We start from the raw sequence: 487587 nt of genomic DNA, 5'->3' as shown, positions 1-487587 counted from the left end.
CTCGATAGACAGGGAAAAAAAATTTGAATGCATTAACGGTGAAGGCATGGCAAGACATGAATTTTAAACTAAATAGAACACACGCTAAAACTGCTGTTGGGGACAGCAAGTTCTAGTTTTAAAATTAGTATAAAACTGAAACATGCGTAAACTTGCTCTGAAGAGTCCAACGTTCGCACCTTTACTTCTTTTGATCTTGGTATACAATTTCATTAAATATTTCAACAGTGAAATATTACAACGCAGCGAAATATTTCGAACTTCTCTTTGACATGTCTGCCATGTCGTGTCGTCGCGGATCTAAATAAATAGAGAGAAGTGAAACTTCACTTCACAGGGAGTTTAGTGTTATCAAATTTATCTCGGTTTTTGTGATCGTTGCCACTAATCACGTCCACCGTGCTAGTGAAATTCCTGTTGTACGGCTGGAGGAGTTCTATCCGGAGCCGGTTGTGCTTGGAATGTCTCTCGGTCGTTGCTGCTCCAGCGTGAAGTAGCAAACCAGACGAGCGACAATGATTCGTGTTTAGAAAGTGTAGCATTCGACCTTTAGACCTCCCTTCAAAAAGGAGCAGAACCAATCTGCATCTGACGACGACGGTGGCTATAACCGCGGCCAGTGCGCAACCTGTGTCAAGCTATAAATCATGTCATTCAAGGATCTAGTGGAACCGGAATGTGGTGGGGCGAATCCGCTGATGAACCTGGGTCGCCAGGTGACTCGGGATGTTGCCTATCAGGATGAAGGGTTTGCCGGAGGGCGTTCGGCCTACATCGGATCGGACAACGATCTGGTCAAGGAGTTTATGGGCCAGATCGCCCCGGCCCCCCAATCGTTTCGCATGGATGTATTGCTGAAGGAGATGAGGGATATCGACCGGCAGAATTTTCATCAGCGCCAGATTGTACCTGGACCTCCGGTAATCGAAGAGGTAAACCGGTCGGATTTGGATTGGGAGAGAGAATTTGCGATCGATTCGTCGATTGCAGCAGGATCAAACCATCCCGGTCATCGTGCGGAAAGTAAACTTACCAGTGTGAGTGATAAAAGAAGAACCGCGCTTTGCAATTGCACATGATTAGGCAAAAATATTATCTCGTAATTTGGTGTGTACGTTTATTTTTTCCTCAGATTTGGTCAAATTCGCAGTTAGATCCGATCGAGGGAACCATCAATGCCGGACCGAGTCACATTTTATATACGAAGGATTTTTTTGACCTGAACGAACCGAAGAGTGAGGAAGAGCAGCAGTCGATTCGTCAGGCGGCAGGAGAATTAGCTGATGTCACATACCGCCGTGATTCAGAGAAACTGAATTATAGTGAGGTGAGTGACGGTTTGAAATATTTGCTTTATTTGTTCGATTGTTATTATTTTTTAATACTGTGGAGCAGCAGCTGGTTGCTTTATGACGTGCATTTTGCAAGAGTAGCAGCGAAAGTCAGGCAAAAAATGACAGACTAAGCGTGTGGCCTTGAAACGCATTTTGTCGTATTGCTTACGCTGTGTCTTTGGGTATCAGATTGTGATAAGTTTATTGACAATGTAAACTGACCAGACAATAACATTTCATAAGTTTATGTATGGTTAATGAAAATATTCAATTTGATTTAAATTAAATATTTAATTTGATTTAAATTAAATTAATTCAAATCTTTTGGTTATCCTATGTTCTTGTTAAAAAAAGAATAAAGTACAGTGATAAGTTTATCGCTATTAATACCATCACATCACGTGATATGTATCAAATAAAAATTGCTTTTTGTAGTAATCAGACTTTAGTCATCATTTTTATAAACATTTGAGGATCTAGAAAATCAGGTCTTTCTGCTAACATGTGTCTTATTTGGGACATGTATGCTCAGCACAAGTTTAGGTTGGGAAAGTATAACTCCTATATTTTAATAAGTTTACTGGTTGGATACTTTAAAACAATATTAACGGCGATACTTGCTTGCTTTTTTGTCGTTGCTAATAAAGGAAAATACTCGCTAGTTAAGATTATGCGAAAGAATGATTTTCTAGACATGATAATTAGTTGTAATCGCTCGACATTATTTCTAGTTCATCTGGAATTTTTCCTTTTTGTCTTCGCGTATTTCTTTGTTTTACCGAGCGTCTGCACATTTTCAATTGATTCGCACTTCGAGTTTGCCGAGCATATTCCATTATATTGGACATGCTAATTCTGTCCAAATTCGGTTATCATTTTCGGTGATCGACGAAACTGAATTGATTTATTTTTTCAATTGTGCCCTGCACTGCCGTGATACGCAGAACAGTCCCACCTGCTTAGGAAACCCATAGCAAATGGGACAGTTATGCGGATCACGGCAGTGCACATCTGGTACAGTTTATATTTTATTTTCAAGCCAAACTGAAACCACATCTTTTACACAGCTACTTTTGCTGTGCCAATTTTAAAGCATATTGGAAATACGGAATAGGACGTAATCAATACTGAGAGATTCTCTTTGGGGTCTATCTCTTCTGTTCATTACTCAATCGTTTCGACATTTAGTACACAACTCTTTGCATAATATTTTAGTAGTGTATTGGAACATTAGTGCAAAGCGTTGGAGACGTCGTAATAATCGAAAGAGAAGGTAAACAAAGAGATGCTCTCAATGTTACTTAAGTCCTATTCTAAATTTTCTCCACATTTATATTTAAAGTGGCTGTAGTAACCGGCTGGTTGATTCTACAGGACGGGTCAAGCTCTATAAGTCCACAAGGTTCTCTACAATTTTATGTTCAAAAAACTTTTCCGTTAGTCGAATTCCTTGTTGACGAGAAACAAAGTGGGTTTCGACACGGAAGCTCGTTGACGGACCAGATGTGCTTCCTGCGATAAACCATCCAATTTTGAGGAATACAACTTGCGTACGGTTCATTGAACATGTCTTTCCGATAAGACTGATTCGTATGTCGTTGGACGGGTTAAAATCAAGCGTCAGAATAAACAAAAAAACATTCGACTCGTTTGTGACATTAGTTGGAATAAAGCAGGGCGATGTACTCTCTAATCTATCGTTCAACGTAGTGCTTGAAAGAGCGATACAAAGATTTGAAGGATGCAGGGAACGGAACGATCATTATGAGATCTGACATGCTTCTTGAACACATCAACATCATAGAAAGCGATCACAGAGTAGTGAAAACGGGGTGTATGCCTTTTAAAATCGGAATTAAAAGTCGTGTTGCTGTTGCGACTACGGTTTACGCAGTCAGTTGAAATCCCGCAGCCTACGGACTCCAACAAAAATTTCTACATACAAATCGCTGATACTCTCTGTTGCTCTATGCGGCCATGGTCATGGCTTGGGACAGTCTATCGAGTGTTCGGTTCGTTCGAAAGAATAATTCTGCATTCAATACTCGGCGGTACATTGGTGAATGAAGTAAGCCATAGACGCTCGATCCACGAGTTATACTTCCGTTATACGCATAACTGTCCCATGTTCTACGGGATTCTCTAGTTACATGAAGCAATTATTCGTAAAGCGGCAGTATAGCATGTTTCTAAACACGCTGATATTTGAAGGCTGATAAAGCACGATTGACCGCAGTCAGCGTTGCTACAAGGTATGAAAGTAATGCGTTCCCTGGTTGTACGACTTTCCCCCGAAAACCATTCCCCAGAAACTAAAACACCGAAGTTTTTTCCCCAGTAAGAACCATTCTCCAGAAAACCGTTCCGTCGAAAGTATCAATTACCAGAAAACCTTTTCCTAGAAAGTATTTTTGCCCAGAAAACCGTTACCCAGAATGATCAAATACCCAGAAGTTCATACACCAGAAAAAAACCATTTCCCAAAAATTGAGATATTTTAACTGAAGATGACTTATTTATTAGTATTAATATTCAGGTTTGGTTTTGTAATATAAGAGCTATTGATAAAATGGTATCTTTTAATGTTGTACCACCTTCCTGGCCGGCAAATAAAACTTCTTTTAATTTTTTGTCTCTCCTGCCTGTTTTTTTACAGCGACGCCGGTTTATCATTTCTCCTTGCAGATATCGCAATACCCAAGCCTTCAGGCACATCTTGAGGCTTCAAAAAGTCCAAGGCCTGGGTTTGTCTGAAAGAGATCTGCATTTGCACGCTTTTCAAATAAATTCCAGATAATCCCAATTTTTGGATCCGTTTCCACCAATTTTTCGTTTGGTGGAAAAAGCAACCATATCGCACAGAATTGGGAACAATCCTTGCTATAGCGTTTATCTCAGCGGTTTCAAAATCTGTCAATACAATCGACGGATTAATTATAATATTGTTGTTGGCTGCTATGGTTTTTATCAGTTCTAGAGCTTTTTTGAGTTGGATTCTGATTTATCTAGAAGGAGCATGTGTACTAAGGGCAGAAACGTTTGTTCAATGCTCAATGTTCCGATTGACCCGTGGATGGCAATTTATGTAGCAGATGAATCAATAAGGGCATGACCTGTGAGCAACTCGTATGCTCGGTTTATTCGAACATAGGAGTTGACTCCTTCTTTTAAACATGAGCAACTCTTTGAATATGTATGCCAAATAGCCCTCGGAATGAAACTTGTTATCCACTCGTCTGACCGGTTTTCTCAAACATAGGGGTTGATTCATTCTATGGAATAGCTGGAGCAAAAAGTTGGCTAAAATAGCTAAAACATATTCGAACTATCATATTAAAGATTTTTTATAGCATTCTTCGATGTTTGTTGCATCATGTACCATCGAAATTTCAAGAAGGTCCTCTACTCTCGAGGCCTAAAATTAAGGTGTTTTTTGGGAATAATTTGCGAAAGATCTACTGAATGGATCTCGATTTTTTTTTATTTTGATGATACATGTTTCGGCTTTTCAATTTAACTTTAAACGACGAAAACAAACATCTCTGCGACCTTGAAACGTCATTTGTGACATTAATGTTTAAATTAGATGGGTCCCGCTTAAGTAAAGTTTCGGCTAATGGGGTTTTCGTCTTCAAAAGTGAAATTCGAAAGCCATTACCAAAAAAATGTTTCATTTCTTCTAAAAACTGTCCGTATGCAAAAGTTTTTATTAAATTGAAACTATGCAATCAATGAAGTATTATTAAGCCCAAAACGTTGTTATTGATCTATGCTAAGTACTCTGTTGTTGAAAATATCGAGTTATTAAGAGGTTACATTACTACAATTTTCAAAAAATCGAAAAGAATTTCGATGGCTGAAAATGTGCTTAAATAGTTTTGAAAATGATATGTCGCCGAAGCGCCTCTTATGTATACTCCGAGCGTCTGAAAACTTTAAACGCGATTTTTTCGAAACCACTTTTTGCGTCGATTTTAATGACTTTTACAGCGCTTTTTGATTAAAATGTGAACCATTTCACAAATTCCTACGTCGCTTGCCATTGTACCAAGAAATAGAAAAAAAATAGTTTTTAGCTCTAGGCAGCCAAAGCTTTGTGCTCAATCATTAACCGTCAATGGCACGCAAAGCGATAGAGATTTGAGATGTCCTATTAGGTATTTAACCTAATGGAGCTCTTTTTATGTTTCCAGATCTTCAGGTAATATTACATGTCTTTGCATCTCAAGTGTATTATAGAGTTGCGATGCCGCAAATATCGAAAATCGACGATTGTTGAATGAACAAACAATAGGGTGGGTGCTCCAATAGCCGCGGTGTACTACTAGTTGCAGTAGTAGGCTAAACGCTTGATTAAAATGCCAACCGCCGTTAATTTTTTTTTGCTTTGTAGTTCGCACTAAACTCGCAAGGCAACACAAGTTTTATCATAGAAATTTACTCAAAAAACAACTGAAATAGTGAGTTTTCCTTGATTTTTGAGCTCCTTTGCAGCTATAGTGGGCCAAATGTACCTAGAGTTGCATGCTCCAAAAGTAATCAATGGGTTTTGAATATATAGGAACCAGAATTAGCAATTGCGCCACTATTGCTACATGCGGAGCAAGCGGTTTTAAATGCAAAAAATTGGTTCAAAACCAATTATAATAATTTTTCTATCAAATAGGAATCGAAAGCTTTCATTTTACATATAATTATCACCCGTAGATCTTTCCATCTTTTTTAATGCGTATAAATTTAAGCACAATGCGCAAATATTAAAAAAAAATAGCAAACTTATAACAAGTATTTAAGTACACATGATCTAAATATAACGAATTGTTTATTGAGAAAACAGAAGAAAAAAAAAATTCGGTAAAATAATTTTCTGGGTTTTGGTACTTTCTGCGGAACAGTTTTCTGGGTTATGTTTTTTTCTGGGTGAAAGTTTTCTGGACTTTGGTACTTTCTGAAAATTAGTTTTCTGGGAATTAGTACTTTCTGGAATATGTGTTTGTGGGGAAAAAGCCTCGGTATTTTTTCTTCTGTGGAATGGTTTTCGGGGGAATGTCATAGAATCGCGTTCCCTATTTACTTTTCTTCAGGGTGCTGAAGTTTCGTCACGTGCAGTAAATGTGGATGATAGTGTACATTTATAGTACTAGCCACTTTCATCCGTGTTAAAGATCAGCATTTAGTGCCCCTGAGTAACTATGATTGTTCTTGTTTGACTAACTTTCGCAAGTTTCAAGGACTTACCAATTACAATTTGACATGGTGTTTGATACTTTAATTATTCTTTATTGTTATTCATTGAATCCGGAATGTGATATTTTCACTGGTGGATAATCCGTTCTCAAAATCTTAAATGATTTTCGCCTTCATCAAACTTGTGTTTACTCAGTTAGGTGCTGTTTACTAAATATATCGTAACCAACATCCAATCCAATATGGCGTATTATACAAATGTCATTATTGATCAGCTGTTGTAACCAAAACAAATAATCCGGTCAAGCAAAAATATTTTGATTTAATTAAACCGTAATTAGAAATGAAGTGCTTGTTAGAAAACTAAAGCTATGCAATCCTAATTCCCAAAAGGGAAAATTGGATTAAACCAATTTCTCATTAAGCGCACAAAACCTAAACTAAAATTAAGTGTTGATTTTTTTGTTTTTCGAATTCATCTCGTCAGTAACTAGCACCATCTGGGTGTCTAGTTAAACGATGTATCTAAACTAGTCTCCAAATTAGCACTAGTTAGACACAAAAAATGCCAGGCGTTTGGCTCCTTAGCCATAAGACAAGAATTAGTTTTCGCTTTCTCGTCAGCAAACCAGAGCTTCTGTTTTGCTTCCCGGGACATCACCCAGGATAAGTCAGTTACTTAGACGTTCACATATGTCGTGTGAACTGTTTGAAATTTTTTGTGTCTAACTAGTGCTAATTTGGGTACAGGCCATATTCGATTATCCGTAGTCTCGATTATCCGTAGACTCGATTATCCGTAACTCGATTATCCGTAGAAAATTATTCGATTATCCGTAGTCCGAAGAATTTTTTTCAATTTTCCGCATATTATGTTTTTTAAAGCTACATTACACGTCTATTATTGTAATTGATACCAACTACAGTTTTTGAAAGAAAAAATATTTTCTAAAAAAATATGAAATCTTCATAGAAATACAGAAGTTTCACTTAATTAGCATATAATTTTGAATGCGATGAGATGACCTACATATTTTCGTACACCAATCGACTACAATTGATACTAGCTACAGTTTTTGGAAAACCAGAATTTTATGTTCGCACAACTTTCACAAAAATACGTGGAAAAACAGAAATTTCGCACTTTTAACAAAAAACTTCTATAAAAATATCAGCTACATTTCCTGGAAGCACAAAATTTTAAAATCTTGAAAATTACAGTAATTTTGGAAAATAATGAATTTTCATGCTATAAAATTTGATACACCCAATCGGTTGGCTACAAACTACATTTTCCTGTAGATGCCTGTGATTTTCTCTGTAATTTTTAGAATGAATACAATGACTGATTTTGTGAGCCCCGTTGTGTATTTAGGACTGACGAAATCTGAACATATTGATTTCAGATTGTTTGTCACTATCTAAGCTATGAAATAAAATCGTAAAGTACTCTTCGGGATCAGTATATTATCACATCAGTTTGAAAAAAGATTGAAACTTTTTTGATACTTTAAGAACATCGGCATTTTGAATTCTTGACACACTTACGCAAAAGCTTTCGCTTTAATTCCATCGTGTAACATAGGGGAATTTATTCAGAAGACGTTGTCTTAAATGTGGTTGACAAAATCTGGTCAAAAAGTTGACAAACTCTGTTGTAGAAAAAATCGGAAGCTGACAAACACGGGGACGAATAAAATAGGATCTTCACTGTAGTCAGTACAGTGCACCGATTTGAAAAGAACAGCGCTAATAATTCTTTACGAAGTAGATGCACTGAACAGTCTTTAAGCGACTCGGTAGATTGCCGAACAATGGCCAAATGAAGATCCTGGATGATGTTTCCACCAAGCAAACAAGAGAAAAAAAAATTACTGTGCGACGATGTATAACAAACCGAATCATTTAATGCGTTTGAACAAGCATATTTATAGCTAAAATATCAATGAACCAAGATTCAGCTAGTTTCTGATTGGCTCGCTAAACAATATCTCTAGAGCGCATGATGACTGCTGCTGATTGAACAACGCACGCTTCTTGGTGTCGTGCGCATAAAAAGTTGGGCATTTTTGATATTCGCAACGTGTGCAAAATTCATTCCCCTAAGAAATTCATGCTTCAAAATTGTCCAATGCTGGTTCTTTGTTGGACCAACGTTGGGTGACGCCCAGCAGACCGTTCAGCAGGCGTTAATTACTGGATTTGTGTTGAATGGTTTTGAAACAAATTCTTGGGCTTCTCAGTGGAATCTAGCATGTTGCTCCTCTTGGAGGATTCCCAAAGTTTTGTTGTTGTGTACTAACCAGTGGTGCGTAATTTCAAATTCAGTTGTAATTTCTGTCTGAATTTACCGAAACATAAGTATATTAATACAAATTAATCGAACACAATACTGTAAGGTTGCACAGAGAATGGGCATAAATCAAAAATGAAAAAGGCAGTTTTTTCCACACCGTTTGTTAGATCTTTATTAAAATCAATCAGCTTATGTAGAATGTTGTTACAGTACTGCTGATAAATTTTTATGAAGATTTAGCACACGGTGTGAAAAAAACTGCTTTTTTCGTTTTCGTTTTTTTCCTCTTTTCTGTTCAACCTTAACATAACATAAGTTGGCTAAATAACTTAATACATATCTTACTTTCACTTTATAGAATATAAAGTGATCGATATTCGTCCATAAGTCAAACATTAATGCATGTACCATAGGTCAAACATTGACGCTTGTACCTTAGATCCTGTTTTTCAACATATAACAAATATATTTCATGAAGAAAAAAAACACTTTTTTTTTGATTCGATTATCCCAGGCGAAATTTTTCTGCACCCTGCGGATAATCGAATCTGGCCTGTACTAGTTTAGAGTGGTTTAGATATATCGTCTAAATAGATACCCAGATGGTGCTAGTTACTGACGAGATGAATTCGAAATACAAAAAAATCAACACTTAATTGTAAAAGCTATGTTTATATATCACCAAGCAACTGAGTTTGACAAAAGGCAACATCGTTTTTCCACCGATCGAAAGGGGTCAGTTTGACAACGTCAAAATCGCTTGAAATGTTATCAACAAACCGCAGTGCCAATAAACAAAAGAAAACAATGCACACTTTTTCTGATTTTATGCAAACTACTACTGGAGTACTACTCCTCGTTCGTTTCCATGTCTTGCCGTAATAGTCCTTGGTAACTCCACGTGAAATGACCCGTACATGCAAATTCACACATAGTGATATATATCCTAGCTCATAACTAGCGATGTTTGTGTCACAGTCAAAATCACTGCTGTTAAATATGTAATACGTCTTTTGTTCAGTACGTTTCCTGTATATCATCACTTCCTGATGATTTGAAAGGTTTTTTGTTATTTCGATTATAGATGTTTTAACCTTAAGGTCATTCGCCTCTTCAGGTTAGAAAAATCCCTTATGAAAAATTTCTCACTCTATGTGCGGGGTCGGGACTCGAACCCAGGTGCGCTGCGTACAAGGCAATCGATTTACCAACTACGCTACGCCCACGCCCCAAAAGGGTTTTTTCACATGGTGGCAAAATAATTGACTCATAATTGGCAACGATGCGAATGCCTTTTTGAACGGAAGGAATTAAGTGTTAGATCCAAATCTCTACCCGGACAAGATTATTTTCTAATCTTATGACATATCCCTTGTGCGTTATTACATCCTGGACATTTCACAAACGTTGTGATGCACACCCTCTGACTGCCGAAGACTCCACTGATCACTAAAATGGGAAAGGGAATGATTATTGTATTGACTCCTGTTCTAAAGCGCTTTAAAATTTTCTCGTTACAGTTTCTGCACTTTATCAACAATGTAGGCGAAGGAAATATCAAGATCAACGATGGACACGTCACCGGAGGAAACGTTTGGGCGAATGAGTTTGATCAGTTAGCAGCCGGGCCGTCGAAACCGACGACCAAGGAGGAACCCGGTATCGCCGAAGATTGGGCCAAGGCTTTCGAGGATGATAAGAAAAGGGAGCAGGAAGCGGCTGAGAATTATAACAAGCAATTCTGGGAGCGCTTGCAGGACGAGTGGCGTTCGATTTCGGAGAATGAAAGCCAGCATCCGTGGTTGTCAGAATTTTCTGAGTTCTATGATCCCTACAAGGAGTACAAATTCGACGAGGAAAATCCGATGACCAATGTCGAGAATGCTTTTGAAAAAGGTAAAGCTTTCCTTGCGCAAGGCGACATCCCTAGTGCGGTTTTGTGTTTTGAAGCAGCCGTTAAGCAGGAACCGGAGAATCCGGAAATTTGGGAATTGCTGGGATTCAGTCAGGCAGAGAACGAGAAAGATCCAAATGCAATCGCTGCATTGAACAAGGCACTATCGTTTAATCCGAACAATATGCCAGTGCTGATGGCACTGGCTGTATCTTACACAAATGAAAGTATGCAGAACCAAGCATTGAAGATGCTTGTCAAGTGGATGAAATGCAACCAGAAATATGAAGCTTTGGTCCCGCCCGAAATGATACAACCACAGGAATCATTTTTGGCCACCTCGTTGATGGGCGGACCAAGCCTGCAAGACGTTCAAGATCTGTTTATCAAAGCAGTTCAAACGTCTCCGAATGAAATTGACGCTGATATACAGGAAGCTTTAGGAGTGCTCTTCAATCTAAGCTCAGAATACGACAAGGCAGTTGACTGTTTTCGTGCAGCCGCACAGGTTCGCCCGGACAGTTCGAAAATCTGGAACCGTTTGGGCGCAAGTTTGGCTAATGGAAATCGCTCCGTTGAAGCAGTAGAAGCATACCAACGGGCGCTGGAAATTCAACCTGGTTTTATCAGAGCACGCTACAATGTTGGAATCATCTGCATCAATTTGAAGGCTTATAAGGAAGCAGCTGAACATCTGCTGACCGCGTTGAACCATCAAGCGTCATCAATCGCCCGGGCAGGAATAAATGTTTCCTCTCCTGCCAATCAAATGTCCAGCACGATCTGGATCACACTGCGGATGGTTATGTCGCTGATGGGGCGTCAGGATTTACAGCAGGCAATTGATAACCGCGATCTGGCGGTGCTGAATCGCGAGTTCTCTATGAGTAATGATTAGGATGGGTTGTCTTTTATATAGTGAAAGGACGGGAATGGTGTTTCTTTTATTATTTTTTTAACATATGGAGTAATAAAGGTTGGGACCTTGTAAAAAAGAATGGAGGGAGTACAATTGAGTAAAAAGTTTATATTCGATTCAGTTGGTTCTTGATGAGCAATATCAAAAACAAAAATTAACAGAGCTGAATAATTTGGAAGAAAGGTACATTTTTCTTTTTTTTCGTTCTATAACATGCCGGTTTTGATAAATGGTTAATAAAACATGAGTACAAGAACAAATTGATGCGTTTTATTTTTTTGAAGATTCACGCGAACCTAGTTTATTATATCTCAATTGAGCGATCGTAAATAAAAGTCGCAAGGATAGCACATGCAGCGTAAAACGCACTTTAAGTATATTAGAATATAAAAACCGGATATAAACTTCAAGCATAAAAATCAAACTGGGACTTTGCTTTGTAAAAGTCGGACAAAAACCTTCAGTATAAAAACTGAACAAAATATATCCGATTCTTACAAAGTAGTTTATTTTAACCGACTTTTAATCTTGAACATCTTGATATACGGATGCTCCTGCGAACGATTTATTTATTTTTAACCCGTTTTTATACTGAAGGTGCAACTTTGCCGAGTTTTACCGGTGAACATTTTTTAAGCGATCCTTATGCTGAAGGATCTCTAGTAGAGGTGTGCGCCGCGCCGCCGATTTTAGGTTAAAATCGACGGCGCGCCGGCGTCACGCCGATGTGCTTGCTATTTTTACATGCAATAGTCGGCGCGGCGTGGCGGCGGCGACGTGGCGCACACCTCTATTCTCTAGCCGTTTTTTAAGCTTGAAGTTTATTTCAGTGTTTTAGCGACTTTGGCGAAAAACTGAATTCGGCGCTCCGTGCAAAGAATCCTGGAAGACACCGTATACCGTAGCTATAGCTCTACATAAAACTATGACCTCCACTACATACGGGGATCGTGCCATTTTATCCAATAAATTCTGATTCTACATAAAACTATGGGATTTGAAGTGACGACGAATATCAAGCCACGCTATCTATGAGCAAACAGCGGATTTAAGCTTTTACACCTGGTAAGTTAGTGTAGATATTTGTGGAGCCCGGTAGCGTAGAGAACTCTTCAGTTTTTCCTCGTTCCTTGTACGCGAAACAAGTCTTGAGATCATGTAGATTTCCTCCATAGTAATGACACTTTTCAACATCCATTCCACAGAAATCCTACACATGACTGCTACCGCATTTCCCACAACGAACCTTATTGCTACAATGGGAGGCTTGATTGCGTCCCAGTTTTTTTTGTAAATTATGCAATTCATGACCCACGGAACAAAAAGGCGGACAGGTAGGCGAACCTCTTCAAAAAGGAGGTACTTGGGTAGAACAGAATCCGCGCAATTCAAACTCGAATCAATGACGACCCCACAGATTTCAACCCGATTAGCTGAAAAATATACACTCAGTACTGTCGTGAATCGATGAGTACACTGTATTGTACACTCTCTTGTACTAATCAGTACGAATTTTTGACACGGCTGAATATCGTTCCGTCGGAACTCGAGAAATGTGCAATAAATTTGAACTCCTTTTGTTTTTGGCCCGGTGGACAAGCATGGAGGCTCGATTTTGTTACGAAACTCGTCTCACGTTGAGGCGAACCATTGTCAGGGGAAGTAATTTTTGGACCGGCCGTTTTGCCCAACGCACGTTAGTCGGAGAACCAAGAAAGGGGAGCGTAATATAATAGCGGTACTTAACTTTTATTTATAACAGTATCCAAGCAGCTCACAAGATGAAACACACTGCCACTGCTGTACGGGTCGAATAACGGTTAACGTGCACACACAAAAGAAGAAAATTCCAAAACCTCGAAGAGTAGGAGAACGCCCAAAATAACCTTGAAAGCGGATTATTAGCTTTGTTTTATTGTGCTACGCTGCACCGACTGAAAAACGTCTACACGCTCTAAGGGTGCTTACAGAGTGACCGTGAGAAACTGAGCTGGGACTGGCACTGACATTGGAATGCGAGAAACCTGCTCGCAGCATATCAAATGGAGCCTGTCAGAGTAAAAGAGGGCAGTCGGCGCCGATCCGTTCAGCTTTCACTCTGACATCCTTCCTTTGATTTGCAGCAAGCAGGTTTCTCGCATTCTAATGTCAGCGCCAGCCCCAGCTCAGCTTCTCGCCGCCACTCTGTAAGCGGCCTAAGAGTCACTGTGCAAATGACGTTGGTCTGGTAGTTAGACTCCTCCGCTTCCAATGGAATTTGAAGCAGAGACTTCTGGTAGAATTAGTAATTGATTAAGGGGTGGCTCGATAGCCATCATTTATTTTTCTTGTCACTTTATCATCATGTCTACTGTTTGATTTTGAGTTGTGAAAAAGGCATCGAAGCAAAAGGAGCAATGGAGCGAAATTTAGCTCGCGCATCGCGAAAATCCGAACGACTTACCCGTCAAGTTGGCGAAATTGTTGAATGTGGCCAAATCAACTGTCACCAACGTAATGGAAGTTTTCGGAAAATGTTTGTCGATAGCCAAGAAGATTGAATTGGGAGGAATCGAAAGTCGGAGGCCGCGGAAACGACGAAAAAAGTGGCCAGTTGTTTCAAACGGAACCCCAATCTTTCTGTACGAAATGTCGCAAGCAAGCCTAAAAATCGAGCCGGACTGTCGGATTACAAGAACGTGGTAACTCCAAATCGTGATGATTATTAAAAGAAGACAGCGGAACATATACATGAAGATCCTGATGAAGTTTTATTGTGTGATACAGGATGACGAAATCTACTTTAAGGCATACTTTAAATAGCTGTCTGGACAGGATTATACGTCGATTCGAAGAGGAAATAAGTGAAAATCAAACTCTAAGCTGCCAAAGTTTGCAAAGAGATATCTCGCGTGACAGGCCATCTGTTGCTGTGCCTCGAATGGCGACATTTACATCGCAACTAGGACCATCAACCAGAAAACTCATATGTAGGAGTGCCTGAAAAAACATCTGTTATCTTTGCTCAAGCAACAAAATTGTTTTGTTCTGTTTTGGTAGGATTTGGCATCTTGCCATTACGGAAAAAGTCCATGGAGTGGCATGCCGCGAACAACGTCTAAGTGGTGCCCAAGGACATGAACCCCTCCCCCCAACACGCCAGAGCTTCAGCAAATATTAATATATTAGGCAATCGTCACGCAGAACCTCAAGAAAACGCAAAAGGCAGCTGTCAGCGAGATGCAATGCAAGGTAAATTGGCGTTCTGCGGCGAGAAAGGTGACCAAGGGGGCTGTGCAAAACTGGATGGAAGGAGTCAAACGAAGGTCCGGTAATTGGTATTCGCTAAAAATGAAGCTTGAGTGAATATTTTTTCTTTATTCTGTATGAATTGAACTTGCAAAAAAAATATGATTTGATTTTTTAATGCGAAATTTGACCGATTTACACACATTCTAGTTTAACCACGGATAACAGACATTTAGGCTAGAACAAAATTTGCTTTAAAACCTGTGTAAATTTTACAAACATTGCTTCACAGTTTAATTGGCTCTCAAACGTGAAACTTTTTCGCTCGATGCGCCAACTAGATTTCATTTTCGGTACTAGTCAAATGATGATGAAAACATTTTCTTGCATTGATGGTATAGGATGGTTGTTCTATTTTAATTGTTTTAAAATAAATATCACATAGTTTCACAAAAAGCTTCATTACAGGTGATAAGAAAACACTCGTTCTTTTGTTTGACACCAAAACATTCAGTTGAACTCAATATTTTATTACGAATTATTGAGATCCGGAATTATTTTTGTATTGTTGAGGTTAGGTTGGTTATTTTAGATATGGAAAATGTTTATCTAAAAATTGGACTTATCAGTGGATAACCTCGACTACCAACAACTACACTCTTTAATCCAGTGATTTTTGCCCACCTTCGTGTTTTCTATCGAAATTTCAATCTCTGAATTTCATTTTAGTATAAATCGAAACCGGAAGAACAAATGTGAGTGAAGTAACAAGAAATTTACCATCTGGATATTTTTCAGAGGTAGGAAACATATTTTCTTCACCAATATTACTTTTCATTAGAAGAAATAACGTTTAATCACAGACTAACAGACATAACACTATGAGGGAATTCCCTCAAAAAACATCGATCCGACAATTTTCCCAGAACACTAGCTCCACCTTTTATTCACAGTCCCAAACACTTATTTACTGGTGGGTTACCCCTCAGGTTTGGGAACAATTTTTCACTAGTGGCGCCATAATTTCAAATGTGGCCACAGTCCCAACTACAAATATATTTAAAATGATCGTTAAAGCTGGCGAAGCTTTGTTTTTGAGTGTTATGTCTGTTAGTCTGTGGTTTAATTATAATATTGATTGATTTTAAAAAAATCAGAATTTACTTTCCAATACGTTTTGACAGATGAAAATAAAAACATCATCATTCAACTTCCGTGCCCTCTGGCGGTCGACATCTAGCGTTAGATCACGAATAGCAGTGTTGGTAAAAATCATTATTTATGTCGACTTCGTCTGCGTGAACAGCCTAAGGGATCATCCATAAATGACGTAGCATTATATGGGGGAGGTGCGAGTTTTGTATTTTGTGATGATGTGTGACGAGAGGGGGGTAGGGGGTCATGTCATACTACGTAGCTTTACCCGTTTCATCTAACTAACATCGTTTTTTCATTTTTTTACGGTGACAAGGGGGGGGGGGAGGTTTATCGTCAAGCTACGTAATTACAAGGGGGTATTTAGGGGTTTGTGACGAAATGCTACGATGGGGGAGGGGGTTGTTAAAATCACACAAAAATGCTACGTCATTTATGGATGATCCCTAGTTAGGCTGTGCACGCTGACAAAGTCGACATAACTTTGAGTTTTACTGTGAGCCGTGTTTACCAACACTGCCATTTAGCTGTGAAGCAATGTTGGTAAACAGGGCTCACAGTAAAAGTCAAATTTATGTCGACTTTGTCAGCGTGCACAGCCTAATAGCGAAGACTCCATATCAAGAAGACTGATATCTCTTTCCTTCCCCCATACAAACGAGAAGCGACAGAGGTTACAGCGCCTCTATTGGAAGAAGGGAGGAAGCTTTATGTATAAATGTATATGTGTGTGTGCATCACTATGGAAAGTACCACCTTTACCCGCAAGTGGCGTTGCTGTTACTGTCTCCGGATTTTGGACAGAGTTGCCAGTCTTCTTGATATGGAGTCTTCGCTAATAGTCAGCTTTACGCCACTGTTCAACCAGGATAAGTTGAATACATGTATCGTGTGCGCATTTGCACGCTTCGTGTGTCAAAACATTCCGTGCCGTTTAGGGGAGCATGTCCCTAGGAAGATAGGAACAAACTTACATTTCACCGTTCTGTTGATGTGTCGCACCGTTGACGGAAGCCTGCTGGTTCGTGTAAATAGTGCTTAACTCGGGCTTATTTCATTTTTATATGTAAATAACCGGCTTTCAAATCTATCTGTATATGTATGTAGACAGTACATACAAGTGTGTATTTGTGGTAACGTTATGAGGTTCATCCCATATGCATTCATTTTAATCATCATTCGCGTTCGTTTCGTATATATTATTGCTGTTTGACTGCCTACGCGTACACATATTTCGCTGCACTGTTCGCTGTAGTACATATCGTTTTAAAAAATTTTTTTTTTGAGTTATAGTTTCAAGTGATAGTTTATGCTCATATTTCTGATTTAGTTTTATTAAAATACAATACGCGAATTTCGTTACCAACAATGTCAGCTGTAACAAAAGGTATGTTTAAAAAAAGATTTGGTAAAAGTTTCACCAATTTCTGATTTTCTTATCAGTTTATGTAAGAATGAAAGGTTAAAGCGTTTTATCTATAGATATTGCTCTCAGTTGCTTATAATCTACGATCTGGGAACTTTCAGGTCAAAAATGGACGTTGTACAATCATACTACTTTGTAAAGTGCACCGTCATTGTTATTGGGCAAAGTTCGATTCGCGTACACATGGGAGTCACAATTGGCTTCAGTGTTCAATATGCTACTTAGATACATATAAATGTTATTAACATAAAAATTTGGTTGAACCAGACAGTTAACGTTAAAAATCAAAGAATAACTTAGTCATGTAATAGGTCGTACAAAGTCCAAAAAGTTCATCTTTATCTGCTATCTCAAAGCTTATTGTTTTCTAATCAGGTAGAGCGAGAATGGATGCTTGTTACTTGGACTTTGCCATCAGGCAGTATGCATACCTAAATCAATACAATGAATGCATGAAATTTTTTTCTGGTTGCTACAAAATAAAACATCTTTTTCGTTTCCCAAGGTGTCTTCATCGTCGGAGCCAAGCGCACCGCCTTTGGTACGTTCGGCGGAGCGTTCAAGAACACAAATGCCACTCAATTGCAGACTGTCGCAGCAAAGGCTGCCCTGACCGCTGCCGGTGTGAAACCAGATCAGGTCGATTCGGTCAACATTGGTCAGGTGTTGGTGCTGTCGTCCTCGGATGGTGCCTTTCTACCGCGCCACGTGTCTCTGCACTGTGGTATTCCGATTGAGAAACCTGCTCTGGGAGTGAATCGTCTGTGTGGATCGGGCTTCCAGTCGATCGTAAACGGTGCCCAAGATATTGTATTGGGTGCTGCCAAAATATCACTCACCGGTGGGGTAGATAATATGAGCCAAACTCCGTACACTGTGAGAGGGACTCGGTTTGGAATTCCACTAGGTACAAATCCTGCGTTGGAGGATGCTTTGTGGGTAAATTTCATGTTTGCTATTAGTTTTTCAAGATATTTTCACAAAGATAGTGAATTTTAATTGCAGGTCGGATTGAGCGATTCTTTCTGCAAATTGCCAATGGCACTGACGGCAGAAAACCTAGCTGAAAAATTCAAAATTCCCCGTGAAAAGGTTGACGAGTTTGCTTTACGCTCACAACAGTTGTGGAAGAAAGCCAACGACGAAGGAGTATTCAAGACCGAAATAACTCCTACCAAACTGAAAGTGAAGGGCAAGGAAGTGGACTTCGCTGTTGATGAACATCCTCGACCTCAGACAACTCTGGAAGGACTGAACAAGCTTCAAGCACTATTCAAAAAGGGAGGCGCCGTTACTGCTGGAACGGCTTCGGTAAGTTTAGAGTTCTGACCTTAAATTTGGCGATTATGTAAGTAATCATATACTTTCTAGGGAATCTGTGACGGCGCGGCTGCTGTCGTTCTCGCATCAGAGGAAGCAATCAAACAGCACAATCTCACTCCGTTAGCACGATTGGTAGCATACAGTACGGTTGGAGTACCTCCAGAAATTATGGGAATCGGACCCGTGCCAGCTATCCAAAACGTATTGAAAGTAGCTGGACTAAAAATTGATGATATCGACCTGTTCGAAATTAACGAGGCTTTCGGTGCCCAAGCGATGGCATGCGTACAGGAGCTCGGAATCGATATGAACAAGTTTAACCTAAACGGTGGCGCTATAGCTCTTGGTCATCCGCTGGGGGCGTCTGGTTCACGTATTACAGGGCACCTAGTCCATGAGCTGAAGCGTAAAGGCCTGAAGCGAGCAGTTGGATCGGCCTGCATTGGTGGTGGACAGGGAATTGCTTTGTTGGTTGAGTCCGTTTAGTTTGATATATGTTTTTTAAAATGTTTTATATGCTAAGATGAAATGTGCATTTCGTAACCTGTTGACCGTCGGTAACTCAATCATTTTATAGAGTAAATAAAAAGATTATTTAAATATAGTGACTGCTGATAAGGAATAACTGGCATATATGAGTATACTCACAATGAAATCTCTAGATTCTCGTTGTTGATAAACAGGGGGCATCTTCATTATTATTTCCGTACACAGTTACATAATTTACATACGAAATTTAAATTTTAAACTTTACCAACTGGTACTAAAAGTAATCTCAAAAGTAAAGATTAGAGATGCACCGAATAGTACTATTCGGCTTTCAGCCGAATACCGTATATTTAATGTTTTATTATTCGGCGTACCGTGTATTCGGTTTAAGTTAAAATCGGCTGGTATTCGGCCCGAATATTCGGTCGACCGAATATTCGGTGCATCTCTAGTATTTTGTATATACCTATGTATTATCTTTTATTTTGTCTCGTTTAAATATTTCATGAATATTAGACCATTACTTATCATATTCGGCCGAAAGTCGGTTTTTATTATTCGGCGTACCGTATATTCGGCTTAAATCAAAATCGGCTGGTATTCGGCCCGAATATTCGGTCGACCGAATATTCGGTGCATCTCTAGTAAAGATCAATCGATGTTAGACATGTTTGAGTTGACTGGCTGTTCGGCCTTCTATGGAAGCTGTCCTTTAATGTCAGCTTTTTCCTCCGAACAGCCTAGATAAGCCGTGTAGTGTCGGTAGTGGTTGTTTCAATCGGCTAATAATAACGGCTAATAACTTTCGGCTGATAGTAGTTTGGTTACGTTTTGCTGGGTTTCGATTAGACAAGTATATTGTGATCAGCATATCTATCGCATAACGAGTCATCTCCTGATGATTTCAAAAGCGTTTTATCATATTGCAGCAGAAATTGGCTTCTGGTCATTATGGGCAGTAATGCAAATGCTCATCACATCATTAGAGGCAGTTCAGCCATCAATCTGACAGGCTCCACAGGTTACCACTGAATCGGTCAAGTGGGCAGTTGACAGCTTTGCTCATTCTGCTTCGCGATGTTGTTTAAAACATTGAGAAAGCCTTCTCGCTGAAGTAATCTAGCTTGGGTGTATTTCTAGATATTGAGGGTGCTTTTGACAATGTGTCCTTCCAGTCTATTGTGGAAGCGACGCGCGATCATAAAGTATCTGCATATAATTCGGGTTGGGTAAATGCAATACTTAGTAATTCCATCCTTTGCTCGTCATTGAGAGATACGAAAGTTGAGTATTTGCGGCCGTCCTCAGGGTGGCGTTCTATCACCTTTGTTATGGAGCCTGATTGCCGATGGCTTGCTGAATAAACTCAATGTGCTTGGATTTTCAAACCAAGGATTTGCTGACGATTACGATTACTGGACTTTGTATCGGAACAATCTTTGACTTTTTTTCTATTCTGAGACTCCACAAAATGGTTCAGGCCCTAGGAATAATTTTGAAGGTCCATTTCTTGCTAGCAAGTCTGCTTTTTCATTGCCTTCAATTGCACAGTGCCCAGGTACCCAGAAAAGATCCACTGTACTTTTTCTAGCCACCTGCTGTAGCCATTGAATGTATTCCCAAACCAATTTAGAGGAACTGACTTCAATGCTTTAAGGGCCGCTTGACTATCACAGAATATGCATATATTTGTCTGTCTGTAGTCACGTTGTAAACAAATCGTAGCACATTCAATAATTGCCTGTACTTTCGCTTGAAATACAGTTGGCTATTTACCCATAAATACGTTAACTGTAGGACCAGTTACCCGAGCCCCAACTTTGTTTAGAACCATCAGTGAAAAATCTATTGATCCTGTTTCAACAGTAGGTCTTCCTGTTTCCCATTCAGTGCGGCTTGATTCAGACACGTTGGATAGGCGTTCAATGTTATATTTCCTATTTATCCAGTCAGTTTGATTCAATAACGGATTGGTTTTGAACTCTTTTAGAATACTGACATGGCCCTTGAGGTCTCTGTAGGCGTACTACGAATTGATCCTGTGATAGAGATCGTAGCAAGTCTTTGACTTAGTGCAACAAGCATTAAGAGCTGTCGAACAGTGGTGTAGACAAGTTAAATTATCAGTTAACTCAAACAAAACTTCAATGGTTCTTTTCACGAAGAAGCGAGTAACAACCGGGGTTCGTCCCTTGCAGTTCTTTAATTTTGAGCTACTGTGTGCAGATCAAGTCAAATTCGTATGAGTTGTAATAAATTTCCAAATTGGTCTGCTGAGTTCCGAGTCAAGAAAGCGTGCACATGCCTTCGGGCAGTGCAGACGAATTTTTGGAAAGACTCAAGCCTAAATATTGGATTTATACGACAACTGTACGTCCAATATTGTCATACCTGTCTTCTGTGGTGACAGAAGGGAGAGGTGATGGCGGTCCAGTCAAAGCTAAACCATCTGCAAATAATGGCGCTCATGGCGTGGACTGGTGCTTTCACCACAACTCCGACTGCTGTTCTTGAGGCACTTCTAAATATCAATCCATTACACATACACCTCAAACAAGAAGTACTATCATGTGCATACAGACTGCAGGTTACTGGGCTTTGGAATAGTAACCATGTTGATCTTGCTATCAGTCATACACGATTGTGGTCACAAATGGTTACATGGGGTGAAGATAGTCTTGCTACTAGCGATATTACACTCACATGTAGTTTTCCTTACAGGACATTCCATGTGAAGATTCCCTCTCGAGAGGAGTGGTTGTCTGGTTATATGGAAAGACAACCACAAACGTGGTGGTACTGGTGACTACTGTCGTGAAATGAGATTGGAACAATCTCACTCACTAGGTAGATACTGTACTGTATTCCAAGCCAAGAAATCTTCGCGATTATGTGCGGGGAACAACCGGCCCTTCAACAGAGGTTGTCCGGCATAGTTATAAACTTCTGCTCTGATAGTCAGTCTGCAATCAAGGCCCTTAGCTCAGACAAATCACGGTTCAAGCTAGTGATTGCGTGCCGAGCCCAAATCGAAGAACTGATCATTGTCAACACTATCTACATTGTCGGGGTGCCCGGACATTCTGGTATTACTGGAAATGAATGGGCTGACTAATTGGCCGGGGCAGGTTCAGCGATTGACTTCGTTGGTCCTGAAAAATATGGTCCTGGCCTTCGTCCGAGCAGCTCTATTATTGGAGAAATCTACAAACGTGTCGCTAAACAAAAGCGTTTCTAGAACAACCGTGCCCAGTGATTTCGAAAAATCTTTTACATTTTTCGAATTTCCACTGCGGCATGTGGACCAGGGTCACTGCAAACTCAATTATCACATGGTAACTATTTAGCGCATTGAGTCTTTTTCATGTGATCTTTGTGAATCCGACTACGGATCCTAATATCATCTGATATGTAACTGCCCAGCAGTAGTGCAACTGCGATTTCGAGTTTTCGGCCGTCCTTACACAGACGACACCATGTTTGGACGATCTCAGAGACATACTAAAGTTTCTTATCCAATGTGGTAAAGAGATTTAGGCTTACTCGCAGGCTAGTTGAACTACTGGTGGGTTTAATATACCTGCTGTTTGTTTTTGTTTTTGCGCTGTTATTTTTCCCACCCTTCCAATTTTACTTCCTCTCACCTCCTTCTCCTTTCCTTCCGCTCAGGAAATGATGAAAACACACGGCTAGGCACAAATCTCCGACTATATACGAGGAACGTGCCATTTAAGCCAATATATTATGATACCAGTGGTTCTCAACCTTCTTCGTATCACGGACCCCTTCGACATCACCCTGGGTTGTTGCGGTCCCTTACACCAATACAAAGTTATTGCGACCAGGAGGTTCTTGTGGCTGTAATTTACTGCTGTGTGTGGAGTTATCTTCGCAGTATTGCATTAGCTGTGTTATCCACAGCTTGGGAGTCAACCCATTTGTCTTCTCTTGCGTTATTGTTCACGTTCATGTCATGATCGGTACAGCTTTCAAGATGTTTGAAGTTCTTATTTATTTCTTCGTCTTACGGGCCGCTTTCGTAAATCCGTGTTTATGGGCATTTATTGTGCTGGTTGTTGGTTTGGAGAAGCTAGTCCAGTTGATATTATTTCGTTGTTGGTACAGGAAATTAGTTTCGATATACAAAGCGCACCAGTTATTTATTGGTCAATTGATCGTGATTTATCAATGCTGAAAACTGTTTTTTGGTGTTGGTTGTAGTAGGTTGATTTTCTTAGCGATTTTGAAGCATTGTTTTACGCAATGTGCCGTCTGGTTACAAAACTGGCACTTAGTAATCTGATCAGGGTAGGTGCACAGCGTTATAAGTCAACGCATTTTAACAACACGAGCGCTTCTGGGAATGAAACTGATTTTTTTTCCTCGAGTTACTGATTCCACTTCTCAGTATTTTGTAACGGATTCCACTTCTCATTATTTTGACATACATCTTTTAATGTGTCCATGTCCATTTGAAGGTCTTTTAGCGCAATTTTATCGTCATCCATTTATTCAGCATCTTTTTTTTTAACGTTGTCATATTCGATGCTGTGTTTCATGTTGTTCTTTGCAATGAAATTTTCAGACTGGGCTAAACTTTAAACGTTATCTATACACAGTTTCTCACGTGGTGTAACTGTCACTCCCTTGAGGTTAAGATCCGTTTTCTCTTTTAGTAATAATTCAACAGTACATGATTGTAGGTCAAAGAGATTTTTTAACCTTCCTTAAGTGTTAACTTTTTGTAATGAATAAGGTGTTACTGGGTCGTATTGACCCCGATTTTGAACTCAGTGACAAATTTTCAGTCAAATCTACATGAACCTGTACCCAAATTGTGTGTTAGAGTTTCAGTTTCTAGTAAAAATATCGTTTTTGACAATCACAGGTTTATTGACAAAATACTAATAATAAACACAAACAAAACAAAAATGTATATACCAATTTTGTACATGATACGACCGACCTTGGACGTTCCGGATTTCGATTCCGGCGTAATAATTGTATTGTATCTCATAATGTTGAACAAGTGACAATATGATCAATCAATGAAACTAATCTCAAAAATTTGTAATAAACTTGAAAGTTTATATAAAATCTCGTCTAAAATGATATTAACACTGTGACTCAACTATTGACTCTAATAATTTAATTCTACGTGAAAATCATCCGAAAGATCCGGAACACGGGGTGAGCGTAGTGTAGTTGGTAAATCGATTGCCTTGTACGCAGCGCACCTGGGTTCGAGTCCCGACCCCGGGTTAGAAATTTTTCAGAAGAGATTTTTCTAACCCGAAGAGAGGAATGACCTTAAGGTTAAAACCTCTATAATCGAAATAGAAAACAAAAAGATCCGGAACATCCGTATAATTTGTCAATTAATGAATCTAGTTGTAGAGCTCTGAAGTTTTTTCGAAAATTTTTGTTGCATTGGCATAAATTCGTAGTTATAACTGGAATATTGGCCACAAAATGACTTTCCGGAAGATCTGAAACATCCGAGCAGCTGGTCAATTAATGAACCTTGTCCTAGAGCTCTGAGATATTTTCGAAAACATATACAAGTATCCGAATGGCTGGCGTTCAAAAGGGGCTAACCACATTTTTCCGAAACTCCATTTTGGCATTTTTTGATAGTTTTTGTGTAATCCACGTGTACAGCCATTTAAGAATTTTGAAAATAATTTTTAGATTGACCATGGAGGTAACCCCAGTACTAGCTGGCGTCCAAGAGGGGTTAACCCCACATTAAGTCTTTTGGAAATTCAAGTTTTCTCGTTCATTTTCCGAGGTTTTAAGAAAAAGTAGTCAATCGATTCGCAATCAGTAAATTTTGTGTTGTAGCTCACATATCGGTGAACTCGATATAATACTGTTTTTAGTTGGATTGCATTGTACGTTGACGTTTCGGCCCAAACAGTCGTTCCTGAAGGTAAGGGCAGCTCATACACTTGCTGTGTACGGGTATTTTCTATTTAATATATGTTTGTTCCACAAATGTATATTATTAAAAATATTTTTACGAAAATTCCAGTGAAGGTACATTGAAAGTTCGCCGAGCAATAAGGGCTTAAGAGAAAAACGGTACATTGTGGTCGGGAAGTTAAAAAACGTGGACTCAATTATTATCTTTCGTTATAGAGTTATGATGTCTTCAGAAGAGTTGCTGTATAGCACTTAGCGCTTTATTTGGTTGAATCATGCTAGTTCGATATTCTGCCGCTAGGGCGGCGCTGTTATCAACTTTTTAATACAGCTAGATAGAAATATGGTTTCTTCGAGAAAGTTGTAGGTCCTATCATTTTAAACATATCTTCTGAAAATACTAACTTTGCATGTCCTATATGCTTCGAGGTAGAGAAGGTTTTAGTTAATAGACTGAACTCTGAACTAATATGAAATGATCAACTAAAGCGCTAGATGTCATATAACAACTTTTCCAAAGACACCATAACTTTAAAACGAAAGATAGGGAAAGGGCGTGTGAATTGCGGGTTAGCCCCTTTTGCCCCCGGGGCTAGCACCCCGAATTACGAAAATGCTCGTGAGTTGAAAAGTAGTACATGTAATGATTTTATTTTTTTTAGACAACATGGGCCAATTAACTACTAATAAAATAATATATTATTACAATAAAAACAACGTTATTTGGAAATGCGGAAGATTTTCATTTCCTGTAAAAAAGGCAAAATGTGGGTTAGCCCCTTTTGGACGCCAGCCATTCATATGATTCGCATAAATTCGTACTTGTGGCTGGGACACAGACCTTTCGCATGAGCCGGCGTGGAATTGGTCAGTTCACAAATAGGATCTTTGTTCCGGTCACAAATACGATTTCTTTGCAATAATAATTCTAAAAAAATCTTTTGAGAAAACTATAGACTTCCAGAGCCAATTCCGGATCGTTCGGAACTATACGAATAGGGTCTATATCCGTCACAAGTCCGAATGTATGCGAATGATATTCCAAAAAATCTTAGAACTCTAGGACAAGGTTCACGAATTGGCCAGTTCCACTGATGTTCCAGATCTTCCGGAAGGTCATTATGTAGCCAAAAAAAAGGGAGGGTCACGTACGGATGAGTACGAACTCGTTCAAATGAGAATTCAAGAAACACTAAAAACGTATGGTTCTTAGCTTCATTAATTGATCAGTTCAGCGAACGTTCCAGATTTTCCGGATGATCACTATGTGAAAAATACGGTCATTTTTTTTACTCAGAACTAGAAATTAATGCCAATGCAACGTGAATAAATGTTTTCGAAAAAACTGCAGAATTCTAGAAGTAGATTCATGAATTAGACAGTTCTACGGATGTTCCGGATTTTCCTGTAGATTTTCACGTAGAATCCAGTATTTGAATCAGAGTATTAATATCATTTTAGATGGGATTTTATATGAGCTTTTAAGCTTATTACGAAACTTTGGGATCAGTTTCATTGATTGACCACATTGTCACTTGTTCAGTATTATGATATCGCTAGAATCTGCATCGGAAGCGTAATGCGGAACATCCAAGATCGAACCAATCATGTGCAAAACTGATATGTACATTCTTATTTTTGTTTTTGTTTTGGTTGTGCTTAGTATTAGTATTTTGTTAATAAACTTGTGATTTATGATGACGGTTCTGCATACATCTATGTATGCCAAACGTTACCCCATTTGGCACCGTTTCTAGCTGGCCAACCTGGTCAAAAACGGCAATATTTACCAGAAACTGATAATTGAAATTTGGGTACAAGTTCATATAGATTTGACTGAAAATGTATCTTAAAATTAAGTTCGAAATCGGGGTCAATATGACCCGCTTACACCTTATTCGTAACTTTTTTTGTACTGCCCTTCAGGAATGTATGAAAATTTTAAACTCTATTGAAAAACGTTGCTCTCCATGAAAGAGGAAAAATCAAGAAATTCCAAACTTCTAGCTGCAAAAGTTATCGCATTTTGAAAGTTCATTTTGGGTCACATTGACTCCAACACCTAAAGAAGGCTAAGTCAATCGAAATTATATTTTCCCGCTTTACAAGAACTTTTACTTTTTGTGGATGGTTTATTTATTCACTGTAATACTGTTTGTTTAGATCAATTTTATTTGATATCCCTATATTCTTTTTTGTTTGTTGCACAAAACTTTTAAATTTCAATATCCAACCGGAAAAGATATCCATCTTCACGGACCCCCATAAATCTTTTCACGGCCCCTAGGGGTCCGCGGACCTCAGGTTAAGAGTTATAACTGGGTTATGCGAACCAGTGTATCCCAAAATTGGGAACAAGAATCGTAACAAAAATTATGCATGTTCATATGTGTATATATTGTTGTGACTTGATTTTTTAGAAACACAAATAGTTTCATGAATTCGAGGCTTATTATTCATAGTTTCAGGAACCTGGTCACGCTTTTCGTAAATCTTTCAGTTCACGAGGTCGTGATATTTTCATGAATTTGTGAAGGGGGGCTTTTTCGTGCATTTATGTTTATATGAAACTGGGAAATCGAGCGATAAAGTTTTCGCATGTAAATGGCATCCTTAATCTGCATTTTTTATAAAGCATAAACATATCAATTCTCATCAGCTTAACTGGTCGGTGTTAAATCAGACCGGACTAAGTCGCAAAACATAAAAAAATGAGATAATGATAGAATTTGATAAAGAATTTTTTCAGCTATATTCGACTTTTTCCAGATTTGAAATATGTAACAATACGCAAGAATTATGGCGAAAATTAATTTCCAATTATAATGTAAAGGGTACTGCGATTCAAACTTTAAACTCGTTTTTCTCGAAATTAATACATTGTCACTTAATCCGGTCTGACCGACCGATTAGAACTCTTTTTCTTGCGGGACATCCCCCAGGATTAGAGGTTTGATCAGCTCAGATCGTTCTTGGGGCTAGTGTCAATCCGGTGCTAGCTTAGTCCTGTCAGTTATACTATGTTCACACTACAGACTTAAAACATGTTATAATAATTAGCAACAAGAAAAATGTCATCAAGATAGCGTTTGACTCGTAGTGTGAACGTAGTATTAGTGTCGGATTCTGATGAGAGGAATTTGAAACTCTTCTTAAAACTATCTTAAAACAAAATGTTAAAACTTAAATGAACAAAGAGTCCCAAAGATTGTCATAAACAAAAACAAAAAAGCAGCATACTTATGTCAGACAACTATATTAAATTTTACCTTACGGTGGATCTTGGTGTTGTTCTCATCGTTGACCGGAGCATTTCCAACAATCCTACTCTTTGAGAGAGATATGAATAAAACCTAGAGACTGTAGAGAAAAAGCAGTGACCGGTGCATGGCGGTGAGAGGAACTTGTATAGAGCTTTAGATGTTATGTGCAGAAGTTATTGGTTTGCGAACATTTCCTGTCATGACCCAGATTAATTCTAGGCACACAACAGCCATTGCCTCCTGGAGAAGGGATCGTTCAACTTTGCGCTAAGCGAACCACTAAACCATCCACTAATCTTATCCTGTATAAAATCTACCGATACCAGCTGATCAATAGTAGGGACTGACTGGCAAGGTTCACCGTCTGCACCGCGCTGAGATAACGAATAACACTTTTGATTTCATTGGACCGTGAGAAACCTGATCTGCGGCTGGCTTTGAGGAGCCGTAAAACTCTCAGACTCTCTCTTGGAGTGAGTTTCTTTGTGGTTGTTGTGGTTTCAAATCGCATATATTGCTGAAACCGGCTTCTCCCCCAAAACGACCTATAGGATTCGCTCTTTCTCCCCACAACCGAAACTCCGACTACAGCAGTGGGTGCTTGGCTGAGGGGTGCCTACTTCGGTGATCGTTGTTTTCAATTTTGGAAGCCCCGCTCGCTGCATTGTGCTTCTAAAGGTTGATAGCGTATCGATCGGCGTCTGCGGATTTTTTTTAATTTTACTTCTTTTTGGTTCTGCTTCGGATTACCGCGCAGCGGATCGCGGTTTGCAGGTATGTCGGGTCAGCATACGGACCCGCAGAGTTAGTTCTCCGGCTCAGCTTGGTGTCGAACGTTGTTCAGCGCTGTCTTTGGATGGAGTTTAGACGAAACTTCACCGCAGAAGTCACTCGTCTTTACCTCCGCACCGTGAACCCACGTCGCGTCCATTGTTTATGTGTGTTTCGTAATTTGCAGTTTTTGTTTTTGTCTCTTGGGTACAGTTTTGCTTTATCGCTGGGTTACCATCGGGCGTGAGGAGGTCGCATCTTTATCCAGTAATAAATTGTTGAAGTGCAAGATGTTGGTCGGTCGGGCGATGTTAATTAAGTGAATAGTTGAAGTGCACAGATATAATTGGCTAGTTTCGTGTGTTGTTACTGCGTAAGTGTTGCATTTTTAACAAAAGTTTAAAGAGTTGACCAATTAAGAAAGCGTGTGAGGCAATAGTGGCGCGAATGTGTTGCTAATACTATCTTGAATAATTCAGCAGTGAGAACCCGTGCAGCTAGTGTATCCATTTGAAGACATAAAGTGGATAGATTATCCGCTTCAGTGTGCTCGATTGGATGAACGAAAGAGTAAACCATCGTTACAAAATGGGGTGTAGTAAATTCGTAGTAGTCGGCAATAAGCACGAGGAAAATCGATCTGCTTGCTCGCTGGAAGACGATAGCATTTCGTTGCATGTAAGCTGCATGTGAATCATGTCGATGGGAATCGACATGATTGTGGTGTTATCTTCCGTTTCCCTTATTTCCAGTGTGAGAAAAGTTATTTTGCTGATATCGTGGGCGCTACAAAAACTATCACTATTGATTACAAATTCTGTATATCTCACGATGCTATGATTTCTAACAGGTTTGATATTATGATTCTTATGAAATTTAGATTGACAAAAGATTTTTGTATACAAAGCCAATACATTGTTTCCATGTTCACTTTTTGTATATAGAAAAGATGGTTCTGTAGAATCGTAGCGCTGATCTGGTGAAGGTAATTGTACTGTACTCATCGTATCGGCTCCAAATAAATGTTTACGAGTATGTCATCATTAGAGCTGGAAAGCCCAAACGTAAAAAAATTAGGGTACAATTCCGAGCGAACCGAAATTTAGTGACAACATTCTGGGGCTATAAGCGTAGGAGATTCATATTTTATTAATTTTTTATGGAATCGACCAATTTGTTCTGGTATAATGGTACAATAATCAAAATAAACTAACACACAGGTATTTTTGGTTTTATTGCACTGAAGAAAATCGGTTATTCGTAGTATAGTGAGAGTGCAGAAGCAACTTGAAAGTTCAGGAAGATTAAATAATTTATTTGTTTACTCATTACAAAATTGAAATCAATTTTATTTTCAATAAGATCGATCTTAAAAGAGTCCCGATAGCCATTTGAAAACACTGTTAACAGGCTGTTTCGATGCATTTGTATTGTCAAAGATAATTATGGTTCTTCGTACCTTGCTGCAGTTACTTTTTCGATGAACATACATAACTGTACCGTAATGAGTACCTAAAAACCCAACCTTCGTCGGTATCTTGCGTTGTTTGAGGTCGAAAAGAGTTCTGGCTAGAATAGGGAATGATGGAATAGGATGAATTTACTGCAAAGTCGCAACGCAAACTTCGTTGACCGTATCAGAGAGGGTGTTGTTTCATGTTTCATGACGTATTTTCGTAAAGAAATAACTGCAGCATATGAAAATATTTGTATTATTGGTTCAATCTTTTCTAATGTTCAAATTTCATACATAAACCGTTCTTAACATCATTTTCTTAGTTCACCAGTGTCAGGGGGGAAAGGTTATTTTTGTGGCTCAAGAAATACACAAGATGTATGCCACATCGTTACTTCCTGATTAGCAAAAAATATACTGCCAGCTGTTTTGACACATAAATAGACGTTTGAGTAGTCATTCTAGGAAAAAGTCGTTTAAGAAACTCGGTGAGGGTGGCGAATCGCTTCTCGACAAGTTCCGATATTAGTGGGTAGACCAGTTACACAGTACACGGTGTATTTATTAGAACAATTTTATGCAAAAAAATTCAGCATCTCTGAATCTTAGGAATATGAAAGAATGGACTTTCCCCTTTCATTTGAAACTAAGATCAAAATAATCCGTCGGGGGGTCCAGAGCAACTTTTTTTTTTGAAGTTTTTTTCATAACAATATAGGTTTTACTACTGGAGATAGTTCATATTTCTGTCCCTAGATGGTGCTTTATAATTCGAACAACACTAAAAGTGAGAAATTGATAGAAAATTCAATTGTCAACAAGTTTGTCGACCACTAAAAATTGATCTGAAATCATCCGGAAAAGTTGTTTAAGATTTTAACAAAGTTATATCTAAGATAGCTTCACACGAGGCCTAGTGGTTTGGAAATATGTTTTCTCGCACTTATTACATTACAAAAAAAAAAAAACAATTGGGTTTAAAATGTGAAATGAAAATATTAGACGGGATTCATTACGTTGACAATTCTAATTGAACTTCTGAAAATAAGGATGTTTGACAGAGTCAGAAAACTATTTGTGCTTTTGGTTTGTAATCCTTCCCGATAGATTCGAAGGGACTACCATTCATCGGAAGGTATTGCTTGGTTACAAGGGTTTGCTTGCATTTATGTTTCAGAAAGGACCATGCGTCGTATAACTTATGTTATGACCGCTTAAGTCAGCTATTATAATTCCGTTCAAGATGAAATGTTGGGACACACCGTTTCTAATTTAACGCAAACCACAGCAATAACTGTCCAAATTTTAGCAATGAAACGATTTATTCAAGTTTTCTCCGCAAAGCATATTCTGGCAGTTGTATTTTACGGCCATTTCCTATCAATTATGCAAGATATCGTTACTAAATTGAACCCAAATTAAGGGATATGTATTACTTTTGAAAACAAAATATGATTTGAGTACAACAATAACCTTATATACATAGAAGTCCTCGAATATATTCCAAAAAAAATTATCTTGATCCAAAAACTCAAAGTTTTTTGTTCACTCTTTGTCACATTGAGTTAATTTTGAAAACGGATAATCAGCGTTTTTAACCAAACGTTGCAATGAAATCCGCAAAATATTGCAATGGTGCGTTAAAAGTTTCATTGAGTTTGTTCAAATATAAATGTTGAAGTTCAGCACAAGTCAATTTTATACGAAGATGCTAACAGAGTAGGAGATTCATGTAAGAATAGTTATCAGTCATCCCTGAGAACAATCGCAAAAATGAAAAAGAAGGCATACATAATTGAAAAAGCTGTTTCTGCGGGAGGAATCACTTACCATCATGAAAAAGAATATTAATATCATACTAGTTTGGCCAACACTTATCTAAAACTTCTCATCCCAAAAATATGAATGGTGCCCTGTATCAGTGAATTATAATTTTCAGCTAAAAGATGAGACTTTCCAAGCTCTCAAATTCCGCTGAATTCACTATTGAACTAAACACAACTATTTGGCAAATAAAAAATGTGCATGTGAATTGACAAACCACTAGGTCTTCTGTGAAACTAACTTAGACTTAGAATTCGTAAAAATATTAAACTACTTTTCGGGATAATTTCAAATCGGTTTTTAGTTGGTAACAAAGTTGTAGACAATTAAATAATCTATCAGATTCTTACTTTTAGTGTTGTTCGAAGGTCTAAAGCACCATCTGGGGACAGAAATATGAACTAGTTCCATTATAAAATCTATGTTTTCACGAAAAAAACTTAAAAAAAAAAGTTGCTCTAGACCCCCCGACGGATTATTTTGATTTTGGTTTCAAATGAAAGGGGAAAGCCCATTCTTTCATATCCTGAAGTTTCAGAGATGCTGAATTTTTTTGCATAAAGTTGTTAAAAAAAGACACCGTGAGTAAAGCTGGGTCAACAAGATAGCAACAACAGCTAAGGAAGAAAATCAACGAACGAACAACAATAAATCAGAGACAATTGGTATAATGTTGTCCGTCGAAGTGGCTGAGAGCAAAGTGGCTCACGAAAACGAAACAGGACAGCGGGCAATGGAAAAAAAACACAAACGATTAACATAAAACAACAAGTGCTAAAGAAGAATCCTGCTTGAAGTAATATCCCGGACAGATGAGGATGGGGAGGAACTAGAGGTTAAGATTTAGGCTTATAACTAACTACTGCAGTTAAAATCCGATACTATCACGAATCAACAAGCACACGGAAAAAAATCCGTTCATAAATTTATGAAAACAAGATCACGATTTCGTGAACTGAAGAATTTACGAAAACCGTGACCAAGTTCCTGAAATTATGAATAATAACCTTGTATTCATGAAAATATTTATGTTTCCAAAAAACTAGTTCGCGTCGAATATATAGGGGAGACCGGGGCTGGTTGGCCGAGTTTTGCTTTCTTATTCTGGTTAAATTTTTTGAAAACCGGTTTGCGCTGTAATGAAGATACAACCCTTAAACACATATGTAATTTTTTTCATTCATGAAAAAAAAATCAGGGAAAAATTAGCAAACAAATGCGGAAAGAAAAATCGGCCAACCAACCTCAGGGTTAGTAGGTTGGCCGAGTTTGGTAAAATAAGTTAAACACCTCAAATTTATCAGTGGAAAACTTTTAATTAAAAAAACATCGTTTTTTCGTATATATGTAAGAAAAAAATCCACTCTTCACTTTTAGTCTTTTTGGCCTTTTTGGACTTTTTACCAGCTCTCGCTGATTTTTTTCCTCCGCCAGCGTACGCTTACGTTTGATTTCTTTTTTCTGCTCCTCCAATACTGCTTTTATTGGGGAATAGGTCAAAATTTGAGACGATCGGTGTTTACGAACTTGCCACTTCTTCGAATCAGATCGTGCACTCGCCTTGGAAATAGGTCTGACGTCTTCAGAGAGGCTTACATGTGCAGCAGATTCTATGCTAATGGACGGGTTTTGTTCGGGGTTGAGTCGATCTGTGACAAATCCTGCCAGAAACTCCTCTTATTTCTATTTGGTAATAATTTTAAATTATTTTTATTACTTATTTCTCGTTTATATTTTTCCTTATAATCATCAATATTAGCATAATATCAAATTTTGCTTTGAAAAAGGTTGGCATTTCACAAATATCAAAGTGCACATTACTCTACACTAAATTTACAACTCGGCCAACCAGCCCCGCTCAGAACTCGGCCAACCTACCCCAATGTATATTTTCGAGAACAATCACGATTTACACAAACAAATATAAGGTTACACTGGTAACCGTTATACCATTTTGTTGGGTTTTGAATACCCTTTCCAGCAGCACAAAGTTATTGGAAATCAGATTTAAATTGATTCGCGTTACACATATTATTTTTCAGAAGCAGAAATTTACTCCCCAGTGCCGAAAAAAGAACAAACGTGCTCCTGTACAAACGACACCACCAAAACACCTGAAATTACGTCGGTACATTGGTGACCTAATACCCCACCAAAATCACTATAGATGTCGCTACTGCGAATAATAGCCTTTTCGTAAAAGACACTCAACCAACCTGCCCCTTCGGCCAACCAGCCCCGGTCACCCCTACATGGCGTTACATTCAAATGTTTGGTAGGGTTACTGTGGTTATTCCCTGGACATGTTTAATTTTTGTTGTGATCCTTGTTCACAATTTGGGAATATACAGACGACAGTTAAACGATGTTCATGATTTCAGGAGCTTAATCGCGATTTTTGTGATTTCTCATCAAGTTACCGTGATATTTTATTCATGCGTTTGCTGTCGAATTTCTGTCAGAGTAGCGTGATTTATTTCCATGAGTCACGATTTTCGTAATTTCTATTTTGTGGCATTTTAGTCATAAGTAGAGTGTTTCGTGCTCACGATTTCAGGATACTAGTCACGTTTTTTTTTGTGTGAGTAATGTGATTTATATTCATGATTTCAGGAACTTTGTAACGATTTTCATAATTTCTATTCACGTTGTCGTGATATTTTAGTCACGAGTAGAGTAATTTATGTTCATGAATTCAATAATGTGTTTTATATTCATGATTTCAGGATCTTAGTCACGATTTTCATTATTTTAATTCACGTTATCTTGATATTTTAGTCACGAGTAGAGTGATTTATGTTCATGATTTCAGGATCTTAGTCACAATTTTTGATATTTTTGTCACGAATAGTATGATTTGTGTTCTTGATTTTAGGATCTTAGTCACGATTTTCGGAATTTATTTGCATGTTATCATAACATTTTATTCTAGAATTTACTTTAGAATTTAACACGTGGGGAGTAATGTGACTGATATCTATGTCAGTAGTTTTATTGGGATATTCGTGATTTCTCTTCGCCTTACCACGATCTGTTATTTTCTGGCTTATATCGGTTTTTGTACTCGGAGTATCGCGACAATATAGACAGAAACAAAAAAGGTGTGACTAATAAGCGGAATCTTGTTCCATGAATTATATCACGAATGCGATTTGTAGCTCTATAATGTGGGCTCAGTGCAGTTTTCTTTTCCTGTCAAGACATTATGCTGAACATTATAATTTGAATAACGATGTTCTAGGCAGCGTTGCCAATGTTCCAGATTTATCTGGAATCTTCCAGATTTTTCCCAACTGAATAGACATTCGTTCAACCCAGACATTTTGCCAGATTTTTTGAATTTGGCCAGATTTTTCCAGATTTTCTGAATTTAACGTTACACCCCAGCGGGAATGCCATTATGCCAGATAGAGTTTTTTTAAGCTTCTAGCAAAAAGACAAACCTCTCATTCTACCAGATTTTTAAATTATAGAGGTTGTTACACACAAATTTTGGAAATCTGGGTCATATTTTTCGAAACAAAAATCGATTAATGGTCTATGAAGACCATGTATGCTAAATTTCGATTACTTTGAGGTCGCTGTCAAGTGACAGATTTTACCAGACATTTTTATTTGATTTGCCAGATTTTCATTGAAAAATAGTGGCAACCCTGGTTCTAGGTCCTAATAGTTTTCTTATATCTACTGCTCGTGTCTCTAGCAGGTCGCTAGCAGCTAGACATATATGACATTTCATGGATTAGTGCATGGAACAAAAATGATTCTACCAATAATACTCTAGATTTTGTGAAAAAGTTCCAGTGGAAATTTCATGACAATGTTGCATGAAATTGAAAACGATTAGGGATATCTTCTAAATATCACAAGCACGCAAGATCCTAGGTTTAGTACTAGGAATCATGAACAAGTTCACGAACCCATGAATAATATTTCATCATTTTGTGAAATGACAAAGCTTAGTGAAATGATCAGTCGTGACTATTGTTCTAGGAATCATGAACCAGTTCACAAATACGTTAATAATATTTCATGATTTCGTGAACTATTTCACGAGCACGAATGGTAAGTCGGGACTATTATACAGGGAATCATGCACCAGTGCACGAATCCATGAATAATGTTTTATGATTTTGCGAACCAGTCGTGACTTTCAGTTCATAAATACATAAATAATATTCTATGATTTCTATCTCACGACCACGAATGGTAAATCGTGGCTATTATACTAGGAATCATGCAGCAGCTCACGAATACATGAAAAATAGTGCCTGATTTCACGAACGCGAATGGTTAATCGTGACAAGTATACTAGTATCAACCAGTTCACGAATACATGAATAATATTTCATGATTTTTTGAACTATTTCACGACCACGAATGGTAGATCGGGACTATTATGCTAGGAATCATGAACCAGCTCACGGATACATGAATAGTATTTGATGATTTTGTGAACGATCTCTCGAGTGCGACTATTGGATCGTGACTAATATATTAAGAATCATGAATTAGTTCTCGAGGATTGCATGGATTCATGAATAAAATTCCGAGTTTCGTGAAATAGTTCATGAGAAAGTATCCAGACTGTTTTGATTTTGTGAACTAATGTGCCCAAATCTATGAATAACATCATAGGACCTTTGGTTTTATGAATAATGCTCTTAAAGTTGTGTGCGCAAAACGAAAACAAATATTTCCACCAATAAAAGCGTTACGCGGGCGTTACTGAAGGGAAATATAACATAATTCCAAAAGCCATGATTTTTGTTCATGGTCCTGTTTCCGTGACGTAAAAACGTGGTTGTTTCAAAATTCATGGCACTTTATTCACGATTTTAGGAACATTTTTTTTCCTGTTGATGATTTCTTCTCGATATCAGACATAGGCCCAATTTGTTGAGCTGAGTCGATTGATGCACAAGACTCGGTCCTCCAGGCCTCGGAAAAAATCTCTAATAGTTAAGGGTATCTATACCTTTTATAGGAGAATCGTATAAAAAGCAAAACCCTTCCCTTGAGGATTTTCGGCGTACGGGCCTGCTAACGTAACCGTTGGACAACTTAAACATTAGCTTAGTGCGCATAAACTATTTTCGTTTTAAACTTATGGGAACTTTATCATAAAAATATAACTTTTTCAAATATCATTATTTTTGGTTAGGGCACTTAACATTAAAAACTGTTCCTACCAAATGAAATATCATAATTCTTCTCACATTAAAAATTTAAAAAGGGCAAACTACTTGTAACCCACGTAACCATTTGGGGCCACAATCTTGTGTGGCTAGTTATACGATCTATGGGGTTAGTGTTCCAGAGCCCAGTAAATTTAGGACGGAATGCACAAAAAAGTGATTCTTGTTTCATAAACATATACAGTGGATTTATGTTTAAGAATGCCTCAAGAGTAGCGGTAAATATTGACGTGAAGTCATCGTCGACTTCTCTGCAACCACACAAGGCACCCGTATGCTAGTATTACTTTAGCAGTTGTTTTGTAGATCCACTGAACGTACTTGAGCCCCCAAGATTTGCCGAAAGCCCGTCTACATTTGTCGCAGGTCATGCAAGCTCTCTTGATTGCTGAAATTGATGTGGGCAGATAATTTAGTTTGGGGTTAAGAATTCTACCAACATACTAAACTTGATCTGGGTCAATAATTTCAGAATCAAAGAACTGTAACGGACAAGCTCCGGTCGTAATCTTTCGTTACATGAAAATCATCATGGATTGTTTTATTTGGATTACCTGATAGTCCAACACGAAGACACCATTGCTAAACAACACATAAAGCTTATTGCATTACATCAAAAAGTGTGTTAATGTAAATACCGATGATCATTATATGACAATCGGCGAAACCATATGTCATAAAGTTTCCTCAACCAGCCATCGGCGACAAGGTGACATAGAAGCGGTGACAGCACACGAGCTTGAGGACATCCGCAAACACTCAGTTTTCTTATCTCTACTTGCCTTAACGATTAGCACAGACGTCGGTTGCTAAGCATTGCGTGTATCCAGTTCGTGATATATTGAGCTACTCCATGCTGCTTTCAAGATGGATTCGAAGGACACGTTGTCAAAAATACTTTCAATATCAAAAGCTCCTAAACTTGATTGCTTTGTGGTCTAGGTCTGAACGAATCCACTACGTTAAGGACATGCTGAATAGAGTCACAAGGTGGCAGCTGAAATGGCTGCCGTGGTTTCTGCTTCTTCTTTTCATTTCATCGTCAAAATCAAAACATTGCATTGGCGCGCAAGCAAAATCGTTTGTAACTTAAATGTCTTATCTCAGATTGCCTAGAAATTGTATCACTGTATGTAAGCATGTTAGCACATGCAGATGAATAGGTTCTCTTCGCTGAATTTTGATTCGTTTGGAAAATTTGTACCTTTTTATGTTTCAAAACAAATGAAACACGTGATACAAAAATCAGTCAGCTGATTGCTGAACGATACGGTTGTATGCGTGCCATCTCCTATCGGTATAGTACGTTCTAGCCGCACACAGATGCTGAACGTAACCCGAAATCACCTTTGTTGTGATTTTTGCATCGCTTCACCTTAACCATATCGTTTTCCAATTTTCGAAAGGCACAACATTTACTTTGTATGTGTCCCTTCTTTTCACAAAAAGTACAAAAGGCATTTGACAAATGTGGTTGTTGTCTAGTATTATACCTATAGTTGCTATAATTTGAATTCACTCTTCCAGAACTCTCAAATAACGCATTTCTTCGACCTCTATAACCTAAACAACTTTTCACTGGCCCTAGATTTTCTTGATTTCCAATTTTAACAGCATTTAAAATTCTGTGTAAATGATTTGTATCCAGACTATTGGTGGTATTGTTTAAAATGGTAGAATCTAGGACTTTGACGTTTGTTGCTGCAATCACCCATGTTACTATAATCTTCTCAGCATATTCTAGAGTGAGGTTATCCTCATTTAAGAGTCTTTGCTGTAAGGCTTTATCTCTTAATCCAGCAACTAGTCTGTCCCAAATTTCCACTTGCTTATGCTTATCCCCGAAAGTACAAAATTCTGCTTGAAGTTTAACCGCTAGTATAAAGTCCTCAATTGTTTCATCTAATTGTTGTGTTCTCTGATGAAATTTGAATCGTTGAATTAATTCTGATTCCACTTTATCTAATCTCAGCTTCAATTTAACTACCATAGCGCTATAAGGGGCGTCGATTAATTTTCCATTTGGAAATAAAAGCTTTAATTGAGCGAAAATAATAGGACCACCTCACGCATCGAAATGTGCCTTTTTGGATTCCTCGGTAACGTTATTCATAATAAAATAATACCCAAGCCTCTCTTCCCAATCTGAGAAGGATGTACCCTTACGATATGACTATTGTCGTAACCATATTAATCATCTTAAAAGTTCAGCAAAAATATTTTTTAAATATATCAGAATATGGCGCTAATAGTGTTAAGCGATGTTATGCGAATAAAAAGGAAGAAAACGACTCACCGAGTTTTTGCAGATCTCACCAGATTCGACCCTTGCCGATTTAAAATTGTCTGCTACCTTCGACCTTCGCCGGAATACTTGACTGTTGCTGATTCACTCCAAGACCTTTGCCGGAATACTTTTCCTTTGTCCTTCGCCGGAATACTCGACTGTTACAGTTGCACTTCACGACCTTTGCCGGTATACTTGACCTTCGTTGTAAATCGTCGGAGCACTTGACCTTTGCCTGATTGCTTATCGAAGAAACTAAAATATTCTGCCGATGCACTGGTGAAGTCACGGTGCAGTTTGCTCTTTTTCCGAAATTTAAAAGAAAAGAAAATTCATTAGAATAATTATAAAATACGTTTTTAATTGTCTCAATAGAAACAATAGGTCAATTGTTTTAATCAAAGGTAATTGTTGTATAGAATAGACACCACGCATTTAAAACAAAATGCCGGTCATCGAATGTATGGGCGCCTAAAAATCACGTTAGTTCGAAGAAGATAAATCACAAGGAAAAAAAATTAATATTTATCACATTCACCTTTTTCCTATAACCGAAAACCACCTATACGTACTTTACCTTAGTACAACTTATCACTCAGCTAGTGAAGCAAAAAAAAAAATCTTTCCAGTCTTTGTTAGCTTCGCTTTTTCAAGTTCACTCTACCTCAGTCACCAAATTTTCTGGCAGAGGCTGCTCTGCTAGATTTCTGTAAGTCTTGGTTTGGCAGATTTCTTGGCACAGCCCTGTCAGATTTCTTGGCACATCCTGTCGGGTTAGTTGAACTAGGGCGAACTCGGTTTCGCTCGCGTTTTCTGGAAAATTTCGACAGGAACCGAGCAAAACCCTGGCATAACTCGGAAATAAATCGTGCAATTCCTACCTGGTAGAATTTAGCACGAATAGAGCAAAACATCTGACAAAGATGTGGCAGGTAGCGTACAAAAATCTTGACCATACATTCCTGGCTGGATTCTGGCTAAAATTGAGTAGCATCGGTTAGTTTAACCGCTTCTCTCAGAAACGGTTGTTGCATTTGAGCGAATTCTTTGCCAGAATTCTCGCACAAATCGCGCAAAATACTGGCAGAAACGCTGCCAGAATCAATTTCGCTTTGCTAAACTTTTGCTAACTTTCTGCTTGCTACGGTGACTGGGACCTAGTTACCGCTAAAATATGGAAACAAAAGGCCACATGCGCCGTGAAAAACCCTTTTTACTGGGTTCTAACTTCTGTTTTACCCGAGGGTCTGCCCCAAAGAGAAAAAGAGCGTGTCCGGATAAGAATAAGAAGAGTAGCAGATTTGACAAACGCAAAACAGATTCAAGATAATCTGCATAAAGTGTATGCATGTGTGTACAATAATATTTTTGGTGGCGAACGCTTTGAGAGGCTGAAAGCACTAGTTTCTATATTCAAAACATTGTTTTAATGAATTTCGTTTTTTCTAACCTCTTTTTTTGGGAAGTGAATCAGTATTTACGCAATGTCGATCTTGCCAATCGTAAAACCAAAACTCTCGCTTTATGTATGCCTATGCCTTATCTGGTACCATCTTGGGTTTTCACGTCATTTGCAGTTTGACAAGACCAAAATTTGACAAGACCATAGTTTGATGTTGGAACGGTCTATCCCTGAGAATGATCATAGGAAGGGCAATCCCTCGGTTTTACCTCGTCGCCAAATTGTTATTTATTGACTTACCAGCTTTTAATCCACTAGCCAATGCAGAAACCGAAATTTAAAAGCAGTGTGAACTAAGAGGAAACTACCGGCTAGACACTATTTGTACTGAGGGAAAACGGTGATAGAGTAAGTGAAGGTAGAATGGTTGCAAGTCTAAATCGAACTGAGGTGAGATCGACTAAACCGATATTTATTCTTTGGTATTCTTGCTCGCAACAGTGTTACCAAAAACTACTTTAATTTTATCAATAGCTTATATCAGATGTATAACACTTTATAGCAGTACATAACACTTTCAAAATTTCATTAAGTTTTCAGTGATTATCTGAAGTCATCAGATCAGAATTAATTAATTTTACAGTAAACTTTAGAGTAGTAGTTTTCAACCGGGGGTGAATTAAGCCGGGTAAACTTCGACTTGTTATTCTAATATTTCAATCGAATTATTGTCACTATAATATAGAGCCAACAATTCGATGGAAATATTAGGATAACAAGTTGAAATTTAATAGTACATGGCGTGTCAGAAATGTTATAAATTCAAACCATTTTGCACACACGAATCTCGTTTTAACCTTTCAGCAATAAATGTGATGCTGCAGCTAAAATTTCCATTATGTTGACACCATATTTATATTTTCACAAGACTGACGAGCTGTTTACAGTATCATGGATTCAATCTAAACCTGCGCCTGCTTCGTGCCATCTCTTCTCGCGCCATTGCGCTTGGCACAGGCGGCCTGCATCAAGTCTCTTTCGGTGCTAATTTGAAAAGCATGCGAGCAAAGTGGCAGGTAATCCCCAAAATTGGTGGGAAACAACTGACTTTCCGTTGGGGTTTTGTATTTAGAACACACCGCAACGCGAAAAAAGCACGGAATATCGATGCACGAAATGAGCACCAACCAACCTATGCTGAGCAAACATGTACCCACCAAGGTCAACATTGTCGGTAAACCTACGAGACAACGTGCATAGCACACGTGCTTTATTGACCATAAGATGAGGTTAGAAAGTTGAATAACTGGCAGCTCATGGGGCACATGTCTTCTTTTTGAATTGATCCATTCGTGTTTGCTCGCATGGAAGCTAGTAAACTCTTGGTTAAATATCAGATGAAGGAAAAACACACGAAAAGGCTTGTTTGTATGGTTTATGGTGGAATCTTTTGTGTTATGTAAGTCTGTTAATTGACTTATGCAGCTCTGATTGACATGTCAAGGGATCCCAGTCCTTCGAATGTAATTAGTATACAAATTTTATCGTAGGTAAATAAAACCAAACACGTAATGTGCTTAAGTGAGATTGCAAAGAAGTGATATTGGGAAACTATTCATTATCCGAAGAATGAAATCAACGCCTCTCTATAAGAACTATGAAACATTCGTACACGCCAACAAGTAACGAAAGTGAATACGTTTCCGAATGGTTGGGCACGAGTTGTAACCGTTTGCACTACATTCAATGATGTGATTTCCCGTGCGTTTCTATATCCGTTAATGGCAAAACGAGAGCGGCAGTCAAAAACCGTTCTTGGGTGTTGATTGCAAAGAAGACGATCGAGTTGTTGAAGCAGTCGAATGTTTTATTCAGGCCATTCTAGCTAGCAGTACATAATTGAAATAAATGCATGCGTGATATTATACAAAACGGGCAATTTATAAATAACGCGCGCATTTTGCATTGACCCGATTCAGCACACAACTTGAAACAGTATAGCTCTTAGCGGGCATTTCCCCAATTAGCAAATATTTTCTAAGCTCAGCTTCACAAAACCCTGCACCAAAAATTTGCATCAATGTAAATCATTATCCAATTAAATGATTTTAAAAGATGAATTATAACATAAAATGTCATACGGAATTTTTCTGATTCTATTTCAACATTTGGTGGTAGGGTGTTAGAAGAGTTGCAAATAGTGTGTAACGCATTGTAGTCTGTAACGCATAAGCCATGAGCAGGGCAATTAGGTTATTTACTGAAACAGTTTACCTCACTTTTCTTGACGGTTCGATTCTACTGTTTACATGGACTTAGAAAAATTTGTGGATGGCTAGATTCGCTCGAAGCGAATCGTAATGAATTTTTCTAAGTCCATGTAAACAGTACAAGCGAACTGTCAAAAATGAACACTTAGTTCATTTGTGACGTCACCGTAACGTATTCAATAGTACAAGCAAACAGTCAAAAATGAACACTTGTGTTCATTTGTGACGTCAGTGTAAAGTATTTAATTAGTGGTAAAATAAACGCGTAAGCAAAATCATTATTTTCAAAGTAATTAGTTATTGAGATACTATAAATACCTTATTTATGCTTCTTATTAGACATGTTTTATACATAATTGGTGAAAATACTTCGACATGAACATATTTTTTCAGCAATTATTATTGACTTGTGACTTCATATCCAAAAATGAGCGCGTGGATAAAATGAACACGTGGTGGTGGTGGTGGTAAAATGAACACCTGGAGAGTGAAGACAATGTTTTTGCCTTTCTCATATTTACTTTATATAGAAATAGAAATATTGTGGTATGACTCAATTTGATGTTATGCACCTCAGCTTTCCCTTCATAATTCATATACGAAGGGCCTTGTCTGATTTTGCATATTATCCCAGTTAAAATCAACTCGTTTAATGAATCTGATTACCTTACTAGGATTTGATTGCCAAATCTCAGTGGGCTGTAGGAACCCTTTTCCAAAAATTGAATATCTGTGACTAACAAGAGCGCTACAATCACAATTGCCGATTATTTATCTCACAAGCAAGATGAGTTAAACTACCTAGGCAACATGATAATCATTAGTATGCAATGTACGAATACCACCATGCTTCGCAACGTAACGCAACGCAACGCAACATTATTTTCAAATTTCTTAAATTATAGTCTACATGTATTACTTAGCACTGTTAAAAAATGCAAAAATGTCGATTTTGGAAAAAATGTGGGTTAGCCCCTTTTGGACGCCAGCCATTCACAGTAAGACACAAACTAGAACATCCGGTCGTGAACATTACGAACGCGAAAGAAGATAAACCAAACGATCCTCAAGTTGCAGTGGACAACATTTAAAATATTTCGCCGTCTAGAAAAAGGATCTCAGCACGTAGCATCAAGCTGCGCCTGAAAGAGTTAAATAATAAAAATATTGCTGTTTTTAATTTATTGCAAAAAAAAGAACAATCGGCCTCGTCGAGTTACCGTAATTGTGGCAAACAGTATCTAATGTTTAATATTTTTTGAAACAGTAATATAACTTAGACATATGCGCTACTCTGCTATATGTTTGTTAGGGTTTCATCTATAAAATAAAAATTTTCGAGTGTAAGGTGTCAAAAATAACGTCTTTCTCGGAATAAGATTTTTCGAATCTTCGGGCATTCTCGTTTTTGAAGCATTCAACCAATCAACTTCGGGTTTTGCCCGCTTAAAAGAAGACAACATTCTCGGGCGCTGTAACCTACAAAATCGCAATATTTTGATAATTAACGATTTTTTACAGCCGACCGAAGTGGAAAAATCATGCGAAAAAACGATATAAAGTTTCAAGTGGCCTCTATTTTGTTTTACAACCGAGTATTCTAAGCAATGAAATATACCTTGTTCATCCAATGACGAAGAAGATAATTGGCAGGACGCTGATGATTTATGAGCATGTTAATAACAAAAAAAACTTTGAATGTTGGAATATATGAAATGGAATATAATATGGGTCATTCCACGCGAAGTGATCAAAAAAAGATGTAAACTTGAAATCGACCTTCACGGATCTGAACAAAATTTGGAGGAATTGTTCATCTAGGGCCAATATATAATAACCTAAATTTTTGTGACAATTTAACCACCCCTCGGGTCATGGGAGCACCCCCCGTTTTGGCAAATTGCCAAAACCCTTGATTTTCTTTTGATCATATCTCCGGTTCTATTTACTCTAGAATCAAACAACAAGATGGCTTTTGAAGAAAATTGTTCAAGGAGTCTATAAAAAATATTATTTTTACCGACAGTGTTGCCAACTATGCAATTTTTTCAGTTAAATATTAAAAGTTAATTTTTCTCTCTATACGTATATTTTAATTTTGAAAATTTTAATGCCATCGCGTTCCTCAGACATTTTTACATAAAAAACATTTATCGTCCCAATATAATATGAGCGCATCCTGAGATATACCGTTTTGAAGAGAAAAACTCCGATTTTCTCATATAAAAATCCATTTTTATTGGCCAAAATTGAGAAAATCTTCAAACTGTCATAAACATCGACCCTGATCTGCTAGAAGCAAACCAAATACGTAGTTTTTCATCATTTCTCGTCTACTTCACGAAAAATTATGTTTTTCAGTGTTCTGCGCTTGCGATTTTATATGGGAAATTGCGGTTTTTCTCTTCAAAACGGTGTATCTCAGGATGCGCTCATATTATATTGGGATGATAAGCGTTTTTTATGTAAAAATGTCTGAGGAACGTGATGGCATTAAAATTTTCAAAATTAAAATATATGTATTTAAAGAAAAATTTAATTTTAATATTTAGCTGAAAAAATTGCATAGTTGGCAACACTGTAGGCAAAAAATAATATTTTTTATAGACTCCTTGAACAATTTTCTTCAAAAGCCATCTTATGGTTTGATTCTAGAGTAAATAGAACCGGAGATATGATCAAAAGAAAATCAAGGGTTTTGGCATTTTGCCAAAAAGGGGGTTACTCCCATGACCCGAGGGGTGGTTCAATTGTCACAAAAAATTGGGTTTTTATGTATTGGCCCTAGATGAACAATTCCTCCAAATTTTGTTCAAATCCGTGGAGGTCGATTACACGTGCCTTGATCACTTCGCATGGAATGACCCATATTTCAAATGTTTATTAATTTCGCATAATGGTTTATTTTTCATGCTTCATAATAGAAATAATTTATTGAAACACTAGTCTATTTTACATCACATTATTTCAAGGATCCCTTTAGGTCGCCCTATAATTTATATATGTATCAATAGGGCATTTCTTGCTGAACAACAAATAAATAAATTTAGCGCTACTACCTGGTACTCTACAAACCGTAGTCCCTTAAAGTTAGCCCAAAACAATCAAAAAACAGGCATACATCCCAAAAACGAAGAGATAGCGAGTTGGTCTATTCTGCAAAAAGGTGTGTTTTGAAAGTATCTACAACTTTCTAGAACATCGGAGAACTGTAAAAAAAATCAAATAAAAACCTGATTTAATCCACCTAGCGGTGCAATTGTGCCTTTCTCATTTCTCCAAACTATGACTTCATGGCTGGTAATGTTCAATATAATTGTGGAAATGTCTATTACATTCTTAGTACACTTTGCACTTATACACAATGGCTCGCCAGCCACGAACTTGATGTGCTACGCGTCGATAGTGAAACACTTGAAACAAAAAATATAATCTTTAATTTGCACCCATTTCAATAAATTTCGCATTTTTTTGACAATATTGATAGAGGTTTGACAGTGGTACCAGTTTAAATGAAAACTTGCAGTGTGGCCGCACTCCAGAGCCGGAACCCGATCGAAACGAAATCGATAGCAGCCGATTTTTTTTATTCACCGCGAGTCGCATCAGGTTCATTTTCAACCGTCAAAATAGAGCTTCGATTATTTGTAACTCTGCCTGGGGAGAACAATGGCGGAGCTCAATGGAGTTTAGTCGGTATTACCTTGTTCATGGTGGAGCCCGACACTCCGTGTGGTAGCTTGGCATCTACTAGGCACGTGTACTGGGTCAGTGCGTAAATTGCATTCTCCATTGTAAAAAAATCTCTCAGGACCATGCACACACAAACAGTTTCCGATCTTGTCGAACTGAGTCGAATGGTATATACTTCGACTCTCCGGGCCTTGGTTAAAAAGTCGATGTTTAGAGCGATTTTATAACCTTTCTATATGAGAAAGGCCAATTAGTCAATTTTAAATCATAAAAATTGCCCCGTGTTACCGAGAGTGGAACGAGTAAAGTGATTTGGACGCATAACCAAATACATCACGTGGTTTCCACACGCACCCTAAAACGATGGTATCATTTAAATCGTACGTAAACAGAAACAAACAAAATAGGCCAAAACTCGAAATGTATTCCTATCGATGTTCTCAAGACAGAAATTGTTCAAAATTGTTTCATATTTTCTTACACATACCTATTTGGGTGTTATTAAAATAAATGTCTCGATACATCAAGTCTGATCAGATGTATTCAATAGGTGCAAATTTGTCGGTCATTGCCATTGGATCTGGTGAAGAAGTTTAAAGTATGCTGGGACAGAAACTATGGAATCTGAAGATAATCTGAGATCATTTTCGATCTGACAGCTAGTTGTGCAATTATGTATGAATGATAATAATAACTACATATTTAGTATTTAGGATTCAGCTCAGTATTATAGCAGCACAACAAACATACTTTGTAATCGAGATACTTTCGCGTATCCACTAATAACCAAAGTAAGAAATATTCAAATTCATTGAATGAAAATTGATTAAATTCAGCCGCATTCATTTTCAATATTGAGTGACGCAGCTGAAAACGTCAAGCGAATAAACTGCCCAGTCATCCATGCAGATTTTCATTCGTCTCCGATTATTACACGAAGCGGGCGTGCAGCAACGAATCAAACGCATCAAAGTATGCCCTGGAACAATGTAAGCGATGATGATTGTTGTTTCATATACTTTTCCGGCATTTGAAAACATTTTCCTATATAATTAGTGAAATGAATATATTGTACGATATTTAACTGAATGAATAACATGGGTTTTTTCTATTCACCGCGAGTCGCATCAGGTTCATTTTCAGCCGTCAAAAAAGAGCTTCGATTATTTTTAACTCTGCTAATAACTCGAAACCAAAACTACACAAAGGTCATTTGACAATCGGTGTGGGCAATGTTGCGAGCACTTCGGTCAAAATCAATTTATTTGCCGTGCTTGCTATAAATACATTTTGTGGTTTTTAACTGTTTAAGTATTATGATGTAAGAGGTGTATGGGAAATTCGTATGGGACCACGCTAACCATCTAAAGTCAGATCGGGATGAAATTCAACAGCAACCAATTGAAGCATTGCATCAATCATTTCCAATTGGGAAGATGGTGGATATGGGTCAAGAATTTTATGAGGAATAGGTGTGAAATTAACTGTGAACATTGGGGAGTTCTCTTGGGGTCAAGATTGGTCTAGGTGGCCAATGTGATCAAAGCGTCAAATTTATGTAATTGAACAACAGTTCTAATAAGTTTTGCATCATCTAGGTGTCATGGTGGTTCCAGTTTATATGGGGGTTTATTGTATTACCGCGCATCTCATCCACTAACTCCGGAACCGGATGTCATATCAGAAATAAATTCAATAGCACCCTATGCAGGGCCGCAGAGAGAAAATGCGGGCCCGGGGGGTCCAACGTACGGGGCCCCACCACTATGTATTACCTGAGTACAAAAAAGTTAATGTTTGAAATCCATTGGAGTTCACTAATATTATGTACACTCAGGTTTTTTTACGCAGTATATTGCGCGGTATTTTTTACGCGGTTTTCATTTACGCGGATTTTGAAATTTACGTGGTTCTCATTTACGCGGTTTTTGAAATTTACGCGGTTTTCATTTACGCGGATTTTTTAATTTACGCGGTATCCATTAACGAGGTTCCCATTAACGCCGATTCTTACATTTACACGGTCTTCATTTACGCGGATTTTGAAATTTATGCGGTTTTCATTTACGCGGCCTGTATTCCCCGCGTAAAAAAACCTGAGTGTATAGTACACTGAAATTTTTTATTCATGTACCAGTTTTTTGCTCTAGTTGTTTGTAGTGCCAATGAAAAAAAACCTAGTTTTTTACACTTTGGGAGTTTTTTAATATCTCTTCGACAGTTTTGGTGACTTTGAAAAGCGCCATTTTTGTCAATAGGAAAACTAAATATTAAAAGAATGTACAAAAGATCTAAAAACAACAAAATCAACCAAATAAACAAATTAATGTCAATTGTCAAAAAATGTTTATTCAAAAAAAAACAAAACGAAACCTATAAAAATTGACAAAAGAAAACAGGAAACTAGAAAAACATATTGCGAAGATTAAAGAAAGTAGGAAAATTTTAAGAAGCAATGAAAATGAAAAAGATGGGTGGGTAATGTCTGCGACATAACCGGAGAGATGTAGAATACATAAAGAACACGTTCTTCAAATATGTTGATACTCATTGGAATTTTCGGACAAAAGGTGATTTGGGCGAGGAATATTTCAAATTATTCTTTACAAAAATGATGGTGGTCCTGAAAAGGACCGGTTTTGTTGGCGTTGTTGGCCTTGGTGAGGGAGATGGCTAACGATGAAATTAATTGTTAGCATGAGGAAGTCGCGTAGTACTGGCCAATGGAAGAACAGATAATAATTGATTCCTGAAAATCAATTTTTCTTTATTCATGTAAATTATACATACTTACAAATCTAATAGAAGATTCCTGGTCATATTTCTGAATCATTAGTGCGAACATTGTGTAATTTGGTTAAGTACAATGAAAGTTACAAACTTTCCAAACTCGACCTTCTGTTCCTTCAGAAATATTGAAATGGGGTGTCTATATTAAACCGTTAGTCGTGGTCACAATAAAAAAGATGGGTGGGTAATGTCTGCGACATAACCGGAGTGTCGTAACTACACTTGTGACGTTAATCCAAATCTAATGATATGCAACGAAATTACGTTTGCATGTGAAATTTTCAAATGATTCGTTATAATTATGGTTAAAAATTCTAATTGGAAATTCTTTTCCATCACCAACTATTTTTCTTTTTTCGAATCTACAGCATTCTTTGAAAATATTGTTGAAATGTTATTGATGAAAAACTGAAAATACGTTTGGCAACACTGCTCACTAAATGGATAGTGGGAAGACGCACATTCGTTTTGATTATGCTAGTATTAGTAGCAGAAAAGAAAGAAAAGGCGCATGGCCCGAAAACGAGCAAGCGAGAGAGCGATAGTAGTTCGTATTCGCTCTACTAAACTAAAAAAAAAAGATGGGTGGGTAATGTCTGTAACATAACCGGAGCATCGTGACTTCACTTCGAGACGTTAATTTAAATCTAATGATTTATGCAGTTAATCAAAGGAGGCTGCCAAAAAGTTCGAATAAAAGCAAGCGACTAGTGTACTTTGCACGTTCTATATTTTATCAATACTAGAGAGGATCAATAAAATAATTCAAATTGTAATAGTGACATGCAATTGTGGCAACACTGGCCATGAGATGGTGGGGGAACACGCACATTCGTTTTAGTTATGATGGTATTAGCAGCAGAAAGGAATGGAAAAGCAGTGCACGAAAACGAGCGAGAGAGGATAATTTAAATTCTCTTTCTTTCTTTCCACACATCGTATTTCTTATATAGCTTTCTGAAAATTATTTGTTATACACCATAAAATGTAAATTTCAGTTTAACTCTTATTAGAACATAATTAATTGGTCCTGAAAAGAACCGTTTACTGTTTTATTGCGGGAGCATAATTCAGACGCACTCCTCGCGGACACGGTGAGCCAGAAAGCACTATTTTGCATCCTCCAACAAACCGACCAAGTAGGCATCGTTGGCTTCTCGGGGCATCATTACGATTGAGCTTTGTAAGCGTAGCTCGACTTTGCAGTCCTGTACAATCTCACGAACCAGACGCTGGAACGATAGCCTACGGATTAGTTGCCCTTTAGTTGGGGCGAAATTCTTGCAGGGCGACAGTTCCGATGAGTCACCAGTAGCTGGGGCACTTTTTCCGTCCGTCGCTATTGCCAACTGCTTTCCTTCGGTGGACTGGCTGCTTGCTAGTGCTTGAACGAATACGAATGATGAGTAAAACCGACCGACCAATATTCATATATGAACACACGAGAAAGCACTACTATCGCTCGTTTTCGTGCCATTCCTTTCCGTTTGGCTACCAATACTAGCATAACCAAAACGAATATTCTGTCTTTCCATCGCCTTCAATCTAGTGGCCAGTGCTAGCAAACTTGCATGTTCAGTTTTTCAATAACAACATTCAAACAATATTTTCAAAGAATGTTGCAGATTTGAAAAGAAGGAAGGAAAAGATTTTCACAAATTTAAATTCTTTCGTGTTATTTGTTAGCGCTGATAAAGGCTATTTAGTTTGCTACTAGCAAGGAGCTGCACAAACAAATCGATTTATGCAGTTAATCAACGGAGGCTGCCAAAAAGTTCGAATAAAAGCATGCGACTAGTGTACTTTGCACGTTCTATATTTTATCAATACTAGAGAGGATCAATAAAATAATTCAAATTGTAATAGCGACATGCAATTGTGGCAACACTGGTCATGAGATGGTGGGGGAACACGCACATTCGTTTTAGTTATGATGGTAGTAGCAGCAGAAAGGAATGGAAAAGCAGTGCACGAAAACGAGCGAGAGAGGATAATTTAAATTCTCTTTCTTTCTTTCCACACATCGTAGAAAGCACTATTTTGCATTCTTGAACAAACCGACCAAGAAGGCATCGTTGGCTTCTCGGGGCATCATTACGACTGAGCTTTGTAAGCGTAGCTCGACTTTGCAGTCCTGCACAATCTCACGACCCAGACGCTGGAACGATAGCCTACTCTGTTGCCCTTTAGATGGGGCGAAATTCTTGCAGGGCGACAGTTCCTGATCGGGTTGCGATGAGTCACCAGTAGCTGGGGCACTTTTTCCGCCGTCGTCATCGCCCACTGCTTTTCATCGATAGATTGGCTGCTTGCTAGTGCTTGAACGAATACGAATGATGAGAAAAACCGACCGACAGATATTTATATAATCGCGCTAATATGCACTACTATCGCTTTCTCGCTCGTTCTCGTGCCGTGCATGAGCCTTTCCTTTCCGTCCGGCTTCTAATGGCCTAACCAAAGGAATATGCAGTCTTTCCCCCACCAAGTGCTCTCGTCAAGCAACCCAATGCGAATAACCATACGAACAAACATGTAGTGGACCTATATATAAACTTTTCATTATTTTATTGTTCGGTTGGTCTACCATAACGACGGCTCTGTGCGGGATGGGCTGAAAATTTTCACTTTTCCGAGTCGTTTTCGAAAGATTTTTCAAAACACATTTTTTTGTTATTAGTACATGTTATACATACTTCAAATTTTAATACAGCATAGAGGAACATATTTGCAACAAATTGGCCTAAAAATCAAATCATTCTGTTAAGTATGATAAAAGTTATTAACGTTCAAAATCTGACGCGGCACCGCAGCCGATATTTTGAAACGGGACCCCTATATTGAAACCTTAAATGTATTCTACATTAAAAAACTACCGAAAACTTTATTATAAAAATGCATAAAACTGAAAAACTCGATAAATCAAGAATAATAAAATTTATTTAACATTAAAAACAAGACACATTAAAAGCTATAGAAAAAGTAAATAAAACGCTAAGAATGCATAAAATTAGAGGAGTGTATACAAAAGACAAGAATAAAATAACCATGGAGAAATTAAAAAAATGGACGAACTGGAAAATTTTGAAAACTGGAAAAATGGAATGATGAAAAGACGAAAAAGTAAAGAAAATTGGAGGTATTGAACAAAAACGGAGCAAACAGGCAAAATGGAAAACAAAAAATAGTAGAAAAAAGTCAACTATAGAACTATAGAAACACAAAAAATGAAGAAATTAACACGAAGAAATTTAATAAAATAGATTAAATTATTTAAAGAATAGAAAAAACACTAGAAATGAAATTTGAAATAAATTCAAACAACGAACTAAATGTAAAATGAAGGGAAAGTGCGCATAGTGTCAAAAAAGACAAATTAAATGTTTTTTTTTAGGAAAATAAAAAAAAAATCAATGTAAGCGTATAGAAAAATGGTCAACAGAAAAAGTACTTTCAAAATAAGTTAAATGGAAACAATGAAGAAATAACAATAACGAATTGAATCTTAAGAAAAAGGTATAAAAATAAATAAAATTATATTAAATAAACAATGGGAAAAATAAAATTGCGAAAAACGGAAAGCTAAAAACTAGAACATAAGGAACAAAATAGGAGAAAGATAAAACATTACACGATAAGACAAATTGGAATGAATTTGAATAAGTGAAATTGCTTTTGGAAATGCAAAAAAATAGAATGCGGGAAATAGAAAAAGCTATGATAAGAATAAATGTAGTAAATAGAAAAATTCGAAAAATTAGATGGAATGACAAAAGAAACAAATAAAAAAGAAGGGTATTAAAATATGAAACAATTAGAAAAATAAAATAACGAAAGCAGAATTTTCTCGAAAAATTGGGAATAAAATGAAATAACAGAGAAAAAACTATAAATTAAAGTAAGTGATAGTGATAGCAATAGAAAAAAAAAGCAAAAGTAAGGAACATAAAAAGATGAATAAAATAAAAGTATGGAAATAGATAAAAAAGGCAGAATCTCAAAATTGTAGAAATAAAAATACAATCCACAACTTGAAAAAATAGATCAATGAAATTTTAACAAAATAAAAAAAATCCAAGTAGGAAGAAAAAAATGGGAAAAAATGAGACACATGGATCAAATTTAAATAAGAGTTAAGGTTGGATTTTACGCTATGCTTGTTTCGAAAACATTCATTATCCTATAAAAACATGAATACTTTTTTATTGGTGTTGGTGTGTTAGCACAACCTAAAATATTTTACAAGAATGTTGTAAACGATTTCTAGTAAATAGCTCTAAAACGAAAAGATTTTGTATGCGGATTTAACTTGCCACATTAGTTAGCTAATCTTGCTAACTAGTTGATTTAGTTTGGTAGCAGAGTTGGCATATAAAATTCAAAACAAAACTATTAGCACTATACTCGTCATGAAAGGGGCTTGTTGTGTACGCAATTTGCTGTTATAATGAAAATGTTGATAAAAAGCCGTATTTGAAAGAATTGTTAAACGTATTTATTTTTTTTCCATCCCTGGCCTCTTTGCAAGGGAGAATTGGTAGTCGAAAATCGCCAAAAAAGCTACGTCATTTTAGTACGACACCTTGACAAAAATGTTTCAGTATCATCTCGTATTTCAATATGATTTTTTATGGATTTTGTAACAATGAACGGTAAACCAAATATATTAAATTTTGGATTAATTTCAAATTCTTTTGGTATATCAAGAGTTTTTGATGACTCATTTGACCAATTGAGCTCTCAAATAGAGGTAGGGTTACAGCCTCTAGTGGTACTTTGACCAGCAGAGTTTTACTGAGCAGGAAATAGACTTCAAGAAACACATGGGTTTACGTTGAAATCAATTAGAATTTCGAATTAAAGTGATCACTCGACAGAATTTTGGAGCACTTCCATTGCTTTTTATTGTATAAAACGCTTAAAACAAATAAATATGCACTGTTTTATTTCATATGTAGCTCGTAACACTAGAGGAAAAATATCTTATTTTCTTCACATTCAACGTAGAGTGTAATGTTTTGGTAAAACACTCCACCTTTCTGTGCTATTCACATTTTGTTGTATGTTTTTGCATTTGTTAACAGTTTTGTTGATATAGTTGGGTGTAGTACTTCGCTTTCACGGATATTCACAAAGAATCTAAAGCATCAGCTACTCTCGATGTGAAGGATAACCCGAGCGAGCTTTGCTCTGCTCCTCAGTAAACAAACACGGGGTGTGAAATCACACTTCAGTTTTTTTCTAGAATCTTTGTGAGGAACATTGATCCATTGAAGCGAAGGTTCAATGGGGTAAAGTAAACCCAAATGGCACTTTTAAAATAATATTTGTCAACGCCAAAAGGGGCCCTCCTTAACAACTAGGGCCTGCAACCCGAGGATGATGTTTATGAGGACTGGGTGCGGGACGGTTCCTGGTAAAGAAAAGGGCAACGCAAAATTGCAAAATAATCCAATGGATTCTTCCGGGCGAATTCGGATTTACCTGAACGAAGAGACGGAGTTCGCCCAAAAAACGGTGTGGCAACCCTAAGCAGAGTTTTTTTTTCTTTCAATAATTACTTTCGATACTAATCCAGCGCTTTCGAAGATTGGAAATTCAATAAATCAAAAAAATCAAATTCATATTGGGGAAATTTGAAGACAACCTCTTGACTTCTAATCAAACCATTTAATAGTTGAACCTTAACAAGTCTGATCAGAATTTTGTTTCGAGTGTATTTTAACCTTAAGGTCATTCGCTTCTTCATTCAGGTTAGGAGTTTTCCTACAAAAATCTCTATTCCTGTGTGAAGGGTTGGGATTCTAACCCAGGTGAGCTGCGTACATGACATTCAATGTACAAATTCCGCTCGAGTATGACCTTATTTCGATGCGATAATTAGGTTGGTATAAACATATTTGATATCAAATATGCAGTAGTTTAGAACTTTCGCTATTCTAGTTACCTCATACAAGATATTGAATTTTTAATTGCATTCTCAAAAAATTTTTTGTCGAGAAAGTATTTGTCAAAATTTTAGTTTCTTTTAAAAATCCGGGCCCCCTTCAGATCTCCGGGCCCGGGGGGAAACACACCGCCCCCCCCCCTCCTCTCGGCGGCCCTGACCCTATGCCTTTCATTTGAGACTAAGTTTGAGAAAATCGGTTCGGTTTTCTTGGAGTAACTGATATGCGATTGTTGGTAATGAATAGAAATGTAAAATTAAGTTCCACCACAAATACACACAAGGGGCCATACACTAATTACGTAAGGGCATATGGGGGGAGGGGGAGTCTCAAAATATCTTTCAAATTCTTATCTGAGGGGGAGGGAGGGTTTGTTCTTTCTTACGTAATATCGTAAAAAAATATGAAAATGAAATCAATAAGAAAAATATTGTTTACACAAGAATTATTTATTATTTGTGCCATGAACATTTTCTGTATCAAACAAAATGAGCACATATTGTACATCATGGCCAAGGAAGGGTGGAACTGGAATTGAAGTGTTTTGCAACAGCAGGATATGATTGTTAAATTAATTATGTAATTTTGTTTATTGTTGCCATCGTGACCCTCTAAGAACGGTTGGTTTCAAAATCGTCCAACGAAGGACGTTCGTTGGACCAATTTGGACAACGTCCAAATAACCGTTCAACGAACGTCCATCGTTAGACCCGTGTTGAACGATTTTGAACTTTTGTCAAACTTCCATTTGACGCAGTTTTTGTCCGGACACGGATGCTTCCGGAAGTACTTGCATCGGTTTGGACATGCTTCGTCACCCCTTTGCCCGGAGTGTGCGACTGTGCAGGAGACACCGGAACACGTTGTCTTCGAATGCCCTAGATTCGAAGAAGTTCGTAGGGGTATACCTGGTATGACAGTGGACAATATCGTCGAAGAGATGTGCCGTGACGAACATACCTGGGACGCTGTCAACAGAGTGGTCTCGAGCATACTCTCCGAGCTGCAGAGGAAGTGGCGAATAGACCAGCAAGAAGCCGCAAATCGGGTCTCGAGAGAAATTCCGCCGCCGGGGAACTCTCCAACTGTGTAGACTAGGTCCACCGCCGGGGACCTAGTCTACACAGTTGAGTAGTACGTGAAGTAGCACCGAGTTGGGTCTTCGGGGCGCCTGGGAACCGGACGTCAAGCTTCACCGGAATCGCTGAACCGACCTCGACATCCTACCGGGTTAGCTCGTGAGCAGGCTAGATCCACTGCCGGGATTAGACTGAGTAGACCGCATCGCAGAGCTAGCAGTGGGTCGTTGGGGCGCTGGTGAACCGGAAGCTACGCCCCAACCGGAATCGCCGGATAGACCTCAGCACCTACTGTATGGCCCGTTGAGTAGGCTAGATCCACCGCCGGGGACTAGATCGAGTAGATCGGGACGACGCCGAGAGCTAAATGGCTCACAAAAACGAACATCGGAATCAGGGGAAATCTACCGCTCGGTTGCAGGAGAATAGGCTAGATCCATTGTTGGGGACTAGACTGAGTAGTTCGCGAACAAGTGAGGGCGGGAGCTGAATGGCTCATCGGGAAAGTAGAGCGAAACGTAACGAGAGGAAGCCAAAGGGCTCAAGAAATTGTGGTGCTAAAAAAAAGAAGAATCGGTATCGGGAGAGCCTCCTTCGTCGGGGAACTCTCCGTCGGCGTAAGCTAGATCCACCGCCGGGGACTAGACTGAGTAGACTGCGACGAAATACCACCAGTCGCAGGTCGTCGGAGCATCAGCGAACCGGACGCCCTGCTCCACCGGAATCGCCGAACTGACCTCGACATCTGGTCGGTTGGCTCGGTTTCGGGAGAACTTCTCTCGCCGGGGAATTCTCCATCGGGGTAGGCTAGTTCCATCGTCGGGGACTAGACCGAGTAGTTCGCGAACAAGTCTGGTGCTCAATGAGTAAACTGCGCTGAATGGTGCGAGAAGGGAGTTGCGGTGCTAACTGGCACAAGGGAGCCGAAGGGCTCGGTGAATTAGACAGTCTGAAGTTTGCCACCCAGACTGTACTCGTAGGGGAGGAGCACTAAGCCTCGACTCACAGCCAGCTTTCCGACTGCCATGCAGAACTTGCCAGTCTGTGTGGATGGTAGAGAATTGGTGGTGTGTAGAGGAGTGGGGCTGTAACCCTGCGGAAGAAACGAACTAGTAAGCTTCGATTACATTAGACAGTTTTTCTGCAACAGTTTATCCGTCGCAGACTTGTCAACTTTCTACAGTCACAAATTTGACTGCCAGCGTGATTACATTAGGCGCAGACAAAAGACTGTCACGGTCAAGTTTGACAGCCAACGCACTCTTTTTTGACAGTTTTTTTTGATTAACTGTGACGGAGTTTTTTCGCATGACTGGATGGTGATTACATTATACTGACGGACAAAATCTGGTGCGGATAAAAAACTACACTGTTGACAGTTTATCCGCCGTTTGTGATTACATTGCAACGGACAGATTATCGCGGACTGTTTATAATGTCATCGAAAATACGAAAAAGTAAATTAACTGTCATAGATTTTATTCGCCAACAGGATAATGACGGCTTATACCAAAAACACAAAAAAGACAACCCGAATATTATATTATCCCCTGTAGTATATGTATAATTTGGCAGTAAAATTTCTTTAGTTTCATTATATAAAAACAAAATATTTAAATGTGTAACCTCCTAGTTTTAAGAAATTCAAAATGCAAAACGAAGAAAAAGTGGCACCTTTAAGCAAACTTAAAAGTGCCCTATCACATAAACGAATTGAATAAAAAAGGATAATGACGACTTCCATGTAAAGCTCATGACGGTATTAACACATAATCATTCCCCTAATCAAAGGTTGAGGTTTCAAACGTAAAATAAGTCGTGTTCAATGTCCTACATAGTTTCAAACACGTACTGTTAGATGTTGTAGGGAGGAAAAGCATAGTGGAGCAGCAGGCATCTTAAAATACGAATTTTATGACGTGTGAGTGTTTAGTTTACAACGAATTTTGTATCATAAGAGCGTTATTTTATGTGATATACTTGTAAATATTACACGTAGTATTGCATACCAATTATTCGATAACTTATAACTTCATTGAGCTTGAGATTATTGTTATCAGTAGTCGAGAATCATTTAGCTAAACGAGATCTAATATTACCCCAGAATAAATTCTCTTAAAATTCTTCATTTTATTTGTTTAACAGAGTGCTAACGTAGAATCCCTCATATATTGTGAAGCAAGCCCAAGAAAAAAATGTTATTGAGACGCTACAATAAGTTGACCCAGAGAAACTCAAAAATTCCCATTCAACAAAAAATTGAATAACTTTTACAATTTTCATCCGATTTAAATTAATAATAGCTTATTATTATTAGCAGGCTTTAATTTTCTATTAAAATATAATTTTTAGGATCGCTTTATCTTGCCCAAAATCTCAACCAAACGCTCATTTTTCTTTAAAAAATTAAAAAAGTTTAATAAACTCGTAAATAAAGCCAGAACCAGTAGTCGCACTAAAACGAAATGTTCAAACGACCGAAAGTGCTTTCAATTACTTTTAATTCAACATAATAACACGGTGCTACAAACTTAAAAATATAAATGTACGTTTGAAGTGATCTGATAAAGGTTGTAGGTCTGGTCAAATACAACACTAAACCATATGATATGCCCTCAAAATATTGATTTATATCAAAAAAACTATTTTTCAGGACGTCACTATAAAATTTTGGTGGCGGTCATTTTTCAACTGATTTTTAGACTGACGTTTTGAGTAAATTAATAATTGTTCAAATGTTATAGATTCTCCACTGCAGACCCTGTTTATTAACCGATTAGAAAAATAAATGGGAATATTTGGATAAAAAGTGCGAAACTCTCCGGATTATAATGAGAATGATCTTAGAAACTACTATTTAGAAGAATAAAATTAAAGTTGAATACACACAAAAACTAGTGGTCAGCATTCCAATACGATTGAAAACTGTAATTAAAAACAAAAGCTATCCCATTGAATATTTATTATAGAAATTTCAATTGATTTAAAAAAAATGTGTGCTGTATGAATATGAGATTGAGTGTATATTTGACTATCTTTAGAATTATGATTATTTTTGAAAAAAAAATAGCATTTGTAGTATAAAGATAATTATTGTATCTTCCCTATGCTTTCTAGTAAACTATTTGTACATAAATAAAATATCTCGTAATCTCTTATTTTTTACTAGTAAAATGCATATAAGTGTTTCGCATAGCGGTGTACGAGATTGTGTCACTGTATATCAATGGAGACACGATTAAATTCTTTTTCAATCAACACGGTACAACGCGCGACAAGATTTAATCGTTCGATCGGTTTGATGTTTTCCTGTGAACGGTCAGCTGTTCTCATGCGTGCGAATTGACAAGTCCAAAAAACAACAAAATATCCGTGGCAGACAAGTTCTGCACTACTCATAAACAGTCAAATTTAACTGCACAGTTTCGACAGTTTATCTGCGAGATGTGATTACACTATGATTACATTGCAACAGTTTATCTGCCAACTTTATCCGCATACAGTCGAACGGTCATAAATATTTTGACTGCCTAAGGACAACTGTATACCGATTACATTAGCAGCCAGTCAAAAAAGGCAAAACTGTGCAGAGAAACTGTCTAATGTAATCGTAGCTTAAGTAGTTGAATTAGAGTGTGTGCTATGCACATAAAAACCCCTCCCCGAAGTAATGCCGTAAGGTAGTGCCGGGGAGGAATCAGGTTCTGGGCAAGAGCAGTGGTTTTTACGGGTCGGGTGATGGCAGCCCAAACCCGTTCCCTGAGACATTGGGGTTTTTGAACATTTTTCCTCACTCAGGGTTTTCCTGAAATTTTTTTACTGCTCTCTAAAAAAACATACATACATACATACACACATACATACGCACACTCACAAAAATTTGCCGAATTAGACGAACTGAGTCGAATGGTATACGACAGACGGCCCTCCGGGTCGGGATTAAGTTCACGATGTTCAGAGTGATTGCATATAGGAGGAGAAAGGCAAAAGCACTTTTTAAGGGGGTATTCCTACATGTACTTCAATTTCACCCAATAACTTTTTTCGCTTAACAGATAGTTTTCGTTGCATCAACAAAGTTTCGTAAAATCATTTTGTCTACAAACTTTCCATACATGACTATCAATTTTGGCACAACTTGTAAAGTTAATTTTTATCTGCGTATATACCTACCCTCTTGAATCAAAATTTTTCAACATAATATTAAACTACTTTTTTTGATTCCGTCCCACTGTGTGATGGTGTCCAAAAGAATTTTTGGCATATTATGGCTACCTCTTTGTACGGAACATTCTCACATGATGTGAATGATACCACTACAAAAAGGCACGACTATCATCCCATCTAAATCATTTTTTTCAAGGTGCAGAAACCCTCTTAAAACATTTTTGAATCGAAAAATGCATCATTTGCATAAATTACGATCTCTTATTTTTACCGAGCTATTGCTAAATGCCGACATCACTCAGAGTCATTTTCGGAACCAGACAAATCGCATCCCGGTGTCGACGAGAACCAGTAACTAGTTGCTAATATGCCGAACAAGATTCGAATCTAGCAATGTAGTGCAAATCGTCTGCCAGGAACACCCTCGCCATGAACAGACAGACGCTTGACTACCATTGAATACTAATTCATCAATTTGCCGGTTTCGTGGCGTTGCGCGCACCGCTGCCCATCGGAGAGCGCACCCCGTCGGCGCGGCAGCTGCGTGGACAAGAAAGGTCTAGCCGGTTTCCCCGCACATTCCAGCCACAGTTTTCGTGAGTTACCTGTATCTGATGCCGTTTTTACCTTCAAGTGCAGCCGTCAAGTCGTGCACACTGCCAACCCATTGCAATGCATTGTGTACTTAGTACCCCTGTTTTTGTATGGGAGATTTAACGGCTCGCAGGTCTTGAAAAATATTGCATAATCTTTCTCGCTGCAAGGTACACCGCGAGCAGTACATCGCTACGATGTGCTGCTGTTGACGTGTGTTGAAAAAATAACATCATGCACCAAACAAGCAACGGATTGCTGTGTGAGTCGCAATGTCTCATCCTCCTGTTGCTGTGTGTAGTCTTCATTCTGGTATGGAAGTACATACTTGCGGGGGGGGGGGGGGTTTTGATGGTCATAGTTTTTTTTCGCTGAACGTGCGCTGCTGGCGGCTGCAATAAGTTATCCATCAATATTAACTCCAATGACCTACTGTGGGATGGAGCGAGGCGTGCGATTACTCCCCCAATAACAACGGATGATAACAGTTCAAATTATAATTTCAATACACCCACACTGCACGGTAGCTTACCGTTTGGGGGTCGCACAGTTTTACACACCGGAGATGCGCTGGCTATACCCGCTTAAATAGAAGCTTGTTTGCAGACTGCGGTGAAGTGGGTAAAGAGTTGCAAAATTGTGAACGCATTGTTTCGCTGATTGTGTTTCCTTTTCCCTTCGGCAAGATACTTAGACCTGTTGCAGGTTCTACACAAAGAGATTGGCTCACGGTTGTCCGCTCCGCGGTTGATGCATGATTCCGTCGTGATTGAATCTTGCAAACCGATTGCAGTGAAATGACCATATTTAGCGCTAAATGTTTCCTACTGTAATACCCATTAATTCGAACTGTTACTATGGGAGAACATCTGGTTTCAACACAATCACGTTTGAACTGATCTGGTCTGGATTAAGTAAAGGCGAAAGAGAAAGTGTCAGGATTCGTTGAACGGGTACTTTAGTTTAATGTTGTTGTTTGACTCCAAATATGGAACACCTACAACTTGAAATTGTTTTTTTTTCTCTATGAGTGACAGGGTTTCCCACCGGCTTACGCAATTCGTTGTTCCATTGTGATTCATCGCTATTTTTGCTTATTTTTCCAATTCATACAATTATCGGGTTAGTAGTATGAAGGTTATTAAATTAGAGTTATTTCACGCCTTGCAGAACTGATTTTGGAAAAATTGATGTACTTAATGTAAAAACCATTACGGAGTTGATTGGCTATGAAATTTAGGTACACAACTGCATGAACCTTGTAAAGGTTAACGCTTGAACTTCTAGTCTTGGCATATTGCTGTTGCCAATAGATAACCATAAAAATGATCGCATATATTTTTACTGTTTACAGCAGCATACTGCATGTAGCTGCCAAGGCTGTAAACACTTTAAACTGTCCAGGAATACATCATGTTATGATTGCTTTTAATCCTCGAATAATCGGATTTTAATTTTAAGGATATACTGAAATATAATATAGAAAAAGCAAGTTTTTGCAAACTACACATACTCTATGTTATAGATTATATGTTGGTTTTAGAGTGTTCTGTTGAATTATGCGACAAAAATCATTAACCATCTTGACAAAAAATCGCTTTTTTCTACATGTATATCAACAAAATTTTATTATGAATGAAAATGAAAAATCAAGTTAAAAATAATGATATAATTAATGAATAATCAAATATTTTTTGTCTAAGAAACGCAGCTCTTCATTGTTAATTGAACCTGTTCCCGGCACGATGTTTGGTTTAAAGTTTCCGCACATTTATGAGGAGTTGCAGTGAGCCTTGTTTCCACACTGATAAAATAAATTCGTGAATAGAACGAAAACTATTATACAACCAGTATTTTTCGCAATGAAGTATTTTCGTGCATTGTGAATAGTTGGTTTCGTTAATTTCATGATTTAAAACCCGATTTAATCCACCTAGCAGTGTGATGAGACATTTCTTACGCACATCACTGTTGAATCATACACTAGCTTGCAGACCTCATGCGAAGTAGGTAGCCAATTTCAGGTGGGATGAACACAGTTTCGAGTACCGTAAAACGGGGTATCTTTGATCACCGGGGTATGATTGATCAAATGAGACTTTTTTCAGTAACGTGCGATAAGATGATTCCCTCTAACAAAATCATCGAAACAAAATGCAAACCATATTCTAAACATGTTCAGCATCTACCGGCAATGATTATTTTGTCATTTAATGTACCTTTTATGAACATAAATTCAAATTGAAAATGATACTTCAATCACGAATCGTTTCAATCTGTTCAAACAATTCCTTGTATATTAATGAAATCAATCAACTTTGGCTGAACTAATCACTTTTTTGGAAATCGTAAATATTTTTGTCCAATAATTTATCTAAAAAATCCGAGATTTTTACTGCTAACTATTTAATTTCGACTATTTTCCCGAAAAAGTTCGATAAAAGTCGTCCGTATCTTTCCACACAATATTGTTTTCTGACGAGACGACACAATATCGGGCCATAAAATCGCCTGCAGCTATACAATTTACACAACATTTGGAGCGTTATTTCTTATTTCGATACACATATTTTGCTGATCAAAAATACCCCGAAAACAACGAATGAAAATTCACAAGAAATTTATTTTTATAGTAAAACGAAATAAATTACCAAACAATTTGGACGTTTTCAATCTATGGGTACCAGCACTTGTTTTAAAAAATGCAAACGGTTACATCTACCTGATTTGAAAAAAGTTAATCGAAAAACTGTGAAAAAATTGATCAATGTTCCCCCGTTTTACGGTATTGCACTAAGAAAACCTGAAACTGAATAAATTATAGAAAACCAATAAAACAAATTAAAATTAACAATTAAGACTAAAAGCGGAAAAAATATCAAGTTCATGATATGTTTAGAACGATTAATATAAATCAAATTTAAAAACAAATAAATCAAATTTGTTCAACTCATCAAATGCAAATGTTTTTTGTCCACCTGGTATATGAGCAGTTCCTAAACAGAATTAAATGATTAAAATTTTATTATTTATATTGGTAACGAGTTAACGATATGTATCAGTTGTTTATAGCTATTTATCCTTGTTTTTTGGTTTATTTTTAGTAGTCGCACTAATTCCGAAATTTAATACGAAATACGTGCACGAATTTCCGATCAGATAGTGCAAAAATATTGCGATTTCGATCAGTAGAACGGAAGATATTCGCATTTCAAACCTGGGAAAATTTCTCAACTGAAATTTTTGAAACGGGACCCCATATTGAAACGTTAGAAGTATTCTACTTCAAAACAAATAATTCAAACTCATCAACTGCAAAATGCGTGGGTTAAAACCGAAGGTTTTTTTTGTCCACCTGGTATGTGAAAAGCCCTTAAACAGAATTAAATGATTAAAATGAAAAATTACGATATTAAAGAGTTATACACAGTATTAAATAAATATAATTGTGTCAAATTTTTTTTTTTTTTTTTTTTTTTATTTCAATTATAGAGGTTTTAACCTTAAGGTCATTCGCCTCTTCGGGTTAGAAAAATCTCTTAGGAAAAATTTCTAACCCTATGTGCGGGGTCGGGACTCAAACCCAGGTGCGCTGCGTACAAGGCAATCGATTTACCAATACGCTACGCCCACTCCCCATTGTGTCAAATTAATTATTAGGATGAAATGAATAAACCGCGATAGTGAAAAAATTAGTCAGGTTATTGAAATGAAAAAGTGATTAAAATGTATGAACTGGAAAAAAATGCATAAAATTCGTAAAATAAAAATATTACGTGAAATAGCTTTATGATATAATATAAAATGCCTGTAAATCAAATGCATGAAATCAACAAACTGATCAGAATGAATCAAATGATTGAAACGAATAAAACAGATAACATGTAATCAAACAAACCAATTGAACAAACCGAATATGAATGAAAAAAAAAATGATTGAAATGATAATAATTTTAAAATTAGTCAAATATTACAAGTAAACAAAATAAACAAAATGAATAAAGTCCATGGATTGAATAAACTGAAAAAATGAGTATATAGAATTGAATAATTAAAAATAATTTAAATGAAGTAAATAAAGAAAACGAATTGTACAAATTCGCGAAACATTGTTTCAGAAAGTTTTGTAATGGCTAATTAAGATACAAATGCAAGAGCCTTTCTAGTGTTTACATTCTTTTTCGTTTTTACCATTTCGTTTTTGTTCTTCTTTTTTGACGGCGTTGTTTAAGATTATCTGACGTATCAATGAACCTTAAGTAGTTATCAGTAAATTGGAACGTTCAATTTGTTTTGGAATTCAATGATGTCTATTTAGTCACAGGTAGATAATTCACAGTATTTATTTGCATTGAGGGAAGTTTGAAGTGTGATTACAATGCAGTCAGTCCCAGTTTCCAGTTATTCTTATAGTCTACAAATTGTTTCGTTCAGAATTTTTGTTGTGGAAATTTGATATAATGAGCCCTATACAAACCAAAACCACGAAAAAGAAATGGTTCAAACTATCAGAATAGATATTTATATATTGTGGGAAACGCAATGGGCTATTGAAGGTCTCTAGACACTTTCACTGCTTTTGAGGCATGAACATTCTTGAATTTTCAAGTCTTATTTTTTACAAGTAAATATTTTTAGTCACATTAATCATGAAAAAAGCACCTTGGCAAAAATGTTGTCAGATAAACTGATAGTCATATTCGGTAATGATACGTGTACTGAATTATCGAGCGTCTCCATTATTTGTGATTGCCATTAAAATTTCAATAGAAGCGTTTTCAGCGTAGGGCAAATATGAGCAACTGAAACCTTCGCTATGCGTTCGAAGAAACATTCTACGTGCAACCCCCTCGAGAGTTTAGCGAGTCTTTGGGGGACTTTTTCCCGGATCCAATTTGTGGATAGTTTTGGACTTTCATCCATTATTTTTCATAAAAATTCATATCGATACAATGAATAGGAATTTTCACTATTATCATAATTATATTGTATATAAACGTTCATTAGAAAATTGAATTAAATTGGAGTTGGTGTAGTTTTCGATTTTTGGTCATATGTCTCCTCATAGGGCAACGTTTCACAGGGATATCCCTTCGTTGAAAGCAGGGTTTGTACATAAATAAGATATAGTTTTCTCGCTATACAAATATCTTGCAAATTTTGTCAGGACCACAAATATTTTCTTTCTTAAGTAGAATTTAATATTTAAGATGGATCAAAGATTGATGAAAAATAGAGATTTGGAATTTATAATTCACATAACAATTTTTTTTTTCTTTTGCGCTCTCCATGTTCAATTTTTATTGCAGAATTAACAGCTTTATATTATACATGTTCGGTTATTAAAAAAAAAGTTTCATTTGTTCTGATAGTTTTCTATATTCTATAAATTTCAACAACAAAGCACATCACTTTATATGGTTGATTCGAGATCTTATTATCTAAATTCAGCTAAAATGTGCTAAATTAGTTTAAGAATTTATTGTATTTATATGTTTTGAAAAGATGAGTAGGTTTTTAATGCCTTTTTGAGAAGAGATTACAAAAGCGATTTTCCCTCAAAGTGGCTTTTTCCTACTTAAAAAAATATCAAGTAATAAATAGATAAATAGGATGTAACATATGATTTGTTTCCGAGAAAAGATTTGCTCTGCATTAAAATCTATTTATAGGGACTTATAATTTTGCCTTTGACATTAGCAAATATATCAGATTAGTAGAAAATCTTATGATACAACTTAGAAATGTATAGAGAAATATCAAGATCAATGTGAGTCGTGACAGTTGCCACGGCCACGAAGAGGAAAAGAAAGAGAGGTAAATTTTAGGTGATATTGCTTGTATCCTTATTATAAATTATGAAACTGGTAATTTTTGCGCCACGACCAGTATGACCTAGATCTTTCACAAATGTCAAATTTTCACTAGAATTTTGAGGTTCCGAATCACAACTGCTCTCGGTGATGCTACGAGTATAATATGAATTTAAATTGCATGAGAAATCTATTATCTCACTACTGCGTGGATTACTTGGTGATTTGTGTATTCATATACCATCCAACATCAACCTCACGTCTGAGCGCAACGCTGAATCCAAGTGGTAAATACATCAACTCTGTAAAATCATTCACTTTGAAGTGAACTAACACATTATTTTGTATTTGATGAGAACTTTCATATTAATTATTACGAAATAGTTAATTTATTATTGAGTAAATTCACAAACTGTGTTCGTGATTGTGAATAACGTAGATATGTTTTCATACCCCGATATTCAAAATCGGCTTAGTTTTGCCCCTAATACACCAATAAAGTAATAATCTGTATGTAACAGTTTAATTTTTAGTTATTGGAAATTGTTAAGTGAGTAACAGAAATATAAAATGTTTAATGTCTCCGCCGTTCGTGAAAGGATTTTGACAATCTATAGCTTGCTAGAAAGGTATTTTTAACGGCTTCCTAAATTTTTGCGTGACCGGATTTCTTTGTTTGAAAGTTATTTGCTTAAAACATGCTATGTTTTGACAAAATCGTCAATATCTCAGAATATAAACAATATATCCAAAATCAAAAATAATAGTGTCAAACTGTCACGCTAGGCCTTTCATTTGAAACTAGTTTCGTTAAGATCGGTTCAGCCGTTGCTGAGATAATTACATGACATTAGTGTACATACATACATACATACACGCACACATACATACAGACATTGTTCCCCCTCCCGAAGTAATACTTAACGGTGGGAAGAGGATACGGAGATACAGGAGGTTGAGGTTTAGTCGGTAGGCTTGCTGGAGAAAGAGCTGCAGTAAGAATCCGACAGTACCACGAACAAATTGGTAGTGGTCTGTTTTAAAGATTCCCCCTCGATAAAAAACAGACATTGTTCCAATTTGTCGAGCTGAGTCGATTGATATATGGTCGGTGTTAAGTTAGATCGGACTAAGTGACAAAATATTGATTTCGAGAAAAACGAGTTTAAAGTTTGAATCGCAGCATCCTTTACATTATGATAGAAAATAAATTTTTGCCATAATTCTTGTTTATTGTTACATAGTTTACGATATTCTTTATCCAGTGCTATCATTATCTCATTTTTTGATGTTTTGCGACTTAGTCCGGTCTGACTTAACACCGACCATATGTGACTCGGCACTCCGGGCCTCGAAACAAGTTTTCAAAGTTTGAGCGAACTCTATACATTTCTTTTGTGAGAAATGAAAAACATGGCGACTTGATGGATGTAAATGTTGGGTGTAAATGTTCTAGAAAATGAAACAATTTCCCGTGACCTAAACGAAAATTTTCGTGATTTTGAATCCGATACTTTATTAATTCTGTAACAGGAACTAAAGTGGTTGGATTTGGACTGTTTTAACAGCACATTGTTTGAAAAATACACGTGATTCGGTGGTAAAAGTTTCGCGTTGATTGGATTAGTAAAAAGTTGTGCTAGATGGAAAAAGAGAAAAGTAAAATGATCCAGCTCACCCCTACGTTGAAAATCTATTTCTGGAATTAAACCTTTTTTCTCCGTTGAATTTGTCCTGAAACTGATGATCTGGCAAGGAGTTTGCAGTTGCGGTCTCAAAACCAAGCTTTTCATTCCAATAAAAAATGGACTCGAAGCTTTATAAGCAAGACTGCTTAGATAAATTTATACTATTTTTCATTCAAACTCACAAAAGCTCAATGAAGTTCTGGCTAGATTTGGTAAGTTTCCACTACAATTGGATAGTGCTACAGTGCAAGTGGTACAGTGACAATAAGGTGCATTTATTGATATTGGGCAATAGTTAAGTAGAACAACTTTTTTAGGGCTGCGCGTATCGAGGCGAAACTTTCATCACAGAAACACGTGGATCGATGTCACAACATTATAAATCCGACCACTAGATGCGCTGCAATAGAATAAATATTGTGTCCGAATCCTAATGCTTCACGCAATTCGTTTTTGAGTAAGAGGGTTTTTGGTTATGAGTATGCATTAGGGTGTCCCAAAATGACATCATGTCAAAAAAGTCATCGGGCTCACTTCTTGAATGAAAGGTTAGAGTGTTCGCATCACTTTCTTCTTCGGAGTGAATTTGCTAAAACGCTTCCTACTGGTGGTGAATTTTGATTTTTTGAAAAATTGGCCGATTTTGGATAAAATTTCAAATTTATGCCTGTTGAAGTGGTCCTGAACTGTCGTAGATTTTTTTTTTCAGCATTTTTTATTTTTCTGTAGATTCCAATTGGAGAAGTTTGGTTAGTTTGTTTGTACAAATTTTGAATTATAAGAGCGGCAGAGCCATTGAAACTTAGTAAAAAGTGAAATTTTTGTTGTTTTTCAGTATTTTTTCTTCAAAACTGGGTACCTACAAAATTTTAAAAGTATAGAAAATACTTTATATAGTTGAGCAAAATACAGGAGCGTAATTTTGCAGAAGAAAGTGTATAGTTACGGCTAATGGGGTATGAGTTATTTAAGTATTTGTTAGATAACCTTTGACATTTCTAGCAATTCATCAAAAATAATGCTGTTCCAAAAAGTAAATCAGTTCAAATGTGCTTTGACCACACATTGTTTTTCGGAAAATAGAAGGAAAATGATGAAAAATGACGTTTTCTGTACGTCTTTAGTATGTCAGAACGAGGTTTAATGAACATCTGATGATTTTTTTGTAAATTAAATTATAAAAATAATGATAACTTTGCTAATGACGCCAAGTCTCTAATTATTTTTTGAAGAGTTAATTCTCCATAATTACTTCTTGGAGGCATCTTCAACAAAACAATTGTGTCAGAAGATGCGCTGTATTCTGTTGTAAAACTTTTTCGAGGATATTTGCCCCAAATTTGACTATTTCAGAATTATGTGATCTAAACAGTAAATATCAGTTTTTCAACACTCACTCACATGGAAATCAGACCTTATTTACAAAATGTGAATACGTCAATCAATTCAGCCTTCAATTATACGCCATAACTTGCCATTAATTCGACATATTTGTTTAATTTTAGTGATTTTCAAACCCGCTAGGTTGCTATTAGTACGCAAAATAATTAAAAAAAATCGTCAGAGGCTCATAAAAACCGATTCTGATGTAATAGAGATAAGCGAAAAACGCCATTTTTCATCGTTTTCCTTCTATTTTCCGAAAAATAATATGCGGACTAAGCACACTTAAGTTGTTTTATTTTGTAGAACAGTGTTTTAAAATTTTGTAGATACCCAGTTTTGAAGAAAAACTACTGAAAAACATAAAAAATTTCACTTTTTACTAAGTTTTAATGACTCTACAGCTCTTATAATTCAAAATTTGTACAAGCTAACTATCCAAATTTCTCCATTAGGACCTTCAGCAAATAAAAAAATGCTGAAAAAAGTCTAAGGTCGTTCAGGAGCACTTCAAGAGGCATGCATTTGAAATTTTACCCTAAATCGACCCATTTTTCAAAAAAATCAATATTCGCCACCAGTAGGGAGCATTTTAGCAAATTCACTCCGAAGAAGAAAGTGCTCCAAATACCCTAACCTTTCATTTAAGAAGTGAGCCCGATGACTTTTTTAACATGATGTCATTTTGGGACACCCTAGTATGCATGTAAGTAACTTTATTGTCAAAAGGCACTGGAACCCATTAAATTGACTTTATCTCTTGGAATTAACCTTATACGAATTTTTTTATATATGTCTATGTTTGAGACTAAAATTAGGGAAATCTGAGCTAAAATTAAGGACGCTTTCCAAAATCGTCGAAATTACGGACATGTTCTTAACGGCTGGTAACCCTAGTAAACACCCATCTTTCTCCCAAAGGCGAGAATTTTTGGTGAAACCATAGTTTGGGCGTGAAGGGCACAAATCCTAACTTAATAAAGTCATGGTTTCGTTTCGATTCCGTCTCATCAGAAACCGACACTAACTTATTGTCGGAATACACTCTTAGATAAAATGAAAATTATGTTTGACGTAAACAACGCAGCGACGTATTTTTCTGTCCGATAATAAGATTTTACATGCTATGATATGTAAAGTTGAATATTGTGACTCTTTTGATGTAAAACTCAGACTGAATGTCCTAGAAAAAGTCGAACATCGCGCATTTTTACATGCAATAAAATGTAAATTTATGTAAATTGGGACGCTTCTTTTATGTGCATCTGGTAAGATGTAAAGTTACATGATTGTTTTTTGCTGTGTAGATCAGAAAACAATCTTTGAAAAATATTGAAGATTTCAAATATAATGGCTCGGTAAAACACTGGAAGTTCATTAGACATAATAGTTAGATAGCTCCAAATAAAGAAAGCTTCACATGTCTATGATTTGATACTAATTAAATGTGGAATGCTAGAGAGCTACACCATATGGTATCTATTTATTTCTATCCGTACAAAATCGGAGTACGTTTCTGCGTTTTGCTACAAACAGCAAAAGGTTGTTTCCTTCCTTCTTAAATATATTGATCAACAATTAGGGGTGCTTTGCATTTGTAAATTATCTCATAAACTATCGAAGAAGAGTTTCGGATTTTCTCAGAAAAAAAACACTCCTAACTCTATATCGCGGTTTTGTTTTGATCTATTTAGGATAATTTCAATCCCATTTTCATGCTTGTTTGGATGCATCATCATTCTTTTAAAACCACATAAAATTTCCGGTCCCATCTGGCTGATTACCCGCACAAATAATATCTACTTTTTCGAAATGGTCGGAACAACACTGTTTTGCTCTACGTCAATGTATTCTCAGCTAGATCATGGAACAAAACAGCACCATATATAGAGGAAATAATGAGAGCTGCATTTCACAAACCGTTACTATAATTCATGTTTCCAGTTGGTTCACTCAATTACATTATTAACCGATCTTTGAGTAGACTACCGATCGTGTGTGTGTGTCTGGAATGGGAATGAATAAGCTTTTCATTCTTTGTGCGGGAAATCCGAGCTAGGTTTAATGAATGTGAGTACGATGAATCAATCAACGATAGATCGATTTGAGATTAGTTTGCAAGGGTTTTCGCGTTTCGTTGGGTCTGGTCAGAGAGTGAAGCTTTTCAGGCAGGAATGATAGATTATTATTAATTATTATTGAATGCATGTGTTAGCCAGTCTGTCCATGAACTATTCCTAAAGAAGTTTGTATTTTCGGGTTTCAGATTCAGGTCAATATCGACTGCTGGAGGGTGCAGTTCACTTTCACAAAAATCAATGCTCAACACACAACCAGATTGCACCTAGGTAGGTATCTTGAGCATGTTAGCCTCATCCGATAGAGCATTTGTGGGTCGTAGCAGCATTCACATTGATGGTGGGCACGAATTTGGATCGAGATTTCGCAAGCACCTGGATCTGGTTTTAATCAGCATGTCGGTGACAGAAGGTATAGCGGGTTTCTCGTTTGAATAAATATTTACGAGCGTCAGTTCGATCTTATTTGAGCCCAATTTGGCAAGATGTTATAAATTCGATGTAAGCCATCAGATAAGCGAATGCCACATTTATTATTGCCTATTGGTCGATTGCACCATGTTCGCACACGGGTTGCCTCCGGAAATCGGCATTCGGTGATATTAACCCAATGGACTTAAGAATGCGGTGAAGGGGAGGGGGGGGGGGATGACGGCTGCACGTGTGTGAAAATATCAACCCCTTGCTGGGTACGTGCGCAGTAGGTTCATTAGTCATTCTGCAGGTTGAACCTACATTTCACAGCTGGTTTGTCGCCAGAGTGAGCCGAAACACAATACCTAAGGCATAATTATTACAATCGTTTAGAGCTGGGGCATGTTTCGCAATTGCAGTAACTTTTATGGCTGTCATGTCGGTTGGTACTAGTACCGTGTGTTCTCATTCGGATTGGATGCTCAGCTACGGTGAACAGCTACTAGAAAAGATTCCATTGTTCATCCACTGAGTAGGTACTTTAAATAATTAATGCATGTATCGTTGGGCGAATGATTATGATTTGGGCAATATAGATAATAAGCGCACGACGAAAACACGAGTTGCATGATTCTCGTGCATATATGCATAATTTAATTGCGTTTTTATCAATTACAACTGATTAATACAAATTATATGTGTTATCATCTTTGCCCAGAAGTATACATGTCACAAGGCAGATAGTAGCAAGTTTTGTTTCAGCTTCTATTTCACACCAAAATGTAAAAAAAATATTTGCTGTTGAGACTGACATCTATCTTCCTACATGACTCAAAAACAACATTTTCAACATTGTTCTAATTGAGCATAATATTAAGAAGTTGGTCCTCTTGCGTTGCTACAATGATGCGGGAATGATTAAAATATCTCATATAGTTGTCAAATGTTGAATGGAGGTTGTAATAAGATTATTTCATTGTCGTTCATATAGACTGTCAATAGCAACTGAAAAGTAACATATTTTCATTCAAATATGCTAAAATCATGTGGACAAGAGAAAGTAAAATCAGGACTGCAATTTTTACCAACATTTAATTAAAATTTTGCCGCGAACCAGAATGATAACTAGGACTATTGTCTCTCATTCAGTACTAATATTTTTATATTTCTTACAAATGAGATGTGTATGATTTACCCCAACTCTTAAAAGTTTTTTCGAGGCCCGAAGGGCCTACCTCATATATTAATCGACTCAGTTCGACAAGTTGAGAAAATGTCTGTATGTGTGTGTATGTACACTAATGTCAAGTAATTATCTCAGCAATAACTGAACCGATCTTAACGAACCTAGTTTCGATCTAGATCATCTCTTCGGCAGCATATCCCTCCATCCACCCCTCGTCTGCCGCGCTGCAAACCGCACGCATTGGACATACTTGGTCTATACACTCGCCGAATACAGGTCGGACTCGATTATCCGGGGATTTCAAAAAAATCTCATCCCGGATAATCGAATCAAACTTTTTTGCGTTACTTTATGAATTTAAGCTTCCTTCGTGGAGAAATGGGAAATAAAATGGTCAGGGTAAATTTTCCTATTATGGTAAGTGTAATTGTACCTATTTTGGCCCTAGTGGATTTTTCAGACTTTCAGGGTGAGATTTGTATTTTCAGTTGGTTTTCATTTATTATTCATATTGGTAACGAGTTTACGATATGACTCAGTTATTTAAAGCTATTTGTGTAAGAATTCTAAGATAAACTTTTCAATAGGGTGTGTCTTTCACAATACAGGTCAAACTCGATTACCCGGGGCTTCGATTTTAATAAAGTTAGAAAGTAAACTGGGTGTCGTCTGTTTCTTGGCTCTAGTTTAATTTACTTGGTGGTGTTGCATATCATAACTCATAACATGTCTTTTAACCCTCATTCTAGTTAGGGGAGTGGGTGTTGCGCCCCCACAAAGAGATTCTTGTCCTTGTCCTTTTAGTATCATTTAGTTGACCAATGTCGTAAAGGATTGTCAGGTAATAACTACGCGTGTAGTCTTCGCAAACTCTCCCACTCATACTTGTCACTTGCGAAGGACTACAAGGTTACGTAGAGTTCCCGGCCGCCTCAGCGGGAAGTACTGCTGTCGCCCTCTTTATATAGCCTATAATCCATCCTTGTTTGAGCTACCTTTGAATTGAAATCAGTAACGGACGGGTCTATTTTCAGAATCTCTTTTTTCTACCGCGTATAGGGTCTCAAAACTATTTTTCCTTAGAACTGTTGGCATCAAGAAACACGAAAAACCTGGTTTAATAAAGATAGGTACTTCTTTTGTAGTGCTAGAAGCTGCTCAATATTTACCTTCCGATCTAGTCCAATTGCATGGAAAAGGTAATTGAGGGAAATCTAAATTAGAAAGTTTTAGCAGTTTTTAATAATATTGCCAGGCTAAGAAAATATTCCAAAATTTCATTTTCGCCATTAACAGAAACTATCCCTGGCAGCACTGCTTCAGCGGAACCCAATCAGATTAATTGTAATAACTTCTGTGCAAACTATACCTATTAGTGCTCAAATGAAAGATCTTAGTCGTTTTTATTAGCCTTACTTGTCATTGTGTAAACCAAAAGTTATAGTCATATAGAAACGTGGTTGTTTATCAACAAGAAGGACATGAGGAATCAATTGTTGAAGGGGATACTGGGCGAAGATCAGTATTGTGTCAAAGTCCACTCAGACCAGGATATTTACACCGGATTTCAATGAAAATAGGACCATGATTCTATCAGTAGGGGAACATGAGGAGACTTGACCAAGCGAAAAATTCTATTATTAGCTATGATGTGTTCTATTAGGTTCTTAAATATTTTTCAAAAATATTTTGATACTTGTTCCGACCACTTAAGATAATTTTAAAAGTTTGGAATGAAAAATACTTTCCTTATAGAAAATATTCCGTATTTAATAAATTTGTGTTAAATGATGTAATTTTTTATCAAACTTTGTATGGACATATCTACTCGACTAATAATTACTTTTTAATTACTCATACATCATATTATTCCTTATAAAATGGTGAAATGGTTTTACATAAATCCGAACATTGGAATAGATATTACTAACATTTGCACGACATTTTACACACCAACTAATGTTGGGGAGACTTGACCAAGATTTTATGGGGAGACTTGACCATAAAATAAAGATTCCAAATTTCTGATATTTACTATGCTGTGGTACCTACTATTAATGTTAAACACGTCACAAAAATTCCACCTCAAACTTTTGTCTATATCTTTTAGAACAAGTAAACAAGATTAGCAGTAATATGGCTGATTTCGTGACATGTGAACATGCAATGTAAGCAGTACAGTTAATCCTAAAAGGAAATGCATCAATAAAATCGAAATTCATTAAATTCAAACCTTTTATATTTTTTACTGGTACTTAAGAATCTCGAAAATATGTAAAAATATGAAGACAGCATGTTTTATGTCTTAATTTATTGTTTTGATTTTACAAAATTCTCTTGGTCAAGTCTCCCCAGGCCTTGGTCAAATCTCCCCATGGTGGGGAGACTTGACCAAAAAAACTCATCTCTGAAAAACTTTTATAACTTTGGAAAAAGTAAACCAAAAATTCTGCAAAAAATCATGAATATGCGCAATACTGCTGCGCATTATGTTTAAATGAGTTTTGAAGGATTGAAAAGGTTTTTAGACATTTACGTAGGTTGAACTGAAAACTTGGTCAAGTCTCCCCATGTTCCCCTATCTGGAATAAATCATAATTTTCAGCGGAATTCTATCTTGAGAAGGATTCCATCAGACATTTAAGAAGCTTTTCTCTGGAATCCTGCTCCAAAATTCAGAGAAAAAACCGTAGAAATACGGATAAATATTGAATCGAAATTCTGAAATAGATTCCATTGGGATGCTAAGAAAACTCGATCAAAATCCTGGAAAGTATCCAAACAGAATCCTGAGAAGCATGTCATAATTATCCCAAGAGATAGCCAGAAACCAACCGAACAATGCAGGTATAATGACATGTTATGTGGCCTGCAGTAACCGTTATTTGTATTACTAGAAAAATGTACTTTTAGTGAAAAATTAAAAAGTTGCATATTTGGCAATACTGACGTTAAAAACTTTTTTTTGATTCCTTAAACAAATCTTTGAAAAAATTATCTCGCTGATTGATTCTAATGCAAACAGTACCAGAGGTATAATCCGAAGAAAACCAATTTTTTTAAACAATTTGTTAAAATTGAGAGTGTTTCCATGGACTGCGGGGCTGTTCAAACTACACAACAATTTGGGTTTTTATATATTGGCTCTAAATGAACAATTTCTTCACTTTGCGAGGAATAACCCGTATATAAGCTATGTTTTAAGGTAGGTCAAAATTTGAGAGGAGGTTAATCCTAGACCCAATTGCCCGAAAAAATGTTTTATTGACTGCAATAATCGAATTAGTACTATAATAAGACATTATAGTTGAAATTTGATTTTTTTTTCAAAGCACCCGGATAATCGAATGATTTTCCCCGGATAATCGAATCACGGATAATCGAATCCCCGGATAATCGAGTCCGACCTGTACTCACCAGAAGTACACTCCCGAGAATGGATAAAAATCACAGCAGAATAAAAGAGAATAGAAAACATGCAAACTCTGAATGTTTCGGTTTAGCAGTGTGCACTGAGAAACAAAAACATACAGAGCCTGCTCATCACTCGCTCCCGTCGCTCACACTCCGCCACGATTCCCATGCACACCCAACAATACACTCCCAGCAAGCACTCAACGAGTGAACAGACCGAAAACATTCCAGCTCTTCATGTAGTGTACACACTCGCTTTACCGTGGGTTTGTCCATCTCACTTTCGCAATAGCTTGGTTCTCCTCACACTCTCGTTCGCAGCAACAGCGTTCGTAGAGCAGTGCTGATCGGCGGGCGCGTAGATGTATTCGTTCGCCCCGCTTGTTTTCGCTCCTGACGATACTTCTGCTGGGAAAGAAAAACTCCGAGAAGCGATTTTTTCTCCTAGTATCTTCTTTGTGAACACAAAAGTGGATTGCTACTTGAGCGATAAAAATACACTACACAGACAAAAATATTTTGTAATTTTAAGTTAATTTTCATGCACATATTTGGAGCATGAATATAAATGTAAAATTAAGTTCCACCACAAATACACACGTCTTGTCGTGCTATCTTCAACGAATTTTATTATAATTTTACACGTGGATTGAAAATTACAGTTTTGTTAAACGGAAAACCAATGCACTTCAATGTATTTTTACTCGAATACTGCTGTAAAATGAATGACATGTAATATTACACGAATGGAAGTGTAAATTGTATGCTGTTTGATGCTCCAATTGATTTTAACGTAATTTTCAATCAAATTTTTGATTCAATCTTTGAAGTTTACGTTCGTATTGATATACATGTCGTTTAAATTTCATTATTTTTTTGGTGTGTATGCACATTTAATTGAATCGCTCTTCATGTGGGCAATTTCGAACTTTTTCTTCTCAATCCCAATATCACTACTCTCCTTCATAAAACCAATCAAAATAATCAACAACACTCGATACTGCCAAATTATTATTCTTATCCGATCTACCAACAGACACCCAATTTTATCGACCTTTTTTCTGCTTTCCAAAATTGATTTTTGTCGCACTCACGCAAATTCAAACCCCAGGGCACTCCGCTAGGGGGGAACAGTCCAGGCAATTGTGAAAAACGATGGTTCTTCAGGAAAACACTTGGCACTGACGAATAACTGTAGCGTATTACTGTACCGTATTCACTAATTTCCAGGGTAAATTTTCTGCTGATAGATGTATTACATCATTGACTGACAGGACTATCGCATCTTCGGTTGCGGGATTCACAGTTTCACCAGAAGTTTGCGAAAAACTGGACTGCACTTAACATCTCCGCTTCACTGACACTCGCAACTTGTTCCATAAAAAATGCAAGGTTTTGTGTCTTTATGCACGATAATTTGGCCTTGTACAAATTATTCCCATTTTGGAAATTTTGCTAATGTTATTTACTTTCTGCGATGCGGGTGGTTTTGTCAAAACACGTCATGTTTTAAGCATATAACTTTCAAACAAAGCTAGGTTGTCACGCTGCATATAATTCGAAAGCTTATAAAAATATCTTTCTTACAAGCTATCCGTTAACGAATGGCGGAGATATTAAACATATTATATTTTCATTTCTCAATTACCACTTTTCAATAACTCAAAATGAAACCGTTACAAAAAGAGACTACTACTTTACTAGTGTTTTAGGGGCAAAACAAAAATTTTGAATATTGGGGTATGAAAACACATCTACGCGGTTCAAAGAATTCAATTCCGAAAACAGTTTGCGAATTTTATCAACAATAAGCGTACTATTTTTCAACAATTTATATGTAAGTTAACTTTAAGGACAAAATAATATATTAGTTCACTTCAAAATGAAAAACTGTCCAGGGTTTATGTATTTACCCTGTTTGTATTAAGCATTGCGTTCAGCCGTGAGTTAGATTTTGGATAGTATATCAATTGTAAGGGAACACGTAACCGCTGGGTGATGTCAATCGAGCTGATTTCTATATTTGTTTAGTGTTTATTTGACCAACTAGGCATCCACAGGTCAAATCCACAGAGCATTCAATGTGCGTAGGGAAAACGCATGGTCTTGTCTGAGTGGAATGCGAATTCAATCATGTATAAGGTTTGAGAATTGACAATTCGCGAGAAGAATCAAAAACCAGCTTTCCTTCCGTCATATCAGCACGAAGAATAAATGTTTTATTGTCATATTCATTGGTTTGCTTTCAGTTAAATCAAGATCTAAACTAGAAAGTCTAAAAGATGCAGGAGATGAAGTATATAGTCATCTCCTGCATCTTTAGAATTTCTAGTTTATCGTACTAAATTAGTAAATTGTCCAGAGGATATTTTGCATTCTTAATTGGTTTTGGTTGGTAATGGGCTGTACACTAATCACGTAGAACTTTTTAGAACTTTTCAACCTCCCCTTCCCACAGATAAGAGTTCGTAAGATTTCGGTGAACTCCCCCTACTATCTACATAGGACCTTATCATGATATTCGTAATTAAAACATCATATTGCTAATTCATTAAATAATAAGCTAACAAAAACGATACTTCAAGAACTATTACAAGAAAATTCAGGACTAAATTTAACTGTATTCATCTGTAGTAATTATATTTGCATCCTCTTCTCGCCCAGTAGAAATTTCAGAGACATATTGGGAGATATTCAAAAACTCCGGTTTGGTCTACATAATCTGCTCCGCTATATTCCACTTCCTTTGAATCTATTTCCTTGTGATGTAGAACGCAAAAGAATTTAAAACCTCTTCTGGCGTGAATTTATTCTATGTTCCAACTATAACGCTTATTGTACGCATAGCTCCGACGTGGCCATCTTCGAATTCGGCTCCATTTGGCCGAATGGACATTAGGCCGAATGTCCATTCGGCCTAATGTTCATTCGGCCTAATGTCCATTTGGCCTAATGTCCATTCGGCCTATTGTCTATTCGGCCTAATGTCCATTCGGCCTAATGTCCATTCGGCCTAATGTCCATTCGGCCTAATGTCCATTCGGCCTAATGTCCATTCGGCCTAATGTCCATTCGGCCTAATGTCCATTCGGCCTAATGTCCATTCGGCCTAATGTCCATTCGGCCTAATGTCCATTCGGCCTAATGTCCATTCGGCCTAATGTCCATTCGGCCTAATGTCCATTCGGCCTAATGTCCATTCGGCCTAATGTCCATTCGGCCTAATGTCCATTCGGCCTAATGTCCATTCGGCCTAATGTCCATTCGGCCTAATGTCCATTCGGCCTAATGTCCATTCGGCTTAATGTCTATTCGGCCTAATTACATTAGGCCGAATGGACATTAGGCAGAATAGACATTCGTCCTAATGTCCATTCGGCCTAATGTTCATTCGGTCTAATGTCCAATCGGTCTAATGTCCATTCGGCCGAAAAGACACCATTTTTAACTTTGTCTCACTTTTCGACATTACGATAGTCCTGGTCTCCTGGACATTACGATATTCCTGGTCGGGTGTCCAGAGATTCTTAAAATCTTGAATCGCGCATGAGCTTCACCGCAATTTCAATGATTATCTTTACTAACAATCTCCCTCCTCCCGTGACACTTGTGGATTTTGTAGTATATACGGGCTCTAGTGAAAGCAATTGTCGGACTAACATTCCTTCACATTCTTTCTGCGATCTGCGTTTGGGCCTGGGCGGCGCTGGTATTGATCGATAAGCAACTCGGGATTACCAGAAGTTGTATATTGAGGGATGGCTTGTTGCTCCCAGGCATTATCATGTATTGATTCTCTGTGCAATTTCAGCTAGTCGCGATCAATAACGGAGTAGCAGCCAGGGGTGGTCGCACAAGCTCAAGCTCATATTCCGAAAATGAGCTCACTAAATTGTCAGATGACGTTCCTCTTTCTTATTTAACTAAATTAATGTTTTTAACACTGATACAATATTCATGTAATTATATTAATTCATGATTTTGGAACATGCACACAGAGAAACTTAGATTTGAACATCGTAAAACTCCTGTGAACCATTTGTGGTGATCGTGTAAAATGAGCTACTTACAACACGCACAGAAATAATAACCTTCCTAAATACAGAATGATACTAAACAAATACAATTGTTCCTCAATTTGTTTCACGTACTGATTTGATTCGAAACCCGGAATTATACTATTAACAGTGTAGAACAATTTTTTCTTAAGACGCTTTGGATGTAGTCGGAATACGTAGTTAATGAAAATTGTCAAGAAAGGTCCAGTTCGTTATGACATTTACTTTTTCCGCATCGCACGTTCTGTCACAGATTTCACCTGGTTTAAACTTCTTGAATCAAAAACTCTGACATAAGCACTGCACTTCTAAATAGTCGTAATCTTGAAATTCAGAAATCATAAATGTGCATGTTTAGTAGCGCTACCTAGTGGCAGAATCTTACACTTTTCCGTGTGTCACTTCGTAGGTTTTTATCTCTTGTGCAACTGCACCGAAGACACCATCCTGGTAATAAATCAGGAACTCGAGATACGGTAAGCCAAACATTGAATGCTTGCTAGCACCACCTTGTGGCAGAATCTGAAACTACTATGTTTTGTACCACTTAGTAGGTTTTGAGCTCCAGAAGAACATTTCCGTAGACATAGATCTACTGAAAAATCAGAAACTTTAGATGTAGCAGATCGAAAATAATAATGCTTACTAGCGCCGAATTCCACCATATTCATTCGCCCATCCAAAAGGTCATAATCTACTGCAGACTTCCCATGAACATGTACAATTTTGTACCTGTGTACAAAATTTCGTGCACGTGTACAACTTCCAACATGCTTCGTCTCGATGTACAAGTTCGCCTCGAACATCGAACTCAAGCGAACGATGTGCAAACTCTAGTTCAAACATACGTGTACGTACACCGGGTGCGTACACGAGAACGATTCGCTCATGGCAAAAAGAGTCAGTGCAAGTGACGATGAGAGTGAGAAAGAGAAAACTGGTGCCACGAACCGATGTGTACGCACACCATGTACGTACATGGGGTTCAGTTGTGCAGGCGAACATGTGCACGTGTTTAGGTACGAAATAGCGCGTTTGAGTTCGTACACGAAGTGTGGGTTTAGTATGAGCACACAACCAGAGCGAACATTGTTTACGATGTGCATATGGAAAGACTGATCTACTGCCTATGTTTGCGGATGAAAATAGTGCTGCAAACGATACAGATCACGAGGTATTCTAAAGACTATCTGTGTTGTACAAAGTACAACACGCGAGTGCTCGTGTTACAAAATTTGGCGCCAGTTTCGGAGGGGTAATGACTCATCGAAGTCGCTTTGACCACATTGGCCACCTATGACAGCTCTTGATGCCTTCGGGGAACTTGCCAAGTCCCTAAGTTAATGTCATACCTATTTCTTAGCGAATTCTTTACCGATTTTTACAAACTTGGTCTCAAATGAAAGGTACAGCGTTCCCATTGGCTGCTATTGAATTTCTAATTGGGCTGACCTCCGGTTCCGGAATTACAGAGCAAACACCCAGCAAATCCCGATATGCGACGATGAATGTATTTTTTCCAAAAGATGAAAAGTTTTCTAAAATGTGACCGTCATTCATAGTCTCTTGGGGGACATTGGCCATCATCGATGGTTCCGAAAATGCAAATGCAAAGTATGCAAATTCAGAATAACAGTTAACATTTTCTCACTGATGACTAGACCGATTTGACCAAACTTAGTATCAAAAGAACAGTGTTGCGTCCCCAAAAACTTATTTAATCTTATTAATATAATATCTGACTTCTGGTTGCGGAGTTACGGGTTGTGGAGTGTGGTCACAGAGAAAACTCCTATTCGAACCGATACCGCGATGAATGTTAAAGTATTTTTTTAGCCGAAATTGGAGCCAAACATCTACCGTTCTAGGAGTCGTGCACTCATATATACTTATCAAGTGTAATAAGCATGTAATACACATTTCCACAATGTTATACTGGACGTTTCCAGCTATTAAACCATAGCTTTGATAAATAAGAAAGACAGAATTGAACCACTAGGTGGATTAAACATTTTTTCCATCTTTTTATTTTTTTACTAATTCTATTAATTTGTTTATTTAATTCATTTTATTGATTTGTTCCGTATTGTCTATTTTATGTTTTATTTATTTAATTCGTTTTATTTATCTTACTTATTTTTTTATTTTTCTTTGATTTATTGAATTTATTTATCTTTTGATTTCATTAATTTTACTCGTGCTGTTATATTTATTCTATTATTTTTTTCATTTAGTGATTTTATTTATTTATTTTTTTTTTATATAAAATGAATAATTTTATTTTTTGTTCATTTTATTCATACTATTCATTTTATCATTTTATTAACTTTATCATTTTTCCAGTTCATACATTTTGTTCGGTTTCTTCATTTTATTGATTCGTATCAGTTATTCCTTTTTTTCATTTCATCCAATTTGTTTGTTTTAATCAATTTAATTTATCTCTTTAGTTTTACAACTTCTCTTGTTGTTACATTAGTTATACACACCAGATTTGAAACTTAGGACTTAGGCGATTCAAATTTCAAAATTATAATAATATTTGCCAATTTTAATTGTTCCGCATATCCTCTGTAACGGCCAATTATCGTTTAGTGATAAATTATTTCTGTTTGGGCGCTGTGATTGACGTAAGTTTTAAATCTGGTGTGTATAACTAAATGAGATGTTTGTTGCGTGTGCTCGAAAAGATTCGCAAGAAATATTTTTAAGCGGTTTGAATTATTTGTTCCTTGGGTGAATAGGGACTTGCTTCGTCTTCTAGACTGGAGACCGGATTGTAAAACTTTGATGATTGCTCAACCAGTATTTCCAAACTTCGGATACAATAACAAAACAAGTGGATTCCAAGCATACATAGCGATCCGAGTTCGGTGTTTTTGCAGCAATTCATCCATTTCTAATTGAAGCGCCTGCTGCGATAGACACGCTGGACCTTTGCACTCGGTAGCTGCTACCGCTGGGGCGCTAAGTGGTGGTAATTGTCCTACGTTTAGTCGATTTTTACCAGTGATTAGGTCCGTTCAAATTAAGGCCGGAGGCCAATCGTTGCTCACTGAATGACACAATAATGGCTCGCTAATCGAATAGCTTGGCTGGGAGAAACAAACAAAAAACACGACGGCGCCTGGACTGCTTTTTCTCTCCCATCGACCATCGTCATCTTGCAAGGCCTTGGAAATTCTTGCGCCATCTACGCTGGCTGCACGCAGATCTTTGGCGGAGTGCTTGCTTAGCCTACATTTTGTTTTATTGTATCATTTCGGTTTATTGCCCACTTGCATTTGCGGGTGCAAGTTCAAACCAGTTCTACGCGAGTAGTAGTTATTGTGGCCACCATAGGCAGCGCGAGGTGACTGAACTTGGTTGGTTGTTGAGTCGAATTATCGATATGGGTTAGCCCGTTTCGTTGAGCTAGTTTAAGAATGCATATTTAGATTGGTCAACTTTTCGGGTCGTACGACAATCATTAATAATCGTGTTTTGTTTTTCTTCTAGTGATACTAATCGAATGACCAAAGTTGCTGCTGACATTGAGCCTCATTAGGGCCGGATTTCAACCTACAACGAGATGACCCTGCATTCGATGAGCAATCATCGAATCAATTCCATCGATCCTATAATCCCATTCCACGCAACTGTGGCTAACATTGCTCGAATCCAACAACCCAACTAATAATGTCAGGATGGACAGACAAACGGATCTCCACACAAAATGCGGAAAATATCGGATCAAATACTGCGACCGCTGAAAATGAATCCAAACCAGCGGAAACCTCCGCCGGCGAGAGTCTGACGCTATCAAGTAGATTTCCTTTGCGTAAGATCGGAGATCTTTTCCGCGGCAAACTACGCAGTTCTGGCAGTTATACGATCAAAAGTTTCAATCACAGTGTTGCTCAAGAGTGTAAGATTTCGGAATGTTTAACACTGGATGTAGAAAACATTTCCAGCCCGGTGAAGAAGCCTGAGCGACCAGTTCCTACCGTCGAAATAGAGACTGAGGTCGTGAACGAAAAACCTGTCCGGAATGGAGACGGAACAGTTACCACTGCGCCACCCGTACGACCGCGGAAAATTACCACGCTTAATCGAACCTTTCAGCGGAAGAGGAGGTGAGTTTTGTTGCAGAAAAATAACTATTGTTTGTTCTTGAAATTTCACCCAATAAGTCCTAGTTTATATTATTTGTATTTATTTCGTTTTCTGTACAATGTACATATTGAAATTCTAATAGCAGAAGAATTTCGAAAAATTGAAGGATGATCTCAGTAAAGGCACTCAAAAAATTGTTTATGGACAAACCTTTCATAATCCAGATATGAACTTACAACATTTCCCGTTGTTTCAAGCGAATCAAAACACCGAGTCTCGACAGATCAGGGCCACGGTCAAGTTCACTACCTGCAACACCATCACCGATCGGCTCGACAGATTTAGGAAAATTTTGATCATCAAGTCCGCCAACGTATCTTCAAATCGCTTTACCGGTTCTCGCCACGACGGGTCCGACCGTGCTGTATGCTAATTGACCAGCAGCAGCTTGCTTACGGGGATTGAGTGGAACATCGCATTTCTTGATGGCGAGGGATCTTGATTTTATTCTGAATATTAATTCACATCTACGAAGTGTTTTGTTCGCATTCTGGTTTTCCTTCTCGTTGGTTGATGGTACGAGAAAAAATGTGACTGATTGAAATTCTACCGTTGTGTGGATTTGATTAGGAATAATGGGTCGAGGTAACCAGATTGATAACAGTGTGACAGCGTGATCCAGGACACAAACAAGACAACATGTGATATACCTATAAACTTCTTGAGTTGTTAAAATTTCGACAAACATTGTTCTGAAACAACGATGGATCATTTAGTTTTCCTTAGCCAATTTTGTTTGCTTGTTGATTATATTCTGTAACTTCCTATATGCTTGTATGAATCATCGGAAATACGCAATTCTTGTTTTGGAGAGTTTTACAAACATTTTGCTAATAATTAATGCATAAGAAGGACAATAATTCATGCATAGGAATTGAACGAACTGCGATAAGAGAATTTTTATTTTATTTTATTTATTTTTAATTTCTCACATGTGATTACAATGTTTTAACATTACAATAAAGTATAAATGCATAGTACACAGAAGTAAAAGAATATTATCATAATATTGAATTTGATTTGTATTAACTAAGTAAATCTTTTAATTCTAATAACATCACTTTCCAATTTGAATTCGACATGTGATTCTGACTTCCGCAGGCTGTATCATTGGCTGTGCCAGTTCAGGTACAAAGTTTCCAGCCAAGGAATCACGACTTTAAAGGGTTTTGATCCGGCGGGTTATTGAGACATATATTTTCTACAAACCAACAACTGGGAATTGTTCTTTAATTGATTTAAATTTTGTAAGATAGATCTGGCAGATCAACAACTATCAATCTAGTCCAAGATGGATTTGAGGTAGATTTTGTATACACTGTTCTCAAAGCTGTATTAGATCGTGTAGATCACTCTCTTTTACTGACTGTTACTGACTTTTACTGTCTTTGTCGTAAGGCATGTCGGTAGACTTGAGCGATTCGTAGTAATGCTGCCTAAGCTCAACTCCTGCCTGCAGAAGACAAAAGATAAGTCCGTAAGAGCTTATGCCTGTTTCTTATGACCCTGCCACTTCTAGTTTTCTGATCTGTATATTTTACCGCTTTGCTCTTAGTTGAGTACTATGGCTCCAAATTTTCATAACTTTCCCTACTCAGTAATTTCTAGTGTGTTGAATGTCTTTAAAAAGTAAAATAATTAGGCACAAAAAGTGTGTGTCACTGTGTTGAATGTCTTTAAAAAGTAAAATAATTAGGCACAAAAAATGATTCTATTCCCGAAGCGGAAGAATTATGGAAAGAAAATATTTCAGTTAGTTCCGTGGTCACCGTGGTCTATTCAATTTGACACTCGGCGTGTCAGTGTAGAGTAATCTGCTGGTCTATTTATGTTAATATTTTATGTAGTTTTTATGGATCACGTACACATATAGATAGCACTAGGAAAAAACACGTTAACGTAAAATAAACTAATAAAAATCAAACATAAAATTGTTTAAAATACATGTTACATGATGCTTTTTAAGATTTTATACCACTTACTATAGTGGATTCAGCTACAATTTTACCGCATTATAAATACCGTCAAGTCACCAGTCACCGTGCGTTTAAGGGGTCTTCTACTTGCAAAGCCTAAAATTGAGTACTTTTTTGGGAATAAATTGTAAAGCATCTACTCAATGGATTAAGAAACTTTTTTTATATTGAAGATATATGGTTTGACTTTTCAATTTTACTTTGGAAGATTTAAAAAAACATCTCTCGTGACCTTGAAACTTCATTGATGACATTGAAACTGCATGGGCTTAAGTAAAGTTGTGACAAATTGGGAAATCTGTGATCAGAAAACTCATATTTTTTATAATCATAGTCACGTTGGCTATGTTTAGAGACGAGAGACATTTCTTTGCCACTTGCAAAAGTTGTGATTTGTGAAAATTTCCCATATTTACGTTATTTTTTGGCCTATTAGGGGCCACAAAAATGGAACAAATTGACATTTTGTAAATCTCGAAATATAGCGGTATGTTTTCTGAACAATTGGGGAAAAAATTATTGAAATCGGACCAGTATTTCTATGAAAAGTCTTACTTGACCGCTTAAAAAACACTACTTTCGGGAAAATGCGTTTAAAGATAAAGTACGGTGTATAACTCGATAGTAGTAACTTACTAGATAATCTACAATACCGAGTCCGCAGAGTTCACCTTACTCATCGCGAAAATGGTCTTGGCTTTGCACATTTTGCTCTCTCTGTTAAATTCGGGCCTGTTTTGCCGCCACATCCGCTTTGCGTTCAGAACGAGTTATACGCTCACTGTCGAGTCGAGTAGCACATCTTTCAGCTTCAGTCCCCAAAGTAATTCTCATCACCTCCATAGCTTGTAAGATTGATTAAAATCCTTGGTTGAAGATGCTGACTGCCAAATAAGACACCATATTGACCACCTGCCTGCCAGAACTTGTGCATGTGTTTTGGCGCTAAGGAACAGCTTCCACTATTCAGAGACTCATTGATGTTTAGGGTGTGAGCTCCTAAGCATCTTGTTAATAAATCATTAGATGATAGACTTTCGTAGATCCTGATGAAAGTCTATCATCTTTTACTTCATTCCTTTTATTTCAGCCTGACGCCACTTGCACCAACTGTCCTCGCCGGGTGAACACTTTGAGTGTGGATTTTCGTTCGATGACGTGCAGTGTTCGAGAGAAGCCCAGATTGCATTTCGCATATGTTCTAAAGAATTTGAGTTTCTCCGAATTGCCAGCCCATAAAATTTTGTTAGCTGGCCGATTGATTTGTACCTCAACTTTCCCACAGATACCTTTGTATTCTTTCTTCAGTTTTCGTAATCTCGGTCCCATACACTTCTCAACATATCCGTCGCATTATTTTTTCCGTACGATAATCTCGTCCCAAAAAAAGCAAGAAACCATTCACAGACGCTCACATATACATAAACCGTAAAGAATAGACCGGTGAATTCTTTAAACAATGATTTTTCCATAGACAAGCGCCATCGTGGTGCGCCGCGCTTAGTATCTCAGAAACGGCCGGAGATAGGTACCTTTCGGTTCCCAGAAACATGCCAAGGAATATGATTTTCACCAAATCCTTTCTCTGGCGTATTCTAATGTACATATAGATTGAAATTAAACAAAGAAAAAAATCGATTTTTTGAAACCATGAGAGTAGAAGACCCCCTTAATCACGGCAGTGAAATATTCAACGGCACAGTCAATATCTTCCGCATGCTCAAGTGAATGCCAATCTGTATGAAGGAGTGCTGATGCAAGTCCCAAGAAATCAGCTCGGTGAAAGTCAAGATCAAGATCATTCGGGATATCCTCAAAAATGACAGGTTTAGGCAAACTGATAATCACTTCGACGGGAGAATGATTTTCATCAATCACAGAAATAGATTCAGCAGGTTCGAGGATCTGACAGTCGGCTAGTGCTGTCTCATTCAATAAGACAAAGTAGGGGAATTATGGTTAAAACCGACACCTTAAGCTTAACAATTTTTCTAAGTTGCCACAAAACCAATAAAATTATAGTTTTTATGCAGAATTTTTCTTCAGAAAATTCTTAACAAGACGTAATTTTTTCAGCGCTTCAAAAAATTAATTTCATTAAAAATTATTGGTTGTAAAATTTGGAAAACAAAGTGACTTTTTGTATGCACTGCGGGTAAATCCGACACCCTATAGGGGTAAGATCGACACCCCCTTTAATTTATTTTCTCTCCACTTTATTAAAATCTTTATCTTTATTGAAAATGAGATATATGCGTGAATAATAAAGTGTGAGTCTGTATGATGCAAATATGTGCTTTTTATTGCTTCATCATGTAGTGAGGGGAAGAAAGATCGAAAGCGTAGTACTATAAATAAGAGTATTTTATGCTATAGGATTATTTATTGATATGAGTATTTCCAAATAATCCTTGCGCACATCATTGCAACCTTCAGTGTCATTTTATTTCATAAGAGAAGATTTGCAAGCGTTCTACGTTCTGCTAATTGGATTTATTCACTTATAAGTGACACACACACTTCTTAGTCAAACTATCTTTTTCAGATTTGATTTTTCGGACTCTGATCATCAACGATCTATTGGGGTATACATAATACCATTGTCTCATTGTGATAAAGTTCGTCTATGACAAACCAAGAGAACACTAGAAATTTGGTTTGATGAGCTTTTTGCAGAAATATCTTCGAAACAACTTCGATAGAATCAGATAAGCAAAAATTCCAATTTTTGATTTTTAAAGAGACTTACAAGAAATAAACACAATAAAAGTATTTCTGTGTAATTCTGCTATTACTATAGTGTGCTATTAGTGTAATGGAAGTATCACAAAGATCCCCAGCATTTTGTAATGAATCGCAAGTAAACACAACCGTCTTAACAGTGTGTCGGTTTTACCGCAATAGGGCACATTTTTTAAAAAAGCAATTAAAAATATTGAATTTCTCACACTCGTCTTCAATGCACCCAGTTGATCATAGGACAGGCCGATAATAATAGGTACTGAAAAATGTGGTGATTTGAAAAGCTTTTGTTCGGTTAAAACCTTAAAATTTACCAACGAAATTTAACATCCAGACGAGTATGAACGCTGCTGTCGTATGTTTTGTTTATTTTTATGACATTCGGCGTACTACCGTAAATCCAATTTTTCTTCAAATGCTCTAAATAAACGTACTAATAATAATGTATCATTATGAAATGAATAAAAATTTGATTTCTAGGAAATGTTGTGGGGTGTCGGTTTTACCCACAGTGTCGGTTTTTCCCACAATTCCCCTACAGGATACGACCGTAACGATTTTCAATGCTATTGATTTGTGTGAGACAGTTGAAGCTGAATCCATCCAATAGAGCAGCGCAAGCGATAGAAATATAAGAGCGATTCCTGAAATTCCTCCACATCATTCCTAAGATGGTCGTCTGATAACCCGTACGTCTGGACGTTGTCATTTTTCGAGAGACGAGCAGTACCATTCGAAGGTTCAGCAAGGCATATACTGTTCCTTATGTTACCTGAGCGGACAGAAACGACGTGATCAAAATTTTCATTTTGACATTGAACTAACTAACTATTTTTGGTTGCAGAGCCTTTCCCAGACAATCTTTCACAAGTGTAGAAAGTTCATCATCCGTCGTGCTGGGATCAAATGCAGACAAGTAGACTAATAGCAGCTCCTCAGGTGGTGAAAATATTTTTATCGTTTCTAACGATAAACGATTATTAGTGATTCTTGTTTTGAGCGGATCATCTTCACGCTTACGCTTAGGAGTGTGGAACGGAATAATATGAATCAATCCTTTTCCAAGGTCTATTTACAGTAGGAGATAGCGGTTTTATGTCGACTTTAACCGAGAGAGCTTTTACGACATCTTTTAAATCAGCTATGTCATCCTTTAATTATTTCAGAGAATTGTCGTCGGGCATTGTATTGTCGCAACAACGCAAAGCCATTCTACGGAAATTATCATTACAAAACAAATCAGCACACCCGTTACACATCTAGAATAAATGCCGTGAGTGCGTTCCCACGATATCACGAACATCGTAATCCATCTTGACGAATTTCTGCAGTATCCACGACAGGTGATTTGCTCAGAATCATTAACGACTTTCGAGCAATTGGTACAAGCCATACTTTTGAGCGAAATAATAACGCCAACGGAGTATGCAATATGTGCAGCAAAATAAATAACTCCAACGGGTATCGTGTATCGATTGAAGCGAACTTGCATGCAACGTTCGATAAATCAGCTATCCACCAGAAGATGTCGCAAATTGAGCGATACGTTGTGCAAAGTGATAACGTCAAGTAGAAAACAAACAAAACTATCATTTTCGCAAAAAAACAATACTTGGAGCTATCAGATATGATGCGAATTAAATTCACGAAACTTCAAAGTACTCGCACAATCGATTAACGCGAAAAACAAATAGTACAAAAATAACAGCGATCACGATTGTACATCAAGTATAAAATGAACTTTTACGTCCATTTCATTGAAAATGTAATATTTCAAAATAATGATTCTCAGCCGCGTTTCAACCAAATTTGATGCGTTTTTTGGAAACGATCATAAAATTTGTCCAATTTTAGAAACCAAGGCCAACTTTCCAGAACTGACTGTAGTTCCGGATATATTGTTGGGAGTACTGGGGTTAACACCCTTTCCGAAAAGCAAAAATCTTTCATAGCGGTCTTCAAACCAGTATTGCGACGCACAAAACATTATGATTTTGTAAAACAAATGCATTGACCAACATTCTGAGGGTTTTTGGTTGAATTGGCCACAACCCGGGGTATTCCGGGAACCGGGTTCTTCCGGCAAAGAGGCCAATTTTCGACTGACTATAAAACCAGTCTTGCGGGGTGTCAAACTTTATAACTTTGCAAAACAAGTGCAATGGAGACCATTTTGAGGGTCTTTGGTCGAATTGGACACATCCCTGGATCTTCCGGGAATTTGGTTCCTCCGGTAAAAAGGGACGATTTTCGACTGATTTCAAAACCCGTTTTGCAGTATTTTACAAAACAAACACAGTGATTTTACAAAACAAGCACACCGAAAGATATTTTGAGAGCATTTGGATGAAATGGCCATACTCCGGGGTATTTCGAGAACCGGATTCCTCCGACAAAGTGGACACTTTTGGACCCTCCCCCCCAAGTAGGCTGAAAGACATTTTTAGGGTTTTTGGTCTAATTGGCCACACTCCGGGGTATTCCGGAAGCCTCCGGCAAAGAGGACAATTTTCGACTGGTTGCAAAACTCGTCTTGCGGCACGTTAAATTTCATGATTTTGCTAAGCAAGTTCACTGAAGGACATTTTGGAGATTTTAGGTCCAATTGACCACACCCTGGAGTATTCCGGGAACCTGGCTCCTCCGGCAAAGAGGCCAATTTTCGACCAGTTATATAACCCGTTTTGCGACATGTCAAAGTTTATGATTTTACAAAACAAGTACACTGCAAAAAATTTAGAAAGTTTTAATTGCCCACAACTATTCCGACAACCTAGTTCCTCAAGTAAAGAGGATACTTTTCAACCCGTTATGAAACCCGTCTTGCAGCATGTCCACGCTGCACAAAACTGGTTTCACAACGGACCCAAAATACTTTACTTTTCAGGAAGAACCAAATTCAGGTGAAAATTCTGGTTGGGTGCAATTCGAACAAAATACCTTAAAATTTAGTAATATGCTTGATTTGCAAAATGATGGCGTTTGACATGTCACAAGGTGGGTTTTAAAACCGATTGAAAAGTGTTTTTTTTCTCTAAGGAACCAGGATCCCAGAATACTCCAAGGTGTGGACTATTCAACCGAAACCCTCAAAATATCCCCCAGTGCACATTATTTTCACAAAATCATGAACTTTGACATGTCACAAGACAAGCTTTCAAAAGGGTCGAAAATTGTCTTCTTTGCCGGAGAATTCAGGTTCCCGGAATGCCCTGGGAATGCGGCAAAATAGACCAGAAGCCATCAGAATATCCTTTCGTGTATTTGTTTAGCGAAAACATGAAATATGACATATCGCATAATAGGTTTTAAAACTGATCGAAAATTGTCCTCTTTGCCGGAGGGACCAGATTTCCGGAATATCCTGGGGTGTATCCAATTTGACTAAAAACCCTCAAATGTTCTCCAGTTAACTGGTTGCGCAAAATTTTCAAGTTTGACACCTCGCAAGACAGGTTTTAATATCGGTTGAAAAGTGTTCTCTGCGCCGCATAATCAGGTTTCCGGAATACCCCGGATTATGGCCAATTCTCCCAAAAACTCAAAATAACATCCAGTACAGTTGTTTTGAAAAATCATAAAGTTTGACATATCGCAAGACAGGTTTTATAACTGGTCGGAGGAGCCAGGTTCTCGAAATACTCCAGCGTGTGGTGCTTTAGACCAACAACCCCCAACATATTGGAACCAGTCGAAAATCGACCCTTTTCACCAGGAGGAGTCAGGTTCCCGGAAGATCTCGGGGTGTGTCTAATTTGACCAAAAACCCTCAAAATGGTCTCCAGGGCACTTGTTTTGCAAAATTATAAAGTTTGACACCCCGCAAGACGGGTTTTTTAGTCAATTGAAAAGTGTATTCTTTGCCGGAGGAAACCGGTTCCCGGAATACCCCGGGTTGTGGCCATTTCGACCAAAAACCCTCATAATGTTAGTGAATGCATTTGTTTTACAAAATCATAAAGTTTAGTGCGTCGCAAGACTGGTTTGAAGACCGCTATGAAAGTATTTTGCTTTTTGGAAAGGGGGCTAACCCCAGTACTCCCAACAATCAGGCTTGTTATTTGCTCACACAATGTGTCACAAAGAGCGAAATACACCGATGAAAAATAGAGCAACACAAAAACACTGCGATGTGCTGAACGACCGCACAAAGAGAAACTTGAAAACGAAAACGAGAAAGATCTGTACACCAAGAGCTGCACAATTTCGTTCAAAGAGTCACCTTGAAGAGCCACTTTTTTGTGCCTCCCCTCACTGGAAAACAGGTAGGAAGGCGAATCAAACTACAATTCAGATAAAGTTTGATCGGAAGAACGTGTTTAAAAAGTTTTTTTGGTTGCCTTCTCTGCTTCTGTGGGCGTGGGGCCAAGATTCACACTAAAGAGCTTCTTTATTTCTACTCTTTGAGGAGTGCACCCATGGAGTAGAATGCACGTATGGGAGCAACACACATCGGAGTGAAGAGGTTTATTGTGAAAGAGAAGAGCGGTGGTTCGCATGAAAAGTGCAAAGAGCGTTTTTTATTCTTCTCTTCATTTGCTCTGAGGTGCATTACATCCCTGCCAACAATATATCCGGAACTACGTTCTGTTCCGCAAAAGGTGGCCTCTGTTTCTAAAACTTTTATGATCGTTTCCAAAAAACGCATCAAATTTGGTTGGGACGCGGCTGAGAACCATTATTTTGAAATAAACCATTTTCAATGAAATGGTGGTTGGGGACGTAAGAGTTAAAAAAAACTATAAGCTTGGTTGACGATCAGGGTATAGCAAACAGCGATGTTAATTTATGATAGGGGACATAACCGAACCTCTGGAATCGCGATTTATCTGGCTCTTCCTGGATCTTAGCATAGTAAACAATTTAAGTTGGCATTTTCAATGTTTCAGCGATAGATATCGGTCAATTTTCTGACTAGTAAACGCTCAAATTTCGCAAACCGCTTTGTGCATAATTTCATTGTTGTACTTTGTTTTAACTTTATGCATTTATTTATGATGCACCAAGTTTTAAATTGGCATAGGTCTGCTTATTTTAGCATCTGTCAAAATTGAGGATCACATGAAGAAAAAATTACGGATCATTTTTTCCCAACTTATATGCATGTACGAGGCATTTCTCGTGGATACATCATGCTGATCTTGTTGTAGGCAATGAAGACGGAGTTCAGTAGATATCGAGTTCTTCAACCAAGGCTATGGATGGCTTCTGTTCCTGCAGAAAACGAGATGAAATCATAGTTTCTGTACGCTTATGCGTAAGGTTGACTTATGCTTCTCCAACCATTGCAGTAATAGATATGCATACTTTTCCATACTATACAAATCAGAGAACTTGCTATTTAATGTATCATATCTTTAATTTATTAGTGCTAAAGAAAACCTGGCAGTTAAAGTCATTTCTCTGGTCAATGAAGAATTACGCAAACGAAATAAAAAGCGACTATCTTCAGTAAAATGATTTTTGTTTACACTCCTGATAAAATCATGTATGTTCGATTAAATAGCACAAACTGATTGATATTTACGCCTCACGTATTACGCCAGTATATCTGAAGAAAAATAACCGACCAGGAGAGTGGTTCATAATAAACTGCTACAGTTCGCTCGAAAAAGCGAGAACATGAAAATTTAATATGGTACCGGTTAAAAAAAAACTGATCGTAGCACTATCTGATCATCGGAGGCGCCAACAGCTGCTATAGTAATACGTATCACGCACGCAGGCGCGCTTAAAGCATGGTGTTGATCGTGAGGAATCCGGCCATTGAATCTGCAACAAAGTTAATTAAGCCTATATAAATATTACGCAAAGTTCAATAACTAAAGCGATAGGTTTTGTTCTGCTATTTTTTTTCAGCAAAGCGTGTAGATTTAAATCCGATTCGGTACCACCGATGATTTGTTACATGTTTCGTTGATTGAAACATGTAACGTTTAATCATCACTATTATACGAGAAAAAAGCCTTTTTTGAAACCGATCCGTTTCAAAAGTCTTGATGACCTTGTTAAAATATAGCTAATGATTGCGACGAAGCCCTGTATATTGAAAATTATGTCGCAACCTTCACAAGGGATTCTTCGCACTTCAGGGCGGTGTCTGACGGGTTGGAATTGGTGGTTCATCAATGCAAATGATCGCGAACAACAGACATAAAGGTCGGGTCTTATGCATAAGGAATTAATTTGTTACAGAAATGTTGTTATTGAAATGGTATATTGTGTAAATAGGCAAATATTAGTGCACGCCTACTTCGGGCCCATCGAGCGGAAATGATTCGTCATGTCTGCTAGAAGGTTGCAGCATACGCAAAGGTTAGGTACGAATGGTTGTATGTTCTGACGAAATTAGAATATTATACAGATCAATCTGAACAGCGCAAGATGCCCTTTTCCCACTTCCAGCGAGAATCAAATAATGAATCTAAACCAAATACGGTCAACTACCTTGAATTAGCAGAAACATAAATTGGTACAAGTTACATAACATCTTTCAATCGGTTTGAATAGTTGTTGATTTAGCTAATTGTTTCGATTGTCTGCAATACATACATAATCAATCATCGACAATGTACCAAAACTGATAAGTTGCCGCAAAATCACAATCGTTAAAGTCAAAGAATGTTTGTTCGGAAAATTCTCAATTGACTTCACTGCTTTTAGCTACGAAGCCGGACTCCTCACGTGAGCGGGTCGCAAAATGAAGTAATAAAACTCCCGCAAATTAAGCAAACATTAGCTGAGTGTTCTATCAGCTTTGAAGGCATTGAAAGCATCTGCGCATAATAGCATCAGTTAATTTGAATGAAGCACGAGTCCAGCAGCAACTGGCTGGCTGGCTGGCTGGATGGAAGAACCTTTCAAGTAAGGAACGCGCAATCGTGATGGCTTTTTGTTTGGTTACGAAAACCAAAGATCGTCGCGATATGACCGCACACAATGGTCATTCTGTAGGTTGGCCTGCCCAGAGAGGTGCTTCCGACACTTGTTCGATATTGCTTCACACTTTGCCGCATACATGTGCACTGCATTTCGGAATGGTTCATTATTGGGATATTCGCTAAGTTAATTGAAGCGATTTAATCGCGCTTCAATTAGCCCCAGTAAAGTTTGATACTTTTGACCTTTGCCAACCTAACAATCTTTTTTAAGTTGTGTGTGATCAATGGCATTTGCATGTTATTAAGACCTCAAGACGCTAATGCGGCACGAATCTTTCGATAAGGAAAAAATCAATTTTCTGGGAGCTTTGAGTTAAGTTTTTGTCATTGTTGAAAACATAAAATAAAAATATTTGACAATTTTTTTTCCAGAAGCTGTATGAATTTTTTATTTCCAAAACTAAACAAATTGAGAAATAGTACTCCCATGTGGTGCAGTAAATTATTTTTTTATTCAATTCGTTTATTTGATAAAGCACGTTTGCGTTAGCTTAAAGGTGCCAATTTTGTTTTGTTTTACATTTTAAATTACTTGAAACTAGGGGATTACATGTCGATGTTTTTAAATGAAACTAAGGAGAGCTATCTTATACATAATTTAATTTTCGTAAGATTAGGGGGGTTATTTAGTTTTATGGCAGTATGATTTGACATTTTAAGCAGGGAGTTTATTGGAGCAAATAATTTTTAACTAAGGGGGGCAATTTTACAACTATCTTAAAAGTAAGAATAAATTTAAATTAAAAGATTAAGGGAGATTAATTAGAGCTAGTTTTATGTAGTAGTAGAGTTGGGCATTTTCAACGAGATTATGTAATATAATAGTTAAAACTAGAAGAGACAGGAGGAGCTAAATGCTTCGGGAAGATATTTGGGGTTGAGAGGGGGAGGGGGGGGGGGTTAGAGGTTATACTTCTCGATATAAGAATCAGGTGGAGGGAGAGCGGGCAAAGATGACAGGGGGAAAAATTATGAACTTTCAGTTTCATGCATCGGGAGATCAACGGCGTAGATTACAGACTCGGGTGGCCTTTATCATAATCATGTACCGGGACGCTGGGTGGTCCTTCTCAAGACGGCAGAGGTTTCTCCAGATGATTTCGTAGAACGGCTCAGATGTGGATTGGCAACACTTCGAGTTGCGCGTGTGCTATAGGTCCTGTATTTGTTGGCTCATTTGACAGAGATGTTTTGTGACGACTCGTAGTCGCATCCAACCATCGTGGGTGTATTGTACAGGTGGAAGAGGGCGCTTCTGAGAATGATAAGAAATAAAAAGGGGCAGTTAAATTTTTATATTGATGGTTTTTACGAAGGTGTATACGAGGGATATATAGAGGACATCGCGGCTTGCCAACACATCTCGAACCGGGACGTTGGTTGGTCTTCCTCGGGCCCGTAGGACATCCATTAGCAGAGACCTGGCGGAACTGTACTCGGTGCACGCCCAGACAATGTGCTCGATGTCGTGATAGCCGTTGCCACAAGCGCAGATACCACTATCCACGAGCCCAATACGCCGGAGATGTTCAACGAGCGTGTATTGGTTTGCCATGAGTCGGGACATCACACGAATGAAGTCACGACACACATCCATCCCCTTGAACCAAGGTTTTGTCGATACATTGGGGCCTATCGAATGTAGCCATCTTCCTAGCTCCCCATTGCTCCACGAGTTTTGCCAACTTTCGAGGGTTCTCTGATGAGTAATACTGAAAAATTCGCTGAAGCGAATTGGTCTTTCATAAACGTCACCTTCTAGGGCCGCCACCTTAGCTAAGGAGCCTTCTCATTGCCCGGAATGGAGCAATAAGAAGGGACCCACACCAAGGTAATCTAGAAAGATTTGTCAGATAAAGAACTCAGTAGCTCCCGTATTTTCCCCAAAAAAAACGAGAAGTGATTTCCATGTTTCATCGAGCGAATAGCGTCAATGGAACTGAGGCTATCCGAAACGACGAAGTAATGGTCTGTGGGAAATGTGTCAATGACCCCAAGGGTATACTGAATAGCAGCTAGTTCTGCGGCGTAAATTGAAGCAGGGTCACTGAGTTTGTAGGAGGCTTTTGATTGAAAATACCGAAGCCAGTGGACCCTTCGAGGTTTGATCCGTCAGTATAAAACATCTTAGAGCAGTCGACTTCTCGGAATTTATTATAAAAATGTTTGGGACCACTTGTGGGCCTATGTGGTCCGGTATTCAACAAATCTCGTCTTTCATGGATGTGTCGAAGAAAACAGTAGATTTAGAAGTATTTATGAAATGCACACAGTTGGGATTGTAAGAAGAAGGAATAAGAATAGAAGCTGTAATTGTGCTGGCTCACTGCAGCTTCTTTCAAAGAATGTTGATAGAAACTGAATCAAAAGCCTTCTTTATACCTAGGAATACTGATGCCATCTGCTCTTTGCTAGCATAGGCCATTTAAATTTCGGTTGATAGCAACGCAAGACAATCGTTCGTCCCGTTGCCTTTACCTTGATCTGACAGCTCGCCATCTGCTTCAACCCAATTGTGGAGGCGAAACAAGATCATTTTCTCGAACAACTTTCGGATAAAGGACAGCATTGCAATCGGTCGATACGAGTTGTGGTCGGAGGTTGATTTTCTTGGTTTTTAGATGGCGATGACCTTTACTTGCCTCCACTCATCAGGGACAATATTACACTCAAGGAACTTATTAAATAAATTCAACAAGCGTATCTTGGCAGAGTCTGGCAGATTTTTTAACAGGTTAAATTTGATTCTGTCCGGCCCTGGGGCTTTATTGTTACATGATAAGAGATGATAAGAACTCCACCATCGAAAACAGTGTTTCCTTCGGGTTATCGTGAGGGGACGCGGCGCGGTTGATCTTCTGTGCCGGGGCGGAACCCTGACAAATCTACTTGGCAAAATCGAATATCCAACGGTTTGAATGCTCCACACTCTCGTTAGTACTGCTTCGGTTTCGTTTGCGCCGGGCCGTGCCCCAAAGAGTGCCCATCGATGTTTCTCTCGTTAGCCCGCTGACAAAACCGGCGCCAGTAGTTATGGCTTTCGGCTTTCATCAAACTCTTCATGCGCGTTTCTGCCATCACGTACTGTCGGTAGCTGTTTGGCGGCCTGTCGTCCTGGGAGGTATTATACGCGGCGGCCTTCTCCACGTACACGTCTGAGCATTCTTTGTTCCACCATGGGTTAGGAGGACGCCCGTGAGAGTTCGCGTCTGGTACGCGTTTAGTCTGAGCTTAAATCGCGAGAATCAAGCCAGCCAGGAACCCGTACTCTTCCCCCGGAGGAAGCTCTTGAGTGGATTTGATTTTGTCGGATATCGTGGACGAGTAGCTCTTCCAATCAATATTTCGTGTGAGGTCATACGAAACATTCATTATATTCGGTGGCCATGAACCGTCAGCAATATTAATTACGATTGGCAGATGGTCGCTGCCGAAGGGATCAGAGACTACCTTCTACATGCAATCTAACCGCAGCGATGTCGAGCAGAGGGATAGGTCAAAGTCGCTTGAACGCGCTGGCGGGGCAGGAATCCGTGTCATTTGACCCGTGTGCAAAATGGTCATGTTGAAGTTGTCGCAAAACTGATGAATTGAGGTAGATCGATTATCGTCATGAAGGCAACCCCAAGCCGTACCGTTGGAATTGAAGTCACCTAAAACTAGCCTCGGTGCGGGGAGGAGTTCCGCAATATCGCAAAGCCGTCGTTGGCTAACTGAGGCTCTAGGGGGGATGTAGGTGTAAGCAATGCCAATGCCTTTTATTCTGGTTTGGCAAGCGACAACTTCAATACCTGGTGTCGAGGGGAGGTCGATTCGATTGAAAGAATAGCACTTTTTGATCCCCAAAAGTATTCCTCCGTATGGGTCATCTCGATCCAAGTGAATAATGTTAAAATCGTGGAAGTGTAGGTCTATTTCTGAAGTAAGCCATGTCTCGCATAGTGCAAATGCATCACATTTCAAGTTATTTAGAAAGATTTTAAAGGAATCGATTTTCGGAATAATGCTTCTGCAATTCCACTGCAGAACAGTGATTAAATCCTTGACCTCGTTCGATGAATTAGCCATCGAAGGATACAATCGCTGAAAGGAGGGGCCATTTCGCAGTGAACTGCATCAAGAATATTTTTACTCCGGGGAAAAAAGCTTATCGAGATACTCTTAAGGGGGTCCGAAATATTTAATGTTGTAAGAATACGGTCCACAATGCCAGGGAAATTTATTAGGCCAGCGCTGGTTTCTTTCTCTGGCTGCGATATGGGAACATTTGGGATTTTTGATGTTCCTGGAAGTGCTGGGAACTCCTTTTCTGAGCTCAGGTTTCGGAGACCGGGAGCGACTTCGGTTTTGCACCAGTACTTCCTTGAGTAGTAATTTTAGGAGGCCCATGAATAGACACCTTCTGGCCTTTACGACAAAGCTTGGGAGAGGAAATGTTCCTCCTTTTTCTATTGGTTTTAGACACAGCAGAAGATGTTCCCTCCTGAGGTTCATCACAGTCGCCTTCGTCAGTAGACAAGTTGTTATGGATGTTCGTAGAGGCCGGTGGCGTAGCTATCTTAAGCATTTATACAAAAGATCGCTTAGAGCGTCCATGAAGGGAACGCTTAAGATTCTCCTTGCGCTTTTTGTACGCGGGACATGAAGGGATATCATGTGGGTTTCCCTTGTTTCTACTGTGGCACTTTTCGACATCCCTTCCACAGAAGTCATCCGCATGATTCGCATCGCATTTCCCACAACCGGCCATATTACTATAGTGGGAGGCTGAGTGTCCCAATTGTTTGCAATTAGCACAGTTTCTGAGCCGCGGTACAAAGAAGAGAACAAGTAGACGAATCTTGTCAAAGAAGAGGTAGTTGGGTAGAGCAGAACCGGCGAAGCTCACCCGATAAGAGTGTTAGTTGACGTATGTTTTCTTACCGTCGTTTGCACTCCAGGATCTTTACTGGCAGTCCCATATTTTAGTCTGTCTTAGCAATTCAAACTCGAATCGGATACGACCCCACTGACTTCAACCCTGTTAGCTGGAATATACACTCTGTACTCGACGAGGCGGAGAGTGCGCAAGATAATCTTGAACGTGGATTAGCACTACACTTTGTCGCTACACACTGCACGGACTGGCAAGAAAACACTTGGTTGACCGCTCTACAGTGGGGCCGGGCCGGTCAAAACCTCCAAAATTTATTGTCGATTTTCACACCTTTTATATTTTTTTTCTAAATGTACATTACCCAAAGCTGTTTTCGCCAAATTTTTGAGTCAATCGATTGAAAAATATAAGTGCTACATTTTTTTGAACCGTACAAGGTCTTCAAAACCTGCAAGAATTTGAGTGACAAAAAGTTTTGGTTCATACTAATTCATCTCGCTTTAATAAGTACTACAATGATAATTTAACAACACATATAGGCGTTTCTAATAGAAAATCGTCTCAGGAATTCAATGGTGTATTTCGATTTGAGAAATAATGAGTATTTCAAATGTTACCGATAAAATCAAAATAACTATGTTGTTTAACGCGGACATTATTTACATTCAGAGTGTCATCTCTTTATCGGTAAAAGCGTGTTAAAGGATCTAATCTAGTACAACTGACGTAAAATTTTATCTAGTTTTCAAAAATTATAGTGCCATCTTGCGCCGTTTTGCGCTGAAGGTTGATATTTGGACATTTGTAAAATTAGTTTTTTCATAGAGACGCATGGTATTTTTTGATTTCATTAAATTTTTGCATTATTATTCACCGGTGGATTTCTTTTTCTGAACGCTGCTTGTAAATTCAGGGTTTGGGGCGATTTCCTTGATACAAATATAAGTTTCCTTAACCGTCTTGCAACTATGACTCGTGTTTCTACATTTTTTACAGTTATCTGCAGTATAGAAAAAAATCAACTAAGTACAAGCCAACGAGGCAAACTAACTGCAACTGTTATCATATCTTTCCATGAATACTATTTCTTTAGTAGGTATTGGTCGTTGGCTTTACTGGTGACCGATGTAAGGTAAACACGTGAGAATGGGAAGTGTTCTTTTTTAACCGATTTTTAGTTATTGGCCAGTAATGCAACATTTATCTTCAAGTGCAAACTCCCTATTGAATCTATCACAATCAACAATCCAATTCAAAATCTCCCTCAATAATTCACTTCCAAATTGATGAGTTTCATGCAAAAATGCTCACGCCTCTATTTCAAAGCATACACATACAGTGCAAAGTATGCTCAGGATGTTTTCGTACAAAAAACCAAGTCAGTACCCACAAGGAGAGATATTCATATCATCATTGGAATTGAAAATCAATGGAAAAGTATTGAGCGGCTTAGCTGCAGTATGCATCGTATGAAATACTGTGAATAGAGCATAGTAGGGCATGATTTGAGATCTTCATTAAAATCGAATAAACCTATCATCTTTTAGTAGCTTTGGCTATAACTATAAATAAATAAACCATTAAAACAAAAATTTAAGGCATTCTTTCAAACACCTTAAGATATGCTATCTTTTATAACTATTCTGAACGCATACGTTCATAAATTAGTACATGAGGATTATCTCTTAAAGAGCTATGAAGGGATGATTTTTTATACGATGGTATTCAGATTGGACTGAAGATCTACAATCAAATGTAAAAAATTACATCATATTTTATTTACCAGATTTCGATAAATTGGAACCACCCTAGCAAACTCGTTACTAAGAACTACCCTAGGAAATCAAAATGTTTCTGTTCACTTACAAAGTATCTGTTTTGAGAAGTTAATAAAATCCACTTTTGCGAAAATAAAAAAAAAACTTTTAGAGCCACCCTAGGCTGTCTAATTTTTATTTTAGCGTCCTAATTTAATCAAAATCGAGTTCAGCGCAACAAAATTACCCTTAGATGATATTTTCAGACATTTTAAACTACTTTTGAGGTTTTGTCCAGCTTTTGTATGGAGTGGATCCACTGCACTGTGCGCTCGAAAACGATTGAAAAAATATTATTCTGATCTACATTATTTTGTGTTTAAATTTGTAACTTTCAGCAGCTAATTTTAGATACGTTTTACAGTATAGTATAATGTTGCATCTGAAAGTAAAACTGGTGTCCAATCTAGAAAGATTTGTTTTTGAGCTCAATCAACACACGCACGAAAGATACATTTTCTTCTAGCTCGCCATCTTGGATTAATCAGCCATCACATACATAAGATCAGGCAACACTATAAGTTTTCAGTATTGTTCCATATACTGGAAAACCTAGCTGAACTAAAACTATTATAAGGGCTACCATATTTACAAAACGAAAGTTTTGATTTTAAGAAACGTGGAGCACTTGTTCCGGAATTGCCCTATTTGGAATTTTCATTAAAAGAAAAAATTGACAATAAATAAATGTTCCAATGATTATTAATTAAATTTTTCTCCATATCGAAAGGTTATGTTGCATTACCTGATGCCCGTTCACATTTTGACGACCAAGTAGCAAGCATTTTTAGGTGACCAAAAAACTTTTGCCTGTTTTTCGTATTACAGTGGAAATCAATTTTTATCAGCCCTTTGGCGAATTTTAGGCTGGTAAAACGGGGACATTGACAAAATCGGAACATATATTTTTCTTTCTTTTTTATAAACAGAAGCTCTTATAATATCCTTCCTTAGTCCCTAGATATAGCCTCATAATCCTTTCCGATTTTTTAGTTTAAATTTCTCTTAAGGGGTCTGACAGTGCTAAGTTTAAAAAAAATAAAAAAATTATTTTTGCATATTTCGAATCTCTAAGGTAAGAAAAATATCCTCAAGAAAGGATTTACTCGAATTCAACTTGGGTTGTCTGCTACAGCCCATCAAACTATTAATTATCAATTTTCACATGATGCTTATAAAATCGGGTCAAAAAACTGACAAAATCGGGGGTAGACAAAATTGGGAGTAGATAAAATCGGGGACATATAAAATCGAGTCTTCACTGTATTGCTTAGAGATTCGGTAAATTAAAATATGGGAAATATGATAATGAAACAAACGTTTTTTAATGGCGCTGTAATCTGATCAGTGTGTGCTATTAATCGACGATGTGGGGCCCCTGTCCAGCCGGGGCACTTGTCCCGGAATTACCCTAAATAAAAAAAACCCAAATTATAATGCCCGCTTGCTGCTGCCTTTTAATATCTCTGTAGTCGTACACAATTTCTTTGTGATCCCCTCAAATTTTGAAAGCGTGGAAAAGAAAATGCGCTAATTTGCCGATTGTCATAATTAAGCGTGACGTTTATAATTACTTTAGCCATATTCATGAATGCTTCGAAAATATTATCATAAACCATCTCTGCCATTCGCTACCTTATTCGTTTTTGGTCCAGATAAACTTTAATAAATGGCATTAATTTAAATCGTCGCTACCGGATAATAATCATCCCACCTGCAGTCGATCTGGCGCGCGCCGGGAATTAATGCAGTAATCAGTATTATTGAACAAAGCATTGTGCATGAATCGATTCGCACTCTGATCCAAATCGCAGAATTTATGCAATTTTGATTGCATTTACAAGCAACATCAATTTGAAGGGCGACGACCATCGAGCGGTGAATATTTATGATTACGTGCCGGGAGTGACCACGAAACAACTTTAATCAGTGGAACGTGATGTGATTCGTTTAAATAAAAGTCGCGTGCTTCCTCACAGTCGGCACGGAACTGTTGGCCGTCACGGGGGAGTATAGGTATACGTTCGAGCTCGCTTTAGTCTGCCAATGGGTCACGAAGAAGCCGACGACATTGCTGTTACTATTAATATTGTTAAATTGTGTCATGTGACCTAGAAAACGCCCTCATCGTTGTGGTACATCGTTAAGAAAATATGATCACGGTTGCCGTCGCGCTTCGACTCCGGGCCGATCGGAAGAGTGATTTAGCAAAAACAAAATGCGATTTGGACATTAAATTTGGACAGTTAATTTGCCATATTGTACTGTCACTTGTTCGGTGTGGCTCTTACTTGTAGCATAGTCCCAGTAAACTAGACACAAGCATCAACTTAATTGGGCATTGTTGGTTGATTGAAAACTGAAAGTTGATATCAGTGTGACGGACGGAATCAAATGGATCACTTGAAGGGGATAAAATTGTACGAAAAAGCTGCGTATCGTGATACAGATATGAAACATTGCATACCGTACTATACGCCACGGGGGCTACATTACGCCAAAATTAGAGATCTGTTTTTTGTTAGGGGAAACTTTGCAACCGCGACCACTATTGATGTTATATTTTGTGGCTTGCTTGAAATTAGAGAATAATATTTCAGCTTGTGGTTCAAATTTTTGTGTTATTTTTTATTTTCGATCTATAAAAATGTTTAATGACAAACTCAAATTTCGTTCTCTAAATTTGGCGTAAAGTAGCCCCCGTGGTGTCAAGTAGGCAGTATCCTCCGATGACGGAACTTATTATTTGAACCGAACGAATCGATTTAGCCCGAGTTCATGAGCATCTAGAATAGAGCATTAAAACAACATTGTGGATAATAAGTCTTCACTTAAAATATTTTTTTTATTGAATATTATGTTACTAATTGAATTGTATCTATGATAATTAATAGAGATTAATAGAATGCGGGTATTTTTTATGAAATAGTGTCACATTGAACATCACACACATGAATAGAAAAATACATATTGAGTAAAACATGAAGAGTGTAGTTGGTCGGTGTTAAGTCAAACTGGACTAAGTGATATTGTATTGATTTCGAGAAAAACGAGTTTAAAGTTTGAATCACAGCATACTTTACGTTGAAATTTGAAATTAGTTTTGCCATAACTCTTTCTTATTGTAACATATTTCAATTTTGGGCCTTTCGAAGGTACCAGAAAACGTTATTAAAAGTGACTAATTCAAATTAGCACATGCCTTTAGCGTGGGCGGCTCCAGTCTCGTCACGACCGAATATCGCTCCGTCAGAACTTAAGAAATTTGCGATAGATGCAAACATTTTTGTCTTTGGCTCGGAAAAGACAACGAAGGGCTTGAATATAGGGATATTGATATTGTCTGGCCAAGATTCATAAAATCTAAATATTAGGGAGTTCATTTAGAAGGTTAGTGCGATGGAATTTGTCGAAGTATATCACGGTGAATCTGTTTATTTAATTGCTATATGACATCAATCTATCTCTTATAGTTAGACCGCCTGTTACAAATTGCTTTAAGGGGGGTAAGGGTTTCAGCAAGAAAAAAATGCCTTTTTGCGAATTTTTTTAGAATTTTGGGTGAAGCGAATTGACCAAAACTTTTGTGTATTATAATGTATCATTTCAATAACATTCTGTAATTTTTTCATGCAAAAATATCGACAACCGACTCGGTGACGGAGTTTTTTTGTAAAACGTCTGTGGAAAAAAGACAAATTGCGGTGTTAACTACCATTCAAAAACTACTTAACCGATTTATTTAAAATTTTGCATTATTATTCTAAGTAAAAAAATACCTAACCCCTACGTGAGTTTTTGCGAACATTTTTCAATTTAGGGTGCTTTTAGTTTATTTGAAATAAAAATTGTTATCTTTCACGAAAAATTCCGACATTTTAAGAGTAAAAAAGCCCTTAATCGTAAAAAAATCTCAAAAACTCAACATAGGGGTTAGGTATTTTTTACTTAAAATATGTATGCAAAATTTGAAATAAATCGGGTGAGTAGTTTTTGAATGGTAGTGAACACCGCAAATCGTGCTATTTTCAGAGATATTCTACAAAAAGCTTCGTCACCGAGTTGCTCGTTGATATTTTTGCATGAAAAAAATTGAAATGATGCATTATAATACACAAAAGTTTTAATTAATTCGCTTTTCCCGAATCTGTAAAAAAGAATTCGCCAAAAAAGTTTTTTTTTCTTGCTGAAACTCTTACACCTCCTCAGGGATGCAGTGCACCTCAGTGCAAATAAAGAGAAGAATAAAAAACGCTCTTTGCACTTTTCATGCGAACCACCGCTCTTCTCTTTCACAATAAACCTCTTCACTCCGATGTGTGTTGCTCCCATACGTGCATTCTACTCCATGGGTGCACTCCTCAAAGAGTAGAAATAAAGAGGCTCTTTAGTGTGAATCTTGGTCCCACGCGCAGGGAAGCAGAGAAGGCAACCAAAAAACATTTTAAAAACGTTCTTCCAATCTAACTTTATCTGACTTGCCAGTGAGGGGAGGCACAAAAATGTGGCTCTTCAAGGTGACTCTTTGAACAAAATTGTGCAGCTCTTTGTGCACAGATCTTTCTCTTTTTAGTTCTCAAGATTTTCTTTGTGCGGTCGTTCTCCACATCGCAGTGTTTTTGTGATGCTCTATTTTTCATCTGTGTATTTCGCTCTTTGTGGCACATTGTGTGAGCAAATAACAAGCCTACATCCCCTTAAAGGCGCCAAAATTTATTGTCCTAAAAAGCTCGCAAGAAACTTGTTGTAGGTACAAATTGTGTATTTAACATTAACGTTGCCCGAACAAATTGAATTCTGGTTCAATTCATACAAAAACGGACTGTGAATACTTGCAACAAACAGTATTCATTAAATTTCGCTGTATTATGTGCAATTTCTCGTTCCTTTAAATGCAGCTTGACGTGAAATTAAGCACATTAGAGCTCATAAATCGAGGTGACAAATGTTCAAATTTTTTCGAAGAACAAAAAAAAAATGAACTATTGTTATTGGATAGGAGTTAAAGGTCGCAAAAAAAGAATCTTTGCATAAATATTTATATTCCATGTTCTACACTGATAATATAAATTAGTAAATATAACAAAATTGTTCAGTCGTCGTTTTCTGCAACGAAGTATTTTCGTGCATTGTAAATAGTAGGTTTCGTTCATTTCATGAACAAGAATGACCGCTTGGTGAACGAAAGCTTTCGTAAATTTTATATGTTTAGTATACACTGCACGAATGTTATCGTCGATAACGACATTATTTTTCGTGAATAAAACGAAATGTTTCGTTTATTTTAATAAACATTTGTGTATGTTACGAACCATTCTGTTGTTTTCGTTTCGTTTTTATTAGCATATTATTTTGACATTAAAAATGTCTTACTCCACTATCTGGGGCTAGGTGTCATTCTAAAATCTAAACTATCTCCCATGTAACGAAACTATGTAAGGTTTGCACGCTTATAACTCCGATATTACTAGATGGATTTTAATCATTCATACACCAACCGATTCAGAAACACCTAACTTAAATATTGGTAATAATTTAATATCTGCCCAATAAAAGTAGACTTTTGGAAATTGGTAAAATTAAAAAGTTCACAAAAAACGGGAAAAATACCATTCGTGAGGCAGATTTCTCAGACACAGCCGTCAAAAGAGGGCAGCTTAGTTGCTCAATGAAACACGAAAAGTCATAAATAGAAGCAACGCATGTCCGTTTAAATCAGTTGTTGCTCTTATCCCACACGAGCAACGTCGTCTCCGGGCGATGCAATAAGCGCTATCGATTTTCGGTAACGTTGGCATTTGCACACACTCGCACCTAAGTGACTAAACCATATACGGTTAGTTTATAAATAGAGGTGACGCGTACCCGTTTGAATCAGTTTTTGTTCTTATGTCGAACGGGTAAGATCATGGCTGCAGTGTCTGGGCACTACAATAAGCGGTAGACGCTATGCATTTTCGGCAGCGGTGGCCGTGTGTGGATTTGTCGGGTACCAGCATGGTGTCACAGAATGATTTGCAAAGCGGGTGGGCGGGGTGGTTTGGATTTAATTCAATACGGTGTGTGCTGCTTAAGAGTGTTGCGTTTGAAAAAAATATATTTATTTTTATGCATGCGTGTGCGTTGTAACTTGTTAATCCATGTTTACGGCGCATTGTAGCTGCGTAGGGTAAAGAGCCAATTGGTTTTCATGTTTCATATTTCGGTTATATGTTTTTTATCAGTAAGGCATCTGACAACATGCTTCTGTAGTTATTGCACTGTTCAGCAGCGTAGTATTTTATATAGGAGAGTACACTCAGGTTTTTTACGCGGATTTTGAAATTTACGCGGTTTTCATTAACGCGTTTTTTTTTAAATTTACGCGGTTTTCATTTACACGGCCTGTATCCCCTGCGTGAAAAATCTGAGTGTAATTGCATCGGAAACAATCACATTCCCAGCAGAACTTTTTGTTTTCTAATTTCAAACACTTTTGTTTCGTACTGCACACAACGGAAAATTTTAAAACAGAACTTACCGTCCCAGCAGCAGTTGAAGCGGGTGTTCTTTTTCGATTCAAATTCAAGCCATGTCTTAAGCGTTACTGGACTTAAAATTGTTTTCCCAGTTTAACCAGTCAGAATATCTGTCCTACCCTATGTATTTAAAACACAGTTCTAATTGCGTTTTAAGGTATACAACAAATACGGTTGGGTATACTAATTAAATTTTAAAATAAATCTGTTTTAAATTATGAAACAAACCGCTGTACTGAAGATATAATTATGTCAATCCTATTACCACATAAAACACCTATATAACATAAAACGCTGCAGAATTGGTTTAATAATACAATGTTTACACTACAGAGTTATAACACGTTTTAATAATCAGCAACAAGAAAAATGTCACCAAGATAGCATAAAAACCCGTTTTAACTGGTAGTGCGAACGTTGCATAACAATGTAATTTATCAAATAATTTCATTTTTCCACCACTAATCGATCAAGAAATACTTACACTTAAGATTGTTTACTTAAGTTCATTAGTACATTATTGAAAATTTAAATGGAAACGAAATTTCATATTTTATGGAGAATCTGTATATTTCCGTTGGCGGGCGTGGGTTTCCTCATCACAGCTCTCAATATGGAACTTTTCTTTTGAATATATTTTCTGGACAGACCAGTCTATTTTTACTAGATGGATCAGCCAAATAATGCCAATCACCTAGTGAGATACTTGATTAATTAATAGATTACCCTTAAAAGACCTTCAATAAATTATGTTTTAATGGGGAGGGTATATAGCAAATTGTAACATATGAAAACAGGCGAGTGAACAAGAACGTGTGTCGATATGTGTGATAGATAAAAAGCTATATTTTTAATGTCACCGTGGTCGTGTCCTGTACACAACCCTTTAATTTTTTTCATTCGATCTTTTGGGATCGATGTTTGACAACACTGATTTTTTTAATGTAAAAAAATCGATCCGTCTAAATCGATTTTATTGTGGTATGAAGAAATGGCCGTTTGATGAACGAAAGTTTTCGTAAATGTTACCTATTTAGTGGACATTGAACGAATTTTATCGTTGTTAACGACATTATTTTCGTGAATGAAGCGAAATGTTACGTTTATTTTTATAAACGTTAATGTATATTTCGTTAATCTTAGAAAAGTTTTCGTATTTATTAGCATATTATTTTTTTCAATCGATCGTTTAGGATCGATGTTTGACAACAACGATTTTTTTAACTAAAAAGATCGATCTGGCAAAATCGATTTTATTTTAACCTGCTCACCTCTATAGAGGACTAGAAAGATTGTGGTGTGAATTAATGACCGCTTGATGAACAAAAGTTTTCGTAAATTTTACATATTTAATGTACATTTTTCGGGAATGAAACAAAATGTTTCGTTTAAACGGTTGTGTACATTACGAACGATTTCGTTGCTTACACGAATTCATTTCGTTCATCTTAGAAAAGTTTTCGTTTCTATTACCCTCTTATTTTTTTATTAAATCTTTTGGGATCGATGTTTGACAACACCGACTTTTTTAATTTAAAAAACCGATCTGTCAAAATCGATTTTATTGTTGTATGAAGAAATTGCCGCTTGATGAACGAAAGTTTTCGTAACATTTACTTACTTAGTGTACATTGCACGAATGTTATCGTGGCAGGTTTGTAATAAAATTAATTTGGAGTAATCTTAAAAGCCATTTTATTGTTTACATATTTCATCTTTGGATGCAGATTTATTGAGTGAATGGATCGCCGGATAAAAGGGGGGCAAAAATTGAAAAATTTCAGTAACAATTATTTTTCTCTGGAGAAGATGGTGGATGTGGAGAGCATTCGCTCATTTGCATTTATTCGTTGTCCGTAATGCAATCCCACTTTTTATAGAAATGATCGATACCTTTTCATCATAGCATTTGGTTGGGAAGTAACAATCCCTGTGTTGCTCACTTGTTTACCAGCAACAGCAAAGATAGGACCTATTTGAGTGTCAGAGCATTTTGGGTGATCTTCCAGATTCGGGATATTCATAGTTGAGTAGGATAGGTCCACTGCCGGGGCTAATTGGCTCACTAAGTGGACATGGCCTGCCCACCACCGCTCAGGGGAATAAGTATCGGTATCGGGAGAAAATCTTCCGCCGGAGATCGCAGTAAGGTGAGTTGGATGGGGATTATCCGAGTAGATCGCGACAAATCGTTAAATTGGAGTTAAATGACTCATGGATTTAGGAGCTGAATGGCTTGCGGTAATTTACCGCTGAGGAATATCGGAGTGAAGTGGCTAAATGGCTCAAGTACGGGGAGATGATTACGGCAATCGGTCAAGCCGTTTGGGAGTCCATAAATCATATACATACAAACATTGACTTTTATATATACAGTAGGATTCCGTTTTTGGCAACAATTTTATTTTTTTTTCAGTTGCCAAAACCGGAACCGTGCCAAAAATGGAACTTTATTTTTAAAGTTTGGATTTTCAATTTACGACTTCAAAAATGTTTCAAGGATTTTTAATCATAAGTGAAATGAAATGAGATGAAAGAAAAAATAAGCAGATTCAATTTTATTCATGATTTTATCAAATTCAGACGTCGTACAGTGGGTCAAGCTTTCGACGCTCAAAACCTCTACCGCCCTGGGTATTGATCCTGGAGGATTAGTGTCTTTAGCAAAGCATCTTAGATGGAAATGATCATTATTTTGACAACTTGGGTTTTAATCTAGATAAGTAGAAACTGATCTAGATCAGTTCTATCTTTTGATAGAGGTGTTCTATCAAAAAACTTTCTTCGGCAAAGTTGTTTGTTTTGATATTTCTAACACATGTACTGAAGACATTTATACTTTATAACCTATGTAGATGGCGCTACATGACATTTAAAAAAATACTCGAGAAAATGAATTTTAACATTTGTTTATGAAAAATATATCTAGAAATAAATGTTTTATTCCTAAATCTTCGAAAATATACAATAATAAAAATGCTTAAAAGAGTGATAAATGTTATAATGACATTTTAAGGTTGTTTTCATCAAAAATATTAAAAACATATGTTCCACAAAATTTGTAATAACCCACGAAGCGGGAGATGGCGGTAGCTGGAATTTTGTTTGTGACTAGTAAAAACCTTTAAATTTATAACCACGAAGAGAAAAAAGTGGGGCAAGATGGGCCTTTTGCAGACAAATGAAATGAGGAAAAAAATATAATTCAAGTTAAATTGTTCCTACTTAGCTAGAGAATTTTTGAGTAAACTAAAATATATGCAAATATATTCTTGTTTTCGAATTCAAATATAATATTTCGAACTGAGAATAAATTTATCTAGTAATTTATAAAGTAATCTTATTTAAATCACTACTGTGTCTAGTCCTTTCTGCAGTTTTCCGAATTGTAGTTCAGTCATAAGGCTGTGCTTTCTTAGGCTGTGCAAGAAACGTTTATCAGTCAGTTGTCAAAATAATGCTCATTTTCATCCAAGATACTTTTCCGAAGACACAAATCCTTCAGGATACATGCCCAGAGCGCTAGAGGATTTGAGCGTCGAAAGTAGCGTTCTGCCCACTGTGCCGTCCTGTAGAATTCTCACAATCTTCGCGCACTTCTCGAGTGCAATTCCCCTCATTACGAATATGTAAAATAGCATTTAATTCGAATCGCTTTTCTTCGGCCCACTGAACGTCAAAACTTGAACAATTCACTGAATGGTAGTGTTGATTTCGCTCTTGGGGCTGTTATTACGAATATGTAATAACAATATTTTTCTGAAAATTATTGAACAATTTTGTTTAAAAAACACAGCTATTTTAAAAAAAATTATAAATTTATTGCTTCTCCATAACTAACCCATCGTTGATCTTTCAAATGGAATTGATAGATTGAAAATCGAACTGCAATGCTTGAAGATATTTAGGTTTGAAGAAAACCATTTTTGTAGTAAAAATCACTTGCAACTTGTCCATATTATAGGGGAGAGTCGTCGGTTGCCGGCACTGGTTGGTTGTTGGCACCACAGAAACCAGATATGGACGTTCTGATGAATATTATTTGTGTTATATATTAGCGCGATCTTTTTGTGCCGATTGCTGAAGCAGACTCGAATGTTCTGTTCTACAACCAATATATTTTTTGAGCAAATGAAACTCTACTCAAAAGTTTTTTTTGATGATTTGCTTAGTGTTACAGAAAGAAATAAATCGATCGAAAAAGTATGCGCGTTGAATATTTACGATGTGAATTTATTCTATTTTGCGATTCAACGTTGAATGGCGCCGAAATGTTCGCCACAAGTTTTCTTTTGACCAGTTTTCAAAAAGGTTCCTAAAATTGGTTGTCGGCACCCAAACATGGGCGGTTGTCGGCACCCAATTTTTTGTGGCAAATGCTCTCAATAACCTAATCAATATGGGCATTTTGGAACGGGCTTTACGAATAGATACCAGAGATCGATCTTTGGTACCATTCTGAAAACCAGGGAGGAAACTTCCGGTTTAGCGTTTTACATTTACGTGAAGAAAACCCACCTGATCGTGTTTTCACCGCTAGGTAGCACCGTATATACCAGATTGTCACGACCAGATAATTTGGTGGGGAACTTGGGGTTACCCTGTAGTCCCCCTCCCGTTTTGATTGACTTCTATCTGATCTGTCTGAAGCTTTGGTAAAAAAAAAACTGGAGTGCCTGAAACTAACTCAATGGCAGTGAATGCGATCCGTCAGTGCATTAGCAGTGCGTAATATTCGCACTAGTTTTTCACATACACATATTGTGGTTCTGATGAAGAATGATGTTCATAATGCCTTAGATGGGTATTGAACTGAATAAATTTCTTTTTCCCTTTGAATCGTGATGATCATCATTCATATTTTTCCATTTTTAGTAAATTTTTTTAGGGGGCCGACAACCGACCATATTTTTCAAAATGGTAAACAGTTATCATTTTACTAAATTGTTAAAACCTTTTTTTTAATTTGACAAATGAAATTAAATTCTTCGATAAGTTATCTAAGGCCTCTAGCTTTCTATTGGTACGCTTATTCCCATTTATTGTTTAATTGGAGTAATGTTGTGAGCCAAAAACAAAAGTGTTCCGACATCCGAACACATTCCCCTACATAAATAATGCATCTCTACACTTATTGTAATGATTAAATAAAACACATATAGTATAAATTATAGGTGATCCTTAAATATATAACACTGTTTTAAAACAACATTGCGAAAAACATCTCAAAATCATCACAGTAATGTATTGAAGCTATGAGACAATTTTCACAATATTAAAAAAAATGATTTGCGCCTTTGAGGGTTAATATGACTACCATGTTTGGAAATTAAGTCAAATGTGATGTAAATTGATACAAAAAAATATCTTTTGCACATTTCTAAAAGACTTGTTATGACCAACAAAAATGTTGCCAAAAACGGAACCCATTTGTTGCCAAAATCGGAGTATGCCAAAAAGGGAGCATGTCAAAAACGGAACGCGCCAAAAACGGAATCTTACTGTATGTAGATATATAATTAATGTTCAAACCCTTCTTTCCCTTGAAGATGAAGGGAAATCGCTTCGAAACATTGCACTATGGGCAGCCATGTCACCAAAGAATCGAAAACTACGTTAATTCCAATTTAATTTAATTCTATACTGAATGTTTATATACACTATATATAAGGAAATCTTTGGATATCTCAGGAATAATTCGACTTAACTGGAAAACCTGCATGTTTCAAAATGGAAATTTGGAACTGGAAAAAGACTGCTTTGTAATGGACTGAATACATGGCTTTTGCGCTATCTACAATAAATATAATCGCCAATATAGCCTAGACACTGCACACTTCCTTTTATTTACTTCAATGCAAATGAATAGGGGAAATTGGGGCTTGTTGGCAGTGTTTTCAGTTTTCATTTTTTACCGCTTTGATGTAAGTAGATCTTGTGAAAAGGGACACGTTGCATAAAAGGGTAGACTGTTGGCACATACCTGAATTTTATCAATGTGTTTGTTACATTGTCTTTGACAAAAATATGAAGCTGGGAAAACTTACCAACTTACCCCGGCTGCGGGATACTAGCTTAGATACATCGTCTAACTAGACACCCAGTTGGTGCTAGTTAATGACGAGATTAATTCGAAACACAAAAATCATACTTAATTTAAGAATAAGATTCAAGGATCATACTAAATTTAGGACTATATTTCCAAACTCTACCAAAATAATAAAGAAACTGTCTGAAAATCAGCAGCAACAAAATTGGGCAATCAAACAGGTGGCCCCCCTTAATCAATCGCACGAGGTATCGACGTTCTACTATTCCGCAGACCGGCTCCACTGATTAATATAACGAAGAACACGCTGCTATTGCATTCGATCCGCTTCCGACCGGCACAGAAAGGCGTGCTTCACACACAATTTTTTTCCTAACTGACCATTGCAAAAATACCATATAACTGCCTATTTACTGCTGCCTACATGCATGAGTTGTACCCATGGAAACCGGCTAGGTTAGATCGGCAGAGGCGGTAAGGTAAGTTTCGTTTTCCGCTGGAGAAAGTAGCAATTGAGTCTCATTTGTGTATGCGCGGTAAGCAAAAACCTGGGTGAAGAAATATGAAGATCGGGGTATTCAATAGACACCGCCAGCACTTAGGACCAAGTTTGGATCAATGTTTTGCTCAATGCCTGAGATGCAAAGTTTACTAATATTTTTTTGGCTATTGTACGATGTTCACGGTAGGACGTCTCTGATGTTCAAGTTGTATTGAGTTTTGCAACCCGCGTCGATAACAACTGCTGAGCTGAACTACACCACCGCGGTTCGCTTGGTATTGATCATTTGAACTAGAAAAAAACAAAGAGGTGAGAGAAAACCCGCCTGTGGCCCGATGGTTGCAGTGAGTCCAACGGAAGAAAAGTGGAAAGAGAGCATAGACACGAAACTGTCTTGAATGTCCAAGTCTATGGCACGGGGCCTTGATGGGGGTTTGTTTATGTGTTTTTTTTTATCGGAAAATTCTCTTAAAAAGTAACTTCACCACCACAGTCTATCTGTCTGTCTGTCGGTTGCTGACTGGCCACCGTGAACTTGCGGTTGGATGGCTGCCACTGTCCTCCGCGTCCAATGCATTCGTCGGGGCTTCAGTATCGGTTTGGCTTTCGTGCGTGGCTGGAATGCCGAGTTTTCGCGCGAGGATTCACGCCGCGTTGAGTGTTGAATTGGTTGGTCGTGTCGGACGGGCAGTTTTGGTGTGCTGCAATGAAAGGTTTAAAAATAATTAGTGTTTTATTCAACTTTAAGTCGGCAGTGATGGATTACCCATTTTTAATTAATGTATGAGTTGATAGAAAATACAAATTGAGACTGCTCACTTCAACGCAGTCCAGCATAGAATCCAATTGTTGTTCAAGGTGAATATTCGGTACCGCTCGATCATATCATGTACCTATATATGCTAATGTAAGAGAAATATCAAGAAATGACAATGTGGTTTCATATAACATAGTTTGAGGAATAGTGTTGGTTGGTCGTATGTTCTCAAATATGGCGAACATCAATAATAAGTGGAATCCATTGGCGTCCAGCGCAACGAAACATGCTGCTAATTCCGTAAATTACACGAGGATCAATGATTAACTGAACCACATCAGTTCTCAACCTTCATGAAAGCTGTCAAACCTGAGAAAAGATTATTCAAAGTTGTACGGTTTACAAAAAGGTATATGTTAAGTCCAGCTTGAGATGTTTTGTTGTCTTAAAATCAATTTTAGAAATGATGAAGGTTTGTAAACGGTATATGAAATCATACTCCGTTTCTCGTTTTCTACTCGTCATAAGTTCGACGTCTGTGGGGAAGCTAAAAAGCAGAAGATGTCTAAGTTTGCCAAAAACACCAGATTTGGCAGGCAATTTGCTCGTGTGAACAGTGGAGCACCCGGTTTATGAATAAGGATGTCTAATTTTTTTTAGAATGCAACGAATATTCCCAAATCAAATACTTTTTTCGATTAGTTACATTAATCGGCCACTAGTAATCCCTTATGCGATTATCCTTTCAAACTGTAAGTAGACTACGTCGATCGAATGTTTACACGAGATATCGATAAATAACTACAAAGAGTATCCAAACTATGTTTTTCAAAAGGATCTCGTAAACGCTTCTTTAGAAAAGAAAATGGACATTGTTTTCGTGTTCAGCTACGCAAAATTGATTTAGCAAACATCTTTTTTCTTAGCCTAAAATTTGCGAACTTGGTCTGAGTAACAGATACGAAAAGAATTCTTTAAAGTTAAAGAGTTCAAATTAGTTCTGCTATTTGTATGACGCGGTAGGGTTAACACATACTTTCACCATAGAAATTCAAGCAAAAAAATTAGCACAGGTTTAGTCCCGACAAATAATTTTTCGGTTGGGTAACTACTTGACTAGTTTTTGATGCGATATTTCTCCCAAAAGAAAAGGCTGGATCGGACCATTTTGTAAGTGAAAGGCACAACACCTAACATTATCTGGCGCCAATTCAGTGCCAAATATTTATGAGAACAAGTTGAAAAGCAAATTTTCTCGACTTACTGCTGTTAGATATTGTGCTCTTCGTGCACAAAATGGTTTACTTTTACTGGTTACTGGTGAACTATCGAGATGAGTGAGTCGCCGAAGCAAGAAGTCGAGCTCCGGCCAAATACGATCTTTTCGTATTAGACCGTGCATTCGCGATGTGAAACAGTTAAGGAATGTAAGAATGTAGGTTAGGCTTACGGGAGTCCATTAATTTAATTCCATCATGCAGGAGCGGATCCAGAAAAAAAATTCGGGATGGGTCCGAAAATTTGATTTTGGAATGAAAATACTTTATGCGCCAAAACCTAATTTAATGAAAATCAGTTTTGGTGGTCAAATTCGGTTTGAAATGATTTTAAGTTTGGATCTAATATAAAATTAAAACTAATTCAATATTTCTCAACAAGTTGAAAATTTTCGGAGGGAGTCCGGACCTCCAGGATCCTCCCCTGGATCCGTCACTGCCATCATCTCAGGCATCCAGGGGTGGCATTACGCATCTCGATTCGATCAAAATTCTATCGACTCTGTTTCGACCTTGTTTCGCATTATGTATTTCGAACCGAGCTCGAAAGTAAATTTTCGTTCGAGTTCGCTCGAAGAAGTACTAGATTATCGAGAAGTGTTGGCATTATGGAACCATAACAATCGAAGTCGAAAGCGACTCGAGTCGAACGTATTTGCTCGATAGTTTGATTGCTGTCGACTGTCGTTCGAGATTATGATTTGAGTTTTTATTTCATGTCATTTCTTAAAATGGTTAACAATCGGAATACTTAGAGGATATAAAATTACCAAAAGGTGTAAAAAACTCCCACGTACTTTGAGCTACTTTATGTTATATCTATTTTCACTATCAGGAACATACTTTTTTTGGATAAAGTAATACTCAATATTGATGATAAATTATCCTACACCAAGTAATAATAAAAAAGTGTTAAAACAAATCGATGGAGCAAAGCGAAGGCACCTTGACTTGTCTAATCGCTATTTGATAGATGTATAAAATCACAATCATTTCTGATTTAACAGTGGTTATTTAAACAATTTTATATTCTAATTGATTCTAGGGTGACCATATCAAGCGAGTAAAAAACCAGGACAGCTCAAAGGGAACTACCTCCATCCATCACCTCTTAATCGATTGTGCCTTCGCCCCAGATTTTCGACAGCTAAAAAGTTCTAGGTTCTGGCAGGCAGAGCTACGGCAGTAAAACATTGATAGGGTCAGGCAGGCATAGCTCAGCCAAAAAGTCTCATGTGAATTAGATCACCGAGTTATTTTCTTCAGTTTTGCACACACACAGTTTTTGATTCATAGCCATCAGCGAAGGCTACATGATGTTGTTGGGAAAATCGCCAATCATGAATTTAGCGCATGGAACGAACTGTGCAGGACAGGCGAGGAGTTATCAGCACTAAACACACGTCATTGAAGTAAGCCAGAAACGTAAACGGTCCCAAGTAGCTCCCTACGCAATTCCTAATTTAAAAATAAGTACCTGGCAATCTCCAATGACAATCATTATATCTCGATCTGAAATTTAGGATCGAAACAGTTGCAAAAACTACCGTTGATAACAAATTTCTCTATTTGATCATTTGTTGTATGAAAACAGCGGATCGGTTGGTGTAAATAATACCAGTTTGAGCGCGACCTTCCATACTCCTTGTTATGTAGGATGCTAAACTCGGCAGGTAAGTCGCCGTTCAGCATCCAGGCGTGAAGCCATGTTAATCTTAGTACTGTTTCCATTGACGCTGAATTGGTTTCTCAATCACCAGCTAGAGTGAGAGAACACTTTAGGCCGATTTCTTTACCCTCGCTTTAAACTTTAAACTTTTAAACCAGGTTTACCAGTGCGTTTAAAAAATGCCTGGAAAGAGAACTCCAGCAGAAGCAAATTCAAACTTCGATTTGTCTTCTCAGAGACATCAAAACGAATTCTTCGGGTGCCGGATTGCAAGACGATTTAAGCTAGGAAGAAGCTCTTGTAATCATTGTTTCATCGCCATTGATAGCGGCCAGAGTTTGGTCAACAACTGGAATCATTTCGATTTGTTCGGCTGTCAAGTTTCCTTGTAAACGGTCTGCAGGTCATTAATATGCTATGTACATACGAACGGCTTGCTCTTTTCCTTTTCAATTTCCACGTAAGAGAAGAAGGTCGAGAGATTAAAAAAGATTTCGATCTGAACCAGAAAAATATGCGAAGATTCACTAAAGAAAAATATTTTAGGCTTACAGGGGAAAACCAGGACAAATCAAGCGTTTTCTTCGACTTCCCAGGACACCAGGACAGTCATTGAAAAACCAGGACATGTCCTGGGAAACCAGGACGTATGGTCACCCTAATTGATTCATTTGTTCCCTACTATACCTCAATTGTTTTGAATATCACAATATAGCCTTGAATTCAATGCCATAATGTATATTTTATACACCAACAGAATTATGTGTTATATCGTCATTTGTATTTAATGCATGAAATTAGAGAATATTATCTTATATAGCAAAGAACTTTGAATCAAATTTAATTACTAACAAATTTGAATGCATCAACCGATTAAAAATTATGCCATCTACAATTTCTGGAAACACTTCATTTTGATTGTGTTCTCCCTATCTCTAGTTGTGTGCAATAACAAAATAATAAACTAACAAGTAAACGGAAAACCCCGCATACACGAAAACGAATTTTTGTCTTGGCTATTTCAACTAAAAATGGCTATTTTAACGAACTAGTTTTTAAATTGTTGCGTCATCAATTGCTGAAAACATTGTTGCTTTTGGAAGCTATCAGTTTCCTGAAAAAACCCTGAAAACAAAAATTTTAATGCAAAATCAGCCATTTTTATTGAAAAGGGCAGTTTGCTCGCTACGATTATTTTCCAAAAGATTTGATAAAAGCGGTGTCGAAGTTGTGTTGTTTTAAACAATTATTTAGATATTAAGTATGTTATTTAATCTAAGAATAATTGTGAATAACTCATTCTGCCGATAATACATTCCATCATGCCTGAGGTCCGAATAAGAGACACTACCAGCTAGGCATTTCAATGTTTCGGTGCTTCAATTTAAACAGCGAGATATATTAAAATTTTGTGGTAAGAAGTTCAAGAATACAGTTAGGGTGAAGTGCTTATTTTCACCATACTAAGCAAGGTGCCTCACTAATTCGTTAATTTCTCTCCCTACAATCAATGGAATACGTAACAATTGACATCAACAGCCAATTGACATCAATTCTCGTGTTTGAGCGCAACGAAAACTCGAATCGAGTGCCACTATTGTTGCGCTACCATTTCACTCAATGCGTTGAACAAAGATGGCAGACACTGCTCTAACCAACGGCTTCAAATGGTTAGGGTGATAATAGAAACATGGCGCAAATGGGCTTATCACCCTATATAAAACTAAAATAATGCCCAAAAATTGAAAAAAGGTGGTGAGTGTGAGTGACGTGAACAAATTATGAACATGTTTGGGTCAATTTCATTACGACTATCACTATTTTTGTTCTGTGAATTTGAAGCTCATCGGGAAAAAAACAAAACAAACTGCAATTTTGCTTACACTGAAAAAAATTCTAAGGTGGAATTAAAATTATCATACGATGAACAAAATCATTACTCGTTTTCTGCAACGTAGCATTTTCGTGCATTGTAAAACAAAACGTCTAATTCACGAACTGCAAAAATGGCATCTTGATGAACGAAAAGTTGAGTAGTTTTACATATTTTATGTACGGGTTATTCCACGTCAAATTTACAACCACAATTTTAATTCCTACCAAAAATTCTTCTTGCATTTTTAGCACAAAATAATTGACATCTATTTTTTGTTTTGGTTGAATACGATAGATTTTTTCAAGTCATGAGCCTTTGAGTTTTATGAATTGGACCATTTTTCAACCACTGATAACTCGGAAACTCTTCGTTGTACGGAAAAATTTATTAATAATAAAAAGTGCATTTTCGAATGAGCTCACCAATAAAAATCTGATGTAGCTTTTTTGTTATTTATGTTATAAATTCTGAAAATGTTAGAAACATATTGAAAAAACAAGCTTGAACCTATAAGTTTTTTGTTCTATGAAAACATTTATAATCATATTGAGAACCTTATTACTTTACGAGATATTTCAATTAAAGCTCGCCCATATTGTGGCGTTTAATATAAAATTGTCCTTTTTAATGTTATAATTGTAATTTCTCGCAAAACATTTTGAGATCCACTGCAAAATTTTTACGCAATATTTTTAACATGATTTTTATTATTTGAAGAAAAAATAAGCAAAAAAAAAATATTGAACTCATACCTTGAAGTAAATATTATATTCAACCATAACAAAAATACCTGTCAAATATTTTTAGCTAAAGAATGCAAAATTGGAATGAACTAAAATTTTATTTGTAAATCTGACGTTGATTGGCCCGTACGATGCATAAAAGTTATCATCGATGTCTAAAATATTTTTCGTGAATGAAACGAAATGATTCGTTCTTTTATCTATTGTTTTATATAGTACTTTTGGTAAGGGTAAATTTATTTTTAGTACATAAAAGGAAAAAATCTTATTTCCATATTACATCGTGTCTTTTTGGATCGATGTTTGACAACATTGATTTTATTTCAAAGTCCTCATCCCTATTGTGCGCTAGAAAAAAATGTTATATTTGCGAAACTTTTCCATATATATTTCGATAGCAAGCAACTATAAACTAAATAAATTGAAACAATTCCTATATTTTATCAAAGTTGCTTTTATGAAACTTATTCGTAGTAGAATTAAAAAATATTTTTTCTCAGTGTATACTCTTATTTGACAGTTTGCGCTCGAACATGCAGTCGAAATCTAGTACCGCAATCTAACAAGCTCGAACGCTTGGTCGAATGCGATACGTAATGCCGCAATTTAGTCGAAACGACTTCAAAACGTTTCGAATCGAGTCACTCGAATCAAGATGCGGAATGCCACTCCAGTATTCATAGCGTTTATCAAATTGATCTAGGGAAAATGATTCATTTAGCTTAACAACGCGATCAGAATGCAATAGAGTGAAGCCATGTCAAGTGATCCTCGATTTTTTTTCACAAAATCGCCGATTTTCGTGAGGTATATTTTATTGTATAGCGATTATAGTGAACAGCTTGTGGTATAAATATTTCGTTAAAACTTCGTTTTCTACATTTCTTACAAGAAAAAAGTATAGGATTCGCTCAAACTGTGAAAACTTGTTGAGGGCTCGACAAATTGGGACTATGTCTGTATGCACGTGTGTGTGTTAGACTGGTTCAATTTTTGACTTTTTGCTCCACCAGGCTCTACTGATTCCTTTTATGGCCCTTAGTAATTGTGCAAATTTTGGTACCGATCGGTTGTGTCTACGGACCCTCCAAAAATTTCAAAGTTTATATGGTAGTTTGCATGGAAAATCGGTTAACATTGAAACTAAATTCTTAAAAAATCACCTAATCAATCAATTAATGAGAACACTATTTATTTCTAAAGGTATTCTTCTACTGAACACATTCGGGAAACATTGTAAGTTTATGAAAATTCACTGAGAAAACTTATTAACTAAAGAAGCAGCATGACAAGTGGATTTTATTATTAATAATAGCAAGCCTGTTTGAATAGCTCCATCGTTATACAAGTGTAAACTATACTTGCCACCCACCGCTCGCGTATGGCGGATGCAGCTATTCAATCGCCAATCGCGGAAAGAAATCTAATATTACATCCTACTTGACAAAGAAAATATTTGTAGTTCTGAGAAAATTTGAAAAAAAAATGTATTTTGAGAAAACTATAACTAATTTGTGCTCAAACCCTTTCTCAGAAAAAAATGACTTATTCGGTCACTAGTATGTATCAACAAATGACACTGATTTTTACTAAAAACTCATGATCAATGTGAATAAAAGCATATTTATTTGTAAAAATCAAGACTTGTAATTTCAAAAAAGTTCATATTTCCAAAAGAGTTTTAAAACTACTAGACACTTTCAATGGCCACTTGTTTTTATCATGAATTCAAATACTTGAAACATTTCATTTTCATGGTATTGGTTTATATCGGACTAATTAATTCATATCTCCGGATCAAGAGTTTCGAATGAAACAATTCGCAGGCTATAGAGATCACTGGAAGAACATGGCTTTCGTGCTATCGACAACAATATAATCGCCAACATAGCCGAGACACTTCACACTCCCTTCTATTTAATTCAATGCAAAGGAATACTACTTTGAACTATCTGCATGTTTCGTTCAGGAATAGCTTTCTTTCTCTGTTTATGTGGAATGAAAGCACATGTGATCTTAACTAAATACGCTTTAAAATACTGGACCTGCAAATTCAATTCTGTACAAAAAATCTCTGACCAAAAGGACGTCTTTGAATTCCAAAACAAATTAAACATTTCAGTATCTATTCAGTAATAACTAATCCGTCACTAAAGTATAAACACTAGATAATCTTGAACGACGCCGGCAAGAAAAGAAGAGCGAAAACGAAAAGGATGCATTGTATATTGGTAACCATTTTTCAAATGATGAGATTTTTACAAACATTTCAGAACTATCTGAAACAATAGTTTTCAAATTCGTGCAATCCGTTTTATTCACTTTATTTAAATCATTTTTTTTTAAATTTTATTCTATATATTCCTTTTTAAAGTTTCATTCATTTAGATTAGTTTTGAATATATGATCAATTCATTTTAATCATTTATTTCTTTCGGCGTTCTTGTTATTAATTTTCTTAATTTGGGTTAATTTTATTTATTTGTTTTTGTTTAATTCCTTGGATTTTTCCTGAGCATGCATTTTAATCATATTTTGACATTAAAAATGTCTTACTCCACTATCTGGGGCTAGGTGTCATTCTAAAATCTAAACTATCTCCCATGTAACGAAACTATGTAAGGTTTGCACGCTTATAACTCCGATATTACTAGATGGATTTTAATCATTCATACACCAACCGATTCAGAAACACCTAACTTAAATATTGGTAATAATTTAATATCTGCCCAATAAAAGTAGACTTTTGGAAATTGGTAAAATTAAAAAGTTCACAAAAAACGGGAAAAATACCATTCGTGAGGCAGATTTCTCAGACACAGCCGTCAAAAGAGGGCAGCTTAGTTGCTCAATGAAACACGAAAAGTCATAAATAGAAGCAACGCATGTCCGTTTAAATCAGTTGTTGCTCTTATCCCACACGAGCAACGTCGTCTCCGGGTGATGCAATAAGCGCTATCGATTTTCGGTAACGTTGGCATTTGCACACACTCGCACCTAAGTGACTAAACCATATACGGTTAGTTTATAAATAGAGGTGACGCGTACCCGTTTGAATCAGTTTTTGTTCTTATGTCGAACGGGTAAGATCATGGCTGCAGTGTCTGGGCACTACAATAAGCGGTAGACGCTATGCATTTTCGGCAGCGGTGGCCGTGTGTGGATTTGTCGGGTACCAGCATGGTGTCACAGAATGATTTGCAAAGTGGGTGGGCGGGGTGGTTTGGATTTAATTCAATACGGTGTGCTGCTTAAGAGTGTTGCGTTTGAAAAAAATATAGGGTGATGAGCCTATTTTCACCATACTAAGCAAGGTGCCTCACTAATTCGGTAATTTCTTGACTTACAATCAATGGAATGCGTAAAAAATGACATCAACCGCTGTGCTTCGTGGTTAAGAACCAATATAATAACACAAATGCGTTGAAAACAGTAAAATTCTCGTGTTTGAGCACAATGAAAACTCGAATCGAGTGCCCCTATTGTTGCGCTACCATTTGACTCAATGCGTTGAACAAAGATGGCAGACTCTGCTCTAACCAACGGCTTCAAATGGGTACGGTGATAATAGAAACATGGCGCAAATAGGCTCATCACCCTATTTATTTTTATGCATGCGTGTGCGTTGTAACTTGTTAATCCATGTTTACGGCGCATTGTAGCTGCGTAGGGTAAAGAGCCAATTGGTTTTCATGTTTCATATTTCGGTTATATGTTTCTTATCAGTAAGGCATCTGACAACATGCTTCTGTAGTTATTGCACTGTTCAGCAGCGTAGTATTTTATATAGGAGAGTACACTCAGGTTTTTTACGCGGATTTTGAAATTTACGCGGTTTTCATTAACGCGTTTTTTTTTAAATTTACGCGGTTTTCATTTACACGGCCTGTATCCCCTGCGTGAAAAATCTGAGTGTAATTGCATCGGAAACAATCACATTCCCAGCAGAACTTTTTGTTTTCTAATTTCAAACACTTTTGTTTCGTACTGCACACAACGGAAAATTTTAAAACAGAACTTACCGTCCCAGCAGCAGTTGAAGCGGGTGTTCTTTTTCGATTCAAATTCAAGCCATGTCTTAAGCGTTACTGGACTTAAAATTGTTTTCCCAGTTTAACCAGTCAGAATATCTGTCCTACCCTATGTATTTAAAACACAGTTCTAATTGCGTTTTAAGGTATACAACAAATACGGTTGGGTATACTAATTTAAATTTTAAAATAAATCTGTTTTAAATTATGAAACAAACCGCTGTACTGAAGATATAATTATGTCAATCCTATTACCACATAAAACACCTATATAACATAAAACGCTGCAGAATTGGTTTAATAATACAATGTTTACACTACAGAGTTATAACACGTTTTAATAATCAGCAACAAGAAAAATGTCACCAAGATAGCATAAAAACCCGTTTTAACTGGTAGTGCGAACGTTGCATAACAATGTAATTTATCAAATAATTTCATTTTTCCACCACTAATCGATCAAGAAATACTTACACTTAAGATTGTTTACTTAAGTTCATTAGTACATTATTGAAAATTTAAATGGAAACGAAATTTCATATTTTATGGAGAATCTGTATATTTCCGTTGGCGGGCGTGGGTTTCCTCATCACAGCTCTCAATATGGAACTTTTCTTTTGAATATATTTTCTGGACAGACCAGCCTATTTTTACTAGATGGATCAGCCAAATAATGCCAATCACCTAGTGAGATACTTGATTAATTAATAGATTACCCTTAAAAGACCTTCAATAAATTATGTTTTAATGGGGAGGGTATATAGCAAATTGTAACATATGAAAACAGGCGAGTGAACAAGAACGTGTGTCGATATGTGTGATAGATAAAAAGCTATATTTTTAATGTCACCGTGGTCGTGTCCTGTACACAACCCTTTAATTTTTTTTAATTTTATTTAATGCATTTTTTCATTTGTTTAAGTTTATATATTTTTTCAGTTTCTTCGATATATAAATCTGACTCAGTGAATGATTTTATTCATTCATCCAAATTATACAATTTATTTTATTAATATTTAAACCTTTTTATTTAGTATAGTTTTGTGTTTCATTTTAATTATATAAAATCTCTAGAAAGTTTATAAAAAACCTTTCTAACAAGCTGTAGATTGTCGAAATCCGTTCACGAGCGGCGGAGATGTTAAACATTTAGTATTTTTATTCCTCGCCTACCAATTTCCGCTAATTAAGAGAGAGATCGTTGCATGCAGACTATTGCTTTACTGGTTTTTTAGGGCTAAACTAAACCGATTTTGTCTAGTGGGGTAGGAAAACACATCTCCGTGATTCAAGAAAATCGATTCAGAAAACATTTTGTGAATTATCTCAATAATAAAGAAACTATTTCTCAAAAATTAATATGTAGGTTCACTTCAAAGACAAAATAATATGTAAGGTCACTTCAAAGTAAATATTTTTTCTGGAGTTCATGTATTTATCCCTTGGATTAGGTGTTGCGTTTAACCATGAGGTATATGTTGGAAGGTATATTAAATCACAGATAATCAAGTAATCCACCTAGCAATGAGATACTAGATTTCTCATATAATTACACTCGTAGCATCACCAAGAGCAACTTTATTTTTGATTCCTAAAATTCTAGCGAAATTTGTTTCTTTTACAAGATTTAGGTTATACTAATAATACTAGTCATGGCGTAAAAATGACTAGTTGCATTATTTATAATAAGGGTGTAAAGAAATAAATATATCGCGTAATATACCTATAAATATAAGGTCACTAAACATCATTTGCCAATGCTGACACGCCCCCACTCCTCTCTCTCACACTCTCTCTCTCATTCTCTCTCTCACTCTCTCTCTCACTCTCTCTGTCTCTTTCTTCCTTCGTGTTCGTGGAAACTGTCACGACTCAAATCTTTCTTGCTGTTCCTCTATCAATTTCTAAGTTGTGTGATAAGATCTTCTGCTAATCTGAAATATTTATTGATGTCCAATTATGTGTGCGATGTAACTCTGGAGGTTTGAGAAGACGAAATTATTTATTTTCTGCCGTTACCCTGTAAATAGTTTCTTTGCATTTTAGTGTAGAAGAGGGCCATTCGTGAAAACAAGTTTAATATTACGTCCTACTTGGTAAATAAAATATTTGTAGTCCTGCGAAAATTTGCAAAATGTTTGTATTATGAGAAAGCTATAACTATTTTCACACTCTTAAGATGAAAGGCGTATTCCTTCGAAACGTTGCACTATGGGTAGGCAAGTGACCAAAAATCATCTCCAATTTAATTCAGTTCTATTCAGAGTTTTTATGTACACTATAATTAAGGAAATTCATTGCTATTTCCGAAAAGTATTTAACTTAAACGGGTAATATGGAGGTTTGAAGATGAAAATTTTGAAACAAAAAGACATTTCACGTGCGTTATCTAAGCTTTTTGTATCTCTATTGAATTTTGAATGAAACATGCTCAAATATTTAATGTGAAAAGTTAGTATACCTTTTTTGTGATGATATTTTTGAAAATACATATTCATTGTATTGGTATGAACTATTATGAAGAATAACGGATCAAAGCCCAAAAATATCCACGAATTAGATCCGGGAAAAGAAGTCTCACAACGACCCCACTCTCGATGGGGGATTCAAGCTCAATGTTTCTTCTAACTTATCGTTGTCCATTTTTGGCAGTTACAATTAGTAGAAAGGCTTTGAATAATTCAGTACACGTTTCGTTTGAGTTCTCCTTATTGTACAAGTAACTTAGCGAGGAATACAATCAGTTTATGCATTGGACAGATAGGTGATCTGAGTAAATTTTTGCCATACAGCAATAAATGAACCCGAAGGTACCGTTTTCATGACCAATGTGACTAGAAACATATTTATTCGCAGAAAATTAATACTTTCACGCATGTCCATCCATCAAAAGCAGTTTTTATGTCCAGTGACACTTTCAATGACCACTTGCGTTTTCAACAATTTAAATATTTATCCTGACAGTTTGAACCATTTCTTTTTCATAGTACTGCAAAGTTTTGTTCGAATTGGTGATAGACATTTTTTGTGGTCGGTTGGTTTCTCAAGGAAGCCCTCCATTACAATAATTCATTGCCACAATAAAAGTAATGTTTCCTCAATGAAATTAATCAATCAATAAACCAAAATCGCGACGCCTCGATGACACCTCAAAGATTTTTAATTTTTTTTTAATTTTTGATTATAGAGGTTTTAATTTTAGGGTCATTGACCTCTTTTCGGGCTAGAGAAATCTTATTTTAGGAAAATTTCTAATCCTATGTGTGGGATTGGGAATTGAACCCCGGTGAGCTGCGTACAAGGCAATCGATTTACAAACTATGCTATGCCCGTCCGCGCACCCCAAAGATGTCAAATTTCGAACGCGAAACAAACAATCACGTAAACAGTAGGTGTCGCCCACCGAAAAAAAACTTTGTAGAAATTAATAGAAAACAACAAAAAGATCTTTATGCATTAAAATATTTCAGTGCATATTTGGTCGATATTCACTAGTTACCCAACCTTGACTGCTATGGCTCAACCTTGACTACTTTTTCGTTTTTTGCAATAACTTTTTTGTGAAACGCAGCAATTTGTCCTTATTGCAAGTTTCTTATGACTGTCCAAACTTTCAGATAATACGTCAACATTGAATTACAATCGGTACAGGGCAATGTTGAAAATCGTTCAAACCTGATGGTATTCCCCTATCTCCCATTTTCAACTACCAAACCGTTAACAACTTCCCGATACTAGTAGTAATCAATCTATTTTATTGGGAATATATAGCGAACAATCTACATTTTCTAGATGCTTTCCCCATCAACAAACATGTATTGTGCGGAACCCGGTCTGATATTTCTCTAAAATCGACTTTCACTCTCCAGAGGAAGCCAGCTGGATGCTTGTTCTGGTTGGAACTGGCTGCGTGTGCTGCAATTCCGATCCGGTTTCTTGGAGTGCACTTTTATTCCGAACAGTTGAACATTCATTGCAACTAACGCCGCGGTATAACCGAATAATAAAGAAAGAGATAAAACCCAACTATAGACGATGTGTGCGATGTCAAAATGTAGGCCACGGCAGAAATCCGCAACGGTTCCGAACGCCACCACGTTCACTTCTCTCTATTGCTAGGTTAGCATCATGTACCCACAGAGACCGACTATGACTAGCGTTGCGTGCCTATAGTGCTAGGTCGAAGCAGCCAGCATATAGGATGCAAGAGAAATAGTTGCATTTGACCAATCCTTCAAGCATTGCTCGGTTCGGGACTGGTTTGTTGGATTGTGACATAGGTGTAGTTGGCCAGGGAGTTCCCAGGTGAAACGGCTTGTTCAAAGACCACCGCTTGGAAAGGGAAACGGTGCCATGGTATGCATTTTGATGGTGGAATTTTGCTGGACTATGAAATCTGAAAAAGTAAAAGGTAGTTGTACTCTGTCAAAATAATCGCAAGGAATAAGAATTTTACGTTAATCCGACGTTTCATTTCGCCAGTGCGAACATACTGATTCGCTTTGCATATGTTCGAGAGTGAACTTTGTTATCAGAGGGCAACAATGCAATGATTCGGTTTTGTGGTCGACTATTGCGTTTAGTGATTCCATTTTGCATAGGCGTATAGTGGTTATCACCGAAAATTAGCAAAAAATAGCGAGAAAATTAGATAGGTTGATGAAGAAGCTCTGGGATATGTCAGGAATGCGTAGGTTTAATAAGGAAAAACACAGAAACGCGATAAATAAATAAATAGTTTAATAATTAAAAGTTTCATCAAATCTTCTTTTTTCGCTCATCAGGTAGTAAAGGGTGTCGGAATTAAAAGTTATATTAAAGTTGGCGGAAGTATTTCGATTTACATGCAAAATTATTATCTGATCTTTATAAATTCGGATTGTAATATTTGTAAACGATTTCTCTCGTTTTTACGCCTTTTTACTGACATACCGATAATACAGTCGTTCTATCTTCACATTAAACTAACCTCGGTAATTTCTGGACAACCTTGAAGGTAGCAAATTTAGACTTCACACTGTTTTGAGTCGAAAAGACGCTCGTGATGATCTTCGTGCAGAATTTTGTCTGGGGCGCCTCCTCTTCTGGTAAAAGCAACGTATATACACCGGATAAATATTGAAGATATTTTCTGAAGGCCGAATCTTGTATTTTTTGCAGGAGACGAACCACTGGGAAAAGTATTTAGATATGTTGTTGTGTTGTATCTCCTTCTTTAGGTCTTGGGGTTAATATGACCTTTCAAAATGCGATAACTTTTTAAATTTTGCACGTAGAAGTTCAGAATTTCTTGACTTTTCCTCTTTCATGGAGAGCAACGATTTTCAATAGAGCTCAAATCTCATTTGCTTCTCATTTGCTGAAACCTCATTTGCTTCTGAAATATTCCAGAGCAATCAATTCTGAACAACTTTGTAGAAGATGTTAACTTTGTATCTCAAACCGTTTTCATTTATAGTGAGTTCCATATCATAGCTTAGGGTGTCTCTCAAAATAGCAGTTTTCTCCGTATAGTTTTTAGTGTTATTTTTTTACAAAAGTGCTGTTCTGTGTACTTTTAGAGCATCATTTGCGGCAACTTTTGCTGTTGGAAGAACATTTTTATCTTGTCTGGTTCAAAAGTTGTACATAATTTTCCTTGAAAAATACGCCCGTCGATATTTCAAAAGGGGGCAAACGAAAATAGATAATTTTGATTGCATTTGAAAGGTAGTACTTTTGTCTATAATATATTGAAAAATTCTCAAAAAAATCAAATTTAAGTAAAAGCATTTTTGCATATAATCCTAGAGCGTTCAAATAAAAAAAATTAAAGGGTTGTGTACAGGACACGACCACGGTGACATTAAAAATATAGCTTTTTATCTATCACACATATCGACACACGTTCTTGTTCACTCGCCTGTTTTCATATGTTACAATTTGCTATATACCCTCCCCATTAAAACATAATTTATTGAAGGTCTTTTAAGGGTAATCTATTAATTAATCAAGTATCTCACTAGGTGATTGGCATTATTTGGCTGATCCATCTAGTAAAAATAGGCTGGTCTGTCCAGAAAATATATTCAAAAGAAAAGTTCCATATTGAGAGCTGTGATGAGGAAACCCACGCCCGCCAACGGAAATATACAGATTCTCCATAAAATATGAAATTTCGTTTCCATTTAAATTTTCAATAATGTACTAATGAACTTAAGTAAACAATCTTAAGTGTAAGTATTTCTTGATCGATTAGTGGTGGAAAAATGAAATTATTTGATAAATTACATTGTTATGCAACGTTCGCACTACCAGTTAAAACGGGTTTTTATGCTATCTTGGTGACATTTTTCTTGTTGCTAATTATTAAAACGTGTTATAACTCTGTAGTGTAAACATTGTATTATTAAACCAATTCTGCAGCGTTTTATGTTATATAGGTGTTTTATGTGGTAATAGGATTGACATAATTATATCTTCAGTACAGCGGTTTGTTTCATAATTTAAAACAGATTTATTTTAAAATTTAAATTAGTATACCCAACCGTATTTGTTGTATACCTTAAAACGCAATTAGAACTGTGTTTTAAATACATAGGGTAGGACAGATATTCTGACTGGTTAAACTGGGAAAACAATTTTAAGTCCAGTAACGCTTAAGACATGGCTTGAATTTGAATCGAAAAAGAACACCCGCTTCAACTGCTGCTGGGACGGTAAGTTCTGTTTTAAAATTTTCCGTTGTGTGCAGTACGAAACAAAAGTGTTTGAAATTAGAAAACAAAAAGTTCTGCTGGGAATGTGATTGTTTCCGATGCAATTACACTCAGATTTTTCACGCAGGGGATACAGGCCGTGTAAATGAAAACCGCGTAAATTTCAAAATCCGCGTAAAAAACCTGAGTGTACTCTCCTATATAAAATACTACGCTGCTGAACAGTGCAATAACTACAGAAGCATGTTGTCAGATGCCTTACTGATAAAAAACATATAACCGAAATATGAAACATGAAAACCAATTGGCTCTTTACCCTACGCAGCTACAATGCGCCGTAAACATGGATTAACAAGTTACAACGCACACGCATGCATAAAAATAAATATATTTTTTTCAAACGCAACACTCTTAAGCAGCACACACCGTATTGAATTAAATCCAAACCACCCCGCCCACCCACTTTGCAAATCATTCTGTGACACCATGCTGGTACCCGACAAATCCACACACGGCCACCGCTGCCGAAAATGCATAGCGTCTACCGCTTATTGTAGTGCCCAGACACTGCAGCCATGATCTTACCCGTTCGACATAAGAACAAAAACTGATTCAAACGGGTACGCGTCACCTCTATTTATAAACTAACCGTATATGGTTTAGTCACTTAGGTGCGAGTGTGTGCAAATGCCAACGTTACCGAAAATCGATAGCGCTTATTGCATCGCCCGGAGACGACGTTGCTGGTGTGGGATAAGAGCAACAACTGATTTAAACGGACATGCGTTGCTTCTATTTATGACTTTTCGTGTTTCATTGAGCAACTAAGCTGCCCTCTTTTGACGGCTGTGTCTGAGAAATCTGCCTCACGAATGGTATTTTTCCCGTTTTTTGTGAACTTTTTAATTTTACCAATTTCCAAAAGTCTACTTTTATTGGGCAGATATTAAATTATTACCAATATTTAAGTTAGGTGTTTCTGAATCGGTTGGTGTATGAATGATTAAAATCCATCTAGTAATATCGGAGTTATAAGCGTGCAAACCTTACATAGTTTCGTTACATGGGAGATAGTTTAGATTTTAGAATGACACCTAGCCCCAGATAGTGGAGTAAGACATTTTTAATGTCAAAAATATTTTGCGCACATTCTGTGAAGTCTTGCCAAGACTTTTCAAGGATCACATACATTTGCAGGCTTTTCATATTTCTGATAGGGTAGTGACCCTATTTTGGGCCCATTCGTTAGGCTGCCGCTCTGTATCATCAAATACTCGACCATTATATCTCAACTAGAATTTGAAGCAATGTCTACAACTTTGACATTTTAAGGATCATCTTAAAACCGTTTCATCCAAAAGATGCAGTATGTCACGCACATTTATTTCAAAGATATCAAATATCTAAATCCAAAGATGAATGCGCGAACAATTGTTTCCTGTTAAATTCGCTTCCTGAACCACTGTTTAGTCTAAGCAACTCCAGACTTTTTTCTCATTGGGTGAGATAAATTTCTTGGAGTTCAGCTCCATTTTGAGGGCACTCGATGAGACTCCCCAGAATGATTCTGGTCCGATAAAATTAATGGAAGACGCTCTTCTTGTTGCCTTGTCAGCATTTTCATTCCCTGCAGTTCCACAATGTTCTGGAACCCAGTATAAATTAGCATGAATTTTCTCCGTCAATTAACGGAGTGCAAGAATAAAGTCCCATATACAGTCTTCCAGTCTTCCAGGCTTCCAGGCTTCCAGTCTTCCAGTCTTCCAGTCTTCCAGTCTTCCAGTCTTCCAGTCTTTCAGTCTTCCAGTCTTCCAGTCTTCCAGTCTTCCAGTCTTCCAGTCTTCCAGTCTTCCAGTCTTCCAGTCTTCCAGTCTTCCAGTCTTCCAGTCTTCCAGTCTTCCAGTCTTCCAGTCTTCCAGTCTTCCAGTCTTCCAGTCTTCCAGTCTTCCAGTCTTCCAGTCTTCCAGTCTTCCAGTCTTCCAGTCTTCATTCAAGTTTGTCATGAATATATACCAAATTCGTTTCTGATACTTTTTGCATGTATCATGCAAGTAGCAGTTGGGAAGTTGGATTTTGAGATGATTATGCCTTTTTTGTTTTTGATAAAATTACACTCAAAAAATTCAGTTTGGATAAGGAAAAGTTTTTTTTTCAAATATCTTTCTTTCCATTAAAGTGCCCAACTTGAATTTTTGACGGTAGGTAGGGAACATATTTACCTATCTTGGAACAAAATTTTAGCCAAATCAAAGATGTGGATTTTTTTTTTGAGAATCGACTTTAAGTTTTTAAAAACGGTTTCTTCAGTGTAGGAGTCGATGAATAATTTTTCCAATATTATTATTCAAAATATGGACTAATTTTGTGAAAATCACTCCTACAACTTTTTTTGTAGGATTTGTCATTTTTAGACTATAGCCATTTGAAAAAAAAATGGTAAAAAAGTTTGACCCCTTTCAAAAGACAGTCTAAACCATTTTTGGAAAAACAAAGTATGCAAAGTGGCTTTTTGTGACAAAGTTCTCATGTACAGAAAGTTTCATTAAAATCTGGTAGGGTGCTGCCAACATTTGTTCTCGTTGGCGCGAAATTCGTCCAAACCCTAGTAGCAATTGAAGTTCTATGGTAGTTTTATAACCACTCAAAAAAACTTAGATTGCACTTGTAGCGTGCTATAAAACTTCAATTGTTACATGGGAAGCGTAGTTGGTAAGTCGATTGCCTTATACACATCTAACCTAGATTCGATTCCGAACCCCCGCACATAAGGTTAGAAATTTTTATAACCTGAAATAGAGCCGAAATACCCTAAGGTTAACCTAGACCTCTATAATCAAAATGTAAAAAAAGCTTTGTTGAAGACTTTCCATATCTAATTTTGAAGCAAACATAATACACCGTGTGTTCAGAATATCGAAATATATTAGACAATATGTGAAACAAAACTTTTAAAACAAGTTATTCTGATCCAACTGTACTTTGTAAATTTCTTCTGCTGTGCATAAAAAAATATATTCACATTCTATTGAAGGTAGTCTCTAAAGTCTAGTTTTTAAATATCGTTTGTGTATCGCATTTAAATTTTCTACAAAGTTTTGTAAAATGACATTATCAATAACTTTGCTGAAGACACCAAATCTCTTACTATCTTATTGCACTTTAAAAATGCTCTTTGTATTTGTATTATTTAAAGTAAATTATAAATGGCATCTATTAGACTAATTTTGTTTATGATTTTTCATTAATTTATCCAACTTATATTAAATTTTAGCGTTCTCGGGAAAACAACGATTTTCAACAACCCCCTCGAGTTTGTGTACTTGATAACCCCAGCATAACCAGCATACGTAGCTGAGCTACGGTAGCTCACGGAACAAATAAACAATATCACACTGAATGAGGTACAGCCGCCAAGCCAGAAATATGGGTGGGGTGGGGGGTGTTTTGATGCAAATTGTTGATTTTCCTACATCCTACAATTTAATAAGATTAAATTTAAGTTTCATCGATTATTGAAAATTCAGAAACATAAATACACAACAAAAAATTCTGAATTTTATCCTTGACGTAATTGCAAACATGACACAATTTAACAAGCCGTAATTCACTAAATGACGATAAATAACCGAGTTCCGTTTAATTTTACATGAAATATACACTTTACATGCTCAATGACATAAAATTACACTTACTATCAGAACAAACGCCATACGAAATTCAACATCATGTAAAATTGGAATCAAACGTGAAACTAAGTCATTTTTGATGCTCGTATATGTCAGGGTCAGGAAACGTAAATTTACACGATTTTTGACATTAAAAATGTCTTACTCCACTATCTGGGGCTAGGTGTCATTCTAAAATCTAAACTATCTCCCATGTAACGAAACTATGTAAGGTTTGCACGCTTATAACTCCGATATTACTAGATGGATTTTAATCATTCATACACCAACCGATTCAGAAACACCTAACTTAAATATTGGTAATAATTTAATATCTGCCCAATAAAAGTAGACTTTTGGAAATTGGTAAAATTAAAAAGTTCACAAAAAACGGGAAAAATACCATTCGTGAGGCAGATTTCTCAGACACAGCCGTCAAAAGAGGGCAGCTTAGTTGCTCAATGAAACACGAAAAGTCATAAATAGAAGCAACGCATGTCCGTTTAAATCAGTTGTTGCTCTTATCCCACACGAGCAACGTCGTCTCCGGGCGATGCAATAAGCGCTATCGATTTTCGGTAACGTTGGCATTAGCACACACTCGCACCTAAGTGACTAAACCATATACGGTTAGTTTATAAATAGAGGTGACGCGTACCCGTTTGAATCAGTTTTTGTTCTTATGTCGAACGGGTAAGATCATGGCTGCAGCGTCTGGGCACTACAATAAGCGGTAGACGCTATGCATTTTCGGCAGCGGTGGCCGTGTGTGGATTTGTCGGGTACCAGCATGGTGTCACAGAATGATTTGCAAAGTGGGTGGGCGGGGTGGTTTGGATTTAATTCAATACGGTGTGTGCTGCTTAAGAGTGTTGCGTTTGAAAAAAATATATTTATTTTTATGCATGCGTGTGCGTTGTAACTTGTTAATCCATGTTTACGGCGCATTGTAGCTGCGTAGGGTAAAGAGCCAATTGGTTTTCATGTTTCATATTTCGGTTATATGTTTTTTATCAGTAAGGCATCTGACAACATGCTTCTGTAGTTATTGCACTGTTCAGCAGCGTAGTATTTTATATAGGAGAGTACACTCAGGTTTTTTACGCGGATTTTGAAATTTACGCGGTTTTCATTAACGCGTTTTTTTTTAAATTTACGCGGTTTTCATTTACACGGCCTGTATCCCCTGCGTGAAAAATCTGAGTGTAATTGCATCGGAAACAATCACATTCCCAGCAGAACTTTTTGTTTTCTAATTTTAAACACTTTTGTTTCGTACTGCACACAACGGAAAATTTTAAAACAGAACTTACCGTCCCAGCAGCAGTTGAAGCGGGTGTTCTTTTTCGATTCAAATTCAAGCCATGTCTTAAGCGTTACTGGACTTAAAATTGTTTTCCCAGTTTAACCAGTCAGAATATCTGTCCTACCCTATGTATTTAAAACACAGTTCTAATTGCGTTTTAAGGTATACAACAAATACGGTTGGGTATACTAATTTAAATTTTAAAATAAATCTGTTTTAAATTATGAAACAAACCGCTGTACTGAAGATATAATTATGTCAATCCTATTACCACATAAAACACCTATATAACATAAAACGCTGCAGAATTGGTTTAATAATACAATGTTTACACTACAGAGTTATAACACGTTTTAATAATTAGCAACAAGAAAAATGTCACCAAGATAGCATAAAAACCCGTTTTAACTGGTAGTGCGAACGTTGCATAACAATGTAATTTATCAAATAATTTCATTTTTCCACCACTAATCGATCAAGAAATACTTACACTTAAGATTGTTTACTTAAGTTCATTAGTACATTATTGAAAATTTAAATGGAAACGAAATTTCATATTTTATGGAGAATCTGTATATTTCCGTTGGCGGGCGTGGGTTTCCTCATCACAGCTCTCAATATGGAACTTTTCTTTTGAATATATTTTCTGGACAGACCAGCCTATTTTTACTAGATGGATCAGCCAAATAATGCCAATCACCTAGTGAGATACTTGATTAATTAATAGATTACCCTTAAAAGACCTTCAATAAATTATGTTTTAATGGGGAGGGTATATAGCAAATTGTAACATATGAAAACAGGCGAGTGAACAAGAACGTGTGTCGATATGTGTGATAGATAAAAAGCTATATTTTTAATGTCACCGTGGTCGTGTCCTGTACACAACCCTTTAATTTTTTCTAGGTGTGTAGTCTAACAGATGCCATTCCAGTGAAAAAAACAAGGAGCACCCATATGGAATAGTGTTCAAAACTCTATAGATTATTTTCTTATACAATATGTCAATGAACTCAAACGATGTAAACTTCTAAAGTGGGACAAATTTTCGAAAACTTTCTCAACAGTCAAGATCACATAAATTTGAAATCATCAACATTGAAGGTTTGGCAACTTCGAAGAAGTTTCCCAAAATAAAACAGCGCATCTTTTGATATACAAATTCTAGTGATTAATTCTTCTATAACTAACTGAGGAAAATTATCTCTTCATAAATGGTCAGTGACTTTGTGCCTTCAGCAAAGTTGTTGATAACATCATTTTAAACAATTTTGTTGAAAATATGAAGGCTACATGAATGCAGTATTTCGAGATATAAAACAATATTTAGGAAGAAAGTTAAAGCTTCTTCAATATAACTTTTTTGTGAGCTTCAGAGACTCTAATGCAATGTGAATTTTATTGTTTGTAAACCGCAGCAGAGATTTATCAAAAACAGAAATATCAGAATAACTTGTTTAAAAGGTTTTCTTTTACATATGGTCTACTATATTTCGATACACTGAATATTTAAATTATTCATGTCTTCAATAAAGTTGTTTGAAATAGTATTTTCGAAAACTTTCCTGAATACATTAATTCTCGAGCTAAATTTTTTTGAAGATTATATTCTCTATAATTACTTCTAAAGGATTAACCGCCAAAATTATTTTATTGAAATTTGACAGTTCCGCTTAAAGTGGTCGTGACCGTAAAAAAGTCATCGAGTATTTATTTTGCATTTTTTCATTATTCAAGAAACATTTTTCATTATATTACGCTGGTAGCAAACGGCTTGCACTTCTTCCTGTTAAGGGAGTGTTTACACAATACACGTTCAAAACCTTAACGACGACGTAGTTTTCCATACAATTAACAAATAAATCTATAAATTCATTGAAACATCAAGAACGGTGTGATAGAATTGTAATCTGATTTGGAGATCATAAAAACTGATAGTTTTTCAAATCAATGCATAAGTTCTTAAAAAATTCTACAAAATATAGAGTGGGCAATTGCGAATACTGAATATATTTCGATATAAAAGAATGATCTTATCATTTTGATTGGTGGATTTAATAAACCTTCATTTGATAGGTATATTACATCTTTGCACCCCCCTTTAGATTGTGTGCTATGCTAATCAAGTCAAAATCTCTCTTTCGTTCTAGTACAAATACCAGCACCATCGGTTACAGCAGTTCCCAGAAACCGGCAGACGTGGTAGCTGAACCGGCCGGAAATGGCCAGAAGCGTCCCTCGATTAGCAGTCAGGACACGGGCGTCGGATCGGATGTTGTGGTGGGCAAAGGTACCGGGCGGGAACGTGTAAATTCAACATCACACTATTCGACGGAAAAAAGTGGCTCCTCGGGTTACTACAGTACAAATATCTTCTTTGCCGGTGGTTCGGTAGTGGATGAACACATCTACTACGAACCGGTAGACCGCGGGCGCAAACAGTCGGAAGAGGGCGCAGGAAACAAACCTACGGAAACGGTTCCCAAAAGGGAGGGTATTTTGAAGAACAGTCGAGCTATTCAGGAGCCTCCGCCGTCTCCAAAAAATGAACGTCCTTTAGAACAGTACTACTATCCGGCGACGTTGGAGAACGTCCCGAACGATCAGACAATCATGCGTGCAAAGACGGTTGTCAATGAGAAACAGCCGGATATTGTAGAAGGTCCGGATGGACCCATCCCTAGACCAATTTGGCCGTCGGATGCCGACGATTCATTGGCCGACATAAACTTGGAAGCGTTTCGATTGCGACACAGTAGTCAACAAAATTTAATCGGGTTTGATAGCTCAGCGTCATCAAATTCAGATAACGAAATTTACTCGGTCAGTCAGAAAAATGCGGAAGATCAAGCGAAGAAGAAATCTCAGTACGAGGAGTATTTGGAATTTCATAACACGCGGAACATTTTGGAGCAGATCCGGGGGAAACTGGATACACTGCTGGATCAACGGAATGAGAACCTGCGAGCAAATTCTGGAAATGATCATACGATGCCGACACCGGCAGAAATTGAGCTGGAGGAGAAAATAGCCAATTTGAAAGCGGATCTTGAAGAGTATCTGCGTTCTATGAACCAACAAAACGAGAACGAGATTAATCGGTTCGTTAAGGGAATGTCCAAAGATGCCAAGGTAATGGCCGTTCAAAATGCTGTCGAACATCGGAACCGCTCACGAAGCTCTTCAATTCAGCTGGAGAATGAATATGAGGTTATGGACAATCCAAGACCTCGTCAATCGTTTTACACTGTACATCCTCAACGGATTATGAAGAGTTATTCCAGACAGGAAAGAGGACCAGCTGATCAACAGTCGCATTTTGAGACGGTATACGTGCAGGATGGATTTGATATACGTCAGTTAAACCGACCGGTTCCAAATCCGTTTGCTCAGGAAGCTCGCACGACGCAGATTTTACACAGCCAGCAGCAGAACCTGCGGGCTATGTGCAGTCAGAAGCGTTACCTAACTAGTGATGAAATAAAGGTGTGCAATAGTTTTGAGGGTCGCGGACGAAGACCGAGCCGAGTGTCGATTGAGGTGCCCGGTAGGGGGAGGGATGGTGTTCATGTTGTGGGTGGTGGTGGTGGTGGAGGAATGGACGGTCGTCATAGGCGGCAGTCGGAAATTAGCAATAGTAATAATCTAGGAAAAAGTTCTGATGTGAGTGGTTTTACGCTGCAACGAGTGATTTTGATGGAAAGCTTAGGTAAAAGTGGGAAGCTATTCGGTGATAAGGAAAAGATGCTGCTAGAGTATCATCTCAACAAGCCGAGCTACTGGGAGCTGTACTATGGTGCTAACCGTGAGGAGCATAATCCACACCACACGCTGATAAGGAAGGTGAAGATTGGAGGAAAGAACGCGATATCTGTTTCTTATGTAAGTATCTTAATCTACAATAATCGTTCAAGGGTACCTACCTAAAATCTTCAATAACTCCTGCTCGTTGAGTATGATTAATAGTAGATCGTTAACCTTTCCCATTCGTGCGGATATTTGTGTTGTTTTGTTTGTAAATCCTTTTCGATCCGCCGACGCATGGTATAACTGGCAGTCACTAACGTTGGTCTTTACTCATCTGTTCTGGATTGCATTCGGTATTTGCGTCGGAGCGTGTGCCCTTGTCTGCGTACGGTAGATGGGAAATTTATAGCTGGCAATGGAAATGTGTCCATGATATTTGGACTGGGCGCCAGTGTCCAGTTGCAGACTGACATTTCGAGGTTGAAATGCGGGAAATGTCGCCTGTTTGCTGTTTGGGACTTCTTGATTTATGGTATATTTTTTATTCTGTTCGAGGTGAATGTTAAGCACATAATTTACTGGTGGTCAACTAATAGCCATCTGAAAAATTGGTTAGTAACTGCACTCGATATAATTAGTGTGGGACAAATGAAACTGTCTGCCAGATCTTTGACAACTGATCAAATGTAGTAGTGTGTTGAGGTCATGTTTTAAATTTAGTATGTCACTACCATCCTAGGCCGAATTTGAACGCTTTCATTCGTGTTCAGAAATAGGCGACATTTCACCTACTTCGACCAGCAATAGAAAAGAAAGCACGTTTTTGCTGTCCAATTTTTCACAATCTTGTTCTTCAAATGATTTTTAGTTGTCTTTTGTTATTTTTATTAACATGTCATTTTACATTTAAGTGATACAGAAATCTTCTTTTCATCTTATGGGTAACTCTTGTTTTGGTTATTTAGGTCTTTTCAAATTGGAATGGTGATTTGCCGATTTTACAGAATTGGTTGGCCAATTTTTCACAACAAAATATCTCCGATATAATGAGATGAAACACGAAAAAAATCCGCAGTTCAATATTTCAACATTGTAACCTCCTAGTTTTAAAATATCCAAAATGTAAAAACAAAAGAATTTGGCACCGCCAAGCAAACGCATTTTTGCCTATCAAATAAACGAAATGAATAAAAAAAACTAGTTCGACCGAATATATACATGGCGTTACATTCGACTGTTTGGTTGGGTTACTGTGATTGCTTCCTGGACATGTTTTGGTTTTGTTTTGATACTTGTTCATAATTTGGGAATACACAGCCGACAGTTAAACGAAGTTCATAATCACAGGAGCTTATTCGTGATTTTTGTGACTTTTTTTTTTTAATTCGTTTATTTGGCTCATAGCGGTAGCTTAACGGAGCCATGGATCTTTTATACGTTTACAATACATGTAAAAATAAAAACACAAATAAGAATTAATTAATTGGATCTCGTGCGCGCAACTTTTTATTGCGAGCGGAGACCTTTTTTCGCGAGGTCTGTTGGCAAACAGTGTCAGGGGGGTCATTTAATTCTCCCTTCTTTTTCACGTCCCGGTCGAAGCTGGCTTGGTGTCCGGGATCAGATGTTCTCCCTTGCTTCTTGCACTTATTGTTGATCAGTGTAAATCCGTCGTCATTGTTACTGTATTCGTTGCCGATGTTGCTTACAGTTGCTTTTGGGGTGCTGCATGATTCTTTTGCGGTTGTCATAATGGTCTGAACAGCTGCCACAAATTTGGCCACCGTTTGTGGTTCAGGCATTGGTATTGAAAACTCTGTTTTAGGTTGGTTTGCCGTAGTTGAGTTGGCAATCGGTTGAGATGCATTTTCCTCTGCATCTTCCGCGCAAGGTTGTCCATGATGAGCTGTCTGATTACAATACTTGCACGTAGGAGTTTGCCCCTCGTGGGTGCATAGTGTAGTTTGCATAATTGTAGTTCCGTGAGTATTGAGTTTTATTTCCAAGTAGGAGGGTATAGGCCTTTCAACCCGCATCCTCACTACAAAAACGCCGTTAGGAGTACCCGGGAAGAAGTTTCTCCAAGTATCAGGTGTAACAGATTCTACTTCTCCGTATTGCGACATGCATTTTGCAATTGGCTCAGGAGGGGTACGAGGTGATAGGTCATATAACCTTACATCTATATAATCATTCTCAATGTATACGGGAATCTTAATTCCAACGTTGTTACTTTCAACCACGTGTTTTAAATTGTTCTTCAAAACGAAACGCTCGGCTTGTGCTAACGTGCTGAATGATATTAACACTACATTGCGAAGATGATGATACTGAAGGTACAAGACTTCCGCAAGCCTAAGTTGCATTTTTACCTTCAGAAGGTATTCCACTTCACTAAAACTCGGTCGTTTTAAACAAAATTTAAAGTCAACGACCGCTGCGTTGGGTCGGAGTAGAGCTTTTTCGTCAACTTTACTCATGATGACAAGAATAATCCGATATTTCCTTTGTTCTCGAGACAATGCACACTAGATCGAGAGGCCTGTTGTTCACTTGGCTCGATTGTACGTCTGACTGCGGCAGAAGTAGAAAGTAGACTCGATTTTTGTGACTTCTTATCACGTTACCGTGACATTTTTTTCATGAGTATACCATCGGAATTTTCTGTCAGAGTAGCGCGACCTATATTCAGGATTGCGGGATCTTAGTCGCGATTTTCGTAATTTCTATTCACGATATCGTGATATTTGAGGCATGATTAAAGTGATTCTTGCTCATGATTTCAGGATCTTAGTCACGATATTGATATTTTAACTACGAGTAATATTATTTATATTCATGATTTCAGGATCTTAGTCAAGATTTTTGCTATTTGCAATTTTAGTCACGAGTAGACTGATGTTCATGATAACAGGACCTTAGTCACAATTTTTGATATTCTTGTCACGAGCAGTAGGGCATTGCAAAAAAAATTTTTTTTTTGAATTCTCAAAGGCCCCCCCTCTCATATTGTGACAAATGTCAAAGTAAGCTCAGATGCCATGTTTCACATCATTTGGACAATTTTAGACCCCCGCCCACTTCGCTTGAAATTTTTTGAAATTGCTACTATGGGAAAATATGGAGGAAAAATACATTAAATGCTATAACTTTTGAAATAGCAATCAGAAAATTAAAATTTATACCTGCTTTGGAAGGAAATAATCTAAGTATTTGAATGAAGATATAATTGTTTCTTGAAAAATACGGGAAAGTGGGGTACTGGGTCATTTTGGCCCCAAAATCCCCTATTTTTAATGATTTTTCTGCTCCGTGATGCAAATCATACATATTTTGTAGTTTTTCTAATAAAAAAAATTCTCAGAAATCGAACGGAACCCTTTTGACCTTAGTCCGAATACGAGAAGTTGGGGTTAAATGGCCTTTTGACATTCATATTAAACTACATCATTTTCTCGTGAATATATCTCTATTATTCTTCACTCAATTTTCATAAACTATACCTTGTTGAATGTGGAAAATCCTTAGGATTATAACAAAAATAGATTCGTTACCGGTAAAATTCAGGAACATCAAATTATCTTACATATAGTGTCGATTTCACATTTTTATCATAAAATCGCACATATTAACTCCATTTAACAACAAAATTCTTATTTAATTTACTACTTTTATTGTAAAATATGCTTGGGGATCACATGAGAAAAGTTTCATTCCTGGAAAAATAGGGGAAGTTGAGGTATTAGGACAAATAATGAAAAAAATGAGATTTGTAGAGTAAATATCAAAAAGTTTGATGTTTCTGAATTTTACCTTTAACGTTTTTATTTTCGTTTTATTTTTAGAATTTTACACGTTCAATAAGTTACATTTTATGAAAATTGATTGAAGAATAATAGAGATATATGCACGAGAAAATGATAAAGTTTAATATGACTGACAAAAAGCCCTATAACCCCAACTTCTCGTATTCGAACTAAGGTCAAAAGGGTTCCGTTCGATTTCTGAGATTTTTTCACATTAGAAAAACTACAAAATATGTATGATTTGCCTCACGGAGCAGAAAAATCATTAAAAATAGGGGATTTTGGGGCCAAAATGACCCAGTACCCCACTTTCCAGTATTTTTCAAGAAACAAATATATCTTCATTCAAATACTTAGATTATTTCCTTTCAAATGAGGTGTAAATTGTAATTTTCTGATTGATACTTCAAAAGTTATAGCATTTAATGTATTATTCCTCCATATTTTCCCATAGTACCAATTTCCAAAAATTTCAAGCGAAGTGGGCGGGGGTCTAAAATTGTCCAAATGATGTGAAATTTGGCATCTGAGCTTACTTTGACATTTGTCACAATATGAGAGGGGGGCTTTTGAGAACTCAAAAAAATTTTTTTTGCAATGCCCTAACGAGCAGTGGCAAGAATATCAAAGACTTAAGGATCTTAGTCACGATTTTCGTAATTTTTTTGCATGTTATCATGATATTTTAGTCTAAAGCTTACTTTCGAATTTGACACAGTTTTATTATGATATTCGTAGTTTCTCTTTGCCGTATCGCGATCTGTTATTTTTTGGTTATTATCGGTTTCTTTACTCGGAATACCGTGACAACATGAGCAGGAATATGTAAGTGTGACTGATTCGCGATATCCTATTCTAGTTCACAGAATCACGAACACGATTTATGGCTCTATAATGTTTTTCGGTGTTTAGCGCAGTTTTCTTTTGGTGTCAGAACATCACACTGAACGTTATCAAATGAATATTCTAGGTCTCATAAATTTTCTTATATCTACTGTTCGTACGTCTTACCGGTCGCTAGCAGCTGGACAAATATGACATTTCATGGAATAATGAATTGAAGGAAATTGGTTCGTCAAATATTACTCTAAATTTTGTGAAATAGTTGACGTGAAAGTTTCATGATCATGTTGCATGATATTGAAAATGATTGGGGATATCTGCTGGATATCACAAGCATGCAAGATAGATCGTTAGTCATATACTAGGAACCATGCACTAGTTCACGAATCCATGAACAATATTTCGTGAACTATTTCACATGTCCGACGTCGGTACTATTGTACTCAGGAATCAGGAACCAGTGCACTACTACATGAAGAATAATATTTTATGATTTTCACGAACTCGAATAGCAAGTCGAGAGTATTATATTAGGAATCATTAACCAGTTCACGAATACCTGAATAATATTTTATGATTTTATGAATTATTTCACAAACACAGATATTGGATCGTGACTAATATATTAGAAATCATTATTTAGTTCACGAGGATTGAATGGATGCATGAATAAAATTCCGACTTCCATGAAATGGTTCACAAGAAAGTATCCAGACTGTTTTGATTTTATGAATTAATGCTCCCAAAGTTATGAATAACTCTTATGCTTATGCTAATGCTCCCAAAGCTATGAATCACATCATGAGTCAACCTTTGGTTTTATGAATGATGTTTATAAAGTTGTGTACAGAAAATCAGCGTGACTAAAGTTCATATACCAAAAACAAATATTTCCACTAATAAAAGCGTTACGCGGGCGTTACTGAAGGTAAATTGAACATAATTATAAAACACACGATTTTTGTTCATGGTCGTGTTTTCGTAACGTAAAAACGTGATGGTTCCAGAATCCATGGCACTTTTTTTTACAATTTTGGGAACATTTTTTCCGTGTACAGACAATGGCCCTAATATAATGCTTAAACTAAGAAAAAGAATCTCCCCTTTATATTCGTGGATTTATTCTGTTATTTCTCAACAGAAATCCTATTTTACTATTTATTAATATATTTTCTGTAGTTTTTGAAGATAAACCATGTGCTAATTACAGCAGTATAAAACACGAAAACGGCTTTTTATTAAAGCTTAGCTAAAGATAGTTCTTGATAAAATTGTACATTTTATTGGATTTGTGACAAAAATACAGTTCATAGAATGGGTAAATGACTTGACATGACGCCATCCTAATATTAAGGCAAACTGTTTGTTTTGCTTGGTTCAACGTAAATTTGTTTGAATTATGCCATATTTCTCCTTAGTGGAGAACAATTTTAACTATAAAAAACTATTTTTCCATTAAGGAGAAACACATCTTTGCGTATGAAGAGTACAAAGCCTACAATTACATTAGTTATGGAATTTGCATTTCGACTTCGTCTCATCAGAATCCGACACTAACTTACTGACAGGACTAAGCTGGTGCCAGATTGACGTTAGATCCATAAAACGGTGACACAATTTGTGTTCTTGAGCAAACCCCTAGTGAAGCGTTATCTCCCGCAAGAAAAGAAGCTCATTTGTGCTCCTCACGCGCAAAGATGGTTTTAAACAATTTTCTCCTTAATTGAGAAATTGTTCTCCACTATTGTAATGACTCGTTTTTATCAAACAACCGGAAAATTTTGGTTGATAAAACGGAGAAATTGAAAATCGGGAATTTTTTTCAACTTCCTTTGCCCATCCTACATAATTAGGGGGGTAGGCGTAGCGTAGCTGGTTAATCGATTGCCTTGTACGCAGCACACCTGGCTTCGAGTCCCGACCCTCCGCACATAGGGTTAGAAATTTTTCACAAGAGATTTTTATATCCCGAAGAGGCTAAAACCTCTATAATTGAAATCAAAAAAATGCACAATTAGAAGCAACTTGAGAATAACCACAAGTTGTTAGTTTGTAAAATAAAATTAGCCCAATGCCCGACCAGTCCAAAAAATCGTATTTAACCGAACCGTCCGATAGTCCGACTTCCAAGCATAGGATCGATCTCATATTTCCAGATAGACTTATTATGAATGACAATGTATTCTGTCAACGAAATTTAACAGTTAATCTCCTTAAAAGCGCGATGACGAAATTATTCTTTGATTAATTAGATATAGAGTGTTGGTAATTAATTGCCATTCTACGCCTTTGTTCCAAATTTAACAACTAAGAAATACGCAATCGAAGATGAAGATCTGGAGAGAAACTGTGGATCAAATAAAGCTATCAAAGAGTTTGGAATCGGCACACGTATTTTTCATAGAGATGGGCGATTTGAGTCTGGTCTGTGGCAATTGAATTCAAGCAAAAGGACCAACATTGGGTAAACTACCCTACATTTTGACTGATATCTAACAATAAAGGACCCATTACCTTGATTAAATACAATTGTAAGATTGTTGGCCTGGATTGCTGGTATAAAAGTACGAATTTACAGGAGGTTGGCAAAATCGGGTACAAAATGTTAATAAAATCTGAGCTTGAGCTTGTGCGACCACCCCTGGCTGCACCGTTATCGATCTGGACTAGCTGAAGTTGCACAGAGAATAAGTAGATAATTATGCTTGTGAGTAGCGAAACATCTTTCATTGTGCAACTCCTGGTAATTCTAAAGTATTGATCAATACTGGCGCCAGCTAGACCCGAACGTAGATCGCGGAAGGAAAGGGAAGGAATGGTTAGTCCGATACTTGCTTTTGCTAGAGGCCGTATACAACTGCGCACGCCACAAGTATCACGGGAGGAGCATATTTTTGTTAGTCAGAGTATAGAAGTTGGATCACTTCTTCTTTACCCACGGGTGAATGAACTATAAGGTTAAAACACGTCTTCAATAAAATCAATCAATCAATCAATCAATTCTTCTTTACCCACGCCAGAGAGGTGACTTCACTATTTGGACTAGATATCGATCCACCAAACTCATAACCGGGGACCATCGGCTTTACTTCCCTTCCGAAGGAAGACGTGACTACAGATTTTTCCCCTCAGAAAAATCTCAACGACCTCGGCTGGAATTGAACCCAGGCAAATTGGAATGAGTGGCGGTCACGCTTACCACTCAACCACCGGCGTCGTCTAAAAATTTTAATAAAATGGCACTGGGGTGCATAAAAACGGGAGTCTATAAAAACGGGTCGAAACTGTAATAGGGAACATAGCATAGCGCATCTTGCATCGGCTTGTTAAACCAAACCAAATGTTTCGATTTCATTAGTTCTCATCAGCTTAAAATGAGCTTTTTTCACGCTTGACTAGGAGTTTGCTCAGGAACACAAATTGTTTCTCCGGTTTTTGGAGCCAACGCCAATCCGGCGCTAGCTTAGTCCTGTCACTAAGTTAGTGTCGGATGCTGATGAGATGAAATCGAAACGCAAATTCCATAACTATTTTATATTTGTTTGTTTTAACTAAATCTGATAAGCAAGACCGTTGCAATTAAACAAAGTGATAACTACATTTACTCCTTATTTTATTATTCAGATAACCCGTTTTCCACCTGTCCTCAAAAATCATCCGGGATCTGATTCATACTATGTAATTCCGTGAGACATTTCTGATTTCATTTTTGTTTTGACGTTTCTCGTCTGAGTTCGACGTACGACAAAATCGCGGACTTGGCCTAACATCAAACGAATATGCAAAAGACGTTCGTCGGACGGGTTCGGGTTTTGAAGGCGAACTGCCTCTGGAAAGTTTCCGATGTTTTTTTCAAAACTCGCGCATTGATAGTTTTTTGGCCTTTCTCAACTCAGCGTTGTATTTGGTGAGAGCGGTTTTGCGGTCTGACCAGTTATCAGTAATCTTCGATTTATTGAACAGGCGCCTAGCTTCCTTCCTAAGTGTTGCAGATTTTCAATCCACCTAGAACGTGTAGACCTCATTACAAGGGGGCAACTGTTATTATAGGCGATTTTGATCTGCTGGAGATTGGATCTTACTTGCCGTTCTTAGCGACTGTTCAAGGTGTGAGCGGAATACACACCAAATTATTTTCCTTATTTCTGTGCACTGTGAGTTTATTGATTTCTATGGCGAACATTATGTGTCTGTGATCCGACAGACTAGGTTCATCAGAAATGTGCCAACTTTTTATCTTTTCCGTTATTTGAGCGCTGCATAACGTGAGCTCCGTTCATAAATGTAGATACAACTCCTTTGTTACATACATTGCCATCATTTGACGAAAGGTATTCTGGTATATATATCCGTACTACCCCATAATATGTGCTGTACATTGGCATCGCATCCAACGATGAAGGACTTGGTTATGCTTCTGTCGTACTTTATGAGGGTATCGATTTCAGAAGTTGGTGCTGTATCCGCATCGCCAGGGAAGTAGGCAGGCGCGATCACAATCTCCTGTTTTCCCGTAGCCGTCGGTGCTTCTACTGTCATTGCAACGATGTCTCGTTGAATGAATTCTGTAATTGGAGAGAATTTTATTGCTCTGTTTATCAAAATTGCAGCTCTTAGAGTTGGCTGGTCGATACAATATACTAATCTGTGAGCTGAGGAGTTTAAGCTAAACATTTTGTGCTTATTTCCCCACGGTTCTTGTAGAAGAGCGATGTCTAGGCGCTCTTTGGTGAACCTCCGGGCAAGGACGCTTGTGGCACCTTCATCCCCTTTATTGTACCGACGGCTAGTCACAGACTGTGTGCTGTTCAACGTTCTAGTGGCCTGTGGCAGCCTTCAGCCACTTAGCTGTATCTTTGTCTACACAGGTGATTTCGAGGTACCCTTGTTTGTAGCTCTGCTCCATGACGCTATCCATCAGCAGCGCATCGAGTAGCATTCAGTTGTTCATGGCTGAGGGTATTTGCAGGGTACCCAACCGGAATGATGGCCATCGAGTGCGACTTAGCCATTTCGTTGAAAGATGGGCGCTGTTCAGTTTTTAGTGTCTGTCTACGATCCTGACCCTTTATTTTTTACGTTACGGTTCCTTCCTGCACCCACTGTTGTTCGGCGACTCCGTGTCCGTCAAACGCTGTCGCTTGGATGGTGCCTTCCCTATTGGGAATTTTTCCAACTCTAGCGCTTCAGTGGGTTTGTTGCCGTTTCTCAGCGGTCATACAGTGATGAGTTCTTTCTGTTCCTCTTGTTTTGTTTCTTGGAGCCCTCCAACCCACCGTTTGCTCTGCCGGACTGGTCTGTGTCTTCCTTGGCCACTGTCCGATCATCGTCTCTATCTGGAGAGTTGAGAATGGACGAAGTGCAGGACACAACATGCTCCAACGAACCAGTATTCAGCAGCGCTCCAAGTTAGCTTTCCGCGCAATCCTTCTCCTCTTCCACCTCCATCGCCACAATCTCCTCCAAACTCATGTTCACAGTGTTCTTAGTGTTTTCCGTTTTGTTCCTACGAAAAGCTAGGGACAGGGTAAGGGCACAAATACTGTAGGGTGCGCCCTGGTGCCCCACAGGCTCCGTACGCGGCTTGGTATTTGTCATCACTTCGGATCCCAGTCCTAGTTTAACGTAGGGTTCGAAGTGTTGATGCCTCCCCCCCGCCTCCTCGCCATTCATCCCTCGGCACGGGTCGCGTCACACCTTGGATTGGGGCATAAATTTACGGTACCGGTTTTGACTGATATACATATACATCATTCGTCTCAAAGTTCTTCCAAAGGTTCCACGGATGACGAAAACCTGGAACAACGCTAAAAAACCGACAGAGTTCTGATTGCTCATTTCAAATGGAATCCGAACATTTCGATGCAGGATTTGGACAAAAAAAAACTTGATGTTTTGCAAAGTTTCGTCCAGAGGGCCAAGAAACGATCCGGATTGAACTCGTATCCAAATCGGAAAGAACTCCGTCAGAGTCTTGCCAAAACGCGCCTGAAAATTCTATACGACGCTACTAACGAAATACTGGTGCTGCGTCATTGATGATGCGACCTACATCAAAGCAGATTTCATGCAGTTACAGTGACAGAAATTTTTCGCGGGACAAGTTTGCTGTAGATGACAGTTTAAAATGGAAGAAGCTGTCGAAACTCGCTTCGAAGTACTTGATTTGGTAGGCCATACGCACTTGTAGCCAGCGCAGTGAACCATTCGTGGCTATATTTACATTTACATTATATATACAGATCGTTTTTTTTATTGATTAATTTATTTGATATGGTTAAATGCGTTAAATGGCTCCTTGGTTCTTGTGTATATACTTAGAAGATCTAAACAATCCAAATTGAAACAGAAACGTTATTGGCTGTCGCCAATTGATTTTTGTAAATCATTCATTTCTCTTTCGCTGTCGAACACATTTATGTCGTCTCCTCAATACTGCCATGGTGCTCATAATTAAAGGTTCTCTCTTGGATATTACGAATGTGAGTGTGAATCCGTCATCGTTAGCATTACTGTCCTTGCTGATGGTGCTGGCTATTGATTTTGTGGTACTAGACGCAGTTGGTTATCACAGTTAACACTATTGGCAACCCAGTAGCCACAAATTTGGCAACTGTTTGAGATCCATGGATGTGATTTCTACAGAGGTACTATGTTGACTGTTATCAGAAAGGTCAACCTTCAAATACAATTAACAAAAGCTATGTAGTTTATATCAAAAAAATGAAAAATATGTAATCTGATAATGATATAGCGTCGATCGAATTCAACCACAGCTATTTGGACAGTTAGTTTTCCAATAAAGTGATATTTTATTGGCACACCATTAACGAACTATTGCCAGCTAAAAGTGTAAACCGTTTTATGGCCTATTCAATCTTAAAAATCATTCCTAACAAACGAACGTATCGAAGCACTCAATCTTTTCTAGATTTAAAAATTATTTCCAAAGAGAATTCTTCCTGACATCTAAACAAGTTGGGTACTACCTTTGGATGATGTTACCGTGATGACCTTTTCACGATGCGACTTTTATGACCACTTACTCGCCGAATGCGATTGACCACACTGCTGGTACGGGCGAGTCAATAAGCAACCTGTTTGGTTCGGTGATGCTACCATATCTCCATATATGACTCTGTGGCTGTGGGTCGAAGGTAAATAGTCGCCCATAAACAAGTGATTTTTTTCTAGCTGTGTGTTTGCATTAGAAATCTCCTTGTCTGGCGTAGAACAATGATGCACGGATGCATCTGAATTAGTTTGAATTGTGTTTGTTGTTTAAACAAATCGATTCTAATCGTATAACAGGATGAAACACATTTAGCATTAATAATATTCAAGTAACTCGGTACTGCGATTGATTAAAAACATCTCAATATCGAACAGCTTTACAAAACATCTCAATTAAATTGAGATTTCATCATCATTCCTGCTATTTGAGTCCACCACATACAGCTGGGCAAGGGAAAAGAGCATTTACTAGAATCAATCGTTCTCTGTCACCCGGCGTGGTCTGTCTATCTGGCAATTACCTACAGCAAAGACTCTTTCTACACGTACCCGGTTGGAAGCAGGCTGTTGTAATGATGAATGTTTTCACAGTTGGACCTGCGCAAATTACTCTTGCGCCTTAAAACCTGTAGCTCGTGGTGCTATATAGGATGTCAACATTATTGTTCGTCGATGTGGTTAGATAACTCTAATGAACTTAATTGCCTCCGATATGTAGTGAGGCTGGTGTTTGCAGCTGTTGGGAGTAGACTGTTTTGCTTGCCAGACTCGTCGGCCAACGGCAGATGATGTTTCAATGCAATAGTTCGCTTAACCATTTTATGGCATTTTAATGATGTGCTGCCTATTTTTAATTCCCCAGCATGGATCGTCTCCAATTTTTTAGACGTTATTAAGAAATTTTCTAAGGCTTACGCATGTAGAAGTGGCACAAAATGATTATTTGTAAGTTCAATTTTAAATTGGTCTGTTTATACAAACTAGGAAATAAATAAAAATAATATTTAGCGAATAATATTACGCGCACAGCTACCACTTAAGTGAGGTCTGGTTTTCGTAATTCAGGACAACCATGCTCCTGACCGTTAAATTCTTCTTCTGGTTCTGTCTTGCAGAGCGGAATTATACTGTTTCGATCTTTTCCATATTATCCATTGTGTCGATTTTCAGGAAATCGGAAATGAGTTCTGGTGGTAGATCTGCAGTTGTTCCAGGATTCTCGGTTTCATTCGAAAGCATGCGACCCACTTATGGATTACACTTCTTTGTAAAACTTGGGCGAATGTCGCACAGTGTAGGATCTTCGAACAAGTGTCGGGAAAAGCCAAACATGTTGCTTAATTTGGCTAAAAATTGCACATGTAGCTAATTTTGGATCGCTGAGCTTATTTTTAATGTAAAAAAATATAAAAAAATGATATATATTTTTCCATGCAGTATTTTTGAACATTTCTTTTTTTTATAATTTTTTTAATTTGATTACATTATTTTGCTTGCATTACATTTCAAATTTAGTTCAGCCACAAGTGGTGACTTTTCATCCCTATTGTTTGCATGATTCGGTTGATTATTATTAAGATATAATATGCTTTCACAGTTAAGTGATTTTTGCAGTAGGACGTTTTAAACATACCTGTCATGTGAATAAGGAGCTAAACAAATCTAATAAACAAACTTAAAAACTATAAAGAGAGCTAATCGTTGCAATTGGTGATTGCAACGATTTTTGTCGGAAGTTGCTTATAATACTGTTCGTCATAATTTATAATGTTTCTATGTTTGCGAGTTTGTGCAACTCGTTTGTGCCAAACCAGGAAGGACGCTTAAAAATCATTTTCAGAATTTTATTCTGAATCCTTTGAAGCGTTTTCTTCCTAGTAGCACAACAACTTGCCCAGATTGGCACTGCATATAGCATTGCCGGTCTGAATATTTGTTTATAAATTAACAGTTTGTTCTTTAGGCAGAGCCTAGAATTCCTATTTATAAGAGGGTATAAACATTTTATATATTTGTTGCATTTTCTTTGGGTTCCTTCAATGTGATCCTTAAAAGTGAGTTTTTTTTATCGTAAATCAAACCCAGGTATTTAACTTGTTCTGACCACGTTAAATTCAAACCATTAAATTTAATAACATGGTTATTATTTGGTTTAAGAGAAGAAGCTCTTGGCTTAGGCGGAAACACAATCAATTGTGTTTTTGCCGCATTAGTGGAAATTTTCCATTTTTTCAAGGAATTATTGAAAATATTCAAGCTTCGTAGCAGTCGACTGCAGATAATACGAAGACTCCTACCAGTGGCTGAGATGCTAGTATCATCACAGAAAAGTGACTTTTTACAGCCTGTAGTTAGATTTGGAAGATCAGAGGTAAAAATATTGTATAGGATTGATGCGACGCTTGATCCTTGAGGGACGCCTGCTTTAACGGGTAGCTTATTAGATTTACAATTCTGATAAGAAACCTGTAGGGTACGGTTAGTAAGATAATTTTTAATTATCTTTATTATGTAGATTGGAAAATTGAAACCCCAGATTTTGGCAATTAATCCTTTGTGACAAACACTGTCGAAAGTTTTTTCGATGTCTAGAAGAGCAACTCCAGTGGAATAGCCCTCTGAGATATTTGCATTTATCATGTTAGTTACTCTGACAAGTTGATGAGTAGTTGAATGTCCAATACGAAATCCAAACTGCTCGGGTAGAAAAATAGAATTCTCATTGATATGTGACATCATTCTAGTTAGGATGATGTTTTACTAATATAAGAGAGTAAACTAATTCGTCGATAGCTAGATGCTTCTGGCTTTAAAATAGGAATAACCTTGGCATTTTTCCATCTTTCAGAGAAGTATGCTAATTCAAAACATTTGTTGAATATTTTGACCAAGTATCTCATGGTGATTTCGGGAAGGTTTTTTTATTTGGTGTCTTTTAGTGCTCACATTCGAAATCGTGATAATTTATGAATAACTCGTAAGTTTAAGATAACAGAAATTCAGAGTTCTCAGATTTTTTTATAACATTTGACACATAGAAAAAATTCCCAAAAAAAGTAAAAAGTGTTGAAAAAATCCTACTTATTTCGTCACAAAATACAAAACATGTATTTTTTATATTCAGGCCGGAGGATGTCCGTTGTGAGTGATATTTTTTCTTGTAGTATTTTTCAGTATCTTTCACATCGAATCGAATTGTTTTCCACATATCAGGTGTTTAAGCGTAAATCTGCTGTTTTGTCAAAAACACATTTTTTACATTTCTTACAAAAGAAATGTATAGGATTCGCTCAAACTTTGAAAACTTTTTCCGATGGCCGGAGGGCCGAGTCTCATATACCAATCGACTTAGCTCGACAAATTTGGACAATGTTTGTATTTGTGTGTGTATGTATGTATGTGCACTAATGTCATGTAATTATCTCAGCAACCGCTGAACCGATCTTAACAAAATTAGTTTCAAATGAAAGGCCGTCGCCATTTGACACTATTATTTTTGTTTTTCGAAATGTTGTTTACTTTCTGAGATATGGATGATTCTGTCAAAACACAAATGGTTTAAAGCAAATAGCTTTCGAACAAAGCAATGCAGTCGTATTGTGTGCACATTAGACTGCCCAGAAAAATGATGAATTTTTGAAAACTCAACCGGTCAACCCCAGATTTGATTCCTAGTTCCACCAGAAGTACTTGCTCCAAATTTGAAGGAAATCGGACAAGTCTACCTACCGGACCAACGTGCCTGAAGTTTGTATGTGATTTTTCGACACTTTACATGGAGAAGACCCACTAACTCGCATTTTTGCCGCTAAGTGACACTGTATGCATCGTATAATCACTGTAAGTGAAAATAAGAAAGATAATTTGATTGTCTACAACTTTACCGAAGACTGCTAGTGAATTCAATTAAAATCGATTTCACAAAAAAGTTCAGTTCGCGGGAATCGAGTACTGATACACAACAATGCACTGCTAGGCCCCATGCAAAACTGACTCAGACATCACTTCACTAAAAGTTTAATAACTTCTTTTAACAAAGCTGAATTCACTAGCAGTCTTCGGTAAAGTTGTATTTTCACTTACAGTGATAATACGATACATACAGTGCCACATAGCGGCAAAAATGCGAGTTAGTGGGACTAGGAATCAAATCAGGGGTGAGCCGATAGCGGTCATATTTATTTATTTATTTATTTATTTATTTATTTATAATCTCAAGCAGCTTAAGACTACTGTCTTTTTATTGCTACAAAGCTTTTCTGGTAATTTTAGTCTAATCAAACCACAACGAGCAGATACAAATGTCATAATTTAATTAATTTAAAAAAACTACACTAACTGAAATACTCTTTACATTGCTTCTTAAACCTAAATATTGATTGGTTGTCTTTCATTGATGATGGCAAAGAATTCCAATGGTAAACACCTCGCACAAAAAAAGAACTTCCATATTGGGCAGTTGAGTGAGCTGGAATAATGTAGTTTCTAACGCGAACACTACGGAACGGCCTAAGTTTTTCGTACAAATATTGTGGGCTTTTTGACATTACTATTCTGTGCAGAAGTATGCAGGATCGAGCTTTAATATAGTTATGAAAAGAATAGCCAATTGACGTGTGTTGCAAGTGAGTGACATGATCAGTCTCACTAAGATTGTAAACAAATCTCACACAAGCATTTAATGCTACTCTAAGCCTATCTTGGTTGCGAGCAGATATATTAGAATGCAGGAAGTCACAAGAGATAAAATGTAACTTTTAAATAATTTGAGTTTAGTATTTTGATTTAGCAATTTCGCTTTTAAACCAATTGTACGTAGACATGCATATATTTTGCCGCACTGATTCATAATATGTTTGTCCCACTGAAAATTGCTTTGTATCGCATAACCGAGACTGGACGCAAGCTCAACAAATCGAATCGGAGCATCGCCTAATTTTAAACAAGGTTGTGACATGTCGGGATTGCGCGCAATCAAAATTGCATTTGTTTTACTTGCATTTAATTTCAATGAGTTTCTAGAGGCCCAGTTGCTTATTGAGTTAAGATCATCATTTAAAATGTTGCTGATTACATTAATTGAAAGTTTACTACAATCGAAATAAAGCTGGACGTCATCCGCGAACAAATGTACAGAACAGTACTTTATTACCCCAGGCAAATCATTTATATATAAACTAAATAAAATTGCGCCTAATACTGATCCTTGAGGCACACCCGAATATACTGGCAAAAACTCCGAAATACTATTGTTGGAAAAAAACTGCTTGAAGGCGTTTGCTGATATATGAATAAATTAACTTGGTTGCGTTTCCTCCAAAATTAAATAACGATTGCAATTTTGAGCATAGAGTACCGTGAGAAATGCTATCGAATGCTTTTGAAAAGTCCAATAAAATCAGAATAACCTTATTATTTTTATCGAGCACAACTCCAATATCGTCGCAAATCTTTAGCATGGCTGTCTTCGTACTATGACTAGAACGGTATCCGGACTGAAAAGTTGAAATTAAATTTCTATCATGTAGGTAATCACATATCTGCTTCTTCAAAATGCGTTCGAATACTTTAGATAGTGTACATAAAATGCTTATAGGCCTCAAATTGTCAAATTGGAATTTAGATTGGCTCGTTTCTTTAGAGGAATAATTTTGGATTTTTTCCAAGCATCAGGGAACGTACATGTGGATATTATGGTGTTGAAAATGTGCTCTAGTGGTTTCAAAATTAGTGGCAATAAAAGTTTTATAAACATAATTGGAATCTCGTCAAGGCCTACAGCATTTGATGTAACATCGTGAATCGCGTTTATGATTTCAAATTCCTGGATATTGCGGAATTGAAAACCATTTTCATTGGGCTCACATCTGAAAAAATTACCGGGAACATCAGTAGAAAAATTTCTTGTAAAAGATTTGTTTATCTCATCTGCGTTAAACGCGTTTTCAGTATTCCTGGAGCGCGTAGAAAATCCCATTTCTTTAATCTTTTTCCAAAAACATTTGGGTGTAAGGTCAGTATTAATATAAGAATTATAATATTCTTGTTTTGCTTTGACAACTAACTTATTTGCTGTGTTTCTCAATTGTTTATAAATAAGAAAATCTTCAGAACGTTTATATCGTTTCCACCTTCTATAGGAAATATCACGGTCAATCATGGCTTTTTGGATAGATGGGTTGAACCAAGGATTGTAATTGCGAACACCCTTCCTAATTTCTCGTAAAGGAACAGAGCTGTCATGGATTGAATTCGTATAGTTATTAAACAAATTGACTAGTATATTCGAATCGTTAATAGAATAAAAGTTTTCCCACTCATATTTTTCGAACTCATGACGAATTAAATTAGGATCCGTGTTTCTATAATCGCGATAATAAAAGATATCTGTTGTCGTCACTGTTTGAAAATCGATTGAAGCAAAAATCAAGTCATGATGTGAAATGTTGGGGACACTGACTTGTCCAAAACGTAACACCTTTTCAAGCTTGTTCGTGATTAACAGATCAAGCTGTGATGATCCAGACACATGGAAAAATGTAGGTTCATAGCCAACATTGCTCAAGGAAAGCGAAGACAAGGTTTTAATAAAACGGTCAGATTTTGAACTCTTACACAACAGATTAGTGTTGAAATCTCCAATAAGCAGTAGGTTGTCGTAAGTGATGCCATAGTTTGCTATTTTTTCATGAATTAATTCAGCACAGTCTAAATCGGGATGGTTGTAAAATAGTCCTATTAAGAGTTTCTCATGGTTTACTAAAATCTCAACGAAAACAAATTCAATCGTGTGCGAACGAATTTCAACAAATGAAGCATCTACCAATTTGTATTTGTAGCTTTCTTTGAGATACAACACCAACCCACCTTCAATTTTGTTCATTCTGTCACTCCGCACAATATTATATCCGCTCACATTGATTAGGCTAGAATCTTTCGTTTCATTCATCCATGTTTCACACACACATGCAATATCCACATTAGAAATTGCCACAATTTGACGAAGTTCGTCCATTTTAGTCATGCTTTTGGCACACATGCTTTGCATATTCAAGCAGCAAATAGATAATTTGTTAGCAATGAAAGCCGATTTTAAAACAATTCCCGGCAAACAGATGCTTGTGGAGGTGTTCAAATTAGTTGTACTAGCCATTGTCACGGAACATTAAGTCTAAGAAGCAATGCATTACGAGCTTAAAACTAACGCTAATAAAATCCTTTAAATAATACATTCTAACATTCACAACAATGGAGCAAACATAACCTAGAAAAGCTTGTAAAATGTAGTCCATATAAAATAGTTTATGATTACAATCTTCTATATGTGTACTATATTACAATGAATTACAAATCGAACATTTACTATCACGTTGACGGGAACAGCAACACCAACAGCAGCAGAAACAGCAACCTCATCCTCTTCACGCAGCATAGCATAGCATCACGGTGTATTTATTAGAACAATTTTATGCAAAAAAATTCAGCATCTCTGAAACTTCGGAATATGAAAGAATGGGCTTTCCCCTTTCATTTGAAACTAAGATCAAAATAATCCGTCGGGGGGTCCAGAGCAACTTTTTTTTTGAAGTTTTTTTCGTAACAATATAGGTTTTACCACTGGAGATAGTTCATATTTCTGTCCCTAGATGGTGCTTTATACATTCGAACAACACTAAAAGTGAGAATTTGATAGAAAATTTAATTGTCTACAAGTTTGTTGACCACTAAAAACTGATCTGAAATCATCCGGAAAAGTTGTTTAAGATTTTAACAAAGTTATATCTAAGATAGTTTCACACGAGGCCTAGTGGTTTGGAAATATGTTTTCTCGCACTTATTATATTACCAAAAAAAAGAATTGGGTTTAGTGACATAAAAATATTAGACGGGATTCATTACGTTGACAATTCTAATTGAACTTCTGAAAATTAGGATGTTTGACAGAGCCAGAAAACTATTTGTGCTTTTGGTTTGTAATCTTTCCCGATAGGTTCGAAGGGACTACCATTCATCGGAAGGTATTGCTTGGTTACAAGGGTTTGCTTACATTTATGTTTTGTTACACGGGTGTTTTAGAAAGGACCATACATCGTATAATTTAGGTTATGATCGCTTAAGTCAGCTATTATAATTCCGTTCAAGATGAAATGTTGGGACACACCGTTTCTAGTTTAACGCAAACCACAGCATTAACTGTCCAAATTAGTGGCTAGTGTGAAATGATTTATTCAAATTTTCTCCGCAAAGCATATTGTGGCAGTTGGATTTTACGGCCATTTCCTATCAATTATGTGAGATATCGTTACTAAATTGATCCTAGATTATGCGATATGTATTACTTTTGAAAACAAAATATGATTTAAGTACAACAATAACCTTATATACATAGAAGTCCTAGAACATATCCCAAAAAAAATTATCTTGATCCAAAAACTCAAAGTTTTTTGTTCACTATTTGTCACATTGAGTTAATTTTGAAAACGGATAATCAGCGTTGCAATGAAATCCGCGAAATATTGCAATGGTGCGTTAAAAGTTTCATTGAGTTTGTTCGAATATAAAAGTTGAAGTTCAGGACAAGTCAATTTTATACGAAGATGCTAACAGAGTAGGAGATTCATGTAAGAATAGTTATCAGTCATCCCTGAGGCCAATGGAAAAAAATGAAAAAGATGGCATACATAATTGAAAAGGCTGTTTCTGCGGGAGGAATCACTTACCATCATGAAAAAGAATATTAATATCATACTAGTTTGGTCAACACTTATCTAAAACTTCTCATCCCAAAAATATGAATGGTGCCCTGTATCAGGGAATTATAATTTTCAGCTAAAAGATGACTTTACAAGCTCTCAAATTCCGCTGAATTCACTATTGAACTAAACACAACTATTTGGCAAATAAAAAAGTGCTTGTGAATTAACAAACCACTAGGTCTTCTGTGAAACTAACTTAGACTTAGAATTCGTTAAAATATTAAACTACTTTTCGGGATAATTTCAAATCGGTTTTTAGTTGGTAACAAAGTTGTAGACAATTAAATAATCTATCAGATTCTCATTTTTAGTGTTGTTCGAATGTCTAAAACACCATCTAGGGGCAGAAATATGAACTAGTTCCATTGTAAAATCTATGTTTTCACGAAAAAAACTTCAAAAAAAAGTTGCTCTAGACCCCCCGACGGATTATTTTGATTTTGGTTTCAAATGAAAGGGGAAAGCCTATTCTTTCATATCCTGAAGTTTCAGAGATGCTGAATTTTTTTGCATAAAGTTGTTAAAAAAAGACACCGTGAGCATCCAGAAAAACATCAATCAGCATCCACTCAAGCAGCATCAGCAAACTTTTAGGAGGGGATTGAAGGAACATCAAAAGGATGGGAATGGAGGATGAGAGAACACTAGTAAGGAAAGGGTACCGTTGCGTATAGCTTTCAGGAGTGGAGTCAAAGGATAGTTCAAGGATGGAGTGGAAGGACGGAGAGCGCTTTTTGGAAGGGTCTATTGTAGAAATGGTCGCAAGTGTTCCTCTGTTGGAATCGGTTGTTCTTCACTTTCCATAGTTTTTTTCACGTAGACTAATCCATTCCTTGAGTAGACAGCGTACAATTTTCCTCCTTTCCTCGCAGTAAGAGCCGTCGATTTTATTTTTCTGGCGGCGACAGTTAGATTTTCATTGATGAATATTCTGTCCTTCGATTTAAATCCGATTTGTTCGAGAGTAAGGCATCTAGAGCGGAGATATTTTGAATAAAAGTCACATCGTTGGTTGGTGATTGCGAACTGCAGCAGGATTAGATAGTTCATTCCGGGCACCATAGGCTGCTTCGTCAAACGACGGCAGTCGGCTAATGGTAGCGGTGAGGTCGTATAACCTAAGACTTGACACCATGTTGAGAAATACTGCATTAAAATTTCATTTTGCATGTATGGTACTCCACTAACAATGAGATCGTTGCAGTTTAGTGAACGATGAAGAAGATCAGCTGTCGATTGTATCTCTTCGCGATTATGTGTAACAGATGCACTTAAATCGCAGATAGAGCGCTCCAGTTTTGCCTGCATTGCACAGTGGTCCAGATCGCTAATTTAGGAGGAATTTTTACTTTCTGACAAACCTGTATAATTTAGCCGTATCATGTCTTAGGATGAATTTGTGTACTTTAGAAGATGCTTCTTTTTATTGGAATAGTTATTAGGGTGGTTCTAATTTATCTAAAATACGAAAATAAACTTTTTACTGATGAAAGATAGAGCTCCACAGTCTTCCACAAAGTTGTAAAGTAACTTATTTTGAATAAATTTGTTGAACATATTAAAGCTCTATCTCTTTTAGTTTTTGTTATACAAGAAATTTAAAAAAAAAGATTAGGGTGTTCCTGAAAAAAACGTTTTTTTAGTATAACTTTCGTATCTTTTACTTTTTGTTAACACAACCTTTGAACAGCTTATTGAAAACTTCAAGCCGAGTATTTTTCTCCAAGACACCGAAGGTCTAACTTTTTTCTTTAAAAAGTTATGGACACTTTTCGTTAAAAAAATAGCCTATTTCAAGGCTCAATATCGCTGATGCGGGCACCTAAAATTGAATTCTGTTTCCACCACATGAAAGACCATACTTATTAGTATATTTGAGCAAAAATTGGCGAATACGATATTTTTTTAAAATTTGCAATTTAGATTTAAAGTTTGTAGTTTTGCAGGTTCAACGCATTAAAGCATTTACACACATATCGTTGTATTATGAAAAAAGCCACTTTCAAATATCATTCTCTCATCGCAGCAAGCTTTGCATAAGTGAAACGACTGTCAAAAAAGGTTTCTGATTTTATTCGTTTTAAATAAAACTAGTAAATATGGATATTAGTCGAAGAGAGTTGGCGAATTTGCTTATTGCTGGTAAAAAGACAGATGAACTGCTTAAGTTCATTACAAGTAGTAATCCAAATGTAAAATTGAGACTTGTTAGTGCTCGGAAGAAAATAAAAATCTTCATGTTGGAATTTAGAAGGTTGTGGATTCGGAGTAAGCGCACGCAAATTCGGTTTGAGCTGGAAAATTTTGTGTGGCTTGAAGGAAAGCTAAGATTCGAAGTCGAAGGTAAAGGTAAAGGCCGAAAGAGGAAACCATTTTCCGAAATATGTCGCAGAGCCAAAATAAAAAGATTAGGAAAGTTGCGCGATAAGTATTCCACGGAAGAACTTGGTTTAGCGTCAGCCGTCAACGCTAATTCTACTGGTTTCCGTTTAGTTGGCAGACAAATCGAACGATTGTCGAAAAGTCCCGGCAGATCTACCGTAGAGAATTTAGGATCTATGGCTGTCCCGATTGCAGAAGCGTTTACTGCGGAGGAGGCACTTAGATTTATTTGTGAAAATGATTTTTCTAAGGCGCAGTACCAAAACATACGCAGCTCAGTTATGCAGAAGGGTTTGGACATTTATCCCGCGTATAATAAAATAGTAGAAGAAAAGAAACTATGCTATCCGATCGGTATGTACTATTCTCAAAGATTCGTCCCTCAATCAACAACTTTTTTCAGGAATTTCTGTTCAGCCTTCTTGTGCGTATGTTCCCCTTCAAGCTCTTGTTAACCATACCGTGGAACGACTCATCTCGTTTCTGAATATTGGAGTTCTACCACTGCATCCTGTGGATAATACGTTTGTTATCTTTAAGTGGGGCTGCGATGGAAGCAGCAACCATTCCCGGTAGGCAACATTATTTTTCTTCTAAACTTTGACTGACAGTCTCTTTTCCACTTGAACATAGATACAAGCGTTGACGAAGATGAAAATGGAGAACTATTCGAGTATAACGATTCGCATATATTTGCTCTATCTATAGTACCTTTACGTGTAGTTAGTCGCCGGAAAGATGAGTCAAGAGATTGCATTCTTTGGAATAATGATTTTCCATCTTAAGTATCCCTGTGCCGACCAGTAAAATTAATTTTCAAGAAGGAAAATCCTGAACTAACAAAGGATGAAGTTGCCGCGATGAACAAGCAAATCGATGAATTAGTCCCGACTATAGTAAATGTTAATATGCGCAAGATTCCGATTAGTTCAAGCTTCATATTTTCCATGGTTGATACGAAGGTAGTGAATGACGTAACAGGCACACCGTCTCAAGCGTGTTATATATGCAAACGCTCCGGAAAGCGATTGAATGATCCTTTACTGGAAGCCAGCGATCCACCGGATAGTTTATATGTTTTTTCACCTTTACATGCATTAATACGAGCAATGGAGTTACTATTGAATATTGCTTACCGTTTAGCTCTAGCAAAACCGCGTTGGCGCGTAGGCAAAAATACCAGCGAGCTTAAGGAACGACAAATAAAAATTCGACAAGCGTTACGTGACCGTTTAGGTCTTCGTATTAGCGAACCTTTGCCAGGTGGCGGAAATTCTAACGATGGTAACACAGCTCGAAAATTTTTCAGAAACCGAGATGTCGTTGCAGAAGAAACCGGGTTGGACGAAATGTTGCTAGAACGTATGTATGTGCTATTAACAATCATCAACAGCAAATTGGGAATTAACGCGGATGCTTACCGGAGTTACGCCGAAGATACACGATTGCTTTATGTACGCCTGTATGGTTGGTACGCTCTCTCACCAACCGTGCATAAACTCCTGGTCCATGGAGGAAGCATTATTCAACATAACATGCTGCCAGTAGGTATGTGCAGTGAAGAAGTTCAAGAAACCAGGAATAAAAGTATTCGCAGATTCCGAGAATTCCACGCACGCAAATTCGATCGACTCGTCAATCTTGATGACGTTTTCAAGAGACTTCTTGTTTCATCAGATCCTATAATTTCTCTTAAATGTAAACGTCGAATTCAACGAGCACCGCTGGATATACCTGAAAATGCAATGCATCTACTTTTGAATTAATTGGCATTGAATAAATTCTCCTTATATAAATCATAAATTGTTGTCATAGCCAAATTATTTTTAATGAACACATTCTGTATTGTTGATATGTAAGCAAAACAGAAAAGGAAATACAAAGGCTTTAGGCAATTTCTTTTATGTCGCTATGCGATAAAATTTAAAACTTTGGTTAGTAAATTTTAAATTACATGCTTAAAAAAATTAAAGGGTTGTGTACAGGACACGACCACGGTGACATTAAAAATATAGCTTTTTATCTATCACACATATCGACACACGTTCTTGTTCACTCGCCTGTTTTCATATGTTACAATTTGCTATATACCCTCCCCATTAAAACATAATTTATTGAAGGTCTTTTAAGGGTAATCTATTAATTAATCAAGTATCTCACTAGGTGATTGGCATTATTTGGCTGATCCATCTAGTAAAAATAGGCTGGTCTGTCCAGAAAATATATTCAAAAGAAAAGTTCCATATTGAGAGCTGTGATGAGGAAACCCACGCCCGCCAACGGAAATATACAGATTCTCCATAAAATATGAAATTTCGTTTCCATTTAAATTTTCAATAATGTACTAATGAACTTAAGTAAACAATCTTAAGTGTAAGTATTTCTTGATCGATTAGTGGTGGAAAAATGAAATTATTTGATAAATTACATTGTTATGCAACGTTCGCACTACCAGTTAAAACGGGTTTTTATGCTATCTTGGTGACATTTTTCTTGTTGCTAATTATTAAAACGTGTTATAACTCTGTAGTGTAAACATTGTATTATTAAACCAATTCTGCAGCGTTTTATGTTATATAGGTGTTTTATGTGGTAATAGGATTGACATAATTATATCTTCAGTACAGCGGTTTGTTTCATAATTTAAAACAGATTTATTTTAAAATTTAAATTAGTATACCCAACCGTATTTGTTGTATACCTTAAAACGCAATTAGAACTGTGTTTTAAATACATAGGGTAGGACAGATATTCTGACTGGTTAAACTGGGAAAACAATTTTAAGTCCAGTAACGCTTAAGACATGGCTTGAATTTGAATCGAAAAAGAACACCCGCTTCAACTGCTGCTGGGACGGTAAGTTCTGTTTTAAAATTTTCCGTTGTGTGCAGTACGAAACAAAAGTGTTTGAAATTAGAAAACAAAAAGTTCTGCTGGGAATGTGATTGTTTCCGATGCAATTACACTCAGATTTTTCACGCAGGGGATACAGGCCGTGTAAATGAAAACCGCGTAAATTTAAAAAAAAAACGCGTTAATGAAAACCGCGTAAATTTCAAAATCCGCGTAAAAAACCTGAGTGTACTCTCCTATATAAAATACTACGCTGCTGAACAGTGCAATAACTACAGAAGCATGTTGTCAGATGCCTTACTGATAAAAAACATATAACCGAAATATGAAACATGAAAACCAATTGGCTCTTTACCCTACGCAGCTACAATGCGCCGTAAACATGGATTAACAAGTTACAACGCACACGCATGCATAAAAATAAATATATTTTTTTCAAACGCAACACTCTTAAGCAGCACACACCGTATTGAATTAAATCCAAACCACCCCGCCCACCCACTTTGCAAATCATTCTGTGACACCATGCTGGTACCCGACAAATCCACACACGGCCACCGCTGCCGAAAATGCATAGCGTCTACCGCTTATTGTAGTGCCCAGACACTGCAGCCATGATCTTACCCGTTCGACATAAGAACAAAAACTGATTCAAACGGGTACGCGTCACCTCTATTTATAAACTAACCGTATATGGTTTAGTCACTTAGGTGCGAGTGTGTGCAAATGCCAACGTTACCGAAAATCGATAGCGCTTATTGCATCGCCCGGAGACGACGTTGCTCGTGTGGGATAAGAGCAACAACTGATTTAAACGGACATGCGTTGCTTCTATTTATGACTTTTCGTGTTTCATTGAGCAACTAAGCTGCCCTCTTTTGACGGCTGTGTCTGAGAAATCTGCCTCACGAATGGTATTTTTCCCGTTTTTTGTGAACTTTTTAATTTTACCAATTTCCAAAAGTCTACTTTTATTGGGCAGATATTAAATTATTACCAATATTTAAGTTAGGTGTTTCTGAATCGGTTGGTGTATGAATGATTAAAATCCATCTAGTAATATCGGAGTTATAAGCGTGCAAACCTTACATAGTTTCGTTACATGGGAGATAGTTTAGATTTTAGAATGACACCTAGCCCCAGATAGTGGAGTAAGACATTTTTAATGTCGAAAAATAATATTTTCCAATTTTTGCTCAAATATACTTAAAAGTATGTTCTTTTCTATGGTTCAATCCGAACTTACTTTTATTTGCCCCAATCAGAGATAATGACATTTGAAAAAGGGCTTTTTATGAGCGAAAAGTTTCCATAACTTTTGAAAGTATAAAGTTAGACTTTCAGAGTTATGAAAAAACGTGGATTGAAGTTTTCTAAAAGCTGTTCAAAGGTTGTTTTAACAAAATATAAAATTTCTTTCGAACATTAACAAGTCTCAATTTTACATTTGGATTACTACTTGTAATGAACTTAAGCAGTTCATCTGTCTTTTTACCAGCAATAAGCATATTTGCCAACTCTCTTCGACTAATATCCATATTTACTAGTTTTATTTAAAACGAATAAAATCAGAAACCTTTTTTGACAGTCGTTTCACTTATGCAAAGCTTGCTGCGATGAGAGAATGATATTTGAAAGTGGCTTTTTTCATAATACAACGATATGTGTGTAAATGCTTTAATGCGTTGAACCTGCAAAACTACAAACTTTAAATCTAAATTGCAAATTTTAAAAAAATATCGTATTCGCCAATTTTTGCTCAAATATACTAATAAGTATGGTCTTTCATGTGGTGGAAACAGAATTCAATTTTAGGTGCCCGCATCAGCGATATTGAGCCTTGAAATAGGCTATTTTTTTAACGAAAAGTGTCCATAACTTTTTAAAGAAAAAAGTTAGACCTTCGGTGTCTTGGAGAAAAATACTCGGCTTGAAGTTTTCAATAAGCTGTTCAAAGGTTGTGTTAACAAAAAGTAAAAGATACGAAAGTTATACTAAAAAAACGTTTTTTTCAGGAACACCCTAATCTTTTTTTTTAAATTTCTTGTATAACAAAAACTAAAAGAGATAGAGCTTTAATATGTTCAACAAATTTATTCAAAATAAGTTACTTTACAACTTTGTGGAAGACTGTGGAGCTCTATCTTTCATCAGTAAAAAGTTTATTTTCGTATTTTAGATAAATTAGAACCACCCTAATAACTATTCCAATAAAAAGAAGCATCTTCTAAAGTACACAAATTCATCCTAAGACATGATACGGCTAAATTATACAGGTTTGTCAGAAAGTAAAAATTCCTCCTAAATTAGCGATCTGGACCACTGTGCATTGCATCCAGTTCTGTTTTGATCTCCTCTTTGACAGCAAGTACACCATCGCTGATCTGTTTTGTGATCTCTTTCTTAGTGCCATTGAGTTCATTAGAGATCCATTGGGCAAGCTGAGAGATAGTCATTTCGTCGTTGCTGATCTCATCTGGTTTCGCTCGTTTTGCAGACACACCAGCTCTTTTGGATGCCATGTCGATCACTGTATACAGAGAAGGAACTCACAAACACGACGCTCACTGCCTTGTACAATTGAAAGGAATCGGAATAGCGAAAGTTCAACTATATTTTTGATGTTTTCACTTTTTGTCCGTAGAATTCCTGTTGCATAACACTATTAGTACAACAAACGTATCACTGGGACACTGGGGGACTACACTTTATGGGAATTCCTGAGGGATTTCACGTAACTTTTCTAGTAGTTTGCGCCAGCGCAGTTGCTACGGTCACTCCATTACCGTGTTGGGACTGTTTTTGTTTTTTTTCCTGTCACGCTAGTGCACATAATTAGAAAGCTTGTAAAAAATACCTTGCGAACAAGCTATAGATTGTCAAAATTCGTTCACGAACGGCGGAAATATTAATCATTTTGTATTTTTATTGCTTGCTTACCAATTTCCACTAACTAAAAATGAGATCGTTACATACAGAGTTTTGCTTTAAGGGTGTTTTTGGGACAAAACTAAACCGATTTTGAATATCAGGGTATGAAAACACATCTGCTTGATTTAAGGTATTCGAATAGATTTCTAACATAATTCATATTCGTATTACACTCGTAGCATCACCGAGAGCAATTGTGTTTTTGAATAACAAGTTTCTATTGAAAGTTTATCTTCTTGTGCAGATTCATGTTATAATAATTATGGCCTAAAAATTATCAGTTGCATTATGTATAATAAAGATGTAAGCAATCGAAATTTCGCCCTACATACAAATATAATGTCACAGCACTAACCATCATTTACCATTTCCCTTCCTGTCGCACCTCCCCACCCCCGATCTCTCACCAATCGTGTTCGTGGCAACTGTCATGACTCAGATCTATCCTGATATTTCCAAATCCAATTCTATGATGTGTCATAAGATCTTCAAATAATCTGAAATATTTGAATACTATTTACAGATGGGCTTATTTCAGTTTACTATTTCTAACTACGTGTTAAAGTACTGGACCTGAAAATTCTATTCTATACAAAAATCATTTTTCAGATATCTGTGACCAAAAAGACATCTTTTAATTCCAAGACAAATTTTTGATTTCTAGATTTCCTGATGACTAATTAAGGCCCATCAATAAAGTAGAAACACTAGATAATCTTAAAACGCCGTCAAGTTCAGAAGAACGAAAACGTGCTCTTTGCAATGGGATTTTCACACTGCAGAATATTCTGAAACAATGATTTTGACATTCGTGAAATTCGCTTTATTCATTTACTTCATTTAACCAACTTTTTTAAATTTTCTTCTATATGCTCATTTTTTCCAGATCATTCATTTCATGGATTATATTCGTTTTGTTTATTTTTTCATTTTAAATATTTGTACTTACCTTACCGTTCAGGCTAGAGCCTTGTTGTCTCTTGTTGTATGCAGAAACCGTCTCCACTCCATTCGGTCCATTGCTGCTTGTCAACAGCCTCGCAGTCTTCGAAGGGTCCGCAGGTCGTCCTCTATCTGGTCGATCCACCGTGCTTGCTGTGCGCCCCGTCTTCTTGTTACTGTAGGATCCAGGATCAAGAACAATCTTCGCCAGGTCTTCGTCCGACATTCTTATGACGTGTCCAGCCCACCGCAAACGTCCTATTTTTGCGGTATGCGCGATGGATGGTTCTTCCAGCAGCTGATGCAACTCATGGTTAATTCGCCTGCGCCACGTTCCGTCTTCCATTTGCACGCCACCATAGATGGTACGCAACACCTTTCGTTCGAAAACTCCAAGTGAATGGTCAAGGTCTCGTGGCCGTAGAGGACCACCGGTCTAATCAGCGTCTTGTAGATAATCAACTTCGTGCGGCGGTGAATTTTGTTTGACCGGAGTGTCCTCTAGAGTCCAAATTAGCCATGATTTCCCGCCAAGATCCGTCTCTGAATTTCTCTGCTGGTATCATTGTCGGCGGTTACCAGTGAGCCCAAACACACGAATTCGTCGAAGCGTTGATGGCAAGTCCAATCCTGCTGGCTTCAGCTTTCAGTCTGATGTACGTTTCCGACATCGCCTCAAAGTTGCGTGCCATTATGTCAATGTCGTCGGCGAAGCCAAGAAGCTGGACGGACTTCCTGAAGATCGCGCCATTCGTGTCTACTCCTTAATTCGCCTTCTAACGCAAAGTTGAACAGCAGGCCCAATAGACCATCACCTTGCCGTAACCCTCTTCAAGATTCAAAGGGACTCGAGAGTGTCCCTGATACTCGAACAACGCACATGATCCGATCCATCGTCGATTTGACTAATCGTGTTAGCTCATCCAGAAAACGATATTCGTGCATTATCTGCCATACCTGATCTTGATCGGTTGTGTCATACGCCGATTTGAAATCGATGAACAAATGATGTGTGGGCAGGTTGTATTTGCGGCACTTCTGTAGAACCTACCGAAAGGCGAATATTTGGTCCGTGGTGGCACGGGAACCCGTGAATCCCGCTTGGTAGTGCCCCACGAACTCCCTTGCAAATGGTGACAATCGGCGGCAAAGAATTTGCGAGAGGACCTTGTAGGCGGCGCTAAGTAGTGTGATCGCGCGGTAGTTGCAGCAATCCAACTTGTCACCCTTTTTGTAGATTCGGTAAACGACACCCTTACTCCACTCCTCCGGAAGAATCTCTTCCTCCCAAATTTTGGCGATTACCCACCACCGTAATTTGGTAGCTCGCTGGGTAGTTGATCTACACCGGCAGCTTTGTTGTTTTCAGCCGACCGATCTCCTCTTTGACTTCTTGGAGATCAGGTGCCGGCAGCCTATCGTCTTTTGCGCGTGCTCCAAGATCCGCCTTTGTCCTCTGCTGCTTCGCCGTTGAGGTGCTCGTCATAGTACTGCTTCCACCTCTCAATAACCTCACACACGTTCGTAAGAAGGTTGCCGTCTAAGTCCCTGCACATATCGGCTTGCGGAACGTAGCCTTTGCGCGAACTGTTCAGCTTCTCGTAGAACTTCCATGTGTCGTTTACGCGGTACAGTTGTTCCATCGCTTCGCGATCTCGTTCCTCCTGTTGGCGCTTCTTTCTCCGGAGCACCGAGGTTTGAACAGTTGACCTATTTTACATACATGATCAGGCATTGTAATTCTCTCTCACTCACGCGAGAAGAAGCTTATCCGATGTCTAACTTTTCCGAGATAAGATGAGTCGCAAAATTCTCCGTCTCCACAAATAGCGAGAGAATAATTTTCCGGATAAAATTTATTTGATTATTTCCTTCTCACCGGAGAAGGTGATAATATTTTAATTTCGTGGAAATCTATAAAATCGTCAAAATATACACTTAATTTCAAAGAATAGCGGCAAAGATGTACGACAGACTTGTTTTTTAACACGAAAAAACAAGTCTGTCGTACATCTTTGCCGCTATTCTGTTGAAGTAGCGACAGCAAGGCAGCGAGCGCAAAAGGATACCGTGATAAACTCATTCGCTCATTCTCCGGCGTTTTTATTTATCCGGAGAAATAAGTTGTATTTATCCGGAGAAGTTGTATGAGTGCCAATAACTTTTCGTGTGAAAATGTGAGTTTTTATTATCGCAGTAGCAAATTATCCGGACGCATTTACTCATATGAGCGATAAATGCAATGCCTGTATATGATCATTTCATTCTAATGATTTTTTTCATTTAGCATTCTTTTGATTCATTTTGTATATTTGACCTCATTTTATCTATTGTGTTCGTTTCATTCTTTGTGTGCATTCCGATCTGTTTATTATCTCATGCATCCTATTCATTCATTTAATTTAAGAAAGAAAACAATTTTATTCATTTTATCACTATAATTATATAACTATAATTAGTCCAGGTGTTTGCGTTTCGACTTCGTCTCTTCAGAACCTCGGCACTTGGCAAATGCACCGGGCTGACGCTAAGTTGGGTATTGTGCCCTTCATGCATAAAGACGGTTTTAAACCAATTTTCTCCTTAGGGAGTAATATAGCATTACTCCCTAAGGAGCTGCATAGCTGAAAACAAGGTTCGATTTCAGTATGTTTCATCAGTAAACAGAACCTCTTCGCTTACGAGACATCGTAAGTTAGAAGTCGGTTTAGTGTGTTCACAAGTAGGGTTACTGCTCCCTAATTCATCTTAGCTCCTCTTTTTATCTCACCCATTTGAACACATTAGTTAGAGCAGTATCTGCTATCTCTATTTAACGCATTAGCTCAAATGGTAGGATGAATAAGGGTACGTTGTACTCGACTTTTCGCTTCGCTCAAACGCGAGCATTTCACATTTTCCAGGCAAAAATTTTAACTGTACTGCTTCTTATGAACGAAGCAAAAATGATGATACCTATTTAAGCGCAATCCAGTCACCCTAAGTCTAGTTATCAACAAAATTGCGCGACATCATGACTAATGAGATGAATAAGGGCTCATCTACCCTAGTGTTTCCAATTTGGGACTTAGCAACATCTATGAGCAAACGGCGGTTTTAAGCTTATACACCTGCTACAACAATGAAAAGGCCTTCTCGCTCGAACAATCCAATTTGGGTGTATTCCTAGATAGTGAGGGTGCTTTTGACATGTTTCCTTCAAGTCTGTTCTGGAAGAGACGAGCGGTCATGGAGAGTCTGTGGGTTGGATAATCGCATTGCTTAGTAACCGAATTCTTTACTCGTCACTGCGACAGGTAGAGAAAGGGAGGTTGAGTATTTGCGGTTGTCCTCAGGGTTGCGTTCTGTCACCTTTGCTATGGAGTATGGTTGCCGACGAACTTTTGGAAAGAGCTGGGGCCTCAAACCCAAATATATCTATTGGATTTACACGACAATTTTACTTTCATAATGCCATACGGATGCCTTGTGTGATGGCAGAGGGAATAGGTGATGACTGTCTAGTCAAAGTTTAACCATCTGCAAAAAATGGGCGTTGACTGGTGCTTTCACCACAACTCCGACTGCTGGCCTTGAAGCACTTCTAAATATCGAACCATTACAAATACACCTCAAACAAAAAACACCATCATGTGCGTACAGACTGAAGGTTACTGGACTTTGGAACAGTAATCATGTTGATCTTGCTACCAGTCATACACGATTGTGGTCACAAATTTTTACATGGGGGTAAGATATTCTTGCTCCCAGCGATATTACACTCACATGTAGTTTTCCTTACAGGGCATTCCATGTGAAGATTGATTTTCGAGAGGAGTGGTTTCTGGCTATATGAAATGACAACAACAAACGCAAGTGACGTGGTACACTGACGGATTTCTGATGGAGGGACGTGCTGGAGTTGGTGTCTACTGTCGTGAAATGAGATTGGAACAGTCTCACTCGCTAGGTAGATAGCTTGTCCGGCAAAGCTCCGTCAGTCAGGCTGCGATCAAGACCCTTAGCTTGGATAAATCACGGTCCATGTTAGTGATCGCGTGCCGAACCCAATTCGAAGAACTATGCATTTTCAACACTACCTATCTTGTCTGGGTGCCCGTACATTCAGGTATAATTTGAAATGAATGGGCTGTATAATTTGCCAGGGCAAGTGCAACGATTGGCTTTTTAGGTCTCGAGCCCTACCAATTCTGACAAGTTGGATACGAGAAAAAAATCCGTATCTGGAGTTCGTCCGGACACCGCAATTATCTGAGAAATCTACAAACGTATCGCTAAATAAAGGCGTTTCTAGGACAACCATGCCGTGTGATTGCGAAAAATCTACTTCATTTTTCGAAACACTACTGTGGCATGCTGTCCTGGGCTTTAACCGGCCACAAACTAAATTATCACACGGAAACTATTCAGCGTGCTGAGTCATTTTCATGTGATTTTTGTGAATCCGACTACGGAACCTCATGTCACCTGATAGGCAAATGCCCAGCAGTAGCGCAATTGCGATTTCAGCTTTTGGCCGTCCTTACATAAACGACACCGTGTTTGGACGATTGAAACTCAAAAACATATTAAAGTTCCTTATCCAATGCGGTAAAGAACTTTAGGCTTCTCGCAGGCATTTGAACTGCTTACCTGCTGTTTGTTTTTGGGCTGTTATTTTTTTGCCCTTCCAATTCTAGTTACTCCCTCCTCTTCCTTTACTTCCTCCCAGGAAATGATGAGAAAACAATAGGCTACCCGAATAGAAATGTACAGTAAAAAAACCATGATTTTCACTGTGACAGTACAGTAATTTTACAATAATTTACAGTAAGTTTTAGTGTTATGCAACAATACAAAAACAATAAACTTTAACGTTTTTACAGTAAATTTCCATGTAAAATAGACTTTTGCAGTGAAAAAGGGGTTATGTATCTTAACATTAAAAAAAATCAATTTATCTCCATACATTTTTTTCTCAAAAACAATAAAATTTAATGTGAATGCACTGTATCAGTTTTTTGCGGAACAGTGAAATTTATTGTTACATGAAATTTTGATGTAAATCTACTGTGAGAACTTGGCATCGAACAATGTTGAAACAGTAATAACTATAATATTTATTGTTTTATGATTGTTTGTAGGGTAAATGCTATTGTAAAATTCTATCCGGGTAGGCATAAATCTCCGGCTGTATACAGGGAACGTGTCATTTGAGCCAATATGTTCTGAGCAGACTCCTGACTGCCACTGAAGCTTATAGAGAGCGATGCAGTTCGAACGATATTGGTTCCGCAATGGAAATCGATAAGGTACATGAAAACAACCAAAATATGATTCAACTATATAGTCCAATCGTCAGACCCTATGGTGAATAGGCGAGCCCGGGGCTAATTGGCGGTTGGGGTAAGTTGGCGGAATCCCTTTTTCTCTGTTTCTATTAGACATATAGCGCTGTCTCTTCTTATGTACCTCAAGTTATGTGAAACCAGTTATCCAATGTGGTTTTTTTGCAAAACGATTTGTTTGGTGGAAGTTGTGGGTGATTCGATAGCGCGTGAAAAGAGCTTTCAGTATCCGTATAGATACTACTTCTATTCACAAACAAAATTTATTTTTGCCTTTCTCATATAGAAAGGTTATGCAATCACTCTGAAAAACGTCAACCTAATCCCGGCCCGGAGGGCCGAGTGTCATATCCCATTCGACTCAGTTCGTCGAGATCGGAAAAAGTCTGTATGTGTGTGTATGTGTGTATGTATGTGTGTGTGTATGTGTGTGTATGTGTGTGTGTATATGTATGTGCGTATGTGTCAAATAATGTCACTCATTTTTCTCAGAGATGGCTGGACCGATTTGCCCAAACTTAGTCTCAAATGAAAGGTGCAACCTTCCCATCGGCTGCTATTGAATTTTGGATCGATCGGAATTCTGGTTCCGGAATTACGGGTTTCAGAGTGCGGCCACACAGAAATTTCTCATAAAAACTATAGGAATAATTAAACATAGAATTTTTATTTTTGATGCTAAATGTATTCAAGGTGCATAAAACGTCGAGATTTGATGCAAACACGAAAAAAATTTGACGAAGATTCACTTTTTTGGATTTTGCACATTTTTGCCTTTCTCATATAGAAAGGTTATGCAATCACTCTGAAAAACGTCAACCTAATCCCGGCCAAATTTTTTTTTCGACTCGCATAAGGTTTCTGGATTTTAACAGGGGCGTAGTTGATGGTTTACGGAGAGGGGTTACACCCCTCCTCTACTGTTCACTCCCCTCCTTTAAAAATCTCCTTAAATCACCCCTCAGACCACCACCTCATACCCCTCACTTTCAACCCCATCATCCTTAAACCACCATTATATTACAAAGCATACCAATTTAAGCTGGGGAGTCGTTCGTTCATGGGACTTTCGCCCTCCTCACATACCCATCCCCGCATGACAAGTTAGCAAGCTGATAACATTGATCTAATGCTGATTAGGCTAATGGAGTATGATATTTTTTTGTTTCAAGTGTTTCACCGTCGACACGTAGCTCATCAAGTTCGTGGCTGGCATGCCATTGTGTATAAGTGCAAAGTGTACTAAGAATGTAATGGACATTTCCACAATTATGTTGAACATAAAAAGCCTCCGTGCCATAGTTTAGAGAAATGAGAAAGGTACAATTGCACCGCTAGGTGGATTAAAACAAGTTTTTTAAATAGTTTTTAATAAAATATGCGGTTGGGGCAAGTTGGCGGTGCTGCACGCGGGCCAAATTAGCGGTACTATTTACAGTGCAAAAAAGTCATCAACAAGTTTTATTTCTGGTATTCACTCCAAAGTACGAAAATCTTTTTCTTGTGTATCTCGCCAATGTAGGAGACATTTATTCCGGCCAATTGCATGAAGAATTTCGAAAATTTGCTTTTGAATAGGGAAAACGCGTCAAAGTCAAAATGTCGGGGTATTGAAACTGAAATATAATAGCAAATGTCGGTTAATATACAGTTTTCTTGAAAAGACATTCAGCACGTTCCAAAAGGACCCTTGAAGTAATTGAATCTTCATTTGATTGCTTAGTTTTTGGCGCATACTCACATACCGCCAACTTACCCCGGGACCGGGTTAAGTTGGCGGGTTTTTCGCGTCACATATTTTGGTCTCTAAAAATGGAGACAATGCATCAAACACTTTAAAAAAAAATTGGAGATGTTGCCAACAGTCTGCTCATTCATGCCGCGTGTTCTATTTTGCACGATCTACCTATATCAAAGCGATAAAAATTGAAAACTAAAAACACCCCCAACTAGCGCCAGAATCCCCTAATATTTTGATTGTTTTAATCTAGCCTCCAATAATTTACAATACCGCCTTGATGTCAAAGGGAAAGTTTCAGGAAACTTTACAGGCATTTTGAAAAATCTATTGCTGTTGATGGAGGAATGCGAATAACTTATGAAAAGGTCGTAATAAAACAGAATAATTGTGCTGTTATAACATCATTTAAAATATCTCGAGAGCTACTACATTTCAGAAAATTTTTGTTATAAGCAATTTGATTTGAAATGGCATTTAGAATCATATTCTGTAAGAAAATTGAATTTTTGACTGCAAATAGTATACATTGAAAAAAAAAAAAAAATAGAAAAAACTTGTTTAGTGAAAGCTTCTCCATGATCCAAATACACAAATTCCAAATATCTCGATAACTATTGCATTTTGGAAGATTTTTATTAAATGTATTTCGATTTGAAATGATATTTAAAATCATATTCTGTAATAAAATTGCAATTTTGTATGACAATTAGCATGAAATTTAAAAACATGTATAAAATTGTCGTTAGAAATTTTTTTTCCCGATAACTTCTCTGTCGTGCAATCATATTCAAAATGTTTCTTTTTTCTTTACGTTTTTGTTGAGAAAATATAAACGTTTAAAAAATGGGTTTTTAGCAATTTAAATTTTGTCGTGACTAACGACTTACCTTTCAATATAGGGGCCCCTTTTCAAAATTTCGGAAGAAAAATGATGTAAGATTTTGAACGCTTATATCTTTTGTTGTACTGAATGGATTTAATCAATTTCTTCGGCATTTTGTCGAAAATATTTGTACCAATGTTGTATTAAATTTTGGAATATGTAGGACATTCATTATCAACGGAAACATAGTGTTTTGAATAATCTTTCGAAAACGACTCGGAAAAGTGAAAATTTTCAGCCCATCCCGCACACAGCCGTCAATATTGTGCAGCAACCGAACAATAAAATAATGAAAAGTTTATATATAGGTCCACTACATGTTTGTTCCTATGATTATTCGTATTGGGTTGCTTGACGAGAGCAGTTGGTGGGGGAAAGCCGGCATATTAGTTTTGGTTATGCCATTAGAAGCCGGACGGAAAGGAAAGGCCCATATGCACGCCACGAGAACGAGCGAGAAAGCGATAGTAGTGAATATTAGCGAAAGCGTTACGTACAATTTGAACCTTAATAACTTTTCTTCTACTAAACGGATTGCCAATCTTGTTTCATAAATCGGAAGGAAAACGTTCAACGCTTGCTACCGATACGTTGTTTGCTATATAAAATTTGTTTAAATAGTTCAAAAACTACTTTAAATGAGAATCAACATTAATGATAAAACCTATAAATAGGGGTGTCGCAGCTTTTCTCAAAGCCAGACGTGTGTAAGACGCAGTGCATAACAGACGTGCGTGGTCGTGAGAAGCTGCATCGGACGACCAATCAAATTGGCTACCACCGGAGAGAGGAAAAACGGTGGTGGCGGTGAGAAGGCCAAAAAGCCAAAGGCTAAGAAACGCAGTCACTGAAAAGGCGGTAGTAACTGCCACTAAAAATGCTACCAAAACATCGAAGGCTGCAAAGCGTACTCATTTGGTGTGAGCTACGAAAGGGGAAAGATCGTATGGATGTACGCAGTAAAAACAATCGTCGGCAAGGTTTGAATTGTTTCAAAAGATTCCCGTCTTGTATCAACATAGTTATCTACAAACCGTCCTTATTAGGACGAATGCAAAATGGAAAAAGAATTTAATTAGAAAGTTTCTTTTATTAACCAGTATTAAGTTTGCGCTTGGTAATTCTGTATTTTTACCAGTGAATCATGAGAAAATGTTTTTCTAATCTACAAATCCGAAGGTTTTTGCAAATCCTTCCAAGAAAATCAGTGAATGTGGCAACTCTGCCACTAAGCGAAAGCTACACCAAAACGAATGATGAAAATATTTTCATTTATCGAACAAAAGGACGGCCTTCCATCTGCATTGTAAAGTCTATAAATAGGAACACCATGATGAAAACTGTGCTCATTCGGTGTGAGCTGCGAAAGGGGAAAGATGTATGTACGCAGTAAAAACAATCGTCAGCAAGGTTTGAATTGTTTTAAAAGATTCCCGTCTTGTATCAACATAGACAAACATAGAATTTAATTAGAAAGTTTCTTTTATTAACTAGTATTAAGTTTGCGCTTGGTAATTCTGTACTTTTACCAGTGAATCATGAGAAAATGTTTTTCTAATCTACAAACTCGAAGGTTTTTGCAAATCCTTCCAAGAAAATCAGTGAATGTGGCAACTCTGCTACTAAGCGAAAGCTACACCAAAACGAATGATGAAAATATTTTCATTTATCGAACAAAAGGACGGCCTTCCATCTGCATTGTAAAGTCTATAAATAGGAACACCATGATGAAAACTGTGCTCATTCGGTGTGAGCTGCGAAAGGGGAAAGATGTATGTACGCAGTAAAAACAATCGTCGGCAAGGTTTGAATTGTTTTAAAAGATTCCCGTCTTGTATCAACATAGACAAACATAGAATTTAATTAGAAAGTTTCTTTTATTAACTAGTATTAAGTTTGCGCTTGGTAATTCTGTACTTTTACCAGTGAATCATGAGAAAATGTTTTTCTAATCTACAAACTCGAAGGTTTTTGCAAATCCTTCCAAGAAAATCAGTGAATGTGGCAACTCTGCTACTAAGCGAAAGCTACACCAAAACGAATGATGAAAATATTTCCATTTATCGAACAAAAGGACGGCCTTCCATCTGCATTGTAAAGTCAATAAATAGGAACACCATGATGAAAACTGTGCTCATTCGGTGTGAGCTGCGAAAGGGGAAAGATGTATGTACGCAGTAAAAACAATCGTCGGCAAGGTTTGAATTGTTTTAAAAGATTCCCGTCTTGTATCAACATAGACAAACCGGCCTTATCAGGACGAAGGCAAAATGGAAAAAGAATTAAATTAGAAAGTTTCTTTTATTAACTAGTATTAAGTTTGCGCTTGATAATTCTGTACTTTTACCTGTGAATCGTAAGAAAATGTTTTTCTAATCTACAAACCCGAAGGTTTTTGCAAATCCTTCCAAGAAAATCAGTGAATGTGGCAACTCTGCCACTAAGCGAAAGCTACACCAAAACGAATGATGAAAATATTTTCATTTATCGAACAAAAGGACGGCCTTCCATCTGCATTGTAAAGTCTATAAATAGGAACACCATGATGAAAACTGTGCTCATTCGGTGTGAGCTGCGAAAGGGGAAAGATGTATGTACGCAGTAAAAACAATCGTCAGCAAGGTTTGAATTGTTTTAAAAGATTCCCGTCTTGTATCAACATAGACAAACATAGAATTTAATTAGAAAGTTTCTTTTATTAACTAGTATTAAGTTTGCGCTTGGTAATTCTGTACTTTTACCAGTGAATCATGAGAAAATGTTTTTCTAATCTACAAACTCGAAGGTTTTTGCAAATCCTTCCAAGAAAATCAGTGAATGTGGCAACTCTGCTACTAAGCGAAAGCTACACCAAAACGAATGATGAAAATATTTTCATTTATCGAACAAAAGGACGGCCTTCCATCTGCATTGTAAAGTCAATAAATAGGAACACCATGATGAAAACTGTGCTCATTCGGTGTGAGCTGCGAAAGGGGAAAGATGTATGTACGCAGTAAAAACAATCGTCGGCAAGGTTTGAATTGTTTTAAAAGATTCCCGTCTTGTATCAACATAGACAAACCGGCCTTATCAGGACGAAGGCAAAATGGAAAAAGAATTTAATTAGAAGGTTTCTTTTTTAACTAGTATTAAGTTTGCGCTTGGTAATTCTGTACTTTTACCTGTGAATCGTAAGAAAATGTTTTTCTAATCTACAAACCCGAAGGTTTTTGCAAATCCTTCCAAGAAAATCAGTGAATGTGGCAACTCTGCCACTAAGCGAAAGCTACACCAAAACGAATGATGAAAATATTTTCATTTATCGAACAAAAGGACGGCCTTCCATCTGCATTGTAAAGTCTATAAATAGGAACACCTTGATGCGAAGCGTACTCATTCGGTGTGAGCTGCGAAAGGGGAAAGATGTATGTACGCAGTAAAAACAATCGTCGGTAAGGTTTTAATTGTTTTAAAAGATTCCCGTCTTGTATCAACATAGTTATCTACAAACCGTCCTTATTAGGACGAATGTAAAATGGAAAAAGAATTTAATTAGAAAGTTTCTTTTATTAACTAGTATTAAGTTTGCGCTTGGTAATTCTGTACTTTTACCAGTGAATCATAAGAAAATGTTTTTCTAATCTACAAACTCGAAGGTTTTTGCAAATCCTTCCAAGAAAATCAGTGAATGTCGCAACTCTGCCACTAAGCGAAAGCTACACCAAAACGAATGATGAAAAGATGGGTTGGTGATGTATATGACATAACAGGGGTGTCGTAACCACACTTCGAAGTTATTTCAAATCTTGCAAAGCATAAATTGACGTAATTTCAATGATTGTTCCTTTATGAATGAAATGACAAATTTTCAGGTCAACGCGGCAATAACTTTGCAATTTATAGAACAATTTTATATTTTTAGTTATCATATATTAACTGTCATCTCTTCCAAACAACTTAACCCTCTGCTGCCAACCCCGTGGTTTTGCAGGGTTAAGGAGAATCATTGTAAAATGTCCAATACATGATTTTATGTTGTTACCTCCACTAAAACCACTTCAGAACACTCCCACCTGTCATACATGCACATTGTCTGCTTGTTGAAATCATTATATGAAATTATTGACCTGTATTCAATACGGAGAACTCGGTAATAAAATTGTTTTGCTGAATATACTAACGAACGGGATCCCCAGGAAAATTTCACTGAGCCCGGTGAATCGAACTTAATGCGTAAAATTTAGCCATTTGAAAGAGATACAAGCAGAATTTTAAGAATATGATCATCGCGGTTATGTCCCGGACATTACCCGCTCCTAGTTTTTTGCTAAGTGTGTTCATTTCTGTACGAAAAAGATTCCGATGGTTGTTTCGAGAGATTTTAACATTGATATTTCAAAGCAAGAAAATTGTTCATTTCATGAATGAATGTCTCAACCAGCTTAGAATCCAGCGCATCCCCTATCAACGCAGACGCCAACAATAAAGGTTCTTTTCAAAACCACCATAATTATTATAAAGAATAACTTGAAACATTCCCACATATTTCATTGAGTATCATTCGATTTGAATTACAAGTCAAACGAGTAGTCACGACACTCCGGTTATGTCCTAGACATTACCCACCCATCTTTTATTTTTTAACATAAAGTTTAGTTTTTGTGAAAAATGACACAATTTTTTTTCAGTCTTCATTTTTTCATGCAGAAATATTCACTCCTGTAACTTGCTCTCAAATAGTATTGATCCTTAAAATACGGTAACCGAATCTAAAAAAATGTAAGTATTGGACGTAGAAACGCCTAAGCCCTTTTGAGAAATTGCTCCTGTTTCCAAATATTGCAATTACCAGAGAAAATCATGGAGATTCATAAACTAAAAACAACTACAAAGTTTTGTTTGAATCGGCTATGACCATATTTTGTGGTCGGCCGGTTTCTCATGGTAACCTTAAAAAATGTGTCGGAATCATTATTGATGAGACAAAGAAACAAATGCCATTGTGCCGTCAAGTTTCTCGACTGTTGAACTTCCGAGTTTTTGGCAATTCCGATTTGCTTGAATTTGCTATATTTCGCCCGTAACTTATCGGATACCGGAGCGTTTTATTTGAGAGATTGATTAGTGAATTGGTTCATACAAGATGTCAAAAAACGATGACAACCTTACAGTACAGTCAATTGAATAGAATATTAATTTTGAGAAACTTGTGCACCCCACAGCGTAAGCCATGATCCATCACGACAATTGAATTAATAGTGGAACATCATCAGTAATTTTACCGTATGAATCGAGCTCGTCACGCTAGTCTCCCGTTCTCCGTCTGTACGTTTTCCTTCCATGTGACAGGTGAACCACACTTCATTCATGACGTTGCTAACCTACATTGTAGATACCGGTTAGTCCGGCGTTTTTTCCTTTAGTTTTGTTTTCATTTCCACATTTTCACTTTTCCTCTTCGTACCGGCACGTTCACAGTGGTATGTGCCTTTCTTCATTCTGTGATGACAGATAGATTACCCGGGTGCATTTTCCGCTCAACCGTAAATCGAAGGCGTTCGGATTTGCTCCTGAAAAGTGGGTTATTGGGTAGTTAAATATTTTTTCAGTTAAAGAGCCTGAACGAATCCTTCAATAAATCACTTGAGTTTATTACATCATAATACAAAGTAATGCATGTTCGAGGGAACATACACAATAATTTGGCTTTATTCATACTGCATAGGATGTTGTAAATTGCCAAGGTCGCCAGAAACACTCAACAGCGTATAAACTATTACTACCTCGATTATTGTTTTATTGCATATGTTTGGCAAAAGTATTAAAGTGGCGAAACACGCACACTAAACTCAGAGTGGCAGGCTGTAATAAAACAAAAGTTGTACAATTGCATTGGAATGGCGGGAGCACAATTCGTCCAAATAATAATGCTATAATAAAAAGGTCGTGTTAACAACAAACAATTGTAATCAATTCGGCTTACCGCACACCCATCGAGCGAGCTGTCCCGAGTGATGTGAGGTACACACACCAGCTACTTTGTTGGGTTAACTGTGTGTTGCATTACCTATGGCATGCCGGGTGGAGTGTGGCTTGTATCAAACTTGCCCGGCCCATGTCGATGTGTACGCGAGGGAATATTTCACGGGGTAATCACTAATTAGGTGAGAAGTGCTTATAGTGGATTAGTGCCATGCCCATACTTTCCAATTGAGGTGCAGCCTGAGTCTGATTTATTCATATTGTCGAGATTTGAGCGATTTTTAGCCAGATATGGTTGTTGGTAAACATAAATATTCATCGAATCGCTACGGTTGAGTTCGATGAAGGGAGATGGCGGCATTTCGGATCACCTGGCGCAGAGTGAAAGGCTATGTGGCGATAAAATAGACTAGGTCAGAAATTAAAGCATGTACCGTGAAGATAAAGCGGCTTTTGATTAGCGTTTTACCTAATTTGATAATTTGAATCAAGTTATTATATACATGATAAACTTGGATTACTTCCCTTTTGACGATCGAAAATTCGACGAGATATGCGGATACAAAATTTAGGTACCGGGAAACGCTTTTGTACTCGCATGCAATGAAAAAGAAAATACTTAGTTGAATAAGTTTTATTTTGTTTATTTATTTAACCCCTTCATGCCCATGTTGTTTATAAACATCAACGTTTTTGAACAGCTACAACTTTCGATTTAGACAAGATTTGCTCACAAAAACAAGTGATGCTAACAAATAGGACTATTACCTTTCATTTGAGAACAACAACAGTTAATGTTACAAATATCAGTTCTAGATCTGAACTTACTGCAGTTAGTATGACTGGATTCTGACGGAGTGGTGCTACTAGGGACAGTTTACGTTGACGACGAAAAATGAATTTTCATGGATTGCTCGGAAGTGATTTTGTGTTCGTCTAGCAGTTTTCAAAATTTTACAGTGATTTTTTGCCCAGATCAATTTTTTTTTCTCGGTTTAGTAGTCAAAAATATTCGACACGTATTTTTTTATTTCAACATAGTAGGCGAGACTTTCGAGATTTTTTGTGTCGAATTTCACTATTTGAAAAAAACCTACTTTTTTCAATCGCTCGTACTGTCAAAAATAAAGAAGGTACCAAAAAGTGCCCAAAACATGAAATGTGCGCCTTTTTCAGTTTTCGGATGAAGTATAATAATACTTACTCAACGTATTGGTTTCATGGAAAATATTGAAAAGTTTAAAACAAATAATTTTTTTCAAACTTGGACATGGAAAATCATTTTTCTTGTTGCCATAAAAATTTGGGAGTGCGCAATTAAATATTTACGGAGATATGAATCTTTCAATCGCGCCTTGCGCGCGAAAAACATACCGCCACGCACTTCGCTCGTACTCAGGTTTGACTGTATGAGATTTTACACACTACCGCGTTGTGTAAAACACATTTACAATTAACTTAATTATTTATTAATAATTTATAATAATTAAAAAAAATAAATAATAATTATGCAAATTCCCAAATGGGAAAATTTTGGACGATGCCAAATTTTTTGTGCATAAGGGCACATACCTTACATAAAGTACGGTTTTTTTGTTTTAGTGTTTCGGATTCTCCTCGTCAGTAATTAGCACCAACTGGGTGTCTAGTTAGACGATGTATCTAAGCTAGTACCCAAATTAGCACTAGTTAGACACTAAATTCCAAAAAGTCACACGTCTTGTGTGAACACTAAACAACTGGCTTATACCGAGTGATGTCTCGATAGTAAGCACAGAAGTTCTGTTTGCCGACGAAGAATATGAACCGAAACTGTCTTGTGGTTTGAAGACCCAAACGCCTGAAATTATGCAAATTCCCAAATGGGAAAATTTTGGACGATGCCAAATTTTTTGTGCATAAGGGCACATACCTTACATAAAGTACGGTTTTTTTGTTTTAGTGTTTCGGATTCTCCTCGTCAGTAACTAGCACCAACTGGGTGTCTAGTTAGACGATGTATCTAAGCTAGTACCCAAATTAGCACTAGTTAGACACTAAATTCCAAAAAGTCACACGTCTTGTGTGAACACTAAACAACTGGCTTATACCGAGTGATGTCTCGATAGTAAGCACAGAAGTTCTGTTTGCCGACGAAGAATATGAACCGAAACTGTCTTGTGGTTTGAAGACCCAAACGCCTGAAATTATGCAAATTCCCAAATGGGAAAATTTTGGACGATGCCAAATTTTTTGTGCATAAGGGCACATACCTTACATAAAGTACGGTTTTTTTGCTTTAGTGTTTCGGATTCTCCTCGTCAGTAACTAGCACCAACTGGGTGTCTAGTTAGACGATGTATCTAAGCTAGTACCCAAATTAGCACTAGTTAGACACTAAATTCCAAAAAGTCACACGTCTTGTGTGAACACTAAACAACTGGCTTATACCGAGTGATGTCTCGATAGTAAGCACAGAAGTTCTGTTTGCCGACGAAGAATATGAACCGAAACTGTCTTGTGGTTTGAAGACCCAAACGCCTGAAATTATGCAAATTCCCAAATGGGAAAACAAAAAAACCGTACTTTATGTAAGGTATGTGCCCTTATGCACAAAAAATTTGGCATCGTCCAAAATTTTCCCATTTGGGAATTTGCATAATTTCAGGCGTTTGGGTCTTCAAACCACAAGACAGTTTCGGTTCATATTCTTCGTCGGCAAACAGAACTTCTGTGCTTACTATCGAGACATCACTCGGTATAAGCCAGTTGTTTAGTGTTCACACAAGACGTGTGACTTTTTGGAATTTAGTGTCTAACTAGTGCTAATTTGGGTACTAGCTTAGATACATCGTCTAACTAGACACCCAGTTGGTGCTAGTTACTGACGAGGAGAATCCGAAACACTAAAACAAAAAAATAATAATTATTATTCAACGGATTGACTTAATTTTTTTATGAGGATGCATAATATGTGTAGCCAGTCGATTAACAACGGAAAAATGAATAAACAAATTTTCTCTCATTATTTTTAAGAAAAGTGAGTGAATTTTACATAAAAAATATCAGATTTTTCGGATTTTGTAAGGCTATTACATATTCCAAAATTCAAACAATATTATTTTTTTTCTTCATCGAGTAACTAATAGTCCAAATTTTAAAAATCTTATTGAATTTCCTGTTTCAGTCAATTTTATCAAGAGTTATCATATTCGCCGTGGAGCTCCTCGACATGGAAATGGTTGGACGTCTACTCTGGGAACGCTTGAGTGGTTCTGTGTGACTGCAATTTTTTTTCGTACATAATGAATGCATAAATAAACCTTAACATTACACAAGAGGTCCATTGTTGCCTTACCGTCAAAATCGTAAACCAAAATCACTTTCGGTTTAAGCACTTTATACCAGACGCCCCCTAAAGAAAACATACACAGCTAATGCGTTATGTTTGTTTCAGATTATTATTGCTTTATACTCAATTTTGTAGTTGAATTTATAATATAAAACGATTGGGAATATCGTTGCATGAGATAATTTTTAAAATGATTAAAATGTGATAGTTGTATTCTGGCGATAATTGATTGCTGAAGAGAGATTCTTGCAGTTCTGCAAAAATGTTGAACGAATGATTTTTAAGTTGCTGGCGCTTTTTAAATATTGTTTTTTCAGTTTAGTTACCTATCGTTTCTACGTCGTCGTACTCTTAACTCCATTCTTTTTGAAAACCTTGAAAGTTTGCATTTATTTTTCTGATGGTGTTCGTCAACATTTTAAAAATGTCAAACGTTGTACTAATTTTTTTTCACCACAAATCTGACTGCATTCACCTCACAAAAAATTTTCGCGCAACAGCCCATGGAAAAGGTGCTTGCGTCGAAGCCATTATTTGTCGAAGCCAGTTTACAAATGATCAATGATGATCAAATGTCGACCGCAACTGAGTCATACGATGTGGCAAGGAAAGCTTCTTTGTTACGCAATATTTCAAGTTCAAATCTCAGAATAACAGGAAACGTGCCAATCGAACAAATTTATTCTGATGCAAGAGAAGAGAAAAATCCACAGAATTGTTTCGAAAAATGCCAAACCATACCTGGAACACAATCATTTCACTACGTTGAGACGAACGTGGACTTCAAATTAACTGAAGATCTTTTCTTCCAGCGACACTTTTGAATGATTAAGACAATATAAATCTGAAATTAAACATACATCTAAATGCAATAAATAGTAAAGTTAACCGCAAGTGTGTTTTACACAACGCGTTGGTGTGTAAAACTTCATACACCCAAGTCTGAGTACGAGCGAAGCGCGTGGCGGTACGTTTTTCGCGCGCAAGGCGCTATTGAAAAATTGAAATTATCTCCGTAAGTATTTAATTGTCCACTCCCAAATTTTTATGGCATCCAGAAAAATGATTTTCCTATTTTATACAATAAAAAAAAAGAAAAAAATCATGTCCAAGTTTGATAAAAACCGATTTGTTTTAAAGTTTCCAATATTTTCTATGAAACCAATACGTTGAGTAAGCATTAATATACTTCATCCGAAAGCTATGAAAAAGGCGCACATTTCATGTATTTTTGGTATCTTCTTTAGTTTTGACAGTACGAGCGATTGAAAAAAGTAGGTTTTTTTTCAAATGGTGAAATTCAACACAAAAAATCTCGAAAGTCTCGCCTACTATGTGAAATAATAAAATACGTGGCGAATATTTTGGCTACTAAACCGAGGAAAAAATTGTTCGGGGCAAAAAAAATATTTGTGGCAAATTTTGCGTGGAATGCCCTGAATATATATTTTCATTCAATTCATTTTTACATTAGCCAATCTGTGCAATAAATATCGGTAAAATTGAAAATTTCACGAAAATGGGAAAATTACCATACATGAAGCAGGCTTTTTAGGCAGTGCTGTTAGTAGCAAACACTTAGGGGGCTCAATCAAACGCGAGAGATGAAATAGAGAAACCGTTTAAATCATTTATTGCTCGATGCCAAACGATTTTTTCCATAATTGCTATTTGTAGTCGATTGATGTTAAGATTAATAATTGTTTAATTGAAAAAGATGGGTGGGTAATGTCTAGGACATAACCGGAGTGTCGTGACTACTCGTTTGACTTGTAATTCAAATCGAATGATACTCAATGAAATATGTGGGAATGTTTCAAGTTATTCTTTATAATAATTATGGTGGTTTTGAAAAGAACCTTTATTGTTGGCGTCTGCGTTGATAGGGGATGCGCTGGATTCTAAGCTGGTTGAGACATTCATTCATGAAATGAACAATTTTCTTGCTTTGAAATATCAATGTTAAAATCTCTCGAAACAACCATCGGAATCTTTTTCGTACAGAAATGAACACACTTAGCAAAAAACTAGGAGCGGGTAATGTCCGGGACATAACCGCGATGATCATATTCTTAAAATTCTGCTTGTATCTCTTTCAAATGGCTAAATTTTACGCATTAAGTTCGATTCACCGGGCTCAGTGAAATTTTCCTGGGGATCCCGTTCGTTAGTATATTCAGCAAAACAATTTTATTACCGAGTTCTCCGTATTGAATACAGGTCAATAATTTCATATAATGATTTCAACAAGCAGACAATGTGCATGTATGACAGGTGGGAGTGTTCTGAAGTGGTTTTAGTGGAGGTAACAACATAAAATCATGTATTGGACATTTTACAATGATTCTCCTTAACCCTGCAAAACCACGGGGTTGGCAGCAGAGGGTTAAGTTGTTTGGAAGAGATGACAGTTAATATATGATAACTAAAAATATAAAATTGTTCTATAAATTGCAAAGTTATTGCCGCGTTGACCTGAAAATTTGTCATTTCATTCATAAAGGAACAATCATTGAAATTACGTCAATTTATGCTTTGCAAGATTTGAAATAACTTCGAAGTGTGGTTACGACACCCCTGTTATGTCATATACATCACCAACCCATCTTTTCATCATTCGTTTTGGTGTAGCTTTCGCTTAGTGGCAGAGTTGCGACATTCACTGATTTTCTTGGAAGGATTTGCAAAAACCTTCGAGTTTGTAGATTAGAAAAACATTTTCTTATGATTCACTGGTAAAAGTACAGAATTACCAAGCGCAAACTTAATACTAGTTAATAAAAGAAACTTTCTAATTAAATTCTTTTTCCATTTTACATTCGTCCTAATAAGGACGGTTTGTAGATAACTATGTTGATACAAGACGGGAATCTTTTAAAACAATTAAAACCTTACCGACGATTGTTTTTACTGCGTACATACATCTTTCCCCTTTCGCAGCTCACACCGAATGAGTACGCTTCGCATCAAGGTGTTCCTATTTATAGACTTTACAATGCAGATGGAAGGCCGTCCTTTTGTTCGATAAATGAAAATATTTTCATCATTCGTTTTGGTGTAGCTTTCGCTTAGTGGCAGAGTTGCCACATTCACTGATTTTCTTGGAAGGATTTGCAAAAACCTTCGGGTTTGTAGATTAGAAAAACATTTTCTTACGATTCACAGGTAAAAGTACAGAATTACCAAGCGCAAACTTAATACTAGTTAAAAAAGAAACCTTCTAATTAAATTCTTTTTCCATTTTGCCTTCGTCCTGATAAGGCCGGTTTGTCTATGTTGATACAAGACGGGAATCTTTTAAAACAATTCAAACCTTGCCGACGATTGTTTTTACTGCGTACATACATCTTTCCCCTTTCGCAGCTCACACCGAATGAGCACAGTTTTCATCATGGTGTTCCTATTTATTGACTTTACAATGCAGATGGAAGGCCGTCCTTTTGTTCGATAAATGAAAATATTTTCATCATTCGTTTTGGTGTAGCTTTCGCTTAGTAGCAGAGTTGCCACATTCACTGATTTTCTTGGAAGGATTTGCAAAAACCTTCGAGTTTGTAGATTAGAAAAACATTTTCTCATGATTCACTGGTAAAAGTACAGAATTACCAAGCGCAAACTTAATACTAGTTAATAAAAGAAACTTTCTAATTAAATTCTATGTTTGTCTATGTTGATACAAGACGGGAATCTTTTAAAACAATTCAAACCTTGCTGACGATTGTTTTTACTGCGTACATACATCTTTCCCCTTTCGCAGCTCACACCGAATGAGCACAGTTTTCATCATGGTGTTCCTATTTATAGACTTTACAATGCAGATGGAAGGCCGTCCTTTTGTTCGATAAATGAAAATATTTTCATCATTCGTTTTGGTGTAGCTTTCGCTTAGTGGCAGAGTTGCCACATTCACTGATTTTCTTGGAAGGATTTGCAAAAACCTTCGGGTTTGTAGATTAGAAAAACATTTTCTTACGATTCACAGGTAAAAGTACAGAATTATCAAGCGCAAACTTAATACTAGTTAATAAAAGAAACTTTCTAATTTAATTCTTTTTCCATTTTGCCTTCGTCCTGATAAGGCCGGTTTGTCTATGTTGATACAAGACGGGAATCTTTTAAAACAATTCAAACCTTGCCGACGATTGTTTTTACTGCGTACATACATCTTTCCCCTTTCGCAGCTCACACCGAATGAGCACAGTTTTCATCATGGTGTTCCTATTTATTGACTTTACAATGCAGATGGAAGGCCGTCCTTTTGTTCGATAAATGGAAATATTTTCATCATTCGTTTTGGTGTAGCTTTCGCTTAGTAGCAGAGTTGCCACATTCACTGATTTTCTTGGAAGGATTTGCAAAAACCTTCGAGTTTGTAGATTAGAAAAACATTTTCTCATGATTCACTGGTAAAAGTACAGAATTACCAAGCGCAAACTTAATACTAGTTAATAAAAGAAACTTTCTAATTAAATTCTATGTTTGTCTATGTTGATACAAGACGGGAATCTTTTAAAACAATTCAAACCTTGCCGACGATTGTTTTTACTGCGTACATACATCTTTCCCCTTTCGCAGCTCACACCGAATGAGCACAGTTTTCATCATGGTGTTCCTATTTATAGACTTTACAATGCAGATGGAAGGCCGTCCTTTTGTTCGATAAATGAAAATATTTTCATCATTCGTTTTGGTGTAGCTTTCGCTTAGTAGCAGAGTTGCCACATTCACTGATTTTCTTGGAAGGATTTGCAAAAACCTTCGAGTTTGTAGATTAGAAAAACATTTTCTCATGATTCACTGGTAAAAGTACAGAATTACCAAGCGCAAACTTAATACTAGTTAATAAAAGAAACTTTCTAATTAAATTCTATGTTTGTCTATGTTGATACAAGACGGGAATCTTTTAAAACAATTCAAACCTTGCCGACGATTGTTTTTACTGCGTACATACATCTTTCCCCTTTCGCAGCTCACACCGAATGAGCACAGTTTTCATCATGGTGTTCCTATTTATAGACTTTACAATGCAGATGGAAGGCCGTCCTTTTGTTCGATAAATGAAAATATTTTCATCATTCGTTTTGGTGTAGCTTTCGCTTAGTGGCAGAGTTGCCACATTCACTGATTTTCTTGGAAGGATTTGCAAAAACCTTCGGATTTGTAGATTAGAAAAACATTTTCTCATGATTCACTGGTAAAAATACAGAATTACCAAGCGCAAACTTAATACTGGTTAATAAAAGAAACTTTCTAATTAAATTCTTTTTCCATTTTGCATTCGTCCTAATAAGGACGGTTTGTAGATAACTATGTTGATACAAGACGGGAATCTTTTGAAACAATTCAAACCTTGCCGACGATTGTTTTTACTGCGTACATCCATACGATCTTTCCCCTTTCGTAGCTCACACCAAATGAGTACGCTTTGCAGCCTTCGATGTTTTGGTAGCATTTTTAGTGGCAGTTACTACCGCCTTTTCAGTGACTGCGTTTCTTAGCCTTTGGCTTTTTGGCCTTCTCACCGCCACCACCGTTTTTCCTCTCTCCGGTGGTAGCCAATTTGATTGGTCGTCCGATGCAGCTTCTCACGACCACGCACGTCTGTTATGCACTGCGTCTTACACACGTCTGGCTTTGAGAAAAGCTGCGACACCCCTATTTATAGGTTTTATCATTAATGTTGATTCTCATTTAAAGTAGTTTTTGAACTATTTAAACAAATTTTATATAGCAAACAACGTATCGGTAGCAAGCGTTGAACGTTTTCCTTCCGATTTATGAAACAAGATTGGCAATCCGTTTAGTAGAAGAAAAGTTATTAAGGTTCAAATTGTACGTAACGCTTTCGCTAATATTCACTACTATCGCTTTCTCGCTCGTTCTCGTGGCGTGCATATGGGCCTTTCCTTTCCGTCCGGCTTCTAATGGCATAACCAAAACTAATATGCCGGCTTTCCCCCACCAACTGCTCTCGTCAAGCAACCCAATACGAATAATCATAGGAACAAACATGTAGTGGACCTATATATAAACTTTTCATTATTTTATTGTTCGGTTGCTGCACAATATTGACGGCTGTGTGCGGGATGGGCTGAAAATTTTCACTTTTCCGAGTCGTTTTCGAAAGATTATTCAAAACACTATGTTTCCGTTGATAATGAATGTCCTACATATTCCAAAATTTAATACAACATTGGTACAAATATTTTCGACAAAATGCCGAAGAAATTGATTAAATCCATTCAGTACAACAAAAGATATAAGCGTTCAAAATCTTACATCATTTTTCTTCCGAAATTTTGAAAAGGGGCCCCTATATTGAAAGGTAAGTCGTTAGTCACGACAAAAATAAATAAGTAAGCTAGGACGTGATTTTTTCAGAAGGCTACATGGGCTTTACAAGTTATGGCAGAAGTAATGGAAAAAAATACGTTGATCAAACAATACCATTATTTACTACCAAATTTGTTGTAGCAGACTGAAACCGCATTATAATATGTTCTGTTTATTTTAGATATATCAATAGTAAAAATTGCATCTCTTTCAATTTGCTATAGGTTTTTATCCATTAAGTATTTTCTATTGAAATTTTGGGTGAAATTAGTACTATGTTTTTTGTTTACATTGTGTAAATTTCACTAGCAAATGCGCGACCTTTGAGAAAGTGGAGTCGGAAGAACATTAGCGGCATAACAAATTTTGCGCACGTACCTAGAAAATTTCCTCTCCATGTGGCATTAGTAACAAAGTGGGAATTACTTCAGTGTGAGGCGTAGCGAAAAAACTGTATTTAAGCAAAACTATTGTGCAAGATACAAAAAACGTTCAAAGAACTCCACACGTACAAATTCCAAAAGGCGCCGAATCGCAATGAACGGCACAATACAGTGGGAAAGTCACGTGTACGGAAACACTACACTCAGCTGTTGACTAAACTGCGTTGTCTCGTCATGGATGACGAGTCTTATAATAAAAAATACATGATTTGGCAGGCAATTTGCTCCTGTGGAAAGCGCAGCGTAAAGCAGGTAGAATTTTCGAATGCTAGTAACTTTCATTGAACTGAACGGAATTACACCACTAATCAGTCGAAAATGTGCCTCAATTTTGGTTTAAATAAGCATGGTTTCTATGAGTAAAGTAAAAACTGATTTTCAGAAAATCTTTCAAAAGCGACGTGGAAAAACTAAACTTTCGCCAATATATATATATATATATATATATATATATATATATATATATATATATATATATATATATATATATATATATATATATATATATATATATATATATATATATATATATATATATATATATATATATATATATATATATATATATATATATATATATATATATATATATATATATATATATATATATATGTATATATAAGCCTAGCGTGTCCGTTTTGTACCCTTTGTTGCTTTGGCAGTGTTGGCATTATTCCGTACACATTTAAATCAAGTAAATAGTTTTCGGTTGTCAGTACCACATGTACCCGTTTCTTAGTTATGTGCAAAGTTTTTCGGGCGCTCTTTACTCTTCTGTGCGAGGTTAAACTTTGCTTACACAAACGAGTATGTGCAAATTCGATGAATTCGAGTGGTGCTTGTTGAATGGGATGCACACACGATGATTTGCGATGTTCATAACCGGTTGATTTGAGTTTGGATTGAACTCCACTTTCAATATTTATGAATTGTGTGTGTGTGCGTCCGTTGCTTGTGATTTTACGTTGGAGTTGGTTGAATAGTTCAACAAGTCTGAAGGGAAATTTGTACGTGATGAAAGGCAATTTGCATTTATTAAGTAGGTTTATGCAGGGTTGCCAATATTTTTGTCTGACGAAATCTGTCACTTCACAGCGACCTTATAGACATCGAAATTTGGCATATATTGAAGTCTTTATACGGGTTGATAGGTAATATTTTTTGAAATCTGTGTGCAGCATATGTTCTGTGAAAATCTGTGTCAAGAAAAACGTGAAAGTTTGTCTCAAAACGAAAAGTGGTGTCCTATTTACTGTGCATTATGATAGAAAACTGTGGAAATCTGTGTAGTTTTAAAAATCTGTACAGCACGTTAAAATCAATGAAACACAGATAATTCATTGTACCTGGCATACCTGGTCTTCAAAGAACGTGCATCTGTCGATTTTTCTTAAACTTGGGAAAAGATAGCCCAAATTTACAAAATGTGCACTATCTTTTTTTTAATCTTAAGTTTTATTTGAAACGGCTCAATGCGTTAGTCGTGGGTTTTTTTTACAATAAGTAAAAATAAAAACCTGTTTTAATCCACCTAGAGGTGCAATTGTGCCTTTCTCATTTCTCCAAACTATGATTTAATAGCTGGTTCGTACAATATAACATTATGGAAACGTCTTTCATTCTTATTACACTTGGTAAGAATATATAAGAGCACCTTTTGGCATTCATCGCGATATCGGTTTGAATCGGAGTTTTCTATGTGATCGCACTCCACAACCCGTAACTCCGGAGCTGGACGTCGGATGGAGATGGAATTTAATATCAGTTTCCGGGGACGCCACAAATTTCATTTGAGACTAAGTTGATCAAATCGGTCTAGCCATTTTCGAGAAACCAATATAACCGTTATTCTGAATTTGGATGCTTCCGGATCCGTCGATGGTGGTCAGTGTGGCCAAAGAGACTTTGAATGACTGTTGGGGACCTAGATCTACAAATTCAACAGTTGTGTTTACATTTTGGAACAAAAATCACCTTTTTACATTCATCGCAGAATTCGTTAGAATCGGGATTTGCTGCGTGATCGTACGTATCACCCTGTAATTCAGGAACCAGAACTCGGATCCACACAAAATTCAACAGCAGCTGATGGACCTTTCATTTAAAATTAAGTTTGTCAAAATCGGTTCAGAAAATTCCGAGAAACCGATTTGGAAAAATCAACAAATTTTGTTTTGTAACCATACTCTTCAACTCGTAATTCGGAACAAGATGTCGGTTGAAAATGAAATTCAATAGCAACCTATGGGAATATTATACCTTTCATTTGAATCTTAGTTTGTAAAAATCGGTTCAGCCATCTCCGAGTAACCGATGTGGACATTTTGTTAACAAATCCGCACATACACACACATACATACACACATACACATACATACACACAGATATTTTGCGATCTCGGCGAACTGAGTCGAATGTTATATGAGACTCGGCCCTCCGGGCCTCGGTTAGAAAGTCGGTTTTTGGAGCAATTGCATAACCTTTCTATATGAGAAAGGCAAAAGAATAATATTTAATTAGCTTAATAAGCATGAGTTCAATGTTATCTTCATGTGATTATAATTTGCAAAGGTTGGTGGAATGCGTTTGAACGTGTAGGGAATGGGGATTTAGTAGAGTGGGTGTGGAGGATGCGTCAGAAATCCTTCATCTTATTTCGGTATACGGGGTGGATGAAGGAAATCTGGGCGTGAGGGTGATCGAAGAAGAGGGGAGTGATGAAGGAGGGAGGTGTAAGGGCAAGGTGGGGAGGGGGGGAAGGGGCGGCTACGCAATACTCAACTGCATATTTTGTCTTCCATTTGAGACTTGGTTTGAGAAAATCGGTTCAGTCATCACCGATGAACCGATGTGACTTTAATTGTGGAATATGCCCGGAATTCCGGACTTCCGGAATCGTCGATAGTGGACAATATATTCAAAGAATGTTTGATTGGCAATCAGTGATCTAGATCTACGATTAGAAGTAATTTGGTGACCATTTCAATAGTTTTTAGCCTCTGAGGTATTACTATTGTACCGATTTATATGGGAAATTCCAGTGTATCCTTACTAACACCCCTGTAACTCCGGAAGCAAGAGTCAGAACCGAATGAAATTCAGCAGCAGTCAATAGCATTACTGTATCTTTCATTTGAAATCAAGTTTGTAAAAATCGGTAGAGAATTCGTTGTGGAATGGGTGTGATATTAGCTTAGGAACTTGGCGGGTTCCCCGAGGGCGTCATGAACCGTCATAGGTGGCCAATGTGGTCAAAGCTGCTTTGATTGATCATTAGTGATCCAGACCCGCAAACTAGAGTAATGTTACATCAATTTTAATATGTTTTACATCATTTGAACATTATGGTGGTACCAGTTTATATGGGAATTTGCTGTGTGACCGCACTCTTCAACCCGTAACTCCGGAACCGGAAGTCGGATCAACTAAAAATTCAATAGCAGCTTATGGGAGCGTTATACCTTTCAGATGAAACTAAGTTTGCGAAAATCGGTTCAGCCATCTCTGAGAAAATTGTGTGAGTTTAAATGACACACACACACATACACACACACATACACACACATACATACACACACACAGACATTTGCCGATCTCGACGAACTGAATCGAATGGTGTATGATACTCGGCCCTCCGGGCCTCGGTTAAAAAGTCGATTTTTACAGTGATTGCATAGCCTTTCTTTATATGAGAAAGGCAAAAAATCTACGAATGTCGGTCTGCCAAATCTTGTTGACGCAGTTTGCTGCTGCGTGTTGAGATCCTTTTCCTTGGCGGTGAAGCCGCTTGGGGGTCATTCAATCTGTTTTTGGTTTATCTGAAGGTGTCGGTGGCTGCTTGTTAGAGTTGGCTGTAGTAGATGAGTTTTGACTAGTTGCTTCGGCGCATGTTTTTCCGTAGTGGGCTGTATGGTTACAGAATTGGTATGTTGGGGTCTGCCCGGGATATGTGATTAGCGTTGTTTGCTTATAGGTCACGACATCCTTCGGTGATTTGCATTCGATAGTCATGTAAGAAGGTATTGATTTAGTCACTCGCATCCTCACAATACGAACGCCGTTGGGAATGCCGATGAAAAAATTTCTCCAGATGTCTTTCGTAATAGATTCTACTTCTCCATATTGTGTCATGATTTGTTTGATGTAATCGTTCTTAGTGCGCGGGGCCAAATCATGGATACGCATGTCCTGTCGAATTCCATATGCACGGGGATCTTGATTCTGGTGTTATTAAATTCGACCTCGTGTTGCATGTTGTTCTTTGTAATGGTGTTTTCGGCCTGTGCTAAGCTTCTAAACGTGATCAGAACACAGTTTTTACGTGATGTAGCTAAATGTACGTAACTTCAGCGAGATTAAGCTCCATTTTCACTTTAACTAATTGTTCCACTTCCTGAACTGTGGGTCTAACACGAGTTCTATTAAAATTTATCGAAAACGTGTTATCCCGTAGCACGGACACTTTTGTTTCATTTGGCAAACTCATTTCACTCCGCAGCCGGGGGCAACTTTGTGCGAAGTCAGAAGTTAGACTGGCAGAATGATTGGTTTGTCTTTTTACCTGTAAGCTGCTAAAAGCCCTGTTCCAGATAAATCTGACATGGTTTGAGGAGTCGGAATATTAACTAAAGCCAGCCAGAATACTACTTCATTGTCATATTGGTTGCACTTAATATGATATATCGGAAGCTTGATGTATTTATTAGTATTTTTGTATGTGCGCTGTGTTGAGAAGAATAAAAAGTTGCGTATGGAAGCCTCATGTAAAATATTTCCGGCGGTTTCTAGGTAACTATCTATGCAGCTACTTATGTTTTATTTGCACACACATGTGATATTTCGGGTTTTGTGAACAGTAAGTATTTCGAAAGAACGGGCAGACTGTGTCCGCGCCTACTGTGATACACGACTTATCAGAGGGTTCATTCGAGATTTTGATGGGTTAGCTAGTAGCGACGTAAAATGGATAAAATGGATATTTTAACATAGGGTGAGAAGACGATCATGGGGTGCGGCCGCCTCAATCGACTGACTGCAGTATTTGGTCTGTTGAGCTGTGAACAAATGGAAAAAATAGCCTACTTGGAGATTTTTTTTTAGCTAATAAAAATAGCTTTTATCAAGCCTAACAAACCAGTCAGAAACATTGCCTCAAGAAAGCTGGCTAATTCGTATCCGCCGGTTGATGCCAATTGAGCTGACATTTGTTTAGACTGAGCAAACTAATTTCTCTGTTTAATGTTTATCTAACCAACCAGAAAACTAATCCACTGAGAATTGAATGCGCGTGGGGAATACGCATGGTCTTGTCTGAGTGAATGATGGCTGTTGAATTATGTATGAGGGTTGAGAATTGACCATTCCCAAGAAAAATTCAAAACCAGGTACCAATTTTGGGCAGTCAAATCAGTACGAAAAAACAAATGTTTTATTGTTATATTCATTTGTTTACTTTTAGTCCATTAAATTATCAATAAATTATATTAAGTGTACTTATTCTATTGAGCACTTGCATCTGCTTTGGAGTAGTATATGCACTATATTATTGTTATGTGAACCATATTTCTTCAAGAGTATAAAAATATTATAGCTTGATTATTGACGCAAAAGGTGACAAGTTATTTTCTTTTCCTTTTTATTGTCTCCAATCTTGTTCTAGTAATTAGCGTAAAAAATCGCGCACAGGTCATCGGTTGTATATGCAACATTTAAAGTTAGTCGTTTCAGATATTTCGGTTGGGCTAATTTTATACCGTTTAAAATGTCCCTTAGAGCGCATAACAACGCGCGCGAATAACTGGAACATAAAATTCCGCGGAGAAAGAAGCCAATGCATAATTGTTATTAATAACAGTACCAAAGTTTATACACGATAAATAATGGTTGAGTTATGAAACCCTCAATTACATAGATATATCGACAAATGTTTCGAAGTTGTCTTTTTTTAAACCGAGTACTTCAAAATTAATGCAACAAACGACAACTGTACCATAAATTCTCGGCAGCCGGCTGTTCAGAGCAATAAACACATGATAACACTACTGAAAGTTGCATAAATCGTATCACTTATCAAGGTGAATACAGATTTGTGTAACTCTTTACCCCATCCTGCTAACAAAAACTCTTTTCCGTGGCAAATGTGGAGATACAGAGATATACAAAGTCTCTATAGCAACATTTGTTACACTAACAATCCTTCCCTTCCCCGATGACTATAAGAACGTGACTGGTGCCGTTATTGGCATTTCAAAGAATTTGACTCTCGAAACGTGCACATTGAGGATGGATAGCTACTCCTAGCAAGTAAAATTAATATTGTGGATGAACTTAGTTCCAGCGAGAAACTACCACAGCAATGATATAAAACTTAATTTGAGGCAGCGATATCTTATATAGGATGGCATCAACATTGTCAGTTTTATCGATATTCTCTAGGCATATAGGGTCATTTATTTGTTCAAAGGTACCTTCACTCATTTTCAGACAAAACGGACAAAACATTTTGTTAGATGTTCATTAGTAAAGAGCTCATCTTGCCTGCTACAGCTGGTGCACTAACAAAACGCGTTGTTTTATTTCGCATAATGCGAAGTAGGCCATTTTTATACAGCTCAAATTGTGGCCATAAAACAAGTCACATTTTATGACTCTGTAAATACATACCCAGAGCCTAGGCACAACTTCTTCGAGTTATGTGTGATTCTGCGCAATTAGCGTTTAGTTTAATAAACTGGTGTTATGGAACGCTTCCAAGCGAAATACTGGTAGTGAAAAATGTTCAGGAAAAATAATTAAGCAGTGCATTTGGAGCATACATCTGTAGTACAAAACCTGCAAAATTACAAGACCTTTCATGTCTATGATCAGATAGCGAATGAGTGGTAAGTCGCAGAACAAAAATATCACAGGGCCTCGGTCAGTATGTACTTACTAAAAATACAGTTCTTACGGTCAAGGTAAAAGCATTGTTCGCATCAAGTCTTTGATAATCGGCTTCCTAAAACAATATACCGGATATAGTGACGTTACGACGTGACGTCCCAGTGAGTGAACAAGATATCCGTAATGATGAATGATTGATTACTGACAATGACATTAAGGAGAACCCGACGAGGATCTATAATGGCGATGAAACTGTCTTCTACATTCATCCAATTACGAGGGACATTATTGCTTGTACAGGATCTCGTCCTACAAAAGAAACGAATGCATTTTAGGATTTATGTCTTTCAAAAAATCGTTATTTGAAGGTCGTGGTTTTCATTGAAATCATATACGAGAAGTTGCTATAGAGAAATGAAAAATCTTTTAAAAAATGCACACGGAATGCAACAATGAATTATTCATAAAGAACGAAAAATTCTTCATTCAATTCATCCTCGAACAAAGGGTGTTACGATCAAAAATTGGTCAAACAAAACTGTGTTTAAATCAGCGAAACTATTTAATAAAAACAAAGTTTAAAATTCGGTTCCTACAGAATAAAGGAAAAACATTCACTCATGCTTCCTTTTCAGAGTATGTGAATTGCCAGGCCTTTCATTTGACTCCTTTCATAAAGTTTTGTAGAACCCTTTTGGCCACTTTCCTAGCCGCAGAACGCCAGTTCACCTTGAACTGCATATCGCTGACAACTGTCTTTCGCGTCTTCTTGAAGTTCCGCTTGACGATTGCTCAATATTTTTTCTATTGGACGGAGCTTTGGCGTGTTGTGAGGGTCAATCTGGACGTCGTTCGCGGTATACCACTCCATGATCTTTTTCCGTAATGGTAAGGTGGCGAACCCTGCCAAAACAGAACGGAACAATTGAGTTGCTAGATGAAGGGCAACAAACGATTTTCCAGGCACTCCTGTACATAAATTTTCAGCTTGATGATCCCGGTTGCGATGTAAATATCGCTCTTTGAGCCAACAAGTAGCAATTCTGGTTTTATAGCACACTAAAAGTGCATTATAAGTTTTAAGTAGAGCTTCAAGAGTACCATAAATCCTCAATTGTTATTTGGGCTGACCACTCTCTTCGTCATTTTTACGGCATCCGGCTTTCATTTCCCCCACGATCTAGTCTTTTTGGCTGTTGATAAACGTTTTCCGTTGGTGAGTTGGTTTGGTTATATTCGACAATTTCGCCAACTTGGCAAACGAGCAGTTCGAATTTTCGCGATGCGCGAGCAAAATTTTGTTCTGTTACTGCTCTTGATTTTATGCCATTTTGACAACTGAAGAGCAAATGTCAAAATCTAACAATAGGCATGATACTACAGACATAAATAATTAAAATGAGAAGTGCGCAGGATTTGGTAATGCACGATAAAAAAAATCCTATCACCCTTTAGTTTTTCTATACAAATTACGATTCTTGATTATCAGAGGGGAAAACCTGAAAATGCATAAACCGATCACAACTGCAAAACTGCGTTCCAGTCGGGCATGATCGTGTTTTATAGCCTGCTGCTTTGTCGTGGATTCCTTCAAAACAAAATTATTTGCGATTTACTCATATCCGAGATTTTATTCCAAATCACATTAAATACACAACAAGAGACAGTGCCATTAAGCAATACTGAGAAAAGGACTGACGAAAAGCACCAAATGCATTTTATTGTAGCAAGACACCCCGTCGATACTGATTCTGTTAAGTTTCGTGCCACTTTAAGAACAGTTTTCAGTTTATGGTCCAGGCCACTATCCTGCTTAGTGAGCGTTTTTTTTCAATTTGCTTCGGCCAAAGATTGAGACGTCAACGGCCACGGTATATACAGTGAGTGATTTATATCCTAATTGAAGTAACTAATGATCGCAAAAAATGTTGGAACAAATCCACTTGGTGCTTGGGGATCAGATACTTAATTTTTAATGTCGTCTACGTTGCCATTCACTCAGGCTCCGTGTACTATGTGGAAACCCAGCGAGGTGAGATGATTTAGACACTCGAGCGAATAATTGGTGTTAAATATCATCATACACGGAAACAAATCCTTAATCGTTTTCATGAATAAAAAATCATGAAACTAAAAATTTTGCCATCCTTAGAAATCATGATAATGGTTCATCATATTATGATGAAAAAGACGAAGATCATGAACTATAATAAGCACTCCCATGATTGCTGATCATGGTCGCTACTTGTGTAACACATACCGGCAATGTTTGCCGTGTGAGAGCCTGGTTGCTGCTATTTAGGGGTGTACATTCAATTGTTTTCCTTCAGGACATCATATCGAATGAGTCAAATTGAACAAATGCAATCTTAGTCTTTTGCGATGAACGACGAACTTTAAAATCAAACTTACTTTAATTTAAGTAAGTTTGAGTCCAATAACTATAATTGGTTTTTAGGTCCAAACCTAAGTGTATAATCGGAACTAGCAATTGGCGTTTATTCGAGGCTAAGTGGATTTGGACACAGTTGTTATACTATGACGATCAATATTACAATCCTGTTTTAAAGCAGCTCACAAGCTAATATGTTTGAACATAGGCAAATTATCATGAATTTTTAGAACTAATTTCCGGAAAAATTACAGCATACTTTATTAAAAAATTTCGAGCTCAGTTTTGTGGTATGTAGAAGTGAGAATTTTCTCGCATACCAATTAGAAAATAGATAAGCCATAAGTTACCGAACCAGTCAAAGGAGTAAAAATAGCAACAGTATTTAGGTTATCTCTATCCTATACTGGTGGTGCAGAAGCTAAAGCATTGATCTCAAAAGGACCCTTCATTGGGGGAATATTACCAGTGCGATCAGCACTACACCGCAGTTGTCCAATTGCGCGTTAGAAATCGGTTGCGAAAGCTGACAATGACGATTGTTAATAATGGCCAATTTCTCAAATAACTTGAAAATAAAATTGTCGAGTTATCCTTTTTTGCGCAGACTATTAAATAAGCACATTAGGATCTCCTCAATCACTATTTTCACAGGTTTGTTAAAACACGAACAATTCTAATATGCTCGAACTGCAGTTATTCGTTGCATCATTTATCATACGATGCGTCACTACTGCAGCTCAATCATTTTCAACATAATTGGCGATTTTAAAATTTATTCACTGGGATTCTAACACGGTTTTTGAGCGAAAACCCTGGTGAATGAATAAGTGTCGTTTTCAAATTAAGACTTTTGCATGAAAATTCTGCCAATTTAATAATAGTTATTGTGAGAGGTTAATTAATTTTAGTAAATAAATAATAATTGGATTGATAAATCCATAATTCATTTTCAATTTCATAAAATAAATTGACAATTTTCAGAAAATTAGTTCATGTTACCAAGAATCAGAATCGCCATTAAAACGCCTGAAATTATACTCATCGACGAAAAAAGAGTAACGCATATACTGCGTTACGGACAAATAGTTCATGATATGATGCACAGAAATCATGGTGTATTTTCATAACATGAAAAAACACTATATTCCGAAAACCATGTGTCAGTTTTCTCATTTCGAGGAACGGATTTGTTCCCGTGTAGCAGCTGATTTACTCACACTATTAACACTATATTGAGTATGAGTTTTTTATGCGAGTTTAGATCATTTTACGACTTAAAAGTGACTATGAACTATCCCAAATCAAGCAAACTTTATTTTGGAACAAATATATCTGTCGTACCCTGGTATTATTCCCTGGCATAATCTGAAAAATCTGCATGATTTGTTTTTCGACATGATGCGCTTATCTCTTCTTGTTTTCATGTGTTTGGGCAATCTTTTTTTTTCTTTTCATTAGAAAGACAAGAAACTTTTACATAAATCGATTGCCTTATACGCAGTTCACCTGGGCTCGATTGTCAACCCTGCACATAGGGCTAGAAATATTTCTAAACAGATTTTTCTAACCCGAAAAGAGGCGATTGACCATATGGTTAAAGCTTCTATAAGACCAGGTGATGTTTGCTTCGTATTTGGCGGCCTTTCAACAGAGAGAAAAAAACATTATTGGTACAAAGACCCATCTGCTTGCAATTAGTGCAATATTGTATGCACGCTCGGCACAAACAACCGATCATGCAGACGATCCTTGTCGAAGAAGACGCAAATCAGTCTCGTCCGGTGCGATTGTCACTCAAAATCTTCGCAAGGGGTTATTGAAACTGCCAATCCCGTCCTTCCGTAGATCCACGCATGGCAAGTTCAAATCGATAACTGCACCATCGATCTCAACTTTGTGAGCGGGCATGTGAACGCGTTAGTTCTTCATGAATGTTTTGTCGCCAGCAACGTCATTTGTTCGCTTTAGACAAAATATTACAATTCTGAGTTTATCTAGAATATTAGAATACTTCGCGGACTATCTTTGATCCGAAAGAAGATCGGATTTGGTCGAACCCAGTTCAAAGTGTTTGATTTTAAATGGAAGCTCGGAGTCTTTGGCGACGAATCTTGTTCGACATCCATTTTAGGATCATTTGATTCAATTCAGGAGAGTTTATTTAGGCACGGACCTAGAGACAGACACAGAGTGAAAACTGAAGAATAGGAAGGAAGAGATAGAAATCATGGGGGATATAATTTGAAGAACAATCTGAATTTGATAGTACAGTCGTGATTCGCTGGTTGGGCCACACCATCTATCCAACTAACGTATTTGATTCGCTAGTTATACCGAAAATGTATCTGTTAACATCTCTAATTATTCAGTCTGTCAGTCAGTTTGACTGTCAAAGTGAATTTGACACGAGACTTTGATATTCAGATACTTTTTAATTGGACAACGGTCCAACTAGTGGAGGTCCAACTAAAAAGCGGTCCAATTACAAAGTGACCAAACAGCGAATCATAGGACTGTAATGGAATAATGTGATCATCTATCTTCACACGAAATATGGCTGGATGCAACCTATTTCATTAGAAACTGGAATGAAGAATATGTGAAAAGCTTAATCAGCGATAGATCATTAAAGCATCTTTGTTTCATTTACTTGTGCAAAAAGATGAGTGGGTGCAGTCTCGAATATAACCGAAATGCTGTGACGGCCCTTGGACTGGTACTTCAAATCTAATAAAATGCACCTTAATCAACAATCCACCAATCAATTGTAAATTCCTAAAATTGTTTCCTCAGTATACTTGATGTACGGTAGAGTGCCAATATTTATGGTTTTCTTAACATTTCAAACCGGACACACCTCAAAAGTTTGGTACCTCGAAAAAAAGTCCCCTTGCAACATTTGAGCCCAATCGAAAAACAATGTCATGAAGCATCAAGATCTGCTGTAATGTTGAAAAAATGCCTTTGTGGTACAATGAAAGTTCTTGAATTTAGATGTGACTTGAGTTTGGAAATGCAGCTTTTATTTTTTGTTTGTATGTCAAATGTTTTAGAAATCATTTCATGTCAAAATCTACTGTCAATGCGAAAAAACTTTTCCTTATTTTTTTTTAGAAAATCTCAGTTTAAAAATTAAAAATACCAGGCAGGCAACTTTTGTCAAAACAATGTTTTTACGAGAAGATTCAAATCCATTGTTTCATGCATTTCTAAGATATGTGGCATAGAAAATAAATAAAAAGCAGCTTTTTCAAACCTTAGTACCAACTCAAATCCAGAATTTTTGAAGTTCTATAAAAGCTTTTAAAAAATAGAGTGGCAGTAGGTTTCGATGTTTCATTACACCTTAAGCCATTTAGCATCAAAAATGCGAATTTAATCTTTGAATCTTCTAAGGGTCCTTTAGTGTTTTTTCGTGGTGAAAATTTTTGCACTTTGCTCGTTTTGTGAAACCTCTTAATCGTGTCCGATTGAGCGAGGTGCGTCCGGTTATTAAATTTAATGATCATCATACATGCCAGTGGACTTTTAATGAACGGTCTTCTAAATAGATGCTCCCTCCGTCGCCGTCAACTGATTTCATAATCATACCGTAAAAGATTTGTTGCTGGAATTTACATGAAATGAACGACAGCCACACATGAATTAAGTAGCGAGTAGGTGTGCCATTTCCATGTACCCAATTTATTGTTTGGAACTCGAACTGAAAAAGAAAGCCAAAGTAAGTAATAAAAAAATAACAACGGTCACAAAATAAATGAAATTAATAAAATGATTAAATTGAGCAAACTTTGCAAAATAAATCTAATCACTGAAATGAATGAATGAATGAAATGAATAAAAAATATCTAAAATGGAAACAATAAAAGAAGCCTTTTTTCTCGAATCTCGGAAATAACAAAACATGTATTTCCCGGAATTGGGAAATCCCAGGAAATGCAAAAGTCGTGACATTCACGTGAAATAAATTCCCGGGTTAGATGCTATAGTTTAATTTTTAAAATATCTGTGTAAATCTTGTGTTGGTATGTAATCTCCGAGTACATTCACCTATTAGGTTATTGATAATTTAGCTGCTGCTCCATCAAACTAAAACCACCACCCATCATAGCACGTTTTTCACCTATGTGAACCTTACGTAACAGTTGACCCCTAACCTGCGGATTATTTACGTACAGCAGTTGAAAAATCAATGCGCATCAAATTGTCCAAACTACATCATCATCATTGGGATTTTTTAACACACGCCCTTTCTTTGCCAGCCATGCAGAGGTGCTCGAAGGCAGTTAAAGATCACGTATCACCCTTGTAGAAGGTATTGAATGAAAGCGCTTGATCGAGGTATTATAAAAAGCAAATTGTATTGTCATTTATCTTCACATGTGCCCTCTAAGTGGATGAAAATGATGTGCTACACGATTTTTTGCCTTTCTCATATAAAGAAAGGCTATGCAATCACTGTAAAAATCGACTTTTCAACCGAAGCCCGGAGTGCCGAGTGTCATACACCATTCGATTCAGTTCGTCGAGATCGGCAAATGTCTGTGTGTGTATGTATGTGTGTGTGTATGTGTGTGTATATGTGTGTGTCATTTAAACTCACACAATTTTCTCAGAGATGGCTGAACCGATTTTCGCAAACTTAGTTTCATCTGAAAGGTATAACGCTCCCATAAGCTGCTATTGAATTTTTAGTTGATCCGACTTCCGGTTCCGGAGTTACGGGTTGAAGAGTGCGGTCACACAGCAAATTCCCATATAAACTGGTACCACCATGATGTTCAAATGATGTAAAACATATTAAAATTGATCATAGGCGTCCGCAGCCTTTTCCATTAGGGGGGGCTAACGGCTTAAAAACATTCAGTCATGTTAAACCTCCATTATCAGGTAGATTTCTGGTAAAGGTGCGATTGTAAAACAGTTATTTTATTTTGTTATTGAAATTGAAGTTGTTTCATTTATTTCTTAAATGTAGAAACGGGTTTCTCAAAAAAGGTAATCAAAGTATTTCTCTATCTAATTACCATCCCATTTTAAGTAGGCTTAAAAATTAGCATTAAACATTTTCAACTTCCTCGAAAAAATTTCTCGTGGTCTTTGACGCAAAACAATTCTCACGTTTTTTATATGATTTTTTTGAAGTTTGTAAAATTGACCATTTTTCAGTCCCACATAACTCATAAACTATTGATGCATGGAATTTTTAAGAATATTTAAAGTTGTGATTTCGTATGAATTGACTGGAATTTTTTTTACATTTGCTTTATGTATCCTGCAATATTTTTTTTATTAACAGATTAAGGCCGAAGTGGCCTGTGCCGTATACAAAAGATTCCTCCATTCCACTCGGTCCATGGCCGCGCGTCGCCAGCCACGCAGTCTGCGTAGGGTCCGCAAATCGTCTTCCACCTGGTCGATCCATCGTGTTAGCTGCGCGCCACGTCTTCTTGTACCGGTCGGATTGCAATTGAGAACCGTTTTCACCGGGTTATTGTCCGACATTCTGGCTACGTGCCCGGCCCACCGTAGTCGTCCGATTTTCGCGGTATGACAGATGGGCGACTCCCCCAACAGCTGATGCAACTCATGGTTCATTCGCCGTCTTCCATCTGCACTCCACCGTAGATGGTACGCAGCACTTTCCGTTCGAAGACACCAAGTGCGCGTTGGTCCTCCACGAGCATGGTCCAGGTCTCGTGCCCGTAGAGAACTACCGGTCTAATCAGCGTCTTGTAGATGGTCAACTTCGTGCGACGGCGAACTCTGTTCGACCGAAGTGTCTTGCGGAGGCCAAAGTAAGCACGATTTCCTGCCACGATGCGTCTACGAATCTTTCTGCTGGTATCATTGTCGGCGGTCACCAGTGAGCCCAAGTACACGAACTCTTCAACCACCTCGATTTCGTCGCCACCGATGCAAACTCGAAGCGGGCGGTTCTCATTCTCTTCTCGTGAACCTCTTCCTATCATGTACTTTGTCTTCGACGTGTTGATGGCAAGTCCGACGCGCTTGGCTTCTCTTTTCAGTCTGATGTAGGCTTCCTCCATCTTCTCAAAGTTTCGTGCAATAATATCAACGTCATCGGCGAAGCCAAGTAGCTGAACGGACTTTGTGAAAATCGTACCACTCGTGTCGATCCCTGCTCTTCTTATTACACCTTCCAGCGCGATGTTGAATAACAGACACGAGAGACCATCACCTTGCCGTAACCCTCTGCGTGATTCGAAGGGACTCGAGAGCGTCCCTGAGACACGTACTACGCACATCACCCGATCCATCGTCGCCTTCACTAATCGCGTCAGTTTGTCCGGGAATCCGTACTCGTGCATAATCTGCCATAGCTGATCTCGATCGATAGTGTCGTATGCGGCTTTGAAGTCGATGAACAAATGATGTGTGGGCACATTGTACTCGCGGCATTTCTGCAGTACTTGACGAAGAGCGAACACCTGGTCCGTGGTAGATCGTTCGCTCATGAAACCCGCCTGGTACTGCCCCACGAACTCTCTTGCAATTGGTGATAGTCGACGGCATAGTATTTGGGAGAGTACCTTGTAGGCGGCGTTCAGCAGGGTGATTGCTCGGTAATTACAGCAATCCAGCTTGTCGCCCTTTTTGTAGATAGGACACACGACACCTTCCATCCACTCCTCCGGTAAAATCTCCTCCTCCCAAATCTTGGTAATCCCAGTGCAGCGCTTTAGCCAGTGGCTCGCCACCGTATTTTAGTAGCTCGCTTGGTATTTGGTCAGCCCCAGCGGCTTTATTATTTTTGAGCCGGCTGATCTCCTCCTGGATTTCTTGGAGATCCGGAGCCGGTAGTGTAATGTCTTCCGCGCGTGCTCCCAGGTGCGTTACCGTGCCATCCTCGTCGTCTGCTGCATCGCCGTTCAGGTGTTCTTCGCAGTGCTACCGCCACCTCTGGATCACCTCACACTGGTCCGTGAGAAGATTCCCGTTTGTATCTGTGCATATGTCGTACGTGGCCCCTGCGCGAGCGGTTCAACTTCTCGTAGAATTTCCGTGTGTCTTTAGCGCGGTACAGCTGCTCCATCGCTTCGCGATCTCGGTCTTCCTACTGGCGCTTTTTGGTCCGGAAAACCGAGTTCTGCCTGTTCCGTGCCTGTTTATATCGCGCCTCGTTCGCCCTCGTGCGGTGTTGCAGCATTCTCGCCCATGCTGCATTCTTCTCTTCGACTAACTGCTCGCATTCGCCGTCGTACCAGTCGCTTCTTCGGTCCGGGCCCACCGTACCTAGTGCAGTGGCTGCGGTGCTACCTATGGCGGATTGGATATCTCTCCAGCCATCTTCAAGGGCAACTGCGCCTAGCTGCTCTTCCGTTGGTAGTGCCACTTCCAGCTGCTGCGCGTATTCTTGAGCCACTCTGCCATCTTGTAGCCGCTCGATGTTTAGCCGCGGCGTTCGGCTTCGACGAGAGCTATGCACTGTCGAAAGTTTTGAGCGTAAGCATACTGCAACCAGGTGGTGGTCCGAATCTATATTCGTACTGCGATAAGTGCGGACGTTTGTGATGTCCGAGAAGAATCTACCGTCGATTAGAACGTGGTCGATTTGATTTTTTGTTACTTGGTCCGGTGATCTCCAGGTGACTTTGTGGATATCTTTGCGAGGGAAGAAGGTGCTTCGGACTACCATTCCACGGGAGGCTGCGAAGTTCACACATCGTTGGCCGTTGTCATTTGATACGGGATGTACATTGCCTCCCTTCCTACCTGTGCGTTCATGTCACCGATGACAATCCTACAATAAGCAAAGCCAATTTGATGCTTTTAATTGGAAGTATGCTTTAGCATAAAACGTTATTAGAAGAAAATGATGCGTATTTATTGTAGTTTAAAGATACATTGCACAGTGGTCCCCCCTATAGTCCATTAAATTAAAAAAAATTATTGGCAAGAGCGTGTTTTTATCTCGTGATTATATGGTTATGGATATAAGTTCTATTGTTTTAAACTTGATTTTGACAATAATTAACTGATTCTTTAGTATAGAGATGAATTCTTATGGTGGTTTTGGCTTTAACTAACTTTTTCCGTCGATATCCCTCGCAAATTTTTCTTTAAAATGATCTTCAGACTATTCAGTTCCTTTTAAACTAGGTTTCAGCTGCGCATGTCTGCACCCAGAATGCCTGGAGAATCTAAGATGTTGTATATGTTTGACGAGTTAGCACAAGACGAAAAAATTCATTTCACATTTTAAAACTATATTATTTATTAATACTTCATATCTTGAAATTAAATAGCTTAATTATTATTTTCAAACAATTCAAATTTAATTATTATTTTCAAAAGATTGGTCTGTGATATGGTTCACGAGATATCATGTTTACTGGAAACGATATTAAAATATTGGCGTTCAAGCACAAAAGCTGCAGTTTCAAGAATTTTCAATAAAAAATCGTGTTTTTATTGCAAGCACATAAAAAAATGTACTATTTGATACTCTAAAAAATGTTAGAACAAAAAATAATGTTTATTAAATATGAACGATTAGTCTAATAAGAAAAGCCATATCACACTGTTATGTGGATACAATATTTTTTTTAATGTGAAATTCGGATTCAGCGACCTAAAATTTACTAAAGAAATATAGTTTAGTAGCGATATTTGCATTGCACACATTTATGACCCCTCTCTTAAGGAATGGAACCACTGTGCATTGTGGATTTTTGCGGTTTTTATTCGACTCGAATGAAAATTTGAACTTTGGACGTTATACCTGCATTTAATTTCTGCACAAGCTGCTGGTCACCATCGCTTGCTGCTTTTTTCCAGTATCTGGTCATTGAATTATCATCCTTAGCCATGTTTCAATTTTATATATTTATATAATGTAGTAGGGGAGACTGAGGACACTTGATCCCCGGGGAGACTTGATCCCATCATTGTAACTCAAAGGCGGATCAGAATACATTAATCGAATATACTAGAAAGTTGCGTAGTTTTATCTAAACATAAGTTTTTTTAACACAAAAAAATAAATTGGACATGTGTTACCGATTTTTTACCGACTTAAAGAAAAAAATCTCAGAAGAACTGAAGAAGATTTATTTTCTAAATTTTCAAACTTTTATACAATTGATAAAGTCACCCACTACATACTATACTTTTGCATACAGAATTACAGGAGAATGTCAATTATATGAATACGTTATTATTGAGCTGATTTTTTTGTTCAACTATATTTGTACTAAAGTTTGCTGAAATAGATGCTATGGGTTCACTTGATCCCTTCAAATTCGTGGAGATTTGATCCCCTTTGCATTGTTTCATACACACCACTGAAAATAACCAAATTTACACCAGAACAATTGAAGTCATTGTTGCCATAAAATAACAAAAAACTGTCAAAAATGAACGCTTCATCATACAAAAACTTAACTGTAATTGTTTACTACAGTACATACGTAGCAACCATGCATCCCACATTTGACGTTCCTCAACCATAATAACGACAGCTTTCAAATAATTGTTCAGAGAATTGGGGAATTCGTAAAAAAAATCAGGCGAGAGATGCGTAATATGTAGCAACAAAAATAGCAATATCTAATCACAACAATTTAATAAATACCACAATACATATTGAATGGGTACCTATTTTTGCCCTATTAGGGAAGGTACCACATTATTTCATTATTAATTTTATTATTTCAGCTTCTTTGCTTTGTTATTAGGAGCCATTTTTTATTTCGATTTTATAGGTTTTAGCCTTAACGTCATTCGACTCTTATTAAAAGCCAATATAATAACAAAATTGTCTTGAGAATGGTGAAAATCTTCTGTTTGAGTGCAGCAAAAACTCTAATCAAGTAACCCACTTATCGCAACAACATTTGAGCCAATGCGTTGAGCAAAGATGGCAGACGCTACTCATTCAGTCTCTACGCATCGCTCGATCGAGATAGAAGTGTTTTGTTTTCGGTCTGTTGGAAAAAGAACAGTGCAGTAATCCGCGTTCAAGGTTATTTTGCCATTCTCTGCCTCTTCGAGGTTTGGACTTTTATTCTTTTGTGCGTGTGTTAACCGTTAGGCCACATTCCTCAACCTTTTGTTCGTAAAGCGAGGATTGAACAATAACCAGCTATTTAAGCTGGACTGGTGCGTCGTGGGAAACGAGTATACAGATAAGTGAAATCTACCTTTTTGATACATTTACGGCTTTTTCCCGTCTGCGCGGGTGCTGACCCCGTGCATTGACGGTGTCGATGGCTTCCTCCCCGGATGGCCAAATGGAGATCGAGTCGACTCCTAAGGCTCTCCCCCGACCCAAACAATATCCAGAGCTCTCGACCGGTCCCTTTGTGGTCTTCTTTCGGCCCAAAACAAAATCGCTGAATCTATTACAGATTTCAAAAGACCTGACGGAACGTTTCTCGGCTGTGATCGAAATAAAAAAGATCCGCTCAGACAGGCTGAGGGTCGTGCTGACTAACTCAAAGCAGGCAAACGATATTGCTTGCTGCGAGCACTTTACGAAGGACTATCACGTGTATATTCCAGCTGTGAAAGTACAGTCTGAAGGCGTTGTCACCGATGACAGTTTGACATGCGAGGATCTGCTGCAGTACGGGGTTGGCCGTTTCAGAGACCGCTTACTTCAGCCAGTGAAAATACTCGAGTGCAAGCGTTTGCACTCAGTAGTAGTTGCGGGGGATGGTTCAAAAACGTACCCCCAATCAAACTCTTATCGGTTGACCTTCGCTGGTACCGCTTTGCCAAATTACGTCCTCTTGCACAAGGTTCGTCTGCCTGTGCGTCTGTTTGTGCCGCGGGTCATGAATTGCACAAAGTGTAAACAATTGGGTCACACAGCCACCCATTGTAGCAATAAGGCCCGCTGTGGAAAATGCGGGGAGAATCATCTAGATGATTCGTGCAGTAAGAATGCTGAGAAGTGTCCTTACTGTGCAGAGAATCTGCATGATATCTCGGCATGTCCCGCGTACAAACTACGCGGGGATAAACTAAAACGTTCCCTTGCTGGACGATCCGAACGTTCTTTTGCAGAAATGCTAAAGAAAGCTACACCACCAACCTCAACAAACATCTATGCTCACTTGCCTCCTAACGAGGGCGAGGCTGATGACCCACAAGAGGGAACATCTACTAGGGCGCCTAGAAGTTATAGGAAGAGGAGGAACATTTCCTCTCCTAAAGTTCGTTGTAAAGGCCAGAAGGTATCCCTTGACGGGACTCAGAAAGTCACATCTATTGGAAGTGTTGCAACCAAACCGAAGCAATTAGCTCCTGGTCTCGGAGGATTAAACTCAGAGAAGGAGTTCCCAGCACTTCCCGGAACATCAAAAATCCCAAGTGTTCCTCTGTTTCAGTTCGAGAATAATTGCGGCACTGGAATTATCAAACTCTCGGACATTGTGGACTGGATAATAAAAACATTCAATATAACTGATCCTATTAAAAGTCTTATGTTAGCTTTTCTCCCTACAGTAAGAACATTTTTGAAGCAGTTGACTGCTAAATGGCCCCTCCTTTCAGCGATTGTATCCTTCGATGGCTAACTCATCGAACGAGGTCACGGATTTGATCACTGTTCTACAGTGGAATTGCAGAAGTATCATCCCGAAAATCGATTCCTTCAAAATTTTAATAAATAATTTGAGTTGCGATGCATTTGCATTATGTGAAACTTGGTTAACTTCCGACATAGATCTCAACTTCCACGACTTTAATATTATTCGCCTGGATCGAGACACCCCCTATGGAGGAGTGCTTTTGGGGATCAAAAAGCGCTATTCCTTCTACAGAATTAACCTTCCCTCGATAACAGGTATTGAAGTTGTCGCTTGTCAAGTAACAACCAAAGGCAAAGATCTTTGCATAGCTTCCATATATATTCCCCCCAACACCGCGATTGGGCATCGCCGGCTACATGACATCATAGAATCCCTGCCTGCACCGCGACTAGTTTTAGGCGACTTTAACTCTCACGGTACGGAATGGGGTTGCCTTTATGATGATAACCGTTCCTCTTTAATTCACAATATTTGCGACAACTTCAACATGACAATTCTAAACACGGGTGAAATGACACGGATTCCTCCCCCACCAGCGCGCCCAAGCGCATTAGATTTATCCCTTTGCTCGACCTCGCTAAAGTTAGAATGCGCGTGGAAGGTAATCCCTGATCCCCACGGTAGCGACCATCTGCCGATCATAGTCTCAATCAATAACGGCTCAAGGCCATTGGAAACAATCAATATTTCGTATGACCTCACACGAAATATCGATTGGAAGAGCTATGCTGCCGCGATATCCGACAACATCGAATCTACTCAAGAACTTCCTCCGGAGGAAGAGTACAGCTTTTTGGCTGGCTTGATTCTCGACAGCGCGAATCAAGCTCAGACTAAGCCAGTACCCGGCGCGAACATACAAAAACGTTCTCCCAATCCCTGGTGGGATAAAGAGTGCTCAGACGTGTACGCAGAGAAGGCCGCCGCGTTTAAGACCTTCCGGAACGACGGGTTACCCGCTAGTTTTCGACAGTACGCGACGTTAGACAAGCGAATGAAGAGTTTGATGAAAGCCAAAAAACGCGGTTATTGGCGCCGGTTCGTCGACGGATTAACGAGAGAAACATCGATGAGCACTCTTTGGGGAACAGCCCGACGTATGCGAAATCGAAACAATACTAATGAGAGCGTGGAATATTCAAACCGTTGGATATTCGATTTCGCCAAGAAGGTTTGTCCGGATTCCGCCCCGGCACAGAAGATCTACCGCGCCGCGTCCCGTCACGATAACGCGAACGAAACACCTTTTTCGATGGTGGAGTTCTCACTTGCTCTCTTGTCGTGTAACAATAAAGCTCCAGGGCCAGACAGAATCAAATTCAACTTGTTGAAGAATCTGCCAGACTCTGCCAAGAGACGCTTGTTGAACTTATTTAATAAGTTTCTTGAGGCTAACATTGTCCCACACGATTGGAGGCAAGTGAAGGTCATCGCCATCCAAAAACCAGGAAAACCAGCCTCCGACCACAATTCGTATCGACCGATCGCAATGCTATCTTGTATCCGGAAGTTGTTCGAGAAAATGATCCTATTCCGCCTCGACAATTGGGTCGAAGCAAATGGCTTACTGTCAGATACACAATTTGGCTTTCGCAAAGGCAAAGGGACGAATGATTGTCTTGCGTTGCTCTCAACCGAAATTCAAATGGCCTATGCTAGTAAAGAGCAGATGGCATCAGTGTTCCTAGATATAAAGGGGGGTTTTAATTCAGTTTCTATCAACATTCTTTCAGAGAAGCTGCACCAGCATGGTCTTTCAGCGACTTTAAACAACTTTTTACTAAACTTGTTGTCGGAAAAGCACATGCATTTTTCGCATGGTGACTTATCGACATCACGATTTAGCTACATGGGCCTTCCCCAGGGCTCATGTCTAAGCCCCCTGTTATACAATTTCTACGTCAACGACATTGATGAATGTCTTGACAATTCCTGCACGTTAAGACAACTTGCAGACGATGGCGTGGTGTCTGTTACGGGACCCAAAGCTGTCGATCTACAAGGACCATTACAGAATACCTTGGACAATTTGTCTGCATGGGCTATTAAGCTGGGTATCGAATTCTCCACGGAGAAAACTGAGCTAGTTGTATTTTCTAGGAAGCGTGAACCAGCACAACTACAGCTTCTATTAATGGGTCAAACTATAGCTCAGGTCTTCACAGTAAAATATCTAGGGGTCTGGTTCGACTCGAAAGGTACTTGGGGATGCCATATTCGGTATCTGAAACAGAAATGCCAGCAAAGGATCAACTTTCTTCGTACAATAACCGGAACGTGGTGGGGTGCCCACCCAGGAGACCTAATTAGGTTGTATCAAACAACGATACTGTCGGTACTGGAATACGGATGCTTCTGCTTTCGATCCGCCGCGAACATACATTTCATCAAACTCGAAAGAATTCAGTATCGTTGTTTGCGTATCGCCTTAGGGTGCATGCAGTCGACCCATACGATGAGTCTCGAAGTGCTGTCGGGCGTTCTCCCGTTGAAAAATCGATTTTGGGAACTCTCATATCGATTGCTCATTCGATGCGATATCTTGAACCCGGTCGTGATTGAAAATTTCGAAAGGCTTGTTGAGCTCAATTCTCAGACCCGTTTCATGTCCCTGTACTTTGACTACATGGCGCAGAATATTAACCCTTCTTCTTACAATCCCAACCGTGTGCATTTCATAAATACTTCTGAATCTACTGTTTTCTTCGACACATCCATGAAAGACGAGATTAGTGGAATTCCGGACCACATACGCCCACAAGTGGTTCCAAACATTTTTTATAATAAATTCCGAGAAGTCGACTGTTCTAAGATGTTTTATACTGACGGATCAAACCTGGAAGGGTCCACTGGCTTCGGTATTTTCAATCAAAAGTTCACCGCCTCCTACAAACTCAGTGACCCTGCTTCAGTTTACGCCGCAGAACTAGCTGCTATTCAGTATACCCTTGGAGTCATTGACACATTACCCGCAGACCATTACTTCATCGTCTCGGATAGTCTGAGTTCTATTGACGCTATTCGCTCGATGAAACATAGAAAGCATTCCTCGTATTTTTTGGGGAAAATACGGGAGCTACTGAGTGCTTTATCTGACAAATCTTTCCAGATTACCTTGGTGTGGGTCCCTTCTCATTGCTCCATTCCGGGCAATGAGAAGGCGGACTCCTTAGCTAAGGTGGGTGCCATTGAAGGTGACGTTTTTGAAAGACCAATTTGCTTCCACGAATTTTTCAGTATTACTCATCAGAGAACCCTCGAAAGTTGGCAAACCTCGTGGAGCAATGGGGAGCTAGGAAGGTGGCTACATTCGATAGTCCCTAAGGTATCGACGAAACCTTGGTTCAAGGGGATGGATGTAGGTCGTGACTTCATTCGTGTGATGTCCCGACTCATGGCGAACCATTACACGCTGGATGCACATCTCCGACGTATTGGGCTCGTGGAGAGTGGTATCTGCGCTTGTGGCGACGGTTATCACGATATAGAGCACATAGTCTGGGCGTGCACCGAGTACAGTTCCGCCAGGTCTCGGCTAATGGATACCCTCCGGGCCCGAGGAAGACCACCCAACGTCCCGGTTCGAGATGTGTTGGCAAGCCGCGATGTCCTCTATATGTCCCTTATATACACCTTCATAAAAACCATCAATATCCAACTTTAACTGCCCCTTTTCCTTATCATTCTCAGAAACGCTCTCTTCCACCTATACCATACACCCACGATGGTTTGATGCGACTCCAAGGCGACACAAAACATCCCTGTCGAATGAGCCAACAAACACGGGACCTAAAGCACGAACATCACACGCACAACTCGAAATGTAGCCGATCAACATCTGAGCCGCACTACGAAATCGTCTGGAGAAACCCCTGCCATCTCGAGAACGACCACCCGGCGACCCAGTACATGATTCTTCCTGATGAAGACCACCCTGATTCTGTAATCCATCCGTTGATCTCCCGAAGTCTGAAACTGAAATAATGTTCTCCCCCTGCCATGTTTGTCCACCCTACTTCCCCTGACTCTTATACACAGAAGTAACACCCCTCCCCCCCCCCCCCCAAATATCTTCATGAAGCATTTAGCTCTTCTTGCCTTTTCTAGTTTTAACTATTATATTATATGATCTCGTTGAAAATGCCCAACTCTACTACCACATAAAATAACTCTAATTAATGTCTCCGAATCTTTACAAAATTTAATCACGCCCTCTAATTATTTCTACTTTTAAGATAGTCGTAAAAATTTTCCCCCTTAGTTAAACATTATTTGCTCCAATAATCTCATTGCTAAAAATGTCAAACCGTATTGCCATAAAAACTAAATGACCCCTCTAATCCTACGAAAATTATACTACCCCCTTGTGTATATGTATAGCTATAAATTAGCCTTAGTTTAATTTCAAAAATCAATATGTAAGCCCCTAGTTTTAAGTAATTTAAAATGTAAAACAAAACAAAATTGGCACCTTTAAGCTAACGCAAACCTGCCTTATCAAATAAACGAATTGAAAAAAAAAAAATGGCAGACGCTGCTCTAACCAAAGACTTCAGATGAGCAGGATGATAATAGAAACAGGGTAAAAATAGGCTTATTACCCTACATGCTCTTTTAAACATATTTTCAAAAAATAATCAAGTGTCCCCAAATTAGGGATCGAGTCTCCACTAATCAATTTTTTTTCCATTTTTTTGTTGTTTTCCAAAAATGCTCATAGCTCATGTCCAGTATAATATTTCCATGTAATTTTTTTATGATTATCAGTCAACCCTAGAAACAATATAAAACTACAAAAAATACATGGTTTTTTTTTATCATTCCACGGAGTAGGATTGAAAAATAAAAAAAGGGATCAAGTCTCCTCAGTCTCCCCTATAGATTTAGATTTGTTGGAATTCCGGGCAGTTTGGGAAGTTCATCCTATTCTCAAGGACATTGACGTCATTATCCCGGAACTGCTATTGCGTATTCTTACTGTAGTAGCTACTCGCCAAATCTGGCAAAACTTGGAAGGGACCTAATTAATCACACTTTTTCGGCAAACTTGCCTACAACAACAATTTTATACTTCTTGGAAATTTGTGATCTTTGGCAACATAAAGCTTCTGTCCCGGAAGCTGTTTAAATTCAAATTTTCATAACCCTTTCAGGTGCATTTATTGAATTTGTTCAGATCCTGACCATACATCTTTCAGACCCGCGATTTTTGCCATAATGTTTTGCTTTACGGTCCAACTCGATTGATTGATAGCCCTGTACGAAAACGATGACATCGCTTCGACAACACAATGGCACCTTCAGGACAGCAGACCAACATTACATAAAATCTGTTTGTACAGCACATATAAAGGTTTGGCCATTGTGATCATCATACTCGGGTTGTCATTTCTTTTGTGCAGAAATAATTCCCTATTTTCCATCGTATGACAATTTTGCATTTCATTGCAAGCAAATTGCAGTCAAAAATTTACAGAACCTGTCACAAAGAGCACTATACCGGAAAAGAAAACTCATAACGATTCTACATTCACATGAGTTCCAAATATTTCTAATTTGGAATTTTATTTCTAAATTTTTAGAATCATTTTGGAAAAATTTCGTTAAAAATCAGAGTGGATCTCAACATACGAGCTATTTCAATTTTAATAGGCCGCCTGCTATAAAGCTACCTTGTTTTAATACCAATTAAATTTTTCTTGAGCATCCAAAACTCAAGAATGTTTCAATGAAAAGTTTTACAACTGAGCAAAATGCAAAGCATAAATAAAATCAATAAAAAAGTACTATGAACTAAGCTCGAAAGGTGGAAAAATCCATAAAAAATTCGTAATGAGATATACAAAACAAAAATACCAAAAAAAAAACAAAAATTGAATTTGAATAATCAGATCAAAATATTTACGAAATGTATTATTCCTCTTTCTATTTGGTAATGGATTATGGCCCACTGATTTTTTTTCACTATAGGTTTTTAAGTTTGAAAAATAATTTTTATTTTACTTTAAAACTTTGTTAACTTCAATTTAAGTTATCAATTTTTTCAGTATGTGAATTCTGACCTAGATTTTCACCTAAAATTACTTTTTCAATTTAAAAAAATTCTATTTAAGGTATTGGGTAAATCTTTAATGGATTTATAAGAAAAATTATGACAAACAAAAACTTCTGAACAACTCCGAGAATCAAGTAGAAAATAGAAAACTTCCTTTCTGTAGGAAAATATTTAATAACACTTTTCGAGGTTTTTTGAGTGGTCCAAAACGCATTTAGAAAACATAGTTAAGAAAGAAATCAATGTTTTTCGTAAACCTGTGCTATTTATAGCGACTGGGTATTTGATGCGAACCATGGTTAAATGCATTAGACATTTCCTGGGAGCCACTTTCCAGTCACGCTCCACACACATATTTTCCTCGATTGCATATTTCCAGTGACAGCAACGCTTTCCCCAAAAGTCGACGACGCCTTATAGGTTGTCTACTGATCACTTTAACGAGTCTCCTACGCTCTACATGCCCAAAACTGAATATCATTTTAACCCTACGGAAGTCGCGCTTATGGCCCACTGAACGAGCAGCCGCTGCACAGTGGTCGGAAACGTCAAAAACGTGAACTTAATTCACTAGAGGCCAAACCATCGAATATATTCACAGGGTGCCTTTGGAAGAATTGTTTGTTTGAATATTCCCCAGAATCTGGTAACAATTGAAATTAGGCATGGCTTACTATGATCGAACTAAAAAAAATAACTTTTTATACTGACGAGATAGAAAGTTGGTGTCTTCGACAAAGTTTTAGAAATACTCATAGTGAACAATTTTGTTGAAGAACTTGAGCTTGTAGGACTAAAGGTTATCGATTTATAGGGCGTTTTCTATGGCAACCCCCTTAAATCTAGTTTTTTTAACATAACTTTTTTCATTGTGACTTTTCGTGCCAGCTATGTTCACAACAAATATGTAGGTATCAAAACTACATCATATTGTCGAAGACTGTATGTAAAAATACCCATTCGTTTTAAAGTTATTGAAGATTTTTACATTTTTTTACACCAACTTCAACTACGTATAAGAAAGAAAGGTGCAAACCAAAATGCACGAACAGGCACTTTTTTCATTGTCTAAGCTATGTACAATAAAGCTAAGAAGGTTTGGTGCGTGGCACTCTAGAACCCTATGAATAGGGTAAGCTTACTTTATCATGTTTTTTGACTTTTCCATACAAAAATCAGCAAAAAAATATTTTTTTTATTTTTTCCATAAAATTTAGTAATTAATGGCATGACATCCTTTTGTAAGCATTAAATTTATTATGACATGTCTATTTGAGTATATATTAGTTTGGGATCTCCAATGATATTAAAAGCTTCTCATTTTTGCTCTCACGTTTATAAAATCTGAAATATTCAGGTATAAGTGAAAATAATACTTGTAATTAAATATCAAACCAAGAATTCCAAAAATTGGGGCAAAAAAATTAAAAAAATTTTTTTTGCTGATTTTTGTATGGAAAAAGTAAAAAAAACATGATAAAGTAAGCTTACCCTATTCATAGGGTTCTAGAGTGCCACGCACCAAACCTTCTTAGCTTTATTGTGCATAGCTTAGACAGTGAAAAAAGTGCCTGTTCATGCATTTTGGTTTGCACCTTTCTTTCTTATACGTAGTTGAAGTTGGTGTAAAAAAATGTAAAAATCTTCAATAACTTTGAAACGAATGGGTATTTTTACATACAATCTTCGACAATATGATGTAGTTTTGATACCTACACATTTGTTTTGAACATAGCTGGCACGAAAAGTCACAATGCAAAAAGTTATATTAAAAAAACTAGATTTAAGGGGGTTGCCATAGAAAACGCCCTATAAATCGATAACCTTTAGTCCTACAAGCTCAAGTTCTTCAACAAAATTGTTCACTATGAGTATTTCTAAACCTTTGTCGAAGGTACCAACTTTCTAACTCGTCAGTATAAAAAGTTAATTTTTTTAGTTCGATCATAGTAAGCCATGTCTAATTTTAATTGTTATCAGATTGTGGGGAATATTCATATAAACAATTCTTCCAAAGGCACCCTGTGAATATATTCGATGGTTTGGCCTCTAGTGAATTAAGTTCACGTTTTTGGCGTTTCCGACCACTGTGCGCTGGTGCCTTAAGACGATTTCGCTAGATTTCCAAAGCAGCGTGCACTCAGTGCACTAGCGCGACTGCCGGAAGGTTACACTGTCTCTAACATGCTAGTCCATAATTATCAAGCCTTATGCGCATCTGTCGTGATCGTCCTTTTCAGCGGCTTTCAGCTCACTACACTGTTCTAATATATAACCAGTGTGAGCAATAAGGTCCTAGTCTGATTTTTCTCATCTGTTGCTCGTTGGCACTCCACATCGAACAAGTTTCCTCGTGTGTTATCCGATAGTCATGTGACTGCTGAACTGATCACCTTATGAACTTGCTGCTACTCTTGTTGATCGTTCCCCAAAACCTCTTGTCCTAAAAGAGGAATTATACATCTCATGCTTTCCATGAAATAAGATATTTAAGCATATATTTTTTGGTATTCTCTATTAAACTATTGCTCTTGTAGCGTGCTATAAAACTTCAATTGTTACAGGAACAGGCTTAGAAGCTTCCGGACTATTTTTTATCTTTTGCTGGTAGGAGTCGTGCTTAGACAAAGTTACTACGAATTGCTTAAATCTACCATGTTTCACGGCAACAGCAGAGTCGTCCCTCTTTACCATGCTTTAGCTTTCCTATCTGTATATTCCAAATCCTTTCATAACTCATTTTTTAAAACTTTTCCTACTTAGTAATTTCTAGGTAATTTAATGTCGTTAAAATGAAAAGAAGATAAAAGTAGAATAAGTTGTTATCCAAATAAATAGCATCTATATAGTTCTTCTAAGATTATATTACTGTTAAGTTTTAGAAAAAAGTTGAAAGTTTCTCTTGTTCTCGCTTTCCATGTAATACCTCCTGAAATCACCATATATGCCTTTACCGACTGCATTAATCATTTGCAATGAAAAGTTTATAATTTTTAGTCAAAGCAAAAAATTAAATTGATCACCAACACTCTTGTATTTTTAAGCCGGTAACCGAATCTTTGCTGCAGTGACCGCTTCCTCTCAGCAACCTTATCTTGTTTTTTTTATTCATTTCGTTTATTTGATAGGCACAAATGCGTTAGCTTGGCGGTGCCAAATTCTTTTGTTTTTACATTTTGGATATTTTAAAACTAGGAGGTTACAATGTTGAAATATTTTTTTTTATAAAAGAGAAAAATTTTACAGCTATCTTAAGACTAGAAATAAGATTCTATATACAAGAGAGGGGGCAAAAGATTTTTTTATGAAAAATTTTAAAACAAAGAATTCAATAGTAATAGTTTTTTAGGAAATATTTACAGTTATCTTAAAACTGACAATATAGTTTGGTACACAAAAGGGGGAACAAAAATTTATGAAAAATTTCACAGGTGTTTTAAAACTAGGGATACAATTCTATTTACAAGATGGGTGACAATAATTTTAACAAAGAGGTAAAATTACAACTATCTTAAAACTAGGAATACGGAATACAAATTTAAACTTTTTACCGGAGACTTATGCTTGGTCAAGATATTCAGAGGGGGGCTTATTTCCAAAATCGGTGTAGAAGCAGTTGTATCAAGGACAGGGGAGAGAAGGCGTAGATGGTGACCGGGAGAGAAGAGCAAAACTTGCAACTTTCGGACAAACGGGCGATCAGCGACCAATCAGCGCCTCAGTCTAGTAGGTCGGATTGGCGGATGGTATTCTTCGGACCCGCGGGGAATCCTTCAAAAGTCATCGGACCTCGAGTCGCTCTCGGTTCAGTTTCCGTAGTGGTAAGGGCGACAGCGGTCACATAGTGGCAGTCTGGAGCTGATCGGTTCCACACGGCAGGAGGAAGCTTCTAAAAACGAGACACCTTATCTTGTTATCGATAGAGATTCCTGATTTAAACGAACTTGCGCCAACTAAGATAACATGGCTTGCTTAAACAAAATGAGATATGCAATAAGTTTGACGTGTCTTTCCAACATTATAATAATACTTAATATTTTTTTAAATTCCAGAGCATTAGGGAGGGCTATAGCCCCTCCTAGCCCCCCCTTGCGCACGCCAATGAAATTGATGTAACATTACTCTAGTTTGCGGGTCTAGATCACTGATGATCAATCAAAGCAGTTTTGACCACATTGGCCACCTATGACGGTTCATGACACCCCCGGGTAGCCCGCCAAGTTCCTAAGCTAATATCACACCCATTCCCCAACGAATTCTCTACCGATTTTTACAAACTTGATTTCAAATGAAAGATACAGTATTACCGTTGACTGCTGCTGAATTTCATTCGGTTCTGACTCTTGCTTCCGGAGTTACAAAGGTTTTAGTAAGGATACACTGGAATTTCCCATATAAATCGGTACAATCGTAATACCTCAGAGGCTAAAAACTATTGAAATGGTCACCAAATTACTTCTAATCGCAGATCTAGATCATTGATTGCCAATCAAACATTCTTTGAATATATTGTCCACTATCAACGATTCCGGAAGTCCGGAATTCCGGGCATATTCCACAATTAAAATCACATCGGTTCTTCGGTGATGACTGAACCGATTTTCTCAAACCAAGTCTCAAATGGAAGGCAAAATATGCAGTTGAGTATTGCGTCGCCGCCCCTCCCACTGCTTTTCCCTTACACCTCCCTCCTCCATCACTCCCCTCCGCTTGGACCACCATCACGCCCGCATTTCCTTCATCCACCGCGTATACCGAAATAAGATGAAGGATTTCTGACGTATCCTCCACTTCCACTTTACTAACCCCCCATTCCCTTCACTTTCAAACCTATTCCACCAACATTTCAAAATATAACCACATGAAGATAACATTGAACTCATGCTGATTAAGCTAATTAAATATTATTCTTCTGCCTTTCTCATATAGAATTGCACAACCTGCAATCGGCGAACTGAGTCGAATACCTGGAGGGCCGAGTCTCATATAATATTCGACTCAGTTCGCCGAGATCGCAAAATATTTGTTAACAAAATGTCCACATCGGTTTCTCGGAGATGGCTGAACCGATTTTTACAAACTAAGATTCAAATGAAAGGTATAATATTCCCATAGGTTGCTATTGAATTTCATCTTCAATCGACATCTTGTTCCGGATTACGAGTTGAAGAGTATGGTTACAAAACAAAATTTCTTGATTTGTCCACATCGGTTTCTCGGAATTTTCTGAACCGATTTTGACAAACTTGATTTTAAATGAAAGGTCCATCAGCTGCAGTTGAATTTTGAGTGGATCCGAGTTCTGGTTTCTGAATTACAGGGTGATACGTACGATCGCGCAGCAAATCCCGATTCTAACGATTTCTGCGATGAATGTAAAAAGGTGATTTTTTTCCAAAATGTAAACACAACTGTTGAATTTGTAGATCTAGGTCCCCAACAGTCATTCAAAGTCTGTTTGGCCACACTGGCCACCATCGACGGATCCTGAAGTATCCAAATTCAGAATAACGGTTATATTGGTTTCTCGAAAATGGCTAGACTGATTTGATCAACTTAGTCTCAAATGAAAGGTGTTGTGTCCCCGGAAACTGATATTAAATTCCATCTCCATCCGACTTCCGGCTCCGGAGTTACGGGTTGTGGAGTGCGATCACATAGAAAACTCCGATTCAAACCGATACCGCGATGAATGCAAAAAGGTGCTCTTATATATACTTACCAAGTATAATAAGAATGAAAGACATTTTCATAATGGTATATTGTACGAACCAGCTATTAAATCATAGTTTGGAGAAATGAGAAAGGCACAATTGCACCTATAGGTGGATTAAAACAGGTTTGTTATCTCAAATTGATGAGTTTACTGATAGTAAGAGTGATTGGGGAGTATTTTTGTATTTACAATAATGTGTAAGTATTGTACTTCTATACAACAAGCCACAATTGCTATTTGGTCAAAGCTCTGACCTTGCATCGTAAAGTCTCACTTCAATTCGATTGCATAACATCGGATCGCGTATTGAACTTGACCGCCTCGCCAATTAGTTGTGCTACGGTAACTTCATCTAAGTTGTATAGTCGTCTATTTCGTCTCACGAAATGCTTGTTCGTTGTTGAGACCACCCATCTGTCGGGATTTTCGTTAGCCGGTTGCTGTACGCTACTCACAGGTACCCCCCGTCGTTTTGATGTAGGTGCATTGTTAGAGCTACCGAAACTAATGGCTTGGTGTTTTGTAATGTTTGTCAAAAATTGTCTAACTTTTCAGCAGCGGTTAAAAAAATTGTGATGATGTTTTCGTTTTCGAGTGTAAATGTGATGTATATTATTTTGATCGCTTCGTAGACTCTTTATATACAATCAATCATCTTTGCAATTTATTTTTTAATTTTGATTATAGAGGTTTCAAACAATAGGTCATTCGCCTCTTTCTGGGGTCAGAAAAATCTCTCTGGAACAATTTATAACCCTATGCGCGGGGTTGGGATTCGAACCCAGATGAGCTACGTACAAGGCATTCGATTTATAAACTATGCTATGCCCTCCCCCTCTCTTTTAGAATTTCATTCTAACTTTTTTTTATGATTTTTTGTTCTAAATTACATTTACAATGTAAATCTTTGTTTCTTAATGCAACATTTATTCACATATCACTTTAGTTTCTAATGGATTAGCAGCTATATAGTTGTATCGTTAAATTTTTGCAACGTCCACGAGCAGAATCGCCTCTCTGGACGAGCTGTGAAATGTCACGTTTCACGTGTTTACTCGTCTTCAAATCGTGCCCTATAAATCATAACTCTGTTTGCTGATTGTCTTAAACCTAAAGCCAACCACGATTGTTAGTTCGGTACGCTACCACCACGTATATTATTATGATGTTGCTACATTAATTCGGTCAAAGTCATATCGCATCCCGTCAGTTTCACTGATTTGGCACGGATAGTGCTAAGTACCACCAAAGTAAGTAGCAGCGAGTATGCATAAATCTGAACGGTTTTCTGTATGAGCTATAATGACCGGACATCTAGCGCTTGAAAGCTACTGAGCATCGTTCACGGGAGCGCATAATACCATTAAATTTTCTTTTTCTACTTTGATATTGGGTTCGTGAAACTTTTTTTGAATTCGAGACCTGTGTCTATAGTTGCTGGTTACTAAACTAAATAAGTGCGTAAATTTGGACCCAACATATCTTAAAATTGATGGTACAGTATATAACTAGGGATGATCTAATTTGGTAGCGCCAGTGTTTTCTCTAACAATGGGAAGCTTATACCGTGGTGGTGTATAAAAATGCTATATTTTACAGGTTATAAAGTACTAACATTTTTCTGTAGAAGCGGGTTGTTGGTAAACAAGGTATACGCGAACACCGAGTACCCCTAACGACTTCCCTTTTTGCTTGGCACGAATATTCGAAATGAGCATTGTCGTTGAATGGCTCCTGCTGAGGGCATCTCAGCCTTTCTTACAACTGATCATTAGGCCAAAACCTTACGGTACGATAGCACAAGAGGTAAGATATGGGCGGGCTCTTTGCGCGGTACCCTGGGCAGGCTACCCGAAAACATGATTGCGCAGGTCGTGGCTGTCATTTACGTTGACATTGACTCATGGTTGAGCTTTAGGCACCGCCGAAAAGAGGGCTGTTTCCAACCTGTTGGATCAATGTCGCGACACGATGCCAGTGTTGTGAAAAGGTCCCATGCTCCCCGCGCTCAAGATGTGTGAATTGCTTTACTATGTTTAGCTATTATTTTGAAACGATTAAGAAATTTTATTATTTGCTACTAATTCCATTCCGTGTAGTTTAGTGTTCAGAGATGAAGCCCTTTGTTTTTGCTGTGACATTTTGAATCAATTGTCCCCGTTTGGAAGCTTCTCACGCTGTCCATGTACTGTTTTCGTACGCTTTCATGCGTTTTTTCTTTCTTTCTGACCGAACATAGTTTACCATGACGGCGCTGATTAAAGAGGGTTAGTTAATCCACGCGGTAATTGTTCCGTTTTGTGTAGAGGAATGTTGTCAAGGTAAGGCCACTTTTTAACTTTGCCCTATATCATATGTTTGCATGCTAAAAACTTGCAATAAGGGCGAATTGCTACGTTTAAAAATATATAAATAACACTTCAATTGAAGCTCAATGCCAGAATTAGTACAGGCATTGGACAATTCAATAGACGTTTCGTTTGAATGTTCCGTATTCTACACGTAAATTAGCGAGGATTACAATCACAGTTTATGCATTGGACAGCTAGTTGATCTCACTGAATTTAAGTCATACATATTACTGTGTAACTACAACTGATACTGAGTTGTACTGAAAACCCCACATTTTTCATGATCATTGTGACTAAAAGCATATTTATTTGCGAAAAAATACGACTTGTAATTTCAAGAATGTCCGTGTTTCAAAAGCAGTCCAGGGATACTTTCAATGGCCACTGGCTTTTCGATGAAATCAAATACTTATTCTGGTAGTTTGAACAATTCCTTTGTCATGGCATTGTTCTTTGTAGAACGCATAAACCCATATCTCCAGAACGAGAATTCCGAACAAAACAATTCTCAAGTGAAGTGGGTGGGAAGAGACTGTATTGTAATCGACTGAATGACGGCTTTTGTGCCATCGACAATATTATAATTGCTACCATAACATAGACACTTGACACTCTTTTCTATATACTTCAATGCAAATGAATACTATTTACAGGTAGCCTTATCTCAGTTTACTATTTCCAATTACGCGTTAAAATGTTGGACCTGAAAATTCTATTCTGTGCAAAAGTCATTTTTCAGATATCTGTGATCAAAAGACATCTTTTAATTCCAAGACAAATTTCTGATTTCTAGATTTCCTGATGACTAATTACGGTCCATCAATAATGTAGAAACACCAGATAATCTTGAAACGCCGTCAAGAAAAGAAGAAGGAAAACGTGCTTTTTGCAATGGGATTTTCACAAGCACTTCAGAATATTCTGAAACAATGGTTTTTGAATTCGTGAAATTTGTTTTATTCATTTACTTCATTTAACGAACTTTTTTCAATTTTATTCTATATACTCATTTTTTCATATCATTCATTTCATGGAATTTCGTTTTGCTTATTTTTTCATTTTAAATATTTGGCTTATTTTAAATATTTAAATGATCATTTCATTTTAATGATTTTTTTCATTTAGCATTCTTTTGACTCATTTTGTTTATTTGACCTCATTTTATCTATTGCATTCAATAGAAAGATGAACGACCACTTTGTTTTCAGTATTAAGAGATGGCACTTGGTCACGGATTTCTTACAACAATATTTTATTGCGTCTATCACCTGACGATAGACACAATAAAATATTGTTGTAAGAAATCCGTGACCAAACGCCATCTCTTATTACTATTGTATTCATTTTATTCTTTGTATGCATTCCGATCATTTTATTATCTCATGCATCTTATTCGCATCATTCATTTATTTTTTTTCACGTTTTTCGTGTTATGTAATTTTATATTATTTCTCGGGTTCACACTTTTTATTCGTTTTAATTCAATTGTGTTCAGTCATTCATTTTATTCATTGCTTCTAGAATATTAATTAGACACAATTTCATTTATTCTATTAATCCTATTACTTTTTAATGTCGCTTTTTTCATTTCAATCATTTTATTGTTTAAAAGCAAACAAAATGGAATTTTTTTAAATATATAGAAAGAAAACAGCTTCATTCATTTTATCACTTTCTTCATTTTGTTTATTTCATTCATAGTATTCATTTTATTGACTTAACCCATTATTGCCCAACTTATTTTTCACGCTCAACACAAATTGTGTTTTCCGATCGAAGAAAAATGATGTGGTCATTCCAGTAAAATTATTTTTGTACTCAAAGTAGCTGATATAATAAGGAACAACCAGTGAAAATTTAAGATTGATCGGTTAAACGGTTCCTGAGATATCGTGATCGCCGCGGATGAACTTTTCAACAAAATACAACTCCGAGATAATCGAGTTTTACTGTCGGTGCAGCGAGTCAACAGTCTAGCGTATCAAACACTACGCACCGCCTACGAGTGGTCAATGGGTAGCGGTCTATGAATAGCTGTAACTCAAGTTGTAGTATTCCGATGTTAATGAAACTTTGAGAAAATTTTCCTTAGCGTATGTAGTTTCAGAATATCTAATTTACAAAAATTCGATTTTTTTCATCCTAACAAAAATGTGTAACCCCTTAAGAGAAAATTGATTAAAAACAAAACATAACCACCGGTTTAACCACTCTAACTTCTCTAAACATATTCTGCAAGGGTATATGAACCATATTAACTCGTTGATAATGCCTGTTCTGCGTTATTAATCGAGTAATAGGAGTTATTCTTAGCACCTACTATATATAGTAGGTTGGGCAATAATGGGTTAATTAACACTCTGCATACCCTAATATTTATGAACAACCACGTTTTCAAGCAGCTGTAACTTAGGGGTTAGACAAGATTTACTCACAAAAAAGTAAAACTAATAATTGTGACTATCACCGTTTATTTGAGCGCTAATAGTTACAAGAAATCTCGAGTACTTTTTCAAATGAACGTAAGTTGCAAAATGTAAACAAAGCTGGTTTTCATTGTATATGATTTCAAATGCCGTCAAAAACACTACTAATTTCAGATAATTATGACACTCCCTCATTTAAAATGTTTTAAGTTATTTTTACATCTATTTGTTGTTCGACTGTGATGATTTCTGCTTAATGATTGGCTTTCTAAGTCCCTAACAAAAGCGACAGACAGATATTTTCCTTCCATTTTGGCGGCCTTTTTCAAGGAAAAATGCGTCCCTAACAAAAGCGGCAAACAGATATTTTCCTTGATAAAAGCCGCCAAAAACGACCGATACGTCGGATAATTCAAAACCAAGTCGTTTGATTTATATATATATATATATATATATATATATATATATATATATATATATATATATATATATATATATATATATATATATATATATATATATATATATATATATATATATATATATATATATATATATATATATATATATATATATATATATATATATATATATATATATATATATATATATATATATATATATATATATATATATATATATATATATATATATATATATATATATATATACAAGACTTAGAAAGCCAATCATTAAGCAGTTATTTTTACAAAACGACGAAACTACCATGTTCACACGATTCTGATTTTTCGCGGATACACCATGTTGAAAACAAACTGACGAAACTGTCAAATTGACCAGCCAGTGGCGTAGCCAGGGGGGGGGGTTTGGGGGTTAAACTCCCCCCCCCCCAAACCAAAATTAATTGGATTGAAAAAAAAATTGATGCTGACGAATTTAATTTAATATTCCACAAAATATTTTTGGAAAAATATTCTCTGATCACTGCATCGAGAACTGTGTTTAAAGCGTCATGAGAACTTTTGGAAAATTGTGGGAAGGGGATCTTGTAACTTATCTCTTAGCCAAAATCCCACAGTTGTCAAATTACTTCAATGTAAAATAAAATAACTGTCTGAATTATTATGAGCTCATTTTTGGAAAGATGCTTCAAAATATGGATTAGAGACATTTTTTCGAATGGGAATCCAAATTTGAATAGTTTGATTGCATATAAAACATAAGCTTGTTTACCGAAAACTTACATACAATTCAACATTTGCTGAAAGTGTATTTTTTTAAATTGTGTAGAGTTTAGACAACAATTCAATATGGTTAACAACAAGAAACTATGAATAGCCTCTTAGAAGGATGCAATGAATGGCGTACTAAAATTTTGTGTGCTACGTACTAGTACTGCAAGTTGTGAGGTTGACTAATGAAGAAAAGTAAAATTAATGCTCGATAAATTTTTAACGGTCACGATCACATTCATTCGAAACTGCCAAATTTCGATGTTAAGTAACAATGAAGAATTTCAAAACGTAAAACTGTTCATCTGCTGATAGAATAATTTTGACGGTTATTATAGACAAGAATTACTCTTCAACCAAATTTGGGTCGAGACTTAATGTCTCCAGCAAAGTTTTCGACAGTGCTATTTCAAACAACTTTGTCAAAGACATAAATATCCCACATATTCAGAGTATCGAAATATAGTAGTAGAAAACCTTTACAACAAGCTATTCTGAAATAACTGTATTTGATAAATCTCTTCTGCGGTAATTAAATAATAAATTCACATTGCGTTCAAGGTGCCTTTGAAGCTTACAAAAAAAATAAGGGAACTGGATTTAAAACAAATAATTCCCAGATATTAAAGGACTCAAAAACACAAAGAGTGATTCCATTTTCAGGAGCTAGCATCAATTCGGCGCTAGCTTAGTCCGCCTACCAAGTTAGTGTCGGATTCTGATGAGATGAAGTCGAAACGCAAGTTTCAGTTCCATCCATCCATAATTTAGTTATAGGTTTTGTGTTCTCAACTCGCAATGATTGTTTCAAACAATTTTATCCGTAGCGCAGAAAAAAATAGTTTTCGCCTAAATTTTTCCTCACTAAGAAGAAATTGTAGCCTTCATATTTTCAACAAAATTGTTTGAAATGACATTATCAAAAACTTTGCTGAAGGCACCATGTCGCTTAATATTTTTGAAAAATTAATTCACCATAATTACCTCTATGAGAGTTAATCACTAAAATTTCTATATCAAAGCAGGCGCTGTTTTATGTTGATAACTTGCCGAAGTTGTCAAACCTTCAAAGTCAAGGATTATTATATTAGGTGATCTTGAACGTTGAAAATTTTTTAGATCATTTATCCCACTTTAAAAGATCGCAATTTTTGACTTCATTGACATATCGTCGCTGTTGTGCTATCTTATGACAAGCGCCATTTAGCACATTTCGAGAAAAACGATTTTTAAAGTTTGAGATTGAATATCTTGAAACTTATAAATGGTAAAAAAAAATTCAAAGAAGACAATTGATGCTTCAATCTATTTTGTATTAAACCCTCAAATATCACGAAGTTCGGTTGACTACGTTGCGAGTTTTCACTATAAATGTAAACAAAAGTCGCACTCACACGTGTCGTAGGCGTGTATTGATGGCAAAATTTGTATGGCTTGTCATAATTGTGCATGGAAAATTTTCCATAGAAAAAAAGCATCAATTATTAACTTTTATTAATATCTTCGGCTATATTCGGCCTAGAAACAATCGATGAGATGCATTTTGAAGGAAATTGAGCAAGCAATCTAGAAAAAATAGTAATTTTTAATTACAGTGTTGCCAAACATGAAATATTGCCAATTTAAAAGTAAAACTGCATATTTCTCGCAATACATGTATTTTTATTTTAAAAATTATTATGCCATTGTGTTCCTAAGACATTTTTACATATAAAAAAATCTAAAACTACTATATTACTTAAGCGAATCCCAAGATACAGTGATTTAAAGCAAAAAACTGACAATTTCTCATCACTTTTTTCGCTACACCTCAGTAACCAAGCAAAATTTCAAAATTCTAAAAACGCCATTTTGTAGAGAATTTTCAGATTAGTAATGTTGCATATCTAACTCAGTTTACCCCAAAATGGCGTTTGTCATAAAATAGCACAACAGCGACGATATTATACAAGAAAATAATCTATAGAGGTTTGAAAACTGTTCCATGTTGATCCTTCTTGTTTGTAGACTGGAATGACATCTGTTAGACTACTTATGTTTTTGAGTTTTCAATAATTTATCAAACTCATATCAAATTTTAGCATTTTTTCAAAAAAATTGCGATTTTCATCAAAACCCCCTCCAAACCAAATTTCTGGCTACGCCACAGACCAGCTGTACGAAAAGCACACATACGCACTCACACATTCGACATAAGTAACGAAGAAAAAATTAAAGGGTTGTGTACAGGACACGACCACGGTGACATTAAAAATATAGCTTTTTTATCTATCACACATATCGACACACGTTCTTGTTCACTCGCCTGTTTTCATATGTTACAATTTGCTATATACCCTCCCCATTAAAACATAATTTATTGAAGGTCTTTTAACGGTAATCTATTAATTAATCAAGTATCTCACTAGGTGATTGGCATTATTTGGCTGATCCATCTAGTAAAAATAGGCTGGTCTGTCCAGAAAATATATTCAAAAGAAAAGTTCCATATTGAGAGCTGTGATGAGGAAACCCACGCCCGCCAACGGAAATATACAGATTCTCCATAAAATATGAAATTTCATTTTCCATTTAAATTTTCAATAATGTACTAATGAACTTAAGTAAACAATCTTAAGTGTAAGTATTTCTTGATCGATTAGTGGTGGAAAAATGAAATTATTTGATAAATTACATTGTTATGCAACGTTCGCACTACCAGTTAAAACGGGTTTTTATGCTATCTTGGTGACATTTTTCTTGTTGCTAATTATTAAAACGTGTTATAACTCTGTAGTGTAAACATTGTATTATTAAACCAATTCTGCAGCGTTTTATGTTATATAGGTGTTTTATGTGGTAATAGGACTGACATAATTATATCTTCAGTACAGCGGTTTGTTTCATAATTTAAAACGGATTTATTTTAAAATTTAAATTAGTATACCCAACCGTATTTGTTGTATACCTTAAAACGCAATTAGAACTGTGTTTTAAATACATAGGGTAGGACAGATATTCTGACTGGTTAAACTGGGAAAACAGTTTTAAGTCCAGTAACGCTTAAGACATGGCTTGAATTTGAATCTAAAAAGAACACCCGCTTCAACTGCTGCTGGGACGGTAAGTTCTGTTTTAAAATTTTCCGTTGTGTGCAGTACGAAACAAAAGTGTTTGAAATTAGAAAACAAAAAGTTCTGCTGGGAATGTGATTGTTTCCGATGCAATTACACTCAGATTTTTCACGCAGGGGATACAGGCCGTGTAAATGAAAACCGCGTAAATTTAAAAAAAACGCGTTAATGAAAACCGCGTAAATTTCAAAATCCGCGTAAAAAACCTGAATGTACTCTCCTATATAAAATACTACGCTGCTGAACAGTGCAATAACTACAGAAGCACGTTGTCAGATGCCTTACTGATAAAAAACATATAACCGAAATATGAAACATGAAAACCAATTGGCTCTTTACCCTACGCAGCTACAAAGCGCCGTAAACATGGATTAACAAGTTACAACGCACACGCATGCATAAAAATAAATATATTTTTTTCAAACGCAACACTCTTAAGCAGCACACACCGTATTGAATTAAATCCAAACCACCCCGCCCACCCACTTTGCAAATCATTCTGTGACACCATGCTGGTACCCGAAAAATCCGCACACGGCCACCGCTGCCGAAAATGCATAGCGTCTACCGCTTATTGTAGTGCCCAGACGCTGCAGCCATGATCTTACCCGTTCGACATAAGAACAAAAACTGATTCAAACGGGTACGCGTCACCTCTATTTATAAACTAACCGTATATGGTTTAGTCACTTAGGTGCGAGTGTGTGCAAATGCCAACGTTACCGAAAATCGATAGCGCTTATTGCATCGCCCGGAGACGACGTTGCTCGTGTGGGATAAGAGCAACAACTGAGGTTCAAGTTACCGTTTTAAGCATGTGTTAGAATTGAACGCTTGGTAGTGTGCGTAGGAAAATTTGTGTTCAGCTTTGCCACCGGATTATCCATATAAACCTTTTTAAAAACTCTAAAAGAAGAATATCAGTCGATTTATTAGATCATCACGATTCAATTCATGCAAAATACCTGTTGGAAAAACCATCGGCTTAGCTGGATGGTGCTTTTGAAAAAGTGGCTGTGGTTTTTTCATTGCGCAGTTGTGTTGCTCGGTGTGGTAGTGTGACAAAAAATCACAGCCACTTTTTCAAAAGCACCATCCAGCTAAGCCGATGGTTTTTCCAGCAAGTATTTTGCATGAATTGAATCCTGATGATCTAATAAATCGACTGATATTCTTCTTTTAGAGTTTTGAAAAGGTTTAAATGGATAATCTAGTGGCAAAGCTGAACACAATTTTTCTTACGCATACTACCAAGCCTTGAGGTAACTTGAGCCTTAAACGGACATGCGTTGCTTCTATTTATGACTTTTCGTGTTTCATTGAGCAACTAAGCTGCCCTCTTTTGACGGCTGTGTCTGAGAAATCTGCCTCACGAATGGTATTTTTCCCGTTTTTTGTGAACTTTTTAATTTTACCAATTTCCATAAGTCTACTTTTATTGGGGAGATATTAAATTATTACCAATATTTAAGTTAGGTGTTTCTGAATCGGTTGGTGTATGAATGATTAAAATCCATCTAGTAATATCGGAGTTATAAGCGTGCAAACCTTACATAGTTTCGTTACATGGGAGATAGTTTAGATTTTAGAATGACACCTTGCCCCAGATAGTGGAGTAAGACATTTTTAATGTCAAAACAGTTTTTCACAATGTCGACATACGTCAGAAAGTTTCTTCAAACGCGAGTGAAAGTATTTTGTGTTCAGTTACGTTAGTACTTTCCGTACGAGTACCCGAAGTAGTACGCATACATGCTGGAGTTGAAGCGAATGTTCGGTGCTAAGACCGATGAGCGCGAGGACGGATTATACGATTTTGTTCTCCACTGATAATTTCTACATAGTGAAACCAATGCACTTTGTTCGTAAGCTGACTTACTGTTCTCATACCGTGCCGAAGATCGAAATGGTTATTGCCAAACTGAAGCACCGCATTATTTACTACGAGAAGGATACAGGTATGATGCTCAACGCCACCTAACTGATTTTAAGTTCTCGGAAGAATATGTGCATCCAGAGTGCAACGGAGATATTGTTGATGTTGCTACGGTATGACGTCCAGCTATGCCCGGGATATATAAAAGGTAGTTTTCATGTTCTTATGAACTCACTTATGTTGTCGAGAATGTGAGGACGTCACTTATTCAAGTCGGATATTATTCCTGTGCACTTTGAGCAAGCAAATCAACTAGTGTAACTGTGGCAGATATTTGCTCGTATTTATACCTACTATGTTCAAATTTAATAATTTTAACACGCAAAGAATAGCAAAAACCAAACGACGTAACTGTTTTCAGAATTTAGTGACAGTCTAATCTGACTGACGTATCATACAATATAATTATCAAAACGACGAATCTAACGGTGTATGATACAGTCAAGAAATCAAAATGGCGTATCATGGTTTTTTCTCAATTTCAACATAATACACGCAATAACAAATTAAAACGATTACTTTACGTAAAATGGTGTGAAAATGAAATGTAAATGTGAAATCGATGTTGAAGTTTTGCCAGTAATTTTGAAATAATAGTTAAAAGTTTATGCAAGAAACTGATGTTTTCCATTTCTCTTGGTTTCTACCCAAAATCTCATGCATCCATTTGAAACAGTACTCGGTATTTGCTTATATTTAACACTATGTTCAAATTTGTTAAAAATAACCCTCGAAGAATCGTAAAAACTAAACGACGTAACTGCTTTCAGAAATTATAAACAGTCTAATCTGACTTGACGTATCTAGCAACATAAATTTCAAGACGACGATTGTGACGGTCTATGAAACAGTCAAGAAATCGAAAAGACGTATCAATTTCTTTTCTCAGTTTTTACATAATACACGCATCAAACGTGTAGAAATGTTACGTTGCATAAGAAAGGTGTAGCAAACAACGTTATATGTAAATTTGATGCTGGAATTTCTCCAGTATTTTTGAAATAGGATTTAAAAATATCCGCTAAAAACGTCAAACCCGTTTTTCTCGCTTTCTACCAAATATTACATACGTCCATTTGAAAAAGTACTCGAGATATATCCACAGAACCAGGGATGCCAGATTTGCAGACAAGTCTGCAAATTCGCAGACTTTTAATTTAAGCTGCAGATATTTTCGATGACGCAGATATTTGCAGATTTTCTAGTTTGGTTGCAGATATTTGCAGATTTTTTAGTTTTGTTGCAGATATTTGCAGATTTTTGAATATAAAGGCTTTTGGTTACACTAGCTTTCCTGACATTTTTTGTTCTTCCCAGACTTTTAAAATTATTATTGCAGACATTTGAAAAAAGTACCTGGCATCTCTGCACAGAACTGAAGTTATTGCAATTGTTCTGATTGGATTTCACTAGAGCTGTGCTGCCAGAGACATTTTCTGTTATCAGTGAAAAATTATATTTTGTTATATCTTCATTGTCTTCAAATATTGTTGAAAACTTTGCAGGAGATGTGTATTAAGAATCGGTATGTAAAAATTGAGCAGCTTCTCACACTGCTAGATAAGCATCTATCTTGATCAAAACAGGTTTTTTGTGATTCTTTACTCTAACACTTTTAAGAAAAACGGTTCACTTTTAAGAAAGGGTTAATTTGAACCATACTATTTATCTTTTTAATTCAATAATTCAATTTTTTTGGTTTTATTAATATTATTTATTTCATTTGTTTTAATCATTTTATTAAATTGTTCTTTTTTCCCAGTACATATACTTTATTCAATTTCTTCATTTTATTAATTCGGTTTAGTCAGCTGTTTTTATTATTGGATGACAATTCGTTAGCTTGAAACAATTTGATTTGGTCTCTTAATTTCATTTTTTAATATTGTCTAATTTGCATTTGAGCTGATTTGATTTATTTTATTAATTTGATTTATATTAATCATTCTATCCATTTTATGAATAACTTCTTCGATTTTTTTTTGCTTCATGATTGTTTTAAATTTTTATTTGTTTTATTATTTTTCTTTAATTTATTTAGTTTATTCGAAGTGTTATTCGAGCAGGACTCGAAACTGTGCTTATCCCACATCTAGGTACTTGCCAACTCAGTATTTATGAGTATTTGAAGATTTTTGAGTGATAAAAAATGGCGTTTTCCGCTAGTCAGTCTCTAGTACGATAGGATCGGTTTACATGAGCATTTGAAGATTTTTGTGTCTTCAAAAAAGTTGTTTTTAATATCATTATCCAACAATTTTACCGAGGATTCCAAGCCTCTAAATAATGTTTTGAGTTTATTCTCCATAATTATTTCCAGGAGGATTAATCACCAAAATTACTTTTTCAAGAGATACACTGTATTACATTGTATAATATCTTCGAAATCATTGATCCTCCAAAGTGGTTGGTTGCGAAATAATGTGATATTGGCCATGAAAAAAACTAGTTTCAAGCCTTTATTTTAGAATTCTTGACTTAAAAAGAGAACTTAAAAACCAATTCCGGCATACTAGAGATAAACGGAAAACGCGATTTTCAACAATTTCCCTTTTTTCGAAAAACAATTTGCAGTCTCAACCAACTCAACTTTTTTTTGACAAGCAACGTTATAAATGTTCAATCAAATTGAATCCCACATTTTAGAAAATGCGATAAATGGATGTTGTTTTATTGTTGAAACAACCTTTGATACCAGTATAAATTAATGATATTTCCCTAAAAGCAAATAAAATTGGTTAATTTGTATTTTATATCGAGTTCCAGAACAAATTTTAAATTTTTTAACCAATTCTGCTCATAATTGGCATAAATAATGCATACACGATGACGATAGTTTGCTGAAGTCACTATAGCTCGAAAGTCGATCTTTCGAGGTCAAAACAGTTTCGATCACGTTTGTGTCTACATCTGGTGCCCACAACTAGTAAAATTTAGGTGCCCATAACCGGGAAACTCAGATCTGTCAAAAATGAGTTGAAATGCCAGTATTAATATAAACTGCCCGCACTTTTTTTGCAAAAAGAAACTTCAGTTTATCGCACTTTGAAAACAATTAAAAATAGGATCACTGTTGATTCTGTTGTTGTGTTGATTGTTGATTCGCAGATGAAAATATGTATTAACTGTAGCTACTATGCTTATACCCTATTTGCTTCGGCAATGGCAACAAAACATAGTGTTAACATTGCACACAAACTACAATTGTCAGATCAGCTGAATCTACTCTCGCTTACCAGATATGCAGAGGACGCACAACCGGTTAAATTCCCCATCAAATTAATCATACGTGGTTTTGTGTTGCATATGTTCAGATCTACAATCTGTACTAGATCACTTTAAAAGTTAATTCAATTTTGCTTTATTTTGCAGCACCGTGCCATCGTTAAAACAGCATATGTAAACATAACTATTTATTTCGTGACGGTCAATTTCTATTTTATGGATCATTGGCACCACTCAGAAGCATTGATGCAGTGCCCAGTGGTCAGCATCTGTCTCAATAAAAACGAGAAAGCTTAACCCTCAAAAAGGCAACCGGGTCTAAGAGGCCCGGCACGTTACAATTTTTTAGTTACAAAAAAATGTGTATGCAGTATAAGCTTGGGCATGGAAATTTTGATAAGTAGCTTTGAAATCTATAACAAAAATAAAGAATTGTGAAATTTTCATCTATGGAGTTTTGCGCAGCTATGTTTGAATTTTTTACATGCACAAAAAGGCAAGCCGGGTCTGGCAGGCCCGGTGTGCATGCAATACTAGGCTACTACTACTACTAGGAATACCACGGGTTTTATACATTAATATTTATCTGAAAAAAACATTTGGATGAGTTCATCGTCATATTAGCAGGAATTTTTTCATGTTTTGATTGATTTTATCTTTTTACCTTTTCTTTTAAGAAAAAAATCTTGAAAGTTTGAGCGAATTCTATACATTTCTTTTATAAGAAATGTAGAAATAGCATACGATAATGACGTGTGTCATATTTTTTTGGGTAAATACTTTTATTTCACTCACTGTGGTCTACTTGACAATTATTTGGATACAACATAACCTAACTCTGTCGTTATTGTCTATCTGTTGTCTATTCTTTCTGTTATAGTTTTCGTAATAATTCAAATTGTAGGATCTAAAAACAACAAAAAATTGAAATGGCTATAAGACGATATGCCCATGTTTTCAATCATCTCAAAGAATCTGAAGTAATGGAAGAAATTTGAGCAAATTCAACAGCAGACGATTCCGAAACTGATTTGCAAAGCGAGGAAGAAGATGTGAATGATATTGCTTCCGATGATGAATTTGATGTAGAAAAATATGAATATGTGCTCCGGTTATGCATCAGAAGAAATTGATAGCAACCCAGAAACATTTATTGGTCGTGTTCAAACGAAATGGAGCTTAGAACCAATCGACAGTCGACGTGATCTTCCGAGTACTACCCTTTTGGAAAAAAAATTGAGCTTTTTACATTCATCGCCTTATACGCTGAAATCGGGATTTACTGCGTGTTCGTACTCATCATCCTGTAATTCCGGAACCGGAAGTCGGATCAATTAGAAATTCAACAGCAGCCAATGGGAATGCTGTACCTTTCATTTGAAACCAAGTTTGTAAAAATCGGAAAAGAATTCGCTGAGAGATAGGTATGACATTATCTTAGGAACTTGGTAAGTTCCCCCGGGGCATCAAGAACCGCCATAGCTGGCCAATGTGGTCGAAGTACCCTCGGTGGGTCATTAATGATCTAGACATGCAAAGCCAAGTAATGTTGCACATATTTTAATATATATTGCATCATTTGGACATCATGGTGGTATCAGTTTCTATGGAAATTTGCTGTGTGATTGTACTCTTCAACACCTAACTCCAGAACCAAAAGTCGGATCAATAAAAAAAAATCAATAGCGACCGATGGGAAGGCTGCACCTTTCATTTGAGACTAAATTTGTACAAATCGGTCCAGCTACCTCAGAGAAAAATCGGTGAGATTGTTTGCCACATGCATACATCCATACATACATACATACATACATACACACACATACAGACATTTTACGATTTCGATGAACTGAGTCGAATGGTATAAGAGATTTGGCCCTGCGGGTCTCGGTTAAAAAGTCGAAATTTCGACCGATTGCATAACCTTTCTATATGAGAACGGCAAAAAAGGAGCTTGAATTTAGACGGGCCTTAGAGGCCCGGCTTGCCCTTTAATGTTAGGATTTTAGCTTGCCTTCACAAGGGTTAAAATAAAACAAAGGAGAAATGATACTGCAGTGTGATAATTTAGTCATTAAAAACAACGTTGTTAGATGATTTTTTGCTGTGACACAACATAGCTGGAAATTCGTTCAATTGTTCCAGATGGCAGGTCCGGCACAACACAATGAGTCGTCTGCATAGTAGTTTTTGTTTTCCTATCGTGTGTTTGATGATGTGGACTCGCAAAAATAATTAGATTCATTGTACTTTGGGACGAGAGTTTCGCTAATTAAATTAAAAGGTTTCTTTTCTTTTTATTTCTTTCCAGGTAAGTTCCACATCATTGTGATTCAACAGAGCTAAGTAAGTGGGGAATATTTTCGCATCAGTCATTGCTGGTGCCTAAGCTACTATTTATATGCATTTAAAGTAACCTTCGCATCAAAGGTCTCACATAAGCAGCGGCCCACTAACCCTTTACCTGCGTACTGTGACAGTATCCGTTATGTAATTTGATCTGATGGTTCCATTGCACAATCGCTTTTCCCAGTCCGATATGTACCTTCATTGGATTGCAGATTCGATTCCCTTGAGCATGCTTCAGCTACAATCGTACAACGAAGTGGAAAATCATCTTGGCAGTAACGGACGTAATAATCGCTCGTTTGTCGGTAGATGGCTTACCAAAACCACCGTGTCATCGACTATCATTAAGTTTGACTATCTCTCCCAATGTTACTGCCAAGCACCGTTGTTGCTTCTTGCTTAGGTGAAGGAGTTTGCCATTTTAACCCAGAAGCGACATTATTTCTGAGAGCACGGAAAGAGCAGAATTTCATTCGATCATTATTGCTGCTTCCAATTTCCACAGCACGGATGGCAGCACTGAGAAAAAGCAACTTGTACGTATAAAAGAGGCAGCATTTTTCAGTCTGAAAAGGAAGGGACCTTGATTTTTCCAGTGTATCAAATTAGCCATTAGCGAGCTTCTGCCTTTTTGCCGACCGCAATTGCTCTCAATTTCCGTGATCAATTGTCGTGGAATGTTACTTCCATCGCCCCGCTGCGCAGCCGATAATTTGCCAACCGCATTGGTAGTCTCGGTGTCGGTAACTCTATCTCGAAATGATTCAAATTTTGTATTGTTGATGCTGCATTTCCCATTAATATGCAAATGATTCCACACTTGCTTGATTGTGCTGATGGTTTTCTGCATGATGCGCTTTGTTTTGGTGGATTTGCCTAAAGTTTAGTGCTCTTGAATATGCCATGTGCCTTGATTCCTTGGTAGCTGACATTCTACAATCAAAGGCTAAAAGCAAAGTCTCAGTATTACATTTTGTTGCGGAACTTGACCTTTTTGCACGAATTTTGTATCCGATTTTTTAGCGTATGTGTAGGACGATTGCAGGGCTGGGATTCGGACATGTGATGACTTGTTTATCAGACCAGTAACTTACCGTCAATTCTGCTGGACCGGGCGGATTATCGGTTTATCATGATATAATTATTAACATTATAATTGGTTTTGCCTTAGCGTTGCACGTGTGACCTAATTATTCAATTATGAATGAGATTATTAGGCTTGAAAGATCGTAGTCGAACTAATGATAGTATGTATTGTTCGAATATGCGGCTCTGTCCTTTGTATAATGGGACAACCTATCATAACAAACGTAGCGTTTTGTAAATATTTTTTGATGTAGAATATCTCTAACCTTACAAGAGCCACTTCAAAATGCCGAGAGGAATGTTGAAATGAGTCAGTTCTCACGGTAAAGAGGGACAAGTCTGTCTTTGCCAAGAGACACGCTGGTGATCTCGAATGATTCGTAGTTATGCTGCCTAAGCTTGGCCTTCATCAGCAGAAGACAAAAGTTAAGCCCGTAAGATATTAAGCCTGTTCTAATGGCCTTGCCACTTCTAGTTTTCCGGCCTGTATTCTTCACACCCTTGCTCTCTTTTGAGTGCTGTGGCTCTAAATTTTCATAACTTTCCCTACCCGGTAATCTCTGCTGAGAAATTTGCCCAGTTTTTAAATGCGAATAACTTTCGTTCTACTAAACGAAATCGCAATATTTTTGCACTATATAATTAGAAATATGTGATCGTATTTGTATTCAATTTCGCAATCGTATGATTACTATAAATAAAGCAAAAATTGTTTTTTAAAGCGACGCGACGAAGAAAATGCGAAATTTGCAAGCCTATTTCAGGCAGAGCCGTCAAAAGGGAGCATCTAAGCGTTTCATCACATACCGGAAAGCAATCTAAACAGGTCACGCATGTTCGTTTTGTATAGGTCGATGCTCACTTAGCAAATGAGCAACATGTTGACAGTAATGTCCAGACGTCACGATAAGTGGTAGACGCTATGGATTTTCGCCAATATTGGAATATGCACACACAGGGCCGGCAGATACCGTGGGTAGTGTGAGTAGTACTACCCACTCGAAAATAATCGAGAGGGGAAATACCCACTCGAAAGTTTGGAATAAACTAAAATCTGAAATTAACCGCACAAAATGCATGCGTTTGAAATTCTAGATGCACAATAATTTCATTTTTTTATTGAGATGCAAATTTCTTTTGGCTTACAATTTAAATTCCTTGAAAATATGGTACAATAATTAGAATTTGTTGAAAATTTAAACTTATTTTTTAGTAATACTAAGGGGAATATATTTTAACCCATCTACATCTTAAAACAAGGAATCCAGATCGATATGCAGAAAGAATATTAGTGCATCTTTGCAGATTAAAGGATGCAGTTAGAAATATTTTCTAGATAGACTAGATATATAATGTTTTTTTTTTGGCACGAACGATTATTTGATTAACAATTGAAACAAGGAGGCTTATTATCAGGAAGGCAAAAGATATACATAAGTGGAATTGATTTCAACATTAGAGTAGCAGAGACTCAGTATCTGGGAAAGTGAAGACAACAATGTTAGGGAAAAGAAGAAATTAAACTTGCAGCTTTTTGGCAAACGGAAGACTACTGCAGGGCATCATGAATCGGATCGCCAACTGCCCTCCTTGGATCCGCTGGGTACTCTTTTGTGACCAGATTTCCAGGTAGCTGATAGCATATCAACCAAATCAGAAGAGATAACTAAATTTGGCTATCTATCGTGTTTGAAAATCTATATATGAGAGACATATAGGGAGATCGAGGATAACTAGTACATCTCGGACTGGAACGAGGCCGAAGGGATTCGTTTAACGGAGATCTGGCGCTAGGGCACTAGGCACACGACCAAACAACATGTTTAATGTTGCGATAATCGCCCTCTACGACTTCATTATATTGGAGATGCTCATCCAACGTATAATGACTGGACATGACCCGAGATATCATCCGAATGAAGTCACGAGCCTTATCCATATGGATATCCCCTTTAACCAAGGCTTGTTTGTGCCTTTGGGATTCCTAAACATCCTTTGTTCCACGAAATTTGTCAATTTTAGAGCGTTCTATGACAAAAACTACTGAAAAACTCGCTGAAGCTACGCGATCTTTCATGTCCACCTTTTCTCATTACCATTCTAATCTAAGTGTCCGCCTTCTCATTGTCCGGAATGGAGCAATGCAAAAGAATTCAAACTAAGGTAATCTGATATGATTTTTCAGATAAAGAATTGAGGAACTCCCATGTTTCCCCCTAGAAAATGCATGCAGTGCTTTCCACGCTCCATCGAATGGAGAGCATTCTTGGAACTGTAACGATGTGGACATGGTCGTTGATGGGTAAACATCAGTTTTGTGGGTAGAATGTATCCAGCACAGCCTTTTTTATGATCATCCTCACCAGTGGCGTAGCCAGAAATTTGGTTTGGAGGGGGTTTTGATGAAAGTCGCAAATTTTTTGAAAAAATCTTAAAATTTAATATGAGTTTGATAAATTATTGAAAACTCAAAAACATAAGTAGTCTAACAAACGTCATTCCAGTCTACAAACAAGAAGGATCAACATGGAACAGTTTTCAAACTGCTATAGATTATTTTCTTGTATAATATGTCAATGTAGTCAAAAATTGCGATCTTTTAAAGTGGGATAAATGATCTAAAAAATTTTCAACGTTCAAGATCACCTAATATAATAATCCTTGACTTTGAAGGTTTGACAACTTCGGGAAGTTATCAAAATAAAACAGCGCCTGCTTTGATATAGAAATTTTAGTGATTAATTCTCATAGAGGTAATTATGGTGAATTAATTTTTCAAAAATATTAAGAGACATGGTGCCTTCAGCAAAGTTTTTGATAATGTCATTTCAAACAATTTTGTTGAAAATATGAAGGCTACATGAATTCAACATATAAGGATTTAAATGGACTGGGCATGCTATATTTCCTTTAGTGAAGAGAAATTTAGGTGAAAACTATTTTTTTCCGCGCTACGGATAAAATTGTTTGAAACAATCATTGCGAGTTGAGAACACAAAACCTATAACTAAATTATGGATGGATGGAACTGAAACTTGCGTTTCGACTTCATATCATCAGAATCCGACACTAACTTGGTGGACGAACTAAGCTAGCGCCGAATTGAAGCTAGCTCCTGAAAATGGAATCACTCTTTGTGTTTTTGAGTCCTTTTAATATCTGGGAATTATTTGTTTTAAATCCAGTTCCCTTATTTTTTTTGTAAGCTTCAAAGGCACCTTGAACGCAATGTGAATTTATTATTTAATTACCACAGAAGAGATTTATCAAATACAGTAATTTCAGAATAGCTTGTTGTAAAGGTTTTCTACTACTATATTTCGATACTCTGAATATGTGGGATATTTATGTCTTTGACAAAGTTGTTTGAAATAGCACTTTCGAAAACTTTGCTGGAGACATTAAGTCTCGACCCAAATTTGGTTGAAGAGTAATTCTTCTCTATAATTACTTCTAGGAGAATTAACCGTCAAAATTATTCTATCAGCAGATGAACAGTTTTACGTTTTGAAATTCTTCAATGTTAACATCGAAATTTGGCAGTTTCGAATGAATGTGATCGTGACTGTTAAAAATTTATCGAGCATTAATTTTACTTTTCTTCATTAGTCAACCTCACAACTTGCAGTACGTAGTACACCAAATTTTAGTACGCCATTCATTGCATCCTGCTAAGAGGCTATTCATATAGTTGATAATACAACAAAAATCCAATGCTCATAAAACCGATCCTGACCTACTAGAGACAAAATTACATCAGCTTTCAACTAGTTTCAGAAACGTTATTTTTGTTGTCAACCATATTGAATTGTTGTCTAAACTCTACACAATCTAAAAAAATACATTTTCAGCAAATGTTGAAATGTATGCAAATTTTCGGTAAACAAGCTTATGTTTTATATGCAATCAACCTATTCAAATTTAGATTCCCATTCGAAAAATTGTCTCTAATCCATATAATGAAGCATCTTTCCAAAAATGAGCTCATAATAATTCAGACAGTTATTTTATTTTACATTGAAGTAATTTGACAACTATGGGATTTTGGCTAAGAGATAAGTTACAAGATCCCCTTCCCACAATTTTCCAAAAGTTCTCATTTAAACACAGTTCAATGTAGTGATCAGAGAATATTTTTCCAAAAATATTTTGTGGAATATTAAATTAAATTCGTCAGTATCAATTTTTTTTTCAATCCAATTAATTTTGGTTTGGGGGGGTTTTAACCCCCAAAACCCCCCCCCCCCTGGCTACGCCACTGATCCTCACCACTAATGTCATAATAGTTAGCATAGAAGTGATGCATAGCTGTCATCATCTAACGAACGCTACAGTGATATGCGCACTACAATGCTTAGCGCGAGCATCTTTGCTGTCAGATAAGTTTGTGTGTTCAAGGAGCTTAAATAAAGTATTATCATTTCATCGCGAAACATCAATTGTTTGAGTGAAAATCTATATGAAATGCTGTTATCGCTGAAAAAGGATTCTTGGTACCGTGTATTCCGATCAACAGTTGAATAGAATACACAACGTAGGTCCTATTCACCAGATCAACATTCTCTCGTTAATCGTTCGACAAACCGGTGCCAATAACCGCATTTTCAGCATTCAATAAGTTTTTCATTTGCGTTTCTAGCGTTGCATATATTCGGAAAAAATCGGGCGATTCGACATTCAAAAAGTTCTTATAGGACCTTTTCGCGTACAATTCTGAGTACTCTCTACATATCACGAAGTGGGAGACCGTCCACTATTGTTTGCGCCGGGTCTCGTTTCGTCTGACCATTAATCGTTTTGTAGACAATCAAGCCAGTTAAAATCTTGTATGCTATAGGGGAACATTTCCTGTCTTTGATTCGTATTTGACAACCGACAACTTCAATATCTGGTACCGAGGATTAACTCGGTCCTGGAGAATAATATTAAAACTGATATATAGGGACACTTGGGGTTTTTGATGTCCCACGAGGAAATTCCTGTTAGTTTCTAAGATTTTCAAGACGAGGAGCGACTTACTTCGGTTTTGGAAGAGTACCCATCAAAGGACACTCTCATGCCTTTACGAGGCTGCTTATGAGAGGAAATGATTTTCTTTTTTCGGAAATTTATAGGCACATTAGAACATATTCTCGCAATGGGATTGCCATTCTCACGCTCTTTAGTGGACTAGGGAGTGTAGAAATTAGTCGTGGTTTCTACGTTTCTGCATTGGGTAGCTGTATGGCCCAATTTTTCGCAATGATGGCGAGCCCCGTTCAAAAGAACAAAGTTTGGAAGAGTGGATCCGGCGAAAGGCTCGTCATCAGACTGATTGAAAATAAGTTCCTATACTCCTCAATTTATGTCGAACGCATTTACTTGCAAACCAAAATTTTCACAGACTGAAGCAAAGGGTTCTGTAAGAAGCTAACCCCTTAATTTGCAATTAAGGCCCCCTATCGAAGACTACACCTTCAATCTCTACTTCACAGGCGGGTACGTAGGCAAGATACTTCTTTGTAGACGGCCGAGTGTGGTTTAGTTAGTTTACGCGATATATCGATAATGTTAAATGGGTTATATTCGGTGCGAAAGTCGACCTTCTAGGGGCCTGTTGTATTAGATGAATATAATTTATATTGAAAAGGAGATTTATAGGCATTATTTTGCCATCGGATAAATGTTCAAATCGACCTTCATTAAGCCAGAGGGGCTGTCTGTTTGTTCCCATTAGTCAACACTATCATGCAGGCTATAGTACCCGCGTTAAGAAGGTTTTATCGGAGGAAACAGAAAATTAATGCAGCCAAATTTAAAACACTAGAGTAATTGATACTTAGCTGTGGAACATTTGTAGTATCAGTAATCAACAAACACATTTTGGCTGAACCGCCGGTCACGCAGCCCATTAACAAAGGGTAATTCTAAATAGTCACCAGGTATTATCCGGAAATTTTTACTTTCACTTACATATACCATGTCTGAACTTTCGTCACTACGAGTAGAAATCAATACGAACCTTACAACCCACTCAGAAAAAAAAACTATTTCGCCAGCCCTGTGCACACACTCGGGCCTAAGTGAATCAATCAAATACGGGTACTTCACAAACAGAGCTTTGCTAAAAAACCTCTAATAGACTATTGCTGTAAGATGGTTATTGCATTACACCACTATAGTGGTGCATCGAAGAGGCCGAGAGGGCTTATGTGCCTTTTTTATATTTGATGTTTTTCTATACTCTTCATCAGCCCTAACTAACGATCAACCACACGCCTGTGCACGCTGGCGTGGCCGACTTGCGGGTCGATATGAGTTGACTTTCAAACATTGTTTCACAGTTTATTGGTAGTGTTGATGAACACGGCTCGCAGTGGGAGTCATTGTGTGTCGATTTATCGGTCGACGTCATCATCGTGCACAGGGTAATTAAATAGAGGTAAAAGTAGTGGTCGTTTTGTAATTATTGTAGTTTTAAGTACTAGTTCACTATTGTTATGTGCTAGTTGCATGTCTATCTATGTATGTGTTCGTCTGAGTATTTGTGACAGCTCCATCAGGGAATGGATGCAGAACTTGCATATACGATAGGATAATGGGTAAACCTTCCTAGCGTTCGTTGGTTACTTTTTTCCGGTGTTCAATTTGTGTATTTGATTCGATTCATTCGGGAAGATCGGATTGGACAAATTAAGGTACGATTAATTTATTGACGCATGTGAATCATCCATTCCCGATTAACATAGCATGATAAAATTCTAGCAGAATGCAATTGTTGTTAATGATAAATAAATATCATTTGCTGGTATAACTACGAGCTCAAGTAGTTTGATTGCATGTTACACGTGTTTATTTTGTCTACTTGATTAGACTGATTTTGTTGTATTTATATTAGTTTGCTTTTCCACTACTCATGTATACCAAAAACAATATCGGTCAATTGATACACTTCTAATTAATCTCTTTGCGTCTTTCTTTTTTTTATTCGGCATGGTATGTATCCTTTTACTACTGTATCTTAAATATGATTTATAGTAAGACTCACTACACAATTAATTGCATATTCTCCCATACACACTCACAATTTCCCATTCTATACCCTAGTAGCATACTGCATAAGTCCAAACCTTCAGTTGGAACAATCGAAAACATGACACTCATATCTACAGCACGACATGACGGAATTTGTGTGATATAGGGAATCTACTCTCTTCTAGCGTTCAGCACGTTAACATACAAATGCTTAAGACCTTCGCGTAAATACACGCACACCAAAAACCCGCGGTCGTAAGCATGAAGACACTCCAGTGATTACGTGAGTGTTTTAGCACTAATAGTCTTATGCACGCGGTCTCAAGCGGGAACCTACAAACGCGCGCGATAATGCATGCATGCGTTTTTCGGCCTTATCATTCTAGGCACATACCTTCAGTTAGACAAATAAAAAATGACGCTCATATTCACTAGACAACACGTTCCATGGTGACATGATTGGGAACTCTAGTGATACGGGGAATTTGACTCTCTTCCAGTATCTGTACCAAACACTAAAAATGAAGCATCAAATTCACGGTCCGCGCGCGATCATTCAAGACACGCGAATATGCGAATGGCCACATGATTATAAAATCGAATTTATGCACGTGAAGTTACATAGATGTTAGCGCAAGCGATATACATGTTAACATACAAACGCTTGAGCCCTTCGCGATCATCCACGCACACGATCTCGCAATCATGAAAACATCCCGGCGACTAAATGAATGTTTTAGCACTTATAAATTTTCAAACGTGGTCTCAAGAGTGACCCTTCAAACGCCAGTGTTCGCGCGATCGTGAATCGGTTGCATCCGGAGATCCCTACTCGGCCCTAGTAGCCTAGGTCCATGATTTCAGCTGGACTAATAAAAATGGCGCTTTTACCCACTAGACAACACGTGTTATGGCAACCGATACATCAAAAATTAAGTATCAGATTCATGGTCCGCACGCGATCATTCAAGAACACACGCAAATATGCGAATGGACACATGGTTATAAAATAAAATTTATACATGCGGAGTTACATACACGCTAGTACACGCAATATACAAACGCCCAACACGTTAATGCACAAACGCTCGAGCACTACACGATGATACACGTGATCGTGAAGTCCCTATGCCAGCACGTATCCGTACCGTACAATGAATATCACGTTCAGAATCACGGCCAACTGAAATTGGCATCAAACAGTGATTTTGTGCATGACATTTCCCATCTCGTCTGACGGGAAGCCCTTCTGAGGACAACTCTCGAAAAAAAATCATGGCTATATCGTCCGGACGGTACAAATGTTCGGGTACTTTATACTCAATCTTGAATTCAATATTTTAAAATATAAGTTGAATTTACCTAATTTTGAGTATATCCCAAACAACTCAAAAGTACCTTACTCCACGGAAGACGTGGTCAAAACAAAGTCAAAATCAAGTAAAAAAACGAGAGAATCTCTCGTTTTGTTTTTGACATAAAGAGTATTCAGCAGATATACTCAAGTTTGATAGATTGGGAAAGATATTTTCAAGTCAGGTAACGATCTAAAGACACGTTCTGGAGTGGTTCAGTTTTAGATTTATAATTTTGATTGTTCTATAACATAAAACTGAAAATTTTGAAACTAGAACTTGCTCTCCCCAGCTTGAGCAGATGTTCTTTTTAGTTAAAAATTCACGCCGCGTCATGTCTTAAGCGTTCCTGAACTCAAAATTATTTCTTCCCAGTTCATCTAGTATGTATATATGTGCTGATAGATTGTATTTCACAAAGTTGCTGATTGTAATGCATTAATGCCAAAAGATGGTTGATAAATTGAAATAAGGAACCATTCATAAATAAGGTAACGCAAAAATTGCCAAAAAATGACTCCCCCCTCTCCCCATGTAACAAATTGTCACAAATTTCTCTATCCCCCCTCTCCCCTATTACGTAACAAATTCGATGAAAAAGTAAAAACATGTTACGTAGCGTTCTAGCTTACTCCCCCTCCCCCATATGTAACAATATGTCACAATTTCTCGGACCCCCTCCCCCCTAAAAGCGCTACGTAATTTATGAATGGTCCCCAATATATTAGTTTAAAAGTAAAGGCAGAGAGCATGGTTTTGTACTTGATATTAGAATTTTGTTATATAGCAAATTGTGGGAGCAGGATAGTTGCTATATGCACTGAAGATTATATAGTCTCCAGCCCATCTCCAGTCGATAGTTTTGACAAATTGAGATTTATTTACGAATTGTGTTGCACGCTCTTGAAAGGGGCTATATTTTTTATGTTTTCAATTTTATCATAAAAATTACAAATAAATTAGAGAATTTTATCACAAAAGTATTGATCTTTGCGAAAAAATTAAAAAAAGATAATTTAGGATCAAGTTGCATTTTGCGCCCATATTTTTTCGTTAGCCCTAGAACGTTGCACTGGGGTAAAAATGTACCCCACGCCTTCTTTGGAGCCGGCATTTACCGACCTGGGACCCTAACCATAATTCAATTTAGAATTCCTAGTAAGAGTAGGAAAAGATGGTATAGCCAGTTTGCTTATAGCCTTTGTGGAAGCAGGTGTCCAAGTTGGCGTGGGGTACATTTGTACCCCAGTGTACGGTTGCCGTTAGTGTTTCGTCAGGTTTCGTGCTGTCAGTGGAAATGTGATTCGTGACAATACCAGTTTAAATACTTGTTGTTTTACTACGTAAGTAACAATTAGTATTATATAATCGTTTTTAATCATTTATTTAATTTAATATTGAAGCGGAACAAAAAATCTTTCTCCTTAAAATAATTGCACTTTTTTAAAAATATCAAAATTCCATTTTAACCGTTTCAAGACCATTCTTTCAACTTTTAGAATCATTTAATTTTTTTTCAAATCGGTTACAAATTCGCAGAGTTATAGTAATTTTTGTAAAAAAAGTCCAAACCGCGAGTTTTTCCCTTTTTTTGGTTCAAACCATTTTATGTATCATTGATTCAATAAATTACTTACTTACACTTACACAGCTATTTTCGCAATTAAAAAACAAAGAAAATGATGTATTATACATTTCTTTTGTTTGCACTTTTACCTGCGAAAATTGCGATTAAATGCGTGGGGTACATTTATACCCCACTGCAACGTTCTAGGGTGGAAAACGCAAGTGCAACGTTCTAGGGTTAATAATAGTACTTCTAAAGTAGGTTCACTCCATGCAAATATCGTTCTGGAGGAAATGTTCATTGTTCAAATACTTGCAAGGGGACGGGCATAGTGTAGTTGGTAAATTGATTGCCTTGTATGCAGCTCACCTGGGTTCGATTCCCAACCCCGCGCATAGGGCTATTTATCTTTAAGAGATTTTTCTAACCCGAAGAATGGGTAAAACCTCTATAATCGAAATAAAAAAGATTAAAAAGAAATACTTTCATATCCCAGAACACTAAACACGATGATATTTTTTTCGAATTTGAAAAAGAATCATATCAAACGACTTACTTGGAGTTACCAAGTAAATAATTTTTTTTATTGCTGCATCAATATCGGTCTCATTTTTGTGATTTAATCTTTGGGCTAAGATTAAGTTGGGTAAACCTATCGCATTTCTCAAAAAAAAAATGAAAAATATATACAGAATTACTATTCAAGTGTTCACATATGGACAAGCTTGTGGTGGCTGTCTTACTTATGTACGTGACACAATTTTTTCGCTTCCCGAAAAAATAGACCATACCCTCATGCTCTCATTTTTCGTGGGCACCACCGCTCATGACAGCCTGATCGTTGCATAATTCGTTAAAGTGATGCTGTTAACGATTACTTTTACTCATTACTGATCGTCGATCGAACGGTGTTACTTAAGTCATGAATGAATGATCTTTCGGAACGGTCGGCACCGTTGTTGAATACGATGCGTTGTTCTGGTTTCTGTTCAAAAAGGAAAGACACAAATTAAGATTGCCATCGCACCCACAGTGACATCATATCCCTTTCGTTTTTTCTCTGTTGTCGTATGATCTGAAAGTAAAACATGTCGGCTTTGTTTGCTTTTATATTTTGTGGTTTTCTTGCTGGTTGCTGAACTGTTGGCATCTTTCTAAAAAAATATGGCGTGATTGATCAGTAATGTTTGCTACCATTTTTTTGAAATAATTTTTTAGTAGTCACATTCTACGAATTAATGTGTCATATCCGATCAATTCTTTTAGTGTTTTTTTTTGAAATTTCGCTTATCGCTTTCTGAAACAGTCAACTGGGATAAACCATAAGTGTAAAAATCAAATGAATCTTGTTCACAGAACAATCTGTATATGTATTGTAATTTTTCACAGCAAAAGCCGCTTACAACACTTCAGAATAGAAAACAGCTAATTCTTCAAACAGTTTATATAATCGAGATCCTACTTAAAAAAGTTTTCATGGCTCTGGTTCAAAATAAATGTTTACACAATAAATGCTTAAACTTTTTTTTATTTTGAAGGCTTTATTAACGTACAACATATTTGTAATGTTACATTTTTCTTTCTTGTTGCAATATATTTGTTCATTTGGGAAATATATTAACGTGTTAATATATATTAACGTAAACATATTTTTTTCAGTTGGCGTACCACAATGCAAGAGGGCGGTTTGATAGATTTTCACTATATTTCCATTAAATTAATGGTGATTTTAAGCTTTTTTTGCATATTTCTAATAAAGCCTGCACAGTAAAAAAGGTTTAAGCCTTTAACTATGAAACTTTTTGTTGAACCACGCACAAGGATTCCATATGATTTTGACAGTTTATTGAAAATTCCCCCTTAATCGAGGGCACGACGCTGTGATTCAGTTCACTCACACTACTCGAAATAACGAAAAAGATACGATTCTCGGTTGAAATGTATGGCCTTAAGGTTCAACTGAGAATAACTTAAAAATCGGACATCTTTTATAACGAATAAAGCAGTTTTTTCGCTACCCAATCTTTATGAAAATCAATGAATGTATTCGGAGCATTTCTAGAATAGTGCTTTTGATTTTCGTAAACATTTGGCTAGCGGTATGCAAACAAAATGCTTTTTCCGTTTTCAATAATAGTCTCTTTTTTAGACTTTTGACAAATTTGGCAACACTGCACGTTTTGAAAAGCCTCAACAATATTTAAACTATTTTGGAATATGTATACATTAACTAGATTTCTTGAAGGTGTCCCACTTTAGTTACGAAAACATCTGATCTTTGTGTCTTTAATGAAGTTACTAGCAAAAGCATTCTCTACAACTTTACCGTAGACATAATCTGAATATATACTTGCCAGATAGTTGGTAAATATATCTCACTTTTGGGGAGAATAATCATTTAAATTACAACACCATACGAAAGGGCCTGATGTGCCTATAAATTCGTCTGAAGACGTCATTGACCTTAGTTTAAAGAATTAGGCGTAATAAAGTGATCGCATTTTGGGAAAAAAAGAGCCACTGTGCATTGAAGACACCAACTCTCTAGAATAAATCCTTAAAATCATTCTTTGCTCCACACGGGTCGCATGACACCTTGACTTAGTGCTCGGAATGGAGTTCGAACGGATTCGACAAGAAGTGAGATACAGCAAGGAAGAGTTGGTAGAATCCGCTAGCTTAGCATGTTTACAAGCTGAGCCCTAAATGCTTGCAAATAAGGTCCCAGGTTTGTCACTTGAATACCTGCTAGATGGTGATTGGCGGCACAGTCAGCAACATGATATACTTGAAACTAAACTTATAATGGCTACAATAGCAAGTCAATCCCTTATAAATAGGGAATATGGGACACTCATGCGTTATGGGTAGCATAGTGGCCTTCATGATACAAATGAAGTATGCTGCCCATTAAAGCATAAGAGTTCATAAGCATAAGAGTTAAAAGCGGCAATCGTTGCAAAGTTAATATACACGTTAATAATAATAGCCAATCAAATATGATAGTAGTAAGGTTTCCAAAACTAGTAAAAATCAAATGGCACTGTGCAACATCCTGTGTCATGACGAAGCTCTTGTAAATACTGTAACCAATTATAGATCAAAGCATGCACCGCCTGTCAACAGAAGCAGTTGCATCCATCCTTCATTTGGCGCAGCATTGAATTTATCTTACCAGTATGCAATCAGCAGGTAGTTACACGCAACTTGTTTGACTGTACCTACACCCAACAGAGCGAAATCGATGACATCTCCTCTTCTGTGTAGTGCTGCTGTTTAAATTTAGCATGTTTAGTACCCACCAAGCCAGATAGATGTAATCATAATAATGTAAATATGCAGCATGTGCGTTCGTTATAGACGTTAAGTACATTGGGTCATTAAATCACATGCTGTGTTTGGTCTTTTCTGATGAACCTGACATTAGAGATACGTAGTCTAACTTGTTTTTCACTTTTCGATCTTTATCCTTTTGCAGAATTAAGTATCAAATATATTAACCAAACAACGACGTGTTCGTAGAAAATGAAATCAAAATCGCTCTAAGGTTTTAAGAGTTGCTCATTAGGGTGGGACAAAAAATAGATTCCAGCTCCGAGCAATTTTTTGGGTACCATTTGGGCCTAGAACATCTGTGCAAATTCTTAGCTTGATCCCTGAAACTATATTTTTGCGCCCACTGTTTAAGGTTTACATGGGATTTTATATGGGAAAATTAACTTTCACAAAATAATTCCTCCAGGGCTCGCCCATTGCTTCCTAAAAATAAACCGTTATATGGCTTTTGTAGGAAATTTAACACAGAAACAAAGTCTCGCAAACTACGAAACGATCTGACGCTTGAGAAAAAAGTTATTAAGCTGAAACCAATTGATGCTCTAACGAATGATAAAATATTCATTTTTTCTAGCACCACTGTTGTTGGTTGTTCAATTATATGCAATTTTGTTTTGATCTTCTCTTAATGTGTCTAAATCATTTTTCTATACTCTTTGGCCACTTCGCAAAAGTTTTGAGGGATAAATTGAGTCTTCTTTTGTAAATAATAAGAGAAAATTAAAGATTTTGTATATAATTCGACCGTCAGCAGCAGTGATGCTATGAAAAGTAAAATTTTCATTTATCTTCAGAGCATCAATCGGTTTTTGCTTAATAACTTTTTCCACTAGCATCAGATCGTTTTGTGGTCTTCTAGACTTTGTTTTGTTGACAAATTTCCTATAAAAATCAGACATCTATTGTTTTTAGGAGGTAACGGGTGACTCTTGGAAGAATTAATTTGCAAAAGCCGTTTTCCCCATACGAAATCCCATGTAAACTTTAAACCGTGGGCGCAAAAATATAGTTTCACCGATCGAACTAAAAATTTGCAGAGTTGTTCTGGGAGCTAAATGGGACCCAAAAAGTTACTCGGAGCGAAATTTTATTTTTTTCATATAACCATGTCCCACTCTATTGCTCATATGTAGAACAATCCCGAATCTAAGTCAGATTCTAAGTCAGATCAGCAGAATCTAAAGGTGTACGATTAGTTTCAGCTGTAGCTAGAAGTGGACCACAGACCAAAGTGAACCACCAGAAATTTGTTGAGTATAAGTGACATCTATGCCAAACCATGCATATAATTACCACGTTTTGACGCGAGACCACTTTTAATGAGTATTTGGAGATTGTATTCTCGCATTGACCGGGATTTCGAGGTGTAAATTTGTCCGAAAAAGTTTATAAGCGTGTTTGCATTATAACTTTTCGATGACGTTATTCTTCATATTTACTTCTAGGAGCCGTAAACACGAAAATGATTGTATCAGAAGATGCGCTGAATGCAGTTGTAAAACTTCTAAAATAAAAAAAAACTCGAAGCTGACTATTTTTATGCGATGTGATCCTAGCCGTATAGAACTGTTTTCAACATTCACTTCTCTCTTCTTCATTTATCTTCACTTTAAAGTGTATAACATGAAAATGAGACCTTATGTACAAAAACTCAATACGTCATTCTATTCAGCATTCAAATGAATGCCAAAAATTGCCTCTAACTTAACATATTTTTTTAATTTTCCATTTTATCCCCAATTTTTGAAATAAATAACTTAAAAAAGTTATCAAATGCATATTAAAACCGATCCTGGACCCAAGTAACAAATTTAGTTTTATGGTACACTTGAAGATATCTTCAAGATTAGTTTCATAAAACCGAATATAAAACCAATTACTCTACAGCACTGCTTCAAGACAACCATAAACCCTTCTTAAAACGAAAAAGGCCCATACTTAAGAAGGATTTCAAGAGTATTTTCCAAGGTTTTCTTAAAACTTTTAGGTCTTATCCATACATTCTTGTAGTGGTGTTCAAGGGCTGCTTAAAACTATTATAAGACTACCATTAGTCTTGATAGTTTTATGATTTTCTTCTTCAAGAACACTAGTAGTGCGCTATGTTAGACAGAAGGCTCGGTGTATAGTCGAAAAAATCTGCTTGGGAAAAATCTATCGATCATATGATATTCCTTTACCAAAATGGATGCGAATGAAAATCGAAAAAAACGGAAAATGGATAAAAAGCATGCATAAACCTTTTTCTAGTTCAGAAATGTATTTCAATCAGTGATAATCAGTTCAGTATATAGAAAAAGGTTATTATTTTGATTCTCATGCTAATGGCTACCATTTCGAAGTGGTCAAAAATAGCAACGACGACATTGGATTTAACTGAAACCACCATGAGATCATATTAAAACTAACTATTCTTACTCAAGAGTAATTGGAGTTTTTCAAGATCGCAATAAATTGATTTTTATTTATGATATACTTGAAGAAGAACTGTTGCACTTGAATAAAACTAATTAGTATTTTTCAAGACAGAAAGGTTTGATAGAAGATCGCCATAAATCCAGTCTATTTTACATTGAAAATGTCAATGTTGAAGTGAAAATGCCTATGACTAATTATTATGGTAATCACAATTCCATCTAAAAGTTGATGATTTATTTCAACAACGCATGTTAAATAGAGCTTTACGAACAACTAACGACATTACGCTATATATACAGCACCTACAGATTTGCAAAGGTAAATAATTTAATTATAATCGTCGAGTTTGGTGTTTATTCATGACTGAGCTCTATTTCACGTCTTCTCATTTGGAATACGTCAACTATCCCGTCAATCGTAACAGTTTGTTTGTTTATTATAGAACGCTCTTATGCAAGAGTGTTTTCACTTCGTTAAAGCTTTAAGAAGGTTTTATGGTAGCATTCTTAAGATACATTTATCTTCAGCAAGAATGTCATAAAACTATCTTTTGGTTTTAAGGAGGTCGGAAAACAATGTCTTAAGAAGGGGCTCAAGGGTTTCTTAAAACTGCTCATAAGATTAATTACTCTTATGAAAAATGTAGTTTTATGGATATTTCTTCTAGAGCTCTTGAAGCACTCTTAAATCCCGTCAAACATATAAAACTAAATGCCCTTTTCATAGGCAATGTTAAAACCAGATTCACTCAGTAATGCCTTAATAAAACTACCATAAAACCAATTAGCATTTGGATTGTTACTTGGGGATGTACTAGATACAAACATAAAACACCATTTTTCATAATTTTCCTTCTATTGTTCGAAAATCAATATTCGTTATCAGCACTATCAATATATTTTTATTCGGTGGAACAGTGTGGGGCCGTATACAAATGAAGTAGTTTTTTTCGGCAATTTTCGACCCCTCCCTCCTCTCTCGTAGGATTTTGTAACAAAATTCCAACCTCCCCCTTGTAAATAACGTAGCATTTCCCTTACGCCCTCCTACCTGCGCAACGCGGCCGTGGGATGAAAAAAATACCAATGTTTTTCAGTTATTTTAAATACATTTCCCTACAAAGTGTTTGACGACTTTTAGCAACATTTTCGTGATAACAGCAAATTGCACACAAAATAAACCCATTTCATAACAAATATAGTGTTGATAGTTTTGTTGAAGAGAAGTTCTCTCAGTTTACTATTCTGCCAATGATTATAAGAAGCATACGTTCATCTAAATTACTAAATTTTGTTTGGTTGAATTCGATTAGGAAATTTAATTCAGCTACCAAACTAAGTCTACTAGTTGGTAACATTAGCTAACTAATATAGCAAGTTAAATCCGCATACAAATTATTTTCGTTTTTTTGTGAGGTTACAAATCCGCGAATTGAAAAACACACCACGTGAAAAACCACGTGAACAATAACTTGTGTGTATTTATTTCTCTTGGGAATGGAGGCACGTTACATTGTTTTCAATTGGTCTTGATGCCCGTTAAAATTTTTTAAACCTAATGCTACGTCGCACAACTTATTACTCTACCCTCCCCTTCGTCAGACTTCGTCTCAAATTTATTATAACATCCTACCTACCAAAATGCTACGACATTTATGCATGGCCCTGGTTTTGTTTGAAGGTAGCTAAAATGTGACAAAGTTGTTCAACAAAAACTTGAATAATTTATACTCCATTCGCCGTAGCTTTACACTTTCTTCAGAAAATGGTCATCGGTATAGAGAGAAATTCCGCCGCCATGAAATTCTCAGCAACAGCTAGCAAATAAATAGGAACGAGTAGCGCCAAGAAGGATAAGAAACCTTGCGAAGGTGGTTGTAAAGAGATATAAATAATTATGGTCGACACCTCCGGATGGGTTCGTATCTCAACAGGTGACAATATTTGCAGGAGACCTGAGTAGGTCAGATATACCGCGAAGTATGTACAGCAAGCAAGAAAATAAACAATAGGAAAAAAACACGAACAATTAACATAAAATATAAAGAGCAAGAGCACAATCCCTACTGAAGTAGCACCTAACGGTTGCTCGGGATGGATGAGGATTGCGAGATACAAGAAGTTGCGTTGCGTTGCGTAAGCACGGTATACTTCGTAGATTGCAGACTGATGACTCTCATTTCCAGCCAGACTACTTGAAGAGCATTGTTTGGGAATAACAATTGATTCAGTCCAAGCGAGAATTTTGCCTGAGAGCCACCATTGCGGGCCACGACCATCTTTACCGTAACTTGGGATGAGAAAGGAGGTGTTGATGTGGTACTTACTTAACGGAAGGCCCCGACTCAGTGACACTCCCATAAGTACCACGGATTGGGTAGTGGGTGGGTTGTTAGTCAGGATTCGCTTCAAGCAACCGATGCGACTGAGAATATATTTTCGTGCATGTTTGAATAGTTTAATGACTGTAGGATACGTAAATCTTCTAGGCGTTTAAACTCTATGGCTAATCGTTTATCGAGATTGTTTCATCGAAAACAACTTGAACTCCGGACAGCCGGCTGTCGGGAGTGTTGTCGACAATGTAAAATGGACCGTAAACAATGAGTGGTATGGTGGAACATTCATAAATTATGTCACGCAAAGATTACCCAATTCTAATTAACTCTCTGTCATTACCACGTTATTTTTCCCTTTGGTCTAATACGAATCAATTTCTTTTAGTTTTTCCTTCATTTTGTAGTAGCACTTTTATCGCTACCCGCAAAAGTGTTCATTTTCTATGGAATTTCCTATATACATGGCGCAATCATGCGTAAAACGGCGTATTGCGTCAAAACACATGACGTGCTCCCCTCCTATTTATGTCACAATTAGTCATATCTCTTCCTCCAAATAGCGTGGCAGAATTTATAAATGGTCCTTATTGGTATAATCACAAGCATATTGAGATCCCGTAACTTGAAATTTTCCACCTCGTTCGAGTAAACGTTCCAATATTACAATGAAGACGCGAAACAGAAAAAATATAAATGCTGCTTTCCTAAACGATATTAATATCATGCACGAATCAAACACTCCCCGTTTCCAAATAGTACGTACTTTTTCTTAGATCAGTATAATTGTATAACTGATGAATTAATAGACTAAAAGTAAAGCATTAAACATAACCATAAAACATTTGTTCCTCGCGCTGAAATGATTGCCGCAAATTGGTAATTGGATTTGAATTGATCTTGCGAATTGTCAATTCTCCACCTTCATACATAATTTAAAAGTCATTCACTCAGACAAGACCATGCGTATTTCCCATACGCATTAAAGACCCAGTGAATTCGTTTCCTAGTTGGTCAAATAAACACTAAACAAACAAATAAATTAGTTTGCCTAGTCTAAAGAAATGTCAGCTCGATTGGCATCGGCGGATACGTGTTCCCTTACAATGCCATCAAATGAAAGTACATTTAAAATTACATACGACAAAATGTGTGCGATTCAGAATATAACAAAATGGATATTGCTTAATTATTTGCAATAAAATAAGATCAGCGAAATTAGTTGCAGAACCAAGGTGGTTCATTTTCAAAGATAGCACAGATGACTCACTGTATAAAAATTGGTGATAAGGGACGCGGACGAAAATAGCTGACCACCGCCTTGAGGATTGCGAGACACAAGAAGTATAAATTTACTTGGTAGGCTTAACTACTACAAAGCAATCCGGCACTACCACGAGCCAGCAGGTAGCGGTGTTTGTTGAAGATTCCTTCTCGATAATAAACATTTACCCAATCTGTGGAGTTGAGTCAATTGGTACACAAGACTCGACCTTCCAGGCATCGAAAAAAATCTTCAAAATTTGTGGGCTTATATACTCTTCTTTTATAAGCAATGTGAAACAATCAAAAACCACCCCTTGCGAATTTTCTGCGCACGGGCCTGGATGAAGTTGAAATTAATTCTTTCAGTGTAAAACGACAAAAGATGAGACGTGAGAAAGTTAAACACAGTCTTCAATATGTAGTAAAATTAAAAACTAATGTAACCCCACATTTTCATGATTTTGACCTCGAATGGTTGGTATCAAAATTCATTTTCCGTTTTATAGGTCAAGTATTAAAGCTGATACACAGTTTTCACGGGTTGGTTAGAAACTCGTCTCCTCTAGATTGTGCTTGATGTCATCATGCTGCGCTATTCTCATATTTTACCCGCCCGGTCCAGTATCTTCTTCCGAATTGCAAATGTAGACGCTGAGGAAACACTCTGCTGTCGCTTGTTATTGATTGCAGCTACAATAACAACAACCGAACTACGTAGGGAAACCCCCATACCATAAATTTGACGTGAACCGGTTTGAAGTGGTTGAAAAATTTTGCCACCACATGTTCACCTTTCTCCATCGGACCAAAACCGTCGCCGGAGGGACGATGTCCGAATCTGCGTCGAAGTCGCGCATATAGGTAAGACCTGTTGCGTGTTGTGCATTTTATCAGCCACGGATAATCGCACATCGCGATATGCAACCTGCTGAACCGGACTGACAGCCGCCGTCGCGTCGTCGTCGTCGTCGTCGTAGAAGCAGGCAGCCAAGTGTGGCATTCCTATGAACCCCATCAGTAACGGCTACCGTCCGTACTTTCCGGCCCCTTCGCTGTTGCTGAACAGTTCGCAGAGTGAGTAAAATTAAGAAGGTCAAGGTGAACGCACTGCTCGACGAGCGGTTCAAACTGCAGAACGCTTTCGGAGCGAGAAGATGCGCGATTTTTATTTATTCGCTATCGACCGGCACTATTATTTTGCCTACCTACGCACAAAATCAACGTCCTTTGCGTTGCAGTTGACGACCTTGTCATTGACTGTTTTGAGTGTCTCCGCATGCGACGGAACGCAACCACTCCATGATCGACTGCCTTCGTTGCCATGCCAAGTTGGCATAGACAACAGCAATGGATTCGATTTTTCGATAAGCTTGGAACCTGCTCGCTGACAACTGCAGTTGATAACTCTAAGTTCACGGGACTCATCAATAATCGTGTTAAATGGAGCTCGTGATATGATTAGTGCCAGAATGGTAGCATCTGCTAATAGAAGCTAATATTGGATTGTTTCCGTAAACTTAGAGGGAGTGAAAAAATTCAATATCATTCGATCTGGACACTTAAAAGGCAGAGCATGTAGAATTTTTCAATATGGTTCATTTTTTCTGGACTGAAATTGTTGTCTCGGAGATTTACAATGAGAAACTGCATCATTAGATCTCTAAAATGTAATTACTGCTAAAAGTCAGCTAAAAATGCATCCTTGCATTGAAAATACTGCAGATCTTGTAGCAGGTATAGAGTCAGCATTTTTGCCTTTCTCATATAGAAAGGTTATGCAATCACTTGAATTTCCGGGCCAAATTTTTTTTTCGACTCGTTTAGGGTTTCTGGATTTTAACAGGGGTGTAGTTGATGGTTTACGAAGAGGGGTTACACCCCCTCTACTGTTCGCGCCCCTCCTTTAAAAATCTCCTTAAATCACCCCTCAGACCACCACCCCATCCAGCCCTCATACCCCTCCCTTTCAACCCCATCATCCTTAAACCACCACTATATCACAAAGCATACCAATTTAAGCTGGGGAGTCGTTCGTTCATGGGACTTTCGCCCTCCTCACATACCCACCCCCGCATGACAAAATGAGTTAGCAAGCAGATAACATTGATCTAATGCTGATTAGGCTAATGAAGTATGATATTTTTTTGTTTCAAGTGTTTCACCGTCGACACGTAGCTCATCAAGTTCGTGGCTGGCATGCCATTGTGTATAAGTGCAAAGTGTACTAAGAATGTAAAGGACATTTCCACGATTATGTTGAACATAAAAAGCCTCCGTGCCATAGTTTAGAGAAATGAGAAAGGCACAATTGCACCGCTAGGTGGATTAAAACAGGTTTTAGGTGAGGACTTGAGGAACATGGCATCGAATTTCGGAATCTCTTGGCGGGAATAGAGGATGTATTTGGGGAAAATTGATGGTGAAGTAGTCAAAAGTTAGTGTTTTATTAAGGTTTTTGTCGATTTTCTCAAAATTACCAATTACCAACATAACAATTACCATTACCCAAAAGTTAAGTTTTAAGACGATCCATAACACGATGCTACAAAGGTTTTGAACATTTCAGGTGAACTAGTATAGTATATAAGTCTCATAAAATGCAACACAAAACAATGTTTGAAAAATGCTAAATCCTCTCAAAATTTTGATTTATAGCAATAAAAGATGGGTGAGTAATGTAAAAGACATAACCGCAATGAAGTTGAATACGCTTAAGTTTTCTACATCTAACTTGTACCGTAAAGTATCATCGGAATTTCGAAGTAAATCGTTTAGGATATTTTTTTTTCAAATTTAATAAATAATAATCTTAATCGTTATTTATCAAATTAAAAAAAAATCATCGCATCCAGTGTTCTGGAATATACAATAACATTTTCTCCAAGACGATATTTGCAAGGACTGTGCCTACTTTAATAGTTCCATTATTTACAACAAAAATGGAAGCAAAGCGCAAGTTCATCTAATTTTTTTTTCATTTTTCGCTAATACATTTGTATCTCTCAAATCAAAGACAAGTGGCTCTGTAAGGTTTAGGCACACTTTCTTGATTCATTTGTTTTCTGCGATTTAAAGATGGTGGATTCGTAATCGCGTTGTGAATTCATAGAAATTTGAATTGACAAGAATATGTAAGTTTGAATCTAAAACAATCAACTCAGGATTTGATCAATATTAAATATGCCCGCACTCATGTAGTAAAAATAAATCCCAGTCATTGCTCTCTCTTGCTCAGAAGGGTGTACATTTTGGTTGACTACTGAATTTGTCCCAACATGACTCTTTTTTCTTACCCACCACATTCTCTAACTAGCCACTCCATTTTGAGGCGCAAACCTAGCCAAGTCTTCCCGTGCTTTAGAAATATCTACAGAATATCACCAAAATCCGAAAGAACATACGAGTTCAAAAGGGTTTTCAACAGCATTGATTACTTGTCACTCTCGAACAACATTATCTAGATTAGTAAAGATTATCTTAGAAAATCCTATTAACAATCATTGATTACTCCATTACTGTAAAATTCATCTATTGCACTGGATGGCTTGGATTCAACACCACTTCTTATTGGATTTACTTCAGATTATACGAGTTTTTCAGCCGGAAACTGCAAAAAAAAATATCGTGTAAAAAATCCGTGTTATTTTGAGAAACCGCGCAAAAAAATTTGAAAAGGATTTTTTAATTAACAGGTATTTCGTTAAAAGAAGTTATTGTCCGTTGAAAATTAATAGTCAAAATGATAAAATGTTGCAACTATTTAGAGTTAATTTGTTAACTTTTTGAAGATTACACGGTGCTACAGTGATTTTAAACTTTTAAAATGAGCTAGTATAGCAAATGCGATACAAAATAATGTACACACAAAATTTTGAAACTAAAAAACTTTTTTAGGATTGTGACCTTTGGCACAACAAAATTAGCTACGTTTACATTTTCAGCCGATTTTTGGTTTTGTAACATTTTTCGAAAGAAGAAAACTAGACCTTTCGAGCGGTATGCTGTCATATACAGTTTTGAAAGTAATATTGCGCGGTTCTGGGACAACAATATCAAAATATTATTTTTTGCGATTTTTTCATGTAAATGGTTATCTTCTCATTAAAAGTTCTTTCATGAAAAGTAAAAAAAAATATTTTGATACAAAGACTCTCTTTTATTTGAATTTCGAAGAAAAATGATGTAAGATTTTGAACGCTTATATCTTTTGTTGTACTGAATGGATTTAATCAATTTCTACGGCATTTCGTCGAAAATAGTTGTACCAATGTTATACTAAATTTTGGAATATGTAGGACATTCATTATCAACGGAAAAATAGTGTTTTGAAAAATCTTTCGAAAACGACTCGGAAAAGTGAAAATTTTCAGCCCATACCGCACAGAGCCGTCAATATGGTGCACCAACCGAACAATAAACTAATGAAAAGTTATATATATATATATATATATATATATATATATATATATATATATATATATATATATATATATATATATATATATATATATATATATATATATATATATATATATATATATATATATATATATATATATATATATATATATATTATTCGTATTGGGTTGCTTGACGAGAGCAGTTGGTGGAAGAAAGCCGGCATATTAGTTTTGGTTATGCCATTAGAAGCCGGACGGAAAGGAAAGGCTCATGGACGCCACGAGAACGAGCGAGAAAGCGATAGTAGTGCATATTAGCGAAAGCGTTACGTACATTTTGAACCTTAATAACTTTTCTTCTACCAAACGGATTGCCAATCTTGTTTCATAAATCGGAAGGAAAACGTTCAACGCTTGCTACCGATACGTTGTTTGCTATATAAAATTTGTTTAAATAGTTCAACAACTACTCAACATTAATGATAAAACCTATAAATATGGGTGTCGCAGCTTTTCTCAAAGCCAGACGTGTGTACGACGCAGTGCATAACAGACGAACGTGGTCGTGAGAAGCTGCATCGGACGACCAATCAAATCGGCTACCACCGGAGAGAAGAAGAAAAACGTTGGTGGAGGTGGAGGCGGTGAGAGGGCCAAAAAACCAAAGGCTAAGAAACACAGTCACTGAAAAAGCGGTAGCAACTGCCACTAAAAATGCCACCAAAACATCGAAGGCTGCAGCGAACAAGCCGAAGACTCCAAAGTCAAAGAAGGCCGCCAAACCTGCCAAGAATGCTGCCCGAAGAAGATAAGTAAATTCACGCGTCTCTAATGTTGCCAACAGACCTTTTTAGGACTAACAAAATACTTGTAAAGAATTAGTGGTGCTTATTTTCCGTTAGCGCTGTTAATTGTGGATGAATTTGTGTCATAGTTATATGCAAACCGTCCTTAGGATGAATATATAATGGAAAAAGAATTTTATTAGTAAGTTCCTTTTATTAATTTGTATAATTAAAATAATTATATAAGAAAATATTCTTCAAATTAATCTACAAACCCGAAAATTTTTGCCATTTCTTCCAAGAAAATCAGTGAATGTGGCAACTCTACCAGTAAGCGAAAGCTAAACCAATACGAAAGATGAAAATATTTTCATTTATTGCACAATTTTGCGGTATGCGGTGAATCGAACTTAATGCGTAAAATTTAGCCATTTGAAAGAGATACAAGCAGAATTTTAAGAATATGATCATCGCGGTTATGTCCCGGACATTCAGGAATCAGAATATATTGGCTTAAATGGCACGTTCCTCGTATGTAGTCGGGGATTTGTGCCTTATGTCCCGGACATTACCCGCCCTTAGTTTTTCGCTAAGCGTGATTCATTTCTGTACGCAAGGAAAAGGATTCCGACGGTTGTTTCGAGAGATTTTAACATTGATATTTCAAAGCAAGAAAATATGAAATTTGTTCATTTCATGAATGAATGTCTCCACGAGCATAGAATCCAGCGCATCCCCTATCAACGCAGACGCCAACAACAAAGGTTCTTTTCAGAACCACCATAATTATTATAAAGAATAACTTGAAACATTCCCACATATTTCATTGAGTATCATTCGATTTGAATTACAAGTCAAACGAGTAGTCACGACACTCCGGTTATGTCCTAGACATTACCTACTCATCTTATTTAATTAGTTGAAGAATTTTCTATTTTACAGTTAGCGAACCCAGTTTTTTAGCGACTGCAGCCTATGACTTAATGGATATCGGTCCGTCCCGTCAGACAAACTTTGCAAAATTGGACCACTGGCTGCCAATTAAACACCAATCTTCAGCAGGAGGACAAAATTTTGCGCATGTGTTTCTCAAAAAGTGTGAGGTCTTCTATTTCTTCTTCTATAAACTGTTCTGCTGCCAGCGCATTTTAGTCGTCGGTTTCTATACTTAACAAAAATTTTGAATTGGAACCGCCTTTTGTCTTGATCCTTCTTCTTCTCTTTCGTCTCCTAGGTCTGAAGCGGATCAATCGACTATTAATAGATATGATAAATGATGCCAGCAGTATTTGCCCTTACTCGCGAATACTGTATTCACTACAACTGTGCTATATTTCTTCTCGATCCTGTAACAGAATTTGAAAACCTCTTTTCCAGTCGATATTGGTAATTCTTATGATGTACACTACGGAAATATGCTAGAGTAGTGACAATATTTTTAAGTTCCACAGAAACAATCTCCCTTTATTAGATACTTGAGAGTTATTTGCATCTGCTCTCGGAGACCGCCAATCCTCCAAACGGCTCAATCTGCTCGAACTGAATGCGCATTTTAACCACTGAGCATTCAATTCGAACATAGCACACCGATCTGACGAAGTGATTTGTTATTTCCAAGAACAAAAGCAATTGGTCGAGTAAAACAATCAACAGTCTCGCAGGTGCCAGTTCTACACTCCATCCTGGATCCTGTCAACATACCCAAGCTCGACAGCTAGCTAAAATTTGATTTTTCTTCATCGGTCCGGGTTTTTTTACCACACACAATCAAAATGTTTTTACAATTTTTTAAAGCTGATCTTGTGCTATAAAGATTTAGTTCCAGATATTAGTTCGGTCACGGTTTTTTGTCTTCTTTTTCAGATCTTCTCAAATAAGTTTAATCGGATTCGATCACCTACTACAAATGAAAATACCTGATAACCAAGAAGGTTTGGTTCAATATGTAACATTCGATGTTGATAGGCTGTGCTTAAACTATACGTAAGAAATATATTTGATTTATTATTAATCTAAATGTACTAAGAAAATAAATATTTTACATTAAGTAGTATAGTCCTACGTCTACAGTTCGTGCAACCCCATAGGGCTGCCCCTTGTAGTTTTTAGGGTAAAATATGAATGATTTTCAATTTATCGTATACAAATCGAAACAGTATATCGTATTTTAAACTTCTCCCAAAGCCATTTGAGAAAAACTAAAAAGAATTAGATTCCATTAAGTTAAGCCAGAGTTAGAAAGACTTTAACATTCCAGCGTATTTCTTCGGCTCAATTTTCAAAGCCTGTTGTACCTCACTTTTCTCGAAGCAGGATTGCATTTAACCGAAGTTCGTCCCACGTCCCACATAACGCTGAAATTTTAATGAAAATCGACTAGTGACAAAATTTAAAAAAGGCTCTTAAACCGCGAGTACAATGTTTTGTGAATTTCATATGTCGAATAACCGAAAAATCGTAATTGAGCGTAATTGGGCATCCTCAATGTGCACATTTCGAGAGTTCTGTACTTTGAAATGCCAATATAACAGCGCCTGCCACGCCCTTATAGTCATCGGGGAAAGGAAGGAATGTTAGTGTAAAAAAACCTGTTTTAATCCACCTGGTGCAGTGTGCCTTTCTCATTTGTCCAAACTGCGATTCCATGGCTGGTTATGTTCAATACAATGATGGAAATGTATATTATATATTCAGTACGATTTGCATATACATACAATGGATCGACATCATAACTCTCCGAGCTCTCGATCGAAGCAGTTCGTTTTCTGGTGCTGTGCATAAAGTGAACAAGAATATATATTGTCAGTGAAGGTCAACCATTGTTTGAGGCAGTCTTTGTTCGCCGGTGCCCAGGCTGGTGAAGTGAATACCAGAATAGCCGGACACGCCGCTATATAAGCTAAGTATTATTTTTCTTTCTTTCATTTCCCTTTCCCCGATCGGTCTCTACTTTTCCCTTTCCCCTGAATACAAGTTTCATCTCTCGTTTACACCACGTGCTATCCTGCCTTAATGGCCGAGGGCGAAGGAACATTGGATGGGAATGATATTCCCATGGATTTACCGGATAAACCCGAAATTACTCCCTCCCCTGATTCCCCCAGTCCTCCCCGTATTAAAACATACCCAGCCAGTTCAAATGGACCCTGGGTGGTGTATTTCCGGCCCAACACGAAATCGCCCAATATTCTAGAAATATCACGGGAGCTGACTGCTAACTACCCGTCCGTAGGTCAGATAACACGTGTTCGAGCTAATAAGATACGCGTTATAGTAAATGACCTCGATCAGGCAAACCAGATTGCTCGCAGCGAGCGTTTTACGATACAATTCAGAGTGTATGTGCCTTGTAGGGCAGTGGAGATCGATGGAATAGTCGCCGAACCGGGTCTAAAGTGCGAAGACCTGCTGAAGTACGGGGTTGGCTGCTTTAAGGACCCTTCACTTCAAAAGGTGAAGATTCTGGAATGCAAGCAATTGTATTCCGCAAAAACAGAAAATGATAAGACAACTTATTCTCCGTCAGACTCGATTCGGGTGACTTTCTCCGGGTCTGCTCTTCCCAACTATGTCCTCCTGGATAAGGTTCGCTTACCCGTTCGCCTGTTTGTACCGCGGGTAATGAACTGCAGCAATTGCAAGCAACTGGGCCACACAGCCACTTATTGTGGCAATAAAAAACGGTGCGGCAAATGCGAGGGAGAGCATGAGGATGACGCTTGCGGTGGAGAAACTGAGAAGTGTATTTACTGCGGGGGCCCTCCGCATGCTCTTAAGTCATGCCCGGCGTACAAGCAGCGCGGGGATAAAATTAAGCGCTCCCTTAAGGATCGCTCGAGGCACTCTTATGCAGAAATGCTATAGAATGCTTCGCCATCTGTCCCTTCCGAAAATTCCTTTGCTCTTTTGGCAGGCGTTGAGCAAGAATCTGACGACCCACAAGAGAGAACATCATTGGTTAACCCAGGGGAATCCAGGAAGAGGAGAAATCTAGCCTCCCCTAAATTGCCTCGTAAGGGTGCCAAGGTGTCGTCCCCTCAGAGTGCGCCAACTACAATCAATAAATCCAACGGAAGTGATGCACTACAGCCGAAGCAATTTGCTCCAGGACTTGAAAATATTAATTATAACAAGGAGTACCCACCACTTCCAAGGACACCAAAAACCCCAAGTGTCCCCTTTTTTCAAACAGATACTCAGTCCAGTAGCGGACTAATGAAATTTTCTGACATAGTGGACTTAATTTTCACAGCTTTCAATGTTACTGATCCTCTTAAAAGCCTTCTGATACGTTTTCTCCCTATAGTGCTAACATTTTTGAAGCAGTTGACTACTAAATGGCCCCTCCTTGCAGCGATCGTATCCTTCGATGGCTAAGTCATCGAACGAGGTCACCGATTCGATCACTGTTCTACAGTGGAACAGCAGAAGTATCCTCCCGAAAATCGATTCGTTTAAATTTTTACTAAATAGTTTAAAATGTGATGCTTTCGCATTATGTGTAACTTGGTTAACTTCCGATATAAATCTCAACTTCCACGACTTTAATATAATTCGTCTGGATCGAGAAAACCCCTATGGAGGAGTACTTTTGGGGATCAAAAAGTGCTATTCTTTCTACCGAATTAACCTCCCTTCAACACCAGGCATTGAAATTGTCGCTTGTCAAGTTTTAATCAAAGGTACCTTTGCATTGCTTCCATCTACATTCCTCCTAGAGCCTCGGTAGGGCACCGAACGCTTTGTAATATCACGGAATCCTTACCGGCACCGCGGTTAGTTCTGGGATACTTTAACTCGCACGGTACGGTATGGGGTTGTCTTCATGATGATAATAGATCAACATTAATCCAAGATCTTTGCGACAATTTTAACATGACCATCTTAAACACGGGAGAAATGACGCGGATTCCTACACCACAAGCACGCGCAAGCGCGTTGGATTTATCGCTTTGCTCGACATCGCTACAGTTAGATTGCATGTGGAAGGTGATCCCTGATCCCCACGGTAGCGATCATTTGCCTATCGTGATTTCAATTGCTAACGGTTCAAGACCATCGAAAACAATCAATGCCTCGTATGACCTCACACGGAACATTGATTGGAAGTGTTACGCGACCGCGATATCCGTTAAAATCGAATCCACTCAAGAACTTCCTCCGGAGGAAGAGTACAGGTTTTTGGCTGGCTTGATTCTCGACAGTGCGTATCAAGCTCAGACTAAACCAGTACCCAGCGCGAATACCCATGGACGGTCTCCCACACTGTGGTGGGATAAAGAGTGCTCAGAGCTGTACGCGGAGAAGTCCACTGCATATAAGGCCTTCCGGGAAGACGGGTTACCCGCTAGCTATCAACAGTACGCGTCGTTAGAAAAGCGAATGAAGAGTCTAATGAAAGCCAAAAAACGCAGTTATTGGCGCCGGTTCGTCGACGGGTTAACGAGAGAAACAGCGATGAGCACTATTTGGGGTACGGCTCGACGTATGCGTAACCGTAATAGTACCAACGAGAACGTGGAATATTCAAACCGTTGGATATTCGCTTTCGCCTAGAAGATCTGTCCGGACTCTGTCCCGGTACAGAAAACGTGCCGCGCCGCGTCTCCTCCCGATACCGCGAACGAAACACCGTTTTCGATGGTGGAGTTTTCACTTGCTCTCTTATCATGCAACAATAACGCCCCAGGGTTAGACAGAATCAAATTCAACTTGCTGAAGAATCTGCCTGACACTGCAAAAAGGCGCTTGCTGAACCTATTTAACAAGTTTCTTGAGGGTAACATTGTCCCTCATGACTGGAGGCAAGTGAAGGTCACCGCCATTCAAAAACCAGGAAAACCAGCCTCCGACCACAACTCGTATCGGCCGATTGCAATGCTGTCCTGTATTCGGAAGTTGTTCGAGAAAATGATCTTGTTTCGCCTCGACAATTGGGTTAAAGCAAATGGCTTACTGTCAGATACACAATTTGGCTTCCGCAAAGGCAAAGGGACGAACGATTGCCTTGCGTTGCTTTCTACAGAAATCCAAATGGCCTATGCTAACAAAGAGCAGATGGCATCAGTCTTCTTGGATATTAAGGGGGCTTTGACTCAGTTTCTATCAACATTCTGTCAGAGAAGCTGCACCAGCATGGTCTTTCACCAATTTTAAATAACTTTTTGCTAAACCTGTTGTCTGAAAAGCACATGCACTTTTCGCATGGCGATTTAACAACATCGCGATTTAGCTACATGGGTCTTCCCCAGGGCTCATGTCATGTCTCATGCTCTACAATTTTTACGTGAATGACATTGACGATTGTCTTGCCAATTCATGCACGCTAAGGCAACTTGCAGACGACGGGGTGGTCTCTGTTACAGGGCCCAAAGCTGCCGACTTGCAAGGACCATTACAAAATACCTTGGACAATTTGTCTGCTTGGGCTCTTCAGCTGGGTATTGAGTTCTCCACGGAGAAAACTGAGTTGGTTGTTTTTTCTAGGAAGCATGAGCCGGCGCAACTCCAGCTTCTATTAATGGGTGCAACGATCAACCAGGTTTTCACATTTAAATATCTCGGGGTCTGGTTCGACTCTAAAGGTACCTGGGGATGCCACATTAGGTATCTGAAACAGAAATGCCAACAAAGGATCAATTTTCTCCGAACAATAACTGGAACATGGTGGGGTGCTCACCCAGGAGACCTGATCAGGTTGTACCAAACAACGATATTGTCGGTGATGGAGTACGGGTGTTTCTGTTTCCGCTCCGCTGCGAACATACACTTCATCAAACTGGAGAGAATCCATTATCGTTGCTTGCGCATTGCCTTGGGTTGCATGCACTCGACCCATACGATGAGTCTCGAAGTGCTGGCGGGCGTTCTTCCGCTAAAAAATCGATTTTGGGAACTCTCATATCGATTGCTCATCCGATGCGACATTCTGAACCCGTTGGTAATTCAACATTTCGAGAGGCTCGTCGAGCTTAATTCTCAAACCCGTTTTATGTCCTTGTACTTCGACTACATGGCACAGAGCATCAATTCTTCTTCGTACAATCCCAACCGTGTCCGTTTTCTAGATACTTCTGATTCTACTGTATTCTTCGACACATCCATGAAGGAAGAGATTCATGGAATCCCGGACCATATACGCCCGCAGGTGATCCCCAATATATTTTATAATAAATTCCGAGAAGTCGACTGCGACAAAATGTTTTACACTGACGGATCAAATCTCGATGGGTCCACTGGCTTCGGTATCTTCAACAATACTATCACCGCTTCATTCAAGCTCAATGATCTCGCTTCAGTTTACGTCGCAGAGTTAGCTGCAATTCAGTACACCCTTGGGATCATCGACACTCTGCCCACAGATCACTACTTCATCGTTTCGGACAGCCTCAGCTCTATCGAGGCTCTTCGTGCGGTGAAGCCAAAAAAGCAACTCCCGTATTTTCTGGGGATGATACAGGAGTCCTTGTGTACGTTATCTGAAAAATCTTATCAGATTACCTTTGTTTGGGTCCCCTCTCATTGTTCTATCCCGGGCAATGAAAAGGCCGACTCATTAGCAAAGGCGGGCGCATTAAATGGTGACATATACGAAAGACCAATCTGCTTCAACGAATTTTTTAGTATTTGTCGTCAGAGGACGCTCAACAGTTGGCAAACCTCGTGGAGCAACGGGGAACTTGGACGATGGCTACATTCGATTATCCCAAAGGTATCAACGAAGCCTTGGTTCGGGGGGATGGATGTGGGTCGGGATTTTATTCGCGTAATGTCCCGACTTATGTCCAATCACTACACCATGGATGCGCATTTGCGGCGTATTGGGCTTGCGGAGAGTAGTCTGTGCGCTTGTGACGAGGGCTATCATGACATCGAGCACGTTGTCTGGGTATGCGCCGGGTATTTGAACGCCATGCTGGCAAATCGTGATCTCCCCTATATGTCCCTTATTTATACTTTCATAAAAACGATAAATATCTCAATTTAGCCCCTCTCTTTTTATTTCTCGTTTTTAGAAGTTTCCTCTTGCCGTGTGGAACCGATAAGCTTCAGACTGCCACTATGTAACCGCCGTCGCCCTTATTACTACGGAATCTGAAGCGAGAGCGACTCGAGGTCCGAAGGATTCCCTATGAAGGATTCCCCGCGGGTCCGAAGAATACCATCCGCCAATCCGACCTACTAGACTGAGGCGCAAATTTTTTTCGCTGATCTCCCGTTTGCCCGAAAGTTGCAAGTTTTGCTCTTCTCTACCGGTCACCATCTACGCCTTCTCTCCCCTGTCCTTGATACAACTACTTCTACACCGATTTTGGAAATGACCAAGCATAAGTATCCGATAAAAAATCAAATTTGTATTCCGTATTCCTAGTTTTAAGATAGTTGTAATTTCTACTCTTTGTTAAAACTATTGTCCCCCATCTTGTAAATAGAATTGTATCCCTAGTTTTAAAACATCTGTGAAATTTTTCATAAATATTTGTTCCCCCTTTTGTGTACCAAACTATATTGTTAGTTTTAAGATAACTGTAAATATTTCCTAAAAAACTATTACTATTGAATTCCTTGTTTTAAAATTTTTCATAAAAAAAATCTTTTGCCCCCTCTCTTATATATAGAATTTTTTTTCTAGTCTTAAGATAGCTGTAAATTTTTTCTCTTTTATAAAAAAAATATTTCAACATTGTAACCTCCTAGTTTTAAGATATTCAAAATGTAAAAACAAAAGAATTCGGCACCGCCAAGCTAACGCATTTGTGCCTATCAAATAAACGAAATGAATAAAAAAAAAATGGATCGACAGCCAAGATCTTGAGATATTATGCGTCGACACTGAAATATCGCTTGAAACCAGTGACGTATCAAGGAGGAACATCCGGGGGTCCGGACCCTGCCGAAAATTTTCAACTTGTTGAGAAATTTTAAACTAGTTTAAATTAGTAGCAACCCCTTATTGCATACTCCTACCTAAGCCTTTATAGGTCAGAAAAAAAATTAAGGTTGACGATTTTTAGAGCGATTGCATAACCTTTCTATATGAGAAAGGCAAAACATTGTTATCGCCACGTTTGTCACAGGAAGGAGTTTTGTTAGTAGGATGGGGTAGAGTTACACAAATCTGAATTCACCTTGATGAGTGATACGATCTATGCAACTCTCAGTAGTGTCATTGATTATTCTGTATAAATTTTGGTATTATGATTAATGACAATTATGTATTGGCTTCTTTCTCCGCGGACGATTGATTCTTATGTTATAATTATTCGCACGCGCTGTTGTGCTATCTAAGGCACACGTTAAAAGGTATAGAAAATACTCTACCGAAATACCTGAAGCGACTAGCTTTGTATGTCGGATATACAACCGATGACATGTGCGCGGGTTTTACGCTAATTACTAGACTGCCCATGATCACATATCAGTCCCATAAAGATAGTAAATCTAATAGAAAACGTGACAAAAGCAATATTGACAACAATAAGAACGAAAAGAAACTAACTTGTCACCTTTGGTGTCAACAATCAATATTTCATACTCATGAAGAAATATGGTCAACGTAACAAAGTACATGCAAATAATCAATACAATAAGAACAGTTAATTGAAAACTATTGAATACTCCAATAAAACATTTGTTTTTCTTGCTGATATGAATGCCGAAAATTAGTAAGCGCTTTTGAATTCTTCTCGCGAATAATCAAATCTTAACCCTTATACATAATTCAAAAGTGAACATTTACTTCGACACGACCATGCGTATTTCCTACGTGCATTAAATACCCAGTGGATTTGTTTCCTAGTTGGTCAAATAAACACTAAACAAATACAGAAATGTCAGCTCGATTGCTATTAACTGGTGGATACGTGTTCCCTTACAATGCCATCAAATCAAAGAACATTTAAAATTACATGCGACAAAAAATGTGCAATTCGGAATACAATAAAATAAAACCTACTTAAATATTTGCAATAAAATAAGATCAGCGAAATTAGTTGCATAACCAAGATAGTTCATTTTCAAAGATAGCACTGTTGATGAATCACTTTATAAAAATAAGTGATAAGGGACGCGGACGAAAACAGCTGACCACCGCACCGCCTGCAACAATTCGTCTCGCACGCTATATATGAGAAAGCCAAACAGGAAACATTTTAATTGACGATGAAATCTGCTTCAAAGAAAATATAAAAAACTCAATATTAGAGCTAACTGCATGTAGAGATGTCACAGTAAAATATAGAAAATTATATTAATATAGATTTACAAATGATTCGGCAAGCAATCCACAGTGGTGGTTTATTAACTCGTTTGCTCCAATTTTTCAATAAAATCGTTATTTTTATATAGGTTTGCTATATGTTTTATAGTTGGAACGAAACTAAGAAAATTTCACTTGCTTGCTTTTTCCTAGTCCGACGTCCATTATATCCAAATCACACCTCCACAGTGTTTCGACCTGAACAAATTGAGGCAAAAAATAAACAATCTTCACCGCCTTTATGTTTATGAAAATAACCAGCGAAAGCCTCCGACGCTCGCAAGAAGGTATGAAATCGCACATGTGTACTCAACACTTCAATGGGAGGCTGTAATTTTTCAAACCATTTATTAATTTGCATCCAAGACATCTATCCAACAAGCCATTCATTCATCTACACAATGATTTGCATCAGCAGGCAGTGTGCGAAGTGGCCTATAATCGCCATAGAGACAGCCCATCACCGCATGCAACTTGTGCCGTTGTTGGGGTTGGTTACGACGAGGCATCGGCAATTTCCTTCGTGCTATGGATAGTTCTGTTCACATACCACATAGTGCCATACCTAGTGGTACTTACCTATTCCGTCACTTCGACCTGTAACGCCAATTTGTCCCACATAGGCGTCAGCTGGCGGGAAAGTGACAATGTTCGGCGTACCGGCAATGATATAACCGATCGCGAAGCTAATGAACTGCCCTATTCATTGAGTCATTTACCGTTATTATGGTTATAAATGGTGCCCTGGGTAAGTTGCGTTGCACTTTTGCTGGGTGATCATTTGGGAGGACACGTTGAAGTGTATTTATTCGCAAGGATCAATTTGAAGAAGGCGGTGGAAATGCTTAGAAAATTTAATTTATTTTTTTTATATTTGAACTAAATAAATTTTGGATGATTGATATTGTCACGTCAGAAAGGTTCTAATAAAGATATAATAATAGGAACAATACAATTTAACGAAAAGCCTTTACTGTTTCGAGGCATTTGTCGAAATAGACATGCTTATGTTTCTATAATTGCAGATTTCGCTATATAAGTAATAGGGTAAAGTACATGGTTCACACAGGATTCAACAGGCATCACTCAGACAAAACCATGCGTATTTTCCAAGAACAACAAATCCCCCGGATACAAGACCTTACATAAAGTATGGTTTTTTTGTTTTAGTGTTCCGGATTCTCCTCGTCAGTAACTAGCACCAAAATGTCTAGTTAGACGATGTATCTAAACTAGTACCCTAGTAAACAAAGTAATTAGTTTTCTCAGTCCGAAGAAATGTCAGTTTCTTTGGTGTCACTCGAGTGATACGTGTACCCTTATAATGCCGTCAAATCGACGAACATTTAAAATATATTATGCTACAAAATATGTGCAATTTTTAAAATAATGCAGCGAACACTTATTAGCACTAAAATAAGTCTGGAAAAGGTTAGTTGCACAACTGAGGTGGTTCTGTTCACTGTTGGCGAATCACATGCGCTGTAGAAACTAAATCCAAAACAGTTCATCATTTTCCCATGGCATGATGTATGAAAGACGCATAATAGAAAGTATTATTGATCACTTTTCGTATAACAATTGAATTCGCTTATTCAGCTATATTGTTTAACTCAGCCCATTACATACCTACACTCTCTAGAAACGATTTAGGCAGGGTGGGTGAAAGGCTCCATCCACGTTACTCATTCGCCTACTACTCACTCGTCTCATTGGTGATGGCTCATTAATAAATATTCAACAACGTGTAGCACGATGTCGACAATCTTCGCCGAACAGGATCCCTAGTCGTCAGTCGGTTTCAAGTGTCAAGCGATTACCGAGACCAGTTTCGAATGGTTACAGCATCGGCAGTTTGCGAAGTGTGCCAAAAAATAAACAAGAACAGCAGAGGTCGAACTGGTTGCGAAAAGTTTGCCAGGTTCGAATGAGGTGGACAGCTTCCGACAGATTGACGATTCGCTGTGCAACTACGAACCGTGGGCGGTGAAATGGTGCTGTGCTTTTTTGTGTCGCGGGCCTTCAATGGTGCTCAAAATAATTTTTATGTAATGAAAGGTGCTTGGGATGTGGAATCTGTTTCCTTTTGTTTACGGTTTCTATTTGTATTGACTTGTTATTACGTTACCATGGTGTACCCCATTTGAAGATCATGTTAATAATGGCGGGGCTCTCTGATAACATAATCCATTTTATTATTCCTGCTAGGAGTGAACGAAAGAGTTGTTTTGCAACACAATTTGTCTTAAATAGTATTCTGGTAATATTTTTACAACTTTTCTTTAAATTGGGTAATTGTGTGATCGACGTTGATGACGGGTGAACAGTTTTGTTGTTTTGATAATATTCTAATATAGAACATTGCATGAAACTATCTAACCATTTTGGCGGCTTAGAAATGTTCTAAGAGTTCTAACAGTTATCGGGATATGAAAGTTTAACTTAGACCGAGTAGTTTCGGGAGCTCCGCAAGATGAGCTCAACTTCTTCTTTCCTCTCTCTGTTAAACACTCTGCTACTCAACCTTCAGCTTAATGCCCATTCGACCTTATGTCCATTGGGCTTAATGTCAATTTGGCCTAATATCCATCCGCTCCAATGGCCTATCGGCCTAATGTCTTGTCTGCCTAATATCCATTCGGCTTAATGCCCATTCGACATAATGTCCATTCCACCCAATGTCCATTCGACCTAATGTCCATTTGGTCTGACGTCCACTCTAGTCTTCATTTGGTATAATGTCCATTCGGCCCAATTTTCTTACGGTCGAATGACCCTCGGTCTAATGGCCGGACAGCGATAAACAATTTCCAAACTTATGCCTAACCTTACCACTTCCCCAATCTATGCCATCAGTAAAATGATGAAAAAACAAATCACGGCAAGGTACAAAACTCCGATCAACATGGGGAACGTGCCGCTTTCGCTTGTGTTAATTTTCTTTATAGGTGGTGAGCGATGGTCAGGTTTACTCTCTGCCGCTTGCTGATCATTCCGTCTGCCTTCTCCCTCGCTTGTGTTTGTGTCCATGTCGTCGTCGCTAGAGCTTTGATTTTCGCTGTTACATGTTTGGTGTTTTTTTGTGTTTTCGAGTGACTTTGCTATAGCCGTCTTCTGTCTTGTTTATGTGTATGGTATATTTACTATTGGTTTGGGGATACCGTGGAATATTCTGTCTGTCTGTCTGTAGTATACCAACAGATGTCGAAGGCTGTTGCAAGGTGTTGGTGATAGCAGATCAATTTTCTTTAGCTGTTTTGGCGCCAAGCTTACCGTAGTGACCGCCTGGGTACATGACTGGCACGTGGGCTTCTGGCCAGGGTATGTGCGTAGGGTTCTTTGGATGTAGTTAACACCTCTACCCTCGAGAGAAAAGACGGTATAGGTTGGTGCAGCCGCATTCGCACCACCCGAAAACTGTTTGAGTATGCCAGAGAAAAAGTTTCTCATAGTGTCGTTTGAAACGGATTCCACTTCTCCATAGTTCGACATGAATATTTTGATATAATCCGTGCTAGTGCGCGGTTCGAAATCGTGTAGACGAATTTCCATCAGATCAAGGTCTATATACACAGGGATTTTGGTATTGTCCTTTTCGTATTCGACGTCGTGTTTCATGGTGTTCTTAGCTACGGAGCTTTCTGCCTCGGCTAAGCAGTTGAACGTACTACATGCCTCGTATGATGGTAGCGGCATGTGTAACACTTCTGTAAGCACAAATTCCATGTTAACCTTCATCAATTGTTCTACATCGTGCACTGTACAACGGGTTTGCGTAAAGCCAATCGCGATTGTGCTCTCCCGTAATGGGTGAAATTTATTTTGAGAGCCACTCATTTCACTCGCAGTTGGGGCAACGGAACTTCGCTGTCTGTATGTAACACGTACACGTTAGTACGACGCGGTGCGGGTTATATTTTTATCATGTCCTTGGGTACGAAAATTACTACTGGCTTCATGCCACTCCAGGACAACATTTGAATAGTGGCACGAAGCTAGATCCGGCCAGAAGATCGTAGAGCCTTCGTGTTGCTTCAACAGAGGAAGCAGACGCTTCTGTTGATACTCCTTGCGGTAGATCTCCCCGTTTATAGTCCGGGTAGTCACGAACCGCACACTCCGTTTGCCGCATGAGCCGATCGCTTGCCAAATCATGTATTTATTGGGAACCTTTCTGCTTCCTTACTTCTTCCCGAACATCAAACTTGTGTTGGGTAGTGAAAAACAGTAGCCCCGTAAGTTGACGGAATCATCCATGATGAGACAATGAGGCTTCATCAGAATCTGGGTGTACAGTTGACTTTCCCACCGTAGTTTACCGTTCGTCACGATTTGGAGCCTTCTGCACTATGTACATATGCAGTCCCTTTCGGTCCTTGGCTTTTTGAACAAAAAACTTGGACAGAATTAACTTTTTGGCCACATCCCTGACCGCATTGGGATTCCGCTTGAACACTTTCACTACAGGCTTGTGATCCTGATCACTAATAGAACATTCATTCCGACCACATGTTTCTTTCCGTTTGATGCTCAGAGTTTTGTAGTAACGTTTACTCACGACTCACATACATAAATTCTATTACCTACCAGTAGGTAATTTTAATCTGATGTCCCGGAAAAGAAGGGAGAAGAAATTAAATGTTTACCCAAAATTAATGGCATGAAGTTTAGTCGGCTTTAGGGTATATTTCAATATTTTTGGGTAAAATTGGCTTCTCTCTCATTCGTTCGAGGAAGTAGTATGCACAGATTTCAGATTACCTACTGCTAGATATTGCAAGTTCTCTGTGTTCCGTTGACTGCACGATTCCGAGTTGTTTTCCGATGTCCCGATGAGAGAGTTGAGAATTTTCCAGCTGCTTGCGCAAAATCACGATGTTGCTTTTCGGGTGACTCTATTTTTTCAAAGTTTCGAAAAACTGACAGCAATAACAATATAGTGTAAACAATACATTCTGAACTACTTGTACCAAAATTTTGAAGAGAAAATTCACTGGGGGTTATATTCTACAGCGTTTTTTTTTTTCATGATGCAATTTGATGTGGAACACTCTTTAAGCCATGCAAAACTTGAATATTTGAAGGTGCAAATAAATTTAAATTTGGCTTGTTCATCACACCTGTAATTCGTCTTTTCTATTTATTGTAAGCTCGCATTGACAAATTCCCAACCGCACACAACATTTGCACGGCACAATTATTCACACTAACTTTCGCGTATAGGTGTATGCATCGAACATGTGATTAATGTTTTCATTCAATTGAAACATACCTCCCCTCGCTGCTCGTATGTCACTGTTGGCAAGTCATTATCCCGCCCCAATAATAATTCATAATCATACAGCTTTTCGAAGTTGTAGGTCATTAGGTCCACTTTTCTGACCGCATACGCATTCGCGACTGAATGTGTGAATCTTTTGTAACAGGTTATTAGTGGCTTGTTTTGCACACTACTCGAGTAAAAAATGACAGCTGTATTCGGTTTAAAGCCAGTACATTCCGTTTATACGATACTAATCTCTATGCTGCTTTAGAGTATGTTCAGCAGGAGTTTCATAGTAGAACTTTAACTGAAACAATCACATCCCCATCAGAGCGTTTTTTTTATAATTTCGAACTGTTTTCTTTTATTACTTAAAACTGGTATACGCTGCCGTTCCATTTGTTGCTTAATTAAAACACGTTTAAAACACTGTATTTTAAATACATAGAGAGTATTCAGCACAGACACACAGCCTCGATAAACTGGGGAAAAATAATTTTGTGTCCAGTAACGCTGAAGACATAACGTGACAAGAATTTTAAACTAAATAGGACACCCCCAAAAACTGCTGCTGGGGAGATCAAGTTCTAGTTTTATAATTTTTTAGTTTTAAATTTTAGAACTCAAAAGTTATGAATCATGAACTGAATCACTCCTGAACATATCCTGAACTACTAACGAGATCATATTTCTAACACATCTATTATGATTTCGTTATTAGTTTTTAATCGGATAGATACTGATGCGGAGGTGGTTTTTAAAGCGTTAGGCTAGATTTATATTATTGTGAGATATTTTGGTCCGAAATCTGCATATTTTTTTATATCTTTGTGTTTTGAAACGCGACCAGAAAGAATATATTAATGTAGTGAACATAAACAATCAAGATGCCGCGTCGCAAAATGTGATGCGAAAAAGCGAGAAATGTGTTCGAGCCTGAGTTGTCAAACAGCTTCGGCTGCTGATAGATCGCTTAATGGGTAGTCATTAGTCGCAAGAATTTTTTAACAATTACCGCGACCACAATTTATTCCTATAATTTAAGATTCTTTATCTTAATTCTTTGTCATGATATCAAAGGATTATTGTTATGGACATATATCATGCGGACCATGTTTCCTTATACGCAACATGGCATTAATTACTTTCTTCGTTAAGTTATGATTATCTTGTTGCAGTATTCATACATATAATCTACTAAAACTATCATTATCCCATTATTCATACTGGCGGTTTTGGCCGACTCGAAGTGGAAGCCGAGCTTTACACTTGTGGCATTTTCTCACCTGTCAAAAGGCTGTTTTGCTATTTCAATATCTTTTCATCTCTCTGGCAAAAATCAATCATATGTTCCAAGCTAGCTTACGGCATCTGTAAGTATATGGACATGTGTACAATTTTAGCAAACTGCTTTATTTTGGAATCAGATTTTTCTCTCGATACCATTTCCAGTTGCCGATGAAACGGTGTCAGTGGGTTTATTCACACTTTTTGCTCGAATGGTTTCCAAAGTAGGCGAAGGTGACACTGAAAACTCTCCGCTCGTGTTGCCGGTCCGGTTAGATGAGGACCGGCTCGTCGTTGTTGGAGTGATCGCGGCAGAGAAAGCAAGAAAGTGAAATAAAAACAAACAGCGGAGAGCTAGGGGGCAAAATTTTGGTTATTATATCATAAGCCGATGCCAATGAAATCATACCGTAGTGCCGTGGACGACGCGACGGCTGGTAGTCGGTAGGTGCTAAGCGTGCGTTGAACTCTCTGGTTGCAGTCTCTTGACGGTTGTGTGCGAAGGTAATGACATTACGAAGACGTTATCTATGGAGACAAAAAGTAAGATACAACATGCAAGTTGGCAGTTGCATTTATGACCTAATTCTTTATTATATCTGATGATTCGCCAGAAAACAAATAAATAAAGATGTTTTCGGTGAAGAAATGATTTAAAAAATTGTTCCCGGTTAAACAAATTATTGGGTTATGATATGAAGTTTAATGAATATTCTAACATCTTTGTATTGCCAAAAAACAAATTAAAAAAAAAAATCTGTCCTTTTTACCGAATTAAATTTACTTTTAAAGTAGATTAAAATTTTTGTTAAAACTCCTGAACATTTTTTTGTATTTTGTGTTTCCAAGGTGTTTGTTTCATAATATGCTATTATCGAATGTCACATAGGTAAACTCTATCATGTCCAGCATTTCTTTAGCACATATAGTGTTTGTGCATACAACCTACCGCCCACTGGCCGGCAATACTTTTATGGAATAAAATTGCTTGCAGCTTTTCATTGATATATGCTTTTGTTTTATCTAAAAATGCAAACATTTTTAGCCCTAAACATGAAAGCACTATTATACATCCAACGACTCATTTCAAGAATGACCGATCTTACACGCAAATTCTGAGATCACCTTCATGTATAAGCTCCGTACGAATATATTAACGTAACAACTGGATACGTGCAATATGTTCACACTTCCAGAATGAAAAATTACATTTTAGATTCCAGCATGCATTTAATTCGAGCAAAATATTTAAGTAAATAACATATATGTAGCCATCGAAAAATAACATAAAATTATCTCACCAACCTCCTGCTCTTAATCAATTAATTAATGACAATTTGTTTATGTATCTTCTGTGTTATCGATTACCCAAGCGATGAATCAGTCAGTCGAATTTAGATGGCGCTGCCGACGTTAAACGATACGAACTTTTCTGCGACTCGAATTACGCTTATACTTGTCACAATTATTAGTTACTATACCCTCTCTAGGCAAATTCCACAATCATCACGATAATTTCACCAACCAACACACAATTAAATAAAGAAAAGACCTGATGAATAATTAGTCCTTATTTCGTATTAATTACAATCTAAACTCACCGAGAAACCTTAAAAAAATTATAGTGCTCAAAACTACTCTTGTGAATATCTATCAGATAACAGCTGTTAACAAATCTTGTCGAAACCAAAAGTTTTAGGTATTTAGAAACGTTGTTGTTTACAAATAACATGGGCATCAGTCTGCTTCCTCATCTCGTACAGATCAGAAGTCAAAAAGCGAATCGCTTGCGAACTACATACAAACAGAAAATACAAGACGCGCCGCGTTAAAATCAAGATCCCCGTGTATATGGACAATGATCTTACGGAAATTCGGCTCCACGATTCGGCATCGCGAGCTAGTACGGATTATGTTAAAAGATGTATGTCGAAGTATGGAGAAATGAAATCCGTCGCTAATGACACCAGGAGAAACCTTATTTTCCCTATCATTCTCAACGGTGTTCGAATGCGGCAGAACCAACCTATACCTTCTTACCTAGAAAAAAAACCGTGAAAATTTACGTCTCCTAACCCTGATATATACGAGCATCAAAAATGACTTACATTTACGTTTCATTTTAATTTTACATGACGTTGAGTTTCGCGAATCATGTAATTTTACGCCACATATGGCGTTTGTTCTAAATGGCAGTTGGTATAATTTCATGTCATTGCGCATGTAAAGTATATGTTTCATGTAAAATTAAATGGAGCGCGGTTATATTTCGTCATTTCGTGAATTACGGTTCACTAAATTATGTCATGTTTGCAATTACGTCAACGATAAAATTCATGTTTTTTTAGTGTGTAGACTTTCGAGGACAGATCATCTTAAGGAGTTAACGACATCTAAAGAACGTTATTCATATACCCTGGACAGACGCTCACGAGCCGGTTCTGTAACCAGACGGCACACTACGGTAAACAATATGCCGAAACAACTAAAGAAAATGCATCTACTGCAACCAACACCAACAAACAATCTTTGACAGCTGCTGATACGCTACAGACAACCAGCCAAAAAATTAATGTCAGAACAAACAATCTCACCGAAACAATCACTAACATACCTAGGGAAATAAGAAACTGGAAAACACAAATAGCATCAATCATCTAACAGCGAAAATCAAGGTTGCTATAACGACAACAATACGAGTGAAGAAGAAGGAAGACGACACGATCAGCAAGTAGCAGAAGGGTAATCCTGTCAGTTTTTCGTTTATTATAAACTTTATCTCACGAAATTTAAATCAAATCAGTCTATTTCCAACCATCAGAGATATCGATCACGATACTCTGTGTGCTTCTGCTTCTGTCCGAACCAGTGCAAAGTTCGTGCGTTGTCTAAAGAACAAAGGATACCGTTACTTTTATTCTTGCGTTGTTATCTAGCATGATGACTGAGTATCATCAACAAAACGTTTTATTCGGCCTCACACGGTGGCCATTGACTCAGGTCTCAAGTTCTTCGTGATGTGGAACATCTGATGAAGGTGAAAATGCAGCTTCGGTTTTCGGAAGTCACTTTCATCCAAGATGCTTACAACCCTCAACAAATTCGCCCAGGCGAAAAGATTCATTTCACAAAACAACTCAAAACATCCGCATACTTGCAAAGTAGCAATTAAAAGAATCATGTCGTATTTCGGAGAAGTGGAATCTATTACGGAGAACACATGGAGAAACTACTTTCCAGGTATTTCAAAGGGTGCTTTTGTCATGAGATTGAGGGTAGACCAACTCATTCCATCCTACCTTACTCTGCAGTACAAAACAGAAGGTGATGATACTATTACACAGCTAACTCTTTGTACATATCAGGACAAACTAATATGGGCCAGTTATGTGGGCAAACGGTACATTACGAACAACCCTGCCCAGAAACCGCTGAGGAAAGCTCACCTGCGGAAAGGAATGTCAACACCCAGGCTCCAATATCTTTGTCTGAGCCGCAAACGGTTGCCAAATTTGAGGCTGCTGGCAATAATTACAACTGCGAAAGCTGTGTCAAGCGCTTCAAACTCACTAACTAATACCACCAGCGAAGAAGCTATCACCAAATATGGAGAGTCGACACTAGGGACCCGCAGAGACCTGAATGACCCCGAAGTTGGCGAGAAAACGAATATTTCTCTGCTCGTAATGACAAGTTGCGCGCACGAGATTTTATAGGCTCTAAATAAAAGTAATTGTTATTTTTATTTTTTATATCTTGTAAATATATGAAACACCCACGGCTCCTCTAAGCTAATGCATTGAGGCATGCCAAGTAAACGAGTTAAACATAAAAATTGTAAATTAAATTGTATCTTTGAAATGCATATTATTTTCAAAAAAAAGGCGGATGACTTGTTAACAATATCAGTTTTGTTCAATTAATACATTTCATTAATGTTTCATTTTAAGAGGTGTTCGCGTTATTTTCGGGTTTGAAAAATCCCGTTGGAAAAATCTCTAGCCCTATGGTGCGTGGTTGGGAATCGAACTCAGGCGAGCTATGTGCAAGGTAATCTGTTTACCATGTACGTTATTCCTCTCCCCTAGATTAATTCATTTTATTCATATTATTTATTAATTATTTTATTAATTTTATCCACTTTATTCGTTTATTATTTTATTCGTTTCATTCATGATATAAATTATGTTCGTTTCATTCATTTTAGAATGTTTTTTGCCTTTTTCATATAGAAAGGTCATACGATCACTCTGAAAGTCGTCAACCATTTTTTTTTACTTTTATTGGTTTTCTGTATTTTAACAGGTCTTAGCAACCTCCCCCACATTGCACACCCTTCTCTGAGTCCCTTCCCCCTCAATCATGAATCGAACCCATGTGAACTGCGTACAAGGCAATCAGTTTACCAATTTTTTCTGTGTTTATTTTCTGGCAAAGAAGAAACAGTTTCCTGTTACTCGTTTTCGGACCGTTGACCGGTGTACAAATAATGGCTCTCGAACAATATTTTTACGAAAGTAATGCATGCAAAAACTCGTACGCCCTTCGAAAAAATTGCTCTTGGCTCAAAACACTCTGATTACCCTGTGGAAAATACTTAATCTCCTATACAGGTGCAACACTAGAATAGGATCCGTAAGCTTTGTCCCTGCTTTTGAACCAATCTCGAACCAGCTAGTGATTGATTAAAATTGACATCAACAGGCGTTTGATTTGAAAACTAGAGATAATAAAGGGTTATTTGAAAGTGTTGTCAGATATCGCGATTTGTTTTATAACAACGATTATTTACTATACTGAATTTTACTTTCTTTGCATAACGTTTATCTCTAAGAATAAGAGACCATTCATCAATTACGTAACGCAAAAATTGCTCAAAATTGACTCCCCCCTCCTCCCAAGTAACAAATTGTCACAAATTTCTTCATCCCCCCTCCCCTATTACGTAACAAATTCTTTGAAATTTTTTTTTCTTCGGTGAAAACATGTTACGTGACGATCTAGCTTACTCCCTCTTTCCCCTATGTCACAATATGTAACAACTTGTCAAACCCCCTCTCCCCCTAAAAGCGTTACGTTATTTACGAATGGCCCCTAATATGTAGCACGGCTCGTTTATCCTTTCCAGTCAGGGGCGATATCAGGTAATGAATAAGTTTTCGTTTTTAAAACACTTCAAAACCAATTTTGACTCTTCTATAAAGTCTAAACTAATCTAATTTGAGTAATCAAGCAAATTCTCGTGAAATTGGATCATGTCGAACAGTGATTTTAACCTGGGGTCCGAGCATGGATATTAAAATTTAAAGCTTCCTTGCAACATACTTAAAATAATATATTGATAGCGAACAAAATCGTTCTTCACAAACAGTCTTCTATCGTCGCCTCCGGCCGGGCAGTGAAAATAACCAACCAAAGAAAATAAAAGTTCATGTAAAGCGGGAAAATACAATTTCGATTGACTTTAAACAAATCTATCTTTGACTTACAGTACATGACGTTGAATTTTTACTAAAAGCTAAAACGGATCTCTATCTCAAGGAAGTGACGTACATACAGTTACACCACGTGAGAAACAGTGAATAGATAACGTTCAAAAGTTTAGTCGAGGCAGAACACTTCATTGCAAAGAATAACATGCAACACGGCGTCGAATATGACAACGCCCAAGCAACACGGTATGTTGATAAGCTGTTTTTACAACACCAATGTCACACATTAATTTGTGAAAATATTACTGCAGCAAGCGTTATTCAACTGTTATGCAATGAAAAAAGCGCAAGAGGCGGAGCTTATAGGCAACATGTTCATTTGTTCCGAATGATGTACCAAGAATCATAATAACAACAAAGATTGTTGCAATAATGATAGCGATTGCTTTGAAAACAACTTTGTCGAAATGAAATGAAACTTAATGTGCTTCATGAAATTGTTATGCAAACAAAGTATAAATATTATGTTCACATTCAAATATGACAATATCATTAATGTGGGTGAAAACGTTTAACCAACAAAATTGAATCGAGTAATTTTTGAAAATACTTTGATATTTTTAAAGGGCCTTAAAACAACGTTGATATAAACTCAATAAATTTTGTACTTATTTTGTGAATTATTTATCGTACGCAAAGAACTGTGCTCAAATATGCTTTTTCCGAGAGTAATCAAAAATTTGAAGCATATTAATGATGAAAAATTTGGGTTCCGATCAAAAAATCTATGTATATTAACTGTTCGTCAGCAACTTTTATCGAGAAAGAATTCATTCTGTCAATAAATATGGCGGTTGTTTTTATTTCTACTATGTTACAAACTGAAGTTGAGTGAATGTTTTATAAGTGTATCCGGAATCAAATTTGCTGACAACTTGAATAATAATGTCATCTCCAGTTTACGCGATGATGCTTGCAACAAAATTGTTTTAGCTGTGCAGTAAAGTCACAAACACGTTGCAAAAAACTTCAATAATATGTGTCAAAGTTTATTGTTTCAAAAAACATAAGCACCACAAATAAATAACTAAGATGTAACGTGCAGCAGCTGTGTTTCACACATGCAACAGTCATGTTTTTTGCAATTCTGTTGTCATTGTAATGCAACATATAACTTTTGTTGTTTCTCCAGAACATGTTGCAAGTGCTGCTTGGGCGTTCAAACCTAGATCCTGTGTATATGGATGACGATACAATTGAAGTGCGTCTACACGCCCTATCGTGCGTCTACACTATAAAATTTAAGTGCGTCTACACGCAGAGTGGGACGAGCCCGAATGAATGTTATGCGATATTCTCGCTAGTATTTTTTCTCCTATCAGATAGCCATCAGAGACATTTTTGCGAAATTTTAAAAGATTTGAACGTAAAATGAATTTTTTAAGGGCATAATTCAAGTGTTTTTTGCATAATTTTACCATAGGAACTTCATCCGGTTATTTTTGTTTTTCAAAGATATGGTTGATTTTATGCATTTCATTACTTCACCAAATTATCCGTGTGATAAAATTACATCGTAAAATCGCCAAAAATAAGTCACTAGTTGGATTAGTTAGTGTTCAGATAACTGTTTGTCATGAATTTTTGTTGAATTCGAACTTCTAATGCGATAACAACAACGACGCCCGTGAATGCCCGCGATTGCACTATACTCATTCGAAAGCTTTTAATTTTCTCTTTAAAATAAGTCCATGCTGGTTTTTCGAAAACTTGCGATAAGCAGTCAAAATTTAAAAAAACTGTGAATGGAGACTCATGGTTATTGCTGATATTGAATTTGAATAATCACTGTATAGCTAGAATAATGACACGAATACATGCACAACTTTCAAATAGCATTGAGAGTATGATCTACAAGGGTTTTACTAGTGATTAAGAGTAAGGAGCCGAGTGGGAAGTACATATGTTTTTTTTAGATGGTAGAGGTATTAAGAATGATTGAAAATCAGTAAATATTTTCAACCATCTGAAATAGGTTATAAAATGTTTCTGGAACTATTTCTTGCTAACTTGAACAATAACTGTCAAATAGAGTGAACACAGTTGAGTTCTAGTCATTTGGTGAGACTATTTGGATCCGAATTTGCATAGCACTGATATAGCTTAAGGGTATGCGATATTATCCAAATAAAATAAGACCATTTCTAAATGAACCATATACACGAAAAAAGGGTTTTGGATTTATTTTCATTTAAAATGTGAAATAAGCAATCTAAGTAACTTAAAACACACCTGCGAAAAAAATCGGTAAACCATCTTGTTGATTAGAGAATGTAATTAAACATTCCACTAAGACGCTCAAAATATTTGTTTTGAAAATGATAGAAAATGTAGCTTTCATATCAAGTAATCCACTAATGAATTAAATATTCAAAAATTAGTCGAACACATCTTATTTGATCCGTAAAAACAAAATAGTCATTTCTGAAGCCCCGTAATGAGATGTCAATTAATTCGTTTCAAAAATAAATTCTAAAATTACTATTGAAAAAAATCATTATAAAAGACAAAATACTTTTGAGCTACTCTAATAAGTAGTAAAGTTAATTTCTATTTTTATAATTAAAATAGAAATAAGGCGCACAAAAACTTCTTTAAAAAAATTTTAAACCTTCACAACAAAATATTTTTTGAGCCACCCTAACATATAATGAATTTTTTTCACAAGTTGTTATATCTAAAACACGAAAATTAATATACACAAATTTTAAGAACGATTACGAAAAAAAATATTTTTGAAACACCCTAATGAATGGTAAACGCTTATTTTTGAAATATTTTATTATCAAAAACGAATTCAGCGTACTAAAATTACATAAAATCGTCTTATTTGAACCGATACGGCAAAGTTTGGACTTTAGTCCACCTTTTGTTCTAAGTCGTGCCACTGTGTAGTGCCGCGAATTGGACCAGAACACATTAAAGGATTTATGTCCGAATACGGACAAGTAGCATCCGTTACAAACGATACTTGAGAAAAAGTGTCCAGTCGTATTTCTAACGGCGTCGTTAAAATGTTGACGAATAACGCGGTGCACCTTTCCTGATCAGATTCCTACTTGTCAGTTTTGTAACCAGATGCACATTACGGAAAGCAATGGTCTGAAGTTGCTAAGAAAAGTCAACCTACTACATACTATACCAAAAACAGCCTTCAACAGTTGATTTTTAACAATTGATAAAACATCCCTGTACTCACAACGAAATAACAACGATTGGTCTAGTATCTCCTAACCAACAACCAGTACAATAAGTGCTGGATTAACAATAGTGACTCGTAAGATCAAAAAATAAATAAGAACTTTCGACTTCGAACATTAACCCATTCATGCCCATGTTGTTTGTGGGCAACAACGTTTTTATACAGCTATAACTTTTGATTGTGGCGAGATTTGCTCACAAAAACAAGTAAGGCTCATTAATGTGATTATTGCCTTTAATTTGAGTATTAACAGCTACAAGGATCAGCTCTAGAACTGAAGTTATTGCAATTAGTCTGACTGGATTCCGATGGAGCTGTTCTGCCAGGGACAGCTTACGTTGACGACGGAAAATGATTTTTTTATATATCTTCGTTATGGTGTAATATTATTGAAAACTGATAAAATTATCAATTTAGACTGTCGTTGGCTATGTTTTCCACGTAATTGGACTATTGTAATTATTCTAGGAGAATTGTATTGAACATTAGAAAGTAAAAATTGACCAGCTTCTAGCACTGACATGGAAGCACCTATCTTTATGAGGCTTATCGTGTTTCTTGACCCCACCGTTTTCAAGGAAAAATAGTTTGGAAACCCTACATGCATTAGAAAAAAATTGGGCATGAAAGGGTCAATAAAACTAATTAATTCCGATGAAGACATGGACGTGAACGTTAAAGCGAGAGAAGGTAAATGGGCTGACTCCCAAGTTGTGGTGGACGCACGGATATGTATCAAGGCATTCCTGTTCGCAGTAGCTTTGTGTTATTCTTGTATCGTTACATAATGTACAACAAGCAAGCTACACGGCTCAGTTATGCAGTGTGCTAATGCATTGAGTCCTGTCAAACATAGCAAAACCAAATATAAAAACCGATGTTAAACCATGGGGGTCCCCAACAACCCAGGGTGATGTCGGAGGGATTCGAGTTACGAAAAACGTTGAGAACCGCTGATGCAAACAAAATGAGTGCAGGACAAAACTAACATAATGGCAACAGGGGTTAAAAGAATAAGAAGAGTTTTTTTTGTTTGGAAAAAGAAATCAGCTGGCGAATCCGGTCCTAGGTGGAACATAAAAGGTTTCGTCTGAATAGAAGTTGGTCGTCCACGATTTTTAACCTTAAGGTGAAGATATGTGGAAGCCAGGAACGTAAGCTTGTTGCTAGGCACCGACGCGCTTGTTTACATTGAGAAAAAATGGAATTCGAAGTGAAAATGAGTTTTCGGACATTTCCTTCGGTCATAAGCACATTGGCAGAAAATTTGATGTTTTGTTAGTATACGATTAAAGTTTCAGGGGTGTTTTTTGCAGTGGTGTGTAATGAAAGTGCATTTGAAAAAGTGCACTGAAAATGAGAAGAGGAAAAAAATAAGAGTGTTTCGAAAAGAAACCCCAAGTGAAGAGGGGTGATATTTTTGCACAAAATAAGAGCTACAGATGGAAGTAAGTAGCAGTTTCGTGGAGCACCGGCAAGGTTAGTGTATTAAAAATCATATTTTTATATTTGCTCATATCAGATACATGGTTAGGCAGGGGAGAGGGGTGTGTGTGGTGTACGACCTATGTTGTGGCTCGCTTGTATAATGTCCTTAATGGATCAAACGTAACGTGCTAAATTAGTTAAATTGCTCAGCAGATTTTTTCTATATATCTGAATTCATAGAAAACTGAGAACAAACATAATAAAACCACCGTTCAGTGTTTAGAAAAGGGAGTATCCCTTTTGAGAAGAAAACCAAAATCGAATCGTGTCAACAAATCAAGGAAACGGACCGGCTTAAATAATCTCCAACTAAATCTATGCATCCCGAAACCAGAGCATTGATTTGTATAAATATTATGAATTACTGTCTCACGAATACTACCCGTCAATTTGACGATCACTTTCTCATACCTTCGATGAACTTTACTTTTCTCATGAAATCACGAGGAAACGAGAGAAAAAAATAATAAAATGATGATCAACAAGTTCAACCTGGTTTATCAGCCATCATATCGCAACGCTGCCGGGTCCACCGTCCGCTATTAGTACTGTGCCGCTAGTCGCCCAAGCCTGTATAAGCAAATTGGCCTTTTTGGAGTCTTACGATCGTGTCGTGACATTGCGGATCACCAACAGATCGTTGGCGTTGGCGGGAAAGAAAGTTTCCTCTTTTCTGTTGTGTCTGCAAAAAGTGCCAACATCCCAGGCACTGGACCCACACTCAAGTCGTCGTCAAGTTGATGGCTACAGATTATGACCCGCTACAACCACTTCATTAGAGGGAATCGATATTTTTGATACCGTTGTTGTGCCGTTGGTGCAGGTTAACTGAGGTGAACTCCTCAAATTGCATCACAGATTTGTGTGAGAAGCGGGACGATCGGATTGTTGGCAGGTTATTATTAACCCATTATAACCCGGGTTAACGAGATGTGTGAGACAAGTGACTCTAACTCTAAGTAAAATTCAGGCGCGCATTTCCTTACACGCGTTCCGTATACTAGCGCATTGAAGTCTTGAAACTATGATGCACCATGCTCATTCTTAGAATAAAGTTGTGAAGTTTGTTTAGTCGAACATTTTTCAAATTTTCAGGGACGAAATGTCGTCCGATTGCCCTAACTCTAAGTGAATGTACGGACAGAGTATTCTAGCACTTCGAGACTTCTTTTTATTTGACAAACAAAAATAGTCTTCACTAGGGGAAGCACCGAGTCATTGAACTGTGAGAACTCCCGAAGCATTGCTAGCATCTTTTGATAGGGGAACCTGAAACTTGATCTGAACTAACTGGTTTTTACGACAAATGTGAACGACTTTGTTTTTATTATATTCTGAAACCAGACTTTTCATCTATTTGCGTTATTGATCGTTTCAGACACTGTCCCGTCGTGCAAAGCTCAATCATTTTGTTAAGGTGTTCAACATGACATTAATTACCATACGAATAGCTTTGAACAATTTTATTTTTCCCATCAGCAATTGGTGGAAAACGGATCGATTCACACTAATTTACCACAAGCGAGGGAATTGTGTTTACAGGACTCGTTTCTCGGAACTGGCCACGAGCCAAACATTTGAACGAAAATAAAGGTCAACCGGTTTGTCTGCTTCATTTGCATTCTTCCTAGCCACAGAGATGAGCCACAGCTTTCTGGCAAGGTCGACTACGGTGGGAGTGGACGAAAATTTGCTACCGCTGCTGTGCTTGGTCCATTCGAATTCGCGAGTTTTCTTGTGCTCTTTTGCTAAATTAGCATTTTTGTTTTTTTTTTCTGTCGCTGTTTTTCTGTTTCTGGTCCATTTTGTGTAGACTTGGTATTGTTTTGGCGGGTTATATTATTAATTGGTTTAAAAGATTGCTAATCAACATGAGCACCCCTGAGACACACATATCACTTAATTATTTTTGTTTTCTTTTAAAGCATATCAAACAAAAAATCTGACCGCATTGTCATCATCGAATATTTATGAAAACCGTGCTCAAAGTCTCTATGTTACAAAAGAACACCCTACACCGATTCAAAATTCGTGTCGTTACTAATCAAGCATTTGGGTGTTTTCTTAGATAAAAGAATAGAAGTTGTTTCCGTCTCTGTGACCTTGGTGTACGTTATTCGAGCTTGAGCTTGAGCTTGTGCGACCACCCCTGGCTGCAACTCCGTTATCGATCTGGACTAGCTGAAGTTGCACAGAGAATAAGTAGATAATTATGCTTGGGAATAGCGAAACATCTTACAATGTGCAACTCCTGGTAATCCTAAAGTATTGATCAATACCGTCGCCGGCCAGGCCCGAACGTAGATCGCGGAAGGAAGTTTGTTCTGTTTGAAACATTCTGTTCTAAACAAATACACTGATCACCAGCATTTATACACATTTGTTTACAACGATGCAAATTCTAGGCCGCACGTTTCTCGGTTCATTTTCGTGATTCACTGGCGACAAGAGCGCATCGCACGACGGGTAGCCCGGCAGCGGTATCCTTGTAATGAATTACATTGATATCACTTGTGCTGCTCTTCACCCCGTCTGATCGGTCGGGTAACCAGACGGATCCACTGTGTTTAAGTGGTTTGCTGATTTGCTTGTTGATTACGTGTGGGTGTATGAATACATGGTCGGATGGAACAATCCCAGGGAAATGAAATAAACGCTGCCAACCTTGGCCTACATTATATTACTGAATGGTTCACGATCCGATCTTCATCCTCATCAACTTATGTATCCACGTGGACTAGGCTGGCGTGACGGCGATATGCTGACGCGATACTTGGACGTATTTAAATCGATGTAAATCTGATGTCAGCTCATCACTTCACGCTTGCTGGCAGGAATCCCCATCTTCAGATCTTGATAGGTTACTCGATGGGGTGGTTCTGTCTTTGTCGTTATTTTCAAATTTTTAGAATATTTTTTGTTAAAGGTATACTGCCCATGATCGCAAACCAGTCCCATAAAGTTGGGAAATCCCATAGAAAACGGGACAAATATGCGATCATGGGTAGTATAAGCATTACAATACGGTTCGATTTTAGTATGATCTGATTTTGGTAGCAATTTTAATACAAAATATCGAAAAAAAATTCGCAATTGAGTTCGAATTGAAACTTACCACAGTGGTTCTTTTATATACACAAAACAAATCTTTTGGAGCGCAAATGCGCCTGTTTATTCGGCTCTCCACATGTGAGCGAAAAGCTCCCAAATGATAAGATGTTCGCCAAATAATGAACGTTTAATTAATTAATTAATTAAATTAATTAAAAACCTTGCGACATTTTTTTCCAGTGAGAATCATTACCTGCAAACACATGCAAGCAAATGATTTATTTATAACAGTGGGAAATCGGTAGAAAACAAAATGCGTCAATGATGACGATGAAAGGCAGGCGGCGGTAAGCCAAACTAAGTCTTTACACTCATCGTGAGTGTGAAGATTATATAGGGGGACCCGGGGCTATTAAGGCCGTGGGGGTAATTTAGATCCCCTCGATTTCTCAGAAAATCGTAAGATTTTCTGACTGTTGCGCATATTCATGGAAACGCCATTCTGAAACATTAATTTTGACAGATGAATCTTATTCTGCATTTTTTTTAGAAAGGGAATAAAACTTGTTTCATTTTTGTGCCATACTCAAAACTAAAATCATTATAATCGTGAAACCGTGATTAAAGCAACAAACAAAAGTGAAAAAAGTAACCAACAAGTGTTTTGGAAACCTTGAGTCTCCTATTTTATGGAATGATTTAACAAAACAGATATTTTCAAGACACTCACCACTTTTGTGCAAAATGAGCGTACGGGACGCCTATTCCATCAAACACCGCTTAGAGGCTTGTGGCAGCGCACACGATTGCACAAACCACAGCAATGAAAATACATGATGCGCCAATCGACAGCTGTGACTACCCAGATAAATTTTTTGTTTAGCAAAATTTATTTTTGCCGCATCTTCAGAAGATTCTCCAATGTGGTTTCTTTTAATTTCATTTTGTTTACGCAAACAAAATTATAATGAAACCCTAAATCTTGTGGAGTTCGAGAGAATGTCTACTATTATGCGTCTACTTGATGCTCTGCGATGATTTCACAAAAATGTTTGAATGTGGATGTTTTGATCATCGAAATTTTTTGAGTATCCGCATCTAATAAAATTAAACTATCAAAAAAGCCCTTGAAAAACGTTTGGCATTTAAATGCTTGGATTTTTGTTGGCCAAAAATCTTTCTCTTTTGTTATGTTATAGACATTTCCTTATTTATAATGAATATAATTAGCCATGGAATTGAAGTTTAAGTAATTGAGAAAGGCACAATTGCACCACTAAGTGGATTAAAATTATTTTTTGCTTTTCCATTCGATGGTTTATTTTGTAATGGGCGAGTTAGACAAGACCCTTTCATAAAACATCTGTTATAAACTGATAATGAAAGAAACGGGACAGTAATACATTTAAAATTTTCTCATTTGTTTCATACCATTAACAACTCAGGTGTTATTTCCATTTCCATTTTTACGTTTGCTGCCAGTAGCGGACTCATAATTTTATCTAGTGTCCGTCCAAAATAACCCGTCTAATTGCATGCAGCATAGATCCTACGTTGCAGTTCTTTAATCTATTGTAAAACAAAATTTACAACCTAGCGCACCAAGGATGCATCGACAGATATCAACCTTCACTGGCAACTGTCAGAATCTAGCCAATTATATATGTTTTATGTTCGTTGCTGGCTGTTCACTGGTATGGGTAGGCTAATAATTCAGCGTGTTCGTATGTTATTACTCTGCCTGCCAGGTGTTGCCGTCAATTATTTAATGGTGCCGGGTAATTGATTTAGCAGTGCGGCAGCCGCCTGTCGGCGTCAGAGGGAACTTTAAACGTGATTGGAATAATCGCTCGGTGATTCGTTCGTGAGGCAGAGGACTATGTAGCTGCAATATATGTATGCTCTGTTCAATGCCGGGCGGTGTGATGGGCCGAATGTTTTGCATGATTGTTGTTCGATACCACCCAAAGAGCTCGTTACAATCATGCTTGTTATTCCGTTGAAGGAGGGTGTTTGTTTTGATTTTTCAGCGGTTGGAAAAATAAACACATATATATTGCTTTGGAAATATAGGGGAGAGACCACGGGGATAGATGTACAACTAAGGCTATTGCGTTAAACTCTAGCGATTTTAGCAAACCAAAGCACTTTCTTTGGTAATCTTGAATGAACTTGCTGCTCCAGAATAGTGTGCAGTTATTTCTGATCAAGTGTGAAAAACGTGATTATCGAAGCCGTTTCTGTTACAGTAGGATCAGCATCACTCCGAATTAAGATGGAAGCAAAATCAAGCGAATAATGGACGAACTATGCAGTGATGGATGAAGTGTACCATCGATTTCCTTCTACAGACGAGTATCCTTGAAATCTTAAGGTCATGCTAAAATACTTCATCCTTGAAGGCAACATTACAATAGTTCGATTGCGCAGGATATTGGACAGATATGGCATTCTGTACTTCTTTTCATGCATTCAAAATTTAAATATCCCTGCATGCTATATTGTATGCATAAATAATCAGTTTCGGTATAACACACTGGACGAAATATGAATTCGATGGACCGATCAAACGTTTCCGCAGATGTTCTAGAAACTTTTTTTATTTTAAATAGCATTTGCGTTAAGCACGATATCACTACAAACTTTTAAACTAAAACTAGTTAATTTTTTTTAAGGAAATCAACGCCATTTTCATATCTAATTTTTGTTTTCAAATGCTTTCATTAATGATCCAGCTATAAAAATAAGAAAGAACTATTCACGAATCAGATCAATCATTCTTTAACAGTGCCTTGAGTAAGGTTCGGACTATATACTTGAAAAAGTCACCAAGAAATTTCAGTGAACCAGTTTAAAAAGTATAATTTGCAATTGCTACTCACTCCGAATCTTCTTCCCCAGACCCCCGAATTGGAAAATCCTGCTATTCCCGGGTTATAAATTTCCGGGATGGAAGCTCTAGTAAGAATGCGAGATATAGTTTTGAAATATTTTTGTTATGTGTTTCTAATCGGGAATATTCTCGATTGCCCTAACAACAGCAGTATTTTTAGAACGGGCTTGACGAGTAGATGATGGAAATGGTGGTTTCCGCCATTTTGTAATCCGATATGGCGACTTCCGGCCGAGTGAAATTCTCTGTAACCCTAACTCTAAGGGTATTTTAGAAATGGGCTTTATAAGTAGATGACAGGAATCGATGATTGACGTCATTTGGAAGGCCAAGATAGCGACTTCCGGTTGTGTCAAATATTGTATAAACACATCATCACGGTATCTATTCCTATGCATAAGTCATACTCCATTGTCAGGGGCCTTAAAACACCTCACCACGGATAATCGAGTCAAACTTTTTTGTGTTACTTTATAAATTTAAGTTTTATTCACGAAAACAGAGGAAATTATCTAGATTATTTGTGTAAGAATTCTAAGACTTAGGTTAGTAAGTAAGTAAGTAAGTAAGTAAGTAAGTAAGTAAGTAAGTAAGTAATTAAGTAAGTAAGTAAGTAAGTAAGTAAGTAAGTAAGTAAGTAAGTAAGTAAGTAAGTAAGTAAGTAAGTAAGTAAGTAAGTAAGTAAGTAAGTAAGTAAGTAAGTAAGTAAGTAAGTAAGTAAGTAAGTAAGTAAGTAAGTAAGTAAGTAAGTAAGTAAGTAAGTAAGTAAGTAAGTAAGTAAGTAAGTAAGTAAGTAAGTAAGTAAGTAAGTAAGTAAGTAAGTAAGTAAGTAAGTAAGTAAGTAAGTAAGTAAGTAAGTAAGTAAGTAAGTAAGTAAGTAAGTAAGTAAGTAAGTAAGTAAGTAAGTAAGTAAGTAAGTAAGTAAGTAAGTAAGTAAGTAAGTAAGTAAGTAAGTAAGTAAGTAAGTAAGTAAGTAAGTAAGTAAGTAAGTAAGTAAGTAAGTAAGTAAGTAAGTAAGTAAGTAAGTAAGTAAGTAAGTAAGTAAGTAAGTAAGTAAGTAAGTAAGTAAGTAAGTAAGTAAGTAAGTAAGTAAGTAAGTAAGTAAGTAAGTTAGTAAGTAAGTAAGTAAGTTAGTTGGGCGTCGTCTGTTCCTTGACTCCAGTTTAATTTACGTGATGGTGTCACATAGAATATAACGTGCCCACACATCATTTGTTCATCGATTTGAAATCGGTGTATGACACAATCGATCGAGATCAGCTGTGGCAGATAGTGCACGAGTACGGTTTTCTAGATAAGCTAACACGATTAGTCAAAGCGACGACGGATCGGGTGATGTGCGTTGTTTGAGTATCAGGGACACTCTCAAGTCCCGCTGAATCTCGAAGAGGGTTACGTGCCTGCTGTTCAACGTTGCGTTAGAAGGTTTAATAAGGAGAGTGGGGATAGGCACGAGTGGCACGATCTTCAGGAAGTCCCTCCAACTTCTTGGCTTCGCCGACGACACTACCATAATGGCACGAAACTTTGAGGCGATGTCGGAAACGTACATCAGACTGCAAACTGAAGCCAGAAGGATTTGACTTGCCATCAACGTTTCGAAGTCAAAATACATGAATGGAAGAGGTTCTAGAGACGTTAATGTGAACCTCACATCCCGAGTTCTGATTGACGGTGACGAAATCGACATGGTCGACGAATTCGTGTATTTGGGCTCACTGGTAACGACCGACAATGATACCAGCAGAGAAATTCAGAGACATATCTTGGCGGGAAATCGTGCCTACTTTGGACACCGGAGGACGTTCCGGTCGAACAAAATTCGCTGCCGCACGAAGTTGATTATCTACAAGACGCTGATTAGACCGGTGGTCCTCTACGGCCAAGAGACCTGGACTACGCTCGTAGAGGACCAACGCGCCCTCGGAGTTTTCGAACGAAAATTCGAAGGGCTGTTGAGTATCATCTATGGTGGTGTGCAGATAGATAACGGAACGTGGCGCAGGCGAATGAACCATGAGTTGCATCAGCTGCTGGAAGGACCATCCATCGCGCATACCGCAAAAATAGGACGTTGGCGGTGGGCTGGACATGTCATAAGAATGTCGGACGACGACCCGGTGAAGATGGTTCTTGAGGGCGACCCTACAGGAACAAGAAGACGGGGCGCACAGCGAGCACGGTGGATCGACCAGATAGAGGACGACATGTGGACCCTTCGAAATCTGAGAGGCTGGCGACAAGCAGCAATGGACCGAGTGGAGTGGAGACGGCTTCTGCATACAGCAAGAAACAACAAGGCTCTAGCCTGAACGGTAAGGTAAGTAAGGTGTCACATAGCCAACCTTTCTAAAATTTCTCATTCAAGTTAGAATCGTTCGCGTTGTGCCTTTGCAAAGATATCCTTGTCCTTGTAGCATCATCTCTCATGTTTACCACCAGCGAAGGATTAGAAAAGGTTACGTCGGATGACGGATTCCCGGCCGCTTAAGCCGACGTCGATTCCTAGATAGATTAAACATTGGCGGAGTTCAAAACACCATTTATTACAACGTTGGATCTGTTTTGAAAACAAATTTTTCTTAAGGTTATTTGAATAACTATGTAGTACCATGAGATTTAGCGTTTTTTCTTGTCTTTTAATTGGATTTATATACGTTTCATTACATTGGTTTTTTGATACCATTTTATTAAAGTTATTAAAATGTTATAAGATGTCCACAGAAGTCAGAGCCACGCGCGCGTTTCTAATGTCAAAATATTTTGTAGGGACCTAGGGTGATAAGACTATATAGCTACTTATGTTTTATTGGCACGTGCGTTTCATATTCCAGATGCACGTGATGCGCTTTTTATCACTATAAAATCTGACAACATGCTTCTCTAGGTATTTCTAAAGTACGGGTAGACTGAACTGGGTTGCTGCCTACTGAAAGGCGGGGGTTAGACGAAGATTTTGGTCAATGAGAAGATTAAGTTATGTTAGAGCGGTTGCAGTTTCGATTTGTTTTCAAAAAGGTGCGAAACTGATCTAAAGCGATCCTTCTAGACAAATAAAAAGTAATGCCATCTGACCAAAAGATAGTACTGATTGGTATTTATTTTAATCACAGGTTCGTAAATAATAAATACCCCTGAAGCAACGACAGTCGCAGCAACACCCAACAACTAATAATTTATATCTACCAAACTTTTCAGGGCAAGTTCAGTATCATACTATTTTTATAGGAGTTTCAAAGTACAAATGTTTTATTATTTCGAACAGTTTTTTTTTGAGTGGTGGATTAGTTTTAGATTTAAAATTTTGACTGTTCTATAATATAAACGTGAAAGTTTTTATACTAGAACTTGCATGCAAATAATGCAAAAAAAGAGATTAGAAGTATTAGGATTTCATAGAGAAACATTTTTGCTATTTGTGCTATTCGTTTTCGTAGAATAGCTTTGGTGGAAAATAACTCATACTACGTCGAGGTACAATATCTTGTCGAGGGATTCAGTTTTCTCACCGGTTTATGGATATAAAACTTTGTTAAACTCTAAAAGAAGAATATCAGATGATTTGCTAGATAATCATGATTGAAATTATGCAAAAGATTTGCTGGGAAAACTACCAACCAAAGTGAATGGTGCCTTCAAAAAAGTGGCTGTCGTACTAGCACACTGAACTGGGATACGCAATGTTATCTATTTATATCATATCATGTTGTCATATATTCCAGTCCTAATCAGGAAGGATCGTAAGTGGGAGTAAGATCATAACACACGCCATATAACATCCTGTATGCTAATAATGGCTACATGCTGACCACCCTCTTTCAGATCGCACCCATATTTTTACTATTTTGTGGTAACCGGCAGTCGCCATATCGGATTTCAAAAGCAAAGTAATTATCGATTTCAGATGTTTACTGACCACCCCCTTTCAAATGATATCCATATTGATGATGGTTTTCTATATTTTCTGGTAATAGGAAGTCGCCATCTTAGATTTCAAAATGGCATTAATTATCAATTTCAAACGTCTACTGATCACCCCTTTAAATGATACCCATACTGACGATGGTTTTTCACTATTTTGTGATAACCGGAAGTGGCCATCTCGGATTTCGTATCGTGTATCGTTAATAATAATCCAAATTACAAATTTATTCTTTATTGTGATAAATATTTTCTAAAACCATTCTTAGGATAAAAATGGTATATTGCTCCTCTCAGGGCAAAGTGGTATATTTATTTTAACTCATTGTTACGCTAAGGATTTTTTATTCCATTTCTGCTATTACTGTTACTTAAACCCTATACTCCCTCTCCATTCCCTGAAAAAAATTATTGATTGCGATGATCGAATTAGTACTATAATCAGTCATTTTAGTTGATTTTTTTTATACACCCGGATAATTGAAAAATTTTCTCTAGATGATAAAATCCCTGTATTATCCTGTATCTGCTCTATACGTATCGCATTCCGAATAAACCGTTGATGTTGTAGAGAATTTATCTAAACCGAAAGTCGCCATCTTGGTTTTCAAAATGGATTCCGACATCGATTTTCGTCATATACTCATCAACTATATCTATTCCCAATTTTATTAGTAATAGTCGATTATAATTATAATTAGTAATTATAATCATAATTAGTAATAGTCGATTATAATTATATTAACAAATGAAGTTTTATAGAACGCTACAAGTGCAATCTAAGTTTTATGGGTGGTTATAAAACTACCATAAAACCTCAATTGTTACTAGTGTAAGAATATGTCAAATATGATACAACTTCATACTGCACTGTACTATACGAACTCAAACTATTTTTTCTAACTTGGATGGTAAAAAAAGAGTTCGTTATTTCGAATTCAGTTTATAAAAAAATTACGTTTATATCACGCAAAAAAAGAGTTCGTAAATGAAGGTTTTAATCCATATGTTTTTTTGCGTTTTATATTCCTCTCGCATATAGGCACGCACACAAGTGTATCGTTCAACAAACAGCTGACTGATTTTTTACCACGTGTTTCATTTGTTTCGATAAATAAAAAGGTACAAATTACTCAAACGAATCAGAATTTTGCGCGAAGAGAATCAATTCATCTGCATGTGCTAGCATGCTTACATACAAAGATAAAGTTTCTAAGCAATCTGAGATAAGTTACAAACGATTTAGTCTTGCGCACTAATGCAATGTTTTGATTTTGATGTAACGAGTACCCCGAGCAAATACTCATGGGTTCAAACACCACACAGCCCCTTGAAAAGACCTTAAACATGGTCCGTGCCAAAATTCCCAACCATCAAGATACCATAAAATGGTCTCAATAACCCATAAAAACACCAACATATGATATTTTATATGTGATCTACCGGACCATGGTAATGTGTTTTCATGGGTTGAACCAATTTCAAACGCCCATGTCAAGCCCCATGAGCATGGGGTATTATGGGCTTTCCGTTTACTCGGGACATTATTGTAAATATATAAATGTATATAGTTCTGTAATTATAATTTAATTTAGGTTCGTTTAGTAATATTAATATTTAATTGTTCATTATGTATATTTCTCACGTTCATATAATCGAACTAGTACAGTAGCGCGAGAGATGCTTCTTTAAAATAAACTTGCTATAATCCCCTTGAGTTACAACCGTTCTTCGCACGCGCCAATTTGTAGTTTGCTTCGCCTAGTGTCGCTACCGATGGGAGTTTAATTTGGCTACCGAAAAAGGCTATCGACCTTATCAAGAGTTCACGAACCCTTGCATCCTTCGGTGAAGAGTCTGTTTCACTCTGATGACTGGTACAGCGTTGCCAATGTTCCAGATTTATCTGGAATCTTCCAGATTTTTCCTAACTGAACAGACATTTGTTCAAGCCAGACATTTCGCCAGATTTTTTTAAATTTTGCAGGTTTTTCCAGATATTCTGAATTCTACGTTACACCCCAGAGAGAATGCCATTACGCCAGATGTATCTGGCACAGCTAGAGTTTCTTTTGAGCTTCTAGCAAAAAGATAAACCTCTCATTCTACCAGATTTTTAAATTATAGAGATTTTTACACACAATTTTTGGAAATCTGGATCATATTTTCCAAAACAAAAATAAGTTAATGTTCTATGAAGACCAAAATGTATGCCAAATTTCGATGACTTTGAGGTCGCTGTCTAGTGACAGATTTTTCCAGACATTTTTATTTGAACTGCCAGATTTTCTTTGAAAATTAGTGGCAACCCTGCTGGAAAGTAACAGGCTGGCACAATTGAAGCCACCCGTAGAAATGAGATGCTGTTATGCAGCCGGGGAAACTGGAACTGCGAATTCGAGAATGTCGCTATTGTCCACTTCGTGGAAAATACGTTAGACACGCTAACGAAGATCTTCAAACCGCGGTTAATCTGTGGATTCTCAAAACCCAATAAACCACTTTGAACTAATCAGTGAAAGAGACAAGAGTGGTTCGTCATTTGTTCGCGCCGTGAGGTGCTCAGCGTGGTAATTAAATTCGACCTTAAAAGTTTCACCAAGTCTTATAATCAGTTTCCCTTCCCTAACAGAATAGCAATTGATAGTGCAACCCAATTAGCTTGGCGATTCTTGTGTGCGCCCCGAAGAAGATTTTAAGGTAAACCCGTTGTTTTGGTTACCAAAAAAATGTGTTTGTGCTTATTTGTTCCCGTGCAGCGGCAATCTATTTCACAGGTTCGTGGCAGCCGTCGAACGTACAAAAGCATCACATCTCCTCGTTGGTAACCACTCTTGACCCGCGCCTTGGCAGGACCATTCGACTACCGAAACGCATTACCAGTATTACCGCATTACCGGTGACGACCGGGAGATTCGGCGGTAGTACCCCGCCGACAGTCCACGAATCGGCGGTGAACGCTATCGTCGTACATTAGGCGCGATCAGGAGTGACTGCACGTCGCATCAGCAGCAGCAGCAGTAGAAGGAATCGCTGTCTCCCGCTCAACATCACCACGTAAACCCTAGGTCGTGAGCAGAGTGATTTATGTTTGTGATGTCCATGCGCATGGGGTCACCATAGACGTCAAGTTTTGCACGCGGGCTCGCCCATACATTGATGATGGAATAAAAAGAAGAATCATCCAATTTAGCTACCAGCTTGTGACTTTCTTCACGATGTCCTTAAAGAAATGTTGTGTCATTTCTAACAGCCTAATTGTTCGTATTCCAACGATAACGAGCAGTAACTCTTAGTCTAGGGATTTGAAGATGAAAGCATCGCGTCTTCACCAAAGTTGTTTAGAAGAAAAAAAAAGCTCTGCAACTTTGCCAAATACATCATCAAATCATATTCACAAAGTGATAATACATATACTTCTAGAATCAGTAATTAGTAGAAATCGTAATTACATCACCAGAACAAAAACTTGTGGTATCCGCAAATTTCTGACAAAATAAAACAATTATGGGTCAGAAAAAATGCCAGCCTCTGATCTTCATATAAATACCTCATTAGGCATTACCCGAATAGAATCAAAGTTATCGTTCTGTCTGTTTGATTTGAAGTATCCAAAAAAACAATCTTTTCTGATGTCTGCTTCCTGAAACCCGAACCATCCGGTTCTTTGTTTACGGTTACCATCAAAAGTTGTTGTTTATCTATTAGAACACGATCACATTTCCTCCACACCTACAAACACGAGTCCGATTTTCTGTATAAATTGTTGTCCGGTCAGTATTATTAATAAATTATGCGCCAGCCCATGAGGAAGATTCCACACTCTGTGGCATCCAATTTTCATTAGTAAGCCGTGTTTACTAATTTGGCGACGTGTGTCGAAACTAATTTGATTCCACGCCATCAGATTTAAGCCGTTTACCGGTGCTGGAATTAATTGGATAGCTCTATCGGTTCGTTCGATCTGATTAATTTTCTGTTATGTGTTGCCCGCTGCCCTTGCGGATTCCGGATGATCGATCATATTGTTACTGAATTAAATCTTTGCAACAGCTTTTGTTATGTAATAATCATACGAAAAAGATGTGCCAGTGTTGTGGTACCATAATTAAACTGCTATTTTTAATTCTTTCGATGTCTTTGATTCGCCAAGGCTACCTACCGTTTTTGTTTTGATCAGTAACCCAATCATGAGGCGAGTGTGATAAGCAGGAGGCAGCACAATCATTGGTTTGACATAATATTTAGAAGTTGCTTACTATATTTTAGTGCTGTCATTGAGTAAATTAATTCATTGTTTGGTTAAATCTGTTCTGAAGGTTGTAGTTTATTTCTGACAACAATGATATAGCTGTTGCGTATTTTCTTATGTTATTGCGTTGCGAAATGGATCGCAGCACGGGTAAGCCAAGTTCCGAGTTTTTTTAAAGAATTGAATAAAAAATAATCTTGAATAAAAAGAATGAATATTACCGAAGGTCTTCCAGAAGCAGCTTCCAACAGCTCAGCATTTAATTTTGGGATATGTAAAATGCTTATATTGAGTATAATTTATATCGCGAGCATGATTGACAAAATAAAGCTCTCATTATAGCTGATGATAAAAATTTATTCAGACTATATTCAACACCCCAAGCACCGAGCCTCAATATTTGAAGGAACCATAGATAGCTGCAGCCCGATGTCAAATTGGCGCTGGTTTAGACTTATCTAACAAGCATTAAGTTGGTGTTAGTTACTAACGAAGAGAATCCGAAATACTAAAAAAAATACCTTTTGTTAGGTCTTGTGTCCAAAGCAAAAAATTAAAACTGCATTTGCCACGTATTTTTCATGGAATGTCATACAGATCTTGAACTATAAGTTTTTTTAGAGCTTATGTCAAAAATATTAAAAGATGAAATTTCGCGGAAGAAAATTTTGTTCTAGGAAACTTCTGTCAAAAAGACAACTGATCCAGATCAGTTTCAAGTCAAATATGGCTTCCTTTCTCAATCTTTATTGGCACTTCAAAATTTAGAGTTATCGAAACATGAACATTGAGGATGGAAAGCTACTCCAAAGTTTTATAGTTAATGATTCTCTGTGTCATTTCGCTTGTAGCAACTACTAATTACAAATTAGAAAGAGCCGTGACAGTTGGGAGAGGGAGCGTGTCCCAAGTGACAAATCGAATGCTATTCGGTTCTAAACAAATTTATTGTTTTATTGCAGTAACCACAAGTTCAATCGGTTTCATGGAAGTTATAAACATTGTTTATTACGTTGGTTTTTGCTTTATCAATGAGTTTATAGCCGGTTTATAGTCTATGAAACTTTGTATACCTAACGTTACTATTAAGCTCTGTGACTAGTTTTTTATATAAATCTTGTTATAAAAACATTTACAACAGCTGTCCAAGCTTTCGGGACTCTCGGTTTCTTGCGAAGCAGTGCTTCAGATTTCAATGATCTGTACATACAATCGAAATGTTCTACTGCTCTCTGATACGCAGTACCTTGGTATCAGGGTTGCCACATTGAAATCAGTATTTTTTCGTGAAAAATCTGGAAATCTGTATCGCGGGAGAAAAATTCTGAATCGAAAATCTGTAACTGATCACAAATATAACAATCAGATTGATCTTTATCTGGAGAGCAAATGATATCAAAATTTGGCGTTTCTGTTCCATGCCTTAAGGCTAGTTTACAGTTCGGGAAATGGGTCACGGGATTTGTGTCGAGATTTGATCAAGGAAAATTTTCCTCCATACTGTCAAAACAAAAATTCTGCTGCTTCTAAAAAACACAAACAGTATCAAAATAGCACTGAATTTTACACCTAATAAAAATACAATTTTCCCCGTCAGAAACAATTTGTGTTGAATTGTTCCCGGACGGATTTCTGTGTGGAGAGTTTTAAAATCCCGTGATGTTTCCCGCGGTTGGGTTTACACTTCATGAGAACTCAATATCAATTCTTCAAAAGGGCTAATGAGATTTTTGTAAACAAACTTATTTCGCTCATTATTTCGCCGTCGTGTTGAATTTCTTGAAAGATACACATGAATCAACATCTTTGCCCTTGATAGAATCAATTTCAAATGTCTTCTGTGTTTAAATTATAACAAATTAAGTGAAATCAGTAAAACAAAAGAGTGTTTACAAATCTTATTAGCCCTATTCAAATGTTGATATGGAACTGTCATTTTTGTGTACACTCATTTCCCGTCATGGGATTTGAAATCCCGAGATCCATTTAAAATACACAGGGACCCAAATACCATGACACGTTTTCCGAAATGTTAATTAGCCTTCAGCGGGTACATAAGTTCTGAGCTGCATAGGATGCTTTTTAAGCGTTATATGAAATACTGATGAGCTGGGTTCTCTACACTCAAAAAATAAATCACTTTAAATTCATGTGAATAACCACGTAAATGGATATTTTTTGAATTCCAACATACATCATGTGATTCCTATAATCATCATATTGTAACCATGTAGGCTTTATGTGATTGACACCGCAAGTATGTCGCTGTAAGTATAACTTACTTGTTATATAATTTCATGTCGCTCAAAATGTAGAAAGTATATTATATGTAGTATGCATAAATTTCAGAAATATTACTCAAAGAGATTGAAGTAGGCTGTGAACAAAAGTGGACGTAAATTTTCATATGTCGCGTTTTTTACCAGTGAAGCTCTCGCAGTAATGGATGAATTAAACGGAATCGACGGAAGCTTCCCGCACCACGGTGAGGGAAGTGGTCGATCGATGCAGTCATTCGCGGAATCCACACGCCCGTAACCTATCGCGAATATTCTGTTAAACACACATCCAGGTGCTCATCGAATCGCACCACGAAGTTGGAGAGTTTATTGTGGAAAAGCTAAAATCCCAGGAGGCAGCACACAAGATTTAAAGTTTAAAGATAATAAATACGATTTTTCTTCATTTACTATATGCTGCTTTCATTACTTACAACGAAAAATAATCGAACATCTCCATTGAAATAATAAACTAAATATTATAAAATTTCATAAAATGTACAAGCTGTGTCATGTAATTGCTACGTTTGGCTTCATGTAATTTCTACGTTTTATGTTATCTAATTATTATATTTTGTATTCATGTAATAATCACGTTTCATTTCATGTTATTATTATGTTCGGTTTCATGTTAATTCTACTTGATTTTTTGTTGAAAATTATGTAAACATCATTTAACTTTTACATGATGAATCAGATATTGAAACTGACTCTAAGGGGCCGTACACAAATGACGTAGCTTTTTTTCGGCGATTTTTGACCCCTCCCTCCCCCCTCGTAGCATTTGGTCACAAAATTCTAACCTCCCCCTCGTAAATAACGTAGCATTTACCTACCCCCTCCCCCTCGTCCCATGCAACGCGCCCGGGCGATTAAAAAAAATTACATATGTTTTTCAGTTATTTTAAATACATGTCCTTTCAAAATGTTTGACGACTTTTATCAACATTTTCATTATAACAGCAAATTGCGTGCAAAATAAGCCCATTTCATAACAAATATAGTGTTGATAGTTTTGTTTTGAATTTTATATGTTAAGGGGAGCATGAAGACAAGTTCTCTCAGTTCACAATCGTGCAGCTGGCAATGATTCTAAGAACCGTACGTTGATCTAAATTACTAAATTTTGTTTGGTTGAATCTGAAGTGAAAATTTAATTCAGCTTCGAAACTAATTCTACTAGTTAGCAACATTAGCCAACTAATGTAGCAAGTTAAATCCGCATACAAAATCTTTTCGTATTTTTGCGAACTTGTAATTTCGCGAATCGTAAAATTTACCTCATGAATAACCACATCAAAAGTAACTTGTTTGAATTTAAACTCATTTCTTTTGGAAATGGAGGATCATTAAATTGTTTTCTCAAAACAATGGGTTTTAAACTTAATGCTACGTCGCACAACTTCTGACCCTACCCTCCCCCTCGTCACACTTTGTCACAAATTTGGTATACCATCCCTACCCCCCAAAATGCTACGTCATTTATGCATGGTCCCTAATATACCGGATCACCCTATAGAGTTTACGTGAAAAGTGCAGTGGATGAGAATCACATATGAATTCATGTAGAAGTAACATGATATATTTTTTTAGTGTACTAACCTACACCGAAAATCTGTAAAATCTGTATCCATATTATTGGCTCGAATCAAAACTCGTCGAAATGTCAATTGACGATAGGTTCATCCGGAGTGTTCATTTGTGTTTACATTTTGCTAGCGTTGCCAATTTTATTTTGTGTCCACCACCCAATGTGGCTACGCCACATCGCTTTTGCGCGTGCTGTCCGACTTCGCTACCGCTCAGTCGGACTTAAACTAGGGATAGCCCCTATGTTTGAGTAAGCCGGGCAAACGAGTGGATCACAGGTTCGCTTGCTTCCGACGGCCGGTCGGTGGCCACCTCGCCCGGCGGATCCTCAGCGGCTTTGCGCCGCTTCAGTTCCTAGGCCCTGGTTATGCGGCTAAGCCGCATCGAAATGGTACCCCTTAAACATTCTATCTTGAATCGGTTGTGTCACCGGAGCCGGAATACGAATTAGAACCAGCCAGCATTCCGGTTGAGTTAAACTGGGAAGTTTAGTAAAATTTAATCTGGAAATAAAAATTTTTTGGCAACGCTCCAGCACCCCGTTGATTTCACCACCTGGGCGCCAGGTTGACGATATGAAATGAACTTTGTTTACTTTCGACAAGTTTTGATTCGAGCCAACAACATTCAGCCGTATATACAGAATCTTGGTCGTAAATTATCTTGAAAAATATTTAAAATACAGAATAACCTGTATATGTGGTAACCCTGCTCATAATATGGGATAAGAGCGAAAACTACATATCAAGAAGACAGAGTTGCCAGTTCAGTTCAGAATCTGGAGACAATAACAACAACACGTCTTTCGGGTAAATGTTATACTTTCTATATCTACTTTTATAATGAGATCGATATCTTCGTAAAATCAAAACCTTTATTTCTCTACTTCTTAAAGACACAATAGGCTTTGACACCTTATTCCTAAGTTATGTGAAATGTATTCCTTTTGAAACAACGTGTGATTTGAGTACAAGAAATACCTGGCAGCAGTATCGTTCGATGCACAGAAGCCCTCGAATTTATTCTAAAAGTTAACAAATTTGAACATGTTTTTGTCCTTCATGAAACTGTCAATCAGGATTCTCAATCGAAATCAAATCAAATGACTAAATATCGAATCGAGTTTGATCAAATATTAAGTTTAAATTTAAGCCAAATGATGCCATAAGATGCTGACGAGAAAGGAGGTTGATTCAAGATTACATCAAGCATACTCCAGATTATTAGCTTTCAAGTTGTTCTACACACACTGTTAAAATACGACAGGTTTTTTTTACAAAAGAAAAGGTTTTTGGAAATCGACTTCTTAACCAGTAGGCCTTGTGCAAATCTGGAAACTTTAATAAAATTTCAATAGCTTTCTCTGGCGATTTTAGATCGAGTTCTAATTTTTTACAATTGTAGACAATTAAATTGTTCATTAGATTCTCACTTTTGGTAATATTTGAATGTCTGTAGTACTACAAACAAACAGAAAAACTTTAAAATAAAAAGTTGTTCTGGAGCCCCCAACAGAATATTTTAATTTTACTTTCAAATGAAAAGGAAAAACCCATTCTATCACATGCTAAAGTGCGATGCCGATCTTTTCGAATAAAATTGTTCTATTCTATTCTTTTCTGTATGAGATGAGAAGGTAGACTGGTGCTATCGTTAAGAATCTAATGTTTCACTTGTGTCATATGTCAGATGTTCCAATTCGGTGTCATCAGAATGTATAATTTTTTCGTAACAAAAGCGAAGTTTTCGGATACTTGAATCTATTGATGAAATGGTTTTTTCATACACCTAAGAAAGTCGATTTGTGTTATTTGCTAGAATCTCTTCATAGCAGAATTACGAATATTTTATATCAGTGTGTAGGGCAACTAAACGATTTAAAATTTATATATATATATATATATATATATATATATATATATATATATATATATATATATATATATATATATATATATATATATATATATATATATATATATATATATATATATATATATATATATATATATATATATATATATATATATATATATATATATATATATATATATATATATATATATATATATATATATATATATATATATATATATATTACAACACAGCTGATACTACCGTTGATAGTCTATAATTGAATCTAATATACATGTGTGAATACTGTAGTTCAGATAACCTTAACAAGTCGTTATTTCAATATAATATATAGCAGTGGTTTTAAACTTTTTTCGTTCCATGTACCCCTTTCCGAATATTGATCCCCATAATGTACCCCTTTCTGAAAATTGTTTACCATCATTACCCTGTAGGGTTGCTACCCCTCCGGTTTTGACCCGGACACTCCAGTTTTTGGAGAGGATCTCATGTTCTCCGGGTTTTGCATCTATTTTGCCGAGTATAGTGATACGATGAATAATTTTAACTCAACATGTTCAAATGAGTTCCTCCGGTATTAATGTTGACTGCTCCAGAAGCGGACCTTAACTGTGGGCCAGGTAGAAAAGATTTGCTACTTTGTTGGAACCTTCTTAGCGACTGTGATGACGAATAACCGAATATTGTTTGCCCAGGAAAAATTTTGGAAGACACCGCACGGTACTTAGCTGTGGCAGAGAGCAATGGTTGTTCGGTTGCTCCTCCACAGCGTGAGTGGTCAGTGCTTTTGGATTTACGATAAATTTACAGCTAATAAGAAAAGCTCAAAATAGTGGTGTGCATCATGCTTCGCCAAAATAAAACAACAAACGGTCAATGTGAGTCAATATTGGTGATTGATACTTCGACGAGTTACAAAAAAAGTGAAAGAGTTTATACTTGTCCAATTTAAACTCAGCAGATAGGTCAGATAGCTTCAAAGTGATTCTATAAAAACCTATTCCAGGTCGATAAAAATTTCCGGGTGAAAACCTTACCAAAAATGGTAACCCTATTACCCTGTAAAAAACCGTTTTAATCCACCTGGTGGTGCAATTGTGCCTTTCTCATTTATCCAAACTACGATTCCATGGCTGGGTATGTTTAATAGAATGGTGGAAATGTATATTACATATTCAGTTCGATTTACACATACGTACAATGAATCGACAGCTTCGAACTTGAGTTGCTATGTGTCGACGCTGAAACACTTGAAATCAGCGGCGGATCCAGGAGGAGAGTTCTAGAGTTTGGACCCCACTAAAAATTTTCAACTTGTTAAGAAATTTAGTTTCTCAACTCAAAATCATTTCAAACCAATTTTTTCACTGGTTTTTCAGACCCACAATTTATTCTGGAGGAACTAGAAAATTTAATTCGGGTAGGGAGGTACATGATGAGGAAGGACGGTTTAGGAAAAGGTGGTGAGTGATGTGGGGGAGAGTGGGTACCCCTCACCGTATTCCCCTAATTACGCCCCTGTTAAAATACAGAACAAAAAAAATTATTAAGTTCACGATGTTTAGAGTGATTGCATAACCTTTCTATAGGAGAAAGGCAAAAATGTGAATTTGCTGTGTGTCCTCACTCTTCAACCCGTAACTCCGGAACCAGAAGTCGGAATTTAATTAAATTCAATAACAACCTATGGGAACGTTGTACCTTTCATTTGAGATTAAGTTTGAAAAAATCGGTTCAGCCATTCCTGAGTAACTGATGTGCTTATTTTTGGTCACATACATACATACACACGCACACACACAGACATCCGGGAGGGCCTTTTCCCGAAGCACGACCTAACCGCATGGCCGCCTACACCGTACGCTGATGCAGATGGTGGAAATGCAGGTGACAATCGGGTTTCCAACGACGAGCTCCTTATAGTGGCAAAAGGGCTGAAAGCGAAGAAAGCTCCCGGACCGGATGGTATCCCCAACGTGGCACTGAAGACTGCGATCCTGGTGTTTCCGGACATGTTCAGGATAGTCCTACAGAAATGCCTGGACGATGGCTACTTCCCGGATAAATGGAAGATCCAGAAGCTGGTGTTGCTGCCAAAACCAGTGAAACCACCACGAGATTCAGCATCGTATCGACCTATATGCCTGCTGGATACTCTTGGTAAACCTCTGGAAAGGGTCATCCTCAACAGGCTGACGACCTACGCTGAAAGTGAGAACGGACTATCGCAGAGGCAGTTCGGGTTCCGGAAAGGGATATCGACTGTGGACGCCATCCGCAGTCGACGAGAGCGCGGAGAAAGCGTCGAAGCAAAAGAGAAGGGAAAACCGCTACTGCGCCGTGGTCATGAAAGACGTGAAGAACGCGTTCAACAGTGCTAGCTGGGGGACCATCGCCGCAGCGCTGTCGACTATGTATGTGAGAAGGCTGCGAGGACAACTAGCGCATTGGCAAGGATCATGCCGAATCACGGAGGGGTAAGAAGCAGCACGAGACGTCTCCTGGCGAATGTCTCATCCTCAACCCTGAGATATGGCGCACCGGCCTGGGCTGCTGCGCTGAACTCAAAGCGGAACCGGACGAAGTTGACAAGCACTTTTCGCCTAATGGCTGTTCGTGTCGCAAGTGCGTACAGAACGATATCGTCGAAGGCGGTATGCGTAATTGCCGGGATGATTCCCATCTGCATCACTCTGGCTGAGGACGTAGAATGCTACCAGCGGAGAAATGAACGTAATGCAAGGAGACTGCTTCGAGTGGACTCGTTGGCTAAGTGGAAGCAAGAGTGGGATAACGCGGAGAAAGGAAGGTGGACCCATCGACTCATCCCAAATGTGTCTACTTGGGTACACAGGAAGCATGGAGAGGTGAAGTTCCATCTGACGCAGTTTTTGTCCGGGCATGGATGCTTCCGGAAATACCTACATCGGTTTGGACACGCTTCGTCACCCCTTTGCCCGGAGTGTGTGAACGTGTAAGACACCGGAATACATGGTCTTCGAATGCCCCAAATTCGAAGAAGTCCGAAGGGGTATGCCTGATATAACAGTGGGCAATATCGTCGAAGAGATGTGCCGCGACGAGCATATCTGGAACGCTGTCAACAGAGTTGTTACGAGTATACTCTCCGAGCTTCAAAGGAAGTGGCGAAGGGACCAACAAAGTAACGACATTGATTAGAATGCCGCAGAGGAACCACAAATAGGATTTCGGGAGAAATTCCGCCGCCGGGAAACTCACCGACGGTGTAGACTGGGTCCACCGCCGGGGACCAGTTGAGTAGTACGCGATGTAGCACCGGGCTCGGGTCGTCGGAGCGCCAGCGAACCGAACGTCAGGCTTCACCGGAATCGCCGGACCGACCTCGACACTCTACCAGGTAGCTCGTGAGTAGGCTATATCCACCGTCGGGGATTAGACCGAGTAGATCGTGTCGAATAGCTAGCAGAGGGTCGTTGGGGCGCCAGTGGATCGGAAGCTACGATCCACCCGGAATCGCTGGATGGACCTCAGCACCTACTGGCTGGCCCGTTGAATAGGCTAGCTCCACCGCCGGGGACTAGACCGATTCGACGAAGCGGGGAGCTAAATGGCTCACAGAAAAGTACATCGGGTCCGGAGCAATCTACCGCCGGGGAATTCACGGTAGGGTAGATTTGCCGCAATGGACTACCCGACAGAATCGTGACACGAGACAAACACCGGTACAAAGAGAAATTCCGTTGCCGGGGAACCCTCAGTCGGAGTAGGATTATATCCGAGTTCATCTCAATAAAGCTGGGAGCTAAATGACTCAAGGAAGCGGGTATCGGTGTCGGGGGAAATTACTCCGTCGGGGAACTATCGGTCCGAGGAGTGTGAGTTCATCGTTGGGGACTATCCAAGTAGATCGTGATAAGGTTGAAGCTGAATGACTCACGGGAACACGAGCTAAATGGTTCAATGAATCAGCACCTAAACCGCTCACGTGGACGAGAGCTAAACGGCGACGTAATGGATGGAGACAAGAAGCAGGAGAGGAACCGAGAGTTAAATCAAAGCTCATAGGTCGTGTCACATGAACCAAGCGAGGCTCTGAGATAGAGTAGAAGAAAGAGGTGCGACGGAAGCACAACGAACCCCCCCACGAAGTAATACGATGACGTAGTTCCGTGGGGAAGAAGGGCGTAAAAAGTAAGGAATGTTTTTAGTGGTTAGGCACGAACGTGAGTCGTGCCAATACACTATAGGCCAGGCTTTTGAAGCTTTTTTAACCTTACAAAAAAGACATTTGCCAAACTTGACGAACTGAATCGAATGGTATATGTCACTCGGCCCTCTGGGCCTCCGTTAAAAAGTCGGTTTTCAGAGCAATTGCAACACCTTTCTATGGAGAAAGGCAAATAGATTTTCAATTGGATGAATGCTACAATTTTACTATAAGAAACCTGTTCCAGGGCACTCTCAGTAAGCATCTCAATTCTTGACATACTGAAACAATATATAAAGACAAACAGCCGACGGGAATGTTTGGATAACAAGTTAAAATTTGTCCCGCACAATTCACCCCCAACAATCGTTTAATTTACCACTGGGGGTGAATTTACCCCCGGTTGAAAACCACTGATACATAGCCTGAAAGCTCTCTTATTTTAACTACTAACGAGACCTTATTTATTACACTTGTTATTTCATTCTGATCGAGTAACGTTTACTGGGACGTTCTGAATCACTAAACCGAGTTCATTCGGATCTGTTTATTCAATACTCCCCATAGGAAACAACTAATAAGTTTCCCAATTCCGACTTACGGCAAGTAAAAATGAAGCTACATTACACAACTGTAAGAACTATCCGATTTGTGGCTAACCAATTGGCATGCTAAACCCCGGCAATTAATGTGCGGAGCAAAGCAAGAAGGTTGCCATGTTAAATGCCAAACGACGGGGCGCGCTGTCTCTAGCAGTGAAGTTTATCTCCGCTGGTCACACAGTTCAGGTCCGGCCATGCCAAGTCAGTCCAAGCCAATCGTTTGTCGCGATCAGATACTCACAGCCAAGTTTATCGTTTTCGATTTCGTAAATGGTTAAGTTTTACTTTGAACGACCGTTTTTCATTTTTACTGCCAAGTGCTGGTGCTATAGTTGGTAAGCCAGCTGAGAAAGCCACGAGAATTCTGTTAAATGTCTACCCGGTAAGGATGAGGAAAACTACATTCCAGTTGGGCCACCGTATAACTGTCGACCAAAATATTGCGAAAACTTTTCAAACTAAATATAGATGGTATTGGAGACAGCTGATCCGAAGTTACGAGACCAACTATCGAACAGGTCCCTTTTTGCTGCCATTGCCATATCTCGGCCATAAAGGGGAATTTAACCTTCATCTCTGCATCATCGGTGCTTAAAGACTGTCCACGTTTAATTTAGGACACCGAGATAAAATCAGCGAAAAAAATCTACACATTGCTACCCAACCGTTTGTTTACTTTAGATAGTATACTTAGATAGTATAAAATCACGAAATTCGATGCCAATTCTTTTGTCCCTAAAATTCTTGCACTTTCTGAGGTATACTGCTCTTATTTGAAAATATTTTGAATTTAGTAATATAAAGGTATATATCGTGTTCGTATCCCTCTTTAGGAAAATCATGCATTTAAGGGTTGAACTAATATCAATTCTAGCCAATTTCGGAAGGTTATGATTCTGGCGGTGACTAGAATTTCTCATATTTCCTCTAACTATAGTGACTTATTATCTATTGACGAAGTTTAGCTACTGGCACTGGATCGTTTCGGGGAATGCTTATCCTTCACTATTTTGTGTAACCTTTCTCATATTTTGAATTAATTTGACCAAACTTATTTTACAAAGTACAACCACATTTTTAAACCAATAGTTTATTGATTCCAATTTTTTTCTTTCTCCCATTTACAGCCCTCAACCCGGCCGGAGTCGGACTTTACGCTGGATCTGCCGCGCGCCGAGCAGCTGCGGGTCAAGATGAAAAAGGAAAAGCAATTCCGTACCCGGTGCCGATGGTTCTTCTACTTCCTTAGTGTGGTGTTCTTCCTGCTGTCCGTGATGGTGGTCAGCCTGATACTGACCCGAGGCAAGCGGATGTTTGGCAGCATGATTTGACGGTTCCTGTCCAGGACGAAGGCTGCTGTGTCGGGGGTGTGCTCCTCCCGTTTCGAACTGCCCAACCATTGTTTTCATCTATAGATGCCATCGGTGCTGTGTTGTGCTTTCCAGCAGTAGGTTCAGCCTATGTTCGTCCTTCCATATTTTTATTCGACGCGATGGACGGACAGTCGGCGGCCACTGTTTTGTTTTAGCTTTGTAGACAAATTTTACTAGAATGTATTTATTATGTGATAAGCCGGATCTTGAACATGCTATTTCAGTTGGAAATGAGAGGGGTCTTTTACGTGTTGCATTGGAAACGAACATCGGTAAGCTTTCGCAAGAGCTTTGTAAGCTCTGTCGGTTTCACATCGGTAGGAGAAGGGAAATCTCTTTTTGTTGTGGTAATGCTTTTTGATCGTCAATAATAATTGGGAGAAAATTATTGGTTATGTTCACATAGATTATTTGGTTTCAACTGACCACATTTATTTTTGACAAAGAATTTTAACATGAATATCAGTTCAATTGAATAAGGAGTACGAAGTAATGCTCTCTCTCTCTTGAGAATCGCGAATTATAATTTTTAGTCGGGAATTCATGCGAATCCATTTTTTATTCAAAATTCTATAGTTTTTGGATTCTTCCAACATTTTTACTGTAATTTAATATATATTAGTCTCACATTTTGTCGAAAAAATCCGCGTTTATCACATTCGAAATACTTACATTCCAAAACTGCTTCCTTTTACGTGTTTCTGAAAAACTTTTTATTTTAATTGTAGAGGTTTTACCTTGAGATCATTCGTCTCTTTTATCGGATTAGAAAAATCTTTTTGGAAAAATCTCTAACTCCATGTGCGGGGTTGGTAATCAAACCCAGGTGTGCTTACGTTACGTTACGAAAACAGGACCATGAACAAAAACCTGTTTTAATCCACCTAGAGGTGCAATTGTGCCTTTCTCATTTCTCCAAACTATGATTTAATAGCTGGTTCGTACAATATAACTTTATGGAAATGTCTTTCATTCTTATTACACTTGGTAAGCATATATAAGAGCACCTTTTTGCATTCATCGCGGTATCGGTTTGAATCGGAGTTTTCTATGTGATCGAACTCCACAACCCGTAACTCCGGTGCTGGAAGTCGGATGGAGATGGAATTTAATATCAGTTTCTGGGGACGCAACACCTTTCATTTGAGACTAAGTTGAGCAAATCTAGCCATTTTCGAGAAACCAATATAACCGTTATTCTGACTTTGGATGCTTCCGGATCCGTCGATGGTGGCCAGTGTGGCAAAGAGACTTTGAATGACTGTTGGGGACCTAGATCTACAAATTCAACAGTTGTGTTTACATTTTGGAAAAAAAATCACCTTTTTACATTCATCGCAGAATTCGTTAGAATCGGGATTTGCTGCGTGATCGTACGTATCACCCTGTAATTCAGGAACCAGAACTCGGATCCACACAAAATTCAACAGCAGCTGATGGACCTTTCATTTAAAATTAAGTTTGTCAAAATCGGTTCAGAAAATTTAGAGAAACCGATTTGGAAAAATCAACAAATTTTGTTTTGTAACCATACTCTTCAACTCGTAATTCGGAACAAGATGTCGGTTGAAAATGAAATTCAATAGCAACCTATGGGAATATTATACCTTTCATTTGATCTTAGTTTGTAAAAATCGGTTCAGCCATCTCCGAGTAACCGATGTGGACATTTTGTTAACAAATCCGCACATACACACACATACCTACACACATACATACACACAGATATTTTGCGATCTCAGCGAACTGAGTCGAATGTTATATGAGACTCGGCCCTCCGGGCCTCGGTTAGAGAGTCGGTTTTTGGAGCAATTGCATAACCTTTCTATATAAGAAAGGCAAAAGAATAATATTTAATTAGCTTAATAAGCATGAGTTCAATGTTTTTTTTTATTCATTTCGTTTATTTGATAGGCACAAATGCGTTAGCTTGGCGGTGCCAAATGCTTATGTTTTTACATTTTGGATATCTTAAAACTAGGAGGTTACAATGTTGAAATATTTTTTTTACAACGGAAAAAAAAAAGTTTACAGCTATCTTAAGACTAGAAATAAGATTCAATATACAAGAGAGGGCCAAAAGATTTTTTTATGAAAAAATTTAAAACAAGGGATTCAGTTTGATATACAAGAGAGGGAGTAATAGTATTTTACGAAATATTTTACAGTTATTTTAAAACTAACAATATAGTTTAGTACACAAAAGGGGGAACAAATATTTATGAGAAGTTTCACAGAAATTTTAAAACTATTCTATTTACAAAATGGAGGACAAGAATTTCAATAAAGAGTAAAAATTATAGCTATCTTAAAACTAGGAATACAGAATACTAATTTGAATTTTTTAACTAAAACTTATGCTTGGTCAAGATATTCAGAGGGTGGCTTATTTCCGCATCAGTGTAGCAGCAGTTGTATCAAGGACAGGGGAGAGACAGGGAAAGAAGAGCAAAACTTGCAGCTTTCGCTCGAACGGGGGGGGGAGGGGGATCAGCGAAACAAATTTGCGCCTCAGTCTAGTAAGTCGTCGAGTACCGGATTGGCGGATGGTATTCTTCGGACCCGCGGGGAATCCTTCAAAAGTCATCGGACCTCGAGTCGCTCTCGCTTCAGTTTCCTTCTATGCAGGCGTAGTGGTAAGGGCGACGGCGGTTACATAGTGGCACTTTGGAGCTGATCGGTTCCACAAGGCAGGAGGAAACTCTAAAAACGAGAAATAAAAGAGAGGGGCTAAATTGGGATATCTATCGTTTTTATGAAGGTATAAATAAGGGACATATAGGGGAAATCACGAGTTGCCAGCATATCTCGGACTGGTACATTGGGTGGTCTACCTCGGGCCCGAAGGGATTCCTTTAACTGAGACCTGGCATCACAATACCCGGCGCATACCCAGACAACGTGTTCGATGTCGTGATAGCCCTCGTCACAAGCGCACAGACTACTCTCCGCAAGCCCAATACGCCGCAAATGCGCATCCATGGTGTAGTGATTGGACATAAGTCGGGACATTACGCGAATAAAATCCCGACCCACATCCATCCCCCCGAACCAAGGCTTCGTTGATACCTTTGGGATAATCGAATGTAGCCATCGTCCAAGTTCCCCGTTGCTCCACGAGGTTTGCCAACTGTTGAGCGTCCTCTGACGACAAATACTAAAAAATTCGTTGAAGCAGATTGGTCTTTCGTATATGTCACCATTTAATGCGCCCGCCTTTGCTAATGAGTCGGCTTTTTCATTACCCGGGATAGAACAATGAGAGGGGACCCAAACAAAGGTAATCTGATAAGATTTTTCAGATAACGTACACAAGGACTCCTGTATCTTCCCCAGAAAATACGGGAATTGCTTTTTAGGCTTCACCGCACGAAGAGCCTCGATAGAGCTGAGGCTGTCCGAAACGATGAAGTAGTGATCTGTGGGCAGAGTGTCGATGATCCCAAGGGTGTACTGAATTGCAGCTAACTCTGCGACGTAAACTGAAGCGGGATCATTGAGCTTGAATGAAGCGGTGATAGTATTGTTGAAGATACCGAAGCCAGTGGACCCATCGAGATTTGATCCGTCAGTGTAAAACATTTTGTCGCAGTCGACTTCTCGGAATTTATTATAAAATATATTGGGGATCACCTGCGGGCGTATATGGTCCGGGATTCCAGGAATCTCTTCCTTCATGGATGTGTCGAAGAATACAGTAGAATCAGAAGTATCTAGGAAACGGGCACGGTTGGGATTGTACGAAGAAGGATTGATGCTCTGTGCCATGTAGTCGAAGTACAAGGACATAAAACGGGTTTGAGAATTAAGCTCGACGAGCCTCTCGAAATTTTGAATCACCAACGGGTTCAGAATGTCGCATCGGATGAGCAATCGATATGAGAGTTCCCAAAATCGATTTTTTAGCGGAAGAACGCCCGCCAGCACTTCGAGACTCATCGTATGGGTCGAGTGCATGCAACCCAAGGCAATGCGCAGGCAACGATACTGGATTCTCTCCAGTTTGATGAAGTGTATGTTCGCAGCGGAGCGGAAACAGAAACACCCGTACTCCATCACCGACAATATCGTTGTTTGGTACAACCTGATCAGGTCTCCTGGGTGAGCACCCCACCATGTTCCAGTTATTGTTCGGAGAAAATTGATCCTTTGTTGGCATTTCTGTTTCAGATACCTAATGTGACATCCCCAGGTACCTTTAGAGTCGAACCAGACCCCGAGATATTTAAATGTGAAAACCTGGTTGATCGTTGCACCCATTAATAAAAGCTGGAGTTGCGCCGGCTCACGCTTCCTAGAAAAAACAACCAACTCAGTTTTCTCCGTGGAGAACTCAATACCCAGCTGAAGAGCCCAAGCAGACAAATTGTCCAAGGTATTTTGTAATGGTCCTTGCAAGTCGGCAGCTTTGGGCCCTGTAACAGAGACCACCCCGTCGTCTGCAAGTTGCCTTAGCGTGCATGAATTGGCAAGACAATCGTCAATGTCATTCACGTAGAAATTGTAGAGCAGGGGACTTAGACATGAGCCCTGGGGAAGGCCCATGTAGCTAAATCGCGATGTTGTTAAATCGCCATGCGAAAAGTGATGTGCTTTTCAGACAACAGGTTTAGCAAAAAGTTATTTAAAATTGGCGAAAGACCATGCTGATGCAGCTTCTCTGACAGAATGTTGATAGAAACTGAGTCAAAAGCCCCCTTAATATCCAAGAAGACTGATGCCATCTGCTCTTTGTTAGCATAGGCCATTTGGATTTCTGTAGAAAGCAACGCAAGGCAATCGTTCGTCCCTTTGCGGAAGCCAAATTGTGTATCTGACAGTAAGCCATTTGCTTCAACCCAATTGTCGAGGTGATACAAGATCATTTTCTCGAACAACTTCCGAATACAGGACAGCATTGCAATCGGCCGATACGAGTTGTGGTCGGAGGCTGGTTTTCCTGGTTTTTGGATGGCGATGACCTTCACTTGCCTCCATTCATAAGGGACAATGTTACCCTCAAGAAACTTGTTAAATAAATTCAGCAAGCGCCTTTTTGCAGTGTCAGGCAGATTCTTCAGCAAGTTGAATTTGATTCTGTCTAACCCTGGGGCGTTATTGTTGCACGATAAGAGAGCAAGTGAGAACTCCACCATCGAAAACGGTGTTTCGTTCGCGGTATCGTGAGGAGACGCGGCGCGGCACGTTTTCTGTACCGGGACAGAGTCCGGACAGATCTTCTTGGCGAAAGCGAATATCCAACGGTTTGAATATTCCACGTTCTCGTTGGTACTATTACGGTTACGCATACGTCGAGCCGTACCCCAAAGAGTGCTCATCGCTGTTTCTCTCGTTAACCCGTCGACGAACCGGCGCCAATAACTGCGTTTTTTGGCTTTCATTAGACTCTTCATTCGCCTTTCTAACGACGCGTACTGTTGATAGCTAGCGGGTAACCCGTCTTCCCGGAAGGCCTTATATGCAGTGGACTTTTCCGCGTACAGCTCTGAGCACTCTTTATCCCACCACAGGGTGGGAGACCGTCCATGGGTATTCGCGCTGGGTACTGGTTTAGTCTGAGCTTGATTCGCACTGTCGAGAATCAAGCCAGCCAAAAACCTGTACTCTTCCTCCGGAGGAAGTTCTTGAGTGGATTCGATTTTAACGGATATCGCGGTCGCGTAACTCTTCCAATCAATGTTCCGTGTGAGGTCATATGAGACATTGATTGTTTCCGATGGTCTTGAACCGTTAGCAATTGAAATCACGATAGGCAAATGATCGCTACCGTGGGGATCAGGGATCACCTTCCACATGCAATCTAACTGTAGCGATGTCGAGCAAAGCGACAAATCCAATGCGCTTGCGCGTGCTGGTGGTGTAGGAATCCGCGTCATTTCTCCCGTGTTTAAGATGGTCATGTTGAAATTATCGCAAAGATCTTGGATTAATGTTGATCTATTATCATCATGAAGACAGCCCCATACCGTACCGTGCGAGTTAAAGTCTCCCAGAACTAGCCGCGGTGCCGGTAAGGATTCCGTGATATTACAAAGCGTTCGGTGCCCTACCGAGGCTCTAGGAGGAATGTAGATGGAAGCAATGCAATGCACCTTTGATTAAAACTTGACAAGCGACAATTTCAATGCCTGGTGTCGAAGGGAGGTTAATTCGGTTGAAAGAATAGCACTTTTTGATCCCCAAAAGTACTCCTCCATAGGGGTTTTCTCGATCCAGACGAATTATATTAAAGTCGTGGAAGTTGAGATTTATATCGGAAGTTAACCAAGTTACACATAATGCGAAAGCATCACATTTTAAACTATTTAGTAAAAATTTAAACGAATCGATTTTCGGGAGGATACTTCTGCTGTTCCACTGTAGAACAGTGATCGAATCGGTGACCTCGTTCGATGACTTAGCCATCGAAGGATACGATCGCTGCAAGGAGGGGCCATTTAGTAGTCAACTGCTTCAAAAATGTTAGCACTATAGGGAGAAAACGTATCAGAAGGCTTTTAAGAGGATCAGTAACATTGAAAGCTGTGAAAATTAAGTCCACTATGTCAGAAAATTTCATTAGTCCGCTACTGGACTGAGTATCTGTTTGAAAAAAGGGGACACTTGGGGTTTTTGGTGTCCTTGGAAGTGGTGGGTACTCCTTGTTAGAATTAATATTTCCAAGTCCTGGAGCAAATTGCTTCGGCTTTTGTGCATCACTTCCGTTGGATTTATTGGTTGTAGATGGCGCACTCTGAGTGGACGACACCTTGGCACCCTTACGAGGCAATGTAGGGGAGGCTGGATTTCTCCTCTTCCTGGATTCCCCTGGGTTAACCAAAGATGTTCCCTCTCGTGGGTCGTCAGATTCTTGCTCAACGTTAGCCAAACCAGCATAGGGATTTTCGGACAGGACAGATGGCGAAGCATTCTTTAGCATTTCTGCATAAGAACGCCTTGAGCGTTCCTTAAGGGAGCGCTTAATTTTATCCCCGCGCTGCTTGTACGCAGGACATGATTTAAGAGCATGTGAAGGGCCCCCGCAGCAAATACACTTTTCAGTTTCTTTGTCGCAAGAGTCATCCTCATGCTCTCCTTCGCATTTGCCGCATCGTTTCTTATTTCCACAATATGTGGCTGTGTGGCCCAACTGCTTGCAATTGCTGCAGTTCATGACCCGCGGTACGAACAGGCGAACTGGTAGGCGAACCTTGTCAAGGAGGATGTAGTTGGGAAGAGAGGACCCGGCGAATGTCACCCGAATCGAGCCTGATAGAGAGTAGGTAGTCTTACCTCCCTCGGTGTTTGCGGTATACAGTTGTTTGCATTCCAAGATCTTAATCTGTTCAAGTGAGGGGTCCTTAAAGCAGCCAACCCCGTGCTCCAACAGTTCTTCGCATTTCAGGCCCGGTTCGGACACTACCCCATCGATTTCACAGGCCACACAAGGCACGTACGCTTTAAATTCCCGCGTAAAGCGCTCACAGCAAGCAATCGCGTTTGCCTGGCCGAGATCACTCACTAGAACACGTATCTTGTTTGCCCGAACACGTGTTATCTGAGTTACGGCCGGGTAATTAGCAGTCAGATCTCGAGAAAGTTTTAATATATTAACTGATTTCTCTCCGGTCCGAAAATATACCACCCATGGCCCAGAGGAACCTTCTGGGTACTGCTTTATACGGGGAGCAATGCGAGTATTAGGGGGATCAGGGACTTCCATGATTACATCAGATGGTATTTCGCCCTCGGCCATTTAAGCACGAGGGCAGAGCGTTATATAAACGGGAATGTGTCTTATTATTTGATTACAGGGTAGAGTAAAAGTAGGGAAAAGGAAAGAAAGCAAACGAGGAAAAAAAAAATAAAGCAAAACTTATCTGCAAACAACGTCGATTGTTCCGCACCAGCGAAAACAATGTACTGGATTTACTGCCGGCACCAGCAGAATGGTAGCTAACGAACGAACAAAGGATGACCTTGAATCACTGAAATTTACACACCGAACACCACTGTGAAATATAACGATCCGTTCCGTTCAAAGGTTGGGAGACGTATGATGAGTTCAATGTTATCTTCATGTGATTATAATTTGCAAAGGTTGGTGGAATGCGTTTGAACGTGTAGGGAATGGGGGTTTAGTAGAGTGGGTGTGGAGGATTCGTCAGAAATCCTTCATCTTATTTCGGTATACGGGGTGGATGAAGGAAATCTGGGCGTGAGGGTGATCCAAGAAGAGGGGAGTGATGAAGGAGGGAGGTGTAAGGGCAAGGTGGGGGGGAAGGGGCGGCTACGCAATACTCAACTGCATATTTTGCCTTCCATTTGAGACTTGGTTTGAGAAAATCGGTTCAGTCATCACCGATGAACCGATGTGACTTTAATTGTGGAATATGCCCGGAATTCCGGACTTCCGGAATCGTCGATAGTGGACAATATATTCAAAGAATGTTTGATTGGCAATCAGTGATCTAGATCTACGATTAGAAGTAATTTGGTGACCATTTCAATAGTTTTTAGCCTCTGAGGTATTACGATTGTACCGATTTATATGGGAAATTCCAGTGTATCCTTACTAACACCCCTGTAACTCTGGAAGTAAGAGTCAGAACAGAATGAAATTCAGCAGCAGTCAATGGCATTACTGTATCTTTCATTTGAAATTAAGTTCGTAAAAATCGGTAGAGAATTCGTTGTGGAATGGGTGTGATATTAGCTTAGGAACTTGGCGGGTTCCCCGAGGGCGTCATGAACCGTCATAGGTGGCCAATGTGGTCAAAGCTGCTTTGATTGATCATTAGTGATCCAGACCCGCAAACTAGAGTAATGTTACATCAATTTTAATATGTTTTACATCATTTGAACATTATGGTGGTACCAGTTTATATGGGAATTTGCTGTGTGACCGCACTCTTCAACCCGTAACTCCGGAACCGGAAGTCGGATCAACTAAAAATTCAATAGCAGCTTATGGGAGCGCTATACCTTTCAGATGAAACTAAGTTTGCGAAAATCGGTTCAGCCATCTCTGAGAAAATTGTGTGAGTTTAAATGACACACACACATACACACACACATACACACACACATACACACACACATACACACACACACAGACATTTGCCGATCTCGACGAACTGAATCGAATGGTGTATGATACTCGGCCCTCCGGGCCTCGGTTAAAAAGTCGATTTTTACAGTGATTGCATAGCCTTTCTTTATATGAGAAAGGCAAAACCATGTCTTTTTGCCTTTCTCATATAGAAACACTGAAAAAAATCCAAACGTTAATTCTATTTGCTTCAAACCGCTTAAAATTCATATGAAGAAGAAATGCTATTGTTATCTCGCGCACACATATCTTCTATGTGTCAACTGTATAAACTATGTATGAACACACATAAGTTATATGTGCATATTGTTATAGAATGGGGTTTTATGTGCCCAATAGTTATGAAATGTGAATGTAAGATTAATATTTCTTGTAAATACACACATTAGGTTTATGTGCCAGCAAATAGTGTCTATATGCCTCCGTTAATTGCAAAAATCTATGTGTAAAATCAATAGGCATAACGTTTACTTTTTTTTGAGTGAATGTTATGCAATCACTCTGAAAACCGGCAAACTAATCCCGGCTATTCGACTCAGTTCATCGAGATCGGAAAAAGTCTGTATGTGTGTGTACGTGGGTGTGTATGTATGTGCGAATGTGTCGAAAAATATCACTCATTTTTCTCAGAGATGGCTGGTTTGATTTTTTCAAACTTAGTCTCAAATGAAAGGTACAACCTTCCCATCGGCTGCTATTAAATTTTGTAGCGATCGGAATTCTAGTTCTGGAATTGCGGGTTTGAGAGTGCGGCCACACTGAAATTTCCCATATAAACTATAGGAAAAATTGAAAATAGAATTTTTATTTTTCATGTCAAATATCTTTAAGGTGCATGAAACGTCGAGACTTGATGCACTCGAAAAAAAAATTGACGAAAATTCATTTTTTTGGATTTTGCGCATTTTTGCCTTTGTCATATTGATAGGTTATGCAATCACTCTGAAAACCGTCAACCCAATCCCGGCCAAAATTTTTATTTGACTGGCATAAGGTTTCTAGATTTTAACCCCCTTTACTGTTCACTCCCCTTTCTTTAAAATCCCCTTAATTCACCCCTCAGACCATCATCCCATCCAGGCCTCCCCCCTCTCAACCCCATCATGTTTAAACCACCACTAAATTACAAAGCATACCAAATTAAATTGGGGAGTCGTTCGTTCGTAGGATTTTTGCCCCCCCCCCTCAAACACCCACCCGCGCATGACAAAATGAGTTAGCAGGCAGATTACATTGAACTAATGCTGATTAGGCTATTTAAGTATATATTTTTGTTTCAAGTGTTCACCGTCGACGTGTAGCTCATCAATTTCGTGGCTGGCCATCCATTGTGTATAAGTGCAAAGTCTACTAAGAATGTAATAGACATTTCCATAATTATGTTGAACATTATCAGCCACCGAGCCATAATTTAAAGAAATGAGTAAGGCACAATTGCACCGCTAGGTGGATCAAAACAGGTCTTTTTACTATGTTCAATTTGCCTTTGGTAACGCCAATCATGTCATTACCAAATTCCGCCATGTCATTGCCAAATCGATTTTCTGTACGTGAGCAGTTCACAAATTTATTTTATTCCTAGATTTAGGAACACTAGTTCACTAAAATTAAAAAATCTCGATATTTTCCCGTGAACTATTTTACGAAACTCGAAATGTTGGCAGAAAAATACGGCATCTGGTGCTGATATGAAGTGATTAACGATGACCTAGAATCCGGGAACATTTCAGCAGTTGAATTATTCAAAATGAATTGATACTTACCGCAGTAGGAAGTTTGGAAAACCCTTTCTCCACTCCCGCACACAGGACCGGGACGACTGGTTAGCGTTGGCTGCAGTGGCTGGACTGTGACCGGGGATCCAGGGCTTCCATAATACAAGCCGCCGTGCATCTCGGTATTTCATTATCTTGGTTTGCCTGGTCGAAATTGAATTCCCGAATGAGCGCTACAGTACTCGTTCGGAAAATCAACTCTGGAAGAAACAAAGTTGAGTTTTGTGAAATCGGTATCCTTCTTGGTTTTGGTGTGTCGCCAATTCCGAAATATTCTTGAACCATAGCAACAATTTCTTCCACTGACTCCGCTCGAAACGGCTTAAATAGACTCGTAATTGCTCCTGTTCTGATTTCACGTTGAATGGCTCTAGTATCACAGACAGTGGCTGCATTAATGGTGAGTGACAGTGCTTGACACGTACATACATATACACTAGACTTCCCAGAAAAAAGATGGGTTGGTTATGTCAGAGAAATAACCGCAATGAAGGAGAATGAAGTTTTTACCCATCCAACTTGTGCCGTAAATTCATTCGTCTGGGATGATTTTTTTTTCGAATAAAAAAAAATATTTAAAAAAATATTTTTTAAAACTATGAACATTGTCTCCAAGAAACAAGGATTGTACCTACTTTATTAGTGCTACTATTACCAACAGAAATGGACATAAAGCGCAAACTCATCCTAATTTTGTAACTTTTTTTCAAGAGTGTGCAATATAATTCTCGATTGAATTTTAATCTATCTAAACTATTGCCTCATTTCACTGCTGCATACTATATAGTCTTCAGTAAAAACACGCTACGTTTCGTTATAGCTTACTCTAATGTTCCCATTTGTTACAATATGCTATATAACAAAGCAATAAGTAGAAAGGCACCGTTCACCAGTTTTAAAATTAGAAATGAAGCTGTTCGTAATAATTTCAAATTCTCTGCTGGGGATGTTTCCGGTTCAATTTCAGTTTTAAACTTCTATATTAACCACTACGCTGCTGAATATACCCAAAGAAATTTGGTTGATATAAAATACTAATGCTTGCAAACCTACGATAACATTAAAACCAACCAGTGCTTTATCTTGGTCAAATTGAAATTTTTTGAAGCAAATTGAATCTGCTCTAACATAATTCAATCTCCTCACCCACCGAAATCTCCAACTAATAGCCAATCCGGTTGTCAGTTGCCTTACCTTCTCGTATGTGGCGATACGCTTAGATGATATCTTTTGACTGCTCTGTCTGAAATAGGCTTGCAAATTTCGCATTTTCCTCGAAGTTTTCGAAAGAATTTCTGAAAATCCGTTTTTGTTTTAATTACAACAGTCGTGTATTGTGCGGTCGGAATTGAATACAAAAAACGTGCGCATAACGTATGCGGAATGAAATTTGGACAACGCTTCCAGCATTAAAACAAAAAAGCAACCCTGCGCAAAGCACCATACTAAACGTCATACTCTAGGCACACTCATTTCAAATATCCAGTTTTAATTTCGACCCACTAGGAGATACCATGTGAACAAAATGGCAGCGAACGCCCAATCTGGCACTTAGCTATTATGCCAAAAAAATTTTGGCGCATTGGAGGATTATGGTATATATTTTGTACAAAAGGCTGATATCCCTCCAAATGTACCACAACTGCCTCCAAATGAGATTTTACGGGGATAATATGAAGCAGAGAGTAAATGCTCATAATTTTTGCCCTAAAACTAACAAAAATGATAATCAAAATTAAGAAAGAAATTAAAAATATGCCAACATCAATTTTTTCGACTCCTTTGCAAAAAGTTCCTGCAAACTGTCGTAAAGCTTCTCGAATGAGCTCAAATTTTTTTTCTACATTAAGTTAAAAAGCTGACAAATGTTTTCATATAGAGAGAACATTTAATAAAGGGTTTTCTACAAAAAAATTGCCTTTTGAATTTTGTCCAAATTTTATTCCGCATACCGTTGCAAAAATATTACGATTTTGTTCAGTGCAACGGAATTGATTCTGCTTTAAAAACTGGGAAAATATCTCAGCTGAAATATTTGAAACGGGACCTCAGTATTGAAACGATCTAAATATACTACTTCAAAATCGAACAAAAATGACTGAGGTTCTTGTTTTATTCTCTTATTCAAAATGCAATATATGGTGTAACCACAGATAACAGACGTTTAGGCTCGATTTGAATCGTGTGTAAATACCCGCTACTGAAATTCCGAAAAAATCAGACGTCTGAAACACGTTTGGCAAACGTTTGTAGGTGGCGCAGTGATCGATACAATGCAGTTAGAGTGCAGCTGTCAAACACATATAGCAAACATTTGCGCAGATGGCAATAGTGAAACACGGATTTCCAACGTTTATAAATTTGAAAGTTTACACAGGTTTTTGAAGAAATTTTGTTCTAGCCTAAACGCCTGTTATCTGTGGTGTAACTCTCCACTTCCTGCTATCTTATAGCTACACACTAAAACTATATCAATATGAAGATGGTTTAAAACTAAATCTGACAAGGGCATATCAATATTGCAACATCCTCTCTGTTCTTTAAAAGATATCATTGCATTAGTGCAAAATCGCTGTACTTGACGGGCATACGAATTTTTCTTCTTTGACGGTTTATCTGTGACGGTGTAATGGGACGGTTTATCTGTGACGGTGTAATAGGCCGAATACCCTTAGGCTTCGATACTGGCGGCACTGTAGCTGTTTGCGAATAAACTTTTCTACGGCTTATGTACGTACACGTCACATAACACAAATACTACTTAACTAGCTGGTGGAAAATAGTAAACAAAGACGGCAAAAGTAAATGGGATTGTTTTCAACCAGTAAGCTGCCCTGGTGTTCGTGAGACTGGCCGACAAGAACTCAATTGTAATCTGTCATCGCAGTCAGGGTGGCCAGATCTACCGATTTATCGGTAGTCCTACCGATTTTGGTCCTCTCTACCGATTCACAGACGACCAAGGCAAAACTACCGATATTTTGTTATTCCTACCGAAAACTATCGATTTTTATTGATTTTGGACACATCCTACTTGGGTTGGATTTGGTCTGAGATCTGTGTTGTCTTGTCACTATTTTATAATTCTATGTCAATATTGTCTATCTCGAGATAATCTAGTATTTCGTCGAGTTCTTGCTATATGGGATACAGACGAGTGCGATCGAAACAAAAACAAACGTCGAAACTTTTTCTCACTCGCAATGTGGATTTAAGAAAAGATTCGCAATACTACGTTTTTGGGACAACAACCCGGCCTACCGATAAACTTTTAGTGACCCTACCGATATTAAGGAATTCTGTCTGGCCACCCTGATCGCAGTAGGCGCACACTGCATCAAACTTTTTTCTTCTACTGCTGCTACTGACTGTCCCTGCTCGGTTTGATCATCTGTTGAATTTAGTTCTGGCTGTTCGAGTTGGTTGCTGTTTTCCTTTGTACGGATGCTTTCTAGACAGGACGGCGAATTGTGGCTTGGCACCGTAACAGGTTCCTTACGCGGCTTCAAGTGTACCAAACCAACGAGCGGCGATAATCGGTTCCTTCTACGTTGACCAAATACGAGCGTTCATTGAAGCGATCCGATATCGTTCCTTTCATCCAAGTTTTTGAGGTTTCCGGATGAAGCTGCACATACACTGGGGAATTAACTTGCAGCTCTGGTAAGATTCGTGACTTACGATCATATCGTAACTTTGACCGTTTACGATTGGTTTCAATTTTCAGATACATCCTCTTCTATGGATGGAAGCAGATTTTCTGTTGCGGTCGGCACTCCGCACCTAGTGGAACGCGATAGCCATCGAGCCGCTGGACTGGATCCAATTTTATTTGGAATGTTCCTCCAATGCAGTAATGCATACCAAAAATTCACACCGCTCTCTTCCGCTTTCTTCATGAGATGCTTTGCGATTTTCACTGCTGACTCTGCTTTCCCGTTGGCTTGCTGGTGGTGTGGTGCCGAAGTAGCGAGCTCAAAATCCCAATCCGTGGTGAACTTTGCAAACTTTTGATTGACGAAGTTTGTTCCGTTGTCGGTTATGACGCGTTGTGGAACACCGTAGCGTGCGAAATTTTGTTCACAGATTTCGATTACAGATTCGGGACTTAGGTCTTTCAGCTTCGAAATAGTCCGAATAGTGATTCACCATAATCAAAAATTTTCGCTTCATACCCTGTTGTTCGCAAAAGAAGACATCCATAGAAACCAGTTGAAAAGGATAGATAGGAATTTCGTGACTTTTCATGCTGGGGTTTTGCTGGGATGCTGCATATTTAGCGCAAATATTACATTCCTTAACAACATCTTTAATCTGCGAAGACATTCCGGGCCAAAAGAGATTTGCTCGAGCTAGTTTGAGTGTAGCTTCGACACCATTGTGACTGGCTTGACAATTACCAATTAATTTTCTGCGAAGCACATATGGAACTACGATACAGTCGTTACGAAACACCAAACCGTCTTGAAAAAACAGCTCGTTCTTGAATCCAAAATAAATTTTTGTATCATCAGGAACACGACCGACAGTTGCAGGCCACCCATGCTGAATGAAGTCTATAACCAGCAGGATAGACTGATCGTTTTCGGTTTCGCGTATAATTTCGTCAATTCTTGCACTGGATACTTTCAAAAAGTTGCTTAATTTAACCTCCTGGATTTCTTCGAAGACTTTGAGTATGCTTTGCTTTCTGTATTCTTCCGTCGTTTGCGAGATCGACAATGGGGCACGTGAGAGTGCATCCGCTATGACATTCTCTTTACCGGTGACGTACTCTATAAAAATGTATCACTGTAAATTGAGTAACATGTGCTGTAACCGACGAGGCGCTGATAGAAGGGGTTTTTTAAAAACGTTCAGAAGAGGCTTGTGATCCGTCCTGACGGTTACTTTTGGATTCCCAACTACCAATTGGTCGAATCTGACACAGGAAAATAGTATGGCTAGAAGCTCCTTTTCTATTTGCGCGTAATTCCTCTCGGTTGCCGTAAGGGTCCTTGACGCATATCCTATGACACCGTCCTTCTGGAAAACGGCAACCCCGAGACCGATGCTGCTTGCGTCGCACTCTATGGTCAGCGGTTGGTTCATGTTGTAATAACGTAATGCTTTCAGGTCGCTGACCAGTGATTTGACCTTCCTAAACTCGCTTTCTTCCGCTGAAGTCCACTTCCAAGGCACGGATTCCGAAATAAGTTTGCGTAAGTTTGATAAATTGTTGCTAAGGTTTCTAATGAAGCGTCCCAGGTATGTGATCATCCCAACAAACCGATGCACTTCCTTTCGGTTTATTGGTCTTGGAAAATTCTTAATCGCTGATATTTTCGCTTCATCTGGCTGCAGTCCTTGGTCCGTTAGAACATGCCCATAAAATTTAGCCGATCTTTCATACAAGTTTAGTTTTGACTTGTTGAGCTTCACTTGATGTTCCTCTAATCGACATAGAAGCTTCTCCAAGTTTTCATTGTGAGAAATCAGAGCATCTTCCCGCGTTTCTCCTACTCCGTATACAAGCAGATCATCAGCTATACATTCGACACCCTTCAATCCTTGGATAACTTCTTGTAGTTTAAGCTGAAAAATTTCTTGGGCCGAGGCAATGGCAAATGGGAGACGAGTCCACCGATATCGACCGAACGGTGTCCAAACGGTAGTTAGTTTGCTGCTTGGCTCGTCAAGTACTACCTGCCAGAATCCTTTTTTCGCATCCACTGTGGAAAAAACTTTTGCTTTCCCCAGCTCTGGAAGAATCTCGTCCAAAGTCACAAATTGTAGATGTGGCCTTTTCAATGCTTTGTTAAGGACGACTGGATCTAGGCAAATTCTCACCCCCGAACCTGGACCCCCACGTTGGATCAATACAATGTTACTCACCCATTCTGTGTGCGCTGTTTCTTTGACCACGATTCCATCTTTCTCAAGGCTCTTCAGTTCCTTCTTTAGCTTACCACGCATTGCAATCGGTATACGACGAGGTGTTTGTATTGTCGGTGAGATGCTGTTGTCTATCTCTAGCGATACTGTGCCCGGTAACTTTCCGTAACCTTCGAACAAGGATTGATGGTTTTCCATGATTTTTGCGATAAATAGATCTTCCTGCTGTTCTTCTGTAGACGCCGATGATTTCGCTCCACCAAATGTAACCGAGTTGCAGAACTTGACGAGCCCTAGCTCGCGTGATGCTTTTACTGACAGAAGTGGACAATGATCGACGTCCACCACTTGCAAAACGAGGACATATTTCTGACCCATTGACTTAGAAGGCAATAGTGGTGGATTAGGCTTTCCCGACAATTTGATCAGATGGGCGTGACCCAACAGACTGGTGTTTGCTCCCGTATCCACTTCGCAAAGCACAGATTTCCATTTTTCACCAAATTTCAAGTTTAGCTCGGCTAATACACTGCCTCCTGAATTCGAGTTGTCAAATATCTTCCCAATTTCATACTCTTCCTCCGTCTCCTCGCCCGATTCGTTGTCTGACGACGTCAATTCGGATTCTGACTTCTCCTCCTTTACTTCCTTCACTCGTCTGGACTTCCGGACGTTATGTTTCTCACCAACCTTGCACATCTTCTCAAAATGGTTCTTCTTTTTGCAACGATGGCAACGCTTTCCCAATGCAGGACAGGTTCCCTTTGAAAATTTGTGATAGTCTCTACAAAACTTACATCGTTTCGATCCTTGCTTTCCCTTGACGACCTTATTCACCTCTGACGTAGTAGGAAGAACGCCCAGCTCTTGCGACCTCCTAGATGCTATTTCCTCTGTCCGACACAAATCGACCGCTTTGTCCAGGCTCATTGTCAACATTTTGGTACGAAGATGATGTCATTCGTTTGATGTAATTATCTTGTATACAATCAGTTCTAAATCCAGTTCCCCTAGCTTTAACACTTTGGCAAGTCCTTTTAAGCGAGATGTGAAGTCGTCCATGTTTTCGTCGGAGCATTGAACGGCAGAAAAAAAATCGATTCTTTTTACCACGACTTTTGCTTTTATAGCTGCGCGCAGCCTCTGGATTCTCTTGTTGCTCTGCAGTTAACTCGAAATTAAAAAATTTTCTTCTGGCTTGCTCTCCGATGACTCAGAGTAAAACACTCACTTTCCTGGCGTTGTCTGCTTGTGGCCATTTGTTAATTCCCATAGCGTTAACATAGTTGCACCAATTCCTGTTAAAAAACTCAAAGGCTGAGGCACTGGAATAGTAACTGGGGAGATGCTCGGGTGCTGCTCTGGTTGTGACCGCTGTTGTGCTGCTGCATTCACCGTATTCATCAATAGTGTTATTATATTGTTTTGATACTCCAAGAACATCCGAAATTGGTTCGGATCCATGTTGATAAGGAATTCCGTACACCAATCGTTTTACACTTAATTCAAAATGGTCGCCGGTGCGACTCGACACGTTCAAACACGATTTTACTGTATCGCTCCAAACTAAAATTTCCGTGATTTCACCTTATGACACCGGAAAACATTAGAAGCTCACGACAGCTTCTGACACCATGTTTTATTCTCTTATTCAAAACGCAATATCACTGGTAACTTTATTCTCTGAACCGTACTGCGTGAACATCTGTACGAGAATGAATATGGTGGAACTCTCCACTTCCTGTTAGCTTATAGCTACACACTAAAACTATATCAATATGAAGATGGTTTAAAACTAAATCTGAAAAGGGCATATCAATGTTGCAACAGTTCTAAAACAATATGACTATGCTCGTAAGGACATCTACTTATTTTTACCAAATTAAACATCTCTATTGAGGATTGCAGATTTCTTAACCAACAGCTTGAAACCTTCACTGAAACCGATGTAGCAAGAATCGCGTGTTAGAGATATTCTGGCAGAATTCTGCATGCCGGACTCAGAGGTAACAGAGATTCCCTTTAGAATCTTCTGGGTTTTTTACTCGCCTGATATGGTCACCCTGTATAGAAATCTTTTTGTTTCTTGAATTCAGAAATGTTATGAACACTGCAAAGATTCAAAGTTTTCTAATTTGTACGTAAATTGTTCAGATTAAAATTCTTTTCATTTTGCCACGATGATTGAATATCTTAAAATGTGAAATAAAATCCAAAAATGTACGTAATGCAACAGCGTACTACCAAAAGAAATATCTAAAAGGACCTATTTATAGCATCTCGAAATGGCATGTTCAATTTCAAACCGAAGAAACTCCGAAATAAAGCATCCACTGCCAACAAATCCAATTTCCTACTAGGAATAAATCCGTTAAACACGCTGTAGAAGGAAAAAAAACCGTTTCTAGGTCGCATTTAAGATGGAGTAGTGAAAAAATGTTCACAAAAAACGCAAGAAAATGCCAATATCGTTTTCACGTCATCAGTAGAGAAAAGTTCACCTAGTAAGAATGATGATTAATCAATTTGGATACCTCTTTTTTCCGTGGATGGATATTCAAGGACTAACCGGGACGGTTGATCGAAGAAAGATTTTGGCGTAGCTTACGACCAAAAAAAAACAAACAGCTTTCAGTTGTGCTGGTTGATGTCACAATGATTGCGCTTCGGTTTGCCACTGCGGAAAATCACTCCAAGGAATTAATTATATTCCTTGCCCTGACGACATCAGTTTTCGCTACGTGACGCACTCCATCGGTATCGAATGCTTTTCTTTGCTTGTCACCGTAAAAAATGGTAATCAACCGACCTTATCTGCATTTTCTGTGTCAGTGATTCAAGTAAGTTGATTGAAGTACTCAACGCCTTTGCGAATACCACGAAAAAAGGACTCCCTCAAATGAGACAAAGTTCGTTTCTTTTCAAGCAAAAACTCGCAGACAGCGAGCGATGAGGGTCGCAAGTATTCAATCCCTTTAATTCAATTACAAAAGTTTTTCTTTCTCCTGATATCTGTTTCATCGAGTGGAGTCAAGTGCAAAACAATTATGAAAAGATTAGTATCCTTTGCATTTTTCTCTTGCTAGGTCAAAAATTGTTCCTAACAATGTAAATTGGCTGCAAGAGAGACGCATTTTTTCTAAGGGGTTACCAGAACTTTTCAAGGACGATTAAAAATACGAACACTGAAATCCACGGTTTTGAGAGAAGTAAAAGGATGGAATAGCGATAGCCTTGTTGTGATTTAGTCATCTAGTTTTGTAAGCTACGATAAACAGAGAAGCTACGCGACCAGTAGCAATTATTGTAAATACTTAGTGCTAAGGTTAACTAACTTCGAACTAGCGCGATTGTGAGTCGGATGAATAACGAATAAAGCTGAAGAACTTCTGACGAATTATTTTATTGTGAAAAGAAATCCATGTCCAGTATTAGAGGTTTTCTGGTCCGTCCGGGAAGATGACCATATCCAGCGGGAAGTCATGTTCATCGGTTGGCAGAGTGCCTTCGGGGATTATTTGCTCCCGGAATGCCACTCCAACGAGGTAAGTTTTTTTGTTCGCTCCTTCTGCTGGGAATTTACCAAAGTACTCACGCAGATAACGATCGTAGTATCCTCCGCCGTGACCGAGACGAGCGCCGCTACGCGTGAAAGCGACACCGGGCAGAATGATCAGATCGAGTCCAACTGTAATGATACAACAGAAACAGAGACTTTTATTGATTGACGAAGAAAAGAGGTGAAGAAAAATGCAGAATAAGCAGTAAAGTTAAATAGGGGTCCAATTAACCCTAGAACGTTGCACTTGCTTTTTCCACCCTAGAACGTTGCACTGCACAGTAGGGTGGGACAAAAATTAGCTTCCAGCTCCAAGCAACTTTTTAGGTACCATTTGGGTCCTAGAACAACTGTGCAAATTCTTAACTCGATCGGTGAAACTATATTTTTGCGCCCACAGTTTAAAGTTTACATGGGATTTTGTATGGCAAAATTAACTTTTACAAAATAATTTCTCCAGGAGTCGCCCATTGCTTCCTAAAAATAAATCGTTATGTGGCTTTTATAGGAAATTTAACAAAGAAACAAAATCTCGAAAACTACGAAACGATCTGACGCTTGAGAAAAAAGTTATTAAGCAGAAACCGATTGATGCTCTGACGATTGACAAAATATTCATTTTTCCTAGCACCACTGCTATTGGTTGTCCAATTATACGCTATTTTGTTTTAATCCTCTCTTAATGTGTCTAAATCGTTTATCTATACTATTTGGCCACTTCGCAAGGTTTCGAGGGATAAATTGAGGCTTCTTTTGTACATAATAAGAGAAAGTTAAAAATTTTGTATATAATAAAACCGTCAGAAGCAGTGATGCTATGAAAAGAGAAATTTTCATCAATCTTCAGGGCATCCATCGGTTTTTGCTTAATAACTTTTTCCACAAGCATCAGATCGATTTGCAGTCTTCTAGACATTGTTTCCTTGACAAATTTCCTATAAAAATCAGACATCTGTTTATTTTTAGAAGATAATGGGCGACTCTTGGAAGAATTAATTTGCAAAAGACAATTTTCCCATACGAAATCCCACATAAACTTTAAACCGTGGGCGCAAAAATATAGTTTCACCGATCGAGCTAAAAATTTGCAGAGTTGTTCTGGGAGCTAAATGGGACCCAAAAAGTTACTCGGAGCCAAATTTTATTTTTTTCATATAACCATGTCCCACTCTAATGTGCAATGGATGTACAATTATAACTCCGGAAAAAGGAATTAAAATTATAATAAAGCATATTAATTCGTTACAATTTTGTTATGATATTGAAACTTGCTGTTATTGAGCCGTTCTTGTGCATAGCTGCTGATACTATAGTATAGATGCAAAAACAGTACATTTGTACATATTGCATAACCATTAGGCGCATTGTACTTGTGTTAGCACGATTACAATATTCAAGTGATTCTTTTGTCCTGCGGTCTCGATGAAGATTCAAACAATTATAGCATCTGTGAAACCCACATGAGTTAAGAGTTTTTCTGCCACTCTATCCACCCATATGAAACTTAATTCGACGCAGCACAATCAGCAACCCACATGGCTAAAATTAAACTACTTTCCTAGAATAATCGAAGGGATAGTTGAAATTCCAAGAAGACAACCTGAGCTCCTTCCTACCCCGGTTAGCCGGGTCAAACAATGTCCAGGTTTTGCCGACTGATCCGCATGATTGCGAGAAATATCACTCACCTGTTGCTGCCAGACAGTCCTCCCGGGTGGCATCCGCAAAGTCCGGTTGTTTAATATTCCAGCTGGTTTTCGGCAGACTGTCGTAGTCGGCCATGTCATTGAGCTTTACCATCCGCATTGCTGTCCGGTTGTACGTCGGAACGAAAACCTGTGGGAAGGAAACAGATTGACGGTTGGTTGCCTGGGTCAATGGAAAGTGACGGTCTGGGTTGCCTGCATCAGAATCCAGAAGTGTGGATCCGGAAAGGAATGTCGCAGCGCAGCCCAAGGTTGAGAGTTGGAATGTTAACTCGAAGTGGGGTCAGGGTAAATGACTCATGAATAATTATATGCTCCTCACGTTCGGGTGGAAATGTCTTAATCGGGGTTGAGGATGGTTAAATGGGTTAGTGATTAGGGTGCTCTAAAACTGATTAATGGTTTGATGGGCAGACAAAATAGTGAAGTGCTTTCTATCTGTGAATGATTGTTAGAGGTGCGTCGTTTATTATGACCTGCTGCCAAATATTGACCCGTGTAATCTATGTTTTTCTCTTCTGTGTATGAATGTTTAATAGTTTACAATTTCTTCGAAATTCAATTTCTTTGGACAGCACTTGTAAACTTGCCATCAAGAGTTTGGGTCTTTTCGTGTTTGCTCTATCGCCGTTGCAAGTTATTCCTTTTATAGTAAGAGATTTTTATACTACGACAAAAAAGAATAATATTCCTGGAAATTGATTTAAATCACTGATACCATAGCAACATTTTTCTCTTACCTCCTTGTTTTGCCGAAACAGCTCTTTCAGCAACGGAACGGTGGAAACCTCCCCTTCGGTGCTCAAATAAATGCTGATCCTTCGGCAGCGTTCGAAGAATGGAAGCTGTAGAATCTAATCGAAATAAATAATAAATGAAGGGGGGGGGGGGTTCACAACAGTAATGCATATTTGTTCCAATGCTGTTTTACCTTCTGGGTAATGAACTCGGATTGAGCTGTCCTGGATGCAGTATTCATTGAAGCGAGGACGTCCATCAGTTTCTGTCGCTGTGCCGCTTTGGCTGGGTTTCTGAAGTTGCTCATGATAATGTTTCCAATCTGGAATGAAAGTGGGTTAAATGATGGATTGCACTGTGTTTTGTGTATTAAACCAAAATGCTATGGACAATTTTCAATAAGACGACAGTAACAACGAGAGATTCGCTTTGTTAGTTTCTCTTATGTTAATAACTTGATAGTTTTTATATTTCATCTAAAATCCGTAGTATATATGAAGGGCAGTGCAGGAACGGCTCAAGTCCCAAAAATATCAAAAGTAAGTTAATCACAAATTATTGTATGTTAATACGTAATGAATATAATGACACCGAATTCTGACCAACAAAACTTAATTGGAAGGTATTTATTTGAATAAAAATATTCTTTAGCATTCGAACAAATCTTCGAAAGTTCAACAACATGCAATAACTTATGATAATTCCACTTTTGATATTTTTGACTTGGGCCGTTCTTGCACTGAGCCCTTCTTATATGTTACTACACCCAAACCCCGTAATACCTTTACGGTAATAAGAAAAAATTGCACTGAATAGCAAGACGTTTCATGCTAAAACGGTCACAACAAAAAATTCTTCAAACTGCAATACCAACACATTCAAATCTTCTCTGCGTCGCACTCATGTTTCATCAATTCTTATTCAATAAATATTATCGCGTCGGATTGTCTGGAAGTGTGTAGCACTTCGCTTGTCATTGTATTGCGCATCAAGTGAAGTGAACACTATGTGGACAAAGACGAGATTCGATTTTCTCTACACGACACATTCCGTATTTGAAGATCGGCTCACACTCGGCTAGCTTCAAAACACAGTCAGAAAAAAAACGACTCGGAATAGTGGTGGGGTATTTCGGGGGTATATGAACAGTCCTTCCCGTCATGTACGGGAAGCAAGACCTATGGTTTGGATTCACGTATCCGAACCGAGGGTCCGGATCCAGACACTTGTCTGGATCTAAGCACCAGGTCTGGGTCTGGTTCAGGTCCGGACTTGGTAAGGGGGAAAGGGGATGGGCTAGATCCGGGTACTGGTCCGGATCCGGGTACTGGTCCAGAACCGGGAACCGGTTCGGATCTGGGCACTGGTCTGGATCCGGGAGATCCGGATTTGGGGACTGGCAGCTAGGCCGGATCCGGAAACCGCCTAAACTTTTTATTCCACTATCCAACCTACCCAGTAAAAAATCCGTAATTCTGGCTGGTTTCTGCCAACATTAAGCCAGATTCCAGCCTGAATTTGATCAGAGGTCCGCCAGGACTCCGGTTGGTTTGACTCGGTACTAATACTATCGTAGCAATCGATCGAATTATCCTACATCCGAACAGAGCCGAGGTTGCCACATACTGAAAAAAGTGTTTGATTGTGTGATGCGCATACATAAACAGCAACCGAAATTCGTCATTCCACCGTTTACTACCTTTGCGGGAATATGAGTTTAATACCGCAATGCGCAATTGCGTGGTCTGTTACCGAAAAGACAATAGAATCTTACCCAAAAGTAATAGAAACATACCCGACGGATTTTGGGTGTAGCTAATACCCATCGCGCGTTGCTGCGACTTTCAACGAAATAGAAGAAAAACACAATTTGCTCCGAAGCGCCATCTGGTGGGCAGATAATCCCCGTCCAACAGCACACAAACACGCTCCAGAACATATGCCTACTATGTACAAATTTTTACGGCAATCGGTTAAACCGTTTGGGAGTCCATAAATCATATACATACAAACATTGACTTTTATATATATAGATATGCTTGACAGTCAGTAGAACATCTTTTATCAATACGTTTATTTGCCCAAGCAACATTTCTGGATTGATGGGACTCTTGAAGTCACTCTTAACCGTTATGTGTCCGACACGGTACCCGGGTACCTTTTAAGGTTTCAAATAATGAAATTCCCATGTTTTATCCATAGCTGGAAATTGAAACTTTGTGAAATCTTAGAACTTCACTAAGTCAAGTTTTTGGGTTAATAATATTGTTTATATAGTAAGGAGGGGGGGGGGGGGGGTGAGGACGGGCTCCTGAATTTTTTTACTACGTAACAGGCCGACGTGGCCACGTACCTGGGTACCCACAAAACTGAAATGCCAATAATTAAGGTAATTTACAACCGATTTTGATATTCTTGGGTTTTTTTTTGAATTCAGGAATTCATCTACTTTTATACTTTGTGTGGATGAATCGGGTTACTTCATTCGGTTCCCGGGAATCCGGATTTCCGGAAGCATGTTCTGGTACTGGGATACTATACAATAAATACAATAAATAACAGACCTTCGAGACAGTTTAAAGAGTTTTGATATTAATATTGTTAGGGCAACATTAAAATTTACAAATCATTTGTATCCTAGTACTGGAACATTACTCCGGAAAATCCGGATTACCAGTCCCATTCATCCGGTTCACTTTTACAAAATTTTACAAAATCAAAAAGTAGACGAGTTCCTGAATCCAAAACATCTAAAAGTGTCCAAATGGGGTAAAGGAAGCCATAGTTACGAGTATTTCAATTTGTGGGTACCCGGGTACTCTTGTTCGCCTGTTAAATGTGTTTTTGTTGGACACGTAACGGTTAAAACTTAGATTACACTTGTACTGCCTATGATCGCAAATCAGTCCCATAATGATAGAAAATGCCATTAAAATGGTACAAATATGCGATATGGGCAGTGTAGTGTGTTATAAAACTGCAAATGTTACTTGGACGATAGGCACGAATGCGTTAGAATGACAGTTCCAAATTATTTTATTACATTTTAAATAGAGTAAAGCCATATCAAGTGATCCTTGAATTTTTCGCAAAATCACCGATTTTCATGACATATATTTTATTGTATAGGGATTATGGTAAATATTTCGTTAAAACTCCTTTTTACATTTCTTATAAAAGAAATGTATAGAATTCGCTCAAACTTTCAAGATTTTTTCCGAGGCCCGGAGGGCCGAGTCTTATATACCAAACGACTTAGCTCGACGATTTGGGACAATGTCTGTGTGTGTGTCTGCGTGTGTGTGTGTGTGTGTATGTAACGGACAAATTCTCATTCGTGTTTCTCAGCAATGGCTGAACCGATCTTATCCAAACCAATTTTAAATGAAAGAACTAAAAAACAGTAAGAACGCTATTAATTTGTTTTTGATTCTGATGTTTAGTTTCCAAGATATGAATGTTTGAATGGGTAAAAATGGCGCTTTTTGCAGTTTTTTTTTAGATTATCTGCCGAAATTGACAATATAGATTAACAGTTTATATGTTTTTAGACAGCTTTAACAAATACCTTTCGAACAAGGTATAGATTGTTGAAATCGGACCATTATCAAAAGAGATATTTAACATTAAATGCGGACGAAAGATTTTTATCATTTCCCATTGCTAGAAACATGAATCTATTTTTAAAGCCAAAACGGCTTATTTTAGGTCAATAGTATCTTCGGTGAAATTAATGGAGGCAATATGCCCTTTCTTTTGGTATTGTGCTTTTGCTGATTAATCCCCCTATGAGTGAGATATTTTCACAAATTTTGTTGGAAGTGATTATATCGAAATGATGCCTTCAGCAAATTTGTAGCTCTTACTTTTGCGAATAACTTTACTAAAGACTTCAAATATCTATTTTGAAAGCTTTAAAAGTTATGGCTTGTTGTTTGTGGATTACCTTGTGTCGCCTATATATTGTTCAATATAGTAATAATCCATTGAAATAAGCTAAACATTATTTCGATAAAACGAATTTTGTATTTCATTTTTCTATCTACAACCGCTAGAAATAATCACCGAACACTTCCAAGTTGTCTGGAAGGAACTTGATAACTTATCAGTGCAAAAATGTTCATTTGTGCGAACCTTCTGACTGCAATTTTTCTAACTCATGACCATCGGATCGATCTGAAACATATCGGAAAATGAAAAGCGAAATAAATAACTCCAAGCAACGGCGTTGCCAAGAGAAGGTTTTGGGGTTTAACACCATAGTTGTATGCCAAGTTGCCAAGATAAGGTTTTGGGGTTTAACATCATAGTTGTATGGTGTTAAACCCCAAAATCTTCTCTTGGCAACGCCGTTGCTTGGAGTTATTTATTTCGCTTTTCATTTTCCGATATGTTTCAGATCGATTCGATGGTCATGAGTTAGAAAAATTGCAGTGCCCCACCCCCCCCCCCCCCCCCCCCACCGCATCCACAAAAAAAATTGGATTGAAGTTGAAAATTTATTGATGCAGACTGATTTAATTCAATATTACAATAACAATTATCTGATCCGTACATTGATATCCTGTTGTTGTAAACATCATGAGGACTTTTGATAAATTGTCGGAATGGGGTCCTGATATGTAACTGATCTATTGGTCTTGATTTCACAGTTGTTTAATAGCATCCATATTGTTGCCGCGCAAATGAGTTAATTATACAATGTCAGCAGTGCATAAGAAATGCATCACTGCTACGCGTAGGAAAGGTTGATGTTGATCTTAAAATCCCGAAAATGAAATGAAAAGAACACAGAAAAAGGGATCACTGTCTATTTACCAACCTCTCGCGCCTAATATACATAAGCGTGTCATACGCAGTCCGATTAGCTAGCTTTGGGTTTTTCCTTCTCACTTACTCTGCGGTTAGGATAGTAATAAAATCTTAGAAAGCGGTACAAATGTAACCGCATATTTTGTGAGCCCTTGCGGGACTGGACTAGGATTGAATAGCAGGAATCAGTATTGTGGTTACATAGGGTAAAGTGCCTATTTTCACCATACTAAGCAGGGTGCTTCACTAATTCATTAATTTCTCGGCCTACAATCAATGGAATGCCAAAAAATTGACATCAACAGCTTTGCTTCGTTGTTAAGAACCAATATAATAACACAAATGCGCTGAAAACAGTGAAATTCTCGTGTTTGAGCGCAACGAGAACTCGAATCGAGTGCCCCTATTGTTGCGCTACCATTTGACTCAATGCGTTGAACAAAGATAACCAACGGCTTCAAATGGGTAGGGTGGTAATAGAAACATGGCGAAAATGGGCTCAACACCCTACGTCAGTCTCGAAGAGGCAGGGCCAAATATATAAGTAAACAAATAGGAATTGCGCCCTTCTAAGGCCATAGGAAATCTACACCGTATCTCAGGAGAATAGGGAAAAACTTAAGGACTAAAAGGAACAAATTTTCCGGTAGCGATATATGAATCGCGCGGGCAACATGTAGCTTTAAGATAACTTTTGTAAATATTTTCTGAATAAATTAAGTTTCAAAGTTCTAAAACTCCAGACGTCCTTCTAAGAAAGAAAACCCAACCACGGAAGCAGGACCACAGCCCAAGGAACATTAGGAGAGATATAAAGTCCACGGCCTCGCTCTGGTAAGCAAAGTGTTGGGAAAACGTTCCCGTTGTTTCAAATATCAAATTCCTGCCTGAAAACATTCCAATAGAAAATTCCAGAGTTCTGTAATCAATCATAATCCTCAGATTTATTTTCAAATTGATCTCGTTTTTGTAGAGATGTACTGTCATAAGGGTCTTTATTTAATAGGAAGTGAAGTTAAAATTGATTTAATGTCTATGAAACATAGAACTGCTCACCAAAAAAATGCATAACTTTCAACATTTGCTAAAAATGTTTTTGCCTTTCTCATTCACTCTAAAAGTCGTCAATCTAATCCCGACCCGGAGGGCCGAGTGCCAATCGACTGAGTTCGTCGAGATTGGAAAATTTCTGTGTATGTATGTGTGTATGTGGAAAAAATATGACCTCTGTTAATCAGAGATGGCTGGATCGATTTGCACAAAGTTAGTCTCAAATGAAAGGTACAATCTTCCCATCGGCTGCAATTGATTTTTTTTTTATTGATTGGACTTCCGGTTCCGGAGTTACGAGTTGAAGAGTGCAATCACACAGCAAATTCCCATATAAACTGAAATGAAAAATTTTCAAAATCAAATTTGTATTTTTGATGTCAAATGATTTTAAAATGCATGAAACATTCAGATGTATGACAAAAATTGACTTTTTTGGACTTTAGTACATTTTTGCCTTTCTCAGTGAGGGGTTGCTACTTTAAAATTAAAACTTTCTTAACAAGTTGAAAATGTTCGGCAGGACCTGGACCTCCGGATCTTTCTCCATGATCCGCCGCTGGTTTCAAGCGATGTTTCAGTATCACATAGTATCTCAAGATCGTGGCTGTCGATCCATTGTACGTATGTGCAAATCGTACTGTACATGTAACATTCATTTCCACCATTGTATTGAACATAACCAGCCATGGAATCGTAGTCTGAACAAATGAGAAAAGCACAATTGCACCACTAGGTGGATTAAAACAGGTTTTTATTTTGGGAATGTTTCTAGTTGAGACGAAAACATAATATGATTAATAACGAGTATAACACTTTCCGAATGTAGAGAGAAATTGATGAAAAATGACGATTTCCATTCGACTCTGGCAGGTCCTGATCGATTTTGATGAGCATTTGATTTTTTTTGTATGACAAATTATATGTGTAGGTCAAATGTTCAAAAACAGTAATTTAAGGTCAAGATAACATCATTTTGAAACCGCCGATTTCGGCGGTTTAGTATCTTCGAAGAGTTTTACAAACGTTAAACAGCGCAACATTTGATAAAATAATTTTGACGGTATATCGTCCAAGAAGTATTTATGGTGAATTTTCACAGGTTAATATTCATGACTACAATAAAGTCTCAACAAATTCGCTAAAGACACGAACTCTGCTATTATTTTCTGAAAAACTTATTCTGCATAATTTTCAAACTACAAAAATTACGGTTCCGGAATTATGCCGTTTGGACAGTAAGATCGATTTTCACCAAACCCCCACCAATTGTAAAATTCGTATTGTAAAAAAACGTAAGGGCGATACTTCAATGCTGATAGGTGGGACCGAAAAAGTAAACACTCGCCAAAGGGGCTATATACTATATATACTATCATTTTGTCAATTTCAATAGCAAACACAAATTTTAATTTAATAATTTCAAATACTTCATGAAGTTTTGGGTTTCGATCACTGAATCATGCAATCTAGGATGTAAAAAACACAATAGTTCTTAAATAGGAAATAAAACCAAGTCTGGAAATATTCACTGTTGATTGTCTTTGAATGGTGTCACTGCTAGTATCGCTTTTTTCAAGAAAAAGCGTTGATTTTTTAGTTCTCAGTCGCGTTGGAAATTTGAGTAAAGTATAAACTTCAGATCGATTCAAAAAAAATTCGATTTTTTTTGGCTCAGTACAATGCACATAACCCCTTTAGGAAAATTCAGTTTTCCCACCACAATGCATTGATTGAGGAATTTAGATATTTTATTAACAGAACATTAGCAATAATTCGTTGGTATGTCTATTTTATGGGCCATTTTTTCGCTTTCCCATTGATTTGGTTTGAGATTTCTAGCACTGATGTTGTCCTAAGCTGATTTGAGCGATTCTCTGAGTCCTGCCACTATCCCATGTAGTATGTGTTATCAAAAACATCGCGAAGCATCAAGTTCTAAATTTTCTCAAACGATATAATATACGAAGAGAGTGATAAAAGTTATAAGAAATGTCTCATCACACTGTTAGGTGGATTAAAAGCGTTTTTATTTGAGTTTTTGTTCGAGCTGCACTCAAAACCCCATCTCTAATCGGGTCGCATGAGATCTGTAAACTAGTGAATAAGCAGTAGTGATATATAAGAAATGTCTCATAACAGGAATCAGAATAAATTAGCTCGAATTTCTTGTGTGTAGTAAGAGATTTGTGCCTTTTTAGTTTTAGTTTTGATGCATTATCTTAATGGGGAAATCGTGCGTGGCGTTTGCGCTAGTTGCTCCAAACAACAAAAAACAGCAGCTTTCAGAGCGAAAAGAAATATTTTCGTACGACTTATCACGTAACCAACATTCATCTTCGAAGGACACTTTCGCACATAACACCCGACTCTGTTTCGTGAATACGAAACTAAAGTGAAAATGAATTGTGCAACGACGCACTCCTGCTAAGGAAAGTCCCACGTCTACGGAACGGCATCTATCTTTGTACCGAACAGTAGCAACAACAGTCTGGCCAAAGTGCACCGGCAACTTTATCTATGTGGGTGGGTCGTTCTCGCTTGCTATGACAACATTCAGTGCGACCCGTCGTTCCCTAAATAGAATTCAATGATCTGCAACAACTATTTCATATAAATGCTTATGTGACCCCGGCGGGGTGGAGGTATTCTATCGAGCAGTAGCTTCACCGGTGCAGTTCTGAGCTGCATGCATCGTTCGTTCGTTCGGTCGTTCATTTGGTCGCTGGGAGCAAAGCGAAAAAATTGCTTCCATAATGATGAGATAACAATTTGCGGTTGACAGCAGTCCGCCTCTGGTGTGGGAGTTTTTTCGTCTATGCAGCTTCAGTTATCAGTCGACTGTGGTGGAATATTGATGCAGCGATAAACTGTATATTTCCTAAATTGGTGCTTGCTAGAGTGTAGTTGGAAAATCTTATTTTTCGTTAAGAGCACTTCAAAATAGTTGAGAGGCATTTCCTTAATGTACCCAGATCGAGTTGGTTCATAAACTGTTAGTTGTATGTCTTTTATTTCCTCTCAATCAAATATTATTCGTATTTCGTTACGTACACAAGGGGATTGGAATAATGTGTTAATTTACATTATAGGTTGAGAGTGAAAAGCTTTATTTTTTTCAAAGCCTTATTGCTCTAACTAAAATCATTTGTTGGAAACTTAATTTTTATTGTTTAATTTTTTATAGTTAGGCCATTACAAATCTTTTTTAAAAATTATGTCACCCCCCCCCCCCCTTCAAAATCACTGAAAAAAATCAGGGGGCAAATAATTTTTTTTAAAATAAGCAAAATTCAGAAATTTTTAACGTTTTATAGAACAACAACAGCTTCCATAGAGTTTTGCTTTTCGTCACTGAAAACTATTATGGTAGTTTTAGAAATTACCATCCCATGATAATTTTTATTTTGACCATTCTCGGGTAAATATGAAGTTTAAATGAATCCGTCAATCCAGTCCAACATCAAATGAAACGTTTGCTGGTCGCAGAAGGAAGGACCCGCCAGTGTATTATCAAACAAATATCTCATGGAAAGGCTAATACTGACCGACTTCTGAATCGATTCCATTTTAAACGCAACAGTCGGTAGAGACAGAATCGATCGTTGCATTCGAAAATAATTTCGATACGGAAACAATCTGAATTCAAATCAGACTCCTGGCGATTTATATGTGGTTCAATATTCAATATACATGAGCTTTACCGAAAAGTTTTTGACATGGACATTTAAAGATTTCATATGGGATCGTTCATACCGTATTTCCGCAGCCATATGTGCGATTTGAACTTGACCAGATCAAAATCTGCTATTAAACCTTCCATTTAAGACTAAGCTTGTGAAAATCGAATAAGACGTTTTCCAAGAAGCCGAAGAGACTTTAATTCTTAAATATTCCATGAACCAGAAACATGCGAAATTTTCGAGATAGACGCTGGAATCAAAAGGACTTTGCCTGGCCATCAGCGATCAAGAATGCTCTAGCAAAGCTAAATATAGATCTTACAAATAATGGTACCATCGGCACTTACCGCAGGGAGAGCCGAGAATCCATTATCGATGTCAATTTTTGTAGCCTTGGAGTAACCGGAAAGATGGACTGAAAAGTGTGCGAGGATATATCCACAGCGACCTCCAAGCGATCTGGTATAGCATTGATAACAGGACACGGTTTGAATATGTGGGAGATATATAAACGAGTGAAGTTGGAAAACACCGATCTTTCACAGGAAGGTGTCCGTCGAGGAACTTGAATTTGAGGGTATCCTCTTCAACCTAAATGCGAATGAATTTACGGCACTACTAACAAGGGCGTGTATTGCGACCATACCAAGGGATGGGAAACCGAGAAACGGTCCCCGGGTGCAATACGACGATTATCGAGCTACGTTTAAGTTGCCTCCGCGCTTGGAGAAGAAGTCGGAGATCACTTCGGTTTCTCATCTCGCTCAGTTCAGAAGCTAGAAATCGCTCCGCTGCTATAGCAGGGCAAGTAATCAAATTTACCCGACGCTTGGTCTATTTGCAAAGGCAAAAATTGATTCCTTCTACCTAGTGTGTGAAACGTGAACAAAAAATGAGTGACAATGCAAAGCAAAAGTATATGACGGTGCGGGCAAACTGTGTTGCTGTTGACTACTCGAAATGTCCGGTAAGACCATCAATTCGTGAAGTGGAGCAAATGTTGAAGGTGAACTTGAAGTTCAACGTAGCTTTCGGTACTTTATGCGGTGCAATTCCACCATTTACGTCATGCGGTACTGATTATGTTAAAAAACATTAGTCAAGCAGAATCATTCCCAGAACAACATGAAACACGTCATCGAATGTAATGACATTTTATACAGTATCCCAACGTATATATATATATATATATATATGTTGACAGTATTGAAATAAATATACATGACCTGGCACCACGTACTAGTTCCTCCACTATCAAACAAATCATGTCAAACTACGGAGAAGTGAGTAGTGTTAAGGAGGGTACTTGGAGGAACTTCTTCCCAAGACTCCACAACGGCGTTTGTGTGGTGAGAATGCGTCCTACAAAACCTATTCCCTCTTACTTGACTTTCACATGCAAATCACCTCATGGTGTTGAATATTAAACCAACAACCTACACCACCAACAAGGAATCTAATACCGATGAAGAAGGATTTACAATAGCGACCCGTAAGCACAAACAACAAATAAGAACATCCGACGATGAGCAAGATGAATGCAGTGCCGATGACGACATGGACGGAAACGAAAACGCGAGAGAAGACGGACCAAATGACCCCAAAGGTGCGCTCCACGGCTCAGAACCGCTCTCAACAAAGCAGTCAAGCTGAACAAGAAAGCATTGCCACAAAGCCAACGCGAATTTCCTTAGGAGACACCTACAAAGTTGGTATAACCAAGATAAAAGGCTCAGCTGCACCACCTGAAAGGTGCCCGGAGAAGATGGAGGTCACCATCGAAAGGTTTTCCCCACAACATGAATCTATTTTCGCCGTACAGTAAGGAGGATGATCACAAAGATGAAGATCGATTTACCAACAAACAGCTGATCGAGATGTCGAAAGTCATAAAAGTGAAGCGATACATGAGAGCCCGGATATGTTCAAAGCGATCCGATAATTGGAAGCGACAAAAGCTGATGTTGCTTTCGATGCCGGGAAAACATGGAGATCTTTCAGCGTAGTCAATATATACCTTGGTAATGTTAGAGAGAGAGAGAGAGAGAGAGAGAGAGAGAGAGAGAGTAATCCTGAACAAGCTAACGAAGTACGCGGACCGTGAGAACGGCATGTCATGCAATTCGGCTTCCTTATAGGCAGGTCTACAGTGAATCCCATCCAAACGGTTGTGGGAGCTGTGGAGACAGCAGAGATAAGGATATCGTTATTGCGTGGTGGTTACCTTAGGCGTGAAGAATGCTTCAATAGTACTAGCTGGGAAGCAATCGCCCATTCGCTGTACAGCATGAGAAACCCTGCAGGATATTATAGAGCTACTTTCAGTACCGAACACTGATCTACGCGACAGACAAAGGAGAATCACAACTACAACTGACGTTCCTCGACTCGACGCTGTGGAATGCAGTGTACGATGGAGTATTGAAGCTGAACCTTCCCAGAGATATAACGATTTTCGGCTTCACGGATGATGTGGTGTTCCGAGTAATCGGACAATCGCTAGAAGAGGAGACACTCGACACGGAGACGATTGCTCATCATAAAGCAGAGTTGGTGATGACTAGCAGCCGAAAGACAGCAACAGGCGAAAATCGCGGTCGGAGAGTATATCATCGACTTGAACTTTTAAAGTCTCGACGATTATATTAAGGGGAAGGCTGCGAGAGCAACCACAGCTTTGCTTGAGGCGCCAGTGTACTTGGCACCACGAACCAGCTGGAATCGTCGGACCAAAGCATGTGAGCAGACTAGTTACACCGTCAGGAACAAGATCGAGTAGGTCGAGTGAAGCACCAGCGGTGGGTCATCGAGTTTTCAACGAACCAGAAGCAGCGAACCAGAAGCTACGCTCCATCCGGTATCGCCGAACCGTCCTCGCCAAGTACTGGTTGGCCTTTTGAGTAGGATGCATCGGTATCGGGAGAACATCCGCCGAGGAATTGAGATGGCTCGCGAAAACAGGAACTAAATGGTTCACAGAAACGGGAGCCAAATGGCTAAAGGAAGTTCACCGCTGCGATTGACCGAATATGCGTTCGGAGCTAAACCGCTCTAATGTATCATTTTGTCTTAAGACTGAATCAACCTCTCCACGATATAACGCTTCGATGCAGTCTCGTGGAACAAAAGGAAGGAAGAAAAGTAGGGACTGTTAGTAGTGGTTGGGCACAAAAGTGAGTCCCACCTAGGGCCAATGCAGTTTTGAAGCTATTTAACCATACTATAAAATATACAGACATTTTCAGATATCGACGAACTGAATCTAGTGGTATATGACACTCGAGACTCCGGGTGTAGCTTAAAAAGTCGAGTTTCAGAGTGATTGCACAGTCTTCCTTATATGAAAAAGGCAAAAATGAACTGATGATTGCTATACATTTCACAAATCCGTACGATTGTCAAACGAATTTCTCTGATGTGGCTACCTACTGCGCAACAAGATGGAGAAAATGCAAAGATTTTGAAGATGTACACGGAACCGAGCCGAATTACTATTATGTACCAAACAAACAAATCTTCAAGCACAAGAGATAAACCAAAGCTGATATTTCCACTAGAATTCGAAAAATTATAGTATGTACAGGATGTACGTTCGCTAGGCTACTGTATACGAAATACGCAATAGAAAAAATGTCAGAGAAAACCATATCTGAGATAAATAAATCCATTGACGCACACTTTACCTTTGGATACATTCCAGAATGTTTTCCAAAAGTCCATAAATGAAATGTTGCAATCCTGTTTCTGTACATTGTTATCAAGCAGGGTCACTTTTTACCGATTTTCATGCCTTGTGTGTAAAGTCGGTCCATGTGCCGCCACGACGGAACGAAAACTATTCAAGCAACCAAAAGTTAATACCTTAAAGTACTCTTAAATGTTTACATTAAGTTCTTAGAGAACTTTCAAGCTTTTATTGGAAATCTAGAAATTGCACTGTTCGGAAAATTATTTAAAACGAAAACTTTAGTATCCCTTTCTTATATGAACTTTTGATTGATTCAGTAATATTTGCTTGAATTTTTCAAGTAAAACAAATAGCAACCTCGCTATACGAAATCAACCTGCGGAAACGTCCACGAGAACAATCGAAAGAAAATATAAAAAGAAAAAAAATATGTTTATTAAAATAAATATTTATTTTTTGTTTGCCCCCCCCCCCTTCAGAAAAAAATTTGTGCTTGGACATAATTTTTAAAAAAGATTTGTAATGGCCTTATTGAAAAATGTTCAATTTTATGAACATTTTCATATATTTAGTTCAACATCACTTTCATGATAACACTGAATCAACAATTTGCCTCCACAATACTCGATTTGTAGCTGCAGCTCTCCAACGTCGGTTACGCCCAACACTCGCCAAATCACGTTCCACCTGGTCCACCCATTGTGCTCTCTGCGCTCCTCGCCTTCTTGTACCAACCGGATCATTAGCGAACACCATCTTTGCAGGATTGTTGTCCGGAATTCTTGCAACATGCCCTGCCCACCGTATCCTTCCAACTTTGGCCACCTTTTGGATAGTGGGTTCGCCATAGAGTGTAGCGAGCTCGTGGTTCATCCTTCGCCGCCACACACCGTTCTCCTGCACACCGCCGAAGATCGTCCTTAGCACCCGTCGCTCGAAAATTCCTAGCGCTTGCAGATCCTCCTCGAGCATGGTCCAAGTCTCGTGCCCATAGAGAACCACCGGTCTTATAAGCGTTTTATACATGGTGCATTTGGTGCGGGGCTGAATCTTTCTTGACCACAGTTTCTTCTGGAGCCCATAGTAGCCCCGGCTTCCACTGATGATGCGTCTTCGGATTTCACGTCTCACGTTATTGTCAGCCGTTAATAAGGATCCTAGGTAGACAAAATACTCCACTACCTCGAAGGTATCCCCGTCGATCGTAACCCTGTTTCCTAGCCGGATTCTGTCGTTTTCGGTTCCGCCTACCAGCATATACTTTGTTTTGGACGCATTTACCACCAGTCCGACCTTCACTGCTTCGCGTTTCAGGCGGGTGTACAGGTCTGCCACTGTTCCAAATGTTCGGGCGATGTTGTCCATGTCGTCCGCAAAGCATACAAATTGGTCGGATTTTGTGAAGATCGTGCCCCGGCTGTTGAGCCCGGCTCGTCGCATCACACCTTCCAGAGCGATGTTGAATAGCAGATACGAGAGTCCATCACCTTGTCTCAGTCCCCGTCGAGATTCGAATGGACTGAAAAGTTCACCCGAAATCCTTACGCTGTTTTGTACACCGTCCATCGTTGCTTTGATCAGTTGAGTCAGCTTCACGGGAAAGCTGTTTTCGTCCATGATTTTCCATAGCTCTTTGCGGTCGATACTGTCGTATACCGCCTTGAAGTCGATGAACAGGTGATGCGTTAGGACGTTGGTATTCACGGCATTTCTGGAGGATTTGCCGTACGTTGAAGATCTGGTCCGTTGTCGACCGGCCATCGATGAAGCCGGCTTGATAATTTCCCACGAACTCATTTACTTTAGGTGATAGACGACGGAAGATGATCTAGGCTAGCACTTTGTAGGCGGCATTCAAAATGGTGATCGCTCGGAAGTTCTCACACTCCAAACGGTCGCCTTTCTTGTAAATGGGGCAGATCACCCCTTCTTTCCACTCCTCCGGTAGCTGTTCGGTTTCCCAGATCCTGACTATTAACCGGTGCAGACAAGTGGCCAACTTTTCCGGGCCCAACTTGATGAGTTCTGCTGCGATATCATCTTTGCCAGCTGCTTTGTTGTTCTTGAGCTGTTGGATGGCATCCTTAGCTTTCCTCAACGTGGGAGTTGGTTCATTCCCGTCCTCAACTGCACTGACGTGGTCAAATCCTCCGTTGCCTTGGTCATCTGTACCTACATTCTCCTCGCCGTTCAGGTGCTCGTCGAAGTGCTGCTTCCACCTTTAGATCACCTCACGGTTGTCCGTCAGCAGGCTCCCGTCCTTATCCCTACATATTTCAGCTTGCGGCACGAAGCTTTTGCGGGATGCGTTGAGCTTCTGGTAGAACTTCCGTGTATCTTGAGAACGGCACAGCAGTTCTATTTCCTCGCACTCCGCTTCTTTCAGGCGGCGTTGTTTCTCCCGGAAGAGGCGTGTCTGCTGCCTCCGCCTCTGTTTGTATCGTTCCACATTCTGTCGGGTTCCATGTGGCAGTATGACCGATCGCGCTGCATTCTTCTTCTCCAAAACCGCTCTGCACTCCGAACCAATCGTTCCGTCGTCTCCGTTCCTCGTACCCGACAATGTCCTCAGCTACGTTGTTGATGGCTTCTTTTACTGTTCTCCAGCAGTCCTCTAGAGGGGCCACGTCGAGCTCTCCCTCGTCCGGCAACGTTGCCTCGAGGTGCTGCGCGTATGCAGTGACCACATCTGGTTGCTTCAGTCGCCCCAGATCGTACCGAGGTGGTCGTCGGTACCGTACATGATTAATGACGGATAGTTTTGGGCACAATTTAACCATCACCAGGTAGTGGTCAAAGTCGATTTTAGCGCTACGATAGGTCCTGACGTCGATAATGTCGGAGAAGTGCCGTCCATCGATCAGGACGTGGTCATTCGTCAGCTGGTGAGCGCTGAACTTTCCAATCGTCGGTCTGAATTCCTCCTCCTGGCCTACCTGATCGTTTAAGTCCCCCAATGATGATCTTGACGTCGTGGCTTGGGCAGCGGTCGTATTCTCGTTCGAGCTGCGCGTAGAAACCGTCTTTGTCATCATCGGAGCTTCCGGAGTGAGGGCTGTGCACGTTTATTATGCTGATGTTGAAGAAACGGTCCTTGATCCTCAACCTGCACATTCTTTCGACGATCGGCCAACAACCGATCACGCGCCTTTGCATATCGCCCATCACAATAAAAGCTGTCACTAGCTCATGTGTGTTGCCGCAGCTCTGGTAGATGGTATGATTACCTCTAAACGTTCGCACCATGGATGCTGTCCAACGCACCTCCTGCAGCGCTACGATTCCGAACCCGTGGTCCTTGAGAACATCGGCGAGTACGCGGGTGCTCCCGATGGAGTTGAGAGATCTGCAGTTCCACGTTCCGAGCTTCCAATCGCTAGTCCCTTTTCGTCGCAGTGGTCGTCGCCATTGGTATCGGTTCGCATTCTTATCTTGTTGACTTTTCGCTGCCATTGGTTTTTACGGCTGGCTCGCAGGACCTGACACCAACCCCGTAACTTTCCGGAGGACCATAGTGCACAGTGGAGCTTAGAGTCCTTCACTGGCACTGACGGTGGACGATGATCATCCGCCCCTAACATGGGGAACAGACGCTGTTTTGAGCCGCTGCTCCTGGAGATCAGACGCTCAGGCTTGCAGCAGCAAACCCCCCTTCTCTGTCAGCCTACGACCAAAGTTCCCACCGGGGCTGGTTACCCGATCTTCCCTAAGGTTGCTCGTAGTTCCCGGCCAGTACCACGGGGAGGTAGGGATAGGAGTTGCTGGGAAGAGGCTCTGTGTTACGCGTTACCCAGCCTTTTTATGAACATAAAAAATTCAAAAACATATAGCTTGAAAAATATATCATATTCAGCCAAAACAAAAATACGTGTCAATTATTTTTTAGCTAAAGAATGCAAGGAAACAGTTTGGAAGGATTTTATTGCACGATGAAAAAAATGCTTCATGTAGAACAGTGGTTTTGAACCTTTTTCGCTCCATATATCCCTTTCCGAATATTGATCCTTACCTGTTTGGTGAAAATTGCTAACCACCCTGTCAGAAAAGAAAGAAATTGTTTTCACTTGAATGAAAGCCATAGTATTTCAATTTCACCTCTGTTTCTGAACTCTCTCATGTGGCATTTTTTTTTCTTGACTCACTGAACAAATATTTAAAGGTTTCCTACAGGAATGTTAAATAATAAGTTAAAATTTATCCCGCATAATTCACCCTCTATATTAGTCAAATTCACCCCTGGGGGTCAATTCACCCACGGTTGAAAACCACTGATGTAGAAGTTGACCAATTTTTGATCGTAACACCCTTTATGTTTAAAAAGGAAGTTTATCATACCGTCGTGTAAGAGAGACCCGGCATTCTATTAAATAGTTAGTATTGAATTCGTCAGACAGTTGCGTCATATGTCGCTAACCCTTAAATCGAACCGGTAATTAGAACGGCAAAACTATCCATTCAACTGTCTTAATTAGAAACCATCGTAAATTAAAGCAAGTTTATGCCGTCTTTACTTTTCGCTGCAGCCCTATTTATTTTAACTATAGTTCCTACTATCACTACCAGAAATTAAACTCCTAATTAAACCCTGTTCACAGTCGCCGTTTCGTTTCGGTCTGCCACAGTCGCTCGTTTCCTTCGCAAAACAAGCCACATTCAAATTGGTCCGAGAGGAAGAAGTATCCTTGCGATAATATCCGTTTAATCATTGGTTCCGCCAGTAGACAATTTCCCAGCCCGATAGACGTCACTGCAAAACGGAGATGGTGGGATAACAATGACTAAGTTTGCTCTGGCTATATCAAGTGCGTCTGTTGAACAGTTAAATGAATAAAATATTTTCGCCGAACTGATGTAACGAGCAGGGCTTGGATGAATCGAGAGGACGAGGAAATAAATTGAATATCTTCATATTTTTCATATTCCGATCTGGAGATGACGACTATATAGCAACCGGTAGAGTATTCATCACTGATGCAATCAATGCTACTGATGATGTATTGTTATGTCGGTTTGATTGAGTTTATTTGCCGGGATGTCGCCATGCTGAGTTCAATGTAACGATTATATTGATGGTGCAATGAGCTGGGAAATAAACTCTTTGTGCATAATTTAATCTCAAATTGATTGAAACTGCAAACAATAATCTTCAGCTATCAATCAGATGGCAGCTGTCTTATATCACCATTTAGTATTTGTATTTTCATATTTGTAGTTGAATTTTTAGTATGGTTATGGTAAGTTCTCTACAAAGAAATATTGTGATGTCGAATGAAGTGACTAATTATTTTTCAGAAACAGGAGATTATTTGGGGAAGATCCATCGAAACAGTATCAGTTCTGTTGATGCTACATAAATATCCGCGCTACAAAAGTTATTGCCGCTTACCTTGCTGGATGTTACGCGACGGGAAACTGTTCCCAAGAGCGCCTAGCTGTTTTTCTGTTTCTCGCTACTACGCATATTCCTCGGTAGTGGTCCGAATCTATATTCGCAGTGCGGTAGGTGCGAACATTTGCGATGTCGGAGAAAAAATTTCCGTCGATAGAAACGTGGTTGATTTGCTTCTAAGTTTGATGATCAGGTGACCTCCAAGTAGCCTTGTGGATGACTTTGTGGGGGATGAAGGTGCTTCGGACTACAATTTCTCGCTGCGACTGCGAAATTCACACATCGTTGACCGTTGTTATGTATATAGGTTCACAGACTATCCTGTGCGATAACCGGTTTATTCAATGCCTCCCGGCCTATCTAGATGATTATGTCACCGATGACCAGAGATGCCAGATTTGCAGACAAGTCTGCAAATTCGCAGACTTTTAATTTAAGCTGCAGATTTTTCGATGACGCAGATATTTGCAGATTTTCTAGTTTGGTTGCAGATATTTGCAGATTTTTTAGTTTTGTTGCAGATATTTGCAGATTTTTGAATATAGAGGCTTTTGGTTACACTAGCTTTCCTGACATTTTTTGTTCTTCCCAGACTTTTAAAATTATTATTGCAGACATTTGAAAAAAGTACCTGGCATCTCTGCCGATGACAAGCTTAACATTCCGCCGTAGGCAACTATCATAGGCAGGCTCCAGCTGCGCATAAAATGCATATTCCTCTTCCTTGGGTTTCGCTTCGTGAGAATAGGGCTCATTGATAATGCTGCAGTTGAAGAAATGGCCTTTGATCCACACTACACACATCCTTTCGCTGATCGCCTGCCACTTGATCACACGTTGGCGCATTTTGTCCAGCTCGTTTGTTATGCCGTCGCTCGATGCCCGCTTTCCGCATTTTCTGTCCCGCGTGGCAAGGTTCCTCCAATGCTATGGCTTCGAAGTTGCGAGTTTTCAGCTCGTCCCACAGCTACCTGATGTTTACTCAACTTTTCACTGGTTAGGGAAATCGTTCAGAATGCTTGAGGATACTTTCAGAACAACTAACAATCTCACACATGCGCAAACGGCTTTCCTTTGGACATATACCAAGAGATTTAACGAATGACATAACATATTTCATTGAGTTGCACGTAGAACAAGAAGCAACAACGAATAAGAAATTCTGTCAAAAGTGTCACAAAGTTGCTGTTGATTCTTGTGTTCTTTGCAAACTTATTTTTTGTACAAAGCATGTAAAAGTAGGTGAATTTGTCCTGTGTAAAACAAAAATGATAATGATAAAATGAAATGAAAAAAATGATAATCAAATGTGATACGTCCAAGCAGTCCTGTTCGAAACGGAAAATATGCCGAACTTCACAGAAGTGCTGCGCCTGTGTGGAGTTGACAGTAATTAGAGGTTTCAAAGTGTGTGGCAGCTGCTAAATTACCCCTAAATTTACGCTGGTCCTTTTTGACCTACTGTTTGTCGAGAAAATGTTGCTTGACATAAACGTCTAAATTAATTATGGAATTTGCGCTTCGACATCGTCTCATCAGAATCCGACACTAACTAAGTGACAGGACTAAGCTAGCGCCGGAATGACGCTCCAATAAATGGAGACGCAATTTCCTTAACAAACACCTAGTCAAGCGTGATGTCGCACAAGAAAAGGAGCTCATTTTAAGTTGATGAGAACTAGCGAAATCGAAACATTTGGTTTGCAATAACAAGCCAATGCAAGATGCACTATGCTTTATTTATACTCAGTGAAGAACAGTTTTGGTAAAATAATTTTTTCTCCATTTAGGAGAAAAATGTTTAAAACCATCTCGCGTGAAGAGTTCAAAATCTATAACAAAATAACTAGTTATGAAATTTGCATTTCGACTTCGTCTCATCAGAATCCGACACTATCTTAGTGACAGGACTGAGATAGCGCCGGATTGACGCTAGCTCCAAAAATGTCTTCTAATTCTGGACATTCTTGGAATCGAAAACACAAGAGCTCGGGAACAGATGCCGCAATGACCATGTATGTCCAAAATGGCATCGTTGCTTTTCCGCTTGTCTTTTTTGTCTAGAAAGTGTGATTTGATGTGTCGCATGATGGTAATGACCTTTAAATCTGTATTGGTCTTTCGGTACCGGACCCCGAAGTTTACGGTTCCGTAACATCTAGCAAGGTAAGTGGCAATTACTTTTGTAGCACATATAGCATACTTGTTTCATTTTAAAAAAATCAGATTCCACACGTTTTCGTTCCCAAACATCAAAACCAGACAAGTTTATGGCTCAATCGGTTTGACCAAACGTAGTCTCTAAGGAAAGGTGTTTCTATTAAATTTCATTCCGTGAACTGCTATTAAATTTTTTCCAGATCCGACTTGAGATGCCGAAGTAACGGGTCAGTTAGAAACTTCCGATTCAAACCGATACCGCGATGAATGTGGAAAGGTAATTTTTTTCCTAAAATGGGTGCCAAACAATTTTATTTTATTTTTTTATTTCGTTTGATGAACGACTCTGTTTGAGTAGTTGTTCTGAACATAATCACTACATTATGTTTGATATGGTTGAATTGCAGGGTGCGAGCATCTGCCACATTTGGCTTTATATTCACTTTTAACCTTACGTCACTCGCGCTAGTGCACTGAGTACACGCCGCTCTGAATATCCGTCGAATTCGTCTTAGGGCACTCGTTCAGTGAGATATTTGCGCGACTTCCGGAAGGTTAACAACTGTTCCACTTCCCGAATAAAATAGCGGAGCAGATATTCTCTCACGATCGACGCTTTTCGTATCTTGATAAATACCCAACAAACAATGAAAACTGAACAAACCCTTGATACGAAAGAATAAGCTAAACAATACCTGTATAAGCAATACTTTTCTACTACAGAGTAGACAAAGCGACACACTGGGAGATCTATTTGTGTGTCTTTTGGTAGCAATGGGGCAATTTGACTCAGGGTCGGCGGAAAGCGTGTGCATTGCCAAAAGGAAAACAATCCTTACTAATGGACCCGTCACCCTATGCTTTCTACCCACTCGGGCGTAAAGTGTTTCGCCGCCCCTGATTTGACTTCTGTTCTCAGCGAAATCAGATGGAAGACTGAGATTGCGGAATTTTTTTACTATTTCGTTTATTTGACACGGCTCATAGCGGTAGCTTAACGGAGCCGTGGATCTTTTATGTATTTAGAATATGTAAAAAATAAAAACAAATACTATTGATTGTCCGTTGGATCTCGTGCGTTGCGGCATTTGTCAACACTATCAGCATTGTCAGTAAATATACCGCGGTGAATATAAAGTAGAGTGTCCTTAACACAATTTAATCAATAAGTAATGGATACAACAATGTCCCTGAAGAAAGACTTCAGATTTAAAAAATGAGCAATTTCACATAGATAAAAGAATCTAATAGAAATTGTATAACATTCCACTGACTAGATAAGCAGGAATTCCAGTTCGATTGGATAAAGTTCTAAGCTTGCTGTTTCCTCTGTTATGGATAATTACATAAGAAGCTTTGATGACCTGTCGTTTAAAAAACATGCTCTTCTAGGATTATTATTTTCTCACACATAGGGCGAAACGCACTGATGTGAAATCACCGATAATTAGCATCCAAGTCAAGTTTTCAATGTGTGTGCGAAATAAAACTGTCACTTTGAAATGTTATCGGCAAGTAGCAACTTGCAACTAGCCGGCGCTGCGATCGCCCAGCAGTCTCTATACGAACATTGCATGCAAACTTTGATGCAATGCATGCGAACCTGTGTGTAATGGTCATTTTCAACGTATTTTCATTCAAATGTTTACAGGTTTTTCGAAAATGTTTGTTCTAGCTTATCTTTGGTAAAATTGAGCAGAATTAACACATCGGTCGGAGAATTTTGAAAAAAAGTAACAATACTTTTACAAATGCAAAAAACAGAAATTTCTCAGCCAATTTCGGGTAATGCCATCAATATGGAGCACTAACAGACAATAGACAGAGAGAGAATGACTAAAACGGTGACAATTCACCTTTTATTGGACAAACTGAGAAAAGATATAGCCTCAAAAAGTAATCGAACCTGTGATCTGCCAGTCTCAAGTTGGGTGCGTTAACCACTCCGCCATCAAGGACATTGAGGGCATACTTAAATACACTACCGGTCAAAGTTTAAGTTCACCTGCTTTTTTTTATAGAATTTTACATAATTGATTGGGTTTCTCAATAGACTTCGTCAAGCACGTACGTCTTGACTATATCATGTTGCTACACGCTACTGGTCAAAGTGTAGGAGGCGGTTTGACGTCTTTGAGTGACGCGTAGATCACAAACAAACTTGTTATGACAGGTTGTATTCTTTCGATGCGTCGAGTACATAATACATCTTAGTGCTACGAGAGCTCACTCCAAAAATTTTATTCCAAATTGTTTTTCACATTTTTCTTTATTAAAAGGTAAGTAGAAAGATTTTTGAATTGAACATGGTAACTGTCGAAAACAATTCTCATTATAGAAAAATGAAAAAACTACATATGTTATGTGTATCGTAAAGAAACGGGTCGTAAAATAATTATAAATAATAATAATTAATGACAATAAATGAAGAAAACCATAGCTTTTTGAATATTCCATTAACATTGTAAGGTGAACTTAAATTTTTGAGCGGTAGTGTATATTAAGGCGTATTTCCTCATTGTTGCTATGGGAGCGCGAGTACCTCGCTTTGTCTTACCCACTTTAGTTTATATTATCCACCAGTAACGACCACTCGCTCATTTGAAAGTTTTCATTCAAATTTGTTATAAGGGATATATACAAATTTCGTTACTGATACTTTTTGCATGTGTCATGTAACTAGCAGTTGGGAAATTGGATTCTGAGATGATTGCGACTTTCATTAGGTTAGTTTCCGATAAAAATAAACTGAAAAAAAATTCAGTTTGAACAAGGAATTTTTTTCAAATAACTTTTTTTCCTTGAAAGTTGTAGGTGGGGAACATAATTACATATCTTGAAACAAAGTTTCATCCAAATCAAAACTGGGATTTTTTGTAAATCAAATTTAAATTTTTAAAATCGATTTTTTCAGTGTAAGAGTAAGAATTTTTTCAATAATTTTATTCAAAAATTGGACTAATTTTGTGAAAATCCCTCGTGCATTTTTTAGGATTTGTCACTATAATCATTTGAAGAAAAAAAGGTAAAAAAGTTTGACCCTTTCCAAAAGACAGTCTGGATCATTTTTGGGAAAACATTGCATGCATAGTGGCTTTTTGTGACAATGTCTTCATGTACAGAAAGTTTCATTAAACTCTTAATACGATTTAGCGTGAAATTCGTCTATAAAAAGGTTATGCAATCACTCTAACAACACTCAAAAAAACTTTTTACCGAGTAAAACCGACCTTTTATGTCCGTGTATGTACAGTGTGTGCGTCATTTAAACTCACACAATTTTCTCAGAGAAGTCTGAATCGATTTACATAAACTTCGTTTCAATGGAAAGGTATAACGCTCCCTGCTATTGAATTTTAGTTGATTCGACTTCCGGTTCCGGAGTTACGGGTTGAAGAGTGTGGTCATACAGCAAATTCCCATATAAACTGGTAGTATCATCATATCCTAATGATGTAATATATATATATATCCAGAAAGGTCCAACATTACTTGGATTTTCGGGTCTAGATCACTAATGATCAATCAAAGTAGATTTGACCACATTGTCAATCTAAGACGATTCTTGATACCCCGGGGAACTCGCCAAGTTTCTAAATTAATATCATATCGGCGAAGTAATCAAAGAGATGCAAACTTGCAATCGAACTTCACGGATTTAAACCAAATTCGGAGAAATTGTTCTTCTAAGGCCAATGTATAAAATCCCAAATTTTTGTGTTAATTGAACAACCCCTCGGGTCATGGGAGCACCTCCCGTTTTGACAAATTGCCAAAACCCTTGATTTTTTTTACATCATATCTCCGGTTCTATTTACTCTAGAATCAAGCCGCAAGATGGCTTTTGAAAAAAATTATTCAAGAAGTCTAGAAAAAATAATAATTTTTAGCGGCAGTGCTGCCAACTAAGTGAATTTTTCAGTTAAATATTAAAAGTAGTTTTTTCTCTAAATACATATATTTTTATTTTAAAAATTCCAATGCCATCGTCTTCCTCAGGCATTTTTACATAAAAACACCTTTAATCTCAATATGAATTGAGCGCATCCTGAAGGGGAGCACTCGCATTTTCTCATATGAAAATCCATTTTTATTGGCCAAGAGAAAATCTTCAAACGGTTATAAAAATCGACCCTGCTTCTAGGAAACCGAAAACATAGTTTTTCAACATTTCTCGGTTACTTCACGAAAAATTTTGTTTGATCTCAGAATACTCAAGTTGAGTTTTAGTGTTGGATCTGTGTATCTCAGGATCCGCTCAATTTTTTTTATTTTAAATATATTTGACACGGCTCATTGCGTTAGCACAACTGAGCCGTGGATCTTCCGTGTTTTTACAATATGTAAAAATAGAAAAAATATCGCTACAGTCTGTTCGTCGGTTGTTGACGCATCGTACTGCTGCGTGTTAAGATCCTCTTCCTTGGTGGTGAAATATTAGGTGCGTTGTCTGCCGCACTTATATTATTCTTATGTTGTTTGTGCTTACGGGTCGCTATTATAAATCCTTCTTCATCGGTATTTGATTCCTTATTGGTGGTGTTGGTTGTTGGTTTGGAAACATTTTCTGTAATCGTTGTTACTTCGATGTTGGTAATGGCAGTTGGTTTAGTGGTACTGGGTTCGATCGTTGTTGAGCTGTGGTTAATGAATGCCCGGTCCGCAGTCGTTGGTTTACCAACCGGTTGTGGTTTAGCATACGACGACTGGCTTTGGTCGTATCACGTAGAATTTCCTTAGCAGTCTCTGCGCAAGGTTTCCCGCGGTGTAGCGGCTGATCACAATGCTGACATGTAGGAATTTGCCCTGGGTACGTGATTAGTGTTCCTTGAAAATATTCAACACCTCGAGGTGATGTGCATGTGAAAGTCAAGTAAGAGGGGAATAGGTTCCTCCAAGTATCTTCCGTAGCATTATTCACCTCTCCGTATTTTGACATGATTTTTTTTGATAACGGAGGAATGAGTACGTAGTTCCAGGTCATGTATCATTATTTCAATACAGTCAACATCTATATACGTTGGGGTAATGTATAAAATGCCATTACGGCGTGTTTCATGTTGTTCTGGGAAGCGAATGATTCTGCTTGACTAACAATTTTGAACATAATCAGTACCGCATGACGTGAATGATGGAATTGCACCGCATTAACTTCTGCTACGTTGAGCTTCATGTTCACTATCAACATTTGCTCCACTTCACGGTCTTACCGGACATTTCGAGAAGTCTATAGCAACACAGTTTGCCTGCAACGGGACATACTCTTGCTTTGTATTGTCACTCATTGTTTGTTCACGTTTCACACACTAGGTAGAAGGAATCAATTTTTGCCTTCGCAAATAGCAGCGGAGCGATTTCTAGCGTCTGGAGTAAGCGAGATGAGAAACCGAACTGACCGATCCGCTCAAATTAAAATGGGATTATAAGTGATTTTTATGTAAAAATATCTGAGGAACACGATGACATTAAAATTTTCAAAATTAAAATATATGCATTGAGAGAAAAAATAACTTTTAATATTTAACTGAAAAAATCGCTTAGTTGGCAGCACTGCCGCCAAAAATTAATGTTTTTTGTAGACTCCTTGAATAATTTTTTTCAAAAACCATCTTGCGGCTTGATTCTAGAGTAAATAGAACCGGAGATGTGATCAAAAGAAAATCAAGGGTTTTGGCAATTTCTCAAAACGGGGGGTGCTGCCATGACCTGAGGGGTGGTTCAATTGACACAAAAATTTGAGTTCAAATCCATGAAGGCCGATTACACGTGGCTTAATCACTTCGCGCGGAATGACCCATACCTATTTCTCAGCGAATTCTTGACTAATTTTCAAAAACTTAATTTAAAATCCAAATTATTTATTTGTTTTATCATTTCGTTTATGTTTTGCCTTTCTCAATAGAAAGGTATTGTGTGTATGTGACCAAAAATGTCACTCATTTTTCTCAGAGATGGCTGAACCGATTTTGACAAACTTAGTCTCAAATGAAAGGTGTAACGTTCCCATAGGCTGCTATTGAATTTCTAATGGATCCGACTTCCGGTTCCGGAATTACAGGGTGATAAGTACGAACACGCAGAAAATGTCGATTTTAATAAATTCTGCAATGAATGTATAAAGGTGAAAAAATTTCCAAAATATGACCACAACTGCTTCGATTTGTAGTATTAGGTCACTAACATCCATTCAAAGTCTATTTGGCCACATTGGCCACCATCATCGGTTCCGGAAGCCCCGGCGGAAGTATCTAAATTCAGAATAACATTTACATCGGTTTCTCGGAGATGGCTACACCGATTCGACTAAACTTGGCCTCAAATGAAAGGTATTGCGTCCCCATAAATGGTTATTTAATTTCATCCCGATCCGACTTCCGGTTCCGGAGTTACAGGTTGTGGCGTGCGATCACATAGCAAATTGTGATTCAAACCGATACTCCGATGAAAGCAAAAAAGGTAAAAATTTCGCTAAAATGTCTCTCAAACAACTTAAATTTGCTGTTCTAGGTCACCGACGGCCAACCAAACTTTCGTTGACTACATTGACCACCATAGACGGTTCCGGAAGTGCCCGGGAAAAGCGGCCATCTTTCAAAATTTACGAACTCACATCAGTTTCCCGAAAATGGTTGGGCCGATTTTCACAAACTTAGTCCCAAATGATAGCTATAATATCCCCATAGATGTCAATAAAATTTCGCACGGATCGCTTATATGGGTCCGGAAATATAGACTAAATCGTCCGGTCACATATGAAATTCCCATATAAGCCGTAACTCAAATTTTTTTTTCAAAGGGGGGACCCCATGAAATTTCAGAAATCGAATTCGTATTTTTGATGCCAAACATCTTTAAAATGCATGAAACGTCGAGATTTTATGTTATCTCGAAATTTTTTTTTTTTTTATAAAAATCGACTTTTTGGGACTTTGCCGATTTCGCACCTTTTTGCCTTTCTCAATAGAAAGGTATTGCAATTGCTCTGAAAACCAACTTTTTAACGGAGGCCCGGAGGGCCGAGTGACATATACCATTCGATTCAGTTCGTCGAGTTCGGCAAATGTCTGTGTGTGTGTATGTATGTGTGTATGTATGTATGTGTGTGTGTATGTGCGTATGTGTGTGTGTATGTGACCAAAAATGTCACTCATTTTTCTCAGAGATGGCTGAACCGATTTTGACAAACTTAGTCTCAAATGAAAGGTGCAACGTTCCCATAGGACGCTATTGAATTTCTAATGGATCCGACTTCCGGTTCCGGAATTACAGGGTGATGAGTACGAACACGCAGAAAATGTCGATTTTAATAAATTCTGCAATGAATGTATAAAGGTGAAAATTTTTCCAAAATATGACCACAACTGCTTCGATTTATAGTATTAGGTCACTAACATCCATTCAAAGTCTATTTGGCCACATTGGCCACCATCATCGGTTCCGGAAGCCCCGGCGGAAGTATCTAAATTCAGAATAACAGTCACATCGGTTTCTCGGAGATGGCTAGACCGATTCGACTAAACTTGGCCTCAAATGAAAGGTATTGCGTCCCCATAAATGGCTATTTAATGTCATCCCGATCCGACTTCCAGTTCCGGAGTTACAGGTTGTGGCGTGCGATCACATAGCAAATTGTGATTCAAACCGATACTCCGATGAAAGCAAAAAAGGTAAAAATTTCGCTAAAATGTCTCTCAAACAACTTAAATTTGCTGTTTTAGGTCACCGGCGGCCAACCAAACTTTCGTTGACTACATTGACCACCATAGACGGTTCCGGAAGTGCCTGGGCAAAGCGGCATCTTTCAAAATTTTCGAACTCACATCAGTTTCCTTGAAATGGTTGGGCCGATTTTCACAAACTTAGTTCCAAATGATAGCTATAATATCCCCACAGATGTCTATAAAATTTCGTACGGATCGCTTATATGGGTCCGGAAATATAGACTAAATCGTCCGGTCACATATGAAATTCCCATATAAGCCAGAACTCAAATTTTTTTTTCAAAGGGGGGACCCCATGAAATTTCAGAAATCGAATTCGTATTTTTGATGCCAAACATCTTTAAAATGCATGAAACGTCGAGATTTTATGTTATCTCGAAAAAAATTTTTTTTTTGTAAAAATCGACTTTTTGGGACTTTGCCGATTTCGCACCTTTTTTCAGTTCAATATTACCGTGGCTGTTTTTTCTTTTTCAAAATTTTAGAACTCGAACTCTTTTAATGAATATAAACAACGCACACATTCTCGTGATTCATGATTGAGAAAAGCACAATTTCACCGCTAGGTGGATTAAAATAGGTTTTTAAATTTTGTATATTTGATAATTTCATCCATTAATTTTATTTATCTTATTCGTTTAATTCATTTTGTCCATTTTATTCATTTTATTAAATTTTCAGTTAGATATTTCGTTCATTTTATTCATATTGTTTATTTTATTTATTTTAATAGTTTTATAAATTTCGTGAATTTTATTAATTTAATTGGTTTAATTCATTTAATTCATATAATTCCATTAATTTATTTGAATAATATAATTTAGCTCATTTAAGTAAGTGAATTCATTTAATTTAATTAATTCATTATATTCATTTAATTAATTTAATAAATTGAAGTCATTCAATTAAATTAATTATTTTAAATACTTTAATGCATTTTATTTATTTCATTCATTTTATATTTTTCGTTCATTTTATTGATTTTATTTTTATTTTTCAACTCATAATTTAATTCAGTTTCTTCGTTTTATTAATATTATTAATTCTGCTGTCATTTCTTTCAATCATTTCTTCCAACATGATAATTCGACTCAATTTAATTTGTTCTATTAATTCTACTCATTTTATGGATTTGACTGTCATGTTTTACTTTAGTAATTTTGAGTTAAATTTTAGTCGTTTTATAGATTTTCGATAATCTATTCGGTTTATTCGAGGTTTTATTCATGCAGGACTAGAAACTGTTTTAATCACACCTCTAGTTTGATACTTCGCATGAGTTCAGCAAACTAATGAATAATCCAATAGTGATTTGTATAAGTATTGACTCATCTCACTGCTAGGTGTACTAACACTCCTCCAATCGTGCCAGTTTTATTTACACGAACAGCCATTCCTCAAAAAAAGTCGGTACGGTATTTTCAAATCGCTGTATCTCAGCAGTCGCTTGACCAATTTGGACAATTTTGGTATCAATGGATTTTTTGGACTCTTTAGATTACTTTGAATTAGTTTAGATTTGAATTTGACCACTATTGATCTTTTTACGACAAAAAAAGTCGGAGCAAGTACTACAAAATTTCCAATATTTGTGAAGAACTTAAAATCTAGCGCGATGACCTACGCATATAACTACAATACAAATAGACAAGTTTCTAGAACATTGTTTATAGTTTTTAATTCAATGAACTACAAAATCTTCAGGAAATCACGTATTTAAAGGGACCTTTTATATTTTCCTTTGTAACTTGAATTTTTCACAATGAATATCGCATATTATAACGCTTAAATATTCGCATTTACGAAATAGACAAGTTTCGAGAACATTGTTTATAGTTTTTAATTCAATTAACTACAATATCTTCACAAAATCACATATTTTACAGAACATTTCTTTATTTTTCATTGCAACTTGAAATTTTCAAATGAATATCGCATTTTATAATGCTAAAATATTCGCATGTATTCAGCAGACAAGTTTCGAGAACATTGTTTATAGTTTTTAATTCAATGAACTACAATATCTTCACAAAATCACCTATTTTACAGAACACTTGTTTATTTTCCATTGTAACTTTAAATTTTTACAATGAATATCGCATTTTATGATGCCAAAATAGTCTCATGTATTAAGCAGAAAAATTTCGAGAACATTGTAATATACGAAATAGACAAGTTTCCAAAACATTGTCTTTAGTTTTAAATTCAATGAACTACAATATCTTCACAAAATCACGTATTTTACAGAACATTTCATTATTTTGAAAACATTGTAGTTCAAATTAAATTAAATTCAATCAACAATGTTCTACAAACTTGGCTACCATATATATACAAACATTTTGGTGTCGTAGCATTATTCATTGTAAAAATTTCAAGCTACTCATGAAAAAAATGTTCTGTAAAATACGTGATGTTGTGCAGATTGTGTATTTCATTGAATTCAAATATACGGACAATGTTCCACAAACTTGAGTATCACATAAATTCGAACATTTAGATATAGAAATGTTGCGATATTCATTAAATAAATTTCAAGTTACAATGGAGAAAAAAAAAGTTCTGTAAAATACGTGATTTTGTGAAGATTTTGTAGTTCATTGAATTTAAAACTAAAAACAATGTTTTGGAAACTTGTCTGTTTCGTAAATAAGAATATTTTAGCATAAAAATGCGATATTCATTGTGAAAATTTTAAGTTACAATAGAAAATAAAGAAATGTTCTCTAGGACACGTGATTTTGTAAAGATATTTAAGTTCATTGAATCAAACCCTAGGATCAATGTTGCACAAATTAATCTATTAGATAAATGTGAACATTTTGTATTAGAGTTTGCAATATTCCCTGTGAAAATTTAAAGTTACAATGAAAAATAAAGGAAAATTCTGTATAATACGCAAATTTGTGAAGATATTGTAGTTAATTGAATAAAGAACTGAATAATATTCCAGGAACTTGTCCATCACATAAATTCAAACAATTTGATATCATATACATAGCGTAAATTTCAAGTTGCAATGAAAAATAAAGAAATGTTCTGTGAAATACTCGATTTTCTGAAGATAATGTAGTTCATTGAAATAAAAACTATTATCAATGTTCTAGAAACTTGTCTACTTCATAAATGCGAATATTTTAGCATCATAAAATTGTAAAAATTTTATGTTACAATGGAAAATAAGGAAATGTTCTGTAAAATACGTGATTTTGTGAAGATTGTGTGGTTCATTGAATTAAAAACTATGAATAATGTTCTGGAAACTTGTCTTCTTAATACTTGAAAATATTTTAGCATTATACAATGCGATATTCATTGTGAAAGTTTCAAGTTACAATGGAAAATAAAGAAATGTTCTGTAAAATACGCGATTTTGTGAACAATAAACAATGTTTCAAAAACTTGTCTATTTCGTAAATGAAAATATTTTAGCATCATAAAATGCGATATTCATTGTAAAAATTCGATGTTACAATGGAAAATAAAGAAATGTTCTGTAAAATAGGTGATTTTGTAAAGATATTGTAGTTCATTGAGTTAAAAACTATAAACAATGTTCTCGAAACATATCTACTGAATACATGAAAATATTTTAGCATTATAAAATGCGATATTCATTGTGAAAATTTCAAGTTACAATGAAAAATAAAGAAATGTTCTGTAAAATATGTGATTTTGTGAAGATATTGTAGTTCATTGAATTAAAAACTATAAACAATGCTCTTAGAATTTGTCTATTTCGTAAATGCGAAAATTTAAGCGTTATAATATGCGATATTCATTGTGAAAATTTCAAGTTACAAAGGAAAATATAAAAGGTCCCTTTAAATACGTGATTTCCTGAAGATTTTGTAGTTCATTGGATTAAAAACTATAAACAATGTTCTAGGAACTTGTCTATTTCGTAAACGCAAATATTTTAGCATCATAAAGTGAGATAATTATTGTAAAAATTTCAAGTTACAATGGAAAATACAGAAATGTTCTGTAAAATACGTGATTTTGTGAAGATATTGTTGTTCATTGAATTTAAAACTATAAACAATGTTCCAAAAACTTGTCTATTTCGTAAATGCAAATATTTTGGCATCATAAAATGCCATATTTATTGTGAAAATTTCAAATTACAATGGAAAATATAGAAATGTTCCGTAAAATACGTGATTTTGTGAAGATATTGTAGTTCATTGAATTAAAACGTATGAACAATCTTCTCGAAACTTGTCTATTTCGTAAATGCAAATATTTTAGCATCATAAAATGCGATATTCATTGTGAAAATTTCAAGCTACAATGGAAAATAAAGAAATGTTCTATGGAATACGTGATTTTGTGAAGCTATTGTAGTTCAGTGATTTTCAAACTATGAATAATGTTCTGAAAACACGTCTAACACATAAATGCGGACATTTTGATATAATGAAATGCGATATTCATTGTGAAAATTTCAAGTTACAATGGAAAATAAAGAAATGTTCCGTAAAATACGTGATTTGTGAAAATATTGTAGTTCATTGAATTAAAAACTATAAACAATGTTCTCGAAACATGTCTACTGAATACATGAAAATATTTTAGCATTATAAAATGCGATATTTATTGTCAAAATTTCAAGTTACAATGGAAAATAAAGAAATGTTCTGTAAAATACGTGATTTTGTGAAGATTTTGTAGTTCATTGAATTAAAAACTATGAACAATGCTCTTGAAAATTGTCACTCGCATATATACGAACATTTTGACAATATAATATATGCATGTCATCGCTATGAAATTTGAAATATTTCCGAAAATTGTCATTTTCTGTATTGTATGCAATTTTGTGAAGATATTGTAGTTCCTTTCATAAGAAATCATGAACAATCTGCTAGAAATTGGTTGCCTACATCAATCCAAAGAATTTAACATAATAATATGCGTAGGTCATCGCGCTAGATTTTTTGTTCTTCACAAATATTGGAAATTTCCAATTTTTTGTAGTACTTGCTCCGACTTTTTTTGTCGTAAAAAGATCAATAGTGGTCAAATTTAAATTTAAACTAATTCAAAGTAATCTGAAGAGTCCAAAAAATCCATTGATATCAAAATTGTCCAAATTGGTCAAGCGATATAGCGATTTGAAAATACCGTACCGACTTTTTTGAGGCATGGTGGTGGGAGTGTTAATTCGGTTTTTGCAAAGAACTTTATCGAAGTTTTCAAATGTTCTAAATCAATTGTTTTGAAGTTATTCATCTTCGATTGTGAAAATATTGCATCGAAGCACTGTGCAATGTCTTTCAAAATTGTAGAATGAATAGATGAATCAGAAAACGCCCACTCTATGCAAATTTACAAACCCAAGTAAAGCTTCTGTTTCAAGTGCGTGACTCGAGATATTCCGGGAACCCTGGCACTGGCCCAGTGTTGTCATGAATAAAATACAGCACTGACTATTTCTTAATGATGTTGTTTATATCAAAATGGAAATGAAGGGATCAATTTGTTTGAACTCATTAATCTGAATATTTATATACTTCTACTGAGCAGACGAATATAGTTTTCTTCCCTAAGGCCGAACGATGAAAAATCCCTATTGCAGTGACACTGCACCAGTTAACAGTAATTGAATCCCCCTACCCGGTAACTGGAAACTGTTGAAATGATAAACAGTCGCTATTATACTGTTCGTGAGTACAATTTATTGGAGAAACGAACACAAATAAAGCAGATCCCGCCAAAAAATTAAGAGTATTTCTTATCGGATGTAGGTCAATAAAAATTCCGCAATTCATTTCCAATCATTTGACTCATCTAATGCCGAAAAAGCGGATTTTTACTAACAAACCAGTCATACCCATAATCGTCATGAGATTGGAGTAGGATCAATTTCTTGTGCACTGCCGGAGGAATATACCATCCAACGGCAACTAAATTGAGCCACTGTTTGATTTGATTGCTTGCTTTCGAACTAACACACCCAACACAGCAGGCCAGTCGGGTGAGATAAGTTGTTTTGGTCCCTAATCGACACACTCGCAAGCACTAGTGCGATAAGAAACATGCGCATTTGGTATGTACACCGACTGTTTCCTCCTAGGTGCTGCATAGTACTGTTATTTGTTTTGACTATCGTGTTTATGCATACCCATTTACATCTATTTCTCAGTTGGTATGATTACTTGCATTTCGAACACACGTTTTGTTTCGCTGTTTCATACACTTGAACTTCGTAATTTTAGGTAAACCACCACCACCTAGCAGAAAAGCAATTATAAGCTGCTGCAAGAAATTCGATAACTATGGGGCTGCCAGAGGGTGATTGAGATAATTTTGTTATTTGTCAGGATAGAATTTAATTGCAGATAATTATTTTAAATTGAAATACTTTAATACTAATTAGCTATTATGCAGATTATGAATAATATCGAGTTGAATTCTACTTACGTGTATAGACAGATCTGACACGATCTTGCTCCGATAACTGCTCCACACTGTACTGTTCCAATCACTGTTATTCAACAATCACAATACACTGCACTTTTATTAGTAACTCTCGTATACTTACCATAGCCACACATCGTTTTCATCGTCCGGGTTAGAAAATATTCCTCACAAGTCTGGCCTCACTTCTTATCGCTCAGCTGCAAACCAAAACAAATCATCCATCGGTAATTCGGTACACTATCCGTCTTGCACACGGGAACAGCAGCAGCCACAGCAGTAGTAGTAGTTCAATCGGCCCCCTTTTACAGCTTAATCGGCACGCGAAAAAACGTGTTTTTGACATTTCATTTCGTGCGACCGTTCGTAATCAAATTGGAAACGTAAACAAAAACAAGTTTCACACTTCGCCGCATCGAACCACGTGTTGGTCTGGCCGACCGTGTTGTTGGTACTGGTATGCGTTGGATCGCGCGAACCGAGCCGCTGCCAACAAATTCCGGGGAACTTGGTACACATGCGCATGGCCACCCATACCTGACCGAAGGGTTGACGTTCGACAGCAGAGCGATTGGTCTGGTCGCAGTCTGTTCGTATGGTCGCTAGACGTCGGACGTGGATTGACGTTTCTCGACTAGGGAAACAAGGGTGCCAGTGTGTTAACCTTCTCTGAAGCTAGATGCATACATATCCGGGATCCAGCAGAAGAGGCAGGTGGAAGTAATCTCTTCCTTTGTGGTGCAGTTCTGTGGGTTTTCCACCGTTTTCCATTGCGCGACCGATTTCAGCGGATGCTTGCGAGCCTGGAAATGTGATATGTGTTATTATTTGGAAAGAAATCTAGCAAATTAAAGTGTGGCAAGTGTTACGGGAAAATTGCTTCCTCCCGGAGGTGGTTCAAGTTGTGTTCTGGGTCGAGGGCAGGAGAAATTATTGTACTGCAGTTTGCCTGCAAATGAATAGTGAAAGTATTGTGGTTTACTGCTCTATTTCCTGATGCATTTCACCTTTCGTCGATCAACTTCTGCGATTTGTTTGTGTTGGTGATAGTTTACGAAAAAAGCTGTAAGCTGCATTTCAACGCTACCAGTAAGGAAATAGAGTGTGTGTTTAGATTTGTTTAGTGTTTTCGCCTGTGTGGGGAAACATTCAGTGGCAGTAAAAGTAGCAATTAGTCACTAAACATGCTAGTATAATACAATTTACTACGTTCGATTTTATCAAAATTCGGCCTTGAATAGGGTCTATAAGGGGGTAATATCAGATCCTAGTATCGTTTGTTATTTCGCCAACCAGCCACGAAAGGGCAAAAGAAGCGTGAAGCCTAGTGGGAGGTGTCGAAATCATTGTTTATGCAAATTATGTCCGTGTAACATGTGATCAGCGTTTCCGTGTGGCGTTTTGTGGAACGATTTGGGAATAGTTGAACAGTGGGTTCGTGACCGGGATCTGAATGGTTTCTATAGCATCCACGCGTGAAATGGATAGCAAACTGCCATAATCATGAAACATGTAAGTAACGAAGATAACTTTTATGCTTTTGGTCGAATGCACCTGTTTTTGATTAATGCTTTCTCGCATGGTTGTTGCAGTGATATTCAATCCCCGATAGACCATAAAAATATTTTTTTTGGCGCTGATTTACGAGTATCACTGCCTTTATGTTTGCTCTTCAACTGATTTTTACTGCCATCAGCGGATCAGCAGGTTTTGATTTGTTTAGCATTTCGATCAGGTGTTTCAATCTCTTTATTTTCAATAAAATATTCAAAGTAGCGCTTGGGGTAAAGATTGATGGATCGCTATAAAATAATCTTGTATCATGTTAACAGTAATATTATTGAATATCAGTTTAAAAATTTCGTAAATTATGCAATAGAATTTTTGAATGTCAGTGTAATGTAGCATCTATTCATTTTTAATTAAAAAGAATATGCACGAATTAGTTAATTATAGTGAGTACACTTTAATGAAAAATGTTAAGTCTCTTTGCCAGTGTTTGGAGTGTATTTGATTGTGTTCAGATCTGCTTCCTAGTCTCATTTTATTTTGAAAGTAGTTTGAAAAAATGTAACCCAATTTGTTATTCTACATATTCAAAACAAAACAACTGATTCTGATATTTTTTGTTTTGTAAGTTTAGATAGTTAAATGTCCATTTTAAATGTCCATCGGTTACTTTTAATTGCTTCGGAAACCCTCTTTAGCATGGTATCGAAAATCATGAAATTAATGTTATTAATTTTAGATTTTAATCTAAAATTAATGTTATTAATTTTAAATTAGTCAGATATAAACGTACCAATTTGGTAAACAAATCGTTCATCTAAACTTGATTCTACAAGCTTAAAAGTCTGTAAAAAATTTGAAATTATTTAAATCAGAATGAAAAAGGCTTTCTTTAGAAATGGTTAAGTAACATGTTTTTTGTACTTCTAGATATTATGTGCTTCTCTTTCTCATTCTTATTAAAGTTTTTGAGAAATACAAAATAACTTCGGAATTCAAGACAGTGCTAAATCTCTAGCATATATTTTTTGTTTCGCTCGGGTGTGTATCGTTTCGTTATCCAAGCTTCATTCGTGCATTGTTCCTCGAGTGCTTTCTACCCGTAGAGACAAACCGAAAGACTACGTTTATATGTAAAACGAAAGCCGCCGGACAATAACTGGTAGTTGTTTGAAAAGACCCTTTGTGAAAGAGGAAGTAGCGCGAATTTTCATTTTTAAATGCCAATTTCCAGTTGAATGCACTTCAACCAAGATTCAACTTCAAAGCCTCCCTCGACAATTCATTGTCAAGTTCGTGAGATTTTCATGCAAAATCAAGTGAGTTCATTTTAAATCGTTATTTATTTCTTTATTTCAGTTTATCATCAGTTAAATGTATAGCATTTTTGAGTATACATGAACAGCGTTAAGGGAGGACAGCACGATTGGATTATTTAAGATTTGTTCCTTCTTCAAGTTCAACCCGTAGCCATGTAGCTGCTCTGGAAAAGGATACGAAATGTTTCGTAGAGGTTATAGAACCGACGAGCCAGCGATAACGTATGCGGAATAAAATTTGGACAAAATTCAAAAGGCAATATTTTTGTAGAAAACCCTTTATTAAATGTTCTCTTTAGATGAAAACATTTGTCAGCTTATTAACTTAATGTGGTATAAAAATTAGGTCCATTTGAGAATTTTTATGACAGTTTGCAGAAACTTTTTGCAAAGGAAAAATTGATGTTGGCATATTCTTAATCTCTTACTTAATTTTGATTATCGTGTTTTTAGTTTTAGGTCAAAAATTACTGGCGTGTACACTCTGCATCAAATTATCACAGAAATTCTCATTTGGACGCAATTGCGGTACATTTGTAGGGTTATCAGCCTTTTGTACAAAAGGTATGCCATAATCCTCCAATGCGCTAAAACGTTTTTTTTGCATAACAGCTAGGTGCCAGATTGGCCGTTCGCTGTCATTTTGTTCACATGGTTTCTCCTAGTGGGTCGAAATTAACACTAGATGTTTAAAATAAGTGTGCCTAGAGTATGACGTTTAGTACGGGGCCTTGCGCAGGGTTGCGTTTTTGTTTTAATGTTGGAAGCGTTGTCCAAATTTCATTCCGCATACGTTATTTCTGTTCAACGCATCGCCTCAAGCCGTATGATGAAAAATTGTAACATTCGACTCGAGCCATAAGCCAGTTGTCGTATGTTCGAACCTCAACCAGTAGGAGCAATTGTCTGTGGGTAAAGTGTGACCCCAAGAGGATATTGAATAACAGCTAGTTCTAAAGGGCGAACACGCAATTATTGCGACACACAAAATGTCATGCTAATTTTCTTATAATGTTTAAAATCAAACCAAAATTTTTTTTTCTCTGCTCTCATTTTCACTCCCCTGGTAAAGTTTTCCATAAGATTGATTGTTCTTTTCGGTAAATTTTTAAAGATACCAGTCGATTTGTATTTTTTTTATCTCAATAGACCATTTAGAGGTAGTCTAACTTTCAACAGCTATTTCACAGCTCCCTCGAATCCACTGAACCAAATTTCAGCAGGATCAGTCACACTCGAAAGGACTTCCGAATGCACAGATTTCCCATTTCAATTCATGTTCATTCAACCATGGAAACGAATAATTTTCTCCCATATATTTCCCAAACGAAAGTTGGGTCATGCTGCACACGCTGGTAAATAAAGGGCGAACACGAAATTATTGCGACATCGAAAATGTCATGTCAATTTTCTAATAATGTTTAAAATCAAACCAAAATTTTAGGGTAGTTTTATACATATATTTACTTCAATAATCAAAAGAAAAGTTAATCGATGGAGCCTTGAGTGTAAAATTGAACGCATTTTCGCTTGATGCCCTCCATCAAAGTCTTTACAGTGTCATCCGGTATCAGGTTCTCAGTTTTTTTTCCATTTTCTTAACATGTCCTTCTCGTCTTTGACTGTCTTCTTGCTCTTCCGAAGTTCCCGCTTCATCATTGCCCAGTACTGCTCCACCGGGCGCAGCTCCGGACAGTTTGGCGGATTCATGTCCTTTGGAACAAAATGGACAGAATTGGCCTCATACCACTCCAGGACACTTTTAGAATAGTGGTATGATGCCAAATCTGGCCAAAATAGCGGAGCTTCGTCGTGCTGCTGCAAGAACGGCAAAAGGCGCTTCTTGAGGCACTCAGATTTGTAGATCTCGCCATTTACTGTGCCCTTTGTCACGAAGGCTCACTCCTCAGTCCGCAAGAGCAGATGGCCTGCCAAATGAGATATTTGAAGGCGAACTTCGACATTTTATTCTTCTTAAATTTGTCGTCCACATAGAACTTGCTCTTACCGGTGAAAAACTCCAACCCCGGAATTTGCTTAAAATCGGCTTTTATATACGTTTCGTCGTCCATCACACAGCAGCCATATTTGTCAGCATCTTCTCGTAGAGCTTCCGTGCCCGAGTTTTAGCCGTCGATTGTTGCCGCTCATCGCGGTTTGGGAAGTTCTGTACCTTGTATGTATGTAGTACAGCTCTCTTTGCATTCTGGACGTAGCTCTGTGACATGCCGATCTTTTTAGCCAAATCACGGCTTGAGACGTTGGGATTTGCTTTAATCATCCGCTTCACCTTTCCCTCCGTCTTTTTGTTCTCCGGTCCCGGTTTTCTTCCAGCTCCTTTGCCGCGGTCCAACGTCAACCGCTCCTGGAACCGCTTCAACACTCTGGAGACGGTTGAATAGTGAATGTTTTACATTTTTCCCAACTGCCGGTGCGACAGGTCAGGAAATTCCAGGTGTTTGGAAAGAATTTGTTCTCTCGACTCGCGTTGGTTCACCTCCATTTTCGTTGAATCGAAAAAACACGACTTCGAGTTTGACAGCATGTAAACAGTACACATCAATGAGAAAGTGTGCAAAATTTGGTTGATTTTTACGCAATGGTAAGAAAGTTATGCCCTGTTGAATGTGTCGCAGTAATTTCGTGTTCGCCCTTTATGACTAGTGTCACTGAGTTTGCAGGAAGCCGTGATCTTTTGACTGCACGGAAAAAAATCCGTACATAAATTCATGAACGAAAAATCACCATTTCGTGAACTGAACGATTTACGAAAATATTTACCAAGTTCATGAATTTACGGATAATAATCCTAAAAATAATAATAAAATAAAATAAAATGATTACGGATATATTTCACAAGCACTCATGATAGATCGTGAATCGTGTACTACGAGTCATAAACCAGTTCACAAATCCATTATTTTATGATTTTGTGAACTATTGCACGAGCACTAACGGTCAGTCGTAAAAATTATACTTGGAATTATGAACTAGTTCACGAACACATGAGCGATATTTTTTGATTTTGTAAACTATTTCACGGCCACACATTGTCAGGTATGACTATTATATTAGGAATCATGAACTAGTTCACGACTATATATACATTATTTCACAGTTTTGTGAACTACTTCATGATCATGGATGATGAGTTGTGACTAATTCACTAGAAATCAGTTCACGATGTTGAATCGTGAATATTATATTTGGAATCATGAACTGGTTCACGAAGATTGAAAGGATTCATGAACATTATTCCGGGTTTCGTGAAATAGTTCACTCGTAAATATGTTTTCCAAAAACTGTGAATAAAAACACGATGGTTTTATGAATATTAATCATAAAGTTGTGAACTAGTTCACGTACATTAAATCGCTTTAGTAATGGTATGGCGGAAACCGTGACTGAAGCTCACAAAACATAAAACAAATGTCTTCATAGATAAAGCGTTATTTAGGCGTTACTGACTGAAAGTGGAACATAATTATAAAACACATGATTGTTGTTCATGGTCCTGTTTTCATAAGGTAAAAACGTGATTGTTTCTAAATTCATGGCACTTTATTCACGTTTTTGGAACAATGTTTTTCCGTGTGGAATACCGATTCCAGTGAATCCATCGTGGTTTGATCGATCAGTATAAATCTCAAAATTGTGTTTTCCCAAAGGTGTCTTTACATTGTTTGGGACAAGTGTTCCCGTATACAGAAAAAACCGAAATTTTTCATGCTCTAAAGTTTAAGAGTCTTTTTTGACTTTTGGGATTTGAGTTTACCTACTGAACATCGGCCCTGATCACCGCCAGGCTAAAGGATGATAACTCCGCCAAATTTTAATATTTCTTTTTTGTAGTTCATGGAAATTTCCTGCGGACTTCCTTGAGTTTTTGAGTTATATGAATTTCTGGGAAGCCGACCTTCTTGAAAGCCGACCTTCCAGAAAACTCAAAAAGGTACTTTTTAATGGTATAATAACGACAATATCATTTATCAATATATTTTAATATATTGATTGATGGTGTTGTCCCTAGTGCTGCGAAAAACTCGGGAACATGAACACAGAATAGCATTATTTTTCCTTATGCTCTTTAAACGCCTCTGAACTTCAGAAAACGGAATTCAAAGTTGATGCAAAAAAATATAAAAACAATTATTGAACAAAAAGGAGCGTGTACCTCTGGTCCTCACAAGTTCCTACCTCACGCTTCCACGGGTCGAAAGATGACAAATGACCGCCAGCTGAGAGTGGCGTGTTTAGCTGGTAACACAGCCTGGGCACTGTTGTCTTTCTGACATCAGCGAAGTGTGGAGGCGTGTACCCGAGCGCATGTTCACCAGGAGGTGCGGCTTAAATAGCGTCTGACTGACATCCAGCGGCTGAATAAGAAACGTTGCATCACGCCAGCTACACCTAAGGTGGCGGCCCCACCAGCGCAATGAAGGTAGTGCGACCCCGGTAAGATAGTCTACCGAAACACCCAAAACACTATCAATGAGAAAAGTATAGCAAAGCACGAATTTGAATTACGGCAAACGACCTTACAACGAATAAAGAATAACCATTGGAAACTCGGATCTTGGAACGTAGGAACTTTGAATGAACTCGCACGCGCAGGGCTCCTGGCGCGCGAACTGCGTAATGTTCGCGTGCACGTGGCCGTAATACAGGAAGTACGATGGCCGAAAACTGGAGAACGCGAATTCAGAGCAGTGGACCCCATTGCGAACACTTCATTGAGGTACCACATCTACTACAGCGGTGTTGAAAGAGCACTACATGGTGTTGGTTTCATAGTGACCGGGAAGCAGATGAAGCGAATTATTCGGTGGAAGCCGATAAGCGACCGAATCTGTGTGTTAAGAATAAAGGGCAAGTTCTACTACAGCCTGATAAGTATTTATGCGCCAACCAACGAAAAGCCTGATGATATGAGGGTCGCGTTCTATGAGAGCTTAGATAAAGCCCATTCAGATTGACCAAGACAAGACGTTAAAATAGTCATCGGAGATGCTAACGCGCAGGTTGGGAGGGAGCAGTTCTTTCACCCAATTATTGGTACGCAGAGCTATCATTCTGCTACCAATGATAATGGTCTGCGGCTTGTAACTTTCGCTGCTGCTAGAGGGATGGTAATCAGTAGCACCAATTTTGCACTAAGGATATCCGAATGCACACCTGGAGACACCCAAGTGGCAGTACTTTTTCGCAAATAGACCACGTACTGGTAGATGGACGACATTTGTCCTACGTCATTGGTGTGAGGACCTTCAAATGCCCAAACATTGGCCCCGGATCATTATCTCGTAGTAGCAAAGATTCGTGCACGATTATCCAGCGTCACGAGTCCAAGAAACAACAGAACGATGCGATTCAATATCCAACGTCTTTCGGCTGAAGGTGTAGCAACTGAGTATCGCTAGAAGGTGGATGAGCGGATAGGTGAGACCAATGTAACCGGCAATGTTAACAGCATGTGGGAATGGTTTTGTTGAATGGCGGAAGTGAAAGTGTATCTAGGAACAGGATAAGAATGACGGTCGAGCTGTGGATCCACCAACATTAGACGAGGTTAAGAAAGCTACACGTGAGCTGAAAACCGCTAAAGCTGCTGGCAAGGCCGAGATCCCTGTTGAACTTCTCAAACACGGTAATGAGCAGCTGCACCAAATAATCCACTTCATTATTCTAAGAATATGGGCGGACGAAAAATTGCCTCTTAGTTGGTTGGATGGACTCATTTGCCACATCTACAAGAAAGGGCACAGACTGGAGTACGCTAATTTCAGGGGGATATTTTTCCTGAAGTCGGTGTTCAAAATTTTGTCACGTATCCTGTTTAGCAGACTGAAGCCGCTTGAGGAGTCTTTCGTTGGCGAATACCAGGCTGGTTTTCGTGAGGGCCGATCAATGGCGGATCAGATGTTCAGCCTGCGGATAATCCTAGACAAATTCTGGGTGAGATCTCAAACTTATTTGTGATCTTAGATGGACTGAAGCAAGGCGATGCACTTTCAAATTTGCTGTTCAATATTGCTCTTGAAGGAGCTATCAGGAGAGCTGGCGTGCAAAGGAACGGAACTATCATCACAAGGTCGCATGTGCTCTTTGGTTTGGCGGATGATATTGATGTAATTGGAATCGATCGTAGAGCAGTGGAAGAGGCATTCGTGCCTTTTAAGAGGGAGACAGCGAGGATAGCACTAGTCATCAGCTCAGGCAAGACAAAGTGCATGGTCGCAGGTAAAGAGAAGTAAAAAGGTAGGTCTAGTGGTGTTGGTTCCGAGGTAGTGCTTGATGGTGACGTGTTTGAAATGGGTCGAATATTTCGTTTATCTTGGTGCACTTGTGACTTGCGACAACGATGTTTCCCGTGAGGTAAAAAGGCGTATTACAACTGAAAACAGGGCATTTTACAGTATACGTAACCAGCTTAGTTCCCGCAACCTGCAAACGTCAACAAAAAGTCGCCTTATACAAGACACTGATGCTCACTGTCGTTCTTTATGGCCACAAAACGTGAACATTGAGGGAGGCAGATAGAGAGCACTCGGAGTATTGGAGCGTAAAGTACTGCGGACAATATTCGGCGGAATATACGAAAATGGAGTGTGGCGCAAACGCATGAATCATGAGTTGTACCAAGTATACAAAACTGCAGATATTGTTAAACAGATAAAATACGGCATACTATATTTACAGCATTTAACGTGATTAAAATTAGTGTGTTTGCAACAACAGAGCGAAGTGAATATTAGAAAGCTATTGTGTCACTGTTAGGTGAACATTAGTGTAAATAAAGATTTATTTAGACTATTTGACGTACAAGATGACCGAAAATCCATCGAAATAGTTTTGGCCACATATTTATATAACTTACTCCTATGTGCGCTGGGGGGACGGGCATAGCGTAGTTGGTAAATCGATTGCCTTGTACGCAGCTCACCTGGGTTAGATTCCCAACCCCGCACATAGGGTTAGAGATTTTTACAAAAGATAGTGTTTCGAGTAACTAACACATTCTTGGGACCTTTGTCTTTGATTCCCGAGACATCTCTCGGGACAAATCAGTTGCTTTAGGCGTTCACTTGTGTTGTGTGACTGTTTCGATTATTGTGCCCAACTAGTGCTAATTGGGTACTAGCTTAGATTCATCGTCTAATTTGGCCCCAAGTTGGCGTTCGTTACTGACGAGATGAATTTGAAACGCAATAATCAAACTTAAATCACAAAATGTCTTTACAGTCGAATTCTTTGAATTACGCAGATTTGTTTTATACTATGATATCCCAAATCGCTTATGGTTTGCGTGTAAACCCCCAGATAAGTAGTACTTTTTATGTAACGGTCTCCGGACCTCGAAAAATGTTTGCATAGTTTTAATGAATCTTATTAATTTTGTTATATGTAAAAGGTGAACCCTATACTTACCAAAATAATCACAATTCTATTCAATAACCCTAAACATTATCGAAAATCTCTGACAGCAATCTCTCACCATTAAAACTATTAAAGCATCCCGAAAAAAGTCACTCAGTGTTTTCCACGCAGCACTTCGCGTGCCATTACATCGTACAATATTCCCCAGTGGTGACTATCTTTTGGAAATCAGATACACCATACCCATCAATTAGCGCGGTCATCACGTGCCCAGACAACACCCTAAACCCACGCAAACTCGATACAAGCGCTACCAAATTACAGTCGTCCACCCGCGCACCACCCCCTTTACGAGTGGGTAAACAAACGATTGATTCGCTTAACAAAATAATATGCGGGGAATTGTATCTACCAACAAGTGGCTATTATTCCGTTCGATTCGGCGGTGGAAATTCGGCTGACTGACTGCGGTCTTCCCGTGTGTAATAAAACTTGGAATCGCTCCAGCTGACCTCCAGTGTAGTGTTTTACGAATGTTACATCCTACACCTACCACAAGGGATGAGACAATACGATACGCATTCGCGTTCCGTCCGTTTAGAGCAGATGGAGTGATAGGGCCAGTTCGTAAAATAGATTTCTAGCCGTTCCAAACCGTGCGGGTAGTCAATCAATCTTGCCGTTGAAGGCCGACACACGACTGTAGTAAAAAATCGAGTTGAATGGAAGACATCCGTTAACGTCGAGTAAATAAAATTTCTCATATTTTTATAGTTCTTTTCTGGATTGATGAATATATAATATAACACTGTTCGACAAAAAAAAACAACCTTGAGTCCGCGTTAGGTTCTTCGGAAAGTAGATGAAACATGATGAAAACTGACGTTTTTCGGTTGTCTTTAGTACGTCACAAGAGACTGGATGAGCTTTGGTAGCCAAAGGATGCGTGCTCTGGGCTGGCGGATCGGAGCTAAGGAAGTTGAGTACTTTTACTGAACGTGCTGCGCGACATCGCCATCCTTAGTCTGATGTTTGGTTTTTGTTTGTTGCTGTTAATAAATATTCTCTACTGTTTGTTTGGCGGCGAGGTTGGCACTTGAAGGGTTTTTTATTAGTCCATTTGGGTGTTCTTGCTGATCCGATTGACAGTGGGACCTCGAATTGGTTGTGCGATGGCATGCAGTGGAATGAACTCCAAGTTCAGTATCTGTAACAAAAACAATCAAAATCAAAATCACAAGAGCCATTTGATTGTCACTGTTGTTCATTCCATGAACAAATCTTCTATGAACGGAAATTTTTCCAACTCATAAAAACTATTTAGGCAACCACTCAAACAATGCACTAATAAAGTTTTGAAGGATTTTCTTCAAAAATTATACTGTCTCGAATCGTAGGCTGGACACTTCTTAATTGGACTGCTTTTATGTCGGACCTCCGCTAGTGGGTTCAGGAGAACCCACTGATTTCGGGGCGAATTCGTATTGCCGGATGTCTTTACTGTCCGTGGGGCATCGGCTTCCGGTGTCGTTCTGACTTTTTTGGGATCGGACGGCTTTTTTGCCAAATTGGGACTTGGGTTTGGAGGTGCTTTTGTTGATTGGTGAAATTTTGGGAGTTGTGATACCGTGGAAATGTTGGAGACCACATTTTCGAGCTTTCCTCGGAGATTTCAGGGGAGGAATTCTCCTCGAGATGGCACTGGATTAGGACGCTTCATACATTCCTGGTCCAATTTGACGTGGGGGTGCGTGTTAGATTTCTGGTGATTTCTCGCGGTTAGGTATTTTCTGACTTTGATAAATTTGCTGTGCTCCTTGCTCGAGTCCTGGTTTCGTGTGTAGACTAGAGATGGTCGAGTTTCAATTTTTTCGTACCCGAACCCGACCCGAACCCGAGAGCATGAAAATTTAGAAACCCGAACCCGACCCGAGCCCGAAATTATACAATTTGAAAAACCCGAACCCGGCCCGAGCCCGAACATTTTAAAACTTAAAAACCCGAACCCGAGCCGTAGCCGGAATGAAAATTTTGTATAACCCGAACCGGAATTTTAAAATTTGAAAACCCGAACCCGACCCGAACCCGAAAGTTTAAAATTTGAGAAGCCCGATCCGAATCCAACTTGCTACGGAGAATCAACCAAAGATCTCGAAGATTTTTAATTCTAGGCACCCGATCTGGACCCTTGGCTCATCAAGTAGAATCACTCGAATCTGAAGTAGCAACATACGCATTGAGTTATGTCTACATATGGCAAAACAAATCACTGCCGAGTAGAATCCGCATTTATATTTACTATTATTGAACGTCGAATTTGTAATGTTCTGAGAAACTTATAAATCGTCGATATCTTAACCGGAAATTAAGTTAAATCGGCGGCTAACTCATGGGGAAACAGAAAGCTTGTTTACAGTTTCCAACAACCTTGTCCGTCGTCCTTAACCAAAATTTCTAATTTTTTATCAGAAACCATTCCTACAAGGCAGTTTCGTATAATTTATTACATGCATTAAATTAAGCTATGGCAATTGGCAATTCGTATTCGACAGTTTACATGACGTCACCCACGTTACTGGTTGGTAGGGTCAAACCTGTATCGAAGGGTATCAATCAAGATTTTTTGATGTGTACTTGATGTCCCATCATTAGCGTTAGGACGATCTATGATGGGGTATCTAAGTTATTTTATGCTTCAAATTATACGGTAAGCGCGCCAGTAGAGATGCTTCGACTTCTCCAATGGAGCTCTCGGAACGACTCCAAACTTTTAAAAATCCCTTAATTGCTTCAACAGAACACACAAAATTTCTGCGATCAATTCCTTAAGTTCGTGGAAATTCATGTATTTTCATGAAGGAATCCGGATCATGCAAACAGCTCAGCCCGGGAAAAATCTGACAGAAAGTGCTTGTTTTATATATGTACCACTGATTTGATAGTGGTGCTATTATACCATCACCATATGAGTATCATGAACAACGGAACCTGGCGGAAGTGAAGCTAGGTTTAGGTCTGATGGAACAAAGACAGTCTCTAGGAAATAAATTTGGCCTAAACTATCCGCTTTTAAAAAAATAATGTGCCCTTTTTAAATTTGAGCCTCCATAATGACACCAAAGTACCACCAAATCCTTAATTTTCCGTTATAGTTTATTTAATTTGCTAGCAATCTTTATCATAAACCAATTTGATTATTAAACTTCCGTTAAAGCAGGTACAACCTATTTGTTTCATTTCACTACTTAACAGTGCTCGCTTAAAGTTTGTTTGGGGTACAAATGTACCACCCAAACCCGTTTGCGTTAGTGTTTTGTCATGTGTACATAATTAAAAAAAAAATTTTTATCTTTTTTTCAAAGCAAAATATCGATACATAGAAAGCGAGAAACTTGTGTAAAATTGTATAAGTTCCAACTCTGCCGAATAATAGTATCTGTTATTTGATATAACAAAGCCCTATACCAAAGTAACTAGAAAATGCGCTTGGATTGGTATCGTAATTTTTGCTTTTGCGGATTAAAGAGGCAAAACACATTCATGAATATGATTTGTATATAGTATGCAAAACGCAACATTCAATTTGTTATCTTCTGCAGCCCAGGCTCTGGAACATACTTACTTATATACACGTATAATGCACCGGCTCTACCTGTTCCTTCGACGCCTTCCTTCCTGTTTCATCTACGTTACGTTATTGCTGTATTTTTAACGTTTGTATTGGCGTTTGGTTTTCAAAAAAGCATCAGAATAAATATGTTCAAAAGGAAATTTAAAAGTCTTTACAAGATCGTATAAATGGTCAAAATCGATTTGAAACTACCGGAGTTATAGCAATATGAAGAAAAAAGGGAATTTTGACGTATTTTAAAGACTTACTCTATGCAAAATGAAATATTACATAATTAAATAGTCAAAACGCGAATATTTTTAAACAGGTTACTTTACGATTGATTTTAGAATAAGACTATCCAATTTAATTATAAATTTAATAAAAATTAGACATATTAGAGCGCTTTTAATTCTGGGGTACGAATGTACCCCACAAAACCGCTTACGTAGAGAAAAAGTCGCCGCGGCCTAAGTGTCGGTTTTAGTACCTGTCGAAATTTATGTTCCATTATAGAAGGATGAACCGATATTTTTCGATAAATTCCTGTTGACTTGGTTTATTACTAATTATCATGAAAAAAAATCGCAAATAGATTTTAGATGTGAAACACGTATGAATGTTCGTTTGAAAAATTAAATAATTCAGGTAGTTTGCGAGTCTGAAGAGACGGAATTTTATGCAAGAATGAAAAAATACAAAATTTGAGCACCAGAAAATACAACGAATTCTAGCGATTCAGAGGTGCTAACATTTGGTACGGTTATATGTGTCATCCATTCGTATCACGAAGTATAATTCATTACTACAAAAAAGACTGTCATGAAATGGTTGGGTTGTTTTGTTCAAAACCCGAACCCGACCCCGATAATTTATAATTTGAAAAAACCCGAACCCGACCCGAGCCCGAAAGTTCAAAATTTCAAAAACCCGGACCCGACCCGAACCCGAGAATTTCAAATTTGAACACCCGGAACCTGACCCGAACCCGAGATGCTTTAATTTACAGAACCCGAACCCGACCCAAAACCCGTCGGGTTCGGGTCGAGTCCGGGTTTCGGGTCCAAAAATCCGAACCCGACCATCTCTAACTCGGGATGCTCAAGCTTTTGCAAGGAGTCCGTTTAGAATATCCATTCTTATAGGTGCCCTACTGTACATCTCGCTGAGATCTCGCTAACATGAAAACACTCAGGTGATTAAGTCAACCTGTTAGAATCTAATAATTTATAAACGCGATCTTAGTTGTGATTGTACAAACGCCACTTCCCACATGATCGACGATATCGCGCACCCGGTATCCCCAAATCTCGGTACATGTCACCATCGTGGATTGAATACCGGATTATACAAAGTACACTCAGGTTTTTTTTACGCGGGGGATACGAGCCGCGTAAATCAAAATCCGCGTAAATGAAAACCGCGTAAATTTCAAAATCCGCGTAAATGAAAACCGCGTAAATTTCAAAATCCGCGTAAATGAAGACCACTTAAATTTAAGAATCCACGATAAAGGGAACCTCATTGATGGATACCGCGTAAATTCCAAAATCCGCGTAAATGAAAACCGCGTAAATTTCAAAAACCGCGTAAATGAAAACCGCGTAAATTTCAAAAACCGCGTAAATGAAAACCGCGTAAATTTCAAAATCCGCGTAAAAAAAACCGCGTAAAAAAATACCGCGCACAAAAAAACCGCGTAAAAAAAACTTGAGTGTATACGTCAAGCGGGTTCAGACGGATCTTCGCCGGAATCCTAAAAACTTCTGAAATTTTGTCAACTCGAAGCGAAAATGTTCATCAATTCCTCCGAACGTGTGCTCCGGCGATATTAAATCAACGTCTGCCTTGGACTCATGTGAGTTTTTTGTTGTTTGCAAAGTTTTTCGCTTCTGTTTTGCTGAGAACTCTGTGGACTTGAGTACATTTTTAATCACTCCCGATATCATTGTTACCGCTGTTAATAGGTTGAAAAAATCGTACTCAGCGGGACCGGACGGCATTCCAGCTGTCGTTTACAGTCGGTGTATTGTTTGATTAGTCAAATCATTTGAACAAGGCGAGTTTCCGGCCATTTGGAAACAGTCGTTCATGTTCCCTGTTTATAAGAGCGGTGATCGTCGAAATGTTAGAAACTACTAGCCTGTCTGCTGCCTCCTAGATATTTGGAATTGTGGTTAGCACTTTCGTACTTTCGCGCACGAAAAGTTACATTTCTACCGGTCAACATGAGTTTATGCCCGAACGATCCGTAACCACAAATCTTCTAGGTTTCGTATCAGCTTGCATCACGCAGATGGAAGATAAGGCACAAATTGATGTAATTTACACGGACTTAAAAGCTGCACTCGACCGAATTGACCACCGAATATTATTAACCAAAATGTCACGGCTGGGCGCATTACGGAATTTTGTTAAATAGTTGAATTCTTACTTGAGTGACAGAGTCCTACGTGTGCAGCTTAGTTTTTGTGTTTCCTCTCCATTTACGAAAAATATGGAGTCCCTCAAGGTAGCAACATGGGACCTCTATAGTTTGTATTATTTTTCAACGATGCTGCTTTGCTGCTTGGTGTGGGGTGCAAACTGGTTTACGCCGATGATTTGAAATTGTACTTCGTAGTCCGATCTATCGACGACTGCATCCGTCTTCAAGAGCTTCTGGATACATTCGTTAACTGGTGTCATAGAAACTGACTAATTATTAGCATTGCCAAATGTCAAGTCTTAACTTTTCACCGCATGTTCAGTCCGATACGTTACGACTACCAAATCGATGGGCAAAGGCTTACTAGAGTTGATTGCGTCAGCGACCTCGGCGTTTTGTTGGATACGAAGCTAATATTCAAACAGCATCGCTCAGCTTTAATTTCTAAAACAACCCGACAACTCGGCTTCATTTTTAAAATCGGGCGGGATTTCAAGGACCCGCATTGTATGAAGGCGCTATATTGTTCGCTGGTTCGTTCACTTCTGGAAAATACTTCTTTGATTTGGAGCCCTCATCAGTTTACATGGAACTTACGGATTGAACGGGTGCAGATGAGATTTGTCCGACTCGCACTATGAGACCTTCCATGGCGGAATCCTCTAGACCATCGACCGTATTCTGCTCGATGTCACTTGATCGGTCTCGACACATTGGAATAACACAGAAAGCTTCAGCAAGTAGTATTCGTAGCAAAGCTTCTCAACGCTGAAATTGATTTCCTGAAGATCCTGTTCCTTTTTGATTTTAGTGCCTCGCAACGTTCTCTTCGCTTATCTAGCTTACTACAACTTAGATTCCACCGTACGATTTTTGGGTCCAACGAACCGATAAGTGCATGTATTCGAACATTCTCCACGGTCGAGGATCTGTTCAAGTTTTGTAAACCATCGCGCAAGTTCGCGCAGAAAGTTTCGCGGCATACATTTTTTATGACTTGACTCCTGCTATTCATTAAGACTATTTTTTGACAGATGAATTATTTTAATAAATAAATAAAAGTAAATAAATTTGCACCACCCTAAAAATAAGAAATAAAAAAGTTGTATGTCAGAATCTCGGCCTGTCGAACATACAAACCTAGGTGTTCGCGCGATCATGAATCGGCTACGTCCGGAAGTGCTTACCATCGGTCCTAGCAGCTACTAAACAGCACAATCCATAGCAATATTACCGGGAACTTTAGTTGTATGGGGAAACGTATTCTTTTCTAGCATTCCGCACGTTAACATACAAACGCTTGAGTCCTTCGCGATCATCCATGCACACCTATATGATTAAGTGGACGTTTTAGCACTTATTAACTTATAAACGCGGTCCCAAGCGTGAATCTACAAACACCCATGTTCGCGAGATACTAAATCAGTCACGACCGGAAGTCCCTACCCTCGGTCCTTGCGACCTATGGTCCAATTGGACCAATCAAAAACTCATATCCATTGAACAACACGCTCCACGGCGACATGACCGGGAACTTTAGTGATGATATTTATTATTACGTTTTCGGTATATAAGGTACAGAATACACTTAATGCTATTGTTAATGTCAATGTTAAAAATGTCGAATTGCTTGCTTATAACTAGATTTAGTGGTATAGAAGTTATACATTAAAGTAGCTTTGTTTAATGTGCTACAGGCTCTGTCCACCGGCTTATTCTGGCCTTATGCTGTACGGTGTCTAGGAATCCACAGAAGCGGACGATTTTTATACCACGAGTAGGAACAAATTAATCCTTGAGAGAATGACAGGACAGTCAATATTGTACGACTACATATGGAAAATGAACAATGAATGAAAACTTCTCTGAAAGCGCCCCAGTCGGTTACTTTGAGGGGCGTTGTATAGCGCTCATACTTGTATAGCATACTCTAAGGGGCTGCGAACCAGTGCGCAGTATATTGATTTCAATCCACAAAATCAACTGTGTTCCGTTTTAGAAAACCCAATGATGCAAAAGCCTTTGCCGTTGTTGCAGGGATGTGGTCGATGAAACGAAATTTTCTGTCGAATAACACTTCCAAGTCACGAATAGAATCCGCCTTCTCGATGACACAAGCTTCAAAGGTAACGTAACGCTTTAGATTGTAGAGCGCCCAAAACTTATCACCTTACATTTATCGACGTTTGTTTGCATGCCTTTCAGCAAGCATCATTGCTCTATATTGGCCATATCGTCTTAGAGCACAGCAGAGTCGAATACTGAGGCAATTTTCAGAACGTCAGAAAAGAGTAGTTTGTCAGACCTGATGCGGGTGCAGAGATCGTTGATGAATAAAAGAAAGATCAGTAGTCCTAGTTGACTTCCTCGAGACACATCGGTTGGCGTTTTGAATGCGTTTGAGCGTGTGGTTCCAATTCTAACGAAGGCGAATCATTGTAAGAATGCAGCCATCTGGTAACCCGTCCAGATAAACCTAGTCGCTCCAGTTTCAAAACAGCAATGTTGTGGGACACCTTGTCGAATGCTTTCACGAAATCAAAATGTATAGTGTATACTTTGACGCTTTTCTACAGCTGGAACTAGAAAGCGTGTGTACTAGGGTGTCCCAAAATGACATCATGTTAAAAAAGTCATCGGGCTCACTTCTTAAATGAAAGGTTAGGGTATTAGGACCACTTTCTTCTTCGGAGTGAGTTTGCTAAAACGCTTCCTACTGGTGGCGAATTTTGATTTTTCGAAAAATGGGCCGATTTTGGATAAAATTTCAAATTTATGCCTGTTGATGTGGTCCTGAACTGTCTTAGATTTTTTTCAGCATTTTTTTATTTTTCTGGAGATCCAAACGGAGAAGTTTGGTTAGAAAGTTTGTACAAATTTTGAATTATAAGAGTGGCAGAGCCATTAAAACTTAGTAAAAAGTGAAATTTTTTATGTTTTTCAGTATTTTTTCTTGAAAACTGGGTATCTACAAATTTTTAAAAGTGCAGAAAATACTTTATTTAGTTAAGCCGAATACAGGGACGTAATTTTACTGAAGAAAGTTTATAGCTACGGCCAATGGGGTATAACTTATTTAAGTTTTTGTTAAATAACCTTTTGACATTTTATGATATTCATAAAAAATAACACTGTTCTACAAAATAAAACAACTTAAGTGGGCTTAGTCCGCATATTATTTTTCGGAAAATAGAAGCAAAATGATGAAAAATGACGTTTTTCGCTTGTCTCTAGCACACCAGAATCGGTTTCTATGAGCATTCGACGATTTTTGAAAAAATATTTTGTATACTAATAGCCACCTAGCGGGTTTGAAAATCACTAAAATTAAACAAATATGTCGAGTTAATGGCAAGTTACGGCGTATATTGGAAGGCTGAATTGATTAGCGTCTTTACATTTTGTATATAAAGTCTTATTTTCATGTTAGGAATTTTGAAGTAGAGAAAAATGCAGAAGAGTGAGGTGAGTGTTGAAAAATTGATATTTACTGTTTAGATCACATAATTCCGAAATAGTCAAATTTGGGGCAAAGATCCTCGAAAAAGTTTTACAACAGAATACAGCGCATCTTCTGACACAATTTTTTGGTTGAAGATGCCTCCTAGAAGTTATTATGGAGAATTAACTCTTCAAAAAAAATTAGAGACTTTGCGTCATTAGCAAAGTTATCATTATTTTTATAATTTAAGTTACAAAAAAAATCATCAGATGCTCATTAAACCTCGCCCTGACATGCCACAAACGTACAGAAAACGTCATTTTTCATCATTTTCCTTCTATTTTTCGAAAAACAATGTGTGGTGAAAGCACAATTGAACTGATTTACTTTTTGGAACAGCATTATTTTTGATAAATTGCTAAAAATGTCAAAGATTACCTAACAAAAACTTAAATAACTCATAACCCATTAGCTGTAGCTATACACTTTCTTCAGCAAAATTACGCCTCTGAATTCGGCTCAACTATATAGAGTGTTTTCTGCACTTTTAAAATTTTGTAGATACCCAGTTTTGAAGAAAAAATACTGCAAAACACCAAAAATTTCACTTTTTACCAAGTTTTAATGGCTCTGCCGCTCTTATAATTCAAAATTTGTACAAAATAACTAACCAAGCTTCTCCGTTTGGATCTCCAGAAAAATAAAAAATGCTGAAAAAAAATCTAAGACAGTTCAGGACCACTTCAACAGGCATAAATTTGAAATTTTATCCAAAATCGGCCCATTTTTCGAAAAATCAAAATTCGCCACCAGTAGGAAGCGTTTTAGCAAACTCACTCCGAAGAAGAAAGTGGTCCTAATACCCTAACCTTTCATTTAAGAAGTGAGCCCGATGACTTTTTTAACATGATGTCATTTTGGGACACCCTAGTGTGTACGTCATCAAGTTCGAAGTGGCGGTACGTTCTTTTTCAAATCCGTGTTGACGTTCGTCAATTATGTTGGAAGAAGCAGTGTCCAGCGCATTGTAGGCAAACTGTTCCAGAACTTTGGCCAGGCAGTTCAGCAGTGAGATTCCTTTGTAGTTTTCAGCATTGTGCGTGTTTTCAGCCTCATGAATAGGAACTATAGTAGCTTCTTTCCATACACATGGTGTAAGGAAGTAATGTGCTATTTAGATTTTAATTAAGAAAACTGGCACCTTTTTCTCGCACAGATGCTCAGTTCTCAAGAGCAGCATCGTTAGATTACGACACTTGGGAAAACATTTTCTGAGATTGAGCGCTGGAAAATTATACTTCCTGATGCAGAAAGTGCTCGGGCACAAAGTTTTATAAACACAGGAGGTAAGCACTCTGGACCAGGCCCCTTCAACGGATCAACGCTGGACAAGAAAATTTTCTGGTATACCCCCAGAACGTTCTATACTAATTATAAACGTCCAGAATGTCGTGGGATTATTTAGAAGACTGCGTTGAACTTGGTTCAGATATTCACCAAAAGCACTGTTCCGGGACGTTTCGTATTGCATTTCAGTTCGACGCAGAATAGCTTTGTTGTCGTCGGTCCTATAATGTAAGCATCGCTTTCGTTGTTTTCGGAGTACGTTGTGTAGGCGACCAAGTTCAGCGTTTCACCCTGGAAACTTGTAATCTGAATTCTGCTGTCACGTTTTGATAGGAACATCACAGCGAAGAATTTCATAAGTGGCATCAGAGAACGTCGTAAGTGCCTGATCTAAATCATTTCCAACCAGCATCTCACGTCAATTGAGTGCACCAATGGTCATTGAGACATCATCGAAGTTGCATCGAGGAAAGTGAAAGTTGAGGTCGTTAATTGAACCAAAAGTTTCACCATCATCAGAGCACATCCAGTCCCAGTTAGATGTTTCTTTATCGTTATAAGAACACCATCTCTGCGCTGTAGATGGCTGATACAGAGTTACGATCGCATCGGTATATTGTGTAGTTCGTCGTTAATTCTGCGTTTAATATATCATCACGTAGCCAGGTTTTCGTGAGAACGATAATATCGTAGTCCTAGGAAGTGAGGGCAAGCAAGAAGGCCTGCATTTTTGTTCTTATTCCACGAACGTTCTGATAGTAGACGGACAGGTATTCAGTTGCTGTACGCGACGGTTTGCTATGAACCATGAGGTTTTCTGAGAGCGGACTACCATTTAAAGCAAAATACTCGCCTGAGAAGGGAGTTCGGAAGACCCCCTCACGACCTCCAAACGAATTTATACACGCGAAGTTACTTACATGCAAGCACACGCGACATAGAAATGCCCACGCGTTCGACCATGTTAACATACAAACGCTCGAATCCTTCGCGATGAACGAATCATCCACGCACAGCTACGCACACTAAAACGCCCCAATGATTTAATGAACGATATAGCACTTATAATCTGATCAACGCGAAAATTTGGCATAATATTTTTTATCAGTAAAAATTCATTTAAAATATTTTTTATTTCAATCTGTTGGAACGTGCACCTTCAAATGCAGTCTACAACCAGCAATAATGAAACCAGGGCACAGCTCACAATACTGCCTTACCAGTATATCCCAAGCAGTTTTGGAGTAAAGTCTTTGACGCTACAAATGACGGTACAGACATAAATCGAAACATAGGTCCGCAAAAAACCGTGCAACTTGGTAAATCCGCATAAAAGTCGCATAAAGCTTGCATAAACATATCATAAATTATATTTCAGTGTATATCGAAACATCGTTTCTGATATTTGTTTTGAAAACCGACAGTTTACTACAAAACTTTTGAGCCACTCCCGACACCCACGTGGTTGACTCGAAAACTTTTCCGAAGCAGCTTTTTCATTCGCGATAGTTTTTCATTCTTGAGATTATCGGCAATTTTGTGAATAAATACAATAATAACTGTTCTCCAAGCATCTGGGTTGGTTCGCTTCACGCTTGATTGGTTTAAAATTAATACTACTTAGAAGACGGATCGGTAAGCCAATACACTTTTTGATGAGAAAAGCGACCATGAACTTTTTGATGCGATTGTGAAAACGTGGCTATCATTATCTCTAACGATTAGTGAATATAGATTAGGGCATTGCAAAAAAAAATTTTTTTTGAATTCTCGAAGGCCCCTCCTCTCATATTGTGACAAATGTCAAAGTAAGCTCAGATGCCAAATTTCACATCATTTGGACAATATTAGACCCCCGCCCACCTCGCTTGAAATTTTTTGAAATTGGTACTATGGGAAAATATGGAGGAAAAACACATTAAATGCAATAACTTTTGAGGTAGCAATCAGAAAATTAAAATTTATACCTCTTTTGGAAGGAAATAATCTTAGTATTTGAATGGAGATTAATTTGTTTCTAGAAAAATACGGGAAAGTGGGGTGCTGGGTCATTTTGGCGCTAAAATCCCCTATTTTTAATGATTTTTCTGCTCCGTAATGCAAATCATACATATTTTGTAGTTTTTCTAATGTGAAAAAATCTCAGAAATCGAACGGAACCCTTTTGACCTTAGTCCGAATACGAGAAGTTGGGGTTAAATGGCCTTTTGTCATTCATATTAAACTTCATCATTTTCTTGTGAATATATCTCTATTATTCTTCACTCAATTTTCATAAACTATACATTGTTGAACGTGGAAAATCCTTAGGATTATAACAAAAATAGATTCGTTACCGGTAAAATTCAGGAACATCAAATTATCTGACATATAGTGTCGATTTCACATTTTTATCATAAAATCGCACATATCAACTCCATTTAACAACAAAATTCTTATTTAATTTACTACTTTTAGTGTAAAATATGCTTAGGGATCACATGAGAAAAGTTTCACTCCTGGAAAAATAGGGGAAGTTGAGGTATTAGGACAAATAATGAAAAAAATGAGATTTGTAGAGTAAATATCAAAAAGTTTGATGTTTCTGAATTTTACCTTTAACGTTGTTATTTTTGTTTTATTCCTCAGAATTTTACACGTTCAATAAGATACATTTTATGAAGATTGATTGAAGAATAATAGAGATATATGCATGAGAAAATGATAAAATTTAATATGACTGACAAAAAGCCCTATAACCCCAACTTCTCGTATTCGGACTAAGGTCAAAAGGGTTCCGTTCGATTTCTGAGATTTTTTCACATTATAAAAACTACAAAATATGTATGATTTGCATCACGGAGCAGAAAAATCATTAAAAATAGGGGATTTTAGGGCCAAAATGACCCAGTACCCCACTTTCCCGTATTTTTCTAGAAATAAATATATCTCCATTCAAATACTAAGATTATTTCCTTCCAAAAGAGGTATAAATTTTAATTTTCTGATAGCTACTTCAAAAGTTATTGCATTTAATGTATTTTTCCTCCATATTTTCCCATAGTACCAATTTCAAAAAATTTCAAGCGAGGTGGGCGGGGGTCTAAAATTGTCCAAATGATGTGAAACTTGGCATCTGAGCTTACTTTGACATTTGTCACAATATGAGAGGGGGGGCCTTTGAGAATTCAAAAAAAAAATTTTTTTGCAATGCCCTAATATAGATAGATGTTGTGACTTGGTAAATGGCTCAGAGTAGCCGAGAAGTTCTGATATGATTCCAGCAAATTAGTGGGAACATTAGCTAACCGAACAGCATTAAACGATTGACCATCTTTCTTGTGATATTTTTTGGGAAAGCCGAGAGGAAATAGTTTCTCCTAGTTCGCTTGTACGCGACTAGGGTGCACTATGGGTTGTTGTAGATGCTGGCTTCAGATGCTGCATCTAAATACAAATTTCGGACGCAATTTTTCATCAGTTACGGTGGGTTGGATCGTTATAATGCCGGAAATAACTTTGTGGAAATGACTCCGGGAGGTGCAAGAAAAAAAGGAGTCCTCTTAAATTCGACTTTGTTGCAAGATTCTTGTGAGGAAATTGAAATTAAATAAAAAAACTATTTATTAATCCGCTTGTTATAATTGAGTGTCAATAAGTTCATCATGTTAAATTCTTGTAAATACACTTAATTAAAAATGGAATATTTGGCTTAATATTCCAGACACTTCAGTACAAACTAAAACACTTTTTCAAAGGCAACCTATGCTTCCTATGTCCAGGGCCGGCGGAAAGCGTGGGTAGTATGGTTAGTACTACCCACTCGAAAATAACTGAGTGGGTAATTACCCACTCGCAATTTTGAACCATTTCAAAAAATTTAGATGTGCAACGCATGTATCTCGCACTACACAGATTTGAAAACATCGATGTACCACAAATACATTTGCATAAACGAACGTGACTTTATGTGATTGTAATGTAAGCGTGTGCATTGCGAAAAGGGAAAAAATCATTACTAATGGACCCCTCACCCTATGCTCTCTACCCACTCGGGCGTAAAGTGTTTCGCCGCCCCTGCCTATGTCCTACTACATTACTTATAGATAGCCACCTGAACTTCTTGACCTTTCAAAAAAGAAAACAAATTATTCAAACACTTCGGAAAGACATGTCAGACCGGACGGGCTAGCCCAGAACGAATCGAATGTACCAATGTTTGCAATCCCCTGGCCCTACCCGGTGTTCGGAGAAACAATACTCCATGAGCTCGAATTCAATTTGACCTATCATTACACAGTGAGGGTATGAGAATTATTTTTGTTTTCGATTATTCGCTCGCAAAACCTTTCTAACCTTCTGGAAAATCCTCCACCCAGCTGGTCCCGTGTACGTTTAACCCACGCCACGGTGAATGAACAAGCAGACGGATTCAATTACTTTTACGCCACTCAGTACTGTGCGGTGCCAGGTGACGATACAGAACACGTGAAAATCTGACCTTTATTTTCCCGATAAGTACCACACCTTTTTGTTGTGTACGACGATGTGTACGACGGGATTCAAAGCGTGGGACAGAATTGTGGCTGGCGCTCGGTGGTGGACTCGGTGAATATTTACATTCGGTTGCGGGATGGGGAATGCGATGCGAACTGTTTTTTATCGGCTGGTCGATTTCGATGAAATGTTGACTGCGAGATTGGCGCGATAATAATTTCAACAGAGGAACGGGAAGCAAACATGAGTTTTTTTGCCACTATTGCAACCATAATCGAGCTGTAAATGTTGTTCTGCAGAACTGTTGACGATAGTACAAGCGGCTTTTTGACAATTGGTGGGACCTACAATAATGGCACAGACGATTATTTTGTGGATATCTTTTATTTATTATCTAATCGACTGGGACGGTTCTGTTAGCCGTTCGATTTTTATTTGTTTTGTGAAAGACTGTTAGCAAATACCTAGAATACTATTTAACGTTTTTTCATAATTAGGCGTAGAACTTATCCACTGCACAACCACTACAGTATCGTTCCTACGGCGGTGCAGTGAATCCAGAAAACTTCTACTTCGAGAATTACCAGTGTGACTAGCTTTAAACAAAATCGAATTGGACCAAATGTGCAAATGGAAGCATCATTGTGAAGATGTATATGAATGATGATGAAGTCGAGGTACATCGATTTTCCCCGCGCACTAACTTAGAGTTCCTTAAAGGAATCATGTCGAAATATAGAGAAGGGAAATCCATTATTTGAAGAAACTGTCCCATGTATTTCCAACAGCTCATATGGTGAGAATCAAAATGACGAAACACATTCCTTCATACCTAGCTTTGGATGCAAGACACATATATTCAAACAACGCTGATCACAAACTCAGGTCAGATCCCTATGTGCCCTATTCGAATCGAAGTTAGGTATTAAGTCGGCGTTCGTTCTTTTATATTGTTATTTTATCCATGCTGGCTCTAAATACACAATTTTAGTAAAACATCATTGTAATTAATTGTAAATAGTTAAAATATTCAGTAGCGTTCAACGACAATTATATTCGTTGCCTACTACTATAATGCCTACTTGCTGGCCGAAAAAAACAGACCCCCATAGCTCTGCTAAAAGACTAATATTATATTCGTCATTAAAAGCTTTGCTTAGTACCGAAAATACCGGTGCTTATCTTTATTCAGTACAGGTATTTCGGTACTAAAAATGAGTCGGTATTCCCGGGATTCTCGGTACCGATACTACCGGTACCACAATCCTAGTGCGACCTCGCGTATCTTTGTTATTAGCGATATTTCGTGAGTGAATCACAGCTAAAACATTCGAGCGGCATTAGAAAGCGATTTAGAAACGAGTGGTGATAAATATTTTGTGAAAATAGCGATACAAGTGGTGAAAAACGGTTAAGAAACCTTCAGCGGTTCATTATCTTTTAATGAAGATAAACAATAGCGCCCTTGCTCCTGGCGAGGTACATGCGTTTTTACCAGACAGCTAGTCATCCAAGAATCAAAGGCTGGTTCCCACAAGTCTTAGATATGCCATCACTCTCCCCCCTGACTGGAGCGGGGATCTCCGCATCAATACCTTGCTGTCCATAAAGGAGCTGGCATATGATAAAAATTTGAGGTTATGCCACATCTTACCCTTAATATAGTACAAGAGGCTATCTATGACCCTGATAAATCAACATGAGTGAAAGTGACTTACTAAAGTAACTAAAAAACCAAGGCCAAAATGGTCGTCATTAGCCCGGCGAACACGCCACTTGTCCTCTTTCGCTAGTTCCAATTTTTCAGAAAACATTTACCTCAGACTTTTTCGTACCAACATATGTCCTTATAATCAAGCATCCACGATGTACTACAACTGCGGAAGCTTCGGACAAAATAGTCGATCCTGCCCTGAATTGTAGCCAAGCTCACGAATCCAATGAAGAAAGCCCTTGTGTTAACCAACAAATGCGTAAACTGCGGTCAAGAACACCCAGCTCGCTACCCATAATGCGCGAAGTACGTAGAAGAAGAAGAAGTGATCAAGATCAAAACCAACAGAAACCTGACATTCCCCGAAGCCAGGGGTTTGTTGATAGCTAAGAAAACCTCCGGCATGAATTTTTCCAATGCAACCCGCGGAGAACCTAAACTCGACAAACCATGCAGCTTCTCCGTGAGCAAATCTAACAACTGAAACAGGTAAAACAGCCACCGATAGAGGATGAGAAGGACAAGGAGATCAAGTATCTCAAACAACAAGGCGCGAAGTTACAAAAGCAGTGTCCAGCCACCCTTGTCGAACTGCAATCCTTCCGTCACGCGTTCAATGAACTCAGTATGAAGCTCAACAGAAGTTCCTGTGACCTTCCTCCGGGAGAAATTGGCTTAACCGGAACAAAACCAAAAACTAGCCAAGGTCATCGAACCTACACCTTCGACGCCGATTCCAACCGAATCTTCTCATCAAATGGAATTCCACAGGTCCAGCAGAATGAAGAACAGGGAAACTAACGTCGACCGCCTGAGAGACCAGCTCAGACACAACGACGCAATGCCTGAACATCTAGTAAAACAATCACCCGATCCAGAACAACAGGATAGTCAATCCCAATCAAGCCAGCACCTTCAATAGCTCCAAGGAGAATCTAAACAGCCTCGCAGTACCGGTCGTGATCGGGCATGTTCTGGGAAACACCGATGCTCCCTCGGCGGCTGTAGGAGGGGGTCTGGGCACTATTTTCTATACAGTAGCAGTTCTCAACCTTTTTCGTACCAGGGACCCCTAGGAATTCACCCTGTGTTGCTGCGGACAGCCACAGATAAACATCGTATGCTATCAACATGTCATTTTTAGTTTGTTAGGAAACAAGACTTGAAATTTCAATATGCACTCGAAAAAATATATTTTTATTCGCGGACCCCCAGCAATGACTTCACGGTCCCCAGGGGTCTGCGGACTCCAGGTTGAGAATCACTGCTATTCAGAAAAAAAGACGACTGCCCATCAGTTTGTACAGCTAAGTTGTTAACGTATCCGAAGAACAACTCGCTAGCAACTTCCTCGGTATAACCCCAGAAAACTAAGCCCAATCGCAGCACATCGATGAAACCTCGACAACCCCAACACCACCCATAAACATGAACGATTCCTCCAGTAGCTCCAAGAATAAATCAAACAGCCTCCCCGTACCGGCTCCGACCGGGAATGTTCCGGATAAACCGCCCTGACCAGGTACGTTCCGGGTAACATCGATGTTTCCACGGCGACTGCTGGTGCGGAACTGGGTAGTTCCAAGGCATGAAACACCGTTCTATACAATACAGAACACAGACTACTACCCATCAGTTTGTACAGAAAAATTGTAAACGCATCTGAAGAACAACTCGCCAACAACTAGGTCGATAAAACTCCAGCGGTTCCACAAAGCTCTATCACGAATCTCCCCATAAGTTGTACATACGAAACAGCATTGATCCTGGTCCGTGGTTGGGGAAACGCTACTTCTGGGATGACAAAATTGGAAACAACATATTCCAGACTGTCGGGTTTGGTATCCGGACTGTCGTTCCATCAGATCCATTACAGCTTAGTTCGGAACTGATAGCCGTCGCGCGAATTCTTTTCTATCCAGTCAAGTGCACGGTCGTCTCGGTGTACCTCCCAGCTGTAGTACGGGATGTTGGTACGGAACTAAAAAGCATGCTGGAGCAACTCGAAAGGCTTTTTTTAGTTTTGGAGCCTTTCTCGTGATGAATGATTTTAACGTCCTCAACGGGGTAACCAGATAGCCGAGGCTATCGAGAACTGCAATGCTATCATACTGAATGATGGAAATCCTACCTACACTCAAGGCCAATACATGTCGACTCTGGATTGCTCCACCGATTTCGCTGCGACATGCAGGTGGACAGTCCTCCCCGACCCCGGTAACAGCGACCACGTTTCGATCCATCTATCGCACTACCGTTCTGCAGCAACTACTACCTCTTCGTCGCAGCCGGATATACGACCCACAGACTGCAACGGACGCAATTTCCGATGCCCTACAGCAAGACTCACCATACACCCCGACCAGTTAACCTTCTGGCAGTCGCGCTAATGCACTGAGTGCACGCTGAATCTAGCGAAACTGTGCTGGCGCAGCAGCGGCTGCTCGCTCAGTGAGCCATTTGCGCGACTTCCGGAGGGCTAATGGAAATCTTCGCCCTGGCAGCCGAAAATAATATGCCTCGAATTAGCGGCAAGCCTTTTCCTCGACTCATACATTGGTGTGATTCAAAGGCCAAAGTGGCTATCAGAGATCGCCACACGCCCCTAAGATCTCTGATAAGGATACCTTTAGATCACCCACTGAAAGAACATAGGGTGCTAAAATTCCGTATCGCCAGAAAGTCAAGGCCGAATTTTGGAGAAGAGTGAATGCCGTCAGTGGCAAGAGAAGGCAAGCTGGCTTCTCACTCGTTATCAACGGGAACACTATGGCTGACCCGCAGAAAACTGCTGACGAACTCGGTTGAAACTTCTGCACTATGTCCACCGACGCTGATCTCCCGCCGACCTTCCTGGTTTCCTCCAGAAAGGATATAGAAGTCTGGTATCATTTTCACCAGACACTCAACAAAATTTCAACAGAGCCTGCTCAGGTCAAGAATTGACAGCAGCCCTCTCGCCGCTACGCACGGACAAACTGCTGGACTCGATGAGGTCAGGTACCCCTTACTGCGATACGCTCGACCAGCCGGGAAAAGTATCTGGGATAGCCAACCTATTCCACCATCTAGGAAAATGGTCTTGATAATTCCTATCCCCATCCTGAATCCTGAACGACTTCCGCCCCATAAGCCTACTGCCGTGTCTCTGGAAGGTTATGGAACGAATGGTCAATAAACGCCTTATGATCTTCTTAGAGAAAAACCATCACCTGGACCAGCGCCAGTTTGCATTCCGCAAAGGAACGGGGACCGGATCCCATCTTGGTGCTTTTAGAGAGATACTTCGTTAAGCCTTAGCCAATGACCAACAAGCAGACATCGCTATTTTTAGACATCGCCAAAGCATTCAACACGGTTAACCGAGAGGAAGTTCTCCGACAGCTGGCTAACTGGGGAGTTACCGGAACCTTGGACAGGCACAATCTCCTCAACCACATATTCCGTGTATGAAGCGGTGCTAAGCAATCTAGAATCTTCACTGAAGAAAATGGGGCCCCCCAAGGAGCCGTGCTTGCTGTTTCATTGTTTTTGGTTAGCATGAACTCGCTCTTCGCCACCTTCCGGGAATGTGTCAATATTTTTGTCTACGCCGATGATATCATTATCGTAGTAGTAAGGGAGTCAACGACCCGAGTGAGAATAAAGTTGCAGACTGCTGTGAACGTTGTCGATCCGTGGCTCGAAGCAGTGGGATTTAACCTGACAGCTGCCAACTAAACTAATGGCACACTGATCCCCTTCAGTTGGGAACCGAAGGTCCTTGGCATCGCACTGGATCGCCGCCTCACCTTCATGCCGCATTTTTGATCCCTCAAAGAGATTGCGAAAGCAGGAAACGGTTAATCCGGACCATCAGTTACCGGCATCCGACTTGGAACAGGAAGACCGTCCTCAGCGTCGGAGGGGATCTTATTTAAGGTCTACTGCGGAATCGAGATTACAAGCCACAACTGGGACGGTTTCATGACTGTATTGGCTCTTCTTTACAACAGCACGATACGACTGGCTTCCAATCTGCTCCCAAGCTCTCCGGTGGAAGCCGCCTGTGTCGAGGCCAATCTGCTCTCCTTCCGATGGGCAGTCGCTAAAAAAAAGCTTCAATGTGCTCTAAGATATCTGGAGAGGACATCGGACAACATCTGCGCCTAACTAAAGTTCGCTCAAAACATGTTTCGAGAGTATGTAGGTACGGCATTTCCTCAACTTGCACGTCTTCATAGAACCCGTAACCGCCCCTGGTACGAAAGTCTGCCGTGCACGAACAACGGCTTACCCGGGCAAATGAGAAGCCCATATTACGCCCATGCTCATGGTCCTAATTCACCCCCACCATATGTTATTTTGATAGTGTTTGTGATAGGAGCCACCCATGAAAACATCACCGCCATGGTCCGGTTGATTCCATGTCAAAACCAAATTTTGGTGCATCTATGGGCTATTGAGACCCATTTCGTGGAGTTTTGATGGTTGTTAAATTTGAAACGGAACATATTCATGACAATTTTAAGGGGTTGTATGGTGTATGAGCTCATGAGAATTAGCTCGGGTATCTAGGTAACTTGGCGCTGGACCCTTCCCAGAGCTAGCCTGAGCTAAGCTCCACCAGCTAATGAAAGATCGGTTCATAAACCACGCACTGATCTTCACAGATTCGTCCAAGTTAGTCGACCAAGTTGGGCAGGGAGTCCAGGGGATAGGTATAGTTCTCGCTTTCTGCCTCCCTCCAATCGGTTCCGTCTTCTCAGCGGAAGCTGCAGCGATAAGGCTTGCGCCTACCAACAAAACAAATGGCATCCCGTCCGCTATACTATTCGGCTCTCTGTCGGTGGCCCTGGAAACATATATACGCCACCCGTACATATGGGCTATCAAGAACTACTGCGATTCACTGGCGGCAATTTGTTGGGTTCCTGTTCATTGTGGGATCAGCGGAAATGAACGCCGACTCATTGGTAGAGCGCGGGAGACTTACTCTGAAACTGCTTCCCGAATTGGGACCCTCCTCGGATATAGTCACGCAACATCGGAGTAAAACAAGAGAATATTTCTCCACCCAGTGAAGGAACTAATACGGTCACTACCATGAGGCCTAAGGGGATCTGGCATGCTGGATTGACCGCCCCAAAAGACTCAACAGAGAAGACACAATCACCAGGGTCGTTCCATCAGTGTGGCCAATTTTCCCAACAAGACTTACTGTGGAACGCCTCTTGGTGAACTGTCCGGAATTCACCAACCTCCGTACCTCTAACAGCTCTAACTCTCCATCAGGGACATTATAGCAAACGATCCAGTGAGCGAAGAAACTATAATCGCCTTTTTAAGAGATGCGTAGCTCCTCGAACGTATCTAGAACATGAACATTAGAGTGGCTCGCGGTTGTATGGGAAAACTTCAAAATGATTTAAACTAGCGGGCACAGCACTTTTTGAGTTCCTTTTGTGGTCCCAAATGCCTGTGAAAAATTTGGGAGCGGTTGCGCATTGCGTTCAAAGTTTGTATGGGATTTTATATGGGGAAATCTATTATTTTGCGTTTACGTTAATAAAGATTGCTATTTCATTGAATATGAGAAACCAGCTTTATAAAACTATAGTTCAAACCTTGATTAAGAACTTTGTCGAAGACTGTAACTAGCAACGAGTTTTCAAAAAATAGTTGTAACGATTTTTAAACTTATGGTAAAATCCAAATGCAGATATTCATTACTTCTTCCAACACTGCCGGTGCAACACCGACATCGACATTAAAAACTTAAATAAATGAGAATATATTCATCGCAAAGACTTTGAATGAAATGAAAATAAGAGGGGGGGGGGGGGTCTTGTGTACTCCCCAGTCCCTTTTTTAGATTGTTTTGTATAAGACAAGGAATCGTTACGTCCTTGTAAATGGCAACGACTGAACTTTCTCAATATTTTGATAGATCCAAATATGAATCATACTACAATCTTTGTTGTGGGAAATAAAATTTACAATATATAGGATTTACACTAACAAATTTATGAGTTGTTTTTGCTTGAAGCATAAACTAACTCAGGTCTGGACATCGCATTGGGTTCTAACCTGAAGTATATTTCTGGTTCTCCAACATCACCTCTGTTTTGCGTGAACCTAATTCAATTTCATCAAAACACGCTTGTTTGAAGTAACTATACTGGTTTCGTTCCTAGATTCTCAAATGAGAACATCAACAACAACAATTCCGAGACTCCGAATCTAAGAATATGCATTTTTTTTAAATTCTGACTGAACGGCTAAGAAATAGGGTTTTAAAATATGTAAAACTAATAAACCATTGTACCATTTTAAATGAGATAACAGTAGAGCCCTTAAATAGTAGTACTCAAACATGTACGATTAAATTTTAAATCGGCGGTATAAACCTGCGTTGAAGATGTGTTCCTTATGTTATACTAAACTATCTAAAAAAGGAACTACGGAGTACACAAGCCACACCCCCTCTTCTTTTCATTTTCTGACTACGTCTATGTTATTCAACAATTCATTCTGAACATTTCAAGTACCAAGTCTCTGCGATGAATATCTTCTCATTTATTTAAGTTTAAAGTATCGGTGTCGTGGTGTACTGACAGTGTTGGAAGAAATAATGAATTTCTGCATTTGGATTGAACCATAAGTTTTAAAATCGTTAAAACTATTTTTTGAAAAATCGTAGCTAGTCAAGTCGTCAAAGTTGTTAACCAAGATTTGAACTATAGTTTAATAAAGCTGGTTTTTCATAGTGAATGAAATAGCGATCTTTATTAACGTAAATGCAAAATAATTGATTTCTCCATATAAAATCCCATACAAACTATGAACGCAATGCGCAAACCCGGGAAGCAACCGACCCAAACTTTGCACAGGCATTTGGGACCACAAAAGGAACTCACAAACTGCTGTGCTGGAAAATGTCATATTCGAGCCTCTCTAAAGAACATCGAACGCTCTAAACATCTCTTGCAGGCGATCTAATTTGTGCAACCTTACGGGCCCTCCGCCTCACTCGGACCGGGTGTAGGGGAAGTTGACTCACGAACACCAAACAACCACGATCACTCTAAGCCAACAACTAACTAACCAGCGGGTGAGGGGTTCCACGAGAAATCGGCCGACCACAAAATATGACCATCGTCGATTTGAACGAAACATTGAAGTTGTGTTCGATTTATGAATCTCCACGATTTTCTCTGACAATTGCAATTTTTCAAAAGGGCGTAGACATGTTAACGTGCCACAATTTCATTTTTTTTGTTCGATTACTGTATTTTATACAGCAAAACTTTTTGAGAATGAATTACAGGGGATGAATATTCCTGTACGAAAAAAATACATTGAAAAAATGTTGTGTCATTTTTCTCAAAAAAAAATTGCATTTAAAATTTAAAGCGCTGTTCTATTTTTTTATATTATGTCACAAAAACCTTCTTCAAAAAACAAAAAGAAAAGAATAATTTTATACATGTTTTTAAATGTCATACTAATTGATCTACAAAACTGTAATTTTATTACAGTATATAATTTTAGTATTATATTGAATCAAAATGCATTTAACAAAAAGCTTCCAAAATGCAATATTTGAATTAAATATTTCTGTTGAAAAAAATCCAAATATCTCGAAAAATCGCAAAATAAAGATTTTTCAAGATATTTGGAATTTTTCTAACACAAATAGTTAATTCGACTGATTATGTCCTTTTTAAAAGTTTTTCGCGTTTCCCTATCATAAAATGTCAAAAATCTAAATGTTTGTCATTTTAAAGACGTAATAGAAACTGTTTCAGTGTATTTGGATCATGGAGAAGCGATCAATGAAAAAGTTTTCCTAACAACAACTTTTGACAATTTTTTTATAATTCATACTATTTGCTGTCCAAAATACAATTCTAAACGGCATTTTATATCAAAATGCTAATAACAAAAATTTCTTGAGATATTTTAAATTTTGTTTTAACAACACAATTCTATTGTTTTATTACAACCTTTTCATAAGTTATTCGCGAAAGAGCTCGCATCCAATGCGAAAAAAACATTTAAAACGTCTGCAGTGAACGAGATATGACAATTATTTTTTACTGTGCCGATCTATGTATAAATTGGCTCCCGTATTGAAAAATAATGACTGATTGGAACGACATATGCGACATTAACGTGTCCTCCGGCGGCGGTGATCACCCAGCGTTCAGTTCCAATCACTACGCAACGGACGTATCACGCAATTGGAATACATTACGAAAATGTTCGCTTCGATTAGATCTGCTTTGTCGTACTTCCCTTTCGCTTTGTTGGGGTAGACGAAGTAAAATGCACTTCGGGTTTAAATGCATTTTAAAAGTGGCTTCAAAATTTCTGAAAAGAAAGAAGGCCACCCGGAAATCTGCTCTACTTACGTAATTTTTTGACACTTTTCAGTCTAATGCTGGCCGATAAGTAAATATGTTACTGCTTTTTGCCATTAATTTATGAATTTTTGTACTATTTTTACTATTGTTCTTATATTTGTTGCAATATATTCGAACTATCCATTTAAAAATTTCGTTTTTTGATCGACAGAGCTTTGAATCGAACGCAGAAAAATCGTTCTGAGAATTGTTAGTTGCAAATCGTTGGCGGATTAGTGAAATACCTTTGTGAGGAGAACGAACATTACTAGCTTGGAAAAATATATGATCACTTTTACCTGCAAACTGATATGTTTTCCATCCAATATTTCTAAAATCAATTTTTCTCAAATAGTCAAAATTGATTTTTTTTTGCTTTTGGATATTTTGCAATATATTGAAATAAATTACCGATATTATCAGTAATACTTTTTTATATTTCGATTATAGAGGTTTTAACCTCTTCGGGTTAAAAAAATCTCTTATGAAAAATATCTAACCCTATGTGCGGGGTCGGGACTCGAAACCAGGTGCGCTGCGTACAAGGCAATCGATTTACCAACTACGCTACGGCCACCCCCTTATCAGTAATAGAGTGTATCATTCATTAAAATCTTTTGAGCTTAGATTCTTCGGGAAGCACATTTTGCACCGTCTTGCTCTACATATGACGCTTCGCTCGGATCGAACTTCGATCAATTGAATGTCACATACATTCGCTTCGGATAGACCGCTTCTGTTTCCGTTTGTGAGATGCTCAATTCACACTCAATTAAATATGCCATTTTGCTTCCATATTTCGGATTTCTCCGAACAGTGGAGGCTTTGAACCAATTTATTTCCCATTTTCTCGCCATGAAATGTTGTTTGTCTTCGTTCATTCGATGTCAGTATAATTTGCGCTGGGATCGATGAATACGTTGTGTGGGTGTATTTTGCTCGAAATCCGAATTACCGCAGCTATCGAGCGTCATTTCATTTGCGTTCGTGGATAATAATCAATAACAATAAGCAATTCCAAGTTTTTAGGCCTTTGATCAGAACTTCCTGAGAAAGAGCTGTCGAAAAGAATGCAATGTTCCATAAACGACCCCTGCGTAGAACCATTTTCGAATTTGAATAGCGAATTCGGGATTTCTTAGTAATCTCTCTTTGACGACAGGTGTACATCGCAAAGAGTTAATCTTTTTACTTAAAACCTTCTATGTATTTGAATTTTCAATAATATGAAGGTCATTGGCGTAACCATAGATTCGGTTTAATTCATTTGATTAATCCATTGATTTATATTTTTTAATATAAGCCTAATAGGGTCGTTACATCCTCTCAAATAAAAGCCGAAGCGAAATCCTTTTGCAGTTCCTGTAATATGTGTTTCAAACTGTCGATATTGTTACTTAACTTAAGAACAGCGTAGTTTGGTTCGTACGTCAATTATTTTGATAACACTCAATTTTTTTCGGGAGTTGTAGTTGTTGAGCTGGGTTTTCGGAAAAGCTCCTCTTCAGAATCACTCGCTACAATTACAGACGAGATGGAAATGTCACCCACTTATGTACTGCTTCAGGCCAATTACAGCGGGTCGTGATTCTGCTTTTGATATTGAGTATACGGCTCAGATATGAAGGCGTAGGGACTCTGCGAACGCTTGAGACCGCTTTGAACATATTATAAGTGCTATGGCGTTCGCTAAATCATCGGTGCGTTTTTTGTGTTTGAGAAATCTTGAGAAATCTTGAGTAGCTGTGCGTGGATGATCGCGATTGCATGTTCGTCTTTGTGTATCACCGCAAAGGGATCGGGCGTTTGTAAGTTAACGTGTTCGATCGCGTGGGCGTTTGTATGTCTCGTGAACGATTGTATATCGCATGTGCTAAAGTGTATGTAACTTCGTGTGAATAAAATCGATTTTGTAACCGTGTGGTCATTCCCGCGTGTTTTCTTGAATAATCGCACAGACTGTGCTTAATTTTTAGTGTACGTTTCAGATACTAGAAGAGAGTTTCCCCTATATCAACAGAGCTCCCGGTCATGCCGCCATGCAACGTTTTGTCTAGTGTATATGATCGATATTTGTTTTTCTTGGTTCAACTGAAGGTTTGAGTCAAAGCGGCTAGGACCGACGGTAGGGACCCGATCAATGATCGTGCGAGCAGTAGGGTGATGCTTGAAATCTCGTTTGTAAATTTATAAGTGATAAAACGTTCGCTGAATTACTGGGGTGTTTTAATGTTGGCGAGATCACGAACGTAAGTGTGGATGATTACATTTGCATATTCGCGATGGTGACCAGATTTGTGTTATCGCGAATCCCATGAGCGTTTATACGTTTGTAATGAGAGAGATTGTAAGTGTGCTTGAGATACAGTGAAAAAAAGAAAAAAAACATGCAGTATAAAGAAACAAAAGATGCAAAGACTTTAAGTAATATTTTGATTCCAGGATATCAACGATATTATTACTTGAAATCAATTTCAATGTTTAGAATTGGTAATTGTGGATCATGGCACTTGGATTCTCTGGTCCATTTAACTCCAGTTTGCGGAGCGGAAGGAATTCTCTGCATCATCCAGAAGTGCTGCAGGATAGGATTGGTGTTAAAAGGTAGGGAAATGAATCAGGATATATTTTGGTTAGATATTGTGAGTACTTAACTCACGCGCTTTGTCTTTTCAGTTTGGATCAAAGTTTTCAGGAGTGCGATCTCCGTAGAAATATGAATGCCATTGGAATAGGCATTTTAATAATTTTTCTTCCGCGGGGCGCTACACAAAAGGAATATAATAGAGGTATTTATTAGAGTGACAGGAAAAAATGACCCCTATCGGCCCATACCTGAGTCGATTCCTAGTCCCACCAGGAGTACTTGCTCCAAATTTGAAGCAAATCGGACAACTCTAGCTACCGGACCAACGTGCCTGAAGTTTGTATGGGATGTTTCGACAATTTACATGGAGAAAACCCACTAACTCGCATTTTCGCCGCTAGGTGGCACTATATGCATCATATTATCACTGAAAGTGAAAATAAGAAAGATAATTTAATTGCCTACAAATTTGTTGAAGACTGCTAGTCAATCCGGCTTTGGTAAAAGAAGTTATTAAGCTTTTAACGAAGTGATGTCTGAGTCAGTTTTGCATGGGGCCTAGCAGTGCATGATTGAGGATCAGTACTTGATTCGCACGAACAACACATTTTTGTGAAATAATGGTTAGGTTTAGGTCAATAGTACGTTCAGAAGATTTACAGTAAGTGATACGAGTCATGTTTTGGTTAGAAAATTTTAGTTCCACATTTTACCGCATAGAGGGCGCCAACACAAACTTTTTAACGGAAAGAGATAGATATTAGGTGTCTTCCACAAAGTTGTAGAGCAAGCATTTTTAAGTAATTCTTCCTAACATCTCGATATTCTATCTCACTTCTATGAAAAGTTAGTGCTGGCGCCCTCTATGCGGTTACAGGTGGAACTAAAATTTTCTAACCAATGCATAACTCGTATTATGTACTCCAATTCTTGTGAATATACTATTCAGTTAAATGTAACCATTATCTCACAAAAATGTATAGTTGGTGGTAATCGAGTACCGATCCACAACTATGCGCTGCTAGGCCCCATGCAAAACTAACTCAGACATCACTTCGTTAAAAGTTTAATAACTTCTTTTACCAAAGCCGGATTGACTAACAGTCTGCGACAAAGTTGTAGGTAATTAAATAATTTTTCTTATTTTCACTTACAGTGATAATACGATGAATATAGTGCTAACTAGCAGCGAAAATGCGAGTTAGTGGGTTTTCGCCATGCAAATTGTCGAAAAATCCCATACAAACTTCAGGCACGTTGGTCCGGTAGCTAGACTTGTCCGATTTGCTTCAAATTTGGAGCAAGTACTCCTGGTGGGACTAGGAATCGACTCAGGGGTGGGCCGATTGAGTTTTCAAAAATTCGTTATTTTTCTGGGCACTCTAATATTTATTCATCTATAGACAATATGATCTTAGGAATATGTACGGAAGTCGCTTGCGAACAATTTTCGAGAATTCGAAACGAGCAATTTGAACACCGAACAGTGTTGCTTTTTATCAACACTTCAATGACCATTTCCGAAGTTTGCAATACAATGCAAGCGTACAAAAAGTATAAAAGATATCCCAAAAGAAATGTGCAGAAATCCACTGAGAAATTTTAATGATCAGGTGGCATCTCCACTCTTCCTATCATTTCCATAATTAAATACCAATTTACAAACGACATGTTTATTATGCGTAATAAATATAATGAACCCAACGACAAGGACTCTTGATCCATCGGCGGCCCAGAAGACGAATGGATGGAAGAAGAGCAATACTGGCAACGATCGACTACCTTATGAGCGGTTCAAACTCGAAAGAGTGACGTAGAGTACTGCACTGGATGATTTTGAAGAAAGGACCAGAGAAGTGCTAGTGTCAGACCTTAATGAGACCTAAAAAAGTCACTTTTGGAGGTATTTGTCAATGTAAATTGGCCGGTAGACGGTTCCAGATTTAATAAAAAAAAACTGGTTTATTTTGACATATCTACAGACCGCTTCATCTTAGGCCACTACAAAAAAAATTCAAAAAGTTTGCTTTATTTAAATATGGTTTTTAAACCAAAGCTTTAAAAGTTATACTTGGCGTGGAAAAGCCGGTATATTAAATAGTGCTGTTATTTAGTGCAGAATTAGACTTCATCCTTTACGGCTATTGTACATCCGCCAAAAGAAACCTAAAACGTCGGTACACAATCGGGAATAGCGAATCAGACAAGGTGACTATATGTCAGTTATTCATTTAATAGAGAAAGAATAAAGGCTATTATGAAAAACTTTAAGGTTAAGTCTTCGGTACGGATCAATACCTTGACCTAGGAACTTCTACCATGTTGTTGGTCGCCTCTTACGACATTGGAGCAGATTCCCAATGGCTGAAATAGTGCAAACAAAAATTTAGCCCACTGGACACCACACGGCTATTAAGAAAATAACAAATTCTGCATTTTTATTAGAATTGTCTTAGTGATTTATCCGACACTACCTATATAATAGTTTGACGTAATCATCATATCAAGCAATATTTTTCATATGATTAAGGTTCGACTGAGAAAGCCTCGAAAAGAAGTCATCTATTTCTTGCATCGTTGGCAGAAGCTACATTGATGGACTTTCTTGAAGATTATACAAAGCGCAGCGGAAAAAAACTCCTTCTGTCGTTCTCAAAGATGACCATTTTTTGAGCCATTCTCAGTTAAACCTTAATCGGGTTATGTTTGATTGAATTCGTTTATTCAAAATCTGATTTAAGTTACGTTTTCAGAAACGGTTGTGTGATGTTAGGAGAATAACTTGATTCGGTTTACATTTCAAGTAGACACATCATTTTTATTAGTAGGATTTATTTCCCTTTCATCGATAAGTGCACCATCTTATTCGGAATACTTACAATGCCTGTGCTAATATCTCTATCAATCGTATCCTTTCTGCAAAAAAAATGCCATCCACTGGAAAAATGGAAAAGCATCGACCGTGTCGTTTTGTTCCCCAGCGGTTACCATGATCCTGAGTCCGAGCTCAGTGATGTGAACCAAGGGGATTTTTTTTCGAAACGAGTTTCAAGTCGGTTTTATCGGATTTTTAGACTCCACTCTACACACATTCCAGTGGACCCACCTTAGCTTCAAATTCCTTTGACAACCCCATTAATGTTCTCGTGATAGCATCCGTTTTTTTCCAAGCGAGGATGGTTGCTTTGACGACGACGGGTATGGAAAATTCGTCCAACATCAACGCCTATCGTCCGTCTCCCTGGATGCGCGTAAAACGATGATTTACATCTCCCCTACGAGTGGGATCCCTAATCGAAACACGTACAGTTGATATCTGGACAAAAATGCCAATATGATTCCGATACATAGCTCTTCCTTCGATGGACCATCTCCAACAAACCACTCACAGTAGCAGCACCGCACGGACAAACTGTCGACCGGCCGTGACAGTGCGTAGCTTCGCAACAAAAGGGACGATTGGGAACATTCCAGAACAAAAGTGATAAATTTCCCTTTCGGGTATTTAACCTACTTGCTACTAGGTGATTTGATCGGTATGTAGATACTGCCGTTTAACACTTCGAAAGCCCGCCATAGGTGTTCTCTTGATGAGGATTGTAATAGGGTTCTCGATAGCGCACTGCAGCGACGGTGATGGTGGCGGTGGTGGTGATGATGGTGATACTGATTGGAGATGAAGTGTGTTCTTGGGCTGACAGGATGGATAATCTCGACTGAAAAGTATCTACTACAGACACACGAGCCTCTAGTGGTGAATCCGGTTCGAAGGTTCCTTTTCCGAGAGATGTTGCTAAAGTTACTCGGATAGAGTGCACGGCAGTGTTATAGTGGTTATTCGACCTTGGCAATATGTAACTATATGCACAAAGTTAGCTAAGGATAGCATTGATGTTATGCCTAGTACACGTATGACGCAATGTGTTTGGCCTATTTTTCTGGGTCATACAAGCCTGCCTCAGATAGTGTGCAGAAGATTATACCGGCTCAATGCACATTTACTTCCCATAACTAACAGAATCCTCTCTTGATACTGTTATTCGCTTGAGCTATTCTCGCTGAAACTGGATCACTATTACTTACACATTGCTTTCGAAAATTGAAAGTTTTTTTGTTAACATTCGATGGTCGTAAGTGATGTGAATAATACACCGATATTTGTTGCTGAAATCGATGATATTAAGCATTGTTTATATGGGAAAACAGTCAATGGAAGCTTGCAGCGGACTTACTCTGCCCTTATATGCCAAAGTTACGTAAACGTCGAATTTCACTCTTCTTTACTTCGCTAGAAAAATTGTCATTTTTAGAAAAATAATAATAATAGCAAAGTCTTATTTTTGCCAACATTGCGATTTCCTGGGGAAAGTAGTCAATTGCATTTACATAACATTTGCGTAAAAGGGTAGCATTGTTGTGTCGAAGCAATACACGCAAAACCACAATAGACAGGAAGGAAGACAATCAAGTATTCCCGCAAAAATATATGTGGCTGTAGTCCACTAGGAGGATCATAAATCTATTATCTTTCTCCGGACAAAACCAGCCTAGAGGCCGTGTGGCATCCGGCGGGTTGAAGTATCTCAACCAAGAATTGATCCACTGGGTTCCTTTTCCCATATCGTAAGAGGCGACTGAGAACAGGAGTCCTCAAGTCAAGGTGCTACTCCGTGCCGAGGATTGAATGGCTGGCAGGACTAAAATATGCCAGTCGCGCACGGAGTGTCGTGGGTCTTACCCTTGCTGTGTTATGCGAATCTCTGACACAGTGCACGATTGTTTCTTCGCAAATCGTGGGATTCAAATGATGGTCATGTCCCTAATACCCACTTTGGGGTTCGCTATAGGCGATTATAAGCCAACGTGTTTGGTATCTTCTAGTGTAGTGTAGTGTAGTACTGTAATCGAGTATTGTTAGAGTAGCACAAATTAATCTTCAGCATAAACGTACAGCAGCTACGAATCTATCCCGCCTTGTGCAGGAAGGAAAAGCTTCCATAGCTTTGGTTCAAGAACCGTATTTCCATAAAGGAAACTTCTATGTTGGAAAGCTACTTAATCTCGTCTTCGTAGCTTTCAATAAATATGGCATGACAAATCCACGTGAAATGCCTCGTGCATGTATACTTGCGAATAGTGCTATTGACGCTTGTCTTATATCCGATCTCACAACCCGCGATATTTGTGTTGTCACGGTAAATATGACTGTTGACAGCATAATTTGGGGCAGCTCAGATTTCAATTTGCGAGGCAACGAATTAACGAAATACTTAAGTAGTACAAATCTGCACTTTTTTTTAATGCAGGAAACCGCCCAACATTTGCACGAGCTGGCAGAGAAGAGGTATTAGATGTAACTCTCTGCTCTGACAGTATTACGCATGAGTTGGCAAAATGGCTCGTACCGTCGTTATCTGATCATAAGTACATCGTCTTTGATCATTTAAACGTCTCGCTAGATATCGTCACCTATCATAAACCCAAATCTACGAACTGGGACCTCTACGAAGAGGGCTTGGCGAGTAGGTTTCATGGGTATCTTCCGACGATTGAATCTCCAAGTGACTTGGATGAGGTCGTGGATAAAACAAACTCACTCATAGTAGCAGCATACCAAGAGGCTTGTCCGCTTCGAGTTAAGCGTGCTTCTAGAGGAACACCTTGGTGGAATACCGAACTTGTTAGAGCCAAAACGTTATGTAGAAGAGCTTGGAATCACAGACGCAGGGACGGGTCGGAGGCATTTAAGTTGGCTCGCAAAGCATCCAGAAATGCGCTTCGATCCTCTGAGCGAAGTGGTTGGAAAAGTCTCTGCACAAATATCTCAAGTCTCAATGAGACTAGTAGATTAAATAAGTTACTTTCGAAATTGACAGACTTTCATGTCAGTTTCATTAGAACTGCTAATGGTGAATACTCGTCTGACGAAGATGTAGTACTCAACTGTCTTTTTGACACACACTTTCCAGGCTGTACGGAGCCATCACTGACGACTGCCTCTGAGTTCTTTTCAGGTAGTTCTGATTCTTGGGCATTTGTTCGAAGAATTGTGACAACCGAATCGATCAAACGGGCGATTGAAAGTTTTGCTCCGTATAAGTTTCCGGGAAAGGACGGAATTATACCAGTTCTACTACAAAACGGACATGAACACTTCAAGCATATTTTAAAAAAGGTTCTTACAGGATACATTTCATTAGCGTGGTGGGAAGTAGCTGTAAAAATCATTCCCAAATGTGACCGCGTCACTCATGAGGAGACAAACAGCTTTGGACCGATCAGTCTGACCTCCGTCTTTCTCAAATAAGTGGAACGTTTAATCGACCACTACATTCGGGGTATTAGCTTGGGCGAGCTGTGTGCAATGCAAAACGCATATGGGGGAAGTCTTCTACCACCTACCTGTTACACAATGTTGTCTACAACAGTGAAGAAGTTTTTTCACAAAAGCAATCAAGTTTAGTTTTTATCGATATTGAAAGTGCTTTTGACAACGTGGCTTTCGAATCCAATTTGAAGGCAGCACGGGGTCATAGAATACCTTCATATATCACGAACTGGATACACGCTATGCTTAGCAACCGAAATCTGTGCTCATCGTTAAGACAAGTAGAGATAATGAAACTGGTGTGGTGTGCTGTCATCGCTTCTATGGAACATTGTCGCCGATGACTTGTTAAGAAAAATAATGAGCTTGGGTTTCCGACGTATGGTTTCGCCAATGATTATCATATGAATGGCTAGCGTCCAAAAGGAGCTAACCCATATTTTACATTTTTACAGGACAGGGAAAAAACTTCCGCATTTCTAGATTTACATTTTATTGTTAAAATACACGATTTTATTAGTAGTTCATTGAATCGTGTTGTGTAGAAAAAATAAGATAATTACGTGAACTACCTTTCAATTCACGAGCAGTTCGTAGTTCATAATTCGAGGGGGTAATCCCGGAGGTAGCTAGCGTCCAAATGGGGTAACCCACAATTCACACGTCTTTCCTTATCTTTCGTCTTAGTGTTATGGCGCATCTATTTGAGTTATGGCGCTTTATTTGATCATTTCATACTAGTTCGGAATTCAGTCGATCCATTGGGGGTCGATGGGTCAATTAGGAGGTATTGGAGGCTGCAGCGGTGATCACAAAAACTGTTGGGAACATGTGATGGCATCATCACAGTTCCTCGATGGCGGAGTGGTTAACGCACCCAACTAGAGACTGGGAGATCGCAGGTTCGATTCCTGCTTGAGGACATATCTTTTTCACCGTTTCTTCATTCTCACGATTCCGGTCATTCTTTCTCTGTCTGTTTTCCAGTGGACACGTTCATAAAAAAATATTTTAATTCTGTCGACTTCTCCGCGGTATTTGACAAAATTAAGCACCAGATAACTGTCTTCAAATTAGCTAGACTTGGATATAATGGCCCTTTTCTGCATTGGTTTTACTCGTAACTAACCGAACGTTAAATGGCAGTGAAAATTGGACACTACACATCATTATTAGCTGCCAGCTCGGGAGTTCCTCTCGGCAGTCATCTCGGACCTTTCATATTTTTGCTCTATTTAAACTACCTAAACCATTTGCTGAAGTGTATGAAACTTTCGTTTGCTGACGACTTCAAACTGTTTAAGCTCATCAGGAATGCCAAAGACGCAGAATTCTTGCAATACCAGAAAGATGTATTCACCAATTGGTGCTATGTCAATAGGATGATGTTAAATGGCTTCAAGTGTTCAGTTATATGTTTTACTCGCAAACCTTCGACAATCAATTTCGACTACAATATATCGCAAATTGTTTTTAAACGGGAAGCATCTCTTAAAGATTTAGGAGTCTACCTAAAAAACTTCAAGTACCACATTGAGTACACAATTTCCAACGCCTCTAAGCTGTTAGGATTCATTTTTAGAGTCACTATAAACTTTACCAACATATATTGTTTAAAAGCGCTCTACTGTGCTTTGGTTCGTTCTATTTTCGAATATGGCAATGTAGTCTTATTACATTATTACCAAAATGATATTCAACGCATTGAGGCTATTCAGTACAATTTTTTTCATTTCGAACTTCGCCGACTCCCATGGAGGGACCCACTGAACCTACAGAGACACGAGAATTTCACTGTTTTCAGCGTATTTGTGTTATTATATTCGTTCTTAACAACGAAGCAAAGCTGTTGATGTCAATTTTCAAGCATTTCATTGATTGTAGGCCGAGAAATTAATGAATTAGTGAGGCACCCTGCTTAGTATGGTGAAAATAGGCACTTTACCCTAAGTGTAGAAATATATCATTCGGATGTCTATTATCTGTTGATATAAAAGATAAGGAGGTTTTATGCCTGCTGGAGAGCGAGATAGTTTAAATAAAATTCTGCTCTAACGAGCTTTCCCGGCTCCCCAAATAAATAAACAAATAAATAAACAAATTTCCTTAAGAGCGAGTGAAGCGCTATAACCTAGGCTGTTCGGATTGGGAAGAATACACGTCCTGATAGCAGCTTACGCGCAGCTTCAAAGCTGTAATATATTATATTAAGTTTCATTTGATTTGGAATATAGGTTATGCTTACATTTTCGTTTTCTTCTTTCGAGTTTATCCGAAACAAACTCCTTTTTTATCTGTGTTCGTAGTGTCCTAGGTTTTATAAATTCATTAGGCTTAAGCTGGATTCTATTGAAGAGAACTTACCCTTCTTGCAAATCTGTGATAATTAGCCTGAACTAGTCAATTAGCCGTACTATTAGCTTTAGTTTCTACAATAGGTAATATATAACAGTTCACAGCACAGTTTTATGAAATTCTTATTAATTTATCGTTCTGTTACAAATTCACTGTAATTAACTAGAATTTAAACAACTATAATAAAGGTTCAACCACGACTGCTAACTGATTTTTAATATTAAAACAGTGCAATGACGAGCAACTTACGGATTGATCACGTTGTGTCTATGCTCCATCTGACAGTTCAGCCCACGAGGGTATGTTCTGACGTTTGCGCAACTGACGTTTATGTTCGCTCGAATTGACAGCTGCGGGTTGTACTGAACTGAACTCATCTGTCTGTTGAACGAATCTGCCCTGTGGTTTCGTAACATAGGCTCTTTAGTCGGGGCAAGGTGTAAATACCTCTGTCCCATCCCAAAGGATCACAGGAGTGGCATTAACCTTCTTAGCCAAGTCACTCCCAACATTTTATCCTAACCTCCTATAATCTGAAACGGTCGGTACGGTTGTCCTCGTTTCTTCCTTATTCAAATTTCTAAAACGATTCGTTGGTTGAATTGTTCATTAAGTGAATAATTCAATTGCCGTATAATATTGAAACATCTTCAAACATAACTCTGCACAGTAGGCCTGGCCGTTTTAATATTTGCGACATATTATAATGTGCAACAAATATTAATGTTGACAAGAAAAACACTAAAGAATAACTGCAGTGTTTTCCAGGATGCTTTTCAATACTGGCCCTTACACAGCCAGTTAGAATAGAATAGAAAAGAAAATAAATAAACAAATTTCCTTATTTTTAACATGAGCTGCTCTTTTTACACATTACAAGTGTTTTCAGGAAACACTATCTTTCTTATCCTGCAAAAAGTTGATAATTAGGTATTTCGAGCCAAATGGAAATCGATCTAACGGCTCGGCTAAGTGATCTATTCAGTCAAATAACATTTCATCAAACGGCACTCGACCAAATGGCTTTCAATTCTCTAATAAAATTTTCTAAAATGTTGAATAATAATGAACACAAAATGTAATCTGTTCATGTCACAAAAAGAACACTCACTACCTCCTGCGACTCAAGTAACAGCTACATACAGCTGAATTTCTCAGCGTCAAATAGTAACGAACTGGAATGGTTTATCTTCGCACGACTCCTTTCGGTACTCCAGGCATCATCTGCCCTACCCGTTTGCCATTTTCATTGACAGACACGCTATTTGATTCTCACCGCATACAAAAAAATACAATCCGAAACCAAATAGTGTTCCGCGCTATTTACTCTGTTCGATTCCATCGGTACAATCTTCACCATTACTCGGACAAGGATACCCCAGGCTCACCTGGCGCAACGACAACTTGTAGCGAAATAGGATACGGTTTCTTCGCCAAATCCAATCATCCTTTCACTACATCCGCAATTCGTTAGTTGAAGTATGAACCTTCTGCCGAGAAGGGAAGATTTGCATTTGGTTAGTGGAAGCTGGAGGGTATGTTTATTTTACTTTTCGTCTACTGAATTTTAGATTTGAAATTTTTGCTCCCGTCGAAGCTTGTTCGGTTGAATTATAGATTTGAAACAACGGAAACAACGGGGAAATTTCAATTCCAAGTAATTGCATTTCATCCTGCGGGTTGAAACACTAGAAGGGATTCACTGTCATCAATCTTTATCAACTACATATGGTTAAGATTTAATTATCATTAGGTACGCATTGCTAACGTCAGACATTTTCCATTTCCCACGTAACCACGTGGGAACATCATCGTTCATCTTCCACTTTTGCGGTGTGGTTTTTCTGCCACCGAAGAACCGATGGAACAGCGTGTCACAAAGTAATTACCGCGCACCGACGTTGATTTCCACGATGCATGCAGTGCACTGTCCGGCACAATATAATCCTATTTACATATACATGTCTATTTTTCTGTTGAATAGAGTAGTGTTGTTGTTGTTTGATTATGATTCATCTGCATGTTGGAATTTTCCTGCATATTTAGTTCTGTTTCGCACAACCATGTATTTAGACATAAATATTAATGTGTTCATCCATGTTGTCTGTATATTATTTCTCTTTTTCGTTCTTTTTCAGATCCCAATAAATGTGTCTCTGTGTGCGTGTATTCCCCGAAGTGCAATTATGTGAATATTGCTTCTATGTTGAAAGCGTTGTCGTTTCTTGTCAAAAAAAATATCGTTTTGTCGGTGCGATAGAAGGAAAATCATCAATATTTCAGAGTGTGGAATCGGAATAGCGTATTCGGTTTCGAGAGCATATTATTGTATGTGTCTGGTTGTGAATTTTATTGCTGATCCACCGACAGCGAAATAATATTTTCCAAATGTTCCTTTCGATGGATTTTCAATGCCTGAAGTGTTCCAGTGTGTTTTCAGTTGCAAAATTTAACGTCAGTGGCAAGGAAAATTCAAAAATGGAATAACGTGCTGTGGAATACTGCTTATGGCTTATGTCGTTTCAACTGCTGTTGGGAAAAAATGTGAGCAGAATGGTGTCCATCACAAGTAAAAGCCCACTTGTGCACGAAGGTGAAACGTGAAGAAAATTCTGCGAAATTTGGAGAGAGCAAATATCTCATGATTGAATTATTACTTCAAGTGATTCGGAAACCTCCCTTCCCAAAACTGCTTTGAGCGGTCGTATTTTACAAACCGGCCCAGCCTACTCTTGTTGAGTAGAGGGGTCTGATAGTTATCGCGAAAAAGCGTGTGTAGAAAATTATCATTATCATCATACATAAAAACAGTTAATTCAATATTGAAATCTGATGCCGACCGGGGAATTTTCCACGAGATAGCAAGCTAGCATCCACGCGGGTGGGAAAGAAGTAGAAGAGAAGAAAACTTTGAAATTAATTTTCATATCCCCTGAAGCAAATCACAACCACTTCATAAAAAAATGCGCCACCTCATCGGTTTCAGCGTTCGAGGCAATACCGCTCTGTAAATAACAACAACCGGAATACAAATTCGAGCTAACTCCCACGCACACTACATTAAGACAAAAAAACGTCCACTAGAGACAGCAATAAACAGCGAATCAATTACAGCTCAATTGGTTATAATCGTCAAACAGCAACCCCGCGAACTCACAGACATCGCGCATTGAGTCCCCCCCCCCCCACCGAACAGCCGACAGCCGGTGGATTTAAGGCGTGCGTGTCTGTGAGACAATTTCATGACGGAAAAATGATTACACAGAAAAGGAATGCCAAACCGGTACGTGAAACAAGTTTACTTGTTGAATATCTATGATATATCTCTTATACTATCTTTTATTAGTACCTTTATTTTGTCGAAACCCCGTAGAATCTCCCGCACCCACCAGGTCTCTGCATCTGCTTGAACTGCTATTGTTAGCATATCTTCTATTTTCACCGGGTATCATACGAGCAAACAGTAGCCTTCGATGAAATCCTATTTCTCCACATACCTAGGAGTTCTTCTTTTGACTTTGATAAAGTTTCCTTTCTATTTCGCGTTTACGTCTTGAAAAGAAAGCTTTCCGGCGGTGGTACGCACCAACACACACCAACAGAACGGAAAATCGTCTTTGATCTATGGATGGAACAGAAAAGTTTGTCAAGCAAATTTCATGCGTGTAATCGGTACATTCTGGTGCGGATTGAATACTGAACGGTATCTATATATAGGAGATTTCGGTTATTGAAAGATGAAAAGCATTTTTTCGTTCATCAGTGCTGAACGGTAGACTTGATGAATTTCGTGTTAAAGAAGCTGATAATGAAACTGGTCCAAATCCCGATTTGAACAAAACGTAGTAGCTGCCTTTTTTGGTGGTATCCCTCTCAGGGATAGCATAAGAGTTTGTGAATCAGGCCGGAGTCCCAAGGGTTGCTGGTACGAATACTGCCTCTGGGAGGAATTTTATTCCACATTATTACGTTCGTTAAACTCACTATTTCGATCTGTTTTCTCCGTGGGATACCACCAAAAAAGTCTAAAGTAATGCATTGATACCACTAGTTTACATCATCGGCCATTTTCAATGTCAAATCGTGTGCTGAATCCTAAAATGAGGTCCAAAAAATTTACAGTAGAACAGTTTTCGAGTTACAGTGAAAAAATGAATTTTACCTTTAAAATTCAAAGTACGTTTAGTAAAATCCAAATATCTTCGGTTGTAGTGTATCGATATGAAATCTTATTATGTTGAATTAAAGGTAATTTAATGCACTTTAGATTGTTGTAACATGTTGTTTTAGTGCGATTACTGGTTCTGATGTTATTTACGAATCTATTGAACTTTTTCTTATTTTTTCGTCATTTTTTGAAGAAAAATGAGCATGTGATCAATATTTTCAGCAAGATAAACTAACCCTAAAAACTATATTTTTACGGGAAATTATAGCCTGCTAAAAACCAATGAAAATAAGCACTTGTTAGTTTGAATTCGATGAAAATTACGAAAGTTATTCAATTTTTGGTAAAATAGCAATTTTTGTGTTTCTCTGGGTCAATTTATTGAACCGTCTCGATTCCAATTTTTTTCTAGGGCTTGTTTAATAATATATGCGGGACTCTCTGTCAGTATTTTGTTAAACAAGTAAATGGAAGAATTTTAAAAGAATTTAATGTAAGGTAATATTCTATTAAAATGCTATGCTATAATTTGGTAAAAACCAAAATTTCTCACAAGGGTGAAAATTTGTTGGTAAACCAGTCTTTGTACTTGAGGGCACAACTCCTTATTTCATACTCAGTTGCGTTTCGGCTTCGCCTCATCAGAAACCGACACTAACTTATTGTCATAGACATAGGCCTGCTAAGCCAAGACAAGTTTCGGCTTCACTGTGTATCATCGGCATAAACAGAACTTTTGCTCGAACGGAACATCACGTTTGATCAGTCGTTCGATTGAAACACAAAGTGTGTTTTAGTTTTAAGGGATTTGCGTCATGCCGGCGCTAATCTATTCCGACAATAAGTTAGTGTCGGTTTTTGATGAGGCGAAGCCGAAACGCAACTGACTATCAAAATGATTAAAGACTTCTGATAAGAATAATTTCAGGCTCAGTGGAGTAATATCATAAAAAAGGCATTAATAGTACGCATAATATTTACATGTGTCTTATAGAATCGTATATGTAGAAAATACGTTGTAAACTGCACGCTCCACAATGCCTTGATACACACATCGGAAGCTTATCACGGTGCAAAATTTTAGCACTAGCTTAACGAAAGATGACTTATCCACCTATTTCGTCACGTTTTGTTCTACTAACAATTTATTTCACGTTATTAAAACGTCTAGAAGTTTATAATTTGAAATCATATTGGATTCACATTGGCTTCTACGATGTCCCGATTTCACTGTAGTGGTTCACAAAACTTCAAACTACTACAATGTATTGCGTGAAACATCTAAGTGCAATTACAAAATATTCTACGTTCTTCAAATCATTCTTAAGTTCAGATTCTGAGATTTTAGACCTAAAATAAGTCTTATTCGATGTCCTACATAATTTCAAAAGACTAGATGTTCTAGGAAATAACACAAATTAAAAGTTTTACAAATTATTAATTTTTTAATATTTGACGTATGTAGTATCATATATTTCTACGGGTTCGTATAATTTGTATTAACATTGTACAAAACCAAGTTGAGCAGCTAGCAGCTTTCAAAACACGAATTTTATAACGTGTGCGGGTTTAGTTTACAACGAATTTTGTATCATAAGAGTGTTATTTTATATAATACACTTGTAAATAGTACACGCAGTATTGCATACCAATCATTCAATGACTTTTAATTTCATTAATCCTGAATTTATTGTTATCAGAAGTCTATAATCATTTAGATAAACGAGCTCCCCACATTTAATTCTTTCAAAATTCTTCCATTTACTTGTTTAACAGAATTCTGACAGAGAGTCACTCATATATTATTAAACAAGCCCCAGGAAAAAATTGGAATCGAGACGGAAACACAAAAATTGCCATTTTCCAAAAAATTGAATAACTTTCGCAATTTTCATCGGATTCAAACTAACAATTGCTTATTTTTATTGATTATTAGCGGGCTTTAATTTCCCATAAAAATATAATTTTAAGGATTGCTTTATCTTGCCGAAAATATTGATCACACGCTCATTTTTCTTCAAAAAATGACGAAAAATTAAGAAAAAGTCCAATGGATTCGTGAATGACGTCAGAACCAGTAGTTGCTTTAAAAAATGTTCTAACGATCGAAAGTGCATTCAATTACCTTTAATTCACATTAAATATTTCATATCGATTCTCTATAACCAAAGATATTTGGATTTTACTGAACGTACTTTTAATTTTAAAGGAGCAATTCATTTTTTCACTTTAACTCGAAAACTGTCCTACTGTAAATTTTTTGAACCTCATTTTTGGATTCAGCACGCAATTTTACATCAGGGGGGTTCGAATATTGAAGTTCGGACTTTAATTTTTATTTTTTTGTGGTTTGACTTAAGTACACTAGTTAGTCAAACCACAAAAAAATATTGTTGTAGCTGTGTTCGGTTTAAGCATCTGCTTATTTTCAACAGACATTCAGACCATTTCAACTTAAGGGTGTGAAAAAAGTACCTATGTTTGATATTTTTTTTGAAGATGTAAAATGATTTAGACATGTGCGCTATTCTGCAAAATGTTTATAAAGGTTTCATCTATATTATAAAAATTTTCGAGTGTAAGGTGTCAAAAATTGCGTCCAAAATGGCGGCTCCAGCAGAGGTGTTTTGAAATTCTCAATTCATCGTCTACAAGCAGCAAACCAAAACGATCTTGAAGATTACATTCCGTAGTGGTGCCCCAACCTAAAAAACATGAAAAAATTCGATATACAAACAAAATGGCGGCCACTTGAAAATAAAGAATCGTTTTTTCACACTTCGGCCGGCTGTAAATAATCGTTAATGATCAAAATATTGCCATGTTACAGCGCCCGAGAATGTTGTCTTCTTTTAGGCGGGCAAAACTCAACGTTGATTTTGGTTCAAAAACGAGAATGCCCGCAGATTCGAAAAATCTTGTTCCGAGAAAGCCGCCATTTTTACACCTTACACTCGAAAATTTTCAATTTATAGATAAAACCTTACTAAACATTTTGCAGAATTGCGCACATGTCTAAGTCATTTTACTGCTTCAAGAAAAATTATTACATTACGTACTTTTTTGCCACAATTATATAAGGGGACTCCCTTTGGAGGGTTTTTTTTTGAAAGGGCATTGGTGTTTTTGCATACGGTAAATTTAATAAAATATTGCTCAAGTTTCGTCATCTGCATAGCAGAGCGGTCCGAGAATGAATTTCCGGGAATTCATTATTTTTCGCCGAAAAAACATGGCTTTTTGTATATACTACTTTGAAAAAAGTGTTGTTTGAGAACAGTTTTTTGTACAGCAAAACTATCGAAAAATTAGTTTCGGGGTATTAATCCTTTGCAAAAAAAAATATAAACCGACATTTTTCAATAAAAATATAATAAATCAATGATTTTGCAATTTGAGATCGTCTCTTCAGAATGCAGCGCTTAACTAGGGTATCAGATTAACGCTAAATCCGAATAGATCACCCAAAAGCAACAAAACAAAAGGACCGACCTAAGCATGGAAGAATGCGACATCTCTTAAAAAGTAGCGTTATGGAGCGATACCGAACATTGGCTCGATTTTTCTTCGGATGGAGTTTAAAAATGTAATATGTGGTTTGAATAGTTTTGAGGAGACTAAACTGAGAACTGAATATTTTGAAAAATTCTCTAAATGTAAAAAAACCGGAGCAACGATAAACAAAACAATTCCATGTCAACTTTTGAATAGGGTTGTAGGATTTGTAAACATACTTTTGTTTTGCTGATTTCTCTTAACTTGCTATTATTTCAACATGGAAAACATTTGAAATTGATTCTTCGAAGGGTAAAGATGTGGGTTAATGTGTATTTCTCTTAAAATTTAAATGGAAATCCCAGGGCATGTTCGAAAGAACACAATGTCGAAATTTTCCGAACTAATTTCTGATCATGCATGTTATTTGGAAATGTGGTGAAACTAGCACTCTCTATTCCACTTTTATGTAATAATAAACGATGAGAGATATATGATAGAGTAGATTCAATAGTTTTAACTTGATCTGGAACGCTGCAATAACGCTCGAAGCTTATTGGAATGGTACGAGGTCAACAACGTGAACTTCGAAGAGACGAAAATCAGGAATGAATTTAAAAATCATATTTTTCTGCTTCTATAACATACTGGCTGAATTGGCAGCTGACTAAGTTAGACAAGAACTTCACGGAAATCATATAGAGGCCTATTTGATGAAATGAATTGCAAAAATTTAAAAAGTTGCACATTCATGGCCATTTCAGTAATAAAAATGTTAGTTTCGCTTCTACATCTGCAGATGCCTTGCCAAATCATCAACTTGTGAAAAATATGATCGATACACGGAAAAGAATTTTGTTCATAACATCATGATCAAAAGATCACGATTTCGTGAATCGAACGAATCTTAGTCGCGATTTTCGATGTATCAATTACGAATAATGTTCGGGTGTTCGGACTACAAAAAAAAGTTCATGCAGCAGTGCCGATTTTACCAAGTTCAAAAATAGTGTAATTTCAATAATTATCTTAAATGTAATTCAATAATCTTACAATTAGTTTCCTTTTAGCGCGAACAGATCCTCTCTACAAATCCGAACAAATCCACAATTTGTTTCCTCTTGATTTGACATTTTAGAACCTCGCGACTCGGGTTTCCGCTGCAGTGACATCTATCACATATAGCGAACTTCGGCAAGGGACACAGTGCTGCCAAAATATGCCTTGCCCCGTGAATCCCGCAGGTCCTCCTCCACTTCCATTCCAGGTCGTTTCAGTTTCCCAGATAACGTTCGTACTATCGCATTCTACCGTCTTTCGAAAACATCATCTTCTTGGCCCTTGCTCGTACCCATGTCCTTCTGCTGCCTTCAGCGGCATACACTAAATCGCTTTTCGTTTTTCATTTTTCGTTTTTAGGTTTTCATTTTTCGTTTTTAGGTTTTCGTTTTTCGTTTTTCGTTTTTCGTTTTTCGTTTTTCGTTTTTCGTTTTTCGTTTTTCGTTTTTCGTTTTTCGTTTTTCGTTTTTCGTTTTTCGTTTTTCGTTTTTCGTTTTTCGTTTTTCGTTTTTCGTTTTTCGTTTTTCGTTTTTCGTTTTTCGTTTTTCGTTTTTCGTTTTTCGTTTTTCGTTTTTCGTTTTTCGTTTTTCGTTTTTCGTTTTTCGTTTTTCGTTTTTCGTTTTTCGTTTTTCGTTTTTCGTTTTTCGTTTTTCGTTTTTCGTTTTTCGTTTTTCGTTTTTCGTTTTTCGTTTTTCATTTTTCATTTTTCATTTTTCGTTTTTCGTTTTTCGTTTTTCTTTTTCGACATTTTCCAATTTTCCTTTTTGACGTTTTCCGATTTTCCATTTTACGTTTTTACGTTTTTACGTTTTTACGTTTTTACGTTTTTACGTTTTTACGTTTTTACGTTTTTACGTTTTTACGTTTTTACGTTTTTACGTTTTTACGTTTTTACGTTTTTACGTTTTTACGTTTTTACGTTTTTACGTTTTTACGTTTTTACGTTTTTACGTTTTTACGTTTTTACGTTTTTACGTTTTTACGTTTTTACGTTTTTACGTTTTTACGTTTTTACGTTTTTACGTTTTTACGTTTTTACGTTTTTACGTTTTTACGTTTTTACGTTTTTACGTTTTTACGTTTTTACGTTTTTACGTTTTTACGTTTTTACGTTTTTACGTTTTTACGTTTTTACGTTTTTACGTTTTTACGTTTTTACGTTTTTACGTTTTTACGTTTTTACGTTTTTACGTTTTTACGTTTTTACGTTTTTACGTTTTTACGTTTTTACGTTTTTACGTTTTTACGTTTTTACGTTTTTACGTTTTTACGTTTTTACGTTTTTACGTTTTTACGTTTTTACGTTTTTACGTTTTTACGTTTTTACGTTTTTACGTTTTTACGTTTTTACGTTTTTACGTTTTTACGTTTTTACGTTTTTACGTTTTTACGTTTTTACGTTTTTACGTTTTTACGTTTTTACGTTTTTACGTTTTTACGTTTTTACGTTTTTACGTTTTTACGTTTTTACGTTTTTACGTTTTTACGTTTTTACGTTTTTACGTTTTTACGTTTTTACGTTTTTACGTTTTTACGTTTTTACGTTTTTACGTTTTTACGTTTTTACGTTTTTACGTTTTTACGTTTTTACGTTTTTACGTTTTTACGTTTTTACGTTTTTACGTTTTTACGTTTTTACGTTTTTACGTTTTTACGTTTTTACGTTTTTACGTTTTTACGTTTTTACGTTTTTACGTTTTTACGTTTTTACGTTTTTACGTTTTTACGTTTTTACGTTTTTACGTTTTTACGTTTTTACGTTTTTACGTTTTTACGTTTTTACGTTTTTACGTTTTTACGTTTTTACGTTTTTACGTTTTTACGTTTTTACGTTTTTACGTTTTTACGTTTTTACGTTTTTACGTTTTTACGTTTTTACGTTTTTACGTTTTTACGTTTTTACGTTTTTACGTTTTTACGTTTTTACGTTTTTACGTTTTTACGTTTTTACGTTTTTACGTTTTTACGTTTTTACGTTTTTACGTTTTTACGTTTTTACGTTTTTACGTTTTTACGTTTTTACGTTTTTACGTTTTTACGTTTTTACGTTTTTACGTTTTTACGTTTTTACGTTTTTACGTTTTTACGTTTTTACGTTTTTACGTTTTTACGTTTTTACGTTTTTACGTTTTTACGTTTTTACGTTTTTACGTTTTTACGTTTTTACGTTTTTACGTTTTTACGTTTTTACGTTTTTACGTTTTTACGTTTTTACGTTTTTACGTTTTTACGTTTTTACGTTTTTACGTTTTTACGTTTTTACGTTTTTACGTTTTTACGTTTTTACGTTTTTACGTTTTTACGTTTTTACGTTTTTACGTTTTTACGTTTTTACGTTTTTACGTTTTTACGTTTTTACGTTTTTACGTTTTTACGTTTTTACGTTTTTACGTTTTTACGTTTTTACGTTTTTACGTTTTTACGTTTTTACGTTTTTACGTTTTTACGTTTTTACGTTTTTACGTTTTTACGTTTTTACGTTTTTACGTTTTTACGTTTTTACGTTTTTACGTTTTTACGTTTTTACGTTTTTACGTTTTTACGTTTTTACGTTTTTACGTTTTTACGTTTTTACGTTTTTACGTTTTTACGTTTTTACGTTTTTACGTTTTTACGTTTTTACGTTTTTACGTTTTTACGTTTTTACGTTTTTACGTTTTTACGTTTTTACGTTTTTACGTTTTTACGTTTTTACGTTTTTACGTTTTTACGTTTTTACGTTTTTACGTTTTTACGTTTTTACGTTTTTACGTTTTTACGTTTTTACGTTTTTACGTTTTTACGTTTTTACGTTTTTACGTTTTTACGTTTTTACGTTTTTACGTTTTTACGTTTTTACGTTTTTACGTTTTTACGTTTTTACGTTTTTACGTTTTTACGTTTTTACGTTTTTACGTTTTTACGTTTTTACGTTTTTACGTTTTTACGTTTTTACATTTTTACGTTTTTACGTTTTTACTGAAATCATGAAATCACACAGCTAGTGATAAAAATGTCAAAAATCGTGACTAATATACAGAAATCAAGAACAAACATAAACAAAAATCTCTACTCATGATTAAGTTCCTAAAACGTGAACATTTCATTACCATGTTAAATGAAACTGAAAATGAGTAGGAATATATTTTAACTATTACAAGCACACAAAATAGATCCTAAATCATGCACTAGGAATCATGAACTAGGTTACGAAACCATGCATAATATTTTATGATTTTGTTAAGTATTTGATGAACACAAATGGTCAGATGTGACTATTGTACTAGAAATCATGAACTTGGAATGCATGAATAATATTATATGATTTCGTGAAGTATGTCACGATCACGAATGGGAAGTCGTGACTATTATACTAGCAATCATGAACCAGTTTACGAAGGCATGAATAATATTTTATGTTGTTGTGAACTATATCACGAGCATAAATGATAAGTCCTGATTATTAAAGTAGGATTCATGAAACAGTTCACATATACATGAGCAATATCACGGGCACGCTTAGTCAGTCTTGACTATTATACTAGAAATCATGAACCAGTTCATGAATAATATTTCATGGTTTTGTGAACTATTTCATGAGCACGGATATTGGACCGTGACTAATATATTAGGAATCATGAATTAGTTCACAAAGATTCAATGGATTCATAAATTAAATTCCGAGTTTCGAGAAAATATCCAGAATGATTTGACTTTTTAAACTAATGTTCCCAAATCTATTCATATTATCATGAGTCAAACTTTGGTTTTATGAATAATGTTCACAAAGTTGTGAACTAGTTCACCTACAGAAAATCGATTCGAGAAATTCCATGAGAATCCGGCCGACCGCAAAATATGACCATCGTCGATTCGAACGAAACTTTACATTTGTGTTCGGTTTATGAATCTCCATGATTTTCTCTGACAATTGCAATATTCTGATACAAGGGCAATTTTTCAAAAGGGCGTAGACGTTTCTACGTGCAATAATTTCATTTTTTCTTTTCGTTCGATTACACTATTTTATACAGTAAAACTATCTGAAAACGAAATACAGGTAACGAATACTTCTGCACGAAAAAAATATACGCGGAAAAAATGTTGTGTCATTTTTCACAAAAACAAAAATTTTTGATAAAAATTGAAATATCAAAAAAACCCATTCTTTATAATTTTCTATATTTTGTCAACAAAAAACTAAAGAGAAAAGAAACATTTTGAATGTAATTTCATGATGGAGAAATTATTAGCAAAAAAGTTTTTCTCGCAATAACTTTATAAATGTTTTTAAATTTTTTACTAATTGACATACAAAACTGTATTACAGAATATAATTCTAAGTATCATTTTAAATCAAAATGCATTTAACAAATATCTTCCAAAATGCGATAGTTTTCAAGATATTTGGAATTTTGCTCCAACAAAAGCAATTAATTCATGTAATTATGTCCTTTTTAAAAGTTATTCGCGTTACCCTATCTTTAATTGTCAAAAGTCTAATATTTATCGTTTTACAGACATAAAAGAAGCTTTTTCAATGTATTTGGATCATGGAGAAGCTTATAATAAAAAAGTTTTTCTAACAACAACTTTTGACATTTTTTTATAATTCTTACTATTTGCAGTCAAAATTAGAGTTTTATTTTTGATTATGATTTTAAACGCCATTTTAAATCAAATTGCTTATAACAAAAAATTTCTGAAATGTAGTAGTTCTCGACATATTTTAAATTTTGTTTTAACAACACAATTGTTTCGTTTTAATACGACCTTTTCAGAAGTTATTCTCCATCAACAATAATTGGTTTTTCGTAAGGCCCATACCATTTCCCTTAGCTTTCCCATTGACATCAAGGTGATATTGTAAACCGTTTAAAAGCTATACGAAAACAATCAAAATATTATTCAACCATAGCATCTGTTGATTTAACTATATAGTTGAATTATATTTTGGTTGTTTTCATGTAGCTTTCAAATGGTTTACAATATCGCCTTGATTTCAAAGGGAAAGTTATAGGAAATGTTATGAGCCTTACGAATAACTAATTGCTGTTGATAGAGGAACACGAATAACTTCTGAAAAGGTCGTAATAAAACAAAATGTTGTGTTGTTAAAACAAAATTTAAAATATCTCGAGAACTACTACATTTCAGAAAATTTTTGTTATAACCATTTACATTTAAAATGGCATTTAGAATGATATTCAAAAATAAAATTCGACTTTTGACTGCAAATAGTAAGAATTACAAAAAAATGGCCAAAGGTGTTAGGAAAACTTTTTTATTAAAAGCTTCTCCATGATCAAAATACACTGAAAAAGCTTCTTTTATGTATGTAAAGCGATAAACATTAGACTTTTGACAATTAAAGAAGGGGTAACGCGAATAACTTTTAAAAGGGACATAATTACATGAATTAATTGTTTTTGTTGGAACAAAATTCCAAATATCTCGAAAACTGTCGCATTTTGGAAGATATTTGTTAAATGTATTTGATTTAAAATGATACTTAGAATTATATTCTGTAATAAAACTACAGTTTTGTATGTCAATTAGTATGAAATTTAAAAACATGTATAAAGTTATTGTTCGAAAAACTTTTTTGCCGATAATTTCTCCATCATAAAATCACATTCAAAATGTTTCTTTTCTCATTAGGTTTTTGGTGACAAAATATATAAAATAAGAAAAAATGGGATTTTTGAAATTTGAATTTTTATCATAAATTTTTGTTTTTGTGAAAAATGACACAACATTTTTTTCAGTGTTTTTTTTCGTGCAGAAGTATTCATTCCCTCTAACTCGTTCTCAGATAGTTTTACTGTATAAAATAGTGTAATCGAACAATACAATTTTGAAATTTTTGCGCGTAGAAACGTCTAGGCTCTTTTAAAAAATTGCGCTTGAGTCAAAATAATCTTATTGACTGTGGAAAATGTTTAGTCTTCCATGCCGGTTGAACCTGTAAAGTTTCATCGGAATCTAAGATGGTCGGTCACTATTTCAAAGATTTTCGGACGGACCTTCGAGGAATTCCTCATTTGATAATGACATGGCAGAAACCGTGACTGAAGTTCACAAAATAAAAACAGACATTTCCACTCCTAATAGCGTTACGCAGGTGTTACTGAAGGAAAGTCTTTTCGTAACGTGAAAACGTGATTGTTCCAAAATTCATAGCACTTTATTCACGATTTGGGGAACAATTTTTTTCCGTGTACGTGTTCTGCTATTTGTTGCTTCATTTAGTCAGATGGCCATTACTCGCGAGGAGGAATTCCTACAATGTAAGTTATAAAAGAAAAACTACATGTGAGTAATTGGTTACTGGGAGCAGGTATATACTTATCCCAGTAACTATTCGGGACACAATCACGTGTTGCTATTTTCACGATCAATTGGGTTATGTCGGAAATCTAAGCACATTGAGTTTCATCACCAAGCCATTGGTGGCAACATTCCAGAAACGTGGTTACAGCGCATCACATTGAGGGCATCCCTAGACATTCTTAGCGGTTGCTAAGCATTGCATGCAATGAAACATGAATTCGAAAGACAAGTTTTCAAGAGCACATTCAATATCTGAAAAAAAAACTGCCAAGCTAGATTGCTTCAGCGAAAAAACTTTTTCAATGTATAACAGGGTGGCAGTAGACGTTCCCCGTTAATATACATATTTCACTGCATGAACCAGCTCCTCGCCCAATCCAACGTCCCGAATGCAGAGTGGTTCAAAACAGCGTTTTGGGGTATTTTATTCATTGGATTCAAAACTGTCCTTATTAGCGATTTCGCATATTCTACGTTGTTTGTGTGTGAGTAAAAAGCGCTTTATTATATTTTAAAATATTAAAATTTTATCTTTTGAATCGAAAGAGATAGTGGTAAGCCGTCCTCGAAAAAGTTATAGATGAGAGTATTTTTGTAAATTTTGCAGACGACATGTTGTCTCTGTCACTCACAGTAAGTGAGTAATAAGATGTTTTTTATGAAAATATTCCTTAAATTCTTTTTGTTACTTATAGCGTTTTTGTTTCTGATTCGATGTTCGAAGGTATTTTTTATCATTACAAAACACGTAGCTTTTCCAAAGAAACAAAATAGCTTTGAATGCTGTGTAAAGACTTATGGATGATTCTGATTTTATTTTAGCCTGTTTTCGTACTTGTGTAACTTACTATCTTATACTATAAATTATTCTGATAGGACAGAGATACCTACAAAACGAAGGTAAAACCGTTTGTCCGTAAGCACCCGTTCAGAAGTTACACACTGTTGGAAGCTTTATGACTGACCCTCCTGAAATCGTATGAATGCCTCACTAAACGAGTAGGCGCTGGTGTTCAAAGACGCTTTCGCTTGATTGGCGTGCACTCTGAGTAGGCTAGCGCGTCTACTGGAAGGTAAATACCGATACTGAGAGCTTTTCTAACGGGTGATGTACAATTTCATCTCAGTCCGGTTTGTCGTATGAATTGTAGTTTAAGAATAAGGAAGAAGAAGTAAAAGATACATATTTTCCATATAATTGCTGAATTAACTGGCTGGATACTTTCAAATATTTCATACTTTCGCTTTGATGTCGATTTCATCATCATTAGCACAGTAGCGGTACTTTGTTAGTAGCGTCGTGTACACGAACCAAAGTCAAATATTTTTCAACCAATGGCAATTAGGAGTCCTATCTACCTATTCGTAAATCCAGTAGATGAACATAATTGGATAACGTGAGTTGAAGTAGCCATTATTTTAATGGCGAATAGAAAACTAATAATAAAGTTTTGTCAATAAATTAGATAAATTTTGCAGTTCTCGTGCCACAAAATATATCCACCTCAAAAAGGATATGTCGAAGCGTATTAAAAAGTTAGCCACTAAATATATAGATATTACATCACTTTTACTACCCACACCAGGGAGGGTAAACGGCACAGTGCCGATGAAAACTTCCTGCCGATGTCAGTGCAGACCCTAATCTGCAGCACGTAGTAGTGCGGTGCGGTGTCCCTTAAATCGTCGCTGTTAAGCTGAAACTCCGACCAGACAATTTGGACTGAATGCTGCCTCAGGAGGGGGGGGGGGGAGGGGAGCCAAAGTTTTTTACTACCCTCTTCTGTGCTGCTACGCAAATTATACTTTATGATATTTACATAAGCACATGTATGTCGGTAAGGGGAAATATATTCCTGGAACAGGTTTACCGTGATCTAGCCTAATCTTCGTTCCTTAACGCAGAAGAATGGATACCTAGAACTTGTCACCGCCACAATCCTCTCGCCAGAAACGTGTAAATCATTCATTTGTAACTAACTCGCTCGACGTATCACAATCTGTCACTTAGTTAGGCAGCTTGAAGGAAAGCAAACATTCCGTATATACATATACTGACTGGGGTTGTTCATTGGATAGGAAACTGCCTGTTATTTCTTGTTCGACGTTGACAAAAGAAGGCATGCTGCCATGTTCCATTATTCATGGTTATTAATTCAGCCACTGTAATATTTATGAATCTTCCTTGGTAAGAAGGTATCGAGCTAAAGGTGCTGATCTCGTTCAAGTCTTTACCAGGAATCTGGAATAAGGATCGTAATCCGAAATCGTGGAAAACTTTTTGTTTCATAACTTTTTTCTGTTTTATTGTTATAACCTTCCACCTTCCAATGTTTCGTCTGTAAAGTTTCTGGACAGTGGGATAGGTGTGTCAGCATTTTTTATACATTCATAGGATTTGGATGTTATTGGAAGTTATTCAAATCACAAAAAAATTCTCTTGTATGTCAGTGGTATTTTAAGTTCTAATTTGCATTCGATGTAAAAGTAAATTAGTATTAAACAATCTTGAAACAACTGGCTTCTAACGTAGAGAAAAATTTTGTGAGTTGTTATCGTACCAGCTCAAACGACAGCACAGCTAGCGAGAACAATGCAAGAGTGGACAAAATGATGTCCACCGGTTTGACTCTATTACCTAGTGCTTTATCGTGCTACGGGATCCAGCAATAGCAAAACTTGCACCTATTGATCTCACTGGGACAGGTGTGTGCTTCCTCATAATGGATGATACAATAAATATGGTTAGTAAGGAAGGAATAGACGTTTCTAGCCAATTTCTCACTAGAAGTTGGGAATACTATGGAAGAAGTTTCTTCAAATATTATTAGTAATGGTCCACAGTCCTCTCCCCCTTTCAACATAAAGGTTGCACTTAACAGATCAGTGTTAGTTTAAAACCGGATTAAGTTAGCGCCGGATTGATACTAGCTTCCGAAAACGGGGACACAATTCATGTTCCTGAGTCAAGTGTGATGTCCCACAATAGAAGAAGTTCCGATTATGGGAGCCCGGAGTTAGTTGGCGGTGTTTTCAATTTGCATTGTTTGCCGCTTTGATTTAGATAGATTGTGCAAAGCGAAATACTTCAGGCGATTTACGATAACTCTTAAATTAGTTTGACTTTCGCAAAGTTATTCAAAATGTATTGATTTTGATTCTCTTTGTCCAAATTTAATTTTATTTGTGGATTTACCTATTAAAAATGTTTTAATCGCGCTTGATAACTATGGAAAAGTTCAGGTTTTAAAAAGTTATGAAGTGGAAGTTAGGGTAGTAGAATGTTGGAGACAAAATAACCGGAATACAAAGAGAGGATAACAGTGGCACTCATTTTTACAACGATTTTTTTTAGAGTAAGAAAACTTTTTGAATGTACCTAAATATGATATATGATTTCAAATGTTAGTAAACAAACACATATATTTTTATTGTGGATACGTTCAACATATAAAGCATTTTTTGAAAAAAAAAATATAGTTGGTACTAAAACGTTTCCGTGTAGCTCACCGGTAGGAACAATGAAACATGGCGTCGTCCACAGTGAAGCAATATTTTACTGCAAAATCTTATCCAATAATAATAATATGAAATAATTGCAGACGGAACACTGTCAGCAACTAAGACCATCGGAAGTTCATTTGATGATCCGTTTATTTCCATTGGTTATTCTGTAATATTTATCTTCATTCTTGCTGATTTTCCTGTTTTCTTCAAACGTTTTTGCTTGCATTGCTTAGTATCAAGTTCTTTTTTACAGGTGTGTCGGTCGCAATCAAGCATCTACCTCTTTTTCGACGCTTTCCCAATTTTATGTCACCGCTAGGAAATCCACGAATATTTTCCGGGCGCACGAAAGGCAATGGAGAATTTTCGTTCTTTCTCTATTTGTAACGCAGTTGTGATGCTCGCGTTATTCTTTTGAATTAATTGCGGTAATTGTTCATTCAGTTCGTATGTAGATGCGTGTGATGCTACAGTGTCCGTGCTTTTTTGACTGGAAACGCTGGTTGGAGGTCAGGTTGAGCACTAGATGGGTTTGCCCTTTCAGAAACAGCCGACGGTAGAAAATCAATGTCAGTGAAAATATGAAAAAGGGAATATTTCAGTTTTTTTGAATGCTGCAGAAATATTCTCTTTGGTCATACTTTTCTTGTGCGCAACACCAACATTCACTTCACGTTGTATATTGTCATTGTCACCTCGGTGTGCGCATTAGTAATGAACCAATAGCCGCATTGTATTGCAAACTGAACGATCGAAACACACCGACGCAAAGTTGCACCTGTTCATATAAAGTTATGACAAAATTATAAAAAGTGGCTTATATGGCTAAAAATCGGGTTTTTAACTAATTTTGGGTCACTGAATCCATTTCTGCTATCAGTTTTGAAATTCCATAATTCTTTTTTCGACAACTTTTTTACTAACTTTGAAGGTGTTGGACGTTAAAGGGTTAATATACACGTTAATAATAGTAGTCAATCACATCGGATAGCAGAAATAGTTGACAAAACTAGTAAAAATCACTAATTTTTCAGTAATATGATGCTCATTAGGCAAGCAATTTATAAGAAGATTTATGAGCTACAGGGCGTCTCCACATGGGTATTACGGTGGGGCATTGTTAAATGGAAAAATGTAATCATAGCCACATCAACCGAGCACAGCACTTTTTTGGTTCCTTTTGGGGTCCCAAACAACTGTGCAAAATTTGGGGTCGATTGGTGTTGACCCGGCGTAGCGCATTGCGTTTGAAATTTGTATGGAGATTAGTATGGGAAAACCTACATTTTTGCATTTTTAATTCTACAGACTACAATTCTTCCTGTAGTGTGCCAACAAATAGATAGAGGTATAGTCCAGGATATGCTGAACAACTTTGCCGAAGGATGTATGGTGTTAGAATGTCTCTAAGCCAAGTTATAGCTGTTCAAAGTTCGATACATCGAATTAAATGCCAAAAATCATTTTTATTGCCAACACTGCCGGTGTACCAATGGTATTTCATATAGAATTCCAAAATAACATTATATATTTTAGTTTTACCACATTGATATGTTTGGATGAATTATTCAAAAGCCTTAGCTCAATTTCATGAGCGTAGGTAGTTGAGCAATAGGGCGTAGTTAGGGGGGATGGGGGGAGGCTTTAATATGTAAAAATTCGAACTGAAATGTTGTCGAGTTGGAATGTTCAGATGAATTATTTCAAAACAATTACACAATGACCTACGCATAATAGTAACGATGAAATAAAACATACTGTATCCCTTTGCCTTGACTTTTATCAATAGAAGTTACGTTACAGACTAAATCAATTGATGTCGAGTCATGTCAGAGGATTGCATTGATTATGTTTCAGTTTAATAGGCACTATGATTGATGGGATGCTCATTTCGATGCTGTTAGATCACCTGAAGCAAAAATTGTTGTAGGGATCTGGTGGATTTCATGTTGAAATCCAGAAATTATCTTCACGCCTCGTGATCGAACAGCATAGAAATGAGCATGCTATCAAATCATAATGCGTATTAAACCGAAATATAATCCTCTGACATATCAAATCGACATCAGTTGATTCAGTCTGTAACGTAACTTCTATTGATAAAAGTCAAGGCAAAGGGATACAGTATGTTTTATTTCATCGTTACTATTATGCGTAGGACATTGTGTAATTGTTTTGAAATAATTCATCTGAGCATTCCAACTCGACAACATTTCAGTTCGAATTTTTACATATTAAAGCCTCCCCCATCCCCCCTAACTACGCCCTATTGCTCAACTACCTGCGCTCATGAAATTGAGCTAAGGCTTTTGAATAATTCATCCAAACATATCAATGTGGTAAAACTAAAATATATAATGTTATTTTGGAATGCTATATGAAATACCATTGGTACACCGGCAGTGTTGGCAATAAAAATGATTTTTGGCATTTAATTCGATGTATCGAACTTTGAACAGCTATAACTTGGCTTAGAGACATTCTAACACCATACATCCTTCGGCAAAGTTGTTCCGCATATCCTGGACTACACTTCTATCTATTTGTTTGCATACTAAAGGAAGAATTGTAGTCTGTAGAACTAAAAATGCAAAAATGTAGGTTTTCCCATACTAATCTCCATACAAATTTCAAACGCAATGCGCTACGCCGGGTCAACACCAATCGTTGGGGTCGATTTTGCACAGTTGTTTGGGACCCCAAAAGGAACCAAAAAAGTGCTGTGCTGAAAAAACGATCATTTTGCCCCACCCTAATGGGTATTTCCAAAAACATTGACTTAACAACTTCGGCGCAAAATGAGAAAGATGAGGCTTTTATATCTTGAAACTACACTACATTTTGAGTCAGATTGATAAAGATTGATGACCCATGGGAGGCCATCTAAAAACTTGGAAGACATATAAAGATAAATTATTTTTATGACATAGAATTTCTTAATTGCTTTTCTTTGATGCTGAACAAACGAGAAACATTTTTGCACAAAAAGCTCACATCTATAGTTTAGATCCAAAAAACTTAAAACTATTCCAATCGGCCTTGTAGTTCTTGAGATATTACCATTTGAAGTTTGAAGGTACGAACAATTCTAATAAATTGAATTGAACAGAAATCCTCGACCTCACCTGCTTTAACGACATGTGAAAAATTCAGTTTTCATCCGATTATGGTAAAATTTTGAGATACTTTTATTCAAGCTGGGAGAAAAATGAAATAAATATTTACAAAAGAATGACAAGACATTCATTTTTGGGTCATTGCAAATCATTGCAGGTGGCAGATCGTTTCCTGTGGCACCGAAAATCGTAGGGGAATTGTGGGAAAAACCGACACTGTGGGTAGAACCGACACCCCACAACTTTCCCTAGAAATCAAATTTTTATTCATTTCATAATGATACATTATTATTAGTACGTTTATGTAGAGCATTTGAAGAAAAATTGGATTTACGTTAGTGCGCCGAATGTCATAAAAATAAACAAAACATACGACAGCAGCGTTCATACTCGTCTGGATGTAAAATTTCGTTGGTAGATTTTAAGGTTTTAACCGCACAAAAGCTTTACAAATCACCCCATTTTTCAGTACTTATTATTATCGGCCTTTCTTATGATCAACTAGGTACATTGAAGACGAGTTTGAGAAATTCAATATTTTAATTACATTTATAAAAAAATGTGCGCTGTTGGGGTAAAACCGACACACTGTTAAGATGGTTGTGTTTACTTGCGATTCATTACAAAAGGCTGGGGATCTTTGTGACACTTCAATTACACTATTAGCGCACTATAGTAATAGCTGAAATACACAGAAATACTTTTATTGTGTTTATTTCTTGTAAGTCTCTTTAAAAATCAAAAATTGGAATTTTTGTTTATCTGATTCTATCGAAGCTTTTGCTATTTCTGCAAAAAGCTCATCAAACCGAATTTCTAGTGTTCTCTTCGTTTGTCATAGACGAACTTTATCACAATGAGACAATGATATTATGTATACCCCAAATAGATCGTTGATGATCAGAGTCCGAAAAATCAAATCTGAAAAAGATAGTTTTACTAAGAAGTGTGTGTGTCACTTATAAGTGAATGAATCCAATTAACAGAACGTAGAACGCTTCCAAATCTTCTCTTACGAAATAAAATGGCACTGGAGGTTGCAATGATGTGCGCAAGGATTATTTGGAAATACTCATATCAATAAATAATCCTATAGCATAAAATACTCTTATTTATAGAACTACGCTTTCGAATTTTCTTCCACTCACTACATGATGAAGCAATTAAAAGCACATATGTGCATTATACATACTCACACTTTATTAATCATGCATATATCTAATTTTTAATAAAGATAAAGATTTTAATAAAGTGGAGAGAAAATAAAGGGGGTGTCGATCTTACCCCTATAGGGTGTCGGTTTTACCCGCAGTGCCTACAAAAAGTCACTTTGTTTTCCAAGTTTTACAACCAATAATTTTTAATGAAATTAATTTTTCGAAGCGCTGAAAAAATTAAATCTTGTTAAGAATTTTCTGAAGAAGAATTGTGCATTAAAATTATAATTTTATTGGTTTTGTGACAACATAGAAAAAGTGTTTAGCTTAAGGTGTCGGTTTTACCCATAATTCCCCTACATATCGTTTCTCTTACTCCGCTGGTTACCTTGCTGGCGCAATTATTTTCGGTGATTTTTTGAACCGCCATGGTTCCAATCTCATCGAGGGTACACTATGGGTCCATCAGCGAACTGAGGATGTCTTTTCATAACGTCGTTCAACAAATCAAAAAAACGCATTAACATTTGTACGATTGAATGAGGAAGCTCTAGCTACACTGCAACCTTCGGGGCTTCGAAGAGACAAATTAGGATGTCGGTGCTTGAAACCGTAAAGCCACGTTAATAAAAATAAAAAAGTAAAGCCATTCTCTACCCGCTACCTGGCAGTGGTTCCATTTTGAAGGGTACTTTAAATTATTTGCTAAACCCATTTCCTAGGCTAACTTCCTAACCTCAATCTTTGTCAATCCATACCTCATGTTTGCGGATCTGATAATGCACTCCGCCAAACTATCGTCAAGGTCAATTCGGAATATTTTGTTCACTGCATAATTCGGGCGCATCATCACCATTTCTTCCTCGTTTTTTTGCCCCTGTTTTTTCACATATCTGTGTAGAGTAACAAAGGACAAGTGTTTTTGCAGGACTCTGAGAACGGCGTTCCGCATAAAATCCTCAGTGCAATTTCCGATGTTTGATTTTCGATCCGGGTTCAGTGGCATCTGAAACAGATAGATGCTCTATAAATATTGGGTGAAATTTTATACTTTGTTTGATCTTACGGTTTCTGAGCTTTTCGGTTGCAAGATTCTTAGCACCGCAGATTCCTTAATCGGATAATGTTAAAAATCCGCCCCTTCGTTTATTTTAGAATTGGCTATGCAAACCTGAAATAATAACTTATTAGAAAGGTGGTACAAACTAAAGATATTTTACTGCTTCTTACGGTGTGGACTGCGGAAAGACGAACCGAATCACGTTTGATGATGGTAAACAACAACAAAAAAAAATCTAAGACAGAGTTGCCAGAATTTCTTTAGGTTTTTGAATTGAACAATTTATTTTTTTTCCAGTTTGCTAATATATTGAAATTTTTATTTTGAGTCGACTGTAAAAAAGTACACGAATTTAAAGTTATTTGAAAAACTACAAGGGGCAGCCCTATGGGGTTGCACGAACTGTAGACGTAGGACTATACTACTTAATATAAAATATTTATTTTCTTAGTACTTAGTGTGTGGGAAAAAAACACCCGGACTGGTGAAGAAAAATCAAATTTTAGACAATATAATCACATCTCATGTATAGACCAAGCTTTCTAGTTGCTCTCAAACAGATCATAAAAGTTCACAAACCCATGGATAACCCCAAATTTGTAGATGTGTTTCGATGCCACAGGATTGAAAAATGGTTAATATTACGTCATGAAAATTCAATTCTTCCGTGACAATTTTTTTGCCTGCAAAATACCCTGTGTGTATGCAAAGCTCATGATTTGTTGGGATATTTGCATTGATCGGAAAATGCTTTCCAACGCTGCGCATTGCATACATACAGGACATTTTGCCGGTCACCAGAAGCTGTTCATTTCACCACCGCCACATGTTCATTTTACCCACTCGCTATAAACATGTCTTATTTTTGTTCATGTTTGAAAAAATGTGTTTATGACGAAGTATTTTTACCAGATATGTACAAAACATGTCTAACAAGAAACATATAAGGTGATTGTAATATCTCATTCACTTATTAGTTAGAAAATAATGACTTTGCTTAACGTGTTCATTTTACCGCCAGTTCCCCTACCTACCAACACATTCGCCACAAACATTGAACCCAAGCGCACAATGCAAAATGAGTCAACGCTGATGATGATGATGGGTAGCGCGAAAGAGACAACTAGTACCACCACGATACTATTAGCGCATTTCACCAAAATTCCACGCGGCCTTTCCCGATTGAAAGGAACGGCCGCGCTTAGCCCATCTGTCATGATATCGTGATTTTGCATAGCGAAGAAGCCCTGCGTTATGCAATATTTTGTGCAGGTTGATTATACCAGTTGCAAGTGGGGCCAAATTCACCAAGTTCCTTTTAAATTACAGAATTGATAACATTGCTTAGATGAGCTAAACTAATTAAACAAATCCTGTTTTAAAAACTGTCCTTGCGTTTAAATTAAAATGGGAAGCTTATTACTACCACTACATTACTTAATTTCAAGCGCAAATACATGTGCTAGTTAAACCAAAAATTTACTGGCAACATTACAGCGGAATTTAGGAAGCAGTTGGAGCGGTCGCCTGTTGGACGACACAGGGTAGCGTCCCTCCACAGCCAGTGTAACGGACTTCTAACTCAGCTACACTGGCTGTAAAAAACACAGCGCAGTGATCTGCTTCGCCAGCCGTTCAACAGGGAACTGAGCGTGTCTGGCCAAGTCCGTTCTTTAAATAGTCGATGATGACGTCATTCATAGAAGCGTAGCGCGCTAGGTACACCAATCTGTCGTACAGGGCTTGGGAAGCGCTATCTTCTGTATGTTAATGCGCGATATTTTGACAAGGTTGTATATTATTTAATTTTTTAATGCTATGATATCAAAAATCTTTGGGTTTATCTATTGGAATCTATTCTTAGAAGTATTTCGGGGCGATTTGCGCAAAAAATTTGAAAATTTATCGTGAGATGGCTGAATTATATGCGTTCAAAATTGGACCTTTTCGTTACATACCTTTTTTGTAGAATTTGCAGAGTGCACCCCCATATCGAAAACAAAGACGTAGTCCTACGTCAAAAAAAAAACTTTAAAATGTAGTAATTGATGTCAACAGAGCAACTATTTTACAACCTCTGCGTATTATGATTGAAATAACATTTGTATATTTGGCAACCAGTCGAACGTTGATATAGCTGTGTTAATATGTATGCAGATGCGCACAAACAAAAGCTAGCCATAGCGATATATTTTACCATATATCCACTGTTACCCATGCGTCCTTGTTCCCCGACGTGTATTTTTTTTTGAAAATAATGGAAATGCAAACAAACATTACTTGATAGTGAAAAATTACATTTGCAACAAATATTGATCTGTAAATTTGCTATACATTGCAATATATTGAAAATGTAACGCATAAACCGTAACTCCATAAAACAGAATAATGTATTAGCGCATTTGCCCAAAATTCCACGCGGCCTTTCCTGACCGAAAGAAACGGTCGCGCTTCATTAAACACCGCGCTTTGCCAATCTGTTGTAAATTTGCATAACGAAGGGTTGAATGAGTAAACAAGTGGTTCCAAATATTAGCCCTGCGTTATGCAACGGTTTGTGCAGCTTGAGTATACCAGATGCAAGTGGTGCCAAATTCACCAGGTTCAGTAAAATTCAAAAATTCTTATTAGATTTACAGAACTGATAAAATTGGTTTAATGAGCTATACTTATCAATCAAATTCTGTTTTAAAAATTCTCCTTGAGTTTAAACCAAAATGGAAGGCTTGTTACTACTGCAAATAGCAAATACAAGTACTAGTTACACAAAAAAATGCTAGTAACCTTATGGCGGCGTTTAGTAAGCAGTTGGTGCGGCGTGTATGTTTCGGTGAATGTCTCAATAACGCTTTGCTATTTTACTTTTTTGAAACAAACAAATAATTTTAAAGGAAGCTAGAAGTATGAGAAATCTTCCAAAGTACAACAGCACCTGTATATCATGGATTAGCATGAAATATGATGGAATAAGACGACTCTACTTATGCATGCTCATGTTATTTCGTATGTTTCACTGTTCCAGCTGATCCACTGTTACTCCCTCTCCCCTACACTAAACGCAGATCACTTGAAAAAAAACAACTAAATTAAATGCATTCCTACTTATCGAAGATGATTTTGAGAATGCATTTTATTGCGCGTGTGTTACATCCCTGTCCTTTAAAAAACTAATTGTTCATCCAATATAACGTTAAACGAAGTGAACCGTCTTCGAAAAAGTGCATTTCTTCACATTATTACACATTACACATACGTATGTTCATGATTAAAGCTCTGATCTTGGCAATTACTATACACTAGAAGTTCTTTAAAAATTGATGAAAACATAGTAAATTTAAAAAAAAACACACACACAATTCAATACCATTCTGCCCACCTGAAATAAACACTTTGTTCTCTGTGTGCATTTAGTAGCACAGTAAACAGGTGGTGCATCTTCTAAGAAAGTAATATCGTTAATTTCCGTCACGCCAAGCTTTTCGCATCACTTTATTATGCTATCCTGTGGTGTTATCTTTCAGTGCTCGTAGTGTACGGTTTTGTGTTAGGATTGATGCGGTGCTTATCACTCTTTTTCATGATATTACCTTTGTTTAATACCCCGTAAAATTGAACTCCTTCACTTTCTTTGCCAGTACAGAGTGGTTTAGTGGTGGTCGTGAAATGTGGTGTGCTAGGATAAAATTTCATCTATTAATGCATACTTCGTTTTATGTACTGATTGACGAATGGCAGAAGTTATGTTCTGAGTAGTAGTTAACCTCAAAAAAACTCTTTAATTTATTACATTATATTGGTCTGAATGTAATCCAAATTATTTTTCTGTATCTTCAATGGTTATAGAAAAACAATCCAGTGGCGATTGCAAATCTTAGTCATCGTGACGGGCTGTTATCCTGAGTTCATTCTAAGAGTTTTTTTTTATTCATGGGAAATATACACCACAAGATAACCTAGAATGAGACAAGCGAAACGAAAAAAAGATAAATGTCAGTGCGAATGGAACCTTTTCTCGCGAAAATTAGAATAAACCTTACGTTCAAAGTAATAAGCTTCCATGCCCAATCGGTAGCCGTTAAGCTCGACCGATACTTTTACCGATTGTTCCATCCTGCATTTTGATTGTCATTTTTTCGGGGTTGTTTGGAAAGATTCGGTATGGCGCCTATCCAGGGGCAGAATTTGAACAGCAATTTAAACGTTGTTGTGTCAGGTAATTCTAATGATTGTTGTTTCCGAAACCACAGTATCTAAGTTCACTTCAAATGCATGGTATTCTTGAAAGTTTGATCCGGTTTGAGCAAAACTGGTTTCATATTGAAGGGAATTGTAAGAATTTCATAAATATCATTTTGGGTCTGATTACCAATTATTTTTCCATAAATGTGTTCTGAAGAATCAGTCGAAATAGTTTGGGTATATCACATCACATATTATAAAATCTATGGGAAATCATATCTACTTTTCAAATTTTAAGGTCTTGTTCTGTCACTTTCTACCACAAAGGTTGAAAAGCATTTTATTTTTTTTGCTGGAATGGAGGCTCATTGATGCAAAATTTTAAGAAAGTAGTGTTACGCAATTATAATGCTACTATTGATATAAATAATAAGTAAAAACAGATCTATCTTAAAAATGGAATTATACTCATAACAAGTTCGATAGAACTGCACGGTGGTCCAGGATGCAAATTTAGCAGGAATTTTACGTTTTTACTGCAACTGAACAACTGAGTCTTATTATGTCTTTGGGAAATTTTTTGTAATTTTTGAGCCACTTCTTTTTGTTAAAACAACAGTTAGGGTGGCTCTAATTTTAACAAGGTAAAAAAGTCAGCTTTTCATTTCAGATTGAGCCATAGTATTTTCAGTGAACTGTCAGAACGACTAATTTTAGAACTGCTTTGAGGACATATAAGCTCTACCTGCCATACTTTAGATTTTACACGAAATTTAAAAACAAGGTGTAGGGTGTTTCTTAGTGTTCATTGTAAAACTGTTTTCTTCGTATAACTTTTGTGATATTATAGTAGTCTTCAGGCAAGTTTGTCATTGTTTTAGGGTGAATAATTCGGTTCATGGCACCACATATCCAATAATTATATTTAAAAAGTTATGAGCATATTTTCGCAAGAAATGATTTTTTTTAATTCTAATATGATTGGGGCAAACGAAAGATAATTCCTTTTCATCCACATATAAAGCCACATTAAAGAAAATATTCATCTTCAAAAACTCTGAAAATCATCTGAAGGATATGTTAGAAAACCAATGAAAATTGCAAAAGTTATATTAAAAATTTGTTTTACATTGTAACGACATATTATTAGAAAGGGGCTGGAAGGTGAAGTATTTTTCAAATATTAAGAGCTATAGTACTCAAGAAAGTCATTAAATTGACTTTACGCTTGTCCGGACATGCCGCAGACTCAGGTGATTCGCATTTAATGCCAAATGCGTTGCAGAAGACAAAAAGTTAAGTAGCCGGGAAACTCTAAGCTTGTTCATTGACCCTACTCCACGCTTTTCTAAAACTTTCTTACTTCAAATCCTTGCTCTTCCTTGAGTACTATGGCTCTTAATATTTGAAAAATACCGCACCTTCCAGTCCCTTGCTAATTATATGTCGTTACAATATAAAAAAGGAAAAAGATTGACTCACTTAAGTCGTTAAGGGTCGTCGAGTCACTTAAGTCGAAAAGAGAAAAAAAATTAAAAATTTGTTTTTCCATGAATTAATGCCTAACAATATCATTAAATAACTTTCACGGTGGACAATATGATAGATATGCTTTCCTTCTCACAATAATTTTTTTGCATTTTACAGGTTTTTTTTTATTATTTTAAATAGTGGATGGGGCGGGTTTAAATTTATTAAAATCAATATATTAGGCCGAATGGATATTAGGCCGAATAGACATTAGCCCGTATGGACATTTGCCCGAAACGTCATTAGGCCGAATGGACATTGAGCCGAAATCGAATGATAATTTGGTCGAATGGTCATTCGACCGAATGGTCATTCGACCGAATGGTCATTCGACCGAATGGTCATTCGACGGAATGGTCATTCGACGGAATGGTCATTCGACGGAATGGTCATTCGACCGAATGGTCATTCGACCGAATGGTCATTCGACCGAATGGTCATTCGACCGAATGGTCATTCGACCGAATGGTCATTCGACCGAATGGTCATTCGACCGAATGGTCATTCGACCGAATGGTCATTCGACCGAATGGTCATTCGACCGAATGGTCATTCGACCGAATGGTCATTCGACCGAATGGTCATTCGACCGAATGGTCATTCGACCGAATGGTCATTCGACCGAATGGTCATTCGACCGAATGGTCATTCGACCGAATGGTCATTCGACCGAATGGTCATTCGACCGAATGGTCATTCGACCGAATGGTCATTCGACCGAATGGTCATTCGACCGAATGGTCATTCGACCGAATGGTCATTCGACCGAATGGTCATTCGACCGAATGGTCATTCGACCGAATGGTCATTCGACCGAATGGTCATTCGACCGAATGGTCATTCGACCGAATGGTCATTCGACCGAATGGTCATTCGACCGAATGGTCATTCGACCGAATGGTCATTCGACCGAATGGACATTCGACCGAATGGACATTCGACCGAATGGTCATTCGACCGAATGGTCATTCGACCGAATGGTCATTCGACCGAATGGTCATTCGACCGAATGGTCATTCGACCGAATGGTCATTCGACCGAATGGACATTCGACCGAATGGACATTCGACCGAATGGTCATTCCACCGAATGGTCATTCGACCGAATGGTCATTCGACCGAATGGTCATTCGACCGAATGGTCATTCGACCATTCTTTTTTGGCACGGATTTCGCAAAAATATTCTTAGTGCTTTTGAATGCAAAAGCCTTAGAAGATTTTCGGAAAAGAAAGATGGAAGAGGCCGGGTCTGGAAGACGCGCACCTCAACAATATGGGTATTTTCGGAATGGTCTTGACGAGTAGGTGCCAGAAATTTATGTTTGACGCCATTTTGAAATCCAAGATAGCGACTTCCGGTTTAGCGAAATTCGCTATAACCCAATCAATTGGGGTATTTTTGGAAGTTGAATTTGTAGTACAAATAGTTTTAATTGACCAGTTGGTCCTTGAATTTAGCAATGTGTTTTATTTGAATCAATTCAAACCCCCAACTCACACCAACTTCTTGTCTTTCTCCTCTCACTTCTAATCTCATCGCACTCTTCTAGAGGAACACAAAAATATTTTGCAATTCGTTGGTTTACGATTAGATCTTATATTGGAGGATGTTTTGGATGATCGCTCAGATTTTTCATGCGGAAATTTCGGTAAACCGGAAGTCGCCATCTAGAATTTCAAAATGACGTCAAATATCGACCTTTGTCTTCTACTTATCAAGACTAATCAAAAATACCCATATTGATTGAGTTGTAGTGAATTTCTTTAAGCCGGAAGTCGCCATCATGGATTTCAAAATGGCGCCAAAAATCAATTTCTGGCACATACTCGTCAAGACCATTTTGAAAATACCCATATTGTTGACGTGCGGGCCGTAAGCAGTCTACCAGACCCGTCCCTACCATCTTTCCGAAAACATTCTAAGTCGCATTCAAAAGGACTTTTTTTTTGCGAAATCCTCCTATAAAAAACTTCCAAAAAGTCTTTTGCTGACGGTTTTTCGAATAAACGCGTTTTTTACCCGTATTTTCGAATTAACGCGGTTTTTTTACGCAGATTTTCCAATTCCGCGGTAAAAAAAACAGCGCAAAAAACGCGTAAAAAACCTGAGTGTAGTCGATCAAATAAATACACTCTAGCATGCAATATGCGAGGGACGAAAACAAGCTTATTCTAGAGTTTCGACGTCGCAAAATGCTTAGCATCCCGTGACTTACCCTTTTAACGATTCCGACAGATAAGTTGCTTTACTCTTGCCCGGAAATGCCGACTCAGGTGAATTGCATTCGATAAAAAAAATTTCAAAAGATCCTGGCTCCTGCGGTAGAAGACAAAGGGTTAAGTTGTCGAAAAACTCTAAGCGTGCTTGTGTTAGTCCCTATTCCACGCTTTTTAAAACTTTCTTCCTTCAAATCCTTGTTTTTCCTTGAGTACTATAGCTCTTAATATTGAAAATACTTCACACCTTCTAGTGCCTTGTTAATTGAATTTCATCACGTCATGAAAATATGTTCAATAAGTTGTCGCTTTTAAAACTTCGTTACATTCTCAAATAATAAAACTGGTAATTATCTAATAGAACTGGTTAGTATGTTACACATTATAGTTAATTCAAAAGAACAGCTCGTGATAAAAAGAAGGATATTAGCAAATAATTTAGTAACAAAAAAAAACAAATAATAACCGAGACTTCGCGAAAGGTCACAGGATAAACTTCGACTTCTTTTTCCCCTCACTGTTAACCATTCGGATTCTTGGCCTTCGGCGTAATGTCCATTCGGCATAATGTGTATTCGGCCTAATATCCATTCAGCCTAATCTTCATTCGACCTAATGTCCATTCTGCCCAATGTCTATTAGGCCATGATCATTCGGCTTAACTCGTACGTCCCCAACCCCCATTTTATTAAAAGTATTTAATTTCAAAATAACGATACTCAGCCGCGTTCCAACCAACCTTGATGCGGTTTTTTAGAAACGATCACAAAATTTGTCTAGTTTTTGGAACCAAGACCGTCTTTCCGGAAATGACCATAGTTCTGGATGTATTGTTGGGGGCGCTGGGGTTACCCCCCTTTCTGAAAAACGAAGAACATTCATACCGGTTTTCAAAACCCGACTTGCGACACATAAAGCTTTAAGATTTTGTAAAACAAATGCATTGGAAACCATTTTCGGCGGTTCGTCCTCCTTTTGTACTTGTTTTGCAATATCGTGAAGTTTGTCTTACAGCAAAACGCGTTCTATAACCGGGCTAAAAATGTTTTTTTTGCAGAGGAATCAGGTTCCCGGAATACCCTGGGGTGTGTCCAATTTGACTAAAAAACCCTCAAAATGCCCTCCACTATAGTTGTTTTGCAAAATCATGAAGTTTGACATGCTACAAGGTGGGTTTTATAACCGGTCGAAAAGTGACCTTTTTGCCGGAGGGACCAGCTTCTCAGGATATCCTGGAGTGTGCCAAATCGACCAAAAAACCTTCAAATTGTCCTCTAGTGCACTTGTTTTGTAAAATCATGAAGTTTGGCATGCCACAAGTCGGATTTTATAACCGGTTGAACAGTGTCCTCTTTTTCGGAGAAACCAGGTTCCCGGAGTACCCGCAGCTGTAGCCATTCCGACCAAGAACCCTCAAAACGGTTTCCAATTTCACAAAATCATAAAGTTTTATGTGTCGCAAGACGGGTTTGAAAACCAGTATGAATGCTCTTCATTTTTCCGAAAGGCGATTACCCCAGTACTCCCAATAATATATCCGGAGCTACGGTCATTTCCGAAAAGACTAATTCCTAAAACTAGACAAATTTTGTGATCGTTGCTAAAAACCGCATCAAGTTTGGTTAGAACGCGGCTGACTACCATTAATTTGTAAGTTGATATTTTTAATAATGGGGACGTAAGAGTTAATATTCTTCTGCTGAATGACCTTCGGCCTAAATATCTATATCGATGAAAACGATAATTAAAGTAATTATATTTCCTTATTTGACAGTTCTCATAACTTTGAAACGAAAAGAGTTTAATAGTTGGTGTGGTATATGATCAAACTATGTGACCTAAAAAATCTTTAAGTTGTCCAAAGGTTACTTTAGTGTTAAATAAAAACTACAAATGTAGTATACATAAAATTGTTTTTTAAGGAACACCTAAAATCTTATATTTGGACTACTCATGCAATGTAAAGTGTGAAAGATTGAGCTTATGTGTCTTCAGCAAATTTATCTAAAATGTGTTGTTCTACAATCTATCTGAAGATAGTCAGGTTCTATCTCGAAACATTTAAAAGTTCAATTTTAAATCGTGCTAAAATTAGAACCACCTACAACTTCTGTTCAAACGAAAGAAAGGGCCTTGCAAAGTACAACAACTTTCGCAAACATATCATAGGGCAAGACCTAGCAACATTTTTAATTTTGTTCGAAGACCTTTTAATTTGCAACATCGCAACCGCCTGTACCGGAACAGACGCTGTTTCACGCCGCTTCTAAAATGAAGAACATACGCCGTTCAATTTTCATTCCTCAGATCCTACCTATATTGGTTATTCAAACCTGACTAAGGTTACTGTTTACCCGGAAGTACTGCGGGAAGGTAATACCGTAATAGCTAGGGGTTCTGTATTAAAGGTGAACGGAGCATAGTAAGGCCTCATATTGCACAGTTGTTGATACAGCTTTGTCAAACGCCGGGATATAGTTTGCCAAAAATGTGGGTTTATTTTCCGATGTTCTCATGCTAAAAGTTCTTGGTATTGCTGTTTCAGATGCTTACTGTAATTTGGTTTTAGTTCTATTTTAGAACAAGTTTTTTCTAGAGCGAGTAAAGGTGCTTTAACCTAGGCTTATTAGCCATGGCAAGAAGTAAATACTTCTGCCCCATCCCAAAGGACCAAAGGAGTGACATTAACCTTCTTAGTCAAGTCACTTTCAACGATTTATCCCAATCCTCTATAAACTGAAACGGTCGGTACGGTTGTCCTCGGTTCTTCCTAATTCAAGATTCAAAACGATTCGTTAGTTAAATTCTTCATTAAATGAATAAATTAATTGCCGTATAGTTTTGAAACACCTTTTAACCCAACTCTGCACAGTAGGCCTGGCCGTTTCAATATTTGCGACATATTACACATAATATGCTTCAAATATTAAGGGTGACAAGAAAAACACTAAAAAACTGCGGTATTTTCCAGGATGCTTTTCAATACTGGCTGTGTAAGGGTTAGAATAGAATAGAATAGAATATTCTAGAACAAGTTTTTTATTTGATTCGTGACGGTTCCTATAATCGTTTTTTTCTTTTATTTACAAACATACGACTTCATTCGAAAGAAAATACTGATTCTAAATATTTCCGATTTTACTAACATGAATGTAAGTTATGAATCACAGATTTTTAATTGGATCCTGCGATTTACATGACAGTTTTTGTCTCCTCATTGCCATCGAACATTTATTTTAATGATTCATGAATTCTAAACATTGAAACAAAGTGTATTGTTGAATAAGAAACTCGAGCTCTTTGTAACAAGTGCTGCTTTGTTGCTCAAGTTGTTTATTTTTCCGCACGGTAGCCTACTCTGCCCGTCGTCCAGGAAAAGTATGTCCTTCCCGAAATTTCACATTCCCTTTTTTCGTAGTACCTTCTCTGTCTCGCAAACACGTTTTTTTTTAGCTTACTGATACGAACAAGTTTACAGGAGCCGTATAAAATAGAGACACCCACCAGTTCTGGATGAACGAAAAAAAAACAGCAAACGGTCAATGCTGCCCGAGGGCGACGGAGTGTCTACACGTGGATAGAATGGACTGAGGACGGGAAAACATCTTGTTTATTCTTGCAAGGTTCGTAACAACTCCGTTTTGTTGGGGATTTCTGCCTGTTGAATATCATCGTCGCAGCTCTTGGAAAGAGGTGTGTGTGTGATGTTGTCATTGGAGGGATATTGTGAAAATAAAATTTTGGGACATTGAATATAATGGCTTTTGTTATTGATTGAATTTGCTTTAAAATTATCATGCGGAAAGTTTTTCATTGTGGAACTGAATATTTATAATTTTAATGATTTATAATTGTATTCAGAAACAATAAAATTAAGAATCAGCTCGTCTATTTAATCATTTGTCCGTTAATATATGTGAAAATACCGTTCATTGTTCAAAAACCGCATACTGAAAGCTCGTTAAAATGAGAAATGACATTTGCTTGACAACGATATCTGAATGCATTGCAAAAAAAAAAATCGACTGAAGCGATAGCTATTCTCTATGTAAATTTTTGTATCCGATCGATGTAAATTCTTGTGGAGTATATTTTAACTGTTTCTCCGACCGTGTCCCTTTTTTCGTCGGTATTGACATCTACAATCACTATCTAAAGCTATTTTGTAAGATTTTCATATTGGCACTGTTATTTTTTTCTTCCTGTATAATCTATCTTCTTTCCTCACCCGCAAATCTTCTCTTCTGTCTGTGTACCGACACCTATACCGTGACCATGTGGAACAACGACATAAAAACAAACAAAATAAACCAACAAATAATAAATAAACTGATTACACCTTAAATGCCATCAAATTAAATGTAACTCAACCGCCTACTGCCTCAATAAATCGAATAAACTTCAACGTGATCAAACCCCAATTCACCCCACTTCAAACCCCGGCGCGCTGAATACATCTGCCAACGCGTCGTGCAACTGTCACTGCCGGGCATTCACAACCAGAAGCAAGGCAGACTACGATGGGGTCTGAAGAAAATCTGTTGGGGACTCATAAATATCACGGTACCGAGGGTAAGTGTTCGTCTAACTGTGCTGTACATGTGTTCTTTGTTTTTCTTCCCCCCTAACCCTCTCTCACCGACAATCCAACATTACCATTTCTTTGTTATCCTTCGCTTCCTTTTGCCTTCACCGACGCGACGTGCCAAACGTGTAAATCTTCATAGTCACTTTTGGTTTTCTTTTTCGATTCGCGACCACTTCCTCTGCTTAAAATGGTATCCATCATGTGTTTGTTTTTCTTTTTTGCATGAACCATAAATATATGTAATATTGATGACTTTGTGTCTGTATTTCATATTTGCTGTTACCATTTCAGGACAAAAATATCATGTGGTTTAGAACCAAACATTGTGGTAAGGGCCATAACTGAAAGCTTCGTCTACGATGCCAGTAGCTTATCAAAGAAGGTTTTGAATAAATTTATTTCCGAAGCGTTGTGGAGATGATGGTCTTTCTATTTACCTTAAACTTCAGAAACTTTGTTACTGGTGGAAAATTCTGTGCAGAAACTGAGTTAGAGCCAAAAATGTTGTCTTTTTTCAGGGGCAAGGTCAAGTGTACTCATGTATTTAATATGGTGATAAACGCATTCCTGTGCAGATATTATTATAACTTAACTGTAGAGAAATAATCGCAAATTATTTAAAAACATTAAATCATTCAGTTTATCTTCAGTAGGAAAACGCATCCGTGCAGGCTTAAATTGCACCATAACAACGGGACATAATGCACTGCAAACAATCTAGTAATATTGTTTTCTTTCGGAAGTTCACAAAACAGAGCTTTTAAATTAGCAACGTCAAAGTAGGGGGCAATCTAGCAAAAAGTGAAATAGTTAGTGGATATTTTTCACATAGTGCGACAGAATAACGAATAATGCTATAAATAGCACAGGAATGCACCAGAGAAAAGGTAAAATCAATAGATATGTGAACTGTAAATCCAAATTAAACGAACCACAGTGATTGCACGAGTAGAACACGTTATTGTTTTTTGTTGGTGCGCGACGGCATAAATACGTTAGGCATAAGTATGTTAGGCATAATGGACGAATGGAATAATGGACGTTAGGCATAATGGACAATAGGAATAATGGATAATAGGCATAATTCACAAAAACATAAAATTAATCGCAAGCCTTTATTTATTGTAGATATTTCAACCTTACCCCTGTTTTTCGGGTTAGAAAAAAAACTACACTTTGCAATACCATACCATCGTATGACTACCGAGAGACCATGATATGGCAAATACAATGCGAGATATTTATCCCTTAATAGTGTAGATTTGTTTCTATTTTTTTACGTAGATTAGCTGGATGCTTTCCTCATTTATGTCATTTCAAGTCTATTGGATGTATTACCAATATAACTGGAATAAAGTATTGAAAAATGAGTTAGAATAATTACCAAAAATTAAGCTTTGGAGCTATGGAAACTTGCAGTATTATGGACGGCATCCGCATTAGGCTAAGCTTGTTACGTTTGTGACGATACCTTTTTTATTTCGGTGACTTTTCACAGTACACGAAAAAAGTCTCTCGTATCAGACAGTTTCTGTAGTTCTACCTTTGATGACCTCATAAATATAATCATTGAACTGTATCCCAGATTATACAGCTCAATGAATATATGAATATGGCTGCTTTTATATTATCTCCCATGTTAGATAATATTAAAAACAGCAATATGAATATATTCATTGAATGAATAATAAAATGCATCATTCTTTCTTTCATGAGCTGTTCTTAAAGGCATATACGAAGACTTTTTTTCCAATAGGTCCAATTTGCAAATGAGAGCTCTCTTTTTTCGCTTTCTCTTTCGCTTATTACTGCAAAACCATAAAACTTTTTAAACATTTATCGATATGTTTCAAAAGACCAAGGTTTTTACTAGCTTATTACGCAAATAGTTGAAGGGAAATCAGAAAGGTGACCGAGTAATTCGCGGAAGAGAAAGTAAACAAAGAGAAGCTCTCTTTTGTAGATTGAACCTATTGAAAAAAGTCTTCATATTTTCTTCTTGGAAAATTGCACAATGCATATGAATTTAAAAACAAATTTAAGTTGTTATGCACTATTCATGCCTTAATGCAAATGAGATTGTTTTTAAACAAGCGTGTTGAGCCTATTTTAGTCATATGCTGTTAATCAGTTGTATGTCGGTTGAAATTAATGCAATCTGAGGTAGTTTCAACTTTTAGTACAATACCGCTTTTGCCGCAACGCACTCATTATGGGATGCCAAATGTATTCCCATGCACTGGAAATTTTCACATGCCGCTATGCCGCTGTCATTGTATTCGGGCCTTATCAATGTAATCTTTGCAATTCTACTTTACTTTCCGTATACCAAAAATTCGATCTGCTTCCTTTATTTGAGCAAAGATTTCTTCAAGCATATACAGCAGAATAAAATATCCAATTATTAAAATATTTAGAGTATTTCTTCAACACCAAAAAAGTTCAAATATTCACGTACCCACCAGTGATCCTTCGACTAGATAATTTATGCCTAACGTCCATTATGTTAATCGCCCATTATATCTGACGTCGATTATGCCTAACGTCCATTATGCCTAACGTACGTATGCCAAACGTCCTTATGCCTAACGTATTTATGCCTAATGTAGTACACCCGTTTTTTGTGACTGCATGGCAGTTAAATTGCAAGCGATATTAAGTTTAGCAATCGAATCCACAAAGATCACACTAACAATGCTCAGCACGCTGAATAGTAGCCATGTGATAATTGGGTTTGCACTGTCCAGTTAGTGCACTGACTAGCATACAGCAATTGTGGTTGGAAGATCGTGACAAATTCTTTGATATTTTCCGACACACATCCGACCGAACAGATTTTGTTTGATTGCAAGTTCGCAAGCTACGCCAATGGTTGGCCAATTGCCTCTCATACTGGGAATAAATGAAAATTAAATTTGATGTAAACAACATTGCCACGTATTATGCTGACTAGTAATGGAATTATACATGTTTTTGACATGTGAAATAAATTAATGTGTCTCTTTTGATGTAGAACTCGGTTGAATTGTGAACAAAGCGCATTTTTATATGTTCTTGAATGTAAATTCATGTGAATTGTGCGCTTCTTCTATGTGCATCTTGCGAGATGTAAATATTTTTAAGTGTGTATAAAAAGTGATATGTTGTGTAAAACGAGTTGAAAGATTGATTCCTTGCATTTACAATGACCGCACGGTATAGTAGCATGCTTGTTTTGCCTGAATTCCGCTTATGTTTAAGTTTATATTCAAGCCTGAATATGTAACTCGGAAGAAAGTTAAATGCGGTTAACCAAAGTTAGCATTTCTTATGTTAAGAAGTCCAGAGAATCGTTTAAAGAAAGTTATAATATACCTCGCGAAACCAAAGTCAACCTCAATTCTTCGCACAACCTAAGTTTGAAGTTAATCCTGGCTCTACATTTCAGTTTCAGTAAAGGCTGATCAAAAGTGATAATTCTTGTATAAAAAACAAGGTCCTCGCTTGAATATATTTAGAATGACCGCACGAAACGTGTGCAATCGCTTCGCCCAAATTCATCCCATAATTCAAGTATATAGTTAAATATGGCTCTACATTTCAGAAAGAGGTTGGATACGGCTTATCAAAATCAATAATTCTGATACAAACAAGTCCGCGAAATCGATTGAAGATAGCTAGAATTATCGCATGAAAAGTGTGAAATGTTCTTCACATAATAAATCCATGAAGTTGTATAGACTCAATATTTCGAGTGTGGCTGAAAGCAGATTATCAAAAGGCAGTTTTCCTTATGTGAAATAATCCGGGATATCGATTGAACATACCTAAAATGACCGCACGAAGCGTGTGTAGCCATTTTACCCCTATTCTTCCTATAATATAAGGATGAAGTTGTGCCTTACTCAACAATTCAGGAAAAGAGTTGAAAGTGGCTGCTCAAAAGTAATTTTTTATGTGAAATACAGCCGTGATTCGCTGGTTGGACACGTATTTATGCCAAATGAGGTACACCCGTTTTTTTGTGAATGCATGGCAGTTAGATTGCAAGTGATATTAAGTTTAGCATTCGAATCCACAAAGATCACCCTAACAATGCTCAGCACGCTGAATAGTAGCCATGTGATAATTGGGTTTGCACTGTCCAGTTAGTGCACTGACTAGCATACAGCAATTGTGCTTGGAAGATCGTAACAAATTCTTTGATATTTTCCGCTTTTGAGTTGGACCTCCGCTAGTTGGACCATTGTCCAACTAAAAAGCATCTGAACGCCAAAATCTGTTGTCAAATTTACTTTGACAATCTATCTAACAATCTTTTCACTATTAACGTCTTCTTTGGAGAGTTTTTGACATTTGTCAGCGGTCCAACTAGCGAATCAAATTCGTTAGTTGGACAGAGGTTGTGGCCCAACCAGCGAATCACGACTGTAGTCTAGGGAATTGATTGAAGACAGTTGTGTGCTCGTTTTACCCCAATCCTTCCTATTACTCAAGTGTGAAGTCAAACCTGGCTGTACTTCTCGGCAGAAGGCTGAATTCTTATATAAGCGATTCCGGGAAATCGAATGAAGATAGTTAAAATAACCGCACGAAACGCGTGTACCCGTCTTACACTTATTCGTCCCAAAATAAACAAATCAACAAAATACAAGTGCGAAGCTATATCTTAGTCATCATTTCAGACAGGGGCAGATAGATCCTAATTAGACGTATGTTTTTTGTTTAAAAACCTAGGGAATCGGTTGAGCATAGTTAGAATGACCGCATGAAAAATGTTTGTCCGTTTTACCCCAATTCTTCCAATAACTCAAGTGTGAAGGTAAACCTAGCACCACCCTTCTGAAAGAGGCTGAATGCGGGAGATCAAAAGAAGTAATTCATATGTAAAATAGTCCGAAGAATCGAATGAAGATGGCTAGAATGCTCTCATGAAACTCAATATTCAATTTTATTCTTTATCCTGGCTTTACATTGCAGACAAAGTCTGAATCCGACTGATCAAAAGTATAATTCTTATGTAAAAAGTTCAGGAAATCGATTGAAGATGTTACGAATAAACACGCGAATCGTGTTAACCCGTTTTACCCCAACTCATGTTTGAAGCTAAACCTGGGTGTACTTTTTGGAATGTGGCTTATACTATGTTCACACTACAGAGTTAAAACACGTTATAATAATTAGCAACAAGAAAAATATCATCAAGATAGCGTTAAAACACGTTTTAACTCGTAGTGTGAACGTAGTTTTAATGCGGCTGAAGTAATATTTCAAAGATAATAAAAAATCCAGAGAATCGATTACAGAAAATCACTTTGATCACACGAATCGTGTGAATACGTTTTACCCTCATTCTTTCCATTACATAAGCTGCCTCTTAAAATGACTTTTGATCTCTGATAGGGCGAATGACTGATCGAGTTTAAAACCCCAATTAACAATAAAATAATTTTGATCTTTGAAGCAGACTTGGATTTGAGGTTAAATGAGGAAGTTTGTTTCGTGAGTTCATTCTAATTATCGATAATTGAATGGCTGGCGTCCGAAAGGGGCTAACCCACATTTTTTTCCGAAATCGACATTTTTGCATTTTTTTATAGTTCTAAGTAATCTACGTGTACTGCCGTTTAAGAATTTTGAAAATAATTTTTAGATTTTTTGCTATTAGCAGTCAAAATTGGCCATGGAGGTAACTCCAGTACTAGCTGGCGTCCAAAAGGGGTTAACCCCACATTGAGTCTTATGGAATTTCAAGTTTTCTCGTTCGTTTTCCAAGGTTTTAAGAAAAAGTACTAAATCAATTCGCAATCAGTAAATTTTGTGTTATAGATCACATATCGGTGAACTCGATATAATACTGTTTTAGTTGGATTGCATTGTATGTTGACGTTTCGGCTCACACAGTCGTTCCTGAAGGTAAGGGCCGCTCATACACTTGCTATGTATGGCTATTTTCTAACTAATATATATTATTGGGCATATTTTTTGAAAGCTCCAGTGAAGGTGTCATATCTCTACAATGAAAGTTCACAGTTGCTAATAGGGGATTAAGAGAAAAACGGTACATTGTGGTCGAAAAGTTAAAAACGTTGAATCAATTATTATCTTTCGTTATAGAGTTATGGTGTCTTCGGAAGAGTTGCTGTATGGCACTTAGCGCTTTATTTGGTTGAATCACACTAGCTCGAAATTCAGTCGCTAGGGCGGCGCTGTTATCAACTTTTTAATGAAGCTAGATAGAAATGCGGCGTCTTTGAGAAAGTTGTAGGTGCTATGATTTTAAACATATTTTCTGAAGATGTAACCTTTGTAGGTCCGGTACGTTTTGAGATAGAGAAGGTTTTAGTTAAAACTTGTACATACAGGTTATGTTTTCAAAAATGCGCGATATTTCAAAACCTGTAGGAACTACAAAGTTGATGTCTTCAGAAGATATACTTATAATTACCTGATATACAACTTTTCTGTAGACACCATCTTTCTATCTCGTTCCATTAAAAAGTTGATAACAGCGCCGCCATAGCGACTGAATTCCGAACTGATATAAAATAATCAAATGAAGCGCTAGATGTCACAGAACAACTTTGTCAAAGACACCATAACTCTAAAACGAAAGATAAGAAAGGGTGTGTGAATTGTGGGTTAGCCCCTTTTGGACTCTAGGTACCCCCGGGGTTAGCTCCCCGAATTACGAAAATGCTCGTGAATTGAAAAGTTGTACATGTAATGATCTTATGTTTTTCTAGACAACATGGGTCAATGAACTACTAAAAATTTAATGCATTCTTACAATAAAAACAATGTTAATTTGGAAATGCGGAAGTTTTTTCCATTTCCTGTAAAAATGCAAAATGTGGGTTAGCCCCTTTTGGACGTTAGCCATTCAATTTATTCCTTAGACTTTTGTACATAATGAATATTATTTTCCGCTAGCCTCAATCAGTCTCCTTCCGGACTTTTTAGATTATAGTCAATACATTTAATCAGTAGCATTCAGCCGCTTTTTGCAATGAAAAGCCATATTTCGAGCTACTTTATTCATTGAAGTCAAAATATATTTTTTAAATTGATCTTAGTAGGCTTTAGAAAATTTTACTTTTAAACCGAAAGTGATAGCGCTAGGCCGCCTTCAACAAAGTTGTAGAGCAGAGTATTTTCATAATTTTGCGGAAGACATATTGTCTCTGTCACCCACAGTAATGGTTATTTGACGTTTTCATATAACTGTTTTGTTTCAGATTTTTCGCGCAACAATGTTAGGAGGTAATGTTCATCATTTCAAAACCGCTTTCAATCCACCCAGTGGTGGTGCCTTTCTCATTTGTCCAAACTACGATTCCATGGTTGGTTATGTTTAATACAATGATGGAAATGTATATTACATATTCAGTACGATTTGCACATACATACAATGGATCGACAGGCAAGATCTTGAGATACTATGTGTCGACACTGAAACATCGCTTGAAACCAGCGGCGGATCAATGAGGAAGATCCGGTGCTCATTGCATACTTCTACCTAAGCCTTATTGCATACTTCTACCTAAGCCTTAATAGGTCGAAATTTTTTTGGCCGGGATTAGGTTGATGATGTTTAGAGTGACTGCATAACCTTTTTATATGAGAAAGGCAAAACATGCAACTTTCCCGAATAGAGCAAATAGCTGTGAATATTTTGAAAAGAGTTATAAGTGAGTATAACGGCTTGAAAAACAGGGTAAATATAATTTTGATTTTATTTACCCTGTTTTTCAAGCCGTTCAACTTCACTATGCGCAAAAATTGTGATTATGTTATAAATTATGCTGATAGGACTGAGTGTCGCCTACAGAACGAAGGTAAAAGTGTTTGTCCGTAAGTATTGTTAAGCATAAGCATAAGAGATCGCCCGTAGTTGCTACTCCGTTATTGACCAGAACTAAATTAGGTTGCAAAATGTTGATTGGAACAACATGCTTGGGAATAACATGGTGAGCCACATTGTACAATCTATTCTGATCCCTGCATGCTGATCAATACCGAAGCCGGCCACGTCCGAATGCAGATCTTCTGGGAAAGGAAGGAATGTTAGTCCGATACATGTTGTTACTAGAGACCGAGGAATCCTCTGCATCTCCACATCCCAGAAAACCAGCAATCGTATATGAAAGTTTACAATAAATTACAAATAATGACAGACTAAATCAAAATTACAAATAGTGCAAGCAAAAATTATGTTTTGTTGTAAAAAGTTCACATAAAATGCAAATCTGTGATCGAAATACAATGTTGACTTGAAGTTATTCATTAGTCCACTACAACTTAAAACAAAATCGTACTTGCGGAATAATAAAGACAATTTTGAAACATTGTATAGAAATTAATTTGCAATTTCGTTCGCAAAATCGTTCAAAAAATATTCACCTCCTTATAGCACTTCGCAAATTCTCTGCCAGATTAGTTCAATATTTGAGCAATAAAAATGGCTTGAGTACAGAATGTAGGTTGTGATTTGACAGGTATAGAAGGTATCATTAGAGTGCCATATTTAGGTTGGATTATGGTATTTTTAGATCGTAATCACAAAGCGATAAAAATGATCAAATATAATCGTTGCTTGACAGTGTATAAATAGTTGAGTACATAGCGGCTATGCTGGGAATACGAAGATCTCAGGTTGGAAACTGGAAGAAAATCATAGCAGGTAATTTTAATAATTGACGTTCTAGTAACTCCAACCTCACCCATCAAAAACATATCTACCAGTGTGGGCGTAACTGTGTCTTATAACAGAATTATGGACATTTCATCCTGATTTTTTATTTTCATAATATTATTTAAAAAAAAATACTTCTTTTTACCACATTGGGGACCTTAAGCTGCATAAATCTTCATGTGTGATTGTAAAGTTGATCATATATAAACTCAAAATGATAAGCTAGATGATTGTATAATGATTCTGATGAGATCAAAATTCGTCGTAAATCACATAGTTCTACTATACCGATTTGTTGTACGTATGTGGCCTCCACTTTTGTTCACATAGAAGAGATCTGTGCATTTTATACAATCAATTCATATCGTTGAAGAGTACAGTTAATCAAATTGCAACTTATTAAAGTGAATCAAAATGTTGGCTGGGATGTATCACGGGAAGGGGAGAGTTGGTAGTAAGTGTGCCAATAGCGTTATCACACAGTTGTTTGTGTTGATTCGTATCGCCGCGCTGCAAATCTGTGTGTTCCGACCAAATTACTTTGTTCTCGCTGTAAAACCGTTTACTTCCTTCAATAAACTCTACCAAATCGTAGTTGTACTATCAACTTTTTGACTGCATCAATTAGCTGCTTCACAAAATTGTGTGCAACGTAAATAATTTGATTTCAACTCGCCGCTGGAAACAATTTCTCCATTGTTTCGTCATACTGTGTTAAAAATACTACTTCGTGATCATGAACCAGCTAGAAGATAAACCATGCGGAAAGTGTAGAATGGCATTGGGTAAATCTGACCCAGCCGTGTGCGATGGCTTCTGCGATGGATTTCATTATTTTCACAAACACTGCACCGGCCTATCGGAAGATGAATTATCTGCTTGTAGCGGCTCGAATGTGCTATGGATGTGTGACGATTGCCGTAGTTTTCTGGAAGACGCAAAATTTCATAATTCGATCAGCTCGGTTAAAGCCGCCTATGTGATGCGAGTGAAACAGCGTGATGATGAGATTGGATGTTTAAGGCAAAGTATCGAGTCATTGAATTCTACCATGACTAAACTTATAGATTGCACAAAACCGAATTCTGCTTTGCAACGTAGCGAAAGTGCCATTGTCAATGCGAAACCTCAACATTCTTCTCCAATAACAGCAAACTGCTCGGAAACAATGTATACTGAAGGAGATGCGAACGATAGTATTATGTTATTTTTATCAAATATCAAAAACAACGTCAGCGAGCAGGAAATTTCGATTCTTGTAAAAGAATGCTTAAACGTAAATGGTTCTGCAAAGGTGAAAAAACTCGTTTCGAGTAGGCAAGACGTTAGTACATTAGACTACGTTTCATTCAAAGTGGAGCTAGATACCAGTTTGAAAAAAACACGCTCTTTCATCCGGCACATGGCCACACGGAGTACGATTAAGGGAATTTCGGGATCTTCGCCATGATGTACCCTGGATCAAGGCTGGAAGAAGTCATTTCAAATGACATTTTTAAGCGAAAGTTCGGGAAAAAACCAATACGACAGCACCGCTGCTAGTTTGACTTCGGTTGCTGTGCATGTAAACGGACGAGAGAAAAGCAAAAACGTTCGTGCTACTGATCGTGCCTGTTACATGTTCGTGAAAGTTCGGTTATTCGGCTTGCTGCCGTAGTTGGGTTTCGTTCGCTAGCTGTTGCGAATGTATGTGAATGGCTCGTGTGTTTTACTTGCATCATCCATTGCGTTGGAACTGTTGCAAATAAATTTCATAGCAGCGGCTCAAAATGAATGTAGTGAACGACATTCATGGCTCATATTTGCAAGATTGGAATGTGCGGCAGTTCGTTTTTCGCTTGCTATAGGAAAGGACTGCAAGCAAAATGTTAGCGGTCACATAGTATCGTTGAAAGGAAAGTTGTTGGCCATTGAAAATCTATAGTTTTGTATATTTACAATTCGCTGATGCGTCAAAATTAAAATATTTTCAACTTTTTAGTAATGAGTTTTATATTGAAGGAGAAGTTGTTGGCCGTTGAAAATCAGTAGTTTTGTACATTTACAATGCGCAGGGGGTCTGCCGATGCGTGAAAATGGAAATGTTTTAAACTTTTTAGTAATGAGTTTTATATTGAAGGGGAATTCGTTGGCCGTTGAAAATCAATAGTTTTGACATTTAATATGCGCAGGGGGTCCGCCGATGCGTCAAAATGGAAATGTTTTCAAGTTTTCAGTAATGAGTTTTATATTGAAGGGGAATTCGTTGGCCGCTGAAAATCAATAGTTACATTTACAATGCGCAGGGGGGTCCACCGATGCGTGAAAATGGAAATGTTTTCAGCTTTTTGGTAATGAGTTTTATATTGAAGGAGAAATTGTTGGCCGTTGAAAATCAATAGTTTTGTACATTTCCAATGCGCAGGGGGGTCCGCCGATGCGTCAAAATGGAAATGTTTTCAAGTTTTCAGTAATGAGTTTTATAGTGAAGGGAAAATTGTTGACCGTTGAAAATCAATAGTTTTGACATTTATAATGCGCAGGGGGGTCCGCCGATGCGTCAAAATGGAAATGTTTTCAACTTTTTAGTAATGAGTTTTATAGTGAAGGGGAAATTGTTGGCCATTGAAAATGAATAGAAGTTGTTGGCCGTTAAAAATTAATAGTTTTGGACATTTACAATACACACGGGCAACCGCCAATGTGACATAATGGAAACTTTTTTATGCGGTAGTAGCATAATCAAGTTACAGAATGATGGTATTGCAAGACAAAATTTTCATTATTTTTCTCCTTTCATCAGGAAAATAAATCGTTTCATTAATAATTTTGTGCCAATACATAAGAAACAATTAAATGAACAAAAATATTCTTTTTTCATAATCCACCATTACATTTTGGCATACTTCCATAGTGGAAATCTCAAAAGGAAATGTTTTCGATCATTTTTACCGCTACCTTGCAGTATTTTAGTCGCATAATATCATAGTAGCGAAAACTCGGTTTTCTTACATTAGCGATTTAGGCCATGGATGAGTTTGACTGGGTAATGTCAGTATCAGCTCCAGCTCAAATTTTCACTGCCACTTTGTTTGCCAACCAATGGTGGCCAACAGAGTAGCGGCGAAAAGCTGAGATGGGGTTGGAAATATTAATAAGATGCGAGAAACCGGCTTGCAGGAATTCAAATGGAGTACGTCAGAGTAAACGTATGCACTCCGAGAAGATTCGCTCAGCTTTTATTAGAAATCATCCCTTTGATTTGCTAGAAGCATGTTTCTCGCATATTGCATTATAATGTCAGCTTCAGTTCAAGCTCAATCAGTACCAGCTCCACTTCAGATTCTTGCCATCACTGCTGCCTAACTCAACTGTTTACTGGGATGCATCGCAGGGTTAAATTATTTTACCTTGCTGTAATGTAAAAAATCTGTACCAATCTGTACTTTTTTACAAAAATCTGTAATCTGCACCCTAATAAAAAAATTATACACGAACTTTAACCCACATAGTCCAACGATTCCACATAATGTATGAATGATACCCTGAACAGGTCGTTAGGCTCTTGGATCATTAGATGTTTATTCGGGTACCGTACAGAATCTGTGCCAAAAATGCTTCAGAAATCTGTACCTTTCTACATAAATCTGGACTTGCGGCATCACTGATTTAGGCCCTCATGAAAGATCTATGTCGAAGTGAGAATTGCATATCAAAAGAAAAATGCGAAGAGTGACCAATTTGACAAACACAAAGTCGTTTCAAGGTAATCATCATAAGGTGTAGGCATGTGTATAAGAAGATTATTGGTGGCAAACTCTGAAAAACTCAGAAAACTTGAAAATGCTAAATTGTTATATTCAAATCAATTTGTTCCAATTAATGATTTGTTTTTTAGAATGATGTAGTATTTACGCCATCCCAATCCTGTCGGATGTAAAATCAAAACACTGGCGTCACATATGTAAAAATCTTATCCGTTATCATATTGGGGTTTATGCCACTTGCTGTTTGACGAGACTATAATTTAATATTGTAAACGGTCTATGCAAGAGAATGATCATTGGAGGGTAGTCCTTCGTGAACACAGAATTCGCTAAAATTTAAAACTGAATATATGTAAATTTGTAATATCTCGATGTCACAGCGTTCACACGATTCAATAACACGTGACATGACAATAGGGGGGCGTTTTGTTCCAATTTTACGTCAGATTGGTCCAGCTCCTGATTGGTTGATTCTGACTTTTTTACCGTACGCAATGTTACTGCAGAGATAGCGAAATGATGTTTGGCAGTGTTGCAATATTTATAGAAAAGATTGTCATTACTTTTGACAAATAAAATTATTATCGTTAAAGAAGAAAAAATGACTAAATTGAAAAGAAATTGTACGGCAAAGTGAAACAAGTATTTATCATGCATTTACCGTATACGTGGTTGATTATCTTTAACAAAAATAAGACAGAAACCACAATACAATCTAATTTTTTTTCAGAAAATGGCTTCATCAAACCTTACTAAACACCCATGATATATATTCATACTATGTTGCGTTTCGGCTTCGCCTCATCAGAAACCGACACTAACGTATTGTCGGAATAGATTAGCGCCGGCTTGACGCAAATCCCTTAAAACTAAAACACACTATGTGTTTCAATCAAACGACTGATCAAACGTGATGTCCCGTTCGAGCAGAAGTTCTGTTTATGCCGATGAGACACAAGTGAAGCCGAAACTTGTCTTGGCTTAGGCTTGGTTTTTACCAACAAATTTTCACCCTAGTAAGAAATTTTGGTTTTTACCAAATTTTCCTCCTTAGGGTGAAATATAGCATAGGACCCATGATATAGAAAAACGGTGCCATTCACCAATATAGTGGATTCAAGATACAAAATATTGCCGGCATAAAATAAATTAACAAGCCTTCATTTTCATTAATAAAAATAGCAACACTGTTCGGAAGATGGCAGGAAGAAAATGCGCGAAAAGAAGAATATCGAAGGAAAAATAAGAAGCCGATTGTCACGTCTTGTCTTAGTGTTGACCTAACATCGAATAATTTGACTATCAAGAACAGCGATGCCAGATTTACAGACATGTCTGTATTTTACAGACTTTTGATAGTCTCCTACAGACGTAGCCAGCAATCTACAGACTTTTAAAACAGTAAAAGTGTTTAGCAAAATTGCACTATAGCAACTGTATTCGAATACAAGTGATTCCTTCACAATAGTATTCGAATTTCAATCTAATTTTGAAGTAATATTCTAGTGTAAATGGAGTTTATAAACCATCTACAGATTTTTGCAGACATTTTAATTATTCTTCTACAGACATTTCACAAAAACATGTGGCATCCCTGATCAAGAAACACACCCAGACCAGGGATGCCACATTGACATCTGTGTTTCGGCGAAAAAAATCTTTTTACCATCTGTGATGACAAAATGCAAAAAATCTGTCATCTGTGAAAAAGAATCTGTGATCAAAAATTGTGAAAAAAAATCTGTGACATTACAGAAAAATCTGTGAATATGGTAACCCTGACCCAGGCGCGACAATGTTCACACCTTTCTAACATTTACATCTTGATTCCATATTAAAATTTTCCAGAGCTGTCAGATAGCTTTGTTGAAAATGTGCATCCTAATAAAAAAAATCTGTACAGTCTTCCCTAATAAACATCTAATGATCCAAGAGCCTAACGACCTGTTCAGGGTATCATCCAAACAATATGTGGAATCGTTGGACTGGGTTAAAGTTTGTGTATAATTTTTTTTTATTGGGGTTTATTCTCTGGTTCGTAACTCTTTGACTGGACCGTGTTTTAGTTAGACCTCCACTAGTTAGACTGTTGTTCAACTAAAAAGCAGTTTTGTGGTTATTTACGCATAATTTAACTATTATTGCTTAACTATTGATTTTGAATGGCCAACAATTTCCCTTTCAATATAAAACTCATTACTAAAAAGTTTAAAACTTCTCCATTTTGACGCATCGGCGGACCCCCCTGCGCATTTTAAATGTCAAAACTATTGATTTTCAATGGTCAACAATTTTCCCTTCAATGTAAAACTCATTACTGAAAACTTGAAAACATTTACATTTTGACGCATCGGCGGACCCCCCTGCGCATTGTAAATGTTCAAAACTATTGATTTTCAACGGCCAACGAATTTCCCTTCAATATAAAACTCATTACCAAAAAGCTGAAAACATTTCCATTTTGACGCATCGGCAGACCCCCTGCGCATTGTAAATGTACAAAACTACTGATTTTCAACGGCCAACAACTTCTCCTTCAATAAACTCATTACTATAAGTTGAAAATATTTCTATTTTGACGCATCAGCGAATTGTAAATATACAAAACTATAGATTTTCAATGGCCGAAAACTTTCCTTTCAACGATACTATGTGACCGCTAACATTTTGCTTGCAGTCCTTTCCTATAGCAAGCGAAAAACGAACTGCCGCACATTCCAATCTTGCAAATATGAGCCATGAATGTCGTTCACTACACTCATTTTGAGCCGCTGCTATGAAATTTATGTGCAACAGTTCCAACGCAATGGATGATGCAAGTAAAACACACGAGCCATTCACATACATTCGCAACAGCTAGCGAACGAAACCCAACTACGGCAGCAAGCCGAATAACCGAACTTTCACGAACATGTAACAGGCACGATCAGTAGCACGAACGTTTTTGCTTTTCTCTCGTCCGTTTACATGCACAGCAACCGAAGTCAAACTAGCATCGGTGCTGTTGTATTGGTTTTTTCCCGAACTTTCGCATTAAGGTTCAAGTTACCTTTTTTGAGCATGTGTTAGTTTTGAACGCTGGGTAGTATGCTTAGGAAAAATTGTGTTCAGCTTTGCCACCGGATTATACATTTAAACCTTTTCAAAACTCTAAAAGAAGCATATCAGCCGATTTATCAGATCACAACGATTCAATTCATACAAAATAGCTGCTGGAAAAACTAGCGATTTCGCTAAATGGTGCTTTTGAAAAAGTGGCTGTGATTTTTTGTCACACTACTACACCGTGCTGGGGTACGCAACACAACAGCGCAATGAAAAAACCACAGCCACATTTTCAAAAGCACCATTCAGCTAAGCCGATGGTTTTTCCGGCAGGTATTTTGCATGAATTGAATCGTGATGATCTAATAAATCGACTGATATTCTTCTTTTAGAATTTTGAAAAGGTTTAAATGTATAATCCGGTGGCAAAGCTGAGCAAAATTTTTCTTACGCACACTACCAAGCCTTGAGGTAACTTGAGCCTTAAAATGAAATTCGAAATGACTTCTTCCAGCCTTGGTGGTGGGAAACAAAACTGCTGTGTGGCGGCATTCACGCACACCAAAGAGATTACATTCATTGAACGACATTCATACGTACACCAACCATGAAATTCGTCTATGACTTTCCTGCTCGGGCAGCAGCGTGAAAGTTTGTAAGCTTATGACGTTCATAAAAAAAAAGTCACGTTTCCAGCCCTGCCCTGGATACCACCCGTTCGAGTGGATTCTTTTAGATCTTGAACTGATCTCTATTTATTGTTGTGGAAATTGTTTAAGTGTTAAAAAATGTTACTGAATGTGTATTTCATGTTAATTGTTTTTGTAACTATTGTATTTATGCTTCCTGTAAATTTAAAGTGCTGCACATTAGTTTTAAGTTTTCAATAAGACTGCGAAAGTCCGTTGAATGAACAAACAAATACAAATACAAATCATGTAATAATTGCTCTGGGCAGCCGGCTGCCGAGAATTCGGGAAATTTATCATGTGTTGTATTAATACGATGCGACCTGTAAAGCATGATTTATTAGTTTGTAGTTAGGTTAGTTTTCGAGAACACGATCGCTCGAAAAATAAGATCTTGTTTAGTTTTTTGTTCTTTTAAAATCTTGGTAGCCGGCTACCGAGAGTGTCCTATGTTTTCTAAACAAAAGCAATTTCAACTCCACACAGCCGATCGTGGGAGTATTGTCCAGAAAAAACTAATCTTATCTGCTTAATGGGCCGGATCACTATTTATTGCGACATTATTTAGACTAACTTTGCTATTCCTGCTCTACGATATATTTTTTTTTTGGGTTGCAAACTACCGAGTGATAACACGTTATACAGACAAAGAGTTATGATAGCTCTAGATGTTATAATTCAACGAAAGTGTTTCCTATTTCTAATATCGGATTGTTTGTGAAATACACGTATACGAACGATTATATCGAACATTGAAGGGAAATACAGAGGATCGTTAACCTGATGGACGGGCTTGTTACCAATAACGGAACTTGAAGTTAGATTCATTAAAACACGCGGCGAATTTTCAGTACGTATTGATCCACGATCATCGATACTAGTCAAATTAAAGTCTTATTGGAGCTGATTTCCGAACAACTTTACGGTATTGCTTTCTCGGATAGATCTGTTCGCACACTCTCGTTCTGCTACTATCGGCAGAAGGCTGATAGTTCTCAGTCGTCGCCGGTCTAAGGACCAAATGTCACCAATAGACTTAGACTCGCGTGGAGGCATGAGATAGAATTGAAAGCTAACCAACGAAAATTACAGCAAAACACACAAATTCTTCGTGATAACATAACTGAAGGTAATTGCCAATCGGTCCCCGATCCCTCTCGCGAATTGTCAATTCTCAAACCTGATACATGATTGAAGTCATCATTCCACTCAAATAAGGTCATGTGTTTTCCCTAAGCACATTGAATGCTCTGTGGATCAGTTCCCCCGTTGGTAAAACAAACCCTAAACAAACATAGAAATTAGTTTGCCGACCGGCAGATACGTGTTCCGTTACAGTGCCATCACATAAACGGACATCCAAAATTTACATGCGACAAAATATCTGCAATCCCGAATATAAAAGTTTCAAAACCTCTACTCATTTGCAATAAAATAAGAAAGTAAAAAACAGTTGAATATCCAAGGCTCATTTTCAAAGATAGCACCGCCGATGAATCACTAAATAAAAATAGGTGACAAGGGGCGCGGACGAAATTAATTGAGCACCGACCGGCTGGTTTGCCACCTATTTTTCAGGCGAAGAATTTTGGGGCGACACCTGGTAGTCGCTAGACGCTGGTGAAACGCCAAGTATTTGAATATGTCAATTCTTATTGCCATATTTTTTCGCTTTTCGGATCGAATTTTTTTCTCTGAAAAACCATTTTTCACTATTTTTACAATGTACACTGTGTTTCTAGACATTTTCTGTGCACTTTTATTGTCCTTGCATCGGGAATCGACAGCCCGTAATGCGAGGAAAAGATATTTTTTCATTTGCCGGAATTCCACCACTCGCGTCTGTCGAAAATATGCCGAAAAATGCTTTTATAAGCCACTTCACTTTCGGTTTATCGCATGAATTTTAGTTTCAAAATGTATAAAAATACTTTCCTCTACAACTTTGTTGAAGACGTCCAAGGTTGTTTCAAAGGTTAAATTTTCTACAGCCTACTATGATCAATGTTCTCAAAAAATAATATTACCCAAAGATGGTCCTCTTTACACACACACACACACACACACACACACACACACACACACACACATACATTGTAAAATATGTAAAATCGCAAACATGGACAGTTTTGACTCCAATGAATTAAGTACCTCGAAGTGCTGTTTTGAACCACTGTTGGACGCAAACGACAACGAGAGAGACCTGGATTACCCAGATAACGTATTTGGCGAGAAAACGAAGAGAAAAGATCGCCACTCGCAATGGCAAGTTGCACACGGGATTTGACAGGTTGCAACTCAAAATAATTATATTTTTATTTTTGACGTAGGACTACGTCTTTGTTTTCGATATAGGGGTGCACGTTGCAAATTCTACAAAAATGTTATGTAACGAGAAGTGGTCCAATTTTAAACGCATATAATTCAGAGGAATTCCACAAAGATCCGTCCGAAAATCTTTAAAATCGTGATCGACCATCTTAGATTCCGATGAAACTTTACATGTTTCACCGTCATGGAAGACTAAATATTTTCCACAGGTAATAAGATTATTTTGACTCAAGAGCAACTTTTCAAAAGGGCGTAAACGTTTCTACGTGTATGAATTTCGAATTTTTTTTTTCGGTTATTGTATTTTATACAGCAAAACTATCTGAGAACGAGTTACAGGGAATGAATACTTCTGGCCGAAAAAAATATACACTGAAAAAAATGTTGCGTCATTTTTCAAAAAAAAAACAAAAATTTATAATAAAAATTTAAATTGCGAAAAAACCCATTTTTTAAATTTTTTATATTTTGGAAATAAAAACCTAAAGAGAAAAAAAAACATTTTGAATGTAATTGCATGATGGAGAAAAAATCGCTAAAGAAGTTTTTCTAACAATAACTTCGTACATGTTTTTAAATTCCATACTAATCGACACACAAAATAGTAATTTTATTACAGAATATAATTCTAAGCAACATTTAAAATCAAAATGCATTTAACAAAAATCTTCCAATATGCGTTAGTTTTCGAGATATTTGAAATTTTGCTCCTTCAAAAACAATTCGTGTAATTATGCTCTTTTTAAAAGTTATTCGCGTTACCCCATCATAAAATGTCAAAATTTTAATGTTTATTGCTTTAAAGACGTTAAAGCAACTTTTTTAGTGTATTTGGATCATGGAGAAGCTTTCAATAAAAAAGTTTTCCTAACAACAACTTTTGACATATTTTTATAATTTATACTATTTGCTGTCAAAAATACAATTTTCTTTTTGAATATGATTCCAAACGCCATTTTAAATCGAAATGCTCTCAACAAAAATTTTCTGAAATGTAGTAGTTCTCGAGATATTTTAACTTTTGTTTTAACAGCACAATTATTTTGTTTTATTACGACCTTTTCATGAGTTATTCGCGTTTCTCCATCAACAATAATAGGTTTTTCAAAAGGCCCGTAAACATTCCTGCAACTTTCCCTTTGACATCAAGGCGATATTGTAAACCATTTGAAAGTTACATGAAAGCAACCAAAATATATTTCAACCATAGGGTCTGATGATTAAACTATATAGTTGAATCATATTTTGGTTGTTTTCATGTAACTTCCAAATGTTTCACAATATCGCCTTGATGTCAAAGAGAAAGTTACAGGAAATTTGATGGGCCTTTTGAAAAACCTATTATTGTTGATGGAGAAACGTGAATAACTTATGAAAAGGTCGTAATAAAACAAAATAATTGTGTTGTTAAAACAAAAGTTAAAATATCTCGTGAACTATTACATTTCAGAAAAATATTGTTATGAGCATTTTGATTTAAAATGGCGTTTAGAATCATATTCAAAAAGAAAATTGTATTTTTGACTGCAAATAGTATAAATTATAAAAATATGTCAAAAGTTGTTGTTAGGAAAACTTTTTTACTGAAAACTTCTCCATGATCCAAATACACTAAAAAAGTTGCTTTTACGTCTTTAAAACGATAAACATTAATTTATTGCCATTTTATGATAGGGTAAGGCGAATAACTTTTAAAAAGAGCATAATTATACGAATTAATTGTTTTTGATGGAGCAAAATTCCAAATATCTCGAAAACTATCGTATTTTGGAAGATTTTTGTTAAATGCATTTTGATTTTAAATGGTGCTTAGAATTATATTCTGTAATAAAATTACAATTTTGTATGTCAATTAGTATGAAATTTAAAAACATGTATGAAGTTATTGTTAGAAAAACTTTTTTAGCGATTTTTTCTCCATCATGCAATCACATTCAAAATGTTTCTTTTCTCTTTAGGTTTTTGTTTCCAAAATATAAAAAATTTAAAAAAATGGGTTTTTTCGCAATTTGAATTTTTAACTTAAATTTTTGTTTTTTTTGAAAAATGACACAAAAATTTTTTCAGTGTATATTTTTTTCGGATAGAAGTATTCATTCCCTGTAACTTGTTCTCAGATAGTTTTGCTGTAAAAAATACAGTAATCGAACAAAAAAAAATTGAAATTTATACACGTAGAAACGTTTGCGCCCTTTTGAAACATTAGTCTTGTATCAAAATATTCCAATTGCCAGAGAATATCATGGAGATTCATACAGCGAACACACCTGCAAAGTTTCGTTCGAATCGACGATGGTCATATTTTGCGGTCGGCCGGTTTCTCATGGAATCCCTCTTCAGAATAGATTCCAATAGATAAACCCAAAGATTTTTGATATCATGGCATTAAAAATTTAAATAATGAACAACCTAGTCAAAATATCGCGCACACAAAAGATAGCGCTTCCCTAGTTCAGCACGACAGATTTGTGTACCTAGCGCGCTACGCTTCTACGAATGACGTCATCATCGAGTATTTAAACGGACGGATTTCGCCCAACCAGCTTAGTTGACTGTTGAATGGCAGGCGAAGCAGATCACTGCGCTGTGTGTTTTCACAGCCAAGGTAGCTGAGTTAGAAGTCCGTTACACTGCCTGTGGAGGTACGCTACCCAGTGAATGCGACTGAGCTTGTTCGTTCAAACACTATGCTATCTTTTGTGTTGTGCTCGTTTCCAGCACACTTTTATGTATAATTATTCGTACACAAAATACTTTGTACATTGGAGCTCCATTTGCAAACACGGTTAACATAGTGTCGTGGTATTCGTTGTCTCTTTCGCTCTACCCATCATCATCAGCGTTGATTCATTTTGCTTTGTGCGCTTGGGTTTAATGTTTGAGTCGAATGTGTAGGTAGGTAGATTTAATTTGTTACTAAATTGCACAACGAAAGTTTATTATTTACGTTCGATCAATTCATTGATTAATTTCCCCATAAAGTGATTCATTTCCACTCAGCCTATAGTATTTTTATTCTACTAATAGGTGCATACTACAAAGCCTATTTATGAATGAAAGCACTGCCACTTGAAAAATCGTTGCAAAAACGCATCTTTGTCTATATATAAAATTGTTTTCTATTCTTGTATATTAATAGTTTCGCTATATGATTAAGACCACTGCATTCGCTATATTTGTAAGCGTACTTTAGGAAAGTTACAATAATGGCAAAATATAACTAGAATGCTTGGTCTATACATGAAATATATATTGAAATTATATTGTCTAAAATTTGATTTTTCTTCAATGGTCCCACTGGTACCACACACAATCGAAAAGTTTTTACAAACTAATCTCATGCTATAAAGATTTAGTTCCAGATAGTCCGGTCACAGTTTTCTGTCTTCTTTCTTCATAACTTCTTAAATAAGTTTAATCGAATTTGATCACGTACTACAAATGAAATGACCTGATAACCAAGAAGGTTTGGTTCAATATGTAATATTCGATGTTGATAGGCTGGGATTAAACCATACGTAAGAAATATGTTTGATTTATT

General features: G+C 37.7%; 5 protein-coding genes across 13 annotated transcripts in view; 4 read left to right on the top strand and 1 right to left on the bottom strand.

The window, feature by feature from the left end:
* Positions 1-288: 288 nt before the first annotated feature.
* On the top strand, positions 289-11881 carry LOC131690131 (peroxisomal targeting signal 1 receptor). The gene is made up of 3 exons (XM_058975670.1): positions 289-1037; positions 1133-1327; positions 10338-11881. Exons 1-3 carry the CDS (start codon positions 648-650, stop codon positions 11607-11609), a joined length of 1857 nt encoding a protein of 618 aa, XP_058831653.1. The 5' UTR covers positions 289-647; the 3' UTR covers positions 11610-11881.
* A 5331-nt stretch (positions 11882-17212) lies between these two features.
* LOC131690807 (3-ketoacyl-CoA thiolase, mitochondrial) lies at positions 17213-19366 on the top strand. The gene is made up of 4 exons (XM_058976838.1): positions 17213-17400; positions 17945-18378; positions 18445-18750; positions 18811-19366. The coding sequence occupies exons 1-4, from the start codon at positions 17382-17384 to the stop codon at positions 19246-19248; spliced, it is 1197 nt and encodes a 398-aa protein (XP_058832821.1). The 5' UTR covers positions 17213-17381; the 3' UTR covers positions 19249-19366.
* A 9738-nt stretch (positions 19367-29104) lies between these two features.
* LOC131688424 (uncharacterized) lies at positions 29105-324856 on the top strand. Of its 4 annotated transcripts, XM_058972630.1 has the most exons (5): positions 29105-29213; positions 29424-29583; positions 85451-86067; positions 141701-143432; positions 324380-324856. In XM_058972630.1, the coding sequence occupies exons 3-5, from the start codon at positions 85631-85633 to the stop codon at positions 324581-324583; spliced, it is 2373 nt and encodes a 790-aa protein (XP_058828613.1). In that variant the 5' UTR covers positions 29105-29213; positions 29424-29583; positions 85451-85630; the 3' UTR covers positions 324584-324856. The 4 variants fall into 4 exon arrangements, with proteins under 4 accessions (XP_058828613.1, XP_058828616.1, XP_058828614.1 ...); XM_058972633.1 differs by lacking the exon at positions 29424-29583 and having other exon boundaries at positions 29117-29213; XM_058972631.1 differs by lacking the exons at positions 29105-29213; positions 29424-29583 and adding an exon at positions 29600-29888.
* A 19896-nt stretch (positions 324857-344752) lies between these two features.
* On the bottom strand, positions 344753-382720 carry LOC131690368 (5-formyltetrahydrofolate cyclo-ligase). 2 transcript variants are annotated; one of them, XM_058976082.1, is made up of 5 exons: positions 382419-382720; positions 347562-347690; positions 347371-347484; positions 346613-346760; positions 344753-345053 (listed from the first exon to the last, which is right to left on the bottom strand). In XM_058976082.1, exons 1-5 carry the CDS (start codon positions 382419-382421, stop codon positions 344797-344799), a joined length of 651 nt encoding a protein of 216 aa, XP_058832065.1. In that variant the 5' UTR covers positions 382422-382720; the 3' UTR covers positions 344753-344796. The 2 variants fall into 2 exon arrangements, with proteins under 2 accessions (XP_058832065.1, XP_058832066.1); XM_058976083.1 differs by having other exon boundaries at positions 382298-382437.
* A 174-nt stretch (positions 382721-382894) lies between these two features.
* LOC131694112 (transient receptor potential cation channel trpm) overlaps positions 382895-487587 on the top strand; it is a 355889-nt gene continuing 251196 nt past the window's right edge. For 2 of the 5 annotated variants that reach the window (XM_058982533.1, XM_058982529.1), the window contains exons 1-3: positions 382895-383806; positions 431312-432456; positions 465477-465545. In XM_058982533.1, coding sequence (XP_058838516.1) covers positions 432427-432456; positions 465477-465545 — 99 coding nt within the window. In that variant the 5' untranslated portion in view covers positions 382895-383806; positions 431312-432426. The remainder of the gene's footprint in view (positions 383807-431311; positions 432457-465476; positions 465546-487587) is intronic. The other 3 variants (XM_058982530.1, XM_058982535.1, XM_058982537.1) reach the window with 3 other exon arrangements.

Source organism: Topomyia yanbarensis, chromosome 3, assembly GCF_030247195.1.
Source record: "Topomyia yanbarensis strain Yona2022 chromosome 3, ASM3024719v1, whole genome shotgun sequence".
NCBI classification, from domain to species: Eukaryota; Metazoa; Arthropoda; class Insecta; order Diptera; family Culicidae; genus Topomyia; species Topomyia yanbarensis.
This window is presented reverse-complemented; position numbering and strand designations above follow the sequence as displayed.

Bases quoted from the DNA above. Each gene is read 5' to 3' on its own strand.
- LOC131688424 (XM_058972630.1), top strand. From the start codon at position 85,631: ATGTCAGGATGGACAGACAAACGGATCTCCACACAAAATGCGGAAAAT. The intron at 86,068-141,700 runs GTGAGTTTTGTT...CTTTCGTTCTAG, and splicing joins ACCTTTCAGCGGAAGAGGAG to TACAAATACCAGCACCATCG. The intron at 143,433-324,379 runs GTAAGTATCTTA...TCCCATTTACAG, and splicing joins ACGCGATATCTGTTTCTTAT to CCCTCAACCCGGCCGGAGTC.
- LOC131690368 (XM_058976082.1), bottom strand. The intron at 347,485-347,561 runs GTAAAACAGCAT...TATTTCGATTAG, and splicing joins CCGAGTTCATTACCCAGAAG to ATTCTACAGCTTCCATTCTT. The intron at 345,054-346,612 runs GTGAGTGATATT...GTATCATTACAG, and splicing joins GGACTGTCTGGCAGCAACAG to TTGGACTCGATCTGATCATT.
- LOC131690807 (XM_058976838.1), top strand. The intron at 18,379-18,444 runs GTAAATTTCATG...TTTTAATTGCAG, and splicing joins CGTTGGAGGATGCTTTGTGG to GTCGGATTGAGCGATTCTTT. The intron at 18,751-18,810 runs GTAAGTTTAGAG...TATACTTTCTAG, and splicing joins TTACTGCTGGAACGGCTTCG to GGAATCTGTGACGGCGCGGC.
- LOC131690131 (XM_058975670.1), top strand. From the start codon at position 648: ATGTCATTCAAGGATCTAGTGGAACCGGAATGTGGTGGGGCGAATCCG. The intron at 1,038-1,132 runs GTGAGTGATAAA...TTTTTTCCTCAG, and splicing joins CGGAAAGTAAACTTACCAGT to ATTTGGTCAAATTCGCAGTT. The intron at 1,328-10,337 runs GTGAGTGACGGT...TTCTCGTTACAG, and splicing joins AGAAACTGAATTATAGTGAG to TTTCTGCACTTTATCAACAA.